The following is a 507,343-nucleotide window of genomic DNA, read 5'->3' as shown; positions in this document are numbered from 1 at the left end:
GTTTACTGAAAAAGACTTCAAAATTGCACTATCCAATATGGTAGCCACTAGTCTCCTGTAACTAAATTTAAACACTCGTATAATTTAAAAGTCAATTCTTCAGTCACACTGGCCGCATTTCAAGTGCTCAGTGGCTCCATTGGCTACCATATTGGATAGCACAGAAAACATTTTGACCATCACTGAAAGTTCTATTGACAGTGCAGCTTTAGATCCTGACGTTCTTTTTCCCTTTCTGTGGTATTTCCCATCTGAGGTCTGGTTTTCCCATGCAAAATGTGTTTGATGTGTACATTTCATATCAAAATAGTGTTTGACTACAGATTTTTATGGTGTGTAGTTACCTCTTCCTTTGTTGGGTTAATATTGGGTTTCTAGAAGTTTTTGACAAGAATTTTATCCCAACAGTGCTATCTTCGAGTACAAAAGAAGGAAGTGCTACAACACCTTTTCTAACAATAAAGGTTTTGTTCTAAAAAGACCTTTAGTTTTCCACTGCCTTCAATTTGGCCTGCATCTTTTGCCAGAGTGCTGGAATATCCAAGTTTTATAAACATTATTTGGAGAAAAAATAATTCCTTGGATTTTTCCTGAAGGATCAAGCTGGCCTGACATAACCAGTAGTGAGGTGACCTGCAGCCACCTGTTGCATCTTGACAGTTTTTACCCAGCAACCCTTTCCCCACAGCCTGATCATCACCCTTCAGTTCAGTGTTAGGAATGTTGGCTGGACATTCAGCTTGTTCATAGATTTTAGTTATTGTTACTAATGCTGCAGTGAACATCATCACTATACATACAGTTTTCAACCTATTTTTTATAGGAAAAAACAAAATAGAAGCTCTTAGGAAACACTGATCAAGTTTCCTTTAAGAAATCGGCTGCAAAGGTGGCATAGTTGGCCTGTACTTTTAAAACTCACAATCAAAGCATTCAAATGTCATAAAGCAGCTGAAACGCACACTTTGCAACTCACTCTCAAATCCTGGTAAAGGGCAACTCACCCCCCTCCCAAAATTGATTAAATCGTTTAATTGGTATGCTATGAACACTTGAACTCCTTTACTTGCAATTCTCACTGTCACTTAAAAAGAGGTTCATTATTTGGCAGTCCTAGTTACCAGTTTAGAGATAGTAATTGATGGATAATGTACTTATTAGTCATTTAATCACTAAACTGCTTTCTATGAGACTGTAAACATACTATCCAGGTTCCAGAGGGTGATTATTAACTGAGCTAGGAAGTTTCACTTATCAGAAAGGAAAATTCCAAAATGATCATCCATATTAAAGAATTCTGTATGTTGGCCCCCAGTTGGATTCTGTGGGTAGAGTCTGTTAGAATCTATTGCTGTCAACATTTCCAGCATTGTACTTTGATCCGAACGAAAAAATTTGTTAATGCTCCACCCCCTGCCAATTCAGTAGCTCTCGAATTCATTCTTATTTCGTTTTGTATGATATATGTTGGTATAATAACTGCTGATAGATTTTTCTCCTCTATGTCCTTTTTTTACTCTAGTTCTTCCCTCTTCTTATAGTCAGTCAGTGATGAGAGATTTGCAGATCCCCAAAGTAAGATCAATAACAAAACCTAGGGACATGACCACTAAGTGCCAACCACAAAGATAGAATCCTCCATTGAAGATATTAGCTGTCAACTGAAAAGTTTTCCTAATGTAACCCGTCTTACAACAGTAGGAATTAATACGTCTAAGGCCACAGTGTAATTGATTGTTTTTATGTGATTTGTAAAAGACTTCTGAAGTTCTGAATAATGCTTTGAGCAACAACAGCATTACCATTGTTTGAAAATAGTGTTCTTTCTCTCATTTCATGAATGTCACCAACTGATAGAAAAGCCACTGCCTTTTTTAATAAAATAAAACTTTCAAGTTCTTATAGATTTGGAACCAGCTCCAAGTGGGGTTGGGCATCTGGACTATACAAGATTCCCTTCACCTTCTAGAACTCTTAGTGGTCACCACTGCCACCCCCGTGACACCCACTTAATACTCTGTAGTGGAGCTGGGTCTGGGAGAAATTAGTTAAAGAGGACTTGAGTAGAATCTATTATAGAAGGTAACAAGAAGGAAAGAATTAGGCATGCATCCAATTAGATAATCTAGTTTTACAAGATAAGGAATGTTCTCTGGGACTCCTGATGCCTCAGGCAAGCTTCTTTCTCTTGTGCCCGTATCTCACATGATAAATAGGAGAGAGAATGCTGTGCATTGGCAAGGGAGTAGTGAAAGGCAAGGACGCTAGAGCCCCAGTGCTTGGGTTCAAACTCCTGCTCTCCCATTTTCTGGCAGGAATCATCTTGGGCAACTGGTTGCAAGTCTAGTCTAAATCCTCTCATTTGTAAAATAGGTAAAGCAGTAAACTCTAAGTTTGTCAGTACTTTTCCAGTCCTATCTGGGGAGGAGCATTCTGAGAGCCTGGATGTGTAGGTCAGACTTTTTAGAGAGAAATATGTCTCTAGTGGAACAGAGGGAACTATTGGGTCATGATGGCTTGAATAAAATTTCTCTTAAGAACCAATTCCCTTCCCTCTAATTCTGCACTTCCCCCAGCAACCATTTAATCCATAATTTGGTATTCCAACTGGACCAGGAATAGCTTTTTCTGCAGACCATAGGTCTGGATTGTTCCTTTATATATCACTAACATAAAATGGTCTTATCTGAATACTATTAGTGCTCATTAACCTTCCAATCCCTGACAATTCCTTAGTGAACTGATAGCATTAAGTTTCTAATTATGTAAAGTGTATTTAATTCTGGTGTACGTCATATTTGATTCATATGTAAAAATGAATCCTGTTACACCTTGACATGATCTAGAAAAATAATTTTAGGCTAATATTTTTTCCCTAGAGAAGTTGTGGAATCCAGAGAAGGTATAGCATTCAGGGCTATGGTATAGCAGACACCTATGGGGTGTTTGCTGATTCTGGAAGAGGTAGCTGAGACTCAGAGAGGCAGAACAACACTCCAACACCCTGATGAACTAGCGGGATAAAAACGGATACAGGTCCACCTGATAAACCCTCTACATGTTGGGTTGGGATTGCTCAAAACCTACTTTCCAGCAAGAATGATATTTCTGAAAGTACTCAGCTCACAGCACTCTTGCTCAGAATTCTCCAGTGACTTTTAATCTGAGATTAAAAAATAAGAAAAAAAGCAAAAAAGGACAAAAAGCCCACCAGACTCCTACACTAGCACTTTCAATTCTATTTTTGCGTTGAAAGAACCCAGCACCCTCTTTTTATAATAGGGATTTATAATGCTCTCTTTACTACCATAATATGAAATTTATAGAAAACAACTAATCTACAAATATAATTTCAGATAAATCAGTATGCTCAAACTGTATATAAAGGAAAAATAAAAGTAATCTATAATAAAACAATATGTATTTCAATGTGTAAATTTCTGGATACAGCTTTATCAGAGGACACAGTGAAGTCATAAGATGGTATTTATACCTGTATGCAGAATTGCTGTGAATACAGCCTGATACTACAGGTGTATATACTATCAGTGTACATACCATAAAAAGTATTGCCATCAGTGATCTGATTTCTGAATGGTTTAAAAACTCTTGGTAAAGTTCCAGTAAAAATAAACAATAACCTTCCCTTCATTCACAGATAGTTGTACTCCTAGGAAATACAGTATATATTAGAACTGTGCAAAAAGTAGTTTGTGTTTATATGTGAAATGAAGTTAAGTTCTAGGCTCATGTAATAGATTTCTAAATGTGGGAAGACATTTGCAAGTTGTGTTAAACACAGGACAATTCCCCATTGAGTGGGATTGTCCCACACTTTTGCAGGATTTCTGGCATCCTTGGTCCCCACCCAAGAAATGCCAGTAGCACTCCTGCCATCGTTGTGACAATCAAAAACACCTCACAAATTTTCAAAATGCCCCTGAGACCAAGGAACCATTGCCTTTGAGAACCACTCTTACAGTGACCTGGGGCCTATTTCCCACTGTGACCTCATCTCAGTTTCTACTACATTTTTCCTTGTTCATGTCCCTGCAGCCACACTGGCCTCCTTGCTGTTCTTCAAATTTGATTATGCATGCTCCAGCTTTAGGTTTTTTTTTGCAGGGGCTGTTCTCCCTACCTGGAATACTATTGCCTCAAATACAGACTTGGCTCACTCCCTCACCTCCTTCAGACCTTTGCTCAAACATCACCTTCTCAGTGAGACATTCATTCCTGGACCCTTTATTTAAAAGTTAAAATTCCCTTATCCTCACTCTTGTCATTCTCTCTTCTCTCTTCCTCTATTTTCCCCATCGCATCACCATTTGACATTCTCTCTATTTTGCTTCTTTATTATCTGGCCACCCTCTACCTCCAGAGGTTTTAAGCCTCGTGCAGTCAGTTGCCTTGTCTGTGTTGTCACTGTAATGTTCAATAAATATTACTGCAAAGGAGGTAAGGGCAAGGGAAAAGGAAAGGAAATGGAGGAAGGAAGGGAAAGCTGAGAAGAGTGTGTTTCAGGAAATAGCAAAGAATCATGGGAACCAGGTTTGTCTTCTCGCCCTCGGTCAACCAAAGTTCAGAAACCCATTGGCTGTTGGTTTCTTGCCCCAAAGACTGTCCCAGTTTTCCCTCTTCTGGGAACTGGGCAGAGACAGGGTGTTCTATCTAGACTTTCCTGGCTGTGACGTTTATTATTAGTGAGGCCTGCTGTTGGTTTTTGAAGTTTTTGTGAATGCACAGGTTAATTTTGCGGGGAAATATAGGTAAGAACCTCTATAAGTTACTTATATTACCCCAAAGCCAATGGACTACAGTTGGTTAGAAAGGAGCAAGGCTTAGAGCCCTTGATTCTTGTTATAATGTGATGCAATTTTGGACCCTAAAACTCACAACTAAATGGAAGAATCAGAAGCGATTGTAGATATGGCCGAGTTTTCAAGGGGTGTTTTGAGTTAGTCACAGAAGGCAGCCTTTAAGTAATAGCTGTTGTGAGAGTGCGTATAAAACAGGGCTCAAAAGAGGGTATTCAATAAACCAAGAAACTCCACAATGAAATTCCAGTTATTTGCATAAACTGTTACGCTATACTAAATGATATCTGGAGGTCCCTGTGTTAACCTTCGATTTCATGAACTGAAGTGCACAGACTTTACTAAACAATCCCACATGAGGACTATATACTATCACCTGCCACAAAATAACATCTATTGCTAAAGAAACAGGCGGAAAAAATTGCAAGTGTCTCTCATTGGAAACAGCAGGAACTAGCAGTGTATTGTACTTTCACTTCTTCCTCCAAAACGGAATGTCTTCTCTATGCTGGGAGTCAGTAATGTCATCATTAATGGGATTGTTCCATATTTATTTGTGGTAGGCAGAATAATGTCCTCCCACCCCCGCAAAGATGTCCGTAGCCTAAGACCTGAAACCTGTGAATATGTTAAGTAACAAAGCAAAGGAGAATTAAGGCTGCAGATGGAATTAAGATTGCTAGCTAATCAGCTGACCTCAAGATGGGGGGTTTATCTGGTTGGGTCCAATATAAAATCATAAAGGTCCTTTATATATCAGAGGGATGCAGAAGAGCATGAGTCTTAGAGAGATGGCAATGTGAGTAGGACTTGGTCTGACATTGCTGGCTTTGAATATGGAAGGGGAGGACAAGCCAAGGAATGTGAGCAGTTGCTAGAAGCTGGAAAAGGCAAGAAAACATTTTCCCCTGGAGTCTCCAGAAAGGTACACAGCCCTGCTGACACCTTGATTTTAGCCTAGTGAGACCCATTTGGATTTCTGACCCACAGAACTGTAAGATAATAAATTTGTATTGTTGTAAGCCACTAAGCTGGTGGGAATTTGTTACTGCAGCCATAGGAAATGAATACAGTAGTTCTGCTGTCTGCATTCATCTTTCGATCCTACACACAGAAGTTATTCTGTCTCCTACCCCACACCTGTAGAACTCTGGTAGCCACTGTTAGTTTCTTGTGAATCATTCTGACAGTGGTTCTCAATATGCGCAGTTTTGCCCTCTAGAGGACATTTGGCAATATTTAGAGACATTTTTGGTTGTCACAATTGGTGATTGGTGGTTTGGTATTGACATCTAGAGGTAGAAGTCAGGGATGCTGCTAAATGTCCTATAATGAACAGGACAGCCACCCACAACAAAGAATTATCCAGCCCCAAATGTTAATAGCATCACTCTTGGGGAACCCTACTCTAGACACATATCACCAGCTTGTATAACACATAAGGCTGGGGGATAAGTGCCTTCAAAGACTTCCTGTATCTTCCCTTCTCTCATGGCTCTCTCTGCTTTTTGTTTGTTTGTTTGTTTGTTTGTTTTGCTTTATTTGTACCATGCCTTTTCAAAAGAGTAGGTAATATTGCCCCCAAGGGGGGGACAATTGGTTCTTGAGGAGAAAAAAAAAGCAGATATTATAATGGTTCGTGACCCTTCAAAACTCACTCCCACCTGACAAAAAAACGTATTCCTTAGTACAAGCATACCTTGGAGATATTTTGGTTTCGGTTCCAGGCCACTGCAATAAAGTGAGTCATAATCTTTTTGTTGGTGCTCCACCTGGCGCCTTCAATGTGTAAAAAACTCAACATCTGTGAAACGCAATAAATCGAAGCACAATAAAACGAGGTATGCCTGCACTTCATTCCATGCATTACAGAGAACTTAATTGATATTTCATTTTTCCCCTAGGTAGGTGACAATGAAAAAAAATTGAGAAACATTGCTTTACACTAAAGTGTGTCATTAATGGCTTCCAAAGACGGGCTTTTCTTCTGATCTTGTTAGGTTTCAGGGGAACTTACCCATAAGCTGTTAGAGTAGTTGTGTCATGTAGCAAAGAACATTAATTAAAAAATGTGTTTGCAAGCTAGCAAATTCATTTTTAAATTTGCATGCTTATGAATATTTTAAATGTACATAAATATGATGTACAAAATTACTGTTCAACTGCAAACATTTTCTTTAAGATGTTTTGCTCTATTTTTACCTCTTTCTTCATTTCTCCCAGAACAGATCATTAATTTGAAGATGGAGAATCTAGTATGCCACAGTCATGAATATATAACGTATCTATAACAGATACGTACTAGAAATGCTAAAATAGATTTTTAGTTTCACATCACATTATTTTGTTTTCCGTTAAGCAATGCTTCAAAATGGTTTATATGGTGTATAATAGCAGCCTAATAAATATTTCTATGAGAATGCAATTTTTGGCCTTTTAAAATTTATATATTATATTTAAATATTAACAGTGCTTAAGAGAGGTTTTTAAATTATCTCAGAGAATGACAAAGTAATGATGTGAACTTTACATTAGTCGAAAATGAGGAGAGTTTATATGTGTGGGTTTACCATTTGCCCTTTCCTTCCATCATTTACGTGTAGAAACTTTTTTTCCACAATGAAAAACTTAACATCTTCTCACCTTTCCTCACCCTCAAACAAAGCACTCCAACAAACCAAAACCAAACACCAAACGTAATTGTATCCTTGTGTTTTGTCACGGGTATAAAGTAAGAAGGAAGCATGCATCTTAGACAGCTGTGGGCCATGCTGTCATAATGACATGTCTCTTGTGATATTGGTTCTTTGACTGATTAAACGGTTGTTCAGTTGTTTGAATGATGTCATTCTGTTACAGTTCCTCTGGCTATTTTGCTTTCATACAGCAAATGTGTTAAAAATTTAAGTCCCAGTTTGAACTTTTATTTATGCTGAGATCAGCCCTGTGGATTGCCTCATTATACCATGGCTGCAGGGGTGGCACTTCTGGGCAGGCAGCCAGCACTTTCTGGTCAGCAGGAACTATTTCAGTTCCATTTATAAAGCAAAAGAAAGGGATCTGGTTGACCTATAAGGACCAACTCTGCAAGAATTAATGCTAACCACAGTGATGATTAGTCACAGCTTGCCCATCTTCCTGAGAAAATAAAACATTCTTCAGAGATGTTTTTTCCTCTCCTTTAAATGAAAGCATCCATTCTTGCTCTCTTGTGAAAAAAAATAAAATTCCAGAGACTGTCATTAGACTTATTATCTAATAGAAATCTATAAAAGATGGCTTAAGGGATCCATGTGATACATGGTTTCTAAATCTTGAAAGAAAAGCAAGGTAAAAAAGGGGGGACTGCCGGCCCCACTCCAGTCTAATTCACCCAGTGTTTTCCTTTATATGCTGAAGGTGATCTTAAAGATGTCTCAGTTCTCCAGGTAGTTCTCACATGTCATGCAAACAAAGATGAACTGTGTGAAGTCAGCATTCCAAGACTGACAGTCAACCTTTGTACCGCTTACCAAGCCTCCTCCATCCCCCAGTCCATAAACTCAAACTAGTGAGCTTTGCCTTTTCTTTCCTCATTTCATTTGTGTTTTTGTTGTCTTTATTTGTTCTCTATTTCTTCTAGAACAAGATACTGCAAATTTAGTGTCATAATACAACACAAACATATTATCTTACAGTTCTGGAGGTCAGAAGTCCAAAATGGGTCTGACTGGGTTAACATCCTGGTATTGCCAGTGCTGCGTTCCTTTCTGGAGGATCTAGGTCTTGTTTTGTATTTCCCGGTTGTAGAGGTTACCCACATTCCTTGTCTTGTGGCCCCCTTTCATCTTCAAAGCCAGCAATGGCTGGTAGAGCCTTTCTCAGCCTGCATCATGCTGACACTGACTTTTTCTCTCCCTCTCCCACATTTAAGGGACTCTTGTGATTACACTGTGCCCACATGGATAATCCAAGATAATCTGTTTATTTGAAGGTCAAGTGATTCACAACCTTAATTCCATCTGCAACCTTAATTCCCCCTTGTCATGTAACATAAGGTTGTCTCAGGCTCTGGGGAATCACTATCACAGAATGTGGACCTCTTGGGGGGCATTATCCTGATTACCACAGTGTCTTTGACTGTCAGGCAGTAATGAAACAACTTGGGTTTCAACCATATCGATCTCCTCCTTGCTCAGTAAACTTGTTCCTTTTTTTACATTTAGGCAACTTTGCACAGACTCTATCTTCCAGGATCTCCTGTATCTTCCTCTCATCTCTATTCTCCTACTTGGCCACCTTTTCAACTGCCTGCCCCCCCACCATCAAAATTTTTATTTATCATCAATCACTTCTTTAGAGATGGCATTTCTGATTCTTCTACGCCGTTTGTTACATTCCTCTTATCCTACCCAGAGCACCCAAGTTCCATGTTGTTTCTGTCTCTTTTTACACATCATTCATTTATTCACCCATTCCACAAATATTTATTGAGGAATAACTATGTGTCAGGGGAACGGTGTATACTAGGAAACAAGATGGATAGGATCCCTGCCCCCATATTCCCCATATTTTACTAGAGGAGACAATAAATAATTAAGTGAATAAAATAACTTCAGATAGTGCAAGGATTGTGGAGCAAGAATGGATCAACATTAAATAGGAATCAGGAAGTCTCTAGAAGGAAACAGAGATAAAACATGGAGGATAAAAAGGAGGCCATGTGATGATCTGAGGGAAAAGCATTCCAGGCTGAAGGAACAGCAAATGTAAAGGCCTTGAGCTGGGAATGAGCTTGGGAGGTTGGAGGAAAGGATAGAAGACCAGTGAAGCTGTAGTGGAAGGACAGGGAGAAGGGAAGGGGATGAGGTTGGAGACAGAGTCAGGGGCCAGGTCATGTAGAACCTCTAAGCCATGGAAAAGACTTTGTATTTTATGCTATATGAAATGAAGAGCTATTGGAGGGTTTTAAAGCAGGGAGTTAACATAATTTGATTTAGATTTTAAAAAGATCACTCAGAATGGATTATTGGGTGGCAAGTTTGGAGGCAGAGAAACCAATTAGAAGGCTGGATGTCAGGATGGAGAAAACCACGAGGTGGACCAGGGAAGTGGTTAGAGGTGATGGGACATTGTAATTATCTCTTATCGGCAAAATAAAAAAATACCTACTGTATTTGTATTAAATGTATGCAATTTAGCCATTAACAAGAATGTTATGAGGACTGTGTAATAGTCTTTCTCCCTCTCTAGAAGCCTTGCAGTTCCTTGAGGATCGAGACTGGCATCTTTTCATCCCAAGGACTTAACTATGGTACCTGGTATAAATGAAGTATCTAAAAATGCTGAATGACATACATAAACTTGTCATCTGTAGTTATTTGGCTTTCATGAAGTAGGACATTTTAATCTGGCATTTACCTCTTTGCTCCATCAGCAGCTTGGATACTTGGTACAAAGTTGAAAAAAAAAACAATGGAGTAGCCCAGTCATAAACTTTGTACCAATCCTGAAATTTCTGAGGGGTATTTATCACTTTTGGGTTTTTTTTATGAATTAGATAAAAACGAAGCAGAAACCGACAGGCTTTTTTTTTTTTTTTTAAATCAAATTTATAATAATATTACAGTAAAAACAAAACTGACAATGGTTAAAAACTCGACATGGTAAAATTTGTTGCTGACTCAAAAATAATAGAATAAATCTCAGCAAAATGAAAATCTGCAAAATTTGATAAGGCAGATGGACTTGGAAGAAATAAGTCCTTGAAAAAAACCTTAATGGTTGAAGCTCCGATTGGCCAAAAAAATTTTTTTAATTAAAAAATAAAATTATTCAATGATTCAACTCTTTTTAAATAAGATTTTGAGGAAGAAGTTTGATTTTTTATGAAAACAATTCCAGGAAATGAAAATGAAAATAGGAACTACTTGAAATAGTTTAACTTCACCATATATAAAGTTGATCATTTATTGATTTGGTCAGCAATAAATTATGCAAGTCAAATAGGCCTGATAGACTTCTCTAGTTAATACTTTTTTGCTGAAAATTTATCGATGTTAAGATAATTATGATAAGAATGTTTGTATTCACAAACTTGTCAAAGAGTCACTAACCTATGGGTTTGAAATGGCTGCTATTAAAAAAATCCACTGGGTGAAAATATGAAGGCCAAATTGTCAGAATCAAAATGGTAAGCCTCAAAAAAGTTTTTAACATAAAAATGAATTTTAATTCGTATTTTCAAGTATATTTATTATACTATTAAAATAAAAATTTTAAAGTGCTTCTGAAGATGCACAAAGTAAAAACAAAAAAATCATCTATAATATTACCATCAAAACAATACCATTGTAAACCTTTAGTGTATTCCTTTTTTTAATGCATAGAATTTTAAAACATAGTTGTAATAATTTTTCATACTGATTTTTTCACTTAACATTAGATTATTAATATTTTTACATTATTACTTCATCTTTATAAATATGCTTTTTAAAGGCTGAGGGTAATTTACTCATGTTTGCTTTTGGTTGGCAGTTAAGGAGTTGCCAATTTTGTAGTAATATGTAAACAGTACTATATATTGTTTCCCATAAATATTTTTCTGTATTTATGATTATTTTGTTAGGCTAGATTCCAAGAAATGGAATTATAGGATCAAAGGACTCATTTTCTTTTAATTTAGAATAGAGAAAGAGATGGATTTTCATCAGTAATATCCTGACCAGAAATGAGACCAATGGAAAAGCAACTCAAACATCTAATAACAGTTGTAATTCAGCTATCTTGGAAGATTGTGGTCTTTAAAGGGAATCGGACAGTTTTTGTTCTAAAACTAATTTTTATTTTCATCAAACTAATAAATTCACGTAGTTTAAGAAATCAAATAGTGCTACAAGGCTAATGATGCATAACAGTGGTATCCAGCCCTATCGTTCCCCATCCTTCAGTCCCCAGGTTTAATTCTTTCACTATTTCCTTCTTGTTTCTAAATGATATCGTTAAAATGCGATTTCTTTTATTCATAAACTTTAGGCATTATCTATTAACTTTCTATTATGGAAGATAAGAATTTAAATAACACTTCCCTGTCACACATAAGCCTTCTTCTCATACCTCTCACATGTGTGGTTATATTGGCACATCCACATGCCTGTACACACACACACACACACACACACACACACACACAAACACAGACACACATCGCTCACATTTCTCTTACCTCTCTCCTCCTAACATATGTTACATCACCTTAATAACTTTCTAAGAAAAGATGTCTACAAGGGGAGTTTTTTAAAAACTTAACCTGTCTGAAAATACCTTTTTCCTACTCTTGCACTTGACTGATGGTTTGGCTGAGTTTTGACACTTAGGGTAAAGTATTTTTATCTTAGAATTTTGAAGACATTCCTCAGGTGTTCAGTGCTGCTGTTGAGAAGTCTGATGATATTCTGATTTCTATTGTTTTGTATGTGATCTGATCTTTCTTTCTGGGTGTTTTTATAATCTTCTCTTTATCCCTGATGTTTTGATATTTCACCAAGACATGGTTTGAAGATAATTTTTTCATTAGTTGTGCAAGAAATCTGTGAATATTCTATCTGGCAACCCTTTCATTTAATTCCATGAAAATTCTCTTGAATTATTATTTTTGGATCATTTTATTTCTGGAAGTCCTACTACATCTCCTGGATTAATCTTTAAGTTAAAAAGAAATTGCTTCTAATGTCTTTTTGTTCTGCCCAAATGGTGATTTCCTTGACTTCTAACTGTTCTAATACATTTTTTATTTATTGTCTCTAATTTTCAAGAACTCTTACTTGTTCTGTGTTCCTTTTTCATAGCATTCTGTTTTCGTGGATGCTCCATCTTCTCTCCCAAATAATAAAATTTTCTTGCTCTTTGTATTGTTTCTTCGTTCAAATTTTCTTTCCATCATGATAGAATCTTCCCTTAAAAGTCTAGTGTTCCATTGCTGTTTATATTAGACTGAAGCATAAAAAGCTGGTTAGACATTGTGTGTGTGTGTGTGTGTGTGTGTGTGTACACGCGCGTGCTCATGTGAGCATGTGTTGGGCACCTCTTTATATAAAGCTTCACTATAAAGTGCTGGGTAGAAACTGCTGCTTCATTTATGCTAACTTTCAACCAATCCCACTGTTTTCGGTCTCACTAGTCACCTTGGACTCAAAGAAAATCTTTTCCCCGGATATTGATCCTTGCCTAGGTGGTGTTTCTTTATTTATCTACCTGTTTGTTAGGTCCCTGTGACTTCCGGGGAGTCTGGACTTTCAATGTGCTTGATCTGCTGATTGCCCTTTATATCAGTCGTCTATTGCTGACTAACAAATTACCCTAAAACGAAATGGCTTAAAACAACACTTATTATCTTACAGTTAGTTCTGTGGGTCAGAAATCTGCATGCAGCTTTGCTGAGTTCACTGTTTCAGGGTCTTTCAAATGCTGCAATCAAAGTGTTGGGTGTGGCTGAAGTTATGTCTAGGCTCGACTAGGGAAAGATCCACTTTCAAGTGCTTGTTCGTAGGATCCAGTAGGGCAGGCAGCTCACAGCATTGCAACTTGCAGAGTGAGCAGGTGAGAAGAACCAGAAAGAGAGAGTATGAGCAAGATATACCTGTCTTTTATAACATAATCTCAAAGTGACATCCCATCACTCTTGCCATATTCTATTTTTAGAAGCAGTTCACAGGTCCAGTTCACATTCAAGGAAAGGAGATTTCACAAGGGAGTGAATACCAGGAGACGAGGGTCATTGGGAGACATCTTAGAAGGCTGCCTACCACATCCCTCCAGAGACACTCCTACTGCAAAGCCTCTGTCTCCTTGGTATAGTGAAGCTGGGCTTCTCAGACTCCACTGTGCACACAAATCACCTGGAGCCATGGTGAGCATACAGATTGGAATTTAGTATAGGGTGAGGCTTGAGATTCTGTAGTTCTCACTGGCTCCTGGTTGATGCCCATGGATGGTTGATGCTGCTGGTCCAGGATGACTCTTTGAATAGTGAGGTAGTAGAAGACCAATGTGCACCTTGGTTTGATCTGAAGAAATAACGTTTGGTCTCCTAAGAGGGGAGATCCATACATAAAAGATCATTGCTAGTCCGAAAACTTAACTATGTTAGTCACAAGTTCTAAAGTTTTTGGACCTCCCAATGCATTGCCTGAGAACTATGGAATCCAGACATGCCAAAAATCAGTATGCAGTCTGTTGGGTATAATACAAGTGCTAAGGAATTTCTTCTCCGAATTTCTTTTATAGAACTGCATCACCATGAGGAGGAGGAATGAATTTTTATGTGAATTTGGAAACGAAAATTTCAGGAATTGTTTGCTGAAAAGGGGGAGACACCCAAGTCTCTAAGGCCCCTCTGAGTGGTGGTGATAATTTGAGATAGAGAACTTAGGAGAATGGTCACTTAAAGGAGGTCACACTAGGACAGATTCCACTGTTAGTAGGGATTCTCAACTAGATGAGTTTTCCAAAGAAAATGTAGGAAGATTAGATAGAAAATTAGTGAGAGTCAGCAATATGAATTGTTCCTTTGGTGAGATAGAATGTCCTCTTGTTAGAACTAACTTTTTTGTATTTGGTGTTTTTGTCTTCTTCCTGCCTTCCCGACCCCACCCCTGGAAGTAGTATTATGGAGAGATTTATTTTTTTTCAAACTGTGGTAGAGAATATTGAAGATAATCAGGCATTTCTTACAGCATTTTATTTATTGTACTGCCACACACTCATTTTTCTTTATTTCCATTCTTATTTTTTTTCAAATTTCTGTTTAGTATGTGATTAGATCAATGGAGCACTTTAAAAAATTCAACTAGGGTTTTCAAATTACATTAGTTATTTTCCTACTCTGTATCTTGGCCAGATGATTTCTGTTGTAGATTGTCTTGGGTTTTTAAGTCATGTTGTGTAGATTCCACTCATGCCATGTAGACTCAACCCTTTTTCTTACTAGATTCTTCTCTGACAGAGCAGTCACTTCCCAATGCCATAAAGTGTTATTGATGTTGGACAATAAAAGACTCAGAATAGATAAGAGACTGAGGCTATATTTGCAATGTCATTCTATTGACCTTCAGTTGCACAGAGAATAAACTAAACAATGGAATGGAACCATCATGTAGTTTTTCTAATTTCTGTATTCCACTTGTTATCTGACTCCCTCCTTTCTCTGAAGCATCCTTTATCCTTATACCAACACTTAGAAAGTGCTGCCAAAAACTTAAAAGTGTCAAAAACTTAAAGCTTTGACACTGTAAGGTGGTCCTCAAGTCAAGGCAGACTGTATATGTGTTGTTCTTTAAAATTGTTCCCTGTTTGAACAATGGTAACTGCAACAATATGTTCCATCTCATATGCTATTCAAAATATGACCTTGATGCTCCTCTAACGAAGAAATGAGGTCTATGTGCCCACCCTCCAAGCTGGGTGTGCTTCTAACTCCTTTACAACCAATAATGGAGCAAAATTGATATTACATGACTCAGATCTGAGGCTTGGTCAGAAAAAGTGACGTAACTCCTGCCTTGTACTAGAGCCCTGACCTGCCCTGACCTGAACTCACCATGCTGTGAGGGAGCCCTACGTAGCCCATATGTAGAGACCATGTGGAGAAACCTTAAAACTACCTGAAGAGAGAGAAAGTCCAGACTAGCCTCTGGTTGCTCCAGCCCCCTGCTGTTCTGGCTCCACCTACCGTCTGATTGCCATTGATGAGAAGAAACTGAGCCAGAAATGCCCAGCCAGCAGCTCTGTAAATTCCTGACCCATAGAAACCATCAGAGATAGTACAATGATTGCTGTTATTTTGAACTCTAAGTTACGGGGAGATTTGTTATACCGTAGTAGTAACTGGAATATTCCCTATAATAGGTGAGAATGAGTTAAAGCAGTTCTATCAGTGAAGTTTTCTTAGTTAAGAGAGAAACTGACTCTGGGCAACTGAAGCAAAATTGATAAGATAAATGTCCAAATTAAGAAATTAGAAAAATCAGATTAAAAGAAAATGAAAGGAGGGAGATCAAGATAAAGAGCAGAAATCAGTGAAATTGAAAACAAATATAGTGACTCATAAAGCCAAAAACGGAGCCTTTGAGAAAGCTAATAGGTACATCTCTAGTAGGACTGATTAAGAAAAAGAAGAAAAAACACCAATAAACAAAATTAAGAATGAGGAACGCTAGAACCCCCAGAGATTAAAGAGATAATAATATAAACAACTTTATTTCAATAAATTTGTAAACTTATACAACATGAGTAATTTTCTAGAATAATAATTTATCATGCTAACTCAGGAAGAGTAAGAAAGGCTCTAAATCTGTAATGACCAATGTGGTTACTGCTAGTCACATGTGACTTTTGACGCTTGAAATATGGCTAGTGCAACTCAGGGACTAAATTTTAAATTTAATTTTAAATAATTTAAATTTAAAAATCAGAACAGTATAAAATATTTTTTCTGTTAAACACAACTTGACTCTTTTGGTAGGACTATACTTATATTTCACTTTAGCCACTGCATCTTCTAAGATGTTATTGCATTGTACTGCGCTGTATTTCTAGTATTGCACATAAACATATCACTGATTTGTTGGTATCAATGGTTTCATTCAGTTTGAATGACTGATTTCTATGCACAGCTATCATGGTGTTTATTTGAATATTTTATGAAGACATACAATGAGAAGATGACTTACCTAATGATGCCTATGTGAGTCATAATTGGTAATTAAATTGAAATGCTTCTTGTTTACTTATAATGTAATTATTTTTCTAGTTAAAAAATAAGTATAGACAATTTTTGGAATTTACAATAAAGGCAAACTTTGATGCAGAATTGGGGGATGATATAGACGCTAGTACTACAGCCAGAACAGTAAAGAAAAAAAGAGCCTGGAAGAAGGTACATCATAAATATCATGATGAATAACAATTGCAATTTGCTGTGGCAGAGGGAACTGACAAAGCTGTTTGTTGACATGTGATGATGTCACTTCTCTGTGACATATATGCTGTGTATTCTTGTGTTTTAAATATTTGTTTTCATTTCTAATAGGTGAGTATCAGTAAATATAGCCCATAAAAAAGCACTCTGGTAAAGTTTAAGTGGAATGTTATTGTGGTATTTGGAACTAGCAATATTCATTAGAACATTTTAAAATGAGGAATGATCTTACATGTTTTTAATTAGCCTTAGCTTTAAGGAAACTCCATCTTTTTTTCCTTTCTCATTTTTCACAATACCTCTCCTTCAGCCAGGTCCTTATATACTGCAGTGCCTCACTTGGCCTATTTTACTTGATCTTGGGATTAGAAGACTAATATTTAGGCTCTTTCTTCCTTTATTCACATTGAGATTGACCTATCCTGTGTTCGGTTTCCCAGGGCCCTGGTGTTAGTGGAAGATAAGGGTTAATGAGGTAGCTTTCCCAGGAAATAATTTGCTTTTTTTAACACATGACTTTTGAAGACACAGTCACTTCATTCAATAGAATTATTATTTTGGTCAGCGGAATGAGGAAGGTGGAATAGGTAGAAATCCTCTGAGTCTGAGAATTTTTACAGACTGAGCCATAAATTCCACAGGGTTAACAAATAAGGCTCCTTGGAATGACAGCAGCAAAAGGCAATTTCCACTGCTGCTACAGCACTCAGGGACCGTCCAACAGATGCCTCTCAGCATCCTCCTCTGGCACTGATGAGACCAACACACTTCCAGGGACCAGTGGTGCGGCTGGGGATTGACCTGCATTAGCGCTTCATAGTCTATGATAGTTACCCACAAAGCCTTACGGGAAGGAAGTGGCCTTTAAAATACATCAGGTTGGGCTGGCCCGGTGGCTCAGGTGGTTAGCGCTCCATGCTCCTAACTCCGAAAGTTGTCGGTTCGATTCCCACATGGGCCAGTGGGCTCTCAACCACAAGGTTGCCAGTTCAATTCCTCAAGTCCCGCAAGGGATGGTGGGCAGTGCCCCCTGCAACTAGTAACACAAGACTGAACTAAGTAACACAACTAAGACTGAAAGGACAACAACTTGAAGCTGAATGGCACCCTCCACAACTAAGATTGAAAGGACAACAACTTGACTTGGAAAAAAGTCCTGGAAGTACACACTGTTCCCCAATAAAGTCCTGTTCCCTTTCCCCAATAAAATCTAAAAAAAAAAAAAAGTACATCAGGTTTATGACACAGGTTATTTTATTCCGACACAGGCATTATCATGGAAGAGAGGGTCTTATTTTCTTTGCAATGGTTTATTTCCGCTTCCACTCTTCTCCTTTTCAGATTTAAATGGTAGTCTCCTCTCTCTGTGTGTGTCTTTTTAAAACACACTTTACTTTTTTAGAGCAGTTTTAGGTTCACAGCAAAATTGAACAGAAAGTAGAGTTCCCACATATCTTAGATCCCCATAAACACACATAGCCTCCCCCACCACCATGGTAGATTTGTTACTATTGATGAACCTATATTGATACATCATAATCACAGTCCATAGTTTCTATTAGGGTTCACTCTTGGTGTTGTACATTTGACATGTATTCACAGTAGTAGTATACTGAACATTTTCACTGCCCTAAAAAGCCTCTGTGCTTTGCCTTTACATCCCTCCCTCCCCCTAGCCCCTGGCAAATTATATTTATACTGTCTCCACAATTTTACATTTTCCAGAATGTCATATAGTTAAACCATAGAATATAGCCTTTTCAGAGTGGTATTCTCTTTTATGATTTTTCTGCCTTATAGACTGTTCATATTGGCCTTATTTCACCCATGCAGAAGCAGATGGTGGTGGTTGATACATAAAATTAAAAAGCAAGCAACAGAGTGTAGCTTGGGGAATTCTTTCATCAGTATCACAAAGGGTGATAAAACCCTGAAAGAGGAAAGAAAAGAGGACCACTGTGGTTAGAGAACTGTGTTTAGAGGGTGGCAAGAGAGCCTTGGAAAGAGAAGCGGGGCCTGTGGTTGGTGTAGGGCTTTGCAGGTCAGGGTAAAGCATTAGATATTTTTCAAAGCGCAATAAGAAGGTATTTGAAGATTTGAGCAGAGTGATCAGATCTCATTTGCATTAAAAAAAAAAAGAACAGGACCGCCTGGTGGCTCAGGTGGTTAGAGCTCCATGCTCCTAACTCCGAAGACTGCTGGTTCGATTCCCACATGGGCCAGTGGGCTCGCAACCACAAGGTTGCCGGTTCAACTCCTCGAGTCCCACAAGGGATGGTGGGCTGCGCCCCCTGCAACTAGCAACGGCACCTGGACCTGGAGCTGAGCTACGTCCTCCACAACTAAGACTGAAAGGACAACTTGAAGTTGAACAGCACCCTCCACAACTAAGACTGAAAGGACAACAACTTGACTTGGGGAAAAAGGCCTAGAAGTATACACTGTTCCCCAATAAAGTCCTGTTCCCCTTCCCCAATAAAATCTTTAAAAAAAAAGAACACTGACTTCTGGGAGAAGCAACTGTAGGTGGATACAAGGAGCAGTCCTTCTGTTAGGGAACTATTATAGTAGCCCAGACCACCTTTTGGTCTAGAGTACCTAATAGCAATGCTGATGGTGAGAAGCATATAGGCTAAAGGCATATTATAAAGGTAGAATAGCTCAGCTTTGTTAATGGATTGAATGGGGGTATACAAGACAGAGAGGAGGAAGGGAGGGTGGGAGAGAACACACCTAATTCTAATTTGCTGTTTTCTGGAACTGGCAGATTTACCAACAGTAAAGATCGAAATGGGGAAGGTGTGTGTGTGAGTGAGACGGAATGGGGGAGTGTTGCACATATAAACTAGTCTTACATATTACATTTCTCCCAACATTTTATACTGAACATTTTCAAACAGCAAATTGGAAATAATTTTACAGTGAATGCCCTTATACAACATCTACAACTAACATTTTACTATACTTCTATCCATTTGTCCATGACTCCATCCATCAGCCTAACTTACTTTAGTAATGCATTTTAATTGCAGACATTAGTGCACTTTCTTCTGCATAACTCAGCACATGTCATTTGCTTCGTTTTTTCTTTTGATGTAAAATTTACATACAAGGTGAAACGCACCAACCTTAAGTGTGCATTCACTGAGTTTTGACACATGCATACATCTGTCTACATCTTAAATCTGAGATGCCTAAATGACATCAAAGGGGCATCATCAAAAGGGTTGCTAGATGTAGGAATCTGAAATGTAAATTTGGCAAGCTTCAGAAAACAGGTCTACTTAAACTATAGGATTGGACGAAATCACCCAAGGGGAGCAGAGGGAAGAAACATGGGCTGTGTCCTCCAAGCGTCCATCGTTTATAGAGTTCTGCCGAGTGGGAGAGCGGGACCGTGGGAAGGTGAGGGGTTGTGCTAACCGAAGCCAAGTTGGCCTAGCCTGGGGTCCTGAAGAGCCGGTACGTTCCGCGCCGTGGGGCGGTTCTCGGTAACCATCAAAGGTGACTTGAGGTGTCACTAGGTGCGGGGGAGCAGGCCTGGCGAGGGGGGCGTGGAGGGTGCTCCCGGTCGGAGGCGGGAAGGTCAGCTGGGGAGACGGGAAGGGGAAAAGGGAAGAGGTGTGTCGAGGAGGTTTCGAAATAGGGGAAAGGGGATGAAGGGACGAAGCGAGCAGCGGAGGAAAGGAAGGGGCGCGGGGAGGGGAGGGGCGGGGCAGGGAGACGCGGGAGCGGGGAGGGGGCGGAGTCGCCGCTGCGGCCGGCGGAGGGGCGGGCGGAGGAAGGGGGGTGTGTGCGCGGGTCACATGGTCGCGGCTGCCCTCCCCGTCAGCCGCCTTCTCCGCCGCGGTGCGCTGGCTGCAGGAAGCCGCCGCGCCACCGCTTTTGTTGTCAGGGACTCCGCGAGGAGCGCCGCTCGCCGGCTGCCGCTGCCTCTTACTGCAGCCCGCTCTCCGGCCGCGGGTCCCGGGCGCTCCGCCCGCCCTGCCCATGAGGGGGCCCCGCGACCACCGCTGCCTCCAGTCCGGGGCGGCGCAGCGCTGAGGCGGAGGCGGCGCTGCCCTCTCTGCGGGAAGCGGGCGGCCTCGGCCCCCCCTCCCCCCGAGGGCACCATGGAGGTGAATGCAGGTAAGAGTCGGACTGCGGTGGGTCCGGGACGGCGGAGAGGGCGCTCGGAGCCCGCTGGGGCACTTCGGGGGGCGGCGGTCGGGGGTTGTCCCTAGGGCGGACGGGGTGGGCTGCTGCGCTCTTCCTGTCCACCACGGGCTCGGCTCCCGTCGCTCACCGGGTCGCCCTACCGGATCCCTGCAACGCCGCAGCGCGGCCCGGCGGTGCCGGCCCGGCCCCCCCCTCACATGGCCGGGCCGCGCGAGCCACGTGCGCGCTGTGTTTACGTTCGGCGGCGCACGGGCGCCGGTTGGCTGGGCGGGCGCGTGACGCGGCATTACATAATGGGCACTGAGGCGGCGGCGGCGGGCGGGGACACGTGAGGCCGCTCGGCTCCGTGACCCACATTCCCCGGGGCCGCAGGGACACGTGGGGGCGGGTACGCGCGCGCGCGCGCCGGCGGGAAGCGCCGCAGCCTCTCGGGAGGCCCCGCCCCTTTGGAACTCTCCGAGCTGTGACGTGGGCGCGATTCCCTCCTCCCCCGCGGGGTTGCACACTGCGGAGGAGGCGGCGCGTGCGCGGGCGGTGAACCCAGCCGCTCGGCGGCCTTGGGGCGGCCGCGGATGCCGCAGTGCACCCGCAGAGGATCGCGCGGCCGGGAGGTTACCCGATGGTCGGAGCCGGGGCAATGCGGACAGACTGGCCGCAGACCCTGCGGATACCGGGGAAGAAGTGCGGGGCCAAGGCACGCCCTGGGCGGAAGGGGGTGCTTGGGGCAGGCGTGGGGCTTCCCCGACGCGAGATCCTTGGAGGAGTCCGAAGTGCTAAAATCCCGAGCAACACCAAGCAGATGGAATTACACTCGCCTTTGTTATGATGCTGCTTACTGTTTCAAAAAGTAAAAATGGTTTCCTCTAGGACGTGATCTACCGTACATACCTTCAGTCATAAAAAACGGCCTGAAAATCCCCTTGGGCTGGGAGCCGTACAGTAAACGGGTTACACCCATAGCTAATCATTCAGCTCACGTGTGGTCCAGATGACTCAGGTTGCCTGAGTGACTCTGAGACCTTATGTAAGACTGGCCATTGTTCATTTCAGTTAAGTTTTTTAAACCCATGGGTTGCTGACCTTGCCTGAACCTGATCAACGGAATTTGGCTTTATAAATCTTTTTCTTGTTAGATTTCCTGTTACAATGCCACAGAACAATACTTTGCTCCCTTCTCCCATTTTGTCTGCCCACAAACAACTGATGTCCTTTATACCTGAAGCCAATGACGTTACAGAAGAAATCAGTTTTTATTTTTTAAATTATATGCTGTAAACACCATGCCTTGATAACAAATGTGGATTTTCCACCAACAGTAAAAATAAAGTCATTTTCTAACTGTTTGAACTGCCTATGGGCCTACTTACTTAGCCTTTGAGAATATTTTTAAAAATTGGGTAACTCATGGAATTAAACGTTTACTTCTTTGGAGATTATCAGATTTAACCTCTTCTAACCTAGGCTTTAGCATGAACAGATTCTTTCAGCTTTGCAACCTCATATATAGACAGACACAGGTGATTAGAAAGTTTTTCTCTGGTTTGAACCTTTCTGGAACAATATCACTGATCTTAATCTTGTCTTTTGGAGCTACAAATTGTAAAACGTTTGGAGGACGGTTACCCCTTCTCCCTACCTCTGTTCTTCCATTTCCAGTTCTCATCCCTTGGTCTTTACACTTTTAAAAAAAAATCATCATCCTTGTTGTCCTTGGGGCTGTTGCACTCAGAAGTGAACAGGCTCCTGCAGAAATGGTTGGACGCTTACCAAGTTCTAAGTTTTGGATTCTGCTGCAAATGAATTCTCTGGCAGGCTTAGCTTTTGTGGTATATTGCTTTGCTGACTCACAGTAACCTTGCAATCAGTTAGGACCTATTCATATGAACTGTTCTGAAGTTAGGTTTCAATTGTGAGGACAATTGACCTGAAGTGTAGGACTTTTCAGTTATTTTTCTTAAATTTTCTCTTGTTCCTTTAGGTTCCAAATTCAAGCTGTCACAGGCTGTGAGTCAGTATATTAACAATTTATTTCTGCCATGTATGTGTCAGAGGGAGCTTTGACAAACATGCCCTTTAACTTCAAATTGTTGTAAATATTGACTTGGGTGGGGCCACATTCAGTGTTGCATGGCATACCTTTGACCCTTCCCTTTGGTTTGATATCATTGTATTAGTCAGTACACATTCAACTAGTGACCGTTTTATCTTAACTGCCCTATAATTCAAGACATATTGTCTTTGCCCTCTCTATGACTAATACACATGTGAAATACAAGTGGTAGAAATTGGTGCATGCATTTTTGTCACAGATAGCTTTTGATTGAGTATACGAGGTCCTTTAACCCATTGCATAAACTTATTAACCATGGTTGTAATTCATGTTTTAAAAATTAGGACAATATTCCCACATAGTTCATTCATATCTTTACAAATCTGCATTCTATGTTTCTCCAAACTTGGAAAGAAAAGAGAGGGAGGGAGGTAAGGGTAAAAAAATCTTTATTTGGGGAGAGAAACAGCATGATAATGGGTCAGAGTGAAGTAAGAAGTCAGTGGAATTAAGGGATTCAGAAGGTAGTGTGGAAATAACCTATAGAGAAACGAATGAGTCCATATGACACTTCAAAATTGAGGGAAAGAAGAAAGGATGGGGGGGATTAGTTTTGTTTGAACTCTTCTGATTGAACTTTCCCAGTAAAATGATGGCAAGATAATATTAATAATCACCGGTATCTGTTGAGCATTTACTGTGTGTGAGGCCCTTTGCATGTGTTACTACTTTGATACCTCACATTAATTCTGTGAAGGAAGGTGCCGTCATCACCATTTGAAGATGAGGGGCTCAGTAAATTGAAGTTAAGTAACTTACGCAGGCAGGTGGTAGAGCCAGATTTTGAACCCCCAGAGTCCATTTGGAGAGCACACGCTAACTACTGTGCTCTAGTAAGTTTAAGCCTACATAATGCGTGAAGGTATATGCACAAGTTGGTAGTCCTGTCTTCTTGGGGGTGAAGGAAATACAATGTGGACCGACTCAGTTTACAGTGGTATAGTATTGGGTCATAGCTGGTGGAAAAGGGCGGGTGTCAGCAGAGCCTCCCGATTTCATCATTCCACTTTTTAAAATCTTGTTGCTGGTCAGTCTGTTTTTTCCCCAGACACAAGATTACACTTGTCCCCCACCCCCAACTAGGAGACAAACACTGTTTTACAAAATAAGACCTTTTTGTTTTTTGTCACCTCGTTGTTTTCCGAAATAACCTCTTACATGGTACATCATTTAATAATTTACATATTCTTCAAGACCCCACTTACTGTCACCTTAGCTTTGTTTGCCTCTCTTGATCTCTGCCCTATATAGTGGGCTCTTGTGTGATCCTTAGCAGTTCACAACAATATGTATGAAAATTGCTCACATTGCACTGAAATGAATGGTTAACACAGCTGTTTCCCCAGTTGGCCTATAAAGCTTTTCAGGTAAGGGACCAGGCTGTTCTCTGGAGCCCTGACACTCAGGACACAGTTGGAAGTTTAGTGTTTCAATCAGTATTTCTACATTACCATCCTGTGAGTAGAAATTATTAATAACATTTAGAAATGAGAAAACTAAAGGTTTTTGATGGTAAAATGTTTTGCTCTTAAGTCACAGGCAAAAGAATACAAGTCATGACTTGAATTCAAGTGTGTTTTCTAGGATGGTGGACCGTGGGAGTGGGAGCATTTTGATGATAGGCAACCCTAGAATTGGGGTAAGAAAGCTCCAATATACACAGGGACAGTAAGTACTTCCCAGTAGGACACAATTGGATATTGACTTTTGGCTTGTCTGAAGTTGACCACTGGGTAAGCCCTAGCCTGGGAATCTGGCGGATCTCCAGGGTCCTTTTCAACTAAAAATAGAGAAGACTCGGCCTCCGCTAATTTTAGCTTGAGGTATCTAACAAGTACATTCTGCCTGTTTCTGGAGGTGTTGGGACTTGCTGGTTCCGGGGATTTTTACCTTTTTTGCTTTATCATCAAAAATTGTGCGTGTAAGAAGCACTCTGATAAGCCCTTTTTATGAATGCCATTTTGTTTTAGTCTTGTAATAACTCTGGCAGATATTCCCATTTTATAGAAGATGACTCAGGTGTAGAGATATTGAAAGTGACTTGCTTGCCCAGGTCTTCTCAGTAAGACATAATAGTCTGTCCTCAGGAATTAGACAGCCTTAACTTTCAACCGTGGCCCTGCCACTCAGTAGCTGTGTTACTTAACCTCTCTGAGCTCTGAGTTCCTCAGCTATAAAATGGGATACTGGCAATTCACAGGATTCTTGTGAGGAGGAAATGTGATGTGAAATTGTGTTATATTCTTGACATTCATTAAGTACTTGGTGTTTTGTAGTTTTCACTTTCTTTATTGGGTTGAGGAACTACTAGGTGTACTCTGTACTTTCTAGGAAATTAAAGTTTAACCCATTTGGGTTGCTAATCATCAGGTCGGTAGACTGGTGTTTAGTAGCAAGAGTAGATGGCTGACAACCAAGTCAGTGTAGAAGGTCTTGCTAGGAGAATGTAGCTGCTAGTAAATGGGTCATCTTTGACTCCATGGAGCCTGGCACAAATTTTTGTTATAAATGATGCCTGAAAGATAGGAATAGGATGTTAACCGGATTGATGATAGCCCAGTAATTTTTCTTAGGTTTGATTTTGGAGCTTCTGTAAAGGAAGGTGGGTGTGTATGGGGTAATAACAATACCTTCCATTGCCTAGTCAGTGCTTTAAACTAGTTCTTAAGCCATCGGGATAGCGCTGAAGTTTTTTTCTAAGTTGAGGTAGTCTGAAGACCTTGTAAACATAAATGGCTGACTCCGATCCTGGCCCTAGGAAAGTCTTCTAAAAACCATCACTTTCTCATCTTTTTATCCTCTTGAGCTCTTAGGAACTGAATTTGCTACCTAACCTTGTACTTTAGAAAAGACAAATAGCTGTGAGACCTTCCTTTGGGAGTTTATTCAGGACTAAGGATAATATTTTCCTTTGTGTCCTATTCTGAGTGGAGACGTGTGAAAAAAGTAGCAGTTTGCTAATACCTGGAATTTCTATTCTTTTTTTTTTTAATTTTATTTTATTAAATTTATTGGGGTGACAATTGTTAGTAAAATTACATAGATTTCAGGTGTACAATTCTGTATTACATCATCTATAAATCCCATTGTGTGTTCATCACCCAGAGTCAGTTTGGAATTTCTAATATGAAAGTTTTATAAAAACAGATGGCACCATGGTTTTTATCTGGTAACATAACATTTGATAGACTTCCAGGTTAAAATTGTTTCTCATTGAATTCACGGCATATTAAGGGTAGTCAGGCAGTTATATCAATGAAAACATCAACCTTTAAAACTATGGGCCAATTTGTGCTTGCATTCACTGATTGTAGCCCTTCTTTAACTTCATTGTGTAAAGAATTACCTGGGAAACTTGTTAAAAATCCCTATTCCTAGGGTACCTTTTCTCTTCTGGGCAGAACCTTGGAAATGTGTATTTTGGAAAAGTACCAGGTGGTTCTGATATGTTTTTTACATAATCTCTCTGGATGATGAGAATAAACTCAAAGTTAGGACGTTTTCTCTCCTTGTGTTTGGAGTTTTAGAAGCTTTTAGATTTTAAAATTAGTGGTAGATGAAATTTCTGTTATTACCACTAGCCTTAGTTGTGTTTCCTTCCACTGAGCACAGATGAAGGGGGTGACTGTGGCCGTGCTGCCTAAACTTCACTGTGCATGAGAATCACCAAGAGTCTGATGGACGCTCTGAGTCTGTAGACCTGGAGTGCGGCCTGAGAACTTCATTTCTAACAGATGTCCAGGTGATGCTGAAGCCTCTGGTCCAGGGACCACACTTTGAGAATGACTGGTTTGTAGGTAGGGTCCACATTGCAGGTCAAATATTAATCATAGAGCTCAAGCTTCAATCTGGGCAGGTGATAAGCCCATGCTAAGCATTTGGGAAGTGGGTGCGACTATAGAAATAGAAAGAGCAGATGCACACCCCCAACCTCAAGACTGACGCTAGGCGTGTGCTTAATGGATGGAAAAGTGAATGGAGTTGTCCACATTACTTAAAACTCAAGTGCATTCATGCATATTATATAAATTTGTGTCTGAGGAACACTGTTGTGCTTTTCTTGGCCTCGTAGGCACCTGTTTTAACTTCTGGATTGTAATCAAACTCCTTGAGAGTTGTGGTTGTGCTTTACTTCTTGGGCTTCCCAGCCTGAATATATACCGTGTATAATTGGTACTTAAATACATTTCTGGTACCTAATTTCAACATGACAGACTGAGAGTGACTAAGACTGAAATTCCTCAGCTTGTGTTTTTCTTCTCTGTAAATGGAAATGTTCTGTTTTTTGAAATTGTTTTGGCCTCAGCATTTTGCTGAGTATGTGTATGTCTGTGTGTGTATTTGTGTTTTAAAAGACTTATAAAGTGTGGCTCTTATCTAAAAAAAGATAGGGGAGTCATTTCCCTTTAGCAGAGAAAGTTTTATTTCAGAGTGAATACTTAATTTGCAGTTACTACTTTGGGAATGTTCGAAATTCTCCACCTACTACTCAGTCCAGTCATCTAGGTTCTTGTCAGAAATGCCCTGTTTTACTCGCGACTTCCTGGTAATGTTTTGTAGTGTTTGGGATCTGTCCTTGTTATTAGATGTGGGCTTCACAAAGGCAGATAAGTGGGTCTTACAAATACTTACGGCAGATTTATTTCCTGTAAAGCATGTAAGAGAGACGCGCTGTGCACCTAGGTACTTAGGATCTCGTTGAGAAATAGGTGGAAACAGGTAAACAGTAGGTTTAAATAAGAGCTCAGGACAGTGGTGGAAGAGAGATAATGGACCTTTGTGTCTGATACACACTGAAAAAGCTAATAAATGTTTGTTCATGATGGAGGGAAGAGGAAAAGAAACCACACTAAACCTTGGCAAAGAAGATGAAAATAACTTGTTTGGCTTGGGATTTGGAAAAATAATATATTTGGCCGTGAGGTTACTCTTGCAACATTTTATCTCTTTGAGGGGAGACGTTTGTAATTATACCCTAAGAATAATTTTAAGTGCTGTTTCTTAACCTGAGAGGTTTACAGTCTCTCAGAGGTCAAGGCCAGTTTTCAGAGGGGCTGTGGTTATATTGATGAGGTTGTGAATAGTTTTTTGCGAGTAGCTCTGTGAAGGGGCATTAACTTCAGCCTTGATGTTGTTCTCTGATAGCCTGTATTCTTCCTTCCAGCCTCTTTAACATTTACTGTAAATTGTGAGTCAGAAGAACAAGTAGTGAGTCTGAATTCCTTAAGAGCTGCTTAGAGTTAAGTGTGTCTGCAAGTCCAGCAGCAGAAGTGGGAGAGAGCGGGACTGGGGTTTAGTGGATAGTCACAGACGTCTTCGGGGAGCATCAAAACAGAAAGGATTCTGGGAGCAACAGCTGTGGAAGGTTCCCCATTTTGAGGTAAATTACTTTATCCGGAGTTCCAAATGTAAGCATCAGTTCTTGATTAACCTGTGTTTTAGCCAAGTGATGGGGGAGGCAGATGATGAACTCATTGTTTTGAAGATTGTGTCACACAAAGGTATAATGAAGGAGGCAAAGAGAGGCCTAGAACGAGATTTCTTCATGGCCAACACAGTCTGTTTACTCTAAGCTATATAGTCACACAGGAAGGGTTTTCATTTCTTTTAGGAGAAGATTGGAAACGGAAAAGATTTAGGTTTGGATCTGCATGTGCTCAGAATAACGAAGCCAGTGAGAACCTTCTCGCTTTTTAAATCAGTAGAAATTATATGGGCTTTGAACTTCTGGAAGCAGGAGGAATAGCAGGAAATAAGTTATTTTTCCTTTTGGGATAAGCAGATACTTAATTAGTAACCAAATTCTAAAGTTAGTGACTTTACTGTTCAGATTTGCAAAAATAGAAAATATGTATTATCAAGCTTGCAAGCCGCATTCTGGGACTGGAGCCAGCCACGTGCTCTTGGGAAAACACTCAGGTAAGGGCAGGCGGCCGAGTGGAGTAGGGCTGCAGCGGGGCCGGCCAATTCTGGGAGGGCCAGCACCCTCCTCACACACCCCTGCGCCACTGAGTCTTGGAGCCAGGACAGCTGTTCGCAAGTATTGCCTGGGTCCCAGAGGGTCGCCCCAGGGTTTGGGAGGCTGGTAGGGCGTCGCCCTTCGCTCCCTTTCACAGCCCTCTTCGTCTATGGGAGTTACTAACCAGATGACTGCACTTACGTTATGGTTATCATATGTGCACTTGACGGGTAAAACAGCTGCCCCAGGGAATTTTGGGGTGTGTGTGAGGGCTTTTCTTTAGGAGGGAGTGTTGCCTAGGCTGGTTGGATATGAACTCAAGAAGTTCAACATGCTGTGAAATAACTGGAAATGGGTAAGGGCTACAAATCTGAGGTGTCAGTTCCACAAGCCGAGGCCCCTTTGCCCAGAACGAAGTGCCTGGGACCAGCAGTGGGGAACTGGAGGTTCCTCTGGCCTCAGAGAGCAGGGGGCATCGGATGAGTTTCTGGTGTACTTGTTCTGTAGCCTGGTGTGTGCAGGACCACGTATGAGGAGGGCTCCCACATGCTGACTCCCCACTTGTTGTCTCTGCACCTCCTGTGTCAACCGTCAGCCTAGCCCCACGCACTTCATGTTGGCAAATAGCAGGACCATCTGGGAGCCTAAGCCCCCACCCCTCTAAGGCTCGGACGCTGCCACACAGCGATCGTGTGCAGCTACCGGAGCATGGTCATGGCCGCCCTGCACCGCTCTGCCTGGATGCGCTGGTACCCACGACCCAAGTCCACCCGCAGCCAGCGGGTCTGGAATCAGTGCCAAGTCACCCACATCCACTGGAAGCGCTGGGTATTGATCCGAGCCCTGCCCACCATACCACCCGGCTGGTACTACACCACAGCCTGGAGGGCAATGGTACTTGAGGCTTTGAGATGCTTTCTCAGCAGGCCACCCCGTTAGTACTTTATGTGGCTGGATTTTTCTGGCAATCAGGAGTTTCGTGAAGCGGTGTCTTTGGAATGCCTACAACTCCTGACAGATCTGGAGCCTGGTGACTATAAAAATCGCTCCTCCTGAGCACAGAGGGAGCTTATATGGTGTCCACCCACCCAGGAGCTCCCGGACCTCTGTGCCAAGGAGACCGTGCTGAGGGCCCTCAGCGGATGCAAGAAAGGCAGAAGGAAGTTTGATGTATGGCTTGAGACCCCCAACACCAAGAGAAGGAGGCAGAGCCGGGAGTGCGGGCCATCTGCCTCAAGCCCATATGGAGAACTGGAGTGATCCTTTCGCTTGTGCCCAGGCCTGGGCCTCTGAGGAGATGACACTGTCCCCGGGACTGACCACCAGCCTCTCTGAGCCTTCCCTGCTCAGGCCACAGTCGCAGCCTTAGCTGGAGAGTTGGGAGGGGAGCAGCACTCCTCCCGGCCTGATGACCCCTTTCTGTCCTAAGAGTCAAGGCCTTGCCACCACCACCTCCTGAGACTCAAACCCACAGTTCTTTTACCCTAGTGAGTCCTGCTCTATCCTATATGATTCAATGACACCACCAGGTCACCTTCTACCCCAGCTAGCAGGTCTGCCGAGCACCAGACCTCCCTCTCCTTAGCCTGTGGAGCCCACATGCAGAAACACTGCTGAGATCAAAGCTCTGCTGTCCTCCTGCCCACCCACTCTGGCCTTTTCCCCAGGACACGCTCACAGGAAGGAGTCTTTCTCCTGTATGCCTAGTTTTCATAAGTAAAAGTTTGTACTAATTTTAAATAATAGGTAGCATTATTTGAAAAAAAAGAAAGTACACATTATCTTGTATCTAATTATCTGATTTCCCCCTCTTTTCTAGGAGGTGTGATTGCCTATATCAGTTCTTCCAGCTCAGCCTCGAGCCCTGCCTCTTGTCACAGTGAGGGTTCTGAGAATAGTTTCCAGTCCTCCTTCTCTTCTGTTCCATCTTCTCCAAATAGCTCTAATTCAGATAACAATGGTAATCCCAAGAATGGTGAGCTCTCCAATATTGAAGGCATCCTGAAGAGTGATCGAGTAGATTGTTCTATGAAAACAAGCAAATCCAGTGCACCTGGGATGACAAAGAGTCATAGTGGAGTGACAAGTAAGTTAGTTTTCTAAACGTTGGTGCCATTAATTGTAGGTGAGGCTCACTTTATCAGCTTTTCATTTGGGAGACCATTATATTTTTCGGAGTATAATTTTCACTCCTTTCTGGGTAATCATAGTTCAAGTAGTTGGGTAAGAAATCAGTGATGATTTGAAAGTTACAGCCTCTAGGGGCTGTCATAACTGATTCTTGCCGCAGAGCAAGATACGTGGTTATGTACTGTGCCTTACCGTGTTTCCTCTAGGGTACCCCCTTTGCCACATTTTCATCGTTATCTTTTTTCTGGACTGGTACTGAATCTGTTTCTAGAACAGAGTACTTACAGTGGGAAGGGATTTGCTTTCATGAAGCTGGAGCTAGGGAGGGACATTTGGGATTCGGAAGTAAAGCAGGATTGGGATAACCAGATGAGTAGTGGCATTTGGATCCCTGAGTGAGTGTGGAGGTAAGATGGACAGGTGTAGGGAAGGATCAGGAAGGAACAGGACCTAGCTGCTGCCTGTAGGTTAAGTGAACAGCCTGTGGAGATACAGTTAGCACTTTTTATTGATCAACTTCTCTGCCTCACTTCTTAATTCTTGTATAGAAGAATTGTTTGCTTAGTTCTGGTTGCATATCTGGTTTTAGATTTACAGAATTTCAGGGTATGTTTAAAATCACCCGGAAAGGACAAAAACCAACTCTCTGAGATATTTTTGGCAGGCCCATAAACTGTGTTTAAAGGAAAACTATGATGGCTTTTGTTAATTTGGTGTAAAGATTTTTCTTTTATATGATGAAAGTAGATTTGTATCTTTTTAAAGTACTTAACAAGTTGAACAAAAATATGCAATTGGAAAGAAAGTAAACAGTTGACAGTTTTCTTCCATCTTTTCCCTTTTGTGTCTCTTTGTACCTTAGAATTTAGTGGCATGGTTCTGCTGTGTAAAGTCTGTGGGGATGTGGCGTCAGGATTCCACTATGGAGTTCATGCTTGTGAAGGCTGTAAGGTAATGCATGCTTTTGTTTCTTTAAAGTACTCATTCTGGGATTAAAGAAATTGATTAGGTTTGCTAGTTTCCATAGTGGATAATCTGGGAGGAGGAGAGACGTCAGCTGCTCCCCTTAAAGTCTTAAGCATTTTATGTAGTGTATAAACAACTTGTTTTGAAAAAGATATTTTTAATTCAATGTATTTCTTTTTTCTTAACATTTTGATCAAAATAAATTTTCTATCTCAAACTTAATTATGGTATGAAACTAAGTGTACAAATGCTTATTCATTCATGTGTCAGGTGCTGTTGTAGGTGGTGGAGAAACAGCAGGGAACAAAACAGACGGGGCTTTCCTGCCTTGTTGGAACTTAGTTTAAACCAAACTTTGAACGGTCTCATCAGGTGCCGTGTCATTATGACATGTCAGATACTAGGAGTTGGGAATAATTCCTCGATACTTAAAAAAATGTGGTAGCTTTGGAAGTAATGCCAAGTGAGTAAAAGAAACTTGAGTATAAACTGAGTGTTTGGTAAAGCTCATTATATTTGTAAGTTTAGTTGAATATATCTTAGAGTGCCTGTCACATCATTCCAGATGAGATATTTTGTTCCTCCTACTTATATCCAGAGACTCTCTCTCTCTTTTTAAATCTGGCACATTCCTTTTTCCTGAGTATCAAAATTAACATGATCAAGACACTTGCTCTTGCTGTTCTCTGACTGAAGGCCAGAAGCAGGAATCCAGTTTGGCAGGATATGGTGGGCGAGCAAGATAATGAATATACATGATGAAAGAGGAAATATTTTCTGGGGTAGCTCTCAGTGAATTGTGATTTTGGTAACTCTTAATGGCTGGGTCACTTAACAAGACTAGTCAGTATTTTATATAGATATAGCGCTTTTCCCACCATTTAAATTCTGGAGTGGCTGGTTAGCTCAGTTGGTTAGAGCGTGGTGCTGGTACTGTGTTCCCCCCAAAATAAGACCTAACTGGACCATCAGCTTTAATGTGTCTTTGGAGTAAAAATTAATATAAGACCCGGTCTTATTTTACTACAATATAAGATCAGGTCTAATATAATACAGTATAGTATAGTATAATATAATATAATGTAATATAATACTGGGTCTTATATTAATTTTTGCTCCAAAAGACGCCTTAGAGCTGATGGTCCGGCTAGTTCTTATTTTCAGGGAAACACGGTAGCACCAAGATTACTGGTTCGATCCCCACATGGGCCACTATGAGCTGCGCCCTCCTTTAAAAAAAAAAAAAAAAAATTCTGTAAATACTTTGGTTTTTTTTCCTCAGAAATGTGAAGTAATTGTAAAGCAGACATCATTCTCACTTTATAGCTAGAGAAATCAAAGTACAGGCAAAATGAGCCTAATTATGTATTCTTGATAAATGCACATAATTGTTCTATACCCTCTTAAAGGTGTGTCTGACTCAGATATTATAGTGTCCCAAGTATAGTATTGCAGTAATAAAGTGTAAAAATGTTGTATCTCACAATTACTAATATAGATTCATGAAATGTGTGGTTAGTTATGATATTCAAGGAAACGACAGTTCAGAATAATTCTGGTAATTGTGTTCTTGACTTTTCTGTTCTCTTTGGAACTATTAAGCTGGAGATCTTTGAATACCTATCACAGAGCATGTACTCAAATTGTGTAGTGAAGGCAGTTATGTGTAGCTATCTAGCAGGTAACTGCCTTTTCTTGGATCATTATTTGGCCTGTGGGTGTGTGGTGTGACACTTACCTGTCGCTGACAAGCAGCCAGGAACATCTGGCACATATAAGTAGGCCTTGCTGGTGTCAGCAGGTAATGATCCAGGAAGGACCAGGCTGTATTAATGTAATCCTTAGCTCTAGCAAGGGAATTATAGCTATGGAACACATTTTTCTGTCAACTCTTTAAAAATCAGTCATATTTCAAGAGTTTTGGAATTTGTATGTGATTAAAGTGTGAGCTGGAAAATGAGGCAGGGGCTGGGAACGGGGTAAAGTGTACCTAGGGCTCTTTGGCAAGCACCAAGGTTCTCCAAGGGGAAGAAAGGGAAGAAGAGTTTTGTTTGGCTAGTAGGTGTACGTGCTTACTGATACTGGTAAGAATGCAGTTACATTCTATGTGTCAAGATTATATTTCTCTCTGTTCTAAGCCAAAATTATTTCCCAGGTGTGCTAGTAACGTATTGGATAGTTAGGCGTGGGGGGTGGGTGCTTACAAGAAGTTCATCTGGATGTTTTTAAATGAATGGGTACGTCTTCCTTTGTTCTTAGGGTTTCTTTCGGAGAAGCATTCAGCAAAACATCCAGTACAAGAAGTGCCTGAAGAATGAAAACTGTTCTATAATGAGAATGAACAGGAACAGATGTCAGCAGTGTCGCTTCAAAAAGTGTCTGTCTGTTGGAATGTCGAGAGATGGTATGTTCCCAGTTTAAAGAGTGTTCTTTCTTAAAGCACATGGAGCTTGGCTTTTCTTCCTCAGCATAAACCAGAGCAATAAACCAGTTATCAATGGCCCTGTCATGCTTGTGGTGAAGCAGATTTTAGAAAACATGTTTGATGCCTTGCAGGATGCCAGATTCATTAGTCAAATTTTAGCAGCATCACCCCAGAAACAGCTTTTGGCTCACTTCTTTTTTTGTTGATTTTTGTAAAAAAAAAAAAAAAAAAAAAAGATCCATTTTTTTCCCCTACACAATTTGAAAGGTTTTTTTGTTTGTTTGTTTGTTTGTTTTTCCCATAAAAAGGATTTAATTTTTCTTGTGGTTCTTTCTCCATAATTTCTTAGCATTCCTGATGAACCCATTTCTCCTTATGTGAATTATCTTTAGCACTTTCTCAGCCCTGAGATGATAATGTGTTTTAGGGCACAGATTCTGAGTCCATTGAAAGATGCAAAATTGAAAGAAACATTAGGGGCTGGAGTGGAGGAGGTTGCTCAATTCTGGTGTCATCCATTCCCATGGGAAATAAAAGTTGTAATTTGCCGGACTGTTAGTATTATCTGTGGATGACATCACTGGAAGATTTGACTCTTCTGTTATGCTTAGGGAAATCATTTTTGGATAGTCTCATTTTGTTTTAAGCAACATAACAGAGTAGTAAGGTTTTCAGAGGGTTAGTTTAGTAGGGCTCATTAAGAATGGCTAAGAATGAACCTCATATTTATCTAGGAAAGGGTCATTGAAGCAATCCCTTAGGTTACTCTAACTGATATCTTACTGACATAGAAATACAGTGTTGCAATAAGGAGCTTCTTGAATAACAGATTTCAGAGATGGATGGTTGAATTTTTAATTGCCTGAAAAATTTTCTAGAGCACTGTAAATAGTAATCCAAAGTTGATGGGTATTGTGATCGCCCCACAAGAATGAAAACGGCAATCATTTGTGGAGGAGCGGCAATAGAGGTAGAATGAAACCCGATGGAATTGCTTGTCTGATAATGTTGGAGATACAGCTAGATTAGTAAGGCTTTCTTGCTGGGTGGGTATATTGAACTTTTATTATCTCTGTATAAAAAAGACTAGAAAGAGGTTATTTTTTTCTTTCTCTCAGGGATAGGAATGTTGGAGACAGACACATTTTAAGACTAGCCTCTAAAATAATGGAGGCCAAACGATTTCATCTTTATTCATTGATTTTAATTAAAATCCAGCAAGTTTGTGTTTCAGTAACTCCCATTTCTATTGACCGTGGGTTTTTTTTGTTTTTGTTTTGTTTTTAAGATTTTCTTTTTGAAGAAGCTTGTAGAGCAGATCATTTAATGTTAGGTTTTGAGAATGAGGTTATGGAAATGCATTGACAAAGGTCAGATGTTAAGGGAGTGATTGTACCTACTACATTCTGTTAATGTTGATGGATGTGGGCAGCTGAATCCCACGTGCCTTCTTAAGAACCGAGCCTTTGGCCTTGTTAACAAGGTGCTGTGTAGTCATGCTGGTTTGCATCAAGCTGTGATTTTCATTAGTGAATTTTGTATTTCTTTTTTAGATTTTGCTTATAAAATACCCAAGAGATAGATCTCCTTAGCTTTGTTTTGGTAGAGAAATGGAAAATCCCTCCTACCCCCACTTCCTGTGATACATCAAAAACAACCTGTAAGTAAGTTGAGCGTAATTTGGCCAGAGACATTTAGATACTCTTTACTTGTGTGAATAGAAGCCATAGCTATTAGATATCATTTTGTGTTATTCTTTTGTACATATTGGTCTTATTTAGAATATAGATGTTAAATATCTTTTTCTTCAATAGCTGTTCGGTTCGGTCGTATTCCGAAGCGTGAAAAACAGAGAATGCTAATTGAAATGCAAAGTGCGATGAAGACCATGATGAACAGCCAATTCAGTGGTCATTTGCAGAATGACACATTAGTAGAACATCATGAACAAACAGCCTTACCAGCCCAGGAACAGCTGCGACCCAAGCCCCAGCTGGAGCAAGAAAACATCAAAAGCTCTTCTCCTCCCTCTTCTGACTTTGCAAAAGAAGAAGTGATTGGCCTGGTGACCAGAGCCCACAAGGATACCTTTATGTATAATCAAGAGCAGCGAGAAAACTCAGCAGAGACCATGCAGCCCCAGAGAGAACGGATTTCCAAGAACATGGAGCAGTATAATTTAAATCACGACCATTGTGGCAGTGGGCTTAGCAGCCATTTTCCTTGTAATGAGAGCCAGCAGAATCTCAATGGACAGTATAAAGGGAGGAACATACTGCATTACCCGAACGGGCATGGCATTTGTATTGCAAATGGACACTGTATGAACTTCTCCAATGCTTATACTCAAAGAGTATGTGATAGAGTTTCGATAGATGGATTTTCTCAGAATGAGAACAAGAATACTTACCTGTGCAACAATGGAGGGAGAATGCATCTGGTATATAGTGAAATTAAATTTTTTTTGCTCACCTTGTATCACAGAAAGCTTTGAAGGTTTTCTTTTATGTGGGGAATATTCCAACTTCAAGGGTGGAAGTAAGGGTGTCAGGAAACCTAAGGGATTTATAGAATCAGGTTTGTGCAATATTTTAGGTCAAATACTTAATAAACATCATTTGTTGAATGACCTAATTCCACACCGAGTTAGGTACAAACATGTGATTTGATTGATACTATGCTTGGGATTAGGATTTTATGTAAAATAGGGATCATGCAGAATTGGTCCTTTAATTCTCAGAAATACCTTTCCAAATTTAAGTATTACGATTAATCATTACCTTACTAGCTTTGGGATTGTCTCTTAGGGCTGATCTTTTAGCCTGTCACAGTCAGTAATTCTTTCGTTTCTTTGTAAGGAGTTTTCTTTAACCGTTGTACTGCAAAAAGGTCTTTGGATATAGAACGTGGATGTTTCATTGTGTGAGAATTTAGTAATATTTTAATTTAATAGGCTGGCTTCTAAGGATTTCGTCCTGTGAGATGAGTTATGTTATTCATATCATTCAGGTTATTTTTTTTTCATCAAAGACACCAGTCTGCATGAAAATACAGTGTTTATGCTCAGCTGAAATTTCACCAAAAACATCAGTACAGCACCATTTCCAGTTTAAATCATGAGGTCCTTTGATAGTGTTTGGTATTTTCTACAGCCACGTATTTAAAATAGTCTTTTTTTATTTTTCAAAATAGTTGACAGTATCCCAATCCTTATGTTAGATTTTTTTGGTCACTGGCAAGTATTTGATCTCATGGATCTGAAAGGTGACCTTATCTTTTATTAGACTTAGTGACTGCCTTAAGTAGGGAAGACTCTGTAAGACTTTAGGTTCTAATTTTGTGATATTCTTCATAGTTATAAAATCACTCCATTCCTGGATCTCCTATGGATTAAGTGAAAATTTAAAGGCTGATTTTACTAATAGAGTTCACGGTGCATGTTTCATAATCATTTTAGTGTTTTTATACCTTCCTGCTTTCTATTTTTCCCTCTCCAACCTCACTTAGAAGGTACACCTTGTAGCTCCAGTCAGTGTTTCCTAATTGAACAAGTGGAGGTCAGTGGTCAGTGTTTATGAAATAAATGGTTAGGACCGTTTTAAAAAAGTGAGGCATCTCACTGTTTTTCCTCTTTGAAATTACAACATTGTGATTGTGCCCAATTAGAAAAAAATGAGTTTTGAAATATAAACAATGGGGCAGCTGGTTAGCTCAGTTGGTTAGAGTGCAGTGCTCTTAACAACAATGTTGCCGGTTCGATCCCCACATGGGCCACTGTGAGCTGTGCCCTCCACAACTAGATTGAAACAACTACTTGAGATGGAGCTGATGGGTCCCGGAAAAACACACTTTAAAAAAAAAAAAAAAAATTAACTGAATGTGGCCCGGGGATCTAGGTCTGTGACTTCTAGCTGAATTTGAATAAGTCACTAAACCTGTTAGAGTCTCATTTTCAAACCTAAGAAATGGTAATTGTAATACCTGCCCTTAACTAACTAATAGAGTTGAGAATCAAGTAAATATGTATGAATTTGTTTGAAAACCTAAAACCAGCATAAGGTGGCAGCAGTGTTACAAAATAAACTCTTAAACCTGTGCAACAGGTTTTTAAAATAGCTTGTTAGGGATCTCAGTTTTGCTCAGGCTGCCTCTGTCAGGATAACAAGTTAATTTCTATTTAAATTAGGTTGCTGTGAGGCTTTCTGTCAAAAGGCTAGTAGCAAAGAGAAAGTGCTATTATCAGTAGCATCTGAGGGTTATTTTCATGGTGGCATTTCCAATGATTCAGAGATGCCACTTTTGAAATTTCTTTACCACCTCTCACAATTTAAGAGTTTTTTTGTTTTGTTTTTTGTACACTAGGTTTGTCCAATGAGTAAGTCTCCATATGTGGATCCTCAAAAATCAGGGCATGAAATCTGGGAAGAATTTTCAATGAGCTTTACCCCAGCAGTGAAAGAAGTGGTAGAATTTGCAAAGCGTATTCCTGGATTCAGAGACCTCTCTCAGCACGACCAGGTCAACCTGTTAAAAGCTGGGACTTTTGAGGTAGGTTTTGTTTATTCTGAATGTGAATGCAGGGCATGTAGTATTTTATTTTCATGCACCATTTCATTCTTTTCTACACAAATATTTATAGTCCAGAGGCTGAAACTACCAACAAAAGCCTGATCATTTCAGGATCTTGGGAAGAGACTAGAGTTATGTAGGACTTGAAATATAAATACTCTGCATGCCCAGCATACAAGCTCAAGGCGCCAGGACTGCTTTCAGGGGTGGACACTTGCTGAACGCCTCGCCTGGCATTCACTAATTTCAGTGCAGAATATGAAGGGTAACTAGAATGTGGTTTTGTCTTTTTGGAGAATGTAGACTATTTTGGGGACATATCAGATGTCTCTTATGTGCTCCCTCAGATTTTCTTGGCCTCGCATCACTCCAGAATCCATGGCGACTTTTTCGGCACCAGCTTCTCTTGCTGTGATGCCTTCTGCCGGGGCCTGGGGCAGCCACTGTTGCCAGCTTGAGTAGGACACAGTGCCTCTCCTTGGGCTTCCGTAGGTGCCTCTCCCCTGTCTGCTCCAGGGCTTCCTGTTGCTGCTGAGGTGTGAGAAGCTCGGACTCGCTGGGAGCTCGCTTGTACTTTATTCTGCAGTGCAGGGTGGTCGGTGGGAATTTTCTGTCTGGTGGGCCAGATCTGTGATCAGTGGGGGAACGGAGCCAGGGGATGTATTTTCATTTCTCCCTAGATGGTGCCACAGGACTGATGTCTCAATTGTCCTTGATAATAAGTGGTGGACAGCTCAGTAAATATTGCTAATGTTTGCTCTCCTTCCCTGTCTCATTTCCTTTTTCCTCCCTCCTGTTTTCACATGTGCCAGTACATAAACTTTTGCCTTAGGTTCTGTTGTCTGGGGTGCCTGGACTAGAACAGAGAAGCCATATTTATTCATAAGTGAAATAGCTATGGTGTAATTCAAAAGTAACACCTCTAGGTTAGGATTTTCGGTTCAAAGGAAAACATTAGACTTAAGATTTAAAGCCATGTCAGTGATTAAGTTCGGTTCACCCATTTTTGAGGTTAGGTAACTACAGCCCAGAGTTGTGAAGAGACGGTTTTTGGATTACCAGTAAATTCCTAACACAGTCAGGATTGGAACGTAAATCCCAGACTCCAGAACTTGGGTTTTTCTTCCTTGTGGTTTGTCTTGGGATTGCCGTGTTCTAGGCCAGCACCATCTTCATTGAGGCCTCGCCCTGTTTTGGATTGTCTTTGGCAAAACAAGGCTTTGCTGGGGAGCATTGCAAAGGGAAGGCGTTTTGTGCCATGTTCCACTGATTATGAGAGAAATATATGGCAGATGTCACCATTTACTGTAGTGGAGGGAGGGCTGTAGGTAAGCAGCTGTTGACTGGTTTGGTTTGGATTTCAATTATAACTTGGTGTGTGGAACACTTTTACTGTAATAGTTTTGTATGTATTGTGTCTTTGGGTTATGGTTTCTTGAAATAGTCTAATTAGAGTTCATCTGCTGTGTTTGCCTTGGCTCCATTTGGTGTTTTGATGTTTCTAAGTGTTAGTGCATTGAATTATTGCTCTTTTTACTGGAGCTTAGAGACTATGTGCTATACTTGGTAGCGTAAAGAGTGCCTGCAATGCCTTTGGCCAAGGCCCAGTTTCACATTTCTTGGCATTATTGCCTGCTTTAATTTTGTATTTGCATTTCAGAATCTTTATTAAGAGAGTTTCAGAGTATCACAGGACTTACATATTCTGCCAGGGGTGGCTAGAATTTTTTGATGTTCTTCTTGGAATATTTATTGCTTTGGTAGAGAATTTGCCTTAAGGAAATGATTCTGGGTGAAAATAAACTCAGTTTTTCCTTTACAGCTTTCGTGTATATGTAGAATGTTTCTTAACTGACTTGAATACTGAGTTATTTCTTAGCATTGCTATTGAACTTCTCCAGATACATTGAAGTCTTTTTCTTTTTCCAGGTTTTAATGGTACGGTTTGCGTCATTGTTTGATGCAAAGGAGCGTACGGTCACCTTTTTAAGTGGAAAGAAGTATAGTGTGGATGATTTACACTCAATGGGAGCAGGGGATCTGCTAAACTCTATGTTTGAGTTTAGTGAGAAGCTGAACGCCCTCCAACTTAGTGATGAAGAGATGAGTTTGTTTACAGCAGTTGTCCTGGTATCTGCAGGTAAGCCAGCTGGTTCAAAATTGTGCCACAGCTAGAATATAGTGACCAACTGGGGAGAAGGTGGCAGTGAATTAGGTTCCAGCAAGCTATATGGAGGGAAGAAGGCCTTAAGGAAGATGGTAAACTATGTTAATCAGTTATTTTTACATAAGTAATTTATTTTTAATCATGACAGTAAAAGTCAGAAATGCTATATAGTAATAAAACGATGTTTAGATCTGGGCCTTATATTTACCACTCTTAGTCTTTAGCACTTGTTAATAATTTTTTATGAGTCTAAATCATTATTTCATGGATTTAATTTTTGGAACATTGTGTTTCTCCAGGTAGGTGGTTCTAATATCAATCTAAGTTTTAATTAAAATAGTATGTGGGTTACTTGGAGATGTTCAAAGTATCTGTGGTTTGTTACAGCAGTAGGTGAATTGCGAGTTGTAGGCTTTCACCCAGCTTTGCCACTGAATTTTATGTGTGGCTCAGATGTAAGTAATTGGATCCTTCTGGGTCTCGGTTTCCTCATTCTTAGAAAGGTAGGGATTGTATCATGTGAGCCTGGCATGGGGTCAGTCACATTGAGTGACTAAGACTTTGGGGTCCTAACATTTAATAATTACTTATGAGAGTCATTGATGGCGTTTCTCAATTTCCCTACCACCTTGCATTTATATCACAGTTACTTCTGACCAAAGTATGTCAATTCAGACTATTAAGGCAGAGATTACTCCCAATAACAAATTAGAAATTAGGATACAGTGACTTTCCTGGGGACACATAAGTAAGTGCCAGCCACTTTTAGGTATCTCTGACTTTATTTTAAAACATTTGTTGAGAACTTTACAGTATTTCGAAAGGATATACTTCAAGCTTCCCATTTGCTTCCTGCTGTGTAAATGTGCTTGACACTGTGAAAGTATAAGTTCTGGCCCTGGATTATGCAACTGAACTATAAATCAGTAACTCTTAAAGAGAGTAAGTTCTTTGTGTATCATAAAGGGCCTGTACATCAGTGGTATAAAGACTTACGCCATTTGGAAGCATAATTTGGCTACCTTTTCTGATCCGCTTTCCCTGGGGAGCTAAAAATGCATGTATGATATGGGAATAGTATGGGAGGAATGTGTCAGTAAGGGATTCCTGTTATCTCAGGTACCTTGTAATGCCTCTTGTACTTGACCATTTCACAGAGTTTCTTGATAAGTGATTGATTAGTAATGGTTTGAGTTGACATCAGATTAATAAATCTATTACTGTGAAACTAAAGGTAATCCATACTTGTTCATGCTTTATCTGATGAATATGCTTTATGTGCTAGGTGCTCAGGGGGAGACAGAATAAGCATTAAGACACAAGTTTGCTCTCAAAGTATTTTATGTTCTATTTGGAGAGACAACTAACACAACAAGCTTTATATACTAACTCATGGCTCTGACTGAGGTAAATGGGAGTTATGGGAAGGAGATAAAATCACCTGAGGAAGCTTTGTGGGGAAGATGGACGTGGAACTGGAATTGGAAGGGTGGATTATTAGGTTTTCTAGCAAAAACTGGTGGAACCTTGTGGGAGAACACGAGATGGGGCAGGGGAAGGGGCCAGAGCCTGATGTGTACATCGGGGAAGGGGACAGAAGGCTTGCACGTTAGGGGTACCAGGTTATGGAATGACAGCTGTGGGAACTGAGCAGAGAAGTTTTAACTTAAAATATGGGGCAGTAAAAGACAGTGCAACTTCTTAAGTGGAGGAATGACCAGGTTTTAGCAAAGTGATGCTTTAACATTGGTCCAGCATTTTAGACAGGTGGGTCATTAGAGCCGGACAGTCAGGTTGAGAGGCTGTTGGAATAACTTTAGGTATGAGATAGTGGAATGAACTCTTCTGAAATGAGTTATGGCAGAGGAGGTGGAGAAGGAAGGGGCTGTGTCCCACAGATAGTTCACAGGAAGTGACGAAGGCCAGCGAGTTGAACGGGAACTCTCTGCTGGGAACTGTGCTACTTCATTTGTTTTTCCCACCAGGAACATTATTTTTATTTTGTTTTAATCTTTTGAAAAAGCCTTATTTTCCGAACATAAGAATAATATGGGTTCTTTGAAAAATTAGAAAATATTAAGATGATAATATCATTACCAAAAAGCATCACTATTAGCATTAGGGGTCTTTCTCTATCCATTTACTTATCCATCCACTTACCCATTTGCCTGCTTATTGATACATGGTGTATAAGACATGTTTGACATACTAAGCGGAAAACACATTATAAAGGAGTACATGCATTCTTATTTTTGTTATGTTTATATATGAAGATATACAAGCAACACATATATACATGCACAGTTCCATGCATTTTAAAATAATAGGTTGTTTTAACTTAAATATATGATAGGGTTCATGTCAAATTTAAATCTTTACCACTTAAAAAGGACTCTTGTTATTTGTAAAGCAGTATTTAGTTAGGAAAATAAAATACAACAACTACAGAAGAGTATTAAAAGAAAATTCTCTCTTTCCTTCTTTTACTTCCAGACTATTCTTCAGAAAACTATATTTCTCACCATCTTCCTTTTTGATTGTTCTGATGTTTGGCCACCCAGCTCTAAATACTGTGCTTAGGTGTTAGCATTTTTTATTTAGTAGATACAATTGATAAATAAAACTACCCTCGTAGTTTTCCCTCTCAATTTTTATGTTTTACTTTTTCAGTTACTTTATTGGTTTTTATAATTTTAATATGCTCACATTTTTTGATTCTTCACTTTAACATAATCTCTCAGATAGTTTAGATAGAGAATCTCTCATTATTCAGGGGGGCAGTAATTTAGTTTCCTCCTTTCTCCATATCCTGGCTGCTTCTGCCATACCATTTCTTTTATATAGTCAAGAATTAAAACATTCACATTCTGTTACATAGCTGTGATTACTTTCCATGCTTTATTTATCAATTGATTCTAAAAATTGAAAAGGAAAAAGATCCGCATTTACAGTATTATGATGATGTAAGTAGTGCTCGTAGTGTTCCCGCAGTGGGGATGCAACGGTAGCCAAGGCGATACAAAGCTCTGCCCCAAACCTGCGCCACCCACACGGGAATGTCCCAAGTATCAGACAACAAATGGACTGTTCCTTTATATTCTCTGTTAATTGCTTAGAATTCAACATTGCAGTTTGTTTCATATTTAAAATAGCTTTTTGTTTTTCTTGGAATCTACAGTTGCCTTCTGGTTTTTGTTTTGTTTTGGTTGTTGTCAGAAGAAAGGCTAGTTAACTTCTGGATCTCGTTATGTAATTTTATCCTCAGAACAGACCTGTGATATGAGCTAGGACTTGTTATCTTCAGTTATACAGAAAGGAATTTGAGGAACAGAAGGGTTCAATAATTTGCCCAAAGCCACATTTTTAGTAACTAGCTGAACAGGCATTTGAACTCGTATTAGTCAAGTTTCAAAGCCTTTCCATTATATTGCTTGTAACAGAGTAGCTCTAGCTGAAGAGAGAGAGAAATCTCAAGCATGATCTTTTCCTGGAAGACTTCCTCCGTTTTCCTGTGAGACTGGAAGGATCTTGATACCATGGAAAGTAGGGGAATTATACAGGAAAGGTAAATTCTTTTCAGATTGTGTGAAATGGTAGTAGTCACTTCCAGTGGAAGATTAGGGACTGGCATATAGTTGTGAGACCAAGGCTCATCTAGACATGGATTTAGTTGTCCTCATCGAACTTTTTGTTGAAAAACTGTAGGACGTGAATATCCATAAAGAGGATATTTTGTAAGGAGTACACGCTCGGGAGAGGGATAAAGAACCAGCAAAGGAAGCAGAAGTATCATGACTTAACCTGTATAGTGTAGCATTTAGTGCATCATTTATAAGATGAATTTCCAGTTCAGTTTGTGTATTCTATTGCTACAATTTCAAGAGGATTGTTTTTTCACAGTCAAGCTAGATTTGTAGTTAGGTTCTTTGGTCTTGAAATCGTGAAACCCTGGTTTTAGAAAAATTAATAACAATTTATATTTTTAGGTGTAGATGTCCATTTCTCTGAAGTTCTGAGTTGCATAAAGAAGCGTAGGTCGTCCAAACACAAAAGAGTCTCTGGAAGATCAACCACTAATAATACTGCTAGTTCTAACTCAGATATCCTTCCCCACTTATTGTTTCTTTCTTTGCCCGTCTAGATTATTTGTTTATGGGGATCACTGTCATTCTTTCCCAGTCTGGTATTATAAATTACTGGTGATATGATGCAAACCAATTATTCTGCCCAAATATGAACTCTCTAAAGGAAGGAATTTTGGTTTGCTATGTTCACTGCTAATTCCTTAGCACCTATCACAATTACCACCTACATTCAATAAGTGTTTGGTGAATGAATTAATAAATTGCAAGGATGTTAAAGAAAACAATTACTTGAATATTAAACGCAGGGGAAGCTCTTAGAAGCATTACTGAAGGCTTTAATTAATTTTGCAAAGATGACTCTTATGATTATGTGGCTAAAGTCAAATGTCAAGAGAAGAGGTCTTTTGTCCATTTAACAATTTTATCTGAAAAATTATGACCCCCCAAACTAATTAGTAACATTCATTTGTTTCTTTTTCCATAGGAATTAGCACATAGTTGTAATAATAATCCAAATTTATTAAATGTAAGGTAAACCTATTTTCATCATTTTTCTGCAATTAGAGTTAAACTATTTCCCTTTACTGTTTTTTTTCTTTTAATTTTTTTTTATTGGGGAATATTGGGGAACAGTGTGTTTCTCCAGGGCCCATCAGCTCCAAGTCGTTGTCCTTCAATCTAGTTGTGGAGGGCGCAGCTCAGCTCCAAGTCCAGTTGCCGTTTTCAGTCTTTAGTTGCAGGGGGCGCAGCGCACCATCCCATGCAGGAATTGAACCCGCAACCTGTTGAGAGCCCCTGCTCTAACCAACGGAGCCATCCGGCCACCCCTCTGGCAGCTCAGCTGCAGCTTGTTGTCTTCAATGTAGTTGTGGAGGGCGCAGCTCACTGGCCCATGTGGGAATCAAACCGGTAACTCTGTTGTTCAGAGCTCACACTCTAACCAACCGAGCTATCTGGCTGCCCCTATTTCCCTTTACTATTAAATTTTAGTCCTTGTTCTAAGTATTTGCATTGCAAGTGAACTTTTTCAGCTACTAGTTACAATGGAAGACTTCCTCAATCTCCTTGTAAAAAAAAATTAAAAAAGGGCATAAATGGCCAGAGAATTTTGCTTCCTTGTAGAATTCTTTTTCTTCAACGGTTCCCCATATTCAATGGGAGCTATTGAATATTTCTTGCACACTACTGCCTCCTATTGTAAAGGGAAGAAATAGCCCTTGTTGATGAAAATAATCAATGGGCAAACAACCTAGGTTTGGCATGTTTTAAGATACTTTCTTTCATTGCTGGTTTATACTAAATCACTAATTTATTGACATCTGTATGATGAGCTTAATAAATACAGTATACTAAATGAAAGTGCATGCAGGTTAATATAACTAGGTATTAAAGTTGCATAGTATATTAGCTATCTGTCACTGCCTAACAAATTACCCTAAAACTTAGTAGCTTAAAAATGCATATATTTATTTCTCTAAATTTCTGAGGGTTAGAAATATGGGTGTGGCTTAGATGTGTGCCACTGGCTCAAGGTTTCTTAGGAGGCTGTTGTCAAGTTGTGGGCAGGACCGTGTTCTAGTAAGAAGGCTCTGCTAGAGATCTGCTTCCAGGCTGATTTATGTGGTTGTTGGCAGGATTTAGTTCCTTGCAAGTTGTTGGACTGAGTGATTCAGTTCCTTGCTGGCTATTGGCTGGAGAACACCCTCATTTCCTTAACATGTGGTCCACTCCATAGGGCAGCTTACAGCATGGCACCTGGCTTTATGAATGAGTGAGTGCCTAAGATGGAAGCTACAGGGTTTTTTGTAATATAATATTTTGCTCATTAGTAGTGAGTCAGTAGGTCTAGCACACTCAAGGGGAGGCAGATATGCGAGGACAAGGATGCCGGGCTGAAGGGATCACGGGAGGCTGTTTTAGAGGCTGCCTGCTACACATGGTAATACACAAATGTGGATATATTCCATATGAGTTAAAAATACATTTCTAAAGTACAATATTTATTTTGCTATTTAGAAGCAGTTGAAATTAGCAGATGGCATTTAATTAAAAAAATCAGAACCTCTAGTTTTTTGTTTACAAAAATACTTACGCACTAAAGAATTTTGATTTATCAAGTGTAGTATGTGATGTATATCTTTATAATACAATAAATAGCTACAAACATTTGCCATTGGGATTTCTAAAACTTTGTCAGTTATCTATTGTATTTGTTCCAATGTATAAAACCTTGTGTTGAATTCACTGATATTGATGAAGAAGAATTGTATTTATATTTAATATTAATAATATGTCCTCTCCTTCATATCTCCCTATTTCTTACTCTGCATTAGATCGGTCTGGAATAGAAAATGTCAACTCTGTGGAGGCTTTGCAGGAAACCCTCATCCGTGCACTAAGGACCTTAACAATGAAAAACCATCCAAATGAGGCCTCTATTTTTACAAAACTTCTTCTAAAGTTGCCAGATCTTCGATCTTTAAACAACATGCACTCTGAGGAACTCTTGGCCTTTAAAGTTCACCCCTAAGGCCTTTGTTTATTTAAATATGAACTGATCATGCTAACTGTACATTTTGTGCTCAAATGCTTATTTATATGTGTATACCATACGTGGAGATAGAAAAGACCTTTAAGACAATACAGGATTGTAGGCTCTCTCTGTAATCATGCAGTAGCTGTTTGGAATGAGGTTTCTTCAGCCATGATTAGACATTGACCGCCTTTCCCTGATAGACCAGTCAGCTGTGTTGCACATAAACTGGAGAAGTTACACTGAATTATACTTACACTGAATGTTAGACTTTTTAATCTGCCAAAACCAAAATATTTTGATCTCCTTGTGGTATAGGTGTAACGCACAATCACAAGTATATGAGGACTTCAAAATTAATCTTTTGTGGTAGAAGTTCTGTTGTGTGGTGGAAACTCAATTTCACCATAAGACTATTTGATCTGGTAACTGGAGACTTTCTAAGTGAGGAGAGTTCCATGTCTGTATTTCACTCTGCCGCTGTTCAAGTGTATGATCCTGGGCAGGTTGTTGGCTGTGGAAAATGAGAATTGATAATGTTCCCAATACCCCACCTCACAGAGATACTAGAAAATGTCTATATAGCATATTTACCTCTTGGGAGATAGGCACTATGTAAATAAGGTAAAATTTTTGTTATTGTAATTATTCATTATAATAATCTTTTCTTATTTGTAAGCATTTCTGAGAAATCATTTCATAGTCCACACCAATCTATTCTTCAGGGTTCCTGCATATGTGTGGGATATTGTCCTGGCACACATATTCAAAATTTATGGGTACATCAGATACATAGTATGTGTACATAATACGTATGTGAATATAGTTATACATAAATATATTTCTTCACAATATTTTAAACTGTGAAGAACTTTATCATACAATAAACTTAAATCAAGAGGTTTCAGAAGACCCAGATTAGGTGCATTTTACCTGTTGATGACATAATCATTGCTTTAAATGTTTAGATAGTACAATATTGAATTTATGCTCTATTTTTGTTTAAGCAACACTTAATATAAAAGTGCAACAGGCAGTCGAGTCCAGATTTCAAAAACTATGTATTTTAGAGTTCATCTTTGGTAAAATCTTTGGTTCAAGGTACTGGTTGTTAGAAAGTTCATTCAGATTCTTACCTTGTGCTAAAAAAAAAGTTGCATTGCTGCCCCCTATACACATGCTGCAGCTTGATGACAAATATTTTTATTCTTTCTGGAGAACCAGTCAGTGTTGGTGCATGTGTACTTTGTATGTGTGTATGTGAGGGAGGGGGGGAGAGAGAGCGAGCACAAGTGTGTTCTGAGTCCACTTTTTTTTTTCCTAAATGACACTACAGGGATTTTGTCAAATTAGATTTAATCTGTAATTTGGAAAATCATTTAGTGTGTGAGCTACAGGTTTAGAAGTGGTATAATCAAAGACATTTCATCCAAATTTTTAATATTGGGCTTTATTAAATAGATAAAATAAACCTCGTTTATGGCAGTAGGAGAAATAGCCAAAGTTGAGGATTTTATGTATGCTTTTCTGTTTCCCTAAAAAATAGCAATTTTTTTTTTGGTAAAGATTGCCTTCTATATAATTTTTGGATTATATAAAATTGCAAAAGTGAAAAGAGCCCACTTTACTATATTCAGCCTGTTACTTTAATGACATGTGAGCAGAATGCCTTATTTTGTAATCTTGTTTAACTTGTTGCTATGGGGACTTGAATTTCTGTGGCACTAGTTAAGTAAGTTAAAATCAAAGTTAAACCCTCTCATTATTAAAGAGGAAAGGTGATGGTGATGTCTGTAATATGATATAAACCATAATTGAGATTTACCTTAAATAGGTATAACTTTTATGGGATATACGGTATAGTTTTTGTGAATTCTTTACATGAATTATCTAATTCTTTACAGCATTATCTTTTTGTAATTTTTTTTTTTTTCCCTAGGATAAATGCATAGTTTTCTTCTATGGGGGATAGAAACAGCTTTTTGAAGTAATACTAAAAACCTCAAAGATCATGTTGATTCTTAATTTTTGCCTTTTGCATAAGCCTCTTTATAACATGTATCTTTAAAACAATTACTAAGTCTTTAGGAATGTATAACCAGAACTATGTTAGTATTGCTTATAAAACCTTACTTAGGTTCAATATGTACATGTATACATCTGTGTATAGGTATATAGATTTGCATTTTGTCTTGTAAAATTTTATTTGAATGAATTCTTCCTGTAGGTAATGGGAAACAAAATTAATGGTTCATATGCCACTCGTAGCATTTCTATATTTGAAAATAGCCCAATATTGAAACTTCTAATTCTAAAATTAAACCAGCAGCCTATTACAAGCACATTCTTTGATTGAGTCATTGGTTATAAACTTACTAAATGTGGAGAAGACAACCAGTTTAGGGAACTTCTGAGTGGGTGGGACACTGTTGATTAATTAATAACGTGTGCTGTATTAAGTGATGCTTTAACTCTGATTTTAAAGTTAAAATACGGGCATTATGTCAGCAAACTTAAGGGCATTATGTCAGCAAGCTACAACTTTTTTTCCTGTGCTTTTAATGTAGCTCTACATGATCTGAGAGAGGATTCAAGCTTTTAGAGAGAAATAGCTGAGGGAAGGGGGGAAACATCTTGTGATGAAGTTTTTCCTTATGATGGTGGTTTAATTACAGATGAAAAAACTAGAAAGAAATTTCAGTGGATTAAGTGTATAGCTGTCGTATCTACATTTGTAACTTGAGAGATGATTTATTTTACGTAAACATCATTGCAAAGCAGGGTGTAGAAGCTCAGCTAGATTTTTTACTGTGCACGAAAGTAAGTAACTATGTCGATTACTCTTTTTCTTTTCCAATATAAAGTTTGCTGAATGTACAAGAAGAGTTTATCACTTAGGATATAGCATTTTTTTTAGGGGTTGGGGGGAGGGGCTCTGCCAGGAAATGACTTGTAAACAAAGATTGTCTGGATTTGGTCTGAAATAAAACTTGAAGCTATTCTTGAACTAACATGGAAAAATAAACTGGCTGTTTTTTAAAAAAAGATGGAAATATATGGTTGACAAGATATGAATTCAATTTATTTTCTACAGACTGTTATTGATGAGGACGTGGATAATACCTTCATGTTTCTGAAAAGTAATCTGTACATGGGGGGAGGGGATAATAAATATTATTTCTAACCAAGTGTGGTTTTTGGTATCTTTATCTCAGCGTTTTGTAAGACTGTTTATAAGTTAACTTACCACTTTCCCCTGAGCATAACAGGATCTCTTATGTACATTTCTAATTCAGCATAGGAGAATTCAGCGTAGGGGAGTGTCTATAGGCAGAGCTTTTTGTGAAAGAAAATTTTAGAGTTTAGAGATTGCAGCAAGGATTGTTGCTATTTTCTGTAATGCCAGCGGATACTGCTTCACTGTGTTTGATAAAGTAATCTTTCTGGAAAGGAGAGAGTGAGAGAGAAAGGGGGTACTTGATCCAGTCAAGAATCGGCCTGGGCCATGAATGGGATAAGGTGCCTCAGCAAGACCTCCTTCCCCCTCCATTTTCCCTTTCCTAGCGCTTGTGGCCACGCTGCCAATGTTAAGGCAGTTAGCGACATCAGCATTCCCTGCACTTGTTTCCTGGACCGCTAAAATCCACCATTTTTCTGTGGATATTAATTGATTAAATAAATTTGGAAATGCTGGGATAAACAAAGTTCCTGAGATGTCTTTAGGTCAGTCCTGTTCTCTAGTGAGCGAATGTGAATTGTGAACCCTTTAAGGAAGGCTTGAGTGGGATGCAGTTGTTCCCAAACTTCCTCCACCAAGTAACCCCCTCTTTTTTCTGTACTGAGCACTTCTTGGGGTTTCTTGAAAGGGTACTTTCAGGAGAAAACTTGTAATCCACTTTGGGTTTTGATCAGGATGTTGATCATATCCTGTGGATTATTGTACAGATTTGCATTGTATTTTTCACTGGTTTTGCACAGTATAATAGGAAATAGCTCAAAATAAATATGTGCTTGATGGAAAACAAAATAGATTAAATTCCTTCCGAATGTTGGAAATGATGCATGTGAGTAAGACAGCCAATTCACAGATCTGGTTTTAGTTTGTACACTCAGTTGGGCCTGTTAAAATGTATTACATTGCTTAATTCTTAGTCTGTCTAAAAGTTTAGGAAGAACTATGGCTTGTGTCCTGTGGCCATGTCAGAGTTGCTCTTCACAATGTGAAAATCGGTTGTTCTGGGGTGATTTTCAGATACCAGATTATCAGGTCCACTTAGAACAGCAATTTGGATCGAATGGGTGTAGGAACCATAAGCTTGAAGGAAGCTCAGAACCTGTCCAGAATGCTTTCAGGGGCGGCATGTTCCCCACAGAACTCCATGAGGGGCTCCAGTGGTTAATCACTAATCATAGACCCTAATGGGCACTCTCCACCCATCCCTGGGAAGAAGAGAAATCAAAAACCCATTCGTAGAATGTTTGCCACCATCACCTCTTTCAGTTGCCGCTTTCTCTTGAATTTGAACTCTGGAGTTAACTGTTCTATGTTTTGGTGGGGGTGGGAGGTCCATTAGGATTCTCTGATCTGATGTTTGTCGTGAACACAAAGTACTATAACCTCTTGCTGACTTCTGGCAAATGGGATGGGGAAGATATAGCAGTTCTTGGTCAAGTCCTTTATAGTAAAGGTTGGATTTTTTTTTTTGGAGGATCCTTTTTTCCAGTGTATGCTTTTTTCCTTTTTGCCCAGGTTCTCAAAATTAGCATTTCCCTTACATTTTAATATTAATTATTGAAGAGGGTAAGATCGATGTTTAAAAAAAGAAAACTCAAATACAAAACACCTGAGGTGAATATGGTGTTCCTAAATTTTTTCCCTTCATTTTCTTACTGGTGTCCATAGAATTGAATATGATCTTATAAAGTCTCTAAATTACCTTTTTCCTCTTCTGTTTTTTCTTTTCTATTGTTTTTTTCTCTGAACTCTCCTTATCCTTAACCCCAGCAGTTTTTCCCCCTATTGCTTTGTTGCTTTGCTTGTAAATTTTCATCTATTTTTCCCCCTACAATAGCTGTTCTGTTTCCTGTTCAGTTAAACCCAAGTAAGGTAGTTTCCAAAGTGGAAAGCACCTATACTTTCATTCTTTCTTGATCACCTATTTGCTCCTTACAATGGCTGCTCTTTTTTCTAAGCTATTTTATCTGACAATATTTTTGAGCAATAAACTGATGGTTTGGTTGTTCATTACTTACACACACATACTGAACATCTGTATCTCAGGGTTATTATTTTTTTAGTGCAAAATGAGGTTCCATGAAAATCCAGGACACTAATCCAGACTGTTTTGGAAGTTGTGTGTATATGGAGAAAATGGCCACCAATTACATCTTGACTAGTAATTACCAGCAACTGCTGTCCTAGCCATGGTGTGCCAGAGCCCGCTTCTCAGGGCTTCTGAGGTCTGATTGTTAACATTTCCAGGAATTCAGGGAGCTGGTTATTAGAAACACAACTATTACTAAAAATTATATAAGCTTACAGTTGAATTATATTTGAAAACATACTCAGAACTCATTGCTTCTTAATTATTTTACATTTTACTGTTATTTATGCTCTTGAGGTTCACTACCTTCATTTTTATGTGTATGGTGGAAATACTTCACACTGGTGTGTTCCTACCCCTCTCTTCCCAACTCCCTGCTAAGTGACGGCACATTGGTGGCTCAAACTTGGCCGTGGTGGGATTCTTTGTACCGTGAAAAGCTGCAAATACTATGAATCAGGGCTTAATTCATTCTTTTGTTGATTGTCTAGACTTAAGAAAGTGATGGACAACATGTGAATAATGCAGATTAAACTTAAAAGTGTCTCATATCTCTAGCTGTTAAACATTGTGAATAGCACAGAACATTGAAGAAATAGTCCAGTATTTGAAAACTATTACCTAATTCAGCAGTTATTGACATCATTGATAAACAAGTCCAGTTCTGACATAGTTTTTATTGTTTCATTTTTTATTTTTTAATGTACTTAAAATATCAGTCAACACTCACGTCAGAACTATACTTGTTTGTCAATTGCAACTTTGGCAAAAATAAAGGAATTCTGTGAAAATTAATTGGTTATGTAGTGTAATTTACAGTAAAGATGATAGATATTTTATAAATTGTGTGCTGTATATCCATTCAGTGAAAATAATAAATACGTACATACACACATACATACATACTTTTTTCCTCCCCAGAGAGCTAGTTGTTAAATATTTACCAGCATACAACTATTAACCCTAAGATGTAATTCTGTTCTCTAGATAAAGGAAACTAAGGCTCAGAGAGTTTAAGTAACGTAAACTCATGGTCACATAGCTACTGAGTGGAGGCTTGGGCTACAAACCCAGACGTATGGGCCCCAGTCTGTTCTCAACTGTTGTACATCATAGAGACACTGGGCTTGGGGTTTGCTTGGCAGAGTGGTTTTTAGTAAGTACTTTGATCTGTTCTTACGTGGAGCTAATACTTATGAAATTGTTTAGGAATGGGTAAAGGGGAAACTCTTCATCAAGGATTCAATACATAATAGGAGTTTAATGTTATCCCCTAACTCCTAAATGAAATTCTCTTTCTTCTATAAAAAAGAATAAAAAACTCTTTGCAAACTATAAAGCCCTATACAGACATTAGGAATTGTTTTTCCTTCGGAAATGCCGTAAGTAGAAGAGAAAAGTAGTAGGTGGGAAACTGAGCACAGGCCCTGGAGGAGGGTCTCTCTCCCTGTGGTCAGCCTGTGTGGCTTGGGCCCTTACGAGCACCTCAGGGCTGATGAAGAGACTTGCCACACGAGGTGGTGGTTCCCGACTTAGGTCTTTCTCAGCTGGGAACTGCACTGACAGTTAAGACTGACTGTGATCTTTATAAATTTTAAATATTAACCCCTTATCCAATGCATTGTTGGCAAATATCTTTTCCCATTTATTAGGCTGTCTTTTTATTTGGTTGGTCTCACTTCTATGTGGAATGTAAAGAATAGATTAAATGAGCAAACTAATCAGAAACAGTCTCAGACATACAGAGGGAAAACTGAGGGTTGCTAGATTGGAGGGGGGTGGGGATGAGGGAGAAGGTGAGGGGATTAGAAAGCACAAGTTGGTAACCACAAGATTGGCACAGGGATATAAAAGACAGTTTGGGGAATATAGTCAATAATGTAAAGATTTTGTAGAGTTTCAGGTGGGCACTTGTCTTATTAGGCAGACCACTTCAGAGACGGTGTAGATGGCTGACCACTGTAGTGTACACCTGAAGCTGAAGCTGAATAACACTGAATGTCAACTATAATTTTATACGTGTGTGTGTGCGTGTGTGTGTGTGTATATATATATATATATGTGTGTGTGTATGTGTGTGTATATGTATATATGTGTGTGTGTGTGTGTATATATATATATATATATATATATATATATATATATATATATAACAATATATATACACACACATATATATCTCTTTTTTTCCCCCCACAGAATGTGGAGTACAGCATAGAGAATAGAGTCAGTGGAATTGTAACAGCTGTATATGATGTCAGAGGGGTAGTAGATTGGGGGAGAAGGGTTATCACTTTGTAATGGGTGTAAATGTCTAACTATTACATTGTTTTGTACAGCTGAAACTGAAAAACAAACAAAAAAACAAATGAATGAAAAAACCCCACCAGATTCGTAGATACAGAGAACAAACTGATGGTTGCCAAAGGGAGGGAGTTTGGGGGGGGCTGGATGAAAAAGATGAAGGGATTAAGAAATACAAATTGGTTGTTAACAAAATAGTCATGGGGATGTAAAGTACAGTTTAGGGAACACGAGTATAGTCAATAATGTTGCAACAACTATGTATAGCTTTCAGCACAGCAGCACTTTTCCAGTTTTTGATCCTAACAAAAATGTACATTTTCGTAGTAAAAATGTAAAAGAGTGTAACATTTTTTCATCTCTTCCCATAGATTTTAAAAATTTTACTCCAACCCTCAAGGAAGTCAGGAAAATTTTTTTCATATACAATGAAAACTTTCAATATTCTTAGCTGGCAATGTTGAAAGAATTTTGTAGTGCATATCCAGATATATTCCCACGGATATTTTACTATTAACATTTTATTGTACTTGTTTACTACATATCTATCCATCCTTCCATCTATCAACCTATCTTGGTTTTCAAAAAAAATACATTTCAGGCAGGAGGGGATGGTAGAAGATGGTAAAGGGGGTCAAATATATGGTGATGGAAGGAGAAATGACTGGGTGGTGAGCACACAATGTGATATATAGATGATGTATTACAGAATTGTACACTTGAAACCTATGTACTTTTACTAACTATTGTCACCCCAATAAATTTAATTAAGAAAACATTTCAGAGTTAAGTTTCAGTCATCCGTAGACTGCCCTGTAAAATTTTCAGCTTGCATATAATTTACTAGAGTTGAATATTAATTTATAATTTGTTCTTTTGATGTAAAATTTATAGACAATTAAATGCAAAAATCTTTGGGGTACATTTGCCACTTGATTTTTGGCAAATACACTTTCCCTGTGTAACCTAAAACCTAAATGAGATACAGAACATTACCAACACCCCCAGAAAAATGTCTTATGACCCTTTCCAAGCAATCCCCACCCCTTCAGAGACAATAACTATTGTTCTGATTTTTTCCACCATAATTCAATTAACCTATTTTAGAACTTCATGTAAATGGAATCATTGCAGTATGTACTTTTGTGTATGACTTCTTCACTCAGCGTAGTATTTTTGAGATGCATTTATGTCATTCATGTAGCAGTAGTTTTGTTCCTTTTTATTGGTGAATACTATTCCGTTGTATGGATTCATCCAGTGTATGGATGGGTCATGGTTTATTGTATTGATGGATATCTGGGCTGTTTCCTTTTTTTTTTTGGTTATTATGGATAAAGCTGTTATGAACATTTTGTATTTGCAGTTGCATTGTATGAGACTTGACCCTGGGGTAGAATTTGCGATAGGTTCTGAGTGCAGGAAATAGTGTGTAATGGAGAGCATGCGACACAGATTGGAAGAGACATGAAGAGAATCAATCTGTTCTGTTTGGGGTCTGATAGAAAGAGCAGTACGTCAATTAGAAAATGTTTTAGACCTAAACATTAGATCTAAAAGGGATTTTAACATTAAGGATATTTATTACTTATTTCTTGCATAAGACCTCTGGAGGCAGGGCAATTCCAGGCTGGTTAGCGGCTCCAAATGCCATCAAGAACCCAGGAGCCCACCTCACTTCCATTAGATTGGCTGTTATCAAAAACACACACAAAAAAGAAAAGAAAATAACAAGTGTTGTGGAGAAATTGCAACCATTGTGCACTATTGGTAGGAAAGTAAAATGGTACAGCTACTGTGGAAAACAGTATGGCGGTTCTTTAAAATTTTTTAAATAGAATTACCATATTATCCAACAATTCCACATCTGGGTACATACCCAGAAGAATTGAAGGCAGGGTCTTGAAGAGATTGCTACATCCACATTGTAGCAGCATTGTTCACAGTAGCCAAATGGTGGAAGCAACGTAAGTGTCCACTGATGGATGAATGGCTACACAACATGTGGTTGACAATGGAACATTATTTAGCCTTAAAAAGGAAGGAAATTCTGATATGTTTTACAACATGGATGAACCCTGTGCTAAGTGAAATGAATCAGTCACAAACGGACAAATACGGTATGATTCCACGTACATGAAGTGCCTAGAGTGTCTCATTCACAGACAGAGAGTGGAATGGTGGTTGCCTGGTCATGGGTGGGGTAATGGGGAGGTGTTTCAGAGTTTCAGTTTTGCAAGATGACAAAACTTCTGGAAATCGGTTGTACAACAGTGTGATTGTATTTACCACTACTGAACCAACTGTACACTTAGAAATGGTTAAGGTGGTAAATTTTATGTTGTGTGTATTTTACCAAAATTAATTAAAAAAAAACTGCCCAGGAGTTTCTGATCCTTCTTTGTCTTCTTGTGCATATTTGTAATGTTTTCTCTCATGGTTGCAAGATGGCACCACCATCAGGCATCACAGCAGAAGCACTATATCCAGAGAAGAAGAGAGTCCTTCCTCTTATTTATTAGGGGGAAACCTTTCTCAGGAGGCCCCAATAGACTTCACCTCTCAGCTCCCATTGGCCAGATTGTGTCTCATGCGGCAAGGGAACCTGGAAAGGAAGTCTATTGCATTTTTCAGTCTTTGTAGGGAGCAGCAAGCTCTCCCAGAAAGAGCAAGGGGTTGGAGAATGGCTACTGGGTAGGCAGCCAAGAATATTGTCTTCTGCGTGGAATACTGTGAGGAAGGAAGGGGCCTCCTTTGTGAGCTCAGTGTTCATGGCCGCCATCAGTGGTGACCACAGCAGCATCCTGCTTGATACAGGAGTGATGACATTGGCTTACCTCTCATACATGCAGGGCCAGGGCAAGACTACACGTGGAGGCCACCAGCCTGCCTTTGTTCTTGTCCCACTCCTGCCTTCGTCGCATAGCTTGAGAGGCTATTTTTTTTAAAAGGGATTTTGTGAGCCAGTTGACTTCACATTGGTATCTTGAAATTAGCCATGGAGGGAGTATTGCTACCAGGGAAATCAGTAAATGCTACAGATTAGGGCTCCTTTCACCCCAGTATCATTGCACTCCTGAGCTTTTCACACATGAACACCCCAGATCTTAGTTCCAAGCTTTGTTCATCCCTTTTCCCAACAACAGTCATCTTCTGTCCCATCCCTAGGACTTAGCGCTGTGTACTGACAGTGTGGACCTGCTGAAGGAGGGCCAAAGAAAGGCGTGTGCAGGCCCTGGAAGCAGGCCCAGGGCCATTTGGGCAGGGAGTTCAGGTACTGGAACTAGAAGGGGATATAGGTTCTGGGAAGACTTGGACTGAGGAGAGGAGCACAGCCAGGGGAGGGCCAGACTTGTGACTTCTAAAGTGTGACTTTAGAGCAGGAGCCCAATAGCCTGGCTTTTGGGAGGGCAAGCGGGGGAAATGCTTCTGACCCCTCTCCTCAGTCCTGTGCCTTGGACTGGATGGGAGAGAACACTTCCATCCCTCATCTACCTGCCTAACTTCTCAGTGAGGGGAGGATTGCCGTTCTCATTCATTAGAACACAGGACTCGTTCACTGGCCATGTTTTAGGAGTAGCCAGAGTTACTTTGTCTTAAAGTTTGGGATCTTTGCAAGATGCAGCCTTTGTGATTGCATTCTTTGGTGGGGCAAACACATGTGGGCAGCTTAGCGTCTGTGACTGTACCTGTGTGTGAAGCTCAGGTTGGAATTCTTTCCACTTTAGGTTCAGGAAGAAGGGTGCAAAAGGCCTCCTGACTTGAGTCTGCCAGGACTAGATGCAGCTTCTATCTAATTTGTACCTTTTAGAACAGTGATTCTCAAGGGGTAGTGCTCAGACGAGTAGCACCATCAACTGAGAACTTGTTAGACAAGCACATGCTGGAGTTTGACCCCACACCTCCTGGATCAGAGACTCTGGGAGTGGGGCTCAATAGTTCGTGTTTGAATGAGTTCTCCCTGTGACTCTGATGCAGCTAAAAGATTGAGAACCACTTCTGCAAAACAATGTAGCTTGGCGTATTAGTTTGCTAGGGCTGCTGTAACAAAATACTACAGACTCGGTAGTAACCAATAGAAATTTATTTCTCACAGTTCTGGAGGCTAGAGTTCTGAGACAAAATTGGCAAGGTTGGTTGACATGTCAACAAAAGGTCACTGCCACCAATCCAATGACAACAGGAGTCCCCAATTTGGGGTGCAGTGAGGAGAGAAATGTTATTCAAGTGAAACAGCCTTGAGTGAAACAGTTCAAGTGAAACAGTTTGCAAACTCGGCAAAAGCAGTCTTGGGTAAAAAACAACAACAGTGTACTCCGTGGAGACAAAAGGGCAACTGACTTATACTGAGAAAACAACCTGCCCCTGGTTTCTGATTGGCCTAATTTCATGCAAAGGAGGACTCCAAATTTGCACAGTTTGGTTCTAATTGGTCATTATGGAGCTGCTCTGATGGGTCAATAAAGATGCAGATGAGGATATAACTGCGCAGTTCCGAATGGATGGGGAAGGTCTCAGTCCCATTGATGGAAATATCACAATACCAGGAGCTTCTTTATAAGGGTCAGCTCAGAAGGCAGGTCCGAAGTGCAGGAAGCTTGGTGGCTCTGTCTGTGGCTTTTCTCTGAGATGCAGGGTGCAGGAGAGGCCTCTGTAAACAATGGCTTCTAGGCTCTGGTTATGAATTTGGGTCCAGTTAACCACAAGGAGTCTTGCTTGGTAGGTATATTCTTTCTTAGGGTTGACAGTCTTGAGGTAGTTCCGTGTTTCCCCCAAAATGAGACCTAGCCGGGCCATCAGCTCTAATGTGTCTTTTGGAGCAAAACTTAATACAAGACCTGGTTTTATTTTAATATAATATAGGACCGGATCTAATTAATATAATATAATATAATATAATATAATATAATATAATATAATATAATATAATATATAATATAATATAAAATATAATATAATATGATACTGGGTCTTATATTACTTTTTGCTCCAAAAGACACATTAGAGCTGATGGTCCGGCTAGGTCTTATTTTCGGGGAAACACGTATCTGTTCCAGATCTCTCTCTTTGACTTGTAGATGGCCGTCTTCTCCCGGTGCCTTCACATTATCTTCCCGCTGTACGTGTCTGTGTCCAAGTTTCCTCTTCTTATAAGGACACCAGTCAAACTAGATTAGAACTCACCCTAAATGACCTCCTTGTAATTTAATTACCCCTTTAAAGACCCCATCTCCAAATATAGTTATATTCTGAGGTCCTGGGGGTTAGGGCTTCAACATGCAGATTTTTGGGGAGCAAATGTAGCCCATAACACTTGGGAAGGCTGGTCATATAATTTATGTGTTTGTCTTTTCCCCCATCCCCTAATTGTGAGCTTATAGAGTTCAGAGACTGGGTCTTCCTTGTTTTTATAGCTCTAATCTAGTGTCTTACAAAGTACCCAACAGTCTTCCAATAAATTATTTAAATTGATTGACTATTGATGGAAGTTTGATGGAAGTGCTTTTTGATGTTTTATTGGGGTTATAATCTTAAAAAACTTTGTGTGAGTGTGTGTGTGTGTGTGTGTGTGTGCGTGTGTGTGTAAAGCATACAAATATATCTCAAAGCTTAGTGTGGTCCTAGGCCTTTTTTCAGGGAAGTCTGAGGTGGGACGCTTATTAGCTGAGGTCTTACTACTGCATGTTGCTATAGATTTCTGTATTCCTTAATCCTGCTAGCTTCTTTTGTGCAGTGTGTGTGTACAGTGGGGGCATTCTTCTGGGATCATAAAAGAGGCTTAGCACCTAAATTCTCTCAGAAACTTATTTGTTTGTTTGTTTTCTTCCTTTCTGTCTGAGAGTGTTTGAAAAGAAAAGGAAAAAAAAAATAGCCCTGCTTCATTCAAACACAGCAGAGGATTCTAGGTGTTTGTATTTTCAAGCACTCAAAGCCAGACGGTAATACACAGATAATTGTCACTGAGAGGTATCGTACTTTATTTGCTAGGAATTTTCTATTGTTGCTTTTCAATTTAGTAGACAGTAGAATTACAAGTTGCCATGACAACCTATCCATTGCCCAGGCTGCCTGAGCCTTAAAGACACAGAAACCACATTTGGTTTTATTCTGTAGAGCTGACATTGTTATAAAACAGAGCAGAGTAGAGTGAATATGGAATTAGAGCAGACATCCTGCTCCAGCCTCTTTTCCCTTTTCTCCCCTCTTTGTGGTTTCTGTGTTTACCAGGCCCCTGAATAGACCAGTGTGGAAATTGCATAATTTGGTCCCTGGAGTTCTTTCAAGAAAACACCGATGTTGCTCTCTCCCATGCAGTTTTGTTATCTTTGTTGGCAGTGTACTGTGGGACTTTAAGAAGCTTTGGGGGTGGTTGGCATATATGTAGTTAAACTCCCCCTCCAACTCAAGGTTTGACAAATGATGAACTTCTGTCATTTCTGTGACCACACTTCTTTCATTCAGGTGGGACATCAAGAGATGGCTCCAGAGAAACAGAACAGTAGTTCTTGAGACATTTCCAACATAAGGGGAGCCAGAAAGGCCTAGCAGATCTGGGGACCCATTCTTGGTTATGCCAAGAAATGGAATTATCCAGCTATGCTTGAGAAAACAGTGAAACTTCTGGCAACTCTTCTAAGTGGATTTTCTCATTCCTCTGAGCTTTGTCCATAGCCACTGAATGCATTATGTTACATAGCTAATTATAAAAGATCTCGAGGGCCAAGGGATGGCTAATTTCTTCTGGTAAGCTAATTTCAGAGCATACCGTGAGCCTGGATAACTGTATACTTCCAGAAGGCACAGTTGAAAAGTTAAAGAATAAAACAAAACCCATCAATAAAATAAAGCCCACCCTTAGCTGCAGAAATTGCGATCCCCTGAAGTTTGCTGCCTATAAAAGTTTTGATTTTAACTGAGGTATATTTATTTTTCAGTCTCAATTTTTTATTCAGACCTTAGACCTTCATTCAGTGCTGATTTTTATGGCTGCTTTAAGGAGGAAATCTGTTTTTTGGTGTAACTTTATTTCGTTTGGAAAGTGGGATCTACTAATGAACCGTTGGTTGTTCATCCTGACTTTGGGGTGATTTTGGCTTTACCCTCTGACTTGTTTGAGAACTCAGGGTAATCCCAGATCTTCTCAGTTAGCCACGTTTATGAAACAGATAACAGTAACAAGCATTTAGATGGGGGAAGGATCTTAGAGATTATCTGTTGCAACTCTGCTCAGACTTTTCTCTCACCAAAATACATGCAACGTGTCTTTAGTTTGGGCCCTCCCAAAAGCAGACTCAGGGACTGGTGTTGGGTGCTGGGAAGTGATACCAGGAAGGAGAAGTGAGGGAGGGAGCACTACCGAGGGAAGGGAGGAAAGCCAATTCAAGGTGTGCTAATGAGCTGGCTGCCACTAAGGCCAACGGGGGCTCAGTCATGTTGGGGACCACCTGAATATGCCTCAGAATTGTCCTGCCAAGGGACAGGGAAGTCGGGTATTTGTCTACTGAGTTGGTCTCATTGGTTGAAGGCTGCCTATGCGGGCTGAGCTACTTCCCAGGGAAAGCCCTTAGTCTGAGAAACAGTGAGACCTGGGCTCTGAGATGGGACACTGTCAGCAATCATAGGAACTGTCCCCTGTAGTTGTAGGTGAGCTCAGACATGGGTCGGGGCAGCAAGAGTGTCTGCCTTAGTGGGTCACTTCCAGTTACATGACAGACGACTGTGGGAGTATCCATGGTTACCGTGGTGGTTTTAAAGTCTCATCTGCAAATTCTTGACACACTTCCCATGAAGAGCTTGTGGTTTCTTTCCCTTGACTCTGGGCAAGCTTGTGACTGCTTTGACCAATAGAATATGATAAAAGTGATCTATGTGACTTCCAAGGTTAGAGCTTAAAAAGTCAAGCAACTTCCACCCTGGCTGCTGGGATACTTGCATTTGGAGCTTTGATCTGCTTGGTAAGAAGTCCAACTACCCTGAGGCTGCCATGTGTAGGCTCTCCGATCAACAGCCCTAGCTGAGCTCCCAACCAATGGTTAGTGTCAGCTGCCAGCCGTGTGAATGAACCATCTCGCTGTCTCATTCATTTGAACCTTCAGATAATCTGCAGCCTCAGCCAACCTCTGACTGCAACCTCTTGAATGACCCCCAGTGCGAATTGCCCAGTCAAGCTCTGCCTGAATTCCTGACCCACAGAATCTGTGAGCAAAACATAATGATTGTTGTTTTACACTTTTAACTTTGGAGTGCTTTATTATGCAATAATAATAACTTATCCAGGAACCTGGTGCTATTGAGGAAGTGCCAGGAGAAGAGTAGCCTATCATTTTTCAGAGGAGGCCATGGAGGGCAGGGAGTTGAAGACACTTGCCCGAACTCACATTACTAGATTTTTCCAGCTGTGCCATTAACAACCCCCCACCTGCTTTCTGGGGATGCCTTAATAATGGGAGGAAATGATTTGAAAAAGGCTTTGTGAGGAGCTTGGTAGCACCTTGCACTCACACTGTGCCTTTTCTTTCCTTACTATGGAATCCTCCAGGTTATCTCGTTCCATTCGATTGCTGAGAGGGTTGCAAGGTTGTACCAACTGCCGCTTCATAAAGAAACCATTTCATTCTCTTTGTCCAATACGGTACAATCAAGGACATAGAAGAGACATGAAGAACTTATTTCACTCATCTGGAAATCTTTCCATCATGTGAATATTAAATTTGGACAAAAACTTTTAAGAATCTGATGTTCCAGTCAAGAGTATAGTTTATAAATTCTGGTACTCTGTGAGGGGCTGGGAGAAAAAATTTTAAAAAATTTTAGCCTCAAAATCATATGAGCCTTGAAACAACTCCTATAAAGAGAATGTCAGTGTTTTACGGTGTAATGCACTGATAATACACTTGAGTTTAGAAATGAAGGAGAAAAGCCTTAAGAAGGCTTTTGGGTTTTTAAAATGTATAATATTAGTTAAAAAGAATTTTAAAACTCCAAACCATTCCTGATACCAGATGAACCCAAACTCCTGTCGTATTTATCTATTTCTAGTTCAAACCCCTAAGGCTGATTTATTACCTGCGTCTTGCAGAAGTTGATAATAAATTCTTGATTATGTCAATGAGAATAAAAATACTGAGATGAAAAATGGTCAGTCTGATGGTTTTCTCTGACTCTGTGTGAGTCATAGACACGACTGGTGGGCTTCATAGACACTTAAAGTGGTCTTAAAAAAGATTTAACTGAGAAGTGATCAATTCAGAGACCACATATAGATACATCTTCATTACAGAGTCTAAAGTGGCTAGACTTCAACATTCTTCAGGATCCCTGAAATGCAACTTCATGTCTTCTGTTTACGGAACACTGTAAACAGTGCTGGGACACTGGTTTGATTTTGTTGTTTTTTTAAAGACTAACTTAGGTTTTAGGAACAGGTAAGGAGTGCTGGGAAAAGGGCCACCAAAAATTCTCATGGTGTTCTCTAACTTGAAACATTAAAAAGTAAGAGTGTAAATTGGTGTGTGTGTAGAATGTGCATATGTGTGTGTATTTATGTATACCTGCCTCATTCCAAAATGGAAGTTAGCTCGTTCCTCTATCCCATATATTTCCTGTAAACCGAAAGTTAGCTCTAAAGACTTGATTATATCCAAGTTAATTGTTTATGGCTACAACACACTGTAGGAGATGTTGCAGCTTCACGTAGCATCATAGCTATTTAGCTTATGATTCTGGAGGTTACTCTTCAGCTTGGGCTGGACTCAGCTGGGAAGATCTGTTCTAGGCTGGGTTTGGTTGACCTTGGCTGGGTTCACTTACGTAACTCTGGTCAGGTGGTTGTCTGGCTGGGTTGACTGGCTTATAATGGGTTCAACTTGGGTGGCTCAGATGACTGAGACCTTTCTCCATGCGATTACTTGGACTTCAGCATGCTACTTTGGGCTCATTCACATGGCAGCTCAGGGCTCCAAGAGCAAAAGCAGAAGTATGCAAGGCCTCTTGAGGCATAGGTTATGACCTCGTACAATATCACTTCTGTCAAAGAATACCTCAGGGCCAACCCAGAAGTGAAGAAAAAGACTCTACGTTTTGATGGAAGGAGCTATAATGTCGCATTGCTGCCGTGTTTACCCCAAAATAAGACCTAGCCTGACCATCAGCTCTAATACGTTTTTTGGAGCAAAAACTAATATAAGACCCAGTATTATATTATATTATATTATATTATATTATATTATATTATATTATATTATATTATATTATATTATATTATATTATATTATATTATATTATATTATATTATATTACATTATATCCAGTCTTCTATTATAGTAAAATAAGACCAGGTCTTATATTAATTTTTGCACTAAAAGATGCATTACTGCTGACTGACCGGCTAGATATTTTCGGGGAAAAACGGGAGGGTATAGGTACAAGAAAGGAAAGAGTCTGTGGCCATTGTTTTCAATGTACCACAGTGGGTTTGTAATCCCTGTCGGTGCATGCATTGCTCACCTTGCTTATGGGCCACTAGCAGAAAAATGTTCCACACTACTGCTGAAAATGTTTCTGAGAAACCAGGTGCTACGAATGTGTTGTAGTAACCGAGAAACGCTGAAAATGAAGATTTTGAGTTAGTTGAGATGGTAAGTGAGCAGTTGATGAGTAGCTTTTTCCAAAAACTGTGTGGCATTTGCCTTTGTGAAGAATATATATATATATTGGCTTCAGTAAATCAGCTATAGAATAAGGACATCCAGTTAGCTCACTTGAAAATGTAAGTAGTACTCTAAAATCTGTATAGAATATACTATGGACTATGGCAAGATAAAAGGTGCCATGCAGAATCAGAACACTTCATAACAAAACGTCACAGACTAGATTGCTTAAACAACAAGAATTTATTTCTCCCAGTTGTGGGGGCTGGGAAGTCTGAGATCAGCGTGCTAGTATGTTCAGGGTCTGGTGAGAACCCCTCCTTCTGGCTTCTAGATGCTGATTTCTGGCTATAGTCTCACATGATGGGAAGGGGGCATGATTGAGAGAGCTCTTCGATCTCTTCTTGTAAGGGCATTGATCTCATCATGAGGACCCATCCATATGATCGCATGTAAACCATACCTCCTAAAGGCCCCACCTCCAAATACCACCACATTGGGGGTCCTGGGTTCAGCATATGAATTGTAGGGGGACACAAACATTCAGTTCATAACAAGTTACACACAAAATCAGATTTTCTGGTTTACATTTTTTGGGGAGTGAGCAGTATTTTGAATGTTTAGGGGGATATGGTAACACATTTCCTATATTTGAAGGGCTCACAGGTGGAAAAGTAATTAAACCTCATAGTGTCTCAGAAGAAGAATTGGGAATTATAGATGAAAGCTATGACAACTGTAGAAAACTGGCCTCAGTTTATTGTAAGAAACTCCTGTGGAATCAACTAGGCTCTCTGTAATGGGGGAAATAGACTGCCATATATGGTCACAGGTTCTGTATCCTTAGCTGGTTCAGAGAAAGGCTCCACTGCACTTGTTGGCAACTGTGTGTTTGTAAACTTGTGTGTGGGTGTGTCACTATATTTATTGGGAGGGAAAGTAGATGTATGTGTGTGATGGGGGTTGGAGAGTTGCACTAGGTGCCTTAAGGGTAATAATTTCTAATTCTAGTCTTGGCTTCAGATTTATGAAAGGTAGCTGGTATAGTAGAAGGGGCATGGGTTTCAAACTCAGACTGATTTGGATGATTCCTGGGTTCATGATCCTGGGCAAGATATTTAACCTCACAGCTTGTTTCCACATCTGTAAAATGGGCAGGTTTTAAGGATTAGAGAAAGTGTTTGTCGAATACTGAGAACAGTTCTTAGGTGCCAAAAATGATGCCTATTATATATTTAGAATCACATTATCAGTATTAATTCTTCAAATATATTTTGAAAACCTATTTATGCAAACCTAGCTAAGTGCTAGGGTCCAGTGGTGAAATATATACTTTTTTTTCCTTCAGTTTTTTTTCCTTACAGTTATTGAAAGGAATAAACAATTAAAATACAGTTTTATAAATGCTTTCACACAATATTATCTACAATTTATAAGTATTTATTGAACATCTATTCTGTGTGGGGCATTTTGCTAACTATTTGGTAGACGGTTGGAAAATACAGTTTTATTGTACTATTAAATAATGTACAGTGACTTCTGCAAGATAGTTAGGGGAGGCACTATATCAAGAATATTATACCGGTTGACTGTACCTAGCATGAGAAAATGGCCACCCAAATCCATTTCTTTCATTTTGAGCCAAACCAAAGGCCTATGATCGGCTAATTCTCATTTACTCAGCAGGGGGCGCTCTAGCACCAGGGATCACAAAGACAGTAAACAATTTAGCAAAACAAGGACTTTTTTGGTTAATGTTTGTTTTTCAGGCAAAAAAGGAAAGCTGTTAGGAAAAATAAACAGTTTATCAGGCATTGCAACAAAGACACTTGAGGGGAAAGACAAGCTGTCGCTTCAAGGACAGGAAGAAAATTCCCTGTATTTGTTGAAGCATCAGACGCCGCGTGAATGCCTTGTAAGAAAAAAAAAATCATGAAATGAGGAAGGAAAGAAAAACAGCAGAGATAAAAGAAAAAATTAAGAAAATAGAAAACAATTGAAATCATTTGCAAACAAAGATGGAGTACAGCTTTGGAGAGGGATATGGAGGGGTATTGTAGCAACTGGAAAAAATGAAAACTACTGAAATATAATTGAGAATCAGTCTAAGTATTCAGATGTGCGATTTACTTTAGATGCCAAATTTCCTGCGTAATTTGGTTGAGCTGCCCATCCCACATCCAGTTTTCATTTTGTAGCTTTCAATAATAGTTTGAGGTCTTCAACACATAAGAGTTTTGCACCTAAGAACAAGCACCTGATTTCTGGATCTAAATGACTTCATTGTTTTCCAAATTTTTGAGTTAGAAAAACAGACCAGGTGAATTAGGAACTAAGTTTTAGTTAAAGGGATTGGGGCAGGAATAGCTAAACTAAAAGAAAAAAGTATTCACTGTGAAATTGGTTGGATTTTTGAAGCGTCCTGTGTGCTAACTTATTAGGATTAGGGAAGATGCTCCCAATTTAATCTTCACTTCCTCCACTTGGCCATTAAAATGGCATTAAAAAAAAACACTTCTCCTTGGAGTGGAGGGTGGATGGGTGAGGGGAGGGAAGAAGGATTAAACAACTAAATAAATAAAGATGATTTTTGAATAGTGAAAAAAGAAGAGCTTTTCTACTTTCTGTTTCAAATCAATAGCTTAGAGTCTTTTTGTAAGGTTTTTAATGCATCGTCGTTCAACTTGGTTCACTCTTTCTTGTAGAGAGGTTTAATCAGCACAATAATTAATGTGAAAACAATCCATAAAACAGAAGGACAAGCAATTGTTAGATTGGTTATTAGGATCTAGCCACAGTCTATGCACTACTTGAATTAAATTAATGCAATAGAAAAACGATTTTACGTGTGGTTCTGAAACTTTAGCATTCATCAGTATCACCCGAGAGGCTCCTTAAAACACCGATTGCTGAGTCCCACTCCTGGTGTTTTTGATTCTGTTGGTCTGGGGTGGGGTCAGAAGGTGCATTTCTAGCAAATTCCAGCTGATGGTGATGCTCTTTGTCCCGGAACCTCACTTTGATAACCACTGACTTACACATTTGCTTAAAAAATTTCCATTTGATTTAGTTATGACTTTGATATTCCCCCTCCTACCATGATGCGAGGTCAGATCAAATAATTAACAGAGGAGGAGGACGGAGTATGCAGATATTTACTGAACACCTGGTATGTACTTGGTTCTATTCTGGGTTCTTTACATTCTTAATCTTCTCACTTAATCTTCCTTGTGACTTTATGAGTAAAGAGCTGTAAGACCAGATGAGTAAAGAATAAAGAATGATTTACTCTTCCCCCTCAACATATGTAGATCCTGAGTCTTGAAGAGCTGGGGAATGTTCCAAAGGCAAACAGCTAGCAGGTGGCTGACCTGGAATTTGAGCCCAGGTGTGCATGACTGCAAAGACTGCATTACAGAAGACTTCAAAACATTCATCACAGTTTGATTTACTGAATTTTCACAGATTTCAGTTCATATGAACCTTATAGGACTGACCACAAGCAAACTCCTTAATTTCTGAACCTAAGTGTCTAAGGAGATAAGTACCTGTCTATCAGGGCTAATATAAGGAGGAAGTGAAATAATGTATGTCAGAGCGCCCAGGATAGTGTCTGGCACAGAATAGGTGCTAATTAAAGCTGAACTCCCTTTCCTTTCTTTGAAAATGCAAGTATTTTATCCAAGTTCATTTTAGAAATAAGTGAGAAAGCTGTGACTAGGGTAGAAACACTCAGATTCTGGCTTGTCCCAGGGACTTTGAAGTACCTTAGTGTGAAGGAAGGCAGCCATTCAGTTTGTCAGTCAACAAGACCTATGTCACTCTTCTAGATTTCTCCAGATGGAGCCTACCACTACATTTGCCTCATGTCACCCAACTCCTCTGATGACAGTGGGTGTCTGTCCTGAATAAGCTCTTCTCACCAGTGTAACCAAACGGAACTGGACGCTCTCCAGGTGAGTTGTCCAGAAGCCTGTGTCTTCCAACTACTCTCTTGGTTTGGAATTCCATCAACTTTCCACACACCTTCCACACTTGGTAATTCCATTATCTTTGTTATTTCTGAGTCTGTTTCTTTTGACTAATTTTGCTCCTGGATGTGAGTCACATTTTCCTGCTTCTTTGCATGTCTACTAATTTTAAAATTAGATTTTGACATTATAAATGACATTTCATTGGGTGTTTGGATTTTGCTGTCTAAACAGAATGTTGAGTTTTGTTTTGATAGACAGTAAACTTACTTGCAGATCAACCTGATCCTTTGGAGGCTTGTTTTTAAGCTGTTAGGTCTGGTCTACAGTAGCCTTTACTACTGAGGTGTGACACTTCTGGGGTTGCTCTGAATGGCCTTGTACTCAGTGAGTCCTGTCCACTCTGATTGTGGGGAGCTCAAAACATCTTTCAGCCCTGAATGTGTTCTGGGAATTGTTTAGCTAATAGCTACTGGACAGGTGTCCTCTTTTGGCTCTTTGGAGCTTTATCTAAGTGTGTGCAGGTTAGTATCCAGTCAAAGGCTTGAGGAGACCTCCCTTCAGATTTCTGGAAAATTCTCTCTGCATAGCTCCCACCTCTCTGGTACTCTGCCCCATACATTTCAGTTACCTCAGCTTCCCCAAGCACCTCTACTTGTCTCCTCAACTCAGTGAGTCTCCCAGTTTCTGTTTGGCTGCCTTTCCCAGTGCCAAAGTCCAGAAATTTCCTCTAGGCAGAAAACCAGGACAATTATAGGGGGAAGGCTCACCTTGTTTATTTCCCTTTCTCTCAGAGATTACAGTCCTGCTCTGCCTGCTGTTAATTGTTTCATATATTTTGTCCAGTTTTCTAGTTATTTCCAGTGGGAGGGTATGTCCTGTACCACTTACGGATCCACAGTTGGATGTAACAATCTGCACACTTTCATTTGGTGGATTCCTACTTGTCCCCCTTGTGAGGCTCAGCGCAGCCACCATCTCCCTGGGAAACCTTTGGGATTTCCACCGTTTTGACTTAAGTACTCCTTCATTTGCTTATTTATGCACCCCCCCCCCCCCGCCACCCCCAATTACCCCAGGACTGTGAGCATCTTAGGACATGGATTGCAGTAACTCAGTATCCTCAGCCCCTAGCATGGCACTCAGAACACAGTAGTGCTCAATACATGCTCATTGACTAAGTGGAAAAATTATTAGGTTGGTGCAAAAATTATTGTGGTTTAAAGGTTAAAAATAATTGCAAAGACTGCAATTACTTTTCCACCAACCTAATACATGAAATTGTGATTTTTGCTTCAAGGTCTGTCAAGAGTGCTCCTCATTCATCCTCTTGTACGTCTCCTCTTTCTTGGTCTCTTGAACTGAAGAACAAGTTACTCTATCCCTCCCCCTTCCCTCCAACCTGTACAGGAAACACGGGGGAAGTCTGCTCTATGTCATTTGTATCCTGTGTCAGAAGGGACTGACTGTCCATCAAAGTGTGTGATCCCGCCATAGATAGCGTTGCCAGATTTAGCAAGAAAGTAAACATAACAAACACACAACCACAAAGCACAAGACTCCCAGTTAAATTTGAATTTCAGATATAATATTTAGGACATGCTTTTACTAGAAAATGATTCTTTTTCTTTCCCCCCCCAAATTCAAATTTAGCGAAGTGTCCTGTGTTTTGTCTGGCAGCACTACACTGGGAAGCAGCCGCTCAGCCAGGACTGTATTCTCACCAGTAGAACATGGTGCGACATGATGTGTAAGGCATGATGTGTGTCACTCCCTGGTGAAGGTGGTGCAGCTGTGTGGTTTCCACCTTCTCTTTCCGCTTTTCCCTGAATGCAGAGGCCTCAGAGGCCCTAGGGAAGGAACAGGCCACAGGAAGAAAAACCCTGAGTCCTTGCATAGCACATAGATGAGAATGGCTCACAGCCTGCTTTGGATTGCTCCATGAGTGAGAACTCAACTTCAGTTGGGTTAAGTCAGCAAAGCGGTGTGGTTTATTTCTAAAAGCTGTGAATATTCCTCTATTTCCTATTCTGCTGAAAGAGTGAAATGTGGATATTTTCCCTAAGGTTCTACGTGGCCTACTTGATAGCTTCAGTTGTATATCTCAAGATGCCTCCAACTCTACGTGTCCAAACCTGAATTTGTGATTTCCCCAGTGCCAAACTGGTCCTGTGCTCTTTATTTATCTCAGTGAACGATATAACCATCCACACATTCTCTACTGGTATACCTCCTTTTCTCTCACTCTCAGTATCCAATCCACTATCAACTCATGTTCATTTTACCTCTTAAATGTCTTTAATTAGTCCATCTCTTTGTATTTTCATTGCTACCATCAAGTAGGCCAAGCTATTAATATCTTTCGTATGGACTGCTGCTACTGCCCATATCCTGTCATCCCCTGACTCTCTATAGCCTGTCAGCCTATCCATTTTTCTACATTGCAGCCAGAGTTGATCTTTTCTTTTTTTTTTTTTTTTTTTTGTCCTTTTTTATGCTTGCTATCTCTCTATTGAAGTTCTCACTAAAGTCCTTGGGCATCCTTCTAACCATTGTTTTTTTTTTTTTTTTTCATTTTCTATTTCCTCATCTTTTTTTTTTTTTATTAATTAGTTTCAGGTGCACAAGACAAAGCAAAACTTAGACATTTATCATTTATATCCCTCACACTGTGTGAACCCCCCTCCCCCCATCCACTATCCCTCTGTACGTTCCCAAAACCTCTCACCTTCCCCTTGTCCCCACCCCCCTGCCCATCTAGCAACCCTCAGTTTTTCCTCCATTTCAAAAGCACAATCTCCTCTTGTCACTCCCCTGGCTAAAACTCTCAGTGGATCACCATTGCTTTTAGGATGGGGACGGGAATGTTTAGTGTGACCTCCAAGGCATGATCTGGCTTCTGCCTGCATTTCCAGGCTCATTTAGGAACCTGATTCCTCCTCTTTTCTAAGTTCCAGCCATACTGGCTCACCTCTATTTCCTGAATGCTGCACACATTCTCCCGTCTACCAGTCAGGTCTTTTGCTAGGCAGGTTGCTTTCCAACTCTTAGTGGAGCAAATCTTTATTCTCCTTTGAGATCTCAGGACTCAGTTCAATCAGTTCCTCTGAAACCTTTCCTGACTTTCCTAAACCAATTTCTACTCTTATGAAATCTCACAGTAGAAAGTAGCACTTTTTAGTAGGCCTTGCCACACCAATAATTTTTATATATCTGTGTGGTTCTTTGATTTAATATTTGTTTTCTCACCTGTTAGCTCTATGAGGATAGAAAATGTCTCTTTCTTTTTGTGCTTATGACTAGATCTTTATAAGTATTTGTGTCATATAGGGTTCCAACTTAAATATTTTCTGAACAAGTTCCCAATTGTCCCCAAAACATTCTTTGAATGATCCTTCTTCCCCTATTGGTTTTAAATACTATTTTTATCTGAATGTATTCTTTTTTTTTTTTTGATGTTATAGTATTTTTTATTCCATTGATGATGATTAGTTTCTCTTAGAAGTCAGATCAGGATATCTCTTGGCACAGTATTTCTGCTTCTCAAAGAATTAGTTGAGCTTCTAAATTCCTACCCCCCCAGCCCTGTCTTTCTTCTTCTTTTGTTTTTTCTTCAGTCAATTGTAATGTCATCAAACGGAGAAGTGAAAAGAACACTTAACTGATAGATATTTCTTGATTCACACAAGGTTCTTCCAATTGCAGTGTATGACCTCAATCAAATAGCTTAGTCTTTTGAACCTCAGTTTCTACATCTGTAAAATAGGGGTCATAATATCCTACTGAGGATTGAATAACAGAATATATATGGAGTATTTGAGCAGCTTCTAGATGTATAATAATAAGCAGCCAAGAATTTTTTTAAATTAATTAATTAATTATTTATTTTATTGGGGTGACAATTGTTAGTAAAATTACATAGATTTCTGGTGTACAATTCTGTATTACATCATCTATAAATCCCATTGTGTGTTCACCACCCAGAGTCAGTTCTCCTTCCATCACCATATATTTGCCAAGAATTTTTTTATATCTGCCAAAGTATCAGTGAGTTTCTTTAAAATTTCTTTTGTTTTCTTAAATATATTAAACATTTTTTTCAATTACAGTTGACAAACATTATTATATTAGTTTCAGGTGTGCAACATAATGATTATATATATATTTATATATATAATATATGTATAATATATATGTATATATATATATATATATATATATATATCTTATGAAGTGGTCACCCAACAAGTTTATCTGAATGTATTCTGACTCATAATGAGTCTCTTAAAATTCCTAGTCTCTTTTATCTCTCTCTGTCTATTTGTGTCATAATAGGGTTCCAGTGACATACCTTAAAAATCTTTTGATATCTGGTAGATCAAGTCTCATGTAGTCTTATTATTATTATTATTATTTAAATTTTTATTGGGCAATATTGGGTAACAGTGTGCTTTTCCTGAAAAAAAAAGTCAAGTTTTCTTTTTTTTTTTTTTTCAATCTAATTGTGGAGGGCGCAGCTCACTGAACCAGCGACCTGGGTGTTATGAGCACTGTGCTCTAACCAACTGAGCCAACCATCCGCACCACGTAGTCTTATTTTTAAAACATTATTTTACTATCCTTGAACATTTTCTAATTTAGAGGATTTTATAATCATCCTGTCAGATTTCATTAAATAATCATATTGGGATTTTGAATGGGCTTTTATTGAGAATTTATGGATTAATTTTGGAAGGAAATAACATCTTTATAACTGTGAGCCTTCTCATCCAGGGGCATGAAATGTCTCTTTCTTAATTCAGGCCACCTTTTATATTCCAGAATAAATTTTTATAGTTTTATCCATATAACTCTCATATATTTCTTTGTTTCTTTTCAAGTGTATTCTTAGACATTTTATAATTTTTCTTTCTATAGTGAATAGAATTTTTTAAAATTATAATTTTTAACTGCTTATTACTGGTAAATAAGAAAGTGCTTATGTTTTTAAATGTTGTTCTTCTAACTGGCTAAATTAGTGAATTCTATTATTTTCACTTTTTTTTTTAGTTGCTGTGTTTGGATTTTCTAGGTTGCTTTCCAGAGTGTTTGCTAGATTTCTAGGCATTGCTTCTTTATTACCATTATTTATACATTTTGTGTTTTTTCTTGTCTTATTAAATTGGTGACTATCTCCATCCACATAATATTTAATAATAGTGGGGATAGGAAGAGCCAACTGCAGCATGGCAGACATTCCCTGATATAGTGAGGCTTATAGTATATACAATGGAGAGACACTATACCCTCCTCTTTACACCCTTTCCTGTTTTCAACATCTTTTCTGGTATCTCATCCATTTTATTGTCTTACTAGTGTGAATTCATCCTGGTTTGTCGGGGAATTTCCCTGTTTTAGCACTACAAGTTCCATATCCTGGGAAATCCCTCAGTTCCAGGCAAACTGGGACATTTGATCTTCCTAGCTCTTAGCTGGTATAATCTCTAAAGCTACTTAACCTGAGACAAAGACTTGATGCAGGTAGTTTGGGAGGCACTGCCCAAGAACAGAGGTGAGGGGCAGGGAGAGCAAGGGAAGAAGGAAAGGGGCACATTAATGAGGTCAACACTGAGGGAAACTGGGCCTTGGTTCTGCCTGGAGCATTTTGACGAGTGCTTCAGATGCCCTTCAGAATGGTCTATGTTGTGCGGGGCGGCCTGCGGGGTCTCTGCTCCCGCTCCCCACATAAGAATGCAGGATATGGTGAGGCCAAAAAGGAACACCCACGGAGCGATAGGCAGGGAAGTCAGACCTCTATGGTCTCACTGGAGGCTGGGTTCACACAACGTACGACTTGCTGTCCACTTTGCTGCCAACTGACCGACTCTCCTCGACTCTCCTCGACTCTCCTCCGTAGCCACGGCAGTTATATTAGTGGCCAATGGCTCAATGGTTACAGCTGATGGCCAACCAGCCACAGCTGACGGCCATCCACTACCCGAGCCAGCACCCCTCCACATGAGGCTGAGAGCCTGGAAACTGCTCTCTGGGGCTCTGTCCCCACAGTCTACCTGAGGATTCACTCCTGTCCCCATTGGCTCCTGTGTCTCTTTAGTTGAGGCTTGCTGGGAGTTGATAACTATTCCCACGTGTGAGTGCTTGATAAAACCTTTTGGGTCTGGAATGTTGGAGAAGTCCCAGCGCTTGCTTGAGGCCAGACACTTTCAGTGTGAGGTGAGTTATCCACAAAGATCTGAAATGAAAGGTAAGGCTGAGTGATGTGAGTTGGCTCACCAGAGGTATCTGATAGAGGCACTAACCTTCGGATTTGTCTTGAATCGACTTCTATGATTCTCTCTCTAATATCAGTTCTTCTTGTATATATTATGTATGTGTGTGATATGCTGTGAGATTTTCTCTGAAAAGTGGAGCACAGAAAAACAGCCAGCTGACTTGCCGATTCCAGTCTGTCAGCTTCCTGTTAATCAAGGTGTGATTTTGATAGATGAGATCTTTACCTGGAGGCTTCTCATGAGCTGATAGGTGGCTTCCTTTCCTCTTGTTGGAAGGGTGGAAGTACATTTGTACAAGTATATTGAGAGCCAAAGAGTAAATGTTTTTTCCGGAGAAGGCAAACTAAATGATTGTGAGCGATGAGACACATGAAATTCAAGTGCAATAGGGGGTATTATTAATTAATTTGAGATTGAATCTGAAGGAACCACTTGAATGCAAGTGTGTGCCAGTGCCGCCGTTAATTAATCTGAGGCTGGGCTTTGCTTAAAAGGGAAGGTATTGATTTTTAAGCCAGCCTAGAAAAAGAACTTCGTAGTTGGTTGAATTGATGCTACCCTCTACGCCCTTGCATAAACTGTGGCAGTGGTGCCGTTTTTCCTTATAAAGAACCCTCTCTTTATCCTATTCATTATTAAAAATCAAATTTATTACCAAAGTTAAAAAGGTCAAATAGGACACAAAGACTTAAATAACAATTCCCTGTAGGTTGGCTGGGCTTGTTGATTGGTGGCCTCCGCTGAAGGATGATTGGGTGAGCTGGTTTTTTGACTGGGAGAACTTGAGATTTTAGTATCCGTGTGTCTTTTCTCTGGAGCTCTCGGATCCTACTCCTAGAAGGGAGCCACTTTCTGTTTGTGCATTTGTTGCTTCTGGGATTCCTAAAGGCTCTCTTGATTCATTTGTCTCTGGAGCAATCAGTTTTTGACATTAATTTATTGATTTTCTGACTTTCTTTTATGGTATATGAGCATTTAGCTCTAGGAGCTAATTACAACTATCCCTTCCTGTCATCCAACTATTTTTCTTTTCCCATTCTTCCAACAAAGCCTAGTCAGTGTTTTGGGTTATAGTACTATTCACTGTTTACATGATTATGCCTATGTAAATATTGTTTACACATGCACATTGCTTACTGTTAAATCAAGTGTCCTGCGGGAGACCCTGCTCGCTGCGCCATTTGTCGCGCAGGGCGGCCTGCGGCGTCTCTGCTCCCTGTCCCCACACAAGAACGCAGGATGTGATGAGGCCAAAAAGGAACACCCACGGAGCCATAGGTAGGGGAGTCATACTAACTATAGTCTCTCTGGTGGCTGGATTCACATGACGTGCGACCTGTTGTCTGCTTTTCTGCCAACCGACTGACTCCCCTCAACTCCGCCGTGAAATCCGCGCTTGCCAGCCCAGCCACCATCTTCTTGCTAGCCCCCATTTGCTGTGAATGTAGCCACAGCAGTTATATTAGTGGCCAATGGCTCACTGGGTAGAGGTGACAGCCAACTAGCCACCGCTGATGGCTATCCAATCACAGTTGATGGCCATTTACTACCTGAGCCAGCACCTTTCCATTTGACTCCCAGAGCCTGGAAACTGCACTCCTGGCTCTGTTGCCACATCAAGTACTGCACTAAGGTTGCAATTCCTTTCGTTTTACTTTTTTCAGAGTTGTTAATTGCATCAATTTGTTTTGTTTAATTTTCTTTGTACTTATTGCTACCCTATTCCACACCCTCCAGCAGATAACCCATGAACCTCCCTCCTTCTTCTCCCTAAACCTGCTTCCTGGAGTCCTCTACCTTTCTGCTCACATCTGGACTTTGTGTTCCTGGGAATTCTTTTCATCCTGGAAGTTTTCACTCCTGTCTTCTCTGTTGAATCTCATTTCCTACATTCTGCATCTTCCTCTGCTATGACTATTTTACTCCATTTTTCTCTGGAAACTTTTATAATCTTTTCTTTATTCTTGGTTTTTTGAAATTCCACAATGATGTATTGCAAAGTTTGTCTTTTTTCATTTATTTTTCTGGGTTATAAATGGTGGTTTTCTACCCAAAGATTCATGTATTCCAGTTCTGGAAGTTTTCTTCTTCTCCTCCTCTTCCTCTCTATCTGCCTTATCCTTCCTCTTTTTACATTTCTTTCTCCTGTTTTTTTTTTTTGGTTGTTGTTGTTTGTTTGTTTTCAGTCTTCATTTCTGGAACGCACATATTTGGGTAGTGAACCTCATACCTCATAGATAGAGCCTCCAATTCTCTTACTTGTCTATCCTCTTTGCTTATTTTATTTCCTTTCCTTTTGTTTATCACCTGGGAGATCCGTTTGGTTTACTCTTCTAACTTTTCTATTGAATTTTCAGTTGTGACTAGCATAGTTTTAATTTCTAAGGGCACCTTCTCTTTCTTGTTCCTTGTTGCTTTTTAAAAATAGCATCCTGCCTTTGGTACAGGGACATGACAATGTCTCTTATGACTCTGTGTATTTATTTCAAGGGTGTGTGTGTGTGTGTGTGTGTGTGCTTCTTTTAATGTCCTGCATAGCTCAACTTGTTCCAGTTCCTTTTTCTTGTTGTTTGCTTTCTGTATTTTATGTTCAAGGCTTTCTTTAACACGTCGCATACGGCGGGGTTTAAATCCCTCATACCCCTCTGTTCCGGCAGGTTTTTAAAAGAAACTACTTTAAAATGCACTCTTCTCTTTAAAGCATAAATGCTTCTATGTCATTTATTATTTTTCTGTGGAATTTTTTAGGATTTACTGACCTATGATGTTAGTAATCCTTCCTGGTGTGATACTGCAGAAAGCAGCTTCCTTTGTTATTAACGAAACACAAATAATTCAATAACATGTGCAAAGTAAAAAGAGTCAACCGTAAAAACGAGAATTCTTGTTATCCGTCCTTAACACATGGCTCAGAAAAAACGAAGATTCTCGTGATCTGTATGCAACGTGTTAAATGTCTGGTACTGCTGAGGCAGGGATCTGTTAGAATGAACAGTGAAACACTGATTGGGAGACCTGTGTGTGTTGGTGGCCTCCATTGTAGGGTGATTAGGAGAACTTTTCAGGAGAGTTTGGGATTTTAGTATCTATATGTCTTTATCTGGGGGTTTTCAGGTTCTCCTGAGAAAAATCTTTCTACCCCCTGCTTTGCGGTTCTCTACCTTGGCTGTGGGAGTCCTGGGAGCTTGTCTGGGAAAAGGAGCTGGGAGGCGCTCTCATTCAGGAGGCAGACTTTCATGAAACACACCACTTTTAATCCAGAACCTCACCCCTACTTTCCACTATTCCTGGTCTTCCAGAGTCTGGAACCTCCTTGGTACCTTTCTCCAGAGGGTAGAACATTCTTCCCCTGAAGGAGTCAGGGAGATGTAGGACCTGAGATCTAACTGTCCCTTATGCAGACTTGCAATCAAAACCTATCTGTCACTCTGTGATGGGCCATCCAAATCCCCGTCTCAGCTGCTGTTGGCAGTCTTCAGCTATCATTTCCTTCTGGATTGCCTCAGCTCAAGGTCATGCCCTTCTCTGCTGGCCCACATTCATGATGGATGGAGGTGAGATATAAGGCCTGGTTATGTTAACTTCACCTGGGACAACTCTGATGGGCCATCTTAGTTCCACAGTTCACTGTGGGGTTGACCAAAGCTTTCATTGGGCCTGCATCTCAGCCTTTACTTCTCCCTCTCCGATCTCTTCTATAGCTGTCAATCCCAAAGGTGCTCCCTAATGTACAGCCTGCCTTCTGAACTCGACCTCTGGTTCCTGGGAGGCAAACAGGTGACATCAGCTTAGGCTTAATCTCCTTCTCCATCACTCTGCACCCCTGCAGCTATGGTAAGTCCTGCAGAAGCTGATAGCTGGAAGCACTCTCAGGTCCAGGCCGCAAGTCCTTCCTCAAAGGGGCATCTAGAAGTCACATAACCATATCCCTGCAGACATGTTTGAATCTCCTTATTCAATTCACTGGGCTGGGGGTGCATCTTAACTGAGGATCTTCATTCTCAGTGGTGGGGCAGGAAGTAGCCTATTATAAGAGTTGTAGAACAGGCTTTGGAAATCAAAGAGCTGGATTTGAATAATCCCTGGTGGGCCCCTTAAAAATTGTTTTCATTTTCTCACATGTAAAATGTAAAAAAATAATGCCTATCTTTTAGAGCTGTTGTGAGGGTTAGAGTTAATCACTTTCAAAACGTTCCTAGAACAGCACCTGGTACAGAACGAAAGGTTCTTTTCCCACCTGAATGGTCTCCTTTTGCTAGTCTATGATACTAGAGTCTTCCTGAGAAACGTATGAAGACTAATAGAATGGTGACATATGTGGCTCAAAGTAAGTATCATCAAATAAAAAATGTTTATGGGCCAATCTATAGGAAGGTTCCTGACAACGTGTAACAGAGTGCTATCTTTGTCCTTAAAATGTTTTTATTAGTTTTTCTTTTTAAATTATGCAAATATAGAAGAATATATTCTCATTTAACGTATTCAAGCAGGTAAAGAATACTCTTGACCATCTCCCCAGAGGTGATGACTGTTACCAGTTAGTTTGGTGTGGCTATTTTTAAAATTTAGATATTTTTACCTCAAAATTTCTTTCTTATGGTCATGTTTCACTGGTGGTGTGGGAGGTATATCAATCCAACAAATAATAATTTTGAATCGGGGGTAAGAAAGTTATTCCCCCTTTTTAAAAAATCTTTTCTTATTTTTTTTTGGTGTGAGAACATTTGAGTTCTACTGTCTTAGCAAATTTCAAACATGCAATACAGTGCTATCAATTATAATTACCATGTTATACATTAGATCCTCAGGCCTTATTCACTTTATCACTGAAAGATTGCACCCTTTTACCGACTTTTTCCTGTTTTTTCCAACCCCAGTCCCTGGCAACCACTTTTCTACTCTCTGTTTCTATGAGTTTGCCTTTTTTTGTTTTGTTTTTCAGATTCTACATGTAAGTGATACCATGCAGTATTTGTCTTTCTCAGTCTGATTTATTTCATTTAGCATAATACCCTCAAGTTCCATCCAGGTTGTTGTAAATGTCAGGATTTCCTTCTTTCTCTTGGCTGAATAATATTCCATTATATATGGTGTGTCTCCTTATGGCTTTTTAAAAAATACATTTACATTGTATATGGACATATAGAAATACATAGTTTTTGGTTTTACAAATACCATATTATATTTTATATATGTTCTGAAAATTATTTTATGCTCTTAAGTCAACCTCATTTCTCAAAAAAACCCCACCTACCTATCTTTCTGCCTTACTTCCCTCCTTCCCTCCCTTCCTTCTTTCTTTCACTATTTAACTATTTCCCCCATTGGTTCCATTAGAAGAAGCAATGGGAGAATAATACCCAGTGTTTCCTCTATCACAAATGGTGCTCTCGTGATTATCTTTATTCTTGTCTTCTTGTGAGCATGTGTCAGTCCTTCGCTGGTGTAGATACTGAGTAATGAAATTACTGGATGAAAAGATAAACACATCTAAAATTTCAATATATTTTGCAAAATAGCCTTACTAAAAGTTCATATCATCTCACCAAAGTGGTGAGAGTTTTGCCATCCTTGTCAAAATTTGATAATATAAAACTTTTCAAATTTTGCTAATCAAATGGACCTCAAATATTTTCTCATTATTATTTAATTTTAATTTTACTGACTCCTAGTGAAATTCAACGCATTTTCAAATGTTTATTACTCATTTGTTTTTCTACTTCTATGAATTGTTTGTTCATTTGTCATTTTCTTATTTCTTATTAGGTTGTTCATTTTATTTACCTGAAGAAGTCCTTAGTATATTCCGGATATTACTCCTTTGTTATAAACATAACAAACAGTTTCTATAATCTATCTCCTTTTAAACTCAATTATGGTATTTTTGTGGTATAGAAATTAAAAATTTTGATGTCAGATTTATTACTATTTTACTTTTCAGATTTTATTATTTATCTAAATTTTTTTAAAGGTTTTGTTTTTCAATTCAAGGTATAAACACAGTCTAGATTTTCTTCTAAATTTCTCATGGCTTTGTTTGTTTAACTTTAAATCTTTAATCCATGTGGAATTTATTTTTGTGAATGGCAGGAAATCTACTACCTTTCTTCTAAACTGATAGTTGTCAAAAATTTTTATATTGCACACTTCATTTTCTTCCCAATGATTTAATATGCTACATTTAAAAAATCATACACTAAATTCCTGTTACATATGTAGGTTTGTTTAAGGTTTTTATTTTTGTACCATTGATCTATTTGTCTATTACTACTCCAATGCCACATTTAAAAAATGTACTAAAAGCTTTGTAATATATATTCGACAATTAGTATGGCAAATCCCCTTTCAATGCCTTTTTTTCAAAATTGTTTATTCTTGAAATTTTTATTATCTAGATAAATTTTAGAATCAGTGTGCCTTCTGTTTGACAATCTTTTGGGATTTTGATTAATTTGGGGAAACATATTGAGGACTGCTTTTATGCAGTAAATTCAATAAATTTTTATAGGTTTCTTTATGTAGGTATTATATATTTCTTGTTTATTTATGGTGCTAATAGTTTTGCTGCTATTGTAAATGAAATTTCTTTATTTCTTTCACAATTGATTATTACTAGTTTATAGTGGAGCTGTGGATTTTTGCATATTGATCTTGTACCTGGCTACCTTGTTGTGACTTTCTGTCAGTTGATTCTCTTGGTTTTTCATGTTATACACTTATATTACCTATAGAGCTTTTTTCTTTTACTTATTGAATTGTCTAGGTCCTCCAGTACAATTTTAAATGGTTATAGTGATACCAGGCACCCTTGAATTGTATCTGGTTTGAATGGGAAAACTTCTAATTTTCACCATTAAATTTGAAGTTCACTTTAATTTTTGTTGTTTCTTCAGGTTGCTGAGTTTTTTGTTTTTTTGTTTGTTTAAGAAATAGGTATTAACTTTGACCACCTACTTTTGCACCACCTATCGAAATATTTTCTTCTTTGAGATCTTAGTGTCATTCACCATATAGTAGATTTAAAAAATGTGATCTGACATTGAATTCCTGGAATCAGTCATATTTTTCCATTATTGAAATATTCTTCTAAATAAATATTCTGCATATATGTTCATATATGAGATTGGCTTATTTTTTCTTGTATATATATTTTTTATGGTTTTGATATCAGTATTATGCTAACTTCATAATATTAGTTAAAAATATTTTCATCTTTGCCTGTGATGTGGACTTATTTATATAAAATGGACATTATTAACCTTAAAGGTTTGACAGAACCCACCTGTAAAATCATATGGACTTGGTGCAATTTCAGGGAAGAAACATTTGATTTTTTTTTTTTTTGGTGGTTAGTGTTGTATTTAGGTTTATAATTTCTATTTTATTTCTCTTTTGCCCAGGCGTTTTAAAAGGAGTTTTCATTTTTATGTGGATAGATTCTTTGGCCAGCAGGAGGGGGAGGGGATATCAATTTTTTTCTTTTTTGTAAAGTTTGAGTTGTGTTACAATATGACTTGCATAATTTTTGCTTTATGGAGGTTTGAGATTTTCTTTGTGGCTTGATGCATAGTTTTTGTAAATGTGCCATGTGTGTTTGCTCACAGGTTGTTGACTGCAAAGTTCTCTCTTTTTTCTTTAGCTCAAGTTTGATGGTTATGTTATTTAAATCTGCCATATTATTAATTATGTTTTATTTATTTTATTTTTAGATTTCTGAGTGAGGTATATCAAAAGCTTTTGTTGAATTCATTATGTTTTCCTTGTCCCCTTCTCCCTAATGTCTTGGAGGTTACATGTTCTCCTTCAATTCTTTTGGAAGTTACTTTTACATTGAAAACAATAATTTAATTTAGTTGAAAACTACAGCCAAGATGGTCCAATACTATCTTTAGAGCCAGGTACCCTGACTCTATGTACTCTGGATGACTGCAACAGGAGTAATTTAATTCCATAAACATTTAGTGAGCACCTGCTATATGCTAGACAGTGAGCCAGCCACGTTAGTTTTGGAAGATGAGTGAGATAGTTCTTGCCCTCATGAGACTCATTGGCTAGTGAGGAAACTGAGAAGTAAACAAATTATAGCATTATGTGGAAATTGATAATAGACGGACATACAGAGTGATGGGAGAGTATGGAGGGTCGATGTATGGTTGTCTGTTACAAAGGTGGTCACAATGAGCCATCCCTCCCAGTCTTGTATAGTCCCCTCTCTTGAATCTGGCCTAGTTAACTAACCTGTGACTCATTTCTTACCAACAAAATGCAACAGCTATTACACCAAGTTTTCTTTCACATTTTAAATCCCTTTGAAAATTTGGGCTACCTTCTGAGAGAATGTCCTGCCTTACTAATTGCTCCTCAGTTTTATCCATTGTGTTGTTCATTTTATTTTTGTTTTTCCAAGACCTCTAATTGGTTCTTTTCACAATACTTCTTTTAAAGTTTCTACTTATTTGTTTCATTAACTTTGTTTCCTTGGGTGTGCTTTCTGTTTGTGGAGTTTAGTGCCTCTTTTTCCTGTTGTTAACAAATATTAGACCGTTACTGATTCTGTATGCATTTGGATATTTGAGATTTCCTGTTTTATGTCATACTGCCTCTAATGGAGAGTGAGATGTGATGCTGGTAGGATGTTAGTACATGGTGAGATTCCATGTTACTTCTCTGTCTCTCTAGTGACTTCAGGCACTAGGTGGTCTCTTTTATTCACGCATCTCATTCCTCTGCTCACTCTGCTTAGCACAGGTGGTGTGCGGTGAACTACCTGGCTGCCTTACCTGTTAACTTTACCAGGCATGTGGTCAGTTACTCACCCAATCCTCCCCCTACCCCAACTCTCATCATTTTTTTTTTGTTTTTTTTTTTGTTGCCACCTCCAAGTCTGGATATTCCTGGGGCAGCTCCCACTTTCATGGAAGCCATCTCTCATGCGTGAAGTGTGTGGAGGTTTCCTCATTTGAACTGATTGCATCTGCTTCCTGTCTTTGTTCGTGAGATGTTCATCTTTAAGAAAAATGATTTGGGATAAAAATATAACCTGGAATTGAGAGCTGGCATGACAGATAGGAAATTTTGATTGTTCATTTCAGACCTAGAATTCAAACCTGTTAAGATCATTTTGAAATTTGAGTATAATAGAAATAAATGTAGGACTTGGAATTTAGCTTTAAAAGAGCAATCACCTCAGCATAGAATGGAGAAAATGCAGTTTGGTAGTAATTTATGAAAAAAAAATTATAGAGCATTTGGTTTATTACAAGCTTTGAAAGGTTTGATATAAGTCTGTGAATGTGATTCCTCTAAAAGTTAATGCAGGATGTCACCAAGATGGTGAAATAGGAGACCTCAGCCTCTGTCCCCCCACAGAATTATGATCAACAATTAGACAGTTATCCATGAACGAAAATGGCTCTGGGAGAGTGCAGGAGTCCACTTAAGAAACTTAGTGAACAGAGTGGACCAAAAAACCCCACAAAACAAACAATCAAACAAACGAAAAACAGGAAAACCGCACAAAAAGGGAAGGAAGAGCAACTCCATTGTGCCTGCAACATCCCATCCCCCAGGCTGGCACTGCTGAGTGTCAAAGGGAACTTCCCAACTAGAAAGAGTTCCCCTCACTGGGGAAGGGAGCACAGAGTGAGCAACCAGCTTCCCCAGCCTTCTGGGATATGCATAAAGGTCCAACTTTGGTTTCTCCTCACCCAGAGACCAGCAAAGCTGCGATGTATAGGGATGGCAGGAACAAGGAAGAAGGGTAGGTGCTACCAGTATCCACCATGTAGCTGGCGACTGTGGTTCCCAGTGCCCTGCTCTGCAAAGGACCCCAGTAGCTTCCACCATTGAATAAACCAATAGTCAACACAGCCACCGTGGACCTCCTGCAGGTTTCACTGTTGTTCTCCCCATAGGTATGTGCAGACAGCAGCCACCTCTGTCCTCCCCTGCCCTCCCCCCTGCTCCCTGTTGCTGTTGGCATCCAACATCCACACCAGCAGCCAGCCCAGGCCTCTGGCTGCATGCGTGCGGGACACCAGCCCAGATCTCTGCAGCTGACTTTGGTCCCAGGTCAAATGCTTAGAGTTAACCCCTCCAGATAGGTATCTGCATGTTGCTAAGACTGACTTTTGTCACCAGGCTCCACTGCTGTGTGTGCATTCGTGGTGAGATCCTGCAGCCACAAAAAAGCACTACCAAAAGCCAAGGCCCCCACAGGTGCTGTGGACCTAGATTTGGCTCTTTGTCCAGTCACTGACAGGCACCACTGGGCTCACCAGCCAGCCAGGGCCCCTGCAGCTGCCAGTGTGCCTGAAGTTGGCCCTGGCCCTTGATGCTGACACTGGCCCTCGCCTTTATGTGTGTCTGTAACTGGCCCCTGCTACTGCACAAGTGCCTGGATCTGGCCTTCACAGCCAAGTGTTTGCACACCACTGGCTCTGGTCACCACTGCTGCCTACTCTGGTCCTAGTCATGGGTCCTGGAAGTGCCACTGAGCACCCCAACAGCCTTTGCAGCTACTGAAGACCCCCCCTGCCCCCACAGCACTTGCCAAGGACCATGCAGTTGTTGATGCTGTGGACCTCAGTGGTCTATAACTGGAGATAGTTCATGAAGTTAATAGATTACACCATAATTTCAATCTAAAATGATCTTCTCCAAGACACATGACAATAAGAAATCAAAGACAAAGAGAATTTTAAAAGCAGCAAGAGAAAGAAAAATCTCTCATAAAAGAGAAGCCCCATAAGGCTATTAGTGCATTTCTCAGCAGAAACCTTGCAGGCCAGGAGAGAGTGGGATGAGATATTCAAAGAAAAAAGAAAAGACAACCAGGAATACCCAGCAAAGCTGTCATTCAGAAATGAATGAGAGATAAAGACTCAAAAACTGAGGGAGTTCACCACTAGGCCTTCCTTACAAGAAGTGCTGAAAGAAGTTTTTCAAGCTTAAATGAAAGGATGCAAATTAATAACATGAAAATATACCTTTTTTTTTTTTGTATTTGACACCAAAAGTTCAGGCAACAAAAGCAAAAACCAACAAGTAGGACTACATTAAACTAAAAAAAATTTATGCACAACAAATGAAAAAAAAGTCAACAAAATTAAAAGCAACCTATGTAATGGGGAAAATATTTGTAAACCAAATATCTGATAAGGGGTTAATATCCAAAATATATAAGGAACTCATGTATAACGCAATAGCAAAAAACCCCAAATAATCCAAGTAATAAATGGGCAGAAGACTTGAATAGACATTTCTCCAAAAAAGACATACAAATGGCCAAGAAGTACATGAACAGGTACTCAGTATCATTAATGATCAGAGAAATGCAAATCAAAGCCACAATGAGCTATTACCTCACACCTGATAGAATGGCTATTATCAAAAAGACAAGAGACAAATTCTGGCGAGGATGGGGAGAAAAGGGACCCCTGTTGGTGGGAATGTAAATTGATGTAGACACTATGGAAAACAGTATGGAGGTTCCTCAAAAAATTAAAAATAGAACTACCATAGATATATATCTATATATATATATATATATATATATATATATATATATATCCAAAGGAAATGATATTACTGTCTGGAAGAGATATCTGCACTCCCATATTTATTGAAGCATTATGCACAATAGTCAAGACATGGAAATAAACTAAATGTCCTTCAAAGGATGAATGGATAAAGAAAATGGGGTATATATGCAATGGAATATTACTCAGCCATTAAAAGAAAGAAATCTTACTATTATGACACATGGATGGACCTTGAGGGCACCATGCTAAGTGAAATAAGTCAGACAGAGAATGACAAATATTGTATGATCTCATATATGGAATCTAAAACCATTGAAGTCATAGAAACATAGTAGAATGGTCATTGCTAGAGGCTTAGGGGTTGGGGAAATGGGGAGATGTTGGTCAAAGGGAATACACTTTCAGTTATAAGATGAATAAATTCCAGGGATCTAAGGTACAGCATGGGGACTATAGTTAATAAACTGGATTGTGTACTTGAAAGTTACTATGATAACAGAGCTTTAATGTTCTTACCATAACAAAAACAAAATGGTAGTCATGTGAGGTGAAGGATGTGTGGTAAGTATTTTATAATATATATGTGTATCAAATCATCACATTGTATACCTTAAACTTACACAATGTTATATGTCAAATATATCTCAATAAACAAACAAAGCTGGGAAATACGAAAATAAAAAAGGTAATGTAATTTTAGGTTCTATTTTTAAAGGTGAAACATCTTTTTTAATGCTTAATAACATTGATTTGTATGTCTTTTACTGAGAAATGCTTGTTCATCTCCTTTGCTCTTATTTTATTGGAGTGTGACATTAACCTTTTTCATGTTGATTTGTGAGAGCTTTCCAAGTATTGCCCCTTTGCTGCCACATATATTGTATGTTTTCCTAGTTTGTGCTCTGAATATTTGGGCATGGTCAGGTTTGCCTCTTGGATGCTTAAAATTATGACTAGTAGTGAAATCTATACATTGTTGGGCAGTGATAAGTTATACAGTTATGTTTTAAATTTTACATCTTTCCCTTAAGGTCAGACTATCAGGCTTTTCCTGCCTTGAAAAACACTTGCCATTCTCTTCCTATGAGAAAACCAAGACAATTTACTGAGCACTTTTGAAACACTCTATAATTTCCAAAGCACTTACACATATGTTATCTCATTTGATCCTCAAAACAGCCCTGTGACAGAGAGAGGAAGGCCATAACGTATTGTCCATCCATCTGCCTATGCATTCAATAAATACTTATCGAGCACTGTGGATGTGTCAACTCCTATGCTATATGTTGGGATTAGAGAAGTAAAAGATAAAGTCCTTGCCCTCCAGGAATGTGCAGCCTAAGAGGAAAATAGACAGATAAGTATGACATGGTAAGTGGCGATCTGTATTCTGGAAGCCTATAGAACAAAGAGACTAACTGTGTTTCCTTCTTCAACTATAAAGAAACATTTGTAATATGATGGAAGGTCTGTATTTTAGTGCTGATATCTTAATTTTTCTCATGGGTGTTCTTAGTCCCCCTCTCAAGTAAATTTTCGGTGGTGTTCATAGAGCCTGACTTAGGCAAAGTTGAGCTTAGAGGAAATTGAGCACTATTTGTAAAACTTTTTGGTTGGTTTAAAAAAGAAAAGGCAGGATATGTCATGTAACTCTCACAATCACTCTCTTACCTGGGCATTGTGAACCCATTTTGTAGTTGGAGAAACTGAGGCTCTAGAGAGATGAAATTTGCTCAGTGACCCATGCTCGGACTAAATGGCAAGTCCTGGGTTAGAATCTGGCCTGTTTCTAACAGCTTTGAAGACATGTTGTATAATGCCACAGTATCTCTTAGATGCTGCAAAGTGCAAAGCTTTTTTTTTCTTTTTTCTTTTCTGAGAAAGGAAATTTGAAAGTTAGTTTAGGCAAAGAAGTGACAGGTGACTTTGGTTTTCTGTTTTTAGTTTTTGGTCTCACATTGTTTCTCTTTTTCTATTGTTGGCATGGTTGCCTGTGCTTGGCTTCTCATCTGATGGCACCACGATAGTGGAGAAGAGGTTATCCCGTTCTTCAGATCTGACTCAGTTGAGCTGAGGGGCTTCTTTGTTAGGCGGTGGAGCCTGAATACCTTTCTTCCTAGGATCCTCCCTACTGCAGACTTTACAAAGGTCTGAACTTGCCTTGAGATACATATGTATGGAAATGTGAGTGCATGGAGATACTTGCTATGAGTGTGAAAAGGAATTGGACATTAATGAGCCTTTGTAGGACTTTGAGAACAGGAAACAATTGAGAACAGAACAAACTGTTGTTAATCTAGTGAACAAAGCACTTAGGCTTTCTGAACTAGGCTTTTCCCTTGGTGCCAAAGGTTATAAATCTCAGAGAGGGTTTTACATGAAAATGTCCATATTGCATAGCTTTAGAAAAAAATATTTTGCGCCAGTGAGATGAGAATGGGTTATATCCAAGTCCTTTTGCAGTCTGAGAATTCCACTTATACATGAGAGTGGTTAAAAGAGTGGGTTCTGTTGTAAAGCGGTAGTTTGCATCTCACTTTGTTAATTATTTTTTATTAATCTTTACTAACTTACTTTTCCTCCTTGAGATTCAGTTTCATTATCTGAAAAAAAGGATGTAATGGGTATCGCCTGTTGATTTTGTTGATCCATGTGTTATTATGAGGTCAAAATTATTTTACAAGTTAAAGGCATTGGAGCAGTTCACCCCCCCCCCCCCCCCCCCCCAGAAAAGTATCCTTGGCCAGTTTCTGTTTGCCTTTCTAGATCAGCTCTTCATTCTTCTCCTCCTTGCTCTGCCCTGCGAGGCTGACCTATGTGGATCCAGGGTTTTGGTTGGGTTCAGCCAACGGGAAGCACCTGGGAGATTTTCAGGGTAGAGAGAAACGACATCAGGGTATTTTTTGTTGTTGTTGTTCTCTCCGGATTCTGATAATTACTTTCTTCCCTTGCCCCTTTAGGGGTGGTAAAGATAGATGTCCCCAGCTAATCTAGGCTCCTTAACCTTTCTTAGTTTTCCTTAAACCTACTTCCATCTTTGTAAGTAGTGCCTTTATTAAATTATCTTCCATTATCCCATTTGAGGTGCCATCAGTTTCATGCTGGGAGCCTGACGGTATAAGCCTCTCTTCCTGCAGTTCCTTAAGGACTCCTGGGAATATACCTTCTCAATTGCAGATGTCTGTTCTGCTTGGTGTTGCTTGCTCCCTTAGACAGTTTTGATTGCTTGTTGCTGCTGAAATAGGGATAATCTGGTAGCTCTTCCTTCTGCTTTACACCCCAGTGATCTGGAATGAATTTCACCCAATCCGTCCCTGGTGCCTGTTTATCTAGAGCTTGGTGGGATCCCAGTCCTTGACTGTGTGTGCAGCGACTTCCATGCAGACCTTTAGCCATGGGAGGGAGAACACAATGCCTCCGAATGACAAGGCTAACAGTAGGCATTCTACCTGCCTTGTCTGTGTCCCTGGGATGTCCAATGTGCATCAGTAACACAGGCTTGACCCCATTCTAGCTACTCAACTTGTGGAGTTCGCTCTCTCTCTCACACACACAGCCATTTTCCTCAGCATATGCCTACAGGGCCCAGGGGACTATGTAGCAAATGGCCTTTTTAGTTTTAGAAACATGCTTGGTGTGGAACTCTACCAGGAATTCTTTATATGTTTCATGAAGTCCGTGGATAGAACTGTGATTTAGTACAATGGTTTCTTTTATTTTATGCATTTAAAAACGTAATTCAAAGAAGGTGTTTGTAGACATCACAAGACTGCCAAAAGGGGCCATGGCACGAAAAAGTCTACCTGCAATCTAGCAGACTGCATTCCCACCTGATGAACAACACATTTTTCTGGGCGTATGTCATGGGCATATTAATATGCACTTTGCAGGGGTGTTCAATGAAGTGATAAATGGAAAGCACTTAGTTTCCACTTGCTTACCATGGCAGGTACTGCGCTATTATCACCTAGTATCATCAAAATAATAAATACCATAGGTTCCCCACTTTATTGAAAGCAATAATCTCCTTCAAATGTCAGAAAATGGGAAAGAAGATCCTTCCACCTCTCCAACCTTCCCCCCCCCCCCCCGCCCCACTGATGTACAATAGTTAGGGCATTCCTCTATTTCCAGGAGCAGGGTGGTATTTAGGTTGTTGGTTCTCTCCTTTCTCAATCCCAACGTAGCATCCCTGCCCCTCTATCCAGGCCTCGAGCACATGTCTGCCAGAAACCAAATTAATAAGACACCTGCCCATGTAGTGTATGTACAGATTAATCTTGCTGTCATTTGTGGGTGCCTGCTTTGTCCTAGGCACTCTGCTTATATGAAATGAAACGCTTGATCTAGGTTTTATTATTGCACTATTTAGTCCATCTGAATTAAGCTGCCATCGACTGTACTGTATTTCTAGCTTGTTAACTCAAGCTAGAATGGTATTCTAAAACGTTGATGAAGTATACTCAGAAGAAAATTAATCAGTAATTTAGGAGAGATCATGATGAGTTAATAAAAGAGGGAAACAAAGGAGGGGAGAGAAAATTGATTGCAACTTGAGTTAGAGAAGGGATAGAGAAAACACATTTTGAACCTTGACTGAGTTCATTTTGGTCTGGTTAGAATTTGTAATGTTGTTTTTATAGTAATTATTTTGTTGAGCTTTATTTCCTAGAAGTTAAACAGATTGCATGATGTATTATGAATCAAGAAAATGTAAACTGAGTATTGTTTGGACAGTTGATACTTAAGAAGCTGATTTTTGTTGTTTTAAACTTTGTCTGAAGTACATTTTTACAATTGAATTAGATACCTGTGGGGATTGATGGAAAATATTTGCAAAATATTCCTTAGAGCAAAGACTTCTTATTGGTGGAGGGATTAGCATTTAATGTTCCTTTGTGTGAAACTTTAGTTTGGGCATATTACCTTAATATTGACCTCAGAATCCATCATGATAGAATCTCTAGTAGCTTTTGCATTAGGAATATTAGACTTAGTGAACTTTTCATAAACTAGGCAGCAGAGATGAGGAAGTACTTCTAGGCCCTTTAAAATTTTCCCCAGAGGTTGCCAGTTTGACTCCCACAAGGGATGGTGGGCTGTGCTCCCTGCAACTAAAAGAAAAAAAAATTCTTCCCCAGAAATCCTGGGCAGCACTGAGTCCATCCATTCCTTGTCATGCAAAGCATTTCCAGCTTGCAGGACAACTTTTAGTGCTTTACTTTGAGCTCCAAGGTACAGTGGTCCATGTGTGGAATTACCAAACTTGGGTTCAAGTGCTGGTTCTGCCATTTTCTAGCTGTGTGATCCTGAGAGGTTCACTTCACCTCCTTGAGCCTTGGTTTACTCACTTGCAATAAGGGGATAATAATGGTGACCTTGAAGCCTCGTTTTAAGGATCAAAATGAGTGAAGGTCAAGCTCCTTGTATGATGCCTGGTACAGAGTTAGCACTAAATTTATGGTAGAAGTTGTTAGGATTATCTTTGTTTGCTGTTTCTCGACAGTTCTTTTTCAATGTTTAAATATCATGTCTCAAAAAGAACAAACACTATAATGACCAGAATCTGGGCATACAGTTGGCACAGAATGAATAATTTGAATTAAATTGGATGAGCTTATTTTATTACTAAGTTTTGCAGATACCAGACTTCAGGGAGTGGAGGAATGAACATGGAGACTGTGTTCCTAAAGTACTTTTTCAAGAAAAACAAAATCAGTAGCTGAGGGGCCCAAGGTCAAGGGAAGGTTGTCTTGTAATGGAGGGGGAATATCTCAAGGCTGGAAAGAAGTCATTGGAAATAGAACCTGAAGATAAGAATTGGAGGGAGGTAACTTAAGAAATGGACTTTCCATGCTGCGGGAAAATCCAGGAATCTGCACTTTTATAACATCCCTAACGTGGTTCTGGGAATGAGTCAGATTTGGGGATCAAAACACCACAGCACCAACAATTGAATTTTTAGATAGTCGCATGAATTTTAAAAGAATAGTGATTGCCATAAAGACTTTAGAATCCTGAATGTTTTAAACATACTTACACATCTGCAAATGTTTCTTCAACATGCTGCCAGCCTCCTGAGAGTATGACTTAGGAGAAGACACAGCCATGAATATATTTGTACAGTTCAAAATGTGATCTCTATTTATTTTCCATCTTCAGGAAAATTCTCATGCCCTCCCCGATGATCTCATCCTAAATGGATGGACTGGAAAGGGTTGACCAGGGAAGAAAGCAGAAAGGAGGAAAAAAGTAGAACTGACAATAATTCCAGTCTCTACAGAAATAATGTCCTCATGAGAGAATGAGTTACACAAATACTCGAGATAAAGATGGAACAGTTTAAATACCCGAAGGAAAAACATACACATTCAGTGGGAACCTCAAGTTGTTGTTCAGTCCTTTAGTGACGTTTACATCTGAGAAGTACATTGCAGGCATTTGGAAATAATGGATGTCACGGGGGCATTATGTTCAAAGACATTAAGAAGAATCCACTCCCTTAGAAATAAACATCTAACCTAAGCCATTAGGAATTCGAAATGAGAGACAGAAATAGCTTCTGCAGTCCCCCTTTGCTCTTTCATTTCTATTTCTACCATTTCATTATTCATCATTTCAGTGCAGTGCAGTTCGCCTATTTATTTGAAGTGTGATTCCAGACGACAGGCAACAGGCCCAATGTTCTCTGTCTTGTACAGCCCTTTCCGCCCCGAAACAGAAATTATATAACTTGTTTTCAATTGTGCAGACTGGGGAGGATTCACATGTTCGGTTTGGTGAGCTTCCAGGAAATAATTTTAAAGTGTTTATCTGAAGTTTATCCAGACTTTCTTGATCTAGAAGTTAGACAGGAAACCTGGCAGAGAATTGAAAGAAACTAGGATCTGAAGAGAGGGAAATGTAACCAGAGGATTCTGAGCTGTGATACTCCTTGGTGTTCACACCTTGGAAAGTAGGAGGCCCGATTCTAGAGCTTATGTGATTTACATTAATATATTTGCTACCATTTGCTATTGTTCATTGTTCTAGTTACTACTGCAGTGTAACAAAGTACACTGATATGTCATGGTATAAACCATTTTATTTTGCTCATAATTTTGTGGGTCAGGAATCTGGAAAGGGCTCAGCTGGGTGGCTCTTTTGTGGGCTGCAGTCAGATGTTTGTCATCTGAAGGTTTTACTGGGCTAGATGTCCAAGCTGGCTCACTTGTGTGGCTGGCAGTTTGTTAGTATAATCTCCCAGAGCAAACATCCCAAGAGAACAGGCAGAACCTGTATGGCTTTTTCTGACCTAGCCATGGAGATCCCTACTACTGCACTGTATTGCTCAAAGCAGTCACAAGTCTCACCAGACTCAGTGGGAGAAGACACAGGCTTCATTTCTCAATGGGAGTAGGGGGAAGGAATTTGTGGCCATTGAAAAACCAAAACAAAACCCATCACACTCACATAATACCCAACATTAAGTTACATATACATATAATCTTACTTAATCCTCACAAAAACCCTATGAGGTAAGTACTATAATTATTATTTTACAGATAAGGAAGTCTGCGTCAGGGAAGTTAAGTAATTTGTCCTAGGTCACACAGCTTGTAAGTGTTTGAGAGATGGCACGTGAACCTACAACTGTCTGTCTCCAAATATCTACCATCTCTGTTAAGTACTGCAGTGTACTTTAAAGTCTCAAACTTTGTCTCAAATCTCACGTATTACAGCTGTTCTAGGCAACTGGATGATTCCACCCAGTATAGAATGTTAGCACATGAAGTGCCAATTTGGGTATCCTGTTTGTCCATGTGAAGCAAGGAACATTCATTTGAAGATGTGGTCCTTTGCCCTTAGTTAGGGAAGTGTTGTTTGGTGAGGGTTCAGCCCCTTCTCTAGAGATGGACTCTGGGCTGTATTACTCAGGTAGCCCAGAAAAAATTAGCATCATACTGGGGTGCAGGGTATACGTTATAGCAACTCCTCTGAGGGTGAATAAATGTGAAACAGATGTGACAATTGTAGGAGCAAAGCCCTACAGCAAAGGTGTAAACTGGTTATTGGCTTGTCCAGTGTGAACTATGCCAAGTACCCATGTGGACAGATGGAACCACAGAAAGTGTTTATGAGTTTACATGACTGAGAGCAGATGCTGTTCTGCAGGACCCAGAGACAGGCAGGCCCAAGCAGAGAGGAGAGGAGAGCAGAGCTGTATCCTTAGAGGAAGGCAGTGAGCAGATACCAGGGGGTGGTCCCACAGAGCTCCTTATTGGGGGAGGCACAGAGGCTGTAGGGCAAAGACCTCGGGGGAGTAAGTCCTCTTCGTCACTCTTTTCTTCTCTTCTTTCCACAAATATTTATGAAATATTGGTAGATATTGTCCTGGACCCTGGAGATTGAGTGAGGAATTAGCTAGACATCTTTGCCCTCATGGAGCTTACAGTTTAAATGGGGGAGGGAGGCAGAGCCATTAAATGAATAATTTCACAAATAATTACCTAATTTCCATAGTGATACGTTTTATCAGAGACTTCTAATTGCCCCCCCACCCCCCCACCCGCCATCCACCTCCTCTTCTTTTTAGTAATGGAGTCTGCTGGAGTAGCAGCAGGGCATGTGGCTATAAACTACATCTCCCAGCCTCCCTTGCAGCAAGGAGTGGCCCTGTGAGTCAGTTTAGGCTAATAAAAGTGATGGGTGTCACTTCCATGATCCGTCTTTAAAATGAAAATCAGTTGCCTTATACCTTCCTCACCCCTCCTTTCCTGATGGCAACTAAATGGTAACAATTTGAGCAGATACCTTGGACCTAGAGGTGGAATTTATCCGTTAAAGATGACTTGGCCAGTTGTTTTCCCCTATTGTTATTATGACAGATTAGCTTTTATCCTAAGACAGTGCTAGTATGAAAAATTATAGTGTGAGACAAGATACCACTATTCTATACCTATTAGAATGGCCAAAATCCAGAATATTGACAATACCAAATGTTGGTCAGGATGTGGAGCAACAGGAACTCTCATCCATTGCTGGTGAGAATGCAAAATGATACAGCCACTTTGGAAGACAGTTTGGTGGTTCCTTAAAAAATTAAATATACTCTTAGGATACGATCAGGTAATTGTGCTCCTCTGTGTTTATGAAAAAGAATTGTAAACTTATGTTCACACAGATGTTTATAGCAGCTTTACTTATAATTTCTAAAAATTGGAAGCAGCCAATATGTCTTCAGTGGGTAAATGGATAAATAAACTGTGGTACATCTGGGCAATAGAATATTATTCAGCACTAAAAGTAAACGAGCTATCAAGCCATGGAAAGACATGGAGGAAACTTAAACACATGTTCCTAAGTGATAGGAATTAATCTGAAAAGGCTACATATTATATGATTCCAACTATATGACATTTTGGAAAAGGCAAAACTATATAAAAAGGCAAACTATGTAGAAAGATCAGTGGTTGCCAGGGGCTAGGGAACAGGAAGGGATTAATAGATGGAGTACAGAGGATTTTTAGGGTAGTGACACTATTCTGTATGATACTATAATGATGGATTTATGTTACCACACATTTGTCCAAACTCCTAGAATGTATAACACCAAGAATGAACCCTAATGCAAACTATGGGCTTTGGGTGATTATCATGTGTCAGCGTAGGTTCATCAGTTGTAACAAATACCCCTCTGGGGGGGATGTTGGTAATGGAGGCAATGCATGAGCTGGGGCAGAACATACATATATGGGAAATCTCTGTATCTTCTGCTCAATTTTGCTGTGAACCTACAACTGCTCTAAAAAATAAAGTACATTAAAAGTATAGTATGCTACAACAGACATGACTACTGTGTTTCCCTGAAAATAAGACCAGGTCTTATATTAAGTTTTGCTCCAAAAGTTGCATTAGGGCTTATGTTCAGGGGAGGTCATCCTGAAAAATCATGCTAGGGCTTATTTTCCGGTTAGGTCTTATTTTGGGGGAAACACGGTAGGAAAGCTATCGGATTAAGGGTTAGTTAGCACTAGCAGGTTCTATCATCTGCAGGAGACAAATAAAATGAGTTGACAAAATAAGCAGAACATAGTTTGTAATTGTTGCTTTTACTTCTTGCTTTAAAGATGTTCTCTGGCTAAAGCCCCTTTCTTGCAGACCAAAAAGCCTGGATTAGAGTTGCCAGATAAAATACAGGATGCCCAGTTAAATTTGAATTTCAGACAAACAATGAATACTTTTTTAAATATAAATGTTCCATGCAATATTTGGGACATACTTATACGATTTTTTTCTTTTTGTTTATCTGAGTCAAATTTAACTGGGCATCCTGTATTTTCATTCACGAAGTCTGGCAACCCCAGCTTGGACTTAAGTTCCTGTGGGATTTGAGGAGCTAAACTCTTACTTCTTAAGATTTATTCCTGTTTATTTCCACAATGACTGGCACATAATAGGAGCTTAATAAATAATTTAAGCCTCTGAGATGAACAATGATAAATCACCAAAGTTCATCGGAAATGTGAAACTTATAAAGGATCAAAATTGTGTATTCTTTCAATTTTAATTTGCCATGATCAAAGATGCTTAGTTTTGATTTGGCCACACTTTGTCTGAGACTATCTGTCAATTCAGATGATCTTAAAAAATGGATTAAAACTTCAATAATGCTTATATCTTCCAATTTTATCTGGGGAACAGAGGATTACACAAACATTAGTTTTATAGATGATGGGAGTATAATTTTTTAATGCTTTCAATTTAAAAGTTGTATACATTGAAAAAAATGGAAATCTTTATAAAAAATATACCCCTTGATTTTCTGCCTTCTTAAGCAGAATGAATGAAGCATCAGGCAAATTGGTTGAGTTTAGATCAAAGTTCATGATTATTGGAGGGAGGTCATTGAGAGGACATGCCTGATAGTTGACCCTGGAGCTGAATTGGGGCAATCTGAGCCTTCTCACCCACTCTCCTGTCCTTGGAATGTACATTCTGCCCATTGTTTCCATAGTGGGAGCCATTTTCAAGGATGCAGCCTGAGAGAGTAATGTGTTGTGAGACCATCTGGACTGTATACGTGACTGAACCCAGGTAAGGCCTCTATATAAACTCTTAAGATGCTCTTGGGAGGTGTAGCCATCTACTCGTTTTGCTGCTGCTAAAGACAAGCCTCGTAATAAGTTTCCTTGCTTATTAAAACTACCATCTACTAACCTGGAGTGGTCTGCTGCTTTCTCGGGTCTCCTTGATTTCCATGTATGAAGGCCAGTTTACAAACCAGCAATGATGTTTTTCCTCATCCAACCTCCTACCATAACCTTTGGTGACTTTGGCATTCTTATTTATTTATTTATTTTTAAGATTTTATTGGGGAAGGGGAACAGGGCTTTATAGGGGAACAGTGTGTACTTCCAGGACTTTTTTTTCCAAGTCAAGTTGTTGTCCTTTCAGTCTTTGTTGTGGAGGGTGCCGTTCAGCTTCAAGTTGTTGTCCTTTCAGTCTTAGTTATGGAGGGTGCAGCTCAGCTCCAGGTCCAGTTGCCGTTGTTAGTTGCAGGGGGCGGAGCCCACCATCCCTTGCGGGAGTTGAACCAGCAACTTTGTGGTTGAGGGGAGGCGCTCCAACCAACTGAGCCAACTGGGAGCTCAGAGTCAGCTCAGCTCAAGGTGACGCTCAGCGTCAACTCAGCGTCAGCTCAGCTCAACCTTAGTTGTAGGGGGCGCAGCCCACTATCCCTTGCAGGAGTCGGGGAATTGAACTGGCAACCTTGTTGTTGAGAGCCCATTGGCCCACGTGGGAATTGAACCAGCAGCCTTCAGAGTTAGGAGCACAGAGCTTCAACCACCTGAGCCACCGGGCCAGCCCCAGGCATTCTTTTTGAAGGCTCTTTTTTCACCCATCAACCCTGTATGTACTTTGTCCCTATACTCTCAAATCCAATCTTATCATCACTTGAAATGGATTCACTCCCAGGATCTAAAACCGATCTTTACTGTGGTCTATTTTTCACTTCTCTCATGTCCTCACTTCTGCTGGCTTTTGTTTGCACCCTCATTGTGACTTCTTCAGCTTTGGCCCTTTCCTGCTTTACTAGCTTTACTACGTCAGCCTTCATTACCTTTGCTACCACTGTACCTAGTTAGCCATTGCACTGATGGCACAATGCCCAGGCCTGGTCACCTCCATTGCTGGCTTTGCTGGAAAGAGACATGAGACCACACAGGTTGGTCACACCACAAATGGCAGGTTCCTGTGCTCAGGGGAGCTTGCTGGTTCAGCAGTCTTTCATCATCGTCTTCTTGATGTCATAGTGCATTATCCCCAGTGGCTTTCCCAAACCATTTCTAATTTATGTAGTCAGCAAAATTTTGTCCTGATCCTCTTCTCTTTACCTTCTTCCAATACCTATGCATCTGCTACCATATCTGAGCAGATGACCCCTACATCTTCTGTCATTGGCCTCAATCTGTCTTTCTAAGATGAAAACTCACTTCCACCATCTTTTTTACATGCGGCTCCCCGCCAATCAGCTACTTCTCTTTATTTCTGTTAACTGATGTGTTGAATGGGCAGCATTTGTGGAGTATAAACCTAAGACTTGTTTTATCACTTACTGTTCTTTTGACCCCTCCTGAAGGCGTGGTTCATCTTCTGCCCGGGGATAAAGGAGGTGAATAACTCCTCTATTCATTCTTAGATAAGAGGAAGCCTTAAGTTACAAAACACAGTTTGATACAGAAATTAGAATATTTAGTTATTAACACATTGTTTTCATTCAAGCACTTCTTCCCCAGTGAGGGCAGCTATAGGTGGGCCACATGCTCTGGGGTAGAAGTTATGATCAGCTTCTCCTTTTCTCAGGTACCTCTTCCTAGACTCCCCGGCTGCTATTCCTGAATCCACCAGAATTGAAGGAGATTGGAAAGGAGCAGTAAGAGAACGGGTGCATTTTTACTTACTAGGCACTGCCATGAGACGGCTCCATGCTTTCTGGGTGAACAGTTATTTAAATTTGGTTCTTTTTCTTGTGGGCACATGTATGGGCTCTTGCAAATCCTATTCTGGGCCCCTCTGTTACCTTGTGATGTGAACGCATCAATTGGCAGCTGCTGATCCCTTCTTGACTTGTGCTTCCTTGGTACATTCTCCAGCCTAGCACGGCTGGGCTCCTTAGACGGAAAGGCATCCTCTAGGGCAAGATCCCTTTTATAATGACCCCAGCTCATGTTCCTGCTGAGGGTTCTACATCTGGTCCCCAGCAATCATGTATCTTTGATCTGAGGAAGTTCAACTACTATCCAGCTACAACTCTCCTCTGTAGCTACATGATGCTCTCGTTTTGTCAGGCAGAATCTGAAAGCTGTGCCAGGAACACATGTCAAATTCTCTGAGTGATGCCCGTGAAGCTTCTCTCACTGGGTTTAGCATGAATGTCGTGCGGGGAGGCCTGCGGGGTCTCTGCTCCCGCTCCCCATACAAGAACGCAGGATATGGTGAGGCCAAAAAGGAACACCCACGGAGCCATAGGTAGGGGAGTCATACCACTACGGTCTCACTGGAGGCTGGGTTCACTGGACGTGCGACCTGCTGTCCGTTTTGTCTGCAACCCACCGACAACTCTCTTTCACTCTCCTCCACTCTCCTCCGCTCTCCTTCGTAGCCGCAGCAGTTATATTAGTGGCCAACGGCTCAATGGCTACAGCTGACGGCCAATCAGCCACAGCTGATGGCCATCTACTACCCGAGCCAGCACCCCTCCACGTGAGGCCGAGAGCCTGTAAACTTCTTTCTGGGGCTCTGCCCCCACACTCCACCCCTACAGGTTCTCGCCTCACAATCTACGCGACAAGCGTCTTCCGAGAGTCCCTGTGTCATATTAGCCTACTGACACCTATGGAAAAAGAAACGGTAGTCTTAGGAACCAACAATGGCAAATCCCTTCCATCTGGGAGGATACATGCCAGCTTCTTGTCCTGGGAAAGGAGGGTTGCTGCCACTGGCACCTTTCCCGGTTTGTGGTACCAAACCTTTATGGCAGTGCTTGGGGTCCCTTGCATAGTTTCAACATGTAACAGAACAGGGGACCCCATAATAGGCCATAGTGAGAGCACATAGTTTCCTCAAAAATCATCCCGGTATCGGGACCTCTGTATACTACAGTCACTTGAGGTGGCCACTCAGCCACCACCCTGGCGCCACTTGCAAATCATGAGTCAAACCGCCCCCATGGGGCTATCAGACCCAACCACCGACAGTGGGGGCTTTTGACCTGCCAGGGCCAAGTCCATTGCTGGTTTGAAGTCTGAGTCATCTTTGAGTCACACGTTTTTCTTAACTCCCACATCCAATTAGTGAGTAAGTTCCACTGATTTTTCCTCTCAATCATTTCCCCTCTCTTTCCTGCCAACACTCTACTTCAGCCTTCATTCTCTCTTGCACATTGGCTACTGCAGAGGTGACAGTGTGGTCTGGTGGGGAAGTGTTTCTCCTCTGGGCCCAGGTTAATTGGGTTTGAATTCCAGCTCTACCACTTCTTAGCTGAGTAACCTTGGCTAAAGTTACTACATTCCTCTAAGCCTCAGTTTTATCATCTGAAAAATGGAGATAATAATAACTACTTCATAGGGATGCATGAGAATTACATGTGATAATAAATGTAGAGTGTCTTGAACATAACAAAGGCTCAGTAAATGTTAGGGAATGTGATTTCTATCAAAATTGTCATCTCCTTGTTTAGTTTTACTCCTTCAGTTCTACGTAGACACTCTTATCTGTGGTAGAATGTTTGTAAAACTGCCAACAAAACCCCCTTCTAAGCTGTGAGTGGTCCACTCCCTGGGTTTGGCTATGTGACCTGCTTTGGCTATGTGACGTGCTTTGACCAATGAGACAATGCCAAATGTGCCACAAGCAGAGACTTGAAAAGTGTTTGCTTATTTTGGCTTGTCCTCTTTGCTGCTGGGACCCCTTTTGCTACCATGGGAAAAAGGTTGGCTAGCCCTTTAGAGACACATAGTTCAGTGGATATTCACTTCATCTGATTACCAGCACCAAGCACCAGATTAATCAGCATATACAGCTAATTGTAGCCACAGGAGTGAGCCTCGGCAAAAAGAGCAGAATTGCCCAACTCAGGGCAGCTCAAATTGCCACCTCACTGAATTTAGAACTAATAAATTATTGCTGTGTTAAGCCACTAAATTTTGGAATGGTTTGTTACTATTCAGCAACAGTTAACTGACACCTTATCACATTAATTATGTTAAGAACAGATCTAATTTTTTTGTCTTTCTGCTTTGGATGGGATAGTCTTGGTTTATTTCTCTTGTCCTGGCATAGTAATTAATAATACCCTTTTTAACTCTCAAAATAGTTTGGATGACAAATTAAATGGTCACCCTACATCTGCTCAAAATCATTCCTGTTGCCTGTTCTTTTAAATAAACTCTTTTTTGGATATAATCTTTCTCTAATTTTTCTCTCTTTCTTTTATTTTTAACATTTTCTCTGCAATATTTATTTACATTTTTTTTCAATTACAGTTGACATTCAGTATTATTTTATATTAGTTTCAGGTGTATACAGCATAGTGGTTAGACATTTATATAATTTACGAACTACCCACCTGGCACTATACATAGTTATTAAATATTATTAACTATGTTTCCTATAATGTACTTTACATCCCCATGACTATTTTGTAACTACCAATTTGTACTACTTAATCCCTTCACTTCTGTCACCCAGCCCCCCAACACCCCCTCCCATCTGGCAACCATTAGTTTGTTCTCTGTATCTATGAGTCTGTTTCTGTTTTGTCTGTTTGTTTATTTTGTTCTTTAGATTCCATATATAAGTGAGATCACGTGGTGTTTTTCTTTTTCTGTCTGACTTATTTCACTTAGCATAATGCCCTCTAGGTCCATCCATGTTGTTACAAATGGTAAGATTTTACACTTTTATGGCTGAGTAATATTCAGTTGTATACATGTACAACTTCTTTATTCAGTCGTCTATTGGTGGCCACTTAGGTTGCTTCTGTATCTTGGCTATTGTAAATAATGCTGCAGTAAACATAGGGATACATATACTTTTTCGAATTAGTGCTTTGGATTTCTTAGGATAAATACACAGAAGAGGAATTGCTGGGTCATAAGGTAGTTCTATTTTTAATTTTTTGAGGAACCTCCAAACTGTTTTCCATAGTGGCTGCACCAATTTGCAATCCCACCAACAGTGCATCAGGGTTCCCTTTTCTTCACATCCTCACCAATACTTGTTGTTGATTTACTGACGATGGCCATTTTGGCAGGTGTGAGGTGCTTTCTCCTTGTGGTCTATTTTTCCTGATCAACCCCTGCTGCCACGAGATCACGCCACATCTGTGCGCGTGTTACTCTCTGAGGCCCGCGACCTCGCCTTTACCTTTGGTTTGGGCTTCCAGGTCTCAACTGTGCGGACCTCCTGTCTTAACTTCCTTCGCCGCTTTCAACATCCCCTAGGGTGGCCATGGCAGTTGTAACTTCATGGATCCGTCGCCCTACATACGGTGTAAGAATAGCAACCAAGGATCCAAAAGCACTCGCAGGCGCAGTGTCCAAAACCAGATCTCTCATGCTGGCAGTAAAAAGCTCGTCATCTGGGCCCTGCATGTTGAGGTTAAAAATAGCATGTCTCATACCCATTTCACGGATTATTTGCGTAAGTTCTGTATATGACTGCCATTGACTCACAGTGTCTGGCAGCTCGCCAGCCTGTTCCCATACGGTGCGTACCGCAGCCGTGAGCCACGCCATTAGAGAATGGTTGCCCTGGTTATTGGCCAACCTATGGCAGTTTTGTAACCTTTGTCGCAGGGACGGATGTACTGTCACGAAGGCTAGCTTTTCCATCTCGCCTGGGGAGCAGAGAATGCTGTCTGCTCCCTCATCCCATAAACGTAACAGCCAAGCCGAGACTGGCTCTCCAGGGTGCTGTCTGTACCGCCTCCCCAGCTCCTGCAACTCAGTGGGAGTGTATGGGGTGTAGGTAGTGAACTCAGTCACATCTGGGTTGCCGGCAGCAACGCCCCCGGGGCCCAAAGGTTGCTCATGCTTTACCTTGTGCTTCATGATGGGCCGGGCTTGGGGGTTGGGAGGTACATTTTCTCCACTTGCTTCCTCTGCCTCAGAGTCTCCACCTTGGGGCCCCTGTTCTAACAGGCGGACCCGGGCTTCCAGCGCGTCCAACCGGGACACCTGGTCAGGCACCTGGGCCCTTTCATTAAGCACATTTTCCGTGTTGAGACTCAAAGCCGTGAGGAACATCCAGCCCGTGCGGCCGGCTGTAGCCCTCTCCTCCTCCGGCAACTGCTCAGCCAGAGCCTGTAGGGCCCTCTCCACGCTGGCTGGAGAGCCGTCCATCTCCTCCCACCCCTCCTTGGGGGTCCAACTCTTGAGAACAGTGGCCACCCGACACCATATACTGTGTGGGGGCCATACATCCTCCTGCCCAGAGTCAGACGCCATTCCTACCTGGTCGGAATCTTGCTCACCGTGGCAGGTGTCTGAGTGGGTGGAGGCCTCCTTGTAAGCTATCCACATGCTTCGGATCCTAAGGCCGCAGCAGACCAACAAAAGGAGGACACCGCCTTCTATGCCCAAGAAGGTGGTGTGCCAGCTGGAGGCTCGAGTGTCCCAGGCAGACCGCGCCTCCCGTTCCCGGTGTCGCTTCTCATGGGCGTCCCGAAGCTGGGCTCTCACACGAACAAACCGCTCCACCATGCTTTGGTAGGTTTTGGCCTGCACCGCACTCTGCTTACGAAGCTGAGCTTTTATACGTGTAAACTGCTCCAGTACATTCCGGAGTGTTTCAGCCGACACCATACCCTGCTCGCTGCGCCATTTGTCGTGCGGGGAGGCCTGCGGGGTCTCTGCTCCCGCTCCCCATACAAGAACGCAGGATATGGTGAGGCCAAAAAGGAACACCCACGGAGCCATAGGTAGGGGAGTCATACCACTACGGTCTCACTGGAGGCTGGGTTCACTGGACGTGCGACCTGCTGTCCGTTTTGTCTGCAACCCACCGACAACTCTCTTTCACTCTCCTCCACTCTCCTCCGCTCTCCTTCGTAGCCGCAGCAGTTATATTAGTGGCCAACGGCTCAATGGCTACAGCTGACGGCCAATCAGCCACAGCTGATGGCCATCTACTACCCGAGCCAGCACCCCTCCACGTGAGGCCGAGAGCCTGTAAACTTCTTTCTGGGGCTCTGCCCCCACAATGAAGAAGAGGAATTACCTCCTGTATCGTCCGTCCCCTAGATGGATGTGTGCGTTACTTATGGCAGAGTTTTCCCCCCAAATAAATCCTCACAAATTCTTCTCAGATTTCCCCTCTCTTGAGTCTTTTATATTCTTCATCTAAATGAGGATCACCATGAGTTGTATTACTGATTCTTCGGTCTTGGCCTTGAGAATTTGTATCTAGCTGGTCTGTCTCACACATCTCCCTTCAGCATCTGATGTCTCTCATATAGCTCAGGACCTCAGTCAAAAGTTCTAATTTAACATCCAGTTTCACATGTTTCCCCTGCCGTGCTGGTTTGAAGTCTGAGTCATCTTTGAGTCACACGTTTTTCTTAACTCCCACATCCAATTAGTGAGTAAGTTCCACTGATTTTTCCTCTCAATCATTTCCACTCTCTTTCCTGCCAACATTACTTCTATGACACCATATTCATTTCTCTTAATTGGATTTTGGGCTGCTGTCCCAATCTGTATTCCTACTTCCCTCAACTAAGCCATTTATAGTGGTGGTAACAAAAACGACATCTTATAACACGTTGGCAGTTTATCCTCTCCTTAGGTAGTTTTAATTACTGTGGGTAGCACAATAGCAGACATAGACAATATGTAAATTGTCAGATCTGTGAGGGCAGGGACTGTACGAGGTCTGACAATTAAGTTCACGAACTTGTTCCAATGACATTGCTAACCTTTTTTTTTAATATCAGAAGGGTTATTCATTATGAATTTGTACCAACTGGACAAACAATGAACCAAGTTTACTATTTGGAAGTGTTGAAAAGTCTGCGTGAAAAAGTTAGGACTACCTAAATTTTTTGCCAACAATTCATGGCTCCTGCATCACGACAATGCATCAGCTCACACGGCACTGTCTGTGAGGGAGCTTTTAGCCAGTAAACAAATAACTGCATTGGAACACCCTCCCTACGCACTTGATCTGGCCCCCAATGACTTCTTTCTTTACCTGAAGATAAAGGAAATATTGAAAGGAAGACATTTTGATGACATTCAGGACATCAAGAGTAATCTGACGACAGCTCTGATGGCCATTCAGGAAAAAGAATTCCAAAATTGCTTTGAAGAGTGGACTAGGCACTGTCATCAGTGCACACCTTCCCAAGGGGAGTACTTCTAAGGTGATCGTAGTGATATTCAGCAATGAGCTATGTAGCACTTTTTCCAAGTTGAGTTTGCAAACTTAATTGTCCGACTTTGTATCTTACTGAATTTTTGTCTCAAATTCTGCCTCTGGGATAACCCAAGCTAAGACAACCTCTATTAATAAAGCAATATTATTAATTAAAATAAAAATAAAGTAGAAACAATGGCAGACAAAAGTAAGTGTCTAGTGTAGTGCCAGGAATCTAGGTGGTGATCAATAAATGTTTATTGAGTTGATTGCAGTTTTGCTTAAAGACTGAGTCCAACGCAGATATCCATGTCTCTCTATACAGAGTCTTAGATTGAAATCCTGCATGCACGATTGCTTTTGGGAGATACTCCTCAAAGGAAGTGAGAAAGACAGGATTGAGTCGAGGGAGAAACCAACCTAAACATGGTGGCAGCCAGGCTTTAGCCAATCCCATGGGAGGTGTAGAGCAGGGTTGGCCCTTCAGAGTTATCTGCCACTGAGGCAAGGGGACTTCCTAAGCTCAATTCTTTGATGGTTCAATTTAAGGGTTCCATTTAGAGCCCTTTGGCTTTTTCCTTGAAATCAGGCCAACAGTGGCTAGTGCCTACTAGGTCAGAGTAGCTGAACTTTAGGATATCTTCCCCGTAACCTTTCGCTGTTTCCAGTCTGCTGTGGGCTGAAAAACATAATTTTTCATTCTCTTAGAATTTTTTTAAAATTAGGGTTGGCAAACTTTTATGTAAAGGCTAGGTAGTAAGTCTTTAAGGCTTTGTGGGCCATATAGTTTCTGTTACAATGACTCAATTCTGCTGTTGTGCAACAGCAGCCATAGACAATATGTGAACAAGTGAGCATAGCTGTGTTTCAATAAAACTTTATTTATAAAAACAGGTAGCAGGCTGGATTTGTCCATAGGTTCTTGTTTGTTGTCTACTGGTCTAAATTAAGACTAAATCAATTTTATGTAATTTTCAGACATGTAGAGTCTCAAGCGTTTTATTTTATTTTATATATTTATTTTTATTGGGGAATGTTGGGGAACAGTGTGTTTCTCCAGGGCCCATCAGCTCCAAGTCATTCTCCTTCAATCTAGTTGTGGAGGGCGCAGCTCAGCTCCAGGTCTAGTCGCTGTTTTCAATCTTAGTTGCAGGCGCGCAGCCCGCCATCCCATACAGGAATTGAACCAGCAATCTTGTTGTTAAGAGTTCGTGTTCTAACCAACTGAGCCATCCGGCCACCCCACCAGCAGCTCAGCAGCAGCTCATTGTCTTCAATCTAGTTGTGGAGGGTGCAGCTCACTGGCCCATATGGGAATCAAACCAGCAACCCTGTTGTTAAGAGTTCGTTGCTCTAACCAACTGAGCCATCCAGCCTCCCCTCAAGCATTTTATTTTTAATGTATGATTTCTTAGGAAGTTATACCCAAACAAGGAACTAAATCATGAAATGAGATCCAGGAACTGTGGGGCTTAATATATCAGATAAAGAAAGGAATTCCTAGTTTTACAAATATGGAGGTTCTGAGACATCTATGCACTAGGCTTAGAGAGCAACCAGCATAAGAGGAAAGTTTCTAGAAAAAATAAAATGGAGCAGATAGGCATCTGACCATGTAGAAAATAGTATTGATATGGGTTTTATAAATTTATTGGGGAGCTTGAGAGAGAATTAATGATAGGTATACCTAAAATGTAAAAATGAAAAATAAGCCAGTTATTAACTCCTGGAAAATTATAGGTTGTACCTGAAAGGAACTGTATAGTATAATAAATGACTCAGTCAAAATCAATATTTATATAACTCTAATAAAATAAACTCTGAATATTAATTTAATCACACATTGGTTGTAACTATTGTATGGGAGGAGGGAAAGGAACAAGGTATGTAAGAGAGATTTGTAAATCAGGATAGTTGTAAGAGAGCTAAAATCTTATCATCCATACTAGGAAGTCAATAGATAATAACTAAAATGTATGAATTCAGAGACAGCAACATGAGTACATCATTTGAGAAAATGGAGGTAAATACCAGAAGAAATTACTGCAAGTGCTTAAAGTATTTCTTTGGAATGCAGGAGTAAAAATTAAATGGGGTGGGACCGAGATCTTCTGCTTTATTTTTATTTTAAAGTCCATGTCTGATAACTCTGATATCTGAATTATCTGTTGGTCTGTTTCTACTACCTGTTTTTTTCTCTTGGGCCTGTCTGTTGGCACAAATGGACATTTTTTATTAACTGCCACACATTATGTATGAAAAACTATAGCTGATTGGGTGATATTACCTTTGCCAAAATGTTTTTTAATTTTTGTCAGGCAGTTAAAGTAGGAATACATTGCTTTAATTCAGTTATTAGTTGATTTGAGATTGGGTTTCAGTTTTGTAAGGCCTGGTCTATTTCAGTTTAACTTTACTCTTAGAGTGTAATCCTTTAGAGGTCCTAATTAAATCTGGGGCTGTTTAGTTGAGCCCCTCCACTTTGACAGTTGTGAATTCCAGGTTTTATCTCACCAGTTTTGTGAGATTGTGGATAGCTTGTTTTCCCCACACTCTTACAGGTTATTTTTTTCTGGGAGGATTTCCTTAATAAATAACTTGCTCCTGAATTCTTGGTTAAGGTTCTGCCTCTGTCGTAACCCAAGATACGACAACATCTATTAATAAAGCAAAATTAGATGGGCAGACAAAAGTAAGTCTTAGGGATAAGTTAATCCATCTCTCAATTATATGCAGGTCAAAACAGCCCACACAGGTCTGTGTTCCATCCTGAGGACCACGGAAAACTAACCTTTATTTTACTTTACTTTTATGATTGATTTCATAGCTGCTCATTTATTTCTGGTTAAGCAGAGGTTGAGAAAGAAATAAAGGGAGGCTGACTTAGAGTCTCTGTCAGATATTTTGGTTTCTGTGTGGCTCAGCTTAACCCCATTATGAGAAAGCCACAGTTAGGGACTTCCCTCTCAGAATTCTTCTAAAGAGATTGATTCCAAAACATTGGAACTTCTTACTCACAATTTCTTAACCTGCTGTGCACATCTGGCATTTGCTTGTACATCAGAGAAATTTTTTCTTCCTCATTTGAACCTAGCTTATCTGCTGGTAGGTTTCCTGTAGGGTGTAGGACTAGCTGAGCATGACCTTGAAACACCCCTGGGAATCCTTTAAATTCTGGAATACTTTACATATTACCCTTAGAGATAAAATAATTTTAGTGACAGTTTTACCCCTTATGTCCATTTTTGAGTTCAAGAAAAGCAAAATAATTGCCCTGAGGATCTCCTAATTGACATTCAAAGAGATTTAGTACAGGATATCAATAAAAGAGATTTAAAATAGATTTTGCAGAGAAAAATACAGACGAGTTTACTGTGCAAAAATCTTAAATTTCGTTGGGCTTTTACAGAATCAATACTTCACAGTTCATAGTGACTGCTCATTCATAGTCTTGAGATGAGTTATTTTTGTAACCATTTTACAGATGAGGAAACTTGGTTCAGAGAGTTCCCCACACATTTGCATGTGGAAAAGCCAAGTATAGAGCTCAGTGTTAATTGATATTTAACCCAGCTCTTTCTACCACTTCTTAAGCTAATGTGGAGGTGGTGATGCAGTTGTGGTTGCTTAAAATCAGTCTGTATGGCCTTAAATGCCACCTCCACTCTCTACTAACCATGGGACCATGGGGAAATGACTTAGACTTTCTAAACCTTAGTTTCCTAACCTGAAAATTGGGATTTATGTAAAATTCATATGGACGAGAAAGGATAAAGACTCGGCAAGAGATTTCAAAGATGTTGGAGACTGGGGGTGGGTTGGCGGAAATGTATCTTACCTGATAGTAAGATTATGGATGAAACTATTGCATTAACGTGGTCAAGTATTGGTTTAGGGATAGATAACCAGACTGAAGAAAGAATTTTTTAAGACCACGAGGGAAATTGGATCATGACCTGAGTTAATATCAAAGAGTTATTGATAATTTTGTTAGGTGTGGTAACATAATTGTATTTATGTAAAGAATTGTTAAAGAAATGCCTATATTGCATTAGATGTGTAGCAGTGAAATGATACAATGTGTGCAATTTACTTTAAAACACTTCCACCAAAAAAAAAAAAAAAAAGCTAGTTAAGCAAATGTGGCAAAATCTTGATAATTACTAAATCTTGGTGATGGATTTATGGAGTTTGCTTTATTTACTCTCCCAGCTTTTATAATGTTAGAAACCATTTATAATAGAAAGGGTCTATCCAGAATTTGACCACTTCCTCACTCCTTGCACTACCATTATCCTGCTCCAAGCCACCACCCTTTCTCTTGCAATCATCTGCAACATGTCTTTGCTCATCCCTTACCTCCCTCGAGTCTAATCTCAGTACGGTAGCTAGAACGATCCTTTAAAATGTTAGTCATACCATGACATTCCTCTGCACAAAACCCTCCAGTGGCTCACATCTCAAAGTAAGTAGCAGCCAGAGTCCTTTTGAAATCCTGTCTGCCCATCACCTTCTGGCCACCAGAGTGCCCCTGCATTACTTCTCTGCCCTCACCCCATAGTCCTTTCTTCCTGTCTCACACTGTTTGGACACATCCAGTATGCTCTCGCTTCAGGGCCTTTGCATTTCCTGTTTCCTTTTTCAGGACAGCTTTCCCACAGGATGTTAGTGTAACTCCTTCTCTCCTCTCCCCCAGATCTTTACTCAAGTGTCACCTTTTCAATGAAGTCAACACAGCTCATGACATCTACAACTGGACTCTGTCCTCTACTCCTGGCCACACCCCTTCCTCTTTTCCCGAGTGAATTTTCTTCCTAGTACTCCCCTTCATTCCACATGCTGTGTATTTTATCTATTTATTCTTTTATTGACTGTCTTCACTCTCGAGAATGAGAACAGAGATTTTTGTCTATTTTGTTCTTGGATCTCGCTTTCGTGCTTACAACAGTGCCTGACAATGCTGAGGTGCTCATATTTTAAAATCTCATTTATTTTATTTTTTTAATCTATTTTTTCATCATTAATGCAAGGTAGCATTGCATAGGGCAGGAGAAGGGATCTTGATCTAGAGTGGTTTGGTTTGAATTTCAGGTCTGTCATTAGCTAGCTGGAAATGTGACCTTGGCCAAACCATTTATTCTCTCTGAGCCTCAATTTGTTCATGTCTGAAATGGGGAGAATACTCATTGCTTCTACAGTCCATGATTATTATTAGCATCAGAATGAAAATTAGTATCCAAGTGTTAGGAATCATTACTAACAATTACATAGTAATGCTTATCATTTATTGAACACGTAGTATGCTCCAGGCACTGTGCTTAGAATTTAATATAGAGAGTATACATATAAAATTTCATTTAATCATCACAACTATCATATGACCTGAGATTTTTTTATTTTTTTATTTTACAGATGAGGAAACTGAGACTCAGGGGAGTTAAATGGGGTTTGTCCAAGGTCACCGATATACTAAGTGGCAGATCAGATATTTTACTTATGGAGGCTCTAACTTTTAATCTGCTTTATGTTATGTGGATAGGATTATTAAATCCAGGCTTTATGCTTCTGAAAGACAAGTATTTACTTTCTAGCTAGGATGTTACTGCTATTTGTTTTCACTTTTACTGAAAAACAATTCGAGGATCTTAGCATCAAAGTGACAAGGCCTTTCTCTTAGAGTCACATAACTAGCTCTTATATATGAAGATTTGAAGAGAAGAAGAGGTCAAAGATGGAATGGTGACAAAGCGTCTCCAGAGCAATTCTTTTTAGACTCTATTTAAACACAGCCTAGTGGCAGGGACAGAGAAAAGTTCAGGGCCATTGCTGCTTCTCTGAAAATAAATGTTCTCTTCTAGAAAATGCCACGATGGTCTTCATTTTGCAAGAACCAGAGTTTAGTTTCAAGTGCAGGTACATTTTGAAGTTTGGAAAATATCAATGGCTTTGTTTTTTGCTGCAGCTGAAGATTATCATTAATAGAAATCAGGTTCCCACACCATCTTCACCCTTCCCATCATGTGGCTAAGAGTCAGGTTATTGAAGATAATCAGGGAGGTCTCATGTTTTCCCTGTCCAAATACTCTATCTTGGAGTACATGCGTGGTTATCCTGCTAAGATAAAGAAAGAAAATCAAAGTCATTCTTCCACCACCAACAACCTTTTGTTTCCTGACAGGTGGGTAGGAAAGGAGGAAATGACAGTGCAAAGAGAAGAATCATCATGTAGGTCGAAATGGCAAGAGTTTGCAGAAATGGAATTACGGTTATCTTTACTGAACTCAAACTATTTGGGCAAGGGAAGAATATGAGTCTATTAGAAGGCACACATGCCCTGAGGAGGACGCCTCAGGGGGAGGCTGTGGCTCAGAAACCAGAACTAGGCCTTTAATGCCATTAGGACATGCATTTCTGTGTCTCAGATTGACTTCTCCCACATAGTTGGACATGGCAACCAGCAGGCCCTCACCACCTTTCATTTCATAGCTTCAGCTGCAGAGAGGGAAACATTTCCTGTCCTTTGCTTTATGACAATATAATTGACATATAATATCGTGTAAGTTTAAAGTGTGCAATGTGTTGATTTGATACACACTTATAGTGAAATGATTATCACAGGAAGGTTAGTTAACACATCCATCGCCTCACATAATCACAGTTTTTCTTCTTTTGTGGTGAGCACATTTAAGATCTACTCTTTTAGCAGCTTTCAAGTATGTAATACAGTATTGTTAACTATAGTCCTTATGTGGTACCTTAGATCTCTGGTATTTATTCATCTTATAACTGGAAGTTTGTACCCTTTGACTAACATCTCCCATTTCCCTCATTCCCTAGCCCTTGGCAATCACCATTCTACTCTCTGTTTTTGTGTTTGGTTTTCTTTTTCTTTTTTTTTTTAAATTCCATATAAGTAAGATCATACGGTATTTGTCTTTTATTTCACTTAGCATAAGGCCCTCAAAGTCCATCCATGTGGTTGCAAACGGCAGGATTTCTTTTTTTTCCCCTCCCCTTTCTTGCACCTCCTCCCCTACTCCGGTTCAAGCTTGTTGTTTCTCAGTCTAGTTATAGAAAGTATACATAGGACACAGCTCCCTGGCCCATGCTGGTATTATGAGCCTTGTGTTCCCCGCCCCCCCAGCTAAGGCAGTTGGTCTCTGGTCATCGGTCGGCTACTCACTGCAGCTCTCACCAGCTGCTGGCTGTTCACACTGGCTGCCGGCCACTCACGCTGGCCACTGGCCACTCATGGCAACACACGGTAACCCACAGCAGCCCACGCAGACCTCCGGCTGCTCACAGCAGCCCAACTCCAGGGAGAGCTGTTGTTCACAATCTTAGCTGTAGAGGGCGCGGCTCACTGGCCCATGTGGGAATTTAACTGGTGATCTCAGCGTTAGAAGCACTGTGCTCCAACCACCTGAGCCACTGGGCCGGCCCGATATCTTTTTTTTTAATGGATGAATAATGTTCCGTTGTGTACATATATATGCATATACGAGGTCTGACAATTAAGGTTGCGAACTTGTTGCAACGATATTGCTAAACTTTTTTGATGTCAGAGGGATTATTCTGTATGCATTTGTACCAACTAGACAGTTAACCAAGTTTACTATTTGGAAATATTGAAAAGTCTGTATGAAAAAGTTAGATGACCTGAACTTTTCACTAACAATCCATGGCATCATGACAATGCACCAGCTCACAGGGCACTTTCTGTGAGGAAGTTTTTAGCCAGTAAACAAATAACTGTATTGGAACACTCTCCCTACTCACCTGATCTAGCCCCCAGTGACTTCTTTCTTTACCCAACGATGAAGGAAATGTTGAAAGGAAAACATTTTGATGACATTCAGGACATCAAGGGTAATACGATGACAGCTGTGATGGCCATTCCAGAAAAAGAGTTCCCAAATTGCTTTGAAGGGTGGTCTAAGCACTGGCATTGGTGCATAGCTTCCCAAGAGGAGTACTTAGAAGGTGACTGTAGTGATATTCAACAATGAGGTATGCAGCACTTTTTCTAGCATGAGTTCACGAACTTAATTTTCTCACCCCATATACTTTACACTATACATAGTGGCTGACCTTAATCAGGGAAGTAAGAAGGGAAGGAAATTTGGAAGTCCTTCATATTTTACTCTGTGTGGTTGCCAGAATCTTTTACAAGGGTGTATCCATGTACCACATACATAATAAAATCAAACAGAATACAATCCAAAGCATCCTCCAAGGGATCCATTGATCTGGGATGAAATGTTTTTAGGTCTCTGACTGTTTCATTTAAAACTTTGTGTGTCCCTTATAGGTTGGATTTAATCCCATTCAGTTTAGAGCAAAGGTTCTTGAATGGAAGGTCCTATAGAACATACATGCTCCTATCCCTTCTAAATGTCTGCTACATACATAGAGAATTGTAGCAAATGGGGTACAAAATGAAGTTTAAGTTGGGGTTTTTGTTCTCAATGAGTGTACAATTAAGAAGGCAAAATATATAATACAAAGTCAATATTAATATACTTGCTAGAGGTCTTAGCACTGGAACTTCACCAGCCTGCTTTCCCATGGTGTAAAATGTAGAAGTTGGGCTAGATGATCTCTAAGGGGTCTTTAGTTGGATAGTATAAAATTTTGTGACTTTGTTGTAGGCTGTTCAAAATTAAAAAAAAAAAAAAAGTCATGAGGGGTCAGGGCTGGTATTAGATGCGAGCTTTAGCAACCCAGGAAAGAATTCAACATCCCTTTGGATCACTTGGAAAATATTTCTTTTTTTTTGGAAAATATTTCTGACACATGTATTCTCTTTGAATATAAGAGTAGGGAAGGTAGCTAGAAAATTACATTTTTACGCAATCCTTAGCTTAAAAGCAGGAAGTACCAATGGAGAAAGAAAAGGAGCAGAAAACCAATCAGTGATCTCAGGAAAGCTTGTACACAGTCAAAGCAAATGGACTGTCTGTTCACAATGGACTCTCAATCCTTGGCTAAATAGTCAGACAAACATTTAAGAGAAACTCAGAACCAGTTTCAAGGTGAGTGGTGGAGAAAGCTTTTTGCCCACTCAGTGGGGCTAAAAGCTTTTGGACAAGTGCTCAGGGCTTGCAAATGAGAGAGAGGCAACAGAAGGAATTGTGTTGGGGAGTAGTTAAAAGCAGTCTGGAATAAACAGCTTTTCAACAAGACACTGTTTGTTGTTGAAAAACCACTCTGCGCAAGCCCTGCTTTTCACTTCCAAGTCACGGCAGCAGGAAGATTTAGGAAATGGACAGGACCAGTAAATGTAAACAATGAACCACAGTACTCTTCACATACATTGCACTCCTGTTCCCTGCTTGCCATAATGTTTTAATCTACAAGGGATATGTTAAAAATGAAAACAATGTACCCCTCCCCCCATTATAAAGTAGCACAGATTTGAAGACATAGCTTTGGAAGAGGCTGGATAGCAAAGGAGTTAAGGTCTGATACCAGGCAAGCCTATTGTGTACCCTTGGGAATATAGCTTAACCTCTCTGAGCGTCAGTTTTCTCATCTGTAAAATAGAGATAATAATGGTAATTACCTTGTAGGATTGTCATGAGGATTAAAGGTAATTCACTTCAAGTATTTAGTACCAGACATGGAACATTGTAAATAAACTCTGAGTCAATAGTAGGTATTATTACCATTATTATTTTTATTAAAATTTTTTTTTCTTATTGGGGAACAGTGTGTTTCTCCAGGGCCCATCAGTGCCAAGTCGTTGTCCTTCAGTCTAGTTGTGGAGGGCGCAGCTCACTGGCCCGTGTGGGAATTGAGCTCATGCTTTAACCAACTGAGCCATCCGGCCACCCCTACTATTTTTATTTTGAAGACTGCTTTGGTATAGAAATACAACTCTGCTTCAGCAATTGTAGAGAATAATTTTGGTTACTTTCTTCTGTGACTTTGGGAGTCTTTAGATGTAGTTAGAAAATCACCCTAGGAAGGACTAACTCACGGAGGGCTCTGCCCCGCCCCCATGTCTCCTGTAAATGTAACCAGTCTCCAGGCTTGGTTAAGCACCATTTCTTTCAGGACCTCACAGGCCAGAATAGGTCTTTTCCTTGTCTTTCATATCCCTTTCCACAATTGTAATTAGGGAGTAATTTGTGTCATTATTTGTTGAATGTATAAACAGTATAATTAACAAAAAATTAAAAACATAACTTTTGTCAAAAATATATAGTGAGTACACATCAAAAATTTATCTAATTCAGGAAACTAGCAGGATAACTGAGCTGGTTCATAGAACATTTGTCAATTGGGAAAGTCATGCTGAAGCGAGTTTGTTGCATTACATACAAAATAGGTTAATACCATACAGGGCAATAAAACAATATTTGTACAAGGCCCAAATCATTTTCATCTCCACTAGACAGATGTCTAAGTGTACAAGTTAACAAATAACTTCACAGATGCTCAGCCTTAATCAGTGTGAAATAATAAATAAAGGAACATCCTGCTAGAGAATGAAATAATCCCTGGGGTAGGGACAGGGGCTAAGTAAAGTTTTAATATAACTTTGAAATGCCATGATTTGGATTATTTTACTTAACAAATGTCTGTCTCGTCCTGTAGAAGGTAAGCTCCATGGTGTTGGGGACCCTCGTATTCTTGTATGTCCAGCCTTGCACGGTGCCTGCTTGGCAGGTAAATCAAGACTTCTGGGTTTGGGGTGAGGCCTGTGATGTCTTTGTTGCAATATCTTGTTGGCTATGCCCTCTGGGATGTGCCTTAGCCCCGTTTCGTGAAGCCAATCCCCATGGTAGAGGCAGTCGGTCTCTATACTCACATTCTGTGTCCTCAATTTTATTTTAGATTTTTGTATTTAAGTTCAAAAGCAAGATTGAGCTATCATTTAGTCTTTTCTCTTGGTGCCTTCAGGTTTTATGATCAAAACCACATTTAATTCATAAAAATGAGTACATACTGTTTTCTATATTTTGGAATAGTTTTGGTAACAACAAGGGAGTAAACTGTGTTTTGGAAATTTAAGAAAATACTTTAGTGATCCCATTAGTGCCATTTGTTTTTGGGGAACATAAACTTTTTATAGCTGTTTCTACTTCTTCTGTGATTAGCTCTCAATTTTGTGACAGCTCAGTTTATTATTTCGTACTTTAACAGCTGTCCATAGAACAATGATAATGATAATTGTTAATATGTAGTTTAGAATACCATTCCTATTTTAAAATAGTTGTTTCTATTTATTCCCTTAATTTTTTTTCCTCACCCCACATTTTACTACTTTTAATAAATTTGCTAATTCTCCCTTTTTTGTTTAATTGGGATTTTCTTTTCTTTTTTTCTTTTTCTTTTTTTAAAATTAAAGTTTATTGGGGTGACAATTGTTAGTAAAGCTACATAGATTTCAGGTGTACAATTCTGTAATACATCATTTATATATCACATTATGTGTTCACCACCCAGAGTCAGTTCTCCTTCCATCACCATATATTTGATCCCTCTTACCCTCTTTTACCACCTTCCTCCCCTCTTACCCTTTGGTAACTACTAAACTATTGTCTGTGCTTTTTTGTGTCTTTATTTGTTTGTCTTGTTCCTTTGTTGTTTTCAGTTTTATATACCACATATTAGTGAAATCGTATGGTTCTTGACTTTTTTGACTGACTTATTTAGCTTAGCATAATAATCTCAAGATCCATCCATGTTGTCACATTGTTTTTTTCTTTCTTATTAATACAGAAATATAAGTGTTTTAAATAACACTTTGGTAGCACTCTATCAATTTTAATATGGCAATATCATTCCAAAATATTCTATTAGGGAATTGTTTTTCTTGATGTAGGAAGTATTTTTTTTAATGATACAAAATAAATTTATTTTGTATTAAACAGTGAAACAAGTACTTTTTAAGTCACAGAATAATCTTTCATATTTGACCATTCCACATGTTTAGAATGTGCAATGCACAGCTACATGAGAATACGTACTTTGCATGAATATTTACATGCTGATGTGATATGAATTAGTTGTTGCTATGAAATAGATCGTATGCATACATTTAAAAATACTACTAATAATTCTTAAAAGAATACATATGGGCTCATACTCTTGTCTACAAAATTAAACATGACAGTTTGATGTGGGAAGCATTTAAACACTTAAATTTTTTTATATGATGTGGGGCTTTAAATTCTGCATGTATTTAAAACCTCTGGTTCATTGATCTATGATTTATATACAATCGAATTTACCCCTTTTAACCACGAGTTTAATGAGCTTTGAAAAATGTATACAGTTGTGTGACAACCTACCACAGTCAAGATTTAGAACATTTCTATCACTGCAGAAAATTTCCCATGCTCCTTTGTGGCCAATTCCTTACCCTACCCATGGTTTCTGGCAACTACTGATCTGTTTTCTGTCTGTATAGTTTTGCCTTTCATAGAATGTCATATAAATGCAATCAGGAAGTATTAGTCATTTGTGTCTGGCTTCTTTTGTTCAGAATAATGATTTTTAGTTTCACGTATCAGTAGAATGCTCTTTTTTGTTGGTGAGCACACTGCATTGTGTGGATACACCACAGTTTGCTCATCCATTCATTTCTTGAACACTGGGGTGTTTTCACTTTTGGCTATTGTATATAAAGCTGATATGAATTTTGCTTTCACATTTAATTTCTAGTTTTATTGTTTTTAATGTTGTGGAATATTAGGTGTTCTGGTTTCTTTTTGTCTTCCTTCATCAATAATATGATAAATTTTATGAGATCTTTGTATTCTTACAAATAAAGTATATTCTCTTCTGTCTTTTACATCTCTCCATTGTCTATCTGATTAATGCTATTGATCACCTCTGCAATTTCTTTTATTAATTTATTTACATTCTGATTATTTTATAGTGAGAGGCAACATAAGTAGTGATTGCGAGCATTGGCTCTGGAGCTAGATGGACTTCAATGTGAGTTACAGTTTCACCTCTTATTAGCCAGGGTGTCTTGGTGAGTCACCTAACCTCTTTAAGTCTCAGTTTCCTCATCTGTAAAATAGGGAGAACAATAGTAACACCTACCTCAGGTGATGATAAAGTGGGAAAATGTATGTAAAGTGCTTAGTACAGTCCCAGACATTTAGAAAAATCTCAGCAAATGGTAGATTTTGCTATTTTTACAGTGGAATAATTAGGTCTTTAATTTCAATTTATTTCTTATTTTTTTCTTGAATTTCTGGTATTTTTAAAATTGTGTGCGTTATGTTTAGCTGTTGTATGTGACATGTACATTCAGTGTTGTTGGATTTTTATTCTTTAATTTATAGTTTACTACTTTCATTCAATGACTACTTCATCCTTCAATGCTTTTTACCAAGATAGTGGTGTTAACTGTTCAGTACTTGTTATGATGATGATAATTATTTTTATGACTGTTACCATTATGCTTTTGTAACTCTCCTTTTATAATGTTTTCACAGGGTTAGGGGTCCTCCGTATCAAATGCTTACAAGGGCCACGCAGACAGTATAGTTGTGAGACGTAGACTAAGGCTAAGACAACAAGTGCTCAGCTGCTGGCCCTGGTTCCAAGTCACTTCGCTTGTCTTGTTGCATTGCCTTGACAACAACATGCCTGCAGCCTGCAGGCTGCATTTGTCACAACCTGCCTAATCCCTCCACCTGCCTTAGATTTCCCCCTAAGTTTGGTCAGTCAATTAAAAAAATTATTTTGATTGTGTCTATTTTAGCCAGCCAATTGTTGGATTTATTATTTCATACAGACCATATTTTATGTGGAACTTACGCTTGCTCATATTTGTTACAATTGACTCATTTGTAGTATCTACCAGCTGTAACTAAGTTTCGCTTAACTGTTGTTAGCATCTAGATTTACTTCTACTTATATGTTTTCTACAGTGTATTAAAAAATATCTACCTCTGCCTTGACATTTAAAAAATTACACAAATAATACAAGAATATATTGGCATTGTAAAAGATTCTGTACAGAAACTGTACAGAAGCGTAGAATATGAAACATAAAAGAGTCTTTTTCATATTCTTCCGTCTACCCATTCTCATTCGCTTCCCAAGGGAAAATCACTGTCAACAGTCTAGTACTTTCTCTATATAATTATACCCACTATATAAATATATTTTAAAAATAAATTATATATCTATATGCTGTGCCATGAAATTCTTTTTAAAAACTACTTAAAACTACGTCTTAAGTTGATATATGGCTCATTCTTTTTAAAAGGTGTGCAGTACTTCATAATAGGAATGTTCCAAAATTCATTTTGTTTGGATAAGAATTTGCATTGTTTTCAATGTTCTGGAATCACAAATGACACAGTAGACAGCCTTGCACGTGCCTCTTTACATAGGAAGAATAGGTACCCACAGTGGAAATTCTTGGTCAAATGGTATGTACACTTAAACATGTTAGGAGATACTGCCAGGTTACTCTTCAAGAAGGCTGAGCCCATTGGTGTAATCACCAATATGTACATAAGAGTATTTTTTAAAAATCTCTTTTGCAAAATGACTTTATTATTTGCATTCCTATCATCGATATCAGTGTTCCAGTTGGTCTGCATCTGCTCAGCATTTGATATTCTATTTTTCATTTTATTCACTCTAATAAGTATGTCATGGTACCTTGTTCTGATTTTAATTTACATTCTCCTAATGCCTAATGATATAGACTATCTTTGCATGTGCCTATTTGCCTTCCTCATTTTCTTTTTGGTAACGTGTCTCTAAAGTAATTCGGTAACGTGTCTTTAAAGTAATTTAAAAAATTGGGTTGTTTTGTTTCTTACTGTTGATTTTTGAGAGTTCTTTATATATTCTGGATACAAATCCTTTGTTGGACATGTGATTTACAAACATTTTCTCCCAGTATAAAGCTTGTTTATTCCTTGCCATTTTAACACTGTTCATAGTTTCTTTGGCCCACAGGAATTTAAAATTTGTATATAAACAAATTTGTTAGTCTGTTTTTTACAGCTTCTGTGGTTAGTGTATTGCTTAAGAAGGATTACTAAAGTTATATGCACTTCATTTTCACGGTTTAAAAATAACATTAAAACCATCAATATACATATTAAACTGTACATTTTTCCAATGTCTGCTCCTTCCTTTCTTCCCTCACAATTTCTCATGTTATTAGGTAATTCCAGATTTCTATAATTCTGCATCATCTTTTAGATTAATTTTTTTGTTCTTGTTTTTGTTTTCCCTCTATGCATTGTGTCTAGACTTTTTTTCAGAGTTCATGGGTGACAAACTTTGTGAGTTCTTGAATATTAGAAAATATTAATTTTTCTTTCATTCTTAAAATACTAGGTAATAATTGCAAGTGAAAAATAATTTTAAGATACTGTTGCATTGTCTTCCTGCCCCCACCATTACAGTGAGAAATGCAGTACTATCTGCTGTATTAATCTATTTTCTTTGGAAGTTTTAGAATTTTTTTTTTATCCTTGGTTGTCTGAAAGGTCACTACCTTGTTCTAGGTATTAGTCCTTAAAATACATATATTAAAAATTTATCCTTCCTGTGCCCTTTCAATTTGAAAACCATGGGTTTTTAAAAACCTTGTTCTATTTATTTCTTTGAGTTACTTCCCATTCTAATTCAATCTTTTTTTTATCTGCAGCTCCTCTTAGATGGATATCGGTTTTTATGTTCTACCCAGAGGTTCTCTGTGTGGGCCAAGGCTTTGGTTTTATCTGCTCTCAAATAAAGTAACATGCTTCTCGGAATTTCCATCATCACACTTACAGGCACTGAGTGCTTCCCTTAGAATCACAGGAGCATTCCTCTGGTCATATTTTTTAAAATGATAATGTGTAGAAATTGAAACAAATATAAAGGTACCTTGTCCCTTGCTGGTATTCATTCTCCACACCATGGTGGAGATTTTTCACCTTTAGAAAAATTTAACCCTTCTGGGAAATGGTCAAGTTGAACAACTTGGAGAATTAACAAATCTTGGGAGGCTTCTAGAAGTAGTGTGGTAGGCAGAATAATGCCCCTCCCCCAAAGTCCTAATTTGTCTAGGTCCTAATTCCCACCCTCCCCAAATATGTGAATATGTTACTTTACATGGCAAAGGGTCTTCACAGATGTCATTAGGGACCTTGACATGGAAAGATGACCCTGGAGTATCCCAGTGGATCCAATGTGATTCCATAGTCCTTAAAAGCAGACAACACTTCTGGTTACAGAAAAACGGTGAGAAAAACTTGACTGTCTAAGAATGAGGAAAAGGAGCCATGAACCAAGAATTACAGGTGGTCTCTAGAAGCTAGAAAAGGCAAGGAAACAATTTCTCTCCTAGAGCTTTGAGAAAGGAATACAGCCCTGCTGACACCTTGGTTTTAGCCCGAGAAGACCTGTGTTGGAATTTTGACTTATAGAACTGTAAAGTAAGAAATGTGTATTGTTTGAGACACCACATTTATAATAATTTTTATAGCAGAAATCGGAAACTAACAGAGAGTAATACACTGTTTTGTTTCTGGGTATGTTAGGAAGTAAAAAACAGCTTGCAAGTATCCAATGAGTCTGTTTTGTTTCATTCATTTGCATCATCTGAATCTTCCCAGTTACCAGAAAATACTTTTATCTTTTGGCATATGGTCTGTTTCTGAAATTTCCTTCCTTCCTTTTGTCTGATGTAAAGTTCAGAGGATCCAGTGTTGAGATGGAAGGGTGAGAAATATGGCAAGTAGTGTGAGGAACTGGAGTATACACGTGGCCCCATGCCCCAAACACTTAGCCCCACCCCAGCTCGGAAGTTCCATTATTAGAGAACCATGACTTGCATCTTCTTCAATTTTCAAGAGTTTTCCACTATTACAGGCACTTACATCTCCCTGTGGTAGGAATGGATGGAGCACATGAAGAGACAGGAGGAGGAGATTAAGGGAACAGAATACGCTGGTAAGTGGAAAGCATCAGTGTCACTTAGCACAACAGTGTTTTAAACTTCCGAACTCAAAACTTGAGAATCTGTCAGGCATTGACATCCAGAAAGGCTGCTTTTCCTGAACCCGTAATCACTTTAAATTGAAAGTCACCTCAGTGACTTTCTTGTGACATCTCTGGATCTTTTGTTTCGTTGAAGTTCAACATGGGCAGCTTCGTGGAAATTTATCATTGCATGGAGAAGATACATTTTGATTCAGAAAAAAAAACCCCTCAATCTCTTTTTTAATGCCCCAAAGTTAAAAGACACTTGGAATACATTTTAATGTGGTTCATTGAAAGGATTCTTTTAATTTGAACTCTCTACTCATACAAAAGAACAAACTCATTAAATTCTATAATGTCTCCAAGCAAGATGGTGCTACTTAATTGCTAAACTGTGGCACTTTCATGTTTCTAATAAAAGCTGAGAATGAAAAAGAAATTTGACCCTTTTGACATAACTTATCTAAACACATTACTTATCAAAAACAATTATGGTTGTAGACCTTGGAGCAGAGAAATTCTCAGCTTCCAGAAAGCCTAGGAAAAATATTAAGCACACATCTCTTCTACTTTCCTCATTCCTGTCTCTTTTATTGATCTAATCTTATGATTGTATATTCCTTTTGGATTACCTCCTAGAGATCTTTGTCTAGAATCGAGTCTTCATTGAAAGTTGAAAAAGTGATTAGTATGCTTGTATATCCTTGCATATAAAAATGTCTGGAAGGATGTTTATCTACCTGAATGTTAACTATGGTTGTCCCCTGGGCCATGGATCATAGGTCATTTTTCCAGTAACCTCACCTTAGGTTGGGTTACCTGAAGTAGAGAAGGAATGCTCTCCTTGGCCCTGGTTTCCTTTTGCCTCACTCTTGAGTTGTTGCCTCCTATATGCTTGTGAACAGCACATGCATAGTCCTTCCTTAGTGTTGGCGGGTGGATGTGTGGGGATGAGAGGAGATGGGGAAGGTGGGCAAGCAAAAGCAACAGGATGGGGGATGCCATCTTGGGCAGAATACTTTACTCCAGACAGTGGGTTCCAACACTTAATGATCTTTTTTCATGAAGTGTTGAAAAAAAAAATCACGGGTATGTTATTGAGCATAATTAAGAATTATATTCAATGCTGCAAAAGAATAAGAAATGATGTCTTCCAGAGGAGAAAACAGCAAATAGAGATTTAGGAAGCCATTTACCCCATCTCCATCTTGGGTGCAAATCTTAGTTCCTGTGTGCAGGTGTATGAAATACGTAAATCTTTATTCTCCCATAAATATACTCCTAGTGTGAGCTCCATTATGCTGGGAGTTCCTGCTTATATGTGGGTTTCACATAACTTAGGATGCATCCTAGCAGTGATTCTTCAAATGTGGTTCTCAGAGCAGCAATATCAGCATCACCTGAGAACTTGTTAGAAAAGCAGATTACCAGCGCCAAACCCAGACCTGCTATATCAAGAACTCGGTGGGCGGGGCCCAGAAATTTGTATGTTAGCAATCACTCTAGGTAATTCTAATGTATGTTACATTTGAAAATAATCCTGTTACGGTGTCAAGTCATGGGGGGGGGGCAGGAGGGCAGCTGGTTGTGTTGTCATCAGTCCACAGTGGCACTAGCTGAGACCTCTAGTGTTCCGTTGTTGTTCCATGCAGGGTCCAGCTTCTGACTGCAGCACTTTCCAATCAAGTGCCCTCTCTCTCAGCTAATTTCTGTGCCAATTTTAGGTATACTGTGCACACAGATTCTACTGCTCTTGTTTCATATTGGGCTATGGGAAATTTTGTGGCATTATCTAAACTCAGGCCACTTTAGGGCCTCTCTCAGCATCACAAAGTTATCCTATCACTTCCTTGTTACTCTGATGCCTGAGGAACTCGTCCCCACGTGTCTGTTTCTCTTATGGGGTCTTACTGTCTTCGTAGCCTCAGCCTAAGAAGGGGAGCTCAAGTCGTCTCTGCTCTCAGATTGTCCCAAATTTAACTGAGATTTCTATTCCTACATTGGGCTCCTAAATGGGGCAGGTTCAGGATTTCTTCTTAGGATTCTCTAGAGTCTGAGCTCATTTCACTTCCCCTGTCCCCTGAATAATCAAGGAAATGTTTTCTAGTCTCAGCCTAGAAAATGTGTCTTGTTTTAGAATACTTCACCTATAGCACAAGCTATGCATCAACCAGGTAGATAAAAACACCTTGGGGAAAGATTGCAAACAATATCTTCCACTTGCTGACAAAACAACCAGCTGTTTTTAATTAGTAATGAAAAAAATATTATTTCAATTTACTTGTAAATGTGCCAAACGCCTCTTGATTGGTTCTTGGATGCCTGAAATTTGGGAAGCCTTGGACTATACCCTCAATTGTGCTAACTCAAGTTGCTCACCACTTTTGTCCTGTTAACTACTCCAAAACCCCTCATGGGCCCAGTGAGCCATGATGCTGCAGGTTTTGTAGTGACTGCATCATTTATATTGTAAGTCTGCTTTACTGGTCCTAAGTAGCATGCAATTATTAAAGTATATTACCCGACAGCAAAAGCATTATAAACATGGAAGCAAATGAATGATTGAAATTTTTATATTTCGTTTTGAGCTGATTTGGATGATCAAAAATATGCTTTATGGCATGTTTTTAAATTACCCTTGGAATGAAACTGAATATTTAAAAAAAATTTTTTTAAATGTTGTTGACTTCTGAGAAGAAGTCCTCAGAACCACAACGGATACTTGGGTTCACGTTAAGAGATACTTGGTTCAAGACATTCTTTGAATCTCTGGGGTCAGTAGTTTTATTTTTATATGCTATGGACACCATGCTTTTCTGGATTATGATGCTGCTTCCCTGTCTGCATGCGATACTTTTGTGCACCTTTTCAGGGAGAGAGTATCATCTCATTTCTGGAGAGAAAGAAGCCTGAACTTAGATGTGAAATGAAGCGATTCCTATGGAGGATGAGGTTGATTGCAATTGAAATGTTCTTATGAAAAGCTGGATGTCATCAATCCTTGTAAATATGTGACTTGTAATCACCATTTTGGAGAAGAAGTTAGATCAGCATATTTTTAGTCTTGCTTGTAACCCACAGTATGTTAGAGTGGTCAGAATCTAATCATGCCCACTTTTGACAGATGTTCAAAATAAGCCATCTTCTTGCTCTAAAGCCTCACGAGACACCCACGCAGAAGGAGCTGAGAGTTGACAGCAGAACTTTAAAATACATCCTCCTTGCCCTATTTTAAGGCACAGTCCGTCCACAGTGCATATCTTAGTCCCCAGGTTACTTTCCTCAGCGGATAACCATGGCTTTCACTAACACCAATTAAACTGAATAATGCAGGAGAGGGATTGATTCCTTACCAAATATTTTTTTTAAAAGTTCTGTTCTTTTCTAATCTATGAATTGTTGGAGAAGCCTCTCAAACTGCCTTCTGGCTGTTTTTTGGCTACATGATTACTCAAGCCAAGCTGCTTAAGACTAATTTTGGTCAAAATAAATTCGTGCCTGGGCAAACAACCAATGTGCAGAGTCTCGACCAGAGGCAATTAAATCAAATCTCATGTGATAATGGCTGCAGTATTCAGCACAATTCTGACGAACCGAAGGCAATGTACCATTCCCAGTGTGTCAGACTATCCTGGAATTTATTTGCTATATTTTTTCTCACTTTAGAGTTGCTCTTTGATTCTGGCACATCATTCTCTCTGGTAATGGTTTCAAATCAGCCTGTCTGATTCATGGCTGCACAGAGAAGGTTTTCTCAGGAGCTAGTAGGGTGATTGTTGAAAAAAACATGGAGAGACAGATGGTAGATTTATTTTACTGGCTCATCTGCTTTTGCAGGGACTGATTATACATTCAAAGTAAGTGGCACCAGAAGTCACATTTAGCTGAAGTTCATCTCACATATTCCCTCATGGAAAACCTAAAATACACCAGGAAGAACCTAAAACCTAAGCAAGTATAGGGAGCACAGCCCTCTGGGCATGGCCATGTGTGACCTGGGGCGGGAACAGATCTACAAGGTCATTTGCCTTGATACTGCTAGTCTTCTGAGTGATGGGGAACTCTCTGTTTCCACTTTAGACAGTTTAACTGTGACATAATTCTCCCTTCATTTGAGGTGATATTGATTTCAGAGTAATTCCCGTTCATTAATCCTGGCTGTGTTCTTTGTCAGCAATACAGAACAAATTGATTGTCTCTTCTACCTGGCAGTATTTTGGATGCAAGCTAGAATGCCATCTCAAGTCTTCTAGAGCCTAAATGTTCTCAATTTCTTGAATTATTCCCCATGTGAAATGGATTGGGTCCTGGTTCATAAGCCCTCTGAATTAGAGGAACTCGGAAGAGACAGAAGTAGTTTAATTTAACCTGGCTTAACCTGCTTATGCGGCACCAACACATTGAATGTGCAATACCAGGCTCATTACAACAAAAAAGACTTGTTAATTTGGTTTTAAGGAATAGAGCAGGAGTAGCAGCAGCAAAACACCATCTCTCAGGTTTCTTGTTCTTGTCCCAGGCAGCCTAGCCTTAGGTCCAGGCCCTGTCTTTTTGTAGACTGCTGACGGATGTTAGGAGACATAATGGTTCTACCCTGGGCTTTTAAATAAAGCCGACCCACCCATTTATCACTCCAGACTTGGCTTCTAAATACAAGGGTTTCTAGATCAGAAGTTTCCAGAATGCTGATGGAGATTCAGGGATCCCTAGAGACAATTTGCTGTGGGGCTCTCAATGGACGGATGTATTTAACCAGAGCTTTTTCTCTCCTTTCTTACTTGTTGGAGTTACACATTAGATATTATTGACTAAAACAATAGGTTCTGCAGCTGTGAGACCATTTATCAGCCAGGAACTGTTTAGCACTTTCTCTCTTTTTTCTCCTAGTCATCTCGCAGCCATCTTTGATTTCATCTCCCTGGATCTAAAGCCACAGGTTTTATGTCTCAGCAGGATTCTGTTATTGAATCACTGCCCATTGTCATACAGGAAATATGGTATAGTAGGGGTGACTCAGGGAACAGATAATAAAGAGATGAAAATGATTAAAAGCTGGCAGTTTCTTGGGGTGGAGGGAACCTCAAATGCAGGGACTTGAGATAATGATACTCCTGATGGTTTAAATCATCATCCTGTCATTACCCTTTTCTGCTTCTATTTCATTTTTTTCTCTTCATCTCTCCCACATAGGCAGTTTGATGTCCTTTGTTATGTGTGGTTCCATGTAAAATAGATGGTGTTCCTTTGTATATGTTTGTAGTTTACATATATGGGGTTATAGGTCTTGTTTTGTTATGTGTTTCTATGGGCAGGTCTAGTTCAATGTTTCCGATGCTGCAGTGATTTTCGTGGTAGGTAGCTCTCCACCCAGTACTTTTCTCCTCTTCTCTAGTCTACTCAACTCCCTGATACTGCAAAGTCTGTGATGCTAGGGTGACCATGCCTATCGATCTGAGTGAGTTGAGGCTGTTCCCAGAAACAGAATCCTGGTTATGTAGAGTCATTGGCTATAGGAAAGATGGACTGAACCAGTTTAAACTCTCATTAGCAGAAGATGAAGACCTCATCTTCTCACGATCTCGTTAACATTTGGTATTTTCTGTCTGCCTGATGTTTGAATGTTAAGTAGTGTCAGTTTTCCTATTCTGATTGCTAGTGAGGTGGGGGATGTCTTTATATACTTGTTAACCATTTGGACTTCTCCTTCTGTGAATACTCTGTTTTTCTATTACATTTTATGTCATTTTCTTGTTGATTTGGAAAACCTACCTATATATTCCTGATAGTAATCCTGTGACATTTCAGACATTGCAAATATTGTAAAAAAATTTCCCTCTAATATACCTGGGTTTGGTTGCTAATATTTGGTGTAAGACTTTGTTGTCTTCTTTTAATTGTGGGTGAGAGTGACAGTTGGATAAGAGAGGCTCTCATTGCTTCTCTGTGGAAAATTCCACAAGGACCTTCAATTTATTAATTTATTTCCATGTCTATGTATAGTCTTAAGTGTATCTACTAGATGTCAGCTGGAGCCCTGTCTTTAGAGCTAGGTGAAATTGCTTTGAAAAAAACTTTTGTCTCAATTTTTTTGAAACCAGATAAAGTAACCCCCAGAATTCCATGAATTCTCAATACTTATATTATCAAGACCCCCTTTACTTTGGGCCTCTTCTGTTCCATATCAACCTGATAGCCAAATGTCAAATGTCTCTTTTGATTGGTTCAACAAGAAGTTAATCTGCATCATACATTTGCCAATGTTAAGTTGATTTCTAAAGTTGAAAGAGTTAGAGTATGGTTCACATCTTGAAATTTAAGTGCTTCTGTCATCCCCATCTCCTCAACATCCATTGCTGTAAATTATTTTCCTTCATTATGTAGAGAACTTGACCCTCCAAAATTTAACTACTCAGACCCCCAAATGCTTAGCGAAACAAAGAGTCCTCCTGTTAGATTGACACCTCTGGAAGCCAGTTGGGTTATTAACAGATCCTGCAAAGAGTCTTTAATATTGCAACACTAATGAGTGGTTTTGCAATAGACACAACTCAATGAGAGGTAAGGTACCCTTTTTTGTTGGATGCACATGCCTTTTGCATTCTGCTAAGTGAGAAGGGGGATGGTAAACATTTCCAGAGCAGAGTTGCCTTTTCTCCTTTTGCCTTTTCTCTTTCTTCAGGGGCTAAGGCCTTATGCTGGTCTTATTAGTACAGGTTGTAAAAAGAATGCAGATCTTGTAACCCTATGAGCTGTAATACTTGTCACCTGTGCAATGTTGGATAAGTTACTCAGTCACACTTATTCTCTATTTCCTCATTTCTAAATGAAGATACTAACGTCTACTTTATAGGTTTGGAGGATTAGATGTAATATAGAGGGCCTTCCTGGCATAGAGCAGGTATTTATTACATTATATACCCCACTATGGAAAACTCTGGAAGGCAGCACAAACCCCTGACACTCCCTTTGCGATGGCTTCTGGGACTCTTGAATATCACGTGTCTGATGAGTGGTAGTTTTGTCAAAGTGCTGGAGAAAATGAAAGTGAATTTTCCGAAATGTTCAATTGGATTCTCACAAAGCAAATAACTCACAAACCAATGATCCTTGATGACTTGGGTTCTTCATCTTTTGATATAATTTATTGTGACAAAAACTATTTGGCTTTGACTTTAGGTAGTGGAAAAAAATCCTACACTCTCTCTTCAAGGCTAAAATCACATATCAGAAAAATCATAGAATCCTTAGAATTCAAATACACTTGAACATCTGTGACAAATAAGACTGTAGCACCTTTCTAGGACTCAGGGTACAACTAAGGAGTGTTTTTCATATCTCTGTATCTATTAGGATCTGTGGACAAAGGAGTTTTCAAGTTTGCTAACTTGAAGATGGTTTATTCTATATGCATCTGCCTCCCTTTTTGCAATTGGAATTACGTGCAAGAAAGTGAAGAGAAAATAAAGAGGATGCTGTCAGTCTGTCCTGAAAGGAGATTGTTCATTACAACTTCATCTGACTTAACTTTTCATATACATTGTTTCTAAAAATGTTTGCACCAAAGTGAAATTTTATATGGAAAAACAAATTTCTATTGGTGTCTACGAAATTTTCAGCTAGCTATTTGTATAGAAAGAAATCTGCCCTTGAAATGGGCCAGGTGTAAGAAAAACTAACACAATGTAATTGGATGAATAGTCTATTTAGTTTTTTCAGCTACTGCAAGAAAATGTAGCCAAGTGGACAACTTACATGACTAGTTTGTATGAAATTAAAATCCCTGTACACAAATTCATGATACAGTGAAATATAGCTTTGGTTCTTTGTTGAGCTTTGTGATTCTCTTGGAACTTGAGAGCCTGTACCCTTTCTCTCAATAATCAGAGGAACTCGTTGGCCGAAGGAACTCCTGTATCAGATCACTGCAGATCCTCTAAGCTTCACTCATGGACCCAGGGCCCAGGGTCACTTGTTTCACCCCAGTTTCCCATCTGGTCTGCAGCCAGTCTAGACTGGGCTCTTCCCAGCTGTGGGAGTGGAGACTGACTTTCCCCACTTGGGGAATTGCTTTTGGTACTGAAGCAGGAGACCCCACAGGACATGCTCTGTGGCCAGGCGTGTACAACTTAGAAGTGGAGGGGAGTCAATCCCAGGTTTGATAATGGGAAATGAGAGCCAGTAGATAAATTCTTATGAATTATCCTGAGGTGCAGAAATTCATCTGGTCCCTTAAAAATGGGTACTCAATTGTGCTCAGGGTGGCCAGGTCAGCAATGCATCCTCGTGTTTTCTCTGTCCTCCTCTGCTTCATTCTCTTTCTCCTCCACTCTTGTTTCCTTGGGGGCTACTATCACTAATGAAACGGTAGCACACAAGTTCTGTTTTGTGGGGGAAGCCAGGCTAAGACAGCTCTCTTCTCATTTTAATATAACATATAAGCAATGGCATTTTACTGAAACAGACTTCATTTATAATCTCATCAGTATATGGTGTAAATGGAGTCTCTCTTTCAGAGTATAACATGGAACATTTTTGTCAAGCAGCCCATGAATCCTAGAGATACACACTCTAAGGGTATCTGTAACACTCTTCCTTTCGGTAGTTCTAGTAATAGTTTTTATTTGGGTTGAACAAGATTTAATGTGTCAGAACGTGTGTACATGAACCTAAGGACAATTCCATTATTTATAAAGCTTCAGTGTCCTGAGTAGCTAAATATGAAACCAACGTGAGGTGTCATCTGGAGGTGGGAAAGTCAACTAACTTTGTCTGCTCGCTCTTCTTCATTCTAGATTATTAGAATTGTTCAGGCTTGTGACATGACACCAGCTCCATGACCCAAATCAAGCCATGAGATATGACATTAGTATCAGGGTTGGCTTTGCCTGCGTAAAGGGGTTAAGCACTATACCTAGCTGGAATACATATGTAAAAACCTCTCCAGTAGAAAATGAATAATTTCGTGGGGGAGGGAAATGTGTTCATTAGGGCAGAGTTGAAAGGTACATAATGTAGAAAAGAGATAAATATAGAAGTTATACAGTCTTTTGAACAGGGATGGGAGGGCTCAGAAAATAGTACTTGGAACTGATCTAGTCCAAGGAAATAAAGGCTTGCTCCATCTTACCTGGATTAGCCTCTTTCATGAGCCAGGTAGGATGTAATCAGACACTCTCTTTGGAAGGTGTTTATTTGGTTCATGTCCTGGCCAAATAAATCATGCTGAGCTTCCTGTGTAAAGGAGACTCCGTTGCTGTACTGAAAATGGATGTGCTTTCAGACTTAACTTTTGGCGTGAACATATGTTGGTTTTGCTTGCTTGCTGTTCCTCACCACTTCCTATAGTAGCAAGACTTAGAATTTTCTTTGAAGGATCATTCGTGTCCTAACTCTTAGTCCTTAGCTTAGATGGGGCTGATTATCCCTCTTTTCCCACCCAGTTCCAGGATCTCAGAGGATTAATTTCAGAGCTAAATTAGAATATCTGCCCTCCTCAGTTCAGTGATTGGCTCAGGAATGGGCACGTGACTCAATTTGGGACAATGAGGATTAGGCCCATGATTTTTACTAGAACTGTTGGGGAAAAGAAACTTTCTTTCCACTGGCTTCTAGCTGTAATGCTAAACTTAAGAGCTATCGAGGGCCACCATAAGGTAAAAGGCTGTATGAGCATGAAGTCTACATGAAGGAAATTTCAACAGAGGAAAATCTACAAAGAAAGATAAAAATAGGCACATCCTAACAATACTGAGTGAACATTTGATCTAGCCATGCCTGAAACTACCATACCCTTGAACTTTCCCGATGTTACAGTCAATAAAATCCCTTTATGCTTACGCCAGTTTTACTTACCTTTTTGTCAATCATTGTAGAAAGAGTACTAAAAATGTGTTCAGGGCAATGGAAATTGAGATGTATATTGATAACTGATATTCGTAAAATTCCATTAATAATATTCTGAAACATTTTAAGATAGTAAGATGAATATAATCTTTAAGCTGCAAAAACTGAACTCTTCCCTCCTCACTCTTATGTCTGTGGCCCCTTCCAAAAAGACAAACCACCATCAGCCTTTTACTTCTCTTTCCCCTCCCCGCATGCCTTGCTCCCAAGAAAATTTGCTTATTACACTAGATGTTTATGAAATAAACACCGTTACATCCCTGTTTCCTTCTCTGTGGAAGCAGCTGAGATAAGAAGAGCAGGCAATCCAGTGCCTATTTAGAAAATAATAATATTTAAAGAAAGACAGGAAAGAATATCCGTTATAAGCTTTTTCTTTTTTTTTCTTTTTTAGAATTGAAGCTTATGAGTTTATCTATGCCCACTATATTCATAATTACAATTTAATATCTGCATACAAAAGCTATGTAAAAATCCGTTTTTCCCAAATATACAAATTTTCTTTTTGGATAATTTAAAACATTTTGATCACAGATTTCAACAGAGTTTTAGGCTGAAAAAAAATATTATCAATCTAGCAATATCACAACACTGTTTGCAAAACACAGGTCTTCTGATGACTGTAAATCTTTTCCTATTCTGTAGTATTTTTCTGATTCTCAGGGCATGAAAACATTGTTCGGGGTGGGGAAAGTGTTTTCTCTGAAGAAAGCATAGAGATCTAATTTGGCTCTATCATCAAATGAAAATGCCAAATTAATTAGGAAAACCAAAAGAACAGCGGAGTCATGTCAACTCATTCATGCCCTGGTATCTTTCCTATCAACAATACATGCGTAATTAAATAAAGTTTTCTTTTGTCTTACATTGTGCTCCTTAACTTACTTGAGTATTATCTGCATCCTGAGGAGGACAGATTGATATTTGATTGTCTTGTGCATAAGGTGGGTCAGCTTTAACTGCAACAGAAAGCCACAAGCAGTGTTTTACCTGCATGATATTGCTCTTGAAGGTGGCATTAATTAATGTGGAAACACACTAGAAATGCACACTTTTTGCATTTGCAAACATTTATACAGCACAGTAAAAATTCTGTGATAAGGCCAAACCTTTTTCCCCTTAGTCTGTGTTTTATTTATTTATTTTTTTGTGTATGTTTTTAATGTATTTTTTTAAAGATTAAAGTAAAACGTTTCAATTGTAAAAAATACACACCGGGCAAATCCTTACCTGGATAATAAATATCTACATCACAGTACAATAAAATTTCTTCTCTATAAAATTTAAATATGGATTAAAGTCTATCACTATCAAAAGAAACACTATGCTACTATTTCCATATTATTAAAATAACAGGAAAAATTATGAGCTTATTTTAGAACCTGATGCCATAGCCGTTGGAGAGGGCAAAGAGAGTCAAATGTCTGTAAGCACTCTGCTTTTGGAGAGGAACTGTGGCTTGGTTATTCACTTAAATTCCATTTATGAAAAAGGTTTAGCCTTACAAATGCTGGCTACATTTCAAAAACCATAAGACTGATTTCATAATTTATGACTCATGCAGCAAAAGGTCAGTATGACACGAACAGGTTAGAGTTCCATAGAATAAAAATGTGTCACTGACAATGACATGCTTTGAGGGTGCTCAGCAGTCCCATGGAGGCTGAGTCTGGGGGGTGCTTAGTGTTGAGGAGGGGCCAAGGCTTGCACACCTGTTCACGGAAGAGCCACAAGAATGGTGCTGCTGGAGCAGAGCCGAGCCTGGTGGTCCACCCTGATGACAGCACTGCAGGTGGAAGAGGTATCACTTGGGCACAGGTGAGGGGACATCACTGGGCTGAGGCATCAACACGGCAAAGCACGTCAGTGAGGACAGAAGCTCATTTGACTAGAAAAAGCTCTGAGGTGGCACACGGTGTTTTGAGCAGAATCATAAAGAAGAAAAGATCTTACTTTTCTCACTATTTCTGGAAATACTGCATGTCTAAATTGAAGAGCAAAGTACACTTGAGGGTTATAGGCGGAGACACACACACACACCTACACATACACACACACACACACCACTCATCCCTAAAAGTTAAGTGATTTATAAATAAGAATCCCAGTTGTATAGGTGTGTTCTCCTCTACTGGGATATCTCCCCACTGTGAGGGGTTTCAATCAGGTCCATACTTGATTCGACATTCTAGACAATATAAGGAAAACAATGTTAAAAAAAAATCCAGAGCAAATCCCTCCTAATCAAGTTTTATGAGATGGAGTCTTGAGATGCATTAAGTATTTCAATCAGTTACAGAAGAAATGAGTCACTTTGACTACCAGGGTCGTGATCCTTTGTGTCCTTATAGCTTTTTCTTTCAACCTGAAGTACTTTAAGGCGTGTCCTCCTCAGCATAAAGTATTCACCCTTCAACAAAATTTTTAGATCAATGGTTTGCCTGCTAAAGGCAGCCATTTAAGGAGCTGAGGATAAAACATAAATTTACTTGGAGCTGGCTGGATTACTGTAGATACAGTGTACCATTTGGCCAATGCCCAATCATATTTAATCCCAAAAGCATTCTGATTTCACTTTACATTAGGCTTTGTACTAATATTTGAATCTGTGTGTGTCTAATGTACTGGGGAATCTCTGTCAAACAAATTAAGACCTTCTGGGGAAGGCTTGATGTCCAAGGAGTCTGTGAACCTTCTAGCACCCTGCTTGCTTGCTTGCTTCCCTCCCATTTCCTTCTGAGGGGAAACTTGCCCCACACCATAAAGCTTCTGAGTTACCCTGGAGCTAGAAGGTGACTAAGTGGTTATGTTCAAACAGTAGTTCTCCAACGAGAGTCAACAGAGGGAGCTGAGATGTTAACAAAGCAAGGACTCAGGGAGACTGGCTAGAGGCTGCCTAGAGAGAAAACAAAACCCCAAAACAAAATCAAAACAACAACAAAAACAAAAAACCAAAACCCCCCAAACCCCAAAACCTCTCTGTAAAGTCAAAAAAACATGATCTGCCCAGGAACTTCATGTTTATAATTTTAATCTCTTCACCTACTTCTTTTCTATGGTTAGCAAGTTCCATAGCGATGTTCTTGTTTCCTTTTCCCCAGAAGCCAGTATAATTGCTTTAGTGCATTAAACATATACTTTTCCTGTCCGATTATTTCCAGTCACACTTGGGATTTTCAATGCTGTTCCTCTCCTTTTTCCGAGGCCATCCTGCCTTTCTCTAAATAGGTGATGAGTCGCGTGTCAAATTCTTAGTTTGAATCAATACCAAATATACTTCCCATTACTGTTAAAGGGTCATAATTTTTGTCCAATAAAGCTAGATATTTGAATATGAAAGAAATCATCGAAAGAATCAGACCCCCCTCCCCCCAAAATTAGTACAATAATAAGGATTTTAGAGCTCATGACTTATTCACCAAGACCCAAGGTGTGAAAACCAAGACCTAAGGTCACAAAGCTACCAGTTCACAGAGCACAAACGAGAACTCAGGCACTCTGACTTCTGGGCCAGTTAAAAAACTTAGCCCACTTGGTTTTCACAGTGACTTTCATTCTTTTGTTTTTAGGTAAATCTCACTGATATGGCTTATTTTCCCCAGTATTTCCAGGATAAGGCAGCACAAGGCAGGCAAAGGAATAGTATATATCTACTATGCCAGTGAAGAATGAGATACATTCAATTGTATGGGTACATTCTTGGCCCATTTTCTGACATTGAAGCCATGAGGCATCACTATTTGTTTTCTGGGTACACGCAACTCCAGCGCTTGTCATCGAGGAGGTGGGTTGGGCAGGGAAGGTGAGTGAGGGTTCATGTACATGGTCTGTATATATTTTCTGTTGACTATCTGTGAGGGCAATGCTATAAGAAGGACAGAGAGGGTCAGAGGCTGGACCAGTCTTTGCTTAGTGATAGTCAAGCCTAGAGTCAGAGGGAAAAGGGCTCTAGGAAACATTTGTGAGTAGAGCAAAGAGCTTGAGGATCCAAGACCAGAAGAAAGCATCCCAAAACCATCAGTATATGAAAGGGATTCTCAGATCACTGCGTTTCTTTCAACTCGGAATGTAACTGCACTAATCACTCCTTAGAATTCCGCTGGAACAAGACCCAAATTTCAGCTTGTTATCTCTCTGTGATTAGTTTTAATCCATAGGGAAATCTGCTGTCAGCTCAGCAAAGATGCAATCAGGATAAATAACTTCAGGAGTTCGGGAGATGATGGATCAGATATCATTGAAAAGTAACAACACTCTGTAAATAGTTTTAATTTCTGTGGAAATTTTTTCTGAACCTAAAACATAAAGAAGCCTTCCTATACTGAGGTAATACTACGTGAATTTCTGGAAACTTTTGAGTCACTGACATTGATGAAGATTTCTAATTTCTTTGGGCTCACTGAAGAAAATGGTTGGCCTCAACCAGTTCCTGGTATTGAGATATTTGGCCTCAGTCTGTCAAATATCTGCACATCTTTGAGTCACACCCTTATATAACGAATTAAATCATAAAATTATAAAAATTACAGTAAAAGGATAGCTGATTTTCTTGGGAACAAATATGCCTGTACATTCCAAGTTATGCTGCTGGGAGAGAATGAAGGGTGCTGAAAACAGCATGTTCTAGAATAAACAAAAATTTGTTCAGATCTTTCTTTAGAAAGCAGAAAGCTACATCTAACCAAAGACGGTCTGTGCCCTGTTAACTGGAGCCCTGCAAAAATCAGGATTGTCTCAAGATGACCCTATTATCTTGGTTTTGAGGCTTCTTTAGTCTTCTGCTGTGCCATTGTGCTTGCTCGAGTCTCTGACCAGGGACAGATGGGAGCTGGTGATGGCTTGGTGCTGGTGAAATAATGATAGTCCCCACCCCACCTCCATAGCTGTAAAACCTTCAAAGCATTCACATCAAAGGACTGGAGAACAAAATCCAATAGTTACAAGTACCCGCATTCAAGGGGCAATTTCATCCATGTCTATGCCAAGGACTGCCTCCCTTTACCCCCAAACAATCCCTCCTAACACAAAGAAACAAAGGAACAAACAAAAAGGAGCTAGGCAATGGAATGAAATGACACCCAGTAGTGCTGTAGGAATTATGAGAATGAAGTCAGTCAGTCTAATCCTCAAACACTTCCAAGAACAATGGGGGGAAGAGTTCCGTGGGGCATTCCACCTTCATGTGCAGGAAGCGGCTGGCATGACAGGCTCCAATCATCCGCAGGTCTGTCACCTTCATCAGGAGTTTTGGCCAAAAGTGTGTCACGTGATGTTTTCGGTAATTGATATAGTGTTCAAAGGCCAGCAGGAAACTATCTTGATATTTTTCTATTCTCTCAACACAGGCGAGCCCTGGGCGATCTGAGGAAAAGAAAGAAGATGGATGTTACTTCATAGGTGAAAGGAGAAGGCCTGCCTTGTCCAACTTAAGCCCTTTAGTGTGCAAGTGGGCAGATCGGAGGACATTTCAACTCCTAGGAAAGAGCATGGATGCCACATGAACTCAGGGGTATCTGGGACCACATCCCAGGGTGTGTCATAATTTATATGAATGGAGCCAATGCTTCATTCAGATAAATATTGCTGGTGTAGACAATCACCTCCATGGGTGTGAATGGCAATACCTTCCTCGTAAGGTCCAGAAGGAGAAGCCTCACCTAAAGAGCTGAAATACTCTGTATAATGAGGGAACGATTTTGAGTTTCCACTGGCCCCCTGGGATAAAGGGGAGGACAGGCATGGACATGCACAGAAAGGGGGAGCTGTGGAAAGAAATTTGGGAACATCACGGGATGCCTGGATGTCAAAGGAGGAATGTTGGACAAAGATTTCCTGTGAAGACGAAGCACAATATCCAGTCTTAGTTGTTTGTCAGGCTGTAATGAACCACTCCTTCCCTACTGTTATGCTTTAGTAGAATTGCTACCTGTAGCAGCCGTGTGTAGGTGGTGCTGTGGGGAATCAAAACAAAAGAAAAGGAGATGTGAACCCTGCTCGAGTCACTGTGTACAGAGAAGAGAAGAAGCATAGTGGGAAGTTGGAGTGAGAGGAGGCCATGGTCATGTCAGGCCCGGGAACTCCCCCTAAATCTTGGGAGGACCACAGGTCTTCCTACTCTATGTGGGAGGGGACTGAAGGCAGTTTCCAAACAATGATAAAGGGATGTCACAAGAAGGCTAGATGACTGTGGAATATCCAGGCTGCAAACATTTGGGTTACAAAAGTAATTTATAAACCTGGATGAATTCCTCAGATCGCTCCTGGAAACCCAGGTCTCCTCAGCTTGCTCTTTGTAGCTCTGATCAATTAAATTCACACTCCAACTGTTAGTGTTTGAAGTCTATGTATTAGTGAAAATCTAAATAACGTTCTGCTTAATCTGAAAGGAAACGTCAGGGCTAATTTCTCAATCCACCCTTCTGAGTCTAAAAATATATTGGCTTTCGGAATCCCCTATTCAGCTCAAATTGCAATTTGTGCATTTTTATTCTGTGTTTTCCTTCATATTTGGTGATGCTACTCTGTAGATCTACTCATTACCTCGCTCTCCCTCTCCCCATCTTCTCTCTTCTCCTTTGAGTGCACCAGAAAAATTCTCCATAGGAGCCTTTAATTTTTGATCCAAATAGAAAATCAACATAATATTGCTCTGGAAGTATTCCTTTAAAGGGAAAAAATAATCTGGGTTTTATGGCAGCAAAATTCTGTTCTTTGATGAGAGATAAAGATAAGGTGGTCATATAAATTATATAGAGAAAAATCAGAGGACATTTTAGTGACACTCAAGTTGTACTAAACATGTTTATGAACAATAAAACATTTTTAAAGGTCAAAGACATTTTTAACTCCCTAAAGACAAAATTTCTCAGATATGTCTTTCAGATCATTTCCATTTTAGCTCTCTGTATATTACTATAGGACTAAGGAACTTAGCAGTAGTAGTTCCTAGAAAAGTCTTTAAAGAAGAGACCTAAGGTATTGTGTAACTGAAATGCCAAACACAACAAAGAGGCTTAGAAGACAACGCCCAAGAGAAATTGGAGCCTCGGAGCACTGATATGTAGCTGTGATTTGCCAAATGTAAAGTGTTTGGTAATATTTTTCTGGTCCTAGCAGTGTTAATGAAAAGTGCCCAGATCATTCAGGTGGAGAAGATTTTAAAAAGTTATTATGTCACATGGCTGTCAAGCAGGCAGAATTGGGAGGAATCATTCAGTTATGTGTTTGACAGAGTTTGGAGTCACGTTCACAAATTTTGCCATCCCCACATACTCCCTTTACTTACCTTACTGAGATTATTTACTTAATCTGTTAAATTGATTCTAAACAGAGGAAATTTCATATTACTCACTAAATAAAAATCCATTTGACTCACTACAGAGGAAATTTCATGTTATTCACTAAACAAAAATCCATTTGCTAGAAATGGATGATAACCATAACAACGGATGCATGGTAAAAAAAACTTTATTATATTTTAGCTAAAGGTTCTTGCTGAAACTCTCCCCAAAAGGAAGGCTAGCAAGTATTAGGGGGTTGTTAAAGACAGGCTAGCATCAAACTGAATCTCTCTTTGTGCCTTGTTTAGAAGGAGCTATAACCAGAATAAAAATTATAAAAGAAAAAGCTTCCTCACTATATGAATGCATGTTATTTAAAACTTTCTTTGTACCACTAAAATCTCAGCTAAAAAGTTACATTGAATCCTACCTCCAGAAATATAATTCGCACTTATGTAGTTCAATTTCTTTATTTTAAAGGACACTGAAGCCCAGAGAAGATAGGCGGTTCACTCAAGGTCACATAGGGAGGTCCTAGAAAAGCTACAAGTTTTATTTCTACTGAAGGACTGAAGGCCCCAGTTCCTTGCTGGCTGTTGACTGACTGGAGACTGCCCTCAGCTCCTAGAGGCCGCCTGCAGTTCCCCAACATGGCCACATGCTTCATCAAGCCCGCAAGGAGAGTCTCTAGAGCAAGTCTGCTAGCAAGAGGGAAACTTATCTAATGTAATGTAATGTAATTGCATGGGAGTGGCATCAAATTTGCCATATTCTATTGAAGAAGCAAGACACAGGTTCTGCATACACTCACCAGGAGGGGTTGGTATAAGGGTGTGAACCTCAGAAGGTGGGGAACATGGGGGTTAACTTCTCAAATTCTACTGAACATTGGCCTGGGTGCTGGGTGCACAATTAGACATCTCTCTGTCCTCAAAAAGCAAATAGTTCAGAAGGAGAGATGGACAAGTTAAGGAGAGAGCTGTAGTGCAGAATGACAATTGCTGAGGCACAGCTAAATTTAGGGTGTTCTGAAAATGCTGATGATGACTTTGAAACCACCTTGTATTTAAAGACTACTTTTGCTTAAAGAGTATTTTGCATTTCTTATTTATTATGACATGATCTCTGAAGAAAAAAGGGTCAGCATTATTAACCCACTCTTCATCAATGGGAATGAAAAATCTTGATAATGAGCTATGGCTGCAAATGAAAGATGGCTGCAAATTCTTTGCCATTCCTCCCATCATAAAGTGGACTCTTAAATCTGGATTGGTGCTGGGACTTGTTTGGAAAGACTGTGGCAGAAGTGATGCTATGTGACTTAGGACTGGGCCTTAAGACATCTGTAACTTCTGCTTTGGTGTCCTTGGAACTCTCCTTTTTGGAATCCACCAGTCATGTAAGAATTCCAACTACCCTGCCAGAGGAGAGACTGCATGAAGATAGGCCTGGAGCTGTGTTTGATGTCTCAGCCCCAACCCCAGCCATCTTGGATGTTTTAAGCCACTAAGTTTTGGGTGGTGTGCTATATACAGCAATAACTAACTGAAAATTAAGTTGTAGCTAAGCTATGGACAAACTCTAGCTGTAGCTCATGGTTTCTTCACCCAGAACTTAACACAGAATGGCGTGGTCACGCATTCCCATACCGTGCACACAAAACCAGAATGCGGCAGGGCTGGGGAACTACTGTGAGGCAGGCTGAGCAGTATCCACTGAAGGTGGACCATTTAATAGAGTCTTGTAAATGGCTCCTTTGGTTCATTCCCACTATACTGGGAGACTGCAAAAAGCATCAGATACCTGACACCCTCCTTTAGTTCCCAGTACATTGGCAAACCTACAATTGTTCCGTGGAGAGTGAGCTCTGATTCTAAAGCTAAAGAGGGGTTAAAAACTCAAGTGATTTGAATTACCATCAGACAAGCAAAGGCTCTTTTGATGCCCAGTAATGAGTCTGGACACACTCACCTGAAGACATCAGCAGGACAGCCTGAAGGAGAGCGACTTCAGTGTCATCCAGGTTGAAAGAAGACAGCGACATGCCCAGGTCAAAGATGGCATCCGACACCACCCCAAGACCCCCGTTTTTCAGCTGGCCCCGCGTCACTGCCATTTCCCCATTCAGGGTTAAAGTCTCACTTTCTGGGTCATAGCGCACAGCAGCACGAAGGGACATGATCTCCATGCAGCAGCCTTTGAGGAGGATGATCTGGTCTTCACATGGCAGCTGAAAAGAACCAGCCCACATCAGCAAAGAACAAGCAGACAAACGTCCTTCAGGAACAGGCAGTATCTAAAGGGCAGCAGGAACAACGTCCTGTGAAGGACATTCATCCCGCACTCGGAGCCTACACGCTGTGGCTTTTCCTTTCCTACTTGGTTGCAGACTTCGAACAACCATTTTTCATACTTCAAGTTGGTCCTAATCTTCACCTGATTTAATTTCAGTAGTTTGCATTTCTTTTGTAACAGATAAAGATCTCCAGCTGATACTACAGTCACATGTGAAACTGCAATAGCCCCTTATTCTGGGGTTTTGTATTATAGCCCAACTGATAACTGCTTGAGAGCAGGGTTTAGGTTAAATCTGCCAACACTTTTGTCTAATAGCTCCAGTAATCAACAGATAACTCTACTGTTTAGCTGGCAGCTGTGCTTCTCTTTGCTTTTTGAAGCAAGTGTGCTCCTTCAGTCTCTTAAAAGGCATAGAACTAGAGAGTTGCTTACAAATGCATATTACCTAAGAGGCCCAGAGATATAAAAGCTTTGCCCAAGGTCACCCAGTAAGTTAGGGGCAGAGGTGAGACCAGTATTTAGACTTCTGGCTCCTAGAGTTTTGTTCTTAGTACCTCACGCAACAGAATAACTACACACACTGGATCTTTCTGCCAGTCTCATGTTAAGTTCATTTGGTTGCCCTATTAATTAGGATTTGTGATAATGTGATAACATTAATAACAAATTAAAAAAAATAAACTTTGCTAAGCAAAATGAAAAAAAGAGTTGTATGAATGGGAAGAATGTTTAATTAAATGTCATTAGCAAAACAGTTCAAAAGGCTATTAGTTACCAGGTGTTTCTGATGAATTGGGCACTGTGCCAAGATTTATGTGCATCACCTTATTTAATCTTCACAGAGATGCAGTGAGGTTAATGTTTTAATTCTACTTTCATTTACAGATGTGGAAACCCAGGCACTGACAGGTTGAGTAAAAGGCTGGGCGGGGGCGCACATGAATATTTTGTGAGTGAGGCTAGGATTTGAAGCTAGATCTGTCAGAGTCCAAAGCTAAGAGAAGAAGAGAACACTGTCATGCAGGGACTCTAGTCCTGCTCCCACACAAGAACGCAGGACACGGTGAGGCCAAAAAGGAACAGCAACGGAGCCATAGATAGGGGAGTCATACCACTATATTCTCGTTGGCGGCTGGGTTGGAGACACAGGAAGCAGGAGCCACACGATCCGCAATCTGCCGTCCACTTCTCTGCCAACTAACCCCACTTGCTAGCCACAATCCACCGTCTGCTTCTCTGCCAACCAACCAACCTCCCTAGCATAGCCATGGCAGTTATATTAGTGGCTAATGGCTAACTGGTTACAGCTGATGGCCATCTACTACCCAAGCCAGCTCATTTCCATGTGAGGCTGAAAGCCTGGAAACTGCTCTCTGGGACTCTGTCCCCACAAACACACTCTTTGAAGTACTTTGAATGGGGCTAAGTTTCCATAAACAATGAATATGTAAATTACACATAATTTCTATCTCTTCATGAAACATGTACAAATTCTTTTTGGGAAATACTTTTGGCAACACTCAACCAGTTCATTTTAGGTTATTGTATAAAACTGAAAGTAATACTACTTTATTACATTTAAAACACTGGGTATTTCCTATTTTTCACGCACTCTACCTAGCCACTTTACCATTTAATTTCAAATTGCTTAGCCTTTTCTATAGAATAACAGTCATCTTGTGTTTGGTTCTGGAATCTGTACATGTGAATTCTCGTCTTCCACGCATTAAAAAAAAAATGACATTGATTTGCTTTTATTAGGTACTAATTTGTACTCCTCAATGACATCCTTGGAGTCCTGGAAAGAGGAAACTTGAGTATGGACACGTCCTCCACAGATAAGATGGAGCACTGGCTGCAGTGGGGGAGGCTGGCTTTGACGCCTAGGGCAGTGGTGACTTCAGCCCCATCGGGGTCACCTGAGGACTTGTTAACCACCCATGACTGGCCCGACCCTTCGTGCTTTTGCTTTTCTCCAAGTTCTCAGGTGATACTCAGGCTGCTGGTTCAGGGACACCACTCTTGAGAACCACTGGCATTGAACAGCAAAGAGAAATTACTAATCAGAGCAAACAATTCATTAAAAAAAAAAAATCTGTCATGAACTATACAAACTTGGGCAGGCCCCATAGTTGTCGCCACGTCTGATTCTAGATGGAATAGAAGTTTTCTTTTTTTAACTTACTGTTGATTAGTTCAAACTTCAATAAAGCTTTAATAAGTATTTGTCAAGGATCACCAAAGGTTTAAAAACTAGGCCAGATTACTTTTCCTCTAAGAGGGGTTTGTAGGATGCTGGTGAGATTTGTTTCAGCCTATGGGTAAATAATCTGTTAGTCACTTGCCAAAATACTTTCATTGAGAGAATGTTCTACCAAAGCCATGACAAGCAGAGAGGCAGGGATCCTCCCACAGACTGTTCTTGTCTCCTTAGGAGCGTTATCACTCAGGTTGATTGGAAAAGATGACAGTGCCCTCTACTCTAGAAGTGGTTCTGATGTATGTTTTTGGTAGCTCTGCCAGCCATGATTTTAGATCTTTAGAAGCCCAGGGTGTCCTTGCTTGGTGGGGTAACATGGATCTTAGCAGAACATTACCATGAGCACAATTTCAGCAGCAGATGCATCAAACTGCCTCTGGGAAGAAACCTCTGTCTCTTGAGACCACCTGGGATCTCCATCCCACTCCATAGGTACCTAAGGGGCTTACACAGTCATTTTCCCTCTTTGGGGTTCCAAAGATAGTGTGAAAGTCTAGATGTCCTGAGGAGGCCACAAACACCAGAAACATCCTCGTCTCTGCTGGACAAGTGAACGTTCTTCTTTTTGGTAATTTGGAGACTACAAAATATCAGGATTGAAAGCGAGATGGAATCAGAACTTTGAAACAGGCTTAAGCTTCTGAGGGAAACCTGAAACGTACCATGTTGATCCCTCACCTTTGTCATAGACATAAGTGCACCATGTGTTTGTTACTGGTGGTGGAGATTGCTTCCTTCCTTTCTTTCTTTAACTGAAATACCTCTGCAGCAGTTGGTTTACAAGAGCTTTGCATTTTCTAAAAAATATTTTTGATGGGTATTCGAAGGGCAGCCTAGTTCAAGTTGTAGGGGTAGCAAGTTTCTCTTCAGACACCAAGGACTGGGTGACGAGAGACACAGCCCAGAGAGAGAGGACCAAGAAAGGTCCGGGAAAACAAACTCAACCCAATGAAAACAGTGAAAGAAGATGCCCAGAGGGAGGGCAAACAAGCACAAACATATATTGAAAGCCTTAAAAGGTGTATGTGCCTTGGTCCTTAAATTCCACTGTTAGGTTTACCCCAAGGAAACAGTACTATGAGCAGGGCCTTGGCACCCGAACGCTCATGGCAGAATATTTACTCATATAGTAGTGAAAAATTGGAAATGAACTGAAGATCCAGTAAAAGTACATAACCTAAATTATGGTACGTCTATTCTTTGGAATGCTATGTGGTCATTAAAAATTATTTTGTGAAAGAATACTTAAATAATATATTTTACAGTTGGGTGTAAAAAGTTAGGCACAACAGGGGGCTGGTAACATTCTGTTTATCTTGGAGCTGATTGTAGGGGTGTGTTAAGTCTGTGAATATCCACTGAGTTGCACCCTTATGATATATGCTCCTTACTCTTTAATAAAAAGTTTAAGAAAGTGGTTTCATAAGTAAAAAGTATAGCATAAACTACATTAATATATTTCATATTTCATATATATATATATGTGTGTGTGTGTGTGTGTGTGTGTATGTGTGTGTATGTGAGTTTGTATATACACACAAATTTATTTGAAAAAAAGACTCAAATAGGCTCCCAGTGGCAGCAGTCTATCTCTTGGTGATATTACCATGAATCATTACCTTTATTATGCGGCATAAATCACCAATGAATATGTATGATTTTTGTAATATCCTCTAAAACGTTAATAAATGTTAATAAAAGAAAGGATGGTGTGGAACGCTGCACACCAAATACAGACACAAGTCAGAGACTCCCGAGCTCCTCTGGGGGTGGAATATGAGTGGTTCCCACTGCAGGCTGCTAGCTGGCACATCAGGTACCCTGGCCTCTATCACAGTGAAGCTGGGGGGCAAAAGGGAGGCACACTCTCTCCCAGCTGGGTCTGAGGGTCAGATACCTGTGTCCTGAACCCACTGCTCTGTCCTTTCGGGTATGGCTTTTGTGGAGGCTCAGAGACATAGGCAACGAGAAGTGTCCTCCCCATCAATGTCTGAGGTCTCTCAGACTCCAGCTGGGCTCCCATTATTGCAAACTCAAAGACACAAATGGGCTGGCAGCCAAGGTAGGACAGGATCATTCCAGTGAGAAAACTCAGCTTCTTTCTAGGTGAGACTAGATTCACTTATCACTTGGGTGGCTTAGGTAAAAGGCTTATAGCTGTATGTGGTTCTCTCTATCTGGTAACTTTCTAGGTCCCCTTGGAGATGTGAAGAGCAATAGATTGGCACCTGATGGGGTTTTTCAAAGGGAACAAGTCTCTAGAAAACATAATCAATCCCACTTAAATAAAAAAAGGAAGGTAGAGGCCAGATGGTAATGTAATAAATAAAATAGCAGTATTAACAGCTAAAATTTATGCAATACATATGACCCTATTAAGACCTATCCAAGTACTTATTATGACATTTAAACCTCCCAACAGCTCTACAAGGTAGACTCTCTTATGTTTCCCATTTTAAAGATGAGATAACCAACGTTTCAAGACATTTAATAACTTATCTAGGATTCTTGCCCATACAACAGACTGCAGAGCCCATGCTCTCAGCTACCACATGGTAGGACTGTTAAAATTAGGGATGAAGTGTGCCAAAGGGAAAGGCTATGACCTCTGGTGGGTGAGCACTTCCGGGCAGCCTGAAGATGGGGCAAGACAAGGTGAACTGATAAGAAAAGAGGGAAGATTTAAGGAGATATTAAGATCCTTGCTCTGTGAAGGTCATTTAACTTATTCTTGAAGATTAAGAAACAACCATCTTGCTGGGATATGTAGTTAAAAGAATATAGACTTAGACTGAAACCCGGGCCCCATGTTTGGATAAGTTAATCACACTGACCTCAATGTCCTACATCTGTAAAATGGGGTTCATTAAAGCTACTCTGCAAATCTGTTATAAGTATGTGCTTTAATCTGGGCAAACTTGAGCATGGTAACCAGAACATCGCGGGTGCCGATTAATTTAAGGATTGCTGTCATATTTCCCTGTGCCTGGAGTCAGATGGAAGAATAGGACCTTTATCGACCTCATATGGACAAGCTAATGAATGATAACTGAATAGAAGAGGTGGGGAAATGAAAATGAAACAACGTGCATTTTCATTTTGTACTGACATTGCTTTCATAGGACTAAGTTGCTACTTGTTAATATTAAATTATATATAGTACTCAGTATTCCTGGAAATTGATGGAACCTATAAGGACAAATAATGCAGAAAGAAAAATAATTTCCTCACCTCACAAAACATAGGTAACTTTTTGGCAAAATCCACCACTCTGGTAATTGCTGGTGTGATGATTTTTGTAAAATGGCTGAAGGCTTCCAAGTCAACCTTTCCACCTTCTGGGGCATTTACTATTGGTGCTTGTCCAATATCTTCTGGCTAAGGAAAAGAAACAAAAAAGATTTAAATGAAACAGTTTAAGGGATCTTTACTTATTCTAGTTCTCACGTGGCAAAGTCTCTTCTGAACTGTCAACCTGTACAGTTTCCAGTTTTTCACATAGTTTATTAACAAACTGTCCAGTTTTCACATTGTTCTCTGAGCAAAGATATGTGTCTTGGCTATTGCTGTAATAACAGTCACAGGATTGTGACAAAAGGATGGAAGGAAAGGAGGGAGGGAGGGAGGGGAAGGGAGAGAGAGAGAGAGAGAGAGAGAGAGAGAGAAAAGAGGGGGGAGGGAGGGAGAAACAAGAGGAATTTGGAGTTTGCTTCTGAATGCACAAAGGGCATACACTTACGCCAGGTGACATAAAATCTAGGGCACTTTCAGAGCATTGCACATTCTTTTTTTTTTTAAACAACCATTTTTTTTTTTCTTGAAAGGCAAAGTAACTTTATGTTTTTATTGGGGAATAATGTGTTTTTCCAGGGCCCATCAGCTCCAAGGCATTGTCCTTCAATCTAGTTGTGGAGGGCGTAGCTCAGCTCTAAGTCCAGTAGCTGTTTTCAATCTTAGTTGCAGGGGGCGCAGCCCACCATCCCATGCGGGAATTGAACCGGCAACCTTGTTGTTGAGAGCTCCTGCTCTAACCAACTGAGTCATCCAGCCACACTTCTAGAAGCTCAGCTGCAGCTTGTTGTCTTCAATCTACCGTATTTTGCCGAAAATAAGACTGGATCTTATATTAATTTTTGCTCCAAAAGACGCATTAGGGCATATTTTCAGGAGCTGTCTTATTTTTTCATGTACAACAATCTACATTTATTCAAATACAGTCATGTCATCTTTTTCTGGAACATCATCATAATGTACTAAATGCATCCGTCTGATTGACGATCTTAATTGGGGCTTATTTTCAGGGAAACATGGTAGTTGTGGAGGGCGCAGCTCCCTGGCCCATGTGGGAATCAAACCGGCAACCCTGTTGTTCAGAGCTCGTGCTCTAACCAACTGAGCCAGCCGGCTGCCCCCGGAGCACTGCACATTCTGATGCCTATCTTTGTGTGTGAGGTGGGCACAGTGCGGGCAGTGAGGGAGAGTGTGGTGGGCAGCCCCAGCAAACAGTACTCTGTGGATTCATTCTTGCTTCTGACCCAGCAGCAGGGCTTGATGTCCTGTCTGCCCTATAGACTCCAGTTGGAGGAAGTCTCCGCTGGCTGAGGGAGACCATCTCGAGGCTGCCTACAGGAACTGAGCTGCGCAAACTTAGCAAACCTTTGGGCAGAGTGGGAGTTTTACTAGTATTTAATAGCACTTCTCTGCCATTCGTTAACCCAAGAACAATCCATGGCCTTGCTGTTTGAAGGGTGGTGGAACAGCCCAGGTGTCACCTGGGGACTTATTAGTAATGCAGACTCTCAGCCACTCCCCTCCACCATCTAACGGTGCAGAATCAGCATTTCAGCAAAGCCCCAGGTGGCTGTGCTGACATTAGGCTCCCAATGGCCACTGAAGCTGTCTAGCTCTAGCTCCTTAGCTGGGCATTAGTGACGACCATGGTGTGGCCTCTCATATATCTCTTGTTGTCAGCAGTGCTTCTTGATAGGAACAGGATTCTCCATTGCCGTTTCCTGTCACTGTGATAACAGTAACCGCCATTTATCTGTGGCCTACCAGCTAGCCAGCCGCTTAGGCGCTCACACAATCCCTGATTGGCAGATGAGAGCAAACAAGGGTTCAGGGAGGTTAAGACCAATCCTCTGAGGCCACGACTGGCATCTTAGCAGCTCAGACTCCACACAGCAATCTGCCAGGAGTCTCATTTCTGCCCACTCGGAGGCTTTGACACCTTGCTCACTTTCCCACTAGGGGACATAAATTCTGCTCCTCTTCATAAGGCCCTTGTCAGCCTCTCCCACTGTCTTCCAGGAAGTTGTGACTCTGATCAGAGATGAGAGACAAAGACCCTGACTGATGGTGGAAACCTTTGCCTAGAGCCACAGTGAACAGACAAGAGCAAGCATCCAGGGGTAGGAGGTTAGGGGGTGGGGGTGGGCAGAGATAAGCAGGAGGACCTGGGGCTGTGAGTGAGTTGAGCAAGGCTGGATCCCTCACTTGCAGGGAGGTGAGGGCACTGCCAGCGACAAGACTGTCGCCTTGGGGCTCAACTTCACTGTGCATCAGAATCACCGGCTTGCTGGGCCCACCCCCAGAGTTTTATCAGTAAGTCAGGGGCAGCGCCTGGGCATCTGCATTTCTAACAGGTTCCCAGGACATGCTGATGCTGCCGGCCTGGGACCACACTTAGAGATCCGCTGGGTTAGCAGTAACCACATCCAGCTCAGCGGAAACCAGTTACCATATTTCTTCCCACATCTTCCCTATTACTGCTCACATCTCATTTTTAGCAGGAAGCAAAGCAAAGAATGATGCTTTTCTTGTTGCCAGGACATGAGGGTCAACAGGAGCAGCCCATGCCCTCCCAGGGTGGTAGGAATCATGATTACAGGGGCAGATTGTTAAACATATTACATAACAAACTCTGGCAGCATTGACCTTTTTCTGACTATCCAGCAGGTTCTTCTGTTTATTTTATTTTACTTTTTAATTGTTTGTTTTGGGGGCAGTGAGTAGACCAGAAAGACGTCTGGTTTCTGTCATGTTTTCATAACCAGTGGTGATCGTTTTGGGTAGCTGTTGGCATAGCCAGCTCATGGAAGGCTTCTGTTCTGTTGGCTTTCGGGATGCAGATGGAATTGATGGAATAATCACATGTACAGCTTCCTTCTCTTTCTTTTTCACATAGACTGAACTAAGGGAAAAGGTACATCAGTTCCTCCTTTGGCATTGCTGCTTCTTGAATCCTTCAGACCTCCCTGGTGGTCTTTATAATTACTCTCACCCTGAAAATGAGGCTCATCTCACCTGCCGTGTCTACTTTAAAACTCTGTTATGATGATAAACTGATAAAAGGAACATGGACACACATTAAAAAAGGTAGGGAGTTACACACACACACACACACACACACACACACACACACTTTTGGCCTGTTTGAACCCAAACATCTTCCTACTGAACACTGACAGATCTAATCTAATTGTATTTACATGGTATTCAGTGTCCTTTGAAACGTCAGTGGGTTAATACTGATGTTAATTTCCATTCAGTCTGTGGGTTTGTGGTGTATTTGAATCACCACCTGTGACACCCCTAAAGATGTGAAAAAAGGAGACACAAATAGGTCCCAGAGCCTCAGGACACTACTACGGGCACTCCCTTTTCCTGGGACAATCAGGCACAGGATGGTGAGGGTGGTGGTAGAAATGATGGATGGATATAGTAACCCCTTATGTGGTTGCTAATGATATGACAAGTGCTTATACCTATTACTTTTACATCATTTGGTAAAGGCATAAAGGCTCCTGAGCCTTAGAGAGATGAAGTAACATGCCGAAAGTCACATAATTAAAATGCATCAGAGGCAAACATTGAACTCAGGCGATCTGATTCCAATCTCCATGTGCGTAACCACTCAACTACCCAGCCTTCTTCTGATGTAGTTATAACAATTTTGGGTGATAGAAGCCTTCCTGACTTGATTGCACGTGCCTTACGACCTGTCTACACAGTGCACACATGGCCGAATCACTCATCCTGTATCATCCCATGCTTCTTTTCTGAGGCTATCCCAATGGAGAGAACGTGTAAAATCAGACAGTTGCTCTGCCAGGTCAAACCACCAGTCTCTATTTCTGACTTGAGTCCTGGTCTTAGAGTAAAAAATGATGGAGAAGCTCCTTTTGAGGAATAAGTTACTTACCCATTCCAGATAAATGAACACTTCTAGCTTTTACGATAACATATCATTTTAATCCCTTATGATATATTACTATATTATTATTAACAGAATAGGCCTCCTCAAATTCTGTTTCAGAGCAAGATGGGCCATCATCACACAAAAATAAATAATATAATCTGCATAGCAGTGCTGTAAGCAAAAAAACAAACGGTATCAGCTACTCAAGAGACACATATCCTAATGTGTACAAGCCTATTCAGGACACAGATACCATTTAGCAAAGCTGTCTTCAATGAAGGATTCCTAAGTCCTTGCAGGAAAATTCACCACTCAGGAGAGTGCAATTTTCATCATGAACATAAATAGTCAATTGAGGTCATCCTTTTGCAAGGAGTATTTGTAAATATGTAACCTGGCTGAGACACAGGGCTTAACTGTACTGTCTCTGAGGATGGGCTGGTGGAACTGTATGTTCTACTTAATACATATTTATTAAGTTCTGTTCTGGTTATCTATTGCTGTGTAACAAACTACCCCCAAATTTAACGGCTTAAAAACAATACATTTTTACTTTCTCTCAGAGTTCTGGGGATGGATGGGCTCAGCTGGGTGGTTCTCACTTGGGGTCCCTGCTACATCTGTCATCAAATGGCAGCAAAGGCTGGTGTCACCTGAAGGCTTCTTCACTCACATTTCTGGTGCCTGGGCTGGTTGAGAATCTCTCCATGTGGTCTCTCCGCATAGATAGCTTGCACTTCCTCACAGCATGGTGGTCTTAGGGTAGTTGAGTTGGACCTTTTTTTTTTTTTTTACGTGGCAGGTGGCTGTTCTCAGGGAGACCAGGAGGCTTCCGCCTTCAAGATAACCAAGTAGGAACTACAAGCCTTCTTATGACTCAGGCTTAGAAGTCACTCTTCCCAAATCCATTGTTTAAAGGAATCATAGACCAGCCCATTTCAAGGGGGGGGGGGAGAGGAAGAGACTTTTCCTCTCCATGGGACACAATGGGCTGTGTATATAGGGAGGAAAGACTCTAATAGCAGCCATCTTGGAGAAAAGCTACCACAAATTTCAACCACACATGTGATAGACACTGGTGAAAAAACTGAATGGAACATGGTCCTTCCGCTGAGGAGATGTGAGGTGATCCCAGGCACAGAAGGGGAATGGCTGACAGAAATGAAGTTCACTGTAGTGACAAATGGGACAGTGGAGGCATTCTGAAAACAGGAGTCTTGGAGTTAAAAGTTGCTGCTTTTAATTACCAGAAATTGTGCTATATGCTCTCAAGAGACCACCCTATTTAAAGTGAAGTCTCTCCCCAGTTCCAAATCACAATTTCCCTCATTGCATTTACCTCTGCCTGCATCTGTCTTGTTTGTCTAACCCTTACTGTCTGTCTTCTTCCACTGGAATATGGCTGAGCTTTTCCACTACCTGGCGCGTAGTAGCTGCTCAATAATAAATGTTTCCTAAATAAAAGAACAAATCTTTAAGTCTGGAAACAAGCCCTGTAGTGACCACTGAATTGGTTTAGTTATACTAGTACCCATTCTCTTTTGGGGGGTAAAGAAAATAGAAATGTAGGCTTTCCTAGGAGAAGTACAGGATGTGCCCCAAACCTTCCACTTTACTTGGGATTCAGATTGGTCACTGCTCTGAATGGCAGTGCCAGGCCTGGAAGTGGTTTCCTCAATGTCCATTTAAGGCTGACACATTCAGGGAAAGGACCGATTTAGGCTTGGGGTTAGGCAGGACTCTATCTTGCTATGCCCAAAATATACTGTGTTAGAACTAATCTATCCATCCATCCATCCATCCATCCATCCATCCATCCATCCATCCATCCATCCAGAATTAATGTTTTCTGGCTGATATACCAGGGTGGGTGGTGCGCCTGAGGGTGCAGATCAAGGCACTAAGAGGCAGCCCCTCCAAAGACCTGTCTTTCGAAGGCCCTCTGGGTTTGCACAGGTGGCTAAACTGCATGGTGTAGTGGTTTAGAGCATGGCTCCTGGAACTGGGCTGCGTCTATCACCACCATTTACTAGCTGCAGGAGCTTAGGTAAGTTTCCTTAACTTTTCTGCCTCAGTTCCTTCCTCTGTGAAATGGAGATATTAACCACATCTACCTACAGGGTTGGGATAGGAAGGTAATGTATGAAAAGCACTTCAAATAGTACCTGGCATTTGGTAAGGGCCATGCTGCATGTTTGCTAACACTGCTGTTGGTGCACGCCATCTAGACTGTGTTAGAACCCACTCATTACAACAACGAAAGTGTTTGAAGGCAGGTGGATTACAGGTAAGCTTTTTCTTTCTAAAAATTTCCTTTAAGGTTGTACTGTTTTCATGAAAAAAACCTATTCCATTATAATGGTGATGGTGAGGTACAGGACAATCATACCACTAAATCTTGTTCCAATGGGAAGGTACTCTGTGTACCCGGGAGATACAAATAAACCCACAGATCTGATGCCGAGGCTCCGTGAGATGCTCATAAAAGGTTCTTGTCATAAACCAAGAGCAGGCTCAGTATCTGTGATGGTCCAATCCAGCTGGTGGTGGGGTGGGTAGTCCATCTAGTGAGCTGGGTGGAGGGCTTGGACTTGGAACCCCAAGACCTGAGTTGGCTTTTGGGCCTGGCTCAGCCACTTTCTAGTAGTTTGATCTTGGGTGAGCCCCTTAAGGCCTTGGGCTTGGTTTGCATATTTGTAAAATGGGGAGAGTAATCCCAGAGACCTCAAAGCATTGTAAGGTCCAAAGGACCATCCCAAATACATGGGAAGGACTTTCACAATGGTTACTTTTTATAAAAACATCAAACATTGATATTCCAAGGGTCTTGAAAGTCCTGTTTTCTTGACACAGCCCCTGCCCCGATCCCTACTACCTGTTCCCATTGTCTTCCTAGACTTGAGGTCATTTATTTTAAGCTAAACATTTTGAATTCTATGGACATAAAAATGCATTTGAGATATGGGACACTTCATTCTAGGGGTTATTCTAAAGGAAATATTTTGGAGCGAATTTAGCAGACTAAGTATGTATATATCTGAGGGAAGAAATGGGTATAAAAAGGGGAAGCTGGCTGGCAGGCAAATAATTTTACTAATAGATGCAGGGCTGGCCTTACTAACAGCAAAAGCAAACAGATCATGTGGCCTTAGAAACTGCAATGGGATGCAGTGACCTGTAAATAGTAGATGGTAGGAGTGACCTTTGTTCTCAGACAGACTTGGATTCAGATCCTGGCTCTGCAAGTCATCTCCCTCCTCAGAGCTGCAGTTTCCCTATCAATAAAATGGGGTGGGAACCCCAGCATCCAAGGGTGTGAGGACTAAATGAACCGAGGTAGAAAGCATGCAGCAATATTCAGCTGTGCTGGAGAGCCTCACCAGGAATTTCCGTTTCTGCTTCCAGTGGCTGCCTTGGGCATTGGTGGCCACGTGGGCTTCGGTGACGGTTTTGATGAGCTCCCACTCCTCATCGGTGGGCTCTGGCTTGTGCCCGATGGATTTCTGCAGCTCTTCCCGCCGTCTCTTCTCCCGGTTCTCCTCAATCAGCTTCCGCTTTGCTAGCCGCTTGCTGTCATCCAGTACCACTGGGAGAGGGAGAGAGTGAGACAAAGCACACAGATACTCCCTAGACACATGGCAGACTGCACATCCCAGAGCCTCAGGGGTGGGGACCACTGATGCATAGATGGCTCGGTGGGGCCTACAGGGTGGGGTCACACTGGGGTACTTTCTACCCTTGGTGGCAAGCACCCCTGACTAGCCGTGGTCCAACATGAGCCCGAGTGCCAAACTCCCAATGTCTAGCCAGCTTTTCAAAACAAAGGCCTGGGGGTGGGTGGACACTGGGCATCTTAATTCCATAGAAGGTGGCCATAAATAAGAATGAACCCACGGGTTCACAGAAGAGCAGTGTTTAGCCAAAGATGTGAATTCACTCTTAGGGTTTTCTGTAACTTCCTTCCTGCTCCAAAATAGCTCCTACGGTAGTATGGAGAACTTTCTTACTAAGAGAAATCAGTTAGGGAGGTTCAAGAAAAGTTCTGAAGCAACAAATAGGAGACTGATGATCCTTTCCTCAGAGGAAAAAGGACTCTAACTCTTCCTAAGTTCCCTTAAGGCATATTGGAATGTGGCTGGGCCTATCTTGGGTTTCATAGGTATTCATTTTGCTCTACTCTCTACCTGGTAAACCCTTCCTGGTGGTTAAGGAGCCCAGGCTTTGTAATCTAGAAAGACCTGGGTTTGAATCCTGACCCTACCACATTCTAGCTGTGTGACCTCTGGCAAATTACTGAGGCTCTCTGAGCTTACATTTCTTCCTACATAAAATGGGATCAATAACATCCACTTCACAGGGTATTCAATGAGATAGTACACTACAAGTGCTCAGTAAATGTAGCCATGATTTTAACATTTATGCAAAGGGAAATAAGAAGCACAGGTAACAAGAAACCTATACTTCTGTGGTAATTTCCAAAACAAAACCATTTCACCAGACTCTTAGTAGTTGTCAATGGAATGGAAAGACCGAGGTTTTACATTACTGAGTCACAGTCTTTTAGAACTGGAAGGGATCTTAGATATTATCTAGTCCAACTCCTTCCTTTCACAGAGGAGGAAGCTGATCCAGAGAGATCACGACTTGCCTAAGGTCACACAGCAAGTTCATGGCAGAGCCCAGGCAAGACCCAGGACTCCTGACTCCAGTTCTATAACATCATTGTCCTAGGGCCATTTCTTGATGAAGGTTTGACCTGGTAGGAAAGAAGAAAAGCAAACATAGCAGGAGGCAGAGAACCAAAGGTGCTCAGCTAGTCCATAGAGTAAGGAAACCCCAGTTCATCTCTACTTGACTGAATCACCAAAGCCAGGTGAGGACAAATGTGGGAAATATGAATGAGCCTTGTTCAGTCATTTTAGTTCACTCTTTAAAGGGAGAAGAGAAAGGCAGCTATACTCATAGGCCCATTTCCCAAACTCTGCCAGGGATGGTGGCATCTGACATGCATTATCTAATTTAATCCTGAAAACAACCTGCAAAGTAGATGATAATTTCACAGAAGGGAAACCAGATGTTAAATCAGATGGTCACACAGCTAGTAAGGAGATCTGAACTCCAACAGTTTTTCTGATTATAATTCCTGAGCTCTTATAATACCTCACAAGCAAGTCAAGGGCACTCACAATTAATTTCCACCCAGTCTAGAGTAACACTAAGTTTTTAACCTCATAAATATTCATATCTTTAACTTCTCAATAAAATAATGAAATGGATACTGAATAATAACAGTTCATAATAGTGGGACATTTAAGTATTTGGTTCTAGGTCATTTTTACATATCCTTATCAGGCATATTGTTGGCAAGGGCTAAAAAGCCTTTAAAAGATAAAGACAGAGAACACACTTAGTCAGAGGTGGGATTAACCCAGGATTTCCAGCCTAAAGCCTTAACACAACCCTCCTTCTTTTTTAAAGACTTCCCATTCTGTCTGTTTAAATGGGCAAACCAGGACATTCCACAGATATTTTTGTTCTAGCTGAGAGAACCCTGTTTGTCACATAAATGTAAGCCATGATTATTTCATTTTTCATGAGGAAAAACCTCAATGCATTCTTTTTTTTCTTTCCTTTATTCTTCTTTTTAACTAAAAGTTGGAATCCTTCATGGATGTGCAAAATGTTTATGCCAGTAGAAATCATTAACCCTGATGCCTGGTAAAAGGGAGTCCACACATTCAGAATGACACGATTCTTACTTTATTGTTAGATTAACTGACGTGACTGGTGTAAATCCCTTGCACAGTGTGGGGAGAAGAGACGCCAACAGTGGCTAATTTCACCACCATATGCTGTGGCACTTTGAAAACTGGGTAGGACGACTTCAGCTTGGAATGTTTTTTACGGCTAAAAATATAACAAACAACCAACTGCAGGATGACTCATGCAATAGCACTCAACTTCACATTCTTCAGAAATTTCTGAACATGATGTTTTCTGCCAGTGCCCCGTCTCCAAAAATAGCCACAAAATAAATTCCTGTCTCTGCTTCTGAAATAATATTAGGACTTGTCCATGAGGCTCAGGCCATGTGAATGTTGTGTGTAAAATTACACCTTATCAACATGGATGGAGAAGACCTCTCATTTGGACTCCCTGTGGCAATCAGAGTATTGCTAACAGCCTTGCAAATATGATCAGGCTAATTTAACCTCACTCATCACCTGGATACCTTGAGGGTTAGGAGTTGATAAGGGAGAGGTAGGATAGAAACCACCGAGCTATGGCTGCAGGAATGCTAGGTGTCTTCACTTTGTCCACATGGGTTCCTGATTGCTTTTCTCCCTGCTTGATCTCCTTGAACCAAATCTTTCCCCAACCAACACCCCTTGAATATAAAGCAAAGGAAATTACTTACAATCTGTTGCCATGCCAACATAGATGCATTTTTTAAAGCGACATTCCTGGCACTGATTTCGTGTAACTTTGTCTATGACACATTTTCCTTCATATTTACAGGAATAGGATGGATGGAGATTTTTCTGAATGGTTCTTCTAAAGAAACCCTACATGAAAAAAGAAAGACACAAGACAACAGTTTCATATTTTCTAGAAATAAATGAATCCAGAATTTTGTGTCCACATAGCTGTGATGGAATTGTTTTGGACCTGAACCTGTGTATGGACCTGTAACTCTAATTAATCAAATATAGGACAACTTAGCCCAAAGTGAATCTAAAGAATTCTAAAGCAGAGCTGAAGGAGATGTCACAGGACTACAGACGAAACGATTTTTTGGCACTTTTTTTTTAAGGAAAAGAGGCTAATGGGGAAAATCTAGTGTTTGTTTATATTTTTTCTAAACATTGAGTAATATAAATAAATTACATTATTTCATTTCATAGAGTGCCATAATTGTGTGGCTACATTATTCTATGAAGAGGTTTGCTATACTTTAAACTGGAGAATAAAAGAACTAGATACTTGCAATACTTTATTAATCCATAATTTAATCATTTAGTAATTAAATGGGTGTAACAGTTTAGAGATTTCATTTGATTCTTGTTTGTGACTCTTGAGATTGCCTAGACCAGTTCAGATAGCCCTTGAAATAATCATACTTCAGGTTCTTTCTCTACCAAATTTTTTCCCACAGCTCATTGCATTGGGGTTTTACCTTTCATAGCACTATTTTTCTCCAGTATTCAGAGATATTACCCCTAAAGTTCCATATGTTTCTTCCTTTCTTAAGGCATGGGAGAGTGCCACTGTAAAGATTTCTGAGGATACCATAGGCTTGTAGAACATTCTCAAGGGTGTGTTACACTAGAACCTTTCTGGACATGATGTTTAAGTCTTGGCAATTATACTTCTGTATGGTAGGTATTATTAATAATGGTAGAGAGCACTTACTGTGAGCGGTACATTGCAGAGTGCTGTAGGCACATTCCATATCTTTCTATCTCTTCTACAAGCCTACGAAGTAGGTACTCTTAACATCTCCATTGTAGGGTTTAAAAAACTAAGCCTCAGCCAGGTTAAATCACTTGCCCCAAATCACATGGTAGGTACATGCTGGAACTTGCCTGGAACCCAAATCTTATTTATGTAACTGCTTATATGATATAAATTGAATTGTATTATTGAAATATTGTAGATGAACAAATTATAAATAGTCCCCTCACACTCCTCAAAAAGAAAAATAAATAAACCCCCAGGTTTTAGTAGACTAGCAAGGCAAAACAAATCTGAAGGATGTTCTGTACTAAAGTTTAAAGGGGACCTCTAACTTTGTTTTGTACATGGGGGCACCGAAATGCCAGTTGACCTAGATTAAGCCCAAATTTTAGTTATCCCGTTTAAGTTTCCTTGGCTTTGATTATGTACATGTACCACTAGCATATTCCTTACTCAGACATAAGAGCTCTTCCTTATAATGAAAAAGTCAAAGCTAGGATTTTATATTGGGCACAGAGGAATAAAATGGAAAAATAACAGCAATAACTGAAACTAATGGATTTGGGGGCATGTGTACAAAACCCTTATTATCATTTCTGTTGTTCAAGTTCGCACAGAAAAACTGTCATATTATATTGGGTTTTGCATCCTTAAACACTTGAGTCCACTATTTTGAATGATGTTGATATACTGTTATAAGATTCACTAAATCACACACCGGGCAACTGTTTGACAGGTTGACAGTGTTTCCCTGGGTATTCAAGGTACGCAAATCCTGCCAAAGCACGAATGCCAGGGCATGCCACAGAGTGTAAAATAAGCTTCCCTGTGAATCTCCTTCCTTTACCTCTGTCACTCTCTGTCCAATCCACCCTTCAAGGGTTACATCTGTCTGCAGGGCAAAAGAAGCCTGGAGATTCCAGGCAAGAAGGGTATGTCATTGACAGGGAAGTGAGGGGCTGGGTAGCCTACCTCCTTCTGGAGGAGGCAAAACTTCCCCAGAGGTGGAAACCCCAAAGCCCAGGGCACCCAGTGAGAATGCTGACTGCTGCTATAAGGATGGGACAGTTGTTTATCTGAAGCTGGGGAGACCCTTTTCTCACCCACACTCTGACACTGACTCGTACTGGCAGGTGGGGTGCACACTGAAGACTCAGCCGACACTGAGGAGAGAATGAGGTGTGATGTACCAGCCACAGGGTACCATTCATTTCTCCCAAAAGGCTACTCTGGGAATTTTTAAATGGAATGAATGAAATAATTTATACTTGGCTTATTTTGCAAAAAGTATTGAGGTAGCAGGCTCTGCTGTTCATTTTGCCATCTTTTCTGTGGCATAGCTCTGATGACGTTTCTTGGGCACTTCGTGGACCAAGGCCCTTTTAAGATGCTGGCCTTCCTTAAGCGATAATAAAAGCGTATTTTGACATGTGATGAGGGACCACCTTATTTGAGTAAATGTAAAGATGCTAGGTCCCTTAATTTTAAAAAGTGACAAAATTAAGTTCTGGAAGTGAATTTGGATAGAAAATATTTAACACAGTCTATTTATAAAAAACCTTTTTTGAGGTGATGTGACAAAAGGGATGTCCCCGGGACTGATTAAGGACATATATTCATATATTCCATTGATGATTTATTGGTGAATAGAAGTTTTGATTTATAAATCAATATCAGAAATGTTTCCCTGCATTTTGAGAAGAACTGGATCCCTTTCTTAGTGGTGTGAGATGAGGCACTAATCAGTGTGATAAGGAGATAAGTGTCACCCTCCTACTTCAATATTTGGGCAACTGTTCAAAAACCTTTCAGTCTTTCTTAAAAAAAAAAAAAGATTAGTTGTGGAGCAGTATCAACATTCTTTCTACAAAGGATGCACAAAAACTGGCTTATCACAACAGACAAAACACCTCTAAAAGATTTCCACAGTCTTCGGGGTGAAATGGGCAAAGAAGATTCTCCCTACATACATTGCAAGTATGGGGTAGAAATATTTTTAAATTATAGGTTTGAATAAGTAATACATGAAGCATAACCTTTCTCATCTTTGGCCACACTTAAAAACTGTGTTTCATTTGAAAAATGTCTTTTGTCTTTTTCCAAGATACTTTGTCCTCAGTTAAACGATCTGCATAACCACAGAGAAGGCTTCTTCCTTATTTTACGACTGAGGCAGTCCTAGAAACAGGGTTCTGATCTGAGATGAAGATACAGAGGCTGAGGAATCTAGTTTTATGCTACACGAGTTCTTCTTTTAAGTAAACCTCAGTGGAAACCGTCCCCAACATCCTACGATTTGGGGAAAAGAGGCTATGGATTTCTTGATCACCAGTGAAGACATGTAAAGCAGGGACAGGGGTTAATATGCTTGATTCTCCTTTTGTTTATGTCAATTGCTAGTAAGCATTAAGTCCTCTCTGCAGGGCACTTTCAGTCTTTAGAGTCATTTTGGGAGTTGAGTATTGAATGGAATATACATTATAGTTTTTCCCAGAATTCAAAATTTACCAGTAGAAATTGATTTGAAAGAATCTCAATGCTGCTTAACCAGGTTGGTAAAGCCTTATAAATTGGGGTTAATTTAGAAAAAAGGCCCACTTTGAATTACTAAGTTTTTGGAATGAGAGAATGTATCTGAAGCAATGCAGTTTTATTACTTTCAAATCAAGCCAATAAAACTATGCTCTAAAGAGAGAGTCTGCAAGTGCCCCAATTAATAGGTAGTGAGTACTTATTTGTAATTAGTTCCATTAAACTCCTAAAGACATTATTTTCATAGATGTAATAGCAATCTTCAGTCCAATCTTTGTTAAAAGGTTACAAATTCCAGATCAAAAGGGTCTGAATGAATGAGAACACATTATATCACGTTTCCAAAAATCAGTCTTGTTGCTATAAGGCCTTGGGACCTTAGAAATGACTTCTTTCCAATGGATGTATCATCTTTTAGCAGGCTTTTAGCAGGCTTTTAAGAAGCTTCTGCTTTTAGTGGGGTTCTGCTAAGTGTTTCTTAATTTCATGCACAAAAAGTAGGGAATTTGCATGGAAAATAATTCCACTAGAAACATGGGGCACTTTAGTTTGAAACTGAGCTAACATGTTGATTTTTGGGGCTTAGTTTAAAAGGTTAGGAGGAGGGAAGGAAAGGAGAGGAAGTAAGTTGGGTGATGAAGGAGAGAAGACTGAATTGATTTTATAAATTTTAATACAATTTTTTGCTTTAGGGCTTACATCTTGTGATAATTTAGTTTTAAATGTAAAAGGTAAATAAACCATTTACCAGGGAAAAATTTAAAAAGTCCTTTCCTGACTTATATACTTTCTCATTTATAAAACGTCAGTTTAATGCTGGATATAACACTGGGTTAAGCTTTATTTACCTTCGTAGTAGACTTTATTTTCTAGGCTAGGTTGTTGGACCAAAAGCTATTTGCCAGAAAGCTCGTCCTAATTTTGATGACAAAGGTTGCAAATAGGCAAATTTAGGCTCACTTTCAGGAAGTGAACTGACTGCTGCTCACTGGTGTATTCTCCCCAAGTATCTCCTGAAGATGGGTCTGTAGAGCATAAAATTAGCTGATGGATGACCAGAATTTACTTACTGACTGCAGGCTGTGCACAAAGCCATTTGGATAATCTCAGAGCATAATTAAATCTAAGTAGTCTCAAAGATATTCCCTAACGAACCCCTTAAAAGGGAACATATTCACTCAGATTATCAGTGGCGGGCAGCCTAGGGTAGAATGAACTCTGTCTCATCAAATACTGGAGATAAAACAGGAGGAGAAATAGTTATTTCTTGGGATGATAACATATTATAAAATATCTATTTATTTTAAAATGCAAAGTGAGAATTCTATTAATTTCTTTTTATTTTATTAATTATCTCCCGGTTTAAGAAAACAGACATCACATTCTCCCCAAACTTCATTTAGTTATTTTTAATTTGGAAAATAAAAATTTAGTTCTTGAACATGCCCAAAAATGAAGAGGACAAGCAGACAGCTGGAGGATCACAGGCCATGAATGTCGGAATTGGGTTTTAATTTGAACTTAAACTTAATGTTGCTTTCTGGTGGAATCGTGGGAGGGGACTGGAGCTGGGCTGAGGTCTGAGCTCAGCCCAGGGCAATTACCTTGCAGCCTTCACATGTGATGCAGCGGTAGTGATACCCGGTAGCTTTGTCACCACACACCACACATAGCTCGTCCTTGTCTAAGTAACTGGGGATATACCCTGTGAAGGAGGAAAAAAGAGGAAGGTGAGATACCATGTTAAACTCAAAGACACCATAGCTAGGAGGAGGATAAGGAGAGGGCAGGAGGTAAGGTGGGTGAGGGAGGAGGCAAGACTGAATTGTTTTATACATTCTCATACAATTTTTGCTTTAGGGTTCACATCTCATGAGCATTTAGTTTTAAATATAAAAGGTAAAGAAAACATTTAACAAGAAAAAATTTAAAAAATCTTTCCCTGACGGAATATACTTCCCCTGATACTTATTTAGTATCTTATCTCACATGTGCAGGGCTAAGAGTAGAACCAGGGTTTCAGAAAGCCTTAGAAATAGGTATGATGCCTTTTGCTGTGCAGGTGGGAACAGACCCCAAGGCTGTTGGAGCCAAGGAACCATGCAGACAAGCCAGGAGGGCTCTGAGTACTGAACAACACAATTTCTCTCCTAAGGCTCATTTCAGACCTTGTTCTCAGGAGACTTGATCTACTTTGGGATTGAGCCACCATGCAGGTAAATTCAGAAAACTCTAGCCAGAAAGGTCCTGGGAGATCATCACGTACTCATGAGATGAACAGGCCTTCAAGAATTTGGCCTTCCCAGGGTCACCCTCGAACTCAACAGCAGAGACTAAAACCTAGATCTCCTGAAGTCTAGTCCTCCAGTATAAGTTATGTGGGTCTTTTTCAAAAAATACAGTTAACTCCAAGTAGAATGAATAAGACCACCTAAAAATAAATCCAGTAAGCTTGTGATATTATGATATACAACCCTACAATGCCAGGTAGTGTGAAATAATAGAGGTTCTATTTATTAAGAAAGAAAGAAAATCCAACCATGGGCGACTCTCTTGGTAGGGTACTATTAGTTAAAATTCCTTGATCCAGGAAGCTAAAGTTTAAAAACAAAAACAGAGCAGACTACTTCCCACCTGTCTTTGCCTCTTTCCCTTCACTTGTTCCCAATATCCAAACACAAGAAACTGACTCAGAAGGGTAAATTCAGTTTCATATGTGTCATCGGTTTACCACAGAAGCACATAGCTTTAATAAGACCAAAAAATCAAAACAAGGTCTGATTTGTTGGGATGTGGAGAATGGAGGAGCTGAGAAAACAAAGTCATTCTTATTTCTGGTCATGGTTCCTTATTAAGTTCTTTGACTCAATAAACTCTTATTGGTTTCAATAAAGATTAGCCAGGTTGAGATGACAGATGATTTACTATATATATTACCATGACATTTTCATAGATCTTTTGTTAAACTAGGTCACTGAAGTCTTACTTTTCAGAAAAAAAAAGCCACAAAGAAAACAGAAGAAAATGAACCCTTTTCACAATTTCTTAGAAATTGCTTTGCTCAGACTTTATTTCAGAAAAATGTCCCTCCTTGGGAGAGAGATAAAAGGCTTCAAAGTGAGATTTGGTCATGCACAGGATTATCTTTTTAAATATCACAGCTTTTCTTGGTTTACTTCTGCATCATGGAAACCATGAGTCACCTGTTGAGTTTGCTTCAGTGGTTTTAAACTCTCATCAGACATTAAAAAACAAACAAACAAAACCAGAATTCTGGGAGGTATCTGGGCAGAAAAAAATGGGCCTCGAATGATTTGTGTGCTCATTCAAAAATTCATTTATTGATGAATTCAGAAAACTTTTATTTAGCATCTACTACATGTTCAGCACCACGCTTGGTGCTGAGACTATCAAGACAAATAATACGCAGTTTCTTCCTTTGGGAAACATGTGTGTAAGCAACCGAGTCTTGTATTTCCAGTCCCGGTCATTTCTCAAAGAGAGAATAAAAGGTGAAAATGAAGGAAAGAACATGAAAGATGCTCAACACCATTGCATGGAAATGCGAACCCAAACCATAATGAGATACCACTTAACATCCTCTAGGGTGGTTATAATAAAAATGACAGAAAATAATAAATGATAGTGAGAATATGGAAAAACTGGAATGCTCATATATTGCTGGTAGGAATCTAAAATGTGCTTTGGAAAACAGCTGGCAGTTCCTCAAAAGGTTAAACATGAAGTTACACATACGACCCAGCAATTCCAGTCCTAGGTCTCTACCCAATAGAATGGAAAACATATGTTCATACGAAAACTTGTACATGAATGCTCAAAGCAACAGTATTCATAATATCCAAAAAGTGAAAACAACCCAAATGTCCAGCCAATGATGAACGGATAAACAAAATGTGGTGTAGCCATACAATAGAATATTATTCAGCCATAATACTGTTACACGCTACAACATGGATGAATCCTGAAAACATTATGCTAAATGAAATAAGCCAGACATGAAAGGCCATAAATTGTGTGATTCCACTTATATAAAATGTCTATAATAGGCAAATTCATAGACACAGAAATTAGATTAGTGTTTGCTAAGGCTTAGAGAGAGGGGAGGATGGGGAGTGACTGCTGAAGAGTACAATGTTTCTTTTCAGGGTAATGAAAATGTTCTGGAATTGTATCGTATTGATGGTTGCACAACTCTGTGAATATACGAAAAGCTATTGAATGAAAAATCATTGTTTTGTATGGACATATTTTGTATGCTTTGAATGTGTGAATTTTATGGCATATGAAATACGTCTCAATAAAGCTGTTATTAAAAAACAAAAGATGAAAGAAATAAAAGACGTTCCCTTTGTCAAACATTTATATAGGTATACGATTTGCCAAGCAATGTGCCAAGGATCTTAAGGTGACTAAGGTTTAATTTTTGTGGAAGATTTCAGTGTAGTGGGGAAAACAGACAATACGAGATCATCTGTGTATCATGGGCTAGGCACTGGGACTGGGCTATGTCCAGTGTCACAAACGGGAAATCTTTGAGAAGCCTTCCTTCCTAAAGCCCAGCCCAAGTTCAGGTTGGGTGTTCCGGTACTTCCTCATGCTTCTCCAATAAGAGCCCTTTATTATCTGCATTACAACTACCTACGAACTGTTTCTTCTTTTAGACCATAATCTCTAGCTCACTATAAGTTTGTATAGTTCCAGCTAGAGGGCAGAAATCCTATTGTTCCTGCTGAACCCCTGATGTCCAGCACTTGGTCCCTTTGATGGATGGTGTCACAGTTTTTCAAGATCCGTGCTATCGGCCAATGGCAAAGAACACAAGGGAGGAGGGTTATATCTGGAACCTACACATCGGAAGGCATGAAGGCTGGAGGTGTGCCTGAGATGGTCTCGGCAAGGGGTGATAATGCAGATATGTGGTCCAAACTTCTGGTCTAATGAAAACGGCATTAGAAAGTTTGATTTTTGGTAAAGAAACCAAGATTCCACTCAAATTAAAATGAAGAGATCCAGATTCAAGCTCATCCAGGACCTAGAGATCTGGGGAGATGCAAAATCCCTAGTCAACTAGATTTGGTCCTGATTTTTTTGACTCCACTCTGATCACTAGGTTTAATATAGTGAGACAGGACTAAGGAGAGCTTAAGGGCAACACAATTTCCCCACACTATAGAAATGAAAATCACTATGTCTAGGCCACTTTGATTAAGATGCCATCACCAAAAGTGGGAATTTGAAGTCTGAATTTTATACAACTTGCTCAATGTTTTACATTGGGCTATGTAAGTTACTCTCCATTACACTCAGAAGAGTCTTTGCATGCTGGTTAGGATTCCCCTTTACATGATCATAAACTCCACATCCCAAGGTTGCATACCACTGTCTTGCAGGTAACTGATGCTACTGTGGCTCAAAGTTAATAAGAAATACTAACAAAACTTACAGAAAAACTCATAAGGCATTGATGCATTCCAAACACAGTTCTGGGGAGTCCATCCATATGAAGAAATGACATAAAAAATTCCAAGAAGGCTCGGTGTCCAGAGAACTAACTAGTCATTAAATGAGTAGAACTGGGGGGCAGGTTATAGTGAAAATGGTCAGATACTCTGGATTTAACTAACATTTACCAATGGACTTCAGCGGTCAGTCTTTATGAATCAAAAACAATGTGTTTATTAGATTCTTACAAAGTCCAGTTCATTTTAGAAAAATTGAAAGATGTAAATTAGCAAAACACAAATTAACCTATCAATTCTCCACCACAGAAATAACCACTGTAGCACTTTGGTGTTTCTTCATCTTAGATTAGTATGTGTGACTGTGGGTGTACAGGGCTTTGAAACATATACAACACAAAGTAACCTTTAAATGACAAAGTAATCCAATTATTAAAACACACACCTACTTGGTAAAGGCAGATGGAATATACATATTAATGTATATTAATGTTGTCAGGAAGGCTAGATCTTACCCTCTTATACAAAGAGGTTATGCACAGTTGATCAGAGTAAGGACTTTTGAGTTCTTGGTATCAAATGCAGATGGCAGAGAAAAAGAGAAAGAGGTACAAGTCATTTACTTGTAATCTTATGTTGGGGAAGCAATTATAATATGGTTGGACTCTGTGTTGCTTGTGTGACATACCCTGGGAGGGCCAGAGAACACTAACCAGAGTTAGAAAAATGCAGGTTCCCACATCATATCTCACCCTTCTTCACCATGACCTGCCTGCTTTATCCTTTGGTGTTGGCAGTAGGACACTGAAGATTTTCCTCCTCCCTGTAGCTCAACAATTTATGTAGATGGTTGAACTGTTTGACCTTTAAGGTTCTTGTGAAACTGGGATCCTGTGATAACTCACAAGTGGAATGGGCTCCTTCTGTTTTCTGACTACTAATGTGATGGATACTTTGTTTTGCTTTCTTATTTCTCTTAAATTATCTTGGAGGGTGGATGAATAAGTGATTAAATATATCTTTAGTTAAATCATTGAAACTCCTACAGAAACATCCGTTTAAATTGGTAGCAGTTACTCACTTACATGATCATACTTGTACACCCCATCCATCTTTTTCTTTTCTCTAAAATATGAACGTTGGAACCATCTTATTTACCCAAAAAAGTCATCACAGGCAATGGCACATCAATAATTATGCCCAGGTCCATTATTCATCATTAAATAATTTCCAACAGGGAGTAATATCCCACACATAATGAATAGATAGGTGGGGATTCTCTTAAGGTTACTGAATATACTTGACAACGTCACGTGCTGACCAATTCTCCTAGAGAACTTAACCATTTCTTGCTCTCCTAACTCTGTGTCTCCATCTTTTTTCCTTTCTCATGATCACCAAATGAATCACATGCTGGCAATATGTCCAGCTAAGGAAAATGCACATGGAGTGCTAGTTCAATTGACAGGAGTGGACACTAAATGGATGTCAGTATTGGGTTCTGTCTTGAAACAAATATGAGAAACACAACCCTGGAAGTCACAACGCTCATCTGAGAATTGTATCTGCAAGTTGTATCAGGTGACTGTTAAAGAAGCATGGTTCATAACACCCCAGAAAAAAATTAAGACCCATAATGATATGTGATAGTCCAAGGACGATATATTTTCCCCAGCTCTTGTATACTTCAAATGTATCACCTTTTAGACTAATATAAACTATGCTGCCATTTATCAAGGATATTATTATGAAAGGAAACTCCATCTGTTTGTTCAACAAAGGACTTGGAGATTTTTATTTAGCTGACACTTGGCAATGTCTGATTAACTGATAAGTATTATCCTGCATATAAAACAGGTTGATGGTAAAATGTTACCAACATTGTTTTAACCATTTTTGTTAGCAGCTAAATTAATGTATAGTTCACTTACCATACAGTCAATGACTTTTAATATTTTCACAGAATTTTGAAATCATTACCATAATCGATTTTAGAAGATTTTCATCATAGCCAAATGAAACCTTCTACCTTTACAAGTCACCTCCCATTCCTCCTGTTCCCTCTACCCACTCAGCCCTAAGCAACCACTAATTTATGTTTCTCTATAGATTTACCTATTCTGGAAATTTCATATAAATGAAATCATATAAAATGTGGTCTTTTGAGACTGGCTTTCCCCTTAGCATATTTTCAAAGTTTATGCATGTTTCAGCTAACCTTAATTTAAAAACCTTGATTCTCAAAGGGACTTAGTATGTGGGAGGGGAAAGTTGTGTACATTTGCACTAGAAATCATGCAACAACTAGTAAGCTTAGCTTTTTAGTTTGCACTAGATTCAAGGCTTTCCTGTGTACGTGTAAAATCAGAAGTCTGGCTAGTTTAATTCTTTTGAGTGAATCATAACAGCATTTCAGGTCCCAGGAGAAAAAACACTGGCACCTCTTGTCACCTTGGCAGACATAGCCCTTAGGGAATAGATTAGAACATAAGGCAGATTAATCTTGATGGTAGATGAAAAGTGAAAGGTGCTGCTTAGATCTAACAGAAGGGGAGAGGAACTGAGCTCAGAGACCATTTCCAATCTGGCTGATCTGACCTTCTGTATAAGACCACTTGCTAGCAGAAACAGTCCTGGCATCTAAAAGGAGCAGTGGGATTTCCAGTCAAGATGGCAGAGTAGGTAAACTCTGTGCTTACCGCCTCTCATGATCACATAAAAATTACAACTAAATTACAGAATAACCATCATTGAGAATCACCTGACATCTAGCTGAACTCAAGCCCTACAACTAAGGACATATAGAAGAAGCTACCTCGAGACTAATAGGAGGGGCAGAGATGCAAAATGGGCTGATCTCACACCCATGTGTAACCATTAAAAATCAGGAGGGATATCTAGGCATCAGAGGTCCCCCTGGAGGACTGAGTGGTCCTACTGTCACACCAGGCTCCCTAGCCCAGGGTTTCAGTGCCAGGGAGAGAAGTCTCCATAACTTCTGGTTGTGCAAACTAGTGGAGATGGTGGCTGAGGGAGACAAGGGTGGCTGCAGTCCCAGATCCACACATGGACTTACTAATGGACTCACCTGCTCTGAGCTCCAGTAGCAGGGCAGCAGCTGAAAAGGTACCAGGAACATACAGGGAGGAAGTGAAGTGTTTGGATTCAGCATGAGGGCAGGAGGGGCAGCTGTCTCCCAGACAGAGGAGCTGACAGAAGCCATTGTTTCTTTTTTGAGCCCTCCCCCATCCCAGGGTGGAGATTCAGTCAGCCACCACATCTGAGTCTCCATCAACTTGGCTAACACCAGTTATTAGACCCTCCCTGGAGATATTGAGACCCTGCCCCACCCAACTTTTTGGCACTCCCAAGCTGCTTCCAGTGTTTTTTTTTTTTTTTTCCATACAAACCACCTGCCTTGGCTCATGCTGCAGACTTTCTTAAAGTCTCTCAAAGGCTCACAAAACCCAAACAAGCAGCACCTGGCTTTGGTGTGTCCCATATCTCTGTCTGAGCAGCCCTAAGCCTAGTGACACCTGGCCTTTGCTCATGACTTGGCATCTCAAGGCATCTCCAAGTACAGCACAGGTGGTGGCCATCTGCAGAGTGCTTTGTGGCTCATGCTAGGCAGGGCACAGGATGTGGCTGAACTTCACCAGCAATGGGTCCCCTCCCAGGAGGCCCTGGGGCTGGCATGCCCCATGGCCAACTTTAGACTGAGCTGGAGCATCACCTGTCAACCTCCAAGGATGACACACCTAAAGGGCAGACTGGGCAGGCACCAGAGCCCTGCTAAAGCAAATTTTGCTCTGTAGGGTCAGTCCCTGTACCACAAACTCTCCACTATAGTCACAGCCAGACCTCACAACTAATGAGCCTGAGGGTCAATCCCTCCCACTGACATACAAACAGCAATCAAGGCTCAACTACAACAGGATGGTGCACACAACCCACACAAGGGATAAACCTGGAGTATCTGGCTCTAGTGACCAGGGAGACTGCCACTGGGCCACACAGGACACCTAATACATAAGGCCACTCTACTAACACCAGGAGGCATAGCAGCCCTGCCTAATACATAGAAACAAATACAAGGAGGCAGCCAAAATGGGGAGACAAAGAAACATGTCCCATAGAAAAGAACAGAGCGAAGCTCCAAAAAAAGAACTAAACAAAATGGAGACAAGCAATCTACCAGATGCAGATTTCAAAACACTGGTTATAAGGATGCTCAATGATAAGGGAGAACTACAATAAAGAGATAGGAAACATAAAAATGGAGATACCGTGTTTTCCCAAAAATAAGACATAGCTGGACCATCAGCTCTAATGTGTCTTTTGGAGCAAAAATTAATATACTAAATATTATATTGTATATTATATTATAAAAATTATAATATAATAAAAATTAATATTGTATTAAAATAAGACCGGGTCTTATATTAATTTTTGCTCCAAAAGATGCATTACAGCTGATGGTCCGGCAAGGTCTTATTTTTGGGGAAACATGGTAGAAAACATAAAAAAAAAGTCAGAAATAAAGAATACAATAACTGAAATGAAAAATATGTTAGAGGGAATCAATAGCAGATTAGATGAAGCACAGGATCAAACCAGCAATTTAGAAGATAGGGTAGCAGAAAACACCCAATCAGAACAGTAAAAAGAAAAAAGAACCCAAAAACATGAGGAGAGTTTAAGGGGCCTCTCGGACAATATCAAGCATACCAACATTCACATCATAGGGGTACCAGAAGGAGAAGAGAGAGAGCAAGGAATTAAAAAACAATTTAAAGAAATAATGATGGAAAAGTTCTCTAACCTAAAGAAGGAAATAGACATACAAGCCCAGGAAGCACAGAAAGTTCCAAACAAGATGAACCCAAAAAGGCCCTCATCGAGACACATGATAATTAAAATGCTGAAAGTTAAAGACAAAGAGAGAATCTTAAAAGCAGCAAGAGTAAAGCAGTTAGTTACATAAAAAGCAACTCCCATGAGACTGGCAGCTTATTTCTCAACAGAAACTTTGCATGCCAGAAGGGATTGGCACGAAATATTCAAAATGATGAAAAACAAGGACCTACAACCAATCCTATCCAGGAAAGCTATCATTTAGAATTGAAGGACAGATAAAGAGCTTCCCAGACAAGAAAAAGCAAAAGGAGTTCATTACCAAAAAACCAGTATTACAAGAAATCTTAGAGGGATTGCTTTAAGATGAAAAAAACAAAAAAGATAAAAAAATATGAATAATAAAATAGCAATAATTACTTATCTATCAACATTTATTTTCAATGTAAATGGATTAAATGCTCCAACCAAAAGACATGGGGTGGCTGAATGGATAAGAAAACAAGACCCTTACATATGCTGCCTACAAGAGGCTCACTTCAGATCAAAAGACACACACAGACTGAAGCAAGGGGATGGAAAAAGATATTTGATGAAAATGGAAACAAACAAACAGAAAAAATGAGGTACTAATACTTATACAGATAAAATAGATTTTAAAACAAAGGCTGTAATAAGAGACAAAGAAGGACCTAGTAATCCCATTTCTAGGTATTTATCCAAATAAACCCAAAACACTACTTCGAGGGGATGTGTGCATCCATATGTTCACAGCAGCATTATTTATAATAGCCAAGATATGAAGGCAATCCGGGTGTCCCTGAATGGATGAATGGATAAAGAAGAGGTGGTACATATATACAATGGAATATTACACAGCCATAAAAAGGAAGGAAATCTTGCCATCTGTGACAACATATATGGACCTAGATTGTACTGTGCTGAATGTAGTAAGCCACACAGAGAAAGACAAATGTCATATGATTTCACTTATAAGTGGAATCTAAAAAACAAAATAAGCAAACAAAACAGAAACAAATCATAGGTGCAAAGAACATTTTGATGGTGGGTGAAAGGGGAAGTGATTAAGAAGTACAAATTGGTTGTTACATAGTAATCATGGGGATGTAGGGAATAGCATACGGAATATAGTCAATAATATTGTAATATCTATGTATAGTGTCAGATGGGTACTAGATTTATTGGGGTCATAGATGGGAAGGGGGTGGGGAGAAGGGTGAGAAAAGTGAAGGGATTAAGAAATACAAATTGGTAATTACAAAATAGTCATGGGGATGTAAAGTAAAACACAGGGAATATAATCAATAATGTAGTAATAACTATGTATAATGCCAGGTGGTACTAGACTAGTCAGGAGGATCACTTCTTAAATTACATAAATGTGTAATCACTATGCTGTACACTGAAATTAATATAAAATACCATTGAATGTCAACTGTAATTGAAAAATTAAAAAAGAAGGGAAATGTAAAAGGGAATAAGAGGTTCAAATTTCAGGTATAAAACAAATAAGTCATGGGGATGTAATGTACAGCAAAGGAAATATAGTCAATAATACTGTGATAACGTGGTACGACGTCACATGGTTGTTGGATTTATCATGGTGATCACTTCTTTAGGTATATAAATCTTGATTAGCTATGGAGTACACCTGAAACTGATATAACATTTTATATTAGCTATATTTAATAAAAATCTAAAAAAATTAAAAAAAAAAGGAGCAGTGGTTATCATTGGTCGTGGCAAATACTTTGGACAGTTCAGAGAGGTGAAGAAGGTCCATATTGCTGACTCATCAACTTAGAGCCAGCAAAGAACCCTGAATAATTTGAGTCAGGATATTAGATGAAACTATATTTTAGCCCCTTTAAGGAAGCTAAGTCATTAGGATGTTTAGCCATTCTTCCAGTTTTACAATGAACCTCCTCAATGTATCCCACAGCTCAGACCCTTCTTAATTAAGTTTTTTCCCCACTGGCACGCTCCTCCCTGTGTCCTCTATATACTTAAAAAAATCTTGAATGGGTCATCTCTTAGCTTCTTCCCATTATACTAATCCTCATTCCTTTTACATTTAATTCTTGGTATTACGCACCAAGTTTTGCATCCTATTAATCTTTAGCCATTTGATAAACACTATATCCATGCATCCATCCATCATCCGTCCGTCCGTCCATCCATCCATCCATCCATCCATCCATCCATCCATCCATCGTCCTTTATTTATTTGTTTAACAAACACATATGGGCCTAGTGTGTAAGACAACAGGTAAAAACTTGAAATAGCATTAACTTGAAAGGTATTCTTTCATTGCTGTCCACAAATTCCCAGCAGGGCTGCCCCAGAGGTTCCCTCTTCACAAAACCTTTCCTCAGAAGAGCAACCATCTTTCTGTCCTTGTCTATGACCCTCGTGGAATCACTGAGCATCTTTACTTTGCACTTTGCTCTTTGGCTGGCTGGGCACTCGAGGCTGGGGGAAAGAAAACACTGCGCGTCTCAAATTTTCAAACGCTAGAGGACTGAGGGCTAGGAGGAAAAGGGAAGCAGAATGAGGGCTAGGTTGGAGGTGTTAATCGAGCAAAGGGTAGAGGACATGATGACAAAAGACTCTGGATTTCCAACATCTAGAAGTCTTAGGCTAGAAAAGGGGGCAAAGCAAGTTTCAGATGATTTCTTTTCACTCGAGACTTCCTGATACTGAAATATTTTAATTTTTAGGGCCAGACTTGGGCATAATATAGTTTTGTGCACAAGAAGAAGTCCCCCACTCAATTTCCTTCTTCTATCCCTGTAGACTCAAGTTCTTAGTAGCTGACATAACCTTTCAATTCACAATTAGAGCTAAAACACTTGCAGATGCAAATTACTAGGTTGGTGCAAAAGTAATTGCTGTTTAAAAAATGGCAAAAACTGCAATTATTTTTGCACCAACCTAATACTAGGAAAGGAAATAGATTGGTATCAGTCCAAATCTTAATCAAAAGGGGGTAGACACACTGGCAGTCTACAATGCTTGGCTTGCCGAGTGTTTAAAAAAAAATCTCAGCCAAATTTTTTAAGACTAGGAGATATATAAAATCCAGATTTCTTGCTTTGTATGAAAAATTGGAAGATCTGGCAACACTGAGCCCACATTCCCACAAGGCAACAACCAACTGAACAGAGAAGGGCAGCTCACATCCTAAGAAAGAGTTACACTTCCGGGTTCTCCACAGTCAGCTCCACTCCCTGTTCGTGCCCCACTCTGAGGCTAAATGTCACTTGCCGTGTATGTTAATTCTTGCATTATGTCTTCTTAAAGAAATGTTTCATCAAATTTTTATCTTTGTCAAAAGTGGGAAGGCAAAAGTAATTCAAGAACAATGTAGGAGAATATAATTCTTTACGGAAATGAAAAATATGTTTTAAAACATACGAACGATGTACATGCTACTTGAAAAATTTAAGTTAAGCAGTCCTGAAACCACTGTGCATCTCTCTCATTACTATCAGCTCTGTAGTGCTTGTAGGCATGAGAATTTCAGAATTCTGGGACTCATGAGATCATTTCTTGTTTTAAAAGAGGGGATGGGTTAGAAAGCAAGAAGGTAAACTATATTAGAAGAGTTTGGGAAGGGGAGGAGAGGGGAAAAGTCACCAGAAATTGGCACTAGCTGCCTTGGATTTTGCATTAAGCATCAATTTATGGCATTGGGCTTACACAGAAGCACCCACAGTTACTTCATGTTTTGTATGTTTGAGAAAAACATTTGCCTTTTCCTTTATCAGAATGAGATTCAAGGTTATAGCTCTAAAAATGTGGGCTATCAGCTCTTCAGCCTGATGTTATAGGAAGGGGAAAGGGCAGCTGCATTTGTCATCAGGATAACGTCACGGCTGTTATAAGCTGTACTGGGCTCCCTGCAGGTATCGCCTACAGTCATGGTAGGTGTGAATTTCAGAGTGTGAAGTAAACGAGGTTGTTATTAACTTCCTGGTGCTTATGTTCTAGGCAGAGTTGTCATAAACAAGCATATATGTTGAAGAGCACCCGTATTCAGACCATGAGAATGATCTACAACACACATATGTAAGTAGTATGTTGCATGCATATATGTACAGAGGGTGTCAAAAAATGTACACACATTTTAAGGAAGGAAAAAACTGTATTAAGACTGTAATACTCAATATATACCAATAACAAAAGATGACTACAAGTCACGTTTGACATCTGCAATTACAAGAGGGTCTCAAAGTGGTTACCATCAGCGTAATTTTAATATAGTATTTTCCTTTCTTAAAATATGTGTACTTTTTTTTGGCACCCTCCGTATATGTATGTTCAAGTGGTCTCCATTTTGAAATAGCTCAATATGCAAAAATCTAAGATTTTCAAGATAAAAACTGAGGAAGGATTTTCATGTTACAAAAAGATTCTTTACAAAAGATCCATTACTTAAGATGGTCTCTAAATGTAAGTTCTTTTAATGCAGTGGTTCTCAACCAGGGCTGATTTTGCCCCCAATGGGACATCTGACAATATCTGGAGACACTGTTGGTTGTCACATGGGGAAGGGGGTGCTGTGTGCTACTGGCATCCAGGGCATAGAGGCAAGGGACACGGCTAAACACCCTACAAGGCACAGGACAGCACCCACAACAAGGAATTATCTGCCCCTAAATGTCAATAGTATCAAGGTTGAGAATCTGTGGCTTCATACACCGTAAATATAACTTATTTTCTTTTAAAACAGGTGATTTAAGCAAATAATTCAGTGCTGTTTTATAAAACAAGGGGTACCTGCCTTTGAAGCCAGAGCAGGTTGAAAGCGGGGGGTGGAGAATGTGGTGCTGATTAAATAGAAGAGGCCCATGGGCTGTGAATGGTTAGTGACCTGAAGTGATGCAGGCTGGGATGGCAGCGTGCACACTGGGGTGTGGCTGGCAGTGGGTGGTAGCAGGAAAAAAAGCATCATTGGTTCAGGGATGGGGAGCAGCATGGCAGGGAGAGGAACATATGGGGAAACTGGCCAAGATATCTGGAACAGAGGATGTGGGCCGGAAGCACAAAGCCAGAACCAAAATGGAACTCTTTAGGGAAGGGAAGAGTTGTTGGAGTTAGTGTTTGATCTAACAGGTCATGGAAAAGGGTCTAAACCTTTGAGGAGGAGCCTTGTGGTGGGTGCAGGGGCCAGGGAAGAACTGCCACTGAGTGGCTGCAAGCAGAAGGCTTTGAGGGAGAAGAGGGGTTGACATGGAGAGAAGAGGATAGGACAGTATGGCGGGAAATATCTGCAGAAAAGGAAAGGGGGCCGGTTGGGGTGACTACTTGAAAGCACATTCTGGGAGTCTCCAGGAGAACTGAGGAAATTCTTAAAGCAGCTAGTAAAGAAGGATCTGAGATGTGAGTGGTACCAAGGACAGCGCACGGAAGCTCAGCCGTCATGAGATCTGGAAACGGAAGAGTACAGACACTAAGTGGTCACTGATACTTAGTACCAGTACAAGAAGATGGGGTCAGAAAAGCTGGACCAGAGGAGATGGGAGAGCGAGAAGCAACCGGACCTCAGGCTGAAAGCACTTGAATGCTGAGAGCTGAGAGAAAAACTTTGAGTTTGTGGGAACATATTCATACGAGGTCATGGGTGTGAACCCTTTATGCCAGAAATAAGCAGCACCCACAGTCTTTCTCAAGGCTGCCAGGTATCTGACTTCAGTTTCTTATAATGCCTTGGACTCCGGCTATTAGCTTTCATTGTGAGGAACGGCAATGGATGTTTTAGGATGAGGTTTGGGCATCGGATGAAATCTCTGAAGATGTGCAGTTGACAAAACAGATGCCTAATTCTCAAGAAAGAAAAGAAAGAAGAGTCATGCTTTTGTCCACATTTGGACGAGGTTTGGAAACTACTACTGTTCCTGACTCTGTTTCCATTTCTGGGTGCTGAGAGGCACTTTCATTTAACCTTTTGACAGCAAATGTGTTCTGCATTTAAAGAAATGGTTCTGTTTTCTGGCGTGGTCTTGTCTTTTAATAGCAAATGGGTTGTAGTGCCTAATTGGGATTCCTAACTGTACATCAGCATGCTTACAATTACATAAGCATTGGAGGAAAATCTGCAGTCATAGTAACCTCTTAAGTATTACATTTTAAAGACATGATGTCTGCAACACTTAATACATTGGGTGGACTGATCATATACGTGTTTAAATTAAACAAATTCAACTAGAGAGGAGGAGTGGAGATGGGAGAGAGAAGGGGAGAAAAAGGAAGACTGAGGGAGAGAGAAGTGGAGGGCAGGTAAGAGGGAGGAAGACAAAGAGAAGGAGAAGAGGAGAAGGAAGAGAAGGAAGAGAAGGGAAGGGAAAGGCTGAGAAACAGAAATTGAAAATCACTTCAGATTCAAGTTCGTGGTTGGCAGGGATTATCCAGTGGGACTCATACATCTTCCCTTTTGAAAAATTTCCTCTCCTGCCTGCCTGCCTCTCAGGAGACCAAGGATGATTCTAGCATTTAAGGGTACCTATTTCTCATGCACCAATTTTTTTTTTTTCTAGGAAGACTCTGAAACCTCCCTACCCCCAAGTATACTGTACAGCAATCCTTCTCTATCTTTAAATGAGGCCAAGGAAATTCTAATTAGAGGTCTTATTTCTTTGGGCTTAGCTCCTCTTTTTAATCCAATCCTCTTGATGTGGGTCACTTCAAACACCCCCCACCTTACCATTTAATTTCCATTTCTAATGTCTACACAATTATTCACATGAAGTCAACAGAGCTGCAGAACATGAAAAAAGATTTAGATTCCTGTCCTCGAGACACAGGAGCAATGAAAGCAGATGCAGAGACTGGTTTTAAGTGGCGTTCCTGCTTCAGTTATTATTTTTTTCTCTCTGCAACACACAAAAAAAATGTTGCTGTAGAACGAGAACATGTGTAATCAAAACCAAACCCAAACTGAACAGCAAACACGCACAGCCCATCTCCTTGATCCCGTTTCCAAAGCAGGAAATGCTTTTTCTCTTGGACACGATAACCCACTCAGATGCAAACACACTAGCCACTTTTTGGACATGCAATCCCTATAAAGATGGCACATACAATGTCAAGCAAAGAATCCAGTGGAGAAGGGTACCACAGGATAGATACTCCAGGGAAGGATTCTGTGTAAACAGACCCAGAGGCTGACTGGCAAAGCTGCCCACAGAGCAGCCAGACTCAAGCTGTTTGGGGACTTTGGAATGTAACTGGAATTTCCGGTGGAAACAACCAGCCACTGCCCCCTCCCACCCCGCCCCCCAAATAAAAAGATATCAATTTTAACTATGCCGAAACCATGGCCGCAAAGAAGACACAATACCCTGGCTGCCAGTTCTCCTCCCCTTTGTCTGATTTCCACACTTACTCCCCTTCCTCCTGAGCCGGGGGAATCACCACTGGCTGTGATGACTGGCTTTTAACACCACAAATCATGGCTATGTTACTTGAAAGACAGAAAATTAGGAGCTTGCATCTCCTGAGTGGTAGTTACAGTGCTTTTAATTTGTCTTCTAACTTTTAAACATTAAAAATGTGTTTTCTCATGTTCTATATGAAAACTAAGACAGACATTATCTTCTGCATTTCACCCCTCCTCAATGTGAAAATCATATTGGTTGCCCCACCAATTCTGGAAGTTTAATTTTAGATTTGATTCAAGGAACTTGATTCAGACCTTTTCTTAGTTCATGTTCTCACTGCTTCAGGAACTTGATAACTTTCTTCCCTCTTGTTTATACATACAAAAACAGAAAAACAACACAGAGAGAACTAAAGTCATTCTAGTCTACCGTTAAGATAACCAGTCTTAACAGTGGGTTCACTAGCCTTCCTTTATTTCATTTACATGTACTTATATAATACACTTTTTGAAAACAAAATTATGATCCTTCTCTATATACTAGAAAACTCCAATTAAAGGCTAGAGAATAAGCTTTCCTTAAAAAAATCAGGCAAAAGTTAAGACAGTTGCCTTATTGAAGAGTTTATAGAGCTGTAGTGACAGCAACAAACACAGATGAAGCAATTATGAAATTCATGAAAATAGATAAAAATCCAATTGGAATAATGAGGCCTGCTCCACTGAACACCTGTTTATAGTCTTAATTTTGCCTTAAGGAGATACTACTGATGTCCTCCAACAACAACAAAAATCAATAATGGATCAATATGGATAAACGTGTTGGGTACGACCTTTTGTCCTAAGAGGCAGCTAACAGCTGGGTTTAGTTTTACTGGGATTTACTTAAAGACTTGTAACAATAAATAATGGCGCATTTAAGAATATTTGCTTGTTTTGATTTAGTGAGTTTGGCAGGTGGCAGTGGCTTTTCAATGGCATATGGCTTTGAGAAATTACATCAATATATGCATACAATGTGTCTTAGCTTCTAGCTCATGCATCAAATTAATTAGTAAAGAATCCCTAGTTTAACATTTTATAAGCAAATATTCTCCAGCACTGATTGAAGAAAATATAGTGAAAAGACAAAAGGAAAAAGAGTAAAAGAGCATGAAAAGTTTTGCAGGAATTTTTAAGAAGAGTGAAATGCTCAAATAGAGAGACAGACAGCAATATTTTCTTATGATCCTACAGCATTAAGAACCACATACCCAGGCATGTCTAATGAGGCAACGTTAACATACTCTTTTCAAAGATAAATTACTTACAAGTATAATATTAAATGAAATAGAAAGCACTTACTCAATCTACCTCAAGTGTTCCCATTAGGGGACATGACGTGCCCCTTGGCAAGAAACGAGAAATTCTGATGCCCTTCAAGGGGATGTAAAACTAAATGAAAACACAGGTGAATGCGTCTGAATATGTTTTATGCTATAATGTAATCCCCTCCATATTTCATTTATGAAAGCTAATAGAATAGCACAGAAAAATACAAACACGGTATATGGCAAAAACTGCACAGGGATTCTAGTTTTAGCTTGTTTTTTTTTTTCCAGATTTTTGTCTGTTTGCAAAACAGGCTACTTTTAAGTATAGTCACATTGAAAAAAAGCAAATGACAATTTTTATAGGAGCCGCAATGAAATAAACCACATTCTGTTTTAAGATAATTTTACAGAGAAATTGACCTTTGAAGATCAATGAGCATCATATTCTTGCAAATTATAGAAACTTGTAAATTTGGTTTCCTATGCAATATCCTGTAGATCGTACACAGAAAAAATGGGTTTCTGGCATATTTGCATTAGCATTTAAGTTACGGATATTTGAAAGCATTTTCTATCCAGTAGCTGCTACTAAGTTCCCTGAATACTACCTGTTTGCTTCTTTTGTTTTACTTTTTGGTAATACAAGAAATGTTCAATGGATAGAAAATTAAACCGTACTGTAAAGCCCAGTGTCTATTAAAATAAATGGATATCACACTTGTTTCAACATTGGATATTTTGAAGGCTATTTCACTTACTTTCATAGAGAGAGTTCATTTGACATGATTCCAGACATGTCAAAATTTAGGGAGACAATGGCAATATAAAATGTACCAGTTTCTTTTTGAGTTTTATAGTCCTACAGTTTGGTTTGATTACAAGTAAATTGTTTACAGTTTATATGGATAAGTAAATACATTAAAATGAACATTTACAAATCCTAACATATCAACATTATAGTACCATCAAATATCCCTAAACTACTTTACTAGTTAACTAAAATAAAAACTTTTAATATGAAGTGCCAAGAAAAAGTCAAATGAGTTTTTAATCTGAATCTGAACCGGGGAGAATTACCCCCCCTTCAAATGCCACAGTGCCAATCTGTCCAGGGGAAGCCTTTTACACATTTTTTTTTAGCAAAGAAGGGGACAATATTCACTCCAGGCAATATATAATGTCGTGTAATATTACATATATACTATATATAATACTATGTTATATATATTTTTTCTTTCTACATATATGTGTGTGTATACACACACGCACACACACACACACACACACACACACACACACACAGTCTAAAAATATAACTCAACCCAGCTTTCATATATGAAGAAAAAGTGCTTGGAAATCTTTGTTGTTCACAGACCCTTTTCAATCCCCTAGCAACCTCTCTTTACTGCTGTTTTTAATTTTGAACATTCAGTGTTCAGAGTCAAAGATTTAACTAAGCTGATGCAAACTGTAACTTTAAAACACAACGGAAAGAAACACGGAAACTTTTAACAAATGTAAGCAGAATGGTCCCTACCTTTTTTTTGAGAGTACGATGGTGACTGCCCTTGAGAAAAAGTAGGCTTTTCTTCAGTGAAATATTCAGGTTGGCTGTATTGATTCAGGGCCATGTCCAAGTCAGAGTTCTTGCTTTTCAGCATGTTTCCAGGGTAACTACAGGTATAAGGCTGATTCACTGCCCAGGCCTGTTCCATATATATGTTGTTACTGGGCACAGCCTGAGCGTTGCAACCACTGTAACCCGGGCTATCTTCAAAATACGCGTAATAATCAGTGGCCTGCATGTAGCAATTGCTGCCAGCAGCTGGGTGCACTTCATATAGTTCTTGCATACAGTAGCTCATTTTGTTACCCTGGCTCAGTTTCTACTTTACATATACACACACTCTATGCATGCATTCACCAGCCCCATACACCCTGCGAGCCGGGCATATATGCCGAGAAGCGTACATCCATACACATGAAACAAGAAGGGAAGATGAATAAACACCACCACGAACACAGCAACCCAGCCTGCTTTACTTTGGAAGAGCACTTGATGTGCTAAAATCCTATTTAGTTTGAGGTGTCTTTTGAGCGCTCCTGCCATTCAAACATACTGGAAAGCAGATTTCTGACTCTCAGCGGTCTTAAGCTGTGAATGCAGCTAATTCCTGGGGAAGATGGCAGGTAGGAAGGGATGACCTCCACCCAGCCGGAGGAGTGACGAGAAGGTTCCTGCTGCTCCCAAATTGGGGAGATTCCTTTTCTATGCTGTTTCAATCTCTTTCAACATGATTAGAAAATGATTACTCATTCTGTCATCTTGGTTGACAACTTAAGCATGAAACATTATCAAGACATCTTAAAGAATAGCCTCGGATACACAGAAAATCCTAAAATCAATAATCTAGTTTATTAGCATGAACCAGAGAAAATCCAGTGGTAACGAGCCCGATGACTGACTCCAAAGCATTAATCCAGTTGTGCAAATGTTAGTGGTTAAATCTGCTGTTGAATGCTACTGATTGGCTTTTAATAGCAGGATCTAACCATCTTCCCCACGACGCACAGGTCCCGCAGGTGTTTGAAACGTGCCAAGGAAAACCACATTTGAAAATGCCGCTGGTGTCTGTGAAGAAGTTCTATTTTGTTCCTTGCAAGTGAGAATTTTCTACATCATTAGCACTAATCTACACGCGACCTAAAGCTTAAATTAACTTTGCTCATTCTGTCTTTATGTGTTGTTTATAAGTGCATGAGGGAGCGCTGTGCCAATACCCTCACACGAAGAACACCCCCTATTAGAGCATTTTCCCCGTCTATTGGTACTTCACAGCACTCTCAAAAGTAATATGTGGAAAACTGTGTACATCCCTCATTTTATTCCTATTCAAATCGGCTTCTGAGATGATTTTGAAGCTTAATTGGGATTTAAGTAGTATTCACGCACTTGACATTTAAAGATAGTGATCCCAACGAGCAAAGCATTTTCTATGAGAATCACCACATCTTTTAACTACGACGCTAACAAATACCAAGTTAGACCATAAATGTTTGTTGAGATGATTACTAAGGGTATTTTCTCCACGTGGATGGTGGTTAGCCTATGTATGTCTATATATACACGTGCGTTCTAGGTGATGATTCAGTAAGAGAGGAAGCTGCTTTCTTTGAAGCTATGGGTTTTTCCTCTGTCTTCTGGGCTTCAGGTGGTTACATTTACATTTGGGTTCCCGCTGGCCCACAAATGTGTGGCCTCATTGGTATTTCCCTCCTAAAGAACCAAGACAATGTAATGTAATATTCAACAGTGAGACCTCTGCTTTTGGAATTCAGGGGCAGGGACATAAGATAGGAGAAATGAGGGTATTACGATCACTATTACGATCACTCAGTAAACATCTATCTATGGGGTGTCTGTTAAGTACAAAGCAGGAGGTGGCAGGAGCAGAAATAGCTGTTCAAAAAGTCAATCGTGGCCCCTGCCACTAAGTAGCTGAATAGCACATATATTCAATATACAGAGTCAAGTAGACCAGTATCATGCAAGGGAGTCTTTAAGTGTTGACAATTTTACAAATGTAGTAAAGCAGCCATCGGTTCAAGGGAAGAAGGTGAAGAATTGGAGAACAATCAACAGATGAGACAAAATGAGGGAAGAAGCCCATGGAAATTTAGTAATAAGACTCCTCGAAAAACTGCAACAATAAAACAAGTAGAAAAACTATTAAAATGAAAACAACTATAAAAATGAAAAACTGAACTATAAAACAAGTAAAGGGTTTTTCTTCCCCCCCTCCCCCCCCAAATTGGTACATTTGAACCTGGAAAATGAACCGCATCATCCTAGAAAGCATGAAAGTTACCATAAGGAATGAAGAACATAGCTAACAGTTAAATAGTGTTTTTATGAGGACTCTCTGATTACTTTTAAAACAAATAAAAGATTTAGTCACAAGTGTTTTTTAAGAACACATACACATAACATTACAATTAATGTGTTCTCCCTACCGAAAATGTCAAAACATTTCATTGGAAGCAATGACTATTTTCTGAAAACCTCAGGAAAAAGGATCCAGGCCTTATGTTTTTTGTCTGATTTCACTTATTTATCTCAAATTTCCCAAAACTAATCTGAAAATTAACCTTTCAATAAAGCAGTTTTCTTTCCTGGCAAACACACTTGTTCCGAGCCCTCTTTTTCTGGTTAGAAATTGCATGTCAAATTCATCCACTTTTGCAGTTTTGCCCAGTGCATTTCCTGGCTCCCTGTCTATTTCACTGAAGGCAGAAATCCAAGCAATTTCTTGCTTTTCACCAGTAACAATATCAACTAAAGCCAGAGCCTCAACTTCCATTCCAAAGGAACACTTAAAAACTATTTTTCAAAATTGCTAAATGTGCTTGAAAAATCAGTTATTGTGCCCCAGAACGGGATATTAATACTGCAGCGAAAAAGGAAAGAATGGCTCCTGAAAAACTTTTTTTCTCTCAACTTTTACTAAACGTTTGGAAGACCCCTGAGAATCAACAACATTTTTATTGAATTAAAACCATCCCGAATTCCCTCAGAAGTCTTTGAATAGGAAAAAAGCTTCAAAACATATTTAAGAGAACCCACTGCCTCACTAATTTTTATCTTTTGGAGAAAACAGAACAAAACTTTCTGAAACGCACTCTTTGTACCAAGTGGGGCAATTCTTTACTTTTAGTAAATGCATGAAACTCTTATTACTGTCAGTTGGAAATGGAGTTCACCACTCAACATTGAATTTGAAATATGGCCCCTCACACCTGGATAGAAGCAATCACAGTGCTGTCACTTGTGGTCCATCTGGCAGACTTCTTCGTAAAGTCGATAAAGCAATTTAAACATATTATGTGTCACCAATGAGGTGAGCTTCAGTAAGAGTGTTTTCTTATTTCCCTGGCTGACGAGTCTAATTTACTTACTTAGAGAGAAGCTTGTTACTTGACTCCCAGTGCATCAGACTGCCTGAAATAAATTTGGGAGGGCTTTAATAATTCTCATTAGAAATGTTTCAATCAATAATAGTATATTGTATAAATACACCTTAGCTCATGGCTGGAAAGAAATAACAGAAGGATAAGACTAACAATATTCTTGGAAAACCTCCTAGGTAAACAACAAACTCTCAATGTCTCTGAGGCAGGACAGGGTTTCTCTCTTCCCATCTATTGTCCCTCTATTTTCAACTGTGTTGATTCTCAAATAAAGCTGGAATAACTCATAAACTTTAATGAACCTAGGTGTCACTCTCAGAAATTCTGATTTAATTGATATGGGGTGAAACCTTAGCATCAGGATTTTTTTTTTTTTAAGATTTTATTGGGGAAGGGGAACAGGACTTTATTGGGGAACAGTGTGTACTTCCAGGCCTTTTTTCCAAGTCAAATTGTTATCCTTTCAATCTCAGTTGTGGAGGGTGCCGTTCAGCCACAAGTTGTTGTCCTTTCAGTCTTAGTTGCGGAGGGCGCAGCTCAGCTCCAGGTCCAGTTGCCATTGCTAGTTGCAGGGGGCACAGCCCACCATCCCTTGCGGGAGTCGAGGAATCGAACTGGCAATCTTGTGGTTGAGAGCCAACTGGCCCATGGGGGAATCGAACCGGCAGCCTTCGGAGTTAGGAGCTCCGAGCTCTAACTGCCTGAGCCACTGGGCTGGCCAGGATTTTTTTTAAAGTTCCCCAGGTTATTTTCATAGGTGGCAAAATGTGAGAACTGCTATTTTACTGGTGCCTCTTCACCCTCCGCCAGGGCATCCTGCATCCTTACTTCTTTTTCATCATTTGCAGTTTCACTACACATTTCCCCTAGTTCTTAGAAATTTACTCTCCATACCTCTATTTGGCTTCACTTGACCTTGAGTTACCTAGTCAAGTAGAGGAGACAGGTCAAGGAGACATGCTAGGAAAGAATTAAATCCAAGGGAGTGTGATAATGGTGACATGGGAATACAAGAAAAATCTGCCTAGGGTCTCAGGGGACAGCTCCGCAGAAAAAGTGACCGGTGAGCTGGCTTTTGAAGAATATGTAGGCCTTCAACAGTGGAAGCCAGAGATAGAAGACAGCTGAGCAGAAATGTCTTAGGGAGAGTGTTATCAACTATACTTGCAAAAAGGCACACAAAGAAAGATAATTAATAAACATTAAGGCAATGATAATGCTAGCTTCTATGCTAACAGTTGTTCTTACTTTCTGCTTTAGTAATAGAATCTCCAAATTTTAGTGGGCAATGGCCCTTGGGGAAAAAAAACCTTTTGTTTCCCAGTCTCCCTTGTGCTTAGATGTGTCTGTATAAATAACTCCTGGCCAATGAGATATAGCAGAAGAAATGTTGTAAGGCAGTTTCTAGGAAACTTAAAAGACAACTTAAAAAAGACTACTGGTGCATACCATTTGCTGTTTTATTCCTTCTTTCCGCTACCTGGAATATGAATATGATGGCTGGATATCCAGATACCATTTTGGTCCATGAGGACAAATGCCATACTCTAGAGATGGTAGAAAAACAAGTTGGAGGAAATGTAGGTGCTGAACCTAAAACTGCCACAGAACTGCCATACTAACCTAGATTGTAAATCTCTGGATATATTTCCTCCTCAATATAGAGAAATAAACTTTTCACTTAGGTCATAGTTTTCTCCTTACTAAAACAGTGATAACAGTTACCCACCCCATCAGTTATTGTGAAGATTGAGTTATTATAAGTAAAGCACTTAGAATACTGACTGACATAGTAAGTGGTATAATTATATATACATAATAATACATACATACATATACATAATAATATGTACACATATACATAATACAATGTACATATATACATAACAATGTATACATATATACATAGATACATAATAATATATACGTAATAATTTATACATAATATTAATTACAATTATTATTGAAATGCCTTAGACTCTGTCTTAGACTTTCTCTTCTCAGTCTACATTTTCAGTCTAGGGCAGGAGTCAGCAACTTTTGGCCTGCAGGCCAAATATGGCCCACTACCTCCTTTGTCAATAAAGGTTTGTTGGAATACAGCCACACTTATTTGTTTCCATATTGTCTATGGCTACTTTTGTATCTACTCTGTGCTACAATGGCAGAGTTGAGTAGTCGTGACAGAAACCACATGGCCAACTAAAAATATGTCACTTAAGCGAAAAGTTTGCCATCCCTGCAGTAGGTGATCTCATTCTGTCTCAGAGCTTTAAATAACAGTTAAATGACATCCAAATGCATATCTCCATCTCAGACACCTCCTCTAAAACCAGAATCGTATGTCCAACTGTCAACTTGACATCTCCATTTGCATAACCAGTAAACATCCCCAAATGAGTTCTTTCTGAAACCTATTCCTCCTGCAGTCTTCCCGTCTCAGCACCACCATCCACCTGAGCATTTCAGCAAAAAACCTTGGAGCCCTCTTTGACTCCTCACTTTCCCTCACTAGCTACATCTAACCCAGCAGCAAGTTCACTGGTTCTTACTCAAAATATATTTTTAATGCAATCACTTCTTTGTTTCCGCTGCCATCACCCTAGCCCAAACTGTTACCAACTCCTCACTGCATTGCCAAAATGGCTTCCTAACTTGCCTTGCTTCACTTTAATTCTTTTTGCTACAGCAAACAAAGAGTCATGTTTAAGAAAACTGAACATCAGAACATGCCAATTCCCTGCTTAAAAACTTCAGTGGCTTTTCACTGCATTTAGGACAAAACTCAAATTGTTTACCAAAAGGTGGCCCTTCCCCACCTCATGTCAACACTTGCCCTACCCATCATATACTTGACTGCAGCCAAACCATGTACTGACTGTTCCGTAAACACCCCCAGATCTTACCTGCTTCGGGGACACTGCACATGTTCTCTGTCTGAGGTGCCCACCCTTTTGGCTTTTCACAGGACAGAGCCCTTCTCATCCTTCAGGATTTAGTGTGAATGTCACTGTCTCTGCTTTGAGAAACGCAGAATTCTGCTCTGTTGAATATATGCTGGAGGTAAGGTCATTGGTAGGGATATATCACTTGGAAGAATAATTTTTTTTTTTTTTTTGGTCAGATCACACATCAAGGACAGGGAGGCGGAGCTTGGGAAGCTGCTGAGATGGGTGCTCTTTTTATGATCTTTAGCAAGGAGGAAAGCTACTAGCCAGAAGAAGCAGGCAGAACATGTGGAAATGCAAATCCCCAGGTGGCTGCAGAACACAGCCCAGGGCTTTGGGTTCTGAGATTACGTCTGGTTTGGCAGAAATAGAAACTCAAAGTCCTCCTCTTTTGAAACATCTATACTCTGAATTTGTTCCTAATTTTTTTTTCTCATTCAGTATTTAATAAAACCTTTTCGATAGTTCTAGCCTGTCACATCTATACTAAAGGATACTAAAGGGAGGCTTTTGTTCACAACCTATCACCAAGTAGAATTTGCTTTTACAAAAATATGCCTGAAAAAGTGACAATGTGGTTTACGAGCATAAAGGGAACGGATTCTGATTTGGTGCAATAGGCTCTGATGAGAAGTGGGCATAAGACCAAGCTGATGGGAGCAGCCCCAATAATTGAACTGAGAGATTGCCAAGGAGAAGGAGGTTCTCATTAAGGAGTTCTGGTGGCTTCCTCAGCTTGGACACTCTTTACAGGTCGAAGGTTTGGAGGCTGTACGTTTTATTTCATTAAAGTGGAACGGTTGCCGTAGCACATTCATGCAAAAGATAACCACAAACCCAGTTCCAGCAGACTTCTACGAGATGAAATATGTCAATTTACAGAACGAGTGGCTTAAAGAAAATAGCCTTTTGCAGTTCCAAAAAGATTATAGACTCCCAAATCCTTAGGTCCGTGGTTCTTAAAATGTGGTTCCTGAATCAGCAGCATGAGTATCTCCTGAAACTTCTTAGAAATGCAAATTCTCCAGCCCCACCTCAGACCCACTGGATCAGAAATTCTGGGGAGTGAGGCCTCTTGGGGATTCTGATGCCTCTGCCTTAGAGGAAGGCTCAAGTGGTTCCATAAGCTGGTCTCTGCCAACTTTTCCAGCCTCACTAGCTGTCACCTTGAGCCCAGGATTCTCAGAGCTCCTTCCTGTCTTCTGGTTCCTCTTTGTCCTGGAGGGTGTATTGGCTTTGTCCTTGATTTGAAACCTTTCAGGCCAGTTTCGCCTACGAGACGTCAAGAAGTCGTGTGCTCCATGTAGCAGCCCCTACTGTGGGTTTTGGTGACTAAGCGTAGCCAGTACAATAGTACTTAGCATACTTTGTCATTGTAACTCAGGGCTCTCATAAGGAGCAATGACTTCCGATTATCTGTGGGTCTCTGGACAAAACAGGAATCATCAAAGCAGGAGCACTCTGCTTCCAGCCAACCCCCACAGCCACAGCCTATGGATGGTATACCAGAGACCCTCATGTCACGAAGCCTTTCCTCAGATGGCCCCCCATCTCTGATTGTTTTTCTTTTAGTCTTCTTCAAGAGATGATCTCCTCTGCTTGCCTTTAAATTGAGCCTCCCCTTTGGTTCTATCCTCAACCTACATCTAACCGCATGTATTCTCACCAGGTGATCTATCAATGCCCACAGCTCAACTACTGCCCAGGGTGCTGACGACGCTTAATCTTCTTGTGCCCGCCAGACCTGCCACCTACCAAACAGCTCTCTGTGAATGCCTCCATGGTACCACACACACCAAGATGAAACTTATCTATGTGCAGATTCTGTACTGGGTGGTTAAAACTTCATCTTATTTAATCCTCCTGATGGCCCTTCAGGGCAGCTATGGCTATCCACATTTTTTTTTTTAAATAAATATAAAAACATCTATTTGTCCAAAGTGGTACAGCTGGTCATTTGAAGAGTCGGGATTCAAACCCAGATATTTTCAAGTGGAAATTACATGCTTAGACTTTGCCTTGTAGCTTATTTCTCTCTTGCTAGCTTAGCCACAACATTGGTTGCACAGGGCTGACTGCTTTATGCTGTCACTATCTTCATTGAACCCCGTAGCACTTCTCTTTAAAAGCTGGTAAACCCAACAGGTTTCTGTGCCTCGGATCTTACCTTGATATTTCAATTCATCTTCTACCTAGTAGCTTGGGGATTCATTTTAAAGGAGAATAAAAAACATGTCACCTATTCCCTCCCTCACAACCCCCCATCCCAGTTTGAAATCACCCTTGGCTTTCAAGATAAAGTTCAAAAACTTACAGGTCCTTCAGGATGTGGCCCTGGACTGTTTTTATTCCTGTCTCTTGCCCCTTATGGAACCTGAACTCAGGCCATTTGCTGTTCTGCTGAGCAGTGTCTCTATGCCTTGGTCACACATTGTTCCCTCTTCCCTACCTTAACTCTATTCCATACGGGGATCTAAGCACTGTGAAACCAATTTCAGTTAGATTATATTATTTAAGCACCACAACAATCTTATAGGTAGATATTGTTGTTCCTGTTTTAGAGATGACGAAACTGAGACCTGGAGAGGTGAAGTAACTTGTCCAAGGGCATACGACTGAGCAGTGGTGATCTGAATGCAGGTTTATTTGGCTGCAAACCCAAAGCTTAGTTCCAAAATACCGTGCTCCCACTAAGAATATCAGCTTTCCATGTAGTAAAGCTGAAATGGTTATTTATATTTATATCTAGTTCTCTTAAAATCAATGCATAAATTACAGAGAAAAATATAGTGCTCATCTTCTGGTTATTTAAGTTAATTCAGGGGTTCATAATAAGCATATAATAGTTGCTGAATGAATGAACGAATAAGTGAACAGTGGCTGAACGACCTGAAGTTATAATCTTCCAGATTGTGAGTTAACATGTATTTTCTTCATGTAAAAAGGATGGTAAGTTAGAAAACAGAATGTGGCTATAAAATATGCTTTCAGTTTGCTTCCCTTATTCCATTAGTTTAATTGGGGTCCAGGCTACTGTCGGGCTCTGATGACTTGATATATAGTGATTCTTCATGGTTTGCCAATCGTCTTCCCTGAGGGGTCCAGAAACCATGTCTGACAAGGGAATTTATATCCTCAAAATATTTCTAAACATCTTTGCTGGCTGTTTAGGCCATGCAATTCTCTCTCGCATATTGAAAAATAATACATAGTCTGAATTCACCCTAAAATTTGTTCCATGTAAGTTTTCAAGTAATGGATTATAGGTCCCCAAATTCCAATTCCAACAGCACAGATCCATTTGTGCTATTTCAAAGCCTCTCTTCCATAGCATTTCTAGTGGATGGAAGCGTGTCGGATGATGAGTGGAAGTCTAGCAAAGTGCCTTGCATATAAGAGCCCCCGGGATGAAGATCAAGGGTTTATTCTAACTAATATTTCTCAAGACCAAAGGCAATCATAAAGTCTCCTTGTGCTTTGAAAGAATGAGAAAATATTCAAAAATTGCTCAGGATCTAGACAAAACAAAAAAACTTACATACCCAAACATGAATACAGAATAGCACATTTAAGGCTGGGGATTGAAATAAAAGGTAAGGCTTTTGAAATATATTGTAGACTCCTCTTATCAGCATTGAAGTCTTCTTTTTTCTAAGCCATCAGTGGCATAGATACGCTTTTTCATGAATGAACATTTGATTCAAAAGCGAACCTCTAATGACTCTCATATAGTCTGATGAACCTTGGGCATCACAATCTAGAAAACGCCCAATAAAATTTCAGTTTGGTGAAACTTTAATTAGAATACTGGCTACAGAATAATGATGCATATCTACTGTATGTTTATTTTCATAAGCAAACAATATGTCTGGTGGGGGAGGTTATTCCCACTCATTTTACAGAGTGGAAAACTCATCTTTATGTAGCTACTAAGGGAAGATGATAGTATCGAAATTTTGGTCCTTGAATTGTTATTCTAGAACTTGCTGCCCACTTCCCCATACTACTGTTTTAAATAGAAAATTATGTTAATGGTTTGAAAATTCTGGTCAATTATGCATTTTAACACAACTTCTAAGGTCATGATAATGATTTATCTGTTTTTCCAAAGATATGCCTAATTTAATGCCACTTCATATAGCTACTATGATCAGTATGTTTCCCTTCATTTCTAGAAAAAAACAACCACATGATCTTCAATACTTTATACTTGTTTTATAAATGTGATTTATGCTCTGCATGCATATCACATAGCCACTCATTTTATGTGTTCTTTAAATTAATCACCTAAAGCAAGTAGATCCATTTTCCCTTAGTTTAACATGTTAAGATGATTATTTCATTGTAATTCACACTGATGGACTTGATTTGAAAAGTTGCGTGGTTGTTTGAGTGGAATGGTTTTGACATTTAACAGCTATAGTATACTTTCTTTATTCCAGAATAATATGTCAGAGATTAATTTTAAAACAAATTTCCCTAATAATAGAAATAACGAAAGAGTGATTGAATCATCTGCATTTACTTTGATTTTTCACCTTTAAAGAACAACTAGTGCAAAATCTAGACTCTGACACAATTGATGCAGATTTTGAAAGATTTATTCTTTGTTCATTAACGGCTCCAGTCCTACACTTATACCTGAAAATGTTATGAAGAATAATTAAAGGTAAAAAGTTCAAATAAAGTATTGATATGTGCTACAAAATACTGACACATGATACAATGTAGATGAATCTCAAAAGCAATATGCTAAGTGACATTTTTGTGCAATGTCCAGTTGAAGGGACAAATCTGTAGGGATAGGAAGTAGATGAGGGGTTGCCAGGGGCTGAGTACAGGAATGAAGAGTAATTGTAAATCAGATCAAAGTTTCTTTGGGGTGATGGGAATGTTCTAAAATAAGACTGTAGTGATGACTGCACAACTCTGTAAATATGCTAACAATTATGGAACTGTACACTTAAAACAGGAATTTATAGTATGTAGATCATATCTCAATAAAGCTTTACAATAATAGATGTGGATTACAAATAGCTTTAGCCAATTAAAACTGATTATCAAAACAAAAAAATTAAAAAGTTCACATCATCTATGTATCAATGCCACGTATGTTATTTTCTAGAGCTAATGAAAGATACACCACAGGAGGACGACATGGCCTTCCTCTGAAATTTGCAACCCAACTAAAAAGACATATCAACTGAATACTTCAAGTGTTACATGAACACGAAGTAACATGGAATTATTATTCCTGAAACAAAGTAGGTTGCACTCTTCATAATTATTCTCTAAGACAAATGCCAGCCAGCCACTAGAATTTTCATCATTGCTGGGTCATCAACAACATTGCTGCTCATTTCAAGTCTAGACTCAAAGCTCTTCTAACATGTCTATTTGGAAATACCATGCAGGAAGCAGTGTCACAGGTGACAGAGAAACAAGTAACTTTACCCTTTAGACATTCATCCTTACAATATTGAATGGACGCTTAATAAGAGAACTTTTAGAAAATACACTTTCTTCCAACCCAGTGAGATAATCAACAAGCGCATCAATAAAGATATAAACCTCCTCAGGTGAAGAAATGTAGGTGTTCAGAAGACTAAAAACTTTCTGAATCAGATACCTAAATTCAAATTGTTGTATCTTGTGATACAACAAGATTTTAGTATTTTTGCCCAAAATGCATACTCTGATTCTAATTATGAGGAAACATGAGGCAAACCCAAACAGGGATAGTTTACAAAATAACAGACCTGCATTCTTCAAACATGTCAACGCCATGAAAGACAAAGAAAGGTAGTTAAATTGTTCCTGATTAAAGCAGACTGAAAAGACACAGAAACAAAATGAAATGCATTTTGGCCTGGATCCTGAACCAGAAAACAAAACTGGTATAAAGAATAATTGATGGTGGCCTGGCCTAGTGCTGTCAGGAGGAAAGAGGCGCATGAAAACCTCCCAGAGACAAATCCTTTCTCCAGCACTGCTTTCCACCTCAGCCTTCCTTTAGGTGGAAGAAGAGGGAGCGGGGAGGAATTCTGTGAAATTCAAATAAAGTCTGTAGAGTGGGTAATAGTATGTATCAATGTTAAATTTCCGGATTTTGATAATTGTACCATGGTTTTCCAAGAGAATTTCTTTGATTTTCGGAGATACACTGACGTATTTAGAGTTAAAGGGGCATGATGTCTGCAACTTACTATCAAACAGTTCTGGAAACTAATAATACACACACACACACACACACACACACACACACACAGACATTCACATACACAGAATGATAAAGCATATGTGGCAACATGTTAACAACTAGTGAATCCAGGTGAAGGGTATATGGAAGTTCTCGGCAATATTTCAAATTTTTGGTTAAGCTGAGATTACTTTAAAATCAAATATAAAAAAGAATTTATAGGTTTGCCTTAGCAGATCTTCCAAGAAGACACACAACTCACTCAAAATTGAAGACTGGATGGTCTTTTGTCACCAATTTTGTTTTTCCAATTCAACTTTTAAAAACAGAAACCTACTCAAAAAGTAAGCAGATTAGCAATAAAGCAACAAGCAAAATCAAACAGCCTTCAATTCATCTAAGAAAGGTACATCAGATTGATTAGTGTTATTTTCTTTTTCGTGGTGATTACCAGTTTTATAATCCTGATATTACAAAACTCCCTTAAAAAATATCATAAAATGGGCATATGTTTTCTTTGGGGAAGAAATAAGACTCAAATATAGAATGATCACTTCAAAGGAAAGTTAAGAATGGCAATATCATGTGTAACCAGAAACGGATAAGAAGAAAGCACTATTCTCTATGTCTGGCCATAAATATTAAATGGGATGAACCCATTGCAGATACCTGTTTCCTTGGAAACCCATTCAATTGAAACCCCTGCAAAAATTAACATGTATTTTTTTTCCCTTAAAGGGCAGGAGCTTCTTTTATTTACACAGTTTTGACCTTTAGTTTTATATCTTAGGCTTATTATAAGAAGTTCTTTCCAGAGCTAGGCAAAGAGTCAAATAAATTATCTTTTCATTATTTCTGAGGTTTCGCTTATAATTGTATGGCCTTTATAGCTGCACATTATGGGGCAACTATGGATAGTTGGGGTAAAATCTGCCACTCACTGAATATTGCCACCTAAATGAATAAACCATCAATCCACACAAAATATTTTAACTCAAATGCCGAGTGACTTCACAGTATAGATAATTGAGTTAAACAGTCATATTTGCAGTACAGTTCCATATTTTAAGATGCAGTCAAGTTTAATAAAGTCAAGTCTCTTGCATAAGTCAATACTGACAAATGTCACGGGGATAGGGTTCATCAAAGATAATAATTCTGTTTTCAGGTCAATACCATGGAGAATGGCTCTGGACCATGGAGGATTTCTGACTCTCATTTCCAAAGCTCAGCTGGTTCTGGATTTCTGGCATCCTTGCAGAAACAGGGTCATAGTTATTCCAGTTCAAGTCAAGGAGGCTAAATTGATCCAGAATCTGAAAGACTGGCCTATAAATATAGCGCATCATTAGCATCAGCCACAGAATAGACTAACTAGAGAGAGAACCCATCCCTGTGTCAATATAGGTCCTAAGTGTAGACGAAATGATTCGCAATCAATGTACTTGCCTACTTTTTCTGCAATGGCACAATTAGAGGCTATCCTTGGTGTGAAACCTGCATCTCCAGGGGCTTTCAAAACCCAAAGCCTCTGCCCTGGAGAGATAAGGATATAAGAAGTACTGGTTACCAACATTCAGGGGAATAGGTTTATTATGGAGCATGACATGTTTGCAGAAACTGAAAGGGGAAGAAGCCGACTTACTGGGTATCTTACTGGGAATGGGTGTCTAGGTAGGCCGAACATTCCTGTGTTCCTGGAGGATGCTGCCCCAGAGAGAAGTAAGGACACTGAAAGAGACAGTGTAAGGCAACTGATTTCCCAATTTATCCTGGATGGAGCTGGTCTTATGTTTTCATGATGCTCATAGCTCAGGTTTTGGGGGCCGTATTGATTTCATGTAATTTGCTCATTTTTCCCCATAAAGGGAAATATGGTTATCATATTGGAGCGCTACTTTAAAATGGAGTGTAGATTAATGTCCTTAGTTTTTTTGTGGTCAATTAATCTCTGATTACATTCTTTGTTGGAGAGAATTAGTGATTTATCCGAGGTTAAATAGCTGGCAAGTGTCAGAACAAAGAGGCAAACCGTGGTCTTTTGTGTATTCAGAACTTTTTCTATGTACGTTTGTGCACACACAGCTATATAAAGTTTTAAAACTGTAAATAGCATTGCACTGTACTTAGTGTATGGTTGTTTCTCCATGACGTATTCCTAGAGTCACCTCTTAAAAATTCTGTTTATTTTTCTAGTGGATGCTTTAGATATACTATAATTTATTTGAACATTCCCCTATGGATGGACATTTGGATTGTTTCTAAATTTTCAGGAAGAAAAACGAAGATGCAAAGAAAACTTTTGAACACAGGTCTTTGTGACTTTCTGTGAATATTTCGATGGGACAGAATATTATCAAAGGGCCAGCTGAGTGAAAGCATATCTGCCTTTAATGCTGTGACAGACACTGCTAAATTGGCCTTGCAAAACCTGGGGTCCATTTGTTCAATGAAAATTGAAGTTGGATGCAATAGAGCCTTGAATTTCTGAAGTTTGCCTTTCTCTGACATTGCCCCTTTTCAAAGTTTTTCCTCCCCTCCTCTCCAGCTGGTCACTTTTCTTTCTTTCTATTTCTCTCTGCCGTGTCTACTTCCGAGGTGCTCTTCCCTGCCTTGGAAATACCACACAGGGCTCTCTTGCATATGCCAGAGCTGGTGGAGAGCACTTATTCTCAGGTTGATGGCCAAGGCTGCTGAGTGCCCTTGAGGTATATGAATCACACTGCTGCTCTCAGCCTGGACTGCACACCCTGATGGTGAGTAGGAGCAGAGTGGAGAGCGGAGACAGATGGAGCAGATGGCTGCACTGGTGGAAGGGTTCAAGCTTTTTAATTCTCCATTTTCTAAACTACTCATTTACCTGAAGATGTCCTTGCATTTTACTTAAGGACAAAGATAGCGATCCCCTGCTGAAAATGCGAATGTCTAACTTGAAGGATTATAATGCCTGCAATGACTTGGCTTTGTGTCTCTCATTTTTAGAACACTTTGTTATTTTGGTAAATGAGAATTATACATCATTTATAATTGTCATCATTGATTTGATTCATTTTTTTCTCCTTATGAAGAGCATGAGTTAATAGTCTGCCCCTTTGCTGACATAAGACATGGTTTTAAAAATTAACTTGTGTAAATCTTGGGGACTAGTTTAATAAATTATAGATTATAAGCAAGAATAATCTATAGATTATAAGCAAGAATAATCTATAGCCAATAAACATCAGGATTCAAAGAATATTTAATGATGTGGGAAAATAGTCATGATATATTGTTAAGCATTAAAAGCTGGTTAAAAATGGTATGGCTAATATAATTTCAAGTTTGTGAAAAATAGATATGCAGAGAAAAATGAACTATAATAAAGATTTTAACACTGTAATTCCTTGGATTTACCTATGATTTTGTACATGGAATTACAAATGATTTAAAAAAATTATTTATATTGATCTTTTGGGAAATTTCCACCTTTTTGTACAATGAACATGAAAGGCTTTTATAATTAGAGAAAATAACTTGTTAGTAAAATTATTTTGACTATTTTTTCTTGTCTTCCTGGGGACGTGAGACTCAATTCTCTTGATATTAAACACAGAGCAGACCTACAGAGAAAACTCAGTGAAATCACCAGATTGCTGCTATCCTTGTTCCAATACAAACTGGGAGCTGGCTCAGTCTTGCCTTGTTTCTCCTACCAGGTTCTAGTGTTTCAGGAAGGTCCCTGATTGACACCAAGGTCAAACATCAAAGTACAGAGGTCTGACTATCGGGGTTCAGCAGGGTTGGCTAGATTCAGCTACAGGGGTGCATGCATCTTCTAGGATCTATCCGTGCGGGACTCGTGAGACCCTGTAGTTTCCAGAGAGTTCAGGAGGGCATGAGAGGGCTGAGTGGAGAAGGCTTGTATAGAGTAATAACTTAGAGGAGGATCAGGGCCCCAGTCAAATAGAGTGGGACTCTCAGAAGGGATCAAGTTGTTACCAGGCAGAGTGATTAAGCAAAACATCCAGTTTGTAATTAAGATAATAAGACAGGACTAAAAGAAGGCCCAATCAAGAACGGATAGATTCAGGTAGCTCCTCCGGTGAGTCCAAGACTGGAAGAAAAATGTACATTCTCTGGGTGTCCACTAGGTGGCAGACCCTTTCCTATACTAAGAGCTTAAGAGTACAGTCTTCTCAGGCACTTCCTGACACGCAGCTTTTAAGACTCACCCAGAGGGATAAACACAGGTTCTTGGGCCCTTTTCCAAAGCTTCCAATTTGGTAGTCTGGGGTGGGGCCTGAGATTTTGCATTGCTAACAAGCTCCAGGTGCTGCTAATACCACTAGTTGTGATCTCCACCAAATACATTACCTCTGGGAACAGAGCAGGTGGGAAGGAGGAGGATGTGGTCCTGGAGGCCGAGCAATCAGTTCAAATTGACACAAAAACTCCAGGGAGGTGTAGTGTGGAGGCAGAGAGTGGCTCGTGGAAGGGAATGGAGTCACTTGCTTCTGGATGGAAATAGCCTCTGGGACTAAAGCAGACTTGAATTGTGGGCTCTGCAGCAGAATGTAATGTCTCCAGAGCTCTCATTCTAGTGAAATGTGTTACCAATGAATTTCCTTAGAATGACGGTAGCAGAGAGGAACATAAGCATATGCAGATAAAAATGAAAGCAGCATTTGGACCAAAATGAAAACCAAAATATTAGATACACACCAAAAATAAGCCTAAAGGTGAACATTAAGGATACTATAAAGTATAACACAGTGAGTCTCAAATTATTTGAAGTGAAGAACTGTGGGGACAGACCCCCAAAGTGCAGTTTCCAGGCTCTCAGCCTCACATAGAAAGGTGTTGGCTCAGGTAGTAAATGGCCATCAACTGTGGCTAGTTGGCCGTCAGCTGTAACCAGTGAGCCATTGGCCACTAATATAACTGCTGTGGCTACGCTAGCAGAAAATGGGGGCTAACAAGAAGATGGTGGCTGAGCCTGCAAGCGGTGCAGTGAGGGTTGAGAACAGTGTGGCTCCTGCTTCCTGTGTCTCCAACCCAGCCGCCAGTGAGAATATAGTAGTATGACTCCCATATCTATGGCTCCGTGGGTGTTCCTTTTTGGCCTCACCGTGTCCTGCGTTCTTATGTGGGGAGCGGGAGCAGAGACCCCACTGGATGCCCTGCACGACAAGGACCATTTGAAAAAATACCTGGTCCATTATGGCTCAATACATGGTTCTACAAGACTTTTACGTAGCTCTGGCCGTGCATGACTGACAGGCAAGTTTAACAATACACAACTGGCCTATACCCTGTTCAGTGAGGGAAATCCACTGATCATGCATTTGAATGTCAGTGGCAATGTCAAATTGCTACAAAAGTTTCTAACGCTTACTCTTAATTTCTGTATTTGAATCAATAGAGTGAGGGAAAAGTAATAGTTTGCATACGGAGACCTGTCTACAAACCACACTTACAGGTGCACTGGTCTCGACTGGCCGGATTATTGATTTGGGAGACGGCTTTATTACACTATTTCAAGCAATTTGTTTTTTGGCTCCTACACTGCAGTTCCTTAACTTTTTGTATCCCCAAAGGCCACTTAGTTCTTATCAATTCCATTTGGGGTCCTTGAAATGGGACTACTTGGATGTCCTTTTAGCCCTGAGGCTATTTCTTCATGCTTGGACCTCAAGGACAATGTCCTGTACATAGTAGGCACTCAATAAACATGGATGGGATGAATGCAATGAATGATAGCCCAGGACTGTGTATCAAGCAAGCTTGGGGGCTAGACAGAGATATCCTGGAAATAAATGCCCAGCATCGATGGCCATCAAAATAGAACTCTCCTCACAGTGACTTATAGAGAGGTCGCTGGCGAGCTGAGCTGATGGAGAAGAACCAACTCCAAAAAGAACAGAATGACTAATTGCACTGGTTTCCTGGACTCATTAAAAACAGGTGTCCGTTGCTAATGAGTGAAATTCAGTTCATAAGGTTCTTGGGCCATGACAACGTAGATTTCCTGAGGGCATTTTCATGTTGAACCAAGGCATTGGCTCACATCCATGCCAAGGGGAAGCCTTGGTACTCTAAAAACTACAGGAGAGTTTACGTTAGTTGCTCTCCTTCTAATACTAGAATCTTGAGGAAGAATTTAAATAATTTAATTATATTTTCTTATTACATAATTCTCTGACTTTCAGCAGAAGAGAGCTGAATGAATGCAAAATAGATTATCAACTCTAACCTTCCTAAAATATCATGTCCCATCCCACACTCATCTGTCCTGCTCCCCTTCTCCCTTCCTTACTTACCAGGCGCACAGCAAAGCCCAAGGAATTAATGTAATTTAATGATGCACAGCTAATAATCATGATCACAATAATAATGATAGTTGCTATTTCGAGAACACTATACGTGAAGTACTATGCTAAATGCTTAAAAACATTACCTTATTTAATTTTCTCAACAATCACATAAGTTTGATCAAGGACATAAATTTGGGAGGGTTAGGATTCTAGCCAAAATATGTCAGACTCAAAAATTTGTGGTCTTAACCACTATATTATACTTAGGGTTTTGGATCCGACTCAAGACTCTTTCCTTTTGCTTAAGGTGTACCAACAAACTGAAAAGTGTACAGTGCAGGGAACTCTAGATACTCAAAGCCAATATTTCTCATAAATGATTGACACAAAGAGGGTCCCTATGATTAAATGAATTAATGAATGAGTATGGGTATCATTTGTGAATAAATCAAATTAGTTTGTGAGGGCCTCAGATTATAAGGACACTGTATTTCCTGTTGACATTTCACGGTAAACCAAGGACTGACATGATTTTGATGCCAGCTATAAAATTTGAAGATACAATCTGGTTACAAATTCTGACTAAATCTCAGTTGTATTTCAAACAAATGTGAACATGCACATACAGACACACTCCTCCTGTATCCTGACTCCTTTGAAAAAACGTATTTTGCTCTTTTTATAAATATCCCTTCCAATTTCTCCAATCTCCTAAATAATAAAGATGAGAGACAAACACACATCTTCCCAAAGAGAACATGTGTAGTTTTGACTGCATTCCAGAGTATATACCACTATTTTATTATTATTTTTTTAGATAATCCTATTTTCATCTAAAATAATCTGCATACTCAACTTCCCAGGTCAACTGGTAGTTCCAAGGATCTTTTGAAGTGTTTTCAGAAAAGCTAAAGAACTAGCAGGTTTTTTTTTGAGAGGGATACATATAATTATATGCTTATGTTCAAGTTAGAACAGTTTGCAAAAGTCCGTCATATATAGGAGTCTTTACAAACATTCTTTACTATACCTTGGTTATGTGATTGCCAGATTTTCAAATACACAATTTAAAGTTTTATCATGAGTCAAAATCCTTAAAGAAAAAAGCAAAAGCCCCCCCCCCCCCCTTTAAAATGCTAAATTGAAAAAGAATGGTGAGTTATATGAACTTGGACATTTAAAGACACAAATTGATTTCTTGGACATTTAAAGACTAACTTAAGAAGCAAAGGTTTTTGGAAGCCCTAAGACAATAAAGCGATCAGCACAAAGACATCTGTCAGGGTAGAGGCGACCTGAGGTAAAGACCAGTTAAATCTAATGCCATCAGGAACTTAGGCCAGTTTAGCATATTTTTTATGAGGTGACAACCTCATAAAACCATAATCTTGCCTTTCAGGATGATGACACAAGGATTTAATGAGTTAAAACAACAACAACAACTTAAAAACCTCTCTTTGGTACATGAATTGACTATTTAGGTTAAAGGCAGACTTTGAGATCCCATTAGCACTACGCACAGTTGGGAAAGGAAACATAAGTGCACCCCCCCCCACACACACACACACTCTTCAAAGCAAGTAGTTATATAATGATAGCAATGTCTGTCTCTACTCAGATTCAAAAGTAGAATTAAAACCCAGACTAACAACTCTTCTGCTAATTGCAGAAAAAAACTGTCTCCTCCCCAAGTGACCTAACACAACATGAAACTGAAATTACCTGCTTTGCTCTGGAACCCACTTATTTATGTTTAAGAGAAAATTTAGGAATAAAGAAACTTTCTAACAGAGCAGTTGGGTAAACACATGGCCACTATACGTTGGAATAAATGAAGACTGAGCACACAGCTACAACAGAGAATTATTTTTGCTGGTTGAAACACATGATACGGTCTCTAAAAAGTCAGGTTACCTTTACATTTCTTCTCTTCTGTTTGGAAGGTCTGGGCACTTGGGACACTCTGATCGCTCACATCGTCATGGTCCAGGTGGAATATTGAGCTAGTCCAAGTGGCCTGGATGAGATGTGGTGATGACTGTTCATTTTTCAATGTGCTGCGCCTCTCCGAATGGCTCTTCCTATGTAGGCAGGCTTCAGACATTCCTACTAGCTTCCAGTCGTGTTCTCGGTCTGGACAGTGCTTCGGTTTGTCCCAGGCTGGAAGGCCATTTTCTGGAGGGTTGAAAAACAGGAGCTGATGAGCTGTTGGCATTGTCAAGGTCTTGTTGAGATGCGGCTTTGGAAGGCAAGTTGTTTCTCAATTTTGGGGGGGCTGACAGTCTTCACATGCATCTCCACTTCAATGCAGTGATAAGGTGCAGAATTTGTCAGCCTTGGGCACAGAGCCACCACAGTCAGATTGCCTGGCAGAGTAATCAACACATTCCCCCTGATTTTTAGTGCCTAGAAAGACATCACTTCTTCCACGGGAAGGCTGTACTTTCTCCAGTCCTGCTTCCACAGCAATGGCCCAAGAGCAAGTGTACACCAATTTATGTTACTGCTTAGATGACCATTTGAGGTCTTGAGGGACAGGGCTGGCTGTAAACACTTTTCAGATCCTTAGGACATCAAACATCTAGGATTCAGCCTTGTTTGACTTGGGTTTTATCACAGGCTGACCTGAGGGGCACCCTGTTACTTAAGTGGGACATGTTCACATGGCTACACTGAGAGTGACAACTCTGTTCTCTTTACCACCTTCTACCCCTGATGGCCTTGAAAAAGGAGGCTGGGTCTTCAAATAGAAATTTTGTAAATGGTTTCAATGTAGTCTCAAATTGGCAATGAGATCCGATGACGGAAAGCAGATAATGCTTTAGTTGTGGGGTGAATTAAGAGCTCTCATGATAGACTGATAAGTCCCAACTCTCTTTGGTTGAGGTACAGGCAGATATATATATATATATATATATATATATATATATATATATATATATATATATATATATATATAATGCTATTTTTCCATTCAATTTATAGGGACTTGAAGGTCTGCCCTTTAGAAAAATAGGAAATATATAACCTTCCTTGGTGGCAAATTTTACCTCCTTGAATATCTTTACTGTACATGGATATAAAGCAAAAATGAGCAAGCTGATACATTTTGTATTTTTGTATTTGTATATACATCCATGTTAAAAAACACAATCCATCTGGTCATCCATATTTCCAGACATTCTTAGACTACTGTAAAATGAGAAAAAATATAATATTGAGTTCTACTTTTAAAGTGATCATATACACTGATTGAAAGACTATAATTTATAAGTGAATTTTAAAGCTGAATTTACCAAAGAATCACAGATATCCATATTAGGTAGGGAAGTCCATCCTGATCTGTGCATCGTACTGGGAATGTTATGCTGTCTTTCAAATGTTTAAAATGAATTTTAAATTGTTTAACACAGGGTTAAAAACAGTTTAGGTTTCCATAAGCACCTTTTCTAAAGCTATCAGATGTCTTCAGCTGATGTTGGTTAGTGTGGTTTCTCTAAAAGTGTAATCTACTCTCAGTCACTTTTAAAAGTTACATTTACCCTTCTGGGTCTTCAGGTTACTATGTGAAAATTCTGGTACCCATACAACCATTTCTATTCCAGGAGAAGACTGAACAACTACAACAATAAAGTTGTAACACATGATTTCTTTGTCACAGTAAATGGAAATGCTGTGGCTTTAAATATTCTAACTTGGCCAGTAAGCAATAATCCCTTTTAAAAAAACTGTATAATGTGATAGCTTTTGGATGTAACATTTGATCTTATTCAGAGAAGAGCCCTAAAAACTCACTCTATGCAAAGAGCTGTGCTAGCTAGGCATTGTATGAGGTCAGTTTAAAAACATGGGTTCTTTCGCCTAAGAGTTTATTTGGCATTTTTCAATGCATGGTGAATCAAAAAAGGTCTGGACTCAACCATGCCAGCTACAGGTGCAATTACAGGCACTTATTCTCACTATCCATTAAAAGAAAACAACAGATTAAGATCTTGGGAGACAGTATTGCATTTCAGACTAGACATATCTACGTAGAATTCATTCAAGTACCTATTATCCATGAGGGTTTGAGGTTTTCATAAGTTGAATATAAAGTTACCGAATGCAAGAGTTAATTCTGGGCCTAAAGAGATTCATTTTACCTCTACAGACATGAAAAGCCTTCTCACCCATGCATGTTTCTGTGATGTCTCCTTTATTTTCAGGGACTCTAAGTCCTCAGCAAATTGTATCCTATAAAGCACCATTTCAAGCAATGTTAAAGTTATCAAACTATTTTGTAAAGCCTCTAACATTTTACTTTTCTGAAGAAATTCTTTTTTTTTTTTAAATTTTATTTTATTAAATTTATTGGGGTGACAATTGTTAGTAAAATTACATAGATTTCAGGTGTACAATTCTGTATTACATCATCTATAAATCCCATTGTGTGTTCATCACCCTGAAGAAATTCTTAAAAATGTATTTGGTATTAATTCCTCTGCCTGAACAGAGATTAAGAAACACAGCCAAACGTGGTAGTCACCGCTCCCTAGTGAAGGGAGCTAGTGAAGAATCTTGGATGAAAGATGCTGAAAGGGACCCCACCCAAGGGGCCATTCCTCCTTAGAGCACAGCCTATTAAAGCTTGCTCAGCATTTCCCCTGGGCCAGCAGGAGCTAGGTTTTTTTCTAAGTAAGGGAGGTTATGTTTGGGGTGAGGCAGGGGATAGGATTGCCTTCCATTTTCCTAAGAAAAGAAGCTGAGATGGTTTGGGAAAAAGGTTTCATTCATGGGAGGCATTTACAAGCTCATAATTTTTGTCTGTAATTACATTCATGATAATGATATTCAGTTGCTTCATTGGGAGTTTTTATTGGTTGGGGGCACTACTGGGAAATCTGGAGACTGAAATCTGGAGAAGTCCTGGTTGGGTCATGGGAAAACTCAAAAGGGATTTACTTAAGGCAGATTCTTGATTCTCATCCTCCCCCAAATGGAGAGGAGGCACATACAATATCCTATAGATACCTACTACACCAGGCTCCTTAAAATCTGCCTACTAGGGAATGTTGTCGTTGGGATTCACATAGGTTTGCTTGGTGATAATGATGTTGAGGTATTTCCTGTTATGTCTATGTCTAATGCTTATATTCTTTGGTTCCCCTGAAATGCAAACCAATGAGATATATATTTTAGAGGGATTAAAATCTCAAAAAGTTAAGTCAGTGATTCTCTAACTTTTGTGAGTATCAGAATCCCCTGCACTATTAAAGAACACAGGAGAAGACTAGGCTTATTGAAGTAGGATGGGGCCTGGGCATTTGTATATTTACAAAGTTCTCCAGATAATTCTGATATTCAACAGAGTTTGAGATCCACAGGGTTAAGAAAATCTAAGGTAAGAAACAAATTATCAGCAGGTTTTGGATAGGGTGCAATCTCCTTCTCAGACTCTAACATTTTACACAGTCTTGGAGTAAATATGTATTATATTTAAAAATCCATCAATTGTTTTGGGATCTACTGTGTAAAGCTCTAAAAGACAGCTGTTAGTTGGATGTTATCTTGTAGATTGCAGGTACGGATGTAAATAAATGCTCACTTAAAATGCCCGTTTTGAGCATTATCTAGGCTATAATGTGCTCAGTAGAAATACAGTTTTTAAAAAGGGGATTCTAGAAATGATCTATCTTGTTAGTCACATGAAGTATAAATCCTTTGCTCTTTAATGGATCCCAGATAACATCTGGCTTTTTAATACATCATATTCTAGACATCAAGACAATTAACCCATTTCATTAATCAGTTATGACAGAAATTAATAAATAAGTAGAATCAAAGAAAATAACTAGATAGGGATAAGTGAACTACTACTAAAATAACTAGATACACATTAGCCTGTTTGTCTCCAGGGAGTTTAGATTGGAATGATTGAGTTTACATTAACTAACCATAAGTCTAGTGGCTTTGAATGACATAGCAGTGATCCAAAGGGTTCTTTTGCAAAAGAGAAACAAATGAAAATCTCATTAACATAACTACCTACAGCCTATCTCTGGAAATTTCATTAAAGATGATAGAAAATAAATCTGTCCATCAAAAAAGGTAAATTATATCAAAATATTCAAGTATTTCAGGACACAAAAGCCAACTGATACCTTAGAGAAGCGCCAAGGCAAAGGAAGTAGGATTATGACAAAGGGGTCAGAGAGGGTCAGCTGAGTAGGCAGGGATTTCGTGGTACTCATTATAAGAGGGTTCAATTTGCATTAAAAGGCCATCAATATTAGGTATTGAGACCCCAAACCATATTCTGTATTAGGGGGATGTGTGTATAAAACGCTTTGTAAACTGCCGGAGTATGTAGAATTATCGCTGCATAGCATCAGGCTATTAAATATGATGTCTCTAATTTCCATTTTAATATTTTACTTTAGCGCATAAGTTTTAGCCTTGTTGAAATCTCAGACTATGTCCATATTAACTGATTTTTATTTGTGGAGTCATGTAGAACAGGAGACTACTATTTGGAGGAACATTTACTATGGGCCAGGTACTGAGCTAGATACCTACTCATTTTCGGGACCATCCCAGGAAGTACGTAGTGGTATACTGCTTGATTGAAAAGAAACTTAAAAATTCAGAGAAGCTCTTCATCTGCTCTTTCATATCTTTTGTACTGTTAACAGATATGTTCTCATTATTTGACTTAATTTAATGAGTAGCCATTGGCCTATTAATAGCTGTCACTTGATTAGTACTTTGGAAGTTCTTTATTAACTATATTTATTGTCTCATTCGAAGTTTTCAGTTATTGTCTTATTCAAATTTTTCATTTGTATTGCAACTGGTCTCCATGCTTTCACTCTCAGCCACCTGTAATCCATTGTCCGCAGAGCAGCCAGAGTGAGCTTTTAAAAACATACTTCAGAGCATATTTCTCTGCTGCTAATCTTCTGATGACTTCCCATCAATGTTGGAATAAAGTCCTAAGGCCCACAGGACTTACCCTTCCTGTCCAGCTGAGGCACCCTCCATGGTTCTGCCCTTGCTCACTGTTCTCTGGCAACATGGGCGTCTTCTAACTTGTAAGGCTTACTCCCAGCACAGTGTCTTTGCAGAAGCTCTTCCCTATACCTGGAGTGCCCCATTCCCAGCCCTTATATAACCACCTCCGGATGTACCAAGAGCAGTTACCAGGATTCAGTCCCTTTTCCCCTTTCACATGAAGGTTGATTTCCCCTTTGAAAGAACATATCACGGTTACATTTCTCAATGAAGATAATTGAAAATGAAAAACGTAATGGGCTGGATATGGATATAGCCCTAGAGGAGGCTCTGTTTTAGTGAAGGGAAGAGAGGAGCGAGTTGGAAAATCTAAGCCCCAGCTCTTCCATGTAGTGGTTGAAGGGTTTGAGCTTGGGAAAATCAATTCCTCTAAGCCCCCGTTTTTTCATTTGTAAAAAGTACAGTATAATACTGCTCATGGGATTTTAATAAGGATCAAGTAAAATAAAGTAAGTGAAAGTATTTAGTAATTAAGTGCTATTCAGGCGTAGCTAGAGCTGTAACTAATCTGTATCATATATGTGACCATATAGATCTCTTTCTATCCAAAGGGGAAATACTATTAATAAAACAATGTTACTTTTATTAATACAAAAATCTACGTTCAGTGGCTATAGCTACCTTCCCCTCACCATCACCACCACCACCACCACCACCACCATCACCACCATCACCACCTCTACTACCATGACCGCCTGGTCCTAAACAGAATATGAGGTTGTTGTCGATGACCTCCCACTTCCTTTTGATTCCCTGCCTATTCCCTCTCTTCACCCTCCCAAGTACTAGCTACTACTCTCCTGTTGTCCTCTGGGTGCTCAGTCCCCACTGTGGGCAGACCACCTACTCACAAATCTCTTTGTGACCTTGGGCAAGTTACTTCACTTCTCTGTACTTCAGTTTCCTCATCTGTAAGATAAGAACATACTATTGTTGTGATGATTAAATGGGTTAGTACCTACAAAGGTCTTGGAACAAAGGTGCCTGCCACATTGTAAGCACTCACCCAGCCTTAACTCTTTATTCATGCACCCAAATTGCCTCTTTCCTTTGACCCATCCTCCAAACCCAAGTCTCCTTTTAAACAGGATTTCCAAAGAACATCTCCAAAGAAAGGAATTTTATAAATGACTTCACACTACCAGGTTAAGGCTGAGAATATGGGAGGAGTCACCCCTCTCAGCAGAAGTTGTGTTTTAAAGAAGATGCCTGGAAAGTATAGGGCCCTGGCCCAAGAAATGAATGTCTGAAACTGGATTCCTGGCTGCTGGGCAAGGCACGGGGAGAGGCATTTTGGTAAAGTGGCCATTTCCTTTAATGCTGGCCTGACCATCATCATACCTGGCTTGTTTAGCTTGATGAGCCAAATAACATAATAAGGAAGACACAGGTTTGATCCCCACTCAACCTTCAAGGTCTAGTTCATTGTTTAAGCTTTCTGGAAGCATCCACTCACCCTCCAAACTTCCATAATACCTTCCATGTATCTCCTTCCCTCCACCTGCTACTTTTTACCTCATTATATAATCATTTACATACATGTATAATTTCCTTATTTTTTTTTGGGAACAGGGTACCTAGCACAATGTCCTAATTAATATTTATTGTCCCCCTAATAATATGGTATCTTTGTCAAGAGAAAAATGACATACTAGGCACAGAGTCTATGTCCATTTTCTTACCCAAAAGCCAGTGGTAAGTAACATGGCGGACTCATTACTACTAAAATTAATTCAATGCAGTTTTTCTACTACTAAAAGCATTACCTCCCCCAAACTGCTGGAGAAAATGAAAACTGTTTTGCTTTTGAGAGGCAGGATAGGACAGTGGGTAAGAAAATGGGCTCACTAGTCATGGTTCAGATTCTGGCTTTGTGGTTTAGTAGCTGTGTGACTTTGGGCAAATTGTTCTCCCTCTTTGGAACTCTCTCCTGATTATTTATAGTAATTGTCTCTGTCTCTTCTGTAAGGCAACAATGTACCATGTCCTCCTTGTATTGTGTCAATGGTATCCACCATTTTTCTCTTTACTGGACTCTCAATACCCACAGTTATAAGCACTTGCATAAGAATACCAAGAAATAGGCATTGTGTCTGTCATTTTAACCAATGAGAAAATAAGGGTGGAGGGAAGTTAACTGATTCCTGTGTTTCTATTTAGAATGTGCTACCAGGTACTGTAATTATTAATTCACGCTTTAGACGTGTGAGTGCCATAATAGCTGGGACCATGGCTTGTTTACCTTGGTGCCCCAGCATGTAGCGTGGGGCCTGGCCCATTAATGAGTGCTCACTGCCTTGAGCAGAATTGAATTAAACTCGGCAGCTCTCTGCATCTCCCTCCCTCTCCTTCACAGCCCAGTGGGAAATAGAAATCGCTGAGCGAATCCTTCTCCCCTTTGTGCCTGTTCTGTTCTCCTGCTGCTCAGCTAAATGCTCTTTCTCATGATCTCTTGGTCCCCACACTGTTCCCCCCCAAACTTCTCTTCCTTTACTTCCTCCTCTTTCCAAGTGCTATGTGTCTGTGGCTATTTCAAGATCTGGAGCAGAGGTCCAAAGAAAGTGGATACTGGAGTTGGAGAAGAAAACAATCACCTCTTATTTATATTTCATGTGAAAATTTAAAAAGAAATTAGAATTCATTAACATTATATTTATGCACGTACAGAATGAATGGAACACTGAGGAGTAGGTACTGTGCTCAGATAGTCCAATCAGGGTGTACTCATCTGGAGCACGACTCTGCTGCTTCACTCCTGAGACTATAAATTAGGATCTGCTGCGGCCCTTGCTCAGCCTTTGTCTAGTTATATGAAATACGTCCTCAGAAATATTTTCTTGTAGTTGAAGTCTTGCAAAATTAGCTTCTTTGTTCAAGTAGTCTGCTTTCCATTGCTATATAGTTTTGTCTTTCTTTTACTGGGCACCTGCCTATTAATTTTCCCTCTTGCTGAGACTAGCCTTCTCTGCCCCTGTGTGCAGATGAATCTAAGTTTGCTATCACAGAGGGTTTCTCTTGTTTCATTGGCAGGGATTCTCAGTCCATTAAGTGAGTGAGATCTGGGAGCTGCTAAGAGAGAAACAAATCTTTTCCTTATCTGGCTGCTCCCACTTCTCCAGTTTTCCTGTCTATTCCATTAGGCAATCACCATCCAAATGAAAAACAATCATCATAGCTATAGAAACTTCAAATAATTACTCTGAAACTAGAAACTACAATGATAATCTCTTGATAATAAGTTAGAACCATTAAAATTTTTTATAAGTGCATGTTTAGAACCTTTAGATGGGATGCATGTTAATCTATTTTAAAGTTTAGCCTGAAACACAGTTAACAAAACAACGAAACAATGTGTGTTCAAAGACCATGGTGGAAACTCCACTGAGAATTTCACTGCATTAAAACATGGCAGTGACCAGGTTCGTGAGCAACATCTTATAATTACTTAAGCACATGCGAACAAGTTGACTGTTGGAACACTGAAGAGAGGTCCCAAAGACTGGGAAAGTACTTTCCAGAAGACACAATGGAATCCTCCCCTAGGAACGGTCATTTGGTTTTCCATAATTCATACAGATTTAATCAGAGAATCCTCAGGTCAGATGACTCAAACTTTGAGGTAATTACTCTAAAGGCCACAGAGATTCCATTTAGGATATTAGAAAAGCTACAGCTGTTGCAGAAAACTTCATATTAAAGAGCCACAAATGCACATAAAAGGGAACAGATGTTTACTGCCAGGATTAGATTTCTCCTATATGGAAGTTCAGGTCATAATGTTTATCCTTGTTGCCAGTCAGAACCCATATTTTTGAAAAAACAACAACAACAACAACACAACAAAAAAACCATGTTAGCCTGTAAGATCGGCCCCATTTTATGTTCCCAAACTCAAAATACCCCTTACAAAAGTAGGAAACGCATGTGAATCTTTTCTAACTATGGAAACTAGAACTGGGGCACAACAAATAAATTTTGAGATTCACAATTACTCAAATAAAAAGACACAATGTGACTCTTAGGTGATTAGATCAACTTTATACGTCACACTATGAAAGGAATCTCATTACCTGGCAGCAAAGCACACATATTCTTTCCATAAATTACATGAAGCGTTTAACAAAATGAACAAAAATATATGCCAATAAAGTAGAGTAACATATAGGCCTACAGATTCCCCCTCCTCTGGGTTTTCATAGGCTCTCACTACCATTTTCCATGTGTGTGTGTGTGTGTGTGTGTGTGTGTGTGCGCAAATAAGTAACTAGGACCAAGATCAATGCAGAATTAATTTAGGGAAGAAATTTCAATCTGGAAAAGTTTGGTTTTTCCTTTTGTTCAGGAATAGACATTATACACATCATCCTTACTCTTGGTTACGCAGCATGTAAGTTTTTCTAGATAGGTGTGGAGTCCTTGAGAGCAGGCACTCCGGGGATATTTTCAGGTCCTCAGGACACTACAGAATACATCAAAAACACATTTTTTAAGTGGGTCCAGTGGTACGACACAACTCCTGCAGGGTATGTAATGTACCCCTAGTAGGGTCTGGCTTAGCATCTGCACCTCACAGGTCCTGTCCCAACAGCAGAAATAGAGGAGAGAATTAAATGGTTTCCTACCTGCTCATCTTGTGGAAGATAATTCAGCATTGCAGATGGGTCAAACTGTTTGGTGCAATCTGTCCTACGATGTTTTTACAGTTCAGGAGAATCGAGAGAAGTAGGTGCGATTTCTACTGTCCTTTTCACATCTTTTTGTTTCTTTCTTAAACTTTTCAGTTACTAGAAATAGAGCTGGTGAGGTTGGGGCTGGAGACGAGGGGTCTGGCAATGATTCCCTGCAACTCTGCCCTCTCCGACCTACTTGCCCCCAAGGAGAGCCAAGTGTGCCCACAGGCACCATCCATCCTGAAAAGGCTTGTGAATCTCTAAGGCCTGCTTACCGTAAGTGTAGTCCGAGGGCCCACAGCATCTGTATCACCTTGGAGTTTGTTAGAAATTTGGGATTCTGGCCCCAAAACTGATGACTCAGAATCTGCATTTTAGCAAGATCCTCACATGAGTCACATACGCATTGATGTCTGAGACACTATCCTCCACATAAAGTAGACAGAATTTGTTAAACGTGTGGTTACCCAATTAAAACTTGGGTGGGTTTTAATATTTACTATACAGAGATAATCTTCAGGAATCAGAGGGGAAAGTAATGTTTGATGGACTGCAGGTTAGGGAAAGGGATGGGCATTTAATGTCTTTATTTCCTAAACGGTTAGTTGATAAACTTGGTTCAGGAAAGAGAAAGATCCCAAACAGTAAGATTTCATATTATAATTTCATCTTCAGGGTTTCCCCTCTAGAGACAGCCAACAAAATAATAAAAGTAATTGCTAATATTCAATGTATCCTTACTATATGCCAGGGACCCATTCTGAACACTTTACATTTGAGCTTCACAATAACTCTATGAGGTAGAAACATTAATCTTCACTTTTTAGATGAGGTAACTGGCACAGAGAGGTTAAACAACTTGCCCAGGTCACACAATGACTCAATGATAAAGTCAGGATCCAAACTCAAGTAGGTTTAGCTGACCATGTCACGCCTCTACCTGTTTATGGGAAGTCGACAGCAAATGAATGAGATAATCCTCACAGGCAAAAGAACTAAATTCAGTGGACTAAAATACATAGTGAGAGGGTCAAAATAAAGAAACTAAAGTTCAATGAGGTCCCTTTCTTACCGAAAGTCACCCAGATAGGGGTAGAGCTCAGATGGTCTTGAGTCTTCATCCAACAATCTTTTAATTGAAAACATTTTTTTTTTTTACAATGAGAATTTATTATTGCTCAATCTCAACGGTGTTTCAAATTCTGACATTTTCACTCTATACCTCAAACAGTAACAGCTGGTTTTCTAATTAAAACTTTTTATCTTCCAGTAAATTTATCAAATAAGAGACAGCTCTGCATAGAGTGATTCTGTTTCCCACACTGGTTGCTGCTGCTGATTTCTCAAAAAGTTAAGTGTTTATGGTGGTACGGGCTCTGACTCCAAGCAGCCAAAAAACTTAGAAAAAAGCCACGAACAAACAAGCAACAGAACAACAAAGCTAAGAAAGAACTGATTTGTTTTCTAGCTGCCCATCGGAAAGGTTAAAAGCTCACCAAATATTTGAGAACTGACAAAAGATTAATTTCATCTCGAGTTTATGATATTCAGAGCTAACCCTTACAAGGGCTCTATGTGCCAGGCATGCTGCATACTGTGTTTTATTTACTCATTACAACAGTGGCTGTGAAGCAGATGCTGTTATTAGCCAATTTCACAGGTGAGGAAACATCGGCTGAGAGAGTTAAAGATGCTGCCCCAAGTTACAGATAGTGAATGGGAAGGTGTCCTCATAGCCACTATAGTACGTTCTACAGATGAGACAACTGCAGCATAGAGAAGAATTTAACCACTGTCACGAAGCTAGTTAAAGGGCAGTGCTGTGTCTGAAATCTTCCTCAAGATAGGCCAAGCTGGCCTGATGGCAAATGGGAAATCCTATGGAATTACAATGGGTCATCTCTTAGCACATATATTGCTTTGAAAGAAGTTCATCTATTTCCTCAGGAAACATGGCTTCTGGAAGGAAAATCTATTCTCAAAAAGAATGGAGTCAAAGGGCATATTTATTAAGAAATGTAGGAAGGATATTATGTCCAAATGATTTGTTTCATTTCGACAATGGAACAATAGTGTCTGAGAACACTGATGCTTGGGAACTTAAAAGACAAACACATACGCTGGCCCATTTTATTCTTGTCCTCTTGGTCAGTGCACGTGGTGATCAAAGGCCTTTCTTCAAGTAATTTGTGGTTCTTGTGATGTGTTGGGGCTTGACAGGGTCAGAAAGCATAGCATATTCTTAATCTTGGAAATTTGGAATCTTAAGCAGGTCTCTATTAATTAAACATGCTATGGACTATGGAGTTTGAAAGGAGAGGAAATCTACCATGGCTACAACTGCCCCTGCCTGAAGGCAGAGATTCGGCTAAGCACAGGCCCGGTCAATATATCCCAAGGTTTTCTACATATCCTGAGGTTTTCTAACAGCAGGACTGGGTAAGAATCACACACGAAAGGCTCTTTAGGAAATCCTTGTCTAGAATTATGGGAACAATATAGTCAGATGTATTGTGGAGGAATGCCAGCAGCAAAAGGATTCTAGAAACTTTAGTAATAGAATTTCACTTATATTGTGGTGTTTTCTTCCACACATATCCTAAAGGAATCTTTACAATGAATGGACAGTTCTCAAGGATCAGGCCTGGAAAGTGGGATTGGAAGACCCATTCCTGAGTCACACCTATGACTCTTTACTTCTTGGACTATGGAATGGGTTGTTCAGGAAAGCTGGATGGTATTTGGTTATGGGATATATCAAATCCATCCTCTAATGTGTTTGAAGCAAGATAACAGGACAGCTGTATTTGTTCCCTTAAGCTTTCCTGGCTGGGGTGCTGCATTTGGCCTGGAGATATTTAGGTGGTGGTCGTGGTGATGATGGTATCTATCATTTATACAACTTCCAATGTTGCAGCCATGGTGTTAAACACATTACATTATATCTTTTGGCCCTTGCGCTAATCTTGAGATAAATAATGATCATTTCCATTTCACAGATGAAGAAACTGAGTATTAAGAAAGGGAAAACAACTCGCCCAAGGTCACAGCTGACAGGGTAGAGGCACACTGGACCCCAGGTGAATCTGACCATAGGCCTGGGCCCTTGGCCTCTGTGGCGTTTTAAGGGGTTCGCAATACAGATATGGTTTGGGGCATTAAAAGTGGTTGGTGCAGAGCTAACTGGAATCTAGATGGCATATACTTTCCTGGTTCAGAGACAATACTGTCCTCATTATTTGCCTGGGACCCCCACCCCCGCCATCCTATTCTACACTTAAAAGAAAAAGATAAAAGCAAATACAGAGAAATAAAACAGAGCTTCATGGGAAGGATGAAACAAGAGAGTAAAAAACTAGGCAAGCTTTCAAACAAAACAAATATAAAGCTCCTCTGTCCTATTTGGAAATCATAGGAAGCAATAAAACAAGAGCTGAGAGACAAGGAGTCAAGGAGGGTTCTCCCAGGTGGCATCTCTGGAGAGAGCCTCAGCCGGAAGACCACGGCCTCAGCAGTGGCGGGGATGCACATACTCTCCTCTCCCTTCTCCTGGGGAGCCTTTGCGCTCTTCCTGACCTGTCAGCAAGCCGGAGAGGCCACTGCAGCCTTACTGCCCTCTGGCCCTCAGGGACCCACTCACTACCTCTGAGGACCCTCCTTCTCTGATTTGGAAAGGATGCTTTGCAATGTAAAGGCCACCAGTCTTGAAGAGGGCTCTCCGCTTTGATATTTCTGTTTACTCCTGTTGGAACTGAACGAGTATTTGTTTGTAGCTCAAATCATGACTTAAGCCCTTGCATATTAAACAAGCCTCACAAAATTCTCACCCTGTCAGTTCAATCCCAAACAACAGAAACAACTAAAACATTTTCCACTTGACCTCTCCATCTCTCAGGTACACCATTATTCACTAAATTATTCTATCTGGAATTTCTGGAGAGAAACTTGTCTTCACAGCTTAGATGCATAGGGAAAACAAATCCTATCAAATCTGCAGAGCATGCAGTGGAAGGGAGTCAGGGGAAGTACGAGCACTCACGCTTATTGAGTGCCTGCTAGCGACAATGACTGTACACATATTATCTATTGATCCAGACTCTGTCTTTTAAAAAAGTCTCTACTGTTTCCCTAGAGTGTACCACAGGACGTGTCACGCAGGAGGCTCTCAATAACTGATTTAATGAGATTCTCACCACAACTCTAGAATGCTTTCTGTCCCCATTTTACAATAAGACAATTAAGACTCCGAGATCTTAAGCAACTTGCTCAAATTCACAGCATTAATAAGCGGCTAACTGGGGATTTGAACCTAAGGACACAGGACTCTGAAGTCTATGTTCTTTTCCAGAAGCAACTAAAAAAGGTGGGCAAAATAGATAATCCTAATCCCGTCTAGAGATGCTGATGCTCCCCAAAGAAGGTTGAGAGGACTGTAACAGACATTTTTTTAAACAAAAAGGTAACTTCAGTATGAAGACCAAGCCCTTCCTGACTTCACTTACTTCCGTATTATCTTGCATTTGTATAGCCATTTGTGACACAGACTCATCAGCAAAATCTGTGCCCTCCCTACTTCCTGGGCACACAGCTAGACTGCATTTCCCAGCCTCCCTTGCAGTGAGACATGACCATATGACTGGGTTCTAGCCAATGGCATGAATGAAAGCATTGGGCACCACTTCCAGGCCTGGCCCATCAAGCAACTCCATATATCCTTTCATGTTCTTTTCTCCTTTCTGTTGTTAAATGGACAAAATTCTGATGTCCTAGAGGTGAATGAGAATGTAAGAAGGGAGGCGCCTGAGTCCCCAAGTGACCACAGGGAAAGTTGCCCACCAACCAAGAACATGTGACACTGGACTTAACAAGAGTCAGAAAATCCTTTTGTATGATGAGTCACTGAGATTTTGGGGTTCACCTTGTTGCAGCAGAGAACAATGTTTTACTAATAGGCCCTTTATGATTCAAAATAGCTTTCTTATTTATTATATCATTAAATCCTTTACAAATGCAATCAGAGTCAATGGAAGCTTAAGGAATGAGAGGTGTGAAGAGTCATTGAGAATCAAAATATCTGCATGGTGCACTGCTGCATATCCAATAAGCACATTCATTAAGTTCATGGGCATAGTGTTTCCACCTGTAACTTTAGGGTGTTAGAACAGATGGTCTCTAAGGTTCCTCCTAATTCTAAACCTCTGTCTTTTTAGATGTTTAAAAATGTGTGTTGATGTGTTCAGAAACTGTGATCTCTTGACTATGAGCTCCTCAAAGATAAGAAGTGTTTCTTAGTTATGTGTATAAGCCTAGAATCCAATATCTTAGATGCTCTAATGTTACATTCAATTAGAATTTTCTGTTGAAAAAATTCAAAGACTTCACTAATGTTCTGATTTATGCCAATGATTTCTTGATCTAATTTGGTGCACAGTATCAAAGGATTGACATTCTCATTAATGTTTTCATTATGCATTACGAAGTATGAGAGGCTATTTTGTATTCATTTGCATAGATATAATCTTTGAAGAATGATTTTATAATAGTATTGAAAGACTTTTTTTGATTAAAGGTTGTGCCAGCAGTAATTGATATTCTGATGGCTTCATTTATAGTTCTATTTAGCTAAATATTATAGGCACATATTCCTACTTAGAGTTGAGAAAATTAAGAGTCCAGAATATTCAGAATTTGTCTCATTCAAATGGCGTTTAACTTGAGGTCCATAAAAGTAATATTGGGGAAAACTATAAGCAATTTAAAAAGTTTGAAAAAGCCCAAGGGAAATTATACAATGATATAAGACAGCATAACACCACATTCAGGAAAAATCTTACGCCTTCTGGTTTTTGAAAAATATACGGCAATTTTTCTATGTCTCTGTGTAGTGTGGGGATATTGGTTATTTCACCCTGCTCATCGAAAATATCAGATTATATATGTTTTTGATTACTAAAAATAGACAATGAATTCTATTATTAAATGCAGTTTGGCAGGTAAAATATTTGAAAGCACAGGGTTCAAGGGAGGTGGGGGGGATAACAAGAGGTTCTTGGCAGAAAAATGGGAACCACAATTTGATACTATATGAGTAGAATGAAATCTAATGATGGGAAACCAGTAGTATTTATTTATTTATTTTTTTATAGGCAGGTGCAGGGGGAGCTGATGGTCCAAACACTCAACAGTCTGCTGTGGGCAAGTCACTTCACCACACTGGCCTTTGCCTGCTGATGTGTGAAACGTGAGGACTGGAGAACATGACTCTTCGCTCAGCATCAGCACCATCAGCACCAAAACAGGACTGCATCTGCACTCTGCTGGCTCGGGGACTTGGACTTCCACTCTAGCATCCCTTCTATATAACAGCCACATTCTAGAGTGAGAATGTCATTATGGCCCAGACTGGAAAGAAAAGCCAAGATGGATAAAACAGGAGACTGGGACTTTTCAGTTGGGGGTGGGAGCAGGTGGTAGTGGCAGAGAAAAATAACTCTTGGCTCATTGCAAACAAAATGACATCACGTACTTATTAGGGACTAAATTTTAGTTGGGAAAAGTTATTTTCAATTCTTTTAAAGGACCTTGCACCTACATATGTGCAACTGCTGTGGACGTCAGGGATATCTGGGAGAGTAGAGAGGAAGCCACATCCTGACATAACAGAGCCCGGGTAGGTTAGGATTGTTATCTGTAATTGTTAGCAGAAGTTGAGAAGGGATGTGTTGGGCAAATCTCGGTTACAGCAGGCTTGAAGGAGGTAGAGATGAGTTCGTCAGAATGGTGATGGTGTGATAATGGCGGTTGATGACAATAGAGGAAATGATGATGGTGGTGAAGGTGGTGACAACTGAGGTGGGGTGGGGGCAGGGACAATGGGGCTATGGTTAGGCGGTTAGGAGAAGTTGAACATTGTAAAGGGCGGCTCTGGCAAGAATACAGGGGTTGTTGGTAAAGAAATAATTTTTTTCCTACTCTTGTGCTCCCATCTTTCACTCTATAAAGCCTTGTCTTTTTGACATTTCAACTTCCTGGTCACCCGCTGCACCTCAAATTTGGAAAGTGAAGTTGTTCTACAAGCACTTGTCTTAGAGGCCCCAGGAGTTTTGAGAGAAGATTTTCACTAATCTGGCTAGATTTGGTGTGATATCATTAATTTGTTCTTTGTTTAGAAAGTTTCATACTTTTCAGTAGGAAAATTTCTCTCCCAGAAAAAATTCAGGAAGTTAAAGAAGTGAGGGATGGGAGAAAGACAGAGACAATCGGGGACGGGGGGCAATTTTTCTTTAGCTAGACCGACTATATGGTAACGTCCACATCCTTTACCCATTCTTATCATATAAAGCAGGCGTGTCCAAACTGCAGCCCGCGGGCCAACTGCGGCCCATGATCCATTGTTAATTGGCCCCCAGCAAATTCCAAAAGTATATTTAGTTTACTTAAATAAACTAGGTGAGGCAATACGTACTTCACCTCGAGTGAGTGGCTCGGCTGTTTGTGTATTTTACTGCATATGGCCCTTGGTGAAAAACATTGAAAAATTTTGGACACCCCTGGTATAAAGGGTCACTGTTCCTTCTGTTTTCTGAGGAAAAAGAAATATTTGCTTGTGTGTGTGTGTGTGTGTTTCTTGTTTTTGTTTATTTTTTAAGGTTATATGTTAGCTGCATAAAGATTCCCTTTTTTGTGGTTTTCTTGATTCCCTCCTTGTTATGGTGGAAACTGGAGAAAATTTTGAACTGAGGTGCTCCTGATTCTTCCTAAGACTGGACACCGTGGAGTGACTTTCACTCTCTTCTACGAATTTGTGTGAGATAGGAGGAAAAAAATGTAAAATCACAAGCATTTATGGTTTTCCCTTCCCTTGCTTTCTAAGGTTTGTTCCTTAGGAAGATCTGTTTATGTTGTTGAGTGGGGTCTTAAAGCGGGATGCAAGTGGGAGAGGTGGAGAGAAGGGGCTGTGATCTTCAAGGAAATGAACAGGTGGAGTTAGGAGTGGGAATAGGGAGAAGAAGGGAAGGAGGAGCGTGATGTGAGGGGAGCCTGAGGCAGGAGGGGAGCTTGTGCACAGCAGCGACAGACCAGGATTTTTAGCCTTTGGAGAGGGAAGAACAGGACAGGAGGTTTTAGCAGGTACCCCGAGGAGTGATCTGTGGGAGAGATGTTTAAGGAGGAGTTTGAAGATTTTCTGTGAGATGTGTCTAGCAACTTCCCTTCTGCCCGCAAGGCATTTCACAGAAGACTGATGTTTCCTTTCTAGTCTACTTGCAGTGAGATTTTTGTTTCTTTTAGAAGTGACACCACGCTGAGGAGGGAGTAAAAGGCCCATTACTTCACGTGGTTGAATATACAAGAAATAAAATCAAAGATCCTTTTTGTAGTTGGCTTTACTAACATACCCGTAGAGCTAGTTTTGGGCAAGTTGGTTGTTTTCTTTCTCCAAAACTATTTGTGGCAACATTTGTACTGTGCATAGGTGGCTATATGGAATCCAAAGCCACATTTTATTTTTGGACACAACTGGGGAAATAGGAATTCGGAAGAAAGTGAAACAAGCCTTCAGATGCCCTTTCAGAATAATTATGCCAGGAGTGTATAGTAAATCAGTAGAAGGCTTCTCAGCTCCTGGAGGAACGTGGGAAAAGAAGCAGAGCACCATGTCTGGCTTCCGTGGTTACTGGCAGGGGTAACCAGTACAAAGACCCGGGGTTTGGCTGTCCTGACTTTGGGAGGAGGGACAGAAGGACCTCCAGCGCTGTCAGGGATTGCCCTGCCTGCCCCCAAAGGTTAGGACTAAGGTACTTTGGAAGGATGGTTGGTGATTAAAGGGTGAATATGAGCGGGTATTTGTTGAGATCTTTGACTTTAACCAGTCATTCCTGGATTTAATTAAAAAAGAACTACATGTTGAAATTGAAGTGTTAACTCATCGTAAAGGGCCTGTTGAACTCTGTCCCTCAGTACTTACAAGATCACATTTCTAAGCTTGACAACAAAGACATAAATCATGAAATGGCACCACAGTCGAGCTCACTATATATAAACTAAAAACTTTCGTATGTCAAAAAATGACATACCATCATGTTTACAACTTATTAGTAAATGGAACAAAGTAAAAATTATATAGGTGAGACAGAAAGAGAGACGGAAAGAATTAAACAAATGTGATAAAATGTTAACATTTGAAGACTCTGGGTAAAGGGTAACTGGGAATTCTTTGAACTAATCTTGCAACTTTTCTCTTGTATCATTATTCTCTTGTATCATTTCTCTTGTGTCATTATTTCAAGAGAAGAAAAAAATTTAAAGGTTAAATATTGCCCTAAACAAAAATAAGAGACATACTAAAATGGAAAAAATATTTGTAACATTTATGACAGACAATGAATTAATTCCTTAATATATAAATCATAAGAAAAAGACATATGACATAATCAAAAAGTAAGTTTTGAAAAGCTGTGATAGTTTGCCTAATAAATAGCCTCTTCAAAGATAAACTACCAAAAAAATCCAAAGTTGAAGTTAGATAATTCAATGGCCATTGCACTGCTGATGGGTATCTCAATTGGTCCAATAATCTGGTTACAATTTGGAAACAGGAAAGGCTTTTAAAGATGTTCAGTCCTTCTGACCTAGTATTTCCTTTTACTTAGAATTTTATCCCGAGGAAATAACCAGAGGTCCAAAATTATGTAAATGCAGATCATTATAACATTACTTAAATAACATTATATTAAAAGTCTATCAACTACGATCTGTGTCACTGTATGATGAATTACTACGTAGACATGAATAAAATTCTATTTTAGAAGAAAAGTTATTGACAACGGGAAACGTTAACAATATGTACCCTGTTAACATTAGTTATCTTTGAGTGGTATCATTATTTTGCTGTTTACAACTTTCTGATCCCGTAAAAAGACATTCTATTTAGGTTGTAGGATGTAAGCACAATGGTGATTCTCTTTCTGAAGGAACGAGAGGTCATTGAGGAGCAGTTGAAAAGCCTAAGGACACCTGCAGAGCCACTTTTGAAAAATAGCATGGGCTTTACAATAAAATACTGAGTTTTCCCAACTTAATTCTTTTGTCAGATTCTGAAAAACCTGGACATTAGGATAGTCTCAAAACACAAACTACATTGCTCCAGGGTGCCCTTTTTCTTTACACCCAACCATCAATGTACTCTGTCTTTTTAGGAAAATACAATTTATAAATCTTCAAATTATAAGTGTGATAATCTAATCTTAAAAGTGGAAGAGGAAATAGAAATGAACTTGTCTCACTTTCTCATTGATAAGGAATTCAAGATCCAGAGAGATTGGGTAACTTGCTTAATATTTAATAAATATTTAATAAATGGCTTAATATTTAATAAATGGCTCCTACAAATAATGACAATAATATAAAATCCACAAAGGGAAGTGGACAATAAATATATATGAACAAATGAGTTGAAGAAAGGCAAGTGGGCAATAAACATGTAAAAATATTTGACCTTGGGAATAATGGGAAATGTAAAAACAAAACAAAACAAAACAAAACAAAACAAAACACACCTATATAATTATTCATTTTGCTTAACAAATGAACCCATCCCAAATAAGCAAACACTCTGATATCAAACAGTGAAAACACTGGGGCAACAACAGAGAAAGCTCCTGTTATATCCTTGCCAACATCCCTCCCCTGGTACCTGGGATGCACGCAATAATAATGCCTTGAGAAAACAAAGACAGACATCACAACAGGACTAACTTTACGTGATATATTTATTTCACAAAGCCACGTTCAATGCCAACATCATAAATAGATCCTTGTTTCTGGCTCTTCAGGAACATTTTAGAGGAGTCTGAGTTCTTAGTTTCCTTTTCAACCAAGGCCAAGAGCCTCTACCTTTGCTATTCAACATTTTAGGTATTCATATCTTCGAACAAACTCCTTTATGCTGTGAATCATGATTTCATGCAAAGTAGAACTCATTATAATGTCATAAATGTTAGCAGAATTCCCCTCCGATTACATAGGAAGCAGCACTTAACTCCAGACTAATAAAATATAATTTTAAGGCACTTTCTTACTTTTCTCTTTAAGAGTCAGTATTTTTCAGTGAGTGATTTCATATAGTCCTAATTTCAAATTAGGTGGAAGAAAGCAATGAGAAAATTTTGGCATTATCTGACTCCATTGTAGCTAATATTAAATACCTCCCCACAAAAAACCCCCAATTTTCCACTTGAATTAATGCAAAATATATAACTTTAATAAGTACTGTAGCTGAAAGAGCCTACTTATCAATAAGGTGGCTCTTTTATTTGAAAATGCTGGTTTACTCAGTTTTAGGAAAATAGATTCAATATTCATTGAAAAAATGGTTTTCTTTTCATAACGGTTAATTGATTTCCTGTATTGCATAACAATATTACCTGGTATGTTTTTCAAAGAACAAAATATGCATATTTTCCCTTTAAATTATGCTCCTAAAGCAAACACTTAGTTCCTATGTCTTATAACTTTATTATGGCCTCCTGTTAGGTTTCTTCAAATAAACACGTAGCCCAAGACCATAGCAAAAGAGAGAGGAAAAAGGATACTGTTTTATTTCATCACAAACAAGGGAGCCTAAAGTGATGATTTTCTCAGCTGAGCCTATTAACATATTACTAAGCATATGTGTGTATGGAGTAGATTTCTTTGGAAACTAGAACTACTGTTAGTTTCTACGCTATGAAGCAAATGCTGGGGAGCACAAGCTCCCCCTCCACTGGGAGGCAGCTGGGGTTCCAGCTCAGCCTTCAAGGAAAGCATGCGGCTTCCACAAGATCGGCTGAAAGCTGTTTTAGTCCCGAATTATTCTAGAGTGAGCCCAGATTCCCAGCTCAGTCCTAAAGATGAGCTGACTTGATGTTGGAGGTTCTGCTCAACAATAAGATGGTCTGAACTATCCTGGACTCTAGAACAGGGGTCAACAAACTGTAGTCCTTGGGCCACAGCTGGCTTGCTACCTGTTTTGTAATAATGTTTTATTAAAACACAGACAAGCCTATTTGTTTATATACAGTCCATGGCTTTTTATGCCACAATGGCAGAATTGAGTAGTATGCAAAGCCAGAGATATTTATATTTTGGCCCTTTACCAAAAAATAAAAAAATTGCTGACCCCTGCTCCATAAGAACCTTAGATGGGTGGTCACCATTACATTCTATCTAGAACCAACCTCAAAGCAAGCAAAACCATTGAAAAACCATTGTATCACCCACTTTCATGCCAAGTTTTACCATTTTTATATGTCTCAGGTGGGTACGTTCTTTGAGCGTCTATCTTTGGAGGCTTTTCCAGGGGGGCAAATTATCATGGAGTAGAGAGCCATCATTGTGCAGCACTTGATCCCACCCTGTCCTTTATCAGAGGGGGACACTTTCCCTAGGTTTTGCAGTACTGCTGTCTGACTCCTGCGTGCTCATGCATACCTGTGCCATCACTCCTGGTTGGGATTGCCACTCATAGCAGCATAAACATGGAGGCTTAGCAACGCTTGATCTATACAAATTTTCCATGGAATGAGTAGGTTTCTGACATAGAAGGAGTAAGATTGAAGTGGGGAAGAATATTGGCCAGGTTGGCAGTGGAATAGAAGTGGGGATGGATGGGTACATTATGAGGCCTGTGAGTAAGAAATAAGATGAAAAGATGAGCTGTGATTCTGAGGCCCTCACTTTTTATGGGTGTGAATCATTCTGGTTTGCCCAGGCGCTCTATTTGTTGTACCAGGAACTCAGGTGTAGGTGGGTAAAGAGGCAGGGCAGTGGTGCCGGGAGATGTAATGTTACTGTCATTACATGCGGCTTGTAAACTTCCAGAAGGTAGAATGGCAACCCTTGGTTGCATCAATTTCTCAAGTTTACTGGGGAATGGATTCTGGGCGGAATTTTCCTGCATATTTAGTTTGTTTCTGGGTGGAGCGGTGACACGAATAGATTATCAAAGGTCAGGTTGTACCCATGACACTCAGAAGTCCATCGCTATCTTCCCTGCTGCCATAGTAACCCAAAGGACAGCCATGGGCTTGGTACTAGGTTGGAAGATGGATAGCAGAGGCTGTAAGCTGACGGTACGTGGGTTGATTCTAGTCAGCAGACATTTTGACTGTTGCATGAGTTCTTGATACTTTTATATGTTAATTGCTTACATTTACCAATGGGGATATTGTATTTTATTTAAAACCTGGATTTCCAACTTCTTTTGAAAATTTGAAATCTCTGGACAGACTGGGCTTCATTTCTGCTTGTCAGTGAATGCCTAGAGTGGAGGAATGGCTTCTCTTCAGAGAGAACATGCGTTCTCCAGTTTTGTTTGTACACCCAGTCTGTTTCAGGCATTGGTGTATCTGCCTGGCTCCTGGAGCCTCTGAATTTGCAACCTCTGCTCTATGTGTTCACTAAGAATTTGTGCTAGTGCAACCTTATGTTCCTCAGGGTCATTCTGTGTCGCTTTGTCCCTTGCTAAGAGTTTCTAGCTAACTTTATCTTATCCTATTCCATTTGATTCTACTGTTGAATGGAATAAACAGCCCACTTTGGGGAAGATGCCTGGATCCCGTGGTTTGTAAGTATGTAGAGCCATTTATTATATTGATCTGAATGAATGTAAAGAGTGAACGTATTTAGGGTGCGAGGGTGATCTTAGGATGGCTAAAAACTAGCCTTTACTGTGAATGATCATTTATTCCCTGCCATGTTTGCAGGGATGACACATCTCATGTTTTCCGAAGAAGACAAAAAGCACATTTGTAGGGACATATTTGCAGGATGTATTTGCATTTAATAACACTTGCTGGTTTGGAAATAACTGGTGCTAAGACTCTCAGGTTGGTCTTTTAGAAACCTTATATTTCTCTTTGAGTGGAACAATAATGGAGACACACAAAGAAAATTTAAAAATTATAGATACCTGTCATACTGTTGGGAGTCATAGGTTAGTAATCATTCTGGACCCTTTTTGTCACTGACATCTCCTACAAAGAAAAAGACAAGAAAAACAAAAAACACCACAGGTTATAACCTGCATTTTTCACAATGGTTTTGTTCCAAACAATATTACAAGCATTAATTAGCGTGGGGCAATATTTTACTCCCAAGTCAGAACTGGGGAAATTGAACTGGGGAGCTGTGCTAATGAAGGATTGGCAACCAGCTCTCTCTCCAGGAAGGGCAAGTCCCATGTCTGCATGTCATTTATTAAAACAGGTCCCCTTGCTCACTGGACAGAGAAGTCTTCAGCTAGATCCAGTGAGGGTCTTCATACCGGCACTTTAACAGCTGCAACATTTCAACACCAATTGATGGGGAGAATGACATTCAGTTTGGTCTTCAAGGCAAATGCCACTGAAGTGGAGAATATTGCTTTTACATGAGTCATTCCTTTATTTGGGTGGTCAGTAAAGAGGCCTGGATTGAGGACCTACTCTGTTCCGACACTGCCCCACACTCTGTCCGGAGACAACACTCCAGCCTGTCCACAGGGGGCTTCCAATCTAACAGGAGAGAATCACACTGAAAAAAAATAAATGCAAAAATGTATACAGGCCTCCCTTTCAGTGTCTCTTCAGAACAGCCGGGGACACAGAGGAGGGAGAATTTCTACCTGGAAAGGCTTCTTAGTGGAGATGACCCTGGACTCAAAGGTTCTTCTTTTCAACAGGCTTCTCTCTGCATCATGATTTAATGCTTTATACTCAAGACTGTGCTCCTGGGGCACATGGGCTACTCTGCAAGAAATAAGCCTTTTACAGAAAAACTGGGCAACTCATTTAAATCACGCAGGGGATTTCATCACGCAGAGGAGCCAGCCACATGATCTGAGTTTTTAAAGCTTCGCAGTGGCTGCTGAGTGAAAGCAGACCAGTCAGGCGGCTATGGGAGGTCTGAGGGAGAGATGAAGGTGACTAGAACTCCGGAGGTGGCAGTGGAGGTGGTGAGAGGGTGAGGGACTCAAATGACATTTAGGAGGTAGAAAGACAGTAATGAATGTGATATGAGCATTTAATACTGGGATAAACACCAGGGATGCAAATAGGTTAAGACCAGAGGCTCTTAGCTCTCGAAGGATTTACAATCCATTTTACAAGCTGTCTGAGAAGGCAGAGCTGCTTGGCAAGGAGCAGCTAAAAATACAAGCCACAGATTCCCGGGAGCCAAGGGGACGGTGCTGACAAAATCAGGGCTGAGCCTTCCTCAGGGATGAAAGGTGAGGCTCATAAACAACAGAAGAGCAAAAGGGACAGCAGCTTGGCACAGAGTATATGATTTGGGGTGGGGTGGGGGCAGGAAGTGGTCAAGAATGAAGCTGCAAATGCAGGTGGGGGCCAGATGGTGAAGGGTCTTGAAAGGTTTGCTATAAAATTTGGACTTTCTCCTGTGGGCAATGCGGAGCCATGGACCCTACTTGAGAAAGATAACTCTGCTACAGTGTGGCTAACCCTTAGGAGGCTAACCCTTTGGTGGCACCTCTTCATTGGATCATTACTGTTTTCCTGTCTTAGTGTTCAAGGTCACAAAGCTAGACTAAGGCCAGAGAGAACACCCCTAACTCCATCTTGTAAAGCTCTAGTGCCCTTGTCTCGACTGCAAGCCCTTCGTACCCATGTGTTTCCTTTTCCCCCAATATAAACTATGACATTGAAGGGACAGCTATAAAAATTACCCCTTGAAAAATCTTTTCATATGGACCTAGTGAGTCATTGCTTATATAGTCGGCACATAATTAAAATGAAACACTGCATCCCCCTCACGTCTCTCCTTCTACTTTTTCTGAAGAAGACGTTTGTGGTCTTTTTAAGGCCACCTTCCTTAGTTTGCTTCTCTTTGGCTCTCTCAGTAGAAAGGGTACCAGAGCATCATGCGGCCTGATGCACCAGAACAGAGAGATATACAGGGTCTATCTGTTAACACTTCAGCAGGTGTTTGCTTCATGGGCAGCCCAAGGAAGCCATGTGGGGGCAGGGGGTTGGTGCAGTGGGGGTAACTCTCATAGGCAAATCTCTTGGTTCAATTGAAAGGGTCAGATACTCAAGTGTTAGGCTATTATAGACTCTAAGTTGAGACCATTAACACTGGGAAGGCTCTCAGAGGAGGTCAGACCCATCCTCTTACCTGGCATTGAGCAAACATAGACTATATTTCTAAATAGGATTTTAGAGGTCATGGCGGGTGGGGAGCATAGCTTTGGGATGTGTCTTGAAATTGTGTTTCCACAGCAACTGTTTTTACAAAGTTTATTGGGTATTGTGGGGCACTGGGCACTGGTGAGTTTATCGCCTCATTCTGTCCCCACTTTGGCCTGGACATTGCTCTGTCTGTGGCATCTGGAAACACAGCTGGGTGAAGGCAAATGGCTGTCCTCTCAGTGTGGGCTGCACCCCACCCTAGGAGGGCAGTGGTGCTGTGGGGCTCTATCTACTGCCTCTTGTCTCCACTTTGAAAAGCATTCCTTTTCCTCTTGGAGTTTCCCTTCTATTCCCTCCCCTCAGAAGGAAGAGCCCCTTTATATCAAACTTTTCATCCTGACATTCAGGAAACATTTTTAAGAACAAGTTCCATCCCAGGTATGGAGGAAAGACTGCTGGACTGGGAGTCATTCCAGATGGTTTTGAGTCTCAATTCAGCGGTTTGACCATCTTGGACAGGTTCCTTAACTCTCTGGGCCTCCTTTGTAAAGTGAAATCACAGTTCCCACCCTTCAGGGTATGATAACAACCAAGGGAATTTGAAAATATTTGGAAATTTAAAAGTAGGACCCGAGAGTAAGTTATTGGAAAATTTCTTCATTATTGTAGTCACTATTATTATGATCTACTCATCTCCTGGTCAGCCTCAATCATCATCAAGGTGTGGAAAACTGGAGCTAGTATATGGCCTCCACTTTGAGGTGCCCTGAGGTGATTTAAAAACTCATGCTACCGTGTTTCCCCCCAAATAAGACTGGGTGTTATATTAATTTTTGCTCCAAAAGACGCATTAGGGCTTATGTTCAAAGGATTGTCATCCTGAAAAATCATGCTAGGGCTTATTTTCCGGTTAGGTCTTATTTTCGGGGAAACACCATAGCACAGAAGCCCACTTCCCTAGACCCCATCATTACCGAGGTAAAATGGAAATGAAATTGCTTCTCTCTCCTCTTTCCAGACCGAATTTTACCTTTTGTGAATATTTTTCCCTTTCACAGTTACCGTTCAGGTTCATTTAAATTTGTTATGAGGGGCAAGGAAGGTTGGGTACACAGATGAATTTGTACCCAATTCTATAGCATCCTAAATACAGCCTGAGTTGTTCTTCTCTGAGGTCTTTGCATTTTAATAGTAAATCTAGGATCCAATGAAGTGAATCTATAATGGTTGACTGTCTGATGATAGTAAAAACTTTAGAACTCAAATAGAGGAGAACAGAGGCAAGGTGTGTTCAAATCATACCATGCTACGATCCACCTTTTCCATTAAACTGGAAAAGTTTCCATCAAACTACCCTATTTGGGAGTGTAGTATAAAAGAATAGTAAGAAAAAAATTAAAAGACAGCACAGTTAGTTATATGATTTGGGGTGGGGTGGGGGCTGGTTAAAAAGGCACATAAGACTCTGAGTTAATAAAAATGTGGGAAATAGCAGTAGCTCCGCCTTTGCTGTGGCCTAGGTGTTAGTCCTAGTGGATCACCTCTTAGCGCAGAAGGCATGGTTGGAATTTCTCTGCTGGGTATGCTGGGAAACTGAGGCCCACAGAAGAAACACCAGCAAATGACTAGTGAATGGCAAAGCTCTAATTTTCATTTCAGATTTTCGGCAGTCACGGTAAGTGTTTTGCCTTCAGGGAGTGAGACAAGACAACCAGGATCTGTGGTTGAATTTGAGCTTAATTTGCTGCGGCTCATTATTTTGCTCTTGGCAAAATGATTAATTTTTCTTTCCAACTCACCCACCCCTTTTAATTCAAGTTCAACAATCTCATTCTGGGGCTCATCTCTACTCTTCATTTTAATCTATGTCTGTGCCAAATCATTGTCCCCTTCTCTCCCTCTTCCCTTCTCTTTTCCTTTCTCTTTCCCAGATAGAGTCACCATGGCATGGAAAGAGTATGGGCCCGGCCACTTACCAAAAGAATGACACAGGGGATGTTAAGAGGCCAGGGTTGGCTTCCCAAAGTGGATATAAGGTCATTCACCCCCAAAAGGAATGTAAAAAATTGAGTAGGATAAGAGCACTTGACACATGGTAGAATTCTTTCGTCATCGTGTGCTAGGTTCTGGGGCTACTGGGTGAGTAAAATTCTGTTTCTGCTTTGAGAACTAGATCAGTAGGGCTGGGAATGGGGCTTTTGGGGGGTCAGAGTGGGCTTTAAAACAAATAGCCCCATTTGAATCTAAAACTATGTGCTGCTTTTTAATTTATTGTCACATTGAGTAAAACTTGGAGTAATTTCTAGCCACATAATGTAGTGATAGAAACGTCAAGAAAAAAACAGCGAGTAAAGGTTTTATGGGGCCAATTCTAAAAAAAAACCAACCAACTTGACTGCCTGCTATGTTTATCGTGCATTTTCCTCATAGCTCTCCACACGAACTATCTTTCTCTACAGGTGGACTATCATCTCCGAGGAATGTTTCTAAGAAATGGAAGCTAGTTTCTTTTGAAGCATCAGACCGGTGGTTTGAGGAAATGTCTTAACACAGCAGGAGAAACGACTTCAACAGGTGCCCCGCTGGCCAAAGCAAGCGGTTAAAACTGACTCTACTGACACCTGGTGGAGAGTAGGGTAGCTTTCCTGTGCCAAAGAAAGTGTGTGTGTGTGAGTGTGTGTGTGTGTGTGTGTGCGCGCGCGTGCGTGAAGGGACTGGAAACGCATTCATTATGTCAGGGAGTTAAATAACTCCCAAGGAATGAGGGTACAACGTAGAACCACCAGATGCCCGAATACATAATTATGGTTAGGTGACTCACTGAGACAAGGGCATGAAAAACAACAAATGAGAATGTGAAAATAAAACATTAGGAATAGAGCAAATAATTTATTATTGATTTCTTAAAAGTGTTTGATGATGACTAAGATGACAGCAGCAACAAAAAACAAGCACCCACACCTGCCCCCAACCTTGGACAGCTTCGTAAGGAAAGATGCTACTTCTTGACCACTTGACAGAGCTATCGACATCAGAGAGATGATATCGCCCAGACTGAGCTAGTGCTTTGCTGCATCTGGAATCTGCAGTCAACTCATTGCGAAGTTTTAACTCAGGGATAAAAAGAACAATCTCGCTAAGGAGGTGTTATGAAGACTGCTTTGTCCCTAAAATTCCTTAAAGATGAAAAAAAAAATTCTCCTGATAAATGGAATTGTTTACTACTTCCTAAATGCCAACTGGTGGGTGGGGGAGGGGGACTACATTACAAAGTTCCTACAGAAATATACTTCATAAACTTTACACAGATTCCATTTTCCCTTCACTGCTTTCTTGTCTGATACTGCTTGGTGATGGTCCCTGTGGCTGACTTCATTGGCCAATTTCTACGGTTTCCTGGGAGGTGTCATGTACATACTATATAGCACATACAGAATCTGGATTCTGTCTTTCAATAATCTGTTTTAAAGGGGATTTTCAGGAATGCACCAGAGCAATTATTAGCTCAATTTTAAAGAATTAGTCTATTATGTTTAAGTTATGAAGAAAGGACTGGGGCACTAAATGACAATTTAAGTTGCTATTTTAAAAAAATCATAGGACACACAGTTCAGGGTTCAGTCAAAGAGCTGAGAAGGGTAGATTTATGTAGGAAGGTAAAAAAGAAAAGAAGCCCTAAAAGATTCATGTAGTTACAATTTTCTTATAGTTTTCTCCCCTGACATTTAAGTGAAATTTAGAATGTGTATCTCCTTAAATATGCTGGCTCACATCATGATTCTGACCAGAAACTATACAGTAAAAATATACTTCGTCCTGGGGTCAGTGATTTTAGAAGATAGAGAGTCCCAAATTTCTCAGTTCATGGCACCCTAAGTATTTCAGTAATTTTTTTTTGCAGTGACCCCAGGTCAAAAGAAATACTTAAATGTTCTATTTATTAAGTAGTAGTAATATTTGTGTGTTATCAGTTGTTGCTGAGTTTCTCTCAAAAAATTAAAGACATTCCATTGTATTCCTATAGGTTTGCTGAGGCACCCCCATGGTGCCTTGGTACAGAGTTTGGGAACCGTGCCTGTAACAGTTTTGGAAAGCAGTGAAAAGTTCAAGGGTACGGTTTACATGATCTTGTTTCACCTCTCACTCTTTATGAGACCATGGCCACATACTTTGACTTTTCAGCTACATACAGCTAAGTGAGTCTGCCTGGCTTACTATTGTGGAGCAGAGAATAAGATAATGAGACACAGCGGAGCCTTTGCAGGATATAAGCCAGTCTTTTGAATAAGTAAGATTTGACCATCATTCAGCTTCCTGTGCCCCTATCACATGGGGAAGTCGTGATGAAGTCTCTAGGCAGGAAAAGAACACAGCCCTTGCATTGTCTAAGGAGGGGATGCAGTAAGTCAGGTTATCACCGGGAATTTACAGGGATGCCAAAGGTAGCTGAGAAGTTGGCCTGATACTAATTTCTTAGGTGACAAGCTGACAAATGAGCACGAGATGTTAAACATGCCAGAATATTTATATGGATAGATTTATAAATGGCAGTCTGCCTGCTTTTCCATCCTGTTCTGTTTCCTACTTATATGCATCCATGCAGCTACATACCAACTAATCCACTAGTTCTCAAACTTTGACAAGCTCCTGGAGGGCTTGTTAAAACAGAATGCTGAGCTCCACCCCCAGAGTTTCTGATTTAGCCAGTCTGGGGTGGGGGAGAGTGGGTCTGAGATTCTGTATTTCTACCAAGTTTCCAAGTGACCTAACTATAATTTCCAGGAATCATATGTTGGGAGCCACCAGCCTAGCATTTGGGACATGCTAGAGGAGTTGACGCGCCATCTTGGTAGGTTACATTTGATGCTAGGCAGGCATTCCTACTTCTCCATTCCTGACCAGCATGTCAGCCTTCTCTGAATGCTCCCAGGGAAAAGGCACTTCCCAAGACATCCAGCTCTGTTGGTGAAGAGTTTCCTTCTCTGAAGGACACTTCCATTTTAAGGGGGCACCCTTGACTTTGAGACACTCGAGTCCTACAGTAATAAAGTGACGAGACACACTATGTTCAGTAGTTTTACATTTTCGAAGAGGTTGGCTTTGCACTTTGCTAATTTACAAGCTTGGGGCACAGTCATGGATGTTGAGATTAAGTTTCTTAATCTCAAGGAGGGGGTTCACGGCAGAATCAGCAGCGGAGACTTGCTCAGCATCTGCAGGACTGGGCCCAGGCATGTGCACCTGGCGGAGGCTTTTCGGCTGATTCTGTTGAGAACTGCTCATGAGCGAAGCACTTTAGTCTGAGCATGAGTGTGGGGATAGGTCCCCCTATGATCACCCTCCTACCCCTGATGACATTCCCCTGCTGCGATGAGTCTATATGCGTGCTCCCTGGTTTGGATTCACTGGACACATCCCTGCTGTATTATGGCCCGTTTGACTTCCACAGATCTGCAGAGAACTTTCTTTCCTGTCTTTTGCCACCCCTCCTTGGGTGGTGGCAAAGTCATGGCCAGTGTGATTTAATGCAAAGTACATTGCTAATTAAAAACCATTAGCTATGCACTGCAGAACACATTTTAAAAGTGGTACCTGTTATAGTACCAACAGGTCACTTGCACTCACTCTCTGCACGCAATCCGCACTCATTCTCCTCTCCTGTCTCATGTCCTTATTTTCTTAGGGCAGGGTTCTCCAAGGGTGGTCCCCAGATCAGTAGCATCAGCGTCACCTGGGAACGCTTTAGAAATGCAGATGCCCAGGCGCACCCCAGGCCCACTGAGTCAGAAACTCTGCAGGTGGGGCACAGCAGTCTGTGTTAATAAATCCTGCAGGTCATGACCATGATGCATACTGGGGTTTGGGAACTACTGCTTTATCGCGTCTCTGCACTTCCCCGCTTATTGTCACAGATTAAAAGGTCTTCCAAAGGTAGGGACCTTTGACCTTCCTCTCCCCACCAGCTGGCCCAGCCATCAGCACATTGCAGACACTCAAGAAACCCTTGTTAGTTACCAAAGTGAGGGCAGCTCTACCTCCTGATCATGGGAGTGAATAAACACTCCCTCAGTGTGCCACTTCTGAGAGGCTGCGTCTAAATCAGCTCTCTTCTTATGGGTTGTATTTTCCATATTTACAAATCAGCTTTCCTTAAGTTCTTTCCAAGTTTTTTACATTCTTTTGAGCCCAGGAAGCCAAAACCAAGATGTGATGTTTTAGCCAATGTCTGTTTCCTGCTGGGGGGGAAGGGCTTTTCTGCATGATTCTTAAATTCCATATTCCCAGCATCGTGATTATTTTCCGAACAATAGAATGAGATTGCTGATTCATGCTCGGCTCACGGCTCCAAGCATCTTTTTTCCTGCTGTACTTGTGCCCATGGAACACAATAATGTTCTATTCATCACTCTGAATTAGAAATGCCAACAGCTCAGATATGCAACTGAAGGGTCCCCCCTCCCTTTTGGCTTATTTAAAGGCTTCCCACAAATAACACATTTTGAAATATTATACGGCGTTCACTTTGAGCCATTTCACTGGGGCAAGGATGGTTAGACCTTATCTTTTTTTATTGGCAGCTCCTTGCACAATGCCTGGCACATTGTAACTACAATTCCCCCAAAATGCTTGTTTGAGTGAATCGCATTCCCACTTCCTGAAGTACAAGCCTTATCCTTCTATTCTGCCCTGACATAGCACAACCAACCCTCTGCCAGGTGCAGGGAGAAAGCCTGCTCTCACATTCAGAGGCTCATGTTTGGATTCAGCCAAAGAATGGGATTGAGCACCTCAAGATCTGTTGGTCCAGGAGGGCTCCATCCATCTCCATCCCAGTTGGCATACTGTCTGCAATGCCAATTCTGGCTTTGCTATAGCATTGAGATCTCTGGTCATCTTGAAACAGCCTTGCCAATAAGCTTTGCCAGTCAGCCACCAGGGCCAGCTGTGGGGTTTTGTTTCCCAGCTGCAGAGTCAAACTTGTGGGACTGCTGAGTGCTCCTAAATTTCTAATGGTCAACCTGAGCTGCACAATGAATCACCTGGGCAGCTTTGCAAAGTCTCAGTGCCCAGGCGGCACCCAAACCAATTCGTGTTTTGCAGCTCAGGCCTCCGTTTTGTAAAGCTGCCCAGGTGACTGAGATGTGCGGCCAAGGGAGAACCTCTGCCCTAAAGTGGCCTCTAAGATAGTACCTGGGATGTCTCCCTACTCTGCTCTTGCTCCCTTCTGATCTCTTTTCTACACGGCAGTCGGAGTGGTCCTTTGAGAATATAATTCAGCCCGTGGCAGCCGCTGGTCAAAACCCCGCTCTGGTTCCCATGATCTGCCTCACTGGCCTCTCTGTCGTGGTTTCCTGCTTCTTTCCCTGTTTCAGCTTCACCAGCCTCCTTCTTGTTCCTCGAATGTGTCCTCTGGGCCCCCACTAGATGGCCTTTGTCCTGGGGTTGCTCCTGAAATGCTCATCCCCAGACATCTGCTCCGGTCCCTTTCTCCTCTCCACTAAGTCTTGCAAACCTTCACTTCTCAGGGATGAACACCTTGACCACCCCAGTCCCTGCTGGACCTGCCTATCCCTGCACCGGCTTTCCCAGTGTCCCTGATCCTGCTCCACTCTCTTGTTCCCACAGTGTGGAGCATCTTCTAACACGGTGCACAGTCTACTTCCGGTTTTGCTATTGCGATTGTGGCCTATTGCTTTGTCTCCCACTGCTAGGAGGTCAGCTCCTTGAGGTCGGGGTCTGCTTTGCTCACTGTCTACCCCGAGAACTCAGACAGTGTGTGCCACACAGCAGGCCCTCAGTGAATACTTGTTAAATGAAGAATGATGGTCACCTCTATAGGTTGTGGTGAAAGACAGGGGCTGAATGGAGGAAGGAAGGCTCAGTGATGCATGTAGAAAATATATTTTCTCAAAAAACGACAGATTTTGAGGAAACACTGATCATTTGATTCTAATTATATGTCAAAAGATGGTATTGCCAGGCAATGTCTAGGTTAAAAAAAAAAAAAATCTCCCTTGTAGAGACCAAGTGAATTAGTGGTTATCCAGGGTTGGGCAGTAGGGTGGGGGTGGGAGGCAGATAGTACAGGAACAGGGAGTGACTGCTAATGGGTATAGAGTTCTTTTGGGGGTGATGGAAATGTCCCAAAATGAGATTATGGTGATAGCTGCACAACTCTGTAAATATACTAAATCCACTCAATTGTGTACTTCACTGCATGAACTTTGTTATGTAAATGATGTCTCAATAAAACTTTAGAAATGTACATTTAACTGAAGCATCACACAGAGTGCTAAATCTAAAGCTGAAAAAGAAACAGGCTATTATTTCTTATCAGGTATGTGAATTTTCTCTGGCTTGGGTTTGGAATTGGAGGCAAGAGTGCCTTCCTTAGGCCTTCTTTGCCGTCAGGAAGATCCATTAGTGAATAAAGAAATGTGACTTAAAATTTATGATCAGAGCTTAACTAAAGAGTAACTTATTTGGACTATATGGCTTTCCCTTAGTAACTTCCACACCTCCTGAGAGTCTGGCCTTTTTCAGGACTAGCAGTTTTGGAAAGCAGGCAGCCACTTTCGGTGAGTCCACGCTTTGTATAGATTGGACACTTCTGAGTGTATAATGCCAAGAAAAACTCTAGCTGTGCTGATATTAGCCATCTACTGATGACCAACTGTCCCACACATCATAGAATTTAATTTGTCTGAACTGTGAACTAAGATGCTGCTTGGCTAGCTGCCCAGTGAAGCTTCCTTCAACTGTCTGACGCTGTGGTTGGCTAGTAACACGTGTGGAACATGATGGACAGCAACAACCCAATGAGGACCATTCTCCCTCCCCTGGGAGCTCAACCACACACCCTGTTAGGCTGTGAAGGGGGAACGCCTCCCTACTGCTCTTCTGCCCATTTCTCTGCGCAGTCTTGACATGGGCTTGGCTGAATGAAGGTCAGGAGGCTACCAAGACTCCTGGTTTCAACATTCTCACTAGGGAATCCCTCAGATATGAGCAATGCTGTGACACAGAAAGAGTGTTGGGCCTGTTGCTATGAGGGGGACACAGGAGGACACTATGTCACTGATAACCACACCATTTGAAGGAAGAGACACTCAGAGGTGTTTGCTGCTCATTGATGAAACAAGGTGATGGGGACAGAGAAACTTGCCCTTTGTCCTCCAGCTGGTGAGAGGAAGAGTTAGAATGCCAACCCAGTGTGCTCAACTGCTGAGCCATTCTGCTTCCCACCCACCATGTGCACGTCACTCAGGTGGGTGCCACGATGGGCACTAAGATCTCCTCTCTCCCCTCTGGCAAGCACTGCCTGGTAGAGATGATGGAACATACGCAAAAACTTCTAATCAGAGGAGGTTGCATTTGGTAATCTATCAGAAGTGCAGAGGGCCATAGAAGTGTGGGGGAGGGGAAGAATCACTAAAGATATAGCAACTGTACAAAACACAGATGCTCTGCAAATCATCATGCCATCCCTGCACAGAGGTCACGCCAGTCTTCCCGGTCAAGACCAGCTGTGAACTGAGGGTCTTTCAGAATGTGGGTCGTATGAAGTGTAGGTGACTGGGCTGAAATCATTCTGACAATGCAATATGGATGCTTGGACAGAACATCTACATCAGTGTGCTTTAATATCGTCTGTACATTTGTCCTAAAAGAATAAGTATGTCCCCTACAGAGATGTTATAAAGACTTAATGAGTTCATACTAGAAAAGTGCTCAGGACAGTGCCTTGAGCATAGTAAGTGCTCAATAAACATAAGTTGTTATTGTTATGTGGATTCTGGAGAATTGAGTCATTTTGTTGCACAGTGAGAGAAGAGCTGGCATGTGTTCTCTTCATGGGGTAGTTGAGATGGGGCAGCAAGTGGGTAAAGGAGTGGAGTGTTCACCAAGTGTCACTGCTATCTGTTGAGAATTTGATTTACGTCATGCACAGCTGTAGTTTATAAAAAGGGCACAGCATCAGACATGCTATTTGTCAGGGTACAACAATTTTTTTTTTACAAAATAATTGGTAACATTAGGAAAGCATATTTCCAACGTCTAGCAGAATACTGTACAAAAGAGATTTAATAAGAGGATAACCCATTCACTGGGGACAGCAGCCTTTGTAAAACTGACTCTTTCAAGCAGTGTTGCAACAATTAATGGGTACTATTTGTGTGGCCTCTGTTGGGACTTCAACTAATGTTTTCTCAGTGAGAGAACGTTTAAATCAGTATTTTTCACAACATGCACTTCCTTCAAAGAATATAGTTTTGGTCCCAAAATGATAGTTTTTATGGATGTGATTTGAAACACTTCAGTTATACATCTCCAGAGTCATAAAAAATTTATTTTAAAACAAGACTCACTTGCGTAACCCATTGTCTTATATAAAAAGGAAAGACAGTGGGCCTTGGTCATCAACTTGTATTATTGATTTTACCTGCCATAGATAAAAGTGAATCATGTAATTTTCAGGAAAAACAAATTCATCTGATCTGAAAACAAAGATTTCCAAAGAAAGGAAGACCATCCAGGTTCTAAAACACCAGAGAAATAATGAGGATCCCACAGGAAATAAATGTGTGCAGGGAGCTCTCTCTTCTCAGCTCCAAGGCAAAGGCCAACTAGATCAAACATGGCCCTTGGCTTTGTAGCAAAATCTACAACAAATCTAAAGAGTTTCTTTTTGTGTGTTCAATGAAACTGAGTAGAGAGAAAAGATATTTGTTAACACGTTAACACCATACATCTTACACATGTGTATCCAGTTCCCTAAAAAGGATGATAATAATAAGAATGAAGAAAACAACGGTAATGGCATCTAACATTTTTTGAGTGCTTCCTATAGGTTTACCACTCTCCTAAGTGTCCTCATATACCACTTCTTTTATTTACAGTTTCTCCTTTACAGTTGGGAGACCTAAAGTTAAGAGGTATGAGATTTTTAAGCGGGAGAGCCAAGAATTGAACCCAGGTCTCACGAATCCAGACTTTACGCTCTAAACCACTACACTTGACTGCTTCTTGCAAGAATAAGAATAGCTACATGCATTTGTAATGCCTCTTTACATTGATTATTTCATCTGAGGCTCACAACCTCATTTTAAAAAATCTCTTTCACAAATGAGGACACAGGCTCAGATGTTAAAATGTCTAAAGATAAACACTGGTATAATGGAAAAATCAGGATTAAAAATCATGCCTCCTGACTCCTCAGCTTGTTTGTGAAGAATCTGAGCTTAAATCTTTTCTGAATGGAAGGTCCTGACAACTAACTATTGATGTCATGATCTTAATGAGACAAATCTAACCAACAAGTGCACCTACAGGAAATTTCTAGCTCAGAGTATCAGGCAACGGAAATTTTAATGTATAGAACACAGAGTTTGGTCAGGTTGACACAAATTATTTGCAAAGTTCAGTTTTGATGAATTGGAACTCTCTTACACGCCCAGCCCACTATTAGCGAGAAACATATTAACCTAAGTAGCAGGCAAAAAATTTCTTGTTAGAGATGAAACATTTTCTGAGTTCAGTAAAAGTTACCTAGTTGTTCAGAAAAGGAGAAGTTCTATTAATAATTGGTGATCCATTTGATTGAGGATATTATTCTTATTATTTTGCAGTTGAGTTCATGAGAATAAACCTTCCAAGTATACCAACTGGGGAGGAGGGTGTGAAAATAAACTTCCCTTGAGTACCGACCCCTCACATGCTACCAGGCTCAATCTTACATTGGTGCAGCCAGAAAGGTTTATAAAGGGATTATCAATGAAAACTCCCCTAATAAAGGAAAAGTGCTTTTCTTGAAAAGCCAAGAGATATTTGGAAATTGAGGACATCGGTAGTTGTGCAAAGGAAAGATTTAGAATAGTACAATGGATAAAGCTGGCTGGCTGTCACTTACAAAACCACAGACGTTCCAACCCAAAAGCTCAGTGCCAGATTGTCACTCACTGCACATCGGCTCCAAATCCACCCTGCTATTCTGCGCTCGGTGATCCTGGGGCTGGAACCTTGCAAACTCTGTCCTAGAGTCCCATGTCATAGGGCTTTCTATTTGATTCTTCCAACAGGAGGCACGAGCAGGAGACTGAAAGGTGAGAAGGGAAAAAAGCATTTCTTCCTTCCCTCTCTTTTCATGCCCCTGGGAACATCTGCCAGCAGGGGCTGTTGGTTGGAGCCTCTTGCCTCTTTGCATCTCTCAGAGGTTCCAGTATTAACTGGCTGGCCCCCGTTCTTTGTGCTCGGAGTGCCAGCTCCGTAGGACTGCCTGTCCAAACTCCTGCATCCTAGTAACCCCATCTGTAAGGGTGACAGCTACTTCTTCTTCACTAAATCTTTGGGCGCTCCAACACCTGTGTGACAATCAGTTCCCGGTACTAAATCCTTCTGTTTGAATTACCTAGTGTCATTTTGTTTTCCTGCCTGGACCCTGACTGTTGCATGCTGGTGGCATGCTTGCAGCACATATCAATTCTTAACAACAGTGCAGCACCAGAAACAACTCAGCACTGCCTGAGTTCAAACCTGCTTCTGTGAAGTGTCAGAAGTTATTATTTCTAGCCAAGCACTGAGCATGGGTGAGTAATTATGACTCCAAACTGAAGGGTAATAGACTAGAAGGATTCAAAGGGTCAAATTTTTTATAATTATTTTCTAGCATAAAAATTACACCTATTCACATGGGAATGTTTGCAAACACAGAAAATATACAAGAAAAAAATTACAACCTGTCCTAGAGTTAACCACTGATATTTTGACATATTCTTTCTGGTCTCCCCCCTCCCCCACCCACCCCATACTTCCACATATTTTAAAATAATTATTATTTTTAACCAACACGTGATCTCTAGTATTTTCACATGACAAAATGAGGAACTCGGCTCTAAGAGGGGTGTGACCTGGCTTCATCACAAGGACAACTTGTCTTTTCTGCTTTGGCAACTGAATCTCTCCTTCAGGGGCTGCTTACCTCTGACTCAGAAACTAGACAATGGCCAGAGCTCCAGGCTCCCATCTCTGGTATGTCTGTTATGCCTTCTCAGTTGGGATCGTCAAGTAAATAAGAAACGTGTGTACATTCAGGAGGAGTGCTTAGTATCATGAGCTGGGTCTTAGGGTGAGTCAATGAAAATGTGTGAAGGAATCTGGAACACAATAGTCTGCCCTGTAAGGAGTGGCATGTTTGGACGAGAGACAGCACAAATGCTAGTGCTAATTTCCCTGGTCTGCAACACATATTCCGTATTTTGTTACTTCATTCACTCATTCATTCATTCATCCATTCACAACTACTATCAAGTATCTATCAAAGCACAAAGAAGGAAGAAACATTCTCAATGACTTTTGTGAAACCAGCATAATTATGATACCCAAAATATGAGTAAGACAGCATAAGAAAGAAATCTTCCCAGAGCACTTATTTATATTGGTGCAAAAAAATCTTGAATAAAATATCATAAATAACCCTTGAGAAAAATTAAAAGGACAATATACCCAACAAAATGGAAATATTTCCTGGAAAACAAGGATAGGTCAATATGAGGAACAATAAAATTGCTAATTATAGTAATGAATCCACTGAGCAAAAGTATTTGATCTTGAAGGATGTTAAAATGGCTTGTGATAATATTCACTGCTTGCTTTTGACGATATTTTTAGGAAGACTAAACAAATATTTTCTTGACATAACATTAAACATATGAAAAAAGAAAAAATATATGGAAAGAAAGATAGAAAAAAGAAAAATAAATATATGGAAAAGTTTGAAAAAGAAAAGTAATGAGAAGGAGTTAACCCTATCAGATATTAAAATATAGTATAATGTCTTAATGATTAAAGCAGTGCAGTGTTGGTACATGAATAGATAGATCAACGGTGCAGGATAGACGTTCAGAAATAGATTTCAATATGTATAGAAATTGAGAATATGATAAAAACTGGCTTATTCAATTCAAGGAGATAGGACAAACAGTAAACCATCTAGGAAAAAAAAGCGAAAGTTGAATCCATAACGCATACCTTACACCTTATAACTTGGTTAAATACCAAGTGGATGAAATATTTAAATGTAACACATGAACATCCTAAAAGAAACTATGGGAGAATCCTTGCTTTAAAATAGGGAAGACTTTCTTACTATAGCACAAAATATAGAAACTACCCACAATCTCACTTCTTCAACACCTATAACACCCGTATCTTGAACACCTGTAAAAGGAGATAGGTAAAACGTCAACGCCTATCCGTAGGGACTAGGTGAATAAACCATCTGGCAGTCCTCCAATGGAATGCTAAATGCATGTGAAAAAAAGAATGATGAAACTCTTTATGAGTTTACATAAAACAATCTTTAAGAACTATTGTTAAGTGAGAAAAGCAAAGTGTACATGACATGTGACAACGATGAAAACAAAGAGAAAGAGGAATATGTAACTGTGTACGCAGAGAATATCTATGGATGGGCATACAGGAAACTAACAACACTGCTGGCCTACGAGCGGGGAACCTCATGGTTAAGGGATGGGGGTTGGAGGAAGACTTTTTACAGCAGACTTTCAAATACATTTTATGTTGTTAACCATGTACAGAATTTAGTATCTGTTCAAAAGAAAGAAATGAAAACAGTACAATATAGTGAATACAATATAAAAGGCAGAAAAAATTGAGGGAAAGTTCAGGGAAGTACACACTTTACAGAATCATTGTAAAGACTACATGCAAAAATGTTGTGATAATGGCATAAAATAATATAAAAAAGAAAATGAAAATTATAGATGGTAGAAAATGTTCTTGATCTATAGAAAGGTAAAAATTGGTCTTCTCTCCCACTCAGTATGACTCTAGAGCAAGGCTTGTCAACTTAGCTGCCCGCAGGGGCTAGATATCCATTCACCTTACAGGTACGAGTATGCATCAGTGCACGGGACATAGCAGTGGATAAATACAGGAAAAAACATCCCTGTCCTCATAAGCTTTCAGTCTAGAGGGAGATGGCACAAGTTATTAAACAAATATCGCACAGAACAACAAACATCTAAAGGGGGAGAGTGTGCAATCAGACATAGTGAGGTCAGGATAGTTGATAATGGCAGTGACGGACGCCAGCCTGTTTCCTTTAAAAAGAAGGCGACAGGTACAGGGTTCCAGGAGGGGACTGTCATGCAGGGTTGTGGGAACAATTTTTCCAGATCTTCAGATTTCCCAGAGGACACCAGAAATCCAAGTATGTACTTGAAATCTCCTGATTTTAGAATCTTGACTCAGTTTTTAAATAAAACCACCATGTGGGTCAAATAACACACATTTTGCTGGTCAAGGCTGGCCTGGGTGTGGGGGGGCGGGGAGGGGTGGCCAGTTCAAATCTCTAAAGAAATGAGATTGAGTTTTAAAACAAACACATCGGAATTTGTAAGCCCTGTCATCTGATGAAGCTACGCACATTTTCCATTTCTTCGAACATTTATGTAACTCCTCACTGAAAACTAGGTGGCTCTTTAGAGCCTTTTTCTTTCTTCTTCTTCTTCTTTTTTTTTTTTGCTTTCCACATTAGAAAGTCTATATCATTTTGGACTTAAATCTTGTTTGGACCAAATGAAGGCTGAGGATGTGTTTAATGACATACTCTTGGCCTTGAAGGCAGTCCCAACAGAGTTGCAAATATTTAGAGAAAGGACAGTATCGCTAGAAGAAATATCCTTCCTTCTAAAATAACTGTTGAAGAAGACTGCACTTAAATGTGCAGGAGTCGACACAATTGTCCTAGCCTTGTTGACATTTAGTAAAAGGTTCAATACACTGGATTCAGTTAATTGCTCTAGGGTGTGTTTTTGTTGTTGCTGTTGTTTTGTTTTTTTAAGGGCTCAATTCTTTGGAACTGATTGAATCCTATGACACAGTTTATTCTAGGGATCCTTGGCATACATATCTGCCCAAACAAAGGCTTTGTGCCAAACACAACAGGCACATACACCATTTTTATTTTCCTACGACCAACGGCTTAGTTTCTGTGGTCAGCTAATGACATTAGTCAGTAGAATCACAGTGAGGAAGAATGCAGAGCTATTTACGAGCCTGTGACAGCTTGGATTTTCCTCCTTAACATGTATGAATCAGAAGCCACAAGTTTGCATTTTAGAAATATCTGTGGTAGTTAAGAAAGACAAACTGCACTTGTCATTATTATTATATTCTCATAAAAATAGTGTCCCTGGGAAGAGTATTAACAGTGGCATGGAGCTGTCCATCAAGATACCGACTTCAGGGCGGCCAGTTAGCTCAGTTGGTTAGAGCTCAGAGCTCTTAACAACAAGGTTGCCGGTTCGATCCCCGCATGGGCCACTCTGAGCTGCAGCCTCCACAACTAGATTGAAACAACTACTTGACTTGGAGCTGATGGGTTCTGGAAAAACACACTTAAAATAAATACAAGTTAAAAAAAAAGATATCTACTTCAACAACCCCACTGCTGTCAAATGCTTATGCTTCCCTTGCTCTTAGTAAATGGAAAATCTGCTCAGTATTCAAACCTATGCGAAAGCACAATATTTTATTTATATTTTCATTTCAATTTTTAAAAATTAATTTATTTTTATTAACTTCAGTTGTACAACACAATGTTTTGTAATAGTTAGACATTTTTCATTTATATCTCTCACAAAGTGATAACCCCCCTCCCCCAATCTACTACCCTTCTGATATCACATACAGCTGTTACATGAAAGCACAATGTTTTAGATCAAATAGGTCATAACTGTCTGTCTGTCCACCTGTCTTTCCACCCTTCCACTTACCCCTCCCTCCCTCCCTCCTTTTCTACCTTCCCCCTCTTTCCCTCTATCTATCTATTCTTTCATGAAATATTTATTGAGTACCTACTACTGGCCAATAACTGCTAGGCACACAGTATAAAACAAAAATAATCTATAGTATCTGTCCTTTTGCAGTTTACTGCCTTTTGGGAGAAGACAGATATTAATCAAGTGAATTATGAAATTCAAAGTAAAATTATAGCTATTTTAAGTGTTATAAGGGAAAGACTAAAAAGCAGGATTTGACTTAGTCAGGGAAGTCTTCTTAGTACAGGTGATGAGTGGGATGAGATTCCTAGACACGCGGACTGTGATGTAATCAAAGGATGAGTAGGAGATGACCAAGTTGCAATGGAGAGAAGGACCATCCCAAGCATAGGGATAGAATGTGCATAAGTTCATTCAATGAGAGGGGAGGAAGCCAGATCCACAAGGGTGGTAGAAGGTTGGTGCAGGCAGAGAAGTGAGGGTAGGGAGCAGAAGGTAAGATAAGGCTGGAAGGCAGACAGGAGGTTGTCCAGGCAGGGCCATTCAATCCAGAGACAGGATGCTATACTTATCGTAAATTAGAATTGGTGAAGACTCTTAAGTTAGAATTGGTGAAGACTCTTAAGTAAAGGAAGTAGAAACAATTAGATTTGCCTTTCAAAAATCACTGTGGCCATTTATGTTCAGTCAGAGGAGGTCTGCATTTGCATAGAGATACATAGTAACTGGAGGTGTTGGAGATGAGATTAGGATTGCAAATAAAGCAGGAAGAGGAGTCCCTGAAACCAACATTTGAGGAGCTTTAATATGGAAAAGTCAGGAGGAAAAGGTGAGCTAACAAGGGAAGCTGAGCAGCAAGTGAGCTAGCAAGAGAGCCTGTGAGGTACAAAGTAATCCTGGAGCATTTTATATCTTGGAATCTAAGGGAACATTGTGTCGAGAGAGAGAGTGATCAGTGGTATCAAAGGGTGTTGAGAGGTCAAATAAGATGAGCTCTGGAAAACGTTCACTGGATTTAATAAGACGAAGATCATCAACAACCTCAACAAGTGTTATCTGGTTGGTGAGAGGAGACCTGAAGCCAGACAGATTATACTGAAGAAAACTGGGAGATGAGGACACAGAGATGGTACACACTGATGACACTTTAGGAAAGTTTGGCTGTGAAGGGGAGAAGAAATAATTGGGAGTTAGTTGCAGATGTGTGGATGATAGGCTTTAAAAAAAAATGGAGATGTGAACATGTTTAAAAACTGATGAGAGAGAGAGAGAGAGAGAGAGAGAGAGAGAGAGAGAGAGAGAGAGAGAGAGAGAGAGAGAGAGAGAAACTTGATATTGATAAAATTCCTGGGAAGGGATCTCATCCAGAGAAGGGACAACTCTCCCACTGGAAGGGAGGAGAAAGTACGATGGGCACAGATATAGATGGCACGTTTGGTGTCAGGAAGATTAGAGTTCCTGTGGGATAGGTTTCATTTTCTCTAAAGCAGGAAGTGAGGTTATCTGATGAGAGTAAGGGAGGAGAAGGGGATGTCAGAGGTTTATGAAAGGTTAAGAAGTCTGAAACAGTTATTACAGAAAGTGAGAGTATACTGAACAGAGACTCTTAGTAGGACTTCAGGGCAATGTTGATGGCCCACTTCAGCCTGGTCATCTGAATTCATAGCAGCACGAATCAGGTCTGCTCAGTGACATTTTTTTTAAAGGGCTGGCAAAAGCCCTGCGCAGGAAATTAGGAGCCCTGGGTTATCGATCATGACAGCCATGACTTGTCTTGTGACTCTGGGTACTTCCATCATCAGTTCCCAGTTTCTTCAACTTGTGAAATGATGAGGTCAGATTAGACGCTACTCTTTCCAGTCCTAAACATCCATGAATGGCCTCAACATTCATAGAAATACTCTCTTAGCTTATCAAGATTTTTCTATTAATATTTCTAGTCTTAATTTAAAAATGAAATGGAGCTTTATAAGATCTATAGAAAAATACATGCTTCATAGGAAAGAAGAAATCTAGATAAATTATATGGCTATACTCAATGAACCTATCATATCTGATGTTTCTACATCTGAATCAGGGATTGGCACACTTTATCTGCACAGGGCCAGATAGTAAATATTTCAGGCTTTAGGGGCCATATAGTTTATTTTGCAATGATTCCATCATGCTGTATGAAAGCAGCCATAGACAATGCATGAGTGCATGAGTACAGCCCAATAAAACTTCATGAAAATAGGCAGTGGGCTGGATTTGGCCCTCCGGCTATGGTTTGCTGGCCCCTGATCTACATAGTGGGATACTCCAGTTTCTTTAATTGGGGGATATTCTTAATTGGCTCCACGCGGGAAGCATTTTCCACAATTTATATGCAATGAATCATATGATGCATGAAACACACTGTCAAAGTAAGTGAATATACACTGGTCTACACACATGGGGCAATCTGCCGAAGTCATGATGAAGCCTTGAGAATGACAGCAGAGCCCAGCTGTGCGCCGCCGTTTCAGCTCGGAGAACTCCTCCAGTCAGGAGCTCAGTTCTGTGGTTTGGCAAACCCAGAGCAGCACTTCCAATCCAGCGAGTGCGCCGACAAGAAACTGACTGCTTGAAGAACCACTTCTGTAGCTTTTTAACAACATCCAATTGGTGTAATAAATCAAAACCCTTTCTTTGTATTAATTTATTTACCACAGGGTTGGAGAGGTGTTCCTTTGAACAGAGCAGAGAGGGAGGAAAAGAAGGTGAAAGGCAGCGTGCTGGGGAGCAGGATTAGGCACCAAGACGGGGGCCTAGAAATCATTTGGGGGAAGATGGGAAACTTAAAAAGGGCACCCAGCAATGCAGGCGACGCCTGAGAGCCAACGGGGTGGGAGGGTCCCGCCAGTCTGAGGCTGGGAGACAGGAAAAGGCTGAAGGGTCTGTTGCTTGGTTAGCTCCCCTGGGTGGGCCTGGTTTCAAAACCAAAATAAACTTGGGAGAGCCAGAGGGGAGGAAGGAAAGAAACAAACAAACAAGTCGAGCTTCAGCTTACGTTTTCTCCCAACCAACAGTCCCAGCCCTGAACTAAGCTGCCTGAAACTTCAGCTCTCGTGTGTGTTGTTGTCTAACCCTTTCCTGGACTGTTGCTTTGTACTAGATGGTTGATAATCTCACATATGCTAGCTTTGCTCCCCAGCTAGACCTAAAGCGTGTGCGGGGTCATCTCTTTAGCTTTTCTGTTGAGTACAGGCACATCATTCCCTTAAATACCAATTGCTATTACTCCATCACAAGCGTCGTGATCAGTACCTTACAGGCTGTACCTAGACAGTAGGTATGATTCTTATTCTCTTTTTTGACGGGAAGTAACTGAGGCATAGAGAGGCTGCAGAATTAGAATGAGGTTACTAGTAAGTAGCAAACCCAGAATTCTAACCAGGTCATTCTTACTCCAGGGCCCCAGTTCTTCACCTCTCAGCAGTTCAATGCCTTTTCTAGAAGTTAAGAGTCAGAAAGAACCCCAGAGATTGCTTGATCCGGCTCCTTATTTTTAGATATGGAAATGGAAAATTCAATGGCTTGCCCAAGGTCACAGAGCCACTGGCTGAAAAGCTCACTTGGCCTCTTGATGCTTCCTTCATGCTCTGACTGCAAAGACCCATGCTGCTCAACGCGTATCCGATAACCCTTCCATAAATATCTATCAAGAATAGAGGGTGAATGATCAGTCACCTTCAGAATTTATTTTTGGATGCTGGAGGACAAGACTATGTGGTCTTGGGACTCCTTCTACACAAAGACAAATTGGCCAAGACGAACAATTGAGGCGTCACTTAAATCACCAGAAACACGAAGTAAGTAAGTGCCAGCATGTTTTAAAAGAGGGACAAGTTGCACATTTCAATGATGGTATGAAAAGGAGTGTGCTTCCCTAAACTCAGAGCAAACAAGTTAATGCAACAGTGAAACAAAGGACACTATTAGTGCTCAGTCATGAAGCTGATGGAAGCAGAAATGCATTTGTGCTTCGCAGCCTCTGCCACTTTGACAAAAGAGGAACATATCACCTTAAGACTCCTGGGAGCATTTGTTTTGATGGGTCAGAGAGGATCTAGCTTTGAAAAGTAGAATTAACAGCAGCTTTTCGTCCAAGTTTTTCACAACAAAGCACTACAGAACTAGAATTGGCTTTCCTTCGTACTTTCCTTTTTTTTTTTTTTTTTGATTTTTGAAAGGAAAAAAAAAAAAAAAGCTTAACTCCTGCAAGTTATTTTTCATATCAGAGACTAGAAAGTTTTTGTTTTGTTGTTTTGTTTTTTACATATAGCAGAGAGTTCTCAGCATTTGAAGTAAGCGCTTCTATTTAAAGATAGGTGTAAAAGAATTCAATTATAGGTTAAAATGATTTGGTTTATTTTCATTAATAAGTCCTTGATGTTCTTCTATACAAATACGTAAATAAATGTGTGGGTATGCAAGATTTTTTAAACAGCCTTGTGATATAATTCACGTACCCTCCAATTTACCCATATAAAGTATACACATCAATAGATTACAGTATATTCATAGATAAATGTAATCATCACCATAGTCAACTTTAGAACATATTCATCATCTCAAAAAGAAACTCCATACGCTTTAGCTATCACTCCCCTCTCCCTCATTCCCTCCTCCCCCAATCAACCAGTAATCTATTTTCTTCTCTATAGATCTACCTATTTTGGACATTTCACATAAATAGAATCATATAATATGCGGTCTTTTCTGAATGCCAAGTTTTTGTTTAAATAATGGTTTTGTCCCCAAAGGAGAATATGGCGGGCATGGGAGGAAATGAAGAAACAGTTGTTTCTGGGCACTCTGGGTGCACACTTTTGCTCTAATTTGCCATCTGACTAGCTGGGCAGCCCTTGTTGTATGTAACACCTAGGACTCATGAACTGCATGATGGTGGCAAAATTGCAGACATGACTCTTTCACCAAGAAGCAAACAGGTCAGGCCTCCAGGCTGGACTTTGGACCTTAAGAATAAAAAGTAAGGGGGTGTCTTCCGGAAATGTATAATTTCCATGCCGGAAAGCAATGTTTACCTACAAAGCTCGTATTTATAAGGTATTAATCATTTAATTCATTTATTCCTCCTCTGCATTTCTCTTTTACCTTGTTAACTCCAACTGGACTTGGAGGGAGAAAAATACACAATGAAATGGACTGTGTCAGTGTAGACATGTCAACCTCAGGTGAGCACTTAATGTTTCCAGGCACTCACACTATATTCTCTAGATCTCACTCTCCCATTCTCCTAGATAACCTTTCTTGTCTTCTCAAATCTCCAACGGCTTCTCCTTAATACTCTCAGCTTAACGTCCTTCCTTCCTATTTCCCTGAGAAATCAGATGCAATCAGAGAGAATTTCCCACATCCACACCTCATCAGCATCTGTACCGATGCTACTGTCTGGGACCACACTTTGAGAACCTCTGCAATAGGTGATGTGGCCATAGTCCTACCAAAGGTCAACCTCCTATGTGTGTACTTGACCCCTAGCCCTCCTACTCAGGGACATTGTTCCAGTGATTCTCCCCATTCCTTCCTGCCTCATCACTCGCCTCAATATTGGGAAAAACTATTGACTAACAAACATGTTTCTTGGATCAGACACTTTCCTCACAAATCACTGGTCACTCCTTTTTTCAGTTTTTTTTTTTTTTTATGGTTCTTTTACATTTTATCCATTAAGTTGCTTCAAGACTCACTCCTTGGATATCTTGTATTTTATTCTTTATCTGTCTGACTTCCTTGGTGATCTCATTCTGTCTCATGGCTTTAAAAACCATCCACATGATAATATTCCCCAAACGTGCATCTACACTCTCCTTGTAAATCTTATTGTCCACAATAATAGACATCTTAAATTTGGATTACAGAGACCTTCCCTGTGTCCCCCTAAAAACCCACAAACTTATTCCTCCCTCTGTCTTCCTTATAACTATGAAGGATGATTCTAAATGATTAAGAATCTCACCTTCATCACTGCTGTCATCATCTGTCTCCTGGATTATTACAATAGCCCGCTCTTCCTGCTTTCATCCCTGTCCCCATTTTATTCTCAACATGAAGCCAGAAGTGATCCTTTCAAAACATAAATTACGTCACATGGCTCCAGTGGTTGAATTATATATCAGTTCATTTCATCCCTCTGCTCAAACCCTGCAATGGTTTCCTATCACACTCAGAATAAAAACCAAAGCCCCCCATGACCCATGATTTCATCTCTTGCTGTTCTTCCTCATTCACTCCACTCCTGTCCAGCTGACCTCCTAGCTGTTTCTCAAACACACCAGCTTGCTTCAACCTCAGGGCCTTTGAACATGCTTTCTCTGAAAAGCTCCTCCCCCAGATATTGTTAAAAATCTTACTCCCACCTTTTTCAAGTCTTTGCTCAAATGTTACCTTTTCAATAATATTCAACCTAATCACCTATTTAAAATTACTCCCTCCCCCTTTCCTACCTTCTCTCCATAGTTTGTCACCTAATATACCACATGATTTACTTTTTAATATTCTTTATTGCCTATTTTAATATTATTATTTATCTTCTAATATTATTTATTTTCTACTAGATTGTAAACACTATGAGGACAGGATTTTCTTTTTCCTGTTTTGTTCATTCCTCTATCTCTAGCAGCTATAACAGTGCTGGGCACATAGCAATTACTCGCTATATTTATTTATAGAATTTATTTCTTGCAAGACTTCTTTCACCCAATTTAGATGGTGGGTTTAAACTGAACATGTCTTCTATAGAGTATCTGGGCCCAGAACTGAAAGTCAATGAATACCAATATGACATAGAGGCACAAATAATTCCATTATTGGGTTCAAACATAATAGAAGAAGATATTACTCTTCAGGTTTTTTTTTTTTTTTTATGACTTCCAGCCATTTATGTACAACAACATTAAGTAATTTTGTCATTTTTGGCATTCTTCCAATTCAACTTGCCTGCTGGACTGTTTTCAATTTTCTTTTTTTCTCTTTTCCTGTTCTTTTTCACTCAACAGCTGCATGTATTGAGTATGTATGCCAGACTCTTTGTATATGTTATCTTATTTAATCGTTACAAAACCACTGCAAATTATGGAGCATTATCTCTGTTTATCAAGTGAGGGAAAAGATGTGTGGAGAGGTAAGGAGGCTTGCTCAAGATTACATGGCTAATAAAAGACTGAAAGGAAATTTGTCAACCACCCCCTCCAAGCAGATACTTTAAAAATGATTTTATGATGCCACAAACATACATAATAGAATTAACATATACAATTTCCCAGCATTTGAGTTTTGGCATTTAACATCCAATTGTTTTTGAAGATGATACCAGGAATGACTTCATGACATACTAGATAATAGATTTCATGAGGATTGAGGTTACTGTCATCTCTTTTGCTAATATTCCCTCCATTCCAGCAGGAAGGCAGAGTGGGCACTCAATAATATTTACAGAATATGAAATATAGACGTAGATAATTATATTAAAACAGTAAATTACATTTAGAACATACCTATCACTAATAAGTTAAGGATTATTTCTAGAGCCTTAAAGAAGTAACTTTGTTTTAAAATAAGAGTTGCTCAAGTGTTAACTGACAGTTAACACTACATGTAATTAATACACAAGTCCTATGTCAGCCTCCAAAATGATCTTACAATAATACTGTACTACAATCATGCGATGTGATAAATCTCACTATAACTGCAATATTATAATATATAAATATATCAAAGTAACACATTGTACACCTTAAATGTATACAATGTTACACATCAAATTTATTCAATTATAAAAAAAGCATCAGAAGACCTAAGTTTTAGTATATCACCCATCAATTTTTTTTTTCCAATGGCATTAAAAAAAAAAATTATTGGGGTGACAATTGTTAGTGAAATTACATAGATTTCAGGTGTACAGTTCTGTATTACATCATCTATAAATCCCATTGTGTGTTCACCACCCAGAGTCAGTTCTCCTTCCATCACCATATATTTGATCCCCCTTACCCTCATCTACCACCCCACTCCCCCCTTACCCTCTGGTAACCACTAAACTACTGTCTGTGTCTATGAGTTTTTGTTTCTCATTTGTTTGTCTTGTTCTTCTGTTGTTTTTGGTTTATATACCACATATCACTGAAATCATATGGTTCTCTGCTTTTTCTGTCTGACTTATTTCACATAGCATCATACTCTCAAGATCCATCCATGTTGTCACAAATGTTCCTATATCATTTCTTACCACCGAATAGTATTCCATTGTGTATATATACCACAACTTCTTTATCCATTCATCTATCGAAGGACATTTTGGTTGTTTCCATGTCTTGGCCACTGTAAACAAAGCTGCAGTGAACATTGGGGCACACACGTCTTTATATATAAATGTTTTCAGATTTTTTGGGTAGATACCCAGGAGAGGGATTGCTGGGTCATATGGTAATTCTATTAGTAATTTTTTGAGGAACCTCCACACTGCCTTCCATAATGGCTGCACCAGTCTGCATTCCCACCAACAGTGTATGAGGGTTCCTTTTTCTCCACAGCCTCTCCAACACTTGTTACTATTTGTCTTGTTGATGATAGCCATTCTGACTGGGGTGAGGTGATATCTCATTGTGGTTTTTATTTGCATTTCTCTGATGATTAGTGATGTTGAGCATTTTTCATATGTCTATTTGCCATTTGTATGTCCTCTTTGGAGAACTGTCTCTTTAGGTCCTCTGCCCATATTTCAATTGGGTTGTTTGTTTTTTTTGTTGTTGAGTTTCATGACTTCCTTGTATATTTTGGATATTAGCCCATTATCGGAGGCACTGTTTGCAAAAATCTTCTCCCATTCAGTTGGTTGCCTCTTTATTTTGTCGATGGTTTCTTTTGCTGTGCAGAAGCTTTTAAGTTTCATATAGTCCCATTCGTTTATTTTAGCTTTTACTTCCATTGCCTTTGGAGTCAAATTCATAAAATGCTCTTTGAACCCAAGGTCCATAAGTTTAGTACCTATGTTTTCTTCTATGCAGTTTATTGTGTCAGGTCTTATGCTTAAGTCTTTGATCCATTTTGAATTAATTTTGGTACATGGTGACAGATAGCAGTCCAGTTTCATTCTTTTGCACGTGGCTATCCAATTCTCCCAGCACCATTTATTGAAGAGGCTGTCTTTCCTCCATTGTATGTTTTCAGTTTCTTTGTCAAAAATTATCTGTCCATATTTTATGTGGTTTTATTTCTGGGTTCTCAGTTCTATTCCATTGGTCTATGTGTCTGTTTTTCTGCCAATACCGTGCTGTTTTGATTATTGTAGCCCTGTAGTACAAGCTAAAGTCAGGGAGTGTGATACCTCCAGTATTGTTCTTTTTTCTTAAGATTGCTTTGGCAATTCGGGATCTTTTGTGGGTCCAAACAAATCTGATGATTTTTTGTTCTATTTCTTAAAAAATGACATTGGAATTTTGATGGGGATTATATGAAATCTGTATATTGCTTTGGGTAACATGGCCATTTTAACTATGTTGATTCTTCCAATCCATGAGCACGGAATGTCTTTCCATTTCTTTGTGTCTTCTTCAATTTCTTTCAAAAATGTCTTATAGTTTTCAGCATATAGGTCTTTCACATCCTTGGTTAAGTTTATTCCTAGGTATTTTATTCTTTTTGCTGCAATTGCAAAAGGAATTGTTTTTGTATTTCTTTTTCTGAGATTTCATTGTTAGTATATAGGAATGCAATGGACTTTTGTACATTGATTTTGTAGCCAGCAACTTTACTGTATTCATTGATTGTTTCTAATAGCTTTTTGGTGGAGTCTTTAGGGTTTTCTATATATAGCATCATGTCATCTGCAAAGAGTGATAATTTAACTTCTTCATTCCCAATTTGGATGCCTTTTATTTCTTTCTCTTGCCTGATTGCTCTGGCAAGGACTTCCAACACTATGTTGAAAAGCAGAGGTGATAGGGGACAGCCCTGTCGTGTTCCTGAACGTAGAGCAAAGGGCTTCAGTTTTTCACCATTAATTATGAGATTAGCTGAGGGCTTGTCATATATGGCCTTTATTATGTTAAGGTATTTTCCTTCTATACCTATTTTATTAAGTGTTTTAATCATAAATGGATGTTGTATCTTGTCAAATGCTTTTTCTGCATCAATTGATATAATCATATGATTTTTGTCCTTTATTTTGTTTATGTGATGTATCACATTGATGGATTTGCGGATGTTGAACCATCCTTGTGCCCCAGGGATGAACCCCACTTGGTCGTGATGAATAATCTTTGTAATGCATTGTTGTATTCGATTTGCTAGAATTTTGTTTAGGATTTTTGCATCTGTATTCATCAGAGATATTGGTCTGTAGTTTTCTTTTTTTGTGTTGTCCTTACCAGGTTTTGGTATCAGGGTAATGTTGGCCTCATAAAATGAATTAGGGAGTACTGTCTCTTCTTCAATTTTTTGGAAGAGTTTGAGCAGGATTGGTACTAGATCCTCTTTGAAGGTTTGGTAGAATTCACTAGTGAAGCCATCTGGTCCCGGACTTTTGCTTTTGGGAAGGTTTTGGATGACTGATTCGATTTCATTTCTGGTGATTGGTCTGTTTAGATTTTCCAGTTCTTCATGTTTCAGCCTTGGAAGGCTATATGTTTCTAAGAACTTGTCCATTTCTTCTAGGTTATTGAATTTGGTGGCATATAGTCCTTCATAGTATTCTTGGATGATCCTTTGTATTTCTGTGGTGTCCGTGATAACTTCCCCTTTTTCATTTCTGATTTTGTTAATTAGTGTCTTCTCTCTTTTTATCTTAGTGAGTCTAGCCAAGGGTTTGTCAATTTTGTTAATCTTTTCAAAGAACCAGCTCTTTGTCACATTAATTTTTTCTATTGTCTTTTTGTTCTCTATTTCATTTAGTTCTGCTCTGATTTTTGTTATTTCCTTTCTTCTGCTGACCTTGGGTTTCACTTGTTCTTTTTCTAGTTCTTTAAGGTGTAACATGAGGTTATTTATTTGGGATTTTTCTTGTTTCTTGAGATAGGCCTGTAATGATATAAATTTCCCTCTTAAAACTGCTTTTGCTGCATCCCAAAAATTTTGGTAGGATGTATTTTCATTGTCATTTGTTTCTATGTATCTTTTGATCTCTCCTCTAATTTCTTCTTTGACCCAGTCGTTCTTTAAAAGTATGTTGTTTAATCTCCATGTATTTGTGTTTTTTCCTGCTTTTTTTTGCAGTTGATATCCAATTTCAAAGCTTGTGATCAGAGAATATGCTTGGTATGATTTCAATCTTTTTAAATTTCCTGAGGCTGATTTTATGTCCCAATATATGGTCTATCCTTGAGAATGTTCCATGTACACTAGAAAAGAATGTATAGTCTGATGTTTTAGGATGAAGTGCTCTATATGTCAATTATGTCCATTTCATCTAATGTGTCATTTAGGGCTGCTATTTCGTTATTTATTTTCTGTTTGGATGATCTATCCATAGCTGTCAATGATGTATTTAAGTCCCCTAGTATAATTGTGTTTTGGTCAATTTCTCCCTTTAGTTCTGTTAGTAGTTGCTTGGTATATTTCGGTGCTCCCTGATTGGGGGCATAAATATTGATGACTGTTATGTCTTCTTGTTGTATAGTCCCTTTACCATTATGAAATGTCCATCTTTGTCTCTTGTTATCTTTTTCACCTGAAGTCTGTTTCATCTGATATCATTATGGCTACACCTGATTTTCTCTGGGTACCATTTGCTTGGAGTGTCAATTTCCACCCTTTCACTTTGAGTCTATGCTTGTCCTTGTAGCTGAGATGTGTCTCTTGGAGACAGCATATGGTTGGGTTTAGTTTTTGATCCAATCTGCTACTCTGTGCCTTTTTATTGGTGAGTTCAGTCCATTTACATTTAGGGTGATTATTGATATGTGAGGATTTCCTGTCATTCTATCTTTAGTTTTCTGGTAAGGCTGTGTCTCCATTGTTTCTTTGCCTTTTGTTGTTGTCTATTATTTCTGTGTGGTGGTATTCTATGATGTTTCCTCTGTTTCTTCTTTTATTACAGTATATATTTCAGTTCTGGATTTTTTTTGAGTGGTTACCCTTAAGTTTATGTAAAAGAAAGTTTGATATTTAGAGTATTCCATTTTCTTCAGCACACTTACTTTCTCCATTCCCATATTCCGGTTCAGGCCTTTACTCTCCAGGCCCTTTTTATGTTTTGGTTGCCACAAATTGTCCCTGTTGATGGTGGTCAAATAGCCTCCTTTAGTATTTCTTGTAGTGCAGGTCGTGTATTAGAAAATTCCCTCAGCTTCTGTATGTCTGGAAAGGTCTTTATTCCTCCTTCATATCTAAAGGATATCTTTGCTGGATATATTATTCTTGGCTCACAATTTCTCTTTTTCAATACTTTGAATATTTGGTTCTACTCTCTCCTGGCTTGGAGAGTTTCTGCTGAACATCTGATGATAATCTAATGGGCTTTCCTTTGTAGGTTACCGTCTTCTTTTCCCTGGCTGCCTTGAGGATTCTTTCTTTGTCGTTGATTTTAGACAGCTTCAATACAATGTGCCTTGGAGAAGGCCTGTTGGGATTGAGGTAATTAGGTGTTCTATTTGCTTCTTGGATTCGAAGATCCAGTTCTGTCCACAAGTTTGGGAAGTTCTCATCGACAATTTGTTTGAATATATTCTCTGTTCCTTCTCTCTTTCTTCTCCTTCTGGTATGCCCATTATTCTTATATTGCTCTTTCTGATGGAGTCAGAAAGTTCTTGTAGAGTTCTTTCATTTCTTTTAAGTCTCAAGTCTCTTTCTTCTTCCATCTGTGTCATTTCTAGGTTTCTATCTTCGATGTCACTGATTCTTTCCTCCATCTGGTCAACTCTACTACCTAAGCTGGTTATTTCATTCTTAATTTCTTCTATTGAGTTCTTAATCTCCAGAAATTCTATTTGGTTCTGTTTTAAAATTTCAATCTCTTTCGTAAAATGCTCATCTTGTTCTTTGATTGTGTTTCTGAGTTCATTAAACTGCCTTTCTGTGTTTTCTTGCATCTCGTTGAGTTTTTTCAGAACTGCAATCTTGAATTCTCTGTCATTTAAGTCACATATTTCCATATCTTTAAGTTCCTTTTCTGGAGACTTTTCACTTTCTTTCTGAGCTGTCTTATTGCCTTGGTTATTCATGGCAATTACTGATTTATTATTTCTTTTCCTAGACATCTACAGGAGTGGCTTCCGCAACAGGTTGATATGAAATGGTCTTTCTTTTGTTTTCCAGTACTTGTTGGTAGAATGTTTTATTTTCTCTCTGACTGCAGCCTTTTTTTTCTCTCTCACATGGTAGTGCTATATTTTCTCTGCACTATTCCAGGAATGGGGGGATTCCCTGGGAGACGGGCATCTCCTCTGTTAATTGTTCACCTGGGTCACAGGGCGCAGTGTCCGTGTGTGTATGCGGAGAGCTTTTGAAGTTCCAAAGCTCTTCCTGCACCAGATTCAGAGCCCATGTGTTTCAGTAGTTCTGTTTACTCCTGCAGGGATCCACCCAGATAGGTGGGGCCAGGGGTGGCGTGAGTTGTGAGAGGTGGCCCAGAGCAATGGCAGCAACCACCACCATAGCTGGTCCTGCTTCCACAGCTCCCTCCCCTTTGCTGGAACTAGTTGGGCTGTGAATCTGTGTCTGTGGTCCACAGTTCTCAGAACAGCAAATACTCTGTTCTTCTGATATGACACTGCTACTGTTCCGCTTCTAGCACCTGGCAGGTGGGGGCAGGGCAAGCTCTAGGAGGGTAGGGAGGGGGGCTAGTCTCAGTGCCTAAGGCTTCCATTCTCTGCTCGGCAGTGAGGGCTTAAACCACCGTTTTCAGCCTTATTCCCTCAGTCTTTTCTCCAAGGTCTCTGCCGTGAGCGTTGGGTTCAGCTGTGTTATATGCTGCCCCCTCAGCCCTGTGGGCCATAAGCGGAGCCCTAGCAGTCCGAGTTCTTCCCTCTCCCCCAGCTGTGGTAGTTCCGGGATGCAGCAAGCTCGGCGCACTGAGCCAGGTCTGCGTCCTGCGCCTGCGCGGCTCTGTCTCCACACTTCTCCCTTCCCTCCTCCCCCACTCATGTGATTAGCCCACCTTTAGGTGAATTCAGTAGTGGGCCTCTTCGTCTTGCCTGTCTGCTGTGCAGGGAGTCCTTTGTGGAGTTATTGTTGTTCGATTAGTTGTAAATTCCAGGGGAGCTTTACAGAGGCTCACCTCATGCTGCCATTTTGATGATGTCTATCCTCGTCCATCAATTTTACCAAGAATGTTTTATTTGTAAGCTTTTAAATTTTGTCTGTAAAATGATCATTGCATGTGCCTTATATGAGTCATAGGGTTGTTTGTGAAGAACAAGTGAAATAATTAAATTATGTGATAAATTATAAAAAGATAGACAAACATAAAACCAAAGTAATGCCTTAGTTCTTAGAATTTTTGAGCCACTGTACCTGGAAAGAATGAACAAATGACTTTTTTTCTCCCCCTGGCTTTGGCTGAGCAAAATTATCTAACTCCTGGGTCTAACTGAATCATTTCATGGCTGAAAGGGCTCTCAGCCTCATTTTACATTTGAGGTAACTAAGGTCTAGAAAAGACACAGTAAATCTCTAAATGACACACGATAATTAGAGTCAGAGTTGAGTCAAGAACTCAGGCCTCTTTAGTGCTTAAAAATTTTTTATTCCATTTCTTCATTTTTCTTTTTCCAAAATGCGCAGACAAAGCTTTGGCATAGAGAATCGGCTTTATTCTGAGGTTTGGGAAAGCTTTATACTGTACTACGTCTCAAGTTTATTGCCTTGTTTTCCCAGGTGACAATGCTTAAGGTAAATGAGATAATATATGAAAACCCCTTAGCACAGTGGTTGGTACTAAGACAACACTCAATTGAACAGTAATTATCATTATTATACCAAGGTCATTTCATATTTTAAACCATTCCTGATTCATATTCATGTAGAATAAAACATACAAATCTGCTACCTGAAAGTCAGTAAGTCTCAAGTATTTGACACTTGGAGAACACTCCTGCCCCTGTCCCCAAACAATAAACCTATGGTTGCAAAATATGAAACCAGACTTAGTGCCTGTAGTATCAATATTCTAAAAGTCCAGCAGAGGGCAGTACCCCTCACAGTAGAAGGGCACCATAGCTGTAGGTGGGTAGAAAGGAATTATGGGTGCTGAGGTAAGCTAATAATACCATCAATCAGGGCCATTAAGTTATTATTATTATTAGAGCCATTATTAAGATACCTTGAAGTGATGTGAAGTACTATGAAAAAACAAGAGTAATGGAATAGAGAATAACTGGAAGAAAAAGTTAATGGCAACATTAGCTAAGCAGAGAACTAACCCTTGAATGAGAAAGGGTCAGCCATGAGTAGATTGGGGGAGAGTGTTACATTAGAAGGAATAGCAGGGGTCAAGAGGAATATGATCTTTGTCTGCTGGAGGGACAGAAAGAAGGTGTCATTAGAACATAATTAAAGAAGGAGGTGAAGAGGGAAATGTGGAAGGGCCATGATGTCATGTAAGTGACACAGTTGGGATTAGATCCCATGTCTTTCTGACCCCAGAGTTTGTGCAGTGAATCACTATGCTACTCTGAATTCTGTAGAAAAAGCCAAAGGGCACTAATCAAGGCAGTAAAAGTGGTACTTTTTGAAAATAATTTAGGAAATTCCTCGGTGGCTTTCATGAAATAATTCATCAGAATTCACATAATTTTAGACCTTGAATTTATGGGAGGAAAGCAGTAAACTACATATACTTAAATTTATTTAACATTTTATGTCTCAAAAACTAATCTGGTACAGGATTTTTCTCTCCCTCTCATATAACACTATATAATAATCAAGGTTTATAATGATTATTATGGACATATTTTAAAGGAAATACATCCAAAGATTTATATAGAAAGGTGTTCATTCTAGCATTAATGTTGATAAAAATTATAAATAATATAAATGTACAACAATAGGGGATTATTTGAATACATTAGCATCCTTCCAAATGATTAAAATATTTTTTCAAAGCATATTTAAGGCTATGGTAAATGCTCCAAGTATACCGTTAGAGGTAAAATAAGCAACAAAATAAAAACCATATATGAAGTGTGAAACCAATTTCTAAAAACTATACAGAGAAGCAAAATGCTAAAAGAATACACACACCGAAATGATATGAGAATGAATGTCTCATGTGTTCTTTATACTGCTTTTCTGTATTTTTTTCAAAGAATGCATTCTTTTATAGTCATAAAATCAATAATGAAACTACATACTTGGCATGGAAATTTTAATCTTCATTTAAACTTTTCAAAATCTGTGTAGTGTTACTGTTTTTTAAACGTAGAAACTAATGTGGTTTTTGAGATGAGAGGGAGAAAATCACTGTGTAGAGTTGGACCATGGGGTCTCCCTCCTTTAATACTTAATGAATGAATAAAAACATATATTAAAATAAAACAAATTAAAACAAAATATTGCCAGCAGCCACAAAGCAAAGAAAGGAATATAGCGCCATATCCTCATCTTAAAAAGTGATGGCCAAAGGATTAGGAGTAGCTGGACTAGCGAACTGTAACTTTAACCCCTTCACCTCTGAGACTGAGGAAAGCAGGTGAATGAACTGAATCCAGAGACTCTAATAATATCTTTAAACTTGAAAAGCAGTGATATGAGGGAGGTGAAGAGGTAGCCCTGGGAAAAATCAAGAAAAACACTTTAGAAAAGAGTAGCTCTTGTGCATAACCATGGAGCATTGGCAAATTGGGGCAGAGCTGAAGACTATAGCCATAGGATCCACTGCAGTTGGTGGAGATCCTGATTTGGGACATCTAATGGTCCCAGGTCCCAGGTCCTCTACAAAGGTAACCTGCTGTACTGGTGCTTCCTCACTTGCATTTTCTTGTTTTAGAAAAGAGGTTGGAAGCCAATACTCAACCCACAAACTGTACTTGGAGAGAAAGACAATAGATTTTGGGACGATTGGGAAAATGTCAAGAAAAATTAACCTACACTCTAGTACAGTAAAAAGGTCTGGGCAGAGCTTTCCCATTAAGAATGAACAAAATGAAAAGATATACTATGTACTTATGGAGGGAGGGAGGGAGAGAGATAGAGATAGATAAATAGGTCCAAAGAGAGAGAGAGAGAGAGAGAGAGAGAGAGAGAGAGAGAGAGAGAGAGAAATAGTTCAGCTCATTAAGAAAATATAACCCAAGAAAAATAAGAAAATTTTCTCTGAGAATTCAATTTACAAGAGATTAAAACAAATTTATAAAAGAATAGAGTAATAAAAAGGGAGATGGCAGAACTAAGAAAATTTGAAGTAAAATGCCACCATTATAGAAATAAAATAATTGAAACAGCAAAGAATATAAAATTAATGATAAGAAGAAAGACTTCATAAAACAGTCAGTGGAGGGGGGGGAGAGACAGTGTTTACAGCAGTTGGATAAGTGGATAGAGGCAGAGAACAAATACAATAGACCCTAAGAATAATTGGTGTTTCCAGAGAAGAGAAATGTCACAGAAAGGAATGCAAAGGTATAATATTCGAAACTTTTCTGAAATGAAAGAAGACTTACATCTGCAGATAAAAATGGTATGCAATGTTTCAGGAAAAAAAGTGTTAAAGAATGACCACTTGCCATATCCTAGCATCAAAGCTAAAAATTAATTTTTTAGTCAACTAGGCAGAAAAAGAAAGTTTTCTATAATGGCAATAATTTTGGTCAGCTCAAGATTTCTCCACAATGACATTCAACCTCAAAGACAATGAGGCAACTATTTTCAAAGTACTGAGGAAAAGTGAGATGTAAAAGACATGTATTCTGAAAGATGAAGGAATTCGGGAAATTAAAGCACCCCTGAGTGATTCTTGAAAACAACAACAAACCAAAACAACAACAACAAAAACCAGGTGACAATGAAATCCAGCCAAGCAGAGATTAGAATAGAGAAGCCAGGGTGAAAGGGCTGTTGGTGAGCATCACCGGTTTATAGATAGAGTATGACTAAACAACTGGCAAAAGCAGAATGTATTATAAACCTTGACAAAGTAAAAATAATATAACTAACAAAAGCTGGAAGAATGGGAGGGGTTGAGGTGGGAAAAAATGCAAATTAAAAAAAATTAGGTATAGTTAATTAATATTATTTAAAATGGAAACAATAAAAAAGGAATGATGTCATTTAAAAAAGTCTTTCAGTATTTTTTTTTTTTTTTTTCTAGTTCACGTCAGACGGGTAATGTGCCGATGTCGTAACAAGGTTTGTGGGAGGCACATCTCACGCAAAAGCGTGGACACCCAATCATCACACTTATGAACTACAAAAGGACCTTTCAGTATTTTAAGACTCTTTTGAAATCGAGTATCCTTGGGGTGAGGAAACATTTAGCCAAAATTCAGCAATTTCTTCAGTTGCCCTTCAGATAAATTCAAGTAAAATTAAATTTAACACTTATTTTAATGTAGCATTTATAATGTGATGACATATTTATAAATTTATTTCTATGGACCCATCCTTCCTGTTTCCTTTCTTCCTATTTTGTCCATGTTCATGCAAAAATAACCTAGAAAGCACTTTCTTCAAATGTTAGTACTGGCTATTTCTGGAAGGTAGAACATGGGGTTATATTTTGCTTTATTTCTTACATTTTTTCTGTTATATTTAAATTTTTATAGTAAATGCTATATTCCAGTACATAAATGAACTATTCACAAATATGCATTGATGTATTTTATAAAAGCAACATTCTAAGAAGAAAAAGAGAGTAATTTCTTATACACTCTACCACTGGCATGGTTACGTGACTCCAGTTGTGAACAGGCCCTGTTGGGCAGACACAGCACATGTTCCCAGGAAATTATTTAGTGTGTGGCCGTGACTTAGGCCATGGACTTAAGACAATATTGACATTTTGCTTCATCCCCAATGTACTGTCTTATTTCTCCGCAAATACGAGATACTGCCTTCTTCTAATGAATGTTGTCGATGTGAACTAAAGAAATGAAAACATGCAGTGCAAGTGTGGAGAGATTAAAGTCTTGATGATTTACTAATGGTATCTCCAGGAAAGAGTCACCATTGCCCCTTAACAAGGGCAGAAGTTCCCATAGTTTATTAAACTGGATGTATATATATGAATTTAAATATAAGAAATAAAGCAAAAATATCAGAAATATATAAAAATAAGAAAAATACAAGAAATGAAGGCAAAATGTATGCACATACATGTAAATTATTTTTGATTCAGGGTAACAACATCAGCTTTTGTGTTCCATCTCTAGTTTATTCACCTTGACAAGTAATTTGAGCAGACATGCCCATTTTATTAGCAAGAAATTAAGTGTAATTTTTTATTTTTTATGTATACGTTAATGATTTATACAAGAATAATTTTGGTCCTTTCTTATTTGGATTTTTTTTTCTGAATTATTTCGTCCTAAAACTTTCGTTTTTGTTTTTTGCAACATCAAATGTATTTGAAATGGGTGGTATTTACTCAGATTGGGAAACGGAAAAGAAATATTTTTAAAAATGTGATCATATTGATCACAATTTTATATTTTAGAAACATAAACAGTAACAGATGGTTCTATTGAAAATGGCAAAAAGTTTATAATTGCAAGTCTAAGGTAGTATTGTAGCTTTCTGTTTCAGAATTTGTCTTGCTTCACATCTTTGAAAAACAAACAGGCCGTTAAAAGCATGCATGATGTCCTAGACACTTAGTCAGGTTTACTACTGGATGGGGTACAATTTTATTAAACTTTAAACACATTTTAATGAGCTGCAGGTACAGTTTGTTCTGCAAAACTATAATACAAGGCATTACTCACTCCTTGACTCACTTTAAAAATGAAATACAAGTGTCAGGTCAGGGATGAGCTGGACATCCCATCTAATTATCAAAATAACAAGAATGTAAAGGGATCCACACTGCCATTTAATCAAGTAAGGCTGAAGTCTTGGGTGCTAACGTATGAGCATCTATCTATAATGCTATTACTCAGGCTGGCTAGAAATTAGATACTTCCCGAGCCTTCCAGCTGGGGCTCAGTAGAAGCATTGCTAGCATCCATGCAATTCTTGCATGGATCTGAAAAGGAACTGAAGTAGCAACTAATGATGGGTCAATACATCAGGACATGGAGATTTAAGTCACATGGTGTCCTGGAAATTGCACTGGCCTGGGTTTTGGCTGACGTGAATTCTAGCCTCACCTCTGACCCCCGTCAGTTAGGAGCTCTTGCGCAAGACTTTTCTGCTCTTTGAGTTGCTTTGTAAATGTAGAGGCTTGACTAGTTTATTTCTAAAGTTCTTTCCTTCTCTAACATCCTTTGATTATTAGAAGCATGAGTTTTTATCTAATCTTGCATAGAAATGTTTAGAATTCTTACCTATTTGGGACCCCAGACAAGGTTCGTTTGTATGACTCAAGAGAACCAGGAAGGCTCTTTTTTTCCAAAATACCTTTCCCCTGGATGTTGTGGTCTAAGAATTTTTTCTCTTAGAGATACATATTCAAAACATAGCCCTCCTTAGGCATGTGTGAATAATAACTTGTTACTATTTCCTCTGAGTAAAACTTTTATTGGATATTTTCATTTATTAGTATACTTGAGTGCAGGTTATGACCTGAGTCAGTAGAAAGTTCTATGTACCAAGAGGATATTCAATCCTGGAGCCAAAGTGCTATTCTCTCTTTAGCAAAATCAAACCATCATTTTTTTTCTTTTCTTTAAACACCCCAGGGCATTTTATACCTGAATTTGTAAGCATGGTGATTATGAAACTACCAAAGAAATCAAAACATGTTCTTTTTTCCCTATTCCACCTCCAAAGATTTGCAGCTCTACAAAAGGAGGGCCAAAATAGTAATGAAGACAAGACTTGGACTTTTCTAGAATATCCGTTGCTGAGTTTGGCTAAATTTGGAAAGCAGATGGTTGTGGTGTGAGGTTATTAAAGGGCTTTCACCAGGGCAAAGGGAGGGCTTCTTTTATCCTTTAAGAAGCAGTACGCTGAGCTCCACTGGGGAGAAACAGAATCCTTCCCCAATTTTTTCCCAGGCAGAGGTTTTCAGAAGAGAAGACAGCTCAAGTGGGCCTTTGAATTCCTAGAAGCTCCCAATGTTACCAGAATTGGTTAAAAAAAAAAAAATACAAAAAAAAATTAAGAACTTTTGAGTGCAAAAGGGTGTCCTGCATATTCCCCACAGCCCAATTTCTCAATCAAATACACACTGTGTGTCTCAGTATGTGTGCTATGACAACAGCACTTTTTTCCTTGAGAAAAAAGCTAAGTTATTAGCCAGACTACAGGCGTGTGGGCTCCAGGGGATTTTGTTTCTCAATATAAAAGGTGAAGGGGAAAACATTTGTCACATGGTAAATGACGCAGGGAGAAGAATAAAGGTCTCAAGTTAATGTTTGTAGTTTAGCTTAAGATCCTTAAATATATACATTCAAATACACAGAAAAATTATAGAGCACTTATGTTCAAAGTACAGCTAATACAAATATTTACTTTTATATTTCTAGTGTTTTGTAAATATTAGTCTCATGCATGCCGGAGAAAATTTCCTTTTGGTAACGTCCTGCTCACAGATAGAGAGTGAGCAATTACTTGACATTAAAGTCTTCAATATTTAGTAGATATCCTCCAATAATAACTAAATCAAGGGGTCAGACGGACCATCATAAAGATGCCCAGCATTCAATACTAACATTCTTTCTTTGCTGTCTTTTCCATGTGATCCTAAGTTTGTTGCTTAAAGCTGTTTTCTTTATTCCAAATGAAAACTATGGGAAGCCCAAGAAGTAAAGCACATTCACCCAGAGAAGCATTTATTAAAGATGAAGGGCTGCACGGAGGGAGGGAGGCTGGAACCTCACCTTTTCCCCCTTCTGCCCACCTGTGTCAGCAGGTGGGACGTGCTGGGACCTCCTGGGGTTCTCTGCAACATGCCTTTGCTCTAGAACTGGCCAGAGGCATGAGCACCACCTGGGAGCTTGTTAGAAATGCAGAATCTCAGGGGTCACTCAAGACCTGCTGAATCAGAATCTGTGTTTTTCACAAGAGCCAGTGATTTGCATGCATCTTGAAGTTTGATAGGCACTGGCATAGAAGAGTGAAAAGAGATTTCAGAAAGGAAATGAGACAGATCGAGGTCTATACCATTGATTCTCAAATGTAGTTGCCAAGTTTCCAGGTGATGCTGATGCTACTGGTCCAGGTACCACCCTCTGAGAACCACTGGTATGCGTATATGCTATTTTAGCTCTACTTCCTTACCTCTCACCTTCTCCCTTCTCCCTTCTCCACTTCATTTGCCTGCCTGCCCCTCTGTTTCTCCCCTCCTCTCTACTCCCTTTTTCTCCTCTCCCCTCCTCTCCTTCTTTTTCTCATGAGTTGCAGGGAACAACAGGGTGAATATGTAGTTCATTTGTTGTAGTTCCTCATCTCTCACCCCATTTAAGGCTCTGAAGGTTACAGAAATGATGCTTCTCAAGCCTGCCCTCCGGTGCTGTCAGTTCTTTAGCACAGCTAAAACCAGTACCCAGATATCTATAATAAAAGGTAGAAGAAGATGAATGCCCTAGAGGAGACCCACATACAGTGCTAAGCAAGTAACAGGAGAGGGTTGTAAAATCTCAATTCCTTCACTTAGTAGAATACATTTAGTCTTTTTGAGATGGTTCAGGATCCTGGGCATTTGATACGGATTTACTGAACTAAACTTTTTGAACATCAGAATAACAAATGAGACGTAACCATTATCACTGCACTTCTGAGTTCTCTAGAATAAATCCGGATTTTGTATGCTTGTTCTACATGTATAAATATAGATAGTACAGAATAGTGGGATGAATTTTAGTTCTTGGGTTTGTCATTTCCTTTTTATAAAAATTTAATAAGGGAATTTACGGTTCCATGAGGGAACTAGCTATTTTAATTCTAGGTGACTGAGATTTTACTCTATATTGATTGCGTCTTCTCTATGACAGTCTGAATTATATTAAAAAGTGGGTTGAAAAAGTCAGGCACATGATTTGTTATACCATTAGAAGGAGGGGAATAGCTATTATTTGTATGAATTCTTAATTTTTTAAATCGGATATATTTTGCATTATATCTCTGAATATATTTTTGACAAACTGCAGTACAATCTACATGTAATACAATGTAGGGAGGAACATAGCCCACAGCTGGTTCAGATGGAGGGGGTCCTCGGCAGAAGGAAGCAAACACGCAGGCCTCCTTGGTTAGAGGACACGTATTCATGCTCAACTGGGGAAGCACTGACTTTTATTTTCCTTCTCCCACTGGGTGCCAATGTTCCAGCTCAACCCATGGTCACACACCAGACCCAACACAACCTCCTAGAATAAAGTGCAAATTACAAGACTGGCCAGGTGTATCTTTGTCTTGAACAGTTAAAAGGGTGTAGAGTCAATGCCTTTAGCAAAATGGTAAAAGGCACAGTTAGAAGCAAACTTCTTGCTGGTCTGTAATCTGCTGGTTAGATTGCTCTGTCCCTGCCAGAATGAGTGTTCGCCTCTGAGAGATATCCAAGAAGATATGCTTCCACTAAGCCAGTGCTCAAACAGGCCTGAGTCTAGGGAGGCTCAGAATAGCAAGGTTTGAGCTCCGCCCAGCAGGGAAATAAAGGGGCACCAGCAAAATGAAAGATGATCCCAAGAGATAACTCAGGAGCACAAACAAAATGCAAATGGTAGAGGAGCAGCTACTAAGGAGGGTCCATGGGACCCAAGCTAAATCAGCAAGAGAGAGAAAGGAGAGGGAAGGAAGGTGGAACCACAGGAAGAAGGTGCTTTGACTTCCCACTCTTTACACAGCCCATGTCAATGCTGAAGATGCCAGAGAATTCCACTGGCCAAAGGACAACCCTCTAAGTCAAAAGAGAAAATGGAAATTATTTTTAAGTGGGGTGTGGCTGAGTTACAGTTTAGAGGAAGGCATGGCATAACAAAACCTGTTTATATTTTATTAGCTAAAATTAACATTGAGCAGATATCATTGTTGAAGATATCTTTTCAAAATGTTATGAAAAGAAACGAGGGATATCCAACATACAGATACAGCACAGGGCCCTGGGTACCTTTTATTTTCCACCTTGAAGCACTGGAGAGAACTGACCTATACTTAAAATCATTGCTGGTCACAAAATAGCAGGCGACACAGCTCAGGCAGACTTAGGGTATGGACTCTTGTGATAAACTTACTGGTTATTTTTCCTTAAAAAGAAGTCTATTATTTTATTGTCTTTGGAATTGAGGCCAGGAGCCTGAGGCCTCATCTCTGTTGCAAAGAGATGGTGGGCGTCAAGAGCTGGTAAGGGTGATTAGCAGGACGCCACTGCTGTGGCCTGGATCTAATCAGACTGGCAGTGCGTGGAGAGGGCGTGGGCATGCCAATGCCTCATCCTCTTCTGCCTACAATCATCCTGGGCCCAACTAAACTCACCTCCGAGACCACCAAGAGTGCAGGGTGCCCCTCTGGGGAATAGGGCAACAAGATTCGATGCTGCACAGCTTTTGTGACTGAAGGAACAATCTCTAGCTTTTATGATTTTATTTCAAACACCAGCTTTATTTTAAAGGCTCTTTTCACTTAAAAGACTCAGCATCTTCTTATTAAATTTTAAATACCCCAAAGCACCTCTACCAGTTTCTAACACATACCAGGGTGTTCAATGCATTTGTTAAAGGAATGAATTGATGATTTATAGTTTTAATTACACTTGACTTCCATGACAATAATTTCTTTCTTTGATTTATTCTTAGGGAGAGTCTTTGCTTAAAGGTTGCATTATAGAAATTCCGTAATTCTTCTCTGGAGGTGCTTGGCAAAACTGTCAGTAAAAGTTTCATTATTTAAGATATGGTACAAGGAAACAACTAATTATACAATTAAAATCCCACAAATCTAGTTTAGAACAAACCATTTCAGTAACTAGGTAAGAAAATAATGGCAAGTTGAAGAGACTATTAGCTGAGATGAATTTCTTGTGACTTCAATGGGTACAATTATTATCATAAGCAGTGGCAGAGGATGAAAAGACTCAACACAAAAAAAGGAATTATAATAATTGGAATTGCTTATTGTTGGATGTCAGTTACTTTATACCAGGCAGTCACAGATTTTAAAAGTGTTTCATGCTACGAACGTGGCTAGAGGTCAGCAGTGTGGTACAGTGGACAATATAGGATCAGACAGATTTGGATTACAATCCCTGCTTTGCCAACTAACTGTGGTATAAACTTAGACAGTTATTTAACCTTTTTGAATTCCAATTTCCTCAATTAAAGTGGGAGTGGGGGCAGTCCTAAGAACCTGGAAAGTTTGTAAGATGGGTAACATTTATTGTATAGTGCCTTGCAAATAATAAACGCTTGCTAAGGGAGAGCTGTTATGATTTTGGTGCTCAAGGAATGGTTGTGTTTAGAAAGTAATGACTACTTACCAATAATTGAGCGCTATAATGTTTGGATAGATAGGATTGTGGGCCATTTCAAACTTCACTATACACTGTGGTTGTTAAGTGCCTGCCGGATTTTGTCTTGTGTTCTGAAAAAGATTGCCAATAATTTGATGTACTGATATGTTGCTTTCAATTAAAAGATAATGATGCTGCCTTACTCTTAGTTGGGGATAAATTTTTTCCCTGGTGAAGAATGTTTCCTCATTTAATCACACTTTTATCAAAACCAAACCCATATGAGTCAATGGAAGAGAAGAACACTTTCTTTCTGGAAGAATTAGGCCACGATTACACTCATGTCTGTTTGCCATCGCATTTCGTCCAGCTGTAGTCATATTTTGTTGTGACCATAAATATCAATCTAGATCCTTGGTGGCTAAGAAGTTTCTTTTTAAAATCTCACTGAATTATTTTACTGTGTTCATGTTGTTGTTGTTTTGTTTTTTTCCTGTGAAAGTTCATTGACCTCGCTCTTATTTTTGACCATCTGGATCCAAAATAGCAAAGAAAATTAAATATTCTGTCTTTAAAAAATAACCATCAGTACCAAATACTTATTTGTGTTGACTCAGTTTCAGATGATTCAATATATTTCATCATCAGCTGGAACTCCCTTATCCAAATTCTGTTTACAACTGAAGAATTAGTGGGAATCACTCACATATACATGTATTTTTTTTCAAAGAAAGAATGTAACAGGTTGCTCTGAATTGAACACACACACACACACACACACACACACACACACCATAACTCAACTCTCTATATCCATGAGCTGTCAACGATAATTTTAGTGTTGTTTGCATGGATTGTTAACTTGCCAATCTTTTAGTTTTAAACAAATACTGAGCACCTACAATGTGTCAGACACGCTTAAGTATTTAGGATACATCAGTGAACAAAACACACATCCCTGTCTCATGCAGCTTACATTCTAGCAGGGGATCATTTGGAAATCTCTTCAATAATACTCAAATAGAATGTGACATGGATTCATATATCTCATCACCACAGGTCAATGGTTATAATTGGAGAATTAGAAGAAATTATATGATCAGAGGCCAAACATACACTCCAGGTGTGATCATTCTCAGCTCTGTGCCGGTCAGTGATGCAATGCTCCCTGCTTCACAGCAAAATGAAAAGAAAAAGAGCAACACTATATAATATAGGTATATGTGCAAATGCCTTACTTGTAATTTCAAAGTAAAAAAAATCTGAAAACTGGGAAGTGTTTTCATAACTTATTTGGTGGCAAAAGCTGACCTGATTTCATATGGGTGTTCTATAAATCTTTCCTGACTCAATTCGTGTGAATATTTGTATGTTTCACTGCAGAAATATTGATGTATTTGAATGACACTGGATGTTCCCTCAGATGCCACAATACTATCTTCATACCTTTGTAGAACCCCCTTCACCCTCTTCCCCCCCCAAAAAAAACAATCTAAATTCTGAGACATGTATGGTAAGGATTTTGGATAAGGGATTGTAGTAGACCTGTGTGCATGTATCTTTGTAAGTTTGCCAAACATATTTTCTTGAAAAGATCTATCTTTTCTTTCTGATATTGTCTTTCTGCTTTGGGGGTATTAAAATATTCTTTCTTTTATGTGATGATAGCAGATAGCAAATGTTGGTTTGTTCTGTCTTCAAATATCTTTATTTGGCAAAATAGAAAGGTTGGCAGGTCTCTATTTCTTTTTAAACAAGATGTTCATTTGTGTGAAATTCAGAGTGACGCTGACCCAGTCTTGCAAGTCTGCTCTCTAGTTACTCATATTCCACCCTCCACCCATCTGCCTTATTATTTAATTATTATAGTTCTTTAAATTGACCCACTTAAAAAAGCTGAAATAAACTTCTTTACAAAGGAAATATTATATCACCACTGTAAATGGAAAACCAGTATCATCTGCCATAAACAGGAGGTCACCGAAAAATGAATACTGTAGAAACAAAAGAATATCTCTTGGTCCACCTAAAACCATCTGGGGATCCAGCACATTCTACTGAAATGGGTCACATATAAAGCATTTTATGTTTCTATGTGACTGTTAACCTTCATCTCTCCCGAGACAGTTTGATTTCCTTTTGCTCTAACTTGTAAGGGTAAATCGCCAAATTCCTTCCAAGTATTTCCTACATCCCACAATGATAATCAAAACACATCTTGGTTTTTTGTTCTCCACTTGGGTGGTTGTGGCTATACTTTGATCTCAACTGCTCCAGTGCAGCCTTGGATTTCTTTCCCGTTACAAGGGTATATAGCCCAATGCTTCTCAAACTGTAACATGTACTTGACTCCCCTGATCACCTTGTTAAAATGCAGACTTTGATTCCGCAGGTCTGGGGTGGAATGTGCGATTCACATTTCATTTCTTACAAGCTCCCAGGTGGTGTTGATGCTGCTCACCTCAGGACCACACTTTGAGTAGCCATGGTGTCTGGCAATGAGAGTGTCAGGACTGACTGCAGGGGTGGGATGGATCAGATTATCTTTGGAGCTTTTCTCTGTTCTTCTTTGCCCTGTAATTTCAAAGAGTGCTTTCCTAAGAGTGACTGGGAGAGCACAGCCTTAAGTTATTTTTATTTCCATTCAGTAATTGAGTCTGTGGCAAGTTGACTTTTCCTAATCTCTAATTCTCTGCATCTGATGGTACTTACACAAGCCTAATGGTATATACTATATTGAAATACTGTTTATAATGGACTTAAATTATAGAACATTTAGTGCAAAAAACAAAGGACTAAGCAATGAACATTAACTGGAAAAGCAAGTTAGTGTTAACTATTTTTAAGTTTCTATAGATTTATTTGTGTTCTCTTTCTTTGTGGGTGACATTCAAGAATAATATTATCTAACTTTAAAAAAACTATGCAAGAAATCAGGAGTGAATGTATGCATAAATAATTTGTAAAGCCTTTGTAATGACCAGTTTTGATGGTCAGTTTTGCCATTCTTTCTCCCCATTTTCCTTTCCACCTTTTCCAACTTGTCTATTTCTTTTTCATTATTATTATAATTAAAAGCATTTATATAGCCTAGTTGTGACATATAAAGCAGTTGAAATTCACAGGGTACTTGCCTAGAGAACAAAGATTCATCATATTTACCTTACTGAAAAAATACCACATTGCTGCTTTCCCAGTTAGTGCTTACTGGTTAATTAAATTTTAAGAATCACTGAGCGTAACAGAAAATTTTACTGTCAGCAAAGGTTTCACTCAAATATCTTATATTGTTTGATTTTCTATTTGTTTTTCTCTGAGAGGTTTGCATACTCTCTGTTTGATCAGGTTTATAGTTGTAAAATGTATAATATCTAAACTCTAAATATATGTGTATATATTAGAATTTGGGCAACAATCTATTTTTCTTCCTCTGTCTATAAATTTATCAACTGAAAAGGAAATGAGAAAGAGCAACCAAGCAAGAAAGCTTAGGCTCTGGATTCACAATGCAACTCTTCCACTTGGTAGTGGAGTAACTACAGTCTCTTTGAGCCTCCATTTACTCATCTGTAAAAGGGGATAACTCGAGTACAAACCTTACTGTGGCGAATTAAATGATGTAATTCTTACATAGCACTTAACACAGAGTTCAGTTCACTGAGCTCAATAAAACTATTCTTCTTCTAATGTCCCATGGGAACAGATACTATTGTTCTTCCAATATGCTCTGGGGTTTTCTTCTAAGGAAAATTTGTGTCATTGTTTGTAGAATCATTGCTTAGATTTGGGGAACAACTGGGTTTTTAAGCGACAGAGTTGATCTTTAAAAATGTATTTTCTCAACTTGTAGCAAATAATAGTGCAACTTTAGGCAATTCACTTAACCTCTTTTGGTCTAATTTATTTTTCCTTCTATAAAGTAAGGTTTGGACTAGATGATCTATCATGAGAAATATATTTTGCATTGTGACCCCCCCGCCCACATCCCTGAAAACAAAAGTTTCATGAAATAATATTTAACCTTTCTATGAGAGACCTATTATAATAGCTTCTATTCTAAACTATTATTTTTCATTCAAAAAGGCTGGACGTGACCCACTTAATTCATTTTATGCTCACTTTTGTCACCATTTGCAGTTTGAAAACCCTGGACCCGATGATCTCTATGCTTCTGCTTTTGCCAGCAGGAACAATCTCCAATTCCAGAAGGTTGTATATAGAACTCTTTCGAGGACTAAAGTAGCTTTCAACTCTCATATTCTCTAACCTGAATTTCAGTACCAGCTTTATTTTCAGCTCAGCTCACTCTGTTTTTCTGCTCTCACATAATGTCCTGTTTATTGATTTGTAAACCGAGACTCAGGGAGTCTAAGTGATACGCTCTTATCAGAGAATGTGAAATCTTCCCAGGTCTCGTCCTTTCCTTTCCCCAGCAAACCCCTTGGTTCTTGGCTGGTACTCTATTCCTCCAAATATTTTTGAAACAGGAAGTTTGCATCTTGGGTTTCCACAAACATAAATGTTTGTTTGGGAAAGGAATATATAAAGCAACACGTAGCAGTCATTTTAAATTCACACAAGGATAAATAAAATACTATAGTCTTGAACAACTGAAAAGTCACTCAAACATTACGTTTAAAAAATGTGCTGGCAGTTTGCCCAAAGCATTAATAATCACTTCTAAATTTATGAAACTTTTAAAGTTGAACACTAACTGGTCTCACTTTAATCTATTAATGAAGATGCCGAAATGAGTAATCTCTGAGGACATTCCTCACTCTTTTTAAGAATGTTCCATTTTGAAAGACCAACCTAGAGTACCTTTGCTGCTCTTCTATCTGTTGCAGAAGACTACTGTCTGATAGTTTCTCTTATGAAGGGAAAGAGGTCAAGGGAAAAGAAATTGCCAATGATTTTAAGAGTTTTATTTTAGTGACGTCATCATGTTAAAATTCCTTTTGGTCACATTTCTATTTCTTGTTTGGCTTTCACCTGAGCAGGAGAGAAATGCATATTTTTATTTGGGTTTCTGAGAGCAACCTAACTCTGTGACTGACTATTGTGGGCTTCTTTTGTGCCATCTTCTTTGGACTTTAGGAACTGCCTTGGGAGAAGACAATCAAAGGCAGTGGTCTCCTCAGCTGAATCACCTGGGGACTTTAAAACACAATTCCAAAGACCAGGTCTTTTGAGATTCTGATTCAGTAGGTCCCACTGCATGCCCTGCAACCCTCCACATTTGGAAAATGCTCTCTCCAGGGGATCTGATGTACACCAGAGGCTGAATAACTACTGAACTTAGACACATCAATGGACTTTGTACTCACCCCTAGATGCCACTTCCCCCAAAACTGAAATGTCTGGTAACTGCAAGAGAATAAAGGAGTCTGGGAATCCTCCCTATATTCTTCTATGTCTTTTATTTACCTCCTTTTCAAGCTCTTGTAGACCACCTTCTGAATTAAGCCACTATCATACTTAAGGACAAATTCAACTATCTTTGTTGTACAGGGATACCTCGGTTTTCAAACTTAATCCATTCCGGAAGACTGTTCAAGTTCTGAAACGTTTGAAAACAGCCAACAGCTAGGCCTCAGGATCTTGCACTCAGTGGAAGCTGCGTGACATGTTCGACTTCTGAGGCGTGTTTGAAAACTGAAGCATTTACTTCCAGGTTTACGGCGTTCATAAACCGAAATGTTCATCAACTGAGACGTTCGAAAACTGAGGTACTACTGTATATGACTTCACTAAGAAGTACTGTTTTTGGCAGTGTGTAAACCATTCTCCCAAATGTTGCCAGTTACTGTATAATAATTGATATTCACATTGTACAATTGGTTGACGAATGAACTTTCAGGTAATTCATCTGAAAGCTTTTATCATTAGCTCTAAATAATAAAGTCATTCATTTATTCATTCACCCTTCATTAAAGAGTGAATGCATTCACCAGACATTAAGCATTTATTATACAATAGTGCAGTGACTGAGAGACTGAGTTCCACTCAAGATGGCGGACTTGTATTTGTTACTAAAGATAACATTTTCATAAGAGAGGACTCCCCAAATTGTAGAAGCCTTAAGCCCTACAAAACCTGAATACCCCTTCATCCTCTAGCAATAAAACAGTGATTACCTTAAAAAATAGTGCAGTGATTAACAGCATGAGATTAAGGATCTCCTTGGGTTCAAAGCTGGCTCTATAATTTCTCAGCTTTTTGACCTTGAACAAACTAACTGAGTTTCCTTATCTATATACAGGAATAATAATGGAACCAACTACATTGACGGTGGTAGGAGAAAATGAACTTAAAAACACCTAGCCTAGTGCCTAGCACATGGCAACTATGCAGTAAAGGTTAGCCATTATCATTATCATAATGTGTAGGGCACTAGGCTAGGTCCTGAGGATACCAAGATGTGTAAGATTAGATGATTTAGAGTATAGAGGGAAGGAATCAAACACCAATTAATACATGGAATAAATGTGCTGGGAGTAACTGGGTGGATCCAATGTCTATTGTAGGTGGGCTAGGGAGGGAGTGTAACATGTGCTTAGGGAAGCCTGAACGATGCAATGTTGAAGTTCTGAAGAAAGGTTCGTCGTGAATGACATGAGATAATTTATTTAGAGTAAAGGTAATTTTGCATTGCATTGACCATTGAGGTTACAAGCTTTTAAGCACTTTTTTAATGTTCATAAAGTTATGCCTTGTTATGGGCTGAAGGCTTGTTCTCCTCCAAAATTCATATCTTGAAGCTCTAACCCTGGGACCTTCCTGATGGGATTAGCATCCTTATAAGAAGAGGAAGACAGAGAAATCTCACTCTCTCCGAGTGTAGGCCTCAAGGAAAGGCCAGGTGAGGACAAAATGAGAAGACTGCCATCTGCAAACCCAAAAAAGGGTCCTCACCGGACATTGATTCTGCCAGCACCTTGATGTTGAACTTCCCAGCTTCCATAACTACGGGAAGTAAACTTTGGTTATTTAAGCCTCCCAATCCATGCTATTTTGTTACAGCAACCCGAGCTTACTAAGACGTGCCTCTTTTCATTTACCAGCCTTTATCAGCCATGCAGGGTTTATCAATATGCTTTTATAAAATATTAATATCTAAATAAAGCATTATTTTTTAAATACTCTTTTTCAGTGGGGTTCAAGAAGATACCTACAGATGCAAAGAATGAAAGAAATCCCAGACTTCTCCAATTTTTCACTGCTCAATCCTGCTGCCATCACTAGCTGAGAGGCAAGAAAGGAATTTTGTGGGCAGCCGACTTAATGCATATGGTTTAATATTTCAGCCTCAACTATTAGGTTCCTCTCCTCTAAACATCTCAAAAATCTGTATTTGGACAAATGGCTAGATCTTTTGTGGATATAGCCAAAGAATGTACTCTTAGGCTGAGGTCACTCACTTCAAGCTCCGTGTATTTTACTAGCAGCTTTGTTTACTCGTGTTGAAACCTGATGGTGTGACTAGAAGAAAAAGAAATTTCATATGGAAATGAAATTTCCTTATCACAACATCTGCCTTTCCATGAAAACACCATTCTTTACCTCTTTCTTTACCTTTATTTCTTTGGTAAACAATCATATTTGTATGAGGGGGGCACATTCTACATTTCCCACCACCAGCCAGGGTAGGATGGGTGCAGAACCAGGAAGAACACAAGAATGGGGTTTAAATGACCCTTCTTACTTTCTACCTCAGTGTGCTCCTGTCATTTAAGAAGTTGAAGATCAAGTTTGACAGAAGTTGAAGCTGGGTAAATTCCTATGAATAATAGTCAACATTCATGAGATGTAGGTACTCAAGCAACTCTTTCAAGGTCCTGAAGCTTTGGTGGAAATCCAGGCTCTTCTTCAGAGTTTCTGGAATATCCAGTATAACCTGAGACACATTGTGGGGTGGCAGGGTGTTATACAGCCACCATAGACAGGTTTTCTTTTCATGTTCTTTTCTTTTCCAGTGAATACCTCTGCTTGGCTTTCCCTCATCCGGTACCCTTGGTTTAACCCCTTCTCCTTTATTCAGAACTAAGTCCTGCATATTCGTCATAAAAATCAGACCAACAGGGCTATAAGGATTTAAAAACTCCCTATAAACCCAACGCTTTCCTCTACATTGGGTCTGGACTGGTTGAAAACAGAGAAGAACCTAGAAATTGAACTCTATGTCACAGCTTTTTCATGTGTGTTATTTTATTTGATGCTCATATCTATTCTATGAGCAACTTAGGCCAAGAGTGGTTTTCCTAGTATAGAGAAGTAGAAAATCAGTGATTTATAGGTCAAATAAGTCATCCTCAAGGGTACTGCTGCCCTGTTGAATACTCTTCCAGCTCTGCCTGGTCATTTGCAAGAGGTAAGAATACCAACTTTCAGTGGGAGAGATGTCCCAGTTTTCTTTTGCAGTCCTCCAGAATGCCCATCTTTATCTTCAGGAACTTCTCCTGATGGCCTTTAAATGTTTTCTGGTTAGTATGGGGAACATGAATGTATGAAGGCAGAACATCTGCCGTGGCCCCTTTGAAGTTAAACTTGATGTTGCATTGTAGGAAAACAATTAAAATCTAGTCTCCTGGACTGATTACATCCTGTCCACTTTCTGCTGTCACCTGATAAATCCCCATCCTACTTTGGCATGAGCTTAAAAAGGAAACATCAGCAGCCAAAGACCAAGAAGAGAAAGGAACAGTTACTCATACAACTAATGAAAACTGCCAAGCACAGAATTTCCTGTGCACTTATATTGGATTTTCTCTTACATTTCTAGCTTTCACAAAAACTGCAGCTCTGAAGTTGTACTGACAGGGATTCGGATTTGGTACATTAATACCTCATGGTATCAGGAAACTGATGCACCATTTCCTTCAGGTTTGAAGATCATCTTTGAGTTTGTCGCACATCTAGAAAACAAGTTTTCACCCAAGTGGCCAAAGCAGAATGAGTTGTGGCCCTAGGTAATAAAGGAAGGCTAGGTGAAGACCAGGAGATAGGTGGAGGAAGTCAGTGGCTTGAAGCCCAGAGTAGACTCAGTTCCTGGTCCCAACAAGAAATGAGGCATGATTGGCAGTTGCGGAGGCAGGCTTTCTAAATCAACATCATGAGTTTTCTTTTTCACTGCCTGCATCTGAAATATCTACATTCCTTACTACCTGGAAAACAGGCCAACCAACCCTCTTTTGTTATCAGCTGAGAGCTGGACTTGAAAGCAGAGTTCAAAAACTAGAATCTCTGGGATTCCATCTACCTTTTGAGTGTGTGGCAGCAATTACTTTTTTTAACCCCTTGTTATTTTTTGGCCGAGGCATTCTTCCATTAATAGACTTAATACCTGTTTATTCTACTGCTATTAAAAAGTCTTCTGAAAACTGCCAAAGGACACTTTTACTGTGTTCCTAGCAATGAATAGTCCTGCCTTTTCCTACCGATATAAGCAAGCCTGTGATTGACTGCCAAACTTACAATCCCCGGGCTGAATCAAGTACACTAAAGCAGTGTTTTTCAAACTATGGGTCCCAACCCATTAGTGGGTTGTGAAATCAATTTAGTGGGTCACAAAAAGCACCTTTTAAGAAATGAAATAAAAGAGACTGCAAAGCATCAGAGTTCATTGCATTTCCTAAGAATAAGGATTGTTTTGTGGTACTTTTGAGTTTGTAGACACACACCACTTGTAGGCTCAATAGTTATGTAAAATGTATTTCTTACTGTGGACTGTGGTCATCAATTTGAAAGCCACTGCACCAAAGCCATGCCAGAAACGCTGAAAGAAGGGACTTGCTTAAGGAAATAGAGCCCTTCTGATTTCTGACTGTCGTCCAGAGTGCTGGCTAAGAAAAGGGAGGGGAATTGGAGGCTCACAGAAAATGGACGAGAGCCCGGTATGGGGTTTCAAGCCAGAGGCTTGCTGGCCAAATGGGAGGGTTGGCAAGTGGACAAACAAGGGCTTTATTACTGCTGCTTATTCGTTGCATGTAGACTAAGGAGTTTTTAAAGAAATCAGGCACATAGGATTGAAAGCCCCAACAAGATCTCCTGGTATGCAGCCTCACTTTGAGAGAGATAGTTCATAAACTGCATGGTTGACAATTTGCACAAAGTTCTAAATGCTCAATAAATGCAAACAAAAGTTTAAGTGTGCTTGAGATGCATATTCTATTAGGTTGCAACATAAAACATTGCCACGGTCTGGTTGTTTTAACCTACAAAAATTGCAATTTTACATGGTTCTGCCTTCAAAGAAACTATTCTCCAATTCTTCTTCAGGTTAAACAGCCAGTGTGGATACACCAATATCCATCTTTCTAGGTATCCACCTACCAATCTTGGGGAGTGAGGCAGGGAGGATTAAAATAGAGGTGCACCTTTCAGAAATGAAGCAAAACTTAAAACATCACTTGGCTATTTATTACAGCTGCACTTAAAGGAAACTTAATTATCTTGAGGAGCTTATTTCTTGGTTGGTGGATATTAAATGCAGCCTAGGCTAAAACATATAAAAAGGCTGTCAAATTTTTTATTCATGAAATCCCTCTAAAATATTTTTAAATACCCTGAGACTGAAATCAATTTCCTTACTTATTGACACGACTGAAATCCTTTTCTCCTAAAGATACATATACATATATATATATATATATATATATATATATATATATATACATACATACATATATATGTGTGTGTATATATATGTATGTGTGTGTGTGTATATATATATATTTATCTCAAAAATTTGGAGTATTGGGCTTTTCCCTACCAGGCTGACAAATCTGAAATCTCTGCAGCTTTATCTACTGATTTCCCGTCCCCAGCAAGGGCCTCGGATTCTGATGTCTTTCATAAACAACTTCCTTGTTTTCCAAGGCAATGTTTAACTTCTCCCTTCCTGATTTTTAACTGTGGCAGACAGCATTTATTCTTGCAGATATTATTTCCTAGTAGAAAAGAAATGAACTAAGTTGTGCTTCCTTTTTATTCCCTCAGCCGCCCAGAAACGTGTCTGCAAGGCAACAGTTTTCCATAATGTCTGAGCTGAAAAAAAGCGAGCCAAGAAAAACCCCAAAACACTGGCAGAAAGAAAAATATCTGATGCTTAGTTATGGTTTCTTTTCTTATTTTCTTTTTTAAGATATGAAGGAGGAAAAAGAAATCTTCCAGAAAGTTTACTAAGTTACTTTAATTAAATGCAATGCATGTGTCTCTCTTGAGGGGCCATGCAATTCTCAGAGTGCTGTTTGTCATGTTCTGGACCCTTCTGAAATGTCTGAATTGACACAAGAGACATCTTGTAAACAAAATGTTCTTTCAAGTCAGCGTCATATTCTAGGCATGTTCACTGTAAATATAAAAAACTATATTCAAAAACATTTTGAAACAAAAAGATTACAGATCAAAACTCCTCCTTACATACACTCAAAGGATTTTAGGCATTAAAAGTGTGATTTTCTGACAACTTAATTCAATTCCTGCTCCAAGAGACAAGATGCACAATTAAGTGATTAAAATACCCTAATTAATCAGAAATTGAGAAAAAATTCTCTCTGACAAGCGGAGTCTGATTTTTCTAGCAATTGTTGATCCTGGGCTGGCGTTCAAATCAGTGACAGAAGCAGAATTGCATAGTAATGACTAACCTGTGACCTTTTATTTGGACATCCCAGAGCAGTTGTCTGACTCTAGAGGCTAATATTTTTCTATGCTCTCAGGCATGAAATAAAAGATCCTAAAATGGTTCTTGAAATTTTTCTGACTGTAGAGAAGTGGCATAAGTTACCTGACATGTCACAAATTTCCATATTGAAGAAGGGTGGTTCAGGCAGATCACGTTTAAACTATACCTAGTCTTTAGTGCTCAGCAGGGCTGTGTAAGAACAGGGGAATGTATGTAGAATACACAGAAAAGTATGGAAGACAATGTAACAAAACCCAAGGACATGCTGTCTCAGTTGATCAAATCTTATCATTTTCCCATATTGTTGAATTTAGTGTTTATGTCTCATGAACATTTTTGAAATTCTTTTTACTGCAAAGGTATGGTAATCTGTGCTTTTACTTATTCAACTTTAGAGAAAAGAAGGCCAGATTAATTCAGTTCTCTCAAATTGAATTTAGGTGCAGGGTATCATTTCCTGAGCATGGCAATGCGGGTACTGTAGTCCCAAAGGCCATCTGGAAAGCTGAACTGAAATTAGCTGTGTCCGGGCTACGACCAGTGCAGCAGATGCTACTGTGAAGATTGAAGCACCAAGTTCAGTACGGACTAACTACTGGTTTCCCACCTTATTCAGACTTCCTACCCCTGCTGTCCTCTGAAAATGCCAGATATTTGCTTTCTCAGTGTGGGAGATTGTTTTCACAACAGGCTACAAGAAGTCCTCCCAGCTTGCACATCTCTGGTGATGAGACTACCACTCTTTTCATCAAGAGATGGAGTTGATTTCTCACTCTCTGAATTGAGGTGACTCTGTGGCTTGCTTTGATCAATAGAGTGCATAAGTGACAGTGTGTGGCTTCTGAGAGTACACTTTCAGAGGCCTTGCAGCTTCTACTTTCACATTCTTTTGGAAGTCAGCCACCACGTAGGAAGTCATACTACCCTGAGGTGGCCATATGGTGAGGGAACCGAAGCTGGCCACATGGATTGGCCATGTGAAGGAAGATAGATGTCTGGGCAGCCACCAGGTAGTCTGGGCATTTGAGCTGAGGTAAAAGACATGTGGGTGAGCAGTTTTCCTGGATGTTGCAGCCCCAGTAGATACCATGTGGAACAGAAATAGCTGAGCCCAATCCAGACTGCAGAATTAAGAGAACTTGTTTAATGCCACTAAGTCTGTGGGTGGTTTATTATATATATCACTGGATAACTGAAACACCCAGTGTAATGCAGGGACTCAGCTCCCAGTGTAATGCACAGTCTCACTGGCGGCCGGGCGAGACACAAGAAGCAAACATCCGCCAGTTCCACTACATGGTGGTACGTTCCCAAGCAAACAGTCAAGTGGTCCATCAAATCAGGGATGGAAGGCAATTCCCCATAGTCCAGTCATTTGCCAGGGCTGTGTGTTGGTCTCACAATGTGAGCCCTCTCCACAGGGTGAGGGCTCCAAGTCCTCCCCAACCTGGGGGTGAGGGATGACCTTGACCTCACCTGCATCTTCCTCCGAGGACTCAGCAAGTGTTTTGTCTTGGGACCACAAGTCCCGCATTTGGGCTTTGCTTTCTCCAGCCTATGCTGGTTAGAGAACTGTCCATGTCTTCCCACCCCTCCACGGGGGTCCAGCTCTCCGGCAGCTGCTCCTCATGAGCTTCCCAAGACTGAGTGTTCATACGCACAAACTGCTCCACTGCCCTTCAGAGAGCTTAGGCCAGCACCATACCCTGCTCGCTGCACCATGTGTAATGCAGGGACTCAGCTCCCATCTCCCACACAAGAACGCAGGATATGGTGAGGTCAAATAGGAACAACAACGGAGCCATAGATAGGGGAGTCATACCACTATATTCTCGACGGTGGCTCGTCGAGACACAAAAGCAAACATCCGCCAGTACCCCAATGAGGGATCTTCCCGTACCCCAGTCTCGCTGGCAGCCAGGCGAGACACAGGAAGTAGGATCAACACAATCCGCAATATAATCTATTTGCTAAGCGCACTTGCTAGCCACAGTCCGCACTTGCTAGCGTAGCCATGGCAGTTATATTAGTGGCCAGTGGCTCATTGGTTACAGCTGATGGCCATCCAATCACAGTTGATGGCCATCTACTACCCGAGCCAGCACCTTTCCATGTGAGGTCGAGAGCCTGGAAACTGCTCTCTGGGACTCTGTCCCCACACCCAGCCTCTCTCACATCTGAGGTATAAGCATGTTTGGCCACTGAGATGTAAGAGGAAGTTTGCTAGGAGTAGCACGAGAGAGGGTTTCTGGAAGAGGTGTGTCTTCCTGTAATGAAGACACATGTGAGGAAAAACTGCTTCTCCTACAGGCTTTGGATGCAGTTGTGCAAGCATATGATGCCTAGAAATGTGACACCTTGTGACTCTGAAGGGACAAGCCTGGGGATGAAAGGCAACATGGGGAGAGTGGCAGAGCAAGATGGAGGGCATCTTGATCTTGCTGTGCCACAATATTGATAAATTCTAAAAGCAACTACCGCTGGAGTTCTTCCTTTGTGAGATAACACACCTTCAAATCATTTTTGGTCTGGAGTTCTGTAACTTTCAAATAATGCAAATGCTATAGATAAGTCACCCCAGTGAATAGAGAGGAAACTTCTCCTTAACACTAGCTGTATGTAGCTTTCGAATAACAAACTGGCTCTCAGCAGGTCACCCAAGGTGCTAAAAGAAACAGGATAGAGATGTCCACACTCAGATGGAAGAAGATAAATTACCTGTGAATTCAATAAAATCCCTGTTGGCTTTCTGAAATGCCATGTCTAAAAAATGTCCCTGTAACTATGACACCAACTCAAATTTCTCACATAATCTTATTTTAAATGTCACCTCAGGTCTGAAAACTTATCACCTTGGGTTCTGGAAACCCAATTTAAATGTATAAAAAAAGGTGATATTTTTTATAGGAGGTCAAACATGGGCACATCATTTTATTACTGAAACCAGCTCAAGATATGAGAAAAAATTTGGACATATATGAGAAAAAATTTTAAAAGCAAAATAATTCACATCAATAGATGATGTGTGGCCTTAACCACAATTATGTATGTTAGAAAATGCAAATATAAATTTAGGGGGGAGAATATTTTATTACACTATATATAATTACTATACATGAGCAGGCAGTTAAATAGCTACAAGCGTGTGCACTAAGGTTATCGATTAGCATGCAACTTCCTCACCTGATAATAAATTGAATGATTAGATGGTGCTTTTTATGGCTACATAGCATTTTGACTGAAGTATAAAGAAAAGCTCTGTTCAGAAGTTAAGTTTTCCATTTAAGATAATTCCTATGCCATGAATTTTGTACTTACAAATTTTATTTCGGTAAGTTTGCTTAGTGTAACAGCACTGAATGGCTACTTCGTACTTATGAATTTAACTGAAACTTGCTAGCCTTCCTCATTTTCTTTGACCCACACAGATGAATTATATAATGACGTGGGCAAATATCACAGCATGAAGTGGTATAAGGCCAGCCTAGGGTTCCTGAGGTCGGAGCCCACGCGTAGACATACTGTGTGTCTTTGGGCCAGCCACTGAACTCCAGCTGTCAGGTTTCCCATCTGCAAAAGGACTCATTGTGGTGATGGCAGTATTCTATGTGTGCACTGTCCAGTATGGTAGCCATTAACCACATGTGGCTAATTGAACACTTGAAACATGGCTAGTATGACCGAAGAACAGAATATTTCATTGTCTTTTATTGTACTAATTTGTATTTAAATTAAATAGCTTCCTATGGCTTGTGGTTGCAGTATCAGTGCAGATAGATGATCTAAGTTCCCTTCTTATCTAACTGTTATTTACTCCTACCCCAACTATCTACTTAGTATTCTTTTTTCTACATTCACCTCTCCAACTCCACTGTCTTTGTTTTACTTAGAAATAAAGACCCGATATGCCTCCATTGCCATTCCAGCTTACAGTCAAGAGCTTAGAATTAACCTGCAGCATTAACTCAATTCTTGAAATGGAGAAAAGAACCAGATCTTAAGAGACTCTTTGCTATTCCATGAGAGCCCAGTTGGAGAGTCAGGAGTTATTTGGATGGAATGAGATCTGACATGTATCGCGTCAAAGGCAGTGTTGATATGGCTTCCTATTTTAGGATTATGTCAGCTTCAGTTACTGTGTTTCCCGGAAAATAAGACTTAGCCGGACCATCAGCTCTAATGCGTCTTTTGGAGCAAAAATATAAGACCCGGTCTTATTTTAATATGAGACCGGGTCTTATATTAATTTAAAGTGGTAAGGACAGAGGAGGGCATTTCTGACCGGAGCATGGCTCCTTCAGGAATGTCAGTTAAATAGAGCTATCCACAAGCTTTATGTTTAAGTTTCAGAGGAAAAAGCAAGAAGATATTAGAGCTGATTTTGCCACCACTAAAGAGTCTATTAGCTAAAGGAGTTCTCAAATGGGTAAAATGATTGAAATTTCAGATTCTGACTCCTTGTTTTTCCAAGGAGTCCCTTGCACTACCTTGATAAATGACGAGAGACCCTTTCCCTCCAATCCCACTCAGCTCCCCCTTTTGGACATAGTAAAGGAAATTCTAAGGCATATCACAGAGAAGTCTTTTGAAGGTACTGAGTGCGAGGTAGAATCCATGGATTAGAGAGGAGGCAAAGCAGTAGGAAGTTGTATAAACAGAGAGTATTGTCACCTGGAGTGTTGATTTTCCCATCAAAACAGAACCATTTTGCATCACCAGAGTGACTGAGTCTTGGAATATGAATCTTACTTCTGAGAGTCCAGTGCTAACCTTTGTGACACAGAGACATTCCATCTTCAAGAAGAATTTGTTTTCCTGCCTTTCCTTTTTCTACAGTGAAGTCATTGGGCTGGTGGGATATTGGAGGTTGCCTCTCTGGTGAGTTGGAAAGGAATTTCTACATTATTGGGATCATGCATTTAATTTCAGCACTTAATTGCTTAGAGGGGCAGTTATCCCCGCCCCGTCCCTCCTATTTAGAAATTTATAGGCTAAAAGGAGAATGATGACACAGACAGGGTATTAGGCCTACATAAACAAATACATACTCATTATAGCAATATATAATAAATATTTGCTTTACGTGAAAACCACAGACCAGGGTAAATGTGGGTGGAGTGCTGGCAAATTTGGCTTGAGGCAGTTAAACGATGCTGCAGTGCCCTCGCTCTTCTCATCTGCTGTTGATATCAATACCTTTACGAGATCTCCAAGCTCCTTCCCTCTGTTCTAGACAGTTGATCACAGACGTTGCTGCATATTAGAATCATCTGGGGAGCTTTAAAAAAAATCTGGGTGCCCAGGGCACGAGCTCTGAGGATAGAACCAGCCTTCAACAGTTTTTCAAACTCCTCAAGTGATTCTAATATCAGAAAAGTTTAAGGACCTCTGCTTTAGACTTCAGAGCAGCGGTTGCTAATTTTGGAGTTAAAAATACAGATTCCTGGGCCCCACCCCAGACCCATTGGGTCACTACCATCTCTAGGAGCGGATATTGACCATTACTTTATAAAAAACTTCAGAGCCAGTCTGATGCCCACCCTTAATTGAAAACTTCTGTTCTAAAGCACTGAATTCTTCTCTCATGTGCACATCGCATGTGAGATGGACTCAAATAAAAAAAAAATGAGGTCCAGTAAAAGACTACGTTGAAGATATTTACTTTCTTTCAAGGACATCTCTTTACCTACTTTCTTTTTTTTTTTTTGGTTTCAACTTTTTACCAAAGTGTAACACACTTACACACACATGCACACACACACACACACACACACACACACACACACAGAATGTAAGTGTACAAACTGTATAATGAGCACCCAGATCTAAAACCTGAAGCTTAGCAGTCACTCAGGAACCTTCCTTTGCAGGTATTACCCAGGCCTGATAGGAACCACAGACCTGACTTCTAACATCTCTTCTTCTTTTAAAAGTTTTATTTGTTCCCATAATCAAATTGCAATAAAGTTTGCCTACTTAGATGTAAATAATTATTGAGAGATAATTAAGAAGCCAATAGTATTTTGAAGACAAATGGCCTAATATACCTTGTATTACTCTTGTTCATGGTTATTTAAAACAAGGAAGAAGAAAATGGGATAGAAATATTATCCTGGATTTTCATAGATTTTTAGTTATCGCGTATAGTTTTCTACCACTTTATAACATTAACCCCAAACTTTGTAACAACTCTGCAAAGGTAAGAATTATCATCATCTCTACTTAACAGATGAAAAAATGGAGTCTTAGAGAGAAAGTGAGTTGCCATGACTTGGCTTTCAGTCCTTGTTACACCGAACGCCTTTCCCTCCACACTGCACACTGTCTCACCTTTGTAACCACCCGAGAGTTTAATCTCCTATAAACATCAACATGAAAAAAAGGTCTCTAGGAAATTCACACTATGAAATTCTGATTATGGATTGTCACTAATTTGGTTGTTTCTTTAAAACTCTGTTCCAAAAATACTTTATGAACGGTAATTCTCAAATCACACAGATGAGTTTTCAGTTAATGTGTTGTTGTTTTTTTCTGATTCAAAAGTAATTCATGTTCATTGTAGAATAAGACAAACACAGGAGAAGAAACTAAGAATCATACATTTCACCTAAGGGCTCTTTAAAAATAAGAAGGACCTTCAAAGAGCTCAGCTTTCCTGGAGGAAGGAAGGGTTGGTTACTTGACCTTTGGACGGTTGTTAAGAGATTTGATGTGAATAACTTATTTCTAAGTATTTCTAAGTGTTCTGGAGTTGGTACAGACCTCGTGCTCCATTCCATATAGTATGCAAACAATTTGAAAGGACCAGTAACTATCTCATCTCAGGTTTTCACAGATGACCAGATGGAACTACATTTCCCCACAATTAAAAAAAAAGTTCTTATGATCAAAGAAACTCTTTCCTCTTTTTTCTACTTGTTAATCGTGTTGGCTGAAATCATGGTATTTAGAAATTTATCATCAGTACATCTAAATTCTTAACCGAGATTCCAGGAAGTCTTGAGGTTTTAGGGCAAGTGTGCCTTTTCTTTCTTCTTTCTCTCTTTCTTTCTTTTTTAAAGCAAACATACCAGGTTTTATATCTTAAATGCATGTAGTTTTCATCTGGAGGAGAAAGCTGTGTACCTTTTTCAATGTGCTCCACTGCTCAAAATATTCTGGGGGAATTCAGGAACCAAGGGCATGACATCTGTGAATGGCACATCCCAGCACTGCTTCTCAGTTCCTGGACTTCATGGCACAGGGATTTTCTCACTCAGCAATGACTCTGTCAAAAGCCACTAATTACATCTCTAGATCTGTCCACTCAAATCACAAGACAATATTCTCACCAACCCTCAAGGAGGGAAGAGCCAAAACACTTTGCTACTGCTGAATTCAGCACATACTCATTGGACCAAGGAACTTGAGAAATGAGCGAGGGCTCCCTCCTACCTGCAGGTAACTAGAGACTCCGGGTGGCTGGGTACACAGGACTTGGATCAGTTGCACCATGAATTAGGGAATCAGGAAGTTTATACAGGATCCCAGGCATTGTGACTCAAAAAAAAAAGTAATTTTTTCCACTGAAACCCTCAAACAGTATTCCTGTATAATCTATCAATCACTCTGCCCATCATAAAAGCTGATACTTACACTTCCATATATTACTCAAATCTTTTATGTACACACACACACACACACACACACACACACACACACACAATATAGGTATATTAGTTTTTTTCAACCTTTCCCCAATTACTGAGCATTAGTTTAGTTTCCAGATTCTTCTTTCCCTCACCACAACAATGATGCAATAACATCCTTGCATACAGAATTTGCATACTGGTGCTTTTATTTTTATGGGCTAGTTTCCCAAAAGCTGAGACAGGTAATATATGATATGTATGCGTGTTTGCATTCATCGAGTTTGCTAGGTTGCTTTTCAAAAATTCACAAGACGACAGCAGTGTATAAGAATCCCTCCTCCCCCATCTCTCCATATACCACAGTTGTGGGTATTATCACTCTTAAAATATTTGCCAATTTGATGAGAGGGATAATATTTCATTGTAGTAGCTGAATGGTAGCCACCCCCTGCTCCCGCCCAAATATGTCCATTTCCCAATCCCCAGAATCTATAAATAATATCTTATTTAGACAAAGGGTCTTTGACAACATAACTAAGGATCTCTAGATGAGCTCATCCTGGATTATCTGGTGGACACTAAATCCAATGACAAGGATCCTTATGAGAGGCACACAGGGAGAAGGGAGGGGATCATGTGAAGAAAGCGGCAGAGATTGGAGTTGTGCTGTTACAAACCAAGGAACACCTGGAACCACCAGACACTGGAAATTGCAAGGAGGGATTCTCCCCTAGAGCCTTCAGAAGGAGCACGACCCTGCCTTTGATTTCGGACTTCTTGCCTCCCTAACTAGGAGAATAAATTTTGTTGTTTTAAGCCACCAAGTCTGTGGTACTTTGTTATGGCAGCCCTAGGAAATGAATATATGTACTCATAGTTACCATAAAGTTGCATTTTTCTGAAAACTACTGAGGTTGAGCACATTTTCATGTGTTTTGATTGGCCATTTGGATTGGCTTTTCTGCCTGCGAGTTGACTATTCAGATATTTTCCCAATTTTTCAATTTTTTAAAATCAATTCTTATGAATACTGTAAAAAAATGCAGACATGAACACTTTGCCACATGTTATAAGACATTTAGTTTATGTCTTTTGAGTTAGTTTATGGTATGTTAGATTGTACAGTTAAAAACACCAAACTACATGGTACAGCATGCTCGTCTTTTCCTTTATCCCTTATAAGTCAGTTCCCTGTTGATTACAAACATTTCCCTGACATCTGAGTTATAAAAATATTCTCCAAAATGTTCTCTAACATGTTTGTAGGGCACGAAAATGGTCCCCAAAGATTTTCATCCATGCCCTCATCCTTGGAACCTGTGAAGATGGTACCTTCCACGGCAAAAGGGACTTTGCAGAAGTGATTAAGAATACAGAATTTGAGATGGGGAGATTATCCTGGATTGTTCAGGTGGGGCCAAGCCAGTCACAAGAGCCCTTATGATGGAGAACCTTTCCCAGGTATGGACAGAGAGAGATGCGACTATGGAAGAATGGCCAGCGAGCTGCTACACCACTAGCTTTAAAGATGAAGGAAAGGGACCACAAACAAGGAATGTGGACAACCTCTGGGAACGGCCAGAAAATGGATTCTCTCTCAGAGCCTCCAGAACGGAGTGCAGCCCTGCTGACACCTTAGCCCTGAGAGATCTATGTCGACCTATCTACAGAACTGTAAGACAATACATTTGTGTTGTTTACACCACTGGGTTAGTGATAATTCGTTATGGCAACTATAGAAAATGAATACATATTTATTCAAAAATGGGTACCTTTAGCCATGTATAATTTGCTTTTGTATATATTAGCATGTAAGGTTGGAGCTTTAGTTCTAGATGGCCTCTCCAATCTGTTGTACTGATTAGTTTGTTTACTCCTTTGCCAAATCATGTTAGTTTGATACAATTGCTTCAGTATGTTCAAATATCTCGTATGCAAGTTAGCCTCCTTTATTTGTTTTTTAATAGCTTTCTTGGACTTCTACAGATATTATTTTACATTCTTCAAATTATTAGTTATTGTTAAATGTATCCTTAAGTATTTTATAATTTGTGTTGTTATGGTGACAATTCCATCTCCATTTGTAACTGATAACTTTTATAAATAAAGTATACCGTGTATCAAGGCCTTTGAACTCGCTGTTCCCGCTGATAAAATGTGTGCTTGTCTCAGTTATCTACCGGGTGGGCTTCCTCACAGCCCTCAATTTTCTGCTCAGATGCTAACTTATTTCCATCTGTGAGCCCTTCCCTGGTCACCCCATAGAAAACAGCGCACCACTGCCTACTGCCTACTGCCCCGGCTAAGCATTTACTGTACTCCTTTTCTGCTTTATATTTTTCTCCATCGTACTTGTCATCATCTGATTTTTTACTTATTTGTGGTTTGTTTTCCATTTCCCTTAACTGAAATGTCAGCCCCACAAGGAAAAGGATTTTGTCTCTTTTGTTCACTACAGTATCTCCAGGGACGAGATGAGTGCTCAGTGTTCATTCAGTCAGTGTTCAATAAGTATTTGTTGAGTGAATGACTATCAAGAAGGCCGACTGATTTTTCCACATTTCGATTTTACTGTAACCACCTTATCAAATACCCTTACTAATTATAGCAGTGTTTCTCTCGTGTTCCTGGGCTTTTGTAGGTATACAATAATGTCATCAACGAAAAAGAGATGCTATCACTTTTTTGGTTGTATGAATTATGCTCATTATTTCATGTCCCACTAAATTCACTAGAAATTCTGAAACAATGATGAGTAATAGTAGTGGAAGCAGGGATTCCTATCTGTAGAAGACTGCAAAGATGGTCTCGATTTTCCCTGTATGCATGCCCTTTGCCATGAAACCCTGCAGTGCCCTCACACTCTGAGTGTAGGCTGAGCCATGGGAGTGCTTTGGCCGTGGGATGTTAGCAAATACGATGCAAGTAGAGGCCTGAAAAGTGCTTCTGACATTGGGCTTGCTTTTGCTCTTGCTCCTCTGTCACTACGATGAGAGCACGCCTGGGCTAGCCTACTGGAAGATGAGAACACGTGTAGAGTAAAATTCCCCCAATTGTTCTAACAGAGGCTATTGTAGGTCAGTCCACAGCCAGCTAGCCCCAAACATGTGAGCAACCACAGCCCAAATCCCTGGATCCCCCCCATTGTGAGCTACTTGCATGTTTATACTTAGAAGCCCCTGAAGTTTGGTAGCTGTTCTGTAGCATTATTGTGACAACAGATTATCGATACACTATCTTATGTCTGATTTTAATATAATGAGCCTTAGACTTTGCATTCTTTTTGGTTCTTTTTGGTCATAGTGTATTATTCTTTTGAGGTTCCTCTGGATTTTACTTGGTCAAATTTTATTTAGAAGTTTGCACTGATGTGTGTAAGTGAAATTAGTCCATTTTTTGTCTGTATTTTATTTACCAGGTTTGGAGTAAAGGTTATATTGGCTTTAGGAAATGTTTTGGGAACTTCAGAATTGATCAAGGAACCCAAATACAAGAAAGGACATAAAGATTTGCAAAACATAGGCCATGCAATCTGATAGATTTGTGTACAGAACTTGCATCATAATGAAACATTAATGAAGTCTAAATTATAAGGAGAAAAGAAAAGAAAACTTTAACTTACCTTAAAAAGTAGATGCTTTTATAGACCATAATCTTAGATTGCAAGAAAATAAAATTGATATTAAATAATAAAGAATAGCTAGTCAATCTTAACTACCTGAAAAATATAAAAACATCCTTCAAAATAACTCTAGGATTAATGAGAAAAGCAGAATTTAAATTATAAACTATGTAGAACAAATGAAAAAGAGAATAAACTTCTGAACCACAGCTAAAGCTAGACTCTATAGTCAGAGGAAAATGTATAGCTTTATAGCTACAATAGCTTTGTTATTAAAAGACTTATAATAAATGAACATAATACTCATACTAAGAAATTCCATGAAGAATTAAAGAATAAACTTAAATAAAGTATGAAGAAGAAATTAATAAAGTACTGAAATAAATGAAGTAGAGAATAAAAATTGTAAAATGAACAAATAAATTCAAAAGCTGGTCCTTTTATAAAATACTCATGTAACCATATCAAGAACATGATTAAGGAAAGAAGAGGAAAATATGATGATCAACAAAAGAGAGAAACACAAAAAGATTACAATAATTATAGAAATTACTACATTAAGTCCTATTGCAATGGATATGAAAATATAAAGGGAATGGATTATTTCTTAACAAAATAATCCAAGAAGAAGTAGAAAATTTTAATAAAAGGAGATTGAAACAGTGATTAAAATTCTATCAATTAAAAGGGAGGGAAAAGTATCAGGACTAAATAATTTCACACCTGGATTCCAACTTTTCAAGATGATTCCAGTGCTATTTAAACTATTCTAGACTGCAGAAAGAGATGAAAAGCTCCTATATTCATTTTATGAAATACATAGACCAGTGGTTCTCATAGTGTGTTTCCTATGACCAGCAGCATCAGCATGGTCTGGAAACTTGTTAGAAATGCAAATTTTATCTGGCCCCACCCCAGAACTACTGAGTCAGAAACTCTGGGGATGAGGGTCCAGAAATCTGAGGCCCTCCTGGGACCCAAGTGTAGCTCAAGTTTGAGAACCACTGCTGTAGATGCAGCTGGCATACATTAATAAACAAAAGGCTACAAGTTCCTTCATCTTCAAGAATATGTCTCCTAAATTTACCTGCTTTCCTTTCTTTTTCTCAACATCATAATCTCATAATCTCTCTTCCAAACATATTACATGAACTTTCTCATACCATTTTTCCCTCCCACCATATATATATATATATATATATATATATATATATATATATATATATACATATACATATATATATATATATATATATACATATATATATACATATATATATATATATATATATATATATATATATATATATATATATATATATATATATATATATATATATACCAAATCTCTTCCATGTATAGATACATCCAGGCATTTATTTACTTTTACAATTACCTGGAAAATCATTTCTGTGGAGTGGAAGGGGTGTAAGAAGTAAGGATTAGCAGATGCACCGTGGATTGTGTACGGTAGTGTTGGGTGGGAATGTGCAGGTGGCATCAACACCCTTGTGTTGGCGTTTCTGCTGGCAGTAGAAGTTGCAGGTATGAGGGACAGTCAAGAGTGATGGTACAGACATCCATATTCATACCTATTTATATATCAGCAGAAATAATAGGTGGTAATTGATCCCACGCTAAGTGAGACATGACCATTTGCACGTTGCATTATCTAACTACCAAATGAGAAGAAGAACATTTTCCCTGTAAGGGTAAACTAGTTACAAAGGATTGGAAGCATTTTAATATGTTTTAATCATGAGATAAAGAGGTATGCGAAACGCACACCACAAAAGCCAGGCATTTCACATCCATTATACCATTTCCCCTGATACCCACTATGAAAAGTATGTATTATAAGCTCCACTTTTAAATGAGGAAAGAAAGGGTCAAAAAAATTCAGGAACTTGCCCAAGGACACCCAATTTTATGTGGGATTCAGAATCAGGTTTGCCAGGCTCTAATCCTGCTTTGGCTCCTTCTACTAAACCTCTTAGAACATTTTTCTAAGAACAAGTTGGCTCCCAAGAAATCCGAGTCTATCTCTTTCTCTGATGGACTAACTCCTTCAGAAAGAGTCTTTTCCACCAGATAACATACTTCCTTCCCTTGTTCATTTAGATGTGCGCAAAGTCAAAGCCTTTCAATGATGTTTTTATTCTGTTTGCCCAGAGACTAACAAATCATTACACATGCTATATAAAAGAAATCATTTTAATATTAATAGCCCACTCATTTGGGGATTAAGGATTTGGAGTTTGCTTTGGCATGCAGAAGGAATATTAGTTACCTGTAATTCTGGTTTTTGGGAGGCTCATGGCTGTAATAGATAACAGCTCCCCGAATCTAAATTTCCTGGCACATGACAGGCCTGTGCTGGAAAGCTCCGATTTCCCTGACTCCGACCACCCACCGGGAGGAGGCATGAATCTGTCAACAGTGTGGTCTCCTCTGCAAAGCTCACACAGAAGACTCTGGTTCCTCACACTGAGACGTACGTAGTGCACAGGCCAAGACGATTGGCTTGTCATAAATACAGACTCCCTGAGAGCAGAAATTATAAGCTGGCTGAGCAACAGGAAAAAATTCTCCAAAACAGAAGAGTGTAAGTTTTCTTAGTATTTGCCTGTTCATGGCCGACTAACTTGGCCTCTAAGGATGAAGGTGGTTATATCACCAAATTCTCAGGGTAGCTGGGCTCGTTTTTGTTTTTTTGTTTTTTGTTTTCCCTCAGGTATAGCAAATGGTTTTATAACTGGGTGAGGAAAGAGTTAGAGGCTTATACCCTCTGCTACCAGTCCACTGCTCAAAATCCTTGAATAAGCACATTACTCTAACTTTGTAGACCATAATATATAACCTTGTAACTTGTAACTGTGAAGGGCTTTGGGGGCTGAGGAAACTTCTAAAGAGATCTAAAATCTGCCTGCATGCAAATAGTTTTCTCTTTACTTTCCTACAACTAATTGACAAAGTTTAATAATTGATTAGGGAGGTACATTGTTTATTATGAGCCAATTCATTTCTCTATTATATGTGGTTCTAAAAAAAGTCACATTTTAAAAAACAAACCATGATTATACATCATTCTCTTTTTCCTCATAATAAAGAATGTTAATCTCCTATGAGAGTTCTTGATTGTTTTTGTAAATACGACTAACCACAAATGATAAAATATTAATGTTGCTTTATTACTTGGCAATAATTGTGATTAAAGTAGACAAGTGTATACTATTTGATGTTGGCAAGCAAATTTGATATCATGCACAGTGCCATATGTATGCTGAATATTATCTATTATCTGAAACCATGAATTACTTTTAAATTCACTAAAGAGAAATAACATGATGTCTGAGCTAAAGTTTATTTGTTTAGAACATAAAAGGAATATATGTTCACTGTAGAAAAAAATTAAAAATGCAGAGAAATATAAGAAAAAAAGTGACTAGTAATGTAACTATCCAGATCTTTCAAGTCTTATTTCCTTTCTAGTTTTTCTATGTATCTGTTTTCTTTACAGTTGAATTTATATCATAAATTGCAATTTTTATCATTTTACACCTAACATTATAATTAACCATTTTGCTATGTTATAATCTCTTCATTAATAGCACTTTTAATTATTTAAAATAGTCTACTATATAGCTATAACAACATATACTTAACAACATATACTCCTATTGAAAGATATTTGGTTGATTTTTCATTACAAATAATGCCGCAAATCACATTTCTGTGCCAAAATCTATTTCTGAGTTCTGGATTATTTCTTCAGAAAAAAATTTTCAGAAGTATTCCAGAAGATACTTAAATTACTCCTTCAAAAAATATGAACATTTGGTGGGCTCTTGGTCATCTGCAAATTACTGCATCCAAATCATTGGCTTAAAGGATTTTATGCTGAGCAAAATAAGTGACACAGAAAAAGTCGAGTATCATATGATTTCACTGATATGTGGGATATATAACTGAAAGCAACAAAGGAACAAGACAAACAAATAAAGAAGCAAAAACTCATAGACATAGACAACAGTTTAGTGGTTACCAGAGGGTAAAGGGGGAGGGGGTGGTAGATGAGGGTAAACAGGGTCAAATATACGGTAATGGAAGGAACACTGACTGGGTGGTGAGCACACAATGTGATATATAGATGATGTATTACAGAATTGTACACTTGAAACCTATGTAATTTTACCAACAATTGTCACCCTAATAAATATTAAATAAAAGAAAAAAAAAAAAGAATTTCCCTATGACTTTGCTGTCTATACTCAAAGTTTTTTTACTGGATTCCGGTTACCTTGAGCTAAGTATAAAATATTGTCTCCAGAGTTTCCAGACCACTTGCCAATGACCTGAGATTCCAGTCCATTGTAGTCAAGTTAGGACTATGACTATATGTTGGAGATCACTGAAATAGCTTTTGTTGTCATTGCTGAAGCTTCTGTGAATTCTGCCCATCTGGCCAAGAAAAGGGGGCGGGGGGACAAGTTGAGTTTTTAAGTAGTAGGCTGCAAGTTTTCAGAAAGGCAGGGGAAGGAGGGTTGCTGGGTAGGACTATTAAAGTTTAAGCAGTTGAACTGAGTGAGACAGCAAGGAGAGAGAGTGCATTAAAATAATAATAGTAAATAATAATACTAGTAAATTTGTTACAAATAGACATAACTACTATCAAAGTGCTGGTTTCAGAATTTGGGTTTTATGAAAGAATTAGAGAGATGTAGGGTGCAGGGCGAGGGTATTACAGAGGATGTAAGTCTCTTGGCAAAGCTGTGTTTGAAGTCCTAGAATATAAAATCACCATTGGATACAGAACATGCCTATCTTTTGAAATATAGATCAGAGCAGACAATTTAATTGGGCAGAAACCATTCTGGATTGAATGAAATCTTTGTTATAAAGCCTGATAGAGATAAATAAACTTGAAGCATATGGAATAGGCCTTCTCAAAAAGGAGAATGGCCAGCTGTTCTTAATAAGTAAATTATAATCCTTTGTCTTTTGTGTACTCATATATGTGTACTTAGAAATCCACACCTCCATCTTTCCCCCCCCCCCTACACTTACATCTTAAAACTCTTGTTCATCTTTGAATTCACCATAGTGTAATTATTTGTCCATGGTAGAAAATCAATAAATACTTGCCGAATTTCAATTGAATATATGGTTTATTTCTGAATTACTGGAATTGGGAATTTTCCATGTCTTCGAAGTGAAATGTATCTGTGTTTATGGAATAGATCATGCTTCTCTTTTTTGTGCCTCCATCAACCAAAAGTTCTAGAATTTTCCTTCATAAGGAGGAAGGAAATGAACTGTCCATTTTCTTTGCCATTTAGTTGCCACTTTGCCACACCTCAGATATTCAGGCCGTAAACAGAAGCTTTGCGCTTGCTTTGTCTGGAAGACATGTCTCCTCTTTCCTGCTTGCTCCCTCTCCTCAGCCAGGCACAGCTGGAATTCTACTTCATCAGATAGGCCATCTTTGACCATACAACTAATGGTGGGTCTGCCTCCCTGCACTTGACACTTTTGGTTATTTTCTCTTAGCACCTTAGCCTTTTCATAGCATGCATTCCAATTTGAAATCATTTATTTCTGTATTTTAAAAATTTTAGTATTTTTCCAACTAAAACTCACAATGAGAAATGTTTTGCATTGATTCATGCCCTCACATGTACATACACCTGAAACAACAGTTTGATGAAATAACACACTTAAGCACAGCAGAATGAAGTCTAGTGTCTTCACTCTATTGTAGTTTGTTCATTAAAGAAATAGTTACGAAAATGGTTTGTGACCTACTAGATTGATCTCATAACCCATTAACAGGGTACCGCCCAAAATTTGAAATATTGGGCTCTTTGTTTTCTGTCTGTTTCCCCTGCCTCCAAAAGAAATGTAAGGCTCCATTAGGTCAGAGAATATATATTTGTCTTATTCACTGGTATAGTGTAGGCACTCAATATTTTTGAACAAATCAATACATGAAAAAAATGAATACATGAATGAATGACGTCTTATTAAATTTATCTTCCTTATTTTGGCAGACATGCTCTTAATTAAAAATAATTATTTAATGGATCATCATTTCCTTTTCTGATAGAATGATTTTCATAATCCAATCTAAGGTTTAGGGACTCCATAGGCAGTTCATGGAAGACATGGACATCACTGAATTGTTTAGCAACTCACAGAATTTGAAAATACACTTGAAGAACAGAACTTCTTTCTGAACTTTTATAATTTGTAGGATGCATTATAAAACCACTGCTTAAATAAACCAGAAAACTCCACTCCCTTATTTAGTGTTGCTTGGGGTGGCAAAGGGGTGAATGAACAAACAAATAAAAAAGGAAGCTAAGAAAGAAAACAAAGGAAAGGTTTCTCTTACACAGACATCTGTCTTTGCTTTCCAAATGCTATTGAGTGCTGGGTCTGGCTACCCTAAATGGAAACTCTCTATCACATTTCTATTCTACTTAGAGAAAAAGTTTTTCCATGTGCTTATTTAAAATCTGTCTTGGTCAGTCTGATACCCAATCATGCTATTACTGTTTAATCTTTATGAACTAAGAGGAAAAATTCTGTTCAGAGTAACAAACTTTTCACGTGATATAAAAATTGACCATAAGAATTTCCATCATAATTGAAATTTCCAGAAAATTACTTATTAATAATCTTTGCCTTTTAGAAATAAAATGATGTGCTTTCATTTCTGTCCTTAAAAGGGAAAGAGGAAAGGAAAAGAGAGAAGACCTTCTTGTATACAACATCTTTTTTATATAAATAACAATTTCTTGGGAAACGTGAGTGTCCATTCCTTTGTCCTAGAGCAGTGCGTCTCCAACTTTAATGTGCATCCCAATCACTGGGTGGGCTTCTTAAACACAGATTGCTGGGTCCTACCCGGAGTTTTTTTCTCATTAGGCGTGGGCCACAAAATTTGCATTTTTAATAAGTTTTCAGGTGATACTGATGCTCCTGCTTCTCCATTTTGAGAACCACTGCTCTGAAGTAATGATTCTCAAATGGGAGCGGTTCTATCCCCCAAGCAGACATTTGGCAATGTCTGGAGACATGTTTGATTGTCACAATTGGGTGTGTGTCGGGGGGTTTCTGCTGGCATCTAGTGGGTAGAGGCTAGGGATGCTGCTAATAGCCTACAATGCACAGGACTGGTGCCCACAACAAAGAATTACTCAGCTCAAAATATAAGTACTGCCGACCTTGAGAAAGCTTGCTCCAAAGGAACTCTCTCATGGAAGTGCATTGTTTAATAAGAGTTTAAATTACAGGTAAAACAAGAGCTACTCATTGCACAGGCCTTCAACTAAAGTGGGATGATGTCACAGAAATTAAATTAATTGGGTGGTGTTTCAAACACATATCTACTGTCATCTTTTTCTGTGTCAGTCTGATTCTCCCACATTCACATGTCCATTAAGCTTATAAAACACCACACAGTCCAGACATTTACTCATCCAAAATGTAAATGAGGACTTGTGTATGGCTTAAGAGAGCTGTGAAGCTGGCTGGGATAAAGAAACACTTTTATTCTTCAAGGGGCTGCCATCACCTTGTTCAAAGCAGATAAAAGCATACACCTTGAGTGTGGAAAATGTAAATACTACCACAAAATAATGGAGTTGGAAAGGAAGGACCTTGCTATTACCTACTAGACTCAATATTTCTCTTTAGTACTGTTTCCTAATGGCAGAAAAACTTGGTTGGCCCCTTGCCTGGGCATAAGCAAAATTGAGTTCATGATTGTCTTAGGTACCTTCTGGTCTCCTCTCCATTTTTCAGACTCTCCAACTATCTATTTTCAGAATTTCCAGAGCCCATACCACAGAGAAAACCTGCCCTCAGATAAAAAAGAAGGGTATGTCACACTCAGGTGTGACTTTTCCCCATCTTCACCCAACTCTCCTTTATAGCTGCACACCTGTCTTAGCAAATGGCAGCCTGGAAGAGGTTGCTCATGGTGGAAACGTATGAATCACTGTTTTTGCTCTTTTTTTTCATTCACCTCTGTAATATCCAGTCCAACTCCAAGTCTTGTGGCTGATTCTTTCTAAGTCTCTTCTGGACTTTTCTCAATAATTTCTACCTCTATGTTAGTTTATACTAACATCCTTTCTATTCTGGATTATAGAACAGCCTTTCAATTGGCCTGGCCACCTCTGGTCTTGCCTCCTCTTCATACTTTATCTAGAGTGAGCTCTCTAAAACACATATCAGAAAACGTCATCCCACTGCTTAAAACCTTTCATGTGCTACTAATAGGTCCAAAGACCTTATGATGACTTATAAGGCTCTCTATACACAGGCCACTGCTTACTTGATATTGTGGTCCTCTTCTCTGTACTCTCCCGACCTCCCCATTTGGTTGCAACCATTCTGAACTCTTCTGGTTTCCATGACAGTGTCATGCTCTGCCATATAACATCCCTTTGCATATGTTATTTCCCCACCAAGAATACCTGACTACTTGTCCCTGCCTTCTGCCCACATCCCACGATTATTTCAGTTCCCCTGGAAAGTTTTCTTTGATCACCCAAGTCCAAGTTATGTGCCCTACCCTTGGGTTCCTATGGCATCTTGGAAAACTCCTCTTTGTGATTATCTTGTAATTGTTAGCATCCCACACAGTCTGAAAACACTGAGAAGGTGGGATTTCTGTGTTGTTTTTTTTTTTTTTATCTCATCATAGATGCTGTATCTAGCACAGTTCTTGACATCCAGTAAATATTGGCTGTACTTCTGGGTGGGAATTTAATAAAATATACTAACCTGGGAGAGAACTTAATGAAGCTGACGGAGGAGATAAATTTTGAGATACAAAAGGATTCTCCCCCAGGGGTCCTTGAAATCGAACCAGGCTGCTAACATTTTCTATTTAATACGCCCACATCTGTGTGGCAGAATCATTGTTAAGACCAAGCTCTCTTGCTCATTCTGAGAGCTGGTCTCCTGATATAGCCTTCAGTCCTTTTCATGTTCTTTCTTCTCTAGTGTACATCTAACCAGATGAAAGCATCATAGGAAGGCAGTGTGGCTGGGCCATGGCAAACTAAGGAGAAAAGAATGGGGGTGAGATCAGTTAGGCTGGGCTATGTCCTACAGGGCCAGGTAGGTCATGGTGAAGAGCGAAGACCTTATTTTTATCTCAATGGGAAATATTTAAAGAGTTTAAATCACAGTAGTGACTTCACCACTCCAGCTGCTTTGTGGAAAATGTATTCAAGGACTGGCCAAAACTGGAAAGAGAGAGACCAGTTAACAGACTATTGAAACATTTCAGAGGGCTGATTGTGGCTCGACCCAGAATGATGGCCATGGAAATGGTGGAGTGTGCAGACTCAAGATAGACTTTGGAGGTAGAAGACATTCGAGTTCCTGAGAGTTTGGTTGGACTGGGGGTGAGGGAAAGAGGAAGCAAGTATGATTGCTGGGGTTTTGACTGAACAGCACCCAGATGAACGGTGCTGCCATTTACTTGAGATGAGAAGATAGAAACTCCTACTAATTTTCAAGGCCCAGTTCTCACCTCCTCCAGGAAGGCTGTCATCAACTTCAACACAACCTTCTTGCTCTCAACAACTTAGGAAGTCATTGCCCCACCACTCATCCTTTTAGGACTATGTCTTGAACTCCCCTGGCTTATGTTCTTCGCAGGTGAGGGTCCCCCCTCCTGTCCCATCCACATCCAGCAATGCCTGCGACAGAGCTTTGGCTGTATCAAGTGCTTCACACACATCTGCTGCTTGGTGGATTAAATACGATTCATTGCAGCAAATGCTCTGGAGTTGCTCGCTGGAGCTGTCAGCTGCTAAGAATATCCTGCCACCCACAGGACTAAATATTCGTATCCTCCAATTCATACTCCAATTGGGCATTTTAAAAAGCCCATTACCAAAAGCCTTTGAAAACTATGTTCCTTTCTAGAATCTTAAAGACAGGCACTTAACTTCTATTATAGACTCTATGATTATTTAGTATTACCCCTTTTCACTTGACATATAGTTACTGTTCTTTCCCACTAGTAAGTATTACCTTAAAATGCAACCTCATTTCCTCTTCTATTAAATAGAAATTCAGGCTAAGTTTCTTCTCATTGAAAACACTTTGAACTATTTCAAGTACATTTCAATTTCTACAATGTTCGCTCATACTTTGGTTGGAATGCTTAAAAAAAAAAACCCTTCAAGATATCATAATATTACCTTTCAATTCATTTTAAAAGGTTTTTTAAAACTATAAATCTGATGCATATCTGGAGTTAGGCATTTACTGTGACTTCCCACACAAAGCTTGAAGACTGTGTATAATATTCTTAACAGTAAAAAAGGAACACAATTATGAAGAATTTATGTAGAGGCAGGAACGAGGCTGTCCTTGTTTTTGCTTTCAACCTGTGATCTTTGAGAATTACTTAGAAAAGTTAATTTTGTTCATCATCTACTCTAGTACTGGGATAGGCATTTTAGACATGCTTTATCACTGAATTCTCCCAACCATCTTGTGACAGACTTTACCTCCACCGCAGCAGATCACAACAAATATTTAGCAGGAATTAAATAACAGTCTGAGCATACACAGCTAGAAACCGTGTATCTTGGTGAGACTCTTGCTGAGTCTCAAGCCCACATGACCACTCATTCAGCCTCTAGTGATGGGAGAGTGAATCCCCTTATGAAAACATCCAGTTCCACTGTAGCACTTACCAAACTATTTGAGAACTCTTTCTTAAATCAAGCCAAATCCTGAAATTTCCATTGACTGTCAGTCTTACCATCTAAAACAGGAGTTCTTTACATGGACTTCATAAAGGTCCATGAAATCCCTGATATGTGCCAATTTTGTGTTTATATATGCATTTTTCTGGGGAATAAATCTGTTTCTTTTTTTTTTTTTTTCAGGTTGTCAAAGGGGTCTGTTATCCACCCTCCTCAAAGGATAAAACCTTTTTCCCTATGGAAGTCTCCTTACTCCATACTTCAATCCTCTTACTTGAAAACAGCTGTAATCACTTCGGCAGTCTTTTCTTCTCTAGACTGAACACTCTCGGTTCTCTCCATCTTTCTCGTGTAACATGGATCATCTCCACGGAACACATTCTGGTTGTTTCCTCAAGTCTGGCACTTGAAGGAACTCAATGTCCCTCAAGGTATGGCACTAGGAACTGATTACAATTTTCTATTCATATATCCATTCAGTATTTTACTTAAGGATAGAAAGATAATTTATTTTCCTTTTCCAATCTCCTTAAAAATTTTAAAGTTTAAAAAACACAGCATTCTACTCTATATCCCTTTATTATCCTCTTCCTCCACCCTGCCCCCACCCCCAACCCCCGAAGGCCTGAAATTCAGGAGTTATATTTTCTTTGCCTTGTTGTTTAACTCCAATTCAAGATATATGAGAAACACTGGAAAAGTATTAATAAGTTTGTGTAATCTCACCCTTAGCAATGATATATTGGAATTTTAAGAAAAGTTGGTGATTGGAAGCCCATGCCCTGAATATGGACAGGTCTTGACCCCCATGTTAATTGTGACAAAATCTCCCTGAACATTCATGCAGAGAGCATCACAGGGGTGGTTTGGCACTTACCCTGCTGTCCTACAGGCTTTCAGGATCTGCTGACATCTCCACACCCTCAGCGGGAGCTTCTCCTACTCTATTTCCAAGTCAGGTAGAATGAAGACTTTCTAAGCAAATAAACTGCTGGGAACCCAAAGCCACGGCCTGCGCTTGCGTGGCTGAGCTATCCCAATCATACGCTCTTGAAATGCATCTCACATGCCTGTGTTGACTGATGCTGGACTGACGTCATGACTGTATGGATTTGGCCACATAACACACTCCCCAGACAAACAGCTCACAACTCCAGTCTGCTCGCTGGAGCTGGGATTCCACAGCATGCCTCCCGGTCTGCTACCAGAAGCCAGTCTTGCAGCAGGAAGATGAGCAAAGCGTGTGGTAACCTAAACCCCTAGTGAAATGAGACTCCTCTAACACCAGGAGGCTGCCGGACAGCTAACACCTGACATGCTACCTTATCCACGTCTACAGGCTCTGTGACGATTAGAACTTTTACTCCTCTCCCAACTCCAATTCGCTCCCACCCAGTCTGATGGTTGTAACGGCAGAGAGAAACAAAATAGTTCACCCCACTAATTATGCTACTTATAACTAGCAACGAGGACAGGAATAATTTGCCTTGACATAGGGTTATGGTTCCCATACATTTGAAGTTTCCTTGGGTTTGAAGCCATGAAGCTTTAAGCTTGTGAAGCTGAATTTCAAATGTTGTTCTCTTTTTCTTTTTTTTTTCAAGAAAGGCATTATTCTGAAAATGCCTCATATAGCAGTACTTGTTTGCTGTCACGGTGCCTAGCAATGAATTTAATTTGCTTTATTGCACTCTTCAGATAGCATGTTTCTGCTGGTGTGTAAGGTCTGGAAGCTGTATGCATGCCAAGGCAATATCCCCTAAATGAAGTCTTACATAAGCCTGACAAATTATCTTGAAATAGAAATAATCTTAATGGGCTATTACAGAGCCATGAAAATAACTGCTGGTGAACCACCAAAACAAAAGCTGGCTGAGCAAAACCTTCAAAAACCCTCAGTCATATGGGGATTTTGCTACTAACATTTTACCATGAGGTTTTTTTTAAGGTACTGGCATATTTTTTCTTTCCTCCTCCTATCCTGTCCTCTCTCATTGCCTCCTTCCCTCCGCGTTTCCCTCCTTTCCTTTCAGCAGTCACCATTATCTCTCTCCTCTTTCTTCCCATTTCTTCCTCCTTCGCTCCCTTTCGCTCTTACCTATCTGGCCCTGCCCCCGCCTGTGCCCTCCCACATGCTATGCTTCACACTCTATATTTTATTGTCAATCCACCTGGTACTCCTAGATTCCAAACACCCGGTACTGCCAACTTTCATCCTCTCTTGGATTATAGCAATCAAGACGGTTTATCACCTCTCCTCTCTATTTAACAATTTGATGGCTTCCCCCTGGGTATAAGATAAAGACTTAATGTCAGCCTGCATACAAGACCCTCCAATTCAGCCATCCTGTCTCCCACATTCACATTCTCCTCAGCACACCTAAACACTTCCCACCCCCAAGCACACTTGACAGCTCCCAAACGAGCTCTGCCTCCTCACAACTCTGAAAGCTGTTCACTCCTTTTCTCAAAAGGCTGAGCCTGTCTTTAATAAGGCGAAGCCCTTCCCTTACTTCCTCAGGCAGTTAGTTACTTTCCTCCTCTGGTTAACACTGCATTACAAACATATTTTTCTGTCTCCACAAATAGGTGAAGAGTTCCTGGGGCAAAGGTGTTGCTGACTCATCCACCAGGCAGTTGCTCAATAAATGTGTGCTGGATGAACTTTGTTTCTCGGAGTTTCTGATGGATATTTCACAAGTGCGAAGAAGCAGCACAGGATACTGTTTACAAGAATGAATGTGTGGGTTCAAATCCCATCTGTGACTTGAGCAAGTTACTTATTCTCTGAGTGCCTCAGTTTCCCTATCTGTAAAATGGAAATAATACCATCCAACTCTAGGGTGGTTGTGAGAATTAAATGAGTTGCTGTGTGTAATGTAGTTAGAATACTGCCTGGAAAATGGAAAGCCATACATGTTACCTGAGTGTTTGTTAAGTATACACCATGGCTGCCTCAGCTGTGCTTGAGGGAGAAGGTTTCAGACATTATCAGGACTGACTTGACTTAGACGAGTAGCGATCAGGTAAGGGTTAACATAGGTAAGCAGCAGCTGTTAGTAGATCCTTTATTAGGAAGGAAAATGTCTGCTGGGGACACTCACAGGAAGTTGGTTTTCAAAAGGCAGAAACTGCCAGGACCCTATTTACTAAAAAGGAACATACTTATATGTGTGAATCTCTCAGATGCTATATTGAGCAAAAAGTATCAAATACAAATGAGTACATATTAGGTAATTTCACATATAATAAGTTCAAGAACAGGCAAAAAACTATATCAATGCTGATGGAAGTCAGCATAGTGGTAACTCTTGGAGTAAGGGTCAGGTTCTGACGGGGAGGCAGGGGGCCTGAGAGAATCTTGTAGAATGCTGGAAATGTTTTATTGCTCCTTCTGAGCAGTGGTTATATGGGTGTTCACCGATATAAAAAACTTATCAAGTCTTACACATTTAACATATGCATGTTACATCACATAAAAAGTTATGAATATATTGCTCAGTCAATCGACAACTAGAAGTCTAGGTGTGGGGACGGCACAAAACACTCCATCAATCATAGGAAATTCAGACAACGGATCATATAGATCCTCTGTAGATCAAGGAAAGAGATCATCACTGAACAAAACTCAGTAAACATCTCAGCTGCCCTGGCATGGTTATAGAACAGAGCATTATGGGAAACTCAATTTGTTCAAACAAGTAGAGCAAGGATGTGCCCTTCCCAGGAGGTCATACCTGTAGCATGACTCCTGTTGGGGATGGGTGAACAAAGAGATCAGCTGAACTCCCTATTATGGGATTTTTGCAACATGGACTTTTTCTCAGTCGTAAACCTTGACTCGATTCATCTCCTTGGGGGTCACTCTGTTTGAAAGTCATTTCAAAAAAATAAAGTTATGAACTTATTTTTCATAATAAAGTTAAAACCCTCTGAAGAGTGTAAGCTTACTAAAGCCAGAAAAGGGGAAACGAAGTCTTTCTCTAAGTCTTTTTGCAAAGCTTTGCAGATATGATGTGAGATATGCCAAAGACGATCGGAAACCTCAAAACCTTGAAACCTATGGTGTCTGCCACACCTGCCCACCCAAAAGGAAAGAGATGCTCTAGGAAAATGCATTTTCTCCTCAATACCCAACAGGGCTTTAGTCCCAAACCTGAGTTTAAACTGACAACACCACATGGGGACCTGGAGAACTCCCATTATTCTTTCAGTGTTTCTCAACTGGGTGTTACAGCATTTGGGACAGGACAAATCTTGGGAGCAGGACTGTCCCTTGTAGTGAATCAGGTCCTAAAGGCTAGTAGCATCCCAGCCCTCCCATCACTGTGATATCAACAAAATGCCTGGACACAGTTCCTGATTGAGAACCACCATTGATATTTTGACTGAAGACCTAATTATCATCTTGTTGGTCTAATCCACCCTGCATCACTGTTCTGACTGGTGTATCTAATGTTAAATAAAACAGTAATAATAATAATAATAATAACAAAAAGAGAGTCAACGTTCGAGAAAACAAGGATTTCACTGAAAAATCTAAATTAATTCTGTAAGAAGTGACTCACTTAAGTTACCTGCCCAGCGTTTGCTGGCATTTGAATTTGCAACCTGGTCTTGAGGTCTATGCTGCAGGAAAGTCAAGTGGCCAGTTACCGGTTTCCTTTCCCCTCTGTACATTGGGTCTCACCAAATGGACTGCAACAGGAAGACGCTAGCAAAGATAAGAGAAAAAGCCCATCGCTTTAAGGCCTGGAGCAGAGCTTGTCTAAGCCACCAGCCTGGGTCTCCTTCTCTCACCCCAACCTTCTTGGTCCCACTTCTGCCAAGAGGTCAGAGTTTGAGGTCTGTCTTCTGGCAAATGGGGCCAGGGGGAGAATCATCAGTAGAAGAAAAGAAACAACTTTATAGTCCATCAATCATGACAAGTGAATGAATGACTACCCAGTTTCATGCCCCAACCCCATTCCATATTATAGGCTGAATAGCTCAACCGGTTATGTTACCATGATGATCTAATAGCATGTTCCCAGAGATTCCATTTATTCCCACGCCCTATCAGAGCAAAGAACAGGGCTTCTTCATCTGATTCCTACAGACCTAGGTAGAGTGCACCAAAGAGTGATATGAAAGATGAGTTTAGGAGGTAGGTCCATCTATGAACAATTAAACAGTTTTAATAGCTAAATATATTTTTTACAGGTATCTTTCAGTTTTGGCAAATGACACTTATTTGTCATTTATAGAAATGATATCAAGTTTTCTTTTCAAATAATTTATGTATCCCCTAAAGGTCAACATTAAGAAAAATTGTGAGACTAGTGATAGAATTATGTCAGTTTGGGATTATTATACACCAGGAGGTCCAAGATGGCATCTAGGAGTTCACGAATCCCCTGAAATTTTATGTAGCATTGTGTGCTAATGTGAATCTTTTTGGGAAGAAGGTCTATAGTTTTCATCAGATTCTTCTAAGCCAATAGCCACATGTGGCTATTCAGCACTTGACATGTAGCTAGTTTGAAGTGAGATATACTCTAAGTATACAATACACACAAGATTTTGAAGACTTAGCATGAAAAAGAATGTAACATATCTCAATAATTTTTATATTGGTATTTGTTTGAATAATATTTTGGATGTTAAGTTAAACAAAATGCAATCATAAAATAAATTTCATCTGTTGGTTTTTCTTTTTAATATGGTTACTAGAAAATTTTAAATTATATATGTGACTTGCATTTTGACTCACTTTATATTTTTAGTGTAAAGGCAGGAAAAATAAAAGTTTCAAAAGTCTATGACAGATTACAACTGAATATACTTTAAAACATATTTATAAAATAAGAAACTAGAGGTGAATTTGGAGAAAAAAAAATGGACTTTTGTAAAGTAATCGATTTGGAGAGAAACAATGATAAAAATATATATTTCACTTTGTTCTCTTAATTACTTAGCCAGGAAAAAAAACAGTGTTAGAAACTTAAACCTTTTTACCTTTTCAAATTAAAACAATAGTTTCCATAGATGCAAAGAGAGATTTAAAAAAGTTCCTGGGAAAGTAGATAAATGGGTTAAGTTTTATTTTATCTTATTTTATTTATTTTGTCTTAATCTAATCTATATGCATCAAATAACAAAGAGTTTATTGCATTTACCTTGGGCCTGATCCAGCTCTCACTTTCTTATGACCCCTTGTAGGGGTAATTAAAGTATATAAAGTCTTTTCCAGAGCAACTCTTGAAATTCCTTCCTTTACCTGGAGCTCCAGGAAGGCCTCAGATCTTGGGAGCATCAGAATCTCTCTTCCGCTTTACATTTTGAACCTGAAAGCTATTATAATTGCTTCAGGGTACAGTTACCCAGGTGCAAAGGAATAGTATTGTGATTATTTTTCTCTTCCATTGTCATTATCAAGGTTTTGACTCACCTAGAACATTCTACTGAAAGATATTTCTTGTTATAGGAGCTTGTATCTTCTGTGCTGAACAATACGTGGGTATAGACGTGGGTATAGACTCACGTTCATTTGTCCTGCATCTAATCTGTTACAGAAAAGATCAAAGGCCTCATCTCCATCACCTTTTCCTAATATCCCAGAGGTGCTGTATTTAATGAGGCAGTCCCAGATTGGTACCGATATGGAACTCTAGCGTGAACTTAGCCATTAAGTGCATTTTTCTCACGAGTGTTTCATTCATGCCCACCGTCTCCCATTCACTGCATTTCCTACTCCACCAAAAAGTTTTAGAAGTAGTCCTATCGGTGTCCAAGATTTTGTGGCCCACAATAAAGTTATCATCATGTTTCCCTCAACAAGTTGACTTGTTCTAACAAACTCAGGCCCCAGGCAACCACTGTTCCTAATCATATATTTTTGGATCGTCTTCTATCTTTGCTTCTTGGGAACAGCATTTCTGCCCTTTAAAATGGCAACTGCTCCCCAAGCCAAGACAGTTGTTGTTAATGGTTCTGTTTTGTTTTCAAATGTCCTTAGGCTGGCAACGACAACAAGCATACACTATAGCTAGCCACTTGGAGAGCAAGGGTACTGAGCATGGGTTCAGCCTTCTTCCATTTTATCATAAAATCACCTGGGGGGACCTTGTTAAAGTGCAGAGTCTGACTCACTAGATCGAGAGAGGACCCTGAGATTCCACATTTATAATAAAATCCCAGGTGGTGCCAATACTACTGGCTATAATCCACACATTGAGTAGGAAAGAAGATCATATCTAGGATATCTTCTATCTCCAGGATTCCATAATTCTGTGACCAGAAACCAATAGCTGACACAAGCAAGGGCAGACACACCTTTAGGACCTTTGCTAGAATACTCCAGAAGTCAGTACCAGTTGTAGAAATTTATCTAAATAGGAAGATTTAGAAATTAAGTCTGAGAGTCTATCACCAAATGAGTTTAGAATTTTACAGTGGATTAAAGTTACTATCTACTGGTTCTTTCAAGTGTATATTTAGCTACTTTTTCCTAAAATATCTCTACAAATGAGCCCCCTTCACCCCCCAGATGGGTCTCTGATAAAGCTGGGTTCAAAACACATCTAAGTTTACTCAGTGACTTGTTACTTAAAGCAGAATCCTTATGCAAAGAAGGATTTTGCTAAATAAATATTTGCTATTCAATTTATCTGTTCTGTAAATACAAATGCTCCCATGTAAGATTTACTTAAAGTGGAACATATCTCTCTCATTCCATATATGACAAGTATAAAAATAATTTACATTTATAGCAAAGACAAAAATTCACAGATTCTTTCATCATATCAATTGTTTTTCAATTTCAACTATGTCTGCTGCTATATATTTGGTGCTGATATTAAATTCCTTGGTATAGGTAATTTCCAAAAAAAAACACAAAAAAAGTAGACTAAGTAGAAATAAAAATGAAGCTTATATATGATCTTTTTTATGTATGATTTTTCTGTCTCTCTTTATAGGCAGATGATTTTTCACCAGATGAATTGAGTGCTATGCACATACCAGGTGTCAAATACTTTGCTAATTGCTGGCAGTTGGGCGAGGGGGATGAGGGGTGAGAAGATGAATAATTGCAGCCTTTGGCTCAGCCAGGCTCAGTTGAGTGGGGAGAAATAGGCACCTAAGTATTTACAACATAATAAGCCTATAATAAAGATATCTATAAAATACAATGCTGAACAGAGGCATTACTCGCACGCTAATAGTGGCCTCTGAGTCGGAAAGAACTGCACTCTTGTGCCATGTGTATCTTTGTTAGATTTTTCTTATTGATTAATTTCAACTTCAAAGATATGTTAGTGTATCACATGTTTAAAGTAGAAATAAAATAAAAAAACTGTTCAGACATTTATTAAACCTTAACACAGCAACTATCCAGAAATGAAACCATTCATTGCCTACAACGACAATAAAAACACGGAAAAAAAAAATCTACTCAATGTTGAGAAAGGTTTCAGGACTATTAAAATTCCCTCTCCCTTTCTCCTCTTCTATAAAAGTCAAATTCTGCTTATTTTTCTAGAACTGATTCAAATTCTAATCCCTTCAGTAAAAGTTTCATAGGTCACTGCAACCACCTTCATCTCTTCCTCTTCTTAATATCTTGAATATATACTCTGCCCCATTAATTTTACCAAAAACATAAATAATAATGAATAATTAAAATTATTGTTTACCTTTTCCTGTATATGTATCTTGACTCCCGTTAATTTTAAGTTTCTTTAGGGAAGTATAGTTGGCTGTATTTTTGGACCTCCCATTGGTATAGCATGGTGTTTTACACAGAGAAAAGCTTAAAAAAATACTTATTTGACAACATATTTGCATAAAGGGAGCTGGTAACTAGGTATTCCATCTATTATTAACAAGAAGGAGAATCCCAAACCAGAAATTATTATGCCTTGGTATGATCTCCTCACACTTTAAGAAAAAGCTGTCTCATAAATGTGGTCTTCTCAAATGGTTGCCAAAAAGGGTATTCATGAAATAAGTCAACACAATACAGAAATCAACAATTGCAAAAATTTGTATTTAAAATAACCTAGGTAATTTTCCATTTCGTGAAGGAGATATTTTTTGATGAACTATTCTGTTCACCCAAGTAAATGCTAAAGGAGTCCCCTCATTCTCCTACATCTGATGGATGTATTTAGGAATTAAGAAATTTGAATTTTGACTCTATGTCAGCAAACGGCTTGCTATAAATCTGTTGGCAAATCCTAATGTCGAGTATTTAAAACTTTTAGCAGTGGATAATGGGACATTCTAGTTTCCATTGAATTATTCTAGGTTCTAATCAGTCCCCATTGAATGAATTTAATATAGGATTTTAAAAGGTAGACTTATAAACTAATGACAGAGGAATGAAACTGAAAAATGAGATAAAGTTGACAATTTTGGGTGAAATAGCTGGTTAGAACCTCATTTCACAGTGGTTTAAAAAGTAACTCTTTTAAGAAAACTGAAAAAAAAAAAGCCTCAAGAAGATACAGCTGAATATTTAATTGATCTCTACATGGGGAATATATATATATAAGCATGACAATAATGGAAAAAATGGAAGAGGAAAGACTGATACATTTATGTGTATTCACTTTTGAAACTCTAGGACAATCGACAAAAATGTAAAAGCAATCAATACTCATTTAACAGATACTTATTAAGCATCATCTCAGTGCCAGGCATTATTCTAGGTTTTTGGTTTATATATGAAACAGACAAAGGTCCTTACGTACTTGCTATCAAGCAGCTTACATTCTAGTAGACAGAGACCAACAATTAACAAAATAAACAAGTTATATTGTATGTGACAAGGTGAAGTGTGCTATGGAAAAAAAAGAAAAGTAAAGCCAAGAGGGAGGGTCAGAAGAGCCAAGGGCTGTGCTTGCTGGGAAGTTAGACATCAATGAGAAGATAAGATTTGAAAAAGACTTGCAGGAGGTCAGGGAATGAGCCCAGTAGGTGTTTTGACAGTGTTTCAGGCAGAGGGAACAGCCACTTACTGCTACATCAAAGATCAATGAGAAACTAGAAAAACATATTTGTAACATGAGATGGGCAAAGAGAGAATACTAATCTTAATAGAGAAAAGGAGTTCTTGAAAACCAGTTAAAAAAAATCAATATCCTATAGAAAATAGTCCAATGACATGAACGAATAATCTTTGGATAAAGGTCAACATAAAGTGAAATATGTCCAACCTTACAAATAATCAGGAAAGTATACATTAAAGCAAAGTCACTACTGGAATAATCAATTCGTGAAGAGTAAATAATATGGGTGATTAAATAATATTAATGGAAGCATAAATTGACATATCCATTTGTAAAATTATTTGGCTATACTGATCTTTATCTAGAAATATCTCCCATGGAAATAATCAGATATAAAGACAAAATTTACGTATATTTACTGCAGAATTGTTTACAATGATATATGAATGATTAATGCTTAGATATCACCCAAACTGAAGTTTTCAGCCCAGGATATAATTGTAAGAATTTGATGCCTCCATATAAATGTTCCATAAACTCCTCCAACTCCAAATGAACAAATCAAACTCACCTTATGCAGATCCTATCCCAGTCCCCAAATCTCTTCCCCTTACTGTCTTTCTTAGTTCAGTGAATGAAACCAATGTACATCCATTGCCTAAGACATAAACCTGAGCATCGTCTTTGATGACTTCTGTCCTGCTTCCTGAATTCTATAAATTCCTGTGTTCCATCAGTTCTACTTTTGTAATACATCTTGAATCCATCCCATCCTCTCCATTCCCACTGGAAGTGCCTTAGTGCCTTAGTTCAGCTCTCATCATTTTATACCTAGACTGATTAATAGCTGCTTACTTGGCCCACGGTGGCCAATCTCTCCTCCATCCCATCTGTCACATTCTTGCCATAGGACTCTTTCTAAAATACAAAACTGGATCAAATCACTATTTTGTTTACATTTTTAAAATGGCTTCCTACTGCTGTCAGGTCAAAATCCAAACACCTTAGGCAGATTTCCCTGATCTGACTCCTGATTATAAACTCTTCTTTCCTGCCGGCCTGAATTCTTTACTCCATCCATAAAAATCTACTTACAAATTACATATCATGCTTCTAAGTGTTCGCATATGCTACCTTCTCTGTCTGCCCCTCTCTACCCTAACTGTTCCCTAGATTACCACTCTTCACCTTTCCAGACTCAACCGAAGTCGGTGAAATCGTTGCTTTTAGTTTTGATTAGTTTAAGTTAGTGTATTGTAAAGTTAAGTATGCATCAGAATCATCTGGGGGGCTTGTTAAACAGTTTCCTGGGTTCCATCTCGAGTTTCTGATTTAGTAGGCGTGGGGTGGGGCCTGAGAATCTGCATCTTAACAAATTCCCAAGTAATGCAGATGCTGCTGGTCCAGGGACCACACTTTGAGAACCACTTGTCTAGAGAATTCTTCATCAAGGAAACTAGGGTTTGGTTGAGTGCTCACTTTTTCATTTATTAAACAAGTGTTTGTTAATGTAAATATGTGCCAATTCCAGCACTTGAACTAGGATAAATATTCTACATTGAGGTATAAAAATGGTCTCTCTGGTGGGAAGGAGGCAGGACTGCCTGTATAAGTGCAGGTTGGACGGTGTTTAAATGGTGCCCACTGGTGTACTGCAGACCAGGTAGACGTGATAGTCCTGGAAGTCAGAGAAACCAACCAATATTTATACAACAGTGATACCTGCCATGATACGCAAATGCCCGATGTTCTTTGAGAGATGAGCAGGGCCTCCAAATCCAAATATGAATTTGGGGCAGGGAATTAGGCAAGTCTTTCTAGAGGATGTGATACCTCCATTGAGTCTGGAAAGGTGAAGAGGTTATCTGGGGAACAGTAAAGACATCTGGGGGGCAGGGAGAGGAAGTAGCATATGCAAAGACACAGAAGGATGATATGTAATTTGTAAGTAGATTATTACGGATGAAGTAAAGAATTTCAATGACTCAAATCACTTTGCCTATATGAAGGGCATTTGCTAACTTAAAAATTAAATTATGAAAATTTACACCCATTCAAAGGACATACAAAACAAAATCACAGCACCCACGTATCTACCATTCAGATTTGATCTATTTGCTTCATTTCTCTTTATAAGAAATAAAGCAACAACACTAATGACCTATCTCCCTACCTCTATGCTTTCCCTCTTCTCTCGCCAAGCTAGCCACTATTTAACAGTTGGTGTATGTTTTTCTCATGCATGTTTTTACACTTTTACTATGTAAGTATATAGGCATTTACTTTTTAATGAGAGACTTTGTCTAGGATGTTATAGCAGAAATTATAGTGCTTGCCTCAGCAAGCTTTCTGAGAAGACACCTGGAGCAGCAAGCAGCCAATGCAAATCAAACCTGCCCTTTCCAACATTTGGAGAGAAAAACTAGGACCTGCATTAGATTTCAAAATGCAACCAGAGGGGGTTAAAAATCATAAACTCAAGTTATGCTTATTTAACATGATCTGATTTTCAAAGCTAAAGTGAAAAATTGATTTTGCCTTGTAGCCAAGGGTGTGAAACACATAGTACCAAGAGAATTGTACTGACAAACTTGGCCATTTTTGCCCAGCCCTGTGGATTACACATACAAGGGGTGAGTGCATAGGTGGGTGTATGGTATACCATGGATGCAAGGAGTTCTAAAACAGCTGGGCCAGGCACCTCTGGCTCCATCCCACTAGCACCACAGATGAGCTGTGATTTTGTCATCTGCAAAATAGCAAGACATTATCTACTGCCCTGTAACTGAACAAAAGGGATGTGATGACTTGGGGACTGAATTCTTTCTCATTTAGGAGTTCATAATGAAAAGTCTATGAAAATATGATTACCAAACTCATAATTCTACTTCTAAAATTAAAGAAAGAAGGAATGGGGGGGGGGTGGAGATGGAGAAAGAGGGAGGGAGGGAGGATGGGAGAGAGGAAGGGAGAGATGAAGAGAGAGAAAGAGAGGGGGGGGGAAGGAAAGTAAAAAAGAAAGAAAAAGAGAGAAAGAGAGAGACAGAGAAAGAAAGAAAGAAACAGAGAAAGAAAGAAAGGGACAAAGAAAGGAAGGAAAAAAGAGGGCAGGGAAGGAAGAAAGAACAGAAGAAAGAAAAACTGGTTCTTCCCCCATCCTGACTTTCCAACTTCCTCTAGCTTGGCTTCTTATGATAATGTCTTAGTTATTTTTACAACTCTTTTTCCTTTCATTCCCTTTAAAAGTCTATAATTTAGCTTAGCTCCTTCTGTTTTCCTCTTTTCAAGGGATGCTAAAGTTTGAAAATCATTGCTGTTGAGAGTATGGAGCCCTAGAAAAGTTTTATGTTGTTTGTGGTGTGTATATGCATGCATGTATTTATCTATGTATTATGTATTGCCAATAGACTGCATCATGAAATTCCCAGTCAATTTTCTGTGTGAAAAAAAAAAAGTAACTTTTTAATTTATCTAGATCTTCTTTACTAGAAGTGTAGCTAAATGTCTTTCCGGAATACACAAATATACATATGCATATATATGAGTTGTCTAGTTTTGAACTGCACAGCTAACGAACGCATACGTTTTCCTTCGTCAATTCAGTCTTCACAAAGCTCTATCACACTCATCTCTTCTCTCCTGTCCCTGACGCCACCTCACTAATACAAATCTCCCCATCACAAACTGGAGTCCTCAGGTCTACCTCAGTTGCCTATAACAGCAGGTGCTCTAAAGCACCCCCTGATCGTTCACCTCCAGGACTGAAGAGTCTCTAATAACTGCCTGATTGTGACCAGATATGCCAGGTGCCTCCACAAAATTTCTGTATAACCACATCTCCCTTTGTCTGGATGCAAGGGTACCCAGCTACATTTTCCAGCTTCTTTTGCAACTAGGAGTTGGTGGAAGATTATAGGTAGAATTTGTTGGGTGGGAATTCTGGTAAGATCTTCTAAAGAGGAAAAACATAGCTGGTAATGGGTGCTTTTTACCCTCCTTTACCCACCCCTTTCCAGCTTCCCTATGCCTAGAATTTATATGTGAGGGCTCGAGCTCCAGCAGTCATCTTGAACCAAGAGATAACCTTGAGGATAAAGTCACATGTTAAAAATAGAAATGCAGAAACATAAAAGGTATTTGAGTCCCTGATGACCACAGAACCACCCCATCCACTGCCCTGGAGAGAAAAATGAACCTTTGTAAGCTAGTTACTGTTACTTATGGTGTTCTGAAATGGGCCCCAAATACTAGTTTATTCTCTCCACAAATTTAGCTATTTCTCCAATCCAGCAAATGTAATATATCGATTAGTTTGGATCCATTGTTTCTCTTCTTAAGGCAGAGACTTATAGATAGAGAGATCTGCCTCTGTGACAGGGATACTGTCATTTAGGCATTGCTCCTGACTATTTTACTGTTTCCTTACCTGGAAACCGAGACGAAGAAGAATTTCCACATTTAAATGTTCGTTATTTTTCTTTCGTCTTACCTATTTATTTTGTTATTTATTTCATTATTTAGTAGTTGTTATGAGTGCAGTAGCACCAATGGGGGAATAGTTGCAGTAAGGAAAAGGAGATAAAACTCAAATCAGGGTATTTCCCAACTTATTAACAGTCCTTATAAGCAGTTTAGTGGTTGAAAAGATTCAGGTTGCTGATTTAAAAAAAAAAATCAAGGGGAAAAAAAATAGATTGGGCTTCAATTATTGACATTTTACTCTCACTGTCATTCTCGTGAATAACGGAATTATGACTACACATGCTGCATTTTCATAAGATCACTTATGACCTATAAGTAAAAAAACAAATACATATATATATATGCATGTATACATATGTATATACATACATTTCAAGAGCGTTGGCTCCAGGAAAATCACTTGCCCCAAGTCACCAAAATGGAGAAGACTTACAATTTCTGTTTTGGTGCTTTCTGTTTGGACAGGTTGCCTCATAATGACTCGAAGAAACAGTTCCTTTCAGATGCACACAGAATTGCAAAAAAGCGGATTTTGCAGAAAAGTAAATTCTGCTCAAACTCTTACATTGTGTACTTTCATTTCTGCTCTTAGGAACATTAAACTGCATTGGCTGGATAAAAATCTCTAGCTAAATTGAATTTAATTTGATTAAGAAATTTGTATGTACATGCAGGCAAAGCATGCTATGTGTGAATTAAAAAATGTCCTGGTTATTGAAAATGTTCTTTCTTTGCGGAAGTTTTGTCATAGCTTCATTAGTGAACTAAATTTTTGTCAATGTGGATCCATGTGGTAAATTAAATAGGCCTTGGCCCTTTGTTTGGAAATCACTCAATTAGTAGACAATTTGTCCTTTCTGAAGCAAACTAACAGCTTCAGAAATGAGAACACTTGAGCAGCTTTAAATCCTTCCTGCTCTAGCTCTCCGGGACCCTCTCTTGACTTTTTCTTACACGGTCATTATTTCCTTTAAAAAACATTTTCTTTGCTCTTCTCAGCCCCAGTTTCCTCACCAGGCTCTAAAAAGCAGAATTGGCTGCTGGGTCCTACTGCCCAGTCTATGTCCTTAGCTGAGCTGCATTTCAACCAAAATAATTACCTTCCATGTTACTGCCTGATTTCTAAAATGCACAAATAGAAAAATTTAAATAGGGTTGGTTCCAAGTCTTTCAGGGGGGTAGAAAGTGCTTTTCAGAGGGTCAAAATGCCTTATTGCAAGGATATGGGTACACAGCCAATCATTTGCTTGACACAAGTACTTGACACAGCCAAAAGCAAAAAGTCTGGATCCGTCAGTAGCTTATTTTACAGAGGTCACTTAAGCCCGTTTTCCCACCTCAGTCACCAGAAGGTCCACTCTGCTAAGATATATAATAAGGAATCTTGCATTTTATAGGTCATGGAAAAGCATTCAGATGAGGTAGCAGAGGATTACAAAATTATAAAGAATTTCCCGAGCATTATCAACAGTACATGTCCAAGTAATGCGTGAGATTTTCACTCCCAGAACTCCTAGGTATTATCTTTTAGCCACATTACAGGCGAGAAGACCCCAAAATGTATTCAGTGGTTCTAGTGTCTAGAATTCTCTGATAATTTTTTTTTTTTCTGGTTTTGGTGATTATTGAACAAAGAACACCATGTCAGGTGATTATTGAACAAAGAGCACCATGGTCTCCTATTTTCTGAAACTCTGCAGACTGACCTTAGACCCCACTTAATAGTCCACAAAGCTTTAAGGAAGTTCATCAGTTTTTTCAGTATTTAAGGAAGTTCATCAGTAGTTTCATTCGTTAAATGCCTAGATTTTTCTTTTGCTTTACTTCCCTCATTGTTTTTATTTTTTAATGGAGGTATAATTTATATCTAGTAAAAAGCACAGATGAATCTTGACAAATGCCATGTAGCCCACACTTCTATAAAGATACACATTTTCATCACTCCAGAAAATTCCCTTGTGCCCCCTTTTCCAGTCAATCCAGTAATCACTATTTTGATTACTATCACCACAGATTAGTTGTGCCTTTTCTAGAACTATATACAAATGTATTATTGAAGTGAGAACTCTAGTGTCTAATGCCTGGTGTTTCAAGCATCTCTAAAAATCACCTCTTAGTTTCTTTATCTGTAAATCGAGGGAACTGCCCTGCAAGAATAACGTGCAAGTATTTTGAGGAGTGGTAGGTTTCCTGGGAGAGGTGAGCGACCTGAGATGTCACCTTGTTTGGGGGTGTGTGAGGAGGAGGCTGAAGAGTGGGGTTTACGGCACCCTTTTCATCTTCAAACAGAACAGCTGTACTTTTCCATGTCTTACAAATTGGGGTTCACTGAAAGATTTCATTTTGGAAAAGGGTGCTTTGTAAAAAACAACAACAAAAGTTAGAGAACCACAGGTCCAGACAAACTTTACTGATACTTTTCCCTTGAACACTCTATAAATTACAAATAGGGTTTTCTAATATGAGAGCTGTGACTGGTCCCCTGGAGAGAAGGCTGGGCGACAGAGGCAGCCAGACTGGGGGCCCCCAGGGAGGGCCTGGGCACTGAGCGCTGTAATATTAGTACTGGTTACAATCAGATAGCGCCACCCCTAACTGAGGCACCTAGACAATAGGCCAGAGGCCCTGGGCAAAGCGAGGCACAAAGACAGCATTCAAAAGACCCGACTCCCCCAGCCAGGGAGCATTTCTATAGACTCCACCAGACTCTGGCCCAGCCGGAATGTCACCTTACAGCCAGAAAGCCATTTTTTTCACGGGTAGCTTTTAAACTGCTAAAAATAATAAACATAGAAAGGAAAGTGCTGACACAACCTGAACTGCACAGACAAACTGAAACTGTTGTTATAATAATGTAAACAAACTGAGTTCCGAATTATAACCTCGTGTTCCAAACCGGCTGCTTGATATTGCCAAACCTCTGGTGACGACAGGGAGAATGCAAGAGGCTTGTCAGTAAAAAAAAGGGAGTCTTCAACACACAGGTGCTTATATGTCCTGCCCGACTTGCTCTAACCCATGGGTGATCTAATTCTTAGGCCTTTTTCTTTTTTTTTTAACACTCCAGGAAAAGAGAATGGAGAGGACTGTTGGATCTTCAGCGAGCACAGTTTCCCCACAAAACAAATGAAAAATGGGCTGGCTCCTTTCTCTCCCTGTCCTATTTTTACTCTTCTTCTCCCAAGTGAATTTGCAGCATTCCTTTTCTCCATCATGCTTTTTTTTATTTATTTATTTTAAGCCCACTTACTGTTTTATATTTCTCTGAATACCTAGCATTCAACACTACGTAAAAGAACAATAGCAGCAACGCCACAAATGAGAAGATAATTCCCATAACGTCAAAAAGTGACAATTAATCATAGAGACCACAAGTCTGCCAACAGCCAAGTCAAGCCTGACATCTGACCTTCTGATCCATTAAATCACCTGTGGAACTTGGCAGCCGCTGGAAGGCCAATGGGAGGGAAACCGCAGATCTGGAAAAAAAAAAAAAAAGAAAGAAACACAAGAAGATAAATAGATGTGTTTTGTTTTGTTTTTTTAAGTTCCCCAACATTTGCTTAATCTGTTCTTCTTTCTATGTGTAAATAGGGTCTGGTTTCAGAGCTGTCTCTGATTTTGAATAAATGCAAATAGTCTTAGATAAAATCTCACTCCAAAGGGGAGATGGTTTCAGAGAAAGGGACTTTAGCAAAGGGATCATAGTAACACATTATAGGCATGGGACAACACTCGTGCATCCCAGAGACCTCCTTTTCTGTTGACAGAACTCAGGAGTTTTGGATTCTCAGCCTGGGAAAGCGACAAAAAGGCAAATGCGAATCCTAAACAATTTAGAAAATTTATGCTAAAGAGGGTCCAGTTGGGTCTCAGAGGACATTTTCTGGGCTAGGTTTTAACAAATAAAAGCTTTGGCCGTGCCCTCCGGTGAAGTGACAGGATATGCATCGGAGCATGAAGCTATGGTGCTGTCTGGACGGCATTACGTGTGATCATAGAGGGGACACTTCGCACAGGTATAAACAGATGAAAAAGACAGCCCACCAGACCGTGGCATCTGCTTGTCCAGCAATCTCTAAGTGTCTGCACAAGTGAGAAGCTGCTTTTCAACTACACAGTGGCCCCCAAATTTTTGTTGTTGTGTGGAACTTAGAAATCATAGAAAAACAGAGGTCAGTATAACAAATGTCTGGGTTTCTGCTACCCAGGATGGACCATTGATAACATTTTTTGACATCTCCTCTGTTTTTTTTTTTTTAAAAAAAAAAAGAAAGAAAATGGAGCATAGGTATAATCGCCTTGACAACCCCACACCAAGGCCTGACCATGCAGCTGTATATTTCCAGTCCAGTTTTTTACATTTACATATGTGTATCCAGGATAATGAACAGTGTTGTGTGTTTTTATGATATGAACCTGTGTATGTGTCTCTATCCCTCCGCATTTTTGACTCAGCATTGGGTATGTGAGAGCCAACCGTGTGGATCTCTAACAGCTCATTCCCCTTAACTGCCACATTGAATAAATACATGCTCAGTCATCGTCTTTTCACCCAACATCCAACGTTTATGGCACCGTAAAAGCACTTGTTATATCATTAAAGTGATTGTTGGTTATGTGTGGGTGTGCATATGTATGTGTGTAGGTGTGAATTTTCTCTGCCAGTTGACTCTGGCCTTCTCAAGATGTTGCCTTGTCTTGTTTTAACAGCACGATGACTCCATGAAGAATCAACACTCAATGTGTTGAAAGGCAACACATATTTGTTAAAAATTGATCTGCTTATTATTAATCTTCCTCCCTTTTGAAACAACATTAAGGAAGACTTTGGGGCTGTGTTTATCCATTTTCATCAGTCTCGCTCTATTACACTTGTCATAAATCTTCAAATCCAAGCCATCAATTATCACCTCCCTGTTTGCTAGACAGTCAAAAACTCTGATAGCATGAGGTCAAAGACCAAAACATTTAAGACACCAATTCTGAAAGCATTTTTAAAGACTGAATTGACAAGGCAAGGAAGAAGCTTGTGTTTGTAATTATTGTCGTGGCTTTCTGGCGAATATGAGTAAATATATACCACTACCCCTGACACTAATATTTTAAAACAAACAGTGCCTTTTGTATGAAAATGATATTGAACCTCGATTTATTTTTCTTGGGGTATAACTGACTTAGACTTTGAAGAATATATGTGAGCCTGACTCAGCATAAACAACCTAAAAATTGTCCCATGATGATGAATAGTCACAAGGATTTCTATAGATAGCTGGGGTATGCTGTATCCTTTACCTAATTTCACTTAATTTAATCCTCACAATGATCACACGAGGTAGATATTATTAATAACATCATTTTTTCAGGTTAGGAAAGGAGAGGCAGACAAAGGTTTAAAATCTTGCCCACAGTTAAACAGTGAAGAAGCGGGTAGCCAGGAATCTCACCCAGGCAGAAAGATGTGATGGGCCTCGCTCTGAATTACTGAGAACAGGCTTAGGTTCTAATGACAAAACTGCAGAGAAGGAAACTGAAAAAACATTGTCATTGAGGTGGCTTTCAAATTTGCTATAATACAAACAGACAGCATCTTTTTTCATTATGTGCCTCAAACCAAGAACAAGCCAAATTAAGGTACTCCAAGAAGACAAAGTCAAAGTGATTTCTCAGTGATGAAGGAAATTTAAAGTAGCAAGGTCAAGCCCCAGACCCTTGCAATTTAAACAAACTCATTTTTAACTCTTCTCTTTAGAAAATGAGGAGCTATGAATGGCTCAGAGGAGGCTGCCCAGTTTGCTTACACAAGATTTTTGAAAGCAAAAATGCGAATCACTCTTTGGAACAACTTTAGCCCAGAATATATGCTCTTTACACAGTTTTAATTGGGGCACAACTATATTAATAGTGTGGTTACATTGTACTTTCAAAAGAATCTGTTTTGTAACTGATTCATATTTATATTTGGAATACATTTATTTCTGGGCATGAAACAGTTCATTTTGCTATACCATCTGACCTGAGGTGAGGTTGGTACAATTTCCCAGGACAACTCCCAATTAATGCAAATTGAAGATTAAAGAATAAATAAACTCCCTTTAACTCGGTTTACTAATATGTTATTTATAAATGGCTTTTTATTTGGTCTATTTTTTTCTCAGTAACTATGTACAAAGGAACTATATGGAACAAATCAGCAAATACATAATATGTATTTTATTGTAAAGTTTTCATTTTAAAAGGGTTAATATGGCAAAAAGTTAATGTCATCTATCTGTCTGTCTTTTGGTATATCCATCTACCTACCTACCTACCTACCTCTGTTGTCTCAGGTCTCCTCAAATCTTTTGGAGACCGAGATAGATGGACTGTGAAGAATTAATAGCCTACATTCTTCACCCCTCCCTATGTCTAATCTTTTGGCATGTAATTTTGCAGTTCCTCTCACTATTTGAGTCTATTTTCCTGCCCCTTTGATTCTGATTTTGGCCATGTGACTTGCTTTGGCCAATGGGATGTTAGCAGGTACGCTGCATGTAGAAGTTTGAGAAAGTCCTTTTTATGTTTGTGTGTTTCCTCGTGTTCCTCTGTGATTGCCTGGGCTAGCCTGTCATGGTTGAGAAACATGGAGTGAAATTGACTCATGTCAGCTGCCTTGCCAAGGCCATCCTAGATCAGCCTCCACCAGGCAAGCCCCATACATATAAGAATCCCCAGGCAAGATGAGGAGAGCCACCTAGCTGACTTAAAGCTGACCACAGATGCAGGAGTGGGCCCAGCTAGAACTCGAAGAACCACCCAACCAAACCTCAGACTTATGAACTTATAAAGGCTAAGTGTTTCAAACCATTGGGTTTTGAGGTAATTTATTACTACCCCGATAAACCCATGTAATGCTATTGTGACTTAGATAACTGATATAGGACCTATACCTGATTCACTCAAATAAGAGTGATAGAAGATAGTATAAAATTAGGCAATAAAACTCAGCAAATATCCATCAAATGCTAGCTGTTTCAGTCAAGGTTCAACCAGGAATGTAAAACTAGTCTAAGTATTTAAACAGAAGGACTATAATGCAGGAAATTGATAACCCAGGAAAAGATATAAAGGCAAACAGGAGAAAATGAGGCATCAGGAACTCAGCCATTGTAGGAAATCCCTGAGCTATAGAGACAAAGAATGGAAGAATTAATACTGGAGCCCTGGGGCCCAGGTCACCCAGCAGAAGCTGAAAACTCAAAGGGCCCCTCTAGTAGGAGCTGAAGCCTAGAGGAGATGCAGCTGCCATCAGAGATACTGTCTGAGGCACAGAGTGGGGAAGAAACAGCCGGCTTCTCCCATCTGTCAGTCTTCCATTCTCCCTCCAGGGCTTTCCAATGGCTGAAACCAGATGGAGGCCAAATGACTCTGGAACCTGGACTGTACAACCCTCAGGGGTTAGACTCTCAATAATACAAGGGAAGGGCAAAGAAAGGATCTGGGAGTCAACGGGCAAACATACCATGATGGGCAAGACACTATACAAGGTATTACTCAGTTCTGAGAGCTACGTCCACAAAAATCACAGAATCAGAACACTCAGCTTGAAGGGTAGGAAGGGCCCAAAGAAGTGGAAGTAAAGGAGAAGATACTCGGGTAGTGGCCACTGTGGGAGCAAAGTGAAGCAAATATTGGGGACATAGCAGCAATATTCTTGTTTGGCTTAGAAGGTTGTGTGTTGGGGAGGTGGAACCTAGGACATAAAAGGGAACAATCAGGCTACAAAGGTGAGAGCTTGAAAGAGTTTAGATTCCAATCCAAGCAAATTAGACTTCTGTTCTGAAGGCAACAGAAAATGAAATGGTTCTGAGCAGAAAGTAATCTGATCTAAATGATATGTTAGGAAAATTAGTCCGAAAGAAATTTGAGGGATAGATTGGTGGGAGACAACTAGACTAGGGGTTTCTAATCAAGTGTAGGCCTCAGGGAATTTACAATTCTCCTGAATAAACTGGCAGAAGTGTGTGTAAGTACTCAGTTTTCTGTGTGATTTTCAGTGGAGCCCATGACCCCTGACCCTATGAAAAATTATAAGCACCAGAAGCAGGGAAGTGGTCTAGAAAGCTACTATAAAAATTCTTTTAATGAGGATCAAAAGTGTAACAGTGGCAGTGGGAATGGAAAGGAGTAAACAGACAAACATTTATAAGGTACAGTAGTTATAAACAAATAATCTAGATGAAGGTGGACAAATAAAATAAGAGCAAGATATATTCAAAGGTTTAGCTTTGGGCTACATTTACCTGCTATTCCTTTACCTCACCCTATAAAATGAAGGAATCAAAGCATGTTTGCAAGATACCATAAAGATTTACTAAATGGAAAAGTTCTAAGATAAACACATGGTATATATATCACCACTGTCTCCCTCCCACGTTCATCACAGATATTACTAATCAAACACAATTTTTCCTTACTGCTGAATCCAAACACAATCCTCAAATAGCATACCAGGCAGCCACTACCTTTTTTTAGAATGAGTATTTTTATTTATCGCATTGACTAGTCTTTAGTTTTATAAAGATGAAGTACCAATGCATAAATATATTTGGTGAAATGTGTTACATGCTAAGATGATCGGTATACATGTATTTATATATATAGTTCCCATAAATGAAAAACTTACTCATACATACAATTGAGCCACTAGCTAGATCTTACCCACGTTCATGTATCCACTTAATGTTAACTCAAAACAATTAACACATATTTGAATTAAACTGAATTGGGGGAAAACATCGCATACATGAAACTTTATTCTATTATGGAATTGTCATAGTAACGTTTAAAAATCAGCACATGTCATCACAATCGACTAGTGACTTCACTGTTTGGTAAATTCTTAACTCCAATCACAGGCAAGTAGGAATACAGTTACCATGAGCCCTTCTCCTGTTAAAGTATGGTGACTCTTGGGGTTGGTATTTGAATGCCACTAGGTGGTTTTCTAACCTGGGGGTGTTTTTCATCTGACATTTGAAAAGAACTGTCATTACCAGAGTTGCTTTTTAATAGGACCACAATAAAGACAGATTCAGATAAGCCATTTTTTTTCTACTTAGAATTTGATCAGCAAGAAGATAATTACTGTCCATATCAATGTGCAGACTTTCCTTGCTCACCTCAACGTCAAACCCAAAAAATTTGATCTGTTTAATTCCAAACAAACAACTTTTGGAAAATTGTCTATATTTAAAAATATTCCCAGAGAAATGAAAACCTCTAATGTCAAAAATTCCCAGCAGTAATTGTTTGACCATGACCCACAATAAAAAGTATGTTTTAATCTGTAACACATGTACATATATGCAGATGTGTGTATGTATATCTAACTAAAACAAAAGTTCCACAAAATAATATTCTTATTTATGTGATGCATTTTGATATTTTCTATTCCATTCAACTCTACCCTATTGTCTTTTAAATACTATTTCATTAAAGAAAAATTAGAAATGACCTGCTAAATTGATTTCATTATCCACTAATAGGGCCCAACCCATAGTCTGAAGACACTACTGTGGCAAAATGACTAAAGTACTCTGACTTTATTCACCAATGTAAACATATCCACAAAAGACCAATCCAGAGCAACTTCGCAGGGGAAAAAAAAAAAAATCTCTTGGCTCTCTCCCTAGTATCCTGGATGAAGCCAAGGTTTGCCAAGCCAACTTTTGTACTTGGTGGTTGACAATGACAGAAACTGAAAGGCAGAGATCAAATCCTCACTCTCCTTCTCAACACATCTCTTCCGCTGGGTAATTTATACCGTGCAAGTATCAAGCTATTCAATTTTGCTGTCATTTACTGTTCTTTTTCCAACAGCAATGGAAACAGAGGATCGGTTTACTGTCTTCTCTCTTTGGTAGAATTAGATTATTTTCCCTCCTGCCCCTTTACACAAAGATGGCATTCATCACTCCAGAGAGCCACCCCCGGAGGATCTTCAAACAAAGTGTGGCAGGGAAACCACTACCCATGAAGGCGCAATGGCAGAATCTGGGCGCTGAGGCTGTCCGTCCAGGTCATATACCAGAACGAACTTGGTAATGATTCTTTTGACCAAGTGAATACAATTGGAATCGGAGCAACATAATTAACAGTAAAAACAAACAAACAATAAAAGTAAACAATAAAAGGCTCTCTATCTCCAAATTCAGTGGTATCTACCAAAAGAAAGCTATTTATTATAAAAATGAAAATCCACTTTCTCTTTCTATGAGGAAAAAAATAAACAGACACTACAGAATCATCGTATCAGAGATCCTTTGGAGGGTTTCTTGCCAGTATGCAAGTACTGGGGTAGTTTTTCTTCTATGTGACTACTTTAACACTTATCTGCTTACTCTGCACCCTGCCCCCACCCCTACCCACCCAGCTAGTAAAACATTAGTGAGTGCATCAAATGCCTGAAGTTTTTCACGTTCTTTTATTCAGCATTTCTACTTCTCAGAATTTATCCTAAGTAAATGATTATGATTACATACAATGCTTTAGTGACAAAGACATTTGTGTAGTGTTACCTAGAATGGCAGGAGGCTCAAAGGATATACAATGATTTGCTTTGGGTGGTTGGATTATTGATTTAAATTTTATTCTGCATATTTATCTATATTTTTCCAAATTTTCTAAAATAAATATAAGACCAAGGGATTGAAAATAACACACCGTGCTTGATACTGAGACACCAGTGAACCTTCAGGTAGAACATTTTCACCAGGCCACAGGACGCACATGTATGATCATGCTTTTAGGGAGACACACGTTTAGGGAGCTCTAGTGCCCACCTCAGGTTCCTCGATGGTAAAAGAGGGACAATAATACCTAATTCATAGAGTTGTGATGATATTAATCAAGTATTAAAATGTATAATGTGCTTAGAACAGTGCCTGGCACATAGAAACATAATATAAGTATTAGCTGGTATTGTTATTATTACGCTGGCCCAGGAAATTGGAAGATATTTATCTAGTTCCCTACTGAACCCAATGCAAAGGCCCAGGAAAAGATGGGTTTGTTCTAAGTGCTCCCAAAGTTTTGCTCTGCATTTGGAGAATCAAAATGGGACACACAGAAAGTTTAGGGATAATAGATATGTTCATTATATTGAAAATGGTGGTGTTTTAACAGAGTATACATGTCAAAACTTACCAAACTGTATATATAAGTATAAACACTGTTTATTTTGTATCAATTAGACCTCAATAAGGCTATTTTAAAATGAAGATGAAATAGAGACTTTTTTAGACAAATAATGCTAAGAGAATTTTCTATCAGCAAACCAACACTAAAGAATATTAAAGAGTGTACTTTAGGTAGAAGGAAAAAGATCCAGATGAGAGCTTGAAAATACAGAAAAGAATAATGAGCAACAAAAATGGTAAGTATGCAGCAAATCTAAATGAATATTAACTGTTTAAAACAATAATTGTAATGTTTTATAGTTTTAAAATGTATGTAAAATTGAAATATAAGTAATAATAAGATGATATATGAACACTTTATGGCAATATTTGAAAATGTTGATGAATGGAAACACTACTAAAAAAATTTTACCAAAACAGGGAAAAAAGATACAAATGTGACTAATTCTATTTCCATTACAGAAATTGACTTTGTACTTAAAAACTTCATCACAAAATATTCTGCAGTCTTAAACCTCTCTATTGGTGAATTTTTCTAAACACATAAGGGAAAACCATACCAATCTTACATAGTTCATTCTTTCATACAGAAAAAGATAAATCATGTCTCAACTCATTACTATATGAAACTCATTTATGAGGACACCATAGCCTTCAGGCCATACATGAACAAGAATATTACAAGAGAAGAAAATTAGAAACTAATATCCCTTTGAAATTAAAGAGAAACATACTAAACAAAATATTAGCAAACTGAGTCCTAAGATATTGTTAAAAGGATAACACATTATCAGCAAGAGGGCTTTACTCTAGAAATAGAAGGTTGGTTTAACATTGGAAAATCAATAAATGTAAAGCATCCTATTAACAGAAAAATGGGAAAAGCATATGATTATTTCAGTGGATGCAGAAAATGCATTTATATAAAAGCATTTATATCATTCAAATCTATTTATGATAAAAACTCCAACAAAGTAGGATTGAAAGGAAATTTTCTCAATCTGATAAAACCCTACACCAAACATCTTAGTTAACGATGAATATTGAAATCTTCGCTCTCAGACTAGGAAAAATTCAAGGATATCTTCTATTATATAACCAAATTTGTGCATACTGTAGGTAGGTGGTTACAAATTTTCTCTTACTATGAATGGCTACAGTTAAGAAATACACTATATATCATGACCACAATACACAAGCACACATATAAATTTTGAAACATACATTTTACTGAATAATACCCTTACTTTATGCAATGCCCTCTGATATTTTCTATTTGTTCTGTTCTAGCCTTCACATCCTATTCCATTAAAACTGGTGCTCACTCACTAAGATGGTTTCATGGATCATTAATGTTGCAACTAAGTTTGAAAAACATGTTCTAACACAGGGTTCCTGAAAATATTAGGCACTCAATAAAAAGCGATTGAATGAATATTGATAGACATTTTGCACATTAACCTCACCTCCAGCTCCTTATTAGTGTCTATGCTTGTCTTTCCTTTGTCTTTTTGCTTTTTTTCCTTCATTTTCTAATTTATGTTAACTTATTATCATGTATGTATCTTTATACATTGTCATAATCTTTCCCAGAATGAGTCCTTAAAAAACGCTTTCAAAGTCACATAGTAGATCAGTCAGGGCAGAGCCAGGAGAGAAAAGCTCCTCCCAAGGCACTGAGTCACACTTCTTTAGGAACAAGACGCCCAATACCTGTAAGAGAGACACTTCCTGTCACACCATGTTAACAATGTCTGCTGCACCCGTGAACCTGGAACAGATGGCGACTGTGACTAAGTGACGGGAGCTCACCTTTAACCTTACAGGGAACCATACATACACTTGCTTTCCATGAAGTTCTCTTGCATTTCCGACAGCTGGGATAGAGAGAGAGCCAGCTCATTCTGAGAAACACAAAGACACGTTTTGAAAGAGGAACAAAGGGTCCTGCAATTGACAATGAAGAATGGTGTGAGCATCTATGTGCATCGCTGTGATAAAGGAGTTCATGGTCTTGAGTTTCCTTTATCTCTCTTTTCAGGGTGTAAAGTCTTTCTTAGGTCATTGAAATTGTGTGTCTACAGAAGAGCTAGCAAACATGTGGCAAGGAACCAGTCCAGGCATGTGAGAACAAACCTTATCTTTCTAGCACAGGAACAAATTTCACCTCAATAAAACTTTTATTTTAAAACATTCGCTCTGGTCCTACTGAACAAAACTTTCCCTACAAAAGGGTCTTGGAGCAATTTGGGGCAAGTTGCCATCTGGCTTATCTTCCACCCCCAAAGAAAGGAAAACACACTTTGAGCCAAACACCATGGTCCAATTTGGGAAAGCTGTCCTTGTGAGGACACGTTTGTGGGCTAAGAGGGATGTGAATGAATGTGCCTGGTCATTCTTTTAGCAAAAAAAGGGTCATGAATGATGAGGAATTTAACACGGCTGAAATGAATAATTTCTTCCCTAGGTAATCGATCTTAAGCTTTGTTTCTGCTTTAGCTCAGACAGCATGGATGCTCCCAAGGAAATCACCAAAAATGCAAACTAAGGCTCAAATGCACAGATGTCTACAGAAGTGTTCACTTTAGTATGCAATCAGAAGCGGCCTATAAGTTCCAAACTGGGGGGAATGCTTTTAGAAAGTAATTGTGCAGCCATTAAAACTAATACTTACAAATTCATAATGTGAAAAATCACCACAATAAAACATTAAATGTAAAAAGCAGGATGAAAACTATATAGGCAAAATATGAAATATATATATATATATATATATATATATATATATATATCTCGTATACATAGAAAAGGATTTGGAAAAAACACTCCAAAATGTTAAGAGGAGCTATTAATACTGGCTAGTGAACTTAAGAGTGAATATTAAATGTCCCCCTCCCCCCCAAAAAAAAACCTAGATAAATAAAAGCTATTGTAAAAAAATGTAGTAAAGCGTTTCTTAACAAATTCTAGTTTTTCTTCATATATATCTGGAAACTTTGTTCATTTTTTCTTTAATGACACATCAGGAGATAAACTTCTAACTTAATACAGAGAACGGGAACTGGATGCATCAGTAAAAGTAAAGTAAAAGTGAGTTCTTACCCTCTGGACATATCTGAATGAAGAACACCAATTAAAAAAACATTTTCATATATACATATATATATACATATACATATATGTATATGTATATATATATATACTTTTTTTTTTTCATCTGAGTTGTGTGGACTAATTTAAAACTGTACGTTACAAACAGCATTAAAGGTTTAGACGGCCTAGCTGAACGTCCATACAGTTAATATAAATGTCACACCCACTCATGAATTCTTTCAACAGAATTCCCTAGTCCTACAGCAACAACTGTCACCCAGTTGGGTAGAGGCCAAAGTGAGCAAAATAGCAATCTCTATAGCTATTTGAAAAGGAAATGAAGGCAGTACAAAGAAATCAGGCTTCCATATACAAGTGGGGACCAGAGGATGTCTCAGTCAGTTGAGCAGACACTCCAGCACATATGCTAAAGCATCTTCATTTTTCATGGGGGTTCTAGTTACTTTGTCACTTTCCTGAACCGTGCTGGTCAGTATGGTGAACAACTACAGGCTCACTGGTGCACTGGCAGAGGCAGGGAGAAAAAAAAACAGGTTAATCTGTTTTATCATTTATTTCTCTGACTTTATGTATTAGATAACATGGTAAAAAAGAAAAGAAAAACTATAAAACCTGTGCTTTGAATTGAGTGGCTTGCTAGTAACAAGCCACTCAATCAATTAAGAAGTTTGCTTTATCCTTTAATTTAAATGAAACAAAACCTAATAAAGCAAGTCCATACAGCAAATTGTAAACACTGAGATTTTGGCAACAAAGCTACCTCAATCCCTTGTTTAACTTAAATTTTTCAAAACACAATTTCTCAAAAATTGTGTACACCACCTACAATATGGCAATCTTATTCCCTGCTCTCAATTAAAGTTTCTAAGTAAAGAGTTTTAAAGGAATTTCAGATGCTATCACAAATTGGTCAGAAACACGCTTACTTTGGAAAAACACATTAGGCATAAAGAGTCACTGGGACCTACCCATTGGGTTTTCAGGTCTTTAATGGAAAGGCAAACATTGTCCACATCTTAGAACATCTTCCGGTCCTTAGGCTAAGTCATTGACTACTGAATTTGGAACTGAAATTTGGGTCATTGAGAGTACACACAGGAGGGGAGAGAAGGGAGCTTGAATGGAAGGGGAGAGATGATCAAGATTGTGTTCTATACGGGTTTCTGCTCTTTAAAGAAAGGATCCTGGTGTCAACTTGTGAATAAAAGAGAAGAAAGCCAAACTTCCAGGTTAAGTAAAGACTTCGGTTTGGAAACAAGATTATGAATCCCCTATGGCTGTGAAGCCTGTTGTACGCATTCCCTCCTCCCCTCCATGACCCCACTCCAGGCAGCACCTAGCCCGCTATATGGAAGCTCCGACAGCTCCTCAGAGATTCTTGGGGAAGGAGATCACAAAAGGCTGAAGATCTAAGGGTGAAAGGTTTCTCCATAAATAGTTACTGACATAAATAAATGCACGAGTAAATAATAGGAGAAAAGTGAAAGCTCTTATTGAGAGTAGAATGACAGATAAGTACAGAAGGAATGACGAAGGTACAAAAAAAAAAAAAAAAAAAAAGAGTCATCAATGAATGTTAAATCCCGTGGGTAAAAATTTGAGGAGGAAAAGTGTTTGTATAGTCTCAGGGCATTTCCTCCCAAATGACACACTAACTGCAAAGAGGAAACTGTATAGTGGGAAAACCTCGCAGACAGCATCTTAACTCAATGTTCAAACTAACATCACCAATAGTAGAATAAATTTGAACATGTGTTTCCTGATGTGACGCACCGAGAAGGACACAAGATCACCACTGGGGTATTCCTTCCAAAAAGTCATCACCTGAATCTAATATTGAGGAAACATCAGAAATACAAACTGAGAGACAAACTACCAAAGAATTGGCCTGTACCCTCCAAAAATATCAAAGTCAAGAAACACAAAGAAAGACTGAGTAGCTGTTTCAGAATAAAGGAGACTAAAGAGACATGACAACCAACTGTAACATGATATCGTGGAATGGACCCTGACTGGAAAACCATTTTTATCAAGAATATTATTGGACAATTGACAGAACGTGAATACAGAATGTAAATTAGATAATAGCATCATTGCATCAATGTTGAATTTCCTGGATTTGGTAACTAAACTGTGGTGATGTAGAAGACTGTCCTTGTTCTTAAGAAGTACATGCTGAAGAATTTAGGAGTGATGGCAAAAAAGACAGCAAGGGGAACTGAGATTAAATGGTACAGAAACACCATTTTCTCCACCCTGGAATTCCTCCCCAGCCCTATCAGAGAGTAGGGCCAATTGGGGTAGGTCAACTCTGGTGACATCTGTCCCAGGAGTCTATGACCACAGTGAAGGGCATCACAAATCTGTCTCTCAGACCCTCTCACACTATAGGACCACTCTAGGTCTCTCAAACACACTGCAAGGTAAATATAATCTGCCACCTTTGGCAGGCTTGTTTAGAGGATTGGTATAGATAAGGTCGCATTTGTTAGTATGTTCTATATGTGAATCATTCTCTAAACGGGGCCTTATGGAAATAAAAGGCTCTTCTTGATGATGGTCACATTACCAATAAGCCGTGAAATGGGGATGTGGCAGAGATGAAAATCAGGTCTTGGAAGTTGTTAATTCATTTTGAAATCCAGACACATGCTGAAAGCCTTATTTGAATTGATAATGTAAATATCAGCTAATCTAGATGACGTGGGGAAATCTTACCAACGTGCAGATTCTGACTCAATAGGTCTAAATGGAGCCTGACACTTTGCATTTCTAACAAGGAGATGTCAATGCTGCTGGCCTGCTTTGCAAAGCCCATGGTCTTAGTAGCACTTTTTAGCTCCTTCAACCAGAGGAGTGAGGTATTATTAGGTCCATTTTTAAGATGAGAAAACTAAGGCTCAGTGTGACCAAATAAGTTTCCCAAGGTAACACAGCAAGCAGGGGACAGGTAGAATTTAAGCTCAGGCCTCTTGTATGAGATCACTCTACCCCAGAGTCAAAATCCCCCTGCCTTCCTCAGGTGCTGACAGGTCATCAGCATGGCACTGTGGTGGGATACTTGAGATGACAAGCAGTTGTTCTGCAACATTGAAAGCAAGTGGGTCTCTCATCTTTTTTGGGACATGCATCCCTTTGAGAGTCTAATGTGGGCATCTCTGGGGGTGCGGTTGCTTTATTTCCAGAAAGGTGCTTTTGTATATTTTCACCATTCTACATACAGTCCTAGGAGGTTTATGGACCCCTTGAAATCTAGTTGTGGGCTCCATTGATAGGAATAGCTGACGTACAGGCCACAGGAGGATGCCTAACATCTCACAAGGCTTCAGTAGCCCAGAAATGTTGGCCATTTGTCCACCAAACGCCCTGCAGTGCCCTTGCCCTTATGGAGGGACAATCTTTTCTTGTTTCCCATTTAAGCACCTATGAACTATGCCTGCTGCTGAGGTAAATTCTTAAAAGGAGTTTTTTTACAACTCAGTCAACAACTTGAATCATTGTGCAATAAATACTAGCTCTGACTCCACCACTTTAAGATAATAGTATTAATAAAAATTCAACCTGATGTAAATTCATGATCAAAGTCATTAGAACGCCTGAGGCAGATATGATGGTATAAATTGAATATGCAAATAGGAAGAAACAAACAGACTCGCTCTGATTGACACTGTTCTAAAAAGTTTCTTCTTGGGAGATGAGGTGTAGGAAGATAAGGACACAGAATAAATGATCCTTTGTGGCAATATATTTATACTTTAAAATGTCAGCACCTACCTACTATTCTCAGTGACCTATTGCCAATGATTAATTGACAACCAAAATATAAGGTTCTTATTTACTTTGGGGCACTTGGACTAAAGACTGAAATAAAAGAAAGTGGGTTGGTAGCCCTGAACTGATTTCATAGTTTGTTTTTCTTCTAGTTGCTTTTGTGCATTTTTAAAAAATCTAAGTAGAAAGCAGTATGCAAAAGAACACTAATACTTCAGGCTTGAAATCTCAAAGTTTAAAGGAACATTGAGAGATAATTTCATTCAAATTCCTCTTTCCACAGTTGGGGGAAAATCAGGAGCAAAAGATGAATTGACTTTCTCAGTCTTAAACTTGTGCCAGGACTGGAATTCCTGTCTCTTTTATTGTTAGAATAGACATAAAACATATGTGTGGCTAAAAACATTTTTCTTTTAAGTTCAAGAGTATGTTTTGGAAAGTGAGTCTCTCTAGAGCTGACCACTATCAGTAAAGTATGATTTATTCTCCCAGAAATGTTTCTGCACACACATGCATATATGTCAGTATGTCCTTTTCTTTTCATAAAATATTCATATGATATATCTATCTTGCTCATTTTGTTAGGATCTTAATTTGAACTCTTTTTCCTATTGATATATTCAAATGTACTTCCTTCTTCTAAATGGGTTACATAGCACTCCCTTGTGTAGTTGAACCTTGAATAATGGGGCAGGGGTTAAAATGGGGCAGGGGTTAAGGGCACCGATTCCCCATACAGTCAAAAATCCATGTATAACTTTTGACTCCCCCAAAATTTAACTACTAATAGCCTACGATTGACCGAAACTTACTGATAACATAAACTGTTGATTAACACATATTTTGTATATTATATGTATTATATACTATATTCGTACAATAAAGTAAGCTAGAGAAAAGAAAACAATGTTATTAAAAATCATATGGGAAATGCATTTATAGTACTGTATGTATTTATTGAAAAAAATCTACTTTTAAGTGAACCAGCGCAGTTCAAACTTGTGTTGTTCAAGGATCAACTGCATTTATTCCATTTATAATTTACAAACCACTCTCCTAATGATGTGCTAGTCTTTGGTACCACAAGCAATCCTGTGCTATTTGAATATATTTTAACTATGTGCATTTTTCATACACTTCTCTCACTTGTTTCTGTCACTTGCTTTTTTTTCTGAAAACTTCCTGCATTAGCAACCACTTTCCTCCATTCTTTATTCTCTTGCCTTGCAGCATTTATCACTCCCTGAAATGGGATGCATTTTTGTCATTTGTCTGTGCCTACTGGAATGGGAGCGCCATAGGATCAGGAACTGAGTTTTATTTACTGCTGCATCAGATTGGCTCTGGGTCGGTGCTCAATACATTCTTGAAGAATAAATAAATGCTTTGCACATTTTACTCTTGGATTATTGGTTTTTTAAAAATTGATTCATAAGAGTTCTTTATATAGTAATTAAACGAGCCTTCATTTGTCATTTGTGTTACTAATGTATTTTCCAGTGTGGTGTTTGTTACTTGACTTTTTGGGTTTTTGTTTTGTTTGTTTGTTTTTTAAGGAAGGTGCAGCTCACAGTGGCCCATGTGGGGATCAAACTGGCAATTTTGGTGTTATTAGCACCACACTCTAACCAACTGAGCTATCCGGCCACCCCCTTGACTTTGTTGATGGTGTATTTTTTTACCATAAAGAAATGTTTAATTATTACATACTCAAACATAACATATCTGTCCCTTATAGCTTATTAGTTTTATGTCTTGTTTAGAAAGGCCTTATGCACTCCAGAGTTATTTTTAAAAACTTGTCTAGCACTTTCCTAGTTTGCTTTTATGTTGGAGTCTGATTCATTTGGAATTTACTTTGGCATAAGTAGTGGCTATATATTTAGCTTTGTTATTTTTTCCCCCAAATAGTTAACTGTTGACCCAACATTAATTAAATAATAATCCATCCTTTTCTCATTGTTCTGAAAGCCATCTTTATCGCATACCAAATTCCCATATTTACATTATATCTGATCTCTATTCTGCTCTGCTAATTTGCCTGTCTATTCCTACATGAGTCCTGATCTTTCTTAATTCCCTTTGCTTCATAATGTATTTTAACATCTGAGTCACACTGGGCCCTCCTCTTTCCACCACAATAGTCCTGTCAATTCTCACATGGTTGTTTTTCTGTAAGAAGATGAGCAGCCACAGAACCAGTCCACCCTATCGCCAAAAAATGATCTTACTATTTTACTGAGATCAGATTATTTTATAGATTTAGGAAGACATGACATCAAGACAAGAATCCCAACCTTCTGACTCTTGAAACGTTCTTTATGTTCTTCTGACTTCCTTGACATACACAAATAAAATTTAATATTCTTCAGTGGGGAGAATTAAGATGATTTTCATACCAAAATGAAAACTAAGCCTTGCTTTTCCTACTATCGACTGGAACTATTGTGAAGCAACCACCCCAAAATGTAATGGCTTAAAACAACAATCAAGTTATTACATCTCTTGATTTTATGGGCAAGGAATTCAAGCAGGACTCAACTGGGTGATTCTTCTGCTTTCATGGAGCGTTAACCAAGGATATTCAGAGACATTCAGCTGGTGGCTGGGCTGGTGTAGAGGTACTCACATATGTGACACCTTGGCAGGGATGACAGCAAGGCTGAGCTCAGCTGGGAGTATTTCCAAGAGTACACAGATATGGCCTCTCCAGCACAGTAGATTCAGGCTAATTGGAATTAGTTAGTGGATGGTGGCTCAGGACCCAGAGCACATGTTTCAGAGAACAAAAGGGAATCTGAGCTTTTTTATGACCCAGCCTCAGAAGTATCTCTCCCACAATATATTATTGGTCAAAGTGATCACAAGCCCACGCAAATTCAAGGGGAGGGGACATATACCCCCCCCTTTTGCTGGGACAGGGTAAAAACAATTTGTGGCCATGTTATACAACCACCATACCTTCTGTTAGTAGAAACCTGGACAATTTTCTCATTACTTTAATTACTCATGACTTTTCTGCAATTTTCCTTCCACTTCTCTCATTCTGCCTCTGGAAACACTGGCATAATGCAGAACTGGAAAGTATTCCATTTTTGAAATGAAATTTTCAGTTGAGTTGTATTCTTTGCTCATGTAACAAGGGGACAGCCATGCCCTCAGCAGGACTTTGGCTTTTTCTGTCCATTCTTTTTGCTACCTCCTCCAGACCACCTTATAATCTATTGATGTCTCTACCAGGGGTTAGCAGGAGTAGAGAAAATCAATTCTAATTGATCAATTAAAAAAAACAACTTTTTATTTGGCAGCAATTTTGCATAAATATGGAAAGAAAATTAAAATGAAAAGTACGTGTTTTGAGGCTTACTTGTGAAACTCAACCACTCATTACAGAGAACACCAGAGCTATGGTAGCTGTTCTTTCTACTGATTCACGGCCTTATTCCAAAGACCCCTAAAGACATGCCCCAGTAATCCCCAGACTGAGTGCACCTTCTGTCATGCAGGGTCTCAGCTTCTGCTCCCTGCACAAAAACACAGGATATGGTGAGGCCAGAAAAGAACAACAATGGAGCCATAGATAGGGGGTTCATACCACTGTAGTCTTGCTGGCGGCTGGGTTGGAGATACAGGAAGCAGGATCCACACGATCTGACATCTGTTTCTCTGCCAATCAACCCCCCTTGCTAGCCACAATCCTCACTTGCTAGCGCATCCACGGCAGTTATATTAGTGGCTAAAGGCTCACTGGTTACAGCTGATGGCCACTAGTCACAGCTGATGGCCATCTACTACCCGAGCCAACACCTTTCCACGTGAGGTCGAGAGCCTGGAAATTGTTCTCCTGGCTTTGTCCCCACACCTTTCTAAGTAATTCTTGTCTCTTCTAAATTCCAGTGATAACAACAATATTTATTGAACATCTACTGTACCAGGTACTTTACACATGTCTATTATTCCATTTAACCCTAACAGCACTTCAAGGGTGGGAATTGATAAGCCCATTTTATAGCCCTGTGGGGACAGAGCCCCAGAGAGCAGTTTCTAGGCTCTCGGGCTCACGTGTAGGGGTGCTGGCTCAGGTAGTAGATGGCCATCAGCTGTGGCTAGCTGGCCGTCAACTGTAACCAGTGAGCCATTGGCCACTGATATAACTGCCATGCCTTTGATAGCAGAAAAATGGGGGCTAGCAAGAAGATGGTGGCCGAGCCTGCAAGCGGTGCAGTGAGGGTTGCGAACAGTGTGGCTCCTGCTTCCTGTGTCTCCAACCCAGCCGCCAGCGAGAATATAGTGGTATGACTCCCCTACCTATGGCTCCGTGGGTGTTCCTTTTTGGCCTCACCATATCCTGCGTTCTTATGTGGGGAGCAGGAGCTGAGACCCTGCATGCCACCCTGCATGACAAGCCCAAAACACTGCTGCTCAGAGTGATGAACTGAATTGTCCCAGTGTCACAGAGCTAAGATGTAGCAGAGCTTATTCCCACATCCTTGCCACACAAAATGCGGTCCCCTTACCAACGGCATCGGCACCACCCGGGAACTTGTCAGAAAAGCAGAACCTTGTGCCCCAGCCCAGACCTGCTGCATCAAGGGCTGCATTTTAACAAGATCCCCAGGTGCTGCATATTCATCTTAAAGTTTGAGAGGGGCTGCTTTGTATTCCTGGTTCTGCCTTGTTCCCAGATACTAGACTCCCCTGGGGAGCTTTAAAAAATACTGATGCCTCAGTTCCTTTCTCCCCTCTCAATTCCAATTTAATTGGTCTGGGGCAACCTGGGCATCAGGATTTTTCAAAGCTCCCCAGGTGGTTCTAACAGGGATCAAAGTTAGGACCACTGCTTTATATAGTTCACTTGGTACTACGCTTACTTTGTATCTTCTGTGTTTGTTGATTGTCACTTTTATACATGTTCTATGTCCCCGACACAAATATATTTTTATACATCAGCTCTCTTTCCAAGGTACTTTCTTGCACAAAATAAGTACTCAGTAAACATGTGCTGCTGCTGCTGTTGTTGAAAATGGTGGTTTAATTGGTCTGGCTCAGGAAGGCATCGGTATTTTTTAAAAAGTGCTTCATGTGATTCTATTGTGCCAAGTTGAACACCACTGGGCTGGCTCCTACAGCTCCAGCTGATGGTTGCTATGGAGAAATTTGGGTGGAGAAGTGCCAAACGCTTTCATTTTTCAAGAGACTTAAAACTCAGGATTTTTATAATATGTTGTCAACAAACTTAGATTTCTGAAAAAACTGTATACAAGTAAAATAAACCACATCTTCAGGATGCTTGTGTGTGTCTGTGTGTGTGTGTAAGAGAGAGAGAGAGAAAGAGAGAAAGGACACGGAGAGAGGGAGGGAGGAAGGGAGGAAGGGAGGGAAGGAAGGAAAGAGAAAGAGAGAGAGAGAGAGAGAGAGAGAGAGAGAGAGAGAGAGAGAGAGAGAGAGAGAATGTGTTTATATGTATGTGCGTGCCTGTTAAGAGATATAGGAAACTCAATAGATTTAAGGTCATTCACTTGGGGTTCCATGACCTCCTCAAAGTCTGATTATTATAAATGCCACCACTACTGCTGCCTTGGAAAAAACACACCACAATCACTGCATAACTATGCTAGCTTTAAAGAGTCATTATATCATATCTGTCAATGTACCCGTATAGAATACATAGCCCAAACTGGAGACTGTCAAAGCGTGAAGGGTAATAATCTCTGCCTAATGTTCAATGCAATGCCTAGATGTCCCAACAGAACCAGGAGACAAGAAGGAGGGGCAAGAGGCAGTCTGAGGTTCTGAAAAGAAAGGCACTGTGTAAGAAAAAGACGCTATTGTCATGATTTTCACCCACTGCCTGAGCACTGTTTAGTGATGAGGTAAAACCAAGGAAAAGAGACACAAGAAGAAAAGCTAGGACTAGAAATAAAGGTGTCCAAAAGAAACATCATGGCTAGGAGAATAGTTTCCCATCTGGTCTCTGCACCACTGGCAGCTCCTTATATCTGTACTTGTTTGCCTGAACTATATAATAAACAGTGAGGGCTTCTACTGAAGCTATGGCAGGGGGTTGAAGTACTGGGGCTTGAGCCACATGGTTGATGATGTTTTGAGCAAAATGCTCCAGTTGTTGAATTTGCTGGTGGCAGTACCTCTTGTTGGTTTCATTGGAAGGCTCAAGGTGATAAAGGACCCTGAATCTAATAATAAAAGCCCAAGTCCTTGCATTTGTTTCATGATGATTAAGGAACCAGAGGCAGTATCAACATCAAAATAAATAATAATGATGACGATGGTGGTGGTGATGATGACACTGTTACTGAATATAATACAGATAATTACCAAATGCTATGATGAGCTGTGAGCTACGCTAAGTGTCTTACATGTTATATCTCATTGATTTTCAACACAATGGTCACACTGATTCTTTTAACACAGAAGTTAGATCTTGCTCTCCTCTCAAAACATTTCAGTATCACTTTACTCAGTTTAAAAGGCAAAGTCCCTTCCACAACCTGCAAAGCTCTACGTCCACCAACTGACCATCTCCCTTCTCTACTCACTATCTCTCTGACCTTGCCTCTACTCTTCTCTTCTCCCCACCATCCCATCTAGCCTCCAGAAACTTCTGCTATTCTCAAACATGAAGTCTTTGCACTGTGTGTCCCTTAGTTGGGAAACTCTCTTGTCCTAGATAAAACAAGCATCATTCCTTTCACCTTCTCAGACCAATCTGTTTAAAATTGTATCTCCGGAGGTGGGAGATTTCCAGTCAAGATGGTGGAGTAGGCAAATGCTGTGCTCACCTCCTCTCAGGACCACAACAATTATAACTAAACTACAGAACAATCATCATTGAGAATCACCTGAAGCCTAGCTGAACCGAAGCCTTACAACCACGAACATATAGAAGAAACCATCTCGAGATTGGTAGGAGGGGCAGAGACACAGAATGAGCCGGTCCCATACCTGCCTGTGACCATTAAAAATCGGGAGGGGGTGACCAGTTAGCTCAGTTGGTTAGAGCGTGTCGCTCAAAACAAGGTTGCCGGTTTGATCCCCACATGGGCTACTATGAGCTACGCCCTGCACAACTAGACTGAAACAACTACTTGACTTGGAGCTGATGGGTCCTGGAAAAACACAATTAAATAAATAAAACTTAAAAAAAAATTCAGGAGGGATATCTCAGCTGCAGGGACCCAGGCTGCTGGAGTCCCAGGAGCTCCTCTTAAAGGGCCCATGCACAGATTTACTCACTGACAGATTCACTGGCTCTGAGCTCCAGCACTGGGGCAGCAGCTCAAAGGGTGCCAGGGACATATGGGGAGGAATTGAATTGTCTGGCCTCGAGGTGAGGGCTGGAGGAGCAGCTTTCTCCAGGATGGAGGAGCTGGAAGAAGCCATTATTTTTTTGTTGAGCCCTCCCCCTCCTTGCATGCAGACACAGATGGCTGCCATATCTGATTCTTCATCAAACTGGTTATCAGCTTTCAGCTGTCCTGACCCAGTGATTCCCTTAGACCCTGACCCACCCAACTTTCAAGCTCACTCAAACCACTTCCAGTTGCTTTTCCACACAAATAACCTGTCTGAGCTCATGCTGTGGAATTTCTTAAAACCCAAACAAGCAGCATCTAGCTTCAGCATGTCCTGTACCTCTGGCTGAGCAGCCCTAAGTTCGGCAGTAGCAACAGCAAGCCTCTGTTCACAGATTGGCCTCTTGTGGGACCTCTAAGCACAGTGCGAGTGGTAGCCATCTGCTAATTGCTTCATGCCTCATACCAGGTGGCCCCAGGCAGATGACTGGCTGTGGCTAAACTTGGCCTGCAGTGGGTCCCCTCCCAGGAGGTCCCAGGGCTGGAACACCTGGTGGCCACCTTCAGACCAAGGTGGAGCATTATCTGGCCACCTGCAAAGATGACACAAGCAAAGGGAAGACTGGGCAGGTACCAGAGCCCAGCTAAAATGAACCCTGCTCTATAGGTCAGCCCTGCATCACAGCTCCTCCACTGTAGTTATGTCCTGTCCTCACAACCAATCAGCCTGAGGTCAATCCCTCCCATTGACATGCAAACAGCAACCAAGTCTCAACTACAACAGGAGGGTACACACAATCTATACAAGGGATACATCTGGTTTATCTGGCTCTGGTGACCAGGGAGAATGTACCACTGGGTCCCATAGACAGCCACTACATGAGAAGTGAGCACTCTATTAAGACCGGGAGACACAGCAGCCCTACCTAATACATAGAGACAAACACAGGGAGGCAGACAAAATGGGGAGACAAAGAAACATGTCCCAAATGAAAGAACAGAACAAAGCTCTAGAAAAAGAACTAAACAAAATGGGGACAAGCAGAGTTCCAAACACTGGTTATTAGGATGCTCAATGATCTCAGAGAGAACTTCAGCAAAGGATAGAAAACATAAAAATGGAGATAGAAAACATACAAAGGAAGCAGTCAGAAATAAAGAATAAAAGAAATGAAGAATATATTACAGGAAATCAACAGTAGATTAGATGAAGCAGAGGACTGAATCAGCGATTTAGAAGATAAGGTAGTAGAAAACACCCAATCAGAATAGCAAATAGAATCCAAAAAAAATAAATAAAAAAATAAAAAAATAATAATAAAATAAATAAGGACAGTTTAAGGGGCCTCTGGGACAACATGAAGTGTATGAACATTAGCATTATAGGGGTACCAGAAAGAGAAGAGAGAGAGAGCAACAAATTGAAGACCCATTTGAAGAAATAATGACTGAAAACTTCTCTGACCTGGTGAAGGAAATAGATATACAAGCCCAGGAAGCACAGACAGTCCCAAAAAAGATGAACCCAAAGAAGCCCACACCAAGACACATCATAAGTAAATGCCAAAAGTCAAAGACAAAGAGAGAATCTTAAAAGTAGCAAGAGAAAAGAATCTATTTACCTACAGGGGTGCTTCCATGAGACTGTCAGCTGATTTCTCAACAGAAACTTTACAGGCCAGAAGGGCCTGGCAGGAAATATTCAAAGTGATGAAAAGCAAGGACCTAAAACTAAGATTACTGTACCCAGCAAAGCTATTTAGAATCGAAGGACAGATAAAGAGCTTCCCAGACAAGAAAGAAAAAGCTAAAGGAGCTCATCACCACCAAACCAGAATTACAAGAAATGTTAGAGGGTCTTCTTTAAGAAATAGGAGAAAACAAAGAAGATAAAAAATATGAATAATACAATGGCAATAACTACATATCTATCAACAATTACGTTAAGTGTAAATGGATTAAATGCTCCAATCAAAAGACAGAGTGGCTGAATGGATAAGAAAACAAGACCCTTACATATGCTGCTTACAAGAGACTCACTTCAGATCGAAAGACACATATAGACTGAAAGTAAAGGGATGGAAAAAGATATTTCATGAAAATGGCAAAAACTGAGGTAGCAATACTTAGGTCAGACAAAACAGACTTTAAACAAAGGCTGTAACAAGAGACAAAGAAGGACCTAGTAATCCCACTTCTGGGTCATTATCTGAAGAAATCCAAAATGCTACTTTTCGAGGGGATATGTGCATCCATATGTTCACTGCAGCATTGTTTACAATGGCCAAGATGTGGAAGCAGCCTGGGTGTCCGTCAATGGTTGAATGGATAAAGAGTAAGTAGTACATATATACAATGGAATATTGCTTGGCCCTGGATGGGAATGGGTTCTTGCCATCTGTGGTGGCATGGATGAACCTAGAGGGTATTATGCTGAGTGGAGTCTATCAGAGAAAGACAAATGCAATGTGATTTCACTTATATGTGAATCTAAAGAACAAAATAAACAAACAAATAAAACAGAAATAAACTCATAGATACAGAGAACATTTTGATGGTTGTCACATGGGAGGGGGTTTGGGGTGAGTGAGAAAGGGGAAGGGATTAAGAAGTACAAATTGGTTGTTACATAGTAGTCATGGGATGTAGGGATTAGCGTAAGGAATATAGTCAATAATATTGTAACAACAGTGTATGGTCTCAGAAGGGTGGTGTGAAAGTAATTGTGGTTTTTCAAATTTAACCTTTTAAACTGCAATTACTTTTGCACCAACCTAATAGATTTATCGGGGTGATAGATGGGAGGGAGTTTGCGGGACAGGGTGAAAAAGGTGAAGGGATTAAGAAGTACAAATTGGGAGTTACAAAATAGTCATGGGGATGTAAAGTGTAGAGAATACAGTCAATAATATGGTAATAACTATGCGCCAGGTGGGTACTAGACTACTTAGGGGGATCACTTCTTATATAAATATCTAACCACTATGCTGTACACCTGAAATTAATATAAAGTCATATTGAATGTCAAAATAAATAAAGTGTAAAAAAAATGAAATAAATAAATAAAATTGCATCTCCCCACTCCCGCCTCCACCCCACCTTTTTCTTTTATTCTCTCCCTAGCACTTACTACCTTCTAACATCCAATATTTTACTTATGGACTTTTTATTGTCTCTCATCCACTAGACTGTAAGCTTCCTGAAAGCAGACGTCTTCTTCTATTTTGTTCACTGCTGTACTCCCAGTGCTGTGTACACAGCTGGCACACAATACATATTTTTATAATGAATTGAAGAATGAACCCTCTCAAAGATGGGTGCTATAATTATCCTGCTTTAACAAATGCTGACTATGAAGTTTAAAGACATTGCATTTGCCCAAGATCACAAATGAGCAATTGGTAGAAAGAGACATGACCCCAGGACCAACCACTTGACACCTAAGCTTATAACAGTTCATGACCCACTCTGCTGTTATTTGAACACTTTTGGGCCTTTCTTGGGAAATGATAAATGCAACAGTTAAAATCTAGAAGTGGAACTATATTGGATGCTGTTGGGACTACGGCAGCCAGTGAGAAAATGAAGGAAAAACTCCAAAGTGAACTATTTTTGTTTCCTATGGTATGGTACTTCTTAATTTGTAAAGCAGTTGGTACCATTTCTTGAATGATCATTTGTTGAAGAGATGGACTTTCTGAAGTATTATGGTGATGGGAAATAAATCAAAGTTTAGAAGTCATATTTCCTTGGGGTAAGTCAAGAGCCACTTTGAACATTAAGTTGCTTAAGAATTTCATCCAGTGAGAGCCAGATGCAAGAATTAGGGTCCAAAATCACTGTAGGACATTACCCCACAGAAGGCAAACATGTCCCCAAGACCTTAAAGGCTTCTGCAGAGAATGCATTAGCTCAGTTTTTTTAAGATCACTCCCACATTCCCTCATCAAAGAATAAATTGGACAGAATTCAACTCATGTCACACAGGATGCATGAGCTGACTGAATGTGCCTGAAGCTTTGGGGGCACTTGGTGAATATTAAGCAATCTACTTGAATCTGAGCTTTCAGTGAGTCAAAGGGCATAGCCTGGAAGGCATTCATTTGGATGGTGTTTGGCTAAACCAAAAAGTGAAGTTCAAGAAAGAGGATTGAAACGTCTTCTTTGAAAAAAAGAAAGAAAAAGGAAAGAAAAGTTTTCAAACACCTTTTGAAAATTGTCTGAAAACAGATACACAAGCAGAAAATATCTTTTGGCAACTAAGTGATGAGCTTACTGGGTGAAATGTTTCTTAAATCCTTAATACAATTTAAACCCAAGAAATAAATTGGTTCCTTGACATTTTAAGCTCACTAATTTCAAATAATAAATTTTAGAATTTCCAGAAAAATCATGTTCATGTATTTTGCTAATGGAAAAGTCTGAACTTCTATGCTAAGAACAAAGAAATTAGGAAAATGTGGCATCATTCTGCCTTCTGAAATACATAAAAACCCTTAAAAAATTTGAGAATATTTTTCCTTCCTTGTAAATCCCTAATTGTCTATTTTGTTACTAAAAATGGGTGGAGCCTTGGAAGTAACACAAAGTTCAATTCGTGTATCCAAAATAACTGCTTGAATTGCAAACATGAAAATTCCACCTCCATTTCTCAGTAAGATAGCCATTATCTTCCTGAGACAAAAAGATGGTGGGTTCAGTTATAAAGGCCTTGAACTCTTAATGCAAATGTTTATTTCTTTAGGACAAACCAATATTTGAAAAGCATATGTCGGTAGAAAAAATAAGCCAGGGAGATAGAAAGAAGATTTGGAAATGGTAACAGAGGAGCATGAATAAAATGTGAAGAGACACGTTATCAGAGATCAGTTACAGTGAAGGGTTTCCACCAGTATCCTCAGCCGTCTGATGTGTTATTGGCGTGATAACTTGATGATGCCAACCTAAGTGACATAATATAATGGTTCAGGATGGAAGGAAATCACCTTTTCTAAATGTCTCCTGGTGTGTCAGGCTCTTCATATTTCAACAATAGCTACTATTCAGTGAGGGCCTTCAAGATATCATGCCCCGCCAATTATTTCTAACCCTTACAAGGACCCTATGAATTAGATGTTATCCTTACTTTAAGAATTAGGAAACTGAGATTTGAAAAGGTGAATTAACTAGTTCCCTATCACCCAGCTGGGAAGCAAACCAGAACTCAAACCTAGTCCTGATTCTAGAGCCCAAATCTGTCTGCTTTGGCACTAGCCTTAAAACAAAATATAATAATCGGATGGACTTACACTGCTCCCCAGGGAAAAGGCTGAGCATGTTCACATGAGAAGTTACAAAGATGAAAATAAGCAAATAAGAGAATTCAGCCACTGCAGGTTATACCTTTTATAACAAACACTTGATAACAGTTGGCCTCGGAAAAGCTCTCTATGGAGATATTTTAAATGTTTTTAAAAATTTATTGGTTTTGCTGCAGAGAAATAACAAATTAGCAACTTATATCACTTTGCTGTGAGACAATAGCTAATACATATATATGTGTATGTATAAACACGCAGATTTTCCATATCAAAATATCCATGTTTTCTAATTTTATTTACTCTAATATCTTATTTCCACATATGTATAGAATATGCCAGAAGTGTAGGATTCTCCATTTCTAGCTAACTAGAGGTGAATCCCCTAATTTACAAACATATATCTAAGCTCCGTGTTTATAAGAAATCATTTACTTCTCACATTTATTAGCCTGACTAGGTTTTACCCAGACCAGTATTACCTAAATTTTTCACTTGAAAGAGTGCACCAGTCCCTCAAATAGCCATCACATCAAGTTCATTTTCTGTGAACTTGGATGTACTCAGGATTGTGCAGGAACAGGCAGAGGGCAGAACGGGCACTCTCTCTGCCCATGTTTGGAAACTGACACAAGGTACAGAGGAGATGATGAATGCCACAGAGTCTCCAGCCAACTTTGTGTCACTGGACTTTATAAAAACAAATAAACTAAAGCTTTGCAACCGACTGGAACTGCTTAAACAACTGTAATAAGGTGGCTGCTTTATAAGGTCCCTGGACAGTTTCATCTTTGGGCTGTAGATAAGATACTTTGTAAAGAGCAAATCCATTAATAATCATCATTATAAAGGGATTGTTACTTTGTGCATCATAAAGAAATGTGGCAATTGTAAACAAGATGATCAATTATTATATGGCTAGCCTTTATGAGCTAGAAACATTAATTTAATTTTCTTAAAAATATTAATTTTATTTTTAAGAGTTTAAAATTTAAAAGCTTAAATATTACATGGTACAATTCCTCTACAGAAATCTCATTTACTAAAATACCTTATACTTCTTATGCCTTATATTTTCTCCTTAGTGATGACTTATTTTATATGGCTCTGGAAGCTCATGAGAAATAAAAATTCATTTAGGTGTATTTTTCTCCTCATCAGTAATCTCAGCATATTGGCAAAGCAATATAAGGAAACTTCAAGTACTTTTGTCATACTTGGTAAACTCAGAAAGAGGAGAAGGAAGTAAGAAGTTCTGATGAGAGGTATTTTGACCTCAACCACATTTATAGGCTAAAAACCTGTGTAATGCATTGGGAAGGTCAGAATAATTTGTTACCTTGGCTACTTCCAATATTAATCAGTTGGGCTAGCTACATATTATTTGCATATTGAAACCTATTATTGCCTTTTACAAACTAAAAAGCAAAACGTGACTGACAAGTATAGGTATACTTAAAATAAAGTGGAATGAAATATTTGAAATTGGAAATGTTCTTGGAAAACCAGATCACGAAATTATACCTACAGAGCCTCACTCTAATCCAGAGGTGTCAGTCAATGCAGTGATTAGCCCCTAAGGACAACAATATCTAGTTCCAGTTTTTGGCAGTAGCGATATCCACAATGTGTCAGTGGGACATACAGCTACCAACGATACACGAGTCAGAGCTAACTGAATCCATATAGAAGCAGCATCATGTACTTGTCCTAGTGGTAGCCATTATCTTACCCACTGGTGAGCTGGACAGAAGTGCCAATCTAGACCAAGGCTGGGTGAATTGGGGTAAGCCAGAGTTCCTCTTCCATTTCACCTTTACCCCCATGCTCGGGGAAAGTCATGGCCAGGTGGTGGCAACAGTGGGAGTGAAAGGCCAAGGGCCAACTTCTGCTGCTTGCTTCCTTCACCTATGTCTTTGCCCATCAATCCTAATGCCTGCAAGCATGTGTACTCTGATCTCTTTAAGGACCTAGAAGTTAAGTTATTTGTACCGCCATTCATCAGGTCTTTGGGTGCATATCCATTTTGCCTGTGACTACACCACAGCTTCCCATTTTTAAATACGCTAGTCAACATTTACAGACCTGATGACACATTCATAATTCCTTCAACAAACATGTACCGAGCACCAACTGTCTGTCAGGAGCTGAGCTGGGGGCTGAGGACATGAAGCTGACTCATATCTAGAGTCCTCACCTTCAAAGAGCTTTCAGCTTCTTGGGAGGAAGGACGGGGAACTATTCCAGAACAATTAGAAGTGGGAAGGGCAGAGCTCAATGAAGACACTGAAGAGGGAGTGAGAATTCACACATGGGAAAAGATCAGGAGAGCCTTCCAAGTCAGAATGGTAGCTACACATTTGGTCAACTGAGAGGAATCAATGGTAAAAACCCTTTCCTATGTTAAAGATGATTGCACTTTAGCTTGGAAACTGCAGCCAGGGAGAAGACCCTGTGATTTTTATCAACCACATTGGGAAGAACAGGGACACGAAACGAGCATCCCTTGGCCTTATTTCCTCCCAGGGTACATCCCACTACTCAGGCTTGATAACTCAGGTTAGTGTATAGTACAGAAGCCTAACTTTTGGGTTGGACTCAGACTAACCAGGTGTTCAAGAGGTGCTGTGCCATTTAGAGCTGAGAGACAGTGAACAAATTACTGGAGTTCCTGTTTTCTCATCTGCAATAGGAAGACGAGGGCCCATAACATGCTTGGAAGATTTCTACTTCTGTCAAATATTCTGAAGGACTTCCTGCAGCAATACAACTAGATTACAAGCAAAGTGTCTGAGGTTCTGCTTGGCTTGCAGAAAATCTGGAAGGGGTGTGATGAACAAGAAGACTGAGTGGTAAGAAAATGAATAAACTGTAATTGCCATGGGACCAAATGTTGAACTAGCACTGGGATCAGAGGCATAAGCCTGGGGCTCAACACAAGGGGGAGTTATACACACGACCTACTTTAAGCCAAATTTCTTCAAGGGACTAGAATAGCCCCAGGTTAGCACAAAAAAATGGCTGGGGAGCTAGATTTGTGGGTCACAGTTGACTGATCTCTGATATAAGATAATAATGTTTAACACACGTAATTGCTTAGTGACTTGTAAAATCTTTCCTATATATTATTTAATTTGATCCTCATACAAATCCTGTAAGGTAAGTAAAAAGCAAAATAGCCTTTACCCTGTTGGATATGGTGTACCTCTAATAACATATGATATATCAGAAAAATTAATGCTCGGTATAAACCAAAGAAGATTAGACACAATGCTATAACTTCATAGAAAGAGGGGATTGAAAGGTTGAGGAAAAGAGTTCCTCCTCCACCTCTCCTTTACCTTAAAAATGTTCTTTTGGGTGCCACTACTAGCATCAATTGAACCATCCACAAAAAATGAATAAACCGTTTCAGCCTAGTTGTGTCCTCTTTCCTGTGTTCTACATAGGTCTGACAATTAAGTTTGCGAACTTGTTGCTCACCTTTTTTTTATATCAGAGGGATTATTCATTATGAATTTGTACCAACTGGACAAACAGTTAACGAATTTTACTATTTGGAAATAATGAAAAGGCTGAGTGAAAAAGTTAGATGACCTGAACTTTTCACCAACAATTCATGGCTCTTGCATCACGACAATGCACCAGCTCACACAGCACTGTCTGTGAGGGAGTTTTTAGCCAGTAAACAAATAACTGCATTGGAAAACCCTCCCTACTCACCTGATCTGGCCCCCAATGACTTCTTTCTTTACCCGAAGATAAAGGAAATACTGAAAGCCAGACATTTTGATGACATTCAGGACATCAAAGGTAATACGACGACAGCTCTGATGGCCATTCCAGAAAAAGAGTTCCCAAATTGCTGGACACTGGCATCGGTGCATAGCTTCCTAAAGTGAGTACTTCGAAGGAGACCGTAGTGATGTTTAGCAGTGAGATATGTAGCACTTTCTCTAAGATGAGTTCGCGAACTTAATTGTCAGACCTCATATGTCCTTTACTGCAGAAGCTGTGATTCAACACGTTGCTGACGGCCACCATGATTACACTGTTTGCCTGGCAACGGCTAAGAAGGAGAGAAAATGCTTGTACACCTGAATTCACAACATACAAGCACTTTCCACAAGAACGACAGTACCCATCCAGGCAGGACTTACACAGCATTTTATACCTGGACTGCGGCTCAGGAATTCCCTTATTCAACCCTGGCATTTTAAAGTGGAGTTTGGAAGGTTAGGAGGGAGAGATCAGACTATAAACAGTGATCATATATTCGTTGTTGAGTATACAACGCGTTATAAGTATCATGTAGATTTCCTTCAACTAATCAGAATCCTATCAAGACAAGAGCCCTGGCAGACACAGACAAATGCTAATGCAGGAAGGAAGAGAAAGGTGGAGAGGGAGGAGAAAACTAACATCCTATCTACCATGTGAGACACGACGGTGGACACCTTCCATGCTACATCTGATTTCATTAGCACAACTCTGACACGAGCTTTTCTTCTCCTTTTGCAAAAGAGGAAATGGAGATTAAGCAGCTCAGCCTAGGCCTGCTAGCTGGTGAGTAGCAGAGCTGAGGTTTGAATTCAGGTCTCTAATGACCTCAAAGTGCCTCTTATTGCACACACTGCTTCCACAGCAGGGAGTTCTGTGTTTTGGGAGCAACTGCAGAAAAGAAGGATGAGAGGGAAACAGCAAAGTCAACTTCCGCTGTAACACGTAGGAAGATAGAATTCTATCCATTTTTTCTGAACCCAACACTGGAGCAGTATTTTAACCCCAGGCTGGGTCATTTTTATTTTATTTTTAACACTCACTTCCTCTAAACAACCTTTTTTTCAATAACAATCAGAAAACAAAACATATATTTCACATGTAATTAAAGTTTACACTTACCAAACAAAAACATTTCCCCTCATAGTTGATACCTTCTTTTATTGTTTTACTGACTCTGGGTGGTGAACACACAATGTGATATATAGGGGATGATTTACAGAATTGTACACCTGAAACCAGTGTAACTTTACTAACAACTGTCACTCCAATAAACTTTAATGAAAAACAAAAAACAAAAAACACTCAAACAAAAATCCCAGGAGGTCACAGTATGACAGAAACAAAGTAACTCAAGCTCTGCTTCATTGACTGCACAACCATTAAGTAGCATGGTTTGTTCTGAATCTATCTGAATGCTACCTATTTAGTATCTTAAGTGTTGGAGACACAATCTGTACACACTTTGTACTACTGATCATCATTCAAACCTTAGGAACTAACTCTGAAAAATCACATGTGCAGCTGAGTCCTATGTGCTGGGTCTGACTGGATAGCTGGGAATTCTCTAATTCACTTTCATGTGAGTTTATGTTCATTAAAAGATAAGTGATAAAATGTGCTAATTTGAAGCTGAAATGTATTTCACTAAAACTCAACAGTCATTGCAGCAGGTCTAGGTTCTAAACAACCTAAACCAACAAAATATGTTTTTCAGGGGGAGTATTCCATTACTGAGGGTGTTTAGAACAGGGCAGGGTGATAATAAAAAGCCAACTGACTTTTTGTAGGTTTTATTATTGTTTTTGAATTCTCTAGACAATGTGGTCCCTCATTGCCTGCAGTACCGAAGACAGACCATTCCCACTGTCTCACCCTTGGTAGGCCTCTGCCCTGGACTCGTTATTTTTTTTGGGAAAAAAAATATGGATGCGTCTTCTTTCTGGTATGCTCCATTACTCCTCAATGACCTAGGCTCAGCTTCGAGCTCCGCTGGCCTCATGGTGGCGTGGTGACAAGAGAATCAGGGCAGGGTGTATGCGATGTGTGCACGTGAGAGTGCACAAAGGAGCAAGAGGAGAAGAGTCTCCAACATGGATGTACCACTTAACAAAGCTAATAATCCACAGAGTGACTACCTGGGAGAAACAATGCTCCATTGTTCCAGAATATTCTTTAGTGGCCTTGACAGTCTGGGGAAAGCCCCCTGAACCAAAATGGATAATAAGAGGAAATGCTAGGGTATCTCACCAGACATAATGCCAAGCTTAAGACACCATGTCACCGTATTTTATCAATGACAGCTTTACTTCTGACAAATTCATGCTGGCCCCAAAGGCTCCCCAAGCTGGGAGGTAGATTTTAGCTTTGGCCACTCTGGCTTCAGCTTCACTATAGGGCATTGCTGGTCAAGATCCTAAATGAAATCATTCCTTCAATTTAGGCCATTACCATTTGGCTTATTCTTCAAAGAGATTCTTGACTTTACATTAACTGAGCTCTGTTTGCTTGTGATTTTCAAAAGAGCTCCAAGAAAGAAGGACTATTATTAGTCCCACTTGACGGATGAAGAAACAGAGGCTTAGGGAGGATTAAAAACTCGCACAAGATCAGGGAAACAGTAGGTGATACCGTGTTTCCCCAAAAATAAGACCTAGCCGGACAATCAGTTCTAATGCATCTTTTGGAGCAAAAATTAATATAAGACCTGGCTTTATATTATATTATGTTAGATAATGCTTAAAACATGATTCCTGTCGTGTCTTCAATTGAAACATGATTCCTATTGTCTCTTATTTTACTATAAGACCGGTTTTATATTAATTTTTGCTCCAAAAGACACATTAGAGCTGATGGGCCAGCTAGGTCTTATTTTCGGGGAAACAGCGTAGAGTTGGAGCTCCAAGACAGTTCTAAGCCTGAAGTCCATTCTCTTAACCTGTACAGTGTAATTCTGAGCAATAGGGAGATTAAAAATCCTATCTAAGACAGGTACAATTCCAACGCGATAAATTTAGCTTAAGATTAAAGTGCAAAATAAAAGGGACAGGTTTGTCTCTTCATACCACTCATGAAAATATTTTTACCCAAGAACCCTGGAGGCCCCAGGGTAACATAACCCAGAGTCTCGGTCCACAAAAAAGAAAGGTTATAACTGAATGTACAACTACTGAGCATAAGATAATGCGTAAAACATGATTCCTATTGTGTCTTCAATTGAAAGGTGAAGAAGATCACATTCTTTGAGGTATACTTGATAATGATTTTATGTTTTTATCTTACTAATAATCATTTGTCTGTAAATTGTTTTATTTGGGGATTTTCTTTTAGGTTTAATGTGAAAGCTGGTGTAGAAATTGCCAGCAGTGCTAGAATGACCTATGGCCACGCGTTCGTCCAGAGCCTAGTATGGATGGATGAGTGTTTCTCACAAAGTCAGAGACTGTCTAGCTTCTTGCACCGTCTTTAAGGAGAAAGCTGTTCCCAGCTCCTCACCTGTGTTGGGTCACAGCGATTTCAGCAGAGCGTCCTCAGGCCTGGAGTCAGGGCACTTTGGAAGCTGGTGCCCAACAGAACCCCTGCAGTACCCAGGGGTCCTCAGCCTCGGATGTGTGAAGGCATTTGTCCTTTGTTAGTCTACAGTTCCATTTTAAAGAATGGCTTTAAATATATTTCAAGGTAGTTCAACCTATGTTGGATATTTATGATTCTTTAAAAGCATGCATATAGAGTTTTCTGTTTCTAAGGTCTGGTCTGAGTGACACTCATTCTATCTGTTTATTGAAGGAAAACAGAAGTTCAGTTCATGATCATCATCTTCTTTCTCCTTCTTCCCAATGAACATTGGAAAGAGTGCTGCCACTTCCATTGGCATCTGCTTTTGTTTTCAAAGTTCTTTCACATGTATTTAAACTTCCTCAAGAAATCTGTGAGACAGACAGAGCAGGTATTGTCACCCATATTTAGCAGATGAGAAAATTGAGGATTAAAAGGTTTAGTAGGAATACTGGGACTATAATTCAATCACTTCTACTCCACAGTGTGTTGGTAAAATAGCTCTCAAGGAAAAAAAATGTCCCAATTTATACCATTTGCTGATTTTCAGGTAAAAACAATCCCCCTACAGCCATTTTCAAGCTACCAACATGATTCTACTTCCCGCGGGGTTGGGAAGATGTGCCAAGTTGGCTCTCTTGAGGCAACAAACTAGCTCCAGCACAACACAGATCCACCAACTCTTACTCCAGCCTTCTTCATATGCCATCAGATTAAGGGATTATGGTGCTAAATTAAAACAAGTGTCTGGTGGAATGTACCGGAGAGGAAATCTCAAGTCTATAAGCGCATGTGATGCAGAGTTCCCTGAGAGGAAAATCAGCCACAGCCATTTCTTTTGCGTTTGCTGACATGCTCCCGTTTTGATGATTCTACCTGAGCTACAACTGAATGGACCAGAGAAGCTGTCCCTGAGATGACCCAGGGATCACAATGTATGCTGGGATGTGTCAGAGATCAACAGCTCCTTTCAGTGCAATCCCATTGATATAACATCTTTTACTCAAAAATCTGTAGGCATGATCCATGCCTCTCTGACCATCCCCATGTTATGGGTAGGGGAGGCCAAAGTCCTGAATTCAAATGACATGCTCAAAGTCACATAGTTCGACTGAATCATGACTGGGGAGCTTCAAGACTGAACCAGGATGCCTCATCCAACACTGTGAAAAACAAAGATTTCTGAAAAAGGTGACAGGAAGTGCAGGACGCTTGTCAAAAGCACTATAGGGCCAGCCCAGTGGCTCAGGTGGTTGGAGCTTCGTGCTCCTGACTCCGAAGGCTGCCGGTTCGATTCCCACATGGGCCAGCGGGCTCTCAACCACAAGTTGTCGGTTCAACTCCTCGAGTCCCACAAGGGATGGTGGGCAGCGCCCCCTGCAACTAAGATTGAACACGGCACCTTGAGCTGAGCTGCTGCTGAGCTCCCGAATGGCTCAGTTGGTTGGAGCGCATCCTCTCAACCACAAGGTTGCCAGTTCGATTCCTCAACTCCTGCAAGGGATGGTGGGCTGTGCCCCTTGCAACTAGCAATGGCAACTGGACCTGGAGCTGAGCTGTGCCCTCCGCAACTAAGACTGAAAGGACAACAACTTGAAGCTGAACGGCACCCTCCACAACTAAGATTGAAAGGACAACAACTTGACTTGGAAAAAAGAAGTCCTGGAAGTGCACACTGTTCCCCAATAAAGTCCTGTTCCCCTTCCCCATTAAAAACAAAAAAATCTTAAACAAAAAAAGCACTATAGGATATGAGACGTGGACCAACAGACATCCTGGGTCTGTTTTTGCTGTGGTTTTCAGACTATGCTCCCTGGAGCCTCAAGGGACAAAGGGGCCTCCTCAGGGACATAGAAGGAGATAAGCCGAAGAGGGAAGGACTTTGGACCCTCCTATCCAAATGTGAATTACAGCACTCACCTGTTTTACATATTGGGTGTCAGATTAATATTTCTTTAAAGAAAGGATTCTATGGCTTAAAAATAGTTGGAAAACCCAAGCAAAGATCAAAGTCTAGATTGTTAATTTTCAAACAAGGCTCCTTGGTATGAGCTATCTATTGACTCTCATAAAACAAAGGGAGCCTTCTGGCTGCTGTTTTCCCATGATCTGGTGAGATAATACATGTGCAAACACACTGAAAAGAATGAAGGTGTATGTAAACTGAAGTCAACACAGCTCCCTTAGCCCCAGTCTGATCTACTCTGAGAGCAAGTGGATGCCACGTACAACAACCTCCCTGGTGATTTTTCTATCATATGACCTCCCAAACAGCCCAGGCACTCCAAGTCCTCAGCTGACATCCTGGAGGCCAGCCATGACCCCCTCCTGGCTGCCTGAATGAGCACACAAAGGTAGCTGCTCTTCCCACACTTGCTGGGAAGACTCTAGCAGAGGCCACCCTGACCTCCGACAAGCCCTCTACGAACACAGACAAGGCAGGTGGGAGTAACAACAGACACACACCAGGCTTTCAGATCTACAAACACGCAGTCACCTTATGCATTTCAGATGGAAAACTGAAGAAACAAAGCAAAATGTCCTCTGAATTAGCCAAAGTGATTCAACTATTTTAAGTAGAAAAAAGAGACCCAGGGGATATACCCAATCAAATGGTATAGTTTTAATTTGCACTGCACTGTATTACTTTAGGGTCCACTCAGAACAAATATTAAATGCTAAATATTTTCTGCAACATCATAAGCTAAAGACAGACCTATACTGAAGCACACAATTTTTTTAAAACAAATATTCATCCTGAAGCTACAATGAAAAAGTACATAAGAAGAGAATACATATATATTGTTTGATCCTGTGCTGCCTTAAAGTATTTAAGTATAGTGTATGCATGTGTAAAGTATTTAAAAATATGTTTGTTTATATGTATGTATATTTATAATGTCCTTTTTAAGACTAATAAAATGTTGTATAATTTTTTTTCTGGAGTAAAAAGTCTCTAAGATTGATACTATTATTTAAAAGCAATTAAACAGTTATAAAATTTTCAAATCATATAAAATGACTGTGAACTTAAAGCAATTGTGGAATCCAGATCAGAATGCTATGTATATTGGGATAAGGGTTCTTAACTATTTTATATTTCCCTAGATTTTAATGAGAATATACAATGAACACAAACAGAAATGAAAAGTAAAATGAGTCTAAAATTAAGTTTTAGTTTATCAAGGCCTACTATTTCACTTTCTTTTACAAGTATATGCACTAAGATAAAATGTTTGAGTCACGTTGGTTACAAATGAACATAACACACTGAGGATAGGTGTTAGTGTATTACTAAAAATCCAGAACACAGGCAGTGATGGAAAGTATTTCTCTCTTACCCTCAAAGCTTAAATTTCACAGTACTTGCCAGGCATGTAAAAAGTTAATCTTTAGCAAAGCGAATGTGCTTAGAATAGTTAGTCTATTGTTCTCAACAAGTTATAGACCTGTACTACGAAACTGTTAAACAGTAGAGATACAAAACTCAAATACATGAATTCTTTGGCACATATTTCCCCCCTCTGCTTTACTGTTCTTCTAGAAAAGCTCAGATTTTATGACTGAGGGATTAACATAAAAATAAGAAAAGAAATGCAAACTTTTGTAAGGAGAAGCCAAGGGCGAACACATATATTTTAAAGTAGCATACACTGTCTTTCTTTCCAGCAATAATTTCAGTTTTGGTTGCTTTGTAATATTGAAACACTTCACATTCAAACATTATAATATTATATTTAGCTTTACAAAAGAAAGGGGAAAAAAGCTACTTCAAGGATTGCTTAAATGTCACCTAACTCTAAATTTGCCTAGTCTCTTGTACAACTGATAGAAAAAAAAGTCTGGAAAATATTCTCAACATTATAAGAATGCTGAAAAGTTGTTATTTTTACCCCACTTTACAGACAATCTCAAACCCAGGAATTCTAGGTCTGTTGGGAATTGAACACAGATCTCCTCAAATCAAGTCTATTTCTCTTCCCCTTACCACAAAACCATTTCAACAGATGACCATACCCTCATTTAAAAGAAAATGAGATTAATAAATATTAGACTGTACAGAGATATAGACAAATCAGAAAGGGATTATTAATTTCCACAAAGGATTCACCCTGGATTAAGTTTACAGCTCTCATAACTCACTTTAAAGAGGCTTAAACTTGTCCTCAGAATTTTTAGGAATGTTTCTGTGAACATGAAGTAGACTTGCCTATAGCACCAAGCTTCAAACTTGGTAAGCGATCAAGTTGTGCTTCAGTTGCAGTATCACAAAAAAGGTTTTACATCCAGCTCTAATGGATAAATGGTCATAAGCAACTATAAACCAGGACACAATTTTGAAGCAACAGTTTCAGGCACTGGACAACAGACAGTACATGATTGTGAGCCTCGAGAGAAGGGAAACACAGGGGACAAGCTCCCCATTTCCCTTGGCTTTTTGTTTAGGCACACTTTTAAAACGGCAGTTCAGGAAAGCGGAGTCCAAACAGAGAGTAGCTGAGATCGGCAGGACAGATACGACAGGAATTTGTGAAACGGTTCTGAAGAAGAAGCTGCACAAAGGAAAAACTCCAGAAATATGCATAGGAGTTCCCTCGAGTCTTTAGCTGAATATTTAATTTTTAAAGATTTTTATTAAAATATAGCTAACATACATTATATTAGTGTCAAGTGCACACCATAGTTAGTCAACATTTATGTAACTAAAAAAGTGATCACCGTAAGTCCAGCAACCATGTGACACCCCTACCGTGCTATCACATTATTATTGACTATATTCCCCACACTGTACCTTACATCCCCATGACTTATTTAATACCTGGAAATCTGAACCTCTTATTCCCTTTCAACTCCCCCTCCCCTTTTTAATTTTTCAATTACAGCTGACATTCAATATTATTTTATATTAATTTCAGGTGTACAGCATAGTTATTAGATATTCATATAATTTAAGAAGTGATCCCCCTGAATAGTCTAGTACCCACCTCGCACTATACACAGTTATTACCATATTATTGACTATATTACCTATACTTTACATCCCCATGACTATTTTGTAACTACCAATTTGTATTTCTTAATCCCTTCACCTTTTTCACCCTGACCCCCAGTTCCCCTTCCATCTATCACCCCAATAAATCTAGTACCCATCTGACCCCATACACAGATATTACCATATTATTGACGACATTAGTTATGCTATATCTTACATACCCATGACTACTGTATAAAAACTAATTTGTACTTTTTAATCCCTTCCCCTTTTCATCCACTCCCAAATCCTCTTCCATCTGGCAACCATCAAAATGTTCTCGGTATCTATGAGCTTGTCTGTTTCGTTTGTTTATCTTGTTCTTTAGATTCAACTTATAAATGAAATCATGACATTTGTCTTTTTCTGTCTGACTTACTACACTTTGCAAATTACCTTCTAGGTCCATCCAGGTTGTTGCAGATGGCAAGATTTCCTTCTTTTTTATGATGTTATATTTCATTATTTATATGTACCACCTCCTCTTTATCCATTCAGCCACTGATGGAGGCTGCCTCCACATCTTGGCTATTGTAAACAATGCTGCAATGAACATAATGCACACATACTCTCGAAATAGTGTTTTGGGTTTTTTGGGGTAAATACCCAGAAGTGGGATTACTGCGTCCTTCTTTGTCTCTTATTACAGCCTCGGTTTTAAAGTCTATTTTGTCTGGTATAAGTATTACTACACTACCCCAGCGTTTTGTTTGTTTCCATTTTCATGAAATATCTTTTTCCATCCCTTTACTTTCAGTCTGTGTCTGAAGTGAGTCTCTTGTAAGCAGCATATGTAAGGGTCTTGTTTTCTTATTCATTTAGCCATCCTATGTCTTTTGATTGGAGCATTTAATCCATTTATATTGAAGGTAAATGTGATAGATACGTAGTTACTGCTATTTATTTATTTATTTACTTATTTATTTATTTTTCATCTTAAAGCAGTCCCTCTAAGAGTCTTTGTAATACTGGTTTGGTAGTGAGGAACTCCTTTAGCTTTTTCTTGTTTGGGAAGATCTTTATCTGCCCTTCAATTCTAAATTAAAGCTTTGCTGGGTAGAGTAATCTTGGTTCTAAGTCCTTGCTTTCCATCACTTTGAATATTTTGTTGTAGTCCCTTCTGACCTGCAACGTTTCTGTTGAGAAATCAGCTGACAGTCTTATGGAAGCTCCCTTGGAGGTACATAACTGCTTTCCTCTTGCTGCTTTTAAGATTCTTTCTTTCTCCTTAACTTTTGGCATCCACCATCCTGGAGAAAGCTGCCCCTCCTGCCCTTGACCATTTTTGTTCCTTCCCATATGTCCCTGGCACTTTTTGAGCTGCTGCCTCAGTGCTGGAGCTCCAAGCAAGTGAGTCTGTCACCAAGTCATTCTGTGCGTAGGCCCTTTAAGAAAATCACCAAGGACTAGAGCTGCCTTGGTCTCACTCAACCACAGTCTCTGCTGGATTTCACAGCCAGAAGTTACAGGAACTCTGTCCCCAGCACTGAAACCCTGGGCTGGGGAGCCTGGTGTAGGGCTGAGACCCCTCACTGCCCCACCCCGAGGTGGGGGCAACGTCGCAGCTGAGTATCTCTCTCTACTTTTAATGGGCACACACAGAGGTGAGACCAGCCCATTCCAAGTCTCTGGTCCTCTTACCAGTCTCGAGGTGGCTTTTTCTGTATGTCCTTAGTTGTAGGGCTTCAGTTCCGCTAGACTTCAGGCAATTCTCAATGATGGCTATTCTGTAGTTTAGTTGTAATTTTGATGCAGTTGTGAGAGGAGGTAAGCACAGTGCTTGCCTGATCCGCAATCTTGACCAGACATTTTTAGCTGAATATTAAGCACAGCATACACAAGGCCTACCCATAAGAGCTATCTTGTCAGCAGAAACATTTTTCTGAAGGTTGCATACTGCCAGGAGATGATGGAGTTCCAACCAGCCAGAGAAAAGAGATCTACCTGAACACTCCCAAGATTCAGTTGAGACCCTCAAAATGCAATGGTTTACATGGAGTCCTGTAGCCTTAGAGTAAGGACCATTCTAGATTTGTCCTATCAGAGCCTAAAGCCAAGCCTCAACTAGCTCATCTTCCAGAAAATCAAATGCCTACTATATCAAAATTAATCCTTTTCTAAAGGCAGACAATGACACCCAAAGTTTTAACATTGTCACATCCACAATGTCCACCATCAAATAAAACATTACTATACATGTGGTCTGGTTGACATCTGAAATGGATAGTTGTTTCTGCCTGCCCAGTATGTACTTCTCCTATTTCAAGGAACACAAACTTATTACAAGAGAATATTTCTTTCCTATGGGGAACAGATTCTATTTAGTTTAGCCAGAGCCCTCCATTCTCACTGGCAGCCAAATGGCCAGAAGTAATGACCAAAGATTGGCACATGATCCAAGTTGAACCAGTGAGAGTCTTCTTTGGTGCATGCCCCTAAAGATATGGTCACCAAATTAGTGTGATTTCAAAGCAGAGGTGCTGATGACATCACACCTGTTAGATGAAGTGAGCCTTTGCAAGAGATGAGGAAGTAGAACTGCAGCCATGATGACATCATTTGTGCTTTACAATTTCGTTATGTCAAAAGGACTTTGCAAACCTGGCAGGGTAGGATTCAGAAGTGTCCTAGTACTAGATTATTAGGCAATAACCGTTCTGACAGGGCCTTAGATGGTCAGGGTAGCGTGTATGCTAGACTGTGTAGACTGTAACTCAGAATGTAACTTCCCAGTGAGAGAATCAACATTTGATAGCTGAAAATGGATAGTCCTGGCTTCTTGTTAAAGAGCTGTGTTATCTTGGGCAAATCTCTTACCTTCCCCTCACCCATCCCCTGTAAACTGAGCAGAGAGACCTTCTAGGGCTCTTTCTAGCTACAAAATTTCATGAGTCTATGAAATAAGCAACTTTCCAAAGTCAGCTAGATAACAGGTTAATGCTAATTTATAATAGTGACTTGTTCAAGCCAACAAAGGAAGGGTGTAAGATGAGAGATATAGGAATCCAGTGACCAAGCTTGAAGAAAAAGCTCATATGGCCTCCCAATGCCCCAATTTGCTGATGTTTAGACCAATTTTTCTCCTCTTGTTTACAAGGTTGAATTAAACCAATTCTATCATCCAGTAACACGGGCTCAAGAGAAACTCAGTGTGAATGAGGTGCAGACTGAATTGAGAAGGGGATTATTGTTTTCCCTCAGTCCAGCTGTCTCTTGAAGATTTTGAATAAATCCCCTAATATCTCCTCTGCTTTGTAATATATAACTCTGCACACAGTTATTTAGAACTGATGTTAAAGGAGAAAAGATTGTGCAAATATTTGGATAAACGTAGTATAATTATGTTTGTTTGTCATGTATTCATTTGTTAGGACTACCGGCAATCTCATAGCGAATAAGAACTTGCTGTAGATCTGAAGGTAGCCTCTGATTTGTTTTAATGAAAATGTATGCTAGTGGGATATTCCAATTGTATTTGAAAAGGGACAATGCCACTTATCTTTCAGTCTTGTGATCAGGGAAGGGCTACTTCTTAGAAGAAATGAGAGATGAAAATGAAGACAAAGCCAAGTGATCTATAAAAATAGTGGGTATTTATTTTCTGATCTGATGGCTTGTCAGTTCTTCAAGACTGAGTGACAACAGTCTTAGTATAATGGGCCATTAAGCCTTTTCTGTTTAAAAGGAGAAAAAGTTGAGAAAGGGCCTCAAGGAGAATGAGGGAGGTACTACAGCTAGGAAATACATGAACTGAGAATTTTGAACTCAAAAACTCAATAAACATGTATGAATTTTTTTCCCTAATGATAAATACTAATGTAGGAAACACATTTTATTAATAAAAACATTTACTGTATCAGTTTTATTTTCATTTTTCTTTTTACAAAGGATAACAGAGAAAATTTAGCAAAAAAAGAGATAACTATAAAAAAGAAAACAAAATTTTCTAAAATCCCACCACCCAAACAGAACTATTTTAAAAATTGGGTATATTTTTTTCCAGTCTTTTTTGTTTGTTTGTTTTTAACGCCAGAATCATTTGAAAGCATTTTATAATCATCATCTCATTTAACACTTATAATAACTCTATGAGGCAGATAAGTATTATTCCCACTTTATAGATGAAAGTTCCACAGCCCTGCCTAATTCCAAAGCCTGTACGTTTAAGCACTACACTGTCTTGGATGCATACGTGCGTGTGTGTATATATGTGTGTATGTATACATACATAATCATTTATATATGCACTTATGTGTTCACTTCTACATTCAGATATGCACAAATTTTCATAATTGTAGGCTAAATATTATAACTATATATAGTATTTTGATTTATACTTTTTCACTTACAATATAGCAAGCAAAGTTTCCCAATTAAGACACAGAAAGCGACAAGAGATAAGAAAGGTCAATTGCTATTTTTCAGGTGTTGGGCCCCAAGAAGGGAGAACCAAGGGTACAAAAATCTTGAGAATGTTTTCTGACAAGAAAGAACCATGTCTAAAGCCAAGAGAAACACCTGACTCAGGATCCTTGAAATGGAAAAGTTTTTGAGCTATAATAGAATGTATTTGGGATGTTTGATTATTATTTGTTTTGTCTGAAATATTTTCCCCATTCTAGGAGTGGAAAGTACCATAAGGTAATTTTTATTCAGCCTGAAGATTGTGTGACAAGTCTCCATAATTCAGAAAGGTGACTCAGCAAGTAGACTTGACATCTCCACTCTGCTCCACAGTGCTGAGCAGTCAATGAATGTTTTATAAATGTGATGTATAACTGCTAAATTTCATCATACAACTCTATGAATGACAAATCAGTGTGGATCCTCATTGACTCTTACAACTCTATAATCCACAACAAATTAATTCTTGTTCTCCTTAAACCACGTTATTTCTCATACCCCCCCGCCCCCATACCTCTTCTTTAAAATCAGTGTCACCGCCATTATCCCAGTTTCTCTTGCAGATAATTTGGACTCACCTTATACTCTCCCCTCTTCATTCCTCCCTCCTACTTTAATGCATCAAATTCTATCAGTTCCTCCTCTTTAATATCCTGGCATTGGTGCCTTCATTTACCTGTCCATTGCTTCAGCCCTGTTCAAGGTCCTTATGATTATCACCATGATTTCATCATAAGCAGCATTAAGAGGGAAAGGAGTCTCTAATTAGTAAATACTCTGGTACAATTTTAAACCTGACTGTTTTGGGCACATCAGATATCTGTTTACCTAGTTATGAAACTCCCTCATCCACTTTCTCCTTGTTTTCATTTTTCCTGCATACCACTGCCCCATAATCATCCCTAATCATAAAATATAATCTTCCTGCTAAGGTTTTTAAGATCAAATCCAAACTTCACGCTGTATTCAGAATAGCTTTCAGATTCCTTAGTCAGATCTTTATAATTTGACATCTCCCTAACTACATCAGTTTGTCCCCTCCTATTCTTTCCCATGACCCTATTTCAATGAAATTGTGATAAATTGATGGTCTCTAAAAACACAAGGTATACTCCATCCACCATTTTTGTTTGTTTGTACCCTCTCTACTACTCTCCATCACAGAATACCTATTCCTTTGAAGTCCATTTTATATTATATACCAGCCCTAAGCTCTTAATCGTATCTTCCTATGAAGCTATTCTATCACTTTAGTGCTCAAAATATATCATCCTATTCTTTACTTTTGTCTCTGTGTGTCCCATCTAGACAAATAACAGTAATAATTTACACCTTTAAAGAACTTTACAGCTCACAAAACATCTTTTTTTTTGTTTTTTGCTATTTTCCAGCTTTGTTGAGATATAATTGACATAATATTGTATAAGGTTAAGATGTTCAACATGATTTGTATGTATATGTATATATTGTAAAATGATTACCACAAAAGGTTAGTTAACACATGCACCACTTCACATAGTTGCCTTTTTTTTGCATGTGGAGAGAACTTTTAAGATCTACTTTCTTAGCAACTTTGAAGTATGTAATACAGTATTGTTAACTATAGTCACCATGCTGTATGTTAGATCCCCAGGACTTATTCATCTTTCAACTGGAAGTTTGTAACCTTTGATCACCTTAACCATTTCCTACAATCCCTGTCCATGGTAACCACCAATCTTCTCTGTTTCTGAGTTTAGTTTCTTTTTTTTTAATGATTCCACATATAAGTGAGATCATACAGTATTTATCGTTCTCTGTCTGACTTATTTCACTTAGCATCATGCCCTCAAGTTTCACTCATGTCATCACAAATGGCAGGATTTCCTTCTTTCTCATGACTGAATAACATTCCATTGTGTGTGTGTGTGTGTGTGTGTGTGTGTGTGTGTGTAAGTGTAAAATCACATTTTCTTTACCCATTCACCCATTGATAGACACTTAGGTTGTTTTCATGTCTTGGCTATCGTAAATAATGATGCAGTGAATATGGGGGTGTAGATATCTCTTCAAGATTGTGATTTCATTTCCTCCAGATATATAACCAGAAGTGGGATTGCTGGATCATATGGTAGTTCTATTTTTAATTTTTTGAGGCATCTCTGTACTGTTTTCCATAGTGGTTGTGCCAACTTACATTCTCACCAACATTGCACCAGGGTTCGTTTTTCTCTACATCCTTATCAGCACTTGTTATTTCTTGTCTTTTTGATAACAGTCATTCTAACAAGTGTGGAATGATATCTCATTGTGGTTTTAATATGCATTTCCCTGGTGATTAGTGATGTTGAATACCTTTTCATGTACCTGTTGCCATTTGTATGCAAACAGGTAAATAGACATCTTTGGGAAAATGTCAAAGTTCTTTGCCCATTTTTAAACCAGATTATTTGTCCTTTTTGCTTTTAAGTTGTATGAATTCCTTATATATATATTTGGATATTAACCCTACATCTGATATACAATTTACAAATACATTCTCCAACTCCATAAGTTGCCTTTTCATTTTGTTGATCATTTCTTTTGCTGTGCAGAAGCTTTTCAGTTTGATGTACTCACACACTGATTTTGTTTTTGTTCTTTGTGCTTTTGCTTCCATATCAAAAAATAATTATGATGACCAATGTCAAGGAGACTTTTCCCTATGTTTTATTTGAGAAGTTTTACGGTTTTGGGTCTTACATTTAAGTTTTTAATCCATTTCAATTTAATATTTATGTATGGTGTAAGATAGGGTCCAGTTTCATTCTTTTGCATGTGGATATCCAATTTTCCCAACCCCATTTATTAAAGGGACTACCTTTACCCCATTCAGTATTATTGGATCCTTTGTCAAATGTTAGTTGACCATATGTGTGGATTTATTTCTGGGTTCTTAATTCTGTTCTATTGATCTGCATGTCTGTTTTTATGCCAGTATCGTACTGTTCTGATTACTATAGATTTGTAGTACAGTTTGAAATCAGGAAGTGTTATGCCTCCAGCTTTTTTCTCTTTCTCAAGACTGCTTTCACTATTTGGGGTCTCTTATGGTTCCATATACATTTTAGAATTATTTATTTTATTTCTGTGAAAAACACCATTGGAATTTTGATAGGGATTACACTGAATCTGTAGATTACGTTTGATAGGATAGATATTTTAACAATATTAATTTTTCTGAACCATGAACACAAGATATATTTCCATTTATTTGTGTCTTCTTCAATTTCTTTTATCATTGTCTTATAGTTTTCAGTGTACAGAACTTTCACCTCATTGGTTAAATTTATTCCTAAGTATTTTATTATTTTTGATGCTATTGCGAATGGGGTTATCTTCTTTATTTCTTCTTCAGGTAGTTTGTTGACAGTTTGTATCTGGTTTTTGCATGTTGATTTTATATCCCACAACTTTACTTAATTTGTTTATTAATTCTAACAGTTTTTGGGGGTAGAGTCTTTAGGATTTATTTATGTGTAAGATCATGTTATCTGCAAACAGAGACAATTTTCTGCTTTTATTTGGATGCTTTTTTATTTCTTTTCCTTGCCTGATTGCTCTGATTAGGACTTCCAGTATCATGCTGAATAGGAATGATGAAAGTGGGCACACTTGTCTTGTTCCTGATCTTAGAGGAAAAGCTCTCAGCCTTTCACCATTGAGTATGATGTTAGCTGTGGGCTTCTCATAGCTAGCCTTTATTATGTTGATGTACGTTTCTTCCATACCAATTTGTTGAGAATTTGTATCATGAAAGAATGCTGAATTTTGTCAAGTGCTTTTTCAGCACCTATTGAGACGATCACATGATCTTTATAAATCTTCTATTAATGTGATGTATCATGTTTATTGATTTGCCTATGTTAACCCATCCTTGCATTCCAGAGATGATTCCCAGTTGTCGTGGTGTATGGTCCTTTTAATGTGCTGTTGAACTCAGTTTCCTAGTATTTTGTTGATAATTTTTGATCTATGTTAGTCAGGGATATTGGCTTGCAGTTTTCGTTTCTTGTAGTGTCTTTATCTGGCTTTGGTATTAGGGTAATGCAGGCCTTGTACAATGAGTTTGGGAATGTTCCTCCCTTCAGTTTTTTGGAAGACTATGCAAAGGATTGGCATTAATTCTTCTTTTAATGTTTGGTAAAACCTCTTACTCATTATTGGTCTGTTCAGATTTTCTGTTTCTTCATAATTCATTCTTGGTCATATGTTTCCAGGAATTTATTCATTTCCTCTAGGTGCCTAATGTGTTAATATATAATTGTTCATAGTAGTCTCTTATGATCTTTTGTATTTGTGTGGTACTCTTGTAATGTCTCCACTTTCATTTATAATTTTACTTAGTTAAGTCCCCTCTCTTTTTTTCTTGATTAGTCTAGACAAAGATTTGTCAGTTTTGTTTACCTTTTCAAAAAACCACCTCTTAAATTTGTTAATATTTTTCTGCTCTCTATTAAGTTTATTTCTGCTCTAATCTTTATTATTTCCTTCCTTCTGCTAACTTTGGGCTTAGTTTATTCTTTGTCTAGTTCCTTGAGGCATAATGGTAGGTTATTTACCACAAAGCACTTTCTAATACGTTATGTGATTTAATCCTAAAAACCAGAAAGGGTAGCAATTATTTGTTTCCATTTTGCAGATGAGAAAATTTGATCCAAAAAGGCTAAAAGATGTAGCCAAGGTCACGCAGTCAAAATTCCCCTCTTCCAAATTCAGTAAGATGAATAAAAATTCCAAATATTAAATAACAACATTCAAACAAAGAGATACAATCTAGTAAAAAAAAAATTGAAAGACTGTGATCAGGGAAAGAGAGATATAACAGTGTCGTGATCAAAGAGTAATTACTCTCTATCTCCAAAGCCATTTTAGGAGAGGAAAGCAGTTCTGGGAGAGTTGAACAAATTTTGGAGGGAATCACAAATGCCATATAATGAAGAGAGCAGCTTTCTGAGGGGTCCGTAGGCAATGTAGGCTGCAAAAAGTTTACATAATGAGCTTTTAGAGTAGACGTTTTGACCCACCATGACACCAACTCACCTAAGGTGAGAATGACTCTTTGGAAGGAAGAGCTGAAGCTGGGGAAGTAAGTACATAGAACTGTCACTGTCAAAAACAAAAGCTCCAAAAACTCTCTTTAAATTATAGCACAATCTGCACCCTAGGGTTCCCACTGATAGGACTAGAATATGTCCCTATCTAAAAAAATAAATACCAGTATGAAACGCTAAATAAAACTAGAGAACAAAGCATACAGCCTAAATTTATCAACTATTATTGTTCATGTTTCCAAGCTGAATCCCCTTCTCTACTCTCAAGCAAATGTAAAATTCCAGTCATATCCAGTCCTCAAATTTAAGTTCTAAAAGAAAATAAACACATCTCAGAGAAGATAGGATGGCAAGCATGCTTCATGAATACAATATTTATGAAAAAAATGGTCTAGCTAGCACTTTCGACACTAAATATGAGAAAGATGAAAACAAACAGCACAGTAATTATGCAAAATGGAAAAAACCATAGAGGAAATACAGGGGAGAAGAGGGAGAGAGAGAGAAAGGTATCAAACAAAGACTGATGAAAAATACATTCTAGAAAAAAATGCCTCAAGAAACAGAAAAAAGAATTGTATAACATATTTTGCATCATAGAAGATACTAAAAAGGATAAATTTGATAAAAGAATAAAGCAAAGATAAGATAAAAAGATAGTACAATAAACGGAAGAGACAGTAGAGCTCAGGATACAACCCTAGGACTAGAACACCACTTCTGAAGAACTAATAAATAAATTGGGGGTGTGGGGGGGGGAAGGTTGATAAATTTTGTTAAATGCCTTTTTGTATCTATGACATCTATGGTGGTGATTATATATTTTTATCCTTTTGCTAACCAAAGGACTGATATCCTTAATAAGCAAAAATCTTTTACAATTTAAGAGAAAAGATCATTAGACAAGCTGGTCACACAAAAATAAGTACCAACGGCCAATACACACACACATGCACACATGTGCACACACTCAAACTTATTTTAAAGGAAGGCAAATCACAAAAAGATTTAGTACCTATCAGACTAGCAAAAATTAACTTTGTTAAAGTTGTTGATGGAATGGGAAACCAAGCAAGCTCACAAATTATTAGTGTTAGTGTTAAATACTATCACCTTGTTTAAGGCCAATTTGAAAAATCTATCAAATATCAAGTGTAGCATTTTTTTTTTTACCAGGTAATTACTGGTGGGAATTTATCACATCACATTTGCCCAAATCTACAAATTAAAATGTACAGAATGTTATTTTTAAAAAAGATTTTTATTAAAATATAGCTAACATATAATATTATATTAGTTTCAAGTGTACACCACAGTTATTCAACATTTATATACCTAAAGAAGTGATCACCACGGTAAGACCAGCAACCATTTGACACTGTACAATGTTATCACAACATTAATGACTATATTCCCTAATGCTGTACGTTACATCCCCTTGACGTATTTGTTTTATACCTAGAAATTTAAATTTCTTATTCCCTCTCACCTTTCCCTCCCCTTTTAAAATTTTTAATTACATTTGACATTCAATATTATTTTATACTAATTTCAAGTGTACAGCATAGTGGTTAGACGTTTATATAAGAAGTGATCTCCCTGACAAGTCTAGTACCCACCTGGCACTATATATAGTTATTACCGTATTATTGACTACATTTCCTATACTTTACATCTCCATGACTATTTTGTAACTACTGATTTGTACTTCTTAACCCTGTCACCTTTTTCACCCTGTCCCTCAATCCCCTCCCATCTATCACCCCAATAAATCTAGTGCCCATCTGACACCATACATAGTTAATACAATATTATGCTATTTTAAATTGTACTATTGTTTGAAATACCAATCCTCCAAATTAAAAAACAAAAATGAAAAAACAGAAGGAATCGCTACATGTCCATCAATGGGGTACTGTGAAAAGAATTATCATGAAATACAGTGAGCTTATTAAAAAACATTATTGAAAGAGGGTCTCTAAAACATATTATTAAGAGAAAAATGCAGGGTCAGAGCAATGCGTATAGGACAATTCTGTATATTATAAACAAACCAACACAGAGAATCAGAGTATCTGTTTCTTTCTTCCTTCCCATGTACATCCAATCCAAATTAGACTGGACGTTATTTTCCAAAAGACTGTGAAATGCTTCCATTTTTCTTCAACCATATGCGAACCCAAGCTGCCTTCATTCTTTCCCTGTACCCCTGCAACAGCCTCGGAACTGGATTCTACGTAAGCCCTTCTCCCCACTTTAGTTCAGTCTACACTCTAGCCACTCTGATCATCTTTAGCTCCTTGGGCAAGCTATGGCCCTCTTGGCACATGTTTATTTTCCTCTATGTAGAACACTTTGCTCCAATCCAACCCAGTTTTCCATTCTTCCTGAAGATCTTGGCACAACTGCGTTTTTCCTCAGAGAAAACTCACACGCTCTCTTTTCTCACATTTATAATTATACATTAACTTGTGTGTGATTAGTATCTATTTTCCTCTGCTCGACTATAATCTCTAGGAAAGTTGGTGATATATTTATTTTTGATCATCACTGAATTCTCATGATAACTGACTCAGAAATTAAAAGATAAATATTTCAGTCTACCATCCATCCATCCATCCATCCATCCATCCATCCATCCATCCATCCTGTAACTGCATTAAAACTATCTGACAGGAGCCGGCCCCGTGGCTCAGGTGGTTGGAGCGCCGTGCTCCTAATGCCGATGTCACTGGTTCCATTCCCACATGGGCCAGTGAGCTGCGCCCTCCACAGCTAAGGTTGTGACAACAGCTCTCCCTGGAGCTGGGCTGCCATGTGCTGCCGTGGCCTACTCTGTGCCACAGCCAGTGGGAGCGCAAGGCTCATAATACCAGCATGGGCCAGGGAGCTGTGTCCTGCACAACTAGATTGAGAAACAATAGCTTGAACCGGAGTGGGTGGGGGGAGGAGGAAGAAAGGGGAAAAAAATATTTATCTGACAGAAACTATTAACCATGGTTATTATCTAGGGATTGGAGTTAAGGGAAGGGATGGGAGAGAAAAGTAAAAAGACTCATATTTTATTTTAAGTATTTACATTTGTTTACATTTTTACTAAGTGCATTGAATAATTAAAAATAATTTATCATAAACTTACTTTCTTATTGATGACATGAGATCAAGTGTATCTGAAAAATTTCTCCTTTAGGCTACAAAGGTGTTTAAATAGTTTCTTAATATCCTGTCACTAGGGCTATTATATAATTGTAACTGAGAAATCTGCATATTAACACAATTCTCTTTCCTTGCCAATTCAATTGAGTTCTATTTCAAGTGTAGAGTAAATAGATCTTATCACAAGCATTCTTATGGGTGTTGTATACTCACTCATGCAAACACACATTTTTTTTTCTCATTAAAGGTGCTAGAAAATTCCCACAGGAAATTCAGTTCCTTTTCATAGAAAGGAACAATGTGTAGCAAACAAGATTCTCTTGATTTTGATTAATGAACAAAGGAATCTCTTTAACCCAATTCACCTTAGAGAATCTTCCCTTGGGAACTACCAGCTCCTACAACAATTTGAGAGGGAAAACTGTGAACAACTGGGGAAGAATTTTTAAAATTAATAATCTAAGATATTTTTCTTGGTCTCTATTTCTACTTAATCTACTAAAGTCTCTCTTGGACGCATTTTTAATCTGGAGAACTATCTCCGCAACAGCAGCTGCTGCAGCAATATGGGGCACACCAAGTCTTGTTACCTTTACATGTGATCACCAATATCCTATCATTCATCAGATTTGGTGGAAGAAATGAGCCTCAGACTTACATAATTTTGGTTTCTAAATTGGGGCAAGTTTAGAGTTAGAATACAATCAGAGAACAACTGTATAGAAGAAGTCCTATAGGTCAGAAAGAAAACAAAGCCATTTGGTGTTGTTTTCAGGTTTCCGGAATTGTTAAATAAAAGGTATGATCTGTGTGGTCATTTATCAAATTCTGCATTCTTATGTGTTGGAAACTATCACAACTCTGAGAATTTATGGAGTTGGAGGTAAGCCATATAGCATTATAAGACATTATTCATAACATAACATAACATAACATAACATAACATAACATAACATAACATAACATAACATAACAACACAACATAACATAAATGATTTTTAGAAATCTCATTCAGTACTCACTAGACTACTTGGGGATGGGGGAATGGTAAAAGAAGGGGAAAATTTAGTAGAGCTTCGATTCTGTGTAAATGATGAAAACCTATGACCTCCTTTAGAGGACAGAAATCCATAAAATCATTCACCCTTAGTATAATTTCCACCCTTGGCTTAATTCACCCTTAGTATAATTAGAGTGTGACACTTCTGATTGCAAAAGCCCAAGGATTAGTCACTTTAATAGGAGTTCCTCTTATACCAGTGACCTGTGGAAAGAAGTCAACAGCACTTCCTAGTACTCTAGCACATGCCAAAAAACACGTTCCAGAATTTATTGATATGCAAGCATTGCACTTAAAAATCCATGCATCCCTGACCAATGTCCTAGCAGTCAGAATAGAGACTACCATTGGGGAGTGACAATGACAGTGAGGAGACATGAGGGATTTGCACATTGCATGAACGTAATACCTTAATTAAAACAAAATTTAAGTAAAGATGCAATTGTTTTCTGGAAGGCTAGGGGACGCTTCATTGGGGAGGGAAATCTTTAACAAGAAAAATGTCATGACCTAATTGACATTTCTGAGGTTTAATGAGAATTTCATGGTACAATGAGAATTCTACTACAAATGATGTTTTGCAGATGTCCTAAAGATGGGGCTCCATTAATAACTTCTGGAGAATGAGAATGTAATTCGAAATACTGAATTTTTATTAATAACCAGAAAAACACAGCTGGCTACCATCCTGCTACTTGAGAGAATGGACTATGTTGGACATTTCTGTAACAGAATTCCTTTCTAATCGTGGCTTTGACATTCCCACTTATATCGAGAGCAGCACCCAAATTATTGAATAATTCTCAGAAAAAATTAAACACACTACAATTTACATAAACATACAGCATTTCTATGCACTGGAAGAGCAGGGAGAGGCTGGATGTATTGTCACACTCTTTAAATACTGCTGCTCCTTCCTTTTACATCCAGCACAATCTGCTTTTAAATCCTTGGTATTTTAAACTATATATCGTAAAAGTGGATCCTGAAATTATATTGTCATTAGAATAAAAGTAATAATCTACACTTACTCTAAACAAATCAGAACGAAGTAGCGTAACATATGATGGTTTAATAGAAAAATGTATGTACCAAGTAGCCAACTAACAACTGAGAAAATTGGAACTACCCGGGTTCACCACCATCCTTGGAAAGTCAGGACTGTGTTCCCATGTGAAGCTGGCCTTCTGAGCTTCTACAAAATTTTGAGATAAATCATCATATGTTAATCATCATGTGTTTCTCCTTAAATATTAATTCTTACCCTAAAACTAAAAGTTCACATACTACTTTCATAGTCTGTGGCCACAGCAGCAGCTCATTTTCTATTAAATAATATAATGTATAACTTTTTAGACATTAGCTTCCTTTATCTTCTCTTTAAAAGTACATCTTCAGACTACTCAGCTTAGATGCCCTTTCAATAACCTCAACCCCACCTCATCCAAACTCCAATGTCTATTGAAACCTCAAAGTGGAGGTTCCCAAGACTTCTGGACACAGCCTCTCTCCTGAGGCCCCAAAATTCCATTTTCACAACCTGAAACTGAGCTCATGTTCTCTCTGCACCCCAACTTTATCTTTATCCTGTGTTCCCAATATCACAAACTCAAAACCTGAGCCAATACAATGACCAAATCCTTTCTTTCTCACCTCCAGTCAGTCTCTTCCTTCCATTCCTTCTACTTTCCCTGTCCTTTCATGCTTACAAGTTGCCCCGCCAATATTTAGGGGCCTCCTCATTTAAATCTACCCAATTCCAGTGTCTTCATATATCTATGCACCCTTCACAGTCAGAGTTATTGTTCTAAAATACAGATCCTACCACCTCCTTGCTCACAACCTTCTTTGTCTCCCCATTTAACATGGAAGAAAACCCTAAAGCCATCTTATAAGGAGACTATGATCTAATTTTCCAAACTTAACCTTCTAACCATGCTCCTATTCCTGTACTTACATTGAGTTATACCTTCAGTATTTCCTCCCAAACTCAAAATAGCATCGTGCCTTTGAAAAATGGTTCCCTTCAGTTCAAATGTTCCCCTTTCCTATGTTTATTTCCTGGCCAATTCAAAGGGGAGATAGTATCGTTTTGTGATAAGACACCAGACTCAGGCTTTAAACAACCTGGTTCATATCCCAGGGCCACCACTTTCTTGTCATTCAATCTGGAGCAAACTGCTTACGGTTCCTGAAAACCTCAGTTTCCTTATCTCTGTACAAAGAGGATGGTAACAGTATCTACATCACAGGATTGTGGAGAGGACTAAATAAAAGCATAGAAAGCACTTAGCACAGCCCTCAGTACTTAATAAGCATTCATATTAGCTATTATTTCCATTGATATTATTATCCTCATCATTATTATCTTCTTCAAGAAGATTCCCCTATCTCATCAGTTGGAATCAATGCCTTCCTCTTATTTGTCCTTCCTTAGGACACTGCCCATAGTTCTAATCACATTTGTGAATTATTAATGACTATCTGCCTTACTCCATAGGGAGACATAAATTCCATAAACAGCTATTAAGCACAAAACTACAGCTTAAGGCTTGTCAGTAGTATATACCTAGTGCTTTTCATTTTCCTCCTCATTTATTCCACAATTCATTCATTTACATCTTCTCAATTTCTAATCACGCAAGCCTGCGACCTGGACACCACGCTAGGGTCCTCACTTCCCCACTCTTCACATACACGAATACTCACTGAATCTTGCCCAGCCCCGAGGACATTTGAGTTTGATGGGTCATGACTGATTCCAATATTCCAGTTTCTAACCTCAAGGCAGGCGACTTCTTTGGTCAGTCTGCTCTCCTCAGTCACTCATACCTCTCATTTGACTTCTCCCACAGAATGTAAGCCTCTTTCCAGGTTGGGTATGCACTTAACAGTCATCTTGAGGGCTCTCCCCCAGCAGATGCCCCAGGTTGGTGAACACAGCAGTTGTTCAGAGCATACTTGTTAAGCAAAGATAATTAAATCAAAGACCCCCTTTACCATCTTCTGGTAACCACGAGCAGTGTTACTCTTCGTAGAGGGTAAGTCTACAAAGTTTTGGACGTATGAAGATGGTTTCTTGACAGCCAGCAAAGAAGTTGGGCTCTACTGGTCAGAAAACATGACCATTCGTGGGTTTCCAAGGCTTACAGAAGAATGCAGGTTACTGCAGTGCTTTAAAAACCAGAGGCAGTAAGTCGTCCCTATCACAGGACTCATTTGCTTGGCAGAAGTCATCAAGAGCAAACCCCCGGAGAACTTGGCAATGGAGAGGAGGTCCTGGCTGTGCTGCCCACGTGCAGGTAAATGGCACAAAGTTACTGCTGTCCATGGGCAGTCAGTCAAAATGCAGAGTTGAAATTATAAAATGGCAAGTGCTCCCACAGAGGAAAAATGATCAACTATTGTTAGACAGAATGATATGTGACTGCTGACATTTCACCTTTTATTATTATAGCAATATTTTAAGAGGGAAGTGTAGTTAAGGTTGTCAGAATTTCATTTTAACCCCCTCTTTGAGGCTGTTAAAAATTCACTCATGCTGAAACTTGTCTTTCAGGTTCTCAGCCAGATTTGTGCTTTGTTTTTAATCCGTTGTTCTCTAATGGAATGCAAAATGTAATGCAGGGGAAAAGATTTTTCCAAGGATCATTCTACAAACTGTTTCCTACCTCAATTCCCTTTTCCTTGCTCACTCTACTCTTTGCTGAAAGGTTAATTTTAACAAAAACAACAACCCGAAAGATATACTCAACTGAGAGGCTTAAGGGCTTTTGGCAGTGCTTATAAAAATAGTTACACCGCTAAGCAGCTCTCCACAAGTGGGATTCTGTTCAGTGGCATTCACCATAGGGAAGCACAATCCTGGAATGCTGTAAATGTTGTAGCACTCGCTGAATAAAAGGTAACCAAGGACAGTTCACAAATATCTTCACAGGCAAGACAGAGAGGTGAAGTCTGGTAGGAAGGAGGAACTGGAGATATCGATTGTCTCAAAGATTGTATTTGTAGAGCAAATCCACTGATTTTGTTTAGCCTCTGGGCTCTTGGCACTCAAACCTCCTCAAGCCCTTCTCCCTCAAGCTATCTCCCGCTGATGACAAAAAGGTAGGGGAAGGGGAACGGATCGATGATTTATTGGTCAGTCCACTATGAACCAGACTAAACTTTAGGCATTTTATAATCATAAGATACTGTGAAGATACCAGGAGGCATGAGATGCCCCTCATGCCTACTCTGCAGCTGAAACACACTTCAGGTGTATCGACCTGTGTGCATAAATGGCTTTAAAACACACCCTTGCTTATCTTAAACTAGAGCAGCTGTCCAGCTAGACTCATGTTGATCAGCATATGAGATACTGTGGGGACAGAGCCCCAAAGAGCAGTTTCCAGACTCTCGGCCTCACATAGAAAGGTGCTGGCTCAGGTAGTAAATGGCCATCAACTGTGATTGGATGGCCATCAGCTGTGGCTAGTTGGCCGTCAGCTATAACCAGTGAGCCATTGGCCACTAATATAACTGCCGTGGCTATGCTAGCAGAAAATGGGGGCGAGCAAGAAGATGGTGGCTGGCAAGCGCGGATTGCAGTTAGCACGGTGGAGTGCGGGTTCCAGATTGCAGAGAAGTGGATAGCAGGTTGCAGACATTGTGGCTCCTGTTTCCTGTTTCTCCAACCCCCAGCTGCCAGCAAGACTATCGTGGTATGACTCCCCTACCTATGGCTCCATGGGTGTTCCTTTTTGGCCTCACCATATCCTGCGTTCTTATGTGGGGAGCAGGAGCAGAGACCCTGCAGGCCGCCCTGCACGACAGATACCATCATATATAATAGAATATTGACTTTTTTTAGACATCCTGCCAGCTTTTTGATAGACACGTTAGAAACGATGTGCCATCTTTCCCATTACAGTGGTCCTAGAACCTGGGAAAGTGCTATAATTAACCTTTTATTATTATAAGCATTTCTGCAATACTTTCCATTTGCAGACTGCTTGGCAATCAACTCAACTCTTTACGTCTCACAAGAAATCAGATAGCTCAACACTTGTTACTATATTTTATGGCCCTGAATCCTCAGGCCCGGAGTTAAAAGAAGTCAAGGGTTATGCAGCCAGCTCAGGCTTAAGACCAACGCAGCTGCTATTTTATTTTATTTTATTTTATTTTATTTTATTTTATTTTATTTTATTTTATTTTATTTTATTTTATTTTATTTTAGTGGCAGTATAATGATTCTTATTTTATTTAACAAATCCCTTAGTTTTAGAAATTTTGATTGTTTTTAGTGAGTCTGCAATTATACAAAATACTATGATGAGTCTCTTCTTACTACATAAATCTATTTGCCCATTTCTAATTGTTTCATGACAAAAGCTCTTGAATTCTTTTCCTAGTGCTCCATGTATGTGTCTTTTTTTTTTAGTTTCAGGTGTACGAATCAATGTAATAGACATTTACAACCCTCACAAAGTGGCAACCCCCCTCCTCCTATTTACTATCCCTCTGACATTGTATAGAGCTGTTGGAATACATATATTCAATTATAGTTGACATTCAGTATTATTCAGTTTCAGCTTCAGATGTACAGCACAGTAGTCAGGCATCTATACAGTCCATGAAGTGGCCTCCCTAATAAGACAAGTGCCCATCTGACACGCTACAAAATCTTTACATTATTGATTATATTCCCCAAACTGTCTTTCATATCCCCAAGGCAATATTGTGGCTACAAATTTGTAGCTACTCCGCTTTTATCCAGCCTCTCAGCCAGGCTGCCCAGCTGCTCCCAAATCCTTTTCCTGAATACATATACTTATTTATTTTTGGAATAAAAATAAAGCTCTGGGAATTAAGAAAATTATAGTAAGAATAGTGGCCCCAAGTCTCCATTTTCAGCATGAAGAACTCATAGCCTGGGCTTTTGCCAAGTGTTGCTGGACTAATTTTGGCCGATTTGAGACAGCCCAGCAGACAATTTCCCTCAGCTGGTGGAGAGGCAAAGCTGAATCTCTTCAGGGGTGATTTTGCCCAGTCTGGGTCTGTGACAGCCAAGAGGGAAGGGGCATCGCAGGCAGAGTTCAGGTGTGTTGCCCAGTCGGGCAGAGGAGCAGTGGAGCAGTTGGGGCAGGTGAGTGAGCACAGCTAGGGGAGCTGCTCTGGAGAGCAATGAGGCTGCTCAGGAGACATGCGTCATAGTGACAAGAAGGTAAGGCCCTGGTGTCTCTGGCTTCCCAGCATGGAATACTTAGCCATTGGCTTAGAAAACTGGTGACAAAATATGGTCAAAGGCATAAAGAACACCTATGGTTCAGCTTTGGAAAAGGTCTTGTGGAGAGCTGTCCCTCTCTCCTTGGAGTCAGGCTATTTTGTCTACCATTCTTGACTTATGCCTTCATTCCATATTTGTGGCAGTAAAAATGTTTGTTATCCCCTATTATCTTTTCATAATCTCTATTATACTTGCTATTAAATCCAGAGACAGTAGTGATTTCTTGTTAAACTTTGCTTTTAAATTGTATCTTCATGACGTCATAGTGTATGTACAAAAATTGCTCAAAATATTTCATTTTTAAACTATGTTGAGTGCTGATAATATTTCTATCAGTATCAAGAAAGAAATTTGTCTCCATTTAAAATATATTTATGAACTGGATATCCCTTTCCATGCTAATTCTGAACCTAATTTGTTTCTAATATTCTGTTTACTCCTCTTTAAACAGATTGGGTCAGCTGGTCCATGTCCCATTTTCAAAAACAAATACTTCTTCCTCTTGTACTCTCTTTTCCTCAAATACGCTATCATCACCATCATCATCATCACCAGTTGAGCCCTTGTGTATGCCAGGCATTATCCTGAGAATTTAACATGTGCTAACTGAATTATTCTTCATAGTAATAATAGGAATTATTGTAATCCCTTTTACAGATGTAGATACTGGGACACAGACAGGTTAAATAAGTCACACAAGAGTAGTCATATTGGAGTTAGGACACACGCAATCTGGCTCCAAACCAGGCTTTTTACCACTAGGCTCTGTAGCCCCGCCTGGTGCCCTCCTAACTATACTGCTATTTCCAAAGCACTGTCATGTGCCTCTTCTCATTTGATTCTTAAAACCACGCATAAGGTTTTATTTAAACTGGAAACTCCATTTTATTTCTTCCTAGTCTGGAGAAAATATGTAGTATTTTATCTTGCTGAATTATTGAGAATTTGCTTTTTTTTTTTTCCAGATGAAAATTCTAGATTTAACAGAGAATTATTTATAGATTTAATCTAAAGTAACACTATGGACTTTTCCACCTAAAAAAAGTTAAAATTATATTCAACTATAAATCATCCTCAAATTACTTTCCATGGATTCTTTTCTTTTTTTCTTACTATAAAAGTCTTACATTTTCAAGCGGGTATGTTGAACTCCAGCAGAAACGAGGTGTATTTAAATCATCTTAAATGATAACAGCATTTTAAAATGAAATCGTTTAGGTTTTACATATTTATAGTTATATGAGTAACATTTGTATTTATATGTCTAGATTTATATATTCCAGGCCAAATTCTAGAAAGGATTTTCAGAGGTTTGGAACATATGCTGCTTGGAATTTATATATACCTCTGTTCTCCTTCCTTGATATAAAGAATAAGTAGTTTATTCTACTTTTTAATATCTCTACTTACATCCACAAAGTTTAAAAAGGAATATAGATGATAATGTCACCTAATAAAAATAAATGTTAAATTCCTTATTGAATTAATGTTTCTTTTTATGCTTCTTCATTTATAGTTCTCACATCCACAGTTCCCAATTTTTGAAACCTCATTAAGGAGACTTCTGAGCTTTTTGTAGGAAAGGAATACAAATAATACAGATGCCACTACTTAAATGTATACTACTTTGTTCTTGGAGAGATATCCTTCTATGCTTGGTATCTTACTGATGACCTTCAGGACTTGACCGGGAGGCTCATGAAGAAAAGATCAGTATTTCCATATCATGCTGAGGCAATGGAAGTCCTTCAAAGGATTAAACACCTAAGGTCATGTGAAGAACCAAGCCAGATCTCAGGCCTCTTTGCAGTAACTTCCTCTGTACAGGGCTTCACACAATTGTCATGGTAAATGTTTCCTCCTACTAACAGTCAGACAAATATTCCTGCTGAACAATTAACCCCTCACAAAAGCATATTAGGGAAACTTGGGCTTTGTGTCAGTTTCATGGCCAATAAATATCTGCATGAACAAGCTCTAAGTGCACCTGGTAGAGGTCAGTGCATAGACCAAGGTCATAAGACATTCCAGTGCTAAACCTAACCAAATGACATAGACCAAAAAAGCTTTTCCAAAAACAGGCAGTTGCATTTTATCTTTTCATATTCAGACCAAAGAAAATAAATACCTGCTGTTTCAAACAGCTGGGTAGTTTGATGGAATGCTGATGGATCACCAAAGTCATGGACAGTAGGGATATTTTCCTTAGGGTGGCAGGAAGACCTCATGAAGTGAGGTCCTAGAGCCTGCCAAGACCCAAGGGCTAAGGCCACTGAAGGAACAGAATGATATCGGGGAGGGATCTGACGAGTCCAATTATAAATCCATCCTCCATTTTACTCGTGGTCCTTTAATTTTTTGGATGTAAGTCTCAAAAATGAGTTTTGAAACTAGGGGTCTACCATATCTTTAGTATTCAAAAGAATAGTGGAATGAAATATAACTCCCAACTTGGGCCAGAGATTTTATATTTATTATCCAAGTCTATCCAACAATGACTTAATATTTTTATATTCTCATACTATATGAGAGGAAGATGATGATCAAAGAAGTTAAGTATATCACTAAAAATTACCCAATACAGCCAGGATTTGGACCTAGGTTTAAGATAACTCTATGCCGATCTTCCTTGTTGCCTTCTTCAGATAAAATGGTATTTGTTTGGGGGATTTATAGAGAAGTGATGGAAGTTTCAATATAGGCCCCCAAAACATACATTAAGGTGCCTTCCTGAAGCTCAAGGGTATAAAAAGACACTTGTCATGCACATTCCCTTCCTAGAGAAGCACACAGAAGCTGTTTGTGGGAAATGAACCTGGGTGCTTGAGAATCAGCACTTTTAGAGCTGAGGAGAGGGAAGGAATTTGACTTGTCCCTAAACTTCGGCTCTCAGACTGGTAACTTGACAAATGGGGGTTTCCCTTCTTGCTGGTTGAATTGTTCATCATCCTATCTGTCATCACCACAGCAACATTAAACTTGAGATACGTTAGGATGACATTTCACTCAAGGGCATTCTGAGGAGTGGTTTATCTGCTCTTTTCTTAAGCATTTTCAGATAAGACCTTTTCATAACCTTCCTGAAAGTAATTTCTAATTTTCAGGGAGGGGCCTTCTTTCATTAAACAGGAAAGAGCACAAAACAATGAAAAATCATCAAATAGCACCATAGCATTAAACCAAGCGTTTCCTGACTTACAAGTCACATACTGTACTTTAATGTGTTTGTGTGGATCTGTGCAGAAAAGTGATCTCAGCACCTTTAGAAGCTTTTAGTGATTGATATCACTCTTTAATTAATTACTAGGTGCCCCTCAAGTAAGGAGACCTCAGACTAGAGGCTGTGTAAATACCGTGTTTCCCCAAAAATAAGACCTAGCCGGACAATCAGCTCTTTTGGAATGTGTCTTTTGGAGCAAAAATTAATATAAGACCTGGTGTTATTTTAATATAATATAATATAATATAATATAATATAATATAATATAATATAATATAATATAATATAATATATAATACCCAATCTAATATGATATGATATGATATAATATAACATAATATAATATAATATACTGGGTCTTATATAATATAATATGAGACTGGATATAATATAATATAATATAATACCGGGTCTTATAATATAATACTGGTCTTATATTAATTTTTGCTCCAAAAGACACATTAGAGCTGATTGTCCAGCTAGGTCTTACTTTTGGGGAAACACGGTATGTTATTTGGTATTTCCAGGTGTTTAGACTTTCGGCCAGTGTGTGGGCTTCCTGGGGGAGAGCAGAAAGAAGCTGAAATTCTCTGGCAATTCATTTCTGGTACAGATGCCCCAAGTGCCAAGTCCCATGAAGTTTATTTTATCGCACAGCTGATTTTCAGTAAGACATTCACTAATCACCACTTTGGTAGCTATTTAAAACACTCGAGGCTCTTCACATATAAAAGAATGAAGGTGGACCCCTTCATCACACTGTACAGTAAAATTAATTCAAAGAGAATTATAGAACTAAATGTAAGCTAAAACTATTAGAAGAAAATATAGGAGAAAATTTTCATTACCTTGAGTTATGCAAAGCCATTTTGGATAGAACACCAAAGCACAAGCAACAAATACATAAATTGGACTTCATCAAAATTAAAAAGTTTTGTGCTCCATAAGAGACCTTCAAGAATGTGTAAAGACAATGTGCAGAGTGGAAGAAAATATTTGCAAATCATATGTCTTATATGGAACTTGTATCTATAATATATAAAGAAGTTTTACAACTCAAAAATGAAAAAAAACAAACAAGGAACAATTAGAAGATAGGCAAAGGATCTAAATAGACATATCTCCAATGATATATAAATGGACAATGAACATGTGAAAAGATGGTCAACATCATTATCCATGAAGGAAATGTAAATCAAAATCACAAAGAGATGCCATTTCATACCCACTAAGACGGCTATCATCAAAAAGAACAAGTGTTGGCAAGGATGTGTAGAAATTGGAACTTTCATGCACTGCTGGGGGTTTAGCTACTTTGGAAAACAGTATGATAGTTCCTTAAAAGTTGAACATAAAGTTACCCTATCACCCAGTAATTCTATTCCTAGATATATACCCAAGAGATATGAAAATAGGTGTACATGCAAAAACTTGTACACAAATATTTAAAGCATCATTATTCACAATAGCCAAAATGTAGAACAACCCAAATATCTACCAACTTAAGAATGGATGAACAAGCTGTGGTATATCTATGCAATGGACTACTATTTGGCAATGAAAAGGAATGAAGTATTGATACATGGTATAATATGTATGAACCCTGAACACATTAGCTAAGTGAAAGCAGTCACAAAAGGCCACATATTATGTATGATTCCATTTACGTGAAATATCCAGGATAGACAAATCTATACAGACAGAAAGTAGATTAGTGGTTGCCTAGGGTTAGGGTGGAGGTGGGAGGAAAATGGGGAGTGACTGCTAATGAATTTTTTTGGGGGTGATGGAAATGTTGTAAAATTGATTGTAGTGATGATGGCACACTGTGAATATACTAAAAACCACTGAATTGTACATTTTAAATAGGTGAAAAGTATGGTATGCAATTATATCTCAATAAGGCTGTTATATATTAAAAAACAAATAAACAAAAAAAAACACCCCTCACTCTAGACCTTGGTTCTCAGCCCTGGCTGCCCCTTAAAATCACCTGAGGGGACTTCTCAAATCCCAATGACCAGGCCACACCCTAGACCAATTATATCAGAATCTCTGTGGACAGGACTCAGACATCAATAGTTTTTACTTTCTTTGCCCAGGTGATTCCAAAGGGCAACCAGAGGTGCAAACACTGAGTTGTCCATTGAGGGCAAAATGCCACAGTACTCATGTCACCCTAGAGATATTTCTGCTGCATGTCCCATTGGATGGCATCTGTGAGGTGAGGCGTCACCTCAGACACTTGCCATGAGTTATCACTGCGATGGCATCTTTAAGGTCACACTTTATGAGAAGCTGAGTGGGTGGTCTCATCTCCCGGAGGTCATCAAGGAGGGACATTATGCTCCCTGGGTGGATACTTGAATTTGTGATTTCTTCTCTCTTTACAGGTAACCTTATGTTTAGGCTTCTGTGGCTCTTATTTTGGAATCTTTGTAAAGCAGTGCTCAAAAGGTTTATTTATTTTGAAATAACATGCATGGAACCAAACCAAGTGGAACCAAACCTAATTACTTGAGGAGTTTCACTTTGGTTCATTTCATCTAAAATCCCACAGTTTCAAAACTAATAATTTACCACTGGAATGAATCAATGCGTTGGATACGAGGAAGCCATAAATGGAAGCTAGGACTACTGCTTTGCTGGCTATCAATACCAGATATAAAATGTTGTTGAATGATCAATTGCATTCCTTTTCAAAATTTATCCATTCTTTCTTTCCTGGTTTGAAGCACAACTGTGGATCAAAACACAAGTTTATGTGACTTAAAAAATAAAAATGACACGTTTCCCTATCTACAAGTCAGGAATCAGGGCAGCAATTAGAAGTCAACATAGACACTGTCACTTAAATTCAGTTTTATGAAGGAAAAGACTAGTTAAATACTTTACAACATTCCGATATTGTTAATATCATTAAAAGTCTGCTACTATCAAGTTTTAAGTAAATAGAATAAAACTTTATGAACGAGGGCAAAAAGACCGGATTTTGGAAGACTATGATAAGAAAGTGTTTGAGGATTGGTTTGGCATTTTCAGCGCTTTGAAAACAAATAGTCTGGAGTGATCCATCAATGCAATTTATTGTCATGGATGTGATATGTAGATTGGCCATTTAGTTGCTTAGAGATTTTCTCCAAGTTTCTGAAAGCAGACTCATAACTAACATAAAACCACATCCAGCCATCCATGGAGATACTTTCGTCTGTCTCTTCTCTTTCATTGTTTGGCATGCAATAATGCCAATAATAACGCAATAATAAACCAGGAAAGCATATGTTCCTTGCAATCCCAGACTAACTTCTATCAATGTTAATGTGCATGGTCCACAGCAGGAATGTGCTAAAATGCTTAAAAGCAAGTCCATTTTAAATCCAGAAATGACCTCTCTCTCACAGTCCTGGGTAGCTATTCTATGCTCAAAGGGGAAGAGGAACTCACTTGGTCAGAATCAGCTGCTGGTGGAAAAGAAGTCACCTCTCTAGTCTGTCAACCTGTGGTAATTGTAACTTCTCCAGAAAAATGACAACATACAACAAAGGGATAATTCAAAGCCAAAAGCATCCTCTGTGTTATACTATGACTGATTACATGGTGATGGTAAGAATGATGTTGGGTGGAGAGACTGAAAATACTTTGTAGTAAATACCAGTAATTAACTCTTATTTAAAAAACAAATGGGATTGAGGTGGGGCAGGGAGGCACAGACAAAAGAAAATTGAAACAATCAAAAATTCAAATCGTTGAAAATAACCCAAAAAACTCCATCTACATATTATAATTTTGTCAACTTTTTGCTCTCCTCAGTCTACCCAAAAGATACAATGGTGGCAAAAGTGACCAATTTGAGGTACGCCTCCTTTTTTTAGCTGGTAGACATACTGGCAAGAAATGTACTACCAAAAGGCAAGACCAGCGACATAACCTGTCTGATCCAGAGCAAAATGAAAATGCAGGACCTTTGTTCAAAATTTATTAAGAATTTCAAAGTCGTGACAGCAACACCCTAAACCAGGCACAGAGCTCTGTAGAGCACAGGGTCCTGTGTGACTGCACAGGTCGCAGTCCACAAAGCCAGCCCTGCCTAAAGGTAAGAAACAAGGGAGGCAGGGATCTGCCTAACCCGCACGTGGATCTGTTGTCTTCCAGCTAATTTGGCTTCTTTTGGCAGAATGTGCACATTTACAGACTCTACAGCTTATGAATGACCTTGGATCACTTTCTCACTTACAGAAACCAACACCCAGAGAAACGAAATGAATTGTCTAAGGTCATGAGTTGAATGATGGAGCCAGAACTAAATCCCAGGTATCCTGGGCACCAGCACCCACTTTCTTTCCCCTACACCATGTTCCTGGTCTCAGTTTAAATGTAAATAATCAGGAAGTAGTAACTACAAAAACAAGGGGGGAAAGGGTTAGGAAGGACATTACCTTATTAGAACTTCTTTTTCAACTCTTCTGTGCAAAGAATAAAATGCAGTTTTAAAAACCAGTTTTCAAATTCTTTTCTGAGTCAACACTTCCAAATCCTAGGGTAAAGACGTCATATCACAGCTTCACACACTGAAGCAAATTACCTTTGCCAAGAGCTCACTTGAGCCCTTGGAGTTAATGATCATAGGCCAAGGTGGTTATTAGTGCATGGTTATGAGGTAACACGTTAGTAAACTAATCAGTGTTCTTGTACAAATATTTAAAATGCTTCCGAGATAATTTGAACTTTAACACTGAGCAAGCCAAAGACATTCGTAATCTGAACCCAAAGTTCTAATAAGTTTCTGCCTTTTGGATGTCCTTCAATGTGTAGGACATTTTTAGAAAGATTAGCCCTTGAGTAGAAACAAAGACTGACATTTTCAACGTAAATATGAGACCTGAACTTTTTTATACAAAACAAAATGTATTTATCTTCTTCATTCAGGTATATGTGCAAGTTTAGTCCATCAAAATATCTGCAAGGACGTCATTATTGAAAGACGCTATACAAATCAAATATAAATGAAGCTTTAAAAGCTTATGAAAAACATTCAACCAGGTGAAGAAAGAGTTCAAGGTAGTCTGGCAATAGCCTGATGCAAAAAAAACAAAACAATACAAAAAAACCCAAACACTGTTCAGAGAGGCAAAAGACTGCTGCCAACCCCCCTTGACAAGAAACAGGCTTTAGGGCCAGACAGATCTCCAGTTCAAATCCCAGTTTCATGTATATTTTATTTTTGTGAGCCTTCATCTGAAAAATGGAGCCAATACTAAAGCCAAACGGCCAGATCAGATGCTGTCTAAATGTCTCAGTGATTTTTCAAATCTGAATAATGCACCTTTAATTATATCTAACTGAGTTGCCCCTCAGAATTTTCACTGGGGGCTAAAATTAGTTTTGCATGTCGAATGCTTTCCATAACTCTATGGTCTATAGGTAGCAACAAAGAAAAACAAAATATTCTCTGGCTTGGGTACTATTGGCATAATTATAGGTCTGCTGTTTGGAAAATGAGGGCCAGATGAAAATGGTGCAGAGACATGAGCAACCCAAAGTGTCTGAGGCTACAGCACTTACATATCATTAACCACCAATTACCGTATTCATAATTTAACACAAAAAGGAAAAACATAAATGAGGTTTTTAAAAAAAATCCCTTTTATCTAGACTTCAGTTTATACTTGGCTTCTAAAGGCAGCATTAATGCAATAGGTTGAGAAAGGGAGTAGTTAGATTGAGCAATAAAAACACTTTTTGATAACATGTGAGGCTATAAAAATGGCTTGGCTGAGTCTATTAGCCAAAAATAAATAATACCCTGCAGGAGAAAAAGGAACAGCTTTTTCTGGATCATAAGCTCTGGTATGTTTTTAAAGACCTGCTTTCACTGAAAATGTAACACATCCATTTAAAGAGACATGTTTGAAATTCGTGATTTCATAATGTTTTCGCATCCGAAATCTTTGCTCTGGCAAAACCACATTCAAGTTTTTCGTCAAAACATGGGAAGAAAAATGATCCTTAGTTATTTATTTGTTGTTATTTCATTCTTACAATCCTTACTATTTCTATTGTTAATATTGCTAGAGTTCTTATCTCTACTACTGGTAACCACTGCATCCACATCTGCATTTCTCAATGGCATCTGATAGAGTTCTAGTGAACAACGTTTTATTGCTCAGCCCCTTGAATCCCTGGCTGGCTCTCTCTAGTGAGTCTGTTGGCTCTACCTCCGTGTATATATAGTCCACGGGCCAGCAGCTTCAGTATCACTTGGAAGCTTATTACAAATGCAAATTCTGGCCCCACCCCAGACCTCTGGAATCTGAAGCACTAGGGTAGGAGGCCAGGGATATGTGTCTCAACAAGCTCACCCCAAGATTCTGGTGCTCAAATTGGCACAGCTCTGCTCAACAGAGGAAGTGACCACGGTGCCAAGGAACAGAGAGGAAGGAGGGATGGGAGAGAGCGGAGGAAGAACACCTAGAGCCACCACCTGCAGGCTTCACCTTGTCTGCTTCAGGGCAGGCTCCCAGTGCCCAGGAGAAGAAAGCAAAGTCTAGGGCATGTTTTCAGGAAAGTGAGCTCCTTCCTGCCCTCAGGAGGTGGTCACAGGGCTCCTGCCTGCCACTTCAAGTCTCCTCAGGGACAGGCACCACCTGAACTTTCCCCCAGCCATTGCATGCCTCCTTCGACTGCTGAATATTGAAAATGACAAGACACCTTATTTTTCATCAATGCAAGCATGTCAGATCAAATGAGCTACTGTTTCTAAATTAGTATATTTTTTATTATTAGTTTCAGGTGTACAAAACAACACCCCTTACAAAAGTGATAACCGCCCCCCAAGTCTACTACCCATCTCACACTGTACATAGCTATTACAATACCATTGACTATATTTGCTACGCTGTACGTTGCATCTCGTATCTAAATAATATATATCTAAATATATATCTAAATAATATATATCTAAAATAATATAAATATCTAATGTATTAATTATAGCTAACATTCAATATTATTTTAATTAGTTTCAGGTGTACAGTGCACTGGTTAGGCATTTGTATAATTTAAGAAGTGATCCCCCCAATAAGTCTAGTACCCATCTGACATGCTACATAGTCTTTACAACATTATTGATTATATTCCCCACACTGTATTTCACATCCCACTGACTATTCAGGTGTGAGGTCTATGCATTTCAAGGTCTCGTTCATCCCCAGTCCCACCAAATCAAAATCTCTAGAGCTTGCAACAAACTATCAAATGACTATTATGCAGTGTCAAATTTGGGAACTGTGATTCTACCTTTTTGGCTTGACCTGACAGTTTGTGTTGAGTTCTCAAAATATATCATTTAACTCACTGTCTGCCATTTTTGCCTGTCTCCATTCCTTCCTCCCTCTTTTTTAAATTTCCTTTCTTTCCTCCTTCCTTCCTGTAATGTTTCCTCAATAATACAAGAAAAAGAAAAAAATGAACCACAAAAAGAACAAAAAATTACTGAATTCCTATCACCCATTTTGATAAATATAATTATCTAAAATAAAATGTATTGATTAAAGAACATTAGGATATAAAATGACTACATATACCACAAATTATTTAATCACCTATTATTAAACATCTAGAAGATGTTTTCCGGATTTTCTGCTTTATATATAATAATACAATAAGCAACTTTGTAAAATAAAAATCTTCGTATTTATTCCTGATGGTCAAATGACCTTTATCATCAGTTCTTACAAATTGGAATTTCTAGTTCAATATTATGTCTTCTTTTGAAGTGTTCAATACACGTCGTTAAACTGTCCCCAGAAAGAGTATCAATTGAGGACATACTAGGTTGTAAATTGGTAAAACCATGTTGGAGACAGTTAGGCAATACAGATATGGAAAACTGACCATATGCATGCTTTTAAACCTGGAAATTGCACTTCATGGTCTACAACCTAAGTGACTCTTGGTTAAGGAGATATTCACAATAGTAAAAAGTTGGAAATAATCAAAATATCCATCAATGTAGGAACAAAGAGATGACTATAACACAGCAGTTAAAATACATGAACTAGTTCCAAATGTATCAACATAGGTCTATCTCAGAAACATAATGGCATAATTTTGAATGAAAAAGAAATCTCAGTAAAAGCATACATACATAAGGAATTATTTATGTAAAAATTTTAAAAACCGTAAGAATATGTTGTTGTGTTTACATACATAGGGGAAGTATAAAATCATGTACAGTAAGGATACACTAACTTCAATATAGTAGTTAATATCTGGAAAAGGACACTGGGGGGCATAGGGGCTTTAGCTGGATCCATAATATTTTATTAATAAACAGTTTTGAAGCAAACATGTTAAACAGGTAAAATGTTCACATTTGTCAAATCTAAGGTACAGTTCTCAAAATATATCTAAGGTCCTCTCGGGGGCTCGGAGTTTCCTGCTGGATGTCCATGAGGTCAAAATAATCTTCATAATAATACTTTATTTGTCCTTTTGACAAATAAGACATGATTTGCCCTTTCCACTATTGTTGACATTTGCACTGATGGTGCAAAATCAGTGGAGGGTAAAAGTGTGGCGACTTAGCACAAATCAAGGCAGTGGCAACCACTGTACGAGTAATTGTATTCTTCACACCACGCACTTGCAGTAAAACAAAACAAAACAAGCCAGTCTGCCTCAACGATGCTCTTGATGAAGCAATAAAAATTATTTTAATTAAATCTCAATGCTTGAGCACTTTAAAAGAAAATTCTAAGTGACAAAATGGCAAGTATGCACATAAAACTTCTGCTGCAAATTGAAGTATGATGATTGTCTTGAGGAAAAACTCTTGTGTGATTGAATCGTGAACTAAACTACCTGCTTGCCTCACAGAACATCATTTTTCTTGAAAGAGTGAGTAAGAGACAAATTACGGTTATTCAGACTCGAGGTTTGGCCAACTTTTTCTCAGAAGTGAAGGGTTTGTCACTTCAAAGAAAACCACGGACAGTGTGTATTGTCAAGCCACTGTGGGCTTGATAAATTCCTAAAAAGACTTCACTGAGCTCAATGGAGATGTAATAAATAGAATCTTGAATATTGTATAATGAAATGTATCTACATCTGGAAGATCTACATTACTTAGGGAACCAATATTTTCCAAATGGCCAATGCACGATGTTACAAAATCATACACGCATATAAGATGCACTCAAAGCACAAGGTAAATAAATGGATTTTCATGTAATGAAGCATGAAAAGTTCAGTGATATGGTCTTAGATTTCACATTACAACTACCCATTTAGAAACTATCACTTGTTGAATTTGGGTGTAGTATCAAAGCAGAATTTTCAGTGATCAGAGAAACTCTTAACATTACTTTTTAAAACATAACTCTTAGAGGATTTTCTTCATATACTTCAATAAAAACGCATAATCACAACAGAACGAATTCAGAAGCAAATATGAGAATTTGGTCAACTTCTCTCAGGACAGACATTAAAGAAATACACAAAAATGTAAAACAATGCCACTCTTTGGAAGATGTAGTTATTGTCATAAAAATGTTATTTATGTTAATACGTAAAGAGTTTATTATTGCTATATTAAATGAATTAACGAACATTTTACATGTTTGTTTTAATTTCTAATGTGATAATTATTATACACATTAATAAACACAAGTTCTTTGATGTTCTTAATATTTTTTATGAATGAGTCCAAACAATTTGAGAACTGCTGACCTAGGGAAAGGATGTACTCTCTTATACAACTTCCTACACTTTTCTCTATAACTGAAGATAAAAGAGTGAAAAGCCTACCAGCAGCATATAAAGACATGTGTGAGCCTATATCCTTACCAAACCGAAAAAAGACCATTAAACAAACACACCAACCTTGTGAATGTGAGAGGAAAAAAAAAAAACTTGTCATGATTTTAATTTGCCTCTTAATTTTATGTTTGAGCTTGAACAATTTTATGTTTTTCTGTTGATTTTAATTTCTTTTTTGTGGTTGTCCTCTTTCACTTCATTTATTTACTGGTTCTTCAACATATAATTGTTGAGCATCTTGTACATACCAATCTTGTTTCTAGGTGTATCTGGACTACAACAGTGAACAGGTCACGCAAGGTATATAGCAGAAGTTGGCACTCTATGTTCTGTGGGCCAACTTGGATCCCACTTCCTATTTTTGTAAACAAAGTTTTATCGGAACACAGTTGTGCCTATTTATTTACAGATGGTCTATGGCTGCTTTTGTGCAACAAGGGCAGAGTTGAGTAGCTGTAATAGAGACTCTGTTGCCGGCAAAGCCAAAAGGATTTATTATCTGCCATTTATAGAAAAAGTTTGCTGGCCTTTGGTCTTGTGAATTCTATAAGAATACTTGTCTCTTTCATATTTGTAAGACTGCTTTATATATCAAAGAAATCTGTCTTGCAGATGTTTTCCCATCACATTTATAGTCTTTTAATTTTGTTTGTGGTTATTTTTCATTGTATAGAGAGTCTTAAATTTTATGTAGAAAGTTGATCAAATCTTTTCTTTTACTATGATTGTTCTTAACCTTTTTGGAGCACTGAGTTTTTAAATAATTTACTAGCTATTTTTGCTTTTCAATTGATTTCACATGAATTTTTAAATTATTTTGTCACACTACTGAAAGAAACCCTCAGGGATTCTGATTTCAGTTACATTAAATTGTTGGATTACTTTGGAAAGAATTTAATATTTAAAATATTGATTCGTTTTGTCAAGGAATATAGAATGTTTCCCTGTTAAATCTCATTTTCTTCCAAATTATTTTATACCTTTTTCAAGGTTGTCTTATAAATTTCTTTTTATGTTTATTCCTAGTTACTTTCTATTTTGGGGTTGCTATTGTGATGTGTGGGTTTTTTCCTGTTTATTTTTAAATTGATTATGGCTCATAACTACACTTTATTTTTGTGTATTTGTTTTATAAGTGGACACCAAACTCCTAACAGTTCTAATAAGTGTTTATTTTTTCCCGTTGATTCTCTTAAATTTTCAATATAGATAAATGGGGATTTGTTTGACTTCCCCTTTTTAATCACTTTACCTATTTTTCACCCTTATCATTCAATTTGCTAGATTTTTGAGAAAAATATTCAATAAATTTGTAATCTTTTCTTGTTTTTCAATTTAATAAAAATTCATACAAAATTTTACAACTAAAGAATATTTTTAATCTTGTTTCAAATAAGTAACCATTATCATTTTACGTAATTAGTTTTCTGTGTCTGTTTCATTAGAGTTTTCATCAGGAATGTATATAAAATCAAGTACTTTATGGGAATCTGTAGAGATAAAAATTTTCTCATTTAACCTATTGATGAGATGAAGTACAACAACATATTTCTCTAATGGAAAAATTTCTTATATTCTTAAGAACCAACTCTTGTGGTTTTGGTTTGTTATTGTTTATAAGGTTTGCTAAATTGAATTTGCTGGTATTTTACTTGGAATTTTTCAACCTATGAGGTTGATTTATAAAGTTTTGATGTCATCTTTTTTAGGATTGTCCTGCACTGTAAAAGCAAAAGAAATTGGAATAATCTAGTAATGTGAATAGTCTAGAGAGACATCATAATCATGCAGTTAAAAACAGCAACAACAATTAAGAGTCAGCTTTAGATTTTAGTGTTTTGTTAAATAGGGGCAATTGTAAGGTGCCCCTATCCCTTCAAATAAATTGTAGATAAAGGAATAAGGTTCTCCCTGCAAGCATAGAACTAATTAATTTAAAACTTCTCCTAGGTGGATGGGAATAGCCACTGGACTGAGACCAACTATGGAGCTTAATCCATGATATTAGCACATCCAAAGAAAGAAAAGGTCAACCTCTGGAGCATGGCCACTTAGATAAACTGAGCTTAGAGAAAACAAACTTTGGCAGTGGGTGTCAGGCACTGACTTCAGGAAGGAGACTTAGAATCCAAGAACGCTAAGCAACTAGTTATGAAAAATCTGTTGTCTAGTGGTGGCATTGGCATTTCCTCAGGCCTCACCATGCCCTGGAGAAAAGTCCCTCAAGACTCTGACCCTTTGCTGATTCCAGGCAACAATTGGCTTTCTGCTTATGAATTCAGCAATATCTATCGATCCTGGAAAAGTCTGCAGGAGGTGCCTAGATCTGCAGATTACAAATTTTTCTCTGCTAGGAAATATCACTCCTATGTTTCCATGTGAGATTCGTTCACATGGGTATCAACAAAGGACATGTATGTAATACTAGACCCAACAGCTGAAACTGTATTCCTTTCTTTCTGATTTAAAATGCTATTAAGTTAGTGTGACATTTTTAGAAGGATAATTTCAAATATATTCTAAGAGTAAAATAATTTGCTTACTTTGAACATTAGAAACAAGCCAGATACAACATACCTCATTGCTCATGGGAACTTATCCATGTGGGCCCAGACCCTCTTACTGGATAGCTGAGAACTGTTGGCCTGGATAATTCCAATGGCAATTCCATTCCATGAATCTATAGGCCATTTCATCTAGCCATAATTTTCTAACAAGGTATATAGGAAGATTTCTTCAAGGAGTTATGATTTGGTCCCCATTTACTTTTCCATCATTACCTTTTGCCCATTAGCTAAAGAATTCTAATTTTCCTTCTTGGTGAAATGTGCTAGTTTTGGACAACCATTCTCTCCTTGGCTCTCATAAGGAAATTCATGGATACTAATATATTGAAAACATTTGAACGACACAGAAGTTATTTGAATTGGTAAGGTCCATCTTTAAAGTTATGCCTTTTTGGGGAATGTGAGGGGTTTAGAAAGCACAATCGGTAACCACAAGATTGCCACGGGGATACAAAAGTCAATTTGGGGAATGTAATCAATAATGTTGTAAAGATTTTGTAGGGCATCCGATGGACACTTGTCTCATTAGGGAGACCACCTCAGGGATGATGTAGACGACTGATCACTGCACTGTACACCTGAAGCTGAAGCTGAACAATAATGAATGTCAACTACAATTATTTATATATATAAATATAAACATATATATATATTTACAAGAAGTGGAGTACAGCATTAGGAATAGAGACAGTGGAAATGTAATGGCTATATGCAATGTCAGAGGGCTAGTAGATGGAGGGGGATTATCACTATGTGAGGGATATAAATGACAAATGTCTAACTATTAAATTGTTTTGTGTACCTGAAACTAATAAAAAAATAAAAAATAAAATTGTGCTTTTTATATGATTAGAAATATGCCATTTTAAAAAAACTACAGATAGAAAGAGCTTAAAAGGACAAAAATGAATACAGTAAATATTATTCTGTTAGGTTGAACCAGATACATTTGCTGATACTATTTTTTTAATGAGTAATAGATATATTTTGACTTACAGAATTCAAATATCAAATTTCAGCAATTTTACCTAACATTTCTCAACCATTTAAAGGTTCATCAGCCTACTTCCTCTTATAGAACAGAAATGTATCAATTTAGCAATGACAAGTAAGTCACATTGAAACAAATTGGTTTTATTTTTTCCTCAATTACTCAAGCATAAGGCTTCTGAGAAGGGAATGACATTCATTTTATGATTTCCTGTCATTTGGCATCTCTTCCTATATAAGACAGAATGAAACAATATTGTACCATTCTGCTGTTGTGATCACACCAAATTTTGACATATGCTTAGTGTTGGGCTCTGTGTTACCAGGTTCACACTTGGATCCAAACTTGGATGCATGTGTGAGCACATGCGTGAGCATGTGTGTGAGCTTGTATGCAATCACATTTGGACATTTGTTTCTTGCTGACAGAAACCCAAGCATATGTTTGAGAACAAGTTTCTCTTTTCTTTTGACACATTTTATGTGATCATATTCATTAAGAAATACAACAACAGCATTAAAAATTAGGCGGGGTGTGTTTGTAAATATCAACTATGGTTATGGCAAATACCTTCACATCAACTAAAATGTATCTCCTGGAGCCATAATCCAACCTACAAGACACATTTTCATTTATTTTATAGCACAGTTCAAATCATTGCAGAAGAAAAAGACCTTTTCTAAAAGAAAATAAAGATGGTAAAATAACACAGCTTATTTGAACATTAAACTATCCTCTATAAAAATGTCAACCTAACTGGATTACTTCCATCAATGCTGCAAAAATAGAATCAACAAATGAGACTTTGATGCTAGCAGCCGAAAAAACATTTTTTTTTGGTTTTTCATTCTTGTGCTTTATGAGGTTACTAAAACCCTCGATGTAATTATGGTTTGACACTTCCTATCATTTTTTAATTTATAGTCTTCTAAAGGAAGTGGTGTAAATTGCATTCTTTCAAACATCATTGAACATGTTTTAAGTACCCCAAATGTCATAGGGAATGAAATATGGTTACTCAAAACATGAACAAGTCTCTAGCTATAAATTTAAGACCCATGAAAAGCAGAGTGATGAAGGCACAACTCTAATTAAATTTGCACAGACAGGGTATATTCTGTAGGAATTCAGGTTTGGGTGACATGAAAGGTATTTGGGTATCATTTTTATTTATTTGTTTTAAATCAAGTGTGATAGAAATAAAATCATATTGCTATTCTTGAAAATAAAAAGTAATACAAATCTTTGTGATAAATGACTTCTGGGAGGCAATGTAGTATAGCCATTATGTATATGGACTCTGGATTCATACAGCCTAAATTCAAGTTCTGATTTTGTACTGTGTTAGCGTTAGCTGTATGATCTTGGGTGATTGACTAACATTTACCCTCAGTTCCCCTAGCTGTATAATGTCGATAATAATATCTAGTGTATGCCCTAAGGCCACTGTAAAAAAATTAAATGAAATAGTCCATGAAAGTACTTTGCACAGTGCCTGACAATACAAATGCTCAACAAATATTACAATTCTTAGAAAGAGGAGAACATCATGCATTTTGAAACAAGATATTCTGAATACAACACTGTTAACAGAAAGGCAGGTGAGAGAATGCGGTACCCATGCAATTTCTAAATTGTAGAATTCAATTAAAAAAACCACACATATGTTCCTGATTTCATTGGTTAAAAAGCAATCCATGGAAACTTCTGTAGATATCCTTGCACTCAAGGCTCAGTTTGTTTGAGACTCGATATATTTAGCAAACATTTGATGAAGTGAGGTAAATATCACTTTCTAAAAGCTATTTTTCCATAGGCTACTAAAATTAATTGCATTTTGATGAATGCATTTTGAATGGAAGAACTTGAAAAGGAATACCTGTTCATCGTCAGACTATCTACTTACATTGTTGAAAATTCCTATGGCTCTCTTGATAGGCCAGAAGAAAAATTAGGCATCGATTAGAAAAGAAAACTGTCATACAAATGATATTAAGTTCCAGAAGCTCCCTACTGGGAAATGTGGCCTGGGATTGGATGAGTATGATCAGAATTCAAAGACCAGAAGAAAATGAAAAGAAACAAATGTATTTTAATGCTGGAACTGAGACTATAAACCAAACTGGCCAAGCTTCACTTGTATTCGTTACTATATAAGCATTGTAGTGAGAACAATGCAAATATTCCAAAAGCAGAATTGAGTCCAATCTTTGGAATAAAGGGCAGATGCACAGGGCCATGTTTCTATGATGGTTACATTTTATATAACACATAAATTAATATTAGGGAAATTGGTGTTAGGGATCCTTGTTAATATTCCTTTGCAAAACGATGTTAAATACAAATAAAATTCAATCACCATTTCAATACTTATAAAAGTCTTCCTGTTCCAACAAAAAATTGCCTGAGTTAGCCATTATATTTACATAGTGGCAGGCAAATTTATGTTTAGAATGACTTATCCCTCTAGGTGAATTATTAGAAAATAATTTCATGAGTAGATAAAATGTACTTGAAATACATGGTCGAAATCTCAAATTGGAAAACAAAAATAAAAATCATTTAAATACCTTCCAAAACTGCAGCTTTTTGTTTGCCTTTTTGTTAATTCCAAAAAATTAAAATAAGAAAGTCTTTGCCTTAATGATCTACACTGGCAATAAAGGCAGTTCTGATTTAGAGAGTACTCTTCATTTTGTGTTTTCACAGTGAACAGGGGTAAGGAATATACTACGGATGGCCCGTCATCATCAATGAGAGGTGACCTTTGCTTGTCCAGGCTAAATGGTCCTGGGAGTGCTGCGTCAGCAACATTCTCCGTTCTCATCCTCGTTTTGGCTATTGGCTGAGAGTGGTGGCAGGGGTTAGCAGTTCCGTCTGCTCCTGGGAAGCTGGGTGTTTCTTCTGTGAAGCTAATTGGAACTGCAACATTGGCCTCATTATCGTGTTGTAAAACCCCTCTGAGCTAACTAGCCCAGACAGCCATGGTTATAGGCTAAAATCAAAGGCAAGATGACTCAAAGAATGATGGATGCAGAGGTCGGGACATTTTCTAAGTATCAAACAATATAAGATTAAAACTCAGGGCATAATTCATTTACATACACCAATATGGTTATCAAATTGACAACTTTTCAAATTTAACAACAACATAGGCTAACTAGGGAGAAATGAGCCAAGCGAGATCTGTGAGAAGTTTTACTTTGAGCAATCCTAGTGTCATTCTTCTTACGATGGTCATGCTTAAGTCACATGTCCAAACAAAATGCCCTGGGGTTGATTTTTTTCCAAGCCCAATGACAGTGAACTATTGTACAGTTAATTGGATTGCTCTTGGCTCAACCTGATTGTATTGCTAAGATTACAAATAATAATAATAATAAATGAATAAAAGTTAAATACATGTATTATGCTGCATGCCAACTGACTACTTTGATTTAAATCAATAATTCTCAATGGGGTGATTTTATTCTGGAGGGGACATCTCGCAGTATCTGGAGATATTTCTGATTGTCACAACAGGATGGGGGAGAGGACAGTGCTACTGGCAACTAGTGGGGGAATGCTGGTAAACATCCTAGTCTACAGGATACAACAAAGAATTTTTTAACCCAAAATGTCAACAGTGCCCAGGTTGAGAAACCCTGATCTACGAGTAAATAACCAAATCAGAAGGCAGGGATGTAGGATTTGATCAACTGAGTAGCATCTGGTCATTACTGTGGCCAAGAGACTATTTGTCAAATAGTTTAAAAGTTTCAAGGGTGCTTCCAAATACAACATATCATCTGGCAATGAATTTAGTAACAGGATAGGAGTGGGAGAGGGAAAATGTAATTATCTATGTATTAAAATGTAATTATGTAATTAAAATGTGTTATATATATATATATATAGTGCCCCAGTATGAGTCAAAAAAACATTAGAGCTAATTTATGGTTGTAAAGGCTGATATAAATTATTGGCAAGATAATTCATATGTTTGCCAGTTTGCTTTTATGACATGCAATCATGGCGTTGTATTTAAGCCAAAGACTTCTCTGATTAGAAACAAATGATAACTCCATGACCTGATTTGCTTATATATTAAAAATATATCTTACAATTTCAATATAAATCTCTCTTATTGGCTAAAAATATATAAATAAAATAAATAAATGTTCTCCAAACAGACTCTAGTTTATACGAGAACCTTAAAAAAGTGATAAAGAAGCCATCACAAATTAACAATAAAGGGGTGGCATACTCAATAAAAATGATTTTGAGATAGTTATTTAATTATTTAGGAGTATGGAAAAACTTACTTATGATCTCAACTTTTTCCCATATATGAAACAAAATATACAGATGGATTAAAGGATTAGAAAAAAAACTAGAAGAAAATGAGACAAATAATTATCTGCTCTCTGAATGTGGGACAAATTTCTCCAATTCTCCTATTGTGGCAGTGGGAGAAATACAAAGGGAAACCTCAACAGAATGTTCCTATGAGAAAGAATGTTACACTTCTGTTTGTTAAAACCCAAAATTATCAAACTTGTCAAAATTCAAAAGCAAACCACAGATTCAGAAAATCATTTGCAACACAAACTTTAAAGTGTCAGTAGTTTGGACTATATAGGGTTCATATAAGATCATTTAGCATTACCCAATCGATAATTGGGTAGAGGACACAGAATAATTTAAAAAGAAAAAATACCCCAATTAAAACATACAGGAAAACATCTCATTTCATTAAAAATACAAAATAAAATAAGATACCATTTTCTACTTATAATTTCCCAAAAAAAATTAAATAGAAAGGAGCAGTTAAAGAGGCTTTCTTATATTACAGGTAGAATGTAAGTTGGTACTACCCTTTGGAAGATATGCAAATAAGTTCATATTCATAGTTTTTGGACCAATGAAGTCACTGAGGAAAATTAAGGGGTAGGAAATCTCAAAAGATGGAATAAAGAGCTTTATACACAAAGAGGTTTACTACAGTTTTACTTTAAGTAATTTCTTCTGAATCTCTTTAATGTTCAATAGTTGAAGTGATGGCTAATTGTGAGACATCCATTTATCAGTGGCAAGTATTTGAAAAGCTATATACAAAAAATGTTAATAAAATGGAAACATACTTGTGTTATGAGTTTAAAAAGTTGTTTATAATAGGTGTCGTGGGCTGAATGGTGCCCATCCAAAAGATATGTCCATATCCTAACCCTCAGAACCTGTGAATATTACCATGTTTCCCTGAAAATAAGACCTAGCCGGACCATCAGCTCTAATGCGTCTTTTGGAGCAAAAATTAATATAAGACCCGGTATAATATTATACCTGATATTATATCTGATATTATATTATATTATATTATACCTGGTCTTATACTAAAATAAGACTAGGACTTATATTAATTTTTTCTCCAAAAGATGTATTAGAGCCGATGGTCCGGCTAGGTCTTATTTTTGGGGAAACACGGTATAATATATGGCCAAAGAGTGAATGTCACCTTCCATGGCAAAAGATGCCTTAAATTAAGGCTCTTGAGGATGAGCTGATCCTGGATTATACAGGTGAACCCTGAATATAATCACATGTCCCTGTAAGAAGAGGCAGAGAGAGCTCAGACACAGACACCTAGAAAAGAAGGTGCTATGAAGATGGAGGCAGAAATTGGAATGATGCAGCCTCAAGCCAAGGGATGCTGGCATCACCAGAAGCGGACAGAGGCAAAGACCTCTTTGCTAGAGGCTCTGGGGGGGCACAGCCCTGCTGACACCTTGATTTTGAATTTCTGGCCTCCAGAACTGAAAGAAAAAAAACAAAAAACTTTTGTTTTAATTCACCAAGTTTACCATAATTTGTTACAGCAGTCACAGGAAACTTATATAGCAGGTTTACGTTTAAACTTTCAAGAAACTACCAGTTTTCTAAAGTGGTTGTACCACTGTACATTCCCACCAGCAGAGTGTGAGAGACACATGCTCACCCGGTATGGTCAGTCTGTTTAGTTTTAGACATTCTGATGAGAGTGTAGTGGTATCGCCCTCTGGACTTAATTTGTTATTGCTCTAATGACTAAAACTATTGAGTTTGTTTTCATGTACTTATTTGCCATCTCCATATCTTCCTTGATAAAGTGCATGTTTCAGTCTTTTGTTTATTCTTAATTTGGGTTGCTTGTTTTCTTATTATTGAGTTTTGAGTGTTCTTTATGTACTCTGAATACACCTACTATGTAACCCAGCCATTCCATTTCTAGGTATTTACCCAAGAAAAATGAAGGCATATAGCCATACAAAGATTTGTATTCTAATGCTCATAGATGTTTTACTTGTAAAGGTGAAAAACTGGAAACAATCCAAATGTTCATCAATAGGTCAATGGGTAAACTAATTGTGGTAGCCATACAATGGAATACTACTCAGCCATAAAAATGAATGAACTATTGGTACACACAACAAGGATTATTCTCAAATAATTACACTGAGTGAAAGAAGCCAGACAACAAACATAATACATACTATAGAGTCCACAATTCTAGAAAAGGCAAACTAGTCGACAGTGACAGAAAGCAGATGTGTGGTTGCCTAGGGATGGGGGCAGTGGGGCGAAGGGATAAAAATGGACAAAAGAAAACTTTGGGGTGACAATAAGTTCATCATCCTGACTATGGTGAAAATTTCCACGTATATACATATGTCAAAAGTTATCATACTGTATACTTTAAATATGTACAGTTCATTGGTATGTCAATTCCACCTCAATAAAACTGTTAAAAAGTTGCTTCATCTTTCTATGCCTTATTTTCCGTTCCTCATCTATAAAAGGGAATAATAACAGATCCTAACTCATAGGGTTGTTTTGAGGATAAACTGGGATAACATTCACAAAGCACTCTGTTTGAAGTCTCTCAATAAGCACTCTAAACTGCTAATAATATTTTTGTAAAAATGGTATCTAAAGTTTTCATACTGGTGAGATCCCAATAGATTAAAATACACTTAGGGGGAAAAAAAAGAAGACTGGAAAGAAATAGTCCAAAATTAGAAAAAGCTATTTGATTTGAATTGTGGAATTTGGGGTGATTTTGTTTTTCTAAGTTTCCTCTATTTTCCAGATTTTCTACAATGAGTATGTATAATATTGTTTTTACCCAGTAAAGACGTTTATTTTAAGAAATAACAATTATCCCCTAACAAACCAAAGCCCTGCTAAACAAATCAAATGGTATGAAGTATATTTTTGCATACTTTTACATACATGTTTTTATATACTGCCTACTCTTCCACCCTAGCACCACTGTAATCCTCTAAATGGTGAATCCAAGGGAGCATTGGCAGCACATGACTTCTGGGACAATGAAACAGACCTGACTTTGCTCAGCTGCAGGATGACCACATGCAACAGTAAGACCCTGACTGATTCTGAGTTGAGTCAAGTTCTAACTTAGGGGAGCCATAGCTGGAAGAGTCAAGGATGGGGTGGTTGTCAGAAGGAGAACAGGAAGATTTCTCGCAGCAAGCCTGCCAGGAAGTAGCTAGGGTAGCCTGTCTTGTCTGGATGCTTCACATGAAAGTCACCCCTTTATGTGTAGAAAGCACCACTCTAAATGACACCACTACAGGTCTTGCGACCGTCATTTGTTTGAAAGACTTGGGTAGCATCTGAACTGCTCTACCTCTTTCCAACCACATCCCTCTCCACTCTCAGTCAGCGTTCCTACATGCAGAATGCATGCATTTGCCTCTTGTTTAAAACCCTGTTTAAAATCCTTCGATGACTCTCCATAACCCTTTAGATAAAGTTCCTATTCTCAACACGACCCATGTGGCCCAGGGTGAGGCTGGAGATGAGGCTACCTCTCCGGCCTCATCTTGCAACACTCTTTCCTTCTCTCTTTATGCTGCTGCCCCACTGGCTTTTCAGGACGTCCAAGTTCCTGTGGTCTCTCCCATCTTAAAAATGTCGTACCTTGCTTGCTTTCTACCATTAAATCTTCCCTCCGCACTGCTTCTTACTGACCAATTTCCTTTGCATTTAAGGCTCAGCTTTAATAGGAAAGTCTTCCTTGACATACCTTTCCTATCCTCTCCATAGTACTCTTTCTAAAATTCAGTTAATTGATCAATGGGTCTTCCTAGCTGGTGAGAAATCTGAGAGCAGAATCTTCAAAGCAGTGTCCCCTAAATATAGCAGACTTATAAGCATGCATTGCTGGTGAGTAAGAAAGGGCTATTCCGGATTCCCTGACAAAAGTATTATGATAGAAGAGAAAGAACATCAAATCACTAGAACACCCACCTGCTAGTGTGTTGCCTTGGGCAAGTCATTTCCTTCTGGTTTAATATTAAGTATTTATAAAATGGGCCTAAATTATCTCCTAGGTCTCCTCTAGATCTAAAATGTAATTGGGTGAGATTGAGGTCATGTCTTGAGTTAGAATAATTTCTTGAGCAAATTAGTGCCCCCTAGTGTTCTGATTGCAGCCAGAAAATAATTTGCCAGCAGAGAAAACTAGTAACAGTATCACCAACAATTTGTCACTTATTACTTAGAAGCTAAAAAGTCAAAATGATGGGCTTCAGTTATGAGCTCCTCCTTAAGTTTTGTTCTACCTACAAATATCCTAACACATGGCCCACACTATTTTTCTATAGACAATAATCAACAGGAAACCCTAAAAAGCATGGGTAGCCTTCATTTTGGTCATTCTTCAATTGACTATGCACACTCAAGCAGCAGAGGGTCAACTGGGACTAAAAAGGATGGAAAAGGGACATTTCTGGCCATCTCTGGACCAACCAGAGAACAGAAAGATATCACCAGCTGCTTTTTTAATATCTCTATGCTTCACAGCTACATATGATTTACCCTAACCGGGGACCCAGAATGACCTCAAGTAGAAGAAACACAGGAAGCCACACTTGCCCTGGACCTCAATGGTATATTTGCATTTTAAGGTACATCTTTAATGATAGGAAGCAGTAACGAACTCGTATAAGTGCAAACAGAAACACTGAATTTAACCAATGCTACCCTGATAACAATGGTATTGGTGCTGAAAAGGAATTCAAGGAAAATATTGCATACAGAAAGCCAAATACGCAGCCATGAAAATGCATCTTTATAAAGAGAAAAAAATCTATGTTTCTAGGAACAAAAAGCTGACTGTTGACTGAAAATCCTTTATCTTAATTCAAGCGACAGTAAATAATCATTCCAGTGTAAGTATATCACGGTGACAATTAGACAGGAAACCCAAAGTTAATAGTAAGAACCTTTTTTGGTATTCTTCTTCCTCTCTTCTTCCAGGAATGCTAAATAAAAAGCACATAGGTATGTCTTAAAAGCTCTACACCACAAATAAGGGAAAATAGGTAGAACAATTGTGTGATAATTCATACCAAGGAAAAGCTAAATCAACAAAGCCTTTTTCTTGGCATTCTAGACAAATCCATATTACATGATATTAAAATAAATGAATGAATGAATGAATGAATAAATAATAAGCAAACAGAAACCTTGCTGCTTCACAGTATGTTTCCATGTTCCCAGAGAATTCAGTTTTGAATTTTGTCTTTGAGAATACCTTATCATGTAAGTCACATAATCTTTGATACTAAACGATCACTGAAAGGGGGCAAATATGAAACAGTCAGCCCCTTCAGCTGTATTCTGGATACAGATGCATTATATTAGGAATAACATAAATAAAAACAAATATTTCCATTAGTATTACATTATCAAAGACCTTTATAAATGGTATCCAGCTTAGGAGAAACAGTGACTTCCTACAAACTGTTAGCCTGTAAGCACGTCTACAAGGAAATGGCATCTGCTGAAACCCATCCCTAAAAGGCCCAAATAAATGTGTTCAGGAGCAAAGTATTTTTCACACTGTTGTGGGGGGCGGGGATCATTCTCCATGAATCTTTCAAGTTTCTGTGCACCTTGTGAACAGTGATACTGCCTTTGTTCCAAACTAAATTTGCAAAGATTTTTGTTTCAACAGACTTGGAGGACAGAGATAGTCTCTTGCTACATTAAAAGCCAGGCATGCTTACAGCCTATTATAAAAGGTCTAGGTTCCCTAAACTCAGGATTCTTTCTATGTAGTAATGCAACTCGCTGCACATACAGGTGTCACCTGGACCTTTTTGCATCACCTTGTTGAAATTGGGAGTGAGGGAACAAGCACAAGAAAATGCTGACATTCTGTGTGTTGCTAGTGCTGTCGGTATAAACTCTTCTTCATCTCCGATCCAGAATATCATGTTTTCTGTCCTCATTGATGAAACGGTGGCAGGCTAAGTTTTTAACTTGTAACAGGGTAAAAAAAATCTCAGACCATTCACCGTTCTTGTCAGGCAAAACTCTTACAAGGGATCTATCTCCTGATTTTGAAGAATTGACTCTAACATTTAGTGCTCTCTAATCACGTTAACTATTTTTGTTTAGTTTTGACACATATTTATTTATGTCAATTAGCCTATGATAAAATTGGTGTCATAATATGTCATTTTGCTTAAAGTCACAGTTTCCAAGAATCTATTGACAACATTCAGTGAGGACTTCCTACTATAGTTGAGAGAGAGAAAAAAAAATCGGTCCACGAAATCTAAACTACAAGGTATTAAGAAACTGCCATTCTTATATCACAAGTTAAGATTTGTTTCACATAAGGGATTCCAGAAGCCCAGAACAATGGGTATAGAATTATAAAATGCAAACATTTTTCAAGTATTCTTGTCTTTGCTACGGACATGTCAAACGGGTAAAATGGATTTTTAGCATAATCCTACCTTACTTAACAATAAGTGAACTCCACTGGATTTTGTATAAGAAAGTTGATACTTAATGACTCTAGTTTCTGAACCAATAATCTAGACTCTTGTTACAACAAGTATGCATACATATTTATAGTGGTCATAAAATGGAATATTTGAAATCAAAATTGTTTCAGAAAAAATGTTTCAGACATAATGTAATTATGCTGGATATTCCAGGGCACAATTTCAAAATTCCAGGTCAAATATCTTGGGGCATATAAGAAGTATGTTAATTATACTGCCTTATATAAACATAATTCTTTCCCTCACGCATTTTCATATGCACTAAAAGGGTATAAGGATACAAGTTTAGAACACACCAGATAGCTGAAGGCAGAGAGGCCAGAGTCCACTACTAGGAAGTCACATAGAGTAAAGTAGCCAGAAGAAGCCTTCCCCAGAATGGTATGTGTAAAGGATTGCTGATGAGAGGAAGATGTCTTCAATGCCTCCGAGTGCCTCACAAATTTCATTGGGAACTGCCTTTCAGGAACTGTATTTGTAGGGTGAATTGCTAATAAGCAGTGAAAAGGATTAAAAAGAAGAAAGCAAGAACCACAATCTGTGAACCTCATAGGGGGGCCTGTTCTATGTATAAAGTGCTCTGTTTACAAGAGACTAATCCAGCTGTTTAATGGGTGGTTTTTTAACCTCGTGTAGGTCTCTCCTTTAAGAAGAGGGTGCTTCTTTGCTCTAATTCTATATTCATCAAGCAGCCTATTAATCTAGTCTGACCTCTAAGGGAACCACCCCGTCAGGAAGGGATAGAGTGTTTCAAATTCTGATACTTAAACCATTTTGCTCAGTCACTGGGATGATAAAAATGCAGATTCCTGGGCCCTGCTCCAGACCTACTGAATCAATTTTCTTAGGTGACCCAGGGACTCTGCATTCTAAGAAGTCCCCCAGTTGAACTGGATAATGGGCTGAATTTTGAGACTCGGTGGGTTAGATGGAGTTCATTTCTATAGAGAAGTTTACACTGGACAGAGACTACTTGGTCTAAATTTAATGTTTTTGAATATGAACCCAATTTGACCGACAATTCCTTTTAAATATGAAAGCAGATAACATTTTTTTAGTCTCAGAAAGGAAAAGTAGTTTCACAAAGTCAAAGGGCACTTTTTAAATCTAGTTTTTATGCATATTAACCCCATTGATTCATTTTGTATGCCAAACACACACACACACACACACACACACACACACACGCAATTATGACTGATTTGTCCTGTTGGTTGCCCCCCAAGCTGAAGTGGCCTATTAATAAAGCACATTTTCTATAACTGTTTAGGAATGAATTCATGAAATAGGTATCATAGTGTGTTCATGTAAGTAGCCTTGAGGGAGCACTGGTGATATAAAATAAGAAAACAGAATATCAATGTCACTATACATTGTCCCTGTCTGATCTCTGATTCTAGAACTTCAGGAAACAGTACTTAAGTTTTTGACTTCTTGACTTGAAAAGACAGTTAAAGATAAGAAACTTAGGGGAAGGTTTCCCATCACTGTGTTGGGCTGGATTTGCAAAGTATGTCACCAGGAATTTAGCTATTTCCCCCTCTGAAGCCAAGCTGTTCTCCCATCCACTCCATTAGCCTGTCATAATTAAACTGAAATCCTTAAGTCTTGGCTGGAAAACTCTCCAAGGACCAAATTTGCCCATTGTCCACAGATATGGATGAACAATAGGGAGGGAAATTTACCTATTTGTTCTTACTGAGCCCTCAATTGTTTGTAGTCCACCCAAGTGAAAAGACTCTTTCCTTTGCCTGACATGGCTTCCCTACTTGGAACCTGTCTGGAAAACTTGTATTCATCCTTCAAAACCAAACTCAAATATCTTCTCATCAGCAATTTCCCTCACCCTGTTTCCGGAGACACCATTAGTTGGTACTTTCTCTGTGTTCCTATGGCATCTGGTTCAGGCCACAAGCTTTTGAACAACTGGAGGGCAAGGACCATGAGCTGACAAGTAAGGACAGGTTCAGGCTCAAAATAGTTTTACAGGATCAATTAACTGATTAATTAAGGCATACTTTGGGATCAACTAACATTAGGGAAACAAAAAAGTGGCTCCTCCTCAGGAGGATCTCTGGACTTCAAGCAAATTCTAGAAGCTGGTGAGGCTAGTTATTGAGTCCTCTCGTCTCTCTGATAAGGCTTTCCTCATGTCTGAGCAACTGAGCCTCAGTGAAATTAACACATGCCCACACAGAAAAATGATTCCATATTAAAATGATAATATTGATTCGCCACATTTCAAAAGAGAAAGTCATGTTAAGCTTTGGCCCCTCTCCAGTGTCATTGAGTGCTTTTTACATGCCAGCCTTTCATATTTATTTTCCTTAACTCTTACTGCTACTTGTGCCACTGGTTGTTTTGGTTCTATCATTATCCAGTTTCACAAATGAGGAAACAGAAATCTGGAGGAATTAAGTAATTACCCATAATCACAGGACTGGTTAGTGGCAGAGTTAGACTCAAGCTCAGATTGCCTGGCCCAAGGCCTGTGTCCTTTCAATAATACTGTCCTGTTGTCATGTGACTGTCTGAGTTGGAGTACTTTTTCTAAAGGCCTTCTAAACACTTGTCCTATTCTTTCCCTTTTCTTCTCTGCTCTCACCCATCAACTTGTTATCTAATTATCTCCCAAACATTGCTTAGACTCCACCCTTCAACCTTTGTTGTAATCTTCTGCAAGCTTGTCCCCTTCCATGGTTTGCACATTTATATGTATACACACACACACACACACACACACACACACACACACACACTAAAGGCTTGGGGATGAAAAAAACATCTATTTGTGACTTCATCTACTGTTATTTAGTTGAGTAAGCTACAACTATGAGGTTTTCTCAAAAAGACTTTATTTGCCCTTAAATTTTATTTATCTAGATCCCCCACACCTAACCTGAAGAATTTACTTAATCCAACTGTGTATTTATAATCCTCTACTGAATTCCAGCACCATTGGCAAAGGGGCTTCTTAGTTGAGATTATGATGTGCTAAATAAAAATATTGCCAGTTTTAAAAATATTATTTTTCTTATCCAGTTTTATAAGGCAATGATTCTCCAACTTCAACACACACACACACACACACACACACACACACACACACCAATCACTGCAGACACTCATGGAAATGCTGATTCCTGGGTCTTATCCTCCAAACATTTTGATTTAGTAGGTCTAGGATGGGGCCCAGGAATCTGTACTTTAAATAAGCTCACTAGCTGATTCTGATGCACATATTTTGTGATCCACAGTGACAAAGCAAGAGAAAATCCGTGTTTTTTCACTTAGATAAGCCAATGCCCTAAATTTTCTAAAATCTTCATAGACTACTTCTTGGATGACAGTTTCCTCACAGTTAAAACAAACTAAACACTGACAGAAATGGCTGTTCAGTCATCCAACAAATGTTTCTGCAAAGTCTATCTTGAACTAGGGATGGCAAATATCAAATAGATGGGATACGAGCCACATCTATCACCCTCTATATAATCAAAGCTTGTGGCAGACATCATTTATCAATCATTCTTGTCATTTGAGCCTGGACCTATAACTGTGAAGTCACTCCCAGTCAATCCTAGAGCAGCAGCTAGGATGTGGCTATTGGTCCTCGGCCACAGAGCAATGAAATAGAAAGAAAGCAAATGAACTTCATGACTGAGAAATACTGGACAAATTTAGATCTCCTTTTATTCCTCCTCAATAAGCGCCTTGCACCACCTCTCCCAGCTTGTTGGCAGGCTCACTGCTATCCCAGGCAAGCAGGCTACTGGAAGCAGACAGAACCAAGGGTCCAGAGGTAGGGTGAGGAAGCCAGCTCGCTCAAGGAACCTCTGATGTACTGGAATAGAGAGTACTTTCTTCTCTTTCCTCCCCTCTCTCTCACCTAAGGATACCCTTCAAAATGTAAAGCCACTTTGGGCTTCCTTCCCGGGGCCTTAAAACGAATTCTACTTAGTATCCTAATCGTAACGAAACCTTTTGTACCATAGCTATAAGAGCCTCCTTCTTTCAACTAATAGTTGAGACTCAGAGAAGTCAAATGACTTATCCAAGGTTATTTAAAGTCAAAAGTAGAATTCAGGTCTCTGGACTCCTAGTTTATTGCTATGCATAGATTTAAGAACCTTGATGCAATTAGCTTATAAAAATAACACGGCACAGTCCTTTGTCCAGTAATTCCAATATTATATCTTGATCATATTTATAAAGCACAATTTCTGTCTTTGAGAACCTTTCATTAAGTCAGGCTCAACTAAGAATAAGTTAATAACCTTTGCTGATAGCAACTCGTATTATTGTAAAGTATACACTTTTAATCAGTTCAATCTATTTCTGCAGAGGTGGAAAAATCACCTCATAATAACACACCCATGAGGAGTAGGTAGTCTTTAAATCTCTACCATGGAGCAGCCTGGAGGGGTTAAAAGAATAACAGCTTTGAAGTCAGAAACACTTGGCCTTGACCCAGCTCCACCTCTTCTCAGCTGTGTAACCTTATGCGAATTACTTAACCTCTCTGAGAATCTTTCCTTATCTCTAAAATGATGAACTTATTTACCCCAAAGAGTTGTTCTGGAGGTAGAATTAATTAATGGCATGAATACACACCTGGCATATAATAGGTGCTCAACAAATGTTAGCTGCCTCTCCCCATTTCCTCCGTTTTACACATTACCTTGTAGAAATAAGGCAGGCTATTCTCTTTTATCCTTTCTCTCACCTTAGTGTCTCCCAGGACTGGCTATATTTACAAGGCCCAGTGGAAAATGAAATGAGGAACCACCTGTTTAAAAATTGTGAGGAATTTTGAAATGGCGCCAGCAAAACAGTAAATCGAGCATGGCCCCTTCTGAGCACGGGGTCCCTGTGCAACTGGCCAGGTCACATGTCTAAGCAGCCAGCCCTAGCTGTCAGACCATCTCTCTGCAGAACCTTCTCTGGTCTTCTCTGGGCCTCGGTTAGCCAGTGCTGAAGTTCATGGTGAGCATGGGAAGTAACTACACTGGCTCAGGAGTTTGTTAGATTCAAACCCTGGCTCCACTGCTTATTCTCTAAGGAACTTCTGGCATGTCAACAATCTCGCTAAGGTGTGTTCCTGTCTTGTGAATGGGTCTCATAATAGCATTTGCCTCTTGGGGCTCAATGCAGGTTCATGAGAGAAAAGCAGGCAAAGGCCTAGCTCTGAGGACGCAAATGTTGTTAAAATAGCTTTCTTTCCATGCACATCTCCTGAATCTTCAGGCTTGACTAATGCACTAACGTTACATTTATGATAATTTTACCAGAAGTGCCACTCAGAGCCCTGCCACAGAACAAAGAGGCTGCAAAATAGGCAGAATATGCATTCTCAACAATTTTAATGGACAATTCAGAATGAAGCATAGTGGACTGCACTGATTACAACATTAAATGATGATGATGTTACTAATAAAATTAATGAAAGTGAAATATCTAAAGTTTGTAGAGGTAGTTTGTTTTCCTGTACTTTTCCATCATTACCATGTTTCCCCGAAAATAAGACCTAGCCGGACAATCAGCTCTAATGCATGTTTTGGAGCAAAAATTAATATAAGACACAGTCTCATAGTATAGTAAAATAAGACCGGGTCTTATATTAATTTTTGTTTCAAAAGACGCATTAGAGCTGATTCTCGGGCTAGGTCTTATTTTCTGGGAAACACGGTATTTCATTGGATGCTTCCTTTCCTATACTGTCTACAGACTATGTGTCACCATTTCCATTGTGCAGGTTCTTGGAACTAAGCCTGCAGATATTTAATGATTTGCCTGAAGACTCATACTTAGCTGATTCCTAGTCTAGTGATCTTTCTATCCCATCAACAAAATATATGACTAACGTAGCTTTTGTGTCTCTCTTCTATCCTGAGTATAATTGTTTTAGTATTTCAACTGATAATAAAAATAATTTCATGTGGTTTTCATTAAAAAAATGGAAATGGAACAAGGTAGTAAATAACCCATTTTACATTTAAGTAGCTTTGGGGAGCTTGGCAGATGTGCAAAGCTTGAAATTCTTTCTATCTGTAATTGTTCATAAAGACGGCTATCATCATTTCCATGAAAAGTGAACATTAGGAAACTTGGTGGCATGATTGGGGCCCACAGCAAAAGCACAGGGAATCGTGATTATCTGAATTTGGAATAGGATACGGATTTGATCTGTGCAATAATTATGGAAGAGTTGCCTCTTTCCAATCCTTTTCTGGAGGTAGAGCAGTGAGCAGAAAGAATCTATGCCAGCCCTACACTGTCTGCCTCTGAACTTTACATGAGAAATAAACTTTTACTTCACTGTTATTTTGGGTTTCTGATGCAGCTGAAACTAATCCTGATACAGCCACTCTCCTCAATTTCCTCCCCAAATGCAAACGTAGGTCCTGACTTTTGCTTTTATTGACAAAACGGGAGTTAAAAGAGGGATGTGTATGAATTCACCATTCTTTTAGCTGCTGCTAATAATTTTCACATCTCTGGCCTCCACTGAACTTTTGGAACATGACCATACTGGGGGTCCTACTGTGAAGAGTTATGACCTGACATCTCAGCCTTCTCCGGAATCCAACGGCAAAGGGATGACATAGAAGACAGTCTCCAAAGATCGTCACCTTCCATTTCTTTCTCCCCTATATGCACATGTCACTCCCCCTTTTGAAGAGGTAGAGTCTCCCCATTTCTCCTCCCTTTTAAATTTGGGGTAGCTTTGGAACTTGCTTTGACCAATAGAATGTGGAAGAGGTGATGTGCTGGGTCCTGACACTTCTTAGCCCAAGACTTAGAAGGACCGGGAGCTTTACCTTCTTTCCTCTTGGAAACCAGCTTCCACAGTGAGAAAGCCTAAAAGAGCTATGTGGTGAGGCCTCATGAGAAACACTTGAATGAAACCGTTTGGGAGCTTCCAGCACAGCACAGATGAATCAGGCTGAATGAGTGACCCCCCAACCCCCCCAATCAATGCCAATGGAGCAAAAGAACTGCCCAGCCTACTCTACCTGAAGTCCTAACCCACAGAATTGTGAGAAAGAGGAAATTGTTGTCATTAAAAGCCACTAGGTTATAGGGTGGTTTGTTACACAACGAGAAGTAACTGAAATAGCTGGGGAGGGGCAATCTACAGTAGAAAGGAGAACACTCAGGAGGTAAAGCCAGGGAGGATTGATGAGAATCACCTACTCTGCCCCCAGTTTCACCTGGCTCCTGCTGCCCCAGCTTTGGAATTTTTTAAAGGAGGACCTAACCAGCATTATGTGCATAGGGCAAGTAAATTCTGCATTCCCAAGAATTAATCTGCAATGCACATTTGGAACACAGCTTGTTCAGAGGTTGGCAGCTCATTCGATACATGTTAGCACTCATTCCTGACCTTCACGGGACATAAGTATCAATGTTCATTTATGTGTCAGACTATTGCTTTGTATGTGAAGCAGACATGTAACACCAGGTTAGTTCTATGCAATTCCAAGGGGGTGAATCATAGTGCTATATAATTGTCTGTGACTATATCTAGGGTAGTGTATCAAGTATGATTATGGGTCCTTTTATATTCATCAGTGTTTTTTATGGCAATCTGTTTATTGAATCTGGTTCATGCTAAAAGGAAAAACGAATACCCAGGTACATATGATGTACTCAAAGAAAGCTTTTATTTACTTTATAACAAAAGGTTTTCAGAAGAAAATCCCTGTGCCTTAGTTTCCCATTCAGAAAGCAGAAATAACAAGAATGACATCTGTATCATATGGTTACCAAGAGAAACAGTATCCATAGCGGTTAAGCACACAGATTTTGGAGCTTAACTATCTGAATCTGAATCCCCACATTACCATTTAATAACTATGGGACTTGGGCAAGTTCTTAACCCCTCTGTGCTTCAGTTTCCTTGCCTGTAAAATGAGGATAATAACAGAATTTATCTATTAGAGTGGTTGTAAGGATTAAATGAGTGAAGATATATATATATATATATATATATATATATATATATATATATATATATATATATATACCGTGTTTCCCAGAAAATAAGACCTAGCCGGATAATCAGCTCTAATGCATCTTTTGGAGCAAAAATTAATATAAGACCCGGTATTATTTTACTATAAGACTGGGTATAATACAATATAATACCGGGTCTTATATTAATTTTTGCTCCAAAAGATGCATTAGAGCTGATTGTCCAGCTAGGTGTTGTTTTCGGGGAAACAGGGTAGCACTTGCAGCAATACCTGGCAGGGAGTAAGCACCATGTATTAACACAGTAGTCATTATAATTAAATAAAGGAACTTGCATGTTATGTGCTCTCTTTTTTAACTAGAGCCCTGCACCAATGTCAGAGGTGGGCCTATCACTGCTGTACAGGCCACCAGTCTGGTGGGTGTGCACAGTTGGGCTGAGTCTCTGCAAGTACTCCAGAGACGAATTTCAGAATAAGGCTCATCGACTTGTTTTTTGTGATTCACCTTTTTCTAGCACATGTGGGGTGCCAGAAAACCAACCTGTTTTTTGTTAGCTGAATTATGACTATCCAAGCTCACCATGTGAATCAATCACTTTGCTTCCATCCAGGAACTGACCTTCAGCAGACAGACAAACCCTAAAAGTGTTATAACCAAGATGCTCTTAGACAGGTCTGCTCCAAGTTTCCTCTCACAATGCAGACAGAGTGCTGCACTGATTTTGATACATTGTCTATAGTTGGGTTAACTCAATTCCCTGTTCTCTGATTTACGCTCTGTACCAGCTAACAAGGACATTTTTGGGTCTGAAATCTTAATATAATTAATACAGAAGGTGACTAAAAGAAACTTAGCATTTTGGTCATTTTTATCAGCTAAAACTCCCGCGTTTTTCCCCATGATTTATACTATGTAAAATAAAATATACCCATATGGAATACGCTTGTGAATCAAAAAACAAAGCCAATGCCCAAAATACAAATCAAAAACACTGCCTAGAACAACAGGCTTCAACTAATGAATTAAAATGATTGCTGGTTTCTTTAAAATATTAAGTCCATCAATGCTTGCCAAAAACCCTTTGGCTAGCTGAGGGATTCAAACTACATTGTTCAGCTAGAGATTGAAATCTTTCCATTCATCATTGACATGTGAGAGACAAGACAAGGTTTTTGACAAAAAGGGGATGAGGCTCCAGATGGTTTCCATCTGTATCTCATTGATTGTACAATGAGAACCCACCTTCCCTGATCAGAAGGCTATGAGATACATGGAAAATGAATACCCAGTGTTATTAAAGAAGCATAATCGCCCCTTCCCAACTATAGATGTATAAATATTAATGAACACAATCTGGTTCTAAGCAAATTTAGCATGAACTTTTAGCAACCCTCCCTTGACAACTTCCTCCCTTTTTAACGGAATGAAGTTTCTAAGTTCGGGGATTAAAAATAGCAAATCCTGCACTGCAGTTGGATCTGTGACTGAGGAAAACCTCTCCCCTTCCAGCCAGTTAACACAGCTCACATCACTACGTGCTTTGTATAAGCAAAACAGGGTCTCAATTTGAATGAATGTTTAGCAAGTGTGAATGGTGACATGTAGAATCAACACAAATAAGTAGGGAATTGATTATTAATCTATCATTTGTGCCATTATGCCTAGTTCCAAAAGGATTTGAGCAAATTTAGAGATTATTACCCTCAATACAAGGAGTTGTTAAACAACTTCTGCCAACGCCCTGTACTACATCATATATTGAACCATTGAACTCTAGAGGGTAAAAAAAGGATTCTCTTTCTCTCTGTCTCTGTCTCTCTGTCTCTCTGTCTCTCTCTCTCTCTCATCTATCTATCTATCTATCTATCTATCTATCTATCTATCTATCTATCTACAAAATTTTTAACTCCTCTGCAAACTTAACAGAGAGTGTTACTGTGTTTCCCTCAAAAGAAGAGCTAACCAGAAAATAAGCCCTAGCATGATTTTTCAGGATGACATCCCTTGAACATAAGCCATAATGCATCTTTTGGAGCAAACCTTAATATAAGATCCGGTCTTATTTTTGGGAAACATGGTAACTGCGAGTATTAAAAGTTTTAATTAGTAATTTCAAAAGAAAATATTAAATGCTTTCTGGGATGTTTGAACTTGCATCATTAGTATTAAAATATCTCTAACCAAGAAGACTTGGTCAGTCCTCTTCCTTCTTGACTCACACCCAGAGGCTTTTATCAAACATATCAGAAAGAAACTAAGACATTAAAGGTAAGGGAAGTAAAAGCAAAAAACAAATGAATGGGACTAAATCAAACTAAAAAGCTTCTGCACAGCAAAAGAAACTATACACAAAAACAAAAAGGCAACCAACTGAACAGGAGAAGACATTTGCAAATAACACCTCTGATAAAGGGCTATTATTATCCAAAATATATAAAGAATTCATACACCTCAACAACAAGTAAACAAACAATCCAATTAAAAATAGACAGAGGACCTGAATAGACACTTCTCCCAAAAAGACATACATACGGCCAACAGATATATGAAAACATGCTTAACTTCACTATTAAGAAAATACAAATCAAAACCACAATGAGATACCACCTCATACCTGTTAGAATGGCTACTATCAACAAGCCAAGCGATACAAGTGTTTGAGAAGCTGTGAAGAAAAAGGAACTCTCATACACTGCTGGTGGGAATATAAATTGGTAGAGCCATTATGGAAAACAGCATGGAGGTTCCTCAAAAAATTAAGAATAGAGTTAAAATATGACCCATCAATCCCTCTTCTGGGTATCTATCGAAAACATTTGAAAACATTTATTTAGAAAGATATATGTACCTCTATGTTCACTGCAGCATTATTCACAGTGGCCAAGACGTGGACACAACTGAAGTATCCTATGATAGATGACTGAATAAAGAAGATGTTGCACATATATACAACAGAATATTACTCAGTCAAAAGAAAAGATGAAATACAGCCCTTTGTGAAAACATGGATGGATTGTGAGAATATCATAAGAAGTGAAATAAGACAGATGGAAAAAGTCAAGAACCATGATTCCACTCATATGTGGGATATAAAACTGAAAGCAATGAACAAAGAAGACAAACAAAACCTCATAGACACAGACAATAGTATGGTAGTTACCAGAGGGAAAGATGGTTGAGGGGGAGGTAGAAAAGGGTAAAGGATCAAATACATGGTGATGGAAAGAGATGTGACTTTGGGTGGTGAACACACAATGCAATAGATAGAAGACATAGTATAGAATTGTACACTTGAAACCTATATAATTTTATTAACCAGTCACCCCAATAAATTTAATAAAATTAAAAACAAATACAAAACGTTTGAAAATTTCCATGAATTTCTTCCTTTGCTTCCTTTCCTTTTAGTTCAAACAAAGATTTGCGTACTTGCTCTAGCTTATGTCTTTAATCTGTTGAGGCAATACATTTTCCAAGAAGCATATTTCATATTTTTACCACTAATGTTTCCCTGTGGATCAAGTGGTCAGAATCTTAAAAAGAAAATGTCAAATCAGCCCAAAGATAATATAAAAAATTAAATCCATATTCTCAACTTTAGTCTTTCATGTGACTGGTAGGAAACAATATTTTGTCTCTCCTACAATGTATTGTTCTCCTTCTGCCAATAAATAAATTTTTATTGAGTACCTACTATGTGCCTGTTATTGGGTTAGGAACTGAAGTTATTGCTGTTCTCGGGCACAGATGTTATTTCAGAGCCATGCTTCAGACATTGTAAAGAATGTTCTTTGCCAAATGGTAGCAGCATCACATACAGAGTTCATGGGTGCCTCCATCACAAGTGATCAAACCCATCTCTTTGCCCCCAATTTCCTTTTGGGAATAAGCTCTCAGGTTTTGTTTGTCTTCTTTGTTCATTGCTTGCCACTTACTTGCCACTGTCATCAGCAATATTAATGTTTGTTCAAGGTTCAGCTTCACCAGGTCTTGACAAGCTTTCTTTCATTTTCCCTAGTCCACTTGGGTTGTCAACAGCATGATCAGATGTCAGGGTAACATCCATAAAGCTGGAGTCAAGGATGAGCTGAGATTTGCAAAGAAAATGCCGAGTACGTCAAAATGCATTTTTGGTTATGTTCAGGGCAAGAAGAGCAGGAAGGGCTAGACCCATGGCTCGAGACAGATGGTGCAATGTTAGTGCACGACAAAGAGGAAGGGAAACAATCCTTCTCCCTGTGGCTTTTGTAATTTTCATCAAGAAGAATGATCTTCAAAAATGTAAAGGAGAGACTTTAAATGGTTAACTTTAGTAGTAAACTGAAACAGTGAGGTTGAAAGTGAATACCTAATTGTGTTTAAGTGTCTGGGCTCAGGGGCATTAGATTTTTAGAAGTAATGGAAACAAATAAGCAAGCAACAAATCAACCTTTTTTTTTTTGTATATGAGAAAAATAAATATTGTCCTGATTATCAAAAGAGAAAGCTGAGGGCAGCCAGGGGGATGGGGGGATGGAGTTGGGAGAAAGGTGGATATGGGAGACAATATCATACCCATAAAAACCACAATTCTAGAAATTATATTTAAATACAGGTTTATGAATACTATCAAAAGGAAATGATGAGGTAATCAATAAAAAATAGCATGGGGTTGGGGAAGAGACACAAATATGCATGTGATATGTGACAAATAACATTTATTATATATTAAATTATATTGTGTTCACATACATATTAAGGCATAACAATGACATTACAAGCTTATTTCAGCAAGGTGCCTGACAAAATCTTGCAAGATATACTGGGGTAAGATGGTAGAATATGACCTGAGTGACAAAGAATGAACAGATGAGTTGAACAACTGTTAATTAATTCACCAACATCAATTGAGAAGACGGTATGTAAAATACGCTATTGAGGTCTTTCCTGTCAAAATTTTTACTGATTTGGATGAAGATAGAGAAGATGATCATCCCAGTTGAACGGCTGTGGATTGTTAATATAATCATATTTCAACACAAATCTGAACAAGTGGGTCAAAATGAATCAGATAAAATATAGAGAGCAAAATATAAAGTGTATTTAATATAAAAACTTAATTAGGAAGTGCAAGCCTAGAGGAAACCTGAATGACAGCAATTTAGGAGAAAAGTTGCGTCAACAGTGTGATATGGTGGCAACTGTGCAAAAAAATGTTTCATCACACTTAGAGAAAGAGTAACAAAACATACTCATTGTCCCCTTCACTCCCATTATCCATGGTGGTCCTGGTGGTCCTGGGGACCTTAGAACATAATGGTGGGTGCTATGAGAGGCAATCACCATGATCAAGAGATAGCTCTGCTTGTTTTGTTGCTGTTCCACTATGGAGTCTATGAGGATGTTCCTATGAAACTAGCTGACCTCGGGCATCAAGTAAATTATGGAATGAAAGATCCAGGATCCTTAAAGAAAGTCAAAGGAATAGAAAACGAAAAAGAGAAAGGAAAGAAAACATGAGGTATTGACATAGAAACAGACAAATTGTCCCATGAAATAGAATAGAAAGACCAAAGGCTGTCTCACATAAATGAAAATGTAATTTATGAAAGCTTTGGCATTGACAATCAAAAGGGAAATTATGGACTACTCAAGGAATGATGCTAGTGCCATTGTTTTTCATATGAGAAAAAATGAAATTGCATCCCTATTTCATGTCGTAGAACATAAAGATACCATAAAGTGAAATGGAAAGTCATAAATTGAGAGAAAAACTTTGCAACATCTAAGACTGATGAAGGGTTAGTATTCTCTCTGCTTCTCTCTTTACACTCACACACACCTACAACTTCCGTGAATTAAGAGAGCAATGGGGGAAAATATGAACAGTACAAAAAAGCAAGTATCAGTGGTAAATAAACATATGAAAATATGTTCAACCTCATTAGAAATCAAGGCAATGCTTTTTCAGACCACAGTAAGAGACATTTTAGATGGGTGAAACTTAAGAACCCAACATTACCAAATGTTGTCACGGATGTGAAGCAGCAAGAACTGGGAGTGTTAACTGGTTCAACCACTTTGAAAAATAATTTTGAATTACTCGTAAAGAATGTACTTACTCTCCGACCCGGCAATCCCACTCCTAGGGAACTCTTACTCACATGCACAAAGAGATACGTGCCAGAATATTCACAGCAGCACAGTTTGCAACAGTAAATCACTGGAAATAAATTCCCTAAACAGGAAGTAACCCAAAAGTCCATCCACGTACGAGCAAATAAATAAAGTGGTATGTTCACACAATAGAATATTATACAGCTGGGATAAACGAACACATTTTAGCTTTATATACTAGATGGAGAAATCTTAAAAATACAACTATGAATGAAAAAGCAAGCTGCAGGACAGTATATGTGGCATGCTACCATTTTTATAAAGCCCATAGACAAGCAAAAAGTTTAAAAATATACTATCTAGGGAGATATACACACACATAACAAAATTTTTAAAATCCTAATAATAAATACAAAATTCATAACAGTGTATCACAGTGGAGGAAGGCAAGAGATAGGCTCAGTGAGGAACACTGTATATTCAATATCACCAGCAACTGTAACATCTTACTTCCAAATTCGGCATTGGTTTAATGGAAGATTTATTTCATTAAGTTTCATAGCCTACATATATGTTATAACGTGTAAATCTATTCATAAATGAGAGAGAGAGAGAGAGAGAGAGAGAGAGAGAGAGAGAGAGAGAGAGAGAGAGAGAGGAGGCAGACCTACTTAACCCCATCAAGGATGCCTATGCAGCACTGACATGCAATCGAGGTTTAAAGGGATGTTTTGCTTCTTTCTCTGGACTTCAAGTAAGTTATCAGTCAAGATGCAGCTTAAATTTTTTTCTTCTAGAAATGGGCTGCTCTGTCCAACTTTCCATTAATTTCATGTCAATAGGACAAAATTACTTTCCAATTAAGGGAGGGGAACATCTCCACTGTATTCAGTATTATTAAACTATAACTGCAAAATCATGTTCAATCCTTGAAACCATATTTTATGAGACATATTTGACAAACTAGAGAGTTTCCAGGAGAAGTGAATGTAGACACCAGGATGTCAAACATCCATCTCATGTAAACGGCTAACTGAATTTGGGCTTGAGATATTCAACTGAGAGAACAGAGTTTAGGAGAAATGTGATAGCTGACTTCAAAAATTAAAAAGAAATTCTGTCGAGTTTAAACATTTTTAGCTTTATTCCGCATATAGAGTGGCCACCCACTACCAATGGATAGAAATGTATTGAAGCTGATGTAAGCTTTGAAAATTAAAATATCAGCTCACAGCAGCTAACAGGATGACTAACTCTGAATGGTGGCCTATTGTAGTCCAAGAATTACCTTTTTAATTCTTTCAAATATGTTGAAGAATGTTGTCCTTTTAAAAAAAAGGTTTAGAACCTCTGTTTTCCTTATTGATGGATTATATTTTATAATTTAGACCACAGACTTAGTATATTTTTGGTCAAAAAAATCTAATAATACTATACTATAATTATCTTGAGATCAGTTATATCATTTATTTTTTTAATCCTTCTAACTCAGTTCCAGAGATAGTGGTAAAGAATGAATGACTCTGCTCCTCAATAACTATCTAATTCTATGGAAGTTACTTTATTTCTTTGAGCCTGAGTTTCCTGAGCTGTAGAAAAGGACTTTTCTGTGGTAGGCGGAATAACACCCCAGCCAGACACACCAATATGTCCATGTCCTAGTTCTTGGAACCTGTGAATATGTTACCTTATATGACAAAAGGGACCTTGCAAATGTGATTAAGTTAAGGAGTTCATGATAAGGAGATTATCCTGGATTACTGGGTGGGTCCAGTATAACCACAAAGGTCCTTATGAAAGGGATACAGGAGGGATCAGAGGCAGAGGAGGTTAGGCAATGCTAGAGTTTGGAGTGATGTGATTTAAAGATGGAGGAAGGAGCCATAAGCCAAGAAAGCAGGCCACTAGAAGCTGAAAAAAGGAAACAGACTCTCCCCTTCGGGGCACCAGAAGGAACCAAGCATGCAGACATCTTGACTTCAAATCCTGTGGAACTTATGTCTGAGTTCTGACCTCCAGAACTGTAAGATCATAGATTTGTGTTGCTTTAAGCCACCAAGCTTGTAGTAATTTGTGACACCAGCAATAGTTAATGAATACAGCGTCTCACAAGGTTCTTCTGGGGATAAACTGAGATAAAGCAGTAAAAAGTTCTTGGCTTCTATTCCTGTTATCATCCACCTAATTTACCCAACATGAAGTCTCTGACTCACAATCAACTGTATTAGTATGGCCTTCGTTATTTTTCCCCATATGCCATTTTTAATACCTTCATGTATATTAATAAGAAGGGGGAAAGGATTCTGGATAGGAGTTAGGAGTTCACAGTAATGAATGGTGAAGGTCCTGACTGATGTGTGACTTTTCCAGGCCTCATTCCTCAGCTATAATTAGAGGCTGTATCCTTCCAAGCTCTAAAATTCAATGATTATATGCTTATTTAGGTAGTCCAAGAAATGCTTTCTGAGTCCACCTTCTTTCCCTCTCTTCTGGTTTAACCTGCAGCTAGTGTCTAAATTGTCTAGTGCCAACTTCTCCCAGGTTATCTTTGCTTTGGGCACTGATTAGCCGGGCAGGTCTAATTCCATTATTAAAACACTAGGGAAGACAAAAAGAAGCCAAGCACTTCCTAAGTTTATGTGTAAAAAAAGGTATTCATGTTTTACAAAGAATGTTTTCAGCAAAAAAATCTTAGCTCTAAGAGTCCATATAGATTTGCCCTGAGTCCTCTGTCTTTAATTCAAGGCTATCACTTTCAAGAACAGGTTTGGCTGGCCATCTTCACGAAGTGTTCTGCCCAGACGCTTATCCTTCTAAGTGGCAGGACGTTTGACACACTTTCCTTGTTGCTAAAGGTGTAGATAACAGTACATGGGGATCAAAAATAACCAAAATAGAACTGACACCAAAGTGAATTTGAACACAACCTGCCTTTCATATCTGCTTTTTCCAACTCACCATGGAGCAAAAGTCTGTGAAAAAAATTTGCCATTGATAAATTATTCTGCAAATGCCAAGCTGTCTTTTTAAACAACAAACAAAAACAAAAACAAGAAAAACAACTCAGTGCAGGGTTAAATGTCATGATAGAGACTAGCACAACACTCAGTTGACACATGGAGGAACAGTTTCTTCAACAGAAGACAATCCAGAAAACTCCACAAGGTAGTTTTGAAAGAATAGATCTTTGCCAGCTAGAGAAAATGAGAAGGAAACTTCGGGGAGGAAAATATAAGTGCACAGGCAGAAAAGCATCTTCTAAGAATAGTAAGACATTGGTGCGTCTGGCATGTAGTGGGGAGGGACACACAATAGCAGGAGAGAAAGCCAAGGTCAGCTGCTGCCAGGCTGTGTTTGTCATTCTGGGCATCTGAATTTTATTGTGTAGTGTTCAGCAGTCAAAGAGATACCTATCCTCTAGGATGTGGCATGTTCAGATTTGTTTTTTAGAAAACAAAAAACTGGTAGAAGTATCCAGGATATTGGAATAGTCTAGGTCTGGGAATAGGAGATATGGGATGGGGATGGAGGTAAGGTGCTGGACAGGAGCAACCTTTCATTGACAACCAACTGGATGTTGAGGTGAAGAGGTCTATAATGACCTGGTGGTTTCCAGCTTGGCTGATTAGGTGCATGGTGACATCACTGGCCAAGACATTGAAAACAAGGGGGAAGGGAGAGAGAACAAAGTCTAGAACCACAGAAACTATACTCAGAACACTGGGTAGACGGAAGGTGAAGAAAAGATGAGAACACTGGCGAACAGAGCCACTCAGACAAAGTGAGGCTAAGGAGAAAGGAACTGTGGGCAGAGGGACACAGAGGGAGATAAAAAAAAAAAAAGGTTGGTCAAAGGAAACCAATTTAGAGAGATGAGCAGGGTGGGGTTCTGGTTGGCTATGCCAATACAGTAATGAGCGCCAGTCGATCCAGAACAGAAATAGGTAGCACATAGCCACACCAAAACCCCAAGACTTCTGAGCATGCCCATGCAGTGATGAACATGGCTTCTCTCCCCAATTTGGTAACTCTCACAACACTTAGTATATATCTTGGTCTTGCACAAGATACGAGCTCAAGGAGCCCAGGGGAATGGGCAGTGTTTGCTACAAGCAGCCAAGGGGAATGAGGCTTTCCCATATTCTCAGGATGCCAGAAGGCAGAGCCCAGCTCTAGCCACAGCTACTCAAAAACTGAAAACCAAATCAGTCCCCAAAGTATTGAAAAAGCAAGATTGGAAACAATGAGTAATGTGGGCCCAGGAATGAAACCAAGGCACGCAGTAATGTGCACACACGCAGATGCTCCGCTGGCTTCCTCCTCCTCAGCCCCTCCCAATTATTCAGGAAGAATAGACTATTAAGTCTCAGTAATTAATTCTCTTTCACAGAAGCAGAAATTAATTGCGGCTTAAGTGAGTAGAGAAATCAAAGAACTACATAAATGCTTATACACACAATAATCATTAAACGTGCCCTTAAGAGCAGTGGTGGGAGAAAGCAAGGATGGAAAGAGAATAAAAAATGACAGTTATGTATTGAGAAGGGGATTAGATAGACCCTAGGGTGAGTCAGAAAACAATAGAATCCCTATTTGAGGAAAAAGAAGAGAAAGAAATAATATTGGAATAACATGTTAGTGTATATCTGGGAGTAAGTACAGGGGACTATGCTTTTCTTGTAATAGGAATATGCAAAGGAGATCAAAAGAGCTACACAGCTTTTCTAAGAAAAAAAAAGAACAGAAGAAAGAATAATGGCAGGAGACTGAGTCACAGAGAGGAAAGCCCAACAATGGGAGGGAGCGTAAGAATTGCAGGCACTGTTCTAGGTTATTTGTCTGGGCCTCCGGGACTGGAGGGCACCCTTTCTAAACACACAGCAGCCAACAATACAAGCTTTGATCCATGACTCGACTAAGAAAGACAGAGTCAGAACTCACAAGTCAGGTTTCTTAAAAAAAATACACACACACACACACACACACACACACACTCATTTGTGTTTTTTAAAAGTATACCTGCTTGAGTAAATTAGAAGATTAATGAGAGCAGTCAGCGTCTTTGAGCCGCACCCTGAGCCTGGCTGTCAAAAGTAATTAATTCCAATTATCAGGAAGTGTTCTACGTCTCAGACATTCTGGCACTGCCCCGGAACATGATTTTGAGGTTGCAGTTCTATGCTTAGAACAGCCATTATTGTGGGTTGGGTGGCGTGGAAGATCAGGTACTTCTCACTATCTCTGTCCTATCTCTGTCCAGCTTCTGTGAGGTGCTATGGGTACTTTACGTATAATAATAATAATAATAATAATAATAATGTGAACCTGCTCACGTTATGATCAAAGAACCAGCTAATCAAGGGTAAAAGTGGATACATATAGAAACATTTCTATATGGCTGGTGTCATAAAATCCACTGGAAAATGGACAACCTTACATCTCATTGCAAAAGTTGATTCTAAAGAGATTATTCAGTCCCAACATTAATCCTATGGACTGAGCCCTTTTCTCCATTAAGCATTAAAAAAGAGGTCACAGATCTGTTATTTCTCTGGATTTATGCAAGGGTCCTGCTGTCTACATGCCCCAAGCCAGAAAGGAAATACAGAGAAAAAGATGAACATACTTTTGGGACCAGAGAACAAATGTTCCCAGCAGGAAATGGGTTTACCCTTCTCTGAACTCCCAAAGAGCTCTGTCCCCCCCACCCCCTCGCCCCCCCGATGACATGGATCATCTTCACCTTAAATAGTTTTTATTTGTTTTCATAACTCACTTCTACTATTTTGCAAACTCTTCACAAGCAGGACTGCATTTTAATACAGTATCTGAATAATATCTCATGTAAGTCAAGGGCTTTATACTTTCATAAGATGCCCTTATATGCACTATCTCGCTTGGTCTTTATGAGCCTGTCAGCACATTCTATTTATTTTCTACATGAGGAAATTGAAATTAAGAAAGGTTAAATGACTTGAAGGTCACATGGCTGTCCAGCTTAAATCCAGAGTCAGGAATTAAGCACATCAATCTCCTCCCAAACCAGGCTCTCTTTTCCTCCACACCAAGCTATTCCTTCCCCTCCCCCACATGCCACCTTATACGCTGGTGATCAGCCAGGTGCCCATTATGAGAAGGATGTCTGGAGAGATGAACAAAGGAGCAGAAACATAAGGCCATTAAAAAGAGAAAAGGAGATGGATGCCAACTGATCTTCATGTTTCTCTAATCTGACAACCCCTGGAACACTGTTGCTAGATATGCAAAGCCTCCAATCTTTTCATCTCCATAAGAGAGTCAGGTAGCATTGTCATTGTTTGAGAGGGAACAAAAAGTAGTGTGTGTGTGTGTGTGTGTGTGTGTGTGTGCACACATGTTGTACACTTGAAGAGATAAAGTGACATTTATGAGAACTATAGAATCATTGATGTTGGAATGGGGAGAACTCTGGGAAGGCACCTCTTCCAGTAGTGCTGGAGAGGTCGTCAGATGCAGAAAGCCTGAGCCTGCTGGGGATGCTTCTGGCAAAATGACCTTCTCTTTACTCAGTCCCAGAATATAAACATAGAGGAGTGATATTTGGCTCAGTTATTAGCACTGGGTAAGAGGGTACATAAAAAGGCAGAAGCTCTTGTATTCAGAGGGGCAGGAGGTTATAAATCCCCAAAAGAGAGGCAAATGCAGTGTCTTAGGTAAGGATCCTTAGAAGCAAAGCCTAAGATGACAATTCCTGTGCAAGTCAGGGCTCTTAGGAAAAAATGTATGAGGGAGTAAGGGAAACATAACAGGGCAGGGGGAAAGGCAACAAAGACCTATATTAGGAGAAGTCTAGACTGATCCCAGCAGGAGCTCTGGAGTGTAAACAACACCTCAGAGGTTGTCCTGCACAGAGCTGTTATACCTCTGCACTGGCCAGTCACTGGCCAATGGCTGCCCCACGGGATGGGGGCTGTGACCTCCCAGGCTTCTTTGGATGAGGCAGATGTCATCAGTCAAGTGCAATTCTACAGGGCAGGGTGTAGATGTGAGAAGCTGGCAGCTGGAGGATGGGTGCTCAGTCGGGTTAAGGGGATCTGAGTGGAGCACTAACAGCTTCTCACATCTAGAGCAATCTGCATTCCACAGAGGTGGCCTAATTTAGGAGTAGATGCCCTTCTGTGGGGAACTCTGGGCAACCAACCCGGGGCAGTTCATCCTGTCTGGAATCATGCTGTATTTCCTCCTACTTTATGAAACCATATACATAAGTCTCTGTGGTCTTTACCTTGGATAAAACTTTCTCGCCTCTAACTACCTGTGCTGGTGTCTTTTGGTCCATCATTATGTCATTGTGACAATGCATGTGAAAGACTTCTTCACAAATCTGCTTTCCTCCACCCAAACCTCTATTTGTGTATCTCAGGGATAGTGGGCTCAATAACTCCCAAAGGCAGTCAAGTTTATTTTGCTTTTTAGTACAAGTTAGCAATTACTTCTTTAATATAAGCAAAAATCTATTTCCCTATAATTTCCATTTACCAAAGTCATGGAAAGGAAGGTTAATCCTTAGATACATTGTCTTCCAAGGGCAAAATATCCACAGTTCAGCTTATTCCACAATATTGTACATGATCTCAGATCTGTTCACCCATCTGATCCCTACCCAATGGAGAAATCCCAATTTGTCCATGACCCTATTAAAGGAGGTAGCCAACTCTCCAGCAGTGGTATGACCTACATGGAACAGAGGAAGACTATTCTTGTTCTAGACGCAACAGACTAAAATGAACTTCATGATTCAAATAAGCTCTACTACAAGCCCCAACATACCACTGATTTATATTAACTTATAAACAACTAATTAAATATTTTTGCATCTGTTGTCTGTCTCACCTCATCCTTAGTTTCTAGATTGATTTTTTTTAACTTAACTATAGGCTTTTACATCTATTCAATTATAGTTAATCTTGTTAGAGGTGACCCATCATTCCAACCTGAAGTGATCTCTTTGGATCCTAATTCTTTTGCTCAAAGTCTATGCTATGCTTCCAAGCTTCATGTCAACCACAATATTGATAAATATGCAATCTATATCCTCCCCAAAATTATTGATAAAAACAATATCTTGACAGGGCCAACGGGTGATCGTCATACCCTACCATTAGAGACCACCCTCCCAGGAGCCACTGTAGCTCTCACACAGCTTAATTAATGCTAGTTCCAAGACCCCGTCTAAATTTGACAATGAATTCACTCTTTCAGATGTGTATTCCGATATATTGAGTTCTGAAGAATGCAAAATAATTAATTTATATAAGATTTGCAGTTATTCATTTAACGGAATATAAAGCTGATAATAGTTTTATGGATAGAAATAATCCAAGGTGGGCAGCCGGTTTGCTCAATGGTTAGAGTGCAGTGCTCATAACACCAAGGTCGTCAGTTCGATTCCCACATGGGCCAGTGAGCTGCGCCTTCCACAACTAGATTGAAAACAAGGCCTTGACTTTGAGCTGAGCTGCATCCCCCACAACTAGATTGAAAACGACGACTTGACATGGAGCTGATGGGTCCTGGAAAAACACACTGTTCCCCAATATTCCCCAATAAAAAAATATACAATTCATAAATTATAATATAAAATAATAATAATAATCCAAGGAAACGGAGGCCAAATATAGAGTATGACTTAAGAACAAAAAAATCATTTTCTTTCACGTAAAACAGGATGATAAGTCAGGGGAGGTCAAAGGGATAACAGAGCCCTGAATGGGCACACATGGAATGCAATAGTACTAAGGAAAACAGGTGAACGGTGATAAGAGAATAGAAGACCAACTGACTGCAGTATTTCTCTATTGCTGCATACCGGTAAATATTTACCACAAACTTCGCAGCTTAAAACAACCAAATTTATTATCCAACAGTTTCTATGGGTCAATCCCATGGGTCAGGTTAGTTTGGTTCTCTGCTCAGGATCTCACCAGGCTAAAATCAAGGGGTTTGCTGGAGCTGCAAACTCATGTGAAGCTTGTGGTCCCCCTCCAAGATCACACATTGTTGGTGGAATTCAGTTCTTTGCATTGCAAGACTGAGGTCCACATTTTCCTGCTGGTTACCAGCAGGAAAGGCCTGTTTCTCAGCTCCTAACGACCCCCTGCCATCCTCTGACATGTGGCCCTCTCCACAATATGACAGTTTGCTTCTTCAAGGTCAACAGGAGCAGCTCTCTTTTCATTCTGCTAAGATGGAGTCTTAGGTAAAGCAGTCAAGAGAATGAGAAATCCCATTATAGTTGTAGGTCCTGTCCACAGCAAAGAGAGGGGATTATACAGGGCATGCAGCATGGGGTGGGAAAGTTGGGGGCCATCTTAGACTTCCACCTCCCACACTGACTAACATGGCGTTGCGCAGTGAAGAACGGTAGTAGGGGAAGGACCTGGAGAGGACCTCTGTGCATTGCTGTGGAGTTTGAACTTTATCCTGAAAGCAATGGAGGCACACTGACAGATGGCTCTCCCTTTGGGGAGGTACAGGAAAATGTTGCAAGTAGCAGAGGTTGACAAAGCATTCTAGGAAGCATAGCACTCCGAGAGAATGTCACTGCAAAAACGGAGGCAATAAACGTAAAGCGCAGTCTGATCCACATCTACACTTGAATCACTTGTTTATAATTTTTCACTTCACTTGGCTACATGACAACTGTGAAAAAGCAAAACTACACCTTGCCTGCTACCTTTACGGTTAGGTATGCCCTCTACATACCAGACAGAAGGAAAAAAACACAAAATGCTTTGCATCATTAGAAAAACCTCTCTAAACAGAAACAGCCTATCTAACACTAAACCCTCAAATAAAAAAAAGTCTTGAGCCCCATTCCAGTAAGTTGCTGGCTCCCTCAAGAAAACGCTTTATCTTGCACTTTAGGAATATAGATATCAGCAGACATGTGAGGGGCTGCTGGTTTTCCACCAGTGAGAATTTTGAACAGATTAACTATAACTTCATGGTCTGGGTTTTTTCTTTCTTTCTCTCTCTCTCTCTCTCTCTCAATACCTGCTGTATCCTTTATTCAGAATGTCTGTTTTATTTTGTTGTGTTTTGTTTTCCAAAGGCTGGATGCCCCTCCAAACATTCCAAATAAAAATACACTACTGTTCAATTTGTCTTTGAGTTTTCCACTCACAACTGTCTCTACACGGTAACCTTGAGAACAACCATAGTGTCTATTCTTAAATATAATAATGACAATAGCTAAAAGTGCCTTCCTGCATGCCAGGCACTGTTCTCAGAGTTTCATATCCTCACACTCAGAGGAGGAAACTACGGCATAGAAGGTTTAAGTAAACTTAGTGGAGATTACACAGGTTGTCAGTGGTGGAGCTGGGATGTGAATCCAGGCAGAAGAGTCTGTGATAGTTCACAGCCTCGGTATAAAAATAGACACCAACTACTCTCTTAAGGGTGTGCTTTGAGGTACTCAATAAATGATCGTCGACTACCAATGATTACTTTTGAGGTGGCAGAGACAAAAGTGTAAAAAAACTAAGATCTAAACACTAGGAGATTATGTTACAGAAGTAAGGGTCACAAAAACAGGATAAATACAAGACGTAGTTATTAAAAATAAGTCAAATAAACCTCAGAATTATAAAATAAACCAAGAAGAGAGAAGCATGTATATAAATATCTTAGAAATTATAAGAGAATACTGTGTTCATCTCCATGCTTAGTATTTTAAAATATTAACAAAAGGATAATTTTTAGCTATAACATGAATTACCAAAATTGACACAAGTAGAAATAGACACACTGAATAGATGAAATGATTGAGAAAAACAAACATCATCATCATCAACAACAAAATCTTAAAAAGTTGTAAAAGCATTATCTGGTTCAAAAAAAAAAAAAAAATCCAAGAATAGAAAATTCCACAGGAACTTATTTCAAATTCTCTAGGAAAATATATTTCCCATAGGCCCAAAGTGCAGAAAAAAACATAAAAACGTCCCAATCTTTATACGAAGTTAACATTATTTGGATGTCAACACTAACAAGACAGCATAAAAATTCAACTGAGACCAAATCATTATGAAAATTGATGCAATAATCTGAAACAAATATTGAAGACAGCAGTGAGTTAAGAAAACATTTCATCATGACCAAATAGGCTTTAGTCCAAGAATAAAAAGATGATTAAATATTAGGAAATCTGTGATTATGGTATCAAAGGCAAAAATTACACAACACTTTTTTTAAAAAAAAATATGATACTCTATTGTATCAAATCTGGTAAATTGCGAACAATTTTCATTGGGTACTCACAATATCCTTAAAAGATATTTATATTATCGTCCTCATATTACAGTGTAAGAAACTGAAATTGGAAGATGACAACTCATTCAATGTTATACAATTCTAAGAGGAAGAGTAGTAATTTGAGCCCAGGTCTTTCTGGCCATAAATCCTATACTCTGGCTTCCATTTTATGTTCTCATAGTTGATAATTTACCAAGATAATCAAAAGTCATTTTATAACATTTCAAAACTCTTCTTTGATTAAAAAAACACTCGCAGTGTATTAGGAATGCAACAAAATTTAACATGGTTGGAAAAACCTAGCATAGCTGTTAAAATCAGAAAGAACGTAAGAATAAAATATCACTAAGTAAATACAACATTGCTGTCGAAATTCTGGCTAATGCTATAAGACATAATTCTGACATAAGAAGTATGCTCTTTAGACAAGTAATAGAATCGTTATTTGCTATAATATGATTGTTTACTAAGAAAATTCAGGAGAACTAGGTGAAAAAGTTCATTAATAAACAGAATTAAAAACAAAATATAAAAATCAATAGTGTTCATATAACAGTAACCACCAATTGAAAAAAAACAGAAAAAAGTCCCAAGTATAATTAAATAAATAATATCTAGGAATAACTTTAAAAACCCCCAGGACTTGGAAGAAGAAATAATCTTTCTATCACATCAAATAAGACTTCAAAAAACAGAGGCATATTATGAAATGATTGAAAATTATAAAGATGCAAACTCTTCCAAAAGAATTTATAGTTTATACATAATTCCATGCAGAATATACATCAGGATTTTTTAATGTAAAAATTAATTCCAACATTCATCTTGAAGAATGCTCAGATGATAATTGGTAAAGTACATTTAAAACACAGAATAATAAGGGTTGCCATATCAGAAATGAAAATGTGCTATTCAAAATATAGTTCTGTGGCAATAATCAACAAACGGTTAAAGAAATAGAATAGAGATTTCCAGACAGAGAAACATATGTGTATAGACTTGTATAACTAAAAACAGATTTAGTCACAACTAAATGAAGATAAAAGGGATTGTTCAATAAATAGTGTTGGAGTAACTACTTGAATAGTTAAAAATTATATGTCTACCCCCTACAATATATCAAACTAAAGTACAGATGGATTACATATCAAATTAAGAAATAAAATTATAAAGGATTATGAAAAATATAGGTGGTTATTCATCAGACATTGGGCCAAGCAAAGAATTTCTGAACATAAAAGTAGTGGAATATATTAGAAAGTAATCATAGATTTGACTGCAGCGATAAACAGGAAAAAATTCACATATCAGATAGCACAATATTCAAAAGGCCAACACCAAACGAGGAAAATAATTTCCAGGGATATGAAATAAAGAATTTTTAATAGATAGTTCATAAGCAAAATATTAACACCTCAATGAATAAATGGGCAATGAACATGGATCAACAAGTTGCAAAGGAGTTACTATAAATGTCCAATGAGCATTCAAAAAATTTCTTTAAATGATTAATGCTTAATGCTGCTGAGTGTGAGGAGAGACAGATACTCTCATATACTGCCAGTAGGAGTGTAAATTAATACCTCTGGCCATGTCTAAGAAGAACTATAAAAATGTTCATGCCCTTTTGATTGCACCTACTATCACACAGAAGCAATTAAGAAGATGGCCAAAGACGAAACGCAAGCCTATTTAAGGCTGCATCATTCATTCTAGGAGGAAGCATGAACATTCAACTACAGCTGTACATCCCAAAGTACAACATGACACAATCAGTACACAACAATGTTTTAAGAATACTTAATGTTATGAGAAAACGTTCCCAGTAGAGGGAACATAAGTAAGATGTAAAAGTATATCTAGACCATATTCCTGATTCAATAATGTAATAATATAAACAGACAAAACAAATTTGGAAGAAAATACACCAAAATGTTACAGTGACTATCTCTGTGTATCAGAGTAGGTAATTTTTATTTTCTATAGTAAATATCAAAATAAATTTTTTTTATATAAAGAATAAAAACAAAGCAAAGATTGGTAAGAAAAACAAGAAGCCAGACACATTGGACATGACCTTCTAAGGAAATGAAGAAGTCTGCCTTTTGCATCTAATTTTACTTACTCTTCTATCTCAGGGAAATGGTGGAGTGGGTATCTCATAAGTCACCTCAGCTTCTAAAGGGAATCATCTCAAAAGCCATCGCTCCATCAGCTCTGGTTAATTCCTTCTTTGCTCCTTCCACTCTGGCCTTTTCCCACTCAGCTCTGCCAACCTCCACTTCCCTCCCACTCAAAGTCTGGTCACAACAAAACAATCCCAACACAGGTCTGGAAGGAGGTCAGCATGCAGAGTGATTATCGAGGGAATGATGTGTTTCTGCAGAAATGCATTCTGCCTCTGCTAAACTATCATTTCGTAACACTATTCACATTGGAAAGATCTTTCTAAAGAAACCTATATACTCTTGAAAATTCCTGCAAAGCCCACTGCAATGATAATATCAGAAGTCCATTTCTCCTTCACCAGTATAATTCAAGAAGCTTTACCAAATCCATTTAATTCAATCTCTCAACAATATTCAGCAAATATTTACTGGGTGCCCTAATTTAGGGTTCTGGAAAATACAATCTGGGTGTGGGAGGCTGAACAATAGTCCCAGAGATGTCCACATCCTAATCCTGGAAACTGTGAATATGTTACATTACATGGCAAAAGGGACTTGACAGATGTGATTAAGGTTAAGGATCTTGAGATGGACAGCTTGTCCTCCGTCACCTGGGTGAACCTCACGTAATCACAGGAGTGCGTATAGGGAAAGAGGTAGAAGAGTCAAGAGAAGGAGACGTGGTGACAGAAGCAGAGGTCAGAGTGATATAGGGCCACAAGCCAAGGAATTTGGGCAGCCTCTCAGAGCTCCAAAAGGCAAGGGAACAGATTGTCCCCTACAATCTCCAGAAGGAACAAAACCTGGCCGACCTATTTTGAACTTTCAATTTCTAGAACTATAATATAATAAATTTGTATTGTTTTAAACTAAATTGTGGTAATTTGTTACAGCAGCAATAGCAAATAAATACAGTGGGATTCAGTGAACTCTAGAGCCTCCCTCCAGGTGGCCTTACTAAACATTTATCACCATTAAAACATTTCTTGTTTTTGCCAGAAGTTCCCAAAGTGTGTTACACTGAATGCAAGTCCTATGAGCTATGTGCTACAATTTTAAAGGGTTCTCTAATTAAATATACTGTATCACCCTCTTGGAAATTCATAATTACTTGAGCATATTAAAGACTGAGTAGTCTTCTTCACTTTGTTAAATCTGGAATTTCCCAAATTTATTTGTCCACAGACACTTTTAAACATCTATTTACCTCAATACCATTAACAGAAAGAAATATTCATTGCTTTGCATATCTGCTATGTGTCCAGCTCTAGGCTGCGCTCAGGATAGAGATGAACTCACTCTTTAAACTGCTTAAACAAGTCGAAATAAAGTTTGCTTAACTCCATCAATCCCTATACACTTGAAACATACTGTGTTTTTAGTTATCCTCATAGGTGATTTTTTATTTTTATCTTACCCAACAGGGAGCTAAGTTCCCAGAAGGCAAGTATATTTCTTTACAAGCAAATCTTCTGTAGTACCTTCCCTCAGGAACTACTATTCTAGTTGACGAGACATGCATACATTTAAAAGAAAGAAGATATTTTGGGAAGGAAGATGGGGGATTTTTGTTATCTAATTTGACAAATATTAGGTTGGTGCAAAAGTAATTGTGGCTTTTGCAATTATTTTTTAACCTTTTACACTGCAATTACTTTTGCATCAACCTAATAGATAAATACTGAGAGATTAAATTGGTTGTCCCAGACTGTTTTACTGATGTGAAGAGTCCCTTGATTATACCACCGAAAAGAGCTTCCTGAACAGCATGAACTTTTAAAGCTGTGAAGAAAGAAACAGCCACACTTCAGCTAACCCAGTGGACACAGCTTCTCCTTCGTCATTACCATGGCTTCTTCCTCCCCTCCGCCATGTCCCTTTCCTTCTGAGCTTAATCAAAGTCCGAGGTCTTGATGGTGCTGTTTCTTTGACTTATCGTGTAGTGGTACAGTTTGATCTTTAGGGTCATCACTGCATCCAGTAATAATATTGTGGAGCATTAATTATACCCCTACTTTCCCAAAGGGAAAACATAACACTTCAACATACATCTAGCCGGATGGCAATTGGCTAATACCTTTGGTCTCCTTACAAAGTATTTTTATTTTGCAACTTTCCAGTCTTCCATGATCACAGGGAACACAATTATGCAAATATTGCCTCTGTTTTTACAAGAAATCAAGTAATTTTAAGACAAAGGTAGATGAAAACTTTTTAGCAACATATGTTTTACTTATAAAACTGACAAGCTAGCCCTCCTTTCCAATTGCTTTTCAACTCAAATCAATGAAACTTCAAAGAACTACATGTTTATTTTTAATTCAATTAGGAAAATTTCAAAGTATTTAATAAATGTTATAAATTTTAATACATTACCATGAGAAAAACCTATCAACTCTTTTTATGGGATATTGAATAATCTATACAATTCATTATTCTCTAACAATTAACTAGGTTTAGCCACTGAAAAAAATTTCAAATCCTGAACTTAAAACAATCTTAACTCAGACAGGTCTACACGAACCTGTAGTCAACACAGGGGATTCTTTCTCATGCCACACCCTTCTTTGCAGTAATGGGGAGGGTTTGATCCCAGAGGGAATGCATTTTGTTTTATCTTGTCCTGTTAATATATTAATTCTAAGTTCAATTACCAGCTGTCAGTTTTTAATTATATAATCATTATAACATAGAGATAGCTTTATTTCTTCTACTTTACTCCTATTTATGCTGGGTATTATCAGGGACAGTAGGACACTTTTCTTTAGAATGAATGTTGGTAGTCATCTTTAATGAAAATTTAAAGTACTATATATACCAAAACTCTAAGGAATGACCCCCAGAAGGGAACAGATGGGTATGGATTAGATGGTAAACAGCCAATGAAAATTAAGAGAACTCGAGAGTCTGATCATTTCTGTGCTTAGAATTTGTCAGTGATCAGTTCTCTGCAAATGGGAGGGGATATGGAAAGAAGGATTCATATTTAAGTGGTCATCTAAATGGCATCACAGGATACTGAACTAAGAAAAGGCAAGTAATTACTTCTTGCTGCTCAACAAGATTGCTCCAGGTTTCAAGGAGAGAGCATCTGTCATCAAGACGACTTCATTCAGTAAGCATTTATTAAGGAACTACTAGATCAAAGTCACAGGGGAAATTACACCTGCCTGCTTGTTGGGTGAAATTTCACTGAAGAGTAGTAGTATCAGCTAGAAGCGTGTCAAGCTAGTAAATCATTCAGACCATTCAAACACAACAGAAATAGGTGAAAGGCAAGGTGGATTAGTGAGGTACCTTTCAGTGACAAGAAACCAACCCCCACTTTTAAAAGCTAATCTGAAAAGGAGCCTTAATGGAAGGACACTAAGCCATCCTCAGACTCTGAGGAAGAGCTGCAGAAACCAGGGAGTTCAGCATTGCCAAGATGCTCACAGGGTTTCCATCCTTCTGCTTGTCTCTGTCATCACTTTTCTTTCCAGAGGCAGATGTGTTCCAGAAATATGGCCAATTATGGCGTGGCTCCCACCAGCTCTGGTGGAGTCACTGGGGAATGCCCGCTGCCCATCCAGTCATCCCTTATCACATGGAACAGCAGAACCGTCATGTCGAAACTTTACATGTTAATTGTGCTTTTCTCACAGTGCCTTCCAAGGTGCTTTGCAGTTCAGTCAAACAAGTGGTCATAGTCTTTGTAAAGTTATCTTGGTTTCTATTGGGCAGCTTTTCTGTGTTAGTGTTGAAGACATTTATAATAGACCATGATTAAAACCATGTAATAAAAACATTTAAGCAAAGAAGACTAGCGGGAAAGACACTAAAGTTTTAAATTATATTTGGGAAATGGAATTATGAATGATTTTTCTAGTGTCCATTCTCCAAATGTTTTGTGATAGAGTTTAATCATGAAAAATTTTATTTATACATTTAAAAATTAATTTTAGTTTTTATAAATGCCTAAAATGTGTCTATTTCTGAGACGTGACTAATGTAACCTATATTTTGGTGATGAAAAAATAGCAATTTTTAAACAAAATCTTTTCTTTCTTAATATAAGAAAATAAAAAATATATATATATCATTTCCTATGTATTATAAAATATGAAACTGCTATTAATTTTGAATGCTTTAATACCTTGAGAATTTAAGGCAAATCAAGTGAAAACTATTATAATCTAATTTCAGCGATTATCAACAAAATAAGGGTATAATCTAGTAACTATAAAAAAAGACTTGCATATATGAAATAACCAGCACAATCACATGTGAACACAAGTCAGGGGTCAAAATGCTGTTGCAAAATTCTTTAAAAATAATGCATTAGTTGAATGTCATTCAGCCTTAAAAAGGAAATTCTGACATACGCAACAACATGGGTGAACTTGAAGACATGCTAAGTGAAATAAGCCAGTCGCAAAAAACAAATACTGTATGATTCCACTTATATGAGGTACTTAGAGTAGTCAAATCATAGAAACAGAAAGTAGAATGTTGGTTTTCAGGGGCTGGCAGGAGGGGAAATGGGAGTTATTGTTTAATGTGCATAGACTTTCAGTATTACAAGATGAAGAGCTCTGAAGATAAATGGTGGTGATGGTTGCACAATATAAATACCACTGAACTGTATATCTAAAAATGGTTACGAGAGCAAAAACAGAGCCGCTATTAGAAAAACTGTTATAGCTTAACTCTGAGAAAGGCAATATTGCCAAAAGAGATTACACAATGAAATGAACAATGTTTATAATATTAATGATCCCCTTAGATAACTATATAAACAATTTTTCAGAGACAATTGCTATTAATTAAGAAAATTAAAATACATATATAAGGAAGACTTTCCTGGTTTGTTCCATCAGATAGAGAAGCAACCTTAATATATGGGGGTCTTTATTAAAATAGACTTGCTCATTACCCCATCTTGCGAGGGTCACAGCCGGAAGTTCATTTCCTGGACTGAGACACACCCCATTAAGCACCTGTCATGAGATTACAAAACATAAAAAATAAAAATCTTAGTCTTTGAAAGTTTACAACAAATTCAGGTTGTTTGACTAAATGTACATTAAAATGGTCAAGGGTTAGCAAGCTCTGGGTACAAAAATCTAATATTCAAATATAGAAAGGTCCTTTCAGAGAAGAAAAGACCTGCAGCTGGCTTGGAGGGGATGGAGAATGCAAACCAGTGGATGACAGTGAAGGAAGATGTGCCACCAGTTAAAAATAAATCACAGAGGAGCCCACAGAAAGATAGGCCAGGGAGGTGTGAATTGAGAGAATGGCAAATAAACCAGCTAAAATCAGGTCAAGAACAAAGGTAAGACAGAAGGAAGTGAAAGCAGGAAGGCTTAAATTTAAAGGCAAGGGCAAATTCTGAATTTGGTAGAGGGGAGGGGAGGCTGGGAAGGCACATGGCTGTTAGAAGAGTAATGGTTGCACAGTTGGCAAATGAAAAACAAAGAAAGGACACAAGGGAATCAAAAGTTGTTTCAAAACAACGACTCAAATTCTTGAACGCAAGCTACTTACAGGCATGTTTCAGAAGCATGGTGAATACTGTAACTAGTAATAATGAATTTTCCTTCCTTTAAACTTGCTCCCAATTGTTTTCATTGGTTCACATATGCATGACCCATTTCTGAAATCGGGGCAGGCTACTTTCCTATTAAAATTCAGTATGCCACACTAATCATTCCCAAGAATATGTGATGGATGATTGAAAGGAAATTCCCAAAACCAACATTGGGGATTGCTGTGACACGCTGGAGAACACCACTGGAGAAAAGATAGTAGTACTATATTTTAGCTCAGCAGGGAAAGTAACTAAATTGTTCTCCCTGCTTATTAATAAACCAATGTTTAGTCCAATAGCTCTAATTTACAGTGGAATTTTTTACTTTCTGTCCTGAAAACTGAAAGTCAGTTTAGTGGTTTTCTGCATGGTGCTTGTCTACAAATTTAGTGACTATTCAAAGGTAGGTGAAGATTTTTCAAAACAGTGTAGCCAGTTTAAAGAATATTAGCCTTATCTTTATATAGATATAGATATAGATATAGATATAGATATAGATATAGATATAGATATAGATATAGATATAGATATAGATATAGATATAGATGTAGATATATATGTAGACATAGATATACCTATACATCTATATATATCTTAAAGAAGGCAATATATGGTGAGACTTTCTGCATAAATGTTAGTTTTAGCAATTACTATAATAATGGGGAAAAGGAGAAGATTAAGTTTGGATGAATAATAGGAGCTTAAAAAAGATACTAACTTGGCTTTTAGGTTCTTAGTGGGACTAACTGCTTTGATTTAAAACCAATGATTATAGAGGTAGAAATAAGATAATCTAAGCACTCAAATGGACTTTATAAGAATGAAAGCGCAAAGAAGGGAGACGGAGGGAGGGAGGAAAGAAGGGTGCAGGAAGAATCAGCTAGCTAGGCCGTTAGCTAGGAAGGACAGAGGTAGGGAGTGAAGGAAGGGAGGGAGAGAGGGAACTAGACCCCTTTGAATGAAGTATCACAACTGAATTATTTAATACTTTTACTTACACAATTGAAAATCTTGTTAATTCTTTAATAAATAAAACTCCCATGGGTATCCTGTAGCTCAGGGACCACCAATATTTATTCATTGTCTGAAAAGTCTTTGTATTAATTCTTGAGAAATAAAGACTGTATATTCAAAAAGTGCTTCCTGCAGAGTGACCCCATATTGACACATTGGCAACTGTCACAAAAGCTGATTTGTCCCGACATTTATTCTGCTTCTGAACTTCTAGTTTAAAGTTCCAAAGTCTGAAAGATACTTTATTACCAAAAAAATGGCATTTCCTTCCCATTTGTGTGCACTGTTCTAACCTTATTCCGAAGCATTCTTTATTTTTTTACTCCTGACAGTGTACCACCTGGTTTATCTGGGAGGTCTTGCAGTCTCAATTCATGACAACCCTTGCACTTATTTTACCTAAAAACTCAAAGATGGATTTCTGAGTTATATAGCAACGAACTTCATCCTTTTGTACAAATTAAACCAGGCTTTATAAAGTAGTAAGTAAATGAAAAACTGGGCTTCAAAACACAATCAACAACTGACCAATCGAGAGCAGGCTCAGCTTTTTTTGAGAGACAGATTAAGGTACATGCAGTCAAGTGGTATGAAGTTCACCAAACAACATGTTGCAATCTTAAAGGGCCACTTACATGTAGACCATTCAGCAGCAGCTTCACAGTAATTTATGTGACTCCTTACTCATTCTCGTTTCACCCCAAATCATTACTAAATGGACTTTAGGGTGGTATGTAACATTTGCTGTAAAATGTTCCAAACTTAGGAGAATTTTTTTCTTTAAATTAAAAATACCTAATATAACTTTTTAACATTTGGTTTCCCATACCCAGCTTTCATAAGAGGAAGGGTGACCCGAAAGCTCAAAATTTCACAATTGGTGTCTACACGATATGAGCTTTCACAAATCTGTCCTTTAATTACTCATTATCCACCTGCGGACGATGTTTACATCACCAAATGGTTTCAGTGAGAAACTTTCTGATTTTCATGGAAAAAGGCAGAAAGCGACCAGCCACCACATGTACCACATGTACCTTCAGCTTTTTAGGTCAAAATCAGAAGGAAGTGTTCCTTGTACTAGGACAACGCATTTATCTTCTGCCTGCTCCTAACCCGCTGTTTTCCTGTTGGCAATGACAGCTTCTTGCAAAGCAAACAGCTCCTGGCTCTGAATGGAAATGCTCATCTTCTCAGTCCATATTGCAAGTACGAAACTCCATGAGAGCCATTTAGGGAGCGAATAGACTTGCAGCCGATAAGCACAAAGCTGACCTTTAAACCCCAGCCTTTAATAGAGCATTGGGTTATTTCACTCTGTGTTTGCTCAACAGTTCCAGGGTCACAAGGGTCTGCATTTACTGAGGTGGGGCAACCCGGAGAACCTTGCTCCAACTCCCACATTGCAACTGATGGAAGAGGGTTGGGGGCTGCCCTAGGAGAGGCCTCAAACCCCAATCTTAAGTGTACCCAGTATCACAAGCTGTTAGAACCCCTTCCTTAGCATCTGGAGATTACTGGAGAACACAAATCTGCTGACTGGCTCTTAGTTACCAACTTTGCAAGAAATAAGAGTCCTGGGGAGCTGGGAGTGGAAGCAATTTTTTTCTTTGCTTTTACCTTGTCACACTGCCATACTGAGTGCTATAACTTGAGGCAAAAGGAGAAATTAGTAATACTTGTTCGGTCTTCATTAAAAATATAATATTTTATTTATCAGTTATTTTGCATTAATTTTGGTATTTCAAAGTATTGCATCAAAATAATATTTATTTTGATTATTTAGTATTTTAGTACCTCACTCACCTCACCCTAGTCCTGGCTCTGCTCTGTCACCTCCCTATTCCCATTTTACACCTTAATCTAACAATGGAAGCAGATCTAGGCAGAGGGGTGGAGATACTTATAGCCGAGGTAAGAAGGAGGGAAGAACCCAGAGTACATAAGAAAAACATTATTGAGTATATGCCATGCGCCAGGTACTATGCTATGCATTTTATGCACATTCTTTCTGGTCCTCACCTATGAGGAAGGTATGCTAATCTCCAGCAGAGGAAGCTGAGGTTTCTAGAAATGTGTTTTTTCTACTTTCCTCCATCCCAGGAACTGACCCTACAAACTATCTGGCCCCAAGGACAGAAACTGGGAGTAGACCATGATTCCTCCTCTGCAACCCAGTGAATTTATCCTTAACACTTGTAACTGGACACCCAAATAGTATAATAAATGGGGGAGTAAAGTTCAAAAGACGGTCGGTTTGATGAAAATTCTGCACTCTTTTTGCCATATCTGCCACGCCTGCAAGGAAAGTCAGGGTCATGGAATTATTTGATATCCCATTGGCCAGTCAGCACAGGGTTGAGTTATTCCAAGTGCTGGCTGTTCTGCAAATTTATCCAGTACATGTTAGTTTGATCTTGAACGCAAGCTCAATCTCTGGCCCAGGACACTACTCTGAGCACCAGATTCCAGCTGCCTAACGTCTCTACTGGGATATATCACGCACATCTCAAACTAACATGTGCAAAACAAGATTGTTGATCTTCCCCTCAAATCCTCCTTCTCCCCAGTTTCCTCCTGGGGAGGTCTCAGGACCTGGCACCGTCCATCACCTGGTGCTCAAGCCAGAAACCTGGTAGTTGCCTTTGGCACATCCCTCCTCTTCTGTATCTAAACCATCACCAACACGTGCCCACTTGCACAGTAAAAACAATACCAACAACAACACTTATTAAAACATTCGCTATGTACCAGGCACTCTTATGATGCATATAGAGCATTATTAACTCATTCAATTTTCATAACTCTATGAGATGATTCCCATTATTATTTCCACTTTACTACTAAGAAAATGGTGGCATACAGAACCTAATTTGCCAGTGGTCATACAACTAATAAGAGGAAGAATTAGTATTGTAACCTAGAGCATATACGTTTAACCATTATATGTCTCCAAAATAGTTTCAAATCCACTCACTTTATTGGTTTTCTACTACTCCACCTTAGTCCGAGCTACCATCGTTGCTCACTCAGACAATGGCAAAAGGCTTCCTAAATGTTCATTTTGGTTCTGTTTCTATCTTACTTCCACACACCAATCTTCATGAAGCAGCCAGCACGATCTTTTTAAAGTTTATATCAGATCATGTCATTTCCTCTGCTAAAACCCTCAAAACAGTTCAACTGTTTCCTGAATAAAATCCAAACTCCTTAAGGTGGCCCACAACCTCCTATATGAACTGGCTCTTGCTTTTTTCTTAGAATTTGTCTACTGTCCTTCTCTACCTCATTTACCGCCTTTCTATCCCATTGGCCTTCTTGCTCTTCCTTGGACCTCGCACACTCTTTCTTGCCTCATGGCCTTTGCACATGCTGTTCCCACCACCTGGATGCTCTCTTCCTACTCTGGCTGGCTCCACCTAATTGTTCATATGTCTCAGGGTACTTCCTCTAACCCTTCAGCCTAAAATAGGTGTATTAATCCTTCTTAGCAACCTCTTCTTTTCCTTGATAGCAATTTAAAAAATTGTAACTCTACATTTATTGGTATTTTTACTTATTTATTGCCTATTAGCTCCATGAGGCGAGGCACAATCAAGGTCTGTTTTATCCACCACCTTACTCCCAGCCTGGAATATGGACAGCATATTATTTTTTCAGTGAATGAATTAACCCTGGGATAGCGCTTTTAAAATCTTCTATGAATTAATGGAAGAAGGCACTTAAATAATCAACATTATTGATTTCTAGGGAGAAAGATCCTTAAAAAGAAAAAATACATATACATATAGATACATATACATGTATGTACATATGTATATTACTTTATTTCCAACTTGTGAAAATTATTAAACCTGATATTCAATATTTGGAAAATACATAGAAGGAAACAATAAAAGATCTATAGAGAATGATTTTTTAAAAATTTACAGTATATATAACTTTTCTAAAACAGTCCTCGTGTTGTTATCATGCCTACCAATCCCAAGAAGTAGACTCAAATCTTAAATGTTCTTGTTTAATACTAATACATAGTGATGTTCCACAAATGTCTATTAATAATAAATTATGAACAATTTCAATGGCATATATTTTGACTACTTATTTCTCTTTATAACTTAAAGAGACTGATTTTTCTCATTGGTGCCAAATCTCTCATCAGGAAACAGCTGAACCATCTATTGTACATGATTTTCTATGGCCCTTCTGTATCACTGATGTTTTACAAATAAAGACAGATTGTTTATGTCGCATATAAGGTAATTATTTGGCTTGAGATCGTCTTTAGAATTCTAATACCTCTAAAAAAAAGAAAATGAACTGCATTCAAGAATGGAATATAAAATGGGAGAAAAATTTTGCAAATCGTGCATCTCATAAAGGGACTTGAATCTATAGAATATAAAGAATTCAATAACAAAAATGCAACACAATTTAAAAATCAGCAAAGGATATGAGAGGACATTTATTCAAAATAGGTCATAAGGAAAATGCAAATCAAAACAAAAGATACTACTTTATACCCACTAGAATATTAACAAAAAATGGAAAATATTAATTATTGGCGAGGATGTGGAGAAATTAGAACCTTTATATACTACTGATGGAAATGGTAAAATGGTATAGCCCTTTGGAAAACAGTCTGACAGTTCCTCGAAAACAGTGTGGTAAATATAAAGTTACTATATGACCCAGAAATTTTACTCCTAGGTATATACTTAAGAGCAATGAAAACAAATGCCCACACAAAACTTGTACACAAATGTTCATAGCAGCATTATTCATAATAGCCAAAGGGTGGAACAACCCAAATGTTCATCAATTGGTGAATGGAAAATAAAATATGGTATACCCATACAATGGAATATTTTTCAGCAATAAAAAAGAAATGAAGTCCTGATACATGCTACAGCATGAATAAACCTTGAAAATGTTAAGTGAACAAAAGCCAGTCACAAAAAATCACATATTGTTTGATTCCATATACATGAAATGCTCAGAACAGGCAAATTCAGAGACAGAAAGTAGATTAGTGGTTGCCTAGGACTAGGAGTGGGGTGAGAACCATGTGCTAATGAGTCTGGGGTTTCTTTTGGGGGTGATATACAAATGATCCTAAATTAGACAGTGGTGACAGTTGCACAACTCTGAATATAATAAAAAAGACACTGAATTGTACACACTTTAAATAAATAAAGTGTATGGTAAGTGAATTGTATCGCAATAAAGCTGCTATTAAAAAGTAACAGCATATAGTTTTTACTACACTTTAAAACTAGACATACGCTTGGCATTTACAAGAGTAGGTATGGCTTAACCAAAGAGTATCTATAGTTTCCTTCCAACTATAAGTTGCTTTCAAGCACAGAAGATGAGTTTCAGATGAAACTTCCTCATAAAGAATTTATGATCATTCTCTCTTCTTACAATTTTTAGTCTCTTATCTCCATCATTATTTAGAGGCACGCTTGAAATCCTGGGGCCATACTTACAGACGTTTAGAGTGGGATAAGATTTAAGTGATCATTTTAGAGTAAGGAAATTAAGACCCAGAGAGAATAAACATCTTTTCCAAGATCATAAAGGTAACGAGAATCAGAGCTTTCCAGACCAAAACTTTATATTTAATGTTTCAACAGCCCCATACAAAAAGTAAAGTAGTGACTGGCATTTTCTAAAATGGCCCCAGGCCAAAGTTCTACACGCTAAGTCTCATATGTGGGTAAGAAATTCCACTCAAAGTATGAAAAGAGCAAGGATGAAGTCCACAGAGCGACTGCTGCTTCTTGAATGCATTCCTTCAGTAAGCCTTGCTGAAGGCTACTTGGCCATGTGCTAGCCACTACGGGAACAAGGACTTAACATTTTCTTCGAACAGCAGAGACTAGGAAGTTTAGACTTGGGTCTCTAACATCACGGGTTAGGTCTTCATCGGTTCTGAACACTTGGACTGGTCACCTCCATTATTCAGTTCCTACGTAGTGATGGAAGGTATTGCAAAGGGGATGTTCGCTTTGATTTTGAATTCTCTCTTTAAACTTCCCAGCAAAACCTTTCTCTTCCTACCTTCCCTTCTTTATCAAGTAGTTGCTCTTAAGATCCTGAGAGATCTCCCCCAATTTGGGGTCTTCAAGTATCCTACGTGTTCTTCCATCAGCAACAGTGAGAAGTGTCAACGAAAAGGTGATTTTGTTTCTCAGTGTTGCTGAGAGTCGAGGATGCAGCATAACTTCCACTCACGGTTCAATTGAAAACACTGGTATCGATACAATACTTAAAACAATCAAACTAGTCAACCTGTTCAGATAAGAATTTTGACCCCCGAAGTTAATTTTTTACTTCCATATTCCTTTGCTACCTCCCTTTCCTATTGTCCTCTATTTCAGAAAGTCTAAACTGCCTAAGAGAACTCTGGATTCCTTGCAAGGGTATATGTTTTTAATAAGCAGACAACTGTATTACAAAATTCAATGAAATAGAGGATTGGCATTTACTACTCCTTTTGTCTGGCTGAGGAGGAGAGATGGATGTGCCGGGCCCAGTGCTGGTATAAGTGGGATGGAGAATGTGGGGATACTGTTTTGACACCACTATGATTGTTCTACTCTCTGAAAGGTATTTTTAAAGCATTTTATCAGCCGCTTCACTGAATTTCTCTGCAAACTATTATCTTCTCACGTAAGTCAGTAAAAAGAAAGCATACAGTCTTTTTAGATTCTCAGAACAAGGCATTTAAAAATAAGTTGAATGTGTTTATGAAATTTACAGGAATGGATTCATTCAATCTGTTTGGGTGGTTACCAGATAGAAACGGCCTTAAAAGGAAGCCAGACTCCTCTCCGTTTTATGGGACTATGAAATCGAGTTTTGTACATGGTAGTGATAAATGTGTTTCACTGTCTTCCTCCCATTCAGTAACCCGTTTGTCTTCTGTCCAGATTGATTACTAATTCTCTCTCAGAGGCTGCATTCATTTGGGTGTTAGTTAGCATCCATCCTAGGTAGACAGTAAAGGGGTACAGACAGTGAATTGTGAATCCCTCTGATTTCTGACTTGTTTGTCGTTCCAGAAACAGTTTTGAGGGAACTAGTGCAAAGTGTGGGGTTTGGGTTTTTGGTGTCACAAATAGGCAAATCTCACTTAACTGTCTTACTAGTTAGACTTTACTGGACTACACACTATTTGGAAGAAAGCAAGTGAGGGCAGGTTGGAAATCTCAATAGAAAAGAGCTGCAAACACTTTCTAGTCCTATACTTCTCTAAAATAGCAGATCCGATTTCCCAGCAAGGATATCTGCTTTTAGAAAAAGGTTAAGCACATTTGGAAGCGACATGAATTTTTCGGGGTCAACACAGTGACATTTATTCAGTCACTGTTTCAGTGTTTTAAAGCATACCCTTTCAGACATTGATGAATCCACTGGGCATCTTGTTAAATGCAGAGTCTGGCCCAGCAGGTCTAGGGTGAGGTTTATGACTCTGCATTTGTAACAAGCTCCCAGGGGCTGTGTGTGGGACTGGCCAGGAGCCCACATCTGAATACCAAGGTTCCAAAAAACACAGCAAGGTAAAAGAAAAGGAAAACACTTTGAAGCTAAATGACAGTCATTGTGGGCTGATAATACCTGCCAGATAAATTATTTCAGCATCATTTTTCATTCCTAAAAGATGAAGCAGCTGAATATGGTTGACTTCTTTCAAGCTCTCCTCAAGCAAAGCCTAGCAGGCTCAAGACCCTATTACTTTTACAGAAGACTGAAATTATGGTCTGGAGTCTATATTCAATTTCCTTTGTGTATTAAAAAGAAAAAAAAAAAAAGGAGCTTTCTTCTCCCCAATTGCAATCTCATTGCCTCTCAGTGAGTTAAAACATTTTCAACCTTTTCAAGCCACTCAGTAGGGTACTAGTTAATGCATCCACCGATAATAATTCAGCTATTAGTTTCAATTTCTTCCATCAAATCTTTCACAAATGGTAAAATTGACCTAGTCAAGCATCTTCCCCTCCCCCCACAGTGCAGTTGTATCAATAGCTGAAAGAATGAATGTTCCTCTATGAACACCCAACTTACTACTGAGGAGTGATTTAAGCCCTGGGAGAATTAGACTGATATTGTTCAAACAGAAAGAACAAACTCCAAACTAATAGTAAAGTAACAGGAAATATGATGTGTACATAGAGCCTCAGATGTCCATGCAGTATGGCCTTTAATCCTCAAATATATTACATATTATAAATATTCTAAAAGGAAAAAAAATAAATATCCCTAGTTTTTATATAAGTATGTATCATGTAAATATTGAGAATGTATTTATTTGTATTTGGGGGGGCACAATCCCACATTTTTACTTTCAAAATACATTTCAGTAAATAGAATAAAAGGGTTAAATTGTAGCCATTCAATTCTAAGAAATCATTTAAACCAGTTAGATCGGACAGTGCCTCACATCTTATCCATTGTCCACATTACTTTGCTGCCAGTTCCCCGAAAAAGAATATTATTCTATGTACTTTGAGCAGATTTCATTTAGCACATTTTTTTAATGGCATTTTAGAATGTATTATCTGGTGAACTCTGTCATTGGAACAGCAATATAGAAAAGTGAAAATAACAGACTTATCAATGTGATCTATCTATATAAAATTAAGCAGAGTTATTTCTTTTCTTGTTTCATATCACATTGGGAAAATTAATCCACTGGTTTAAATTATAAAACTAACATCAGCAGGTACATCACAGAATTCAGAGATGATCAGAAAAATTGCACTGAAAAAATTTATTCTCAATTATATGCATTAATGATGAAAGATATCGTGTTTCCCTGAAAATAAGACCCAGCCGGACAATCAGCTCTAATGCGTCTTTTGGAGCAAAAATTAATATAAGACTCGGTCTTACATTATAATAATAAGACCAGATATTATATTATATTATATTATGTTTTATGTTATGTTATGTTATGTTATGTTATGTTATGTTATATTATATTATATTATATTATTATATTAACCCGGTCTTATGGTAAAATAAGACCAGGTCTTGTATTAATTTTTGCTCCAAAAGATGCATTAGAGTTGATTGTCAGGCTAGGTCTTATTTTCAGGGAAACACGGTAAATTTTAAACCACTGTGTTAGGTTTGTAACATCCAGGATTTTTTTTTTTTTTGCACCACATTTCTTTTTTTTTTTAACATGTACTAATATTAACATAGTACTTAAAGACTAACAGTTTGCTCCCCCACATAAATGGCACAATTTTAGTTGATAAACACTCCATTTGTTCCTCTTATAGGACTACTTGTATTTTAACAAAAGAGTCCAGAAGATTGAGAAATTGTAAAGACCGAAAAGGATACTGCTCAAGTCTAGGGTTTTTGGACTAGAGACTATTATTGAAATCGGATTTTATATTGTGCACATATATTTTCAAATATACCATTTTTTTCTAGGCAATAGTGCAGATCCTCAAATAGTTCCACAATCCCCAAAAGGTTAAGAACCCTGCTAATAAAACAATTTAAATCAGCAAGAAAAAAAAATCAATTCATCAGAATCACTTTGGAGACGTGGGCCCCAGTCTTGGATTTTGGATTGAGGGAAGGCCTGGGTTCAAGTCTGCACTCTGCCATTCATTTACTGTGCCACCTTAGGCAAGTTACTTAACCTCTCTGAGCTATACTTTCTTTCTCGAGAAAGTAGGGCTAAAACTATACCTATCTCACTGGACTGGTGTGGAGATTAAGCATAATGTTTGTCAAGAGCTAGACACATAGCTGGCACACTATACTCTCAATAAATAGTAGCTGCTACTATTACCACTATTACTATTATTTGCTTTACTTGCATTATAAAATACACTGTGAAGACGGAGGCCTTATCTATCAAGTAATTGGGCAGGTTATTCTAATACTTCCTCAGTTGGCTAATAAAATAGAGATGTGGCTAATTAACAATGATTAAGTCATCTTTGACCAAGTCAGGGCTAAATAGATTTGTTCTCTCAAGTGATCTGATTTTATTTACTTTAACTATAGGATATCTAATCTAGTGACATGAAATAACTTTAGGTTTTAAAGATTCACTGGCCTTCGAAGAATTCCCTAAATTATAGAACAAGTAGGCTTTCTGTGTGCATGGGTTTTCATACAGCCTGCAAAATATGCAAAGATTTATATTCAGCTATGGTTAAGACAACATATTTGTGTTTAAAAACTGGTGCTTTCTCAAATGGCCATTAATGGGATTTATTAGAATCTATAGGTGCATCTGTAGCACAGATTGCCATACAACTATTAAAAATAATTTTAAGGAATAATGTTCAATGCCATAAAATAATGTTCATCCTACATTAAACTTAAAAGGCAGTGCATAAAATTATGTGAGGTCTGATCCCATTTTTGTACAACAATGGCACAGAAAAATGCCTGGAAGGAAATACATCAACATTGCAACAGTAAGTGGCGAGATGATGGGTGAGTTTCTGCAATGAACATTTATGACTTTTGTCATCAGAATAACAAAAGGTATTAAAAATGAATACCGTAGTTAACAATTAAAAACTTGCCAGCCGTGTGATACCCTGGGAAAGGTCCTACAACTCAGGACTTGAGTTCAAAGACCACGACACAGGGATACTGCAATGATTACCTCAGACAAGTTCCCTCCCTCTTTTGAACAAAATATTGCTCCTTGCAATAGAGAAGATGTGAATAAATGATCTCTGTGTCTCTTTATAGTCTGACATTCTAAAATTCCAGATGTATGGTCACATGTTGCAGAAAAACACTTTTGTTTTCCAAGCTAGCTCATGAATGGTAAGTAGTGCCACAGAGTGACACTGGGATGGCATCTTTTTATTTGCAACATTTCCTGTACTGTTGATTTTTAAAGAATAATAATGGTGTCATTCATTTGACAATTAAAAAATAAAAGGAAAAAAGGCATTTGAAATGGGTAAGGGACTCAACACAAACATGGGCTCACAAACAAATTGAACAATTTGGTACATACTGTACCTTTAAAATGGGTTAACATTTTATTTGACTTAAACAAATCCATCCAAAAAAGTCACACAATTGATAGCCCTGATTGTGGAATAAACATCTCAAGTTAAACAGAACAGACTCTTGTTAGAAGTACGTAGATGGTTTTCTTTAGAAAATTCTCTGACTGAATTAAACACAACTGTCACTCAGCATTTTGGGAGTGAAGTATCACTAAGATTGTACCTTGGTCAAATCTATTAAATATCAGGAAAATATCTATGTGACTAAAATTGTTTTACCGAAATGAGCAAGGAAACCTCAAATCTAAATGGAACATGTTTTAAACTGCTACCTTTTGGCCCTGTGTCTTCAAGTAATGTGCTAAATCCCACTTTCCACGAGCCCTACAAAATAAAGAGGGGAGAAAATTCTTCTTTGCTGCCCAGATTCTTCCCCTGGAACTAGTGGGTTCTTCAGCTGCCAATGAGAAGTTTCCTCGAGGTGCTTTTTAAAGGGCATTGAAAGGCTGCAGCAGTGACCCAGAAGCCTGGGAAAAATACCCAGTTTCTCAGGCTACCAGCCCCACCTCCTTCTGGGCAAGGCACCCAGCAGAGTGAAGCTAGTACCCAAAGCAGATCTGCTTCTATGCATGAGCAAGACCAACTTTCCGCCCACACCATGTAACCCCGCTCCTGTCACTGCTGTAGGGTTACACAACTTGGCTTCCCTCCTGGACAGAGGGGACACTCAGCCCACAGTATCTACTTGGGCCCTGCTATTGACAAAGAGATTGGTTTGGCCTGATTAGTAAGAACACAGGCTGTTTTCTGTAGCAAGGGCCAGTTAAGAAGGGAGAAAGAAGTATCCGAAACCTTAACAGAATGTTAAATGGATTAAGATTTCTACTAACTTTGTTAGTAGAAAACATGTTTGAAGGAGAGTAGGGACGGTATCTCTTCACACTATCTCATTTCTAAATTTGATAATAATCTTTAAGGACCATGTGATACGACATTTTAAAGGGCATAGGGAATTATGTTACTGCTACATGAAGCAAGTTTAGAAATACACTGCTAGGGCAATTTTCACTGTGATTTGAAATTGCTTCGAAAGTATACTTGATGTGGGCCTGGAGTCTCATGGTGGACAAAATTCCCGGGAATTAGAAAGACAGACTGGGAAGCTGTCAGTAAGCTTTGCCAACTATTCTCTAAGTATTAATGAATTCCCATGGGTACAAAACCACTCATTTAGGTCACATTACCATCACTTAGGACACTGATGCAGTATCCTGTTAAATGCTATCCTTCTCGAAAGAGTTATCGACACTTTAAAAGTGCCTAAGAACACACTTAAGAAATGGTTGCATTAACTTGGTAAATATGGTACATCTCAACACAAATGCCCAGATAAAGATAAATTTAGGTCATTAAATTTTGACCCAAATATCAATGGGATAAGTTTTTTTTTTTAAGTCTCACCTTACATCTTATTTAACCTAACATGAATAGTGTTCCTTTAGTTAATTCATATTTACCTGATGTATCTACTTCCATTCCATTACATTCAAATATTTTGAGTCACTATGTTTTATGTATGATGTTTGTAAATAGTATGTAGCTGGAGCTCATGTTTTTATGCAATCTGGCAACCTTTGTCTTTAAATTGGAAAGTTTAGTTCATTTACTTTTATTGGGGTTAAATATATATGTAGACTTATTTCAATTGTCTTATTTTGCTGTTGTTTTCCATTGCCCACACGTTTTTCTTGGTATTCTTTCCCCTTTTTTCCGGCTATCTATTGAATTGATTGAATATTCTTTATTTCCTTCCATTGTTTGGAAATCATTCTATTTCTAGGGCAGTTATCCCTCAATTTGTATATCAACCCAAATCTAAAGAATATCATTATCTCTATCCTTTTCTAGAATAATACAAAGACTGGAGGATATTACTTCCATCTCCTCCTCACCCCATGCTATTACGGTATAGTAGTTAAGTTGTGTATTATTTTTAGCACTCATCAAAAATAGTTACTATTACTATTGTTGATTTTACCAATAGTACTTATTTAATTTCCTATTATACTGATTTCTTTGCTCACTAATTTTTCCTGCAACCTCCACCTTTTTTTCTTGGTTCAATTATCTTCTCATTCCAGTATATCTTTTAGGACTTCCTTCCTCAAGGTTAATTAGTCCAGCTTTATTTATACGAATAGATTTTTAATTTATGCTCAGTTTTTAATTATACTTTAACCAGTACAGAATTTTGGGTGAACAACTTTGCTCAGCATTTTGAAAATCATGTTCTGCTAATATCTAGCATCTACTGTTGCTGAGAAGTTAGCTTGCTGTTTGTGATTTCTTTGCAAGTAATGTTATCCCTGCCCCCTTTATATTTGATTGGCTGCATTCTCAACAGGATGAGTCAGTGTGAATTTGTTTTTATTTATCTTGCCTAGGACTTAAGAGTTTTCCTTTAGTTTGAACTTTCATGTCCTCGCTGTATGCTAGGTGATTTCATCAGCACTATCTTCAAGTTCATTTTTTTTCCCTCCTCTATATCTAGACTGCTCTTTCTCCAGACTTAAAAAAAAAATTCTTTGGTGGTTTTTGTTTTTGTCAAATTTATCCTTGCACATGGTTTAAAGTATCAAATAGTTTTATAAGATGTGTTATGAAAAACTAGTCTCCCATTTCCCCTTCCCATCTCTTCCTCCCTAGAGAGAACCACTCTAAGCGCTTTCATTTATTTATGGGAAAGAAGCCTTTTCCTCCATGTTTATAGTAACATTACTGTATTACGTAGCATTTCAGTTTGGGGCATTATCTATTTACCCCCCACTATGGAGGATGAGCATCAGCTCATTTCTCTCCCTGCCCACCACACATGTGCAATCTTCTGAGTTAGTTTAATGGGTTCCTTCTGTACATTTTCTCTGTTCTCTCTTTCTGATATTTCTGTTACTAAAATGTGGGCTGACAAAACTGATCCTTTACTTATCCTGTTTTTTTGTGTGTGTGTTTTTTTTCTTCTCTTATTTATCATCGCCATCTTTTTCTCCTCCTTTCTGGGAGATTTTCTCAATTTTACTTCTTTGTAGATTGATGTGGTTGGGTATAATTCAGGGTACCCCTTATTCAATATTATTAAGTCTTTCTTCTTGGGGAGCCCAGGTTTCCCAGAAAAGACTTTTTCAAACTATTGCCTTATAGAGTAAAAGGCCTGAATGCTAGGGTTCTGGAAACCCAGTAGGGGAGGAGATCTGAGAGATATATATCTAGCATGCCACATTTATCTAATTTGCGCACACACACACACACACACACACACACACACACACACACACCTGAATTTGCTAGGTTACTTCTATTCTTGAAAGCAGATCAAGCATCAATTTCTCTGCAAAGTTCTCCATCATCTCCCCATCACACACCCAACTGAACCATCTCAAAGAACCCAGGGATTCTCTCTCTCTTAGCAGGTATCCCCCTGCCTCTGTATTTGCCTAGTTAGACATCTATCCCCCTCCAGAACCAGCTCTATGAATTTTGGATTTATGGGCTCTTGGCACAGTTACTAGCATATCATAAGCTCAATAGATTCATGAGTTATTAATTCTCAAGGCAGACAGGTAAAGGAGCTGCTTGTACATACAGGAGCCACACAGGAGCTGGGAAAGCACTTCAAATAAACTCCACAGTCAGGGGCCTTCGGCATCACTTTAGTCCTCTCCCTGGCTGTGCAAATTCACCGCAAACCAGGGTATCCTAGACAAGCTTTTCCCCTCATATGTCTGCTTATTATCATATTTCTAAATGTAAATCAGGGAAAGTATTCAACCTACTTCTTAGGGGTGTAATGAAATAGTGCTGAGAATAATCACTATTGTTTTAAAATATGAAGGTTTCATATACACGCAAATATCACAATACATCATTATGAAGGAAAACTGAGGTGTAAGGAAACCAGCTGAGAAATAGCTATTGGATGTCAGAATACATTTTGTTACCTTATTTAGAGGAAAATGCTGAAGAGCGGCGAACTATGAACAGGTGTCTGTGCGGGAAGAGTTAGGTACGAGCGAAGACTAGAGAACAGTCTGGGTAACTTATTTTTATAAACTGCCTTATCTGTGGCAGGCACAATCTTTTAGAATCTGCATAAAACTTCAGTGAGCAAGGGGGAAGCAATCTGATGAAGATGGACACGGTAATGAATGACGTCAATGTTGTACACAGTTGTAAAATTTTAAAGTCAGAATGTCAGCAAGTCCAGACTCCCCCTGGCAGGAGTGGTGGACTCTGTCCATGTCCTTCTAGAGGCCATTTAGATTCCAAGAAACACGCTCAAAGCTGAAACCCTGGCACTGTTCCTGGACCCCAGAACTGACAGGGAGGTTTTAGACTCGAGTCACAGTGTGACCCACACTAACTTTACCAACTGCTCCGAGTTTTGAGCATCCCAGAAGTCTACACACCAGACACAAGCTAGGCGCTTTACAAATGCTCTGTCTTTTGACTCTTCAGTACAATGCTATGAGAAAACGACTGCCTCTATTTCAAAGGTGAAGGAACTGAGTCACAGGGAAGCAGTTGGGAATGCAATTAAGGACCCACAGCCAATAAGTAGAGAGGTGCCAGCAGTGCAGAGGCAGTGTCATGTACTATTGAAGGACAAAGATTCCAATCCCAGTTCCACCACTTACTAGCTCTGTGACCTTAGGAAAGTTGTTCAACCTCTCTGAACTTACTTACAAGGTCGTTTGTTATGAGGATTAAATGAGTTTATAAGTGTAAAGCATTTAGAACAGTGCCTGGTATTTAGTAAGCACCACAGAAGTATTTGTTCAATACATAAAAGGGTGGCAGAATTATAAACCAAATCCAGGTTCCAATATATACACTCTTAACCAAGACTCTTTAACATGTTGATTTCTCAAGTGTTTGAAGGCAGCTACTACCTCTCTGAAGTGTTTCTCTTCTCCATATGCCCCTCTTTCCTTAATGGTCCTTAATATTGCCTGGTTGCCAGAATTCTTCCCATCCCTCTGGCTTTTGTCTTAACTGAAAGAGTGGGACCCCGATCTGCTTCAGTACTTCAGGAGATCACAGGGATCTCTCTACCTTTGAGCAAAAGTTGTTCTTCTAATGCAGTAGTTTCCATGTAGGATGCCCAGAGCAGGGGCATCAGCATCATCTGGGAACTTGCTCAGATGTCAATTCTCCAGCTCCAACTCAGACCTACGGAGTCAGAAACTCGAGGGATGGGGCCCAGCCAACTGTACGGCAACAAGCCCCCCAGGTGATTGTGATATAGCTCACGTTTAAGAACCAGTGTTTTAATGGAACTTGTGGCCACGGTAAGGGTCGAGGTACCACATCACTTCTCAGCTCATACTAAATTGATGATTGGTGGTCTCCTAGAATTTGGGCCTCCAACATGTATCTGATGTAATGTTATGGTTTTAAAACCTCTTTAGGCTTTTTTGCTTGGAACCCACTGTTCCAGCCCCTCAAGAGCTCACTACATCCACACAGTTGTTGGGCATTGTGGCTCTCCCCTCCAGCTTGGAGACCTCCGAACGTTTGATAAATATGTCATTCATGTCTTCATAGTGGCGCCCAGAGCATCCGCACAGAGCTGGGCAGGAGGCCAGAGCTCCTTGGCAGAGCCTCCTCATCCAGCCTGATGTGAATCAATGAACATCCCGTGCATATGGCTGTTCAACTTGTGAAATTTCCAGACTATTATCAGCGTGCAAGTCTCCATCTTATCATGGAGGATGCGATGAGAGACTTGCTTTGCCCTAAAACATAAACTATAAACATAAAAAAATTCTCATGAGCAGAGAAGCTATGGCTTTTCTTCTTCGGTTTCCCATTCTTCCTACTTTTTTCCTACTTCTCCTTCTCTCCCAACCAGGAAAAAACGGCCTGGAAGCCAGTCATACCTTCAAAAGTTTCATACGAAAGACATAGCCCTGCTTAGACCAGTTCCTTTTAATTTTACACTAACTTCTTTTCCGGGTATTCCCACTCTTCACCATAGGCATTTTTTTTAAACATTTTTAAAGAATTGGAAATTGAAAGTCAAAGAAGTTTAAACAACTTTTCCAAATGCCCTAGTCAGCTAGTTAGTGATATCACCCATATTTATATCAGGTCTGTCTACCACGGCTCATGTTTCACCTGCTATGTTACGTTAATATTAGTGTGGCTGTAAGTGGCAGGACAAATAAAGAAGATACTCAGATTTCTGAGACCCTGACCCTCTTAACCCACCCTTTATTTCAGAGAATACTAAGTTATTGATGATCAAAACAATACTTATGCCAGCTACCAGAATGATAACATCTTGAAACAGCTACAGGGATCTAGCACTTGGTACCCCTAGTAGAAGAATCCCCTAAAGTATGTAAACATATCTGGCCACAGTTCATTTTGTCCTGAAGATAAACAGCCCCGACCGAGAAAGGTCAACTGTGCAAGAGGCTGGGACACAAAGCCAATTGTCTCCTGCTCTGCCAGTCTTCACAAAGTCAAGTCCTGGACTTGCTGAAGAGTGATTCATCTCTCCACGGAAAGACTGCCAAAACCAACTGTACAAAAGACTTCTTTCTTCACACCCTTAATTCCTGAGGACCTTATAGTCACTTAATGTAATATAAGCAATTATGAACTTCCAGGTTTGGCAGACAGTTGAGAAATAGTGGAAGGGCATACTACTTCAGGTCTTCTTACAGGCAGATTTCAAGGGAATCCAGTCAAATTTATTGACAGAAAATTCAGTTTTACTTGGTGAAATAAGTAACACAGGCTTTACTGAACTTCACACTGCAATTCTGCACTTTTGTGCCTTCTTTGCCAAATTCTTCTATCTTGCCAGCTTGAGAGACCCATGAGGAGCTTGCCTATGACTCCCCCATCTGCCTTATCTTCTCATATACAATCTGTTTTCTTCCTGTTGTCAATGTCAAGGGGCTGGCCAAAGCTTCCTGGAAGGATGAGTATTGCAATTGGGAAATAAAGTAGACCATGAGGTCCACATGATAAATGACACAAATGAATACAATTTTGCCATTTTGGAATATAATCAAAAATACATATTGTCATCAATTTTATTTTGAGAACCTAGCATTTTCTTGAAAGAGTTCCACCTGTTTTGACATTTCAATTTTTAAAGTACTATTAATAATATATTTAGATATAGAGTCTCAGAACTCAGACAACCAGAGACAATGAAAAAGTTCACTGTGGACTTCGTTTTATGTGATATTACACTAATCTTGCCAATCAGGAAATACTCTTACATAGTCTCCCTGATTTACAAATGAATTTTCTGATTTACTATTGAATAGAAAATGAACAAGTCTTCAGAATATGTACAGTACCTCTTCAAAAGCACAAAACTAAAGTCAAAGGCAACATAAAGGGACAATTATTTTGAAGATTCAATCCTCCTTGGGTATGGACACAGGATAAGGAAGTATATGACACTCAGGCCATCTCTCTGTTATTCCATTACTAATTGTTAGTAATAACTGATTGTCCTTACTAATCAAACACAACACTCTTTGCTACTAAGCCCAGAGAATCTGCCTTACAATGCTTCTCAAAGACATCAGCTACCAAAACCTACTTGAATTTGCACAAAACTATTTACCATCCTAAATTGTGCAATGGATCGACCAGAATTTGTAGGATTCATAGCTACAAATAGTTCAGGTTTCTTATGTGTGTGTTGGGTGGGGGCAGAGAGGAGCTACAATAATCCAAATATCCAATACCTCCATCAGGGATTCTGTCTTTGATACTTCATTTAAAAAAAAATCTCCAATTTTTTGATGCATCAGAAGACTGTTGCAAACCACGCATGCTATGTATAGGTAACTATGGAACTGGAGGTACAGGGAAATGTTCAAGCCTCAAACATTTAAGGATGGGCACAGTTGAGTCAACTGTGCAGATATGAATCAGATTGTTGCATTTTGAAACATTTACTTTTCTTACTAATTTTTTAAGTGTATATATGAAATCTGTCCAATATGCTGTAGATAGACGAATGACTTAATACATTGAACTGGACTTTTTTAATTGAAAGAATAACATCTATGATAAGTCACAAAGAATAACTACTACACTAACATCCAATTTTCTATAGCTAATGTTCTAAAAACAAAATGTTCTAGTTGGCACGAACCTCAAAATTTGTCATGTTCTTATTAGTCTTGAGGACAACAGTGCTTCTTTATACAACTGTAACCATCATGCAACAGGAAGAAAAAGCCTGAAATATGAAGTTAGGATTTTTTTTCAAACCAGCAAAAACAATTGTTAAAAGTACATTATGGCAAATAAGAATAACTACGAGTTGATATTCAAATTAATATTTTATTTGATAAAATAAAAACAATTTATAAAAATTCAAACCACAATATTGAGGAATTGTAATTTATTACATTTAGAAATAAATGTAAGAAATTGTTATATAAAGTGCTACTATTTTAATGTCTCCAATATTTTTTCTCATATTGATTTCGAACTATATGTAATATGTACTCTATATGTTCAAATTATATTTTCACATATACTCAAATCAGGCAATTTGAACATATATGTATACATATTCTCAATGGGCTGTACACTAGCAAAAAGATTAATTTTGAAACAAAGAAACAGGACAGTTAAAACAAAATGAGCAAAACCACATATTTAACACTTACACCTGAGAGGGAATACTAGTTTTCTCACCTTTTAGAGCATATAAAATTATTTTACAATTCTCCCAAAACACAGCATTCTTAAATGGACACCATTATTTTTTTAAATTAATAAAGCTAAAATTCTAGGTGTAACAGTTGACATACTTAGAACAGAAGAAAATAACCATGTTTACTGTTCCTTAAAAACAGATTTGAAATCATGGTTCATAAAACATTGCTTTAAACAACTCACTGGCATCTAAGTATACACGCCAGTAAACAGTAATTTCATCAGAATCAGAGGCCCCACAAATCGGGGGTAGTTCAGAAGGAACCTGAAAGAACAGTAAGGAAGTTCAGAAAGAGCCCTTAGGTTGGCTCAGCTGCCACTCTTGCAGGGCAAAGGCACTTTTCAAAGACAGCTCCTTGTCTGGCACAAATCCTGCCTGCGAGATTGAAAACACTTCCCTGTAACCGTCCCATCCTGGCATTAGCATCCTCCTTCACAAAAGGCCTCGGTTTCAGCCTCACGGACTAGTTCTTTCCCACACGTGGTGAAACCTGACTCTCCAAGGTCTCTGCGCCTGGGCTTCACACAGACCAGCGCTTGAAGAGTGACATGGTTTTCTTCCCTTCTACAGGCTGCTTAGTATCTTCCAAAGGATGAGTGCTACGAACTTAGACAACAACACCTTTGAAAGTTCCATTAGCTAAACTTCTTCAACATTCATTCAGCTTTCCCGATTTTGAAAAGTTTTTCATTTTAATTGATTGTTTCAGAGGTTGCCATCTTCAACCGGAGAGACCGAAACAAAATACTAAAGTGAAAAATGTATTTTTCAAAATCCACACATGAAGGTTGAAAAAAATGTAAATGATTAAACTTCCAAATAAGTTTTCTAAGTTTGTAGCATTTATGCTTCTGAAGATACGAAATTTTAAAACTGCACCGCCATTTTTGGGACACCCTGTAGCTCCCATAACTTGGGGAATTTCTTCTGGGTTCAAAATTATTACCCTTTTCAAGTTAACGTTAAGCAGGTCCTTTGGTCAGCCTACAGTTTCTTTCTTCTTCTTCTTCTTCTTTTTTTTTTTCCTTAAGATAAGCTTTTCTTTAAAGGTGTCTTTTTCAAGATTTTTAGATATGCACTGATAGAGCCTTTTCTGAAATTGAGTAAAAAATTAAAATTCTTATTGTCATTAACTTGCGATTCAGATCATTTTAACATTCATATCTGCTATTTAAATATTTTTCTTGCTCAGGAATCTGAATTGGAGAATTATAATCTCATGATCTCCAATGAAAGTCAAGTGGTCAAACTGTATCAACTGCATATGTTCCACCTTTAAAAAAAACCCTGATCAATATATATATATAAAAATCAAGTCTTTATGACAGTGGCTTTCAAGGTTCCTTTTTTTTCTTTTTAAACAGTAATCCCAGCCAGAATTCTACTTTGCAGTCATGACCCAGGATATACATATGAAGGTGTGTCATGTGTTTTTTGTGTGTGTGTGTGTCTATGAGTGTTTGCATTTCTTTAATGAAACAAATGTGTCAAAACCATGTAGTTTACTCTAATACTTTCTTTTCTAGTCTTTTTTCCTTAAATCTTTTGTTGACTGTGTGTGTGAATTTTTTAATGAAACCAATGTACTTTATACATTCTTTTCCAGTCTTTTTTTACTTAAATCTTTTGTTGATTGTGTCTCATTATGTTGATTCAAGGTCCACTAATGTCCTGATAACCAAGTTTAAAAAACAATAAGCCAGGTATAATGGGATTAGTGAATACACACTAGGATTACCCTATTAACTCTTTTATATGTTGGGCTTCTGCATATTTTTACTTAGTGAGAAATAGAAAGGTGGAAGTAGAACACAAGCATGTCTCAAACTCCAATGAGCTTGAGAATTGAATGAATCCCCTGGGGATCTTGTTAAGATGCAGATTCTGGTTGGGCAGGTCTGGGGCGGGCTGAGATTCTGCCTTTCTCAGCAGTTTGTGGTGGTGTGGGTGGGCGGGTCTGGGGACAGTACACCTTGACAAGTGGGGATGCAGGTCAGTCTGAGGGAAGGGAGAGAAACAGAAGTAACTTCCGGGACACACCACACCACCTTACAGCTAACACTGTCCAAACCAAGGCCTAACCCATCCACTGGCACTGAAGACACACACACCTCAAGCATTTCCAGCACACAGCACACTCAGTGTGACAAAAGAAGGCGACATCAGTGCCTCCATAATCCTCTCCTCTGTCATCTTTATTGTTTCCGATCTCCTTAACCAAACTCCAGTGGGGCGGGGGGGGGGGGGGGAAGCAGAGGCAAGGCAACTGTTTCTGAGGGTTTAGCCCCTTTGGAGGGATAGCCTAGAAATGTGGACAACTGCTAAATTAGGCAACCCAGCACAGGACAAGAGGATGCTGGCAAACCATTTCATTTCAGGAACTTGTTACACCGGGATACCTGCTTATCAAGGTGGACTGCACTCATAAAATACTTCTGAATGGGACAGAAGTTAAATCTTATAGTTCAACGCCTGCTTTCATAATTCTGAACTAGAGAGTCAGAATTTCCAAGCTAGTAATTGTAGCTGTTTCTAGTATAATACTGGCTTGTTGTATTTCCAGCCTCCAGAATTTGGGGTATACATGTTGATAAAGTAAAAATATTCTTAGTTCTGATAGGGCTCTCTTCTTCCCAATCATTCTGTGGACCTACTGGAGATCCGGAAGGACAAGAGAGTGTGCTCACCACTGTACCTAAGCTTGTACCTGGCACATACGAGTATTTGGTGCTGGGTCGATGTTTGATGAAGGAATGAATGGATGAACTTTAAAAATAATGCATTAATAAAGATGCATTAGAGCTGATGTTACATTTTACTATATGCTATATTAGATGATTTGCCATTACAGTATTTGAGCCTGTAAAAAAGTAGGCAGAAAATGTAAAGTGGCATCTTCCAAACTGCAGTTGTCCACAGTGCAGATGGAGAGAAGAGAGAGGAACAGAGGAAAAAAAGACAGAGGGACAGACCAGGGCAGTGATTCCTGTTTGGAGAAGGACATGGGCAGGTGGAGCAGCAGGTGTATGAGAATCAACAGGGGAGAATGTTCAAATATCCCAGAGTTTGGAATGCCTCTCTACCCCCAGGAGGACGGGGATCATAATGAATAAGTAACCCTAATGGATGAGACGCTTGGGGGAGGAAGAGATTAAGACCTTGTTTCCCCCAAAATAAGACCTAGTCGGACAATCAGCTCTAGTGTGTCTTTTGGAGTAAAAATTAATATAAGACCCGGTATCATGTTATATTATATTATATTATATTATATTATATTATATTATATTATATTATATTATATTATACCCGGTCTTATATTTGTAAAATAAGACTGGGTCTTATATTATTTTTTGCTCCAAAAGATGCATTAGAGCTGATTGTACGGCTAGCTCTTATTTTCAGGGAAACACGGGATTTGGAATGAAGGTTTTCAATGGGGACTATTATGCCTCCCAGGGGCCAGTTGGCAATGTCTGGAGAAATTTTTGATTGTCACAGCTTAGGGGTTGAGTGCTAATGGCATCTAGTGGGTAGAGGCCAGGGATGCTACTAAACACCATACAATGCACAAGGCAGCCCCCCATAACAACGAATTATCTACTACAAAATATTAATAGTGTTGAGGGTAAGAAACCCTGCTCCGGGGGTAAAAGGGGCATGCTAGAGGCTAGAACAGAAGCTACTAAGAACGAGAATGCAAACACCAGGACCACTAGGCTTCACTTCACTTTACCTCAGGTGAAGAGTAAGGTCTGAGAAGGTATGAAGGCAGCGATGATGGGGCTGAGGAAGTGGGTAGAAGATCGGGCTGTGCTCCTGTCAGTGGCTTTCTCTCTAGCAGTGGGTATGATCCCATACCAACTGCTGGTGGGGTCAGCTCCACCGCTCCAGCTAAAGGCATTCTGTACCTTGTGAGAACCAAGCAAAAGTCCAAAGGAGGCCAGAGCTCCTCAGGTGGAAATGGGTGTTAGAGCCTTTCCTTCATGGTCATATGCCAACGACAAGAAAGGAGAAAATGTAGGAGATGCCCTCACCCTATCCCCACGAGCACCACTTCAGTGCCTACCAGCTTGTCTTCCAGCTGCCAAAACCTGCATTCCTTTGCCTGAAGGCATGCTCTTGGCTGCCCAAGGCGTAGTCCTGAAATGCCAGGAAATCAGTGGCCTCTGGAGGCAGTCCTCAACTAATCCCTGACAGGTTTCCGTGAATAAATACATACTTCCTTGCCTCTTGGGTGGGGTAACTTGAGACATGTGTCCCACACTGTCTCCCCATGTGACTATGCTCCAGGTGCCCACAGTTGTAACTGGTTTAATTAGGCCCTCCTATTGGCTGCTGTCCTGGCTCCCTTCCCCACTCTCCTATTGGTGTTTTCTTTACCTCCCCCCTAAAATAACTCACACTTGAATTTTCATCTCAGCATCTAATGGTAAGTCTTTCAAAGGAAGCGTAGGCTGGCAGCCACTTAATCCTCAGGTTTCTCTGATGTAAGAGCTCTCTGGGACCACAGGATCCCTCTCTTAGAGGCAGCTGATTTTCCATCCCCAAGGCCTGAGCACAGAATCATTAGTTTCTTCTGAGTCCAACTTCTTTCAGATCATCAGAAACACAACTTTTGGCACATTTCTGTCTCTCCCATTGAGAGAATAAGCAAAACCACATCTTTTGCTCAAGAATGGCAGGAAGTGCAATATAATCCTTTAGTTTCAAATGCCCCTACAGTCAAACTTCTGCAAGAACGCAAGTAACTCACCACTCTTGACTCTGAGAAGGGGGGGGGGGGTTTACTCTAGCGCTAGAAGGACGCAACGATGAAGAGGAATGACCACCTTGGTTCAAATGGAACTTTAGCGAATCACCGGTGGGGATTTAAAACAAAACAGCAACAATGAAAGCATCGTTTCAAAATACTGCTAGACAAAGAAGAGAAATGAAATGTAACCACCCTCAGGGTGACGTTAAATGTAATGGGGATTCTGAGACGCTAAAAATCTTAAGGAAAATACCAAGTCCACAAAAACACTGGGAATTGCGAAAGATGTTATGGCAGCAATGTGTCCAAGAGGGTCCTCACATCAGCAAAAGGGACATTTAAAAAGCGATGCAGCACGACACTTTCCAAACAGTCTCAAAATGTTGTCCCTTCAGAAATTTGAACCCATCATCTAAGGAAGTCGTTGTTGTCATACAAGTTGAGAAATCGGGCCGCCAAGCTTGGAGGTCTATTCACAGTAAGGCACGCTTAAGGATCTTCCTTCAACAACCCTCAGAAGCCACTCTTCTTGGATTGTGGATTTTTGCTGGGTTCCATCTTTGCAGAGAACATCCCCTTTGAGGCCCTGATTTCTTGCCAATTTAGTTGAGGAAATGGAGAGATCTTCTATCTCAGTTCTTATGTGTGGATAGTTTTGTTGTTGTTGTTTGTTTAAGCGAAAAGAACAGTGTTGCTTTTCTGCCAGACAACCTAGTCCCTTATTTATAATGCAGGACAGCAGGGCCTTGTAAGTGTATATTCTGGTTCATCTGAGGACACACGGTTGTTCATTTTAAAATTAGATTCATCCTAATTATACGAAAACAGCCTATGTGTGGTTCGTCCAAACAGCAGGAAAGCATTACTCAGCACCTACCTGCTGGGTCTGTGCTACTAGACTCCACTAAACTTGTTTAACACACAGTCCCTGCCCTCTTGGAACTTTAAATCTAGCAAAGAAATACCCATCTCATTGACAAATATGAGCCTTGGACACTGAACAGTGAAGAAATATATATAGTAAGTGACTAAACATGTAATATTACCTTTGGACAAGGGGTGGGTGGGGGGGTGAAGGAAACTCACTGAGGTGGCATGTTGCAGCCGGGCAGAAGCAGAAAGAATTTGGATCTCGATCCTAATTAACCAGAACAGGATTTGGGGAGCTCCCTGAGTGAAGGACATTGGAAGCTGGGTTGAAAGAAGTAAAGGAAAATATATATTGGACTTTGAAGGGTAGAAGTTTGAATGTGGGGATGTGGACAGAACAAGGGAGGGGAGCAGCTGCTATAAAAAAGGAAGTAAGGTAGTCAGTTTAAATCCCACATTTCAATACAAGTGAGAGAGCCACATTTGAATTCAAGAGGCTGGGATCCTGGGCAGGTAATATAACATCTATTATTCTCATTTCTCCCTAACCCTAAGAGTTCACTAACTTCAATGATTGACCATGGAACATAACTCTTAAAGCTGAAAAACACTAGGTCATCTATAAAAAGGATATTGTTAGCAATAAACACAAAATCACAATTCAAAACTACATAAAGAACAACTAAAGACACACAATGATCAAGGAAATCTAGACTGACTTCCAGGTCTCTCTCTTTGATTTCCTGTCTTTGAGACAATAATGCCCCTTACCTCTAAGGTGCAGGTTTACTTAGCACAATCAATTTGACAAGTTTTGTAATAATAAAATGATAATGAAGTAGTTTTCCATGTACTGAGCACTCACCAGTCACTATATATGCCAAGCAGTTTACAACCGTTATCTCACTTCATTGCCTCCACAATGCTGTGAAGTAAGTACCAATGTTATTTCCACTGCACAGACTGGGTAAATGAAATTCCAAGTGGTTAAGTAACTTGCTGGAGAGACCATAGATAGAAAGTGGCAAAGCCAGGCATCCAACTTAGCTCCTATGGATGTCTACCCCCTCCTCTCTGTACCCTTATCTCTCCAATGTCCCAGCTGTCAACCAATCCAGGACCCAGGATCCCAGGCTTCTACCCTCCCCACAACACACCTGGCAAATATGGGAAGGGAGGGGGGTCTCTCTCCTCCCTGCCTTGTGACAGGACTTTGAAAGAGGACATTACTGGCACCCATGCTGTGTGTAACCCGAAGACCGAAGACCCCAGTGATAGGCCAGTAACAAGTTGGGGATTATTGAGAAAAGTATTTCCCTCTCCCCTATTATGGAATATCAAGAATTAGCTAAATTCTGTACCTGAGAGGTATTTATCCAGATTAAATTCTTAATATTGCAAATTTTCGTTTTCAAAAATATTGCATAATAGTTGTATTTCACAAAAATAGACTTGCAGAGTGGAAGACAGCCCTAGCTAGGCTAAGATACAGGCATACAATTCTTTTTTTTTTCTTTTATGTGTTCTCAGCATGATAATTCTTATCAACGGTTAGTCTTATTTCTTAATAATCCCAAATGCATGTGACCTTTGTGTTTTCTCACTTCTTAGAATAAGACATTTTAACAATAAGCAAATGGTAAGGTTTTCAGAAAGATAAAATATGCATAGTTAGAAGGAAAGAGCGTCTTTGTTCTTTTCCCTTACCTCAGTTTTATTATTCATGCCCCTCTTACATTTCCTTCACGGGAGGCACTTCTATAGACCCAGTTGAATATTTGATAAAGCATGTTTATAATTTGGGAAGAAAACAAAAAAAATCCTTTTGACTAAAAAAAGAGGGTTCCCCATTGTAGTAAACAGTTAAGTAGGATAAATATGAGGAAAATTGTTTTTTAGTCAAGATATTACGTAAAGAGTCATTTATTTAAGTAGTCTAAAGCTCTGAAAAATGATCCCAGGAAAATGGCTTCCGCATCTCTGTCAACACACCAAATATCAGCTCTGGACTCTGATCCCTAATAAATCTACTTTAAATTTTAGCTCCCTTTAAAAAAACTGAATCAGCACATTAATGAAGTGCCAGCAACATCAGGATTGATCATAAGCTCCCAATACTCTGTGCATATTATGACCTAGCAAGGAAATCAAAATAATAGTAAAAGGCGAAAATGAAAACCAGGTCCAGGAAGATTAAAGACAATTCCCTAAGAGTGAGAAAGAAGTGAGGAAACAGAATTAGACCAGATAGGAGGGTGGTACTGCACCAAAAAATAGAACTGGGTTACCTCATTGCTATAAAGATGGAGTTTCCACCCCTTGCCAATGCCTTCAAAAGTAACAAGACAGTGATGTGATAAGAGCCACATAAGAATTAAAAAACAGAGTAGCACAGTGTGGCAAAGACAGTTCACCAGATAATTCCTCCTCCTCCTTCTACAGGACAGAGTCAACACTGAAACGCTGCTGTGCAGGGGGAGCTAGCTTTCCCATCCTACTTTGTTTGGGGGGGACATGTGATCTGTTCTCACCAGCAGAATTTGAGCAAAATGATTTTGGTGTAACTTCCAAGCCAAGGTGGTTAGGAAGCTCGTGTGCTTCTTCACTCTCATTCCCCCTCAGTGGTCTGATGCAATGAACACGTGACCTTGGAAGCCATGAGCTGAAGATGGGGGAGCCCAAGACCAAAGGAACTGATTTCCCTGACTCACTGTGGAACATACCCACCAATCAATCAGAACTAGCAATTTTTAACTTCACGAGTGAAAAACAAACCTCTATGTTTTGGAGCTACTGTGCATTCTTTTATTTTATTTCAAAGTATAGAGTTTTCCTAACCAGTGTAAGAGGCAAGAAAAAGAAAGTGTCTCAATCACTTGAAATAATGCATATAAGTTCTTTTCCTATGGAATTGACAGAATTATAGATTTTTAAGGCTGAAGTCGTGTTGCCACAACTACTAGTAGCTACTAGCTACCAATGACTATTGGGCACTTGAAATGTGGCTAGTGGAAGCTGAGATGCTGCAAGTGTAAAATACATACCAGAAACTGAAGAGTTAATCAAAAGGTAAAATATCCCAATACTTTTATATCGATTACATATTAATATTTTGACTATATTGGGTAGAATAAAATATTTTACTGCAATTAAACCCACTGGTTATTTCTGAATTATTTATAATGTGGCTACTGAAAAATTTTACACTATATATGTGGCTCACATCATATTTCTATTGGCCTCCTGCTGGGCTAGCAGTGTTTAGCAAACTACAACCCACTGCCTGTTTTTGTAAATAAAGTTTCATTGGTACAGAGACATGCTCATTTATTTACATAGTATCTACAGCTGCTTTCACACTACAACAGCAGAGTTAAGTAGTCTCAACAGAGACTGTGTGTCCTGAAATGCTGAAAATATATATTATATGGCCTATTACAGAAAATGTTTGCCAAATCCTAGGCTAGGACAACTTAGATATTATCTAATTTATCTAGTCTTACTGTTTTATGACTAAAGAAATTAAAGCTTATATAAGTTAACAGACTTGTCCGAAATATTTTTATTCTTAATTAGGTGATATTTCCATAATATCATATTCATTCATTCATCCATCCATTCATATTCTCTACCATCTGTAATTTTGATCATTAAAGAAATAAAAACTCCCTATCAGTTAGAAAACCAACACTTAATACTAATAAATTTAAATGTCACAATGCTAATTCAATGTGGTTGTGTAGAAGTATGTTTCCATCAGATACAAGCACTGTAGGCATATATATACAACAGCAGAGAAACCCTTGAGTAATGTTCAGCTACGAACAGACTGTGAGATGGTCTTTAAAGCACCATTTGAAAACATTTTAAAGAGAATCTATCATGTAATCTGCTTTCAAATTAAACTTCAAATCTCCCCAAATGTAGAGCCAACTTGCTAAAAATATTCATTGTAAGAATTAAATTAGAAAAATTTTGCCACATCTTGGAGAAAGTCAAATCTGTTCCCAGAGACTTCACAGTAACATATAATTGCCTCAGTTCTGGCAGACATCGTCTCTCTGGATTATTCTCAGAGTCTCTAACCGGGTTCATCATTTCCAGTCTCTCTCCCACTCAAGCCCTATCCCAAAGAACTCTTCTAAAATAAAAATCTGATTTGCTGAACATTCGGTCTCTTCCTGCTATCAAAACAAAGTCCACCTTCCTTATTGTGGTCAGCATGTGACTTCACCATGTGACTTCTACCTGCTCCAACAGCCTCATTTGTTATCCTCTGCATATCAGTTAGATTGGGCTCCTTGCATTCCCTGGGGTCCTTGCAATTCCTCAAACACTTTGTACTTTGACTCCATTTTGTACATTTGCATTTGGTGTTCTTACTGCCTAGAATTCTCCTCAGTTCTGACTATGGGTTATCACTATACATTGTACTTACTCTATCATAGAACTTACCAGTATTGCAATTGCCTGTCGAAGGATTAATTCTACCACCAGTACAAATTGCGAATATTTAGGAATACTTAACTGTGGGTCAAGTGCTACATTATTTCATTTAATCTGTACATGTCATAGGAGAGGAAACTGAGCAGATACAAAAGAAGCCAGGTGAAGCCAGGATATGAATCCACACATTTCCACTCCACAGCCCAGGTTCTTAACTCTACAGCAGTAGTTTTCAATGGGGGTGATTTTGCTTCCCACAAGACATTTAGCAATACCTGGAGACATTTTTGATTATTGAAACTGGAGTGTGAGGTAGATTGGCATCTATTGGGTAGAGGCCAGTGACGCAGCTGCACACCCTACAACACACAGGACAGCCCCCCGCCCCCAACCCCCAGCACAGAATTATCTGGCCCCAAATGCCAACAGTTCAGAGGCTGAGAAACATGCTACACTAAATGTTTCTACACTAAATCGATCCCTGTAGATTGTCCCAGGATACTTTGAGCATCGCCATAGGAAGGGTTTTCAAATGCTCAGCATGGTGTCATGGCATCTACCATAGAGCCTGGCACCCAGCAGATAGCTGATGCATATGCGATGGATGGACGAATGCAGGGAGGGTAGGATGGGTAGAGACAGACTCCAGAAGAAAACAAAAGTAAGTGTATAAATTGTAAGGCTTGTTTTTTTGTGGCAACTTCAATAAAGATAAATCTAAACACATATTCTTAATTAGCAATAAGTGAATACATGTAGAGTACATTTCAGAAGATGTCTTCACCTTAGTAACAACACCTTACGTTTATGTACCTTAGGATGGGAGACCAAATTTAAAAAGCCAAATGCCTTGAATTTTTGTTTCTAGGACACCTCAGAGGGACAAAACGTTTATCGAATCCCTTACACCTACTACAATACAGGATAAATTTGTTTATCATCCACATAGACCATCACTTAAATTGATTTTTAAAAGATTTGTGTGTGTGTGTGTGTGTGTGTGTGTGTGTGTGTGTGTATGTAAGATTCTCCTGGTCCCTTTTTTTAAATTAAAAAACAAATAATACAAAAATATGCAACGTGATCTTTTTCCCTGTTGTAGCTATCACTCAAATATAAATACATTATTCTAGATTTCCAGGTGCTAGAAGTAGAATAGAAATTACAGAGAAGCTTAGGTGAAATTCAAAAAAGTAAACAAAAACACATATAGCAGAAACGAACCATTCTGTGGCTTATATAAATTAACATAGTTAACCATTAGAAATGAAGTTAAGCAGAGATATATTTTGTGATTGTAATATTTTAAAAGTAACAACAATTTAGCATCCTTTTTACATCATCACAAAACACTTTAATGATATGGCAGCATTGATCAGTGCTGCATATAAACCGATAGATTTTTTTTGGTGAAAAAGCAAAACATGTTCTGCTGTGGGGCTAGATATTGCTCCTTTGGGATATTGCTTATTATGAAATGTAGACAGAGGTTATAACAAATGAGACTAATTTTTTTAAATGTAATAGTACGGATTGTTCTTCACAACATCTTGCATTGAACTTTAGCTATTTGAAGTTTTACACACACACACACACACACACACACACATGTGCACACACATACAAATAAATATGTGACTAAATAACTTTTACTAGCTACTCTCCCCCTTGGATGTTCATAATACACACAAGCATAAAAATAGGCTCTGAAAACTCTTGAATTGTTAAACTCAGGTTTCCCAAACATAATTGGCCATAGAGCAACATAAATAAATAGTAAAATAAGTAAAACGTCAAGTAATATCAGAATCTGCCAAAATATTCAGGATTATGGAGGACTAAAAGTGATGACAAGATTTGTGGCTTGGGATATAGGTGTGACTGTGGAATTCTCACTGTGATTTGGAAGCTGGGCATGGGAACCACAGCTGAAGCCAGAGACAAGCAGTGCCTTTTTCACTGTATATCAAAATATGACACACATTTGTTTGTCACAGTGGCAGATTCTGCATGTGTGGACACGCGAATTGGTAATACATTTATGCTTATGGAAGAGAAATATGAAAAACTGACCCAAACTCAGGGATGCCATGATTGTTATTAATAATTATTGTTTTTTGAGCACCCATTCTGTGTAACTATTGATGAAATGTGGGAAAAGAGAGTCTTCTAAAGAAACAAAGAGGGGAAAAGTATATCTGAACCACCCTGGGAACCACAGAACAACATCTATCACAGGAGTCAGAACATTCAGTGGATTCCTGAATGTCATGATCATACATTATGCCACTAAAACCATGACTATCTTCTCCACTCTCCTCATCTCAAACATTCCTGAGCCACCAGAGGAGTCACACAAGTATATATCCCAAATTAAGAAGGCATACTTGCTCTCAATTTGCATTCCTTTGTCCAAGTTTTTGCTTTAATCAGTTTATCACTCATGACTTTCTGAATAAACCCCTAAATTCTTGATCACAGATGAGAAGCCATGATCTTTGAAAGCTCACTTTTGGAACTAGGAAGTAAAATGAATAACTTAGTCCAGATTAATCCGTTCCTAATTGTTGTATATGCCCCATCTACAGTCCACTCTCAGCACGTGTGCACATACATACATATGTATGTTATCATAAACATTATCATATTGTTACATACATATTACATATTATAATATACACATATGTGTCATATGTGTATACGTACATAATATACATATATGTGTTGTATATGTACGAGTATATGTGAGTCTAGCTGTCATGACGTAAAGGCTACAATATGCCTCCTCTGACAGAGAGTCAAGGTTCCTGGGTCCTAATTCCAGGCTCTCCTGACTTACCATTTGGAAAAGATACTAAGTTCACAGCAGAGCTCAGTTTCTCACTCAATAAAAATAGTACTGCCCAAGAAGAACTGCCAGTACATAAAGTCTCCAAAGTCCTTTGAAATTAGGACAGTGTGGACAAAACAACATTAGCATTGAACATAGATCATTATTCTAGTGGTCAGTTGGCCAGACTCCTGAGAGGAGGATACGGAGATATATTACTTGCCACTCAGTGATTTGACTATTCCCTCCCCCACCCCTTGCTTAAATGCCATTTGACTAATAAGTTAGGGAACTTAAAGTGGAGCGTGAACATCCTTAATCAAGAGACTCACTGGCCTAAACATATTCAATCCCACACCACGTGCCTGACAAGAGACTCCTGGGTGAATCCCACTGCAATTTACACTAATACACATGGGCTGCAGAAACCACAAAACAATCCTCAGATGAAAATAATTATTTCATATAAAAGACCCAATAGGCAGAGTCATTCCATCACAGTGTAAACTATTTTAGAATCCCTGTGTATTAATATATGCATATTGTCTCAAATGACTAACAGGGCCAGGCATGTAGTAGGTACACAAATTGTTATAGACTGAATGAGGAACCCAATCAAGTAATCAAAATGACCTTAAATAAAGCAAGGAATTAACTTGCCATCCATTGCTCAACCAGGTCAGACACTAGACTAAGCCCTTCGAGCAAAATATTCAGCTGTGGTATGGACAGATGATGCAATCCAGGCAGCAAACATTCACTTTGGGCAAAACCAAGTCAGAAGATGACACTTAATACCAACATCAGAAGAGAAAGAGAAGCACCCTCCTCCCCTCCTCATCCTCGATTAATTCTTTCAACAAGTATTTCTTTGTGCCCAGGTGTCAAGTCCTTTGCTGGGGAGTCAATGATGAATCAACCCATAGCCCCCTCATGACAATTTAGTGGGGGAGACAGAAATCGTCACTAAAGACAAACTACCCTGCAGGGTGATGTGAAGGATAGAGACTACAGCACAAATCATTAAGGACACCTGTTCAGAGAGGTTTATGGCCATAGTGTCATTTTCAAGTACCTGGCTGTCCTGTCCTCTCAGATTGCTCTAGTCAAAAGCTTGGCTGAGACTGTGGATATTTGAGAAAGTCAGCCTAAAGAACATGTTAACCATTCATCCCTCTAGGTTTTCTGAGCTCTATTTCTGCTTTGGGGACAATCTCTAGAATCTCTACTGCTGGACCATGGCAGATCAGGCTCCAAAGATTAACTCTCACTGGGTTACTTTTCATCATTATGCTTTCCCCATTTTTTCCCCTCTAAGGTTGGTAAAAGACATGATCATATAAAGAACCCTACTTCATTTTCTATAGAATTGAAGTTCAAGTATTGGCCATTATATGATTTGATCTTTCATAGGAGTATATACTAGTTGGCAGGTACCATAATAAGCACTCTACAAATGTTATGATTTATCCTTACTACTTGAATACATACTTGCCACCTCCAGTTCTCCTTTTTTTCTATTAACTTGGCTACTGAGAAGCTCAGAACTAAATTAAATACTTAAAAAGCAATACGCACTTAGGATTTCAATTTAATTATCTTTGCTCCTCTGTAAGATTTTAACCTTTTCTTCTCTTATCATTTTTACCAGTCTCATCATTTTGTGGAGTTTTTTACTATGCATTTATTCAGACACGTTTCTGAAAGTTGATACTCTATAAACAAAAACAAATTACCATAATTATCAATTGTAATTTCCTGTTAGTCTCAACTGTCAAAAGAATTTACATGAATAGCTAATTTGAAGATAACCCCTTGGGTATCACACCTCTGTCACTTGAAAACTCAGATAATCCAGTATTTCCCATAGTCATCTGGTCAAAATCCGTTTATGGAAGTGGGGAAAGGGAGAGGATGACTGACTTAACTTACAACACAGGAGAACCACCAGGTTATTTCCAAATTGACCCTCAAGGGCTATTTCTACTGTGTGTGGGATCCTGACAGTCCCATTTGTCCCTTCCCCAACCACCATTTTTGCAGACCAGCTATACTACCAAGCCTCCTTGGTCACCTTAGGGCTGCCAAAGACACTGCCAGAACCTGCTAAGTGAGAAGGCATTCCTATCACCCAGTGATGTCTGTTCCCTGGAATTTCACTCTTAGCGCTGACAATACCTCTGGAACTCATAAAAATTCTGCTGAAACCCATGGTGTTGAAGGTCAAAGTCTCAGAGAATCAAAGTAAGACAAACTGCTGCTGAGGATTTCTGTGTACTCAAGGCAAATGCCCCCAGGAAAAAACTTGCAGAAATAACTCTCTGTATTGTCACTATACAAAATAGGGCTAGCTTTGAGAGAGAGAGAGAGAGACAGAGACAGAGACAGAGACAGAGAGAGAGAGAGAGACAGAGAGAGAGACAGAGAGAGAGAGACAGAGAGAGAGACAGAGAGAAAGAGACAGAGAGAGACTGAGATTGAACCATATATACATGGCACAAACACATATACAGGCACAGATCTTGGCATACCCAACTGGTACCCACTTAGGAAGCTTAGTCAGGTATTTTGGGAAACAATGTTTGGGCACAACCATTCATTTATTCAAAAAAGAATTATTCAGAACCCACTGTGTGTCAAACACTATTCAAGATGCTGGAGAAGCAATCAAAACTCTTTTTCTCATGGATTCTATATTCTAGACACAGGAGACAGGTAATCAGTAAGTACCAACTGAAATGAACAATTCAGATTGCAAACAAGATGAAGGAAAAGGAAAAAGGAAAAAAACAACAACGGTGTGATGGTTCTGAGAAGGAGTGGGTGACTAACTTTGCTCAAATGGTCAAGGAAAGGTTTTTAAAGAAGTTGACAAGTAATCTTACACTAGAATGACAAAAGGAGGTAAAGAAACCAATGTTTTTATTCTGATTTCCATAAAAAAGATGAGCTTACTAAAAAAAGAAACGTGAAATCCTATTTGTGGCTCCACACACCCGGTGCTTCAAACAACTGCAAAAACCTCAGGAAAGCAAAGGAATCCACCACTTTCTCAAGGAAATTTTCCGAAACCACCTTTTCCCAAAGACATAGATTAAAAGGAATTGTCTTAATTCATCTCTATAGCAGAATTTGGTACAAAGAATATATAGGGGAGAAATGGAATGCTTATTCCTCTTGTAAATTCAGTACTTTATAAAACAATATTCCAATATCAATAAAATTATGTCTTTGAATTATAATGCCAACAGGAATTGCTTCAAAAAAGAATAGTTCTGTGGCTATATTCAGTAGCATTTACTTTCACTCACCGAAAAATAAAAGCAAAGCAAATTTACTAGCAGATGGTCCCACTTCCAATGTATAACAAAACTTTGAAATTCATTACAAATAAAATTCTGATAGTATCTGTTTAACAATCACAGACTTCCCATGTAAAACCCCAAACAAATCAGTTACTATTGAATTGCTGTTCGAGTCAAAACACTTAGCCAAGTGGCATGAAAACTCCTAAAATCATCCATTACTCAAACTACTTTTCATCAAAACACCTTTAAAAAAAAAATGTTTCCTACTCCCTGACTTGTTTCAGAATAAGAGAGGTAAATAGAAGTGAATTAGGGAGCAGTCATGGTGAATATTCAGAATGAATCATGGAATATTTTGACTAAAAAGCAATTTTTACTTTGTAAACCAGTGCATGCTATATATTATTACACTGTAACTAAGCATACTAAACTAAATAAGGCAAAATAATGTAAAGATATTGACCAAAAGGTCTGCATTACCCAATACATTGATCATTATAAGAACTGCTGTACTCTGATATTAATACTGTCCAAGGAATGCTTTATGTTTTTGAACTTCAAAACAGGTCTTTAAAACTGAATCTCACTAGCACCTGAGACCAGTAACATGCTAAGAGGTTACATGCTAATTTGAAACACGCTAAATGTTTCCAATTTATTTACTGATTGGGGTAGTGTTTGAATCTTCACAAATTCTAAATGTCTGTGGAGCAGGGAGGATGGAGAATCTAAACTTCTCTGTTCAGGTAAGTGCTTTTCTCTTGCTTTGACTCACTTTTACAAATTGTTATGCGTCTAGACCTTTTAAAATTTCCCCTTTGGAGAAAATTATACATTTAACCTTTAATAAATAAAAAGCTCACCCCACGCTCCCCAGCTCTACCCCTCCCCCAACAAATCGGAAGGCTTAAGAATTAGCACTAATAATAATCCTACAATGATCACTGGGAAATCCTCCTCCAAAATGACAACTGCAGTTAAGAAGGTCAAAATCCACCAGGAGTAAAAAAACTCCCCCAAATTAGTCCTTGTCCGAAGGATGGCGCGGGGGTGGGGGGAGCGCACAGCTGGCACAACTCCTGCTAATCAGACCAACTTCAAGCGACTCAGAGGAAGATGCTGCGTCAAGAGAAGCAAAGAAGTGCGACCCAGGAGGCTAACGAAATCGCCACCGACTCCCCAAGGAGGCGGGGAGAAGCCAAGTCGCCAGGCACCGGCAACAGCGCACGCCAACATTCAGGATTATTCTTTCCAAACCCGGCAGTTCCGGGGCAGGAGAAAAAAGGGGGTGGGGGGCCCACAGCCCCTTAAACCGCTCCCCCCGCCGTGTTTGCCAACCTTTTCCGAACCCCCGTGTCACAGAACTTCTTCATCATGGAAACTTCCACTCGGTTCGGCGCTGAGGATGCCAAACTCCATTTCACAAGGAGCCTGTCAACAGCCGGGTTGGGGTTTGAGGAACACAGCCACCGCGACTGGAGCGGCCCCCGGCCACCCGGCTCTACCACTGCCCACGCTCTGGTTCTCTGAGAGCTGCCGCACGGTGCCCTAACACGAGAGGGCACCTCTTTCCCGATCCGGGGCGCAAAAACCCCGCGGAGGCAGGTAATAGGGCGGCTGACACCCCCACCCACCCACGCCCGCCCGCGCGCGCTCAGGTTCCCGCGACACCCTGGTTACCATCCTGCCCACCCTTCTGGACATTTGGATCTGTCACCCCCTCCTCCCCTTTCACCCCCGCCCCGCACCTCCGCCTCTGCTTGGTCCTCTCCCCAAATTACCAGTGCCCTGGAGCCAGATGGGTTGGGCGCCCCTGCCCGGGGGAAGGCAGCCGGCGGGCGCTTGCCCCGAGCCCGGGGAGCAGAAGGTCTCCTTTCTAAGCGCACTCACATTATTCATGCAAAGTTAATCCCCGCCGCGTCACGGCCGCTTGCCCGAGGATGTGCGCCTTCCTTGGCCAAACCCCACAGTCTCCACCCTCCTCCGCCCCCTCCTCCGGGCGGCCGGGTCCCGCGGAGCGCGGCGACGGGACGTCGCGCGAGTCCTGCAAAATGTCAACTCCTTGGGCGAAGAGAGGCGGCCGCCGCCAGGGCCGCGTCAGCCCTCCCCTGCCACTCCACTTTTATAGGCGTAGGAAGCGAGTGTGGCCCGGGCACCGGAGTCCCCGCCTCTCCCGGCCCCCCGCGCGTCCAGCCCGCCCCGGCCCGCTCCCCGGGCGCTGCCTTACTCTGATCCCGGGACACCCGTTCTGCGACGCTTCTGCGAACCGGTGACCTGGTTTCCCCTCCAGCCCTCCCGGCGGTCGACTCGCGCGGCGGCGGCGGCGGCGGCGGCAGCGGCCAAGAGCAGGCAAACCCGGCTCCGCCAGGGGCGCAGCGAGGAAATGGCCTCCCGGCCACACGCCCCGCCGCCGCCGCCCGGCTGGCACCCGACGCGCCCCTCCCGGATCCCGCCCGGATCCCGCCGGGCTCCCTGACTTGTCCAGCCCTCCGGGCTCGCGTACCCCTGCCTCTCGTCTACGCACACACCATTCGGGCTGCCCGCCTCCACACCTGCCTCCCCAGGTTCGGCTGCTCTCCCTCCTCCCAGTCCCAGCCGTGCCTTCCACCCAGGGTGCCCTTCCCGGTGTGGGATGTTGCGGTGGTTTTGGTGGCCGCGCGTCCACCCACCCAGCTGCGCGCGCGCGGAGGTTCAGGTTTGGGCGTCATTCCTCTAGCAGGCAAAGAGGAAGGAATGGGGGACAAGTGACCGGGGGGTGGGGTGGGGTGGGGGTGGGGCGGAAAGGAGGTGACTTCCAGAAGCATGGGCTTTATTTTTGCCCCGTCGGGCTGCGCTCCTCCCTTTTTCTCCAAACCACTTGTGGCGCGTGTGGGGCCGACACAGCGCCCTGGCCCCTCCTGGGGTCTCCCACTGGCCGCGCTGTCTGGCGTCCTCGTACCATCACCACCTCTCGGGACTGGAAGTTTGGAAAATACCTGGCTTGCTCTTGAGGGAGACATCCTCACACCATTATGCATATCCTGGGAGATGTGTGCCGTGGTTGACACTCCACCGTTTCCAGAAGGGCTATCCTATTACTTTGTCTTTACCCTGGACATGTACAAATAAAACTGAAGACAAAAATAATGTATACTCTTGAAAAGTTCTGTCCAGGCAAATAGGAATTTCTAAGTGCCCTCCACCCCCAAAAAAACACACTGAAGGCCCTGGATTGATAGAAAATGAAATAGGCAGCTACGTTCTGGGCCAGAAGAATGCTTGTAAAAACACTGAGTACCCTCAAACAGCTAAAATGCAGTCGTAGAGAAGCTATAGTTGCAACAAAACTATTTTGACCAGAGTACAGTTATTTTCTTATAGATAATATTAAAAGAATTCTGACTTCATTATTCACTGTACACATTTATTCATATAGCAATGTGACAGATTTGTATGTATCATCGACTTCCCGAACAGTGTATGAATGATTTATTGGAGAGTTTTCTAGATTGCCAGCCAGTGACGTGTGTTTTATTCCAGCTTCTGGTGAGTATCCCACGGAAAGGGGCGAGAAGCCACCACCCCTGCATACAGCATCAGCCATCACATCTGTCAGGAATTCGGAAACTGTTCCCGGCGCCTGATGCATAGTTTCAGCGCGCTTCCAGAGAAAGTCGCAGACCCTAAGGCTCCCTAGCTAGAGAAAAGAGCCTTTCCCTTTAGACTCCACGGACCCTATTTCTCCTCGGTCTTTGGCAATAAATCCTTGTTTCATTCTTTACTCATCGTAGGGCTACACCATAGGACTTGAAGATTTTGTAGCTGGAGAGAAATTGTTCTCCTTTGCAAGGAAGTTCCTGAACTTTCTGCCAAAGCTGCCCCGGGATGTTTTGGTTGGTTTGGAGGAAAACTGTGTAGTCTGCACCATTTGTTCCAAACAGGGGGCCCCCTGGTGGCTAAGTGTGAATGAAAAAGTTGGCCACTGAGGAAAAAGCCTGGCTCGGATAGGCCACAACAGTTGACAGCCGGATTTTCACAGGGGCCGCTGGAGTAGGTAAACAACTTTGTAATAATGGGAGGAAGAGGTGGTGGTGGTGGTGGTGGTGCTGGTGGTGCTGGTGGTGCTGGTGGTGGTGCTGGTGGTGTGATGGTGCTGGTAGTGGTGGTGGTGTGTGAGGGGTGATGCTAATCTTCCTTTACAAAAGTGGATGATAGGCCTTAAAGGCTGCTGCACCTTTTTATTTTTTCTCTTCCTGAATATATCTTGGAGCTAAATTCTATCTTAATTAGGTAACACCAGAGAAATACAGAGAATGAAGTATAACAAATTCTTTTGTTGTCCTTTGTTCAAATGGTTTTGTCTTTCTAATCTCATTTTGCCTGGAAACTTCTGAAATATAGAGTAAATTAAGCATTAAATAAATAATGTGGTATTATTCAAACAATTCATGAGACCATGATTGCAGTAATGTTTTATAACAATGGAGGAGGAAAATTTTAATGCACCATTATTGAAACAACATGAACTACTAGGATTCCATTTGAATTGGCCCTCTGATGGTAAAGAAGGGTTGCGAACAGAACATGCAATTTTTTTTCCTGATTTAACTCTAGGGGGTACAATGGGTGATGTGGGTGTGAGGTGAGAGTGAAAATCAGAGATTTCACAGAACTAGGTAGCACTTGAAACAGTCCATCAAGAATAGACCAGATTTTAGCAGGGAGTGTTAGAACAAGAGGAATGACCATTCCAGGTTCTGGAACAATTGGTATTCTTTCATTCATTCAACAACTCAGTTCAACTTCTCAAGCTAGCTGGGCAGCCAAATGACCCAGCCCTGGAGATTCTGATTCTATCTGTTCATTGTTAGTTCTTGGAATATATTTTGTGAAGGTCCCAATGATTCTGGTCCATGGCCAGACAGATAAAAATGCCAAGTCTGTCCCTTCCCTTCAGGAAAGACAGACTATTAGGGGAGATGACATGTTCAAAATTAACTCTAAATGTGAAGGTGTACTGAGATATATAGAAACATTAATTGCTAGATGATTCCTGGTGAGGAGGCTGCAATAATCCACGAAGAATGAGGGGCTCAGGTAAGACTTCCTGCAGAAGGCAGCTGGTTGAAAATTTGGGGAGAAGTCAGAGAGAGGGAAAGATGCAGCTGTCTATCTTATTTTCAGGGCCTGGTGCAAAATGAAAATGTGGGGCCCTTGATTCAAAAGCCAGGAAAAAAGTGCCATTAAAGGTACAATATATAAAGCTATCTCCTTTCTTCCATGTTCCCTCTTTGGCATCATCGTGGCATTTTTTATTTGCTATTTAATATTGTAAGTAAAGAAAAATAAACACTTAAAATTATTAGCATCAATTTTACTGTTAATCTTTACATCATGCAACGTTAGTTTTAAATGCAAATATAAGAGCATTCAACTCATGTGAAATCAACAAAATTACACAACTTGTATTTTGTAGCTAGTATGTAATATGTATTCTGTAGTTTATATATGCACATATGTTTTGTTCTTATCAGAACAGGGGAAACACAGCACAAAACTAATGGAACTGTTTTTATTTTACTTCTTGATATGTGCTCATTCTACCAACACTCTGTCTTTGACTTACTGACGAGTAAGGAAGAACTATGGGAAAAGGAAAAGGAACTATGGGTTGCCTTTTCGTTCAATGTCATCATTTTCATAGTAAAAGGTTAGCTAATACAGGGAAGTAACACTAGTAAGAAAGCACATGATAGAGTTCCTTGGTTGTTGCCTTCTTTTTGCATTCAAAGCAAGTTCTGGTTGGAATGGAAAGCGTGGCCTCTTGGGGTTGTCAATGCTCCCATTTACTGAGTCATAGATGTAACATGCTTACCGTGTACTCGGTTTGCTTTTTGCTGACCTCTCACACATCGTGAGGCCACTGGAATTCTGTGCTCATGGGACATCAAGAATGCTATATATGAGTGCAGCAGCAAAGAACAGCTGTGAGCATATATATTGAGTGTATCGCCTTTGCTCATGCACGTGTTCCATTGTCCCATCAAATGTCACTTACAAAACACAAGTTCAAAGACAAAATTAGAATGAATTTTATGATGGTGAAAACAGAGCATTAAACTAAGTGCCAGGCCTGGAGCACAGGACCCTTCTGAGCATGGGGCCCTGTGCATCTGCACAGATTGCATGCCCACGCAGCTGGCCCTGGAGAAAGAACTAAGTCCTTTGTCATGGTAGAAGCCTAGCACATGTTGGAGGTGCAGCAGACATTCTGGCATGGCCAGTTATAGCAAGCAGTATATAATATAGCTAATATTTATTAAACATGCATGATATTCCAGGTATTATCATAAATACTTCACACATTTTTTTAAAAATCGCCCAAGAACTCTGTGAAGCAGTATTTTTATGCACTCCATTTTCCAGATGGGGAAGCAAAGACATAGAAAGGTCAAATAATTTGTTCAAGCTCAGGCTCAGTCACTGTGTTGGCAGAGGCAGTACTCTCAACCCACCCATCATGCTACCTGTGTGCAGGAAAAGGAGTGATGGGGCAGGCACATGGGGCTGGAAAATGTGAGCATGTTCTGGGAAGCACGACACATCTCCCTAGTTCCTTGCTTAAGGGGCTGCTGTGCATTGAGACAATCAGAAAAGGCCTAAATGAAACATACATGTCACTAACTAGAAACCTAGAAAATTCCTTAATTACATTCTCTTCCCTTGTTTTCCAACTAGAGGTAGAAGATTCAGAGGCCCGTGGGCAGGAACTAGTAAGCCATAAGCTGGAAGGAACCTGGGTCCCTTAGTCACCATGTGGAAGAGAATGAGAAGATTCACCTTGAACTGTTGCAGTCATTGAGTAATCAATTTCTTTTGTGGTAAGCCACTGAAATATGAAAGTTTATTTGTTCCAGTAGTTAGTGTTATGCCAACATACCCATCAGCCAAGCCAAACTCCATCACAGCATAAATCATCTTTTCTTTAAATAGATACTGTTAAAATAATTTGCTAGGCCTAGGCACACCAATGTGGACATAGCTCCAGAACAAAATGTGGTTTAAAAATGTTCAGGGTAATAATTTTTTAATTGAAGTGTAATTTATGTATAGCAAAATAGATAAATCCTAAGTGTTCAGTTGGATAAATGTTTATATTCTTATACTCCTGTGTAATCACCACACAGAACAAGATAGAAAACATTTCCAGCAATCCAGAAAGTTTCTCTGTACCTTTCCTCTGTTCATAACCACTTCTTTTCTAGAAGTAAATACTATTTTGATTCCTATCATCATTTATTAGCTTTGCTAATATCATTTATTTCATTGAGCCTCCTATAAATGGAATCACACAATGTATTCCCTCATGTAGCTGGTTTCTTTCACTCCATGTAATGTTTTTGAGATAGGTCCACGTTATTGTATGGATTAGATAGTTCTATTTTCAATTTCTATTTGATATTCAATCATATACCACCTCAATTTATTCATTCTCCAATTAATGGACATTTCAGTTGTTTCCAGTTTGGGGCTATTACAAATAAAGCAGCTATAAAAATCCTTAAACAAATAGTTTCGTGGATACATGCACTCATATTTCTTGGGAATATGCTTAGCCGTGGAATTGCTGGTCATATGTCATCTCTTAATCATTCTATTAAAGCTCTCTGAGATGCAAGCACAATTATGAACAAGTAGAACATGGGCAATTAGCACTTACTAACTTTTGTTCATTCTTACAGTTATCACAAATAAAATACCAAACAAAGTCTAACTTGAGTGAATATTATCCAGTATCACAAGGACGAAAATTATAAAAATAATCAGTGTTCAAAACTACTATGGTAGTAATTACAATCTCTGCTTGCAGCCACAAATCATCACCCATGAACTAAGCCACATACTCAACACCTATGCAAAAACGAAAATGTTGATGAATTAAAGTGCATTGAGAAAAAGGTGAATGGGGGAAAGGAAGGTAAAAAGATGAAAACATCTCTAAATTAAATCTTAATTGTCAGCCATTAGAAAGATAGATTTAAAGTGAATTGAGTAATTGCTAATTGGACTGTAATAACCTATGTTCATTGTGAGCACACAAAAGTATAGTATGTTGTTAAATTCTCTGTCAATCACAGAAGAAATTTAGTGGTTGAAGACATTTTCCCAAAACATGCCAGTTAAGTGTACTTCTTTTCATTTTTTTAGTTATGTTTATATGTATGAAAAATGGAAATATAATTTTAAAAATTCTATGAAGATATCCTTTCTGTTTAGGAAGGGAATAAAGTAAGTCTTAATCATTTTCATGGAATAAATTCTAATTCGTCTAGATGCAATAACACATATAATATGCTTATGATTACAGGCTATTTTCAGATCCTCAAATTCCCGAATGAGTCATATTTGGAGTGACAATCATAATTTTGAATTTCTTGCTTTTGTCAGTTTAAATGGGATTTTCAATTTGAGGGCAATACAGGTCTTATTGACACTTCCTATCTTCATGTATAATAGCTCTCTTTTACAATAAACTTGCCTCATTGCAAATTTACAAAGCATTGCATAAATTATTAGTCACAGAACTCCTACAGACACAACTGCAGAGCATATTTTGAACATCTATAAATGATACAGTAGGGGCTAACAAACAAATCTAGAACTGGCAGAGAAAACAAAAGAGTTTTCCATTTATGCAGATTTAGAGCAAAGCCCTCCACTGTGGTTCATACCAGATAAAGGGCTGGCTAAGGATTTGAGCTCTATGTTTGTAGCTTTTCTAATCATTTTGGGCATGTTACTTAGCTTCTCCACACCTCATCTGTAAAAATTGAGAAAATAATCCTGCCTGCTTGACAGGGATGCTGTGAGGAATAACTATAATAATAGATGAATAATGCTGAGTACAGTGTTTGGCATCTACAAGTGGTCAATGAATAGGATCTGCTGTTACTGTGTAAAAAATTAACTTATGATGTTTGAAAACTTAGAAAAATGGCAAAGGCTAAAATCTTATCTTGAAAAATACTTTTTTTCATAAATTAATTGACACAACAGATATTTGTAATAATATTTGCAAACTGCCTACTCCTGGGCTGGGACTATGGTAGGCTCTGGAGAGAGAACAGTAAGCAGGACAGTCAAAATCCCTCCCCTTGTGGGACTTACATGTTATTAAACAGGATGTAAATTCTCTGAAGGAGGAAGAACACTCCTATCTTTGGCAAAGATTGGGCACGAATGCAGATACGTGGCTGAATTTAGATGTGCAGAAATAATATATTCTGGAGACAGACTCCTTTGCTGATCTATGATTTCTAGCCTTTCATGATTGTCTTTTGAAGGAAATGGCTCCGTTCTTAGAAAAAAATCTTTTTGTGAATATTATTTTTTTTCTGTAGCACTTCCTAACAGCTACTAAACTCTTAAGTCAGAATACCTTTCTCTAACATCCAGTTTCTAGAATGCTTGGAATTCTTTTCCAATACAGGTGAGAGTACAGTCTTCCAGAAATCTCTGAATGCTGAGTTTGGAGCTGATCTGATCTGATCTGAGCCATGCTCGTAATTATTTATATTTCCTTGGCCTAGTCAGATCTTCCCTGGTCCTCCCATTCAGATGAATAAATGTAAGGGATTGAACTATATAATTCCGAAAATCACACTCAGCTTTTACATTTTAAAAGTATATGCAAGTTTATCCTCATTCAATGACCAAAGAAGGACATTTGTTTTTTGGAGAGCTCCTTATTTTTTCTAACAATATTTTTGCATTTATCAACTAAACTAAGAACTTGGGAAATGTAATTTTTTAAAGCAGGCTGTGGAATTATTGTCCATTTTGGGGTAAAAATGAAATGGGCTAATTTCCATCCATGATAGCATCTCCTTTTGGGAAGACAGGAAAACAGCTTCGTTGTTTTCCTGACCATTTTAATAGCATTTCCCATTAGATATGCAAGTGAAATGACAGAAAGCTTTAATTTACTTATTTGGATAAACTACAGATTGAATTTGCCATCACATTTGGATTTGATTGATTAGTGGCAAAAGACTCTATAAGCTATAAATTTAGGTTATCAAATTATATTTTCTGGTATTTCTTTTAATAATTCCTAGTCATTCCTGCACTCATTCATGATATTAAAAATAATGATGATGAATGAAATTAAAGACAAACTAAATAAACAGAGATACATTTCAAGCTCATGGATAAGAAGACTCAATATTGTCACTATGTCAGGTCTTTCCAAGTTGATGTGTAGATTCAATGTAATCCTAATCAAAATCCCTGCAAGTTATTTTGGGGGATATGGATAAACTGATTCTAAAGTTTATATGGAGAGACAAAAGACCTAGGATAGCCAATACAATATTGAAAAAGAAAAAATTTGGAGAACTGATACTACCCAATATCAAGATTTACTATAAAACTACAGTAATCAAGACAGTGTGCTATTGGCAAAATAATAGACAAATAGATCAACTGAATAGACTAGAGAGCCCAGAAATAGATCCCCATAAATATAGTCAAGTGACATTTTACAAAGGAGCAAAGTCAATACAGTAGAGCAAAGACAGTCTTTCCACAAATGGTGCTGGAACAACTGGACCTGCACATGCAAATACAATGAACTTAGACACAGACCTTACACCATTCTCAAAAATTAACTTGAAATGGATCATAGACCTAAATGTAGAATGCAAAACTAAAAAACTCCTAAAGGATAACATAGGAGAAACTCTAGATGACCTTGGGTACAGCCCTAACATTTTAGATGTAACACCAAAACAACAATTCATGAAAGAAATAATTGATAAGATGGACTTCATTAAAATTAAAAACTTTTGCTTTGTGAAAGACAATGTCAAGAGAACAAAAAGACAAGCCACAGACTGGGAGATAATATTTGCAAAAAGATATATCTGATAAAAGACTGTTATTAAAAATATACAAAGAACTCTTAAAAGTTAATAACAAAACAAACAATTTCATTAAAAAATGGGCCAAAGACCTTAACAGACACCTCACCAAAGAAGATATACAGGTGGCAAATAAGCATTTTCTCCACATCTTATGTCATCAGGGAAATGAAAATTTAAACGAGACATCTACACCCTGATTAGAATGGCCAAAATCCAGAACATTGAAAGCACCAAGTACTGGTGAGGATGTGGAGCAACAGGAACTCTGATTCATTGCAGGTGGGAATGCAAAATGATACAGCAACGTTGGAAGACAGTTTGGCAGGTGCTTACAAAACTAAACATACTCTTACCATAGAATCCAGCAATTGCACTCCTTGGTATTTACCCAAAGGAGTGGAAAACTTATGTCCACACAAAAACCTGTACACAGATGTTTATTGCAGCTTTATTCAACACAGCCAAAACTTGGAAGCAATCTGGATGTACTTCAGTAGGTAAATGAATAAATAAACGGTGGTATATCCAGACAATAGAATATTGTTCAGTGCTAAAAAGAAATGAGCTATCAGGCCATGAAAAGACATGAAGGAAACTTAAATGAGTATTCTTATCTGAAAAGGCTACAGACAAACTGTATGATTTCAAGTATATGACATTCTGGACAGGGCAAAACTGTGGGCACAGTAAAAAGATCAGTAGCCGGGGGTTTGGGGTGGGGGAGGGATGCATAGGTGGAGCGTAGAGGATATTTAGGGCAGTGAAAATACTCTGTATGATATAATAGTGATGGATACATGTCATTATACATTTATCCAAACCATAGAATGTGCAACAGTGAGAGTGAATTGTATTGTAGACTGTGAATTTTGGGTGATAATGAGGCATCAACGTAGATTCCTCAGTTGTAACAAATGTACCACCATCGTGGAGGGTATTAATAATGAGGGAGGAGGTTATGAGGTTGTGGGAGGCAAGAGGCATAGGGGAAATCTCTGCACCTTCCCTCAATTTTGCTATGAACTTAAAACTGCTCTAAAAAATAAAATCTTAATAAACAAATAATGATAGTTATGATGAAAAGTTGGTCCTTCATATGAGGACATTTGAGTTTTGGAAAGGCAATGATGGACATTTCCTCTAGGTTAATTTTTTTAAACCCCTTTGTTTCTCAGCATAAAAAAAAAAGTGTTATTGGTTAAAACTGTTAGATTGACTGACATGAAACTGTCCCTACCAGGAAGTGTCTTATTCCTATCGTGTGTACTTGGTTCTTCCTTCAGGCTTCAATGTAGTAAAGAAGGCTTTATGGCTACTGAGGTTAAAGGAAACACTGGTAGTGAGAAGTGGTTGAGTCACTCACATTATTTTCCTCAGACTCATTAGTTAACTTCCCTGGGCCCCAGTTCTTTCATCCTCAAAATGGACAAAATCTTCACTGCCCAGGGGACTAATTAAAGTTACACTTTTTAAAAAGATTTTTATTAAAATATTGCTAACATACAATATTATGTTAGTTTCAGGTGAACACCATAATTTTTCAACATTTATAGACCCAAAGAAGTGATCACCATGATAAGTCTAGCAACCATCTGACACCGTACTATGCTGTCACAGTATTATTGACTATATTCCCCATGCTGTACATTACATCCCCATGACTTATTTGTTTTATACCTGGAAATTTTAAACTCTTATTTCTCTTCACCTTTTCCTCCCTTTTTTAATTTATCAATTACAGTTGACATTCAATATTATTTTACATTAGTTTCAGGTGTGTACAGCACAGTGGTTAGATATTTATATAATTTCAGAAGTATTCCCTCTGACTAGTCTAGTACCTACCTGGCACTATATTTAGTTGTTACCATACTATTGACCATATTCCCAATGCTTTACAGACCCATGACTATTTTGTAACTACCAATTTGGACTTAATCTCTTCCCCCTTTCACCCCTAAAGTCACACTTTAAAAATGGTGAACTAAGTACTTGGATTTGGGTGCTCAGCTTTCCTTTTCTTCTCATAAATGGTCTTCCTTCTGAGTGAGGTCACACATTCTCATGATTGATGGTGGTGATAAAATTTGCATGAGTGGTAAGCAGAGACCTGAGACCAAATTTCCTCAAAGAGGCAGTGGCGGGAAGATCGTGGGCTTGGCCTACAGTGCCCTCCTCCACTATTTACTGCAAGGCTTGTCACAACTTGGACAGTCTGCCTATCAGTAAAAAAAGACCATATGAAGAGAAAAGAAAGAAATGGTCCTGAGCGTTAGTTTCTCTCAGCCTCAGTTTTCTCATCTGTAGCACGGGGATAAAAATGTCTGCCTTTTCTGCATCATGAAATTAAATTGTGAGGATCTAATGAGATAAGGAATGTGAAAAATGTCTGCCAGGTGAAGAATATTCTATGAAACATAACACATAATTTCTGGGGTAAAACCCACAAATACAAAAGTAGCCATGTTGAAATGACATGCCTTGACCTGAGAAGCGACCCTTCTGTAAGCCAGAGGCAAGAACGGGGGACTTTGTGAATTTAAGTAACACCTAGTTCTGGTGTCAGAACCGCAATCCAGTGGACCTCTACAAGTGAAACATGACACATGAGCAGTTTCCTTTTGTCTTGGCATATAACTTAACCCAAACTCCTCAACTCCTACAGTTTCTGTTTTTTTCTATTCTTTCTAAATGTGAGTCTTATCAGGAAATAATTTGGTGGAAAGCTCTACCCAGTTGGAACTCTACCGGCCATAACCCTGAAGATTGCCACCCATAATTCATGCTGTGATAGGTGGGAAGGACACTGGTTTACTACCATATTAGTGGTTGTTAGGAAAGTTAGTCTTTGTTATTCCTGCAGCATACGCTCAATGCTGCCTTAGGGTCTTTGCACATGCTGTGCTGTGCCCTCTACCTCAAGTTCTCTGTCCAGATCTTCCCATGGCTTCCTCCCTCACTTCAGTGAGCTCTCTGGTGGTCAGAGAGCCCTTCACTGGCCTTCAGCATGATGCATGGTGCTCTCATCAGCCGCATCAGTAGCATCTGGGAATTGGTGAAAAATGAAAGTGCTCAGTTCCTGTGTGAGACCTACTGAACCTCTGGGGGATGGAGCCATTTTGTTAAAATGTGGATTTGAACAAATCCTCCAGGTGATGCTGGTGGAAGCTGAAGATTAAGAGCCACTACTCCAGCCCTTTACTCTGTTTTGCTTCACAGTCCTTATTTCCATCTGACATTATATTTGCTATTTCCTTCCAGGTTTATTGTGTACCTCCTCTATTAGAATACAAGCTCTCATGGAGAGACTTGGTCACTAATAAAGCCCCAGCACTCAGAATAGCACCTGACATACAGCAGACTCTCAAAAAAGATTTTGAGACAAATGAATGATTTGCCACTTCAGGGTTGGCACTGACCCATCAAAAATAGAATACAATACAGAGAACAAGGTGTCAATGCATCATTTAAATTTTAATCCCACAAAAACTCATAGACACAGACAATAGTTTCGTGGTTACCAGAGGGTAAGGGAGAGAGGGGTGGTAGAAGAGGGAAAAGGGGATCAAATATATGGTGATGGAAGGAGAACTGACTCTGGGTGGTGAACACACAATGCAATATATAGATGATGTATGATAGAAATGTACACTTGAAACCAGTATAATTTTACTAACCAATGTCACCCCAATACATTTAATTAAAAAAATAACACATATAAATAAGAGGAAAAAGAAAAAATTCAATCCCAGGTGACATGAACACGTTGATGATGACTAAGAAGGGACTCAGGACAGGAATTGTCTCTCATTTCACCTGATTTTACCAAATGAGATTTATGAAAGGCCCTAGAGTTTGTAAATGTTACACCTGGGACCAGAATCAAAATCTCACAGTTCTTGTCCAGTCCGCTTACCATTACATTCAGAGTAATATTTTAGCAGCAATGATAATGCCAAGACTGTGAGGCCAAGAGTTCATAAAAGTTTGAAAATGAGGGGGCGGCGAGGTGTTTAAAATGTTTTAGCAGGTGTGTTTTCTTTTACTGCGTGGCTCTTCGGAATCTTTAATGTACAATTCGTTTTGCAAATCTCTATGTGGAAAATGCTTTAGAATACAGTGAGTCCCAAACTTTGGATCAGGAAGTCCCTTTTCATACCTTGGACAATCTTAGGGTCCTAGTGAGTTTGACACTGTCAAACACTGTCAAACTTACAATTTCTGGGCTCTCGGACCAGTCACATAGTAATATGCTACCTGTCACTATACCAGTTAGCTTTTGCTGCCTAACAAACCACTCCCCAAATTAATGGCTTAAAGCACGAATCATTTATTTTTTTATGATTCTGTGGTTAGCTGGACAGTTCCTTAATTTGAGGTTGGATAATTTATGATCATTTCACTCACATGTCTGGTAGTTGGCAGTCTGGTTGGCCGGGAAGGCCCTCAGTGGTGATGGATCAGCTTTGTGCCTTATGGCCTTTTACGTTCCAGCAGGCTAGCCTGGTATTCGTCACGTGGTGGTCTCAGGGCCCAAAGACCATCAAGAGAGCAAGTCCCAAATCACAAGCACTTTTAAAGTCTCTGCTTATGTCATGTTTGCTAAAGTTCTATTGGTCAAAGCAAGTCATATGTTCAATCCAGACTGCAGGGAAGGGAAAATAGGCTCCACTGGTGGAGGGGAAATCAGCAAAGAGATGTTGCTAGGATGTCATTGAGTCAAATGGCTGAGGTTTAGAGGGATAAGCCAAACATCTAGCTTGAGAAATTTTAAATGAGAACAATCATATGTCCCTCTCACTCTTCTCTTATAATTGAACAACAGCTTCAAAGAAGCCTTACCAATTCCTGGTTCTTTCCTTGGCTAGGCGACTCATCACCACACCAGGAATTTTTCTGTGTCAAGACTAACTTCTGTATGTATCAAGCTTTTCCACAGTGCTTCAGAGATTGATACCAAAAGCTCAGAGCAAAGTTCATGATGGAATGTGAACTGGTATGTGGAGTGTGGACTGGTCTTGGCATAACCATGTCACATACTGACAGGGTAGACCTCACCCTCATTTTATGCCACATACGCAGGGTAAAAATAGACAGATAAAATAATGCAATGTATTTGCACAAAGAACAATGGTACTGTGTATTCATTCATCTTATCACAGAAAACTAAAGGAAGCGTGCTTTGATTATTTCAGGGCTCTTGGCAGTTAATACACCGTTAGTGGGTAGCTTTTCTCTCATCCATACATTGAAGGCAAAGTAGGAATTAGGTGCTAAGCTCTGGAAATACCATGGTGGACAATGTAAAGTGGTCTCTCCCTTTGTAGAATTTTGAGTCAAGTGGTGTAGAAAGACATTAAAAATGTATGTAGATGATAGACAGATAGATGATAGATAGATAGATAGATAGATAGATAGATAGATAGATAGATAGATAGACCAACAAAGAGAAGGATGCACAAGAGAGGGTGATGGGTGAAGGCACCTAATTTAGATGGGGTTGTAAGGGAAGGTCTCTCTGAAAGGACATTTCAGCTAAATGCTGAAAGATGAGTAGCAGCCAACCAAGTGAAGAGAGGCAAGGAAGTCATTTTTGGTAAAAGGACAGCAAAGCTCTGAGGCAGAAAAAGAATTCCTACCAACAACTCGTGGAAAGCTCATGTATGTTTTAATGAGGTTTTATTCCCTTTTCATATATATTTTAGTAATTGTGTTGCACTATAATTCACTTGGTGTGTTTGCAGTGTATGAATTGTTTATTTTCATGTTCCAGAGCAATAAGTAAATCTTCTGTGGATATATTTCTTTTTCAGTGACTCTTGACAGCTATTAAAAGTGTCTAAAATGTCTGAATAGCCAGTTTCCTCCTTCCCCATGGTTTTGTACATAGTTCCATTTCATGTGATTTTCTTCTTAAGAGAGACCATCTTCATATTTTTTGAAATATACTTTTATTTTTCTTAAAACCCCAAATAAATGGTATTTGAAAGAAAAGAATTCCTTCAGAATTCTATTAATTGTTTGTCACCATTCCATTTTGGCCAACTGGAGGAGCAGTGCCTACTCTCATTTAAGTTCTAGAATAAGGGAAGAGTCACAAAATGATTATATTATCATTGTGTGTGCATGTGTTTTTACCTGTGTGTATGTGTCTGCCTTTCCAAGCACATAGAATGGTACCAAACACATAGAAGGTGCTTAATAAATGTTTGATGAGGATATAATTCCAAAAGCTTACTCTAATTTTTTCCAAAAGAAATAATAGCTATTATTTAATGAGCATCTATTATGTGCCAGACACCTTCTAAGCTCCCACACTTTCCCACTTATACACAGCAATCCTCTCAGAGATAGTAGTTGTTTTCCCATTTACAGACGAGGAAACTGAGACTTGTAAGAAATTAAGTGAATTACCCAAGATAACTTGCTTAACCTCTAAGCTATAAGAAAGGGTTTTATGATATACAGCTGTCAAGACATACACACACACACACACACACACACACACACACACACACGGAGCAAGTCAGGAGTAAAGCAATGGGTAAGACAGAGTGAAATGGCAAGAGAATACACCAGAATGTGTCCTGAAAAAGAAGAGAACACTCAAATCATTTTGAAATATATAAAACCCTTTATCCTGAAGCCCTGTCAAGGTTTTCCAGTTTTTTTCTCTTTTGTCATATTGCTGGGTTTGAAAAAAAAAAAAAAACAGTTTAGAAGAACATCTGCTTTAAATTATCATTCTGTTTTAAAGGCTGTGCTCTATAAGCAGAATAAAAAACAGAAGGATAGCATATATTTTCACAGTTCAAGACCACATTTAACCATCAGCTTCTGCACCATTAGAAAAGGGAAGAAAACATTTTATGGTGTGTGGTGATGCCATACCCCGATTTTATGGCATATTAAAATGAGGAATAACAAATAAGACAAGTTGTAGGAACTAATGAACAAGTGGTCATGATTCGCTGTAATGGAATGATTCGTGCGCTTGTGTTTCTTAATGAGATGTGGAACACAAAGGAAAAAGGTTTTCTTTCTTTTTGTGTGCCAGGTTGAGTTCCTCTTTTTAGGGTTGCTGTATTTTCACCTTTGAAAAGAATCATGATCCAGTATGTAAAGTTCAATTTGCCTCAAGAGTTTTCCTCTGCATCTGTGTTAAAAAAAAAAAAATCTAGACCAGAGTTTCTCAATCTTAGCACTACTGACATTCTTGGATAAATCTGTGCTGCATTTTGCATTGTAGGGAGTTGAGCGGCATCCCTGTGCTCTACCCACTAGATGCCAGTAGCACATCCATCCGTGCACCTCATCCTCCCCCTTTGCCACCCCATCAAAAATGTCTCCAGACTTTGCCAAATGTCCCCTAGGGGGCAAACTCATTCCCAGTTGAGAACCACTGTTTCTGCCTTTCATTGTCAGAAAATTTGAACTTTGCTGCTGAAATGATTTTCTAGATTAAGAAAATGCTTATTGGCATGAGCCCCTTACAGATAATGTAGAAAAATATAGAGCTTATTAATAACATATTATTTAATCCATGTTTATTCTAAAACAACTGAATTTAATTAAAAATAGTGTTTTCCTCAAAATACAGGAAAAGAAAAAAATTCTGCAAGCATGACATTTCAAGTAATACACGTCATACAAACTGCCCAATAGAAATGAATGTACCAAGAAATCAGATGATTTTTACAAATGTTGCTGCAAAGAAAAAAAAAAAAGCACATTCGCTAATTATGAATTCTTTTGTTTGGTAGTAGTCCCTCAAATGTAGCAAAGGAAATTAATAACCTAGGCAATACACAGCACAACCAGAATGTATATGAATATCTTATAATATCACCTCAGTCCCTTTTCTAAGTGTTTCTGAATACAGAGACATTGTATTTAAATTTGTGATTCTCTACTTTCTCCTGCCTCACCCACTGATACTCTACTACTCAGTGGAAATATTGCAACATAAAACAATTGATCTTTTCAGAATATATCAGCAGTTAAATAACCTAATCAGGTTGAAAAGACTCTAAAGAGCATGTTCATTTTTCCAGGTTGTGGCTGAGAGAAAGTAATACATACTTACTGCTATTGCCAACACCAGGAAAGCATGAGAGTAGGAAGGATCTGGTTTACCCGATGAAGGTTAGCTGCCCAATAATGATAAATAGCAGCGAGTTGTTAATGTGTTTACATAACACATGGCTAATTAGCAAAATGTTTACCTTAGAAATAAAAGCCTAAGTCAGTGGAATATTTACATGTCATTAGGAACGATGAATGGAAAACCTGTCTGACTCCAAACCTACCTTGATTGACACTCATTGACTCTAGGAGAGAAGTGTAAATCAGACAGTCTATTAAATAAAACTGATGTATTGTTAAGAAAGTCCTCACTAATTTGGCATCACCCAGGGACAGAAGCTGTAGAACAAAGTCGTGATGTAAAATGAGAATTATTTATTAAATTTCCTCTGAACTTCTTTCTATTTAAAACATTTTTCCTCTATCTATCATTAGCAAATGAGAGATTAGGGATTGTAGGATATGTACACATATATGTGTATAGGACAGTTTGCTTAACCAGATTTAACTGAACAACAAATATATTCAGGCAGAAAATATAGTATTATGCTAGTTCACCTTCATTTGTAGAAACCTTTTTAAAACTCACTTTTTAATAAAACGAACACAGTTTGCTCTGAAATGTGCATAATAACTAGATAGATGGTTGAGTCTTATTATAGTTATATATATATATATATATATATATATATATATATATATGAAATCTCTAGAGGCCACAGGTTGGATAATTTCATTCCTTTGGAACATACATATAAGAGAAAAACACCCTCTGCGACCCTAAAGCCAAACCCCACAAACAGTTGCTTTATGTTCTCCATTGGTCTGTGCACTCATTTAAATTTCTCATCAAGTTTGGTTATCTGGTCTCATACACCTTTGTAAAGTTGAAAGAACAATCTAAGAACAGTTGAAGGAAGAAGACATATGTGAAGGGGTAAAAGTTGGGTGGGCAGCAAGGACTGTGTTAGGAATTAGAATTAATTTGCTGTCATCCTGGCAACAAAGACCAAAAATACTTAAGACAGTCACCTACCTATGTTGGCTATTATGCTGCAGTAGCATAAAAAGTGATCATAACTGTCCGAGAGTCACAGAATTTTGGGGGGAGGGTACTCAAATTCTACCCTGGCCTCCCTTCCTGTCTTCCAAACCCTTTCTCTATTATTCCTGTCAAGTGGTCTTCTTGGCTACTTTTAACACCCATGGGGCATGGTAATCTGTCATATTCTGGCTCAGATTGCCATCTATGTTTTCATCCAAAGTGAGAAAGGGGAAGAAAAGGCTGAGGATAGACTCTGCTGGCATGCTGCCGATAAACACCTACTCAGGATGATACTCACCAACTCAACACACTTTGAAATTGCCTTGTATTCCTGGCTAGTCCAATATGTATGCCTGCAACATTTCTCCAACTTACCAACCTAGCAATCATAACAATAAAAACATAAAGTTAACCCGAGATACTTATTCTCAGGGAACTCATGCTGACTCCCAAGTTTCACCATTATCTCTTTTACAGATCTAGGACTGTCTCTTCAGAAATACATTCTGGAAATGTTCAGGTTGGTTTTAAGTTCATGTATCAAAGGCCGTGCTTTCTGATCCCTTCTGAAATCGAAATGAACTACTTGATGACTTCAGTTCAAAATAAAATTTAAGTTGTATTTAAAAGCACCTGCTCCCGGGAACATGAACAACAAATGATACATTTTAGAAAAGTTTTCATCAAAAATGGATTGAAATAAGAAAGTGTCCCACCTGAGGTCAGCTTCACTTCTGTGGAACATTCAGTAACCAGAGATTCCTCACCCCCTAATCATGCCAGTTATAAGAATTAATTTTCCAGATTTGTGGTTTTCAAAGCATGGTCTCTAGATCCATTAGAAATGTAGAATCTTGAGCCTCACCCAAGAGCTCCTTACTGAATCAGTTTCAGCAGGGGGGCGGGGCCTAGCAATCTGTGTTGTAACAAGCCCTCCGGTGCACACTAAAGTTGGAGAACCACTGCAGTAGGCTCTAAAATAGAATTGGGGTTATAATGCTCAGCCTTCCAGTGCTCCTAACTTAATGATAATAGTGAGTATGATGGTGATCATTTTAATGAATAATCTTTTGTGAACCCTTAGTGTTCACTGAAACCTTGTACTAGTATGTACTTTAGACACCGTCTCATTTAATTCTTTCTCACAAGAGCCTGAAAAAGTACTGTTTTTCCCATTTTATAGATGAGAGAATGAAGTTAAGAAAGATTAAGCATTTTGCCCAAGATCAGCCATTAAATTGCAGAGACGGGATAATGGTCCATGTCTAGTTGAACACACACAACTCACACACTCACACACACACACACACACACACACAAACAAAACCTCTTACTCCTCACGCTCATTCCATGCTGCCTCCCAGAATCAAGAAAAAAGAAATCTCTCAGCTGAAAGTCTCTCAAGCCTCCCCTCCCTCTTTACCTCCACTTCTTAAAATTGCCTCTGTCCTGAGGATCACATCAGGAAAATCCTCCTTGGCCCACCTTCTCAGTGGGCAGCCATCTTTTGACTCCTGGCTTTTGCTTCTAGGATCCATTGGAGCTCTAGAGACATAATACCCTGGATGATTTGAAACTGGTCTTCCTATCAGGTGAGCCTGAATCCTTTATCCCTTCTTTATGTACAAAACTGGGCCACTCCATAATTATGAACTATAGTTTTGAAGCTGGAAGAGACTCTTGTTGGACACCTCAAAATCTGCATTTTAACAAGATCCTCAGGTAATTCTATGCACATTGAAATTTGAGAAACACTAGTTTATCTAGACCGATCCCCTCATTTTATCTGAGGAAACTGAGACCCAAGGAAATTGAATGACATATTCAAGGTCATAAATCTGGTTAAATTGAAACTGATCCCTTGTTGAGTATACTCTGTATATCTCTTGCAGCCTTCAACTGTCGGTCATAAAAATGCTGCTGCTGCCATTGTTGATTGCAATTATTGAGAGCTTCTATGTACAGGACTTGTGCTAATTACTTTACATGAATTATCTCAATTACTTCTCTACAACATCCTATGACTTATGTACTAGTATTATCTCCATTTTTATTTTTTTTCTGATAGGAACCTGAAACCTAGAGAGGTTTAAGTACGTGCCCCATTTCATGCAACTTCTAAGGAGTGAAATCAGAGATTCCAACCCATGTAGCTTGACATTGAATCAAGCTTGGAGCTATGGGCTATACATTGCATGTATACCTTTATCTTTTCCTATGACTCTAAAAGCGTCTATCTATCTGTCTATCTATCTATCTCTCTGTCTATTTATCTATCTATCTATCTATCTATCTATCTATCTATCTATTTATTTTTCGAGATAAAGGGGTGTATAAAATGGAGTCATTTTGCTTGATGTCTCTTTTCCTTTCATTAATCTCAGTGATAGAGTCTTTTCTATAGCTGCTTAGAAAAGAAAGCAAAAGGTTCCTTACCGTTTACCCCACCATCTCATCCTTCACAGCTCAGGCCCTGTGGGTCTTCCTTCCGAATCACCTCTCCCATCACCTCAGGAGCTCTAGCTTAGCCGTCACTGTGAGTCTGAGGTTGTGCGGGATCTGATGATTCAGGCGGAGGAATAAGAAGGCTTCTGACATCCCTCCCCTGAAGCACTCAAATGTTAAAGAAAAAAAATGTTTAAGAACAATTACTACAGAGCCATACCTTAGATAAATGAATTGCTTTTGTGTTCTTTCTCAAAAACCCAGCATGTAAGAGGTTGTTTCCTGGCGAAATTTTTGCGTTCCAATCAACTGAACATCTGAAATGCAACCCAAGAGTAAATTGGAAACAGCCTTTGTTATGTTCCAATATAATTGTAAAAGATTCACTTCTCTATGGCACTTTGAAAAAAGTGTTTGAATGTTTCAGAATAAAATTTTTCTTGCAATAAACCAGTGCATTCTCCTCATCCTATGCACACACATTTGATAAGTCAAAGTAATATGAAAAGAGCTCATATTTATAAAAACTCCTAAATTAGAATACGATTTTTTTAACATTTAAATTTGAGTTAATTATTAAATATTATTAAAACAGTGTCCCATTTACACACAAAAAAAGTTATACAACTTTTCCAAATCTGGCTATTATATGTAGTGAAATGAACTGCATATACTTTTGCTAGGGTCACTGTGGATTTAGACAGTAAACATATACTTTAGAAATTGTTGCTTTGTGAATCACAAGTAATATAATTTCATTGATCTGTAATATCCCCAAAACTCAGTCTGTTTATTAGTGTTCTTGATAAAGAATATTACCTACACACACACACACGATTTGATTCCAGATATCTCCTGTTAGGCTCCAAGATCCTCAGGGTAAGAGGCTTGTCTTATTCATGCTTTAATTTCTCTTATTTTGATAACATGTGGGTTTTTTTTTTTTTGCGTTAATAAATGTTTGTTGAGCTGAATGCCACACCTTAACTACATATATCTGAAATTTCTGTTGTGAACTTTATTTAATGGGGAATGGGAAAGATTCGTGGTTTTTTTTGTGGTACTATAATTTTCAATCTCCTGATTTTTGTAATTTTAAAAAGCTGGCCATAATGCTATATAGTTCTCTGATTTTATTTCTTCAGTACAAAAAAAAGCAAAATGAATGAATTGTGATTGAGCTATGGAGCCTAGTTGCTTGCATATGAAATAGGGGTTCTAAATTACCACATAAACACAGCTGCAGTTTTTTGGTCTGAAGCTTTGAGAAACATGTGGACTGATAAGTCGGGTATTTGGAGCTCTAAATTTAAGAGCATTATTATGAGCTGCAATAGGCGATCATTCTGATTTATTTAAATCTCTGGGCTACTGTAAAACTAGTGTGTCCTGCTTAAATATTCAGGTTTCTTATCTCTGCCCAAATCTGAATGAGCACGTTTAGCTCATATCTTAAAAGTTGATAAATTGTACTTTATTGTAAGTCATTGGCTGTTACATTTATGAAGTTACCAGAAGGTTAATAGTTCTTAAATCACTTATATTTAAATTATCTTATTGTAAAAATTAATTCAATGGTTATTCAAATTGATATAAAACATGCTTTATTTTCAAGACAAATAGACCCGTGCGGGAAAATAGATGAAAATATTTACATCTTTGTCGATTTACATATACACACACATAAACACAAGTACAGAAATTCATACTAAACACTTTGTGCCTGAATTTTAGGTTGAAAACAATGAGGCAACATAAATTTGAAAATATATCTTCTTGCTAATTTTTGAGTCACCTTTATTTGAAGAGAAAATATACTTCAAAAGAACAGGCACCTTGTTTGCTAAATTTGTTATTTAAATTAATTTAACAAGAAATATGTTTCCTGATTTTAACAGTGCTTTCATAAAATTTATATATTCAATGCCTTCTTTTTAACATTCCTTAAGAAGTCTTTCACAGAATTAACTACTAATTGGTGGAAAACAAGTAGAATCCTATTTCATGCCAGCAGTTCTTTAAACTAGTCAATTGCAGCAAATCAAATCAGGCAAGTTTTGCATACGAAATAAAATGGAGAATATCACTTCACTCTAATACTAATTCAACAGCAAATTGGAATTGGAGTGAAAGTTACCATTTGGCCATTTTTCTATGGCTAGCTGGATTTATGGTCTAGAGACTAAACTCAGGACTGAATAACCTTCATTATAAATAACCTACGTTGTGATGTGGCCTTGGCAAATTATAAATCCAAGTTCTTTTCAATACTTTTATGGATTATATTTTATTGTCACTTCAGGAAATTCAGTCTAAACACTGGAATTAACCTGAACAACATCGAACAATAAACACTATTACAACAAACAGACAAAACTAGAATAGGTGACCTGACTCTTTGCCCCAACTGTCTAAAATCAGATAGTCTTTTTTTTTTTTTTTTTGGGGGGGGGGATTGTTAATAATGTTGAATAATTCCTGGTTGTTCTACTCACCATTAAAAATGTTTATAAAATGGGATGGCTGGTTAGCTCAGTTGGTTAGAGCGTGGTGCTGGTAGCATCAAGGTTGCCGGTTCAATCCCCTCATGGGCCACTGTGAGCTGCATCATCCTTTAAAAAAAAAAAAAAGGGAAAATAAATAATAAGAATGTTTGTAATTAAGGAATTTTTTAATTGGAGAAGTGTTTGGGTTTTTTTCCTTAAAAGAAGTGATACTTATTCCTAATGTTTTTCAGACCACATGGTTAATTCAAACAACCATAAAAAGTTTACATTTTTCCCACTGTTTGAATATTTTATTTTCCACAAAACAAATGCATCAAATACATGAAGAGCCAGCAAAACATCATGTTTGATTCCAGTTAATGCAATTTTAGCAAAGAGAATCATTGTAGAAATGAGTCATATATGTCTTCAGCAAAATATGTTTGTAGCAAATCAAATATAATCAATATTTGTGACAAATGAATTCTTATAAAGGCTCTCATTGTAAGGGAAAGAATCATAGTACTCTAGAGCTGGAAGAAATTATAAAGGTCACTTGGTAGGAACCCTCATCTTAACAGATGAGGAACACTGAGATTCAAAAGATGGAAACCATGGAACATGAATTGTTGGAAGGCCTTAAAAGTGCAACACCTGTGTCTAATTCCATGTTTGTATAAAATGTGGGTTGTCCCTACATATCCTTCTCCACTTATTCCAAGTAATAGAATGTCTAGCTGCACACACGGCTGTCCAGAGTGAAGGCTGTTTCCTACC

At 39.0% G+C, this 507,343-nt stretch overlaps 2 protein-coding genes, 1 long non-coding RNA gene and 1 other non-coding gene across 48 annotated transcripts; 2 read left to right on the top strand and 2 right to left on the bottom strand.

The window, feature by feature from the left end:
- Positions 1–20,574: 20,574 nt before the first annotated feature.
- NR1D2 (nuclear receptor subfamily 1 group D member 2) lies at positions 20,575–140,660 on the top strand. 15 transcript variants are annotated; one of them, XR_012489644.1, is made up of 12 exons: positions 20,575–20,901; positions 30,820–31,086; positions 31,993–32,081; positions 34,356–34,500; positions 36,336–36,961; positions 38,884–39,069; positions 41,020–41,230; positions 69,983–70,108; positions 89,118–89,309; positions 98,935–99,014; positions 124,191–124,271; positions 139,550–140,660. XR_012489644.1 is itself a non-coding variant. In XM_074312749.1 (8 exons), the coding sequence occupies exons 1-8, from the start codon at positions 20,580–20,582 to the stop codon at positions 139,567–139,569; spliced, it is 1,866 nt and encodes a 621-aa protein (XP_074168850.1). In that variant the 5' UTR covers positions 20,576–20,579; the 3' UTR covers positions 139,570–140,660. The 15 variants fall into 15 exon arrangements, 4 of the variants coding, with proteins under 4 accessions (XP_074168850.1, XP_019600791.2, XP_074168849.1 ...); XR_012489643.1 differs by lacking the exon at positions 89,118–89,309; XR_012489645.1 differs by lacking the exon at positions 98,935–99,014.
- On the bottom strand, positions 134,563–484,031 carry THRB (thyroid hormone receptor beta). 31 transcript variants are annotated; one of them, XM_074312764.1, is made up of 11 exons: positions 483,383–483,732; positions 324,486–324,535; positions 228,360–228,423; positions 210,593–210,650; positions 204,606–204,866; positions 164,838–164,938; positions 159,662–159,809; positions 156,624–156,829; positions 149,274–149,420; positions 143,456–143,714; positions 134,563–139,565 (listed from the first exon to the last, which is right to left on the bottom strand). In XM_074312764.1, the coding sequence occupies exons 5-11, from the start codon at positions 204,793–204,795 to the stop codon at positions 139,324–139,326; spliced, it is 1,293 nt and encodes a 430-aa protein (XP_074168865.1). In that variant the 5' UTR covers positions 204,796–204,866; positions 210,593–210,650; positions 228,360–228,423; positions 324,486–324,535; positions 483,383–483,732; the 3' UTR covers positions 134,563–139,323. The 31 variants fall into 31 exon arrangements, with proteins under 31 accessions (XP_074168865.1, XP_074168864.1, XP_074168867.1 ...); XM_074312763.1 differs by having other exon boundaries at positions 324,466–324,535; positions 483,492–483,732; XM_074312766.1 differs by having other exon boundaries at positions 483,492–483,732.
- On the bottom strand, positions 265,670–265,773 carry LOC141567378 (small nucleolar RNA U13). The gene has a single exon (XR_012489972.1). It is a non-coding gene; the product is annotated as a small nucleolar RNA U13 (small nucleolar RNA).
- Positions 484,018–498,265, top strand: LOC141567203 (uncharacterized). Its single transcript, XR_012489653.1, has 3 exons — positions 484,018–485,634; positions 488,319–488,461; positions 497,374–498,265. It is a non-coding gene; the product is annotated as an uncharacterized LOC141567203 (long non-coding RNA).
- The last annotated feature ends 9,078 nt before the right edge of the window (positions 498,266–507,343 follow it).

This window comes from Rhinolophus sinicus, linkage group LG10 (genome assembly GCF_036562045.2).
Source record: "Rhinolophus sinicus isolate RSC01 linkage group LG10, ASM3656204v1, whole genome shotgun sequence".
Classification (NCBI taxonomy): domain Eukaryota; kingdom Metazoa; phylum Chordata; class Mammalia; order Chiroptera; family Rhinolophidae; genus Rhinolophus; species Rhinolophus sinicus.
This window is presented reverse-complemented; position numbering and strand designations above follow the sequence as displayed.

Bases quoted from the DNA above. Each gene is read 5' to 3' on its own strand.
- NR1D2 (XM_019745232.2), top strand. From the start codon at position 20,580: ATGGTCGCGGCTGCCCTCCCCGTCAGCCGCCTTCTCCGCCGCGGTGCG. The intron at 20,902-30,819 runs GTAAGAGTCGGA...CCTCTTTTCTAG, and splicing joins CACCATGGAGGTGAATGCAG to GAGGTGTGATTGCCTATATC. The intron at 39,070-41,019 runs GTAGGTTTTGTT...TTCTTTTTCCAG, and splicing joins TAAAAGCTGGGACTTTTGAG to GTTTTAATGGTACGGTTTGC.
- THRB (XM_074312752.1), bottom strand. The intron at 324,536-482,939 runs GTTGGCAAACAC...TTTTTTTTCCAG, and splicing joins GACACGGGGGTTCGGAAAAG to ATCTGCGGTTTCCCTCCCAT. The intron at 156,830-159,661 runs GTAAGTAATTTC...TCCCTCTCCCAG, and splicing joins TGTTGGCATGGCAACAGATT to TGGTACTGGATGACAGCAAG.